Source organism: Sturnira hondurensis, unplaced genomic scaffold, assembly GCF_014824575.4.
Source record: "Sturnira hondurensis isolate 20B ecotype Veracruz unplaced genomic scaffold, ASM1482457v3 Scaffold0004474, whole genome shotgun sequence".
Classification (NCBI taxonomy): domain Eukaryota; kingdom Metazoa; phylum Chordata; class Mammalia; order Chiroptera; family Phyllostomidae; genus Sturnira; species Sturnira hondurensis.
In genome coordinates, this window is record NW_028077105.1 from 5498392 (window position 1) to 6075107 (window position 576716).

Sequence of the window (576716 nt, forward strand, 5' to 3'; positions counted from 1 at the left end):
CAACTCTGCTCTTACTCTGTGACTTCCTGATAAAGAACAGTTATAAAATTTCCAGCATTACACCCACCTGCAGCAGCAAGATTTAAAGATGGGAATATTTCCAGAAGGAGAGTTCGGCCACGTTCCCACTGACCTTTGCAGAAATAAAACAGCCTCTCAGTGACAAAGAGAGGCAAGGCTTCTTAACGTAGTCAACCATTTACAGGGAGCTGTCGCCTGCATCTCTTCTCTAACCCACGGACTTTCTTGTCCATGTGAGAAAACACATGACAAGTGCCACTTGTCTATGGACAGGCCAAGTGGCTGATAAAACGTTACATCCAATGTGGAACAAGAAGTAGCCACCAGTGGGACAAGGAAAAATTTCCAAGAGCTGCTCAAGTTAGACTAGATGTTGGCCTTGGTGGTTTCGGTACTGTAGCAAACACACACTCTGCCGAGAAAGAAATGGCCGGCAGGCATGGTATGCTTCACCTCTAGTAGCTGCTGGATATCCAAGCAAGGCTAATCCCTCAGGCCCTTCTGGGAAGGGGACCTGGAGGCTGCAGCCTTCCATGGGATTCTTAAAAGACAGCTTCTGACAACAAGGACCAATGTGCTGCTCCTCCTCGGCTGCCTATAGTTAGCACCAGCCTAAGGAGGCCAGGACAGTGGCATCCAGGCCTCAGACTCTTCAGTTGGCCTCAAGCACAGAATTCTCTACAGTGTAGTTTCATTTGCCTTTGTAGAGTCAAGGGATCAGTTCTTACTTGTGCTACTACCATCTGTGCCGCCCCAAACCTCAATACAGATCAACCACAAAGCCTTGCCAACCCATTTCCCGGGAAATGGTCACTCTCAAAGACATATGTCATGTCAAATGGGCACCAATCTAGGAAGAGATAGGGTTCAGATTACCTGGGAGGAGGAGGTGGCATTAAGAATAAGTCCTGATTTATGCTAGGTAATTCGAACTTAGGTTGGAAGTGGCTGGGGCTGAGACAATCATGGTAACACTGTCTGATACAAGTTCATCAGAACCTGTTTTGGCTTTAAGAATCATTCAGGGTTAAGGAAGGGAAGAGGACTCAAGGCTATGGGACTGTGATACTATATTAGTAGTAGATATCAGTTGAAGGCTTTCTGTGTTCTATACTAGGTAGATGCTAGGTGGGTATGCATGCATTCTCAATAAACATTGAAAACCATGCTAGGTGTTTACATGCATTTATTCTCAATAACTTAACAAAGAAACTACTTTGTGTTGTATTAAATAAATCAGCAATAATCCTTGCCCTTTTGGAGACTACATTCACCTCCATCTCAACATTCTGTTCATTCTATAGCTGGTGCGAAAGCAGGGCTCAGGGAATTTAAGTAACATACTCCCAAACACATACCTCAGAAGTAGTACAACTCGGGGAGTTTGGACTCAGGTTCTGTGACTCAAATGTCTCTCTGCCCTAGCAACTTTAAACTTGTCCCCTGTTGTACACATCATATTTGAGATCCTGCATATAATATTCTTTTAAAGCCTGGGCTGTGTCGCTGATAAAACAGACTTGAGTGTTTCTCATTCAACTTTAGGGAAAGGCAGGTAGGAGAAAGTGAATGTTACAGGAACAATCGAGAATCTACTCTAACGTATTTTGTTTTACATACATCTTTCAAAAACACGATCGATTAAATGATCACTATTACAGATCTCATGTTTGTATTAGACACGTTATTTCACAGTTGACAAGCTGTTCGTTAAGCCATGGGTCTGTGAAACCAACCTCTGTTTTGCCTAGTGGGCCAGGTATGGGACACAGCGGAAAAGGCACAGCTGTTGGCCCCCAGTACGGACTCCGCATCTCAAAATCACAGAGCTATTAGGCAGCCTGTCAACCTCCTTCTGCTTGCCTCTGGCAGCCTCAGGGGCCAGCTTGGCTAGAACTTGTTTGCCTTGTCTCTCATTGCAGAGCCCTGAGGGAACTCCACATTCTCCGAGGAGAAACTTCACTGTGGAAGGGTCAGTTGAGACCTGTTTGTGCCCGTTTCTTTTTGATCCATAAAGGCCTCCTCACTGGACAAGACAGTCGTTGGGGCGGAATTGTGGGTGTCAGATCGTAGGATTCTTATCACATTGATAGAATTGGATAGTTTGGTTGTATATGCTTAGAAACCTTTATTTTGAAGTCATAGTTCTCACTCACCTCAGCAGGACTTTTTCAGAAAAGACATCTCCTTTCAAAAGTGATTTGGTATAGAAGAAATTCCTTCTTATACAACAAAGGAGGAGAGCCAATTGTTATATATGTACTTTTTCATTTATTCTAACAGAAAAATCACAAAGAAAATAAAATCACTTGATTTTTTAAGTAGGGAAATGCTGTATCAGGCAGATGCAGCATTGGTAGCGGAGAAAGAAACCAACCTAGGCAGTTCACATATGTAGGATTTAATGCACGGAACGAGGTATTTACAAAAATCAATGGAAAAGCTGCAGGAGCAGAAGTAGGAGTTGCAATCAGACGTTTGCATTCAGGCTCACACCCTTGCAACTGCTACCTGCAGGTTAGAAGACTGCGGCCACCCCAGCTCCAGATACCTGGCCGTAGACAGGGGCACAGGGAATCTGGTTCCCGCACACCCCAGTCTACCAGCGCTCAGGTCAGCCAGCACGGCTGCAGGAAAATGGCCTGTTCACCCTCCCACCATCCAAACACCATGAGAGTGTTTCTCATTGGTAGAAACTAAATCACGTCCAGGATGCAGAATCAGCCCTTTGGTTGCAAATGAGTTTCAGAAATGTAACGTTTACCCTTCCAAANGAGCAGAAGTAGGAGTTGCAATCGGACGTTTGCATTCAGGCTCACACCCTTGCAACTGCTACCTGCAGGTTAGAAGACCGGGGCCACCCCAGCTCCGGATACCTGGCCGTAGACAGGGGCACAGGGAATCTGGTTCCCACACACCCCAGTCTACCAGCGCTCAGGTCAGCCAGCACGGCTGCCTGTTCACCCTCCCCACCATCCAAACACCATGAGAGTGTTTCTCATTGGTAGAAACTAAATCACGTCCAGGATGCAGAATCAGCCCTTTGGTTGCAAATGAGTTTCAGAAATGTAACGTTTACCCTTCCAAAACTGAAGGAGGGCCAGTAGGCACCACTTAGTGCCTGTTTGTTGTCATGTTACATTTAAAACACACAAAACAGCATTGCACTTGCTACTTTCCATGAGCACAGTATTCCCGGCAAAGTTAAGACATTACCAGTAAATAGATGAAAAACTTCAACAGCCAGAAACAACAGTCAATATTGTTAGCCAGATAACAATATTATATAAAAATAAATTAGTTTGTTCTGATAAATTCAATTCTGCTCTTCATAAGAAATGACATAAGGATATCATTTTAAATTCTTACCTCTATGATTATTATGGACTATGTATTTTATTTTTATTTTATTTTATTTTTAATATTTTATTTATTTATTTTTAGAGGGGAAGGGAAGGAGAGAGGAAGAGAAACATCAATGTATGGTTGCTTCTGTGCATCCCCTGCTGGGAACTGGCCCCTGCCGGGAATTGGCCTGCAACCCAGGCATGCGCCGTGACTGGGAATCGAACCGCGATCATCTGGTTCACAGGCCCGTGCTCAATCCACTGAGCTACACCAGCCAGGGCTGGACTATGTATTTTAAAATGTCTTCAGATGTAAATAGCTTTAAAGGTTTGAGTGAAATTAACCAAATAATTAGTCTACCATGTTGTGTTGATTAATTTTTACTCTTCATGACTGAAATGAACAATGCCAATAAGGTTTACACATTCAGTTAATTAAATTTTCCTGTGGTTCATTTTATTCTTTTTTTCTGTGACTATGTTTGGTATCTGACTTATATAACAAAATATTATTTTCTAGTATCAAGCATAAAAAACCTGAAGTGTCTAATAATATTACCTGAATAATGTTCAGAAACTCTGTGATCTCCAGCTTCCCCAGGAAACAAGACTCTGAGGCAGAAATTTGCTTGAGGTCTGTTCATTGTTTTGAGAAAAACCACCTACGAGGGTTGATGATTGCAAAATGGGGCAGAGGCAGAATTGTCCCGTGTCAGGGCAAGGAGGTTGACTCTTTGTATCCCTGCCTTGACCATACTGGATTTGGGTGGCAAGCACCCAGGAAAGAAGAGTTGCCATGGGTAAAGCAACTCCTTCTACGAAGGGCATATGGAGAGAGAGGAAATCATGGATGAACTGCCAACAATCACCACCTGACACCCAGCATCTGGAGGACCGAGTGCCTTCACTGTCAAGGTGGTCAGGCAGTCAAAGCACACCATCTACCACCCCTCCAACAGCCCCCACATTGAAGACTCCCTAAGATGCATCCAGTTCCCAGCCCCGCCTTGTTTAAGGGCAACATTATTTGCGGAGGCACATGTATGTATGCTATATTAAATGATCATATATTGACTTGTTAAGTTTTGAACTCTGAAAAACATTCTGGTTAGCATGTACCTATGATGAAAACTAGTATTTCTGGGGTATGCATGGGCATAGTAGTTTTTTTAATGTCAGAAGATAGTTCTGTAATAGTTTGTTTTATACTATTTTATAATCATCTCTTAGACACTTAACTTTGATTCTGTGTTGTATGAATTATTACACAACTACTGAGAATGCCTTCTTATTATTCTGTAGTATATGGGTAGCTGATTTTCTAGGCAACTTTAGATATCTTTTATGAGACAAGATATTTTATTTTTAATCTGATTTGTCACATATTTATAAAAAATGAATCTTGAATCTTTGAGAAGTGGCCTGTTTTTATTTGTATCATTAATCCAACACTTCTGAGCCTTCAGTGGACAAGTTTCAACTTTCATGAAGTTAAAGTATAATTGCTTAGTTGAAGTTAAAGAAAAGTGTATACAATTTCTAGTAATATTTATTTTAAGATAACTTATATTAGAAGTTACATGGTATATAAAGCAGTGCAAACAAGAAGGCTGACATGAAACAAAGGCACAAAGTTAGTTTTGTGGGATATCAAACAGAAATCGTGAAGCAAAGTCATTAAACCAAGTAACCTCAGAATGGTAATATATGTGGCATATATAATTATAGAAACATAGGCTTGTAGAAGTTACTGCATTTGGTACATATGATTAATATAAATCAGTCTGTGTGACAGAAAAGAATTTTTTTCCTATTAATCAGCAACAATTGGTGAAGAAATAAAGTCAAAAGAAGTTTTAAATAGTATAGACAAAGAAGAAGAATATTTCAGGTGGAGAAATTAGCAGCTGAACCTAGGAAATAGAATCAATGCAGAGAACTCAGTTATGGTTGAAGATAAATCAAATGGTGGTTAATAATATGAACTACCAAAGGGTAACAACTATTTTCTAGAGAGCATCAATACCCTAATATTTTCTGGTGTTCATTAGACCTCAATTCTGTACCCAACTTTATTTTCTTAAAATTCATCTTTTCTCCAGAGAGATTGCTGTTACTGATCCTTGAAAAGCTATGGGAAGTAGTTTTTTCCTTTATTCAGGTTGCATTTAAATCATTCTGAGAGTTTTCTAAACAGACAAGGACTTGGCTGCTGAACAAAGGACATGCTCACTAATCAGGTAATTACCTGAAGTTCTAACAATGATTCATTTGCACTAAAAGTATTAAGGAATGCTTATGTTTCAGCTGGAACAATCCAATGTTAAATGTCAATGATTTTTCATGAATCTGGAAGATATTTGACTCTAAATCTCTCCTATCAACAAGTAAAGAAAAAAAAGAACATGTTAATTGCATTGCAAAATTAGCTTAGGAAGTTGGAAGAATATTTATTGTATCAATTGTATGTATCATGGATATTTTATTGGCCAATGTGGCCTAACAAGACTCACTGCATAAACTCCGGCTACACCATGTAATGGATGGTAATGAAGAAACAACATGATCACTAAAGACACCTACCATTCAAACCCCACCCAGAATTTCCTCAGGCTGAACGTTTAGTCCAGTTGAACTGATATACTCAGTGTTTCCCATGGATCTCTGGTTTCCCACATTAGCATCCCCATGACTGACCTCTGATTTTAACCGAAGCTGAGCTTCACAGTTCTAGGTGACTCCAGGCTCATTCAGCAGACAGTGTCCTACCTCCAGGAACATGCCCTTTGCTGATGGTCTCCCTGGACTCCAGAGTAGCCCACACATGTGGAGGAGTTTTAATGCTGGGAAACAGTCCTCATCCAAGGAGGCAGCCCCAGAGAGACGAAGTTCCTGGCCCAAAGCAGCAACCTTGTAGATGTAGCTGTCGGCAAATTTTTCTTCTTTCCTTCCTTAATTTCCCCTCCTTCACTTCCAGGGACCAGCTCCCAAATAAGAGTTCTTAGCAGCCAAGTTCTTGTCTTGGTTTTCTTTTGCTGGGAACACTGATTAACACACTTCTGAATATTATTACTATTATTATTATCATTATGCTATTTAACTCATCTCAAAAGTGAGTTATCTCAAAATCTTCCCTGCCTAAATTGGAAAATGTTCAGTTTGTATGTGTAGTTGGGTGTATCCGTGAACTGTCTCTTATTCTACCAATAAATGTATATCCTGTTCGGGATTGTGTTTGCATTACAGTATGTTAATATATGTTAAAGTATGTTTTCCTATTATTTTTCCTGCTTTTCAAAATACTTGTGGCTTTTTCAGTGATTTATTTTTTTAAGAATTTGTATTCATTTTATCTAATTCTAAAATAAAACATTATAGATGCATTGAATGATTTTTGGAATTGCATCAAATTTACAAATTAATTTTGGAAGAATTAAATTTTATTTTACTTTTTTTATTATTGTCCATTTACAGTTGTCCCATCTTTTTTCCCATTGCTCTCCTCTACCCCATCCCCTCCACTCCCATGTCAATCCCCTCTCATTATCCATGCCCATGAGTCCTTTATTCATGTTTCTTTGTTTGTCCCTTCCCCTTTTCTTGCATTATTCTCCTCCTTTTTCTCCTCTGGTTGCTGTCAATTTGTTCTTTATTTCCAAGTCTCTGGTTCTATTTTGCTCATTGACTTGTTTCATTGAATAGGTTCCACTTACAGGTGCGATCATATGGTATTTGTCTTTCACCACCTGGATTATTTCACTTAGCATGATGTTCTCAAGTTCTATCCATGCTATAGTGAAGGGTAGGAGCTCCTTCTTTCTTTCTGCTGTGTAGTATCCCATTGTATAAATGTACCACAGCTTTGTGATTCACTCATTTACTGATTGGCACTTAGGCTGTTTCCATCACTTGGCTATTGTAAATAATGTTGCTATGAAGATTGGGGTGCACAGGTTCTTTTGAACTAGTGTTTCAGGATTCTTAGGGTATAATTCAAGCAGTGGGATCTCTGGATTGAAAGGCAGTTCCATCTTTAGTTTATTGAGAAAGTTCTATACTGTTTTCCACAGTGGCTACACATTCTCACCAACAGTGTACCAGGATTCCCTTTTCTCCACAACCTCACTAGCACTTGTTGTCTGTTGATTTATTAATGATTCTGACCAGTGTGAAGTGGTATTTCATTGTGGTTTGCATTAGCATCTTTCTAATGGCAAATAATGTTGAACATTTTTTCATGTGTTTATGTACCCTTTGTATGTCCTACTTGGAGAAGTGCCTATTCGGGTCCTTTGCCCATCTTTTAAAATTAGATTACTTATCTTTCTTGTATTAAATTGTATGAGTTCTTTATATATTTTATATGTTTTGGAGATTAAACCCTTGTCTGAGGTATCATTGGCAAATATGTCTTCCCATACTGTTGGTTCCCTTTCCATTTTGTTGATGTTTTCTCAAACTATTCCAAAAAATACAAGAAGAAGGATGACTGCCAAGCTCTTTTTATGAGGCCAGTATTATCCCAATTCCAAAACCAAATAAATACCCAACAAAGAAAGAAAACTACAGGCCAATATCACTGATGAACATAGATGCTAAAATCCTCAGCAAAATATTGGCAAACTGGATCCAGCAATACATAAAAAATATTATATACCATGATCAAGTGGGATTCATCCCAGGGATGCAAGGATGGTTCAATATTCACAAATCAGTAAATGTAATACACCACATAAACAATTTAAAAGACAAAATCCACATGATCATATCAGTAGATGCTGAAAAAGCATTTGATACTATGAATGTACAGCACACATTCTAAATAAAAACACTCAGAAAACTGGGAGTAGAGGGAGCATACCTTAACATAATAAAGGTCATATACAAGAAATCTACAGCCAACAGCATCATACTCAATGGGCAAAAACTAAAAGGTTTTCCCCTAAGATTAGGCACAAGATAAGAGTGTCCACTTTTATTACTTCTATTCAACATAGTATTGGAAGTTCTAGTCACACTAATTAGACAAGAAAAAGAAATAAAAGGCATTCAAATTGGAAAGGAGGAAGTAAATCTCTCACCGTTTGCAGATGACATGATAGTATACATAGAAAATCCTGTAGACTTCATCCAAAAAGTACTCAACTTAATAAATTAATTTGGCAATGCTTGCAAGCACAGTCCCACCACCACCCAGGTTGGGAAATTTTGTGACAGCATGGATGGAAATGGAGAGCATTGTGCTAAGTGATATAAACCAGGTGGTGAGGGACAAATACCATACGATCTCACCTTTAACTGGAACCTAATCAACAAAATGAGCAAGCAAGCAAAATATAACCAGAGACATTAAAGTTAAGAACAATCTGACAGTAACTATAGGGGAGGCAGCAGGGGATAGTGGAGGAAAGAGGGAAGTGTTTTTAGGAACAACCATAAAGGATGTATGGACAAAACCAAGGGGGTTGGAAGAAAGGGAGGAAGATGGGGATGGCTTGGTTGGGGGGAATGGTGGAGGGTAAATGCAGACAACTGTAACTGAACAACAATAAAATAATTTAAAAAATAATTTGGCAGAATGGCAGGATACAAAGTCAACATTCCAAAATCAAGGCATTTTTTTGTACACCGACAATGAAATATTAGAAATGGAAATTAGGAAAAAAGTCCCATTTACTATAGCAACATGAAGAATAAAATACTTTGGAATAAACTTAACCAAGGAGGTAAAAGACCTATACTCAGAAAACTACACAACACTGAAGAAAGAAATAAGGAAGACACAAATAAATGTGTCTTCCTTAAGGAAGCACATACCATGTTCATGGATTGGAAGAATTAATCATTAAAATGTCCATATGACGCAAAACAATCTATAGATTCAACACAATACTTATCAAAATATCAATGACATTTTTCACAGATATAGAACAAATATTTCAAAAAATTATATGGAACCATAAATGACCCTGAATAGCCTGAACAATTTTGAGAAAGAAAAACAAAGTAGGAGGGATCACAATACCTGATATCAAACTATATTACAAGGCCACTGTAATCAAAACAGCCTGGTACTGGCATAAAAGCAGGCACATAGACCAGTGGAACAGAATAGAGAGCCCGGAAATAAATCTATGTCAATATAGTCATGTTAATATTTGACAAAGGGGGCAGGAACATAAATGGAGTAAAAATAGCCTCTTCAGTAAAGATTGTTTGGGGATCTGGACAAGTACATTAAAAAAACTGAAACTAGACCACCAACTTACACCATACACCAAAATAAACTCAAGATAAATAAAAGACTTAAATATAAGTCATGGCACCATAAAAGTCCTAGAAGAAAACACAGGCAGAAAATTTTCAGATTTTGTGGGAATGCAGCAATATTTTCACTGACATATCCCCTAGGAAAAGGGATATAAAACAAAGAATAAACAAATGGGACTGTATCAAACTAAAAAGCTTTTGCACAGCTAAAGAAAGCATCAACAAAGTACATTTTAAATACTATGTTTTATTTGGAGATAAGTTGTGTTTTCCCAAGTGTCTTAGTCTTTTCTGGCTGCTATAACAAAACACTATAAACTTAGTGGTTTATAAACAACAGGATTTTCTTTCTCACAGTATGGAGACTAGGAAGTCTGAGATTAAAGTGTTAGTTGGTTTTGTGTCTGGTGAGTGCCTACTTTGTGGTTCATAAATGGCCATCTGCCTTCTGTAACCTCACCAGTAGAAGAGTTTAGGGATCTATGGAATCTCTTTTATAAGGGCACTGAGTTGCTGGGGAAACTGTGATCTGAAGATGACAGTGGTGAGCATAGTCACAGAAAGTGATGCGGGATGATAAGCTTAAATCAATGGCATTAGGGACTTTGGCTGAGGGGTGGAGAGGACGGAACACTTTGGGGATACTGGGAAATCAGAATGAGAATCCAAGGTGCTAATAAATGCAGAGGTACATAGTAGGGTGTTGCTAAATGAAAGAGTATTCAGGAAGAATCTGCAGATAGTCATGGCAGGGGAGGATGACAAGAAATGGGAAGCAGAAAATCACAAGTTACTATGTCAGGCATCTGAAACTAATACAAAGTAATATTGAATGTAAACTGTAATTTAAAAATAAAATTAAAAAAAGTTAGTTTGGAGTCAGAGGCTATTTATATAAAAGAGAGTTTGTGATTGTGCTGTACTTTGTCCATGGAGGGCTGTGCAGAACATCCAGACCCAAATTTCAATGAGAACTTCATGGTGGGTGGCTTTCTAAAATCTTATTTTAGCAGAAGGCACAGCCGGTTAAAAAAATTCTTTTACTTATCATGTGTGTGTATGTGTGTGTCTAGGTGTGTTAGGGTTGCCAGATTTATCAAATAAATTACAGACCACCCAGCTAAATTTAAATTTCAAAAAACAAAGATTAATTGTTTTTAGTATAAATACATCTCATGCAATTGAATACATTTCACAGAACATAATTATACTAACTTTGTTTTGTTATTTTTCTGGAATTCAAATGTAACTGGTGTGCGTCTGTGTGCATATGTGAGCAGGTGTCAGGGATATGAGCTGATGAGATATTCCTTCATACTTAATTTTTAAAAGAATAGCTCAGAGTAAGTCATGAGAAACCTTATCACTGTATGCTTTTCTAATCATTATAATTTTAAAAGGCAATGGAATTTATACACATGGAGATTACTTCAGACTTTCAATAAAGGTTTCCAAGTTTTAATCTAAAATAGAAGAATTTGTTCTTTAATAACAGCTTATATAATTAATGTTTTCACATACTTCCTCACTAATTTTAAGCTAAAGAATCACTTACTTAGCTTGTGCTTTTTAAAAGATTGAAGAAGCCGAGAGTTACGAGTTCAGACACAACGGAAGCCTCGACTTTGCTTTGTGGCAGTGGCTTCTGGTCTCTTTGCATGATACTCACCATCTCTGTTCAGAGAAGAATGTGGCTGTCACGGGCATGCTAGGCCATGGGATTTTCCGGGGTTCACTCTGAGCACCCTTAACCTGTGGGTTACATCTCATAGTCCTCAGGACTGAGTTTTGTGTGTTTGCAAAGAAGTTCCCAATGGTATTCATCTTCCTTGTAGTGATGGGTCAGCCTGTTGAGGGGGCATCTCCATGGCTTTAGACCTAACCATCTTCACTGGAGGTTTTCTTCATTACAGGGTCCTTCCTGGTCTCTGTAGTCCCCTTCTCCTCACCAGTGAGTCACGTGGTTTCTACACGCTCCACCATCCCTCCTCCTCAATGCTCCCCTTTCCCTATAGGGCCCAAGAGCTATGCCTTGACTCCAGACTGTGAGCAGGGAAATTATAGGCGCTCGAGCTCAGTACTAGGTGTCCTTCAGCTAATTAATCTTCAATACCCAGTGTGTGAACGCATGGTTCTTTATGATTTCAAAACACTTAAACCTTCCCAAGATAAATTGCATTGCACATATTACAGGCAAGAGGACTGAAAAATCAGAAAGGAAACAAAGGAACAAACATTTACTGAGCATTTGTTTTTTTTTTGCCTAGCACTGTGCCAAGTGTTTTGCAATCATTACCTCATTTAATTCCTACCACATACCTAAGAATTAGAAATTATAAGAGGAGGGAGTTACGAACATGTATTTACAGATGAAGACACAAGGTCCGAAAAATTAAGAAACTAGTCTAAGAACAAATAGCTAATGTGTGGTGGAAGAATCCAGATGAGGACTTGTAGCTCTAAAGCCCATGCACGTTCCATTTCCCAATATTCTCCATGAAGGTTGATTAGCTTGTCTAAGTTTAGCCAGCTAGGAAATTGAGGGAATAGGGTTTAAATTTAGGGAAGTTTGACTTCAAAGTTCATGAAAATTAGCCTTCAATGGGGCTAATTAGATCATTCAAAAAACTTTGATGTCTATGGTAGACCCAAAAAGCACTAGAGCTCTTGCCCTACATGAGTTCTGATCATTTGTGTGTACATGTATGTGGTTTGGGGAGCACACTTAGCAAGTTGCCTTTAAAACAATGGTAAGAGGTCTCGAAGTATGGTCTGCCATTAGCTTGCTCCTTCCATAAGCTTTAGTATGGAAAGTACTTCTCTCTATATTTCCTCCTGGCCTCCAGAATCCAGCAACAGCATGGGTCTTGCCTGCTTTCTACACGTCCCCTGGATCTGCTCCTTCACAGGCAGCTTTCCATCTATAGATTTTACTACTGAGCCCTTGCTTGCTTCTTAAGCTCCCTCCATATCCGTCTCTTCTGGGCTCTTCCTGGGTCTCACATGGAGGTGATATGCACAATGGTTCTAGACATGAGGGGAGACTATCTGGATTTTTATTTTGGCCTAGTTGTCTCTTAGCTCCATGACATTGGGAAAAGCACTTTACGTTTATGTGCTCCAGTTTTCTCACCAGTAAGATGATGATACTTATCTCATTATCACGTTGTATGTTTCAAATACACTAACGTAGAAAAGTGTAGCACAGTGCTTGGCTTATAGTAAATGAGCAATATATATTATATAAAAGACAGGATTGGATACTTCTGGGTGACTAAAGTAGCCTACTAACCAGCACTAATGTATTCATAAATGGTTATATCTATACTTTTTGTCAATCTTTGAACACAAATGTGTATTTTCTTACTTTTCTGTATTGATAAAATGAATGGCTTCATGGGAATTCCTAACACTGTGCCTTACTGTTGAGGCAGATGTTTCGGGTAAGTACCCTTTCAGCAGTATTCAAATCACACCCCATAAGCTCCCTCTGAATCATGGAGCTGGCTCTCCAAGTGTTCATTTGACAGTACTGGGCAGAAGGCTGCCCATGCTTGCCAGCACTACTGACAAGAGTGAGCAGTGTTACTACAAGACTCACCAGAGCCACATTTCTTATCGCTCACTTGAATGGTGTTGGAGTGGCAACTAGATGTGTTTTCACACACGCGCACACACATGCACGCACAGACTAAACTAGAGTCCGTACTAGGCTGTTGTATAACAAACTATAAAAGCCACATAGAGCATCTACAATGCAAGTATTTTCTCTACCTCGATCTTCAATACATATCTGTTGGACTCTGCACTGTACTTCATGCTTCCATTAACTTGAAATGAATGGCAAAAGAAAGTAGACTGGTATAAGTTGTTTCACTTTAAATAATATTCTATATTTCAGAAGTTTCTTAGATAACAATTTAATGGAATTGCTACCCAAGTGTGAGCAGAAAGCTGGATTTCTTTTTCAATTGTTATACATTTCTTTTTTAATGAAATTCTAGAAAATAGTTTTTCAGGTTAGAAATAAAGAATCATAGTGAATGCAAACAAAGAAACTAAACAGAAAAACAAATATAAAGAAATCAATCTTTTACCAATGGCCTGCTTCACTCTATTAATTGAGTTTGACATTTGGAAATTTGTAAAACGTTAGGCATAATGTGCATGAGAATATTTCCACATGGCACAGGCATTTCCTACTGAGTCCACTTGGCATCACTGCTCAGTGAGTGCTAAGTGCCAGGTGATTAAACTCAGGCTTCTGAATGGTTTGGTTGAAGAACACGACTTTTTATTGCTCGAAGATTCATTTCAAAAGAAACAATGTACTTTGTTGATTAGGATTTTTTAAAATACAAAAATTCCAGTAAATATTTTGCAGAGTAAAATAGGAAGACATATGAAACATTTCTGTTTGGACCAGAATAAGATTCAGAAACTAGAGAAGAGCTTAAAAAACCAAATACCCAACCGAAGTTACCAAAAATGGCTGCAATATATAGTAGACTTGGATAATGATGAGCGCTATCTAGCATTGCTTTTCCTTACACAGTTGGTGTTTTTGCATTATACTCTTCCCAAAAGCAAAGGACCCAGGCTAATAAAGACTGTATTGTGAATTGCATGGATAACTAAAATAACCTCTATGACTATCTGATGGGCTATTAACCAAGCACATGGCCACATCTACTATAGGAAGGTCTTTTCACATTATTTACACATGTTTGCGAGACATTTCTTCATTCTATTTTCTTTGACTTTTTTTAGCATCCTTCATTTAAAATAATGCTGCTTTTATTCAAGGAACAGCCAATCAACTTCAGGGAGAAAAAGCACAAGGTAAATTATCTATATTTGAAAAGAGACATTAAAATATCAACTTCAAGAAGTATGAGGGAGAAAACAGCATGTTTTCATTTCTTTGTCAAAACAAAGGAAATAAACTCTTTCATGCTTTTTGTTTTCAAATCACATTGTCCTCAAGTTTTGAAATAATAATCTTCCTTGACAGTCATTTAATAATTGTGACTGATCTGTGACTTTATTATAAAGTTCTCATCTAATGATCTATTTCCTTTACCCCAGAGGCCAAGTTCAAAGCTAGGGAATTATCTCGGTGATACTTTTAATAACTTCCTGTGGGATTGCAAACCCCCAACTGAAGCTGATTCTCCAAAGGAGTTAATCATGTAATTTCACAGATTAGACACCATAGGGTTACTAATGAGAAACTTTAGTTTAGTGATAAACTTTTTTTTTCCAGGAATATTTTGAGAGGCCTGTAACCTTTGGCTGACACCCAGCAAGGCTATTAGTGTAACCATGGGATGTACTACCAAACACACAAGAGTCAGCAGAACTTCTTTTCTGGAAAGTAGATTGTAAGAATAGTTTTCATAAAGAGGCTTTAGAAACAGATGGGATAGGCAAAGGGGGGAAAAAGACAAGCGTAAAAAAACTTATCAACTTCCGCTAGTTGGCACAACTTTAGTTTCTTGTGTCTTTTCAACCATATGCTCAAGATGGAAACCGCAGCTCACATTTAAATGTCATGCTGCCCTCTGTTCCATAAACATGTATCATCCATCACTAAATATTTAGATCTGAATTGTTGGAGCTGAGTTCTGTGCCAGGGGTAGGGGGATTAATGCCTTTCAAGGTCCTCACATGATGGATTTTCCACTGAAATAAACATCCGAGAAGGTCTCACACTGAAGCCATAAAATATATAAATAAAGTTTAAAGTTTAATTAAGTCAACATTATTTAAAGTGGTTGTCATATTTTATGGCAAACTTTTCATGTTTATTTTGTATGGCTCCTAATAAATAGCCCCTCCTGCAGAGATGAAAAAACACAGCTAGGTTAAAGTCAAGTGCTCTAAACTTAGGACAGGAAGAGTATTTCTGAGTTGGGGATAATGCAGCCTTTCTGATTTTGCATTTGTTTTAATATCCTGTAGAGACAGAACTTTGATATCTCTTAAGGCTTTACCAATTGGACTGTGGGAAGATGAGATACATAGAAGCATGGGATAGGATATAAAGGAGAATAACACATGTGATAAAACAGCTTTTATTTTACTTTTTAGTTCTTACATTAATAGAAAGCATAAGAAAGAAAATAAGTGATTCAAATTAAATTTATGTTGGCTTGTTAGCTTCTTGAATCATTTCTGGGGAAAGGTAAACTATTTAAATGAACATAACTCTTCCTTCCCTAGATTAGTGTTCTAGGACACCTGATTTTCTTCTTTAATATTAAGTAGAGGCATTGGTAATCACACACTCTTTCTTGTTTGATGGATATAGCATGTAAGGAGAAAGAGCCAACAAAGGAGAGAGACCAGCTAAAGCAAATTCCATTCAAACTGCAAAGAGTTGAAGCACAGTTGCCACTCAGCACAGATTCTGTCTTTTTAAAGCTAAACCTCCCTCAGTGGCGACAGTAAGACTCTGTTTCTACCTACACACCAACAAAGATCTGTCCAAAGAAGCCTGTCAATAACTCTTTGGGATGGAGCCAGCCTTTTGTACTCCTTTCCATCCCTGATGTTTTGTGAGAAGGAAACCAAAGCTGAGAGAAGTTAGCGATCTCAGTTCACATCTCTCATGGGTGGCAAGGCAGGTCCAGAGCACAGGTCTTTCAGTACCCACTTTGCTGCTTTCCTCTCCAGCGTACCGATGTAATACCGTGACCATCTGCAGAGGAAGGTGCATGCGATGGTCTTTGGGATGAAGATTGTACTAATACCGTCAATGGTTCTTGGGTTACATCTTTTCAGAAACCAGGTAACCACTGAGCTTTCATTTTATTGGGTGGAAAGATACTAGGTATGAAGTGCAACCTGCATATACACTGTAAAGACTCCATCAAGGACATCAGTTATCACTGGTTTCATGTCCATATTTTAGAAGGCACCTATTAAGAGGAAAGTGTCTTTCTAAATCACCAAGTTTCAGATATAGTTAAGGATAATTTCATTTCTTTCCCTGGGGCTTACATTATTTTTTGGACAAGCCCAAATCTTTGATAGATAAAAAAGAATCTAGATAGACATTTTCATGGGATAAAAATATTTATAAAATGAAAAAAATACTTGCTATCATGATGGTTTATTATCACTTGGACTAGAGTTTGAAGTCTTAATGAACTGAAAAAAAATCTAAACATGACTAAAAGTTGATAAGTATAACACAAAATTCATTTTTTTCTGCTTCACATCACCACATGCAGCATATTTAAATGTGATGATTTAAATGTGATGATACAGCAACTGATTTAAGAAACAGCAAACATTCAGTTACATATGTATCATTTAGTTAATTCCTCAAAGAAGATTAAAGAAAAAAGAAAATCTACAAAAAAAAACTCAACCCACAATATAAAACTAGTTCATTCCAAGGACCTAAATCACTGCCTGCAAAAACTCTACCCTCTTGGTTTTTAGTTTTTTTCAAATCCATATATCATTCTTATATAGATTTTTGGATTCAGGTCATTTCTCTCTATTACTACATAGTTCTCTCTGTCACAGACAATGAAACAATTTTGTTTTCTGCCTGAGTATATCGTACATAGTCTGCTGAATCTCTCCTCTGGAGATTATGTATTTCTTAAAGTAAACATTTGATTAAAGGAAAAAGAAATGAGAATGAAGGTATTCTTTTACACTAAAATAGAACTGCTGATTATGGTTGTTATTACAGAACACAAAACATTATGTCAAATGCAGTCAATTCTGTGAAAATTTGCATAACAACCCTAATGGAATTGCTCCATTTCAATGTCTAGTGGGTCTATTAAAAAATCTATTTAAAATTCATGAACGCCAAAGTTGTAAAGCATAATTCCTACACACCTAATGATGGTGTGGTGTTTACCTCACCCAAAAATTACTTCACTGAATATAGCTAATAGTTCAAAGTTCTTAATTAGCTTGCACATTCTAAAATTATTTTAATTTTTCTGCTGACTTTGAGTAACAAACATATACAAACATATCTACATATATCTAGTCTAAGGAAATTATTACTATTTATTACTTTCTTAGGAGCATGTGAAAGAAATCAACTGAAGTAAGGTAAATTTGCATATATTTAGTATTTTAAGGACATAGATGACTAAACAATACATATGTAAAAGGCTAAATGCCATCCACAACATCCTGCTTTCTTTTCAAGTGCACTTCTGGCTGGGGAAACCTCCTCCTGAATCACACCTACCCTCATCCAACCAGCNATATCTAGTCTAAGGAAATTATTACTATTTATTACTTTCTTAGGAGCATGTGAAAGAAATCAACTCAAGTAAGGTAAATTTGCATATATTTAGTATTTTAAGGACATCGATGACTAAACAATACATATGTAAAAGGCTAAATGCCATCCACAACATCCTGCTTTCTTTTCAAGTGCACTTCTGGCTGGGGAAACCTCCTCCTGAATCACACCTACCCTCATCCAACCAGCCCTCAGGAGTGCAGTTTCTGACGCTCGTAAACTGTCAACTCTGAAGGCGCAGCTGATTTCATTAACACATGCTCAGGGTAAGCACATGTGCAGCTAGTATTTCCAAACCATTCATTCTATCTAAACATTTCCCTTCCCTGAGTTATTTATGCACTGTGTAGTAGAACCGGAGTGCGTGCTGAAGGTAGGGCCAGATGAGAACCCCTAGATGTAACTCACTGCTAGTAAATCTTGGGCTCTTATCAAGGACACTCTCCAGCAAGCAGAATGTCCATGTTGAAGGAAAGGCTTTTAGAACAAAACCAGAGAGATAATGAGGACACACACTCTTAAGCCTGAGCTATTCGTTTTCTAAAACATTTGTTAATGTATGAATTTGTTCCGCACATATTTGTTGAGTCTCTTTTCTACATGGTGATTAGGTTTTGTGCAGCCAGTGAGATCCAGTGAATCACAGGCTTTCTTCACCTCCAACCTGGGATGAAGGATTTCTTTGGATTCTTTGTGTCACTTGGGATTAAAAGCGCCTACATGAATACACACATGGTTATTTTTAAATGTGTATATGTGTCTAAGTATATATGCATATATTTGGTCTTTATATAACTTTTATATAAATTTTGTTTTATGAATTACACATATATTTGCAATCTACACAAGTATATATCATCCCATGTCTCTTATTGGATAAGAGACATTATTGTATCTGATGACATAAAAATGGAATAAAATTAAATTCATAAAACCTAATCAACCCATAAATGTCATTGACTTTCCAAGTTTACAATTCTAACCAGAGATAGGCTTTTTGTAATAGATGGAGTTGAATGAGTGAGAATAGTAAGACTACCTTTCTTTTTTTAAGTTGGAATGCCTCACAAAAAAGTCCGAGGAAGAGTCAGAGAATTAATATAAATAAAGATGATATTTGATTTACATTACAAAGCTAGTGAGTTAATAGCCTATTCTAGAGTAGTATACACATGATTCACTTCATGTGTGTTCCATCCAAACTGTAAATGATGAATTCCTATCTTATTAAAATGTAAATATCAGTGGAAAGCCACTATGCTTTTCTGATAAAATACCTTTTAACTTAGTTGGGTTTTGATATTACCTTCACATTTCATATATAACCTCTATTTAACTTTACTATTAATAGGCTAACTAATATCCTAGGTGATATCCAAGTCCAAGGCTTTTTTCTAGGTGGCGTATTGAATGCTTGGTGATGACCTAAGCGTTAAGTCTTATATTGTTTAAATATAAAACAAGCAAATGTGTTTGGCTAAGATACAAATTGACAATACATAGGTGGAAACTTTGAAGGATTTTGAAACAGAAAGGTCTTCATTCAGAATATGAATCCACAGATTGAAAAATTAAGAAAATAAAGGGTTAATAAGTCATTAATATTATGAAAGTGGAAGGTATTAAATGAAAAACAAGGAGTTTAGTTGGAAAAAGTATATGTGTTTAACTTGAAAGAAACAGGAATAATTATTTTATACTTTTATCAATAAAATGAAAGGGAAAAAACCTGGCTGCAGTCAGAAATGTGAGTAAAAGAAATACAATTTCAAATTTTAGTAGCTAGTGTGGCAATACAGTGTGTTATTGGTTTCATTTAATTATAAAATATCCCACTAATGTTCTATCCCACTGGTTTTCAGAAGGTACTCCCATCCTACTTCAGAACTGGCTGGACATTAACAGTAGGAAAAGTAATGTCAGCAGGACATGTAATCATTAAGAACATAAAATTCACAAAAATACATGACAATGAAGATAAACTTAACCCATAGAGAGTTTGTTTTATTTGTACACAGAAGGCACTCCATAGTTATTTGTTGAACTGATTCTAATTAGCAACCTACCAGCTTTAACCATTATTATCTCAACCCCAACAACTGGTAGGTACCCAGCAATGCTTGGCACCCTGTTCACTCCTGTCTCCTTCTCTGACAGCTCGGAGTGGGAGGTTTGTTGTCTGTCTCACAGAGGCGGAAAGTGGTGCCAGACTGACTAAGCAACTTCCCCACGGTCACACAGTGTGTAGCAAAGCCGTGGTATGAATTCAGAATGGCCTGACACATAATCATGCTTACTGGACCACCCTAGGCCGTAAACACTAAAAATATAACATAAAATGTGGCTTTAAAGAAAATATTGGGCTTGTTTCAGTTGCATCTCCAGTCCCCCTTCAAGAAACCAGACCTTTAGCTTAAACTATAGAAACGACCACCTGACACAAAAGTTCAAAAGAAGGTGAAGCGGTGGGGGTATAACTCGGAGGATTTTGAAGGAAGAGGGTGGTAGACTGGAAAGAAGGCCTCAGAGTCATCCCATTTTCACATGCGTGCCCCTTGCCAAATGACTTACAGCTACTCCCATTCAGAAATAAAGTCCATTTTTCCATTGCTTGAGTCTGTTCTTCAACCTGAGGCTTGCTTTGACCGATGGTGCAAAGGACAGAAGCAGTTTGCGCCCACCCTGGCAGGCCAGGGAGTGAAGGCCCCTGCCCCTGCTCTGGTGCCGCTGCCTGTGGGGAGACCGGGTGGTATCAGCAGAAGACCTGCCTGCATGAGGTACTGTCCAAATTCCTGACCCACAAAACCGTAAGCAAATAAATGATTTTTTTTTTCAGACCACAGAGATTCATCGTAAATGCTACTGTGAGTTAATTTTAAAAAGACATGGGTTTCCTATTCCCCAGGAGTGGTGATGAGTTTGCCTTGAACCATGCAGCTTTTCCCATGTCTCTTCTGACTTTGGGATGAAGTGATGTATTTGGTAGATGGCTTGGATGCTCTGGAATATCTTTTTCTCAGAAGAAAGTGAACTGAATTTTTTAGGAATGAAACCCAAGGTCCTGGCTTTATTAGCATCCTGCTTCTGAGACTGACGGTCTTAGCTGAGCTACCGTCCTCAACAATGTGTCTGCGGAGACACACTGAGTGGAACACAGACAGCCAGGCTGCACTTCGACTTAGCTTTCCTGGGCTGCTCCCACAAAAAAGGCCAAACATTCATAATTACTGTTTATGATTGCCTTGGTATAAATATATAATGTACTATGAATATAGTACATTAGGTATTAAAATATTTCCTTTTAATTTAAAGGTGTATTTTTTTTCTTTTGATTTTAACAGAAACTAAAACACGTGGTGCACCTCTGGGTCCTGGGTCCTCTCCTCATTGTGCCTCATGAATAAGTCAGCCCAGGTGAAGGAGGAACTCGCTTACTTTATTCTTCCTACTGGTTCTTCCCAGCAGCTGTTTTATAACCAGGACTGAGAAGATGTGTGTGTGTGAGTGAGTGAGTGAGTGAGTGAGTGTGTGTGTGTGTGTGTGAGTGTTTGGCCTCCTTTCATGACTAAAGTAGGTAAGCTACCTCTCCATCCTCTTCACGTCCACTGCTCAAGCTAGGGGCGCCCTGCCAAGAGGCAACTACATAAGGACTGCAGAGGACAGAACCATTCATATCCTACAATGACAAAAAAAAAAAAAGAAAACCAACATTAGGGAATCTTCAATATAAACATTAATAGTTTCCCACATCTTTGTTTAGAGAATAGCCTGAGGATTTCTAAACTTTTAGATCTTATTCATTCCAGAAGAACTGTTTCACTTATGGCCACATAAATCTTGGCCCTGTGGAAGTTCCAAGATCAAGACTCTGAAAGCTGAAGTCACAGAGACCTCACAGGTGACACACACAGAGAAAATCTGGTTCAGGCCATTCAGGAGACAACACTCACTCAGGTCACTGGAGTCTAGCTCTGACACCCATTGTAGAGAATGGGGACTTGGTAATGAGACATGGAAGAGAGTTTGGTAGGCAATAGATCATTCTCATATTTTAAACAAATTGTATTTTTTGTGATGACAAAAGAAAGATATTCAATGAAGAAAATTTTAAAGATATTCCTTTAAGAAATTAAAAATGGACACCATGATAAGTTGCATTCAGGGTTGCCAGATCAGATGTGACTGAGACAGTTTTGAATTTATACATATATATATATATTTTTTCTACTTATGAGAATAATTCACTGGTATTTTATTGTTTAAATGTTATTTCAGAAGCTCCAACCACCCATACAGTCCAAAATGAAAATGCAATAATTTTAAAGGAAGTTAAAGGGAAAGTTCGAGGAGCCCATGACTTACATCGCCTCCCAAGACTCAGACCTCCATAGCCTCTCACACTTACAGAGCATTTCACATCACTTTATATTGGTGCCAACACTGGTCCCTTGGGGCTGCACAGATGCAGCTCCAATGTGCACAGCTGAGCGGCTGGAAGGGGAGTGAGGGCAGGGACCACTTTGGACCAACTCCCCTCCCTTTCTCCTCCTCTGGATTACTTAGGAAGAACTTGGGAAAGTACCACATAAATGCAAGGGCAGGGAAGACCTGATTTTATGCATTATGCCTTGTTGTTCAGAGAAGCTACAGAAATGTCCTGGAAATAAAAGCATGTTAAATCCAAACCACATCTTCGAGGCTTTCTGTTCTGACTTCAGGGTTGGGGAGTGTCACTGAGCCGTGCATGCAGGCATGCATGTGGTCCCAGGAGCAGAGGGACTCTCCCTGGGCTGCTTTGGGTGCTTTCCAGCTGCCGTGGCTCAGCAGGACCAAGCTGGCAATCCAAAGAAGAGCATCACCTCGGTGCACACAGCGCATGCTGAGGAATTTCACTTACTCATTGCATTGTCTTCACAGCTTCTGAGTTATTGTATATAGATCACCCCCAGGGCTATGAAAAGTGTGTTCATTTTTTTCCAGGCAGGTGCAGATGGCTGGGGAACCAGATAAGGCAAAACTACGAAGAAGACATGGCTTGTGGCTGTGGTTTCCAGTTTAATATAATGCTGTGAGCTAGGCTCTGAGGTCAGCAATGGACCTCGTGTTGTTTTTTCCCTGACTAACACACCTCAGCTGGGCCAGTCCCTAACTCTCTGTGTCCTCAGCACGTTACAGAGAAGTTATTTACAAGATTTGCTTGTTAGTGGTTTCATTCATCATTTCCATATCATTTCTCCAAATACTTTATAAAGATTAAGGCATTGTGTCTGGCTGGCCTTCACTCATACCACTTTAACTTCTATAGAGGTAATGGTCATGCATGTATGTATGTCTAAATGTATGTTGATCATTTGTACATGGATATCTCACAGGAGCCTCATATTCAGAGTCTAGAACAGAATTCACCATTTATTCTAATCCTGAGTCCTCTACTCTCCTTCTTTATTTACCATTTTAGGGAACAACTTTTGTCACAAAATTCTAATAGCTATGTTGACTCTGTTTCACTCACTTCTCACAGCATAATTCATTGAAATTCCGATTCCTTAATAATCCTTCACTGTGTACCCTTCTTTGTACTCTTACTGGAAGTACCAAGAAATGCATGATTTCTTGTCTGGATTATCGCAACAGCTTCCCAATTGCTTTTCCTGTCCTTGGTCTTGGTTTCCCAAACCATAGAACATATCATTGCCAGCTTATTTTTCTAAAACAGAAATCTGATTGTGAAATAATCTTGCTTAAAATAGTTCAGTGATTTCTTATGTACCTACAGCCAAAATTTACAATCAGGAAGCTCAGGAGAAGCATGATGCATCCTCTGGGAGATTAATAGATTTGAAGGTAAAAAATACGAGACATATTAAAATTAACATTTTACAGAGTAGGTTACAAAATTCACATTTGTTTTAAACATGGGACTTCAAGGAATTTTAACATGAGCAACAATCATTTTAGGCTATGCAACTATTACAGAACAGGGCCGAGCAGGGGGCCGATATACCATCACTGAAAGGACCCCCACCAGGTTTGCTGGCCTGTCGCCAGAAGGAAGACATCTCTCAATGCCGGAGATTTGTGAAAAGGAAAGGAAATATGTATTTAAAGTTATACAGACTTAGAGTAGTGACTTAGTGACCTTATGAAAATACCAAAGTCCTTTAGAATACCCACAAATGCACACAATCCTTCCTTCTCCCTCTGCCCTAGTCTGGGGTACTGTATCTCAGGAATAGAAGTAGAAGTTCATGACTTGGGCTCCTGGAACCATCAGTTGTGTCACCACCACGATCTCCAGTTAGTCCACAGCCATGTGGCACCTTCTCATGGCCCACCAGCAAGAGTCCTTTCACCCTTTTTCTTGCAGGCAAAGTCTCTCCTGATTCCTAAGCCACGTGGCAAAAGGGAGCACACCAAAGCTGCGCAGTTCTCCCCTGGCAAAGCTGCGGAGGTCCCCACTCTGCCAAAACCATGTGGTCCTCTCTTCAATGGCTGCCCTGCCTGGGTTTAAATCCCTGCACCAGTCTTTCTCTGCAGCCCCATTTCTGGCTCCTCCTGCAATCGGTTACACCTCCCAACATTCTCATATCCTTCCAGCTTTACTGGGCTGCCATAATGAGTCCGGGCAGGTGTGGCACCATGGCATGGAGCCAATCATCTCCAAGCTCTCTCGCAGGTGCTGTAACCAGGGGGACTTGACTCCTAGTTACATCTGGGGTGGAGATCATTTCCATCCCCCTGGTTCAAAGTCTGACTACAGCTATTTAGCATATCTACGAAACCCGTTAAAGGTTATAGATATGTTAAATGACCATTCTAGATAGAGGTTATCTGCAAAACTAGGCAAAACAGCTCTCAATGGCCTTGCTCCACTTGTCCTCTCCCCCAACTTTGTGGGGGCGGTGAGGGCATCCTATATATTTCTAATATTTCCTTGACACCTTGAGTTCTGCACCCCATTCCAAATCCCTGTTTAGGGCCCCCCTCTTGACTGCACCTTGTTACACTACCATTACCCTGGAGGTCAAATAATTGCTTGCTTTTGATGTTAGGTATATTTGTAAAAACAAACTAAAAAAGGTAAACAAAAAAAGTAGGTGTAGAATTAAGGATAAAATGCAAATTCCTTACTTGGTATGGTCTGACTGTCTTTACCTTTCCAGCTTCATCACATGCCTTTTTGTGGCTCATCTCAGTACTCCATCTGCCTTAGCTTTTCTTTGTGTTGCAGGGACGGCTCCATTAGGAAATCTATCTTTTTGTCCCCACTCAGGCTGGTTTTGGACTTTCTTCTATGATGCCCCAGCAACCTGTGCATGCTTCTGTCAGAGCCTCTACCCAGCTGCTTAGCCTGTGCAGTTTTTTTTATGTGATTGCTACCTCAGACTGTAAGCACCTTGGAGGTAGGAGACACGCAGTTTTGAATATTTGGTGCCTCACAGAATGCTGAGCACATACTAGATGCTCAATAAATATTTGTAATTAGTTAAATAATTATTCTCCCAAGAACACAGCATAGGCAATCAATAAATGTTTAATTCAACAAATGATAATCAGGAAATAGATACATCTCATTAATTCTTTTTCTTTATTTGGGTATTCATAATATTCCACTTTCGAGTTCTTAAAACCCACTATCCCACCCTCCTGCCTTTCTGCTGGGTGGGGAAGGGAGCTATTGAAGGTAGTTAGAAGGCGGAGTTGTGACTAAAATGGATCTTTCTTCCTTTTCAGCAGGAATGTCCCCAGTCTCAGCAGGAACATCTTTGTTATTCAGCACTATTTTAATGTGTCCTTTTTCATCAGTAGATGTTTTGACTATTGCCCCTATTACAGATTTTATTGTCATTTCTGCATCCCATCTTGCTTCCCCATTCACAGATTAGCCTTAAACTTCTGCCCTGGATTGAGAGCACTGGCAGATTTATCTTTATTCTCTTTATCCTTCTAGCTTCCTCTCCTCTCTGAGTGAAAAAGGTATCCTTTCTCTTCAAGAGTATTCCATCTGGGCTCTATGTCCCAATAAATCACTTATAGTCAAATTCTATGCTTTTCATTATATATTCTATGTGGTGACTTTTAAAATTTGTTAAAAGCCTCATTATTAACCTCTGTATTGGAAACTCTATTCCCTTGATCTGAGTGGTTGATTGCATTTCTTCTAATTCTGACCACTCCAGACTCTGTCTTCTTTGTGTACCTCAACCTACTGTTGGTGTTTTCCCATGTTCCCTCCCCTGCTATCCGCCCATTAATCCCATTCCCTCAGCAACCCTCCTACCTGGAGGGATTTAACTGCTGCTGACCTGCTCATGTTTGTTCAATCTCAATACTCTGACTGTGAGGCTCCCTAGATACCTTAACATAGAAGTCTTGTGGAGACTTCAAACTCAAGAACTTGGTATTTTATACTACCTCTTCTCCTCTAAGTCTTCTGTGTTGTTCTTCCTATGCTCTCTCTCTGCCCTCATTGTTGGTACATGAGAAGGCAGCTCTCTCTGTCTAAGTCAGAAAACTGGGATTCAACTCATGCTGTCACTTCTCCTTAAGAGCAACTAATTGTTAAACAGCTTTTTGCAATTCTTCCTTCAAACTTAAACTCAGTTTATCTCATCCTTTGTAATCCAAATGCCAATGTTCTTTTGCCTTCATCAGCACATGCATGCTGTGTTACAACAGGCTCTAACTCTTGGGCCTTGTCTTCCCCTAACCAATGCTCCTCGTCTCTGCCAGAGTTGGGTCTCAGAGCCAACCCAGATATTGTTTCCTAGAGGACCACTGACACTGTCACCTCCCCTTAGGGCAGAGACAGTTACCTTCTCGTGTGTACACCTAAGCCCGTACTCAGCATAAAGTCCTCCAGTAGTTTTTGTACTCTGTTGAGTTCATTCATTTCTGTTTCCCTCCCTTTTTCTCTCAGTCAGTTGTGAGTTCTTTGAAAAGAGGAGCTGTGTCTTCTTCAACAGCTCAATAAACATTGTCTTTGCAGCTTAGTAAATATTTATAGAATAAAATGTTTATTGAAAAAATTCTTCTAATTTTTTACCCTTTTCCACTCCATTTTGTTTTTATTGGTTATCACTGAGACATAGAGTGTGGCATTTGAAACTGCAGGTTCTGAACTGAGACTGCCTGAGTTCAAATCCCACTAAGAAATTTTTCTAACTGTGCAAGTTACTTCACTCTGCTGTTTCCAGACTCTTGATCTAAAAATGAAGGTGGTAATCATAGTACCTATTTTGCAGGATAGTAAGGAGACTAAATGAATTAATTTGCAAGTATCTAGAATCTAGACTATTGCTTAATAAATTAAGCACTTAATAGATGTTAGTCTGATTACTTTCATCTTTTTCTTTTCTTCCGTTTTTTAAAATTCTTTTTGTTTGTTTGGAATCCAATCTTCTCCTTTCCTCTTATATTACTTTCATATTTACTAACATCTCATAATGTCCCAGCCAAAAAGAAGGCTCTGCTCGGTGTAGTCACGCAAACAAATATCTCCTCTCCGAGGTCATGTTGATGTGACATTTTGAGATGGCATAAACATTTGCATTGTGGCAGTGGTCATGCTCTGGAATGTGGCTGCAACACAGCCCTCTATAGCATGGAATGCAGAATAATGGTCTCTAGGATACCACTGGGGTGGGGTGGGGTGGAGCACGTCTAGGACAGCATTGCAGCTGTGACTCCAAGCAGGGCACTGCTGCAGGCTTCAGAGTGGTTTTTCCATGGTCAGTATCATCTGACAGAGAGACTCACTTCAAAACCTTGTTCTAAGCTAGTCTCTTCTGCCAGAGAAAAGAGGATTCCAGCTGGCTTTTGGTGGCATAAGACTTGGGTAGCAAAGCCAGACTTCTCTGGGAATTCGACTGCTACTTCTCCTTCCAATATTTTGAAAAGGATAAAATGAGAAGGCTACGCCACTGGCTCTTATGCAAATGATTGGTTACTCATGGCCAACCTGAACATACAAGTATTCAAAATGGTCTGCCAGTGCGTGTCTGAGTTCGCTTTCAGTCCTATGAATTTCTAAGAAAAAGTGGGTTAACTGTTTGCAGAATGCATGTTTGTGCATGCAGGGGAAACCCCAAGGGCAGCGTGAAAATAGGCTTAGCCTTCGAACCCAAATTTAGAGGAGAAGAAATATCAAAGCTTTATCTGCATGTAAACACTTAATTGGCTAAATTTGGGCAAAGGCTTTTATATTTTCTTTTAGTAATTGATTTTTCCACAAGCTATGGGTGAGACTTAGTCATTTTTATGAGATCCTGACATACTGAATAATCTTTGGCACACAGGTTGCACTTGGGAACTATTCGAGAGATGCATAAGAGAACAAATGACTTCATGAATACGAATGGTGTGTGGTATAATACAGAATTGCCTGGATATTTTCTAGAGACAGATGCTTGAGGGTACGTCAACCAAGGGAATTGGAATGGGAAAGTGATCAAATGTAAAATCTAGGGTAAAAATTATTTAAAGGAAAAAAGTGAGTTGTGGTTATAAATTTAGGTATTTTAGTTCAGTTACTATTGACCTAGCAACACTTGAAAACCATTTGGGAGACTGACTACTTTTTGATGGCAATTGGTGAGAACAAAAAATAACTTAAAGATGAAAACATGTCAGGAACTTAACATAACTCTAAACCTGAAATGCACGTTTGTCCTCCATAGCCACATTGTCTCCAAGATTAAATTCGTCATATCCATCTAAAATAAAAAGCAAGAAAAAATTGAAAAATAACATTTTTCTTCTCTATTTTTATTCCACATCAACTGGTAATAGGGAACCCTCCACAAGGATTGGGTTTGTGCAGGAATGGAGAAAGTAATGTCGTAGTGTTTCAGAACAAAGGTCCAAGTGGGGGGGGCAATATTTGGCCCACTCAGGGATGCCAAAAACTGTTACAGAACAATGGGGCCCCCCACCAAAGACGGTATACTAATACTGTCCAGACCACCTACTGGGCTCGTCTGTCCACTGCCAGAGGAAAGACGTCTCTCAAGCCAGAGATTTGTGAAAAGGAAAGGAAAGGTATATTTAAAGCTATACAGACTTAAAGTAGTGACCTAATGTCCCCATTAAAATATCAAAGTCCTTTAGGACACCCACAGATGCCCACGGTGCTTCCTTCTCCCCCTGCCCTAATTCAGGGTACCATAACTCAGGAAAAGCAGCACACGTCCATGTTTCAGGCCATTGACACTGTCAGCTGTGTCGCCATCCAGGCAGGATCTCCAATTATTCCAAAACCATGTGGCACCTTCTCATGGCCTACTGGCAAGAGTTCTTTCACCCTTCTTCCAGGCAAAGTCTCTCTTGCTTCCCAGGCCACGCAGCCAAAGGGAGCACCCCAAAGCCACGTGGTCTTCTTCTATCAGAGCTGCAGTGGTCTGCACCCTGGTCAAAACGTCATGGTTCTTTCCTCCACCAGAGCTGCGGAGAGAGTAGGGTTCCCACTCTGCCAGAAGCACGTGGCTTTCTCTCTGCACAGCCACGTGGTCCCTTCTCCTCACATGGCTGCGGGGGTCCCCACTCTGGCAAAGCCGCGTGGTTCTCCTCCAATGGCTGCTGTGTCTGGGTTTTAAATCCCTGCACCAGTCCTCCTTTACAGCCCCATTTCCTACTCCTCCTATAATTGGCTACACTTGCCAGCATTCCTGTGTTATTCCAAGTTTAGTGGGCTGGCATTNCATCCAGGCAGGATCTCCAATTATTCCAAAACCATGTGGCACCTTCTCATGGCCTACTGGCAAGAGTTCTTTCACCCTTCTTCCAGGCAAAGTCTTCCTGCTTCCCAGGCCATGCGGCCAAAGGGAGCACACCAAAGCTGTGTGATCCTCTTCTCTCAGAGCTGCAGGGGTTTGCACTCTGGTCAAAACCGCCTGGTTCTTTCCTCCACCAGAGCTGCGGAGAGAGTAGGGTTCCCACTCTGCCAGAAGCACGTGGCTTTCTCTCTGCACAGCCACATGGTCCCTTCTCCTCACATGGCTGCGGGGGTCCCCACTCTGGCAAAGCCGCGTGGTTCTCCTCCAATGGCTGCCGTGTCTGGGTTTTAAATCCCTGCACCAGTCCTCCTTTACAGCCCCATTTCCTACTCCTCCTATAATTGGCTACACTTGCCAGCATTCCTGTGTTATTCCAAGTTTAGTGGGCTAGCACTGTGAGTCTGGGCAGGTGTGGCCCCGTGTCGTGGAGCCAATCATTTCGAAGCTCCCACGCAGGCGCTATAACTCAGGGGACCTGCCCCCAGGTACATCTTGGGTGGAGGTCACTTCCATCCCCCTGGCTCAGAGCATGGCCACAGCTACTTAACATATCTATGCAACAAGTTAAAAGTTACAGATTTGTTAAATGACCACGCCAGAGGTTAGCTGCAAAGCCTTTGCTGTACAAAACAGCTCTCAAGGGCCCCGTTCCATTTGTCCCTCCCCCAACTCACACCTGTGAGGGGGAAGAGGTGAGGACATCTTAATATTTCCTGGACATTTTGAGTTCTAGACCCCATTCTAAATCCCTTTTAAGCCCTCCTCTTGGCTGCACCCTGTTACGGTAGCAACGAGAGCTATGGGCACTGGGGACACTCCTTCATGTAACTTACTTGTATGTTCAGGACCTGCTTGGGCCCAGTTAAGTATCTATCTCTTCCAATTGATGATAGGTGTTTCTGTGCATGCCAGCTTTTGTGGACAGGGGGGGTCAGATAGCACTCATATGTTGGGCAGCTCAGGTGACTTACGGTAAAGTGTTCAGTCTTTACTAAGTTTCACTAGCAAGCCAAAAAAGAATAGTTATTTGTGGAGTATGACTGGGCCTTGATCCAAAATCCTAATGTGTGATTCACCTATGAAAGCCTGCTAAAGGCTCCATAAACGATCTCTGTGCCTCTGACAGTTTAAGCCCCATTGGATGTGCTGGGTCACATGGCTCAATGGGCAGAGCAGCTTGTATGGCAATCTGAGCTCATTGAGGAATTTTCTTTTTCTGGGCTCCACTCACAACTACAGTTGTTGTGTCACTCATCAATGGGCCAGAGTAACACACTCCAGTGAAGGCTGTGTTGCCTCTAAAATCCAAAGAGAAGCCATTCAGTGTTGTGCCTGTTTTTTGATTGTAGGGGAGATAGAGGTTCAACTTATTTTATACTTTGGAAGGGATATCTCAACTTACCCCACACACCGGTGCCCTCGGCATCTCACTGAGGTCGAGATTTGTTTCAGATGTATTTCTCATGCAAACTGATCAGTCCAGGATCTCTGCTTAGTAGACCCATGTCAATAAACTTGGCCTGATTCAATTTTATGTTCCCTCCACCCTAAGATCCATTCCCACACATATGCCCTGGGGCTCTGTTTGTATAAATTGGAAACATCGTGCAGTTCCTTTGCAGTGAAGCACACCTCTTCATGGGGCACATTTTGTACCTCACCTATCAGGCCTGAGGAAATGTGAGCTTGGTTGTAAGTGTAGAAGCAGGGAGGGGCAAGGCGCATGGTCATGAGAATTAGCAGTGTCTTTCAAGGCCACTACCTCAGGAGAGGCCATTGCAGATTCTTCAGGTAAAGTCGGGCTAACTTCCTTAGTCAGGTGTAGAACGGCTGTTTCTACTGGTAAAGAAGTATTTAGAATTTAGGGGTTCGATGCCCCTAGCTTTATTGGGATCTACCCAATGACTTTATTCTAATTTACAAGATCCCACTTTGTCCCAATAAATATCCTCACTTTAACATCCTGAAAAGCACCTGAAGACATTCTGAAAATTTGGAAATTCGATTCGTGTGGTCACTGAGCCATGCACAATGGCACTCTGTGGCACTCTGGTGTGGTTTTCAGGAACTTTGGCTCTGCAATGGCAAGAGAGGAGGGTTGATTTCTGGGGTGACGTAAAGGCTTTCTGGCAAGTTATACCGAGCTAGAGTTGGGCATCGAAACCCTAAGTTTATCCTTTTGTTTTCCTTCTTCTGCCAGTGTATTTATAGCAGCAACTAGTCAACCCCAATTATATTTCTTAGTTTGAATGGAATGTTCTAAAATAGCAAATACATGGTCACCCAGAACCTTGTCTTCCATAGTTATTTGCTTAGGAGTGCCCAATGACGACGTTTTGTGCATCTCGATTGCCACACCATGCCGTGGTTACCAGTGTCCTCTTTGCCACTGAAACTGAAAACATTAGTGACATTAAATCTAATCACATAGGAAAGCCAATTCCAGAAAACCTACAGCCAGTTTAAAAACTCACTATTAAGATCCTGGTCCTCTAAAATCACTCTGCACACCAAAATTTGTAGAAGTGAGGGTTCAGTCAGAGGAACAGCACCACACTGTCATCCCACTATCTTGTCACTGTACCACTCCATCACTTCCTGACCCACGTAGCGCCACTATCTCACTGCATTATCGTCACACCAAACCATCATCAAGCTGCATCCCAATCACATGAACCATCAGCAAGACAAACAAGTGTTTACACCACAGCATCATCTCCCCACATCCCCCTCACTGTTCATCTTCATTCAGCACATCAGCATCATCACCATGATCACTTTTGCTGTGGAATTGGACTTATGTGAAAAGTGTATTAGATTATTTCTGTGCTTACCTCAAGCAATACTATTCTGGATGAAAAGTAAAAATCAACTCATAATTATCTATATTATCACCATTCCCATGTTATTTTTGCCATTCCCATTAGTCCTAATAACACATTGAACTACTACACAATGAACTACTACATTGAACTACTACTCTCAATTTTTTAGGTAATTAATATATTACCTAATTGAATTCTTCCAAAAATCTTCCAAAGTCTCTATTATTGCCTCCATGTAGCAAATGAGGAAACTGTGTCTTATGTAGCTGGTAAATTGCAGATCTAATATGCAAATTAGCATTGACCTATTTGTAGATCCTGTGCTTCTTTCCTTACACTGTGCTGTTAAATTTGGAAATATACATTACTTTTAACAGTTTTTGACCCACAAATGGCTTTTGTAACTCAGTAACCTATTGACAGAAATAGGAAAATTCATACATTAGATAAACTCATCTCTACAGCTAAATCATGTGAGATAAGCCCCGAAGCACTGGCTCTAGTGTACAAAAACTGCAAGCTATTAGAATTGTTGGATGACACAGTATCTTGTTTGTCCCTTGTTTCATTTGCTTTGGCATAGCACACAGTGTAACAGAATAAAAGCATCCTGATAAAGGAAATTTATTTCTCTCAACATTCGTATATCAACGCAGTACAGGCAATTAAGTGGCATGGAGCTCACTGGCCACTCTGAGAATAGTACTGCCCAGCATGTGATACTAACCTAAAAGGCAAGAGGGGAATTACAGCATATTTTTATTTAACTTTCAGTGGGGAAGTAATGGAAAAAAATTAAAGTAGACAGTTCACCATAGAAAAAGAATTTTAAAGGGGGGTAAGTTAAGTGCAACAAAATAATCTGGAAAATAACTATAAACCTTTAAAACAACTAATAATAAATAAATGTTATCTGAATTGAACTGACAGTTTTTAATGAGCCACATGCAGTTTATTTGTGTCTTGATGAGGCTATAATTTTCTCTCAAGCCCATATCCAAATTGTTTTCTCTTTGTAATGAAGATAAAGTAGCACACATACCAAAAATCATTTGAAAAATGCTATAACTTAATCCAAAAAGATAGTGAAAGCCTATATCCATTTTGGGGAGCTTGTATTTTATTGTCTACCATGGTTTGTAACAAAAAGTTGGCTGTGGAATAATAGTTTTTTTTCCATAAGCAGCCAATATGTTTGTTAAAATATTAGCTCTTTTGGTCCTAATCATACTGCAATCTTTTGGGACTATTTCAATAACAGTAAGTTTAACAATAAATAGTGTCTAACTTAAAAAAAAGTTCATGCTAGAGTTGCACAGTTATGTTCTATAGGGACTTTATGAGGTATGTGTTCTATGTTTTGATTTTTTTTCATACAAAAGGGTTCGTGCTCTTGATATGCTGCCTAAACAATTTGTGGGTGGTATCTAAGACTCCGTTCAAGTGGAGATAATATCTAAGTTTCAAATAAAAATCCTGCCTAATGCAAAGAACAGGAAAATTAGAAAAGATGAGAAGACAGTTTAACATCTGTGACATATGCTTCAACAGTATGGTCCCATTCAGGGACTACCTGAGCTGTTAATAGATGAGCCAAACTTCCATTACAATTTGTTACCTCTCCAAAATGATCTATAATATTTTATTTTTATAATTTTTTTGTCTTTTATTCTTAATATTCTATACATCAAATACTGGGATCCATAAAATCGCGAGTGTTTTTAAGTAAGTGATATTTCTCTTCTTTTTTTCTTAGAAGAATGTTAATGTATTAATAAAATGAATGTCATTATTTAATTAAAGTATTTGTGCAAGATACTTTTTCTTCATACTTAAACTTAAAAAAAAAATCTGTCACAGACCCCTGGCATCAAGGAGCTTACCCAATTGTAGAAAAGATAAATATGCAAATAAATACACATAGTGGAATATGACTCGCATTAAAATTGAGGCTCATGCAAAGTAGTCATTGAATAAGAGAACGATAAACTCTGTAGGAAGAATGGAGATAAGATTTTTCTGTGGAGTGCTTCCTTGAACTGGGATTTAAAGCACATAGGTGTTCCCTGGGCAGCTTAGGGGGAACAGGTGTTTATTCCCAGGCAGGGGAAAGAGCTTCTGTGTAGGAGCTGTGGAGGAAAAGTGTGTGGCATCCTTTGATCCCGCTTGCAAAAGGTGTAGTCTGCAAGGAACATTGTATTTCCTAGCTAGTTACAAGCAAATGACACAAGCATTTCTGAACAAGATGTGTCCCTAGCAGTAGAATATCAGGACACCCATTATGACGCAAATGATGCTCTGACCTAGTGGTATGTATGTGACATAACCGTAGAGACTAACTCTGGTAGCTTCTCTGGGGGAATTTATCTGAAAGAGGTAGAACTTTTGGAACAGACGTTGATGAAGAGATTCATCAAGTCTCAGTTAAAATCCTGGCTTTCAATAGTGGGTTGATAGAACTTAGCTTTAGTTAGCCCGAGTTAACTAGGAAATCATTGGTTTGGAATGAAAGTAAATAATGAGGAAGTTTGAATGTGAATTGCTACAATGCTCTTTCTCTTACCTCTTTTCTTCCTCCTTTTCCTCCTTCTCATTATTGTATCACAGCACACTTACACCCCACCATCATCACACCCTAGCCACACCGTTTGGTGCGGATGGAAACAGACTCAAACTCTAGCCTCCCTCGAGAGCTTACAGGTGATCATGTTGCCGAATGGATTCCTTGAATGGCCTTGAAGGCAGCTGTGAGTAGAATACTGGACCTCCATTAAGACTTGTCTCAGGTGCAGTTCTCTCTCCTTCATTCTTACTAGTGACTTTTAAAAAACAGCATATTTTCTCTCTTTAACATTTTTCTCCAGTTTACTACGTTAAACAAAGAAGTAAGATTAAAAGAACATTACCCTGATTCCAGTGCCAATTTTATCATATTAATTGATTGAATTAATTAAAAACATTAGGTTTACAAAAGAATGAAACCAGAGGAACCCTTAGCGTCCTTCAGTATCATTTCCTCATTTTACACATTAGGCTACTTGCTTTTCAACAGAAACTGTGTTTTCTCAGTCTTCCTCCATCTAGCCAGTCATAAAATTCTGATTACCTGCTGATTTTCTTTATTTCTACCTTTTCAATAGAATCCTAAAGAAGTAGGATTTGTGTTCGTAACTGAATGAGAATATCTGTAACAATCACATAGAAGGAGCCTGAATGAACGGGTTTTCTTTATCCCATGACCAGTGAGGAAATTATTAAGGATTCTGGCAAAAAATCTGAAAAAAGGTGTTTTCCCAGGACATTTCCATTTTTTAAAAAAATAGCTATTTCTCAGTTAATCTCTGAAGTGAAAAGACTCACTCCACTTTCTAAAACATGGAAGGGCTCAGATGAGTTTACAGAGCTGAAAACAGTACACTTATTAATTCAGTGTAAGCGAACAGAACAGAAAGAAAAAAAGGTAGTTAAATGTAATTGCTTCCATATCAAATGAGACAAGTGATGAAGAGTCTCTCGGAGAATCAGGAGGCTGGGGGTGGAGAAACAGTGCTGAAAGGGAGCTGAGCCAGGGGGTTGGTGGCCCTGGAGTGGGAGGGGCCTGAGGGCTCCACAGGCAGGTTCCCTCTCTGCACAAAGTGTGTGAGCAGAAAGTGCAGCAAGTTGCCAAACTGCACAATGGGTCAAGAGGGAGTTGGACCGCGTTTTGGAAACAAAGACAAAATGCACAGCTGCTCCCAAGATTTTACAGTTGAGGATGAGGAGTTACTGTGCAAATGAACTGGTATTTCCTGGGTAAATCTGTCCTCAGTTTCTGTCTTCTTCGAGGCCCGAATGTTTTACTATTTTTGCCTCAACTTTCAAGCATACATAAACCTCGTGTCTTCACCTCCTATATCTAGCAGCTGGCGAGATCAAATATTGATATCACTGAAATTTCCACCGCACTTCTTGGCTTTGTTTTCTGTCCTTGTGACCCTAGTCAGTCCTTGTAGAAAGAGGGAGTGGCAAGGAAATTTACACGTATTGATAGTATATATGTATCCTTGTATCCATACTTTCTTTTCAAAACAACAACAATCATACAAGGCAGATACACAATCACTTGCATCTAAGCAATGATGACATTAGGAACAGAGAGTTTAAGGAACCTAAACAAAGCTGGCGTGCGCAAGACTAGATACCCTGCTCAGGAGCCCTCTCTCTGCCAGGTAGAAAAGGCTGAGAACTGTCACAGGTTTCTAGTTCTCTGATCAGGAAAAGCCTGGGTACAGATCTCTGAGAACTTAGAAAGGGTACCTTCTAAGTTCTTTAGTGAACCAATGATATTTATTGTGCTCTCTGTATGTGTGCAGGACATAATGATCAATAGCTGGGGGAAGAAAAGAGAACAGAGCCCCTTCTCCCTAACAGCTTAAAATATAAGTAATGTATAAATATGTTTCAATAACAAACCACCAAAGATGAAGCCATTTCCATGAGAACGTGGCACAGAAGAATATGCCTATAGATCAGATGTCATGATCATCTACAGTCAGAGGTAAGTGAACACAATTGATGGCTTTCCAAAGGAAGTCTTTATTTAAAAAATGTTGAAGGTGGTGAGAAACCGGTACACACAAAGGCACAGAGGTGAGAGCAACGGAATGTAGTTGGAGGCAGGAAAATACCTGCAAACACTGGAGAGAAGACAGAAGGAGGGATGCTAAGCAAAGAGATTAGCCATTAATTAGGTTGAGAAGCCCGAAAATTACCAGAGTGGTTAAGAGAGGACTAAGGTAATGAAAACTCTTCCTATTCAAGGACCACACCTGTTGCGTTTGGGTGAATTCCAGGGAGGAAGTTGGTGATGGTTCCAAGAAGGAGGTTACCACAGAGATTCAGGTGAGAGGTGAGGAGGGTCGGTCATGGCACAGAGTGAGATTTTGTAGCCTGCACTAATGGGTTGGAGATGTTGGCGGATGAGGATAAAAGGCTTTAGAATGACTCCATGACTAGGAGTCTGGGTGCCCTGGAAGGTAACAGAACGTTTGTAAGAGATGGGGAGGGCTAGAGGGTAATGGCAGGTGGCAAGGAGGGGACAACTGTAATGGAAAGTAGAAGGTGAAAATGTAGTTCTACTAACTACTGTATAAACAAAAAAGGTAGGTACAATATTTTTATAATTAGAATTTTCAGTTTTTTAATGATCATTTAAACCATATCTGGCTGATAAGGAAACAGAGCCAGAAAGAGTATGGCTCCTTTGCCAAAGACAGTCCAGCTGATCCTTGGAGAAAGGGCACAAGAATCCGACGTCCTGATTCTGTCCGTTCAGGGCCTTGCACCTGCAGCACTATACCTCTCAGCTTCATCCCCCTACCTCACGCTGCCTTTCCTCACCCACTTTATTTATTTTTTAAAATTTAATTTAATCTTATTTTCATTGTTCAAGTACAGTTTTCTGCCTTTTATTCCCATCCCAGCCCACCCCCAAGCCCTCCCCACCTCCCTCCCATTTCCACCTCGCCCGCTTGTTTTTCTCCATGTGTCCTTTATACTTGTTCCTGCAAACCCTTCCTTCCCCTTTCCCCCTGAAATTTCCTCCCCTCTCCCCTCTGATCACTGTCAGCCTGTTCTCCAGACACTTCTCCAAGGAGGACATACAGAGGATCCAGAGACACATGAAAAGATGCTCAGTATTGCTAGCTATCAAAGAGATGCAAATTAAAGCCACAATGAGATACCACTTCACACAGGTCAGAATGGCCATCATAAACAAAGCAATAAACAACAAGTATTGGAGAGGTTGTGGGGAAAAGGGGACCCTAGTGCACTCTTGGTGGGAATGCAGACGAGTGCAGCCACTATGGAAAACAGTATGGAGTTTTCTCAAAAAACTAAAAATGGATCTGCCTTTTGACCCAGCAATTCCACTGCTAAGATTATATTCTAAGAACCCTGAAACACCAATCCAAAAGAACCTCACCCACTTTATTCATAAGGTTTCCCCCCCTCCCCCACACCACCAAAGTTTGCATTTTATTTCTCTAGTGCCTCAAAGGCTCCCTTTAAGAACCAGCAATATTTTGGCTTTTTTCTAAACTATGTCTGCTTTCACTATCTCAACAATTTTCTTTGAGGATCTACTGTATTTTCTGCAAATATAACATGTTTGTATGCTAAGGGGAGTGACTCAGTGTGGGTGACCTGTCACAGCGCTGCGCTGGCTCCGGCTCCCCACAGCCCTGTGACTGAGTGGTGCTACGGTGTCCTGTCCCCAACACTCTTACTCAGCTCTTGTAGACGTCTCCCTGTGTCTCCTTTTCTGGAGTCAACCCATTTGACTTTACTCTTGTCCCTGGTGCCTTCTATTTTTCCAACATTTTTATCTTTTCCAAATAATCTCATCTTCTCATGATGCGCCCGACGTAAGAGTTTCTTTTGTCATCTTTGCCTCCAGTGATGTTTTAGGGTTGATTTGCTCTAGGACCCACTTGTTTATCTTTCTGGTGTTCAAAGTATCCTTAGAGTTCTCCTCCAATATTGCATTAAAAGTGAATTCTTTCCCCTATCAATCTTCTTCACTGTCCAATGTCTGCATCTGTGCATAGATGTTCAATATGTGAGTGTGTGGATTCAGCCTTGGTCTCTAACCACACAACTTTGCTCTTGGTGATCTCAGCAGAAATCTTAGTGACTCAGAGAGTGGTTAATTCATGATGCAGGAGAAAGTACAGACTTGCATGAGTCAGGGCTGCGATTCGTGTACTAGTTCATCCATCACCGGAGAGGAACACAGAGTGTGAGGAACAGCCAAGGTGGCTGATAAATGTGAGGGTCTGAGCATGTGGGTGTTTACTTCTAAGTCTCTAATAGCTCCCATGAATTTTTCCCAGGAAAGCAAAGGAGGTCACCAGCTTCATGAGAACAGGAGAGTACTGCAAGTTTGAGAAGGAAAGGAAAGTTGTGGAATATTCTCTAGGAGAATGGAAGAGTCTTCCCCCATCTTTCTCTTCGCAATGTCCTACATGTGAACAAAAGGAATATCACAGTAGACGTGGATGACAATATTACAAGCAGTATTTAATCTAAAATTCCATGTGCATGTATCCATATGTGTAATTTTTAATTTTGAGTAGTTTAATTATATGATGTATATATTACTTTGATTTCATTAAATACATACTTGTTCATTGAAAACATGTCAAGGTCAGGAATAAAATACTCCTCTATAATTTTTAAAACTAATTAGATACTTGGTGATATCTTTGTGCACAGATTTTTAGGGTTTTGTAATTTTATTTTGTTTTACTTCTACTCAGACCTCTGTGAGAGTTGCGCCATCCAGACCAGTGGTTCTCAAACTTGAGCACGCATCAGAACTACTTGGAGTGCTTCCTGGGAAACCGGTTGCTGTACCCCTAGACTCCTGACTTGGAGGGGCTGGGCTGGGCCTGAGAATCTTCATTTCTAACAAGTTCCCAGGTGATGCTGTTGTTGCTGGACCAGGAACCACACTTTGTGAACTCCTGATTTAGAGTTACAAAGCCTTTTTGGTTTTTCAGTGTTTAGAGAGCAAAAGGGACCTGGAAGAGGGATTAAGAAGGTGGATAAGTCTAGACAAGAAACAACAGAAAGAAGAACGTGCTTGTTATTATTTGTATGGGGACCCACATGTCACATATCCTTCTGTTGTCATCTCTTGCTTTATTCTCCAGCCACTGCACTTTCTGTTGCTTCCCGGGTGAAGAAATCTGGAGGCGAGATAGGATTTCATTCTGTTAGAAGACATTAAACTCTTATTGATACCAAGAGCGTTTTTCTTGCTATCTTCAAGGTAGTTTCTAGCGTTTCTGAATGTACAGACTAAACTAGAAAATGATCTACTGATAGAGAAAAGTGTCATCGTTTTAGCAGCTTACACCAGCTGCCACCTTGCTTATGACCCTGATTCCAGCTTTCTTACGGGGAAGCAGGCTGTGGCCTGGAATTCCCTCACCAGCTCTTCTTGTCTCCTTGCACTTGCCTGCCAACAGAGGCCTATTCTCTCGGGGCCGTCCAATCCATTTGTCAGGGGTCCGCGCAGTAAATATGCCAGTGAGCCCAGCCCACTAGAGAGCGTCTGCCAAATGGCCATCAGCTCCGCAGCTCCTTGGGCTTCTTACTTCATTCCGGCTGCCTCTGCCTCTTATGTTCTGTTTGGAGTCGAGTTTACAGTTCTCACATAATAAACGTTGACTAATAACTTGACCAATGTCTGAAGTGACTCAAATAGGAATGTTTTGTAGTTTCGATATAAAAAGTTGAAACTGAACAGGGTAGTCCATTTCATAGACAATATCAAGAATCTATAATGTGATCAAATGCTAAAGTAGCTTATTTTGTACATTTTTGACACAATAAAATTCCAAAGGGTCATATATATTCATTGTATTTATCAAAGCAAAAGACAAAATTAGAGTTCCTGTAATACCATCACCCAGAAGTAGACTCAGCTGTGGTTTGAGCATAAACTTTGTGGTACAGGCACACACCATGCATGCACACACACAAATACACACATCTGTGATAAAGCTAGACATTATTTTTGTGACCTTTTTCTAATTTTTGTTTAGTTTATTGTTATCAGCTTTGCACATTTTTAAATAAAACAGCTTCATTTAAAATTGCCACTGAAGTATTCTTTTGATTCATTTACCTTGAGTGCACCACAAGTTACTTAATATTAATCAATCTCTCTATTGCTGGACATTTCACCCTGATTTCTTATTTTTACAAGAATGCCACATTTAACCATGTTGTAGCTAAATTGTCAAGATCATTTATAGTAACAGCTTTAAGATAAATTTTTAGAACTGCAATTTTAAAGGTATTAATGTATATTATCAAGTGGCTTTCCAAAAATCTTATACAAATTTTGTTTCCTACAGCAATAAGACTGCCCATTTCTCTAAAACTTTTAAAAACAGTATGCATTATCAATATTCCAAATACTTTTGTTCTAATTTTTGTTTCCTTCTTAGCTAAATGACACAAAATTTTTCACCTTCTGCTTATTGGTCACTCATATTTTTATTTTTGCAATTCCTTGCTGTTAATTTTGTTCACATTTTGACTTACTTTTCTTATTTTGAAAGCATACATTTAATATATTAATACTATTTATTTTATATGTTGTTATGCTTTTCTGGTTTGTTCTTTCATTTCAATTCTGTTAAGTGCTGATTTTAACCTTTAGATGTTCAGGTGGTTAGCTCTGTATGTGGTCAGATCTACCAGTGTTTTCCTTTATTGTTTCTGCTTGTGGCATCATGCCAAAGCAATATTTTATAACATAAGGCTTTCCTAAAGTAAAATCTAGACTATTTTTTGGTTATTCTAAGTTAACTTCTGTTATGCTCTGCCCTTTACCAGTTAGACGTTGCTCACACCAGGGCTAACAGTGGATTCCTCTTCAGCTGTGGATTGTCATCTGAGATGACCCAGAGATGTACAAGATGGCACAGCTTTGGGGAAAGGTAGATAGGTTAACTCCAGTCAGAGGAGACCATAAAGAGATGACATAAAATAGAAGTTAACAGCCCCAATGTTGAATCAAAACAGAAGATTCAAAAGCTGATTCTGCCTAACACTAGGTGAACTTACTGTGAGAGAACAGTAATACTTAACTCTCAGAATTGTTGTTAGTATTCAGTAAGGTAATTCATGGAAATTGCCTTGCCTATCTGGTAGTGGTAAATGGAAATAATTTTTTTCGCAAGCTGTTTCCAAGTTTTGAGTGTCTTAAATGTAGAGAGATTAATTAATTGTACCATGCCATTACACGCAATGTTGAGCCAAGGAAGGGTCATTTTCACTGCATGAGTCTGAACTCTGAAAATGAAGACTTTGCATGTTATTAACATCTATATTCCCAGAACCTCATGTAGGGATTAACACATGAAAATAGTTGTCAAAATAAATTAATAAATTTAAGTTATAATTTCAACTACCAATGGTATTCATTTGTGTTATTCTTTGAGTCATGATCGCTAAATGGACATTAGCTTATCATGGATGGCTACAACTGTTTGAATGAAATAATTAAATTCATTGTTTTGGAGAAAGGTTGAGAGGTCAGGGAGCCTTAGATAAAATGATTCCACTGAGGGCACCCTACTCAGCTGTTGTTGGGCACTACAGGACAGAGTGAATTGGAGAGCGTTGTGGGGCACATTGTACGGTACAAAGTACCAGGTAGGGCAAAAGTAGATTTACAGTCATTAGAGGGCAAAACACAGAATTTCTTCTTCTTCTTCTTATTTACTAATTATTGTATTTTCCATGCAGACCACTATAAGTCTACTATTGTCAGCCCTGTATGTATATGTTGGGTATAAACTGATTGCAGCATGGAGAAGTAGCTTTTGGGAGGACAAAATGTACAACATTAAGGACACTACGATTTTATTTTTATAAACATTAGGCTCTCTCTTAATGGTTTTATTAGTGTTCAGGCTATATCAATGATCCATCAATCTAGTGTTTAAAAACCTCTCTCAATTTCCAGTTGTTTTGTATCTGTCTTTATGTTATGTAGAGAGATAATGTTAATAGATTTTCCCCCTACCACTGAGTGGTCAAGATGATAAGTGTATGGTTGATATTGCTAAAAAATAGATAGATCAAAGTAATGAACTTAGATGAGGGCGATTAGTAAGTAATGGAGCAAAAGTAAATATGCCAGAGGAAGAGGTAGTTGGCCAGATGAGAACCACAGTTCAACAGTGAAAACATCTTTTGGACATAAACTCTGGACTCCAGCTATAGAGAAAATATAATGTGATATCTCAATAGGGGTCCAAAAATAGGTCAATCCTGTTGAACAACAACATAGGAGGTAATGACGGGGTGAAGACAGTAATGCTGAACTCATTCCTCAGCATTCAGCAAATCCAGGCTGTAGTCAGGTCACTCGACTGAGTCTAATGGAATGTAAAGATGATCAGCCTTAGCCTCCCATACCCAAAAGAACTTATAAGCCACTGGAAAATAAAACATTTTATAAATTGTAAAGTATTTAATTATAAAACTTGTTGCTTGATCTTTACCACTTGAGTAAGGCAGGTATGATTGGCCACATGATGCGGAAAAGTAAAAAAAATACGAACCAAGTCTCAGAGAAAAATTTTTCCTAAATTATGTAACTTAACTTCAAACTCCAAACTAGGACCTTAACTTTTTAAAAGATATTATTTATTTTCAGAGAGAGGGGAAGGGAAGGAGAAAAGAGAGAAACATTAATTGATTGCCTCTTTTATGTGCCCCAACTGAAGACCAAACCCTCAATCTAGGCCAGGAATCAAACCACAACATTTTGGTTGGCAGGAAAAACCACACTGGTCAGGGCTAGGACTTTAACTTTTAATTCAATACCTATTCAACTACACTTTGCTAATTTTGTAGGATTGTAAGTATTTTTGATTAAAAATAAGTTAGTGCAGATGACAATTGGATTTAAAAATTCCCCCATTACAGGTGTTTTAGATAAGATAATGAGGACAGAAGAGCAAGGTGGAGAGGCAATTTTCTTTTTTTGTATCTCTTAACACTTCTGTTCTTGCTTCAGGAGGAAAACTACATGAGATTTTGTAAATCACTGTGACTGGTGGGTTTGCTCCCATTGTCCTTTTCAGTAACTCCTGCAATTGCAGAGGGGCCTTTGAGAAATAATAGAGTGGGTTTCTGGGAGGCAACCAGCTTCAGCTGGAGAGAGTGCTTGGTTTGTCTTACATGTGCTGCTCTGTAAAAATAGCAAGGATTCAAGACAACAGGACTCGAGACTACCAAGATTTCAGAAGCCTTGAGATAGGAGACTGTGGAAGCTTGTGGCAGGATGGAACTGGGGTTCTGAGTAAACATAGAAAAATGACGGAGCCCTGGCTGGTATAGTAGCTCAGTGGATTGAGCACGGGCCTGCAAACCAAAGGATCACGGTTCAATTCCCAGTCAGGGCACATGCCTGGATTGCAGGCCAGTTCCCAGCAGGGGATGCATGAGAGGCAACCATACATTGATGTTTCTGTCCCGCTCTCCTTCAATTCCCCTCTAAAGATAATAAATAAAATCTTTTAAAAATTAAAAAAAAGAAAGATGACAGAGATAATCCCACAGGGAGAAGAATCTGGCACCCATAGGAAAAAGTTTGGATCTTACGGATTGAAAGGAACCAGAGAAGAAGAGCTAAGGAACATTTGCAAAACCTTGTTTTAAAATATATTTGCAATGGGTCGCTGGAAAGATCAGGTTCCCTATGGGATGGATGAATGGAGCCTGCTTGGCCTTTGGTTTGTAGGAAGCATGATGTCAGAGTTAGTTTACCAAAAGGCACATAAATTTATCTATTTAAACATTAAAGGTATAGAAAATTTTTAACATTTTTTTCTATGAAAATGGATAAAATACATTAGAAAGCATAGAAGACCTCATCTGAGCTTCCACTTAGCACATGTGGATTCCTTTTCTTTTTTTATTTATTTTATTTATTTATTTTTAAATTTAATTCTTGTTCAAGTACAGTTTTCTGTCTTATATTCCCAGCCCTGCACCCCCTGCAGTGCTCCCCGCCTCCCCCCCATCTCCACTCCCCACCTTAGTTATTGTCCATGTGTCCTTTATACTTGTTCATGTGAATCCTTCCCCTTTTCCCCTGTGATTCTCTCCCCTCTCCGCTCTGGTCCCTGTCAGCCTGTTCCGTATTTCAGTGTTTTGGGTCATATTTTGCTTGCTTGTTTGTTTTGTTATTTAGATTCCTGTTAACGGTGATATCCTATGGTATTTGTCTTGCTACCTTTTGCAACATCATGGAATCCTTTTTCTAAGGAAGCCTCTTATCAAGGGGTAGCCTCCCTACATGCACATTTTTGGTGAGGTCCTGTCTGTGGTTAAACATGGATGTATGATGTGTTTCCCGATGTGGCCAAAGAATCTTTGCACTCTGACTTTCCAGCGAATTTGGAATTGCAGTTTGGTGATGATTGCTTTTTCTCCAGGATATGAATAAAATGAAGCTTTCGAAATGGAGAGTAGTTATTGAGCAATCATCTTCTACACGCCAGAGTGCAAAGAGAGATGTTCAGAGAGGAGCAGAAAGTGACAGATGGGACAGCAGACATCCATTCTGGTTTTTGGGGGTCATGTTACCATGTCAACACCAGTATAGGAAAGGGCATAAATAACACAGCATGTGAAATATGACTAGATAGAACATGCAATGTAAAAGCCGGGGAATTTGGTAAGAAAAGAAGAGGTGATTGGCCAAATGATAACCACCTGAAAAGTGAAAGCTTCTTCCTAACATAAAACTTAGTCTATAGCTATTCCAGGTCCTACTGCCTCTCCTCCCTCCTCCTTCCTCTCATTTCCTGTAAGTGACCCCTGCTTCTGGTATTATCTAGAATCATACAGTTTCACTCATAAATGGGATCTAAAACTGAAAGTAACAAAGGAACAAACAAGAAAAAGCACAAACGAAAACTTATAGATACAAACAACAGCAACAGAAGGAAGGGGGTAGGGTTAGTAAAGGGTAAAGGGGGTCAAATATATTTGATTTTGGGTGGTGGGCACACAATGCAATACACAGGAGATGTATCATAGAACTGCACAATTGAGATTTATATAATTTCCTTAACCAATGTCACCCCAATAAATTTAATAAGGATGAAAAACAGAAAATTTCTATGTAAATATAAACATTTTTATTCAGTCACTCATTAACTATTCAAAAAAAAACCCAACTGTGCTAAAATATGAACAAGTAAGAAAAAGCATGTTTCTTAAATAATTTATATCCTACAAAGAGGAGAGAGAAAATAAACCATGGAAAATAATGAAGACAATTCTGAGATGGCAGTAAGTGCTCTCCAGAGAATTGAAATAGGATGATGGGATGCTGACGGGACAGCTGCTGTACATTGGGCGGTGGGAGCAGGTTCCTCTGAGTTCATTTTCAGCTGTGCTCTGGCTCAGCTGGCACAGATGGGATCCAGTGGCGGGAGAGAATGTCCCTGGTTGTAGGGACCTCGGTCAAGTGCAGTGATTTTCAAAGTGTGGTCTGGAGAGTTCCAGGGCATTGCAAGAGGTCCACGAGGTCAAACCTACTATCATAATAAGACTAAGATATTCAACTTTTTCACTGTGTTGACTATGGCACTGATGCGGCAAAAGCAGAGGAGGGCAAACTGTGAATCCTTAGCTGAAATCTGGTCAGGGGTAATCAACTCTACTAGTGGTTGTGTATTATTTTTTACCATTAAACACACTTAAATAATACTTTCACTCAAAAATATTTTTGTTAAAACATGTTAGTGATGAATTAATCATTGTTTTATTTTATCTCACCTCTAGAGTATATATCTTTTTAATATTCTGTGTGATGAAATGGGATCACATATAATTCACTTCTGCTAATTCAAGATAATTGTGATTGAAGCAAAGCCCTTGACTGACCTTGTAATTTAAAAAGATATATTTTTATAGAAAAACCATTTAAAGCAATAGTGATGAAATTGGAAAAATTGCTATTTTACCCTAATAAAGTAATAAGTATATGCATCAATCATATCAGCCACTAACACAGAGAAGAGAACTGTAATCAGATATCGTGTGCATCCCCAAAAATGCACCACATACTAGAAGTCAGCCTGGCCAAAAATAAAATAAAATAAAATAATCCTTAATCTGACCAAGACTCTCGATCAAACAACCGACATGCAGAACCTCAGATGACAGGAAGACCCTTTAAATAATACCAGGGAGATGCAATCAGCAAAACTCAAGCTGTCAGAAACTCTATAGGGTGAATAGTCTAATTTTTGCCATAAAAATACAGAAAAGAAGAAAATAAATAAATAAGCTGGGGAAATTAAAAGAGAGAATTATTAACTAATTGCAATGTATGGATCTTTTTGGATATTGATTTTGAAAATTCTTTTTGACATTATAAGATAATTGGAACCTGATTATTTACTGAATAGTTGATAATGTTAAGGAATTATTTTATTATTAAAAGTGATTAGTATTATTGTTATTAGATTTTAAATATCTTTATTTTTTGGCTGCATTCTAATATTTTATAGATGAAATGGAATAAACAAACCGATAAATAAATAAACTAACATCAGGCTTAATGTTGAAAATCTCTACTAAATCATGAGAAAAGATAAAGATGCCCACTATTGCCAACATCACTTAATATTGTTTTGGGAGTGTTAGATAATACACTTAGGCAGGAGAACCAAATGAGAAGTATAATAATTACAACAGAGAAAGCAACATTATCATAAACTACAAAATCATTTATAGAGCATAAACTGACAACCTATTAGAAACAATCTTAAAAATCAGTATTGATGCAGATTCTAATACTAATGTAAAAAGCACTAACTTCCCCTCATACAAACAACAGAAAGCTCTGATATATAATGACAGGCAAGATCTTATTAAAAAATGGCAACAAAAGTGCAATGTACATTAAGAATGCATGTAACAATAAATACGGAAGAATATATGAAAACATTTGAAACTTGTATTAAACATGACATGTAAAAATGTACATGGAAGAAATTGATATTACAAGGATATCCACTCTCTAAATTATGTATTTCATTCAATTCCAACAAAGACTAATACAATTTGGGGTGGAGAATATGTCTGAAAACTATTTGAATTTCTTTGTATAGATCAGCAGGTAATATACCCAGGGAAACTGTGGATTTTTGAGTCTTTCTTTGCCACTCTCCCACTTTTTTGAGAAGGAAGGGAAGCAGAAGACATCCCTGGATGTCCATCTGCACCAGGCTCCTAACGGGGCTTTGACTCCCGAGGTCCCACTGGCCCCAGCTGAGCAGGAGAGGACACCGTCAGCAGCTGGGAGCCCTCACACAACATCTCACTTAAAACGTCATGTGTGCTACTTGGTTTAAATTGTCACCCCTCCAGCAACCACAAACAATGCAGACACAGCAGATGTGTTTTCTATTTAGAATTAAACAGTTTATCTCAACCACTGTCATTGTTATAGGGAAAAAATAAATAAATATCCATCTTAATGTAAACTTCAAAAGGTACTTTCTGGCAACGGGAGATATTTTCAAATCCAAAGTCCTCTGAGAAAACTAAAATTTGGCCACAGATTTTTTTTTTTTCAAATTGGGATGCTGGCAGCTCCAATAGTAGTAAATAGCAGCCTGGTCAAGAGATTTTTGGCCAGATATTACATCCAATAACTCATGTCATTGGTGCTTAATGGTCCAAAACATTAAGTAAACATCATAAATGTCTTTTGCTATTAAACGTTCCATTCAAACATTTTGTTTAACTCTTGTGTAATGGACAGAAAATAAGAAAGCTCTAGTAGAAATTGGCCCTCATGACCATCTTTGATTCACCTTTAAGAGATATTTTTAAAAAAATGATCCATCCTCAAAGTTACAGAAAGAAAATAACATTTCTATTTTTTTTGTTTGCTTTTGCATTCTATCTCTGGAAGTTAGGCAACTTATGGGTTTGATTTTGTTAGGTCAAGTTCAAACTACCACTCATGTATTTGGAGGGCTATAATTCTGTACTCTCTAAAATTGAGAAGTCAGCCTTCCTCCTGTGGTAACTAAAGTAGAAATATGGGTGTTTTCTTAATGTGAAGTTTCAAAGACAGGGAAAATGCTACTTTTCACAGATCACATTCCAAGAACAATAATTGTTGTAGTGAGAAAAAAACAAAATTGGTTTGCAAAAAAAATGGCCTATCAAGACAATCATTGTCTGGTGTAATTTACCCCCATCCACATTTCTTGACATGAATGCATTTGTGGTTCCATAATCTGAGGATTCTGTTTAGTCATTAAAACTTGATTCACAGTATCTTGAATCTAACCTCAGCATTTCTCCTGCAGTGGTTTAAAATTTTTTTTTTAATCAGTAGCTAAAACATCCATGGAAAACTCTGTAGTGATTACACTTGTATTTTTCCATGGGATTTCTTCTTTCCAACTTAAGTAAAGACAGTTGTTCAGCTACTCTACTCAGATTATTCAGGCTTGAAAAGCCCAGAATGCTGAGTAATCAGGTACTTTCTGGTTCCATTGGGGAGGAGAACATCAAAACAACAGAAATCAAATGGCCATCCATCTATATTGTATAAATTGTGTGTTAAAAATCTCTAAAACCTCATTTGGTATGTCACATTCCATCTCAGGTGACTCTAAGTGTAGGTTTTGCATCACATGCAAGAAACTCTTTACTTTTGGGGGAGAAGAGGTAGCTGCACTGTTCTATGTAATACGATTTTGTAAGTGAAACTCCTGGAAGTTTGCATGTCTACAGTGCATCCATGAGTCAGTTGTTTATTCACTCCTTCACTCAATGTTTCACCCAACAATTATCAGTACTTAAACATCTACTTTGCTATAGATGAGCAAATCCTCTCCTTTCCTTCATGAAAGCACTGGTCTGCCCTATTTCTATTCCTGCTAGAACTAACACAGTTTTCTCAGTATTTAAAATTTGTTCAGAATCCTTTAGGACAATCACCCTTTGAATCTACTGTGGAATGACCAAGGATCTTGTGTTACACTTCCAACTGTATTCAGGTAACAACGAGAGCCATGGACTTTGCCAATGACCGAGGTAAAAAGTAGCAGTGCTGTGTGATTGTGTAACAGGAGCAGTAGTGAGAAGTGAACAGGAACGACAACAATGTTGCTATTTCTCCCTAAGCTTGGGAAAAATGAACATTCTTAAAAATTATTCTAAGGTATTGGTCTTTTCACTGGCTTTGAGATCCAATACCTGAAGAAGTAATTATATAAGTGTTTTTTTAAAGTATTCCATAGGCAAACATATGATGGGTATCTATAATGTGTTTTGCCCTATATAAAAGCCTTAAAATTTCTTGCTATCAACCTACCATTTGAGAAATGTAGCATTTCATGGCTTAAGTATCTACACCTTGATTTGTTATTATACCATAAACAAAAGTATAGCTGGACCCACATTTGATATCAAGAGACTAAGAACTATTTCAGATAATATTCATCATGAAAGGTTTATCTCTCCAAAGAGAATGAAGAGAGTAATGATGATATATAAATAATAAAAATGAGCTTCCTGATACCTTTTGTCACAACAAAACCTTATTGGAGTTTTGGAAAGAAACTAATTTAGTAATCAAACTTGTTAATCAATACCTAAAAGAATCCATTTTCCATTAAAGAATAAAAAAGGTGGATGGAAAAATTCAGCTCCTAAAGAGATCAGTAAATATTAAATGCTGAATCTGGAATATTAAAATCTTACATATCATTTTTTATTTCCTTTTCACTGCACAAATGACATTACAGATTGAAAGAAATTTATTCACTGATTTTATTAAAGCACCAATGAACATTTCTATATTTTCTTCAGTTGAGAAAAATTTAAATGCATTTTATACTAAAAAATAACTCTAATACATGGCTACCGTAGAGCCATAAAGGACTTACATAGTGACCTATTTACATTGTTCTAGAAATCCTCTCATCTACTTCCTTTTGAAAAGCACAAGGTTACCTCCATTCTTAAGCTTGTTAGTGACAGTTGGTTGCTTCATTCACCTACCTGAGAAGATATGCTTTGAAGCAAAACTTTGGGAAGCTTTGTATGTTTAAGTAAAAGTTTTCTTTCAAAGGGGTAAGTCAGAAGGGGATAAAAACCATGAGGAATAAGATCTGGGAATAAGATCTATGTTTAAGCCCTCATCATGGCCACTGTCTACAGGGACGAGTTCTCTGTATTCCCGTTCTTTTCCTTGAAGACTTAAGTTCTTCCCTCACTTAATAAGGATGCTTGGCACTTAGAATATGTAAACTATGTGAAAATTCTTTCAGTACAGTCTACAAAAGAAAGAAATAATTGCAGAAGTCTCAAGCTATGAGACTAATTATTATTTCTTTTTAATAGTATAGTGGAATCAAATATAATAAAATCAATAAGCAGTGCAATAATGAGACTTATTTCAAACTAATGGTAAACAGGTCATCATAATTAAACTCACGGTGAAACGTATTATTTTAGATGCAGTCAGAGATGAAGAGCCCAGGCAATGCCTTCATTTAAAAACAGAGCACTCGGCCATCTTAACAATAGTTGGTGCATAAATTGACTAAAAGTGTTTCTTTTGGCTTCTAGTAAACATCATTTTTGTTTAATTATCCAGAAATAAAATATCCTCCAATGGCTTGAAGTTGTTCTGTGACTACATGAGAATTTTAGCGTTTACGTGTCTTAAAGTGTGGGAAGAACACGAGGAAGAGGAGAATGCTGAGCCTTCATCCTTGTGACCAACTTTTTGCAAGAAAAAGCTTTCAATATTCGAAATGACTAAACCTCTATAGACAGTGGATTGGCCTGAGTGTTTTTCAGCTGCAAGTGACCTCAACGGGAATAAATGAGCACACGTGACCAGACCAGGAAGGTTAAGGGTTGGAGCACAACTCATCTTAGGTTATGAATTCTGTCAGATAATCTCTCTCTCCTTCATTACAGTCACTATCCTAGACATTCAGGATAAAGCAGTGAACCAACAAAGCAGATAGAACTGGCCACCCTTAGGAGCTCGCATGGTTTCATAAACCTTCAAGCATGAGTTTGATATAATCAACCAGTGATGGAGAAAGGACATCTCTGCAGAATGAAACACGGACAAATACCCAGCGTCAGAGAAGTGAATTTATGGAACATTTCATCTAGAGCCAAGGATGGCTGGAGCACAAATGATGCACAAGCATGAAGGGGGAAATGGAAGCTAAGATGCAGCCAAATGCCAAAGGGCCTCGAGTGTCCAAAAAAGAGCCAACAGCTAAGACGTCATTTTGAAAATGAGTCAACAGGGTGTGGGAACAGGTAATAGGTGAAGAAGAGTGCATAATTCGAAGGGAGCATGGTTTTTAACTCTAGAAACTACGTAAGAGCATCCACAAGCCCTTCACTCACCTGCAGACACAGCCACACCAAGCTACAGTGTGTTGGCGCATCAGCCAGGGTTCACCAGGGAAACAAAACCAACAAGTTGTGCATTTATACCCAAAAAGAAATCTGTTATAAGGAATTGGCTAATGGGATTCAGGAGGCTAACACGTCCCAAGGTCCATATTCAGCAACCTGAAGACCCAGGAGAACCAAAGGTGTAAATTCCAGATGATAGGCTTACAGGCTCAAGACCCAGGAGAACTGCAGGTTTTCAGTTTTCTGAAGGCAGGAAAACACCGATGTTCCAGCTCAGTAGTCAGGCGGGAGTTTCCTCGTACTTGCAGGAAGATCAGCCTTTTTGCTCCATCCAGGCGTATCAAACTCATTTTTACCAGGGGGCCACAGCAGCCTTTCGGTGGCCTTCAAAGGCCGAATGTAATTTTAGGACTGTAGAAATGTAACTACTCCTCAACGAGGGGCAAGGAGCTCTGTGCTGCTGCCGGGTAGAAACAAGGTGCTGCGCAGGATACAACACGGTGCAGGGACGGATCTGGCCTGCAGGCCTTGTGTTTGCCACGCGCGAATAGGCCTTCAACGGACAGGGTGATGTTCCTCCTTCAGGAAAAAACCTGCCTTAGTCTGCAGATTCAAATGTTAACCCTACCTAAAAAACTCACAGACACACCTAGAATAATGTGACCAAATATCTGGGCACCCAGGGACCCATTTAGTTGACACCTATTGATAAAATGAACCACCCCAGTTGGGCTTGGCACATCTTTGAGACTTTGTTTAAAAGAATTCCTCCATTTGAAGTGCTCTCGCCTACCTCCTGCCCCACTTCACCCCTTCTCCTATTAGCCGTCACCATTTTCCTGGAGACTGTTTTCTCATCCTGTAGGAGCTTTTCCAGATGTTATTGGTGAAGCCTTCCCTGAAGCCCTACAGCCCACACTGAGCAATACTGGGCTTGCTCTGGTCCCTACAGCCCCTCGCGCATGCTACCAATACAGCGTATATTCTATTACTTTAATTACTAGCTCAGATTTCTGCCTTATTAACATGAGTCCTCCAAAGCACAGACCATGGTTTTTAAAAATGTATTATTTTCTTACACAAAAATAATGTGATCATAAAAATGTAACATTTTAACTATATGATGTAGCGATTTTACTCCCAGGTGTATGCCCCAGATAACTGAAAACAGGATCTGAACAGATCCGTGTCCACTGGCCCCCACGGCAGCGTCCTTCACAGCGGCCTGAAGGTGAAAACAACCGATGCGGGTACGGAAAAATAAACGGATAAACAAAACGTGGTATATCGATGCAGTGGGATATTATCCAGCTACAAAAAGAACTGAAGTTCGGATACACCTACGCTACCACAGGGATGGACTTAGAAAACGTGCTGACTGAAATAAGCTGTGTTTTATTGGTCCTCATACGCGAATCACTGCACATGGCACCTGGCGCCTGCGAGGGAGTTGCTGGGTTCAATTTTGGGGGGTTTTATTTCCTAGTTGTTTGACCTGGGCAAATTATTTAACTGCTTATGCCTCATTTTTCCTGATTTGAAAGTGGAAGTAGTAATCTTACTTATTGTGTAGGATTATTATGAGGGTTAAGTGAGTTCATTTGCAGGGAGCTTGGAACCACACTGAAACTCAGTGATACTAACAAGTATTGATTATTATCACTGTGACCTATGTTATCATGTAATGAATTTATGGGTGAGGTGCAGGTTGAGGAAGCAGTTCATGACGTTTGAGAGCTACAGCTTTTAGGAAAAAACTGTTAAGGCTGGTAGGCTAATAGTATTTATTTATTTATTTATTTATTTATTTATTTATATTGTTCAAGTACAGTTGTCTCCATTCCCCCCTCCCATCCCTCTCCCCTGCCCCACTGACTGATAGTATTTAAAAAGATAATTTGTGCCTTTGCACAGAGAGGGCAAGAAAATAGTTACTGGAGTTTTAATGCCCAAATGTGAATCATGGCTTCACCATGCACTAGCCGTGTGACCTTGGCTAAACTTACCATCTGAGCTTCAGTTTTGTTTCCAAAATGAGGTCAGTAAGGGTTGTGATGAGAACTACACAAAGTTCCTGTAAAGTGCTTATCAGAGTGCCTGGCACAAATGAAGCACTCAGTAAGGGCTAGCTACTGGTAACGGTCTTAGTTTTTACTGAGTTCTTGACACTCTTGAGCCCCAAACATCAGCCTGTGATTTTTAACATTCTATCCAGTTGATGCCATTCCCGGCTGCCAGTCAAGGACAGCTTACTTATATTGGAATTGAGTTTTGAACGGTTTTTCAGAATGCCTACATATGCAATAATACACACGGCATTCCTCTGAAACTGACCTCGATCATTCATTACTGCCTAGGAATCAAGAAGCAAAATTCTTTAGCTTTGTGTAATGTCGAGCTCAGTGCGTGTCTTAGTTTTAAAAAATACGACAATTATGCAGATGGAGAGAACAGATGGATTGGATCGGTGAGTGTTTATCATTTTTTAATATTTTGAAACCAGATGTGCTACATACGCATTGCTGGTTGCCTTCTAAGGACACTTCACTGGTGGGTTACTAATCTTTAATAAGAAATTACAACATTTTCATCCAGCTTAAATCAACTATTTTTAATATACAATTGGACAACCCCTGCCACAGTCCTTTAGAAAATAGAAAACAGATGCTTAATAGGAGGGATACTATCGGCCAAGAAATTCCTGATGATCTTTTTATAGAATGTAAACTTACATATTTTATGGGTCTTTTAATGAACTGCTATAGAACAACTTCAGCAGTCAAAACATTTCATGAAAATACACGTGAACAATTTGTCACTTGTTACCATATTCACAGAAGATCCTTCAGTTGCACTCCTGGGAAAATGGGCATATTAGTGGCTCTTACCATGTTATTAACAACATCTGTTATTTACCACAGATCTGATGGATACATTAGGGAAAGGAAGAGTTAGGATAAACAAACCGAGATGCCTCGATTTCTTTAGGTGTTTTTGCTAGACCTGGCAAAGATCCCTTGCTAGGTATGTCTGTGCTAATTGTGCACACAAAGATATAGCACAGTGAAGTAGGTCCAGAGATTGGGTTCCGTTTCAGGAATGCTGTCAGTAGGGAAATGTTTAGTAGAAACTTGGACCCTCCTCAGCAGGACTGTGGGCTGGGAGAATCTGAAGGAAGCTTATCGTTTGCCTGTTGGGAAAACAATTTAACCAAACTTTCACTGGCTCAGTTTGACTGTGACATTGACGAAAAGAAGTAGCGAGCAGTAGCCACCGAATTCCATTCCTGAAATTGCCTCTGTCAGATGTCCCTTGTACCTCCACAAGTAGGGACATAGGAGCAAGAATTGAGAGAGGGGGAGTTTACCCCACCCATATCTCTGCCCCTTCACCTATACTAATCTCGTATTTTTCAGATCCTTTGTGATTTTTAATGCTGGTTGAGAGTATGAGGAAATAAGGTGAAAAAAGTAGGAGACAGAAAATTTAAGGAACAGTGTAAATACTTTGCACTTGGCACCATCCCAAAAGAGGGTAGTTTTTTTTTAAGAAAACAAAAAATCATGTAACATTTCACACACGCCATTTTACCACCACCCATAAGAACAGATGAAAAGGCTGGTTGTCCGTGGTACCAAAGTCACCAGAGTTTAGAAGGTACAGATACACAGTTTCCTCCCTGGAACTGCATGAAGTTTTAAAAGCAAAATCTTGCTCTTAGGGAGGTCAAAAAAACGGAAGCACTGTCACGCCCAAAACTGACGGCCTATAGAGAAGTTTAGACAAATGCCCAGGCTCAGGCACAAATAACACCCTCCTTTTCATGACAAAATCTTTTATTACAAAATCACAAGCATGTAATTCTGTAACATGACAATATCATACGCAAACACACTATATGACGTTTTAGGTGAAACATTCAAATTAAAACGATAAACTATTGCACCCATATCATTACCTCACCAACCACACTCAAGCAGGCCTTACTTACTTCTGCTGAACCCTGTATACTATCTGACCCTTATGAGGAGTGGAAAACTCTATCTTGAGAAAATTCAGCATAAGATATAACATTTCTAGCATAATGACAGCGTGACTGCTAAGCAGCAGCTAAGAATGAGCGGCTGCGGGGGAAACAGAGGCAGGGCCCTCTCCACTACAATCGAACAGAACTTGAAACAGGAGCCTAGAAGCAAAAGGAAAACATCTCATCAATGACCTTTGCAGTCCCGAGCCCAGTTTGATCAGATTGCCGATGTCCAGAGCATCATAAGCAAAACAGAGCTAGTGAAGGGGAGAGCCCTTGAGACTGTGCTGAGAAAGGGGTTTCTGGAAGCATCTGCAACAATCTTACTAGGATTGCTGGTGGCACTGAACATCACAAGTGGGAGCTCCGCAGGAGGAAGAGGGGCCTACCCTGGGAAAGGGAGCCTCTGTAACAATTTCACTAAGACAAAGAGCTTTTACTAAGTGAGAAAGAAAGCTTTTGTGGCTGTACTTATTCCCAATGGGGGCAGGAAGGGTAACCTAGCAGCCAGCTGAGGCATATAACCCCTGAGCCCCAACAGTCAGTGTGCTTAGAGGAGCTAAGAACCCAGTGCAGCCTCCGCTCAAGTGCATAGAACAAACTTAACTATTGGACTTACCAATGGCTTTCTTTCCTCCACAGGCGGGGCATGTAGGCTTGCTGGGTGCCTGCCGGCAGCTTTGTGCTCATGCGTTTCATAAATAAACTTCCCGTCTCATTTCTACTATACGTGCTTGTCTCTCACTTGTGTGTGTCTTGCGAGTGAGACAAAAACTGAGGCAGGGGAAAAGGCCTCCTGACTCAGATCTCTCCCTCCCCACCATAACATCACTGTGAAAAATACGTAGGATGCCCCATGAGCCTGAGCAGGCAGCAGGAATGGTTAATCTGTACCTAGATGGCGTAGTTCAAGTGAAGCGATATCAACTAGTTCATTCCCTCCACGGATATTCTTAAGCGTCCTGCACATGAAAACCTTAGTGCTGCCAAATGTTCAAGATGCACAGACACAGTAAACAAGCTCTTAAGGAACTTACGGTCTCCTGGAGGTGATAAAATAGATTTAAAGATGGCAGAGCCTGCTATTTACCATTAGTATCCCTTTTTAGCATCCAAATAAATGGTTACACACCTGTTGTGGTTAGGTGTTACATATAATTTTTAGATCTTGGTGAATGAGATGTAAGCAGAGCGCTGTTGGAGATTTCTGGGAAGGCTTTCTTTGGGGAGCAGACACAATGGAGAGGTGTGGGCCCTTTGCCCCCTCCCTTCTGCCTTCCTCCTTCCTGTTTCCAGGAACACGTGTGGTTTGAGCTATCTCCAACAGTCAGATGAGCTTCAGGATGGAGACGTCAGACCAGGCAAATCAAAAGATAGAACAAGACTGAGTCCTTTCGAACAAGGAGTGTACATGCCAGACCTAAATGGTGCACTTCCCACTACTTTTACGTTAGAGAAGGATCAAATTTGTCTTATTCAGGTCAAGCCTAACATTAAATGACTATAATTAATGCTGGGAAGTGATACATCATATTATATATAATACACACACACATATATGCATGCATATCATATATATATCCACACACAATTAAATGCCATGAAAACAGAGGAGGGGAAATGCTGGTGATCAGAGAGGATTTGCTGATGAGGTGGTGGATTGGTCAGCTGGGGCTGCCATGACCAAAGAGCAGAGACCGTTGGCTTCAATAACAGTCATTTATTTTCTCACAGTTCTAGAGGCCAGAAGTGGAAGATCAAGGTAGAAGCTCTCTCCCTGGCTTGCGGAGGACTGCTTCCTTATGTGTCCTCACAGGGCCCTCCCCCTGTGTGTGTGCTGAGGCATCTCCTGTCTCTTCCTCCTCTTTTCATAAGACCAGCAGTCCTACAGGACTAGGGCCCAGCCTCGTGTCTTCATTTCATCTTAATTTCTTCTGTAAGGCCCTCTTTCCAGAAAAAGTCATCTTATGGATTAGGCCTTCAAAATATCAATTTTGAGGGGACACCATTCCGTCCATACAGGTGCGGGACCATTCCTTTATAAAAGCCTCTGGGAACTAGATTTATAGTGTTGGGTAGAAATTACATACACAAAACCTGCCGGTGTTGGAAATGAGGAAGCCAATAATTAGAGATAGGAATACCCAGGGGCATCCATACAGGGAACTGAACTCTAAGGACCATAAAAAGGAAGACAGAATTGTAAAGCTAGTTGGGAGATTGAGTGCCCGGCTCAATCTTCATTGTTAGGATAATGAGGAGGCATTGAAGGTTTATGAGCTGAGGAATGACACAGTCAGAGCTGAACTCCAGAAAGATAATTGGTGGGCTGAGTGTAAGAGAGACTGAAGTGAGTAAAAACTGGGAACAGAGAGAACCCTAAAAAAGACTATTGCAATAGCTTAGGGAAAAGATAGTGACCTGAAAGGTTATTGTTATTCTAATTCATGTTATTCTAATTAAGCACAATCTTTTTTTTTTGCTTTTTAAGTACAATTTTTAATATTTTCCTTATCCCTATTTTTGCATTTGATTTTTGGCCCACTCATCCTGCAGCTTTTATTTGGCATTTTGTATTCTAGAGACATAATCCCACTACTGAGAAAGTCTTATAGGCATTTACATGGAAATCACACTCATTGATTAAGGAATTTTTGGAAATTTCCAAGAGAGAAAAAAATGCCTCCCAGGGATCTGGAATACTCACGATGCAATTGCCTTTGCCTACCCACATGAAGGCTTCCAGTTTTGTTTTTTGAAAAACTTCAAAATGTAACTGTCTATGAAAAATGCTAAGCTGGGCATTTGAATTTTATTGCGATGTCTCATCTTTAGCAACAGAAATTGACTACTAAGGGAACAACCATCATGTTACCCATACTATTCAAAGTAAATATCAATGTTTATTATGTAAATAGGAATGAAAAACAGAACAAAAATTCTCAGTAAGACCTCTTGTGTAGAATAAACAGCATATTTTGGTTTTGTTTTAGCTACTGTGTTGTTTAGTTTTTCTTGTTTTTTCCAAAACAACCTCATTTTTTCTCATGCTACAGCTCAGCCCACAGCCTTATTCATGATAACCAGAAGTGCAGTCAGTCCATTTGTCATTGACACAGCTGATGTTTAGCTGAAATAATTTATTGTTTCCAAAGAGTTCTTCTGGTTTTGTTGCTTTTGCTTTCCCAGACTAGAGGTTCAGTGGTTATAGCACATCCTTGTAGTTCCTCCCCAATGCCAGAATCACAATACACTCCCCTATTTGCAGAGCAAACACACACACACACAGGAGGTCTGTCCAGAAGGTATCCACCATGTAATATAAAAAATAGAGGCATTTATTGAAGAAGATACAAGATACAAAAAACCACAGTATGTGGGACAGTAACACCTCAGTCTCCAAAGTAGGCACCTTGGGACTCCACACAGTTCTCCCAATAGTCATCAGCTGCCCCACCATATTTTCCTGAATCTCACTGACAGCCTAAAACCTACTCTCTTTAAAGGTGATTTTAGTTTGGGGCAAAAACAGAAGTCACAGGACATCAAATCTGGGCTGTAGGGAGGCTGAGTCACCTGGGTGATTTGATGTTTTGCCAAAAAACTCTACACCTCTGTGTGAGATGCGATGCATGAGCATGTGTATTGTCATGATGAAGCTGCCAATCACCAGTTGCCCACTACAGTCTGTTCGGACAGACTAGAACAGAACTGCTGGGGTGGGGGGAGGTCCCAGCTCCCACAGATATTCTAATTTGAATGAAATGGAAATGAGAAATTTTGTAATTTTTTTGTGGTACTAGGTCATGAAAACGAGACAGAAGGACCATCTTAGTGACTAGTGTGAAAAATAATTCACCCTCTACTCTCCTACTCAACTCCTTCTTCTTTCCTTAAAATGTTCCCCCTCCTGCAATTTTCCTTTATTCCTTAGACCACCAACTCCCCCGGATATATCTGAATCCTAGGGTCAAACAGCAGAGACAGAGAAGCTGGTATTGCAACAATAAAGCCTTAGCAATTTTTGTAAAAGGCTTCACTTCCCTGCTATTTGTAGCATTATATGTAGCAGTTGGCTTTGCAGCCCATGGGAAAGTGGAGCACAGGTCAAGGTAATGGGAGATATCACCACTGGAAGGAACTAGACACAAGTTGATAAATGGAATGGTCACATTGCTATAAATAATGAACTAGATTAACCTATATCTAGGAGGAGTAGAAGTTGGCAACATGCACAACATCATATATTTGAAACCTTCCTTTAAACACTTAAATATTAGGATAAATGACTCCAAAAACTGATCTTTTTCCCACAGCTGCCCCTAGAAGTAGTTGGTGTCTCTTAGAAGAACTCTGATTTCCTTCTATCTCTGCTTCAGTCAAAGGCTACTGCGTGCAAATCCTGACCTGGCAGCTCTTCGTTGGCACTTCCCAACACTCGTTGAAGCATGTCCAGGCGAGCTTCGACCACACAGAAGAACACCAGTGTTCGGGCTTGGAGGGGGTGCGTTGCGACAGTCTCACACTCCCAGGGCAAACTCCGCTTGATTGTTACGTGTTATCCTTGCAGATATTACTGGATCCAAGTTGTTAGTTTTTTTGTTTCTTCTAGTAGTTTTGTTGGGTTTTGGTACCTGAGTTATGCTGACATGATCAGCTGAGTTAAAAAGGTTTTTTTCCTACTCTATGGTCTTAAAAAGTTTTGTGTAACATTGGCATTATTCCTCAGTGCTTCACAGCAGTGACCAAGGAATCCACCTGATTGCAGAGTTATTTTGCAGAAAGATTTGCAGATGGGTAGAAAAAGGAGGACTATTCAAGAAGGGGAACTGACATGATTGTTACAGAAGGAAAAAAAACAGATCTCCCTCTCTCTCTCACACACACACACTCACAAAAAATCAAAAGTTTATTAAAGGTCTAATGTAATAAGAAAACACAAATTTTTGAAGAAAACACATAAGAGATACATGAAAATGCATTCACAATTTTAGGATATAAGTGTTTTTCTACACAGAACACAAGCACAAAGTATAACCAAAAGATAAAATTAATTGTACCAAATTTTATATGTTCTGTGTTACATAAGACACTATAATTAGAGAAAAGCACAAAGCACAAAAAGGTAAAGATATTTCTAAAGCATATCTGTAACAAGGATTTGTATTTAGAACACATAAATAACTCATTAAAATCAACCAATACAAGAAAAACGATCAGTAGACACATAAACAGAAATATGAATATGTAGATAAAAAGAAGAGGGTTTATTAAATGACTAGTGAACAAATAAAAAGATTTGCTGGAAAATGAGATATGCAAAGGAAAATAAAAAAGATGCACAATTGCCTACTCATAAAGATGGGAAAAAACTTGGATACTTGATAATGGAGAAAATAAAATGAAATAATCACTGCTAAGAGAGTTACTTAAAATAGAGTCAGGAAGTTACCAAGGAAGTGGGGCCTATGCACATCTTGTTCCTCAGCCCTCAGAGCTGATATTTGTTTGCCAGCCTCTTGCAAAACTCAGCTCAAGGATGGGCCATTAACATCTTGGAACTGTTATATGGACAAATGTGGACTTTACTTTCTTCCTTGCAGTTTTTACCTCTGTCCTTTGCATGTTTGGAACTAATCAACCATTGTAAACCTAGCCATCAATCTTTTATTTGTGTACAAGAATTGCATTTTGTGGGGTTTACCTTTATAAATCCTGCTCTTATTTGTTCTCTCCCTGAGCTCAGTCTTTTGTGTTTTCAATGTTCATTTATTGATTTGAGAAAGAGAGAAAGATTGATTTGTTGTTCCACTTGTTTATGTATTCATTGGTTAATTCTTTGATGTTCCCTGACCAGGGATCGAACCTGCAACCATGGTGTATTGGAGGACGCTCCAACAAATGGAGCTATGCAGCCCAGGGCCTGGAGCTCAATCTGGCGTTGCTCCCTCAATCTGTGTCTACCAGGTTACAATCCTTTTGCTCTATCGAGTGCCTGTTGTTCTTTATTGCAGCCTGAACTTCTTCCTTGGTTAACATACTGATTGTTACGGAATATGTAGAGTGACATTAAAGCTATATGCTTCCAGTTGAAGTGTAACTTGTTAAAACAATGTTGGATAGATTTGGTAAAATATATGTACCTTCAGACTCAGAAATTCCATGTGTGTACTATATCGCTAGAGAAACTCTGAGTTATGTATATAAAGAAAATATATAAAATTGTTCAAAACAGCAATGTTTATGCTGAAAGAACACAGGAAATACCTTATTGTTGAGTAGCATAAAAATTGTGATAATGTATCCATTTAATGGCTTACTATATAGCAGTGAAAATAAATGTATAAATAAATAAACATTATAAATATAATGTTGAGTGAAACTATGAGTTGCAAAGGAATCCATGCAGAAGGACACTACTACTGTGTGTAAAAGCCTGTAAAAACCATATTATATATGGCTTAGGAAATGTGTGTGTGTGAGAGAGAGAGATATGCATATACTCTATTAGTACAAGGTTAAAGGAATGGTTGGAAATGAACTTCAAATGAGGCTTGCAATTACTTTGGGGAAAAAGGGAAATTTGACCAAACACAAATATATAGGAAGCTTCAAATTTAATGCTAAGTTTTTATTCTTATACTGGGTGGTGGCTTCATATTTTTATACGTATAGGTTTGAAATATACACATTATGTTTCAGGGAAAAGGAAAATAAAAGAAGCAGGGCAACTCTAGATATAATCTAATCTTCATTTTAAAAATTATTATTAAAGGAGTGGGAGGAAATCTCCATAATATAATAAAAAGAATACAACACCCCCCCCAAAGTGTTCCCTTAAAATTCACATCAGGATAAAGTTGCCCACTTCTATTCAACAGTATGCGGTAGATGTCGCTGTTCCAACAAGCCAAGGTCAAGACACAAAACTGCAATTGTAAAGAGGGAATCAAATTGCCACCTGGGGTTCCAGTTCTCCTTTTCCCTTCTCCTGATGGGTGTCTCAGCCCACTCACTACACCAGGTCAGCGATGCCCTGGGGGTCCTCTCCCTGGAGCCCCGCTGCCCAGTGAGACACAGGATCACAGCCCCGCACTTAGGGAGCAATTTTGCAGCCTAAATTTGGTATTGCTGTTCTCACAGGGGAAAAGAAGTCATAAAACAAATACATGCAATGTAGGAAAAACTTTTATCATCCCTTAAACTGAAATTCCCAACTCCCTTTCTCAAACGCTGAAGACAGGGACTGTCCAGCCCTAATTCGCTCGCCCTCCTCTCTGCACACTTCCGTTGCCAGACGCTCCTCCGCAGGAGAGTATCCCAGTGGCTTCTCCTGGGCGTCTAGATTCAGACAGCGCCCCATGTGTCGCGCCGTGTAATGTGTGCGGATGGTCCTGGGCCCCATTTCCCACTGCGAAAGTTCTCAGGATGTCAGGGCTGGCTTTATCAGTTATCCCCAAATCTGTTTTAAACACAATAAACCAATCGTGTCTTCACATTCCTTTGGGAAAGTCGGTCTTTCTTACTCATAAAGAGAAGGAGCAGAAGGAAGATTTTTCCAAGTTAAAAATCTTATTAAACCAATCCTCTTAGTATAAACAAAGAAAAAAAAGAATTCAAGAAACCATTCTTCATAGTAATAAAATCTTATATTTACACAGCATTTTACAGGTTTTATATTATTTTACATCGATTAGCTTGGTATTTTCACACTCATTTAACCCTAGGATATTAATAATATTAAGTGGAGTCATAATAGAAAGAATGAGATATAAAAGTGTGCTTATATTGGCATACGTAGCAAAAAATAATCTCATAGATGAAATAATTTCCAAAAATAATCAAAATTCAATTTTTAAAACTATATACAGAATTCTCATGAAACATTGTCTCAAAATACTTTTAGAAGAATCCTGTGAGACAGGCGTGGTAACTTCTAACCTGCCATTTATGGAAAATGTTATTTTTCCACTATTAATGCTTTAAAATTATTACAGTAGTGAAAAAAATGGAGCACATAATATAAAATATTGATTTCACTTACTTCTTTTGTTCTGTGCCCCCTGCCTGACTTTATCCATATGTACTTGTTTTTATATGCATAGTGTATTATCAATTTTTATCATTTTCTTCAGCAAATGTTGTGTCAGGAGCGTTTCCCTAACTGCTTTATTCATAATTCTCGTTTTAATGGTTATATATTTTTACAGAATATCGATAAACTAAAATTTAATTTTTATGTTTAGATTATAATGAGAGACTATCAGAGAATATCCGTGTGCATACGACTGTTCCCTTTCAATTCAAAATAGCACCAGATCAGCTCTCGTCCTGGTCACTGGGATGCCAAGGGCGTGGAGCAGACCCTCGCTGACTGGGCTGTCTCGAGCGGTACTTCCTGCTTTGGCCAGAGCAGCCCCTCTCTGGAGAGTGCAACCCTCCTCGGTCCAGGGGCCTTGCAGGCAGCAAGGTCTTCCACACTGGACAGTCATGTCTTGCCCCTGTACCACCTCTCCCAGAACATGGAGGAAAAGTTTGAAAGTGGGATGATCCCTGAGGAATTCTTCCAGATCCTTTATCTTAGAACCTGTGTAACAGGACCCCATGTGCTCAGGACTGGGCTTATCCTGTATTTTGTATTTCCTAGACAAAGGAATATACGTGGTTACTCCAGAGACCATTTCTGCCATGCCAATGGTAGGGCTGCTGGTCTCTATGGTTAAAAAATGGTGCCTCTAATGGGGAATTTGCTGATAAACTCAATGAGCAAAAAATCACCCAATTAGAAGAAGCAAAACAGGTTTCCATCAAAAACATCCAGAATGCAATGGATCTGGAGAAGTCCAGGCAGGCACTAGTTCAAAAGCACCATTACCTTTTTGATATTCATAGGAATAACATTGCTAGGGCCTTAGAGCTTATTCACCGGGAATGGCTGCATCAAGTACGCTCGGAAGTGAAAAATCACCTGGGCTATCACATCTCAGTGCAGAAAATGATGCGTTGAAAAGAGCAAGAGCACATGATGAATTGGGTGGAGAAGCACGTGGTGCAGGCCGTCTCTGCACAGCAGGAAAAGGAGACAGTCGCCAAGTGCGTTGCAGATCTGAGGCTGCTTGCTCTAGGCCCAAGCACAGCTGGTTACATCAACGAATCGATCTAGACTGAGGCAGCTAGAAACACTTGACTGAATGCAAAGTAGTCCACGACAACAGCTTTCTGTGTCACCTTCTACTGGAACTTCCCCCTCCTAAAAGTAAAAAGCATGAGTTTCATCCAGTGACAGAATTAAAGCAATCTGTTGGCCAGGGAGATGTTTCTCGTCCTTCTTGCTCTGCATTTTGAATTGTTTCGATGATCACTTTGACCGTGCAGTGTGCTTTCAATAATATTTGGTACCTAAAGACTACTGAGTTATCATTTCAATTTGTAATTAATTTATCACCTTACATTAAAGTGACAGACGAACAAGGTTTGTCAAATTGCATAATCTTCTGAAATAATATCTCAAGACTTGTCATGTAGGTAAAAATTACAGATGTCATTGAATTGAACAAGGGCAACAGAAGAACAGTGCCAGGTCACAAGCAACTGGAGGACAGGGCCTCTGTGTTGCTTTAGGCCAGTCACTGTAATTCCAGCCACCTGTCAATCAGTGTATTGGAGCACTCAGCAAGTACTTTCTGATTATTTGAATGAGCAGAATCTTGCCTTTTAAACTGTACTTTCTGATTTTAGATGGCTTTTCAAAATGACTGCTAGAATGAATAGATACTAGAACTAGGAATGTGTGACTATACTAGGAAAGTTTCATCACATCCTCATTAAAACGATATTTTGTTGATTTAAAATTATTTTTAAATATTATTTTTATTTTTTCATGTATAATATATATTGTACAGTGCATCTCTTTGGTAATAAAATTGAATGCATTTTTATGTTTGTGTTTTAATTATATTTCCTCTTTTTCTAATTGGTGGTCTAGATTTGAAAGTCCCCTGAGGTTCAGGGAAGTTGGATAAGTAAGGATTATGCCCTTGAACAGAGACAAGGTCACTGTTAAGTATCTAACCTATTGATGCATTAAAATATGGTCTTTACCAAGACACCCCAAATGCAGTTATTTTTTGAAGCAGTGATTTTGGTTTTTTCATCTTGTAGAATGTTATACATTCATGTAAGGCTCTCCAGGTATAATATTTGTGCCTTGGCATCTGTAGAAATAATGGATGTATTGTTCTCAAATCCCAAATTGTTATAGATTTAATATAGCTGGACCTCCAATAATTTTGCTAATACTAGTAATAATTAGCAATCACTGACTATTTGAATTCAATAAGTCATTTTCTGAGTTTTTAAATGTTTTAAAATTACCTAAAATTTGAGGGGGGGGTGAGAGAACTATATTTGTAGGTTAAAATTTCTCCACTACTTGTATATTTTACATCAATTGTATTTGCACACTTGTTACCCATCATTATACGACAAGCTACAGAATAATTTCTGAATGTGGCATGTAGCGTCACAGAAATATTATAAAACTTGAAGGTCTGGGAAAGAAGATTACTGTCTTAGCTTATGTTCTATATCCTTCTGTGAGGAGGTTACAAGGGACCCACAGTTGAGAAAAAAATAAAAAAGAAGAAAAGAAAATAACACTTTGCTATCCCAGTTTTCTTTATCAGTGTTATTAGGAGAAAATGATATTTTAACAAATTAGACAATTGCTTTTTTTTATTTAGTTATTTTTAGCGAGAGGGGAAACATTAATGTATGGTTGCCTCTCATGCGCCCCCTGCTGGGGAACTGGCCCACAACCCAGGCATGTGTACTGACTGGGAATCCAACCAGCAGCCCTTGGCTTCCCAGGCCATCACTCAATCCACTGAGCTACACCAGCCAGGGCTAAATGATTGCTCTTAATGCCTAATTTTTGGTACTTTGGACAAAGTTTTGTTTATGTGAAGCATAAATAAATCAGATGTGCTAGAGTAAGGATGACAGGGCCAGGTTGGGTTGGAGGGAGAGATGACTGATTGGGCACTGGATGGAGCTACCTAAAACACCTTCTTCAGGACAAATGGGGACCCACAGCCCACGTGTGATGCACCATACAGGCGCAGCTCAGTGGAGCTGAGCTTTTGGTCACCAAAGCTCTCGCTCCCACTTTCCACTGAAAACTGCTGTGAATCAGTAGTCAGAGAATGATGAACTGACACCTGTAACTTTAGTGTTTGAGAGAATGGTCATTGTTGTTTGCCAAGCTTATAATCTGTGCAAATCTACATATGCACATGTACCTATATACATATGTATGCACATGCATACTTGATTTTATATCACAACGTACATGTTTCCTATAATTCTTTCCCGGAAAACTCTTGCTCCTCCTAGATCTTTGTAACAATATCATACTTATCTAGAAGGTAGCTGCAGAAAAGAAGCTTATTTCCAGAAGGAAAGTCACCACATTTCAAAGCAAAGGGTAGATTTCTAAAGCTTTACACGCTCGCTTCAGGATCTTGCTCTTTGTACCGGCCCTCTTTTACACTTGGAATAATCCACAGTATATATGCAGACTGCAAGAATTCTGTGAAAAATAAAGTACTCATAATAAACGATGCCGCAGTTTCTCTGTGACGCATGCCACTCTACTTTTATTTTGTGGAATAGTTCTTGGATGATTTCATCCAGTCCATTTAGATTTGATAAAATCAGAGATGGGATGTGAGAGGGATTCCAAACAGTTAAGATGGACTGCCCTCTGGTGTTTTCTTGTAGTATTGCCACTAAGAAGACACTAGTATTGAAGGGAAAGAGGAGAGTAAAGGGCGTATAGAGTTTTCTCCTTAAACTAAATACATTTTAACAATAACTGAGGTTCTTGTAAGGAAGTAGTTCATGAGCCATTCTTGTGAACCCTCTGAAGGGACCTCTTCATTCTTATCTCACTCCTTAGGTTTTGTTGGCTTTATGTGACTTGTGTTTCCTCAGCCTGTAGCCAGTTCTTTTCTTCTCAAACTTTGACTTTGTATCTTTTGGCCTCTGAGAGCAGCTACTCTAATCAGTTAGTGAACAAATACTACCTAGTCCCAAGTGTCAAGTACTGTGTTAATTTCTAAAAAATAAAATAAAATAAAGGGGTTAATTTTTATCTTCTTACTAGCTCTCAGATCTTTTCTGACTATCCAGGTTTTGGTGATTGTCTATTGAATCCATTTTCCACAAACAATGACAATTTGCAGGTGAGCAGAGAAGCTTCCTCCTGCTCTTTGAAAATTACAGCCATTCTTAAATTCTGTCCCGCCCCCCTCTAGATTTCTGGAAATCCCGAAAGTTGCCACAAACGTGCATGAGAATTATTCTGTTACAGCTTAGCCAGCCTTTCTCAGCAGAATTGGATCCCGGAAGGATGAGGCCTTCATTTACATGAGGATCAAAAGCTGGAAAAGCCTGGACCCTTGGGCGCTATTGGATGTGGGAACGCTGGTGTGGGAAGTAGGGAGCGCAGAAGCGTGAAGGCACTGGACACTTGCAGGAGAGGTGAGAACATGCACAGTGCAGGGAGAGATGCCCAGGAAAAGGTGAGCTCTGTGCACATTGCAGTTCTGTCGAGAGGTCATTCTAGATGGCGAAGGTGTTGCCACTACCCCAAGGAAGCCTCCCCCTACCCCTTCCAAGGGGAGAGGAGGCCATGGTGGTTCCATCGGCAGCCCCTAAGGCTAGGGCTTGGCCTTAGGGCATGGTTGAAACCTGTGACTCTAAGGTAATTCTCAGAAATGGAATCCTAGGGAGGATTAGCAGAAATTTGAGTAGACAGAAACAAAAGTGGGTGGAGATCTGAAACAAAGCAGGTTGGATGCTGAGAGAGAAGCAGCCTAAGAAATGCCTGACAAAGCACAGAAAAGTCTTCGGGCCCAGGGTTCCACGTGCCTCCTGTTTCACGCTGTGTTGTTTTGTCTTCTTTGGAATCCTTATGGCTTGTGCCCCAGGATAAAGAACTGACACGTGACAAAGAAAAACCACGTCCCCAGTGCAGGCTGGTTTAAAGCCAGAGGCTCCTGGGAACTCTGGGTTGCATGATGAAGTCAAGTCTTTCGAAAATTACTTTTCTTTTTTTTCCACTTCCACATCCTCTTTCTCCTTGTATCTCAGAGGTCCATACACAGTGCCTGACCAATCCCAGAATCAAACATTTAAGATGAAGGGGGCCATGACGCATTCTCATATGTTCTCTGAAACTGTATCTTTTGCTCTACGGTAGCCCTTAGCTGTTGTTTTCCCATTTGTGTTGGATAGAGCCCCTTACAAGGAAAGGCTGTGCTTATTCACTTTTGTATTCTTCGCACCTTTTTTTAAAAAAAGGACACAGATATTTTTTGGAGCAGGTAAATTAATGAATGACGGAAGTATCTCTAATGAAAGGAACGTAAATAAACTGAGACCCGGTCAGCCATCTACGTTGGGTAGCGCTGTGCCAGGTCTTTAAGTTTGTGTTTGCTATGGGCTGTCAGGAGGTTGGACACATAAAAACTTAGAAAAACCAAATAAGCACAATAAAATGCTGCCTATTGTTTAGTTAGCACATAAAATGGAATTCCAAAGGGGCCCTGGCATCTCGCAGAATTTAAATTATACTATGAATCCATTTTCTCCAGAAAACTTAAGGGTAAACCTTTTTAGAGGAGGATCTAGGTTTAGCAGGAGGTCAGCACTGAGAATGATGACCTGTTTCTGATAGCTGGTTACCTCGGTTATTAATAAGATGAGTGAACTAGAGAATAATAGATCCCACTGGATGTCTTTGTAGGAGACTAGTATTTCTTTATTAAAAAAATCCTAATTGCCCTGTAACTTGTCATCCTCAGGACATCTTTCTGATTGGGCACAGTAACAACTATAACCCAGTAAAAGTCATATTAAAAAAGAAAACTGTGGTTATATTCTTTTTTCCAGGAGAAGTTTTTAAGCATGTTTTCACTGCTTGTCTGAGAGGTGGCCTCTGGTCTTGGTAAACCTGTTGATTCTTTGGCTCTGGTTATTTGAAAAGAAGCAAGGCCAGTTTTTTAAATGGGCAAAGTTTTACTGCCAAAAGTTACAAACCACATGTTTATTGGTGTTTTTGTATAATTCCAAGTTGGTTTCTTTCTTGAAAAAATTTGTATTTGTGAGTTTCTGAGACTAATATTTTACATGAGGAATAAAAGATTCTCATTCAGCTCTTCCACAGTGCTGGGTTTTATCATCTCTAATCTTTGAGAAGTACACAAGAAACTACCCAAGACTGTGTCTTTTATTGCTATTTTGAAATGCTTGACTCTGTGCCTGGAAATTGACTGGATACAAACTATACTAATGCCATACATACTCCTGGTAACCTGGTCACTCGGTCATAGGACCTTCGCCTTGATATTACTATAGGAGTCATACACAGATGAAAAAGTTATCGTAAAAACTGAGCTAACCCCTCTTAAGAAATACTGAGGTGGCCATGAAGTGCACATGTTTTTTTTTTGTAAAATAAAAGACACATTTTTTCATTTTCACCAATAACTTTATTGACTTGAATATTTTTAGTATGTCAGCTGTCTCCTGCGTGCTATAATTTTGACTGTTTTCAGTTAATGTCTTCATTGGATCACTATCAGCTCCACCTGGTCTACCCAATCATAGAGCACTGTCTAAAGAGAAATCTCCAGCCTGAAACTTCACAAACCACTTTTGGCATGTTTAATCAGTCACAGCACTATCTCCATACACTGAACAAATCTTCTTTGGTGTGTATTTCAGTTGAATTTTTGTCTTTCTTGAAACAACAAAGCATAATATACTGAAAATGCTGCATATTTTCTTCCATCTTCGTTATTAAAATGGCTACACAAAAATTTACCAGTTTGGTAAGTTTTGTTAAATGCATGCTGATATGACAGCTATTACAATACAATCTAACAAAATTGTTTCAAATGAAGTTAAAGACAACTGAGCACTATTAAAGCCATCTTACAGAAAAGACCAAATGAAATTTTTGGTTGATCCAATATAAAATAAAATGTTTGTCTCAAGTTCCTTTACTTATAAATTAATTGCTCTATTTTTGAGTTTTCTGATTTAAGAGTAGCCAAGACTTGAGAATAATGACTCATTTAGTACAATTTTAAATATTGATGAACCACGACGAACACAATCGTAGGATGAGCAGCGAGTGGAGCTTCCACACAACCGTGAACTAGATTCCGCAACTGTCGATAGTTCGTTATGGTTGCTCGATGTCCCTTTTCCTTCCCTTTGTTTTCTTTGCAGAAACATTTTAGAGCAAATCCCACATTATGTTATTTCACCTCACATTTCTCAAAAAACCCACCTTTTAAAGTGGAACCACAATGCCATTATCACATCTAACAAAATTAGAAATGTTATTGAATCATATGATAGTCGATCAGTGATCTATTTCCCAAAATATACCGAAATGTGCTTTTACTGTTGTTTTTCTTGAGCCCGCAATATTCAGTGTCCAAAAATGTAGCTGTAATTCCCACAATACCCACAACACCCACTGACTAAGAACATAATGACAAATCACCTACCTGAACTTGGTAACACGTTGAAACAGCATCATACTTTGGTATTCTCCACATCCCCTACATATATTTGGAAAGTGCTAGTGTATATGTGTGAGAGATATTTCAGGCTGCGTGCTTCGTGACCGAGTGCCTTTGTGACAATTGTACTAATTTTGTAACCCCTCCTCAGGCTGTGTGTCCTTGATCCTAGGATAAAACTTCAACGCATGTAAAATGTAATGTGATGGGAAAGAATTTTAGCTTTGTTTTAGAGACTCTAAGTGTATTTATAAGATTTTTCACAAGTTCATTTAAGATATCAACTATCCTTCTTTTTCTCTTTAAGTTTGAAGTTTTCAGCTATACATTGTCTTACCACAGGCAAGTTCAGCAACTTGACCTTCCTGGTGGGAAATTTTATAAGTTGGCCTTGCTGAATTCACAAGCCGTCCTAAAATTTGGTGGCTTTAAACAGCAGCCATTTATTTATCACATGGTTCTGCAATCGGTCATTTGTGCCGGTCTCCGGTGGGCAAGCTCTCTGGCCCCAGCTGGGTTTGGCCGCTGTGTCTGGGGCCTCCCTGCACATCAGCTCTCTTTCTCCACCAGGCTGGCTGGGGCTTATTTACTTGGAAGACATGTTCCAAGAGTATTAAGCTACTCTTCTGCTAGTGGGTATTAAAAGTATTAAGCTACTTTTATGCTAGTGGGTCCCAATGCGTACTATTTCTCCTGTTTCTGCTTGTGTTACATTTGGAATGATCCCATTGGTCAGTTGCAAGCCACAGGCTGAGTCCAAACAAAAGGGCTGGAGGAAAACCTGATTGGAGGAGCTTCAAAGTTACTATGGATCTAGGGCAGGAAGAGTTTGTGACCATTGTTTCAATCTACCACCGAGACGAACCTACCGCAGATTCGTAGATGGTCTAATGTATGTAACATTTGTTCCTTTAGTATCCCCATTCTACCAGTGAGGAAGTCATTTATAAAGAACCCCACCAAAGTTTCCAAGAGCTCAAAGATGATAAATAATGACACTAGCATTTCACTATTTCTATCTGACGTCAGTCGTCTTACATTTAGACCAGATTGCTTCCCAGGTGCTCTGGTGCAAACACAAGTTTGCTTTAGTTTACAAAAGATTCATAAGAAATAACCATATACAATAGAGGCAGACGTTTACTTCTCTTACTGAAGTGTGTGTGACATTTTGCTTACTTAGCAGCCAGACTAGACCAAGAGCCAGGCCACCTCCCCACAATGAGGTTTTCTGTTTGGAGGATCTTGATTTTAATAGCTGAACATTTGGGTCACTGGTTTTGTTTCTCTCCCACGTTTTAAATTTTCACTCTTATGTTTTAATTCACCAATGAAGAAACCATAGGTCCCATGCTCAATCCCAATAAAAACCTCAGACCCCTTCCCTTTTCCCCATCCCGGACCCACAATCCACAGACAAAAACAGGCACAAATCAGTAACATGTTGCCCTGGACATCACAATAGCTGGATGCTGCTAGGCAATTAAAATTCTTCAGCAAAAGGGGAGGTGGAATTAGTGTTTAATGGGTTCGAGTTTCAGATTTACTGGATGAAAGTGCTCTAGAGAGCTGTTACACAACAATGTGAATACACTTAACATTAGTGAAACATGCACTTAAAAATGATTAAGATGGTAAATTTCACGCTATGTGTTCTTTAACCACAATAAAAAAAACATAGTTGAAGCACATTCCTTCTCTTCTCATTAGTTTCCAGAGTTCAAAAGCTCAGCCTTGCTCAGTGAGTTATTTAATCAATGAAGTCTCCAGTTTTACTGAAAACATTGGTGATGACAAAAATGATAGCACTGAATACCACCAAAATTTCACACTTCTGGCCATCTGCTTTTCAGGGCAAGTGAATCTCGAAGACAAATTAACATGTGGCATATGAAAGAAAGGCAGAAAAATTGGGACTCTGCCCAGACCTTCAAAGACTCACACTATCCGTTCCGTGTGAAAGCAGTTTTCTTACATATGGGCAGGTCCTTCACATTTCAGGCCAAGCTATTTCTTTATATAAACAGTCTCCTGCAGTCCAATGCATCCCGTGTTCCTCTGTTATAATCATTCAGCCCCAAGCACAGCAACCTGCATGCCTCTATGACTACTTCTGATCACACTCCTTTCAGATGTGGCTTTCACACCCAACGAATTCGTCCTCTACGAGGTATAGCATAGGCTGGAAAAAGCAATAAAATGGAAACCTTCATAGGGCCAAAGAAATTGATTTCTTTTGTCAAGAAACCTTTAGGCCAGTAACCAAAGACACCCTGGACATTTTAAAACAGAGCAACAGCTGCCCCAGTAGCAGCAGCAGGACTGGGGAACATGTTAAAAATGCAAATTTTCCAGCCCTGCCCCTGGACCTATGGAATCAGATGTGCTTGGATGGGGCCTGGTGATCTGCATTTTCGCTACCCTCTTGGGGAGTCTGATGCCAGCTGAGACTTGGCAGCCACTGGCGGATCCTTGACCCCTGAGGACACAAAGGCCAAACAAAACCTGTTTTCAAAGTGGATGTGGAAAGAGCGACAGCAGGTGGCAGTGTTCGACTGTTTTGTCTTTTCTGTAAGCCAGCGCTCCGGGCAGAACAGCTCGAGTGGCCACGCTGAAAATATCACAGGTTGCTGGTCATATAGTAAAAAAATACATTTCATTGCTTTTTTTTGTTTTCAAAAAGGAAGACAAAACTTTTTTTCTCTCGGGAGATATAGAATCAGAATGCAGAAGAACTTTTGGGACATTTAACTTGGAGGTATTTTTTAAAATTGTATTGCATTGAAATAATAATAATGCCTGGACTGGAACCTCTTAAATGCATTTGCAGAAAGTCAACAGAGTTTTCATTCCCCTTCCCCACCACCAGGCTACCCTATGCTTTCTTCTATTCTATGCAGCCTCGACTTTGACCTGTCCAATTTATGTGTGTCCCTGAACACTGAGCTTAAGAATAGCTGAACAATGAGCTTAAGAATAGTTTACAATTTGAAAAGGGCCCATTGGGGTGCAAAGCAGATTTGTAATCACAGCAAGTGGGATGGAGTTGGAAACGAACTATCACTGCCGTAAGGGATTTCATGACATTTTTATGATTTCACAGTAAGAGAGTCAGGCTTTCCAAAGCAAATGATTTCTTTTGCCACCACTGAATCCAACACCAGCTGCTTTCTGACCTTCAGGGGCTACAGAGATTCAGCCGCCAGTCGCGATCCGCCTGGAGCCTTCTGGAAGCCTGCCCTCCTGACCCTTCCTGGATCACAGACTTCTGGCTTCGCCCAAAGGGGCAGCAGAAGACCTTGCTGCTGCTCGCGGTGGCCTTGTCCCCTGCACCACATTCTTTGAACAAAGTGGGGTTTTCCCTTTTATTATTATACCCTGAAGAGCTTTGCTTGATAAATAGCCCTTTGAACAACATGTATGATAGCGTGTTGTGCCTTCTCAGTGACAATGGCTACTGCTAGCGACAGCTAATAGGGTCAAGGCTCCTGCTGCCTATTATCGAAGCTGTGTTTTCTGATGTTCTTTTATCTGTAACATCAATTTGTTCTGGCCAGCCATCGGAAGCTGTGGAGACAGATGCATGTTCAGACGGAAAATGTTTAGACTCCTTTGCTGGCACACGTTAAACGTATTTCTCCCGACTCCACGTTACGTTTCACGTCGAGCTGCTGGGGGAGAGCAGTGCACCAGCGCCTCATCAGATTACGATCCTATGTTGTCTCGAGATCACGTTTCATATTCCCCAGCCAAGAGTACATAGTGTTTGATCCATGGCCAAATAATGTGATTCTGGTACATGGATTGGGATTACTGGAGCTAAAGTGGCCTGGCCATGAGGCATACTGTAAGAACACATGTGCTTATTCGATTGCATCCCATGTCTGCGGCGGCCGCCCTCCTGCCAAGACCGAGTGCTACTGAGAGCAAACCTCCCTTCGGCTCCCATGTGAGTCACAAGTTCACTTTCACTCCAAAAGCAAAACGTACCAGTGAGAGAGGCCCAGGTCTGCTCAAGGCCTCCAAGCTGTCAGTTCGTCCGGGGACAGAGGCTGCCTTCCAGCTGATGCAGCGCCCCAAATAATGCCAAGTGGCGCCTTCGGCCTCCTCACAGGTGCAAGCTATTTCTTCCTGAATGAATCACCGATTTGATTCTCAACTAAGTTCTTTGTGCCACTCACTGTTGCTGACATCATAAACACTCGGAGGCTGCAAAGCTGTACACTTTGTTCCAAACATCTCAAAGGAGCTTTAGCCTACGTATCTGCCTCCTTATATGGCGATAACCGAGCTCTGAACCCGTATAGAGCCCTGGCTTTAAAAGGAACATGGCATCGAAGGCAATATCAATAGTCAAAGACCTAGAGTAGCTCTTTTATGTACCTGGTAAAAAAAAATTTAATGCAAATACACGGTCAACCACCTTTCAAATGGAGTTATGTGTACAGGACCACCAAGGACAATCATGAGCCTTAGCAGCAGTTCAACCTTCAAGATTAAAATCTACTTGGTCCTAAGTGAAAACTCAAGGAGCCAGAAATGGTTCTCGTGTAATTTTACCCTTCCAGTGGCAATCTCTCTTATATAAAGAGTGGGAGAGGGCCTCCTATCTTACCGAAGTTTAGGGTGCAGGCTTCCATCCAAATCATCTGGAGATGATTTTATTAAATCATTCTCTATTAAAAGTTTATTCCTAGCCCCTACCACAGATCTACTAAATCAGAATCACTAGAGTTTGGGACATCTGGAATCTGCATTTTATTATTTCTATTTTTAAAACGATTTTATTTATTTTCAGAGAATGGGGAAGGGAGGGAATAAGAGAGAAACACTGATTTGCATGAGAAACATCAGTTGCTTGCCTCCTGCACACCCAGCACTTGGCTTCCCACCCAGGCATGTGCCCTGAGTGGGAATTGAACAGGTGACATTTTGGTTCGCAGGATTTTGCTCAACCCACTGGGCCACACTAGTTTGGGCCAGAATCTGCATCTTAAAGAGATTCACGGGTACTTTTTCTGGACACTAAATTGTTTAAATTGATTGCCTAGGATTTTAAGAGACTTTCATTACTGACAACAATGAAGTTCCCTGAAGAATTATCGTGGGTTTATCACAGGGCTCCCATACCTTCAATTAACCTTCATACAGAACCACACCAATGCAGGTGGTTGGTCCTACCTTGCATATATAGTCCACCAACACTCAAAACTCTCAGAGGGCAATACTCAAGTCTTTTATTCCTTTTACACTTTCAGCAGAGACAATGACAATGACAATGCTACTGTAAGCAAACAAAACATAACAGTCTTGAGAAACTAGACATAAAATAAGGCATAAAGTAAAACAGGGCAGAAAAACTTATTTGAATTTACTGTGTTACTTTTGAAGGCATGGCCCACTTGTATTCTGTTGAGCTCCAGAATAAGCCTTCCCATCAGGGAAGGCCTAGATGTGCCGAAGCCCACAAGGACATGGCAAGGTTGATGTGAGGGCTTAACTGGCTGTTGGCGAACTATGTTAAGGGGACAGTGCTTACAGATTGAGTTGAAACTTGGGCTGATCCCAAAGAGGTCCAAAGGCTGGAAGAGGTCCTGGCAGGTACTAGGTGTTCATTAAATGCTTGTCGTATGAAAGTGAGAATTGCGATTTCATTGCTTCTCCTTTTTCACAGATTCACAGCCTTCTCCACATCACTATCCAGTTATTTATTCTTCCTGCCCTACATATGTGCCCTAATAATAAGAGCCTAGTAAACAATAGTAATACTTAATTTAAAAACATCCACCTGTTTTAAGTGGTAGAAGTGGTAACAGTGAATTCTGTGAAACATTACTTGCTACCATTTAGTAAACAACTTCAAGCATTAGCTCTAAACCGAAATCCACATCTAAGATGATTAAGTTGTAGAGAAAATCAAAATGCACAAACCTCTAGGAGGACTGTCTGATATCCTTTACAATTTCTTATTTTTACTTATGGACACTGTCTCAAATCTGTTCGTTGACAATAAAAAATTCACATGTGTTATAACATGCGATTCTAATGCCTCTGTCTATGAAGAATGCAAGCTCAGTGACAAGCACTAAAAATATACTTAATATTTTTTATAGGCACAAATAGGTTACAGAGTTTAAGCAGCTCAGAGACAGTTAATAAATACTAAATACTGGAATGAATGACAGCCTTAATCCTGGCCCCCAAAAAAGTAGCCAGAAAAAAGTACTCATGCCAAGATGGGGCTCTTGGATGGTAAGTAGGTGGAATCAGTGGTAAGCGTTTGAGCAAATTCTTGCTTAAAAAAAAAAAATATATATATATATATATATATATCCAGAAGGAAATTCTTATTCCAAGGATGAGGCTGATTTTGGACATGCTGTATTTAGAAAGAAAAAACAGAAACTCTAAATGGAAGCAAACAGGTCTGAGACAAAGGTATTTGCACACATTCAACCAGCTTCTCCTGTGCCTGCTTCCAGTGAATGTCCCCTTCCCATCCTTCCCACGGGAAACAGGTGTCGCCTGCCAATTAGGATTTAAAAATCAACAGGGGCTTCTTCAGAGAATGATGACAAGTCTAATTGCAAGAAGCAGCTGTAGAGCCCTTGTCTATCCTGAGGCGGGGCTTCTTAATCCCTGTTTTGCTGGGTGCCTGGCACTGAGCTGAGGTCAGCCCCCTGTCACAGGGTTGAAGCAATAAAATGTAGGGTGAGTATTTAATGACCTGAGCTCAGCAGGAGGGATTAGAGCGCCCTGCACTGATACTGTCATTGCACTTGTACAAGTCAAGCAGACGCACTCTCTGTGCACCAGTTTAAAGTGTTGCCCCCACGACAGAACATGACCAGCATGTTTACACAGCGCTCTGGGAGTGACTCAATCTCCTGACTTCTCCTGACTTCTCACCAGCCTGCCATCAGGACTCCACCCCTGGTCCAGGCTGAGGACCTGGTGGCTCTTACAACTGTGTCCTCAATGTGGTCCATGACGTTTGCTTTGTAAACACACTTATTCGTACAGTACGTCATCCTCTTTTGGAGAGGCCAAAAATAATTAAGGTAGTAGAGTACATTATAAAGAATGGAATTGACAAAGCAAGACAAACAAAAAAATCTATGCATTTGAAGGGCCAAAGAAGACAGAGTTTAAAGAGAAATGAAAATTATTAACGTTAAAGAGCTCACTGAGATTTCCTAGCTGCAGAGCCCTGCTGTGTTTCCCAGGACTCTTCGCTGCCATGTTTTCCAGGCCGCATGCATGCACACATACGCTCGTGTGCTTATTTATTTTCAGTCAGACCTCTCACCTCCCAGGGAGCCCTCCCTGCTCAGTCCTCTCTGGGCTTCAGAGATGCTTCCTTCCTGCTCGTGAAAGCTCAAGTCCGAATGGGTTTCTTTGAGGGCCTGTGGTTTTTGCTTGTCTACCCGGCTCATTCCTTATTAGAGCCCAGATGTTCTGAGGGTGCATGTGTGTTTTAATTGACTTGTATTATTATCTTCTCACGCAGTACCTACTATACAGAAAGTGTTCAATCAATGTTTCTTTAAACCCCCACTTCTTGAACCAGGAGGCATGGAATCTATCTGCCAAAGCATTGCTAACAACGGCCAAGGCAAACACAATGCAGTCATGCAGTTCTGTGGCCATGTAAGAAGTCATTCCTTTAAAATGCCAGTGCAGGCAGGAAAGTCCAAGAAACATTCCTCCAGAAACACATGCAAACATTCATTTTGGAATGCCTTGGCATTCTGTCATAAGAATAGCTCAGAGAGAGCCCAGCAGAGAGGAATATGAAACCAGGGACTAACATTTGCTCATAGAAACTTACAGGCCTTAATATAGGCAGTGCTAAGAGTTCAAGGTCAGGTGGATTAATAGGGTGAAGAGTTGTCCGTAGAGAAATTCTGTAAGTTCTACGAATACATTAAAGTCTGCTGCAGAAGCTAGTCCCTGTAACAATGAAGTCCTTTTTAGTTAACATTTATCAGAATCTTACTTTGTATTACCTCTCGTTTTGACCAATAGAGCCCAGAGAGGAATAAGGTCTTGCCTTTGCCTAAGCTGTGCCCAGTAGGGGAGCAAAGCAGTGTACAATGAGCATTAATGGACAGAATTCTATGCTCACATAGCAGAATGGCTTGCAAAGCGTAGGGAGACGATTGCAGTATGAGCGGGATTCTGTGGGCCAGAGGTAAGGACGTGATCATGTTTGGAAGACAAAAAGAAGTATGAGAAAGATGAATTAATTAGCACGAGCAGTGGGGAGTACAAGGTGATTATGGAAGACCAAACGAGGTGCATGTGAAACCCAGCGTCCAAATGGGCAGAGAGGAGGGTGAGTTCAGGGTGCCTGGTGCCACACTGTCACGCTGAGGAGTCTCCACATGGCCTCCTAAGAGATTCTGGGTTCTTGTGAACAGATTTCCAATGGGCTGGCTCACATGGTACGCATTAGAGGCTGAGAGCAACTTCAGGTAACAATTTAACATTGTTAATCATCTTGGCAAAAAGGAGTTGAGATCGTGAATCAGGGATAGGGCCAAAGGAATGGGGTGAGGACAGAGATTTAAAGAACATCTCAGAAGTAGTATTGATAAGCCTGGAGAGGGAAGAGAGAAGGAAGGGTCAATACTAAGCCCAAGCTTCACAGTTTGGAGAATGAGGTGGATGGTTATGGTGTAAACAAAAATAGGGAATCTCAGGTGAATTTTGGACAAATTAAGTTCAGAATTCTTAAGTAAAAGTAAACTTGTAAAAAGCAGACAGATTTTACATAGGAGTCTGAATTTATACTTCATAAAGAATGTTTCCCAAATAAAATATTTTAATTTATGTGTCATTATGTAGAAAAACAAGTCTTCAGAAGGTGATAACAAATGAAGGATTTGTCCTATAATTTCGAATAGTGTGTAGATAGTGTAGTAAAAGAAAGAAACCAACACATTTTATCTCCAAAATAAAAAGTCGAATTTATTGCTTGAGTAAGGGAGAAGAATTTAGCTAGTTTCACCGAGCAAAGGGAGATCTCACAAAGGGCTTGGGGAAGAACAAGTCTGGGATGACATTGGTGATGGGGGTGGGGTGGGGTGGGTAGTTTGATTTCAGAAGCATCCTCACCAGAGTGTTTGCACCACCCAATGGCTGGCTTTGAGAACATAAAGCTGCCACTCATTGGCTGGGTTTTGAGTTGTGTTCACTGCTACAAGTCCTTGTTGAATGATGAGGCAAGTATAAAATCAGCCTTAGTGTTTGCTTGTTACCACAGCCATTTGACTGATTTTTTTTGATTAAATAGCTTTAAAATTAGTTTCTAGTCTTTACTGGTTAGCGAAACTCTAGACCATGCAAGCCTTTCCTGGGAGCATGTCTATTAAATTATTCTTAATAGACATGAGACCAATTCATTCATGAATTCAATTTTGGTCTATTTCATCATATTACTGCTGTGAAAATCTAAAAATAAAAAGCATCTCCATTTTCTAACTTCTCATAACGATGGCAGAATATCCAACAAGCAAAAATGTCCACTATTGCCAAGTGTTTTGAATGGGTGTGTCGTTACCAATTAGCCTACCATCATTTGGCCAGCACCTAACATATCTTTCTAGTTTGCTTATCTTTATGGCAATGCACTGTCTTGCTCTATGTAGAAGATGTCAAACTCAGTACTGAAGTGAGACAATAGAGATTCAGAATGGCTCCTTACTGAATTTAGGGCTATGCACATCTGTGTTCCTTTGCAAACTACTGCTTGTGCTGGTCAAACTGCTTAGATACTTTGAATATGGGGTAATTTGGGTGAGGCACCATTTGGTTCCCTTACAGTCGATGTCTGACGCTCTCTGTTTCAGCTGTGGTTCTGGTCCCGACAGGCTGACTGAATGCTTACTAAGTGCATGTCTAAACAGATGTCTAAGCTCATAGGCCTTCTCTGCACTGGACTGACAGAAGGCCTGGATTTTTGGAATGCACTACACTGTTTATATTGCGATGTGAGATTTGGAAGCCGTTTTAGTTTTTCTTTTAACATGGCTGAAAGGGATTCCACTTCAAAAATGGTTAAACTGGAAATAGCATTCAGTTCCAAATACCATGTAGCTCTTCTTCTTACAGCACCTCTCCCAGGCATTGGGGCTGCCTGTGCTCCTAACTCTCCCCCTGCCCCCACAACCCCGGGGGCCAGGACTCCTGCCTTTTTTGTCTGGCCCCTGGCCTAGTAGACAGCTTGACCTATAATAGGTGCTCAGTGGTTTTTGTGGCATAAGTGAACTGGCAGGTTTTTAATGCCGCATGCCAAAATGTTTTTTATGATGCTCATTTCCGCATTCCAGCCAACTATAAATACTTTTAGAATGCCCAAACAGGAAGAAATATTGGAAACATTCATTTCGTAATTCCCTTATTTTACTTTATAAGGGTTCCTGAAAAACAGGGTGGAGAGGAAAATAAGTTTTTGATTGTTTTGAGGGTACTGTTCTAAGTGAAATAAATCCGACAGAGAAAGACAAATACTGTATATTGTCACTAAGATGTGGAATTTAGACAAAACAAATACAAAACTGAACTCACAGATCCAGTGACTGGTGGTTGCCAGAGGTGGGGGTGGGCAGTAGGGGCTGAAATGAGTACAGGTGGTCAAAGCTACAACCTTTCAGTTCTAAAATAAATCAGTCGTGGGGGGTGGGGTAATGCACAGCATGGTGACCACAGTTAACAAAACTGGAAGTTGCTCAGAGAGTAGACCGTGAAAGTTCTCATCACAGAAAAAAATTGTAGCTGTATGTGGTGGTGGATGTTTTACTAGACTTATTCTGATGATCATTTTGTGAGATGCATGAATAGCACATTGCGTTGCTCACTTAAGGCTACTATCTATTATATCTCAGTCAAAAACATCTGAAACCAAGATCAAGGAGTATTTCTCTTGATTCTGATCCAGTGGTTTCCTATCAACCCATGCTGGTCTGTTTGTACTGATTTTTAACTTTTTTTCTATCAGTCCCAAACAGGTTCTAAACATCAGTTTTATATCAACTTGGACTACTTCAATGTAGTGTCCATATTTTCACTAAAATCAAATTCAGAGAACAGAGCCTCGTGGTCAGGTCTTTGCCAGCACTCAGCCACTGGGACATCCTCCTAACGACCGTCACTCGCTACTGTGCTCAGCTTCTCCCCTTCTACATATCGCACCCAACAATGTCTCCAAAGAGAGGAACTCTAACGATAAAAATAAAGGGGGGGCACAAGATAAATCATGTAATTTAAAGTAGATTTCAGACTTGATTAAATCTCAAGATATCTTATAAACCCATGGTCACATATGCTAAACTGACAACATCCTGGTTTTCCTTGACTAGAGAGCCATCTCACACATTCACATCATTCCTTTCTTTCTCAGGCAGGAGCAGGCTTTACAACTGTGGACCTCAGAGATGCTCTTGTGGGGGTGGGGTGGGGCAAAAAAGAGGACAGAGTCTTTAGTAAGAAGGAAATAAGCTAAAATATAATGGCATAGGTATATTTTGTCATTTTTACAAGGTGTTTGTAAATGAAATCATACTTTATGGAAAATAAAACATTTCTGCTGCTAAAGAATTTTGGGATACAAAATTTCTAAGTGAAAAGAAACAACTAAAGAACAAGCAAAAAATTGTCCACAACACCTCACCCACTGTCAAAGGCAGACACTGGGCTGCTGATATAAAACTGAAAGGCTCACGGCCTCCCTTTGTGCCTTAAAATGGAACCCCAACTTGACTTGAACAATCTAAAGGACATCCATTTTCCATCGCCTGAACAACCTAAGTAGCTGAAAATAGGCAGTACTTACTTGCAGACATTAGAATCTCCCCTTCTTGGCCCACGCCGTGCCCATTGCTCTTGCCTCCTCTAGCCAGCATTCCCACAAGAGCTGCTTGAGGATCCTTCTCTTCTCTTCCAGGCAGTCAGGCCTCCTTGCTCTGAATATGCACAGTTCCTTGTTTGAGCTCCCACTGAAAGTTAGAAGTGGTTTGTGCCTGTCTCCTCACCCTATTCTCCTCCCTCAGGTACGACTAGGACAACTTGACTTCAGGAACTGACTTTGATTTGGTTTTGTAACTCTAGTCCTTCCAGTGCCTGGCACAGAGGGGTGCTTAATAAATGCTTGGGAAGTGAGTCAACAGCACTCCTAGGAAGCCCTTGCCAATATAGTGATATAGGAGCATTACCTTCGTTTTCAGTAATAGAAGCATTACTCTTTCTGGAACAGTATCAACACCCTCAAGTCACCTGTGACAGTCCCTGCCTGAGGATACTGTGCCCTCCAAAGTATGCTGTGCCACACTAGTTTTGGATTCCTTTTTTCTACCTTACCCCCAACACATATGTTTGTTTTTGTAGTTAACTTCCTTTAGAAGAACCTCCACAGAAGAAGAGCTCTTTAAATATTATTTCATTTAACACTCACAGCAATCATTATGAAAAAGGTTCTTAAAGGTTAGAGACGGAAAGTGGAAGACTCAGGTAGGTAGGTAAATAATTATCCAGAGTCGCTGTAGGATTTGGACCCATGACTTACTCTGAACTGTGCTCTTTTGAATTGCCTCTGAATAATTTTGCTTTTAAATCTTTTCTTAAGCATCAGTGCCAACTTCACCCAAAAGTAAGGCATCCAGCCTCCAATAGGAACCCTAAGTGACTCACACATCCAGGTACTGATACCATATGTAGTCCCCTATCATACCGTCTCAAGGTTAGTATGTGTGATCAGTACCTGGCAAAAGGTATGTCACTTCTGAGATTGGGTAGAAAATACTGCAGCTTTCATTTGGGGCATTCACTTGCTAGCTCACTCTATCTTTCTGTCTTGGATCTCTCACTATGAGCCCAGCAAGCTGCATATTGGGACCAGTATTGTGATGAGGCCACGTGAAAACTGACATGCAGCCAAGAGCCATGAAAGAACTGATTCTTGCCAGTGATCATTTAAGTGAACCTGATAGAAGATGCTCCAGCTGGTCCAGACTTCAGATGCCTACAGTCCTGGCTTTCAGCTTGATTGTAATCTTGTGAGATGCTGAATGAGGATGACACTGTTAAGCTGTTCCTAGATTCCTCCCCCTCAGACATTATGTGAGGCAGTAGGTGGCTGATGTTCTAAGATGCTCAGTTTCGGAGTAATTTGTTACACAGCAATAGATGACTAAAATACAGGGTAGACACGTACGTTTTTCTCCACCAGCTTTTCTGATGTAGTGGGGGGAGAGGAAACTTGGGTCTCTAAAAGGACACCATTTAGCCTCCTGCCTGACTCAGCTCACACGGTGATAAAGACCTTTACTAGGCTAGAGTGTTAATGTTCAAGCCTTGTTGCTAGTACCTCAAATATAAAGAAAAAAATAGACCAATGCTCTGTTTCTCAATTTCTTAATTGGGGGCAAACATTCCTTCTTAAACCCCGGGTCTTCACAGAGCTCTGGTAGGTGGTTATTATAGCTGAATCTGAGTTACTACTGTATAACATTCCCACATGCAGTTTGCACAGTATTTATTGAGCAGCCTTTAATGATGAATGGAGTGAGAAACACCAGGCAAAGAATATGGTAATAACAGTACATAAATTTTATTTTCATTTAGCATGAAAACACCTGATTTCCTTCAACACTGTAAACATGTCACATTATTAGGCAGTGAAAGGCTGATAAATTTAGACATTCATTTAGACATTATTTTGAATGGAAAATGTACTCTAATTCCACTTGCCCACACTATTACAGATAATTTTACTTTTATTTTGCTTTGGTCTTTTTTAATTAAAATAAAAATCCCAAGAAGAGAAATCATCTGGATAGTTTTCTGAGGATGGGATTGGTTATTTAAAAACATTACACTTCTTATTCTCCTGAGAACAGAGGCAGCCTCAGGATAGAGCACTTTGTGGTCATGTTGGCTAATGTCTTATGTTTTGTAGTTTATAAACATGATTAAAACTGTGTTCAGAAGAAAACTCTGATAGACTGCTTTGTTTTTAACAAAACACACAAAAATACATCATGTACAATTTTGCCATCAGTTAAAGACAAAAAATGCAGGGAATGCAATTTATGCACAGACAGAACATTAAAGAAATAAATACCTACAAGCTTAAGTTACTGCCCTATAAAAAGACAGACAAATGTCTTAGCAACATCCTTATCACTGTCAAACTCACGAGTCATTATTTCATTTGCATAGTGTGTTTTTTTTAGCACCAAGCTTCTATCAGTTGTTATAACAGAAACTCCTACCTTTAGGGTTTGTCATTCAGCTGTTAAAAAAAAAGTTCTGGTCTACCTAAAAGCAAAGTAAATAAGCTCTCAGTGTAGGTGCCAGTATGGGTGTTTTGAGAAATGGGGAAAACAAAAAGAAAACCTATATGATCCTAAGTACCGGACTAGTTTCAATCCTACAGAACATTGGAGATTTTGTGTGATTCTGTGGTGTCCTTTTTACTGAATATTCGCATTCCTGTAGGCGAGACTGAAATGAATCAGAGCGATAGGCCAATAACTTTTCCAAAAATTAAGGAGTGGTCCGTGGACATGACATCTAATTGACTAAGTTAGTTCTAAACTACATTTCACTGATGATCAGGTGATATGATCAGGAAGTAGGGATGGGGTGGGGAAGGCTCTAGCACTGAGATGCCAGTCCTGGAGGGCTGTGTTCTCAGGAATTATGGACGGTTTTTAGAATCACATAAAATGAGGCACAAGGATTTATCCAGAGCACTGTAATGCAGAGGGACTAATACCTTGGCATTAGTTGTGCCTTGGCATCTGTGGGGGATTCATTCCAGGGCCTCTCGCAGATAACCAGATCCACAGATGCTGAAGTCCTTTATGTGAAATGGCATAGTATTTGCATAAAACCTGCACATCTTCCTATGTGCTTTAAATCATCTCTTTCTTACCTTTAATATGTAACACAATGTCAAAGTTATGTAAGTAGTTGTTTTACTGTATTGTTTAGGAAATAATGCCCCCCAAATCTGTACATTTCAGTGCAGACACATCATATTAGTCCCAATTACATAGCATGTTAGCAACAACTTAATATTTTCCTCCTGAATATTTTTGATCTGCTGTTTGTTGAATCCTCAGATGCAGAATGCATGGTAGTGGAGAGCTGATTATAGTTGAAAGTACAACTTTAAACTATCAAATGGTAAAATATTACAAGGCCCCTCTCTTTTAAATAAACAGTTTCTCCCTTCCATCCTGCTGTCCCCAGATCTCTTGGCCACTGTGTATCTGGAAAGAGCAGAAGACCTATGGAGAGACTCAGGAGTCCTCAAGCAACTCTATGCATGAGTGACCAACTCTGCTGTCCTTCATCCTCCCAAGCATTCGTTGGAGGGCACCCTTTGAGCTGTTTGCTCCAGGAATTACCATTTCTAATTGGTTATTAGTGCACACTGTCTTGACTGCAAGTGATAGAAGCCACGGTCAAAAATTTAAGGAAAAAATAGGAAACCAAAAAGCTGATAAAACTAAAACTCCAGACAGGATGTTGAGCTGAAGCTCTGGTTCCTGACATGCTGAAACTAAATGCTCCAACGACATCACCAGGGCCGATCTCCCAGCTGTTTCCTCTGCATTGGCTTCATGTTCAGTGAGCAGGGAATGATAGTTTCCCTCTGTGTGACAGAAATGATGGTGCTGGCGTTCCAGACTGACACTGCCAGACACGCTCATGACCCCAGAAAGACACTGCATCTCTCACAACAGATCGGAAGAAAAGTTGAGGGGTGAAAGTTCATAGGTCCCACATGGTTCCTATACCTATCTTTGGGCAAAGAAATTATTCTGGCAAATAGGATGAAATATGCTAATTGGCTAGAACTGAGCCAGATGCTCAGAGGGAGAGGTTGAGGGGAATACTGAGTACATGGAAAGGTCCATGTTTACTATAGAGAAGGCAACCCATGGGATGGCAGAAAGCATTTGCAAATATTTACCTGATAAGAGGTTAAAAGCCAGAATGTACAAGTTGGGGCAAGAGTAGCTTTATAGCTGTCTGTATGGAAAATAACATAATAATAAGTAATAATACAAAAATAAACTGTTTCACGCACTTAAAACTGTAAACCTACTTTTGTCCCACTCTACATAAGGAATTAAAAACCAAACAACCCAATTTAAAAAGTAAACGAAGGACTGGACAGACATGTCTGCAAAGAAGACATACAAATGGCCAACGGGCACATGAAAAAAGGTTCAACATCAACAATCGTTAAGAAAATGCAAATCAAAACCACAATGAGACACACCAACCACACACATTAGAATGGCCACAGTCAGAAGACCATGAAATAACAACGATGAGGACATGGAAAAATGGAAATCCCTGTGCAGTATAAAATGGTGCAGCTACTATGGAAAACCGTGGTAGTGCTTTGGAAATTAAAAATAGAATTGCCATGTGATTCACTTCTGGGTGAAAACCCAGGAGAACTGAAAGTAAGGACTTAAACAGATACTTGCGCACTCATGTTCATAGCACCACTGTTTGCAACAGCTGAAAGGTGGAAGCTAACGAAGTGTGCATCAATGGATGGCGAAGAAACAAAATGTGGTGTTTACATACAATAGAATACTATTTGCCTTAAAAAGGAAGATAATTCTGACACACACTATGAAATGGAAGAACCTTGAGGATATTACGCTAGTGAAATAAGCCAGTCACAAAAGGATCAGTACTGCATGATTACTAATGTCACACGCATAGAGACACAGTGGTCAGGGGCTGGGGAGGAGCAGAAAGAGGAGTCACTTTTGATGGGGGCATAGTTTCAGTTTTGCAAAGTGTAAAGAGTTCTGTGGATGGATGCTGGTGACAGGACCACAACCCTGGGACTGTACTAAATACAACAGACTGTACAGTTAAAAGGGTTAAGATGGTGTATGTTATCCCAATTTTTAGAAGAACACTATGTCCACTATAGAATTTTAGAAAATATATAATGTCAGCTAAGTCATTGCCAAACCTTTTTTTTTCTACTTACCCTTTTGGAACTTTCTTCTGAACATCTTCCAACCAGGTACTCCTGAGGTCCTGTGGACTCTTCAACGTTCTATGCTGATTTGTTTGACCGCCCCATACTAGTAGCTATAGAAACTTCCTAACCCTCACTCTTGTCACATGTCTGTCCAAGGTCCCGCTCAGGGCCAGGGAACCTCTAAGTCAGGCGTGCCAAGAGCACCTGGAAAACCTGTTTTACCTAATAGTAAATCAATTCAATAGATTTTACTTGATAATTATCCCTTAGGCTTCCCTACAAGCATAAAACTGGACATAATTGTGATTGCTTTGCCACATCTTCAGCTAAAGAACCTCTTATCATTTATCTGCAAAAGTAACATTTAATCTGCACAAGGGCCATTTGCCACGTAGGTAGTGTGGGATGTTATTCGGATAGCATTAATGCCCCGGGGGCAGGAAAAGAGTCCCAGTTAACTCCATTGCTTGCAGTCTCCCAGGTTCTTGACGCCATTTTTCCTCAGATCACAACGACGAGTTCCGGGCAACTCCCCTGCTGTCAGCGGGCAGCCAGACACAGTGCCACAGGCATAACTTTGCATCCCAGAGAGTCCGTGTGATAGACCGAGGTTCCAGCTCTACCTGTGCCACCCACAAATCCATGGCCTTGGGTGGTCACTGAAACTGTATCACAGGACTAATGTTATCAACTCTCAGAATTGTTCTCATTAAATGAGGTGCCCTATGCAAACTCCTGGCTTATTACAGGTCTCTTCAAATGTTAGTTTCCTTCCTTTTTATCTTTCCAGCATGCTCCCTCTAAAGCTGGCTCCAGAAGTCCTGATTAGTTGAAGTCTGACCACCTCCTATCTGTTTCTGCCTAGCAGATGCTGCTTAGGTTGGATGAATAAAAGGACAACAAATAATAAGGGCTTTGTGGGTAAGGAACGAGGTCCACGAATGAGTAACTCTGATACGCACAGACAGAAGGGAAATGTTCCCTTTTCCCTTCTTTAAAACCAATTCCTGAGAAAAGAAGCATGGTGAGAACATACATTGCCAAAAGTGGTAATTATTTATGGTACTAGGTTTTGTTTAGGAGAGCAGTGCTTCTTCAACATTTGAAAAATGCACTTGTCATTTGTAAAACTCTAAATCAACAACTTGCAAACCGTTTGATGCAAGAATTTTAAAAACATCTAATATCTGACTATTTAGTCAGGGACACTGACCTCTTTTTCCCTTAGCTTTTCAAATAAAATGACAACACCCAACATAACAACAGTCATCCAGTGTGAATGGATCAAAATTATACCTATTTTTTGTTAGATTGGCAAAAATATACTTTTTGGTGTGCTGCAGAATTTTAGTAATTAGTTTTTGTGTGCCATGAGATGAAAAAGGTTGGAAATTGCTGCTCTAAATGAGAGTTTTAAAAAACGATCCGTTATACCACCTTTTTTTTCCGAGCTCTCTTTAGTGTTTCTCTCATCCCACCCCTTGCTGTTCCCATAACTAATATGGAAGTAATTTAATTTAGGATTGTTTTATATGTGTGTATTGGGCACTGATTTTAATTTCTATTCATGTACAAGTTCTTATTGCCCACTCTCCTGAAACAGTTCATTCTACATATAGTTTAATGAAGGTCATATTTTTTGGAATACATTAATCTGCCTCACAGCAAATGAATAAATCACCTGTTCTCTATTGGAGAGCTTTCTCTAATTGCTCTTTTTTTTTTGGCATATAAATTAGAGATGTCATGTTTGTTTCCAAGCAGACATAAGCTTGTGATGACTGGTACACAAGTCACCAACTAAAAGTTCATAGAAGCATTTGAATTTCTGTAAGGATGTAAATCCAGATACATTATTTTTACTGGAAATAGGGGTAAGGTAGGAAATGAGGAAACAGGGTGTTAAATCAACAGTAACCCCAAATAACTTGCCCTGGTGCTCACTGTTCATACACACTCTACATTACCTCCATCACTCACAGCTTTCACCCCTGCTGTCATAAGGTTGCACAAATGGTACATGCTTTTTAGATGACTAATATTATCTGATAAAATTATTTAGAATTTTATTGACTCAGAATAATGTCATTAGGAGATGGCAAGGTGTTTAACAAGCCATGAGGAAATTGTTACAAATCCATCTTCCCACTGGACAACTCTTGAGGTCCACCACCACCTGCAAATGAATAGTGCCCCACATTGGGCTCAGTCCTTCTCCAGTCACAAACCCACCGACAGCAATAAAAATGGCAACTAGAGTCTGCTTTTCTTTCTTTAGTGTGTCTGAACTCTGTGAACTATACTTCATGTACTGAGTTTTCCAAACCAGAGACCTAGAGGTCAGGGGACCCAAGAAGCAGCAACAGATGCTCAATCCTAACCATTAGCATCTTCGGTTCTTTGGATCTGTGCACTCCTCTCCACACTCATGTCTGTCGCCATCAAAAACTATCACTAATGCTCCAGGAACCCTGTGCCAGCCTCTTTGAATCCTGAATCTCCATAATGTGGCCAGAGGAACTATTACCGAGTGCAAATCCAGCCACATAAGTCCTTTGTTTACCTTTCAAATCTTTCATGTGATACCGCTGATCCCAGGATAAAGTCAAAACTCACTAATTGTATTGAAAATCCTCATGATCTGGCCCTTGTTTACTTTCCAGTCTCATTGGTTGCTGGTCCCTCTCTTTATTCTGTCCTCTGGAAACACTTATTTTCCGTTCCTTGAGCATACTGTTCTACTTCTCTTGCTTACCTCTACTCTCTCATATGTTTTCCACTTTGTTAAGATGCTTCCAATCCCCCTTTCCCTGGCCTTCTCCACTTTGACCTCAGAGTTCCATCTTGAGACTCTCTCCCTTGAGGGCTGCTTAGGTGCCTCTGTGCATGAATCACCTGAGGTGTGATGCCAGGAGTGTGATGAGTTCACGGTCAGCCCTACCCTCTATGGTTCTGTGGAGACCGATTTACTGGTTGGCTCCTCTGTTTCCTCATCAGCTCCAAGTATTTTCACTGAAAGTTCACCAGACAACTAGACAGACGTCTTCATAGCAGCCACCAAGCACAAAATCTAAGATTTCATGACTACAAAGGGTAATAAAAGTGCCCTTTAGTCAGAGAGAGTGTCCCCACAAACCCCCATCAAATAGTATTTTATGTGGAGGGAAAATAATCATCTGGCTTGTATAGAGATCCTTGTTGCATCAGAGATTCCTTAGCACATCATGTTTGGGCATTTTGCAAATTATGTGCTGAAATAGTTCTGGAAGTTTCTCTGGATGTGAGAAAGGCATTGAAAGTCAGAACCTTGGTCATTTTCCTCCTTGATGCTCTGAGGGAGCACCTTTGTTGACCACAGTACATCTCCAGAATTGACCTTGGCCTGATCAAATTTGAGACTGATTTGAGTAGTGATATGGGAATTAAACTATATGTACTTTTATACTATTATGCCCAATAACTGATTATCTTAAAGAATGCAAATGTACACAGATGGGTTAGCTTTTGCTTGCTAAGGGAAATCATATACCTCTCTTCCTTCTTTTTCTTTTTCTTTTTTTTGCTTCTGGAACTCAAAATCATTACAATTTTCAAACATATCACTTTGTGATATTTTGTGGCTTTAAGTAATTTAAGTCAACTAAACCTACTGATGTTGCATACTATTTTTAAAAATAAAAAAGGAAAGAGGGGCAGAAGCAACAGTTATTGATTCATTATAAACTTGTTTTTTTTATTCCAAAGATTATTCTCAGTTCACGAATAAATTTTTTTCCAAACTACCTCAATTCAGAGGCTACCATTTTAAGAGTTAGGAAGGAGGTTGTTCTGAAATTTACCTTGCTTATACTGCAACAGATTTGCAAATAATTAATACTATACCCAAGATGATAAAGGAGCTGTTGAATCTATTTCAGAAAAACACTCCATCACTCTTGGAAGCTACTTGGAAGCTATGTTTATATTCTAGAAGGGAAGGGAAGGAGGGAGGGAGGCGGTGGGGAGGGAGAGAGAGAGAAACACTGATTTGTTGTTCCACTTACTTACGCATTCATTGGTTGCTTCTTGTATGTGCCCTGACCGAGGGCTGGTGAGAAGGGGATTCAACCAGCAATGCTGGTTTATCAGGGTGATGCTCTAACCAACCAAGCCATGTGGCTAGGGCTGAACTATGTCTATATTCATCTCACGGGAAATTGCTTTAAATAGTCTGAAAGGCATTATTTTACAATTAATAAACTATGACTACATTATGCATTATACCTGAATGTAGTACCTATATGTAAAAAACTACACAACTCACATCTTTTCAGTATACCGACCCACTTGTAGTCTTAGTTACATTTACTGTGTTAGACCCCAGCTTGCCTTAAGTGCAAATTATACAATGTAGGCACAAAGAAATGGAAAGTAAGGATAAATCAAGAAACCTAAATACAAATTTCACAGTATTTAGAATCAAGCTAAATATATAGAACCCAAACTCTACAACATGGGATGGTGAAGAAAATGAAAACATTTCCAAAGGTATTTATTGAGAAATAGTAAAGATATACATATTTTTACAAGCTTTTAATATTAATTTACATTTCTTTAAATTATGTAGGCCCCATAATCTATATTTTACTAATACATAACAGAAACCCTTGACTTTGACTGTGAGATCTCCATCATGCTACCATAGTAAGGAGTCAAAATGCAACTTTGGCTCATGATGCTTAAGCTTGTTTTTTAAAGAAATCCTAAATGCCATATTCACTGAGAATGTAGGCTCGTCATAAACAAATGAGCTTTAAAAAAGTCCATACCAGAGAATGCTGTTGACACTATTTTGCATCTTAGTTCACCAGAGACCAAGGGAAAAATTTTTTTAGAGTTATTATCTACTTTTTGTGCACAAACTGCATGATTCTAAATGTTTGATTTTTGCCTCTAAGTTTGATTTACAAACTTTCTCTGGGGTATCACGACGTAACCTTGTATGCTATAGTATTATACCAGCCACCTATCTTGATATTTCAGATGCAACACAAGATGGTTACCTTTCCTAGTCATATACCACATTTGTACATAAAGTAGCCATAAACTCATTTAAGTTGCAGAATATTTTTCAAACTTGTTTACCATAAGGCACAATATTCTATAGGTAAATAGAATGTGGATATTGCCAAAGGGGCTGGTGGCTTGTTGGTTAACATTTTTCCACATCAAAAAGGAAGAGGATCTTCTGTTACTAAGGTGGGAAGGGAAGGGTCCTATTCTGAGCATGCTCAAAGTCATGTGACCAGTGTGATGCTGGTTCATTGGCCTGCTCCACTGTTGTGACGGACCAGCTCTTCTCCTTGGACCTACCTAGCCTTCAGGTTTTGTGCTGGCAGCCTTTTCTGAACCCACAATCAGAGGAGAAGCTGTGTGTGAGAAACAGCACAGGGGGAGGCCATCAGCGACCCTTTCCTTTGCCCTCTAAGGGCTTGTTCCTCTGTGTGCCTGCAGGCTTAGCGGCGTAAGAAGCCTTGCTTGCTTGACATGAAAAATTTGGATGTAATGCCACAATTCTGTCATTTAAAGAAATTGGCTGTACAGTAAAGATAATCTTGTTTTATTCACAGTAATAAATATTTAAGGTTTTAGTGCACAGAATATAATTATTGATAATCAACGCAGCTCTTTAATTTTCAAACTGTTATTTTCAAGCTAAAGGCTAACAGAAACATAGAATTATTATTATTATTATTATTATTATTAGCATTCCAACCTTAATTTGTCTGCAACTGTACTTAGGGCAGAGGTAGCCACAGGCTACAAAATTTAAAGTTTAAGGTTTGCATGATGAAATCACAATCCGATGTAAAATTGGATCTCACTCTCTTTCTGCCCAATGTAAACATGGCCTTTGCATTTGGTAAAGAAATACAGGTGTATAGCCTGAAAAATAAAATCACATTTCTACACTGAATGTTGTGACCGGTGTGCAAGGCACTGACCTTAGGGGAGCCACTGAAGCCACCTCAGAAGGTGAGCTATCACAACCAGCCTCGGGTCAGGGGCACTGGCTGGTGGCTGGACTCCAGTCCCACGTTACGACTTTTTAAACACAGGACTGCAGGTGCAGACATCATGCAAACACTCCTAGATTGTGAAGGCTTAAATTTCCACAAGGGAAATCATGTCACACAAAATGACAGGAGAACCTGTATCATGTTCCTAACATGGGCTACACACCAAGGAAAAAAAACATGCAAACACAACGATGCCAGGTTCCCCTTGCAATGAATGCGGTTCATTGTGCAGTAACAGCGCAGGTAGAAACTAAGGTACGCAGGTCTGCAGTGGAGGGAAACTGGATTGATGTGTCAAGACAGAGAACCAGGTACTATTCCACTGTTGTAATTTCAGCACTGCTGCCAAGGTGCGGCTCACTTGCTAATTTATTTTATGATGATATTCTAGGTAATATTTTCATTGAGTCACTTTTTTCCTAAGAAGCCATCTGGGGCATCCACCTTCCACTACCAGGGACACTTCATTTTTGCAATGGCATTGGCAAAATATGCACTTAGCTTTATTGTCAGCCATGTTTACTCAAGGTGAATTCCAAACCATCTCCCTGGCTTATTCTAAGAAAGTTTGGGTGATATTTGCTTATCATTTTTATAAAAATATTTTCTTCTATGCAACTTACACTTATCAAAAAGTCAAACTTAAAACAGTGCAAGTCGTCATGAATATGGCTCTTAGTTTTCTCCAATAAAACTGTCGAAAGGGTACTCAGGACTTCAACACACATTTCACTTTCTAAGTAAAGGTCCCACAGTCTTTCCCAAACCTCCTGCTTCTGGTTGGATGCACTAATAGTTGCCTCATATAATTATTGGAATTATTAAGAACCCAAATAAAACACAAGCTTTCTTTTATTATTATTGTTTTGTTATAGCAACAAATACTCAGTCTCTTGCTGATGTAGTATTAAGCTCTGATAGCTTGAATTTTAAATTTGGTCATGTTAAGAATGATCACAGAGGTTTTTGTTTTTCATTATCTACAGAGATTTTCAACCAAAGTCACATTGTAACGCACAAATGCTGTCTTGTCTTTAAGGCACAACACATCAGTATGAACATTCTGCTTGCCAAACTTAAAAAAAGAGACGATATCAGATTCCCATTTCCCCTCCCTCATCCCTCCCCAAACAAATGAAAGAAAAATTGCATCCACTTTCAAAGTCAGCTGCTAATAAAGTCACAGTAAATTATTTTCATCAATAATTTACACAAATTACAGGTCTAGATAGGACTGTCCTTACACAGTCTGAGTGCATTCCAATTCAGATTTTCTGGGCTAGGTAGGCTAAAGTCAGATTCAAACCTCCGGGCTGAGAGGGTCTCCCATGTTGAGGAATGTTGTTGCAAACCACCTTGTCAGACGGAGCAGGTGGGGCTGCGTCACCGGGGTCTGAGCTCTTTGCTAAAGCTGTTAATTCCAGTTAGGACTCATTTCCGTATGTACCAGCAACCTCCACAGATTCTTATTTTTTTGTTAAATCATTAAAGTGTTGTGAATATAAGACCATAGAGCTTCCTTTCGGTAGTGCTAAAGTTTAATTCCATTCAGCAATCTGAATTCTTCATTCTGGAATTTTCATTCCAAATATGATTTCATCCTTTAAGACAATTTATATGTGTAAAGCCAGAGGCATTGAATCACACATAAAAATTCAGTGTACTTGAAATATTAAAAAAAACAACAACAACGGATCTCCAGCTGGAGAACACAGTTACAAATATTCTAATTCCAGTGCTTGATGTAGAGCCAAGAGGTCTGAGTGACTTGATATCCTCCAAAAGGGCATGTTGTGCTGTGCGGTTACGGGGGAGGGGTGGGAGAGAGAAGGGGAAGGAACAGAGAGAAATCATGACTATTGTCTCAATGAAGCAGCCATACCCACAAGGATGGGCAGTCCACCCAAGTTCAAGGGAGGGATTTTGAGATAGGGATGATCGTATCCGAAGGCTGGGTAGCATCCATATGGCATTGTCACAATAACAGAGAAATAGATCTGAACTGGATTGCAATGATAGGAAAAGCAAATATGGGGATTTCTTAGGTAGCTGAACACTTATTCTGCAAGGACATCACCCACAGCAGCACCTGGGAAAGCAGCATGGCCTCAAAATCCCAGGCAGCTGATGGGAGGCAACTTTTAATCACTGCATCACTCCCCAAGTTTCACCTCTCAGTCAAAAATTACAGTGGAGCCCTGACTGGTGTAGCTCAGTGGATTGAACGTGGGCCTGCGAACCACATGATCGAGGTTCAATTCCCAGTCAGGGCACATGCCTGGGTTGCAGGCCAGTTCCCAGCAGGGGACTCACGAGAGGCAACCATACATTGCTATTTCTCTCCTTCCCTCCCCCTCTAAAGATAAATAAATAAAATATTTAAAAAACACTGGAACATGATAAACTTCCTAAGCCCCAGGTCTTTTGCCCTTCTGAGAGGAAAAGAGTGAATCCCTTTCTACGTAAAAGAATAACTTGCAGCTGGACTATCGGAGGACAAAGTAGAAAATGATGTGGGATGGCCAACTTTCTTACTGCTCTGGGGTGACCAATGGTCGGTGGAGCTGACTGATCTGCTTCACTGATGGGACTGAGAGACACTAGCGACCGCGCTCGCTGGCGGGGACACATGCTAGGACGCAGCAGTGGGTTCTTGTGGGGCAAAGAGCCTTAGACATCCCAATGGCTTGTGGCCCCACAAAGATTTGCCATTATATGGTATACAATGGTATCAAAATTTCACAGAAGGACATGATCGGAACAAGTGTATAAAATGACTCCACTGTGAGTGATAATGAAAAAAAGGAACTCTGCAGTGGAGCAATGAACAAAATCAAAGCATTATTTGTAAGTTTTGACCGATGACATCTTATAGAATATATAGATATGTGTGTATATAATACATCTTTATGTATATAAGGAAATACATTTGTAGAAAAATGGGGAATAAATTTTATGACCAAATTAAGCATTAAAGTACTAATCACGATCACTATATAATTCTTTGCTGTCTAGTATGATAGTCACTAGTCCCACGTGGGCACTAAGTGCTTAAAGTGTGGCTTTTCTGGTTCAAAACATAGATTGAGTTTCAAAGACTTAGGATGTAAAAAAAAGAATGTAAATTTCTTATTAATAATTTTTATAATTGTTAGGTGTTGAGATAGTAACTTTTGGATATATTGGGTTAAAGTATATTACTACAGTTAATTCTGTCCAATTTTACTTTTAAAAAATGTGGCTTCTAGAAAATTTAAAATTATAAATATGGTTTGTATTATATATTTCTATAAGGGAGTTTACTTATACACTACTTTTCCTAAACTTTGAAATTTTTTCTTCAATTTACAAAAACCCCTATGTTTTTAGATCAAATTAGACACAGAAATTCACTCAGAAGTACTTTCTTTTTCATTCAGCTCAGATCTATTTGTAATAACAAAGTAGTACTTAATATTTCTGCACATGCGATTACAGCTACATTCAAAGAAAGGCATGCATTATGGGCACCACAGAAACCAGCCACCTGTGTTTCAGAATAGAATGATAAGCCTTCACCATCACCAAAACTGTACCTACATAAACAACCATTTGGAAACAGCATTCTATCCGAGGTTCTCATGCTCTTGGGGTCATGCCTTGTCTCCTGAAGTTTTAGGTGTAAAGCAGAAGCTATAACCACTGGCACACCAAATCTAATTCTTCATGCCATGGATAAATGGGGTATATGTTTTAATTTTCTAAGGCACATACTGTTTCAGGTTTGGAAAGGTGAATTTTTTCAGCCTTTACACAAATATATGTGAATTTCACATAGGCTAAATAAAAGACATGAGCAATAAAATCTTCGCCGCAGTGACCACATTCACTGTTATTTGCTGCGTGTGCTTATGGTGCCAATACGAGAACAGAAACATGGACTCAGGACACTGACAAACTCCAGAAGGTGTCTGCACTGAGTGCAGCTGGAAGGAATTCAAACAGCAGTCAGCAAAGAAAGTTGTGCTTCTTGAGGCTGCATCCACAGAGTCAGGGTGCTTCCAGGGTCACTGACACTGACTAGGACCGAGGTGCTTCGTGGGAAGCTGAGCCTGCCAGGCTCTCTCAAGGTCAACGGCTTCCAACACATAGCCAGACCTTCTCAAGTGCGTGCTCTTCCCCTTTCTCCATTTTGCTTGATTTGAGTTGACTATGCACACAGATCACTTCCTTTCCCTTTTTATGACAGCTCTAAACTTACAGAGGACGCTGGTTATGTCATTATTTTTTTAAAACAAAAATCAAGTAAGCACTTCAGCACATGTAAGTGTTTAGTGAAAACTTTATTAGATGATGATTTGAAATCTCCTCAGGATATGGAGGGCAACATTCTTTCTACGTGAAACAATGTAAGTGGATATGTCATTGTTTCGAAATATTAATTCATCATTTTGCTTTGTTTTATAAATGATATGACTTTTATCCTGGCTAGATAATAGTTTTGCTATCATTCGAAGAAGGAAGCAGTAAATCTCTGCTGTGTTGACTGATAGTCCCGTGTCTGGGCCAATCCTGATATCATTCCTCTTTTGATCTTGGACCAACTATTTAATAGTTTTTTAACTGCCTTGATTTCTTCTGCAGAAATATGGGCCAGATGAAAAGGCTTATTTAAATACCTGGGGCCTATGAGATCTTCTGAATATGTTCAAAGCCAGCTGCTTGGCTTCATGCGTGTACCAACGGCTCACCAAAATAGACAACGCTCTTGTAGAAGATGTGGGGCATGTGGTCTCTAAGCCTCTACCACAGGTTGGCACAAAAGGATCTGAGTAGTGCATCCCATTCCAATAACACTTATTAAATTTTCTCACATCAGTTTCTGCCTCAGCTATTAAATCTACCCTAGCATTTGTCATCAGGGAGCACACGCACTACCAGCCACTCCCAAGGACCATATGGCATAGAGGACGGACGAGGAAGAGGGTAAGAACTGAATCCCAGAATTTTCTACAAAGCTCATTAAACTTCTTTGTATTGTGAAATTCTGTGTGCTTAAAATGGTTGCATCTTCCCCTTCTTTCTTACAGTCCATCATATCAATGTGTGTTATACATACACACACAAATAAATATAAATTTTCCTGTATTTCCTATTGAATTTCAGGCAAAAAAAATGCTAGACTCCAAATGGTTTATTTGAATGTAAGTATTGACCTTCTCATGCTCTTACCACTTTGCATCTATAAATTTAAATCATTTATCAAGCTGCCATTGGACCAAACTATAGGAATGCAAACAAAAAAGCTTGCATCAGAAGAATCACACCAACATTGTTTGAGACGGGTTACCTTTTTTGCTGCCTGTTCTTCTTCTACACCATCCCCAATTACAACATATACTACTTTTCTGCCAAACCTTTGCATTATTCGTTCAAAGCAACTTTCTTTTCCTGGAAGATAAATGAGATAAAGTTCAGAGTGAAGTTACCTGGTTAGCGGCATGCTCCTCATCTCGGCCATCTCCAATCACAACATAAGTTATGTTAGTGCCAAATCTGGACACTATACGCTCAAAACAGCTTTCCTTGCCTGAAAAACAATGTACTGCTTATTCTTCCAGCCATTGCATTCATTAACCTGAAGATTCACATAAAGTGTTAAATTAATTTCTCTTGAACATCCATCAGTCACTTAAACTAGCTTGCAAGCTCTGGGTTAATGAAATCAACAAATATGTTTGAATAATTTAAGTCTTTACTCGGGACAGATTGTTCAACAAATGTGTTCCATGCTTCAACAAATCTGTAGGATTAAGCATTTGACCCAGAGAAAATGTTAGTATCTCCTGCTCAGCCGAAAGGGTGTCCAAACAATCTTACCAGCAACTGTAAGTTTTAACACTTACCTTTCCATTCCATATATCAATTTTATCCAGTTTTTAAAAAAAAGTACAGATAAGCCAGCTGAAAATACTGTGAACTACCAAAGGTTCACCGTAAGGAAAGAGGGTATACTAAGATGTGAATTTACCTTATACATAACTTTTTCTTCAAGTGGCTGGGAGCTAGTTTGCTCAGACTGAGTGAACTGGGTGCCGTTTGAGCCACAGCCTTGGGGACATTAGTGCCCTCTGACTGCACTATGGGAATAATACCACGGAATCTCTACGAGCTCTTCATCTTTGTAACCTTGGCATGAGTCTCTGAATTTCATTCCCAGAATGTTCATGAAGTCATGGCTACACTTTGCCATGTGTCTTAATCTGAGAGTTCCAAAAAAATAATGGCTTAAAGGAAAACATGAAAATGACTTTTCAGATTAAACGCTAGGAATAATTTGCCAGTAAGAAAAATATTGTCTTTCTTAGAAGAAATGTTTACCCTCATAGAAAATGATTTGATTTGTTATAAAGCAAAGTTCTATGTATTGATCCTGCTAGCACGAATACAGACGCTTACGTAAAAATGAAAGGGGCTGACACTGGGGCTCTGAACTTAGTGCTTATTACAAGGTAGGCCTGGCCTGACCAAAGCTGTGCCCTCGCTAACCATGGTCCTAAAACAGCTGCAGCCGGGGGCTCCTTTTGCCTCAGTCAGTGTCAAAGCTCGAAAAGGCCCAGGGCAGGTTATTTTTGGGAGGGGATTTTAGGATTTTGAACTTCTGTTGTCAAAGTGCCAGAGCCTAAATTTGTTGACCTTCAGGCCACGTGACACAACCCATCTATTTCCCCAGGCATTTCCTTGACAGACAGGGAGAACTTGAGCTGTTTTCTTTGAACTCTTTCAGGGTGGCAGGCTTGATGGAGTTCTGCTTTTGCAAGTTTGCTAGACGTCTTAGTGTGTGAAAGGCACTGGAAAGCCCAAGACGGCCCCACAGATGGACATGCCCCAAAGAAGCAAGGCTGTTGTCCTCTGACTGCTACTGAGCGTTTTTGGAAATGGGGGTTTCCAGTCACTCCTGGGTTATGATTGTTCCAAGTATGTTTTCTAATCCATGAAATCAACTTTTTCCCCCCAGGAATTAAGGACACTACTTCAATACATCTGATACTCCCCTGCCAAAGTAAGACTTTTGTGTTAGATTCAGATTACATATGCAAGGATAAAATACTATGTGCCGTATTGAGTAAAACGCTAAATACCATGGATAGAAATTCCGTGTATTATTCAGATAGCATGTGACATCATGATAGATACATAATGAGTCAGAACCATCCAGATGCTGAGTTTGGGCAACAGTTTTCACGTGTAAAATTTGCACGTGTATAATGAGCTGCAGGGGACTCCGTTACTGAGGGCTACCTGAATTTGCTTGATATTCTAACAGAAAATTGATGAAACAGGAAATCATTCAGGGACACACATCAAGAAAATCCCCCAAACACAGAAGTGAACACATTTCATACAGATTTAGAAGCAATCGTCTTACCTATTTTAGTTGCACTGTAAATATTCTCAATGGGGAAAGCACCTCCTAAACTATAGAGCAGAACCTTCGCGAGTGCTGGGATCAGCTGGGTTGTCGTTACCAAGACATTTACGCAGTTACTCCTAAAACAGGGAGGAAATATGCACATTTGTTTTCTAGTACTAAATAGATTCTATCAGTACAGATTTTAAACTACCACTGTGGTCTCTCAATTCCATAATAAATAGCACCTGATAACCTAACTTTCTATCATTCAAGGAGTGCCTACCACCTGGCAGGCACTGTGACAGACTCCAGGAATACTCTTCAAAATGGGGGACATGGAAGGAAATGGGCAAGACGAAGTTGTGGGTGTATGATGTTTTTCTCTCCCTCTGAGTCACAGACGGCTATGGAGAGAGACACGTAAACAGACACCTGCAATACTAAATGTGTTCTGTAATATTATACATATCTCGTCAGGTCCCTGTGGAACCTCAGAGAAGAACACCTACCTCCGCCTCTACACCTGCCTACACCACCCATGCGAAGGTTATCAGAGGGAGGGTGGCCTAGCTCTGACTTTTAGAAGCATCCAGAGCATAAATAAATAAATAAATAACCCCAGAGCCGGTGTTTTTTTAGGGTGCTAGGGCTCAGTGTCCCCGTTTTCAGTTCCTGGAAGAGTAGAGGACACAGGTAGAAAGAAAGTGAGAGGGTGGGCAAGGGGAGTTCCGGGATTTTGTACCAGTAATAATAGTGCAGAGAGTCCGTCAAGGGGCTGGCAGAGGGTGGGGGGCCCTGAAGAAGAAAAAGTGGAGCGGACCCTTACTCAGCCCAGACGGGGCTGAATCCCTGAGTCAACACCAAAGGCAACACCAAAGGCAAATTGTGTTGAGTGGCTGAAGTTTTAATTCTCCCCAAACACCCTACCCTTTGAGAGTGAGATCCCCTTTCTGAAATTTACAGCTATTTCTTTCATGAAAGTACTGGGGTGGAAGAAAAGAAAGAACTCCCAAAGAGCAGGAAAAGCTGTGAATCGGAGATCCGGGGAGAAGGGACCGCAGGGAAATGGGGCCATCCTGCTTTGCGGGACCCCAAACCACACCTGGGAAACGGAATCAGAAGGCACGCTGCTATGCACCTTTCTCTATTAGACTTTCTGTACCGCGGGACTTCAGGGCATATTCATGAGAGCTGCCAAACATGCTCTAGAATTCTCTAGATTCATTTTCGGGAACCGGGCCTTCACAGCAACTTAGAAGAGCAAGTCGAGTGCGGATTCATCCAGGGCACTCCCAGCCCTCAGTACATTCACTATTAGGCCTAGACTCTTCCACATGTCATGTGTAAGGAAAAGCTGCAGTTCCCTCAAAAACAATGACAACACCGTGGTAAGTATGACCTTTTGTAAGATTTTCATTTCTCAGTGATCTCCACAGATACCTGGTTTTATTTATAATAGGAGCTCTGAGCCCTGGAGCAAATGATGATGCCATCCACTTACCGGAGATAAAGAAACAGGGTTCTAGAGGCAGAAGTTTAATAAATATCATCAATATAACCCTGAATTTGACTGATGAGGAAAAGAAAGACTGGGTTGCCTATTATCAGACAGAAAGTTCCCAACCAATGGCAAATTATGAAGAATGATACAGACACACATTAGTTTATTGTGTCACTTAAAGTTTTACATATTGTTTTGCCAAAAGAAGATGCTATTCAATGTCACGTGTAAAGGAAGATTGCAGAATGAAAACTTGGTGGAACAAAGCAAGCCAGAGACTTCTTAGTTCAGAGATGTGGCTTGGAACTCTTGCCTTGGCACGTACCCTGAGATCGTCGGACTTACATTGTTTCTTTTAAATTACAAACATTGACTATATTTATAAACTGCATCATATATTTGTAAAAGAGACAACAATAAAGAAGACAATGAAAAGCATCAGTTCCCTCCCCACCCAGAGATGCTTAACTGCTCTTCCTTCGGTGCTCTCACTTGCAGAGTTTCTGTTTGCACACAGGTTTTTCCCATTAGGGCCATACTGTGCACGCACGGTTGCATTCTGCCCTTTTCCATCTCTTTATAGCATGGGCTTATCCATTTGTCAGACTGTCTATTCTTTCCCCTCTCCCAACAAAACATTACGTGTGCAAAGTACTCTTTCATGTGGCTACAGCATCATTTTTAAGTTAACTGTAGTCACTCAGGTGGTTTTTGATTTCTCAATATTATAAATAATGCCACCTCCTGTATCATTTCCCAAAACATTTATTATATCCTTTGACCCTATTCATAGGAGACTGAGTCACAGGGTACAAACTTTGCTGAAGGCTCTGATCCCTGATTCATCCATGTTTCATATAAGCATCTGTTTTTCTGGTATCCAGACGCCTTGTGAAAATTACCAACCAGGTAATACAGGTGAACAACTTAGCACATGTCGTGGCACTTCAATCTTCAGTGCATAATGACTTACATCGCCCTTCCTTTCCTTGTTATGCCCAATTTCTTAAAAATCACACACTCATGTAGTTCTTTTAAGGCCGTGTGTTTAATAGTAGTCTCCATGCAACTACATTGAGTACAACATGTATATAATCTATATAATGATGCATTTTTAACTATCTAGGAGACTCTTTTTAGAAATAATAAAAGTTACTGTGCTTCTGCCCAGAGAAATGCACAGTCATGACACTTTGCCCATGATTTCAGGGGCTCGGGCATCCTCACACCCCAGCTCTCTGGACTGCTGGTCTCTGTGTCAGCAGCTCCAGAGATCATGGGACGGCAAGTCTCGCTGTCAGAGCACCTGTGACTGTTAGGTCCTCCCTGGAGCAGGAATCTCCTCCCCCACTCAGTCATCCTATATCTCTCCTTCACCAACACAGAGAAATGTAACTCATGTTCATTCAGCCTGATGTCTCCAGCAGCTGAATCAGTAGTATTGTTCTGCACAGGACCCTCCTTCAGAATGAACTCTGCGGTTTCTCCCTCCCACTGTTCCTTTCATGTGGCTTCAACAGCCCGAACCCTCTGGCCACTGAGACACACAATGCTTCCAATGTGCCACAGCTTGATGGGATGCATGCTCAGAACTGGGCGAAGTGCTCTGTCCTGGCTTCCCCAGCCTGACCCAGGAAGCTGCCCTCCCGCCCCTCCCCGCCCCACCTGGCCTCTGTGGTGTCAGGCAGTTGCTGGTCTCGGCCGGTGGACAGAAGTCGAGCACAGGATTGGACACACAATTTACTCTGTGTTCTGACCAGTGGCCTCTCCTTTTACTCTGTCAACATTTTTCTGTATCCCAACTCATTCAGTCTAAATATCCTCTTTTTTTGTGACTTTCGTGTTGCCCACGCTTTTCTAAGCAGGCTTTTATGTACTCATCTAACTTGGATATAAAACTAAGGAATAGAATAGTACAAAGATTCATCCCCACCCTACTAGCTATGTCTTTCCATATTTATATATTATTTCATTCACTAGCATTTATTGCACATGTTACTCAATAGTTATAAGTCTATTCAATTACATTATTGAGACTACCAAGTGAGCACTTCACCGTTTAGTTCAGAAAACACAGAGGTTACAATGTTTTGAGATTTTTCTCTTCCTTTTTTGATGCATTTAAGTCATGCCTATTATCTCTAATGACACAAGGACTTAACATGCCCACTCTTTGTAGAAGCAGCATTGTTTTATTTGGGCCATCCTCTCCGTTGCTTCCTCACCAACAGTGATATCCTTTTTTATTAGAAGTCACATGCTCTTCGCATGGGGATTATTTGTGGACATGAGGAGCAAAGGGTAGAGAGGGGATCTGTTTACCCCGAGGAGTGACAACCCCCATCCTTCACCCCAAAACACACACCCACACCGAAATCATGGGACTCGGTGAACCACTCAGTCCCTCTAGATGCTAAAATAGTCTAGGAATTAAAACATTCTCATATGAGCTGTGCTATTAGGACTACATCCTCAATACAATAAACAGAGAAATGGCGACAATGCCGCTTACCTAGTACTGATGATCGATAAAGACTTGAGTGCGTTCGTCAGCCAGGAGTCGGTCAGGCCTTCGATCTCTGCCCTTAGCTGTAGCCACGCGTCTCTCTTGGCTGGGCCAAGGAGTCCTGCAACACGGAGAGCAAGGCAGAGTCAGGAGGGGCCGGTGTCCCAAGGACACCCCGTTCATCTCCCCGCTGTCTAGCACCGGGCATTTTTATTCTGGCCTGTGTCAGGAATGGAGAGAGATACTGACTCATATCAGCACTGATCCTTCATTTCAGAATTGATTATCCATTTATTCGTTTCTCAAATACGTACTGAATAACCCCTAGATGTTGGGTACTGGGCTGTAACAGTGAGAAGGTCGGTCAGTGTCTGCCCTCCCTGAACCCAGAAGGTGGCCCCAGGGACATATCCCCTGGGTTGCTGTGGCCCACACGCTCCTGGGCCCCTCTCCAGGCTGGGCTGTCGCAAGTCTGGCGGGAGGGTTGGGGGCTGCCAGCCTCACATGAGGGTGACAGTACCTCGAACAGTGTGGCTCTCTGAAAAGGTTTACCATCTTAATAATCATGGTCATTACTACTTGGAAACCATAATAATGGCTTTATCATATGTAACTCATAGAATGTTTCTAATATTGGTATTAAAGCTAGAATGAATACTATGTTTTATTAGAAGTTAAGAATTGTGTTGAAAATCCTGAAGCATAGGACACAGTTTTAGACAATGGTTAGTGACTGTATTGAAGTTATGATAAGAAAAGAAATAGGCATCCTATTTTTTTATTTTAAGCCCTTCTTTTTATGGTAAAACAAGATATGCAAATCCATTACAAAAGAAAGTTTCTCATTTTAATTGCATTTCAGAATACTGGAAACACATATATAGGTGGGTAATTTTTTAAAATAAAAATTTATAGTTTTTATAAGTCTACTAAGTCTCACTTGTCTTTATTCTAATACAGAGATGCTAACCTGTCACTGAAAACGGACTCTCATGCTACTGTTTAAACTTTTTAAGATGTAAGATTATTTATTGGTAATCTTGCTACCTTGGAAATAATTTTAGTAAAACTCTTCAAAAAGGAAATAATAACATACCTTTATGTTAAACATTCAGATTTTCCAAACAGATATTTAAAGTTAAACACATTGCGCACAACTGATTTTAAGTATAATAATACCTATTTACTCAATTTTGATAAAAGTGCTTTGTACAGAGCAATAAAATGAATTAGGAAACATGAGGTGTCTCCCCAGGACCTTGGGCAAGTCAGTGCCCACAGGGGCCTATTTCTCATTTGGAAATGAAGGTTTTCCAGATGGAAGCTCCCTTTCGGTTCTAACATTATTACTGTGTGTGGCTCTACATTTTTTCCTTCTCTGGCCGTTATTGAGCATCTGCTGAGCATCTGTTACGTCCCTAAAGGCACTGGGGACAAGGTGATGGACATGTGGTCCCACCTTCCTGATGAGAATAGGTGTGTCTAATGAAGGTACTATAAACATTTTATTTCCTGTACTGTATTCTTTGACATACATGTGGCTATACATGTATACACGTATAGCATGCACAAGTGTATTTAGCTGTATCACTTAATTTTACTTCTGGTTTATGCTCCTCATTCATCCTTGTTTTTTTCATTTTCAAAAAAGTAACAAAAAAAATCCCTGGGAGAAAGCTCTTGTGTGACCTCATGGCTGACCTTAGGGGCTTGACCTAAAATTGATCCTAATAATAAGGTATCATTAAGGTTTATTAGATCAAAAAACGCATTCCAGATCTGAGTTTTGATGTCACAGGTTTTGCTCACCTGTATCAGTGAGTATAAAAGGACGGAGATAATACCTAGAAAGCACTTGAACTTATAAAAACTGTGGTGATAATCATAGTTCCCACGATATGTGGGAAAGATTACTGTCAGCTAACATGAAATTTTTTAAAGGATAAAATAGACTGCTTGAAGTCTTCAAAATGACAGAAAGCACTCGTTTATATTTATTTCCGGTAGGATCCCAGAAAGGTAAGGCTTGCTAACAGCTCCGTTTCTGAGCCTGGAGCCCTCCTCTGCGCAGGTGTTCCCACTGCCACCTCAGCTGCCCTGTGGGCTTTCACTGGTAGCGTCCCAGCTGAAGAAGGTAAACTAAAGGTCCTTCTGTTGATCTTGAGCCGATATCGGGGAATCGTAAGTTCCCAGTGCATTGGACAAAGCTGCACATGTTATGTGGCAGTTATATTCCCCGCCCCCGACTCCAAGATTAAACTTAAACTTCTGGATCAATGTAGGTCAGCATGGCCTCCTGATCATTTTTTTCATGATAGGATAGTTCAGATTCTACCTCTACCTCTAGTGCCTTTGTTCGATTTAAAAAGAAACACATACCTCCAACATTGTTCTTGTAGGTGTTGTATAATTCTTTTACTCTTCTGTAACGAAAAGCCAACTTCCTCATCCAGTCCACCCCTCCTCTTACACCTGTTGGCAAACAAAGGTTTGCACTACTTGCAGCTGCATGGAAGCCATCAGTTGCAAAACTGTAGGTACTGCAACACCCAAAATATATTAAAAAGAGATAAAAGAAATAATTACATGTGCAAAACTCCGTAGTTGAATTTCTGTAGGAAATAGCATACTAAAAGGCATGGCTTACCTTAAGTCCTGCCCATTATCATCAGAGGAAACATCATCTATATGAACTTGATCACACTCCTGTTAAAAACATTAGAAAAGTTATGTTTTTCAAACGATGCCTGCCACTGTAGCTGAAGGTTTCGCCACCTTTCCGTTATTATCAGGTTATGGCCAGCAGAGGGCAGCATTTGCCCACATATGCCACCATCGCCTGCTGAGAAAGGGCATCATTTCTACTCTGTCAAAACCTAAATTCAGAAGAGTACCATAAAAAGGGGCCTGGAAACGGATGGCATGCGGGTTTCTTTAGCGCAATTTAAAAAATAGTTTTAGTCTTAAGACTGTTGATAAGAAATTCTCTTTTGAATCTCTGTAATAATCCCTGGCGTTCCCTTTCAGCCATTTCTCCGCTCCGGCTGTGCGTACTGAGGAGCTAAATAAAGCAAGGCTGAGCTGAGGATACACAGAATTGCCTGGTCCCCGCGCGGGTGGCTGCTGTTCTTTATTAGTTGCCAAAGGGCCTGACGACACCGGTGAGCTCTGGGAGAGTTCTATGGCTCCCTGCCTTGCGCGGGGCTGGAGAGATCACGGAGGCACCATGTGGGTGTTAGTTTAAGTCCTGGTCTTTTAACCCAGGGGGAAAAATGCTAATACCCACAGATGGTGATGTTGTCGTTTTTCCTTTTGTTCAAGTTTTAAAATCTTTAAACTAAAAAAAGCCTTGAAAGTAAAAGGGAAATAATGAGGATTTACCACATCCAATGCGCTACCAACCCAGAGGAAAATAAACTTCAGGGATGGACACTCGACAACTGGTCTGATGTGACGCAGAGCAGGCTCAGGACAAACGGAGTGGTGACTTTTCTGTGTAAGAACTCAGTTCTTCGTCACTGTCCTTCTTCGCTATTATACACGACTTAAGGGTGAAGTCTGGCTAAGGCGTTAAAAACTTAGCACTTACTGACCTCAGATTAAATATGTTTTAGCCTTTTGGGCTTCTATCTCCCTCAAATTATTTCAGTCATTCTCTCAAATCCTGGTTGTATGCATAGTGCTTACCACTCAAAACCAATTAAAAATTATAAACTTTGAAAATAAGATGTCATCCTAAAAAGAAAAGGCTTTCCCTCTACTATTTGTCCTCATTGTAGACGCAAAAATATCTGGTAGTGAAATGTTTAATATCTTCTCTCCACCTTTTCACACCCGTTTCTTTTAAAAATGTAAAAACCTTAACAACGAGCCCAACCAATACAACTTTAGCATGTAAGTTGAAAATACATTAATTTTACATGAATACATTATGGGGCATTAATTTTCAATGTCCATGTGACCTACATCAATTATGGGTTAGGAACATTTTGAATAAATCTCTACCTATATTCCCAGGTAAGCAAGGAACCGGGAAATCGAACGTGGCTGGACGCTCCCTGAGGCAGCTGTTTGGGTCGCCTGGTTACCCTCCCCTCCCCTGCACGGAAGGCGCCATCGGTCAGAGTAATCACTCCACAGTTCTTAGTCGGATAAATGGCAGAAGTCTAGCCAAATTACAGTATTTGACAAAATGACCCCAGTCATTTAAATTTTCTAACAGAAAGCTATGGTGATATAAAATAACATTCTAGATGGTAAGAACCGAGAGAGGATACTGGTATCAGGACTGGAGGGAGGGTGAGGGAATGGGTCAGAAGAGCCAGGCCCACAGACACTGAGGCAGGACAAGCACTCAGAAAGCTTCCGCTCCCTTCTGACTGGCTATTCTTTGAAAGGAATACAGCCCAAACGTGAACTAAAGGAGGCGTTATGCTTCCAGAAAAGTCTCAGGGAAAAGTACTGCAAGCAGCAGTAGTAGCTGCTTGGGCTCCAAAGGAAAGAGTGAAAAGATTTAACCGGTTAGCATAAAAGTTGGAAATAAATTTCTTCTCCTAAAATACGGAGGCAGCCAAGTAGTTCTAGACGACAAGGATTAGTTCTTGCTTAGAGATGGTGACACTCTTGGTAAGTATGAAGACTGAATTAAATCACCATTGAATTGGCATCACTCAGGGCTGCTCATTTCTACCAGAAATGTGTTCTAAAATCTTTCATCAGGCAAATAATTTCCATGTCTCTCTTTTAAACAAACTAATAATATCCACAAAAAAGTTTGGAGGAAACTTTTATGACTTACCCTGGTAATTAGATGTTATTTCTATATTTAATATCCTCTCATCCTAATTTTTAGAGAAATTCCTCTGACATTTCAAGTATTAACTCACATGATTAATTTATACATTTTGCCCCCAAACTTATTTTTTTTTACTCTTGAGGACATCAGTATATCAAACTTATTGGACCGTGAGCTTCATATTTGAAGTTACGTTTGAGGTTTTTCCAAATGGAACTTCTCTAAATTTATGCCTAGTTGGCTATGCTTGTTGATTCTGGACTCTTGCCCGAGAATTACAGTCCAGTGAAAGAAACCTGAACTTCAATCACTTACACTTTTCAGAAAAATCTAAATAATTGTTCTTCAATTAGTTTTCTTTCACTCAGAGGGACTTTGCAGGAATAATTTTGACCAGCCCTGAAATGCTAAAAACCAGTGCAACGACGCTTTGACTTTAACAACCGTTAGTAGAAGAACTCCAACATTTGGGATAATTTGGGACTAATCCGAAATTCTTTAATTTTGCTTTATAAGGTGACTGCAACGTGGCGGCTGATCTTTATCAATTATAATCCGCAGCAGTCTCCGCCCACTTCTGGAGCCAGGCTCCCCGGTGCCTTCTTTTCTGGAAGTTATTTTAACTGAAAAAGCGTCTCATTGAAGCAGAGGCCCCCTCCTTTGGGGCAGCAGAGCCTCTGTAAGCGGGAAGGACGCAGCCCAGTGTCCACACGGGGATTTAAACTTGTGTCTTCTGAGGAGTTATGTGAGAGCAGCTGCTGCTACACATGTCGCAGCATCCATCGGAGGGTTGGAGGCTCAAATTAGATTTTTTTAGGTTAAGAAAAGAAACCTCGAGAGATTAAACACACAAGGAAACAAAAACATGATCGGCTAATGATGGAGTTACTCTCTTGAGGAATTCTCTTTGTCAGAAACAAAAATAGTTTAACGTCAGTCACGAGGCTCAGGACAATCTTTGCCTAGACGAGGTTCACTGAAACAAGAATCCGGCGAAAGCAGAGCTGGCTTTCAAACTCCGATGCGGAGGGGGAGTGGATGCGTATGTAACTGTACTGATTGGCCTTGAAAGCTACTGTTTAGATTTTATTAGCTTTAGAATTTATCTCACTTTAGGTCAGTAATAACCTTTTGAGTCTCCTAGGGCAGGTCATCTGAACGTACGTGTGTAGTGTGGCATGCGTGTGTATGGGCATGGATGAGAACTCAGCCAGTTTATATGCAATCATTTCTTTTCATTAAGTACAGTGAAGTTGCATACTATGTTTTAGTATTTGAGTCAAATAAAATTTTACCACATTCTAAAACATAACTAAAAAGCCATAGTCAAGGAAAGAAAGTCAGTACCACTTACTTTCTGTTAATATTTCTACCAAAGACCCTGCCAGGTATTTTAAAAACATATTTTGTACAGTATCTAACCCCAAATTAAAATGCTTAAAGCACCATAGCTGAGCCCATATTTCTGATATGCAAATATTCATATCACACTTGATGGAGGTATTTGCAAATTCATTATATGCTACTTTCATGTTCGCACGTTAGTTCTGTTAAAAGTTGGGTGGCAAATTTATTCCATCTGTCTTCCAATGTGCCAGTAAAACAGCAAATAGGTCACTTATTCCATTTATTTCTAGTAAAAAATAATTAATAAAGTGAAATAAAACCCATAAAATTTGGATAAAGCCACGTAAAACTTCCTTTTTTTGTCTTTTATAGGTTTGAAAGGACTAATAATCTTAGAATTCTCTTTAGAATGAGGGTAATCCATTTTAATCGACAGAAAAAACGAAGAAGTTATCACTCTATATAAAAAATTCAAGTTCCAAAAAAGGTTAAAATGTGTTTCCTATTATCGTGTATAGGTAAAACCATTCCGTACACTAGACAGGGATCAGTAGCAAGATTACTTTAAACCAGGTTTTGGAGAGGTGATAATTATTTCTTATTATGAAACTGGAACACTTGCCTAGAAATACTAATCTTGCATATGTCCATTAGGGAAAAAATACAACCTCTTTCCACAGACAGCGACTTTATTATCCAGGAAAAAGGGAGGCTCACTGCAGAGAAGCAGCACAGCGCTTAGGCACCCACCCCAGCGCGCACACTCACGAGGCGACCGCACAACACAGTTTTTGCGCTATGCCTCCTCTCTAACTAGAATTGGATTTAAGACCTTCTCGATTAAAACCAAACCAAACAACTCATTGAGGACTAACCTGGCATTTCTTTCACATGCTCTTCCGTGAATCTCGGCATGGGGTGGGGGCAGAAATAAGACAAGACCCCAGAGTTTCCCACCCCACTTCTCCCACCTGGCTGACAGGTGACCTTACACGTGACTCTCCTGCCTGGGAACCCAGTGATTCTGCTGCTACAAAAGAATGGGGTGAACACTGATTTCAAAAGGCTGTTAGTTACATAATAGAGATTCCAATATAAAATGTTGAACATAAGGTGAGAGTTCGGTACTAAAAATCTCTTCATAATATTGTAGACGAACACTTTTCTTCCACTGTGCAACCATGAGATAAAAAACAAATTATAAATATGACATTTAAAAGAGAAAAAGAGAAATCTCTTTCAGCACAGTGGTGCTTGACTGGGAGGTATGCCTGCCTCATGCCCAAGCTGCTGGGTTATTTCAAACTTTACTGTCCGAATGCCTAGTGACTCAGGTCATTAGCACCCAGATTATATCCTTATTCTGGTACCTATTAAGCTATCCTGAAGCTTTTTTTTTCTTGGGTCCTTCCATTTGGTTGTAGTTTTACTTTCTCTTCATTTCAGGTTGGAAATGGAAAGAAAAATTAGAAAGAGAGCGAGAAACAAATGCAACCGAACCAGCCAGCTGTGTGGTGTAAACAGCCCCAACACTGCTTCGCCTGAAAAGGGAGGAGATGAGGAAGGGTCACGTTGTCTAGAGTTAGGTGTCAGGTTATCTGCAAACTCAAGGACCCCTGCTAGTACCCTGAACACTATTTGTGACTACTGTCCAGTGATTAAACTAAAGGACATCCTGGTTTCTGTCCTGAAAAAGCTAATGCTGTTTCCAAAGGTGCAAATGGGTTGTGGTCGAGACATCAGAAGGACTCGGAGCAGCGGATGAGAGCGGTCACAACGTGGACAGCAGAGGAGACCGTCTGAGATGTTTTTGTCCTAAATATGTATATGGAAACATATACACCGCCAGTACCTATGTATAATTCATTAACTAAATTTAGCTTTGTTTATATTTCCATAGGCAGTGTCTCCCCTTCACAGAAGCTCTACTGTTCTCTTTGGCTGAATTTCTATCTTTCAGGTTTCTTGAGGTTATCTGGTTGATAGAGACCATCTGCGAGTTTTTATAGTTGGATACAACTGTTCTTACCCTTTAAAAGTCTTACCTCTAAATCATTAAAAAATAAATGTGTATCAGCAAGATTAAAAATCATTTCCTCCATTCGGAGTCCGAGGGTCACAGCCATGGGGGGGTCCTGAAAAAAACGCACACACAATGAGGTACAGTTTCAACACATACAGTTAGTATTTTAAATGTTTTTTAAAAATATTTTTAAGACTTTATTTATTTATCTTTAGAGGGAAAGGGAAGGAGAGAGGGAGAGAAATATCAATGCATGGTTGCCTCTTATGTGTCCCCTGCCGGGAACTGGCCTGCAACCCAGGCATGTGCCCTGACTGAGAATTGAACCGGTGACCCTTTAATTCGCAGGCCCACGCTTGATCCACTGAGCTACACCAGCTAGGGCAGTATTTAAAATGTTTTAAACAGTAAAAGGACTCAGGGACATGGGCAACCATGGTGGAGGGAGGAGCTGGGTGGAGGGAGGTGTAAGGAGACTAAATGGTAATGGAAAAATACAATAAAGATTTAATAAAAGATATTTTAAGTGCATATCGTTGTGGGGATGGGAAATGCCTGGATTTCTACCTAAGATCCAAGAGGTTTTCCAAGTATCTAAACAGGTGCCTTTCCAAAGGGCTTATCTAGAACGTAATTGCAGATACATCTGTGAATTTACAGGAATTTGCCTGGCAAATGTGACTCAGCTCTGTACGGAAAACCTACAGAAGCGAAGTGGTGGGCAGGAGCCAGCAGGAAAACCCATGGGTTTTCCCATGGGAATCAGCCCTAGAAAATGCATACTGATTGTTACGGCTTGCTCTTGCTAAAACTCCATCATCCTGGTCTAAAACAACCAATGTGTACTGTCTATCTTCAAGGTGATTTCCAAAGCTCGTGTGAATCTGCCCAAGGACAGAGCTACTCAGCTTGCCACCATTTCCCTCTGCATGTTATTTCCATTTCCTTGATTGTACCTAAAATGTAGACAATAATATCCTATGTAATAGATAATAAATCTTTTTCTGACGTAAGACCCAAGGAAAACAATAAAAGCCTGTGTAGACAAGGGTCGGGGCACTCTCCTCTCGAGACAGTGGCCGAAGCATCCAGAGACACTCTCCCCTTGAGAGAGTAGGCGTGCCCTTCCCTTTTTCTCCACAGGATTGTGGTCGCCTGTGCATTCATTCTCGCCGTCAGCCACAACAGGTGGACTCTGCTGGCCAGAGTCTGCCACAAATCTGGATGCAGATAAAGACGACCTAGCGCACATTTTCACAGGAAGCTACAGGTTCACGAGGGAGGAGGAGGAAAACAAACTAGCCCACAGGACCCAGTTTACATCCGCTCCTCGGAAAAGCCCTTTGGAGAAATGCACTGGATGGTATACTGAAGATGAAACAGACAGCTTAAGAAGAAGAAATGGCATCCTTTGGGGAATGATGACACATAAGAATTGGGGTTGGGAGACAAGAAGTTCTACCGGGGGGTTTTGCAGGACTGCAGCCAACAGTGCTGTGTGGGGTTGGGATAAGAAGTGCAGGCGGAGCACAGTGGACCTGCCACCGGGTATGACCAGCAGGCAGTATTGACCTGCATAGATGTGCAGCTTGGTCTGACCTGCCTTTGATCAAAGATGAAGAGAGAAGGGTCAAGGGTAACGAAAGGAACACTAGTAAACAAATGTAACCTAAGTAGAAAATACACACACTTAGAAGTTTAATGAAAGTAAGGGGCTTAGTACAGAGTCAGAGTGACTTAGCTTTTGTTTACAGAAACCAAAATACTATGCAACAGCAAGACGATGAGAATCAAGAGCTGAGGTGGTACTTCACCATGGCAACGACAGCTGAAGGCCTGGCAACGAGAGCTGTATGGCTTAATAGTAGAGAAGGTTTAGAGGTTGGCCTGGGGAAGTAACTCATGCTCAGACATTGGTTTCCACTGATCGGCGTTGGAACAATCTCTAAAGGGAACTGCGGCAGGTATGACCCTGAAGATCCAGAAAACAAAAAACCTAGAAGGAAGAAATCCTTAGAAATTGAGATCGGAATGAGCCTGATGTTAGTATGGAGAACATGGTTTTGAATAAAGCTGACAATTCTAGAAAGATACTATTGGTTTGGGCTGACCTCAGGTTATCTTGGAAGACCTCAGAAGGTGTTTTGGGTTGAGTGGCTGGGCCAGGAGCCAGACTTAAGGATGTTTTAAAAGTATTTTATGTGTTTTATTTTTAGAGTGAGGGGAGGGGAAGGAGAAAGAGTGGGAGAGAAACATCAATGTGTGGTTGCCTCTCATGTGTCCCTTACTGGGGACCTGGCCTGCAACCCAGGCATATGCCCTGACTGGGAATCGAACCAATGACCCTTTGCTTCACAGGCCTGTGCTCAATCCACTGAGCTACACCAGCCAGGGCCAGACTTAAGGATTTAAGGAGCAAGTCCTGAACTTGTGTTTTCAATGTTCTAATAAATGGCCTTTCAAGAAAAACATTTCAACTTGGAAAATGCAGTGCTTCTGTGACATTAATTTATGATAAAAACACGCAACTCAGGGCAGGCCCGGCAGTATCCATATGCACCCCAAACTTACTCCACTTAGCAAGCGGAAGCACCTCCTCACTCCACATCTGTGCTGCAGCGACCAAGTTTCTCCCTGGACCTCCTTCCATAAAGCTTTCAGGGGCCCACCCGAGCATGTAAACATATTTAAAGTGAGTGTCACCTCATATCCCGTCCTGCCTGAAACCTAGAGAACAGGAACTGAGTGCTAAGCTAAGAAAAGGAAGGTCACGGAGGTGTGTTGAGCAAAGCACGACTTGCCACGGGAGAGAGACAGGAAGAAAACAATATGTCGGACGTCTACACAGTTTTCTAATTGTTACGTCTCTTCTTCCTCAGAGACTTCTGTGGATTTCGTAGCTTGAGATTCTGCCTCCTTGAAAACAGATGCTCAGTGTTCACATGCTTGACGGCCACCTGGTCTCGTGTCCTTTGGGGAAGGGGCTGCAGCTTTGGCGGTACTGCCTAGTTCGCGTGTCTGCCAGGGACAGGATCATTTGGAACAACACACCCAGGGGTCGAACCAGTTCCATTTTCTCCGACACACAGTTCCTCAGGACCAAGAACAAAAGTTGGAAGCATCCATTTTGTCTGAAGGGCTTTCAGAATTCAGAGGGAGCTCTTGTTCTGTTTCCTTCTAATATAAGACTGTTTTTCCTTACTTCTTTCTGTTGTTCATGTTTTTGTTGTTGTTGTGGAAAGAGAATCTTTAAAGGTTGAATAAAATCTTTTAAAATTTACATGTCTTTTTTTTTCTGTGAAATAATTCCTCTTTCTGTCTCTTTGGGGATGGGGGCTGGATAGGCTGAGGGCATAGAAAGCTTGTAGGTATTCTGTCTAGTCATGAACAAAATGTCTACAAAAATGTCAGGAAAAATCAAATGTAATTATAGCATGAAAACATATAATTCCATTAGTGATGCTCTGTGCTTCTGAGGAATGTTGACTGATGCTAGACAACACAACCAAGCCCCACACTGCTCCGTATGTTTCTGATGACTGCTGTCCTACAGATACGCATTTCAGACGGGGTTCAGAATGTCTCGTTTAAAGGTTCTCCTTCTCCAGACTAGGTTGGTTAAATACATATCCTAACATTTGCCAGGGTTTCTTTTTTAAGTTTTCAATAAAACTGTTGACTTTCTTATGTTCACGCCTCACATTCTTTGCATTTACAGATCAGATTTACGGGGAAGGAAGAAAACACACTGTTCCTCTTTGATTGTTACTTTCATCAATTCCATGCTTCTGAAGTACATCACTTTCTGTGTTACCCCATCGGTGACAGGAAAATCCATGAAAAACACATTTTGTGCATCTGATAAGCATGCAAACAATATAATTTTTAGAACACCGACAAGAATTCTTTAACCGGCAAGCACGGGGAATGGTCGGTGAGACGGTATTTGAGTCCTGCACTGGAATGTAGCCCCTCGGCCCTGGAAGGGGCCGTGTATTGGTTTGTCAAACCATGGTACATCCACATCGCACACCCCGCTAGAGCCGGGGCTTCGTAAGCACCTTGGCAAAATGTCATCTGTGAACTGGGAATGTTTAGGTTTGAGGTTTGCCAGAGTATGAACTAGCTGCATTTAAGGTTTCCAGAGAGCAAGGCTTATTTGAAAGGGAGGTGTTTTTTTCTGCCATGCCAAAGCCTTGGCACGGACCGGTGGGGGACAGTCATGCTGCAAGCCAAGGAAAACCAAGCCTGCAAGAGGTGGTGATCTAGTTCCTGAGAGAATGTCTAGTGAGGACTTGCTTTCAAATGTCTGATTTTACTTTCTTCCTCCCCACCCCATCTTACTAAGTCACCGGGACAGTTGATTTGAAGTAAGCAGATTGCAGTATCACCAGCTAAGGACCGACAGACGTAAGAATCCACCAAGGTGACGGGGACTTTGGAGGGAAGGGCCTTAGCAAGGTGTCTGTAGTGCTGGGCTCCCTCTGCCTGGCCAGGCTGCTGTGGAGGAACTGCTGGTGCCTTCAATTCCATGGCTTTATCGGGCATTTGAGAGTTAAATATAACTCTGGATTGAACCCAAGTTTTATACAGAGATGTTTGCTCATTTTCATTACATGTTTGTAGAATTACTGGCACCGTATGAACTAAGAATTACTGCCTTTTTTTTTCAGTTTACCTGTAGGGAGTGTTGAGTTTAGGGTCTGAAATAAAGTGATAGTGAAAACTTGGACAGAGAAAAAACGGGGGATAATAAAGGCACCAATAGGGTTTTGTGAAAGCTCTGATGCATATTTTACATATGTAACAGTTCCAATAGGTCCAAAGTGTCTACAGCAGAGTTTAATATGGGGCAATCTGAACTTCTGCCAACTTACTCTGTGCACCGTGCTATTAAAATACTGAAACTACTCCCAAGACATTTGAGGGGGTGTGCATGCATGTGTGTGTGTGTCAGAGAGAGAAGATGAAAAAATGAATAACTCTTGGCCTTTAAATGTGTGATTCCAAGCTGGATGTCACCAGCACAGAACCAAGTCAGGTTCAAGTAAGGCACTTCTCCATATCTAAACACTAACCCTATCGGCCATGTTAGCACACAGCATAGACTGGAGCCAGACTGTCTGTCTGTGGGCCTCTGCCCCGAACGGGGCCATCAGCTGCAATGCTTCCTCTAGGGACACAATATAAAAATATCTCAGGAGAGAAAGCCATGTTGTGTTTTTTTTTTAAGTGAGGGACCTTTTTTTAAAAAATAAGAACTCAAGTGCTTGGAACAGTTACTCCTCCAGGGCCTGCAGCCCATGTAGAGATGCAGAGACGCACCAGTTTATCGCAGGAGGAGGAGGACACGCTCGCACCAGGACCCAAGGTGGAGCCAGGGAGTGGGTCTGTTAGAAAATAAACGCTTTTAATCAGTGACAAGAGATGAAGCTTGGTCATGAATTAGGAGGGAAATTTAACAGTTGAGATGCTTGTCTGTAGTGGATTGGCAGTAGGCTTAAGAGTTCTCAGGAAGAATTGGAGAACAGTTTCAGGAACATTCATTATTCAGCAAACATTTATTGAGGGTCTGCTATGTGTCAGACATACTCAAATTCTGGGCCAAGTACAGAGAATCAACTAAGCAAAGTCTCTGAGTCTAAGGAGTTTACATCATCACTGGACGAGCTACCTGATAAATATGCAAACAAATAAAAACAGAACATATACAATATCTCAGGTGGTGAAAAAAATCAGTTAGCAGATACAGAAGGCTATTGCTATAGGTGGTGAGGGCTCATTTAAAGAAAGTACAGGGAAGACCTTACTCTGGAGATGACAGCTGAAGAGACCTGAAAAAGGCCAGGGGACTGGCTGTGCACAGACACCAGTGGCAGCAAGGGACATCTGCAGAGGTGAGAGCAAGCCTAGTGCATGTGGAATGGTGTGGGGCAGTGCGACCCAGGTCAGGGAAGTAAAGTGAAGCAAGTATTACAAAGAGGAGAGAGTGCTTAACTGGGTCAAGTGCAAGCGAGAGGTCCCAGCAAGGTAAACCATGGGTTGGGCAAGAGAAGGTCATTGACTGGAAAGCTAAGGAGGAGCAGGGCGAGGGGGCAGCACCTGGAAACTAGGCTCCAGGGGATTTTCTGCTGATGCCACTACCACAGCATGGACTTGGGGGGTGGGCATAATCCTGAAAGTGGGAAACTGGGACTCGGGAGCGAAAGAAGTCGTTTCAGGAGTAGATTCCTTGAGTAACTGAGAGGGTCTGGTTCCAGCATAGGAGTAAAGGGGTAAAGAAAGGGTAGGGGGTGCAGTTATGGTGTGAGAAAGAACTAATCATTTCAGTTGCTGTTTTTGGTGATGGAGGAGGAGTGTGGTGCAGAATTGAGAGGCGGCTTTGCAGGTTTGAGGGGAGCGAAGGTTGCAAACAGTCAGCTGGAGGAGTTAACCCTCCCGGGGCGTGGGGGCCACCTGGGCCGTGTAGCCACACTCAGTTGTGAGGTCCAGGCAGGATGTACGACCATGTAAACTCATTGCAAACAAGTTTCAGGCTTTCAAAACTGCATTCGTTCTTTCACATGTCCGAGTCACTTTCCACACACCCTCTACTTCTCTAAACACTGAGTTCCGTGAATACACTGCATTATGAGATAAAATAGACACAAATATCTCTAGAAAACATCCAGTTTCCCCAACATTCAGATTTCCTTGAAATCAAATAAAATAGGTTACATTTATTGAATGTTTATTATGTGGGAGGCAATGTTCTGAGTTTTAATGCCTGAACTCATGTAACCCTCTTAATTAAATTAGTGCTTTATCGTTCTTCTCGTGTTAGAAAAAAGATAAGAGAGTCTCACCAGGATGGAGTAAACCACACATTGACACAAGTGCACTAAGAGAGCGGAGCTAGATTTTGAACTCAGGTCCACTGCCCCTCCAAGGCCAGAGAACTCTAGCCATCGTGCCCAGAGACGTGTGACCTGCATGGTGTCAACAGGGCCATCCCCTCCATGGTTCCAGCACGTGGTCAATTCTAATCACTCCCCAATTCATGTTGCTTTTCCTCAGTTGGCACGTGGATAAGTCAGTATTTATCTTCATGACGATTCTGTAATTTCAAATCTTGCTGACGCTTTCAGAAGTCTCTCTGTATAACGGTGTATAGATTGTTTAATATGGGAGTAATCAACTGACTCATCCTGAGCAACAGATTCCCCAGGGCCGCTTTCACATCAGAGGTTGTCTAAAACGAGCAGGTGGTGTTGGGAGCTCAGATTTTCAGTTGGCAGCATAAGGCCACTGTTCACTTCTCCAGGCTTCTCCCTGGCCTGGATTACTTCCTTTGCATCCTCACTGTGGAGTAACTTTAGAAAATCATGGTTTCAGAGCACATGACACATTAATGCTCCAAAATACATCAAATCCCTAAAGTACAACTTACTTGTCTATACAGTGGCTACTGCTCTCTGAAATGAGTTCATTTGCTTGTAAGCTCCATGAGAGCAGGAGGCATGCCTGCCTCCTGCTAAGTAAATAGTTGTTAGATCGATACGGTCTGTCTGTAGAGTGCTAGTTTTACCATTTTAATACGTGCTTTGTGGTGAAGTCCAAGTTCCCCAGTGTTCACTCTGACCCCTTGAAATAACCCCTGGGTGGCATGTGGTCCCCAAGCATCACAAGATGAGCTTTATATAACATGCCTTGTTTAGCTATTTCTTACTATACCAAGATATTAATGTCTTGCTAGCTAAAAGACAATGCCAATTTCCTTATTGATATAAAGAGAAATGTCAATGATCAAATGACTTTTAGAAAAATATAAATAATAATTCAATAAATAAAGTCATTTAAGTGGTTTTTTTGTGGAATTCAGTGAGGGTATTTTCATTCTGATGTGAAACGAGGAGCCTAAGAACATTTTTACTTTTCTTAAATTGTCCTGAATAAAGTATCATTCAACACGGTCAAGTCTGTGGATGAAAAAGGGATTCTATGGCAGGTGGCCTCACAGACTGATCGGATCATAGCTTCCTCAGTAAGCAGGTCATGGTGCTCACGTCCCAGGCCTGGACCTTCTTTACTAAAAGGCTTACTGTCACCTTAAGGGAGCACCTCCTGGTGTTTCTGTGCATCCAGGTTAACACACCTCTGGAATGTCCCCTTTCAGCTCCCTCTTTCTAAAGTGGCCCGCCCTCCAGAGAGCACATGACCTTAACTATCCTGCAGTCCAGTCCTTCCCTTGCTTTCTCTCGCCTTCATGCAACCTTCCTTACAGCCTCTCTTTAATCTTAAAAGCATGGAAGAAACCACAAACTGTTATTCTTCAGAACCCTTGAGATCTGGCTCCCTGGCAATGGTCATCGGTTTGGCTCAAATTAACTCAAAAATTCACTGCACGTTTGGACATTACTTAAGTGGAAAGCTCCAACAGGCCCCCTTCGAGCAGCAGAGAACTGTACTAAGGACAAGGACTTGTTATGAGACTTGTACCAGCACTTATCACTCTGTGGCCTTGGTCGAGTTTCTTAAACCCTCACAACCCAGGTTTCCTCATGCACAGAATTTAGATCACCATAAATTCCCGCACAGTAATGATGATAATTAAGCGGGATAACATCTGTGAACATGACTAATAACAATTACATTTTCTGAGTGTTAATTCACACCAAGGGTCTGCTAAGCTCTTTACCCATGTTTGCTCTTTAACCTGTATTCCCTACAGATAGTCCTGTTCCTGGTTTACAGAGACTGAGACTGAGGGATTAAGTAATTTGCCGAATGTCAGAAAGCTGGATGCATGGGCACTGGGTTTCCAAAGTTAGGTTTATCTCCACGGCTCAAAGACTGAAAAGCTCTCTTTCTTAACCCCCATCCCTATCGCTTATGAAATGCCAACACAGGTTCTATCAGGCTGTAGGTGTTCTCCACACGCAAGTTTATCTTCCCCACACCTTCCCAAGGTGACCCTGGTTGTTTTCCTATTCGGTACCCTCGGGAGGTACCGACATCTGTTGCCCACTCTTTATTTCACCTAACATTTCTTAAGTTTTACCTATTGATGGAAACGTAGCCCAATCGTCTGAGAGAAGAGAATTAGAATGATTTCACCTTAAAGAACTCACATAAGCGTCTATGCACTACCTCATTAATTGTCTTTCCTCCTTTCTAGGAAGACTTTTGTACATCGCGCCCACAGGAGGTGAACTGTCCACGCTGCATGCTATGCGGTGGCAGGAGCAACCAGAGCTTGGGGTCCAGCGGTCCAAAGACCGGGGCTCAGCTCTGCCTCTGACTGGCTGTGTGACCTCCATGCAGTTTACTCTCTCTCTCTGAGCACATTTCCTCATCTACCCTTGAAAACCGTGATGCCTGTTGCCTGGCACATTGTGGGTACTAAGTAAACATCAGTTCTCTTCCTCCCCTCACTTTGCCCCGCTCTTTTGGTGGCTTACGGGTTAAGCATCTGTAAGCACAAAAAATTGGGTCTATTTTGAATTCAAACGAAGCTTCTGACAATACTTGAAAATAATGCAACTGGTATGTGAAATGAATGCTGCGTGTCCAGGCTGCCACACGAGGAGGTGACGGGTGTATCGCAGTGAGGAACTCCTGGCGAGGGACGTGTGAAAGCTTTGCTTGTGGGATTTCTCTCAGAGCCAATTTATGAGTCATTCAAAGAATGCAGCTTCACCTTTTCCCCCTAATGGTGTGCCTGCCTGGGGTCTTTATTGGCTCACCATCTATCCCAACTGGAAATCCATGCTCTGGGATGGAAGCAACTTTACGGTATTTTTGACAAAAAGGAAAATAGCGATATTTTGACTGTGTACTTTATTCCTTGCCTCGGGTTCAAATGATCTTACTACTACAAAAGATCAAAATGGCCACAAAACAATGAAGAGTTGAAGTCAGGGAATACTTAAAAAATCTAAAGGTAATTGCAAAAAGTTTAGTTCCACCACTGACTTGGCATAAAGAAAGTGACAGAGATACTTAGTTATAGACTCTAATGGTGACTGTTTGGAAGGGAACTTTATTTGGAATCATGTCTTCACGTTACATTGTTGATTTTAAACATTTACCTAATATGAAACTTTGTTGCACAAAAATATTGCAATTAGTTCAACAGGATTTACTGTCTTCTCCTCATAAGTCAAAATAATTCCAGAAGAAATGCTACAGATTAAGGTCTGGAAACATTTTAGATGGCACAATCTATTAGTAATAGAATTTTGGCATGCACTTCAAATTTATGGATAGTTAATTTACTTATACATTATATACATATTCTTTAAATTACCATCACATGCATGCGTTTATAAAGCATGTGCATTATGCAGCAGACGCAATAGCAAGGACAAAATGTGTGTGTGTGTGTACACACACTCTAATACATTCTTTCTGTATATGGGCAGAGCATCTTGCGGATTTCCGGCACACACACGTGCATCCTGCTTTGAAGACCACTGTTACAGAGAATGACAACCGAGGCAAAGGGACAAAGACTCCTTCTAAATGGTCATTAAGCAAAGCTGTTACCTTCTACCTCAGTTTAGCAACATTCATTACCTACACTAATAATCGAATGCAATGCAGATTCACCAAGAGTGAAATTTAGGAGGAAATGCATGAGTGAAATTCATCATTATTTGTCCAGTAGACCAAGCCTAACAAACTTGCTAAAAACTGCATGTTGAGCTGACAGAAGACGCTATTAAATAATGTGACATCATAAATGCATAGGAAGACACTTCTGCAGGTTTGATTTGTAAAGTAACCAAAGTCAGATGCAACTTTTAATCTGGTAATTGAAAGAGGGCCACCACGATTTGAATTGACTGTGGTTAGATTCTGAGTCCTACAGAGTCAAAGACGCAAACAGTATTGACTGGACAACCATGTTTCCGGGTACACCAGTATCTGAAGCAACATTGTCATGAGAAGCTGCCTCACTACACACACAACAGCCAGAGAGAAAGGAGTGGCAGTAATGGGACCTCCTGTCTCCAAATTTGTGTGGGGTGGATTGCTGTTCATGTTCTTACTGAAGTTACCAAAAATACTTTTATTCACAAATCCAAAGGACCTATCAGAGAAAGGACTACTTTCTTATCCCAAATGGCATTCCATAGCAATATTTGGTACAACAAATTAATTCCAGCAATTTCTTCAAGCTTCCTTATTAGAGGATAACATATAATTTTATAATGACTAAAGTCCATTTCAATGTGAAAAATATAAAAAATAATTATATTAGTGTAATAACTTGGTTTCAGTGTAGAAAATTCAAAGTCATGGAGAAGAAAAAAGAATGACATCTTTTATTAGTTTGGTAAAATTTGCTGAATTCATATTAAAAAACAACGGGCCACTGGAAATAAATAATCGGGAGCAGACTTGACAGACTGCAATAAAACACTTAAGTGTATTTTGAATGGCTCTTGATTTTTGAACAAAATACAATTCTACAAAGGTTTCCTGGGGTAAACTTTCTTGGTTCCTTACCTTGCCGTACTTCTGGGCGTAAGAACCTGTGAGCAGTGAGTGAAAAACAATGATGGTTTCATCCAAGTCCCAGACAAACACACGCTGAAGAAAAAAATAAGTATCAAAGAATGACCCCATTCTAAGGAAGCAGAAATCTCTTTAGAGGTAGAAAACATCTCACTTTGTTACTGGATACAATCATTTTAGAGAAACCTGCGCTCCTCCATTAATGTTCTTCCAGACTTTCCAGAGCTAACCCTGTAACACCTTGCAGAGCAAGAGTGATGCAAGTAATAAGCCTAAAAATCAGATATGCTCATTTGAAACAATTCATCCAACTATTTGATTGCAGTTAGTACTGCAAAAGACACACTTGGATTTTATAATAGAAGTGAACTTGAAGCTATTTTTTAAAGTTTTTATGCCTCATGAATTCATGAAATACTGTAATACATGCAAATAATTAAAATTTTAAAAGTATTTAAAGGACTTCATAAGTAATCCCTAAAGAGATAATACAAAGTGTTGACTCCTGAGTCAGCTTAAACCACCAGATATGTTGGTTTGGCCTGTACAGTGTATGAAAGACTTCAAATTATTGGTCAACTTTCCAAGATGAGAAGACTTTCAACAGACTTCGGGGTTCTGACAGCAGCTGAGGGACTGGAATTTGTGGCGATGCTGGCTGGCGTTTCCCATGGCAGTGATGGGTGGACCCTTTGGATTGGGCGAATGCTCCCCGCTCCCCACAATAGGCTGGCTGCCTTGTCCAGTTCACCCACTCACTGATTATCACCTGCCGAGTTCCTACATGCATTTGAATCTTCCACTGTTGTTCAGGTAAAGGGAATGATCTTTTATGAAGAGGTGTGATGACTATTACTTAACTTTACTAACTCTGGAAATTTAATGTTCTTTTTTAATTGAAGTATGCAGTTGTTTAAGAAGTAACAAGTTATGGTTAAGAATACTTCCTTCTGATATTTTATAATAAAAAATCAATCTGATTCATGTGGATACATCTCGAAAGGGTTTTCAACCAAAAAAAAACCCACATGGAAATATAAAAATTTTAATCTGTATCAAATGATTGGAATTTTTCCTATTTTTATAAGACAATGTTTCCTTTCCACACAAATTAATTTTACCTTTCAAATTACTTGACCCATACAAGTATCTTTCACTACCTTAGTACTATCAAAGGAAGTGCTTCTCAGAAAGTGACCCCACAAGCAATGACATTATTTTTAAAATTTCCATTTGTGCCAAGGTGGATCAAAAGATGCAACTATCTCAGACCTAGAATTTGCATATTGTTATCATTTTTAAGTTGTTATTGCTTTTAATTTGGTTATTAAAATGGCCATATATATGTATACACATTTATAAAGTTTTAAATTTTATGATACTGTAAGCACAAAATATGTATTCAATAAAAATAAAACTCCCTGAGGATAAATCAGTGTACCTCCAGGTCGCTGTCAGGTGGCGGGGAGGGGTTGTTTTTGCGGCCTCTGCCTCGGGACTTTGACCCGGAACTCCGACACGTCCTCTCGTCAAGGTCTTTAATGGGTGTGGAGGGGCTCTGCACCGTGTCAAACTCTCCTGTAAACAACATAACTTATATCAAGGAGAGCGCTTCATTCTGAGATCAGGTATGAGTCTTCATTATTCATTTCATAACAAATTCTTATACAACACAAATCTTCTTAGGACAAAGAAAGTACAGATTTATATTCCCAAATACCCAAACCCTAATGCAGTCAAAATTTTGGTAGGTCAGACAAATCCATTCCAATTTCAATCTCTGTGATCTCTTACATCTGAACACCTTTAATACTCCATGTGCTTTCAATGTCCTGTTTTTCCCCCACCTGCATATTTGTCTCAATTTAGATCTGTCCTCGCCTCCTCACATCAGAGCTCAGAGGGTGAAATGGCTTCTGCCTCAATCCCATGGCTCCCTCTACCTGCAAACTTGACTCCCCAACCTCACCGGGTAGGGAATCTTGCTCTATTGTCTTATTAATCAAACCCTCTCTCATCTTCCCTCCAACCTCTTCCTTTTCTGGGGCTGCAGATAAGTTTAGAAGCTCTTGCCTTTGACCTTGAATTTCCATCTAGAAGCTGTCTGCTTGTTATATTCTTTTTGGAAATGACACTTCTTAAAAGAACAGTGCACACTAGTGCTGTCCAACAGAAATGCAATGAGAGCCACAAATGGAATCACGTATACAATTTAAAATTTTCACAAGCCTCATTTAAAGTATACAAAGAAACACATGAAATTAACTTTGTGTGTGTTAATTGACCTAATTTATCCAAAATGTTCATTTCAACATGTAATCCATATAAAACTTATCAAGGACATATTTTACATAACCTCTGTTTCACACGAAGTCCCGAGTGGAGTCTACACTCATGGCAGGTCTCACTGTGTACTGGTCACAAGTGCCCAACCACTCCGTGTGGCCAGCAGCACAGGACTGGACAGCACATCTCTCTCCACTTCCTGACATGCCATTGGTCATAATCTGGCCTCGGTTCACCCAGACTCTAAAACTACTCTTGTGCAAAGTCCCCAATAACTACCTCATTGACAAATGCAACAGATTCGGGCCTTATCTTCCTGGATCTCTAGGCTGGCTCGGATCCTCCTAAACAGCACCCCCTCAGAACCATGGATAACAAAGCCTTATTTGGCTGTGGACACCCCGCACTCCTGCTGCTAGACTCTCCCTCACCAGTTCTTCTCTGCCTAGGAGACATGGGCTCTTTCCTCCTCCCACTCCCCACATGCTGACATTTCAGAGTCCCAGCTTTCGACCACTGTCCTGATGCCACACCACCTGGGCGATCGAACCCTCTCACGGGTTAATCACCTTTTGTGTGAAGACCCAGACACAGGCTACATGTTAAGTGTCAGACTTAACGTGTAGATACAATCTAAGTGATTTCTGCACATCCCATAGATGCCCGAAAGCCCCACATGTCCGAAACTGACGGTGAAGCACCTTACGAGGTAGGGAGTGCCGGGCAGGGCTAACCTGTGCATGGGAGGGCGGCGGGGTTAAGGCACAGCAACACCTCACACGTGACAAGAGTCAGTTTTACCCACGACGGCAAACATTTGACTCAATCTCTCTGAATCTCAGTTGTTTTATATTAAAGCACGGGCAACAGTAGCTATCTTTTTGGATTATTGAGATAGATCTGATTTATATTTAATTGGCTTTAAATCATAGGCATGAAGTAAACACTCTATGAGAGCCTGATAGCAAACTATGTTACATTTAGGTGATGCAATTTTAAAACATAAAGATGTTATGATTATCATGCTTTCTCATGAAATTAAAGTAAAATAATTATGAGGACAGCTGAGCAGATGTTTGTCTAAATAATCAAATGTGAACAAACTAGAAAACATTTAGGTAATATTTTTTTCTGAGATGTTCTAAATAAATGGCAAATTTTATACAGCTAACTTGTAATGGTTTATAACAGTTATAACATCTTCTCTGAGAAACACTGCGCATGTCAGGACAGCATCACAAAAAATGTTTGCTCCAAACACTATCTGCTCTTAAAATATTGCTAGTGCTGTTCACTCATGTGACTTTGCTGTCACCTGTGAGAGAGCCAACAGCAGAGTATAAAGTTCTTTAGTTCTGAGGATGAATATGGCCCTGCCATATAGCAAATCATATTTCAGCTTACTTGCATTAATTAGGCTTTAGGTAGTTAAACACTCACCAACTTCTAAAATATGGCACATGCAATTTTTTTTCTATTTTTAGTTTTTCTTAACAGAATTTTCCTAAGGTTATTATGTCCTGTAAATCAAATATTCTTTTTCAAATAAAACGCTGATTCAAATTAGCCCCCACTTGTTAAATAGGCTTATAATAAGTTTGGGGGGATGACATTCCATGCAACCTGTCTTTCTATTGATTATACATCATTTTTCAGGTGTCAACTATCATAAAACAGCTTTGTTCTTGCAACAGTCTGAGAGCTGAAATGACAAAAATGCACAAAATCTCCAAGTCACCACAATGTTATCGATGGTTGATGGTTGACTAGATCCATAAGAGTTTGGCAAGAAGAACTCAGCTAATTCCAAGGAACAGGGAACCAAAAGCTATCACAGGAAAGGAAGTGAAAGGAGCAGGAGGAGGAAGGGAAAAGACTATTCACAGGAAGTGTCTAGGCTTCCATAAAAGCTGGACTTGATACCACTGGTTCAGTCCAAGTTCCTGAAAAATCTTAAAAGGGGTCTAAGAATTTGAAAAAAATATGGGTGGAAGTGGTTTGATGGAGGTAAAGGCTTTAAAGCTACTAAGAAGAGTACCTCCACAGTTATTTGTATTTGCCATGTACTGTCTTCTTTTTAAACAATGTTTATTGAAACATGTTTGGCTTTATTTACTGCTCATTATGTCTGTGTGGCTGATTCACACCTGTAGCCTGACACAGTTGTTCTTCCCTTACTACGACTAGAACTTCATTATATTTGTGCACTATCTGTATCCATTCTGTTCACAGACATTTGGGCTATTTAGAATTTTAGATAATCAAGAATAAAGCTGCTACAAATCTTCTTGTTCTTGTCTTTATGGACATAAACTCCTATTCCTCTAACTTATGTGTTAGCAGAGGGCTTGCTGAGTCAGAGGGAAGGCATACATTCATGCTCAGTAGACTCTGACCACCTTTCTCTAAAGTGGTTGTATCAACTCACTGTCCTACCAGCAACAGGAATTCCAGTTGCTCCACATCCTTGTCAATTCCTGAGATTGCTAGTCTCTTTTATATTCATCATCGTGGGGTTATGGTGCTATCTCACTGTAGATTTAATTATTACTCTCTTGATGGGTAGTGATATGAAATGCTGTTTTTATATTTTCATTTCCCATTTGGTATCTTCTTGTTATGATAGAACTGTCACCCAGGTAATCTTTTTCCTACTGATTTTTAAGCACTCCTGTTATAAACATCCTTTATCTATCTCTATCTCTGACTCTATCCCTAACTCCATCCCCCTCTAGTTCTCCCTCTACCTCTCTCTCTATGATACAAACCTCTCTTTGACCTAGTGAATTTGGTCTTTCATTATCCTCTTTTAAAAACTGGAAAACTGAATACACATGGGACTAAACTTCCCAAGATAAAACAGCTTGTACGTGGAATTTTGGTGTGATTCGAGAACTCCTGCTTTAACCACTAGACTACACTTCCTCCCCAAATAGTAACAGACCCTCCAGATCACAAACGTAATCAAGAGCTATAGAGACTTTATAGAATTTGTGAGAGTGGGAGCCAACAAATTCATCAAAAGAATTTCATAGTAAAAGAGCAGATTCTGAAGGGGCTATATCCGGGCTCCGGTAGCCACTGTCCAGGTGGAACCGTTCTGACCTCTGTATCTTCTGAAGATGCTATCCTTTTTTCTGATAAAGGGCAAAACCAGTAACTTGAGCTCAACTGGTCATTAAACATTTGTTGACATGCCCCCCCCCCTTTTTTAAAGGAGAAAGCTGTCAATTCCAGAGTCGGGAAATTTCACTCAGGTAATGCACTAGGGTACATTAATGCTGCAGGTAGGGAAAATGCAGATTGGCAGAGTGGTTAACTGTGGTAAGTTCTTTCTATCTAAATCCTCTTGCAACCTCCTAGTAAATGAATTAGCACTTTGCTTTCCTTCCTACCCTGAGGTGAAATGCCACGCAGCTCTGGAAAGTCTACTGAGTTCTGCCTAAAAAAACTGGCATCTTTTCAAAGAGTGAAGTGATCTTACTATATTCCTTACTTTTTTTTTGAAGCACTTGTAAAGTTTAATTAGCTAATGTATTGTAATGTTTGCCAAGGTCTCAGAGTGAAGAATAATATTGTTACAAGTCACTAATTATATCCTATCAAAATTTAAAGATGTTTACAATATTTTAAAAAGGAGGAGCTAAAAATATCTCTAATGTGGTCATCAGTCATCAAACTTTCTGAATGCAAATCAAGAGTATAATATATACTTAACATAATCTTTATGTTAAAAGCAATCTTTTATGTTAAAAGAGAGATCTTTATGAAGATAATGAACTAAAATATCTGTTCTTAATCAGCCTGGTTATGTTTCTTTTAAAAACATTGTTAAACTACCCAATAAGGTAAAGTAATAACTGAATGCTATTTGCAATTTCCAAATAACATCGGTCATTACCAACTGCCTCAGGCATATTCTTGGGCCAACACTACACGTGATCGAATAATTATCCTTTAATCAGTACAGTAATGAATAACTGTACCTTCCATGCTTTAGATATTTAGATTTAACCTTATTTCTTCAGGGCTTATCTCTAACTCAAAACAACCAGCTCTCTCTTATAAAACATGAAGCATGTTTCTATTTTAAAAATAGGAGAAGTCAACAGTGAAAGATTTATTAAAACTGTGTTTTTAATGGTTAGGCCTCTGCTTTAATTCCAAAGTGCAGGGCTGGTTATTGGAGAATAATTTTCATGCTCTTAAACTAAATGTCTCACATTTCATAATAGAGAAAAATCTCACAATTGTAAACACGTTTACTTTTTGTATGTATGTCAGATCTGAAAAGGCAAAATCAAACTTAAATGTACCTTGATTAAAGTTCTGAGATCACAGAATATGTTAAAAATTCAGACATGTGTCGTTATGATTTTGGTTGAGAGAATAATATACTTACAAGTAGAAATAATTTTCTTTAAATTCAACAATCTGATAAGATACGAAAATTACCTATCATATCTACAAAATCTTTATATAACCCATGACCACAAAGATTCCTCCATGTCTTCTAGAAGTTTTACAGTTCTAGTTTTTACATGCATTGTATGTAGTATGAGTTATGATTCAAAATTCTGATGTGTTTTTTTAGTGTTTTCTTTGTGTTTTTGTTTTGGTATATGCTTTTCCAACTGTTCTGGTGCCATTTTTTGAAAACATATTCATTTTCCAATTGCCTTTGCACCTTTGCCAAAATCCATTTTCCAGTATATGTATATTGGTCTATTTCTGAACCCTCTGTTCTATCCCATTGCCAATACCACCCATTCTTGATTACTGTACTTTACAAGTCTTGAAATCGGGCATTGTAAGCCCTCAAACTTTATTCTTTATTCTTTTTTATTTATTTTTACATTTATTTAAATTGTTGTTCAAGTACAGTTTTCTGTCTTTTACTTCCCTCCCATTTCGACCCCCCTTAGTTGTTGTCCATGTGTCCTTTATACTAGTTCTTGTAAACCCGTCCCCTTCCCCCTGAAGTTCCTTCCCCTCTCTTCTCTGGTCCCTATCAGCCTGTTCTATATTTCAGTGTCTTTGGTTATATTTTGCTATTTGTTTGTTTGTTTTGTTGTTTAGGTTCTTGTTAAAGGTGAGATTATATGGTATTTGTCTTTCACCGCCTGGCTTGTTTCACTCAGCATAATGCTTTCCAGTTCCATCCATGCTGTTGCAAAGGGTAGGAGCTCCTTTCTTTCTGCTGCATAGAATTCCATTGTGTAAATGTACCATAGTTTTTTGATCCATTCATTTACTGATGGGCACCTAGGTTGCTTCCAACACTTGACTATTGCAAATTGTGCTGTTCTGAACATTGGGGTGCATAGGTTCTTTTGGATTGGTGTTACAGGGTTCTTAGGATATAATCCCAGCAGTGGAGTTGCTGAGTCAAAAGGCAGATCCATTTTTAATTTTCTTAGAAAATTACATACTGTTATCCATAGTGCTTGTACCAGTCTGCAATCCCACCAACAATATACTAGGGTCCCCTTTTCTCCACAACCTCTCTACCACTGCTCAAACTTTATTGTTATTTTGCAAAAATATTTTGGCTGTTCTAGTTTCTTTGACTTAAATTTTAAAGTTATTTTGATCATTTCTCCACTAACTCCTGCTGAAATTTTGACTGGGATTATGATGACTCTCCACTGAACTTGCTTTTAACTTCAAGTACTTTATCTGGGTTAAATATATGTCAGCAAATACAATTCCAATAAGAAATCAAGTAAGTTTCAGACAACAAAAAGTACATGAGACTTTGAATATGATTAGACATAAATATTAGACTGCTTAACAATGATCCTATAATCCTAGGAATGTAGGGAGCACTCATTGACTGGAGGTACTGATGACTCACACAGGGAGGAACTACACAGTCTCTCAAGCATAAAGGGAATATGGTTAGTTACATCTAAAAGAAGTGTTTTCTGAAATGACAGAGGTAGTTCATCTTGTACAGTGTACTCGCACCAATTAAGCAGCAGCATAATTGTCTGAGAGCTTTCAGCTTTGGTTCTAACTGTCCATTTTCTTCCATATATATGTATTTATTCATTGATCCTCACCTGAGAACAGTTTTCATTGCTTTTTAGGTAGAGAGGAAGGGAGAGAGAGAAACATCGATGCAAGAGAACAGCACTGATTGGGTGCCACCCGACTGGGGACTGACCCAGGCATGTGCTCTGACTGGTAATCGAACCCGCAACCTTTCAGTTATGGGACGACACTCCAACCAACTGAGCCACACCGGCCAGGGCCATTTTCTCCATATTATTAGACATAGCAAAACATATGAAAGTATTTCACCTGGATGAAGATCTGTACCTGGTTGGCTAGTCAGTCCTGGGAGAGATTCCTGCAACTGATAGGTTGAGGTTGAGGATGACGTGCCATCAGCTGTGTTATTTGATGTCATATACGCTCCATATGTCGATGCTGAGTAATACTGTGCATACTGGTTTTGGCCAAAGGCTGTGTAAGATGGATAATCCTGAAACAGTAATTAAGATATGTGTGTGTTTTAAAGCTTGGAAGAAAAGCTATTACTGTCGGTAAGATTAGTATTTGACTCCGTGTGTTTTGGAGTCCAGAGCTTTGAGACAATCCAAATGAATGAAGACTATTTCGCGGGCACCTTCTGCATTCACATTGTTATGAACTACCCTACTGATTTTGCAAACCAAATCTAAGACACACATTTTAATCTGTCTAAAGGCTACATATGCTTCACTTTGCCCTACAATTATTTATCCAAGGATTTACACCATCAGGTCTTATGCACTTGAAGAGGCAATAAAATAAGGAAATCAGTTCACATTCTCTGCATCTGTTCTCATATAGTTTCTAACATCACCTGCAAGGAGTAGGTATGGCTGCCCCTCCCAGCTTCCATGCACACCTCCATCCGCATTATTGTGATTTTTATCACAATAATTTTGCTTTCTTAGCAGGAGGTAAAGAGTAAATGAAAGGAGATTTCTCACAGGATACATGCCACCTGAGGCCTTGGCTTAGTTTTTTTTTTTAAAGATTTTTATTTATTTATCTTCAGAGAGGAAGGGAAGGAGAGAAGGAGAGAAACATCAATGTATGGTTGCCTCTCATGAGTCCCCTGCTGGGAACTGGCCTGCAACCTAGGCATGTGCCCTGACTGGGAATCGAACCACAATCGTGTGGTTCACATGCCCACGCTCAATCCATTGAGCTACACCAGCCAGGGCTTGATTTAGTTTTTAGTGAGATTTTCAAACATTTAATTTGCCTCATTTGTTACAGAGAAAAAAAAAAGCATGGGATCAACTCCTCTGACTTGCTTTTTAGTAAAAATTTTTAAGAAGCTTAAAATGATCTAAATAATCCTTCAAAATCCTTTTACATATTAATATAATGAACAGGGATTTGTTGCCATAATTGGTGTTTAATATATCCAGTGTGTTCTAGCCCAAAGTGTTATTAACGCCGACACAGACTTCATCAGGATTAGGCAACCCTACTGCGTGTCGGTGAGGGAGTAAAGATCCACGTCTGATGTGATTTCCCAAAAAGGAAATTCTCTATAAATAAACGTGTGTATAAGCAAATCTTATCTAAAAGTATGAAGTAGTATTGCAGAAAACTAAAATTCTATTTATCTGTTAATTTCTAAATTTGATGTTCCCCATTATCACCAATGAGCCAATAAAAAAGCCCTTAGCAATATTTGGACATATTTCATAGCAACACATTTTTCGGAGGAAAGCAGGAAAAACCAACGTTTACATACACAGTGATTACTTTGTGTCAGGTATTATTCTAAAGCCTTCAGTGGATTTAGGGATTGAATCCTCCCAACTCCCTGTTCAGTATTATCAATATTTCCATTTTACATTGAAGTGCGCAAAGGCACAGAGTGCTTAAGTGATCTGCCCAAGGTCAGACAGCCAGCAAGTTTCAGAGCAGAAACTGGAAGCCAGACAACCTGACCAGCACCTGTGCACTGAAGCACTCGGCAACGGCCTTAGGGAAAACGAATTTACATAGTGGAATAAAGAGTACCTTCACTTCTCTTCATCTCCACTATTGTCACCCTGGTCCAAGCTACCTTCACTTCCTATGGTAGCCAATGGACAGGTTCTCTAATTTGTGTCCTCGCTTCCATTTTTGGCTTCCTTCAAAGTCCCTGAAACCAGAGTAATCTTTTCCAAACATAAATCACACGATGCTAGTCTCCTGCTCAAAATCCTTTCATAGCTTTCCGTTGGGCTTGGGATAGAATCAAAGTTTTTCCTACATGGGCGGGGCCCTGTCCATCTCCTCAGACATGTCTCCCACGGGACCCTCAAGGACAAAGTGAACTCCAGCCTGCTTGCGGTCTGCGGACACACCACGTGTTTCATCCCTCAGGGGTCTGGTGCCGGCTGCTTTCTATGCCTGAGCCAGCCCTGGCAGCTCACTTCTCATCCAGCCTTTAGAGGACCTGGCCTAGATGTCGGTTCCACGAAAGGCCATCCACAAAATCGCCCCTGTGCAAGTTAGATTTCTAATAATATTTTTAATAGGACCCTTATACTTTCTAATTCTATTTTGATGTGTGTGTTTCGTGTGTGTTTACTGGTTTATTGTTTGCTTCTCCCAGTAGGCTGTAACCTCCATGAAGCAGGATTCAGGTCCGATTNACACACCACGTGTTTCATCCCTCAGGGGTCTGGTGCCGGCTGCTTCCTATGCCTGAGCCAGCCCTGGCAGCTCACTTCTCACCCAGCCTTTAGAGGACCTGGCCTAGATGTCGGTTCCACGAAAGGCCATCCACAAAATTGCCCCTGTGCAAGTTAGATTTCTAATAATATTTTTAATAGGACCCTTATACTTTCTAATTCTATTTTGATGTGTGTGTTTCGTGTGTGTTTACTGGTTTATTGTTTGCTTCTCCCAGTAGGCTGTAACCTCCATGAAGCAGGATTCAGGTCCGATTCACCCCACCCTGGGCCTCATTTCCCTGAATACAGACCAAATGCAGAATTACGTACTCAGTGAGTATTTGCTAAAATGACAAATTGGTACTCAGTCCACAGTCCAAAATACAGGCTACATTTATATTGGGGCCACCGTGGTTAAATATTCAGGGAGCAATGGATCTGTTTTATGATATAAATCTTTCCTCTCCTTTATGAATCTTTTATTCTCTCAAGTAGAACACAGTAATTCTTTCCCTTATGCTACCACACTACCTAGTAACCTAAAAAATCAATAAATAAAAGACAACAGTAGTCCAAGAAGAATTGTATTTGGTAACATGGTATTTTGGACTAAAACTAACAGCACAGTCCAATTATTGATTATAATTCAATCAATTACTGTTCACAAACTGTTTTATCAAGAAAAAATAAAATTATGTTTAGTTATTTTGTTTAGTCTGAAACTAAATTATGTCTAGTTTAAGATTATAGGAAAATATGCAATACATTCTGTAATTCCATGCCAAATGATTAAAATAATCACAGTTTAAATGTTTAAAGAGCAAAACTTTAACGAACAGGATACCTATACTATATAGAATTACACATATCCCCCCAGTTCTGGGAGATTATACACTTATATGGTACTAAAACTGTTCTTCCAAAATCAGAAATAAACATAAAAGGCATAAGCACAAAGAACTACTATACCTGTTGTGAGCCGGTGAAATTCGTTGAATTGGAAACTGAATTATTTGCATAAATAGTAGATGAGGGTGCAAAACTAGAACCTACAGGTAAAAAAAAATTGCATGTTAAAGTACTTACTGTAAAATAAAAATATTTCACTTTTCGGAACCCAATGAGATAAACAGATTTTTGATTTTGTTAAGACAGTGATATTTGACATTGAGAGATTTATAAGGAAAATGTGCTTAACTCTGTCCCTCTCGTAACAACAGATAACATCTAGAACAGCGTTAACAAGGACTGCAGCTAACCTTCAAGGCTTGAGTATCTGCAAGTGTAGGAGCACTCAAAGAATAAAACACTATACAGACTGAGACCGCTCACACATGACTAGAACTTTCAGACTACCGAACTTTCAAGCAGTCATATCAACTGCATCTGCATACAAAAATCACCCAAGTTAAACATTTGGGCAGGATTAGCTTAAGAGATCAACACCCAGAACCTGCTGAGAATGAAGTGGTGGTGCTCACAACAACCCGTCTTTTCATTCCTCGGTCTTTTCCCTAGAACAAAAAGGGCCAATTGCTGGGGCTCAGACTCACAGGGTTGATGTTTCAGGCGTCTCAGATTTGAGGGCCTTCTAGAATTTACTATTTGGTCAGCAATCTATTCAATGATTTTTTAAATTAGGGTAAAAACAAGTGAACTATTAATTTGCAGATTTGCTTTAAAATATGTTCTTTTGGAATGTACTTGCTTTTTTAATATTTTAGCTTTTATTTCTCTGTTTCTCATTTTTGCATTTATGTTTTATTTTTATTGAGCACTTTTGAATTTTATGGTTGTTCAAGTACAGTTTTCTGCCTTTTCCTCCCACCTCTCCCCCGGCCCCCAGCCATCCCCACCTCCCTCCCACGGTTCTCCTCACCCCCTTGTTTTTTGTCCATGTGTCCCGTATAGTCATTCCTGAAAACTCTTCACCCTTTTCCTCCCAATATCCCCTCCCACCTCTCCTCTGGTTACCGTCCATTTGTTAATTTCAATGTCTCTGGTTATATTTTGCTTGCTTGTTTGTTTTGTTGATTAGATTCCACTTAAAGATGAGATCATATGGTATTTGTCTTTCACTGCCTGGCTCATTCACTTAGTGTTACGCTGAGTGGAATGTACTTGTTAAGGAGTAAAATGAAAAATTATTGAGGCGGCTGATTATTTTACCAATGGCTGAGTGGTATTATGTAATCAATGCAAAATGACCTGACCAGGAATGTCCAATAGGAAAGTATTCGGGGGGCTAAATGAAACTGTTTTCATGGTCTCTCACACGCGTTCTGCAGCCGTGCAGCTCACTGTGGCTGAGGCACGTATGCAAACACGCTTCTACCTACACCCCCCGTGAGGAGGGACCTGCCGTCACAGCTAAAAAGGTCTCAGTCATTATCTCATTTTAGTCAACTGACTCAAATGTCAATTCTAGTTCCTTAAGCATCCTAATATAGCCCCAAATCTGGGACTATACCAATATAGACAAAATGAGAGACAGGAACAAGCTTTTAATTTTTTTATTACATTCCTAATTTTTTTCTGCAACTAGTACACAATGACTAAAAAAGAATTTCTAATTGGAGTCAAAAACAAGAAGAAAGATTTAAAAAATGACCATATATGGAGGATTTTGGGGGGTGGTACAAATTATATAAGTATTCATATTAAGAAATGTAGTATCAGTAGGGGAGAGATGTTTTAGGGATGGACGAAAATAGTCCTCATTCAATGATAAAAGGGACTTAGAAAAGTGCTAACTCAACTTAAATGGAATCAAACCAGCATTGCCTACTTCAGAAATTCTGTCAAGAAAATAGTGGTTTTGGTCACGAACCTCCAAAATCACTTAAGGAGACACTAGACATGGGACTGCTGGCCTGGTGACTGGCTCGGAGGTTGTTTCGCTGGAACAGGTTTACTGCCAATGTTACGCAATGTAAAAGTAGGTATATAAATTGGGTATGGGTCATATATCTTGATGTATATTCAAATTTTTTCATCACGTTTCTGTTCTGATGGAATCACGCGAGTAGAGGGTTGTCGTTTAAAACCAGCTGCATCGCTGTACCATTCCAGTCTGAAGCCAAGGAGCCCCCTCCAAAGAACTGGTTCTCATGTGACTACTTACCTGGCATCTGGTAAGAATAAGGGGTCTGGCCCGGCTGTGGGGTGGAGAACCCTGGGCTGTAACTGAGGCACCCGCTCTGTAATGGAGACTGAGTTTGTGGAAGTCCACTCTCCGTCTTGATGCCTGGCAACATCACGCCCAAGTCTGTTTGGAAAATGCGTTCAATCACTAAGTGACCTCACTTCTGAGTTGTATCTCATATTAGAACACACACCGACTAGCCAGCAGGATTGCCTGCTTATAGCCAGAGAAGGAGAGGAGAAAAGGTGTGAAATACCGTAAGTGGGCAGGCTGTAGGGCTGTCCCGTCTGTGAGTACGCTGTGTAGACTGCCGGCTGCTGCATTCCCGAATACTGAGTCTGGCCTGCATAGGCAGACATTGTTTGAGCTGCTGGTGTAGAAAGAATGTGTGGATAGGGCCTAAATATCAGAAAAATAGCATTACTGTGGCAACAAAGACTGCATATTAATTCAGACAGCTTAGATTCAGTGAAACCTTATAATAGCCAGCAAGTAATCTTCTTCTTTATCCACAATATAATTTTAACAATACAGGAAAGGATGTGAGTCAATGTCAGGAGCCTGCACTCTGCTACAGCCAGTCCAGTGAACTTGGACAAATAATTTATCCCCCCTAAGTCTCTATCTCCCTGTAAAATGAGAAATTTGGTTTAGATATTCTATCTAAAGTGTTTTCTAGGTCTATAGTTCTCGTTTACACCAGACATAGCGTCCTAATTAATATGTACATGAGGAAAATGGAGCGCAGGCCAATTAATGAATACGCTGGTGAGCATATTCCTAGTTAATGCTAGGAATTAACCTAATGTATGTATGACCTAATGCTTTGCAATGACTACAAAAGTCATTAAAACCCCTACCACACTTTTTTTTATCAAACTAAAAAAGTATTAAAAAGGAAAGGTAGGCAGCTTCCTGAAAATAAATGGAATGCCATTTCTCTACAAATGCCACATTTTAGATACTGTTCCCAAATGGACAGCCAACCCCCTGCCTGTTCTTAAGGACAGGCACTGTAGCTGCTACAGAAAATAACATTTAAATTCGTACAAATCAGGGATCCAAACTCTTGACCCTTCCGGCTGACTGCTGCCAAGTTAAGGTATACAGCCAATACAGTTAAACTGGAAGTGTCTATGACTGTCCTCAGTAAGTTGACTACATTAGTTAGAAAAATAATAAAGTACTGTTTTCAAAAAGATATTCATTAGGACAGGAAATCCAATAAAACAGTGTAATGATGAAACAAATTATGAAGTGACGTTTGAATAAAATGTAATCCTTTTAGATTTGCTTTAAATGAGTCAGCATTTTAGAATTTTTACTAAAAAAATCAGTATGTTCTGTTTCAAACTTGATGCTTTCCTCAATATGTAAATATCTGAAAGCAAGTGAACTATCCAGATAAAAGTTAGTGTATCTGTATTTCTATTTCTGTACAGGATATGTATATATCCAACTAATTAAACCAAGTATCTACCTATAAAACATTTATATACCTAGATGTATCTCAATTTAAAGTTGTTACGTTGTGTGAATACAGATTAATAAAGATAATTCCAGAAAATCTTTCTAATCAATCTGAAAGAACCCACTGACTACTTACTTGGAAGGATAGAGCTGTGAGGAATATTGATGTGCTGATCTGGGACTGTAGCCACTGCTTGTTATTACTGTAAAAAAAACAACACAAAAGTGCAAAAAAGTTGCTTCATAAATATATTTCACTAGAGCATACAAAACCAATTTTTAGAAATTACCATGTTAAAAAAGTTTCTAAAAATTCACTGATTTTCAAAAAAGAATTCATTTTCTAAACAGAAACAGGTACCCAAACAATTTTTTCTAATCGAACCACTGCAAGTTTATTCTACGAGCCTGAAATAAATTCTTAAAAACCATTCCCCTCCCCCATTCTTCCATTTTCTCAAATTAGTAGCATCTTCTTATGTATTAATATGCTATGAATAAATGTTTTGATTAGTCTTTCATGATATAAAGATAATTTTTTTAAATTAGCAACCTTTATGCTTTAAATTCCAATGACGATGGCAATGTATTGCCCTTCCCCCATATTTATTCTAATAGAATGAACAAAAATTAAGAAAACTGTGACATTCCAACCTTCATATTCAAATTGGCAAATGCTGTCATTTTCTATTTTCTTCCTTTTAACAATCGGACGAGTAATTACAATTGCAGAGTTCAAAATATTCTAGTAATAATTGAATGCATGGGTGATCATGCACCCCCCCTTAAAAACCCATAACTGCAAAATGCAGTAGCAGTCTTATTTACAGAAATATTTTGAACTACCAGAGACAGAACTTTTTTGAGAAGAGCACAGAGGAGAAAGTTGGGTTCTATTAATATTTCATCCAAACATGCAGCCCTAAACTGGAATATATCCAAAGGTTGGAAGTCATTCTTTCCTTTAACCACCTGCCTTCACTAAGACGGATGTATTGCAAATACATGGGCTCGACAGTGTTGAGGCGGTCCCCTCTGAGCCAGTGCACACCGGGCAAGCACACAGAGTGTCTTTATTAGGCCATCTGCTGTTCATTCACTTTTCAGAAAGATTAAAGTAGGACACAATGCAGCGCTGGGATTAGTTTGGTCTAATCAATCATAGTTATACTTCAAAGTGCTATGTCCTTTCTAAGTTGTTCATAATAATTCCAGAGCTAAACTTTTAGAATTGTAAAAGTGACAAACAGGCTTAGTTTGCTAACTATTTTATGAAACATGAGATTTTTCTGTATCAAAATGCTATTAAGTACTCTTGTGATCTATTGTTTCATAAACAGGTAGAATTTAATGTATTTAAAATGCTATTTGGCCTATAAACCCTGAGTCTGAAAGTATATTATAGTTTTCATAGCAACAGTTCAGAAAGTATATTTTCAAGAATATTTATTACGAATTAATTTTGAAAATCATTGAATATGACTGAGGTGTTATATTTTAAATATTTTCAGCAGCCATTATTTACGTGAATTTGCTATATATACTTGAAAATTGACCAGGGAACCATTTATTTTCTACTTATTTATTAAAAACTTAAAGAATGTTTAAAACTTTCAAATTAACTCAATGATAAAAGACTGATTTTTACTATACCATGGGCACTAAATGTACATCATATAACATCAATAGTGTTATTCCATAGGAAATTCAGTCTGATTCACTAATATCGCAATAGTGAATACTCTATCCAAAATACAGTTTTATGAGGCTTAATTCCACATTTTTTGTTTCTTATTTATAAAACTTCACTTTGACACACTCAAGACTTGGACTATACTAACTAGTTGTTTTCAAGATTGTAAAAACATAAGGCTTTTTCAAGGCACATCAAATAATGAAAAGACACATTCACTATAGCAGCTTTTATTAAATAAGCGAAAGAGCAAAATTATTTCAGAAAAATCCATATGTGTAAACACAGATCTGAACTTGTAGACTACCTCTTCACCCTAGTGAATGAATCTAGAAGTCATTAGCCTCATGCACCCATAAGCGTGTGAAGGCTCAACCTTTAAACTTTCATATTAATATCTATAGATTCATTTTCTAAATAGAATATAAGACCTTTGGCTCAGCAAACTAGAATATTCACATAAAACTTAGAGAGTTTATGCTTAACTAAAATTTTTACATTTTATTCCAACATAAATCTGCACATAACTGACAACAGCAAAATTTAACTAAAGTGAGTTGAGATTATGCTGAACAAGGTAAAGATACTCACTACACAGGCAGCCTAATCTCCAATATGATTTCTGGAAAACCATAATTTTCCTTCCTTTTATTCCCCATTGTCCTTTAGTTAATCTAGAGACATTACCCAAAGCACTGAACTCATGATATTCCATGATTTCTGCCTATAAAAACTAAGCAAAATTGCTTGTCTTCAAAATTTCCTGAAAATTAATTAAAACAAACTTTAAAAAAACATAATCAAATCCTCAGAGAGTGATGTCAAGTGTTTTATTCTTATCATTGTGGCCCCTTAGATTAATGACTCTCAATGAGGTGGGGGTGGAGGTGAGGTTGAAGAACAAGCAGGAATTCTGCTTTCCAGGGGACATTTAAAATGTCTGGGGACATTTTTGCTTCTTGTAAGTGGAGTGTGCTACTGTCCTCTTGGGATAGAAGATAGGGATGCTGCTCAACACGTTACCAGGCAGAGGACATCTACCCCACAATAAGAACTACGCCGATTTTTAAATAGTGCTGCTACCGAGAATTGCTGACCTAAGTCAATGTTGCCCTAAAGAGCTTGGTCCATGGTCCTGGAAATATTCTATGTCTGAGTTGTCCAACTGAAAAGCCATTAAAGAGACGCATGTAGCTTTTAAACACATGAAATATAACAAAGTGTGACTAGAAATTTGTTTTTATTTGTGCCAAATATTAATTAATTTAGACTTAAATAGCAATATATGGTTAGCAGCTATTTTATTGGACAACACAATCCTACATAATTCTTAAAAGAAAATAAACTATTCATGAAAAAATCATGAGTGAATTTCAGATAGGATGCCTGTTCACAGCTATTCCTTTTCCTATCTTTACATTTTCCACATCATGGGAAGAACTGCTAAACAGACCAGAATACTGTTCTAGACAATTTATACCAGTGCGCACCTGTGAAGCTTTGACTGTACGGCCTCAGGCACCTTTAACTTCTCAGTGTCTCAGTATTCTTGCCTTTAAAATGGGTCAGAGATCTCTGAAATTCCTTCTGGAGCTAACACTCTATAATTCTGTCATTTAGCTTTCCATTAACTTGTGATATACTGTTTATGTCAGTGATTGCTAATTCCATTCCTTTCCTTAGAAATACATCCACATGTATTTACTTTGTTGAAAGTTTACATGGGTTATGGTACGTAAAAAACAATGCAGGAGTTAGTTGGTACCTATTTATCTCTCAGGAGGAAAGTGAATTGCTAGAAAAAAATGTAGATTAGCGCATCTGTGGAGCGCATGAAGTATTATGTCTTTCTGTTTGAAGTGCTAATATTTATGTGACTACATGACCAGGGCTCCTGATCAGTATGAGCTCATGAGATAGGATCATCTGTATCTATAAATACCCAATACATGCTATAATGACATCATCCTCAAGGACATACCTTGACTCTTTGTTTTCAACGGATAAACGTTTTATTGTAGTACCTCAACTCTTTACAGGAAGCTTACCCACAAAAAAATCCTTGACCATGAGAATGTGGGCAAATGTAAAATCAAATAGAATAACAGAACTAAGCTTTAATTACCACATATACATCCCTAAGTTTAATGTTCATCTTTTTACTATATACATTCCTCCTCACATTTAAAAAAAAAAAAGGAATCCTCTCACCAGATAATAAACCACACAAAATATTGTAACTTTAAGTCAAGGTAATGTGTGCCCTCTGCACCCACCTGGGAGTTATCAGGTATGTGTATTTAAGAAGGATTGATGTTAAAGACACACTATTGTTCTCTTTGAAGCATTTGACTGAAAGAAGCACTCTCAGAGTCCGGGTCCTAATGCAACCAGCATGTGCTCCCCTGCAGCCTCTTAACCTTTAAGACTTGTCACTCAGCTTCTTACACAGGAGGGCTTTTTTAAACCCAGAGAGGAAGCAAGGTCATTTAGAAGGAATCAAACGAATAGTTCATCTCAAATGTTGGGAAAAAGGCAGTTTTTATGTCACTTAAGCGAGGAAGTTGATGGGAAAAAATCAGCTATTACAACCTAATTATTCAATTCAGCTATTACAACCTAATTATTCAATTCAGCGTTGTGTAAAACAATGACAAAGAAAGCCAGCTCTGCTTATTTCTAATAAAAAAGTCAGGGGGCATTCGTTTGCTGTCAACTAAAAAAATTTTAGCAATATGATTCCAAATATAATTTCTAAAAATGCATAGTGTCATGACAATCAATTCTCAAAAAAGTAAATTTATCGCTAAATTTATAAAACCCCAAGTTCTAACAGCTTTGGTGTTTATGCTGCTCCCTCACTAGGAGAATTATGTGTAGGCAACAACACACGGGCTTAAGGCTTTACCTGACCCAGTAAAAGTGTCAAGCGCTCCATCTCCAGTCGTGGTTGTGGTTTCACTGCTGTTCAAAGGCTCTGTTTTGACTGCAAGGAGAGACACTATGTAGAAGAATAAGTACATGTGAGTTTTATTTCTAAATTGGTATCAAAGATGCTGACTGTTCTACTAGTGGATTTTCCAGCTACCATGGGCATGCAAGAGAGAACTTGAGAAGTCGATGTAGAGAACTGTGTTAATTTAGCTTTTAAATGGACATGCATTTGTAGAGAATTTAATCTAACCCCCCCCCCCCCCGGCTAAGCTAGCTCTGTNTAACCCCCCCCCCCCCCCGGCTAAGCTAGCTCTGTTGAATCTGATTTTTAAAGGCAGCCAACCTTCAAAAGTTGACACAGCAGTACACACTTTGCTTTTTTAACCCACCTAAAGCACATTCTGATATTACAGTCAAAAGACAAAAAAAAAGGAACCATCAGTCAGTCTTCAGGACGTTTGATCCAAAACACAGCAAAGAGATGTACTAGCTTATAGTTAGTTTATTCTTCTTTAAGAAGATATTTTTTTAAAAAAGGATTTCACTAGAGCACAAGGGGGCATATTAAAGTACAGAAACCAGGGGCGTATTCATGTGTCGGGTAAAAAATTAGGCACTCGATAAATTTTTTGCTTTTAAGAGAGACTAAAGAGCTACCCATAAGGTGTTGGACTTTCTATTTTAATGGCATAATGATTTTTAGAGATATTCTTCAGCAATAAGTATATCTTTTGAAGACTCTTTAATGTGTTGTTTCTACTCTGAGGTGGTGCATTTTAGTCAAATCCTCACTTGGCAGTGATGGGAGCTGGCACACACTGCTGTCCTTATTCAATGTGCGTGCGTGGGTGGGTGGGCGTGGAACAGCCTCTGCTCCTTTGTCACACCATATTTTCCCTTTGTGGGCACAGCTCTGCTACATAGATCCCGGCAGCAAGGGAATACACTGAATTATTTTCTACTTAACACCTCTTCTGTTTCCCGGAATGATACAATTAAGTCACACTCAGAAGCAAGCAGAAACTATAAAGAAGAAAGTGGAAGACTAGCCAACCATGAACAAATACGACAAAAAGAGCCGCGGGCCAGAACGGACCCACCAACAGAACAAGTCAGCAGGGTTACTCGGTTAGAAAAGCAGTGAATTAGTGGAGAAATGTGTGGTTATGACCACCCTCTCTTCCCACATGAACATAATTTTCTGGACCTTCCCTTTGTGAGCTCTGGGGTTAAGTTAGTACTCAAGATTCAGTAATGTCATGAAGATTTGCTGGAAGGTTCCGAAAACTCTAACAGGTTGGAAAGACGGAATAAGGAAACTTGGATTACTTCTCCTAGCAAAAGGGAAGTTGAAGGTTGGGCCCCGTTTCAACAGCAGTAATACTCTGAGGGGCAGTGCCTACTTATTTGTATAATGATAAATAATAAATTGTGGTTACTACTTTTTAGTAGTAATTTGTGTAGCAGTCCATATTATGCTTATGGCTGATCACTATTTAAACTCACCAGTACAAGCTTATTTACTACTATGTAATTATTTATGGAGCGTTTACTATGTGCTAGATTATTTACATTTAACTAATACTTACAACAACCTTGATCGATGTGAACCACTGTATCTATTTTATACATGAGGAGAACGTTTGTGTAGGCTGAGTAACTTCCCACTGCAGGGGATGAGAGAGCTGAGGTCAGACGTAGGCCTCTAGCTCTAAATCCAGGGTTTCTCCACCGCAACAGGCAAGGAAAATGGCTGATACGCATGGCAGTGGTTCTTTACAACGGCTCAGAGAGCGATAAGAATGGGGTTATTTTTTAGACGAAGTAATTAGGCACACTTTGTTAATAGTGAAAACTGCAAACCTGGGAATAGGCTAATAAAACAGGTTTTCCATTTCTTCCTCATGAAATATTTTAAGAGACAAAAAGAAGTAGCAGGTTGGAAAGCAGATAGTACCAGCACACACTTAAAAGGTAGTTCATACACTCCAGGTGCCCCTGCTGTGCTTTATAAACATTAACTCATTTGCTCCTCATGACAGTCCTATGAGGTACGTAATACTATCATCTTCATTTTTCAGATGCAGAAAGAAGGAGGCACAAAGAGGTTAAATGACTTGCCTACAGTCACAGAGCTTGTAAGCACTAGAATGTGAGACCGGGTGGTACAGTTTCAGAACCCAAACTCCAGACCAGACTGCCTTTGCAGGCAGCACTGACTAACCACGAACTCCTCTCCTCTGTATCTGTATAAAGATGACCCAGAGTGGGGTCTAGGTGGGCGTAAAGGCTCTCTGTGATGCAGGGTCCACATTTCACTCCTGACATTTATGACAGAAGGACGTAGTTCAAAGCCTTCAGCAAACCAAGACAAGAGAAAGATTCTCGGAACTTCCAAATTCTAACTGTGGCCAAATTCCTACTTAAGCTTATCTAAATCTATGAACACAATTGTAAAATACATTTAGTTCTGCTAATAGTAATATATAGGTCACTTGTGCATTGGCGGGAGGAGAGCAGAATGAAACCTATGCCTAAAAAAAGTCTAGAAGCCAGACGTAAAGATTAGTTTTGTTATATACTTTGAATAGCAACTTTGAGACTTGATTTCAGAAATGTAGTGTTGATGTTGATTATAATTCCCTCAATTTGAAAGTTTCTGGTGGTCAAAAAACATAAGGGAGAAAAGAAGAGCGAGAGTTCCTGGTTGTATTCCTTATACTGGAAACACCTCGTTAAAATTTTAAAGGCCTGCATTTAGTCAAAGACAAAGGAAAGTCGCTTCACTCAGAAAAGTCATCCCTAGAGAGTATCTGAAGAAGAGCATAAATATCAAGATGTGTTCCGTGTACCAAAATGCATGGATTTTAAAGTGGTAACTCAGCAAATGAATAATTCAACATCTGGAGAAAAAAGCTACACATTAATGCAACTTTATTTTTCATATATGCAGGTAAAAGTAAAACGAGAGGGAACCGGGGAAATCAATTATGCTGCTACAGAAAATAAATTGCTTGCATATCAGATGAGCATCAGCAAACACTTCTTGAACCCCAGGTAAGATGCAAAGTTATTTTGGTCTGATTTTATAAAGAAAGAAAGGGGTATTTGTTAATAATGATTTGTTTTCTTCGGGAACAGAAAATTCAGGTAGAAAACAGATATAGGTATTATTCTTATGATTGGCTGATTTATTAAAAAGGTGTTAAAATATAAAAAAGTATCTTACTATTTAAAAACCAAGTAACTAATATAAAGTAAAAGTTATAATAATTATAATTAAAACTTGAAAAGTGGAAGTTAATTTCACCAAAGGTCTAAATATATTTGAAATGTATTACAATGTCTTTTGTCTTGCTATTATTTTCTATTTTAAGTTAGATTTATTATATGCTTTTCTGAGGGCAGGAAGTTTTTTAAAATTAGGTGCAAAGCACTATTGGAAAGATGTTCATCAATTTTATGCTTGTTACTATTTTCTAAAACTTGTAAAAATCCTCATCCCAAATGGTTACCAGTTATATTTATGCCATGTTCCAGTGAATTTTTTCTAACTGTATTTTATTTTTCTTAATATAACACAGAAGTTAAATGGGACTTTAAACTTATTTTGAGAGTTGTGTTGGATATCATTACATGCTATAAAATGATAAAAATAACCTTTTATAGGAGATCAGTGTCATATTTTCAATAAAATTCAAACTTATAAACAAATGTTTTGATTTCAAAAGCAGCAATTATACTGTAATGTCCTAGGTTAATGAGTTTTGTAGTTTTCTAAATGCTCAAAATAAGGGTTCGTTTTCATAAAAGTAAAATTAAAAGACTATATACAGCCCTTTGTACAGAAGCATTATTTCAAGAAATACGTGAATTCTTTGGTCCCTCTCCTGACTAGTAATCTAATTGCCATTTGGATGTTTCTATTAGAGCCTAATAGTTTTTTAAAGGGTCAAATTAACATAGTAGATTTTTTTTTACTTTAAAAACTAATCTACAGACTAAATCAAGATTGTATTTAAAGCAACGATTATTGTCAGCTATGACAATGATTATTGTCAACGATTATTAGCTGTGGCTGCTAAATCACTGACTTTCTCCCCCCCCCTTCCCAGCCTTCATCCATATCCTCATACAAATAAATTCAGAACAAATCCAATCTTGTCCCCTCAGTTTATCTCTAGCACTCAGGTGTGACATTATTGTGTACAGTTTTTGGAGAAAGTCCATTTTATTATTGTAACAATGTTCACGTTTGTTTGCTGCAATAGCTGGCTTAACCCTTGAAAAAGGTGACCCAAGTGATTTACATTTTATGTTTCATATTCAGAAGTCTGCCTTTAAACTGGTGCCCACTTCAAAGAGTATATATATGTAACTCCAGATACACTCCTTTCTAAGCCATAAAATTAAACATAGCAACATTTGACAGTATAGGTTTTACAAAGAATTTCAGAAGGAGTTAGATCAGGAAGGATACAATTTACAACACTGCAGGGGACCAGTAAGTATTGCCTGCCAGTTTGAATAGTCACTACAGTCTGGGACTTATGTGCATCTAAATCAATAGATTTACTCAGAAACCTATGAGCTCCAAGTATCTTTCATTCAGAAATACCCATAAGACAATCAATTTTGTGAAAGATTTTGATGAGGCAATTTATGGCCCTCATCCCAAAAAGCAAATCTCAAAAGTATAGAGCCACAATAGTGAGTGGTTCTATGGCACACGTATACAACACTCAGAAACAAATCCACTGCATGTGAGTCCATCATTGCTACAGTAGATATTCTGGGAGATTCTTTTCCATGATATATAGATTTTAAATACAAGGATAGGCAAAAGTAGGTTTACAATTGTGAGGATGCAAAACACAGAGTTTATTTTTATATTATTTATTTATTAAATATGATATCTATTATTATTAACCCATTTTTGCCTACCCCTGTATAGAAAACACTGCAAACCTGATCAGAATATCTAATTTTGTTTTCCCCAAATCACCTTCAAGTATTTTCTCAATCTTCGTGTAGAATAAAATATTCCCTCCCTCTACTGTGCACCTACCCTGAAAACATTATCTTCTTGTCTCTTTTCCTCTGCTGGACTGTGGCCCCCTTGATGGCCAGCATTGTGGTCTACAGACCACAAACCCAATCCCTGGGTTTTCATTTGCTAGCATAGAGCCTGCCATGTAGTAGGAACTTGCCACATTTTAACTGAGAAAGTGAAAATTCACTTTTAAACTCTATCCTAAGCATTTGCAGTAGATCTAAGTATTTTTGTTTATCAAGTATAGCTAATCATAAATATGACACCATCAAGCAAATTAAAATAATTCCTGTATCTGTAATTAACTTTCATGTAATTGGCATGCATCTGCACGCATCAATATGCCCATACATGATGTATGCATACTTCACCTACCTTGCACACATGCATGCACACTACACACATGTATACACACATGTGTGTGTATACATACACATACAGGGTTGGCAAACTATAACCCATGTGCTAAATCTGCTTTGTGACCTATTTCTGAATAGCCCACGAGTTAAGAATGACTTATATTTTTGAATAGTTGAAAACATCAAAAGAAGAATAATACTTTTGTGATGTAAAATTTTATCAAATTCAAATTTCAGTGTTCATATGTCAAGTTTCATTTGAACACAGCCAAGTTCAATCACACATTGTCTATGGCAGCTATTGTGCAACACTAGCCGAGCTGAATAGTTGCAACAGGGACCACATGGCCTGCAAAAGCCTAAGACACTTACTATCTAATCCTTTGCATAAAAAGTTTGTTGATCACTGATCCAAATGCTAAGGCATGATTACATTTACTCTATTCTTATTAATAGCTCCACATTTTAAGAATTTTATATGTGATAAACATTTGAAAGAAAAATCTAGGTACCAATATAAATCTGCAGATGCAATTGAATAATTAGGATTAAGGCAATAAAACATTTTTAAGTAATAATGTAATATATTTAAATAGAAAATGCACTATGGTAGGTTATTAAGGTAATTCTATGAACTCATTCATATCAGTATAAACTATATAATTAAAATTACATTTTTTAAACCTCAAAGTTAATGTAAAGTTCTTAAAAAGACACTGAATTAGTTTTTGTTTTTATTATAAAAATTTTATTCTATTAGCAACAGTAAAAGCCAGGATTAAAAATAAAATAGCTTATGCTCAATTGGAGAGATTATGCACCAAATGTTTAGTTTATGTTATAAACATCTCACATAAAATTCATTAAAATAATTAAAAATTTCATATCAATATAACACGGAGACTATATCATTAAAAATTAAAGTACAGCCCTAGCCAGTGTGGCTCTGTTGGTTGGAGTATTGTCCCACACACCATAAGGCTGCAAGTTCAATTGCCAGTCAGGCCACATGTCTGGGTTGTGGGTTCAATCCCCAGGAGGGAAGCTTATGAGAGGCAACTGATCAATGTTTCTATATTACATTGATGTTTGTCTCTTCCTCTTCTTCCTCTCAAAAAAGAAAAAAACAATAAAAAGATGTCGTTGAGTGAGGACAAACAATCAAAATAAAAAATAATCCAAGCATACTTAACATTTGTTACTAAAAGTTTGCCTTCTGTGGCCAATTAACATATTCTAAATGCAGAAGAATTCATATTTACATTTTCTTCAAGAATTTGTTGCCTAATTATGATAAAATTATTAATTAAAGAAGGCAATATTCTGGTTACTTATTACTAAGCAACTTACATACGTTATCTAATTCAAGACATAAATCCTTGCCAGGGAAAGGTTATTAAGCATCTTTTATAGACAGAAATTGAAGCTCAGAAAGGTTCAGTAACTTGCTCCAGGGGACACAGCCAATAAGCATAGTGCTGAGAGGCAGGTTCAGGGTCCTCCTGACACACAGGTCTTTGTTCTTCCCACGTGACCACACGATGCTTAATATTAACAATAAGAACCAGAAAAACTGGATGTGCAACACTCATAGACAGGTTTCTGGTTAAGATTAGATATGAATTACTAAATATTCAATATATACACTTACTATTGTAAAGTTGCCTTTGTGGTATTAGCACGACTTTAGAACAGAACAACAGCCAGCGAGCTGGAAATATTTTTTACATTTTCAAGGTTTTTAAAAGTGGTCAAATTTGGAATATTTTGTGACAACTGAAAAATTATATAAAATTTAAATCTCAGGATCCCTAAGTAAAGTTCTGTCGGAACTTAATCACATTAATTCATGTACGTATTGCTTGTGGCTGCTTGTGAGCTATGATGGCTTTACTGAGTAGTGGAGACAGAGGCAATGAGACCTATAAAACCTAAAATATTCACTGCCTGGCTCTTTATAGGAAAATACCTATGAATTAGAATTAAGAGGACGTAAACTCTGGCAATGTGTATTTTAAATGTGCAATTGAAAGAATTTTGAAATTAAAACTATAAATATATAGTAATGGGCACAATGGTGTAGTCTTCCTTCACTAGCCATATATTCTAATATAATCTGAGATACAGCAAGGTCCGAGCAAACTGTGTCCCCTCCAACCGCCCACTTGTAATGCACATTTCTGACAGATAGTGAGCTCTGCTTTTTAATCATAAAACTGGGTGGTTCCACCAACAGCATTATGGTTTTGTTTTTATTTTTTAATTTTGATAGTGTATTGACTTTTGATTTAGGAAAAGGTTGTTTATACTTCAATATCTATTGCATATGTGAATGTAGTAAATATAGTTCAAAACATTTTAAGAAACAATATTAATTTATAATTTTAAATATATAGCTCTTATCCCTGATGATTTTTACATGATAGGATTTTAAATATTAATGTTACTTAAAGTACCTCAACTGGAATATTTAATAAAATCTCTAGTATCACTTGCAACATTAAAAAGTCACTTTAAATTATGAAAATTTATAGGATATAAAGATAATGGAGTTTGTATGTGTGTGTGCATTATCTGCTTCAAATGTTCTGATTGACATGACTGTTGTGTTCAATTACCATTTAATAATTGATACACAGTTAGAAAAATAGTAAAAGCACCCATTTTTGCAAAATTATGACGAACCTAAGAAAAGAATGCTACTGAGCTAGAGAATCTAAGATGAGAATACTAGTTGATATTAAAACCATAGCCCACTGTTATCAGTAAACAACTAAAAGACATGTTCATTGCCCTGTTTTCTTCACGAGTCCTGGACACAGAAAGAAAGGGTGCAAACACAGAAACAGCAACAGAAAGCAAACCAGAAGGGCCAGTGCACACACCCAAACACATGCAGTGTACCATCATCTTTCATACTTGTTGCAGAAGAGGGGGTATTGCAACTCAGCAACCAGTCTGCAGTGTTTAAAACAGTCATGTTGTCCCCTGAGAACAGGAACAGCACAGGGGTCATTATCTGAATGCCTGCTCAGTGTACAGGAAGAGTCTTCAAAGCTTGCATTGGCTTCTGACCTTTGGCCAAAAATTATAACTGCATGGTACGACTTTTACATTTCAGTTCATCAGACCTGTTTTAGTTCAGTTAAATAAGGGCATGTGATGATTAGTGAACTCCAAGGTCTGATTCCAGAATGCATGAGTTCTTTACAAATCTTACGGTTTGCACCAAGCTAAGTTTTAAATATTAATGTTTTTACTCCCAAACTCATCACTAAACAATCTTATAAATATGCAATCCTATAATTAATTAGCTCAAACTAGAGATGCATGTTTAGAGACAAATAAACATTATAAACAAGAAAAATGTTAATCTACAGAGGGTTTGGTGTAAAACATTATTAAATACAGGCAGGTTGCAATGCACACAAATTTACAAAGGAAATTTTAGATTGCAGAGTTATTTTAAAATAAATGAAAAGAGGTGATCAATTTCATAAGTATTTGTTAAAAATTTAAAAGAAAATATGATGTGGCAAACGCTGATATCTAGTAATATGAAGTTTATAAATTAAAGCAAATTTCATATAATTCCTCACTTAGTGAATAAAACAAGTAGATCTACAAAACTTCAAAATAATTGTGAATAATTAAAAATGCAGATTATACACACATGTGCATGTATGTGTAGTCTATATATTCTGATGCTAAAATAAGATTATGTTTTCAGGCAAGTTGAATGCGTTTTTTAACAACAATAAGAAAAAAATAACTGAAACAACTGTTACTGTTGTCATATGCTGTGGAATGTTATGGGTTAATCAAATAAGAAGGTGTCTGGAAAAAACTCAATTCTATTTTAAATACATGCTAGATATTATTCTCTTTGAAAAGAAATTGCAGCAGATATGGATTTTTCTACTTCCAAAATTATTTTAAGAAAAACATATTTTAAGAAAAATTTGGGGTAGTTTTTCTCTCACACAATTAAAAATAAAACTGAAAAATAAGATAATTTATTCTCTTCATCTTCATTTTTTGTAAGAATCAGTGCAAATCCTGTGGCTACATTTTCTACATTTAAAAAAAATATTTACAAGGGCAAACAAAAACAGGAATCCCCAGTAAAGGTCTTCAAGATGTTGCCCAGAGCTGTCTATTCTTTCTCAATGTTTCCAGTTTTACAGGTGAACCAAAATTTCAAGAAAACAAACAGAACAATAAATAACCCATTAATTACATATTCTTTGCATATAATGCTGATTGTGTTGTTGCTAATGAGATATTTATTTATTAGCAGATGCCTAACATATGAAGTTGCAACAAACATTAAAATGTGATCTGGGTGTCTTCAAGGTTGTACACTTGCCTCCTGTCCCATTGGTAGTGACTGATGTGCTGCTGAGGCTGGCTTTCTCCAGTTTGGAGCTCCCCGGAGTATCGCCGCCTCCAACAAGAGGGTGAGGACTCGCTAGGTCCTGCATTTCCATAGACCTGTTGGAGCCGAAGCGAAAGAGCCAGAGTTGAAATTTTGGCAAAGGTTTCTCAATAAACTACATACATAGTCTACTGAGCAAATATGTGATCTCACAATAACAAGGACTGAAACCAATAGCTATGACTTTTGGGTTAATCTGGAGAACAGGCCAGTCCATTAAACATTAATAAATAAAGCTTCCACAGGACTTAAGCCCCATAGTTTGTTATTTGTAACCAGATAAAAACTCAGATCTACAGGAAGAAATGAAGATTGGTAGAAAGGTAGATGTTGGCCACATTTTTTTTCTACAGATTATATTTTATTTTTCTCTTCATTCAAGAAATACAGAGAAATGAAGCAAAAAAGTTAACACTGTAGTATGTAATTTATAAGATGTTACAGAAGTAATACACATGACGCCAGCACAAAAATATGTTCTTTTAAGGTTCTTTCATTTGGCACGAGGTGTTACAATAAACTTAGATAAAAAGCAAGTTTGGGATACATTAAGTAATACCTACCATCGAATATTAATAGAAAATAGAAATAAATATAACAAAATGTCAATTGAATAACTGAAACATTTTAAAAAATGTGATTAATCTCAAAGAAACCAGGAAAAAAGACAGAACATACATGCAAAACAGAAAACACATAACAAGACAGTATACTCAAACACAATGAATCAAAGATTACAATAAATATCAATAGACTAAGCACTCCAAAAAAAAGCCAAAGATTGTAATACTGGCTTAGTAACCAGACACACCTTTTGGGGATCTGTCCCAGAAGGATTGTGAACACAGCACACTGTGATACTGTGGTGGGCTGGCCAGACCCCAGTTTACAAGTAGAAAACCATTCCTCCTGCTGCGGGGTTGTTACCGACCAGCAGCTCCCAACTGAATTCCTGCCCAAGACCTGCCCTCAACTAAAGAGATTCCTTTATTCGAGATCACATCCGTTCAGAAAGTAGCCTTCAACAACTGTACTTGAACAAAAATGGGAAAAAATATAGCACTGAAAAGAAAAAAAGAAGAATGTAGCCTTTGACTACCGACTGGTCACAGGAGTCCAGAGCCCCCGTAAGAGCAGCTGAGACTTTCGTGGCGACTGCACTGAAGATCAAGGTCTCCCAGTCCAATTACGCTTCCTTCATCCTCCCCAAAGCGACTCCCACGGACAGCACAACCCAGCAAACTCCTGGCACCATCTCTATCTACCTCAGAGTCTGTCTACGGGGACAGGAACAGTGATAAGACCCAAGTAGGCTCAGGGTAAAGAATAAAAATGATAAAACATGTAAATAATAAATGTCTGGGCCACAATGATGTCACACAAAATCCCTGGAGAAGAAGAATATTAGCAGATATAAAGAGAGAAATAAAAAAGAAAAATAATAATAAATTCTTTAGAAGAGAAAACAATCCTAAATGTACATGAACCTCATAGCAAAGGGCATTGGTACAGGGTAAGGGGGTCAAGTACATGGTGATGGAGGGAGATCTGACTTTGAGTGGTACAAACACAATGTAGTATACAGATGATGTACTGTAGAACTGTACACTCCAAACCGATGTAATTTTAAATATTAACCACTGTCATCCTAATACACTTAATTATGTATGTCTAATATGTATATATAGAGGATTTGAACAACATTGTCACCAATGTTGACATAATTGACAGTTACAGAATGCTAATACCTAATTATTATAAAATAAACATTATTTTCCCATGAACATAAATGTCTAAGAGAAGAACTACATGGTGGGCTATAAAATGAGTATGATTAGATTTTAAAATAATTTTTAAAGATTTTATTTATTTACTTTTAGAAAAAAGGAAAGGGAGATAAAAGGAGAAGGAGAGAAACATTAATGGGAAAGAAATGCGATGATTGGTAGTCTCTCTCATGCTGCCAAGTGGGGACCTGGCCTGCAACCCAGGCACGTGCCCTGACTGGGAACTGAACCAATGACCTTTCAGTTCGCAGGCTGTCAGTCAATCCACTGAGCCACACCAGCCAGGGTGAATATCATCAGATTTTAAAGTATATCTTACACAGTGAGATATCTGACCACAATGACTTCAATTAGAAAACAATGGTAAGATATATAAAATAATCCCTAATATTTTTAAATTAAATACCATACTTCTAAAAATGCATGGGTCACAGAAGACCTTGAAGTGATTGTAGAAAATATTTAGCACAAAATAATAACGACAACACATCTAACACCTCCCCACTCCTATACAGTCAACTGATGTTTGACAAAGAAACAAAAGCAACAAAATGGAACAAAGATAGTCTCTCTGAGAAATGGGGTGGCAACAACTGGACAACCACAATAATACATCTAGATAATAGACCTTATAACCTTCACAAAAATTAAGTCCAAATTGATCATAAAACCTAAATGTCAAATGCAACACTATAAAAATTCTAGAAGATAACATAAAAAACCTCAATACCTGGGGTATGACTTGCATTTTTTTTTTTGTACAGCACAAAGATGATTCATGAAGTAAACTGTTGGTAAACTAAACTCAATTCAAACTAAAGACTTTGGCTTTCTGGAAGACAATGTCAAGGGGATTAGAAGACAAACCACAGACTATAAGAAACTATTTGCAAAAGACATGTCTGAAAATGGGCTGCTGTCCAAAATATACAAAGAACTTTTAAAACCAAGCAATAAGAAAACCCACTTAAAAATGGGCCAAAAACTTCAAAAGACACCTTGCCAAAGAGGATATGCAGATGGTAAGTAAGGACATAAAGAGAGGCTCCACATCACATGTCATCAGGAAAATGCAGGGTCAAACGACATGATACATCCACTTCGCTACCGATCACAGTGGCCAAACTTGGAATATTGAGAACATCAAACGGTGACAAGGATATGCAACGAGAGAACTTTTCATTCATTACTGATGGGAATGCGAAATGGTACAACTACTTTGGAAGGAAGTTTGTTTGGCAGTTCCTTACAAAACTAATCGTATTCTTACCTTATGATTCCACAATCATGTTTCTTATATTTATCCAAATGGGCTGAAAACATACCCCCCAAAACCTGCACACAGATGTTTACAGCAGCTTTATTTATAACTGCCAAAACTTGAAAGCCACCAACTTGTCCTTAAGTATGTGAGTGGATAAATAAACTCTGATCAAACAGACAGTGGACTGTTATTTAGCACTAAAAAGAAATGGTCTATTAAGCCATGAAAAGACATGGAGGGACCTTATATATAAATTACAAAGTGAGAGAAGCCACTCTGAAAAGGTTAAATACTATATGATTCCCGCTATAGGATATTTTGGAGAAGGTAAAACTAAGAAGAAAATAAAAAGATCAGTAGTTGTGAAGAGTGGGAACAGAGGAGGAATGAACAGGCAAAGCGGGCAGAATTTTCACAACAGTGAAAAATCTCTTTATGGTATTTTAATGAAGGATATATGTCAGTACACATTTTTCCAAACCCATAGAATGTATAGCTCTAAGAGTTAAGCCTAAGTAAGGTGAACTGTGGATTTTGGGCTATTATGATGTGTTAATGTAGGTTCATACTTCACAGCAAATGGATGACGCTGATAATGGGGGAAATTATGCACATGTGGGGCAGGGGTATATGAGAAATCTCTGTCCCTTCCTTTCAATTTTGCTGTAAACCTTAAACTTCTCTGAAAAATAAAGTCTTAAAAAACATAAAGTCAAAATTTGTGGAATGCAAATACAGCATGGGTAGTAAGACATTTATATCTTTAAACCCTTATGTCAGAAAAGGAGAAGGGTTTCAAATCTTAAGAAACTAGTAATAGAAAAGCCAATTACACCCAAAGTAAGTATAAAAGAGTAGAAATCATTGAAATGGAAAATCTATGAACAATGGAAAAAAATGAAATTACCGACAATCTAACTGTAACCAGAGGGGAGGTGAGAGGGGAAATGAGGGGAAGGGGGAAGGGTTTTCAGGAACAACTGTAAAGGACACATGGACAAAACCAAGGGCGAGTGGAAGATTGGGAGGGAAGTGGGGATGACTGGGGTGGGGGGAAGCGAGGAGGGGTAAATGCACACAACTGTAGTTGAACAACAATAAAATAATTTTAAAAAATTAATAAAAATAAGATAAAATCCAAGTAATATTATGAAAAATAGAAACAATTTACAAATCCAGAAGATGATCAAAAGGGATACTAAAGATATTTAAAAACATTGGAGGAAGGCCAAAAAACCCAGAATTATCTTCTGGAGGGAGGGCTCCTTGTGGTCCAGGCTTCCCCCACAGGGTAAGTGCTCTAGGAACCCATCTGTATCAGTGTACCAGCTGGCGTTGCTGTGAGAGGTTGTGGTAGGCTTCAGGGAATATTTTCTGAAGGCTCTTTCAACTTGTTTTACCATTTCATAATGGACGATTTGTGAGTGCACCTGCCCACACTGCACTTTTTGCAGTTTTTGACCAAAATGGTGTGACCTCCCCTGCCCACCCTTCCTATTCACCTGATCTTGCCCTGAACAACTTCTGTTTTGTTTTTGTTTCCCTGGATGAAAAAAGGCCTTAAAGGAAAATGTTTTGCTGATGTGAAAGAGCTGAAATGAAAAATGGCAGAAGCACTAAAAGGCATCAAAATTGACAGGTTCAAAAACTATTTTGAGCTATGGGAAAAAAAGTCTTGATAGGTCTATTGCACCAAATAGACAGTACTTTGAAAGTGACTGAAGTTTAAACATGAATGAATACACAATTTTTATCATAAATTTCCTTTTTGGGTTGCTCTCATAACAAGGGAACATTATGAAAAACAGTAGGCCAAATAATGCAAGTTAGATGAAATAAGCAAATTTTTTGAAAGATGCAACTTACAAAAACTCACCCCCCCAAAATAGAAATCGCATCCTTCATCAATTACAGAAATTGAATTAATAATTAAACACTTAAAAAAACCCCACAACAAATGGTGTCATTAGTGAATGCTAGCAAACATGTAAGGAAAAATAATGACAATCACTGATAAATTCTATCAGAAAAAAATAGCAGGGAACATTTTCCACTCCATATGTACAAGACCAGAATTACCTTTATCCAAAACTTGCCAAAGACAATATAAAGAAAAGAAAATTATGGACCTACATTTCTTGTACACATAGATGAAAAAATTTAACAAAATATTATCAAATTAAAATCTAGTAATGAAAAGGATAATATATCATGACCAAGTGTGCTTTACCTCAAGAATGCAAGTTTGACTTCATGTTTGAAAATCAATGAATGTAATCAATAGAGTATAACTTCAGTGGATATAAAAAGCATTTGACAATATTCATCATCCATTCATGACACAATCTCTCAGCAAACCAGGAAAATACGTTTTATTCCCCTAGATGATAAAGACCATTCTTGAAATATCTACAGTTTATATCATATTTAATGATGAAATACTGATTACTTCTCTCTAAGATCATAACCAAGACAAGGATATCTGTTTTTCCTACTTCAGCACAACGTTTTACTGGCAATCTTAGCCAATACAAAAAGAAAATAAGTAAAAAAAGAGGTAAACTTTAGAAAGAAAGAGCCTGGGCTGGGGTGGCTCAGGGGACTGAGACCTGTGACCAGCCTGTGACCAAAGGGTCGTGGGCTCAATCCCCAGTCAGGGCACATTCCTGGGTTGTGGGTCAGGTCCCCAGTGTGGGGGGCAGCTAGAGGCAACCACATATTAATGTTTCTCTTCTTCTCTTTCTCCTTCCCTTCCCCTCTGTCTAAAAATAAAAATAAATAAAATCTTTTTTTAAAAAAGAAAAAATTGTTAATTCACAGATAACATAATTATGTAATAAGTTCTGAGAAATTTATTAAAAACACTAATAAAACCAATGAGTGAATCCACCAGTTATAGGTACAGGAGCCTTGCCAGTACTGATTGAAAACATACACCAAAAATTCCTGACGACTTCAGCCAGTGTCTCACCAGTTCAAGTACAGAAATAGCTGAAACAGTGTTTGCTCTGGAGTTTGGAGGCTGGGCTATTCATAGTTCCACTCTGGCTTAACGAGTTGATATTTTTTTTAATTTTTTTTTTTAGAGATTTTATTTATTTATTTATCTTTAGATGGGAAGGAGAGAGGGAGAGAAACATCAATGTATGGTTGCCTTTTGTGCGTCCCTGCTGGTAGTTAGCCTGCAAGGAACCAGCCTGCAACCCAGGCATGTGCCCTGACTGGGAATCGAACCGCGATTGTCTGGTTCGCAGGCCCGCGCTCGATCCACTGAGCTATGCCAGCCAGGGCTACGAGTTGATATTTTTTATAATTAAAAGAACTTTAGGGCACAGATATCCATTATTGCTATGAACTATACAGCAAGAATATTCTTGTACTTTCTTTTGTTTATTTTGTAATTATTTCTGAAATTTCAGATTCTTAAGTCTAGTTTATATAAAATTGATACATAAAAGATAAACTTTACCTTAGAGTCCAGAAGAGAAAATGATTAATGGGTCTTGGTTTTTACTAGTACAATATGTATCATATAACACATTCTATATTAATATTATAATATAATATTAATGTTATCTCCTTTAGTCTTTACAATGACACATCAATATGCATATTATTTGCCATATTTATATAGATGAAGAATGTGAAGTTCAAAGAGGATACATAGATCATATAAGTAAAAAGACTAACACCAGAATTTGGTCTCAGGTCTAGCTGATGCCGGAGCTCAGGTTTTTTCTATCACACATTTTATGTGTCCCATTTTTTAAAAAGCGACTTTAGTTTTCTTAGAAAATTCAAGGATGGAACTGGAAAGCATTATACTGAGTGGAATAAGCCAGGCAGTGAAAGACAAATACCAAATGATCTCACTTTTAACAGGAACCTAAACAACAAAACAAACAAGCAAGCAAAATATAACCAAAGACACTGGAATAGAGAACAGGTGGACAGTGACCAGAGGGGAGAGGGGAGGGAATTTCAGGGGAAAGGGGGAAGGGTTTACAGGAACTAGTATAAAGAACACATGGATAAGAACTAAGGGGGGTGGAAATGGGAGGGAGGTGGGGAACAGTGGGAGTGGGGAGGTGGGCTGGGATGAGAGTAAAAGACAGAAAACTGTACTTGAACAACAATTAAAATAAATTAAATTTAAAAACAAGTGACTTTAGCTCCTGGAAGCTCAGCTGGTTAGAGTGTCATCCTCATATGCAGAGAGTGAGGTTTGATCCCTGGTCAGGGCACCCACAAGAACCAACCAGGGAGCACACAGATTAGTGCAACGACAAATGGATGTCTCTCTCTCTCTCTAAAATCAATCAATAAAAAAAAACTTTCAAAAAGGGCTTTTAATTCTTTCATTCTGTAAAACCACAATCAGGAATGCATATCCTGCTATTTAAAATTCTGAATGGTTTTCAAAAATTACTAAATTCAATATAAGCATTTACTCTTCCAAATCTATACTAGTTGTTACCATATTTGAAGATGACCCTCTTTGCCTCCCAAGATTTCTATTTTAGCCCCCTTAGAACACTGATTTTCAACCAGTGTGTTGCCACGATCTTTACAACATGCGATACCTGACTGTTTAGTTGGTCAGGCACACTGACCTCTTTTCCCTTCAGTTGTCAAATAAAAACATGACAACAGCCAATACAAAATAGCCATTCATTGTAAATGAATCAAAATTACACATATTTTTTGTCGGATCAGCAAAAAGTACATTTTTCGTGTGTGGCAAAAATTTAGTGCTTTACGTGAGCTGTGAGATGAGTAAGGTTGAAAATCACTGCCTCAGAGTGGTCCTCATGTCGTGAGGCCATGTGAATACTAGCATCTGTCCAGACAATACAAAAGCTGAACTTATCTGTAAACACAAAAGCTTGTTAAAATAAAGAAAATAAGGTCGAATGGCAAGTGACATGCAACTAGTTTCTTGGTTCTTTTCTGCGATTCTTCTGTAGCACAGATGAAATTTATTTCTAACAAATTGAAATATTGTCTTCAAACCTAAGGAAGAGCAAGCTTTACAGTTGTGCGTTTTAGAGACCGCCCAAACTCAGAAACGAAGATTCCTTCTGCACAAATGCTGACAGTGAGTCACTGCCTGTTTATTTACGGGCTGAAATTCCAACAATTCTTCATGACCCAAGAAATGCAAAAGCACCCTAGGCTTTCAAATACACTCGCTCTCATGCCAGCTTTCTTCTTTGCCTAAAGTGGATGATATGTGTGCATGCCTCTGCGTCCCGTGACCTCAGAGTCCATCTCATTTAATCGGCCAATTTTCAACTTGACCCTTCTTTGCTTAAACTTGCCTTTCTATGTAACATATGCCTCCATTCTCCTTAGCAGAAAAGTAAGAATACAACATTGGTGTCTACTTAGAGTATGCGCACCCTTACGGCAGGGATTATTTTCAATTTTGCTTATTGCTTTTTTCCCCTACACTTGGAACTGTACGGGGTACTTATTGGGTACTAATAAATGAATGATAGGAAAGGAATAGGGAAACGTAGATGAAGTGCTCCGAGCTACTTGGCATCAAATGTGGCCCAGCGCTGCTTCTGCAGCACAGGTGAAATTTCTTTCTAACAAACTGAAACATCCTCCTCAAACCTCAGGAAGAGCAAGCTTTACATTTGTGCATGGAGAGAGTTCTAGGAATGTGTAAAGTATCTTCGGAGAGCTTTCGGGCCAGTGGGAGAGATTAGTTCTCTGATACAAACATGTGCGGAGCTTTTCGTATCCGAATGTGCAACATCAGCTCTCCCACATGAGTGAGGGAGGCAGGTGTACTAGGGAGAGACGGGGGAGGGGAGGAAGATGTTCTTTATGGGTACAGAAAGCCGTCGTGGAAGGAAACAATAGTAAAATGATTTGGTCAACTTCAATCGAATGATAGTTATAGGCATGCCACTACCAAGTGCTGGTTCTCACTCTCCGGGAGAAGCACTGGTGTTTTAAAAACATCAGGTAGCAATGCCAGGCCCGCTTAGTCCAACGCATTTCAGAGCAGGATCCAAGAAACTCCTGTCATCGCTGCGGACCTGAGCCAGTTTTCTACTCTGGCAACAAGGCTGGGGGACGTGGATCTTTTCTACTGCACAGTGTCTCTGTGATGGGTAGGCAGACGGCCTCAGAAAGAGGCCCTTGCCAGACCATTTCACCAAATACGGTTAGAACTGGGTTCTGCCACAGACAAAAGGAAATGTGGGAGAAGGAAGACCCCTGACAAAAAAGACCAGGAAAGTAGACCATGCAATTTGCCAGTGACCTCATGCCTGCCCCTGAGGCTAGTATGAATGCTCTCAGTGCAAGTGACCTGTTTGCCAGGGTGACCTCAGGCCCTGGAAGAATCCCAAATAAAACCATGAACACGCTGTTCTTGGGACACGTTTATCTTCATTCTCTTCCAGGGTTTACAATTCTAGACTTGAGACATGCAGTTCCAGCCCTTTCTTCATTATAATTCAAACAAATTATTCAGATAAAACATGATCTTCCCACCCAAGAAATATGAGAAAGTATTTTTGAAAAACAGAAGCATTTTTCTAAATTTAAACTGGAGAAGCACTCCTTAATTTGAAAACAAAGAAAATAATCCAATAAATTCTACAAGCATTACTTGAACGATACAGGTCTCAAGATTCTGTTCAATTAGTCATACCATGTTTAATGCAGCAGAAAATCATTTCCCTGTAGGAAGCAGTAGAGCAAGGTTATGGCCACACTCGAAACATCTAATGGCATTGATTACACCAAGAAATACAGTGACTCTTTTTCTAAGGAAAAAAAAACCCTTTATCAATGAGGATTAGACATTTTACTAGAAGAATGAATGAGAATTTTTAAATTTGAAAATTTTGAGCTAAAAGGGCAAAGCATTGACATAATGCAAAGAAATAAAGATGGTTCCTTATTTAAGTGATGAAATTTCAGGATCTAAAGGGACATTCAATGTCCTCAAATGCACAGTACCATTTTACACTTGAGGCTGCGAATGCCGTGTTAAGAGCCTGTCCCGTAGACTCTGTGGACTTAAGCCTGGGCTTTAAACTCCACCTCTACCATTTATTAATCACTGGACCTGAGGCTCAAAGAAAGGATAATAATATATATTGTGGGATGGCTACTATATAAATTAAATAAGATTGCACACAAATTGCACAGCATTTGGAATATAGTATATCTTAATAAATGTTAGCTATTATTATAATCACTTTTGCAATATTGTCAATAAATGCCTGGTTTGTCAGTTTGGAAACTTGCAGTTTCAAGAAAATCTTTTTCTTAAGAGGCAGCTCCTTTCACTTTCACCACAATATTAGGAGTTTTTGGTATACTGTGTCCATAGAAATTTAGTCCTATAAGCAATGCATTGTATTGACATAGGTCAAGTCTAAACTCTTTTTTCACATAACTGCTCTTCAAACGTCAAAGAACCTTTCTCTTCCCAGTTAAGCATCTCCAGTTTCTTCAATTCACTTAGGCCACTTCAAACTACTTTATCTTCCTAGTATTTTCTTCTGAGGAATTCCATGCTTCTTCTTAACTGTGAGACCCATAGTCTCATGGTTATGGTACTAAGTATTGCAGGGGTATTACAACTCTCAGTGTGGACACATCACTGTAGCCCAAAGAATACATTAATATTGCTAGCTAATGTACTAACGCATACTAAAACACAGTCAGGCAAACTCCGAAGTCTGTTTTCCATGTGAAGTTTTAGAGCCCTGTGTCCTCACAGCCACTACACACTGCAACTGGCATATGGAAGCCAAATGAATAGCTTTTCACCTGTTCCACTTAAATACTATTTTATTGAATGACGTCCATTATTCCAGCTTGTCCAATGAAGATTCTGGTTCTGCTGTTCAAAATACTCTTCCCTGTGTCATGACACCCACAAATTTTCTCAGTGTACCATCAATGTCAAATCATAATAGACATGGTAAATAGGCCAATGTCAAGGTCACATCTTAAAGAGGGTACTAGCGGTGTATCTCAAGAGTTGTACCAGGTACTTGGGAATAGTTGTTGAGCTGACAGTGGTACTATCATTCAGTCTCTAGTTTTCTCTTTTCCTTGTAAGTACATCAAGAGCTTTTGACACACACTGTGTTGAATTTCATATGTACTAAGTATAACGTATGCCCTTTTCCTCTTTTCTAGTATTGCCATCACAAATGGCTATGAGGCTATTCCTTCTGCTTAGAGAATTCATGCTTAATTCTCAAGATCAGAGCCCTTTTCTCTAAATAGTTGCATTTAATTACATAAGAATATAATGAAAACATCAGCAATCCTAAAGAAGTTCACTTGTCTGTGGTTTACTATCTCATATTAAAAAAAAAAAGTATGTGTAAGGGGCAATCTAGGCCAGAAGGACAATGCAAGAGGATTCTGAATGTATCCCTTCCCTTGAGCACACTGAATGTGTAAATACATATAAATCGATTCCTCCTGAGAGAAAATGTGTCCATGTTCTAGGTAGACAGTCTAGAAAGAGACTATTAGTCTAATAGTATATTAGACTAAATAGTCTAAATTTGCAGTGTGTTCTCTGCTTCAGCACCCTGAGCCTGTTTTGGTCCCAGAGAGCAAAACTGTTTTGGTGACTATTAGACTAATAGTCCCCAGACTATTTCACCAAATGTGGTTAGAACTGGGATCTGCCATAAAGAAAAGGAAATGTGGGAGAAGGAAGACCCATGACAATAAAGATCAAGGAAGAGGACCATGCAGTTTTCCAGTGACCTCATGCCTGAGTATCTTTTGCACAAGTAAGAGAGAAGGACCACAGAGAGAAGGTTGGGGAACTGTGTGAGCTCTTTGAGAATGGTGGGAACTCTTTAAAAGTGAAAGTCCTGTTGACTGCCACAGTTTAAGTTCCATTTCCATGTAGGTAGTGCAGACTGGAGCTCTGTCCAGGAGCTCTCTCCAGGACCTCTAAAAATTTGCAGCGTGTTCTCTGCCTCAGCACCCTGAGCCCGTTTTGGTCCCAGAGAGCAAAACTGTTTTGGTCCCAGGGCACCAGCAAACATGAGCCTGAGCCTGTTTTAGTCCCAGGGCCCCAGTAAACATGCACACTAGGCCACCCGACCCCGGGTCCATACCAGTCTCAAATTGCGGAACTGCCAGGGCACCCTGGAGCCCCATGTCCCAGGCTGCTTCAGCCTGTGCCTGCTGAAGTTCCAACCAGTCAGCCCCTCAGACAGCCCAGGCACCACGGAGGCTTGCTCTGGCTCCAGCTGGCATGCCAAAACCAGATGGCACACAGTCTACACAGAGGTCACTTCTATAAAAGGTCACTTAGGCATGACCAGGAAAGATGGCTGTTCAATTTATTTTAATGATGCCCAACATCGTTAACCATCAAGGAAATGCAAATCAAAACCACAGTGAGATATGTCAGAATGGCTATTACCAAAAGTCAACAAAGAACAAGTGCTGGTAAGAATGTGGGGAAAAGGGAACCCTTGTGCACTGTTGGTGCGGCTGTAAGTTGGTGCAGCCACTGTGGACGACAGTATGGAGGTTCATCAAACATTTAACAACAGGACTACTGCATGACCCAGAAATTCCACTCCCAGCTACTTACTAGAAGAAAACAAAAACACTAATTCAAAAAGATATATACACCCCTATGTTCACTGAAGCATTGTCTACCATAGGCCAAATGTGCAAGCAACGTGGGTGTCCATCCACAGACGGATGGTTAAAAAGAGGTGGGGTATATCTACAATGGAATACAACTCAGCCATGAAATAGAGAGAATGAAGTCTCACCATCTACAACAGTGTGGGTGGGCCTGGAGGGCATTGTGCTGAGTGAAATAAGTAAGACAGAAAAAGACAAATACCATAAAATTTCTCTTATCTAAAAAAGAAAACAAAGAAAAACAGAGTCAATGATGCAGAAAATGAACTGATGGTTGCCAAAGGGGCCCAAGGTGGGAGGGATGGGTGAAAAGTGTGAAGGGGGATAAGAGGGACCAAGTCCTAGTTATAAAAAAATAAACCTCAGGCATGTACAGCAGACAGAACACAGTCAATAATGCAACAGTAACTTTGCATGGTGAGAGATGGTTAATAGACTTATTGTGGTGTTCATTCACATCACGAGGTCCATAAATGTTGAATTACTATGTTGTATGCCTGAAACTAACACAATAGTGTATGCCAACTATACTTTAATAAATTTTTAAAGAAAAAATAAAAATTATGTTTTAAATAAACTTCATGATAAATGTGTGCTTTATCCGGTAACAATATGGATTTGGAATCACAAGCATGAATAAAAATCCATGATCTACTACCTAGAAAAAGTTAATGGGTTTGTGTGTAGATGGTTTTCCAAATACCTTCTCGGTTTACAGAGCTCACTAAATAACACGGAGAGTCTTCCATAGACAGGCATTCTTTACTCCCTTCCTTTCGATGCCAAGACATTCTGTATCTTTACGAGGTTACTCAACCCATTCACTTTCAGCGCAAGGAAGTTAGCAACTGCCACAAGGGATCAGAATGTGAAATGTGATGAGAGAGCCCTGTGATAAGTGTCTGACCTTAGCAAACAAAAATAAACCCTCCAAGAATAAGATGAAAAAAAATGCAGTGATCTACACAATATAGAGTATTGTGTGCCTCTTAAAGCAATTAAAGTTCCACTCCACAAGAAGCTGTGGTTGAGGCCGAGTGCGATTCAGGAACAGCAATGCCAGAAGACGTCAGGGAACTCCCCCACTGCCCCATCCTTATGACACTATAACATGATAGTCTCCATTAAAAAAAAAGTCAACCAGCCCTCTTAGTGATCGGAACCTGGGGCCCACTTCTCATCTGGCGTAATACTTCACGGAGCCGGTCCAAACAATGCAGGGCCCTTGACATCAGCAGGAGCTCAGCACTCTGATCCCTGCCAAAGCGCAACATGAGAAATGGGGCTGGTATAAATATTCATGGGGAAGTTACGGCCAACCTCCCTGCACTGTGTGTTTAGTGCAACTCAAAACTGCTCCACCTGGTCCCTTCTGGCTCCCTCATGTCTACCAGGGGCTGGCAGCTGGAAGGCAGGCTGAGCCTTAGCAGTCTTTTAATTTGCTGTCGCACCAGAGGGGCAGGCAGGAGGGATGACAATGCACATGCCGGGATTCAATTACAGGACTGTCTTTTCCCTAGGTGGGAGGCAACGCGGGCTACAGAGAATTGAATGCTTCTGTCTGTTCAGGTCCCTTAGGAAATGATTGGTGGCTTGCAAATGCCGGCTAGGGGTGTGGCATACGGCACTGTAGTTACCCCTTATGACAAAAGTGTTGGCAAAATACATCAAGCAATCTGAATATTTTGCTAGGCTCACATGCCATCTTTAGTTTTCTCTTGTTTTCCCAAGTAAAATCATTCTGTAACTTCTGCCTGGAAACTGTGAATGACTGCCCACAAGTTCTGAAATTTTTCTGTTTAGCCTATAAAATCTAGGATGAACGTTTTGAAATCACTGTCACATGAAACTCTTTGATTTAAACACTGCAAAAACTTAGAAGTGTTCCAGTCATTATCATTTAAGTGGAACATACAATGTTCTGAGTTTAAAGCACTTGAACAGTTCCTAAAGGCTTGACAAAGATACCTACAATGTAACTCTTTACAATAAAATAGTATAATGTCATTAATTTTAAGGACACTAATCTCAATCTGTCGTAATTTGTCAGTGCCACAAGGGGATGGCGTGCTTCACATTCTACCTGCTACAAGGCAAGATGCACTCAATACAAGAGTAGCACTGCGTGTCGGATGGTCAAGCGGCATTAACTGGATTATCGCTCTATGAATAATTACTGTGCTAATAATTACAAACTATTCTTTTTTCAGACCCCGAATAAATGATTTTTGATTCCTCAGTGGTATATAACAGTTAAGATCTCTCCTAAACAAACACATCTAAGATGTAAATAAACGTATTCTCTTTAAAATATTTCTGAAATCTACCTTCTCTGTGGATTATATTCTACATAGACAGCTTTCTTTCCCTTTAAGGGATGAGAACTCAAAGAGAGCTGGAGAAGTCGACCAAGTTCATAGAACTGGTCACCAGAACCAGATTAGCATCCACTGACTAGAATTTGAAACATTTAACTGATGATTGTAAAAAAATATCCATTCCTCTTACTACTTTTCCCTCCTAGCGGCTATCTTATCATTATTCTTCCTTTCAAAACCCAGAATCTTTAAACTTAAGTCAAAGCTTCCAATCCTCTTTCTTACCTCACAGAACACTTATCTCCACTTCAGTCAATATCCGTAAGGTCTCCAGTCACGTTCCAATTACTAATCTAACTGGAATGCTTTTTTTGTTTTTTTGTTTTTCTTTAGCTCTTACTTTGACCCTATTTAACATTTGAAAATTGTAATGACTTCTCCTAGACTTACTTAATATTTCTGTAGTGGCCCTTGCTAACTGGTTATGCATTCTCCATTTTTCATTTCCTTTTACCTAAAGGATCTTGACTTTTGTTCATGTATTCATCTCTTGCCAAGAAAGTTCAGCATCTCAGGGAAAGCTAAAGCCACCTTCAGCTCTGGGAGATGGAGGCCGAACTCCTCTCCCCATGTTAATGTCTATTTCAGGACTCAAATAGGTAATCACGTTGGTGCCAGTGGGACACAGAAAGGACTTACTGGTGACTGGTGGTAAGTTCTTTGCTTTTTTTAGGAGAGATTCCAGATCCAACTGCTTCTTCAGATGGATGTTACTGAGGGACAATGTAGTCCTGCTTTCTACAACCATCATTCTATTACCAGAGAAGAAATAGACTCGGGGCGAATCCCAAACTGGGATGGCAGAGCAAAAGGAGGCAAAGGAAACTGGTTTCTTGATGAAGTTATTGAGCTCCCAGATCAACCACTCCTCACACCCTCCTACCTCTGGAATTCCAGTTATGTGAACCAATAAATTACCTTATTGTTGAAAGCCAAGTGAGTCAGCTTCTCTATTACTTGCACTTGAAACCATTTCGCCTGATACAACGACTCTTTCCTGGTTTCTTGACGTCACATCTGGCCATGAATTTTCGGTCTTCTTTGTGTGTTATTCTTGTCCTCTTAACCTTTTGATGTCCGTAATCTGCAGCCTTGGCCCTCATCTCATTTCACTCAGGTAAGCACACTTCTGGGAAATTTCCACAGGAAGGTATGCCCTCAACAACTGTTTATTGTTGATACATTCAAAATCCATCCCTCCTCAATCCTCATGTCTCTTTTAATTAGCAGATCTTGTCTATAATTCTATATTACTCAGATCCATAAAATGTTTTCACAGACTCTTCTAATACTGTAAGTCCACAGCAAAAATCACCACCTTTCCTGTCATGCCCACTCACACTTCTCTATCTGTGACCAGACCATTAAGTTGGTCACTCAAATCAGGACTCTGGGTGATATTCTCATGCTCTTGATCTTAATGGAGTTTATCAAGTACTCTCAGCGCTTCTGCCTAAATAAATTCCAAAATATGCACTCCTTTTCATCCTCATCACTATTTAAATTAAATCTTTGTAATTCTTCACTTAAACATTTCCTACCTGCTATGCTTACCACACACAATCTTAGCAGCTCATTCTTTTCTAAGTGCATATCAACAAGTGGATGCTCTATAATTGTATCTCAATGAATGAACAAAGAGTTTTCTGGTTTTTCTTTTGTCTCTTCTGCAAATCCTTCTCCAGACAATCATCAGAATTATTTGTCTCAAATGTAACTATAACTATTTCACTTCCTTTCTTAAATCACCTCCCATCTATGGAGGGAAAATTATGCAGTTGTTATAAACTACAATATTTAACAAACATTTACTACATGGCAGATTCTGGGATTCTGGGCTAAGGGCTTTGTTAGAGTGACTTATGGTTTTCTTCTTTTGAAAGGCATGTAATTCAGAAAAGAGCTGGTAAATGACCAAAGCCATGGAAAAGTACAGCTATCATCAAACTACTCTGATTCCAAGAACCTGCATATATTTTTATTTTGAGCTATATTATGCTCATACCATTTTTATCTTCCATCCATCTAGACCTGCACTAGAACTATCTCAATATGAACTTACATTAATGTGTAAGAATTCCAAAAACACAGGATTCACCGATTTATACTTCCAGGTACAGAGCTACTTTTCAAAAGCTTCTTTAAATTCAAAATTTAAATACAACATTTAGATAAATGCATACAGTGATTTGCTAGTCTTGATTCTACTTAAGAAGCTACCTCTAAAATATCACAATGTTTAAAATTCAGAAATCACTCAAATTTGTTCATATTTCTTTCAAAGTCTTTTTCTGAAGAAAGGAATATGTGAATCCCACCATGTAGCAGTATTTATTTATTTAGTTGACAAATATTGGAGTGCCTAAGCCCTTAGTTTTCGTTTAGGAACAAAATGAACAAAAATTTTCTGCTTTAGTGGAGCTTACATTCTCATGTGGATAAGGGAAGAGAATACACCTTCCCTTGTATTTTAACCAGCACTCACACTGAGATATTTTGCAATGGTTATCTCATTTATGTATGAGACTGTCTACAGTGCACTTAGAATCGGGGTGCTATAGACGAAAAACACCAACAGAGTCCATAGGGGAGGCGGCTCAGTCACACAAGTGCAACTTCTGCCAGCCATAAATTATTAGCAGAATTCAGACAGATGGAGGTGAGAGGGCAGGGCATTCTGGAAAGGGGATAACTTGAGCCCTAGAACACAAGATGGAATGAGCGTAGCTTGGCATGCGGAGTGGGAAGAACAGGCCGGCCAGAAGGGAGAATGTGTGTTGAGGAATAGAAAATAGTTTGATTGCTGGACTAGCTTGAGCTTTTTGAAAACCTGGCAGTGGAATCTCAGAGGGCTGTAATGCAATTAATGCATCACTGTAGGAGATTAGATAATTTGCGTTAGCATGGTTTGGAAAAAAAGGAGAATTTATTGATATATTCTGGTTAAGAAGCTAATGCAAAAATTTGGACAGGAGGTTGAAAAGTTTTTGACTAAGTTGGTGATGACAGGAGTGAAAAGAAGAAAAAGACATCAAGCATATTTTGGCTGAAAAATTACTACTTGATCAGATATTTAAGTCATAAGTGCATCTATTAATATGCACTGAACACCAAAATTTGAGTTACTCATATTTATCGCACACCTGATGTATTTAGTGAGCACCTCCTTGGTAACTGACATTGTACCTCTTACTGGACACAGGTAATAATGCCATGGCCTCCAAACTCTGGGAGTGTGGACATGGGCAGCATAGATGAGAAGTGAACTTTGCTGTGTGTGCATGTGTGTGCAAGGACAAAGAGGCTCCAAAACTGAGTTCTGACTAGTTGGTGATACATTCCAGAATGTGAGAGAACAGGTTTACTTAAAGGCACAGAGGTGGGATACAGCACATTGTGCTCAGGGGCATGCAAATAGTTAAATATTTCTGCTTCAGTGAGGAGGGCAGCAGGTGGTATGAAGCTTAGGGCTCCTTGGGTTATGCTGAGGACTTGGAATTGCAGTCCGCAGGCAGGGGGGAGCAAACAGAGAGCTGGAAACCATAAAGCAACATGGTCAAAAATGCATGTTAGAAAAATATGTGATGGTGTGAATGAGAGAGGGGAAGACAGGAGGAGTCTGGGAGGCAACATCATTTCCAATGATGGAGAAACTGACATGCTGAGGCAGGAGATGGGTAAAGACCACACTAGAGCATGATGGGGACGGTGGACTGTCAGATGTAGGAACCTGGAAACTAATTAGGCATGAAGAGGAGGAAATTCAGAGATAGTTAAGGTTTTGAAGTCAGTGGTTGGGAGAAAGATGGAAAAAAAGAGAATAAAAGGGAGATACTGTTTTCAGTGCAAGATGAATGATGTGCTGTTTATAAGGAATGACTTCCAAGGAATCAGAGAATTACTGACTTCAGTGTGTTTCAGGTGGTTATATTCTTTAATGTTTTAGGTCTGCTTGCCTTGTATTCTTAATTAGCTTTGAGATTTGCCAACAGATATCTAACATTTCGTCACGTAATGACTGAACACCCGCACATGCCAGACACTGTCCTGGGCTCTGATTAGAAGCAGGGATTATTTCACGTTCACTGTTTTGCATATAAGAAAACTCATGGATATACAGGTTGGACAAAAATAGGTTTACAGTTGTGAAACGTAGAGTTTATTCTTATATGATTATTTATTAATAATTGTATGATTTTCTATATGAACCATACGCCCTACCCTATATATTTACTTTACCCCATAAAAGGTTAAATGGACCGCCAATTCAGTAACTGATACAATTCAGTAACTTCACTAAAAGGTAAATGGATAAACTGTGGTTCTGCCACCCCACAAAACACTGCTTAGCAACACAAAGAAACAACCCACTGAAAGATGCTTATGACACGGAGGAATCTGAAAATAAGTAGAAAGGGACGCCCACAGGGAGCGTTGCCAGAGGGAGAGGGGAGGGGAGAAAGAAATCACTGAGCCGGAAGTCGACTTTGGGGGTGGTGGATAAGTCGACTTTCTCGGTTGTGGTGATGCTTCACTGGTGAGTACAGAGGTCAACACAACAAATTGAACACTTTAAATCTGCATGCTAAATATTCCTCAATAAAGCTATTTTTCAAAAAAAATTGTTATCTTTATGTGGTAGGTTATGGGTTCATTTTAATTTCTTTTGCTTTGCAGATGCATTAAATATGAGGCTATAAGTCACTTTACTTTTGTAGTAAAGTTCATTTTTAAAGTTGTAAAGACTATAAAATGTGTAGTGGCCAGGTACTGAACTACTCTGCTAACAGTCAGGAGACTGCAACTTCCAGGATGAGGAAACACTGTAGGACACCCACTTAGCAGATGTCACAAAATCAGATAGAGCCTCATACGAGCCAAGTGTGGTGAGGTGGTAACCCCCACCCTTTGGCTGGGAATGTAAACTGGTACTGCTAGTGAGGAAAAAAATAATGCACTACCTGGTAAAGTAAAAAATGTGTTTATATTGCTAATGATTGCAGAATCAGTTTTCAATTTTCCCTTATTGGTGTCATTTTAAAGTACGGGCATAGATTTGTGTATATTTTGTGTAAATATTGCTATTCAGACTTCCAGAGCTTAGTTCGTCTCTCCTAGATTTCTTGCCAGTCCCCCTCTCCTTTCCCTTTTCCTCCTCTGTCTCCTCTCTGCCAGCCTCACACCACAAACCCTCTGGTTGCTTCACCACTCCTGCTTCTTACCATTTCACTTTCTCTTCCCCATCCCAAACTCCCTACCCCATGCCCATCTACACTCTCCCTCTAATCAAGAAAAAAGGCTGAGTAGGGATCAGAAGTGCCATTTAAAGAAAACACATCTCTCTTTTGGATGGGTACAGTCCCACCGTGGGCAAGGTGAACAGGGAGGGGCCACTGTACCAAGTAAACACAGCGGGAAGGTCCGAGTCCTCACAGGGCCAGTTGGGGCAGACAATCTTGCTGGAGGAAACTAAACACCCAGGAAGCAGCAAAGCCAATGGCACTAAGAGAGACAGTTGCTAATTTTATGATCTGTAGTGATTAATTTTTTATTGAGATGTTTTAGACATTTAATATCACAAAATGCTTTTATTGAATGTGCACATCCTGACATTTTAAAATAATGTTATCCACACTTGTATTACAGGGGAGATGCTGAAAGGTGATGTTGGCACCAGTTGTGGCACAGCAAACACCATGCACTACGCCCACACCTTCCTCTTTTCCCACTCAACTCTAGAAAATTTTTTCCGTAGCATTCTTTGTAAGGGTAAACAATTAGACACAATTTAAATGTCCATCTAGAAAATGCATAAATTATTTGAGATACATATATATAATACAATAGAATTCTATATGATTTTATAATCAATGAACTAAAGCTACGTGTATTAATATGGATAAATATAAAGTATACAACCTCAGAGAAAAATGCCACAGAACCATGCATATGATTTTACATTTACATGAAGAATATTCATGTAAATTATATTGGCCAAATATATTTTATGTATTTTTCTGAATTCATAGATATGTAGTAAAATAGAGTGCATTCACGGGAATGATAGTTTGTAAATTCAAGACAGTCCTTTTCTCAAGTAGAAAGGAGACAGGTTTCTCCGAGGGGCACACCAGGACATTGAGAAGTGTCTGTAGGGCTTCTTTTTATGATCCCAAGTGATATAAACTGATTTTAAGACATCACACAGATAGAAGGCAGATACTAATATTTACCAGTGAACAAAAAGATAGTTTTGCTCCCTTTCAAACCAAAAAGATTAGTACCAAAACTATTTAATATTTTGTACTAGAAAAGTATGAGTAGAATAAAGAGGCTTGTAGACATATGATACCTTTAAAAAGTCATTATAATGAAAAATAGTGAGCTTTTCTTTTCAACAGAGGTAATTAAGGCTGACAAACTTCCCTTCCAAATTCACACCCCGCCTATGAATGTATGAACACTAGGAAAGTATCCTGGTTCAGCTGACCACGTGATTGGTTCCACTTTTGATGATATGAATGTGCTCATAGGAGAACATATAAAGTTGAGTTGCTATTACTCGAACTGAGCTTTAAGTGAAACAATAAACACGGCCTCAGTCCCCTCCCATAATACGATGCCCCAATTCAATAAAGCCCAGCCTCGCAATTCAATCACTCCCAGTGTCAACTCAAAGTGAAGCAGAGCTTTGGGACACCCACAGGAAGATCGCCTAAATACAAAGACACCGGAGTCTCTCTAGGCCACTCGTTAGAACCCACACAAAATAAAACTTATTGTAACCAAATTTTAGGCCTGTGGAATAAATTCGAAACATCATGGCTTGCCACAAGCTCATAGTATTAAACCTAATCCTAAATGAGATGTTACTTGATTTATTTAGACTCCTTGGCATGTTTGGATTAATGCGTTGGCAGTCTGAGCAGCTCTTCTTCTTGAGAATTCTTGGACAGAATAGCTAAACTAATGTGAATGACATTTATGTTGGAATACGACTCCAGGTGCAATGATAATCAGCACGTGGCAGGAGCAGTGGTAATTCCTTCTGCTGCACACGTCTGCGCGGGGGAAAGGGCAGAGGGCTCTCTCTGACCTGCCTCTTGCTTGGATGGGCTGTATCTAGTCCTGTCTTCTCTGGAGAGGAGGTCCAGTCTAAGAAGGAGCCAAAGGGAGGGGTAAAGGAAGGAAGGGTTTTTTTTCCCCCTTATTTACTTCTTTTAGGAGTCTCCATCTCCTTTCTGCAGAGGAACTTGACTTTGAAAACAGTCTGTAGTCACAGTAGTAAGTGAGAAGAAAAGTGAGCCAGATAAAAAAAAAAAAGGGCTGTTAAACAGTGGCCTATTCTGTGTCCAGTGTGCAGCTCTCTCCGGAACGAACTGCAGGGCCTACTCATTTTGCATGGAACTGAGTGTCAGGCTTTAGAGAGCTGGTTGTCAGATTCCAGGGGCTCATGCTATCACTCCCAGTAACGCTAGCAGATTACGCATAACGCAGTTCAAGCATGCAGCAGCGTTAGCTTTTCCGCTTAGAGTCACCTGAGGGGGCAGCACGAGTTTGGCAGAGTGGATTTTTCTTGGGCTTGCACAAGTGTTAAAGTTCTCAAAGTCCTGAAGGTCATCCCTCCTTCAAACATCGTTTTAACAAATGGTCAGCTCCAGCACCTGCTATTAGAATTCTATTTTAAAAGTCCAATTGGCCTGGCAGAAAGGATGGCATGTCTGGAAGGCACGGGTGCTAGTCCTAGCCCCACGCTGTCCCAGGAGAGAAAAATTTGTTTTGTTTTGTCTATAAGGAAGCTGGACTAAAGATGACAGAACATAGTTTATTTTTCTTTTAAGTTTGTAAGTTACATACAAACGCAAGACATTGTTTGTAATAATGGCAAAAGCAGTCATCAGGAGAGAGACCTTATATTTACAAAGTACCTTTCATTCTACAGACTTAGAATCTAACACTGAGGTGTTTATCAATATACTATCAGCTGTGTCCATGAGAGATGCTGAGTAAATGTTCATGGACAACAAAATGAATATGAATGTATGCATGACTTTATGATTTCCCCCCCCCCAAATGTCTCTTAAGTTATGGAAAATTCCCACATACAGTTATGGGTGATTTTTTGGGTGAAGTTTCAGGGAGTAGAACCACAGATCTTATCAGAGCCTTTCTTTGCAGCTACCGGCTCCAATACGACCCCATGGCTTTGCTACTATGGTGGGGCACCTCACAAATGTGCTCCCCAGTTTACATCTATGCTATTTCTCCCACTCACACACTAAACAGGACCCCAAGCTAGAACAGTAACATGAAACATCCCTTCTGATTTTTCAGATGTAAGGCCCTTCCCTCCTTCCTTCCTTCCTTCCCTTCTTCCTTCCTTCCTTCCCTTCTTCCTTCCTTAGTAAGAGTCTTTCTCTAAGACCCACTGTGTGCTAGGCACTGTGCTAAGTGCTCTATAGACCAGATGAAGAAGAGGTTGTGTTTGTCTTGCATAACGAGATCCCACCGACTCACACTGTCATGGCTGAGATACTGTTGGAATATACTGCACCCCTTTATGACGCACAGAAATCCTTTGCTTTGGGCAGGGAGAGATCTAGGTTTTTTTGAGTCTTCTCTTCCCCTGGAGAGGAGTGCTCTTAGAGGAAACAGCGCTTGCGGTCTATCTGCAGGTTGCCTTCCATCTCGGAATTATTTTCGTACAGGATGAAATTATTCCATTTACTCACAAACATTTATCCAAAATATTTTTCACCTGAGGCACAGTTAGGGGATAGCAAGTTTTGTGAACTAGAATTCATGTGCTTCAAGAGTTTACAGGCTAGTTAGAAAGGCACAGCATAAAAATCACATGTGAATAGATAGTATCAGCCAATGTATCATAAAGGCACAGCAATGACAGACACATAATGCGTGTCTCGGGAAGTCCCAAGATGACCATTGACATCTTACTAAGGATAGGAATGTACCCCAAAGAGAAACTTTGATAAATCACAAATGACTTGCAATTGGAAATTAGCCAAATGCAAATAGAATATTTCCATTTTGATACTGGGCCAACAACATTTAGGGAAGCACATGATGGCTAGCAGACTGGTTCATGAGTTTATGTAAATGAGAATCATGCTACCGGACACTTCTCCCAGTCTCTATGCCTTTCCCTTCACTTATAAAACTGTGCATAAGCTGCATCTACTGAAATCACCTCAGGAAGTAAAGAGTTTGAGGAGTTGCTGGAAGAAATATTGAAATACTATTGCATAATTCCACCCTCTGTAGCATAAATGCACCTTCTATAATAAGAGGAAAAGACCATCCTATGCCTCATGAGTGGATAGATAGCCTAACAGTGGCACAAAGGTAAGAGAAAGAAGGCAGGGAATTATATCTCTCTTTTTATACCTACCGACACAAGGAACAGAATGCCATGGTGGAAAGTCCCCACTAATTTAGACATTATTGTTCATATATCAAAGAACAAAGTATACAATATTCTAACCTAAAAGTATCAAATTATAAACTTTAAAAAAATCTAACAAATCATTAGACCTCTGACTATTATACGTTTGGTTAATCTACTTTTAGAGCTATCTCAGTTACTGTGTTACCTTTTGTGCAAGCTAATCCATCTAAAATAAAAGTACTCATGTTGAACAAAACCTTAAATTCATGTTTCAGACTTCATACAATTTATCCGTGTATTGTCTTATCAGTTTTTAAAATTATATTTTAAATGTATTAAGAACAAACGTGAACAGTTTGTATTTGTGTGTGCACATACAATGCACATGCGTTCATACAGGTATGCATATATTTCATTGTCATTGTCAGAAAAAAGCCAAATGTACAATGACAATAATAACTTTCATTAATCATGCATTCAACAAATACTCTTAAGCAATTCTTATAAGCGAGGTGTTTGCTGGGCACTGTGGGGAGAAGAGCTTTGGAAGACGTCTAAATGTCTAGCACATACCTAACAAAGCCCACAGCTGTCACGTTCCCTGCGTGAAAAATGTGAGGTGTTACTCAAGCAGAGTCTGGCTCTTGCAAATGGAATTCAGAAGGCAGCCAATCATGACATGGACGTTACAGATTTTTGCTAAGTAGTACGCACATTCAGAATGTATACTGCTTCCCCCCAACTGCTGAATGATGAAGAGCTAAAGTAGAAAGACTGAAGAACAAGCAAACTGATGCCACTGTCATGGGGTTAGCCATCAAACACCGGGCAAAATAGTATAACCAAAACAAATTGGGCACATTGAGGAGGAGGCGTGGGGAGTATGCTTTCTAAGCTAGAACACTATGCATTGCATACACTTAAGGGATAGAAGCGCACACTAAGTTTAAAAATCAGCCATGGCTAAGTAAATATATATACTCCTCCACTCTGTATTTTAGGTAATTAAAATCTGTAGAAAGATCCAGACTTTAATTCCAGAAACTTGTCTTCAAGTCCCAGTTCAGCTACTCACACTAATTTGTGATTTCAGGGAAACATTTAACCTCTTATAGCCTTATTTCTATCTGTCTAGTAGAAACAGCATCTCACAATATTATTATAAATATTAAAATGACAAACCATTTTTGGTTGTTGTTTTTATAAGTAAAATGCCTGATTACGAGTGTCCAGTTTAGAGAGCATCTGTGACATGCATGAGGGCTGTGCACAGACAAACAGGCACATGTGCGCACGTCCTTGTTCATTCAACACTCTACCGCATGTATATCCTGACTGTTTACCACATACAAATACAGTGCATTGACCAACCATCATAAATCCTCCAAGTTTCTTTTGAGCTCCAGATTCACCTTTCATTTCTTACTCCCATTTACTGTGCCCTGACCCAGGCCCTCTCTCTGTCTAAAGTCTGAATCATTAAAATACTCTCCAGACTCTCTTGCTTCAGCTTTCATTCCTGACCTGCCAATAAACCCATCTTCCCCAAAGATGGTTTTCCTCCCCTTCACTAGGTTCCACAGAGCTTAGAGAGCAAAGTGGAAGGAGAAGTGGAAGTCTAGTTGGCTGACAGATACATAAGCATAAAATTACACTGCAGCTTTATAGGTTCTCTATAATAAGAGCAAGGACACAACCATCTGGGAATATGTAAGGTTTCTTCACCAACCTTGGGAGGGGACAGTTTGAGAAAGTTTCTGTAACTGCGTGGAGACTTTATTTATTTAATATGACCTTTTCTCCTTTTTTTCTTCTGATTGGAACTGGCCTCACCCAGCCCCCTGACTCATCTGCTTCCCTCCCCCTTATGTCCAGTCCTTTAATCACTACTCCCTCAGGACAATGAGGTTCTCATCAGCATCAAACAATCTCGGGACCAAAACCTCAGGTCTACTGACCAAAGAGACAGAGTTTCAATCAAACTAAAGATAACATCTACGCCTCAGTTGTTTCAGCTCCAGACACAGAAAAGCAGTGAAACCAGATGGCTCAATGCCATGGATGACATTAGGGCCAGAGGCAATGACTAACAACTTCCTATCCTAGCACCAGCCAATCAGTAGAGGACATGACCCTGACCACGACCTTAACTCCCTTAGTCACCATGATTAATGATTTTTTCCCTATATAACCAAACCCCTGGAAGTGATTGGGGAGCCAGGTCTTTGAGCACTGGTTCACCTGTGACTCTGGGCATGGTGCCACTTCCTCAATTAATAAACCCTCACCTTCTTGGCTGCAAGCTCTTGTTCATGGCTTATTGGGCTTTGATATATGGAGCCAAGTAGGCCCCTTTAGTCTGTTAACATTTCTTAGCAGAGAAAACCATAATGTATGTTATAAAACCTAAAAGGGAGCTAAACAAAGGAAGGTCAGGCCATTCGGGCAGAGTTAGGAACACGTGTAAACACTCGGACAGGGCAATGAGCATGGAGAGCATGAAGAATACAAGGGGCAATGGAAGGGAAGATGGTGGAGAGGTCAATGGGCACCAGATCATGAAGGCCCCCATATGTCTGGTTAAGGAAACTGGATTAGTATTACAGGCAATGGGGAGCCACCAACGGTTCAAGCAGGGAAATTACTTAATTATAGTTGTATTTTGTACAAAGCATCCTGGTGAACATGCAGAAAATGGATTGGAGGAGAATAGCAGATGCAGGAAGTTATTAGGAGACTCTGCAATTTGGGTGGTGATAGATTATAAGTAGAAAGTATGATTGTAACAGTAGAGATAAAGTCTCTACTGTTAAAAGAGAATAAAAGAAGCCCTGGCTGGTGTAGCTTAGTGGATTGAGCGCAGGCCTGCAAACCAGAGGATCGCAGTTCGATTCCCAGTCAGGGCACATGCCTGGGTTGCAGGCCAGTTCCTGGCAGGGGACATACGGTACATTGTGTGTTTCTGGCAGAGGCAACCATACACTGATATTTCTCTCCCTCTCTCCTTCCCTTCCCCTCTAAAAATAAATAAATAAAATTTAAAAAAGAGAGAGAATAAAAGAATAAAGAAGGTAAAAGAATAAAAGATGGACATCCAGATTTCTCTGATTAAGTAGGCACTATTTAAGTTAAAAGGAGAAGCAAAGAAAGAGAAGACATCTTGGAAATGCATCTGAGTTCAATTTTGGGCATGTTGAGATTGAGATGTCCAAGGGACATGTGTGCAGGGACATGTGTGCAGGGACATGTGTGCAGACATTCAGCAGTCAGCAGGAAGCCTGTGGGAGAGATCTGTGCTAGAAACAGATTTGTATTTCATCAGGATACACTGAGTGTTCAAGCTCTGTGAATGGAAGAGGTCATTCAGTAAAATGGTTGTGAAAAGATACAAGGGATAGGATCCTGGGAAGAAGCCCTGTTACTTAAGGGATGGACATCAAAGAAAATACACACACACACACACACACACACACACACACACAAAACCCCCACCAAATATCAGAAGAGAAAGAATCAAGAAAGGGCAGGAGAGCCAGGAGGGTATGTTTCAGGATAGTTAAAAGAAATTCATTGGAATTCATCATACTAACACCAGAAGTTCCTGGTAACCACTCAAGTGGTAGGGCATCCAGAATATGGGTGGAGAGAACTTGCTTCTGTCAGACTAATTAGGGTAGGAGACACAAAGAAAGATGCTTGAAGATACAGAGAAGAAAGGAGGCAAAGAAAATTCCCGGCCTGTAATTTTTACTTTATCTGTGAAATAGGAGGCAAGATTTTCACTGTAAGAATATGAAGGGAAGATGAAGTGGAATAAGCTAAAGGAGAATGGAGAAGATAATAAATACCACCAGAAATGAGAAAGTGACTTGTTTGTGAAACAGAATAATTGCCAGCCAGGATTAAGGGCCTAGTTGCGAGTGAAGAATGGAATGGTAGATTATTTTTTGGCATACTTCTAGTTGTCTACCAATGTTTTGTGATTACCTCCTCCTTCATAATAAATGGCGGTTTTCATGGCCACCCAACCATAATTCTGGATTTCACAATCTCTTCCATGGTGATTTGCACATGAGTGCTTTCTCTCTAACAGGAGGAAGCATAGGGCATGTACCATTTCCACCTGGGTTTGTCCTCCCTGTCTTTATGCCTTTCAGCTTCTGGCAGATGGTGAGAACCAGAGCAACCACTTTGGATACACAATAGGGTTCAACTGAAGCAAAGAGAAGAAACAACCATCAGCCCAAATCACCTACCGATCTCTGGAGTTCTATGTAAAGAAAGAGCATCTATTTTGTTCAGTTTGCGTGTTTTAAGAAGTCTTTATTAGTTAGTAGTCTAACTGACACATACATTAATTCCTAAAGTGCTCAAAAGCCTTGCGTGTATAAGCAGAGAGGGCATAAAGTTTTGATGTTGTTAAAGGGTATGATAACGAGAAAGGGAAAGGTCGCCGAGACTGCAGGCAGGTTAGCGGCTGCAGAGGTGAGCCATGAGATTTGAGCCAGACAGGAAGGGACCATCATTCAAAGGGGACACACTGCTTGCTTTAATGATGTCTCACACAACATTACTGATACTTAGAAATCAATAAAGACTAAATCAAATACGCAACCACATATAGCAATATGGATGAATTTTTACAAACATGGAGTTAATCAAAAGATGCCATACAAATGAAAGTATATACAGTACATAGTCTACTAATACAAAGCCAAAACCAAGTAACATTAACCTAAGGTGCAGAAGTCATAGAAGAGGATTATGACTTGGAAGGGAGCCCAAGGAAAGCTGCTGGAAGCTGGTCATGTTCACTGTTCTCTCCGGGTGCTAGCTACGTGGCTGTGCCTAGTTCTGTGAAAATCCACAAAATGGAACATTTCTAATATGTGCACATTTTTGTGTACATATATGTGTAACTTAAAAAATAATTTAAAAACTGCCCAACTGAAAAAATACATACTATTTTTACTTAAGAAATAGCAAAAGTTAGAGTTAAAACAAGTAGTAATGCTCAATGCTGGCAAGCAGAAGACATGAACTCCTATGCCCTCCTGGTACAGCTTTAATGGGGCATAAACTTAGTGGAAAGCTCTCTGGTGAAACGTTTCAAGTGTTTAAAATACACACAGTCTTTGATCTAGAATTCCACTTCTAGAAGTTCATTATAAGAAAATCAGAAATATGAGGAGACTTATACAAAAATATATTCAATGAATTATTTACAAAAGGAGAAACTTTGAAAGAAATAGAAATGTCCCCAAATAGAGAAATGATAACATAAACTGTGACATCCTGTGATGTGATAATTATGCAAATACTTTTCAATTACATGGCGCAATGTTCATAATATAATATAGAGTTCCAAAAACTTCAAGATAGAAAAGTGAATATTCAGTATTATTCCAAATCTGTGTATTTTAAAATACACTAAGTTGTGGCTATCTCTGGGAAGAATAATTTTTTAAATATGCTTTTTATTTTCTAGATTTTCTAAAAACAGTATGCAACATTTTGTTGATTACAGATAAAATATATTTTGGTGTTGCATTTTTATTTAGTTTTCTCATGGAGTTTTGTATTTATGTAACAACACAAGTAGCAACTTTGTTCTGCTCCATAAGAACTGTATTAACTATTGGACTCTGAGCTGCCTGAGGGAAGGTGCATTTTACTCATCTTAACTTACACCCATAGTCCCTGGTAGGGAATAGAGTATATGATCGAAAAGATCAAGACCTCATCGGTTACATTCTACTTATATAATCATACTATGTAATAAATACTATATATTGTTAAGTATACTGCTTGTATTAAAAATAAAACAGTTGAAACCGCACAGTTCATGGTTTAGCCACACACCCCACTCTGCCTTCTGATGAGGCTCAGGAGGCTGGAGGAGTGGGAGGGTCTGGCAGGGAGGGGGAGGAAGGAGAAGACCGGGCTGTAGGCTCAACCCCACCTCTAATGCTCCAACTAGAGCACTGCTACTTTGATCTTCTTCCAACTCACTTTCCCTTCCCCCATGACTCAAGGCTGAGGAGGCAAAACCCAAGGATGCTGAGGGTGAACCAACACCTGGGGGTAATCATTTAACTGGCCCACTGGGGAACCAGAGCCTTGTTTGAAGTAGACTGCAGGGAGCCCACAGAGGGGAGGCAAGCCAGGTCAACAGGAGGTACTGCGGCTGCCTGAGTGAGTAGGGAGCTTTCAAGGGGAACGGGGGAAACACATGACTGATAGAATAAATTAAGATTTTAGTCCAACGAAAATATATGGAGAATATTTTTTCTAGAAGGAGCTCTTCATAGTCAAATAGTAACTTTTGCTCTTGAACAAAGTTGCTATTTTTTATATTAGGTGGTAATTTTTTTTTGAAAATTTGACCTGAATAGTAATTACCCAATGTCTTTAATTAAGCTGGATTTATACTAAGTTAACTAATACTTTTCCAAAATAATGTGTTTTCTCTCCCCTAGTCTACATACGCTGTTGTTCATTGTAAAAGTTAAATCAAATTTGGAGAAAAAGCAGCACATAACGTATATTTTAGAAACACCAATAATACATCCCTATTAAAATTTTTATATGAGTTCATTTTACTCATCATATTCAATAGAGAGCTTTCTAGAATGCCAACTTTTCCATTTATGTAGGCAAGTCCACCATCCAAATGATACTTCACTATCATCTAATCAAATTAATGAAATAGATGTAATCAATAGATGTCGGTAATACACAGAATGCTAAGGTCATGATCTAATTTTACACCCATATCCAAACTGGTTTTGCAAATATTATCAAATGTGTCATGTTAAACTTTTATTAGACACACACTGGTTGTGGTTGTATTTGAAATGTTTTAAAAGCCTAACAGTCCTTCTACTTTTACACAAGCACATCCAAACGACCGAGAAAGAAGTAAATATAAATTTTAATGCTTTAATTTTGGTTGGGAGCAGTAGATGTTTCCAAATGGCCCTGCCAGTCCCAGCCCTGAACATCTTCTTTGCCAGTCATGACCTGAGCCTTTTCCACATAATATGGCAGCTATGGACCCGGAACCTACGGGCCACTGACTTGTTTTTCTTTTATAATAATATCCAGACTGGAACAGAGGGGTTTTGCAAGATCAAAGTCCAGTTAGTGGGAGGTGAATTCTTTCTTCACTACCTAAAAACGAATTGACATTACTCTTCACTCAAAATGACCACACATCTCTATGAACCCCATCAAAAATAGCTGTACGCCACTGGATGGTTAAAGCCAAATTTAATCCTAAATCGCATACAAATGAGAAACTACTCCAGTTTGATGAATACCATCAATAGACATTACATCATGGCTAACCTTCACTGAGGGCTCAGTTTATGCCAGGCACTGTCCTAAAAGCTTCAGGGGTAAAAACTCATCTAACCCTCATGGAAATATACGAGGTAGGTACTGTTAGAAGCATCTCATGTTTGGATAGATGAGGCACAGAGAGATTAAGTAACTTATCCAAGGTCCTACAACTAGAACATTTCCAGTTTTCAAATGAAGTCAGACTGGCTCCAGAGTCTACAGTCTCTACCACTATTCTAGGCTGCCTATGTAGGAACAACTTAATTTTTTTCTGATGAGATTTATTCAATCTTATGAGTAGGTTCAAGAAACTGGACAAATCATTTTTCAAATCTCCACACAAATCGATCAGGAGGATGAGACTATGCAAACAGCCTGTGTGCAATCTAACCCTGTAAAAGACTTCCCTGCAGATTGGAATCCATTAACAAAGGTGCATTGTGGGATTGCCAAAGAGCCAGACACACCCCTTGGAGGAGGAGTATCTTGCCCAGCCCTTCGTCCCATCCTTCAGCTGGCCACTCACCAAGAAAAGACAGAGAAGGGATGGTCTGCTCGTTATGCAAATGGCCCAAACATAAAATGTACAATGTTTTTAGTAAGAACCCTGAAATCTTTAATAATAAATTTTCTTTGGCAAAATCCAAACTATAGTGCTAACAATAAAAGAAACTCTATAAGGTATTGCATTATAGTTCTGGGAATGTTTGCATAATTCAATAAATTAAAGCCTTTTTTAATCCCCTTTTCAAGTTTATTTCTTAATATAGGTCAGATTTTTGTTTTTTGGGCTTCCCCTCCACCTCCCCTGCTTCAAATCCTCCAAAGAATGCTAGAGAAAATCGGGCAAAACGAGCAGCTCCTGATTTTTTGGCATTCTACCATTTGGAAAATTGACTTGAACTGCATGATAGATAGTGGTCTCGGAATTTAAGAAATATGAGTTTGGTTTCAATAAGCAATATCTTTACAGGGAAGCTGAAAAATGGAAAACAGCAGCAGTTTTTCGTTTTTTCTGAAAAGAAAAAAGAAAATTCAATAATGAACATATGAGTCCTACGTTGGATTTGAATCTGCATAGAGTTCACTATTTGATTTACAAATTCCTATGAGGCTCAACTTAATTGAATTTAGAAGGCTAAAATCATAGAGCTGGGAAGATTTGTTATTGCATTTTATCTGTGGCATGGGTCGGGGGGGTGTCTTTGGATTATTCAAGAGTCAGGGGAGTTGGCACCCATGAACTGCTTCTGTTAAACTGGCTGTAACGTGATGCCCCTGGGGGAGGGTGAAGGGGGTGAAGGCTCTTGGAGCAAGGAAGGCAGTGAACCTAACAAGTCTCATGAAGACTTGGGGAGAGTTTGGGGTTTGGGGTGTGTGTACCTTCTACTCCCCTCGTCCCCATTCAACATCAAGCCCAATCTTTTTCCAAATTAAGGAACACTAACAAAGTCCCAACAATACTAATAAAAATGATCTAAATAAACCTCTTGTGATGAATGCCTTTCTTTAAGTTAAAAAGTATGGAGACTTGGTGGCTTAGAAGTGTAGATAGATAAACCCATATAAAAGCATGTAGCTGCTGACACTGAATCACTATTTAAATAACTAACTTAAATAGCTCAGCCTAAGATTTTTCATTAATCCTTCCCCTAAGAGAAAATAAAAGTGGTAGCCAAGTTTACTTTTCTTTCTTTCTAAATTTGAAGACATAGTATATTGTACTGAGGTTATACCAATAGCTATGGGCAAAATCTACTAAAGAGAAACATAATACTGCTGAAAGTTAAAAGTCAAACAAGTGATTTACCTTCCAACTTATGGAAAAACCAGTGCTACAGATGTTATTTCTCTAGTCATCTTTGCTTTGTAAGTAAGCTTAATTTAAATATTTTCCTGCATTTCTGCCTAATTTATTTTACTCAAAAAATTATGAGGAATAAAATGATAAATTTTACAAATTTCATTTTAATTTTGATAAAAAATTTCTAGATTGTAACAGTCATTTAAAATTTTTTAATTGTTGTTCAAATACAGTTTTCTGCCTTTTATTCCCATCCCAGCCAACCCACCCATCCCTCCCCACTTCCCTCCCATTTCTACTCTCGCCCTATTTTTTGTCCATGTGTCCTTTATACTTGTTCCTGTAAACCCTACCCTTTTCCCCCTGAAATTCCCTCCCCTTTCCCCTCTGGTCACTGCCAGCGTATTCTATATTTCAGTGTCTTAGGTTATATTTTGACAAAAAATTTTTAGAATTAAAAAATCATAGTAGTGTATCAGGAAGTTACATATTTTATGAAAGTATAAAAACAGGTTTTAAACAACTTGTTAACAGCTTTCAACTTGAAAATGCATAAGGCTATGTGGTCTAAGTGATACGTATGAGCTGTGCAACTTATTTGATATACATTGGCATTTAGCTGAAGACAATAGAGAATTTTGAAGACCAAGACCAACATTTTGAAATATGTTAGGACACTTAAAAATTATTTGTTTTTTCACATTTTTATTGCTGTTCAAGTACAGTTGCCTCCATTTTCCCCCCACACCACCCCCACCCCAGGCATCCCCACTTCTTACCCTTGATCCTAACCCCGTTTGGTTTTGTCCGTGTCCTTTATACATGTTCCTGAAAACTCTTCCCCCTTTCCCCCCATTATCCCCTCCCCCCCCTTTGGTTACTGTCAGTTTGTTCTTTATTTGCATGTCTCTTTATTTCCATATTTTTGTTGCTTGTTTGTTTTGTTGATTATGTTCCACTTATAGGTGAAATCATATGGTATTTGTCATTCACCACCTGGCTTATTTCACTTAGCATAATGCTCTCCAGATCCATCCACGCTGTGGTAGAGGGTAGGAGCTCCTTCTTTCTTTGTGCTGCATAGTATACCATCATGTAAATGTATCATAGTTTTTTGATCCACTCACTTACTGATTGAAGTTAGGTTGATTCCGACACTTGGCTATTATAAATTGTGCTGCTATGAACATTGGGTTGCATAGGTTCTTTTGGATTGGTGATTCAGGGTTCTTGGGGTATAATCCCAGCAGTGGAATTTTTAACAAACGTAACTCACAAAATACATACTTGTTCAAAGGTTTTCCTTTCCAGTCTTGCCTTCTACTTCTGCTTTCACAGATGTTGATTTGTGAATCTCCCAGCAGACGTAAACATATTTATACCCCTGTACTTGATGTTCTGTATTCAAGGAATGCTTGTCAAAGTGCAGCTCAATACCATTTCTGCCAGGAATTCTTAACCTTATTCTCTCTTTTTTGACCAATTAGCAGTCATTTTTAAAAGACAGTCTATAGTCTTTCTTATGTCACTTCTTGTATATACATTATCTCTCCTATTATTTTGTAAATCTCTTTAGGGCAAGAACTACACCTAATAGGTTTTAAATTCTCTTTAATACCCAGGACAGAACCTGACCTATAATAAGTGCTGAAAACTGCCTAGTAAATCAATAAAAGGAAATGTTAATGAAATTTGACAGTCTATACTCTAAGATCTGTCCATAAAAAGTCTAACCATTGTTAATATAATGAGAACAGTTTGCATGACATCAATGTAACCTGGAAGCCAAAGTGAGTGGACTGGAATGTGCATGAGTGAACACTGATAACTTCACTGTACTAGTCAGTGGGGGCAGTAGATACCCTTGAGTGAGCATGTGTATGGGTGGCCATTCACAATCAAAATGACTGAGTGAGTAGACCAATGAATCTGTATCAAATTTTGCATTGTTTGGACATTACTCCACAGAAACTATTCAGATGATTCAGAAAGCCACAGTTATGGGCAACTGGAGATTGACAGCTTCATTATGACAACACACACACTCACCCATCATATCTCACACAGAGGTTTTTGATAAAACACCAAATCACCCAGGTGATTCAGACCTCCAACAGCTCAGACTAGGTACCCTGAAACTTCTGGATTTTTCCAAAACTAAAATCACCTTTGAAAGGGAAGAGATTCCAGACCATCATTGAGATTCAGGAAAATATGACAGGGCAGCTGATGGTGATTGGGAGAACTGTGTGAGGTCCCAAGGTGCCTACTTTGGAAGGGACTGAAGTGTCATTGTCCTATGTACAATGTTTCTTGTATCTTCTTCCATAAACATCTCTATTTTTCATAATACATGGCTGGATACCTTCTGGAAAGACCTCACACATGCACACACACGCAAAGATATTTGATCTAGTTAGCAACATTAGGTTTGTGCTGTTTAAACACTAGCCATAGGTGTCTGTTTAAATACAAGTTAACTACAATTAAAAATTCACTTGTTGGTTGCACTCTCCACATTGCAAGCATTCACCAGCCATGTGAACCAGTGGCTATGACATTGGACATCATGGATTATGGAACATTTCTATTCCAGAGAATTACATTGCACAACACTGCTCTGTAGAGAAATCAATAGGATCCTGTCAAAAACACAGTCAAAGTGTTCAACTCTAGCTCCCAGCCCTCCGGTGGCTTTCCAGCTCACTCAAGAGTAAAGGGCAAAATGATTGTAATGACCTAGATGAACTGTCTATCTACTCTACCCCAAGCCCTAACATGTCACCTGCCAGTGTCTACCATTCTCACCGCTCTCCACCTGACTACAACATTCCTTATACATGCAGTCATCGCTGCCTGGAATGCTTCTCTCAGGTACCGCATGGCCCACCCCCTCATTTCCTCTAATGGTCTCACTAAGACTTTCCCTGGCCATCAGTGTAAAATTGTCACTCCTCTGTCCCCACACGATCCCTCTCCTTTTTTCCTGTTTTGTTTCTCTTCATAGCACTTGCCATCATTTAATATATCATATTCTATCTTGCTTATTTTTTGCTTCCATTTACTAGGATGTAAACTTCAAAGGGGAAATTTTTGTCTATTTGTACCCTGATAAATTCCACTTACGATAATACCTAGCACATTATTGGCATCCAATAAATATTTATTAAATTAATGAATCAAGAATAGGATAGGTAGAAGAAACATTCCATGGATAGGTAAAGACTATAAAATATTGAGAATAATTTTTATGAGACTTGTAGAAAAAAGTCACTTCACTGGGACAATTTATGTACTATAGTCTATCAAGTGCACAACAGCCTTATGTCTTTAAAAAAGATGCATACCTTAGTTAACAGATTACCTTATTGCTAAAAATGTTAGCCATTATCAGAGCCTTCAGCAAGTCACAATTTTTTCCTGGTTGGAGGGTCTTATTTTGAAGGTTCCTGGGTGATCCGGGAGGTGATTGCGGAAGGCTGAGGTGGCTGTGGCAATTTCTTAAAGAAAAGATAACGATGAAGTATTCCACATCAGTTGACTCTGCCTTTCACAAGAGGCTTCTCTGTAGCAAGTGATGCTGTTTGTGAGCACTTCACCCACAGGAGAACTTCGTTCAAAATTGGAGTCGGTCCTGTCAAATCCGGCTGCTGCTTTATCAACTTAGTTTATGCAGCATTCTAAATCCTTTCCTGTCATTTCAACAATCTTCACAGCATCACCAGTAGATTCTCTGTTAACAAACCACTTTCTTAGCTCATCCATGAGAAGCAACTCCTCATCCTTCCAAGTGTTACGACATTTCAGCAATTCAGTCACACTTTCAGGTTCCGCTTCTAATTCTGGATCTTTTGCTATTCCTGTCACATTCCCAGTTACTTCCTCCAAAGCCCCAAAGTCATGCACGGGTGTTGGATTCAATTTCTCCCAAATTTCAAAATGTTGATATTTTAACCTCTTTCCATGAATCATAAATGTTCTTCATCACATCTAGAATCATGAATCTTTTCTAGATGATTTTCAATGTACTTTGCCCAGACCCATTAAGGAAACCACTATTCATGACAGCTATAGCCATACAAAATGTATTTCTTAAAAAACAAGTCTCTATAGTCAAAATTCCCCTTAATCCACAGGCTGTAGAATGAGTGTTGTATTAGCAGATATGAACACAGCATGAATCTCACTCTACGTGCTCAGTAAAGCCTCTGGTGACCATTGTCAATGAGCAATAATGTTTTGAAAGCAACCTTTTCTTTTCTGATCAGTCAGTAGCAAAAGTGGGCTTCAAATATTCAGCAAACCACGTCATAAACATATAGTATGTGCTGTCATTCAGGCTCTGTTGTTCCATTTACACAACACAGGTAGAGTTAAATTCAGAAAAGATTTTAAGGGCCCTAGGACTTTTAGAATGTAAATGAGCATTGGCTTCAACTTAAGGGCACCAGCTGCATTGGACCCTAAGAAGAAAGTCAGCCTGTCCTTTGAAGCATTGAAGCAGGCACTGACTCTCCCTAGCTATGAAAGTCCTAGGTGGCATCTTCTTCCAACATAAGACTTTTCCATCTACATTGAAAATCTGTTGTTTAATGTTGTCCCTTCATTAATCATCTTGGTTGGAACTTCTGGATAGCTTGCTGATGTTTCTACATCAACACTTACTGCTTCACCTTGTATTTGTATGCTATAGAGACACCATTTTCCCTTAAATTTCATGAACCTACCTCTACCAGCTTCAAATTTTTCTTCTGCCACTTCTTCACCTCTTTCAGACTCCATGGAACTGAAGAGAGATAGGGCCTTGCTCCAGGTTCAACTTTGTCTAAAAGACAATGCTGTGACTCGTTTGCTCTTCTATCCAGGCCACTGCAACTTTTTCCATGTCAGCAATAAGGCCATTTCACTTTCTCATCATCCATTTGTTCACTAGAGGAGCACTTCCAATTTCCTTTGTATTCAAATCACAACTTGGTTATCGCTGCTTCTGACTGCCTTCCTCACTAAGCTTAATGATTTCTAGCTTTAAAAATATATACTTTATTTATTTGTTTTTAGAGAAAAGGAGGGAGAAACAGAGGGAGAGAAACATCAATATGTAGTTGCCTCTCATGTGCCCCCAACTGGAGACCTGGACCTCAACCCAGGCATGTGCCCTGACTGGAAATCAAACCAGCAACCCTTTGGTTCACAGGCCAGTGCTGAGTCCACTGAGCCACAGCAGCCAGGGATCTAGCTTTTGATGTAAAGCGAGAGATGTGACACTCTTTCCTTCACCTGAACACTTAGAAGCCAATGTAGGGTTGTTAACTGGCATAACTTCAAAATTTTTGTTTCTCAGGAAACAGAGAAGCCCAAGGAGAGAGAGCAACAGGGGGAACAGAAGGTTTTGGTAGAGCAGTCAGAACACACATGACATTTACCAATTACATTCACTATCTTATGAGTGTGGTTCCTGGTGCCCCCAAACAATTGCAATAGTGACATCAAAGATAACTAAATACAGATCACCATTAACAAATATAATAGTAGCAGAAACATTTGAAATATTGTTGTGTTACACAGACCCAAAGTGAGCCAATGCTGTGAGAAAAAGTGCTGCCCATAGACCTGCTTTAGGCAGGGTTGCCACAAAACTTCACTTTGTAAAAAAGTACCTGTAAAGTGAAATAAAGGTATGCCCAATAAAATGAGGTATGCCTTGTGCTGTCTTTTTTAGGAGCACTGTGTCTGGGACAAATGAAAGTCTTCAATAAATATTGGCTGAATGGATGTGAATGAATTAATGGAATGAAGTTACTCATCGCTTCAGTAACTAGGGCTCTTATCTGCTCACTCTGCATCACTGACATCAGACTTAGAAAGGAGACCATGTGCTGTGTACTTTTCATCTAATCTATCTCTTGGTGGCAACGCTCACTTTGAATTGTAAAAAGAGAACAGAGAAAGCAGTCCAAAGAGAACAGAGTATAAATTCCCTAGATATTTTAACAAAAAATATATGTAATAGAAGAAGATATCTCCCAGTTCGGAAGTAGTTTCTTTTTATAAAAGATTGTCTAAATTATGAATGTGCAAATATAGGACTATAATTCACTCAGATTTGAATATATTACTTTTTAAAGATAATCTCAGTCATGAAAAGTAAATATTGCTTGACATAAGGGAAAATCCTTAAAGTTAAGTGTGATCTTTCTTAATAAACACTTTCATTAAACTGTCATTTCAATATGGAACTAACATTGCACACTATATGCACTAACCTTGACTTAAACTTACCAGTGCCAAGTCTTATTCTTTCCCTTCATTTAAAGATAGCATTTGAAAGAACACAGAAAGATTGTGTATGCATGCCTTTATGTGTGTATCTGTCTATGCATGAGTGTATTTATTTACGGAATGCCCCTAAAACACTATTGTTTAGGCTCATTAAGAGTTAAATAAAGCTCATGCAAATCTCAATAAAGCAAAGTAGCCTGTTATCTCATAGTTTTTACTTTCTAGCAAGTCAATGTCTGTGTTTCTACATAAAGAAATGAAGGTGGTCTGAAAGAATCTTGGTATTTTTCTAACTGTTCTGCTTTTAGACTCCCAGAATCCTGTTTACCTTCAGGTGAAATAAAACCACATAAACTCTTATTTAGCAAGTCATTTTTTTTTGCCATTTGACCTGCACAGTATTAACATGTTTTACATAAATGCATAAAATACAATAGTAGTAACATAAATAACAGGAAAAATAACATTTGATACTATGTAAGTGCTAAATTAGTTTACCTAATTTAATCCTCACAACGTATCTAGATAGTAGTAGGCATTGTTTTATTCCCATGATTGAAAGTGAAGAATCTGAGAGACTAAGAGAAGCATCCCAGGTGGGAGAGCGAATGCCAAGGAGCAGGGATTCCACCCCAGACACCTGTCTGCAGGGACCTGTCCTTCTCCGCTACACAGGGCCGTTTCTCAAGTGCTCACCTTTTCTGCTATTATTTTCACAACTAATGGAAGTAAATGAATCATCTATAGCCCATGCACCTCCATAATTCTTGCTGGTCCAGTCCTCTTTTGTCCTCTGTTTTATTCCTCTGTAGACATGAGATTTCACTATAGTTGCAAAATAATTTATTCTGATACCTTTTGGGTTTAAACTCTGATCCTTCTGACTTAATAAATATCTAACATAATCCTAATTATTGCTGACTAAGCTAATATGTAAAAACCATACTTAGTGATGGTTTTGGATTTTTACTCAAGGGATTAATAGAGAGCAGGATCTCCTTGTCATGTCTGAAAATTCCCATAGTGCTATGTCAAAATGAATTTTCTCAAGGAAAAAATTAACTAAATTATACATACTTCTTTTTAAATTTGATCTTTATTGTATTTTTCCCATTACCATTTGGTCCCCTTATACCACCCTCCCCAGTCCTCAATATTTGTGTTGATAACTAAGTTTGAATTAAAGGTTTTGGATGCTTAACTATATTCTCACTTTGGAATGGTTTTTATAATACTGTGCTATTTTGTGAATGTTTGCTTTCTAGAAATCTGACCTGAAATGAAAAGGGCAGGTTTATTAGGAGAGCTAATGTCTAAAAAATGAACAAATAATTACATAATATAATAAGAGCCTGCCAGTCTATAATATAACAGATGTACCAAACATTTCTCCCTAATGTGGTATTTTGCAGAAGGTTTAAGAATTACCAGTAGACATCCTTGGTGTCACGGTACAGTGGGTGTGAGGCACGCATGCTGAGTCCACAAACTAGGATAAACAAGACGTGTTTGTGTGCACATACCCATAGATAAACCACTCTCCCAAGAATATAGTCCCCTTTTCCCAAGAATCCTATAGATACTTTTGAAAGAAAGTTTTGGTTGAAGTTTTGGGACAAAGTGGTAAAGGGAAGGCCTCCTATAGCCAACAAAGACGCCTGGCCACAATGAGACAGAGGGCCACTCTCCCCTCTCCCTGCATTCCCCGCTCACTGTAGCTACTGGTTAAAGAATGGGAAAAGCAGTGCAGTTCACCTGTGGTACTGCTGGTACCTGCCGTGTGTTCCCTGTGCTTGTTGAAATACTGCGTTTCTGATATTAGAAGGAAGAAGGCAGGAAAAGACCCTCAATCCAAGGCTTCTTATTCCTAGGAAATCTGAGCCCTAGATTCTGTCACATTTCACTTAGGTCAATTGTAAGTCCCCAGGCTCAGTTGTGAACACCTGGAAAAATAATAACTACTTTCCATAACTGTTTACTGTGTGTCCAGTGTTAACTGTGGTATCTCATTTAGTCTTCATGAAAATAGAGAAGGAAAGTACCAGTTCTCTGGGATAAAAGAGGATATGAAATTTCTATGTTAGTGAATAGGGGGACTGATATTTGATCTCAGGTGCTTCTCTGTCTAAAGTCTACATTTGGTTTTGACATTATTTTTTAAGAAGAAAGCACTAGAACAAAGAAGGAGAACACAAGTTGTATACCTCAGTTTAATTCCAAAATGAAAACTGTCCATATGAACACTTTCTAACTCCCTCCATTCTTACACAAAGAGGTAAGAATTTCTTCAAATTTATGCTAATCAAGTCAGAAAAGAGTCTACAATTTAACAATAAAAAGGGCAGATGCTCGCTGAAGTAAGTTTGAACCCATTTCACAGTTTAGAACACCTCTAAGGTACCTTAAAATAAGACTATTAAGAGAGAAGGCGACCAAAAATACTCTGCATACTATATTATTATCCTGGACTTAGGTGTGATTGCCTTCAACATGATATCCAGGGCACAAATACACACTAAGTCTCTTTTCATGAATTTTGCTAAACAGAAGTCCTTATATTAGCAGATTGTTTATGCAAGAGAGCCAGCATGACTTTATTTTCCCTTGTATCTGAGTCAGTATATATTTTAGTAATGATGCTGTCTTGCACATGATATGCATTAGGTCAGTTTTATTTTTTAAGGATACTTTATGGATTATGCCATTACAGTTGTCCCATTTTTTCCTCCCCTCTGCCTCACACCCCCCTTTCCCACCAGCATTCTCCCCCTTAGTTCATGTCCATGGGTCATTCATGTAAGTTCTTTGGCTTCTCCATTTCCTACACTATTCTTAACCCCCCCTATTTTGTACCTACTAGCTATGCTTCCTATTCCCTGTACCTTTCCCCCCATTCTCCCCTCTCCCCCTCCCTACTGATAACCCTCCATGGGATCCCCATTTCTGTGATTCTGTTCTTGTTCTAGTTGTTTGCTTAGTTTGTTCTTGTTTTTTAGGTTCAGTTGTTGACAGTTGTGTTTGTTGTCACTTTACTGTTCATAATTTTGATCATGTTTTTTTCTTAGATAAGTCCCTTTAACATTTCATATAATACGGGCTTGATGATGATGAACTCTAACTTAACCTTATCTGGGAGGCACTTTCAACTTTTTTAAGTAGTGAATATATAAGCACACAAAAACTAGATATACATAGATAAATATGCTGCTATTCTGATATGTAAATTCAGTAACATGGAAATCAAGCAACATCAGAGAATGAGGCAAGGAATCCTTGTAATTATATGATAATACTTGGAAGCCCTAGGTTTTTCAGATCCAACTACCTAAGTGTTCCTTCCATCTATGTTTTTCCAGTAATTATACAAAACCCCCTCTTTGTATTTGCTCTTGTTTAATTTTGTTTAAACTATGGCAGGACTTCACATGCTGACATTAAACAATTACCATCCCATCAAAAATTATTTAAGAAACTTATTCTGGAAATCATATTAGGCACGATGCCAATGTACCCTTGTAATGTAGAGGAGGACAAATGCTGTTGACATTTTTAAAAGTCAGGAAACTACTTTTAGAGCTAGAAAAATATGAAAGTATCGTCATGGAATGGGAACGTAGCTCCTCGTCACACAGCCCAGAGTCCTGCCGGAATCTGTGCTACAGGACCACTCACGTTTTGATTTTCAGCAGATGTAGTCAAAGTTGAGAACATTCTCCTGTGACTCATTAGAAAATATTTTCACTGAAAACACGTTTGTGATTTAAAACATAAGTGGCCTCATTTGATTTTTTTCTCGGCAGCTTGTATCAACCTGTTTTCAACTCCCTAACTCTTCCCGCCTTTCTACAGTACATGCCGACATCTTGATCTAGTGAACTAACCCAGATAGTGAATAATATTGAGTATCAGTTTCTCGTACTAATCTTCTACTTGAAAGGGGAAAATACACTAAAGTACTACTTCAACAAAAGTAATTTCCTCTGTCTTTAGGAATGTTCATCCGGAATAATTTATATTTGCTCCAAATTAAAGGGGATACAATCATAAAAAATAAATCACAACATAAACATGCTTGGTCTGACACTGCAAAAAACGAGCATGTGTAAATGATGGCCAGAAAATCCACCAGCAGAGCAAGCTGATTCCCCTGGACACTGACCTGGATTCAGCAGGACCTGGTGCAGGCAGCAGCTGACCTGAAGTGGCCCTGCTCTAAACGGGGCAGCGAGGGACTGTGGGCCGTGAAGGCTCCACGTTAGCTGAAAGATGAATACCATGCAGCGATTTCTCCCTTAGAGGCATTTACTTAACTTTGAGCCATATGTTTTATGATTCAACTTTATTTATTTATTTTTTCATTTTCATTGAATTTATTGGGGTGACACTGCTTCACAAATTTATACAGGTTTCAGGTGCACAATTCTACAACACATCATCTGTACACTGTACTGTGCACTCACCACCCAAGTCAAGTCTCCTTGCATCACCAGTTACCCTCCTCCACCTACCCCCGCCCCAGTCTCTCCTTGGCAATCATCACGCTGTTGTGTCTATGAGTTCTTTCTCTGCATTTTCTTTGTTCTGAGTCCCTCTAAATTCCCCACCCTCAGCTGTCAGCCCGCTGTCAGCTGCTATCTATGAGTTGGTTTCTATTTTGCTTGTTAGTTCATGTTGTTTATTAGATTCTACATATGAGTGAAATCATATGGTACTTGTTTTTCTCTGACTGCCTGATTTCACTTAGCATAATACTCTCCAGGTCCATCCATGTTGTCCCAAAGGGTAAGATTTCCTTCTTTTCTATGGCTGAGTAGTATTCCATTACGTAAATATACCACAGCCTTTTTACCCATTCATCTATGGATGGACACTTGTGCTGCTTCCATATCTTGGTGATTATGATTAACACTACAATGAACATAGGAGGGCACATATTCTTTCAAATTAGTGTTTTGGGTTTCTTTGGATAAACTCCCAGCAGTGGAATTGCTGGGTTGTAAGGCAGTTCCATTTTTTGGTTTTTGAGGTATCTCCATACCACTTTCCACAGGGGCTGTACCAGTCTGCATTCCCACCAGCAGTGCACTAGGGTTCCCTCTTCTCCACGCCCTTGCAGGCACCTGTTCGTTGATTTATTGGTGATCGTCATTATGACAGGTGTGCGGTGCTGTCTCCTTGTGTTTTTAATCTGCATTTTTAAGTGAATCCAATCCTCCTATATCCTATCTAAATATAATTTTAAACTAACAATGGCTTGTCTGAAAAGGCCATGTGAGGACTTCCTCTAGGAAACCAGCCTTTCCCATTCTGTACTGCACAATTTATCAAAGAAAACGTCTACATTTTTAGTGAAATTCTGGACTCTATAATTTAGAATCTCCCTAAAGGTTTCAAACAAACCTATAGCCTCCACGTGAAAGGAGTAATTTTAGGAGAGAACTTTGAAATTTCAGCAGAGAAATACATGTCAGACTGAGAAGTTCTAACTCCTACCACTGACAATATCAACAGAAAAGCCAACTGGATAACAATAACATGAAAATGTGAAGCAAATAAGTAGCCACTGAAGAAAGCAGGCTCACTAGGTAAGAAACCACGGGCACCTGGGCTGGCAGCCTCTCAGGGAGCGTCTGACCAACTGGGGCAGCTTCAATGTGCATGTGAAGACTTAATTTAACGGAAACCCACTGCATCACATTTTCTTTCCCATAAGAAAAGGGATAAGATTATTTGGAAAATAAAAAAATACTAAAAAACACACCAGTCTCAGCCACCCCTTCAGCCTTACTGGACACACAGAATCAGTTTACATGGTCTGTAAAACCAGTCTGGTCACTCCGGGAACTGCAGAGATGGGGAACAGGCATTCCTTTGCTGTTCGTTTGATTCCTAACCTGAAGACAAGGCCCGCACTTTGCACCATACTCTCTTTTTCTTCATTTACGTTTCTGGCGGCCACTCAGTGACTTTAATTAAATGGATCCTCAGTGCATGACCATAGGAAAGAGGATGCACAAAAGAATGCACTGTGAGAAATTTGGAAGTATATCACATATGCAAGTGAGTCAGTCCCAGAGACTTTCCAACCCCTGTTTATTATACTGATACATGATAAATCAAGAAGAGGTTATTAATATTTGAAAGTCAACTATTTCTAATATTCCTCAAAGATCACTAATTCTCACTGCATGAAGAAAAAGGGTTTTTCATGATAGAAAATTCATTTTTATAAAAATTCATATTCCCTTATACCAAGAATTTGTTAGAATGCGGTAGGTTAGACATAAAACAGAAAGAATAAAAAGGCACTAAACATATAGGAAAGTGGGAAATAATTTAATCCTCCCATTGCTCTTCTTCCATTGTCAGGAAAAGGCCTTGAATTCCGGCTGTGGGGTTTATTGACTCTGTGCAAGCAGGACCTACAGTCAAATGATGTTACTGGTACACTGACCTTGAATTGTTTATCTAAGGTATTGACTGGCTGTGCTTTGCTCTCTACTCTCTCACATGGATGTCCTTGTTACAATGTCAAGTGTCTGTCAGAGCCAAGATTGGGATTGTTACTTTTTCCAGCAAAGTTGTGTCACTCATTCTGGGTGGTCAGGTTTACCAACCACTCATTCTGAGAAGGTCAGGCTTACTAGCATCATTTCTAAGCCTCTATTTATCAAAGTTTTTTCAGTGCATGAGACATGAATGTATGAACTTTTAGGTTATGTTTCCTCTGACCACAATCAGGCATTTACTGAGTACAAGGGGAGTTTCTGCAAACATGCCAGGAAGTGTGGGGTTCTCACTGTGACCAGGGCTACTGCTGAGGTTAGGAGGAAGTCAGGTTTGAACCGTCCTGCAGTGTGTGGGGCTTGGATAATAGAGACTTGACTCTCCCAAATCCCCCTGGAGAGACCCTGTTGGGTGATCTATGTGGCCAGTCTCGTTTCACACCCACGCCTTTTCTCATCTCTACCCCATAGTTATTACCATCGCTTCTCTTTTAAAGCAAATAACAACCAAAGAAACCACAGGGTAACTACTACCCCAAGTGCATCCATTGAACATTATGTTAAAGAATATGCAAAAATCAGTGTCCAAGCTGCAAGCAGCCTATTTTGTGTCTCACTTGATATCAGGCACGACGCTCCCTTCTAAAGCTTGTGGTCATTACCACAACAGCTGCCGCCTAAAGGGCGTGCTGCATCTGCCTTGGAGTTTGGCCAAACCCCACTAATCATCTTTTTCCCAGGCACTACTATGATATCCACCATGCCTTTTAGTTGAGACTTTGGATGTTCCAACTGAAGAAGAATAAAAAAAGGAGAGTATGGCTAGCATGGGACATAAATTACAAAGGATTACATCATTTCATACAATAAGACTGTGTGTGTTCTTGAAGAGATGATCTTACTTTTGAGAGGCATGAAATTTCTACAAGTTGATCATATGACAGAATGTAATATTCAAACCTATAAAAGCATAACAATTATTTCCTGAATGAACTTTTGTTTCAAACGGCATTTTCATATACTGTGTTGCTTGAAAGATAAAGGTGTAACTCCCCATTAGACGAGTCACCCTAAGAAAGAAAAAACACAAAGAGAAAGAGCAAAAGAGAAGGAGGGAGAAATGGAGAGAGATGCAGTGACTGCCAAAATTTTATCTCAAGAAGTTTGGTAGGAGCATAATAATTTTAACTAGAGTGTCCATAGGATTTACTGGCACCTTGTTGATGGTAAAGCATCTCTAAGAAGAGGGGACACTGGGACAGCAAAGGTTAACTAGGACTGTACTGGGGACAAGCTGGGACGGAGAGCCACCCACCCGCTACAGCAAACTTAGAATGTCTCCTAGGTTTTCCCTTGTTTACAAACGATGTGAGGCAGTGAGAGTAGTTTAGGTAAAGACAAAAAACTTCTCACACACTCAAAATGGAAATATTGGCTGCTCATGCGTTCATCTAATGATTATTTGTTGCTTTCCCACTACGCGCCAGGTACCTAAACTGGATTTTAAAAATCTCTAAGTGACTCAGACATTGAGTTGTTCCTATTAATGAAAAAAGAAAGAAAGAATTCCACAAAGCCTCAGCTATCCAGAACCTTCAAGGAATGATCATTAAGGTTTAGTCACATTTTCTGGGTCGCTGAGATGTGTATCATTATAAACAATAGCACCTTTAAAATGGAATCATTTTGTATGAAGATAATTCCAAAGTGTGTTCCGATGCTGAAAGTAATCTAACTTTGACTCAGAGAACCGAGGCGATCAAGGACACGGAGAGCTGTCACACTGAACTAAGCAGGCCAACGCCCTCAGGGATTGAAAAGGCACAGAGGGCTTCTGGCATCAGTGCCAGAACAACCCAGCTGACTGAGCATTTTGCACTCTTACATTTACGCTTATTTTTCTGTTTCCTTTTTTACTCTTAGACTGTCCCTTGTCAACACTATTGCTCATCCCGTTTATAAAAAGAGCAGTCATTTAAATTCACCTAGTATAGGGCAGGTACTTCTCTCAGTGTTCTCCATATATTCCTCCCTTCAGTCCTTAAAATGCCTCCCTGGGATCACGTGGTATTATTTCTGTTCTTCAGATGATGAAATCTCAGGCACAGAGAAGTGGTTTGCTCAAGGTCAGACAGCTGGGGGTTGCCGTCAGGCGTCACCGTGCTTGCCCACCAGGCTGTGTCCGCACGCCCACACCCACCTTAATGAGCTATGAACCTCGAGAATTATGTGTAAAGTAAGAGAAAATAAGCTCTGAGACAGCATCTGGGAGAAGCAAGCATGGGAGTGTGAGGCAGTGAACTCTACGAAACCCAGATTTGTCATCAGGCCTTTCTCTTTCCCAAGGCATTCACAAATACGCTTGTGTGGGTGAACTTGGATAGATGAGTCAGCTTGCCAAGTTTACAGAGCCTTGGAAATTAATTATAATGAAAATAAAAGCATTTTTATAATACACGCCTACACAGATTTTCCAACTATTCATAAGTTGAGTATTTTCTCATTAAAAATTTAGATTTTAAGAAAACTACAGTTTAATTTTAGTTACATGGATTTTAAGAATATAAAGACAGTTATTTGGCACAGTGTGCATGCCAGAAAGACATCAAGTATCAGGTGATAGAAATTCATAAACACGCGAACAAAAACTCCATTCATCCATTGGCTTATTGAAAAGCAAATGAGAACATTGTGTAGGTTGCTAAGGCAACTGAAATGGGATGATTTAAATGTGAGATAATGAGCAGAATCTCCATACCTATACGAATCAAATTTTTGGAGTCTTTACTGAGGCCTCATCTACATTTATAACTAAAATGTTAAGAGCGTTACTTGAAAAAAAACCCACAAAACAGCTTTCAGGTGTTTGAGCGCTGCTGGTACAAAGTCTGAAGCCCTCTCAGCAGGAGAGAGCCCTGGCCTTGGAGGGCGCGTGCTGTGTGGCAAAGAGGCGCTTCTGGCTGGGTCAGCCCCACCTTGGAGCAGTGATGGATGAGGTGCCTGTCAGAGACCGTTACCAATACGTCAAAAATTATTGGCAGCTGAAACAGTAGCTTTTTCTAGAATATTACTATTTCAAATGTGAAACTCTGGGCTCATTCTATTTTGGCTGCATTGTCCTCCCTGCTGTTACCTGAACGTGCCAGGCAGGCTTCCATCAAAGAGCCTATGCACTGGCCCATTCCCGACAGAACGCATTCCCCGGCCCTCTTTTTTGGCTCACTCCCTGCTTTCCTCTAAGTCTTTTCTGAAATATCGTCCAATTTAAAATTACAACTGACTTCTCCCCGGTACACCACATCCTCTGTTTTACTCCCTCCTGTGTGCTGGCTCCTAACACAGTCTGTCCCCATGTGAGCTCCTGTTTTGCCACTAAGGCATCTCAAGTACTGAGACCACTGCCTGACACATATGAGATGCCTAACGAATAGCAAGGGCATGAATAAGTTGTTCCTACCATTGAACTGCTGGGAAGAAAACTGTACTGTCCCCTTGTTTTTTCCCACCTTAAGCTGATACAGCATGAAGTGGGCCTCCCAGAGCTTCCACGTTTCTATTCACACTGAGTCTAGAAATTTGCACCAAAGAACCCCACAACCAGAATAACCGTAAGGGTATGTGAAGCTCAGTAACTCCTAAGCTGACTACCAGTTAACAAGGTGTGTACTTAGAGACCTTCACGGCCCCCATCCATAATAATTTTAATTATCACTATCATGCAAAGTAGGGCCTTGTGTTAGTTCCTCAGGTCCTTTGGGTAAAAGTCACTAAACAGATGCTACTTTCTGTAATGTGTTACTCTGACCAAATTAATTCAAAGCAGCTAACAGTCTCCAGAAAGACTGTTTTATATTATTAACCATGAAGACTTCAGAGGAACTCAGTTTACAAGAGGCCAACCAGAAACATAGCTGTTCTCTGGAATTCATCACTACTACATGTGGAGAAATCTAGCATTTATATTTACACAATGATGCGAGCTGTCAGAAAGAAGAGGCCAGCTCCCCGCCACTGCCACCATGCTTACTTCAAGTCAAATCTATTGTTTCATGCCATACGCACGTTCGTTTTCAATACAAAAATAAATAAATAAATACATAATGTAGAAAATTGGGGAAATGTGTTTAAACCATGAAAAAGTAGTATATAATGCCTCCCCCCAAAACCACAATTTGTGCAGTATCTCAGGCCTTTTAAAACACATTTTTCTTTTTCTCCAATAACTTTATTGATTTGGATATTTTGAGTATGTCAAATATCTCCCATGTGGTATAACGTTGATGGTTTTCAATTAATGTCTCGATTTGACTGCTATCAACTTCAACTAATCTACATGACTATAGAGTATCATCCACTGAGAAATCTCTACCATGGAACCTCACAAACCACTTTCAATCAGTCACAGCACCTTCTCCATACACTGCACAAATCTTGTTTTGCATTTCAGTTGTGTTTTTACTTTTCTTGAAATAATAAAGCTTATGCTTATAAAGAGAATGATGTGTATTTTCCTCTATCTTCAATATTAAAATGGATACATGAAAATCCACCAATTTTGATATGCTTTTTAAAATGCATGCTGATGTGACAACTGTCACCATACAATGTAACAAAATTATTTTGTTAATTGTCTTTTTGCTAAAGACAATTAAGCGCTACTACAGCCATTTTACGGAAACAAACAAATGAACTTTTTGGCCAGCCCAATATACCCCCTAGCTAGTTTCTCTGCCTCCAGGCACCTGTGCCATGGCCGATCTGTCATCACAAGTACGTTATTACCTGATCAGAAATCCATTGGTGACTTCCCATTGCCTGTAAAGATAGGTTGTCAAAATTTAGAGTTTGGACTCTAAGTTTTTTATTGTATTTCTTTGGATGAATTTGAGAGTTTGTTTGTTTGTTTGTTTGTTTGTGTTTAAAGAAAGTCCAGGCTCTGGCTAGGTAGTTCAGTTGGAACATCATTCTGCTACACCAAGGCTGCAGGTCTGATCACCGGTCAGGGCACATACAAGAATGGAGCTCCTAGCATGGATGGAACCGGAGAACATTATGCTGAGTGAAATAAGCCAGGCATTGAAAGACAAATATCATATAATCTCACCTTTAACAGGAAAAACAAACAAACAAACAAAACAATCAACAAAACAAACAAACAAGCAAAATATAACCAAAGACACTAAAATTGAGAACAGGTTGACAGGGACCAGAAGGGAGAGGGGAGGGAATTTCATGGGGGAGGCATGAAGGGTTTGCAGGAACAAGAATAAAAGACACATAGACAATAACGGGGCAGGGTGGAAATGGGAAGGAGTTGGGGAGAGCTGAGGGGCTGGGCTGAGATGGGGAGAAAAAGCAGAAAAATGTACTTGAAGAACAACTAAAAAAATTTTAAAAAGAATGAGCCAATGAACACATAAATAAGTAAAACAACAAATTGATGTTTCTCTCTCCCTCTCTCCCTCTCTCAAATCAATACAATTTTTAAAGAAGAAAGTTCAAATCTATATGCTTGTTCTGGTAAAATTGTCTTTATGGAGGTAAATAATAAAAACTGCAGTGTGAAATGCATTCATCAGCCAATCGTTTAACAACTGGATTAATCCCAAGACATGGAGAAAGCAATTTTGATTTGGACTGGTAACTGGGAGCAAAAGAGAAGACTTGGGTCCACTGAACAGTAACCGGACAGCCTGGGGATGGGGAGAGGAAGGTCAAAAATTAATAGAGGGATTTTACAGGAAGAGGTGAATGGAGCTTCCCTCTTTGAAGTTTGGTTGCCACACCACTTAAAGCTTTCTCAAGCAACTCTGCTTTGCAGGTTCAAGTTTGGAGATGTCTGACCTATGAAATAAAGCTCCAAGTCTTCACACTACTGAAACAAATAACAATTGAGTTATATTTAGTCAGGGAAGAAGACAGTGAGGTATGCTGGATTATGTAAAATAAAAGACTTGTGGAAGGTGTTTTGAATACAACAGACCAGTTATCTATTCTGGGCAGAGGTAGAAAGTAGCTGGCATTGGTTAAGTTATCTGCTCAGCCTCCTTTCTTGGAAGCTCTTTTTATCACTGCTTCATATGGTCTCAGGAGGTAGCTCCTGAAAGGCATGTTTCTGTTTTGTGAGTCTTTCTGATACCATTATCTTTGCTGGAAGTTTGGAACAAGATAAAGAAAAAGAGAGAGATCCTATTGTCTGGGTGCCTAAAGAGGTAAAAATTATAAAAACATGAGCAGTATTACATGGGCATTTTCTTCCTACTGTGGGACCTAGAGAAAAGCTAAGGTTGACGAGCCAGTCTTCACAGAGAGAAAGGCAGTGAGGTTGTGTAGCAGCCAGAACGGGAGTAAATCCCAGGCCGTACGAGACCCAGCAAACCCCCTCTCCTCAGTTCTCTAAGTCATTATGCCATTCTTCATAATCAAAACAACAAAGTAGGAACAAACCAAAAGCTTCCCTAGCTCCCACTGGAAACTACAACCAAAAAGAGTCCTAACTAAAACAACTAGGAACAAAAGCCAGACGCAATGGCAATCTGTGCTAATTTACCTATTTTCCAACATAATCTATTTCTCCATATAGACCAAGTGGGCCTATTTACGATCCATGAAATATACCTTCCAATCTAAGTTTCTATTCTTTTCTGTACCTCACTGTGAGTCCTCCCCCATTTTTCTTTCTTTTTAAAACTTTAGTTGTTGTTCAAGTACAGTTTTCTGTCTTTTACTCCCATCCCAGCCCACCCCCCAGTGCTCCCCACTCCCTCCCATCTCCACCCTCCTAGTTTTTGTCCATGTGTCCTTTATACTAGTTCCTATAAATCCTTCCCCTTTTCCCATGAAATTCCCTCCCCTCTCCCCTCTGGTCACTGTCCGCCTGTTCTCTATTTCAGTGTCTTTGGTTATATTTTGCTTGCTTTGTTTTGTTGTTTAGCTTCCTGTTAAAGGTGAGATCATATGGTATCTGTCTTTCAATGACTGGCTTATTTCACTCAGCGTAATGCTCTCCAGTTCCATCCATGCTGTTGCAAAGGGTAGGGGCTCCTTCTTTCTGCTGCATAGAATTCTATTGTGTATATGTACCATTCTTGTCTATTCTTTGACCTTTATCCCTACATCTTCCATGAAACTCTTCCTGGCCACCCTGGCCACAGTGCTCTGGCCTCACCTTGCACTCTAGGGGTGCTTTTTTCCCTCTGTTCCTCTGGTGAAATGCACTCGACTGTAGACCTACCAGATGAGTACCACCCAAAAACAGATGTTTTCTACACACAAACATCTTATTTTACTCCAAGATATGTATAGGAAATGAGGCAGGAGAAGGAAAGAATGAAAACCAAAGTATCTGTGTAACTGGTATTTTTTTCTGTAATGTGTTTTCTGGGACCCGTGTTAGTTTTATGTACATTTATATCAGTTTAGAACTAAAGGAAGAATATGAAATGGAACTAAATGAACATCTAACAGATTAGAATAAAGGCAATTGGAGAGATTACTGGTAGCCCAAGTAAGTCCCTGACCTCTTATGGACAGCAATTAGGTACAAACAGTGTCTGTCCTCATTTTTAACTCTTGCAGACAGTTTTACTTTTAAGTTATTTGTTCATGCTTCTGTGAATACTGTAAACATGTACTAAATACTGTCTGTCTGATCAATGAGCAGGGCAACTCCACAGAGAAAGTGCCATTACAACAGGCTCATCCAACAGCCAGCCTGGCAGAATAGAAAGGCAAGGTCAATACCCAAGGATCACATGGGGATTTGTTGTATTAATTCAGAGGTTAGGGAATGAGAGCTTGAACTTTCCTAGTGGCGATGGGAAAGGGAAGGATGAGGAGATTCAAAACATAGCAAAGGAAAATTAAGTGCAACTGTAACCAACAAGATTTGGGAAAGGAAAGAGAAGAATACATTAAAGATTACTCTCAAGTTCTGAGGCAGGGCAACTGAGAATATTACCATTAGAAAGAATGATATTGGAGTAGGGAATGTAATAATCACATTTCTTCTTCCATAAGAGGAGTTTGAGATAGTAAAAAGAAATCACTAATAAAAGTGTAACAGGGATTTGTAGTTACAAATATTTCAAGAGAGTTGCAAACTGGATGTGTGTGTGCAGGAGTTACTTATTCACTTACCAGTGAGGACCTGCTGCATGCGAGGCAAGCCCTGAGCTGTATAGTAATGATACAACAGGGAATAAAAGAAAGCAAATATAATCCCTCCCCCTGTGGAGCTTATTGTGTAGTGTTTTACTCAAATGAAGCATGTCTGAAGGACAGGCACATGGTGCCAGGCTGTCCTCTGATGGTGACACTGAGCAGTNACAGGGATTTGTAGTTACAAATATTTCAAGAGAGATTGCAAACTGGATGTGTGTGTGCAGGAGTTACTTATTCACTTACCAGTGAGGACCTGCTGCATGCTAGGCAAGCCCTGAGCTGTATAGTAATGATACAACAGGGAATAAAAGAAAGCAAATATAATCCCTCCCCCTGTGGAGCTTATTGTGTAGTGTTTTACTCAAATGAAGCATGTCTGAAGGACAGCCACATGGTGCCAGGCTGTCCTCTGATGGTGACACTGAGCAGTGGGCCAACCAGGGAAGAGCAAAGGTCTGCAGGATGAGTTAACACTACACAGGAGAGCAAAGATGGGAGGGAAAAGGTAGCACGGAGGGGGATGGAGCAGCCCAGCCTTTCTGCAAGGAGGAGGATGACGTCTGTGAGCAGCTGGAAAAGGCTAATCAGAGACATATATGATAAGGCATTTAGGGGACAATAATCTAAGTTTTGAGACTGTTCTTTAAATCTTCAATGTTCACTGATATCAGGGATTTAGCAGACACTGTAAGCAATTATCTGAGGAAATCAACTTAATATGCTACCATGACCAAAAGGGTCAAGACATCCCAGAAAATGAGGATATGATCAGCAGCAACACCAGAACTTATCATTCACTTGTCCTCAGAATCCCAGCTGCTTCCACACCTGTAGGAGTCTGTCAGCATGCACCGGGGAAGGCCAAACAGATTCAGAAAACCTCCAGTGAAGGCTAGCCAAAGTGATAAAGCAACTAGACAGGCGTCCGCATGAAGCCAGGCGTTGAAATGAGACAAAATGCTCTCAAGATCAGAAAGAAAACAAAGAAGTTATAACTGGTTCAGGTTAACTAAACCATTTCATATAGAGATTGAGTTACCATGGTCTTCCTCTTCAAATCCTGAAACAGGAGAATTAGATTGCACTCTTAGAATATCTATTAATCATCAATCATTTTCAGGGGAAGGATATAACTTGAAAGAGGTAGTTTCAAATGATATAAGGGATGAATTATTATTTTGTATTATGATTAATAATTTTCTGAGTTCTTCCATCTAAAAGATAGTGTATGCTAGCAAAATGACTAAGTCCAAGAAATGCTTAAGTAACCCCATGGAATGTACAGCTAGATTGCATTACTGAGAGTACATAATTTTATTGGTGCTACATGCTAAACTTTTCAAGATTGAGAACATGTAACCCTCTAGTAATAATTTTTGAGGCTTCTTAAGGGTAGGACACTGGGCCAGCTGAGCCTCTGGTTCGACACAGTGAGATACTGTGCATGCATTATTTTGACAAAGGGGTCCCCCATTTTCACTGGTAGGAAAAAAAATGCAGCATTTAATTTTTGATAGAAAATTGTATGTAGATAAACATTCTGAATTCTGGAAGTATTGCAATAATTATCTTACTAGCAAATAAACATGTATGACTTAATATCTTAAATATAAGATTGCTATATCAGACCTATTTACATAAAATGAATATGTTCTATTTTTAAAGTTTTTACACATGGACACCGAATAGATAAACTTCCTGAGGCTCTTGGAATTACTATATATTGAAGAGGGATTCACTCCAATGATACTTTAAAAATAGGACAAGTGTTCTTTCTCTTGATAATTCTAAAGCTAGGATAGACTAGGGCAAGAACCCACAGTACATGGCCAAGACTTTGTTGATTTCAGGCAACCACTCAGTTCTCAGAAAACCCAATTTCTTTAACCTTTAAAGTGGGGAAGAGTTCACCTTCACTATTACCCACAGAAGCATCTTTTATTCAAGATGGGAAAACTATCATCTTAGCTCATACGCACCATATGTACTTCCTATACTTTAATGCTCTCCCTTAGTGGTACCCTGGCCAGAGTGAGATGAAGTAGTGATATAAAGGGACTGATACATTTCTTAGAAATCACTTTGCAACCCAGTTTCACCAAATTATTTCCATTCACTCCTTAATTACAGAATGACTTTAAAACAGAATTGCCTGATTTGAGTTTTATTTTCTTTCTGTGTTTCTCATCTCATCTTGGTGGAAATGCTCCACTAATTAGTGGCCTCACAAGGAAAAAGTAAAGAGTAAGCCAACTTCACCAAATAAATCATTCAGATATTATGGGGCCATTTTAACATGTACACACTCTAAGATTATTGGCCAAGAATGCAATTAAAGAATAAAATAAATTACCCCCTCAACTGCTCTCAGAAATAAAAAGGACTGAAAGCAAAAGAGTTTCCCAAAATGTAAAACATAAACAAACTTCTGCTATAAACTTCACTTTTCCAGGAGCTACTATAGTAAAACTCAAGAAGACCAATGTGTTTTCAGTGATGACTCAAATGAGACACAAATCCGCATGAATAAACTCACCAAGAATGAACATAAAATATTTCAGCTTATGTTTTAAGATGGTCTATATAGTAACAAATAACTTTAGGGTGTGGTAAAGTATGAGAGAAGTAAATATTTTTATTTTGTCATGCACACATTTCATGGTCAACACTACTTTTTGAAACAAAGACTAACAACACTATACTCTGGACAGGTAGGCAACACAGAGAAAGGTGAAAATAAGAGAAGTGTCTATTTTTCTAGAAGCACATTGTATACTTTTTCATATGACATCAAGTTCAATACAGTTTTATGAACCTGAGAAAACACTATCCTTAATGTTTCACTTTCAGTATGTCATTCTGAAGAAGGCATTTTTACCTTACTTCCACTGAATGGGTTTGCAAATTCTCTTTCTCCCCACGTACCAGTCACATATGCAGCTCAGCCGGGTTTTTTTTTCAAAGGAAGAATTAGGGCCAAACAAGACAAAGAATTTGCTGATACACACATGTCACTCCAAGAATTTTCCTGACAAATTCTCCACACCCAATTTAATTACTTCCCTACTGTAAAAACACTTTCCATCTGTGTTCATTCTAATCTTTTCAAATCCAAAACCAACATACTATAAAGCTAGTTAAAGCTAGTGAGTGACATTAGGTTTAGGTTCCAAGTGAGCCAGCATTTTATAAGGCAGTGGGTCTCCAGCTCGCATGCATTTTGTGCTGATACAGTATTACATTTGGAGCTCGGTTCTTCACTTTGTGTTTGTTTAGAAGAGGATTATCTAGCCTATGCTTTTAAATCTTTATCTGAATCAATCTCTCTCTTTCTCTCCCTTCCTCTCTTCCACTTGCAAACACACATATGCATAGGAGGTGGGGAAGGTGCAGGGAGAAGGAAAGAAAGAATGAGTAGCTGAACGTCTGTGGTTTTTAATAACTAAAAAAGAATGCAGCCATGTATGTATTCTATACACTAAAGCAATGCTGTGAGCGTCTACAATAAAGGCATTTTGGTGTGGGGTATTTTTTGATGGGTTAAGAACTGAACCTCAAAACATTCAATACATGCAAAATACTGTTTTTGGCATTTCTTGATTCACTGACTTTGGTAAGTTATTGTGTGCATTTTGTGCAGAATGTTCTTTAGTATATTTTTAGTCTCTTCTTGGTATTCCATCATTGCAGTAATTAAGTGCTGGTTTTGGCACTTCAATACCTAGCACTCATGAATAAACAGAGAATCCAAGAGTAGTCACATCTTTATGCTGCAGACACTATTAAGGGATGGAGACCATCTCTTGCACCAGAGGTTAGGAGAGACCAATTACTACCAAAGTCTCTGAGCAACCTTGAACTAATAGATGATTCTAGCTCACCTGAAGGTCTTTCCAGCTTGTATTTTAATATATAAGTATTGCTTTGTTTGTTTTTGATATCACAATGTTTTACTATCCTCAGAAATTAATTTGTCTAATTTTACCTGCTTATATTACAGATTAGGAAGTTAATCACAGCAACCGTCTGCTAGTTTTTAGGAAGTCAAGCTACTTTTCAATTAATATATATCACATAATATATATATATTAATATATTAACATTATATATTAAACATCTGATAAATATTATAAAATGACAAAATATATTTTAAATATTCCCCTAAAATAGTCATCATTTGCCTTAAAAATAAAATTGCACTTTAAGGCCATATCACCTGGGATCCCCTGCTCTAATTCTAGGTTTAAACACACTGAGCTCTAAACTTTGTTTCTTCTTTGACTTACTGATATCAACTGTGAACACAATCAGCTTGGTGGTTTTCCGCTTGGTTAATTTATTTAAGCAAAATATTATCAGGCCAAAAATCTCGAGTGGCATGAAGGGTAAAATATTTGGATACAAAATAGTAAAATTAAGAATGATGATATTGTTCNAAAATAGTCATCATTTGCCTTAAAAATAAAATTGCACTTTTAAGGCCATATCACTGGGATTCCCCTGCTCTAATTCTAGGTTTAAACACACTGAGCTCTAAACTTTGTTTCTTCTTTGACTTACTGATATCAACTGTGAACACAATCAGCTTGGTGGTTTTCCGCTTGGTTAATTTATTTAAGCAAAATATTATCAGGCCAAAAATCTCGAGTGGCATGAAGGGTAAAATATTTGGATACAAAATAGTAAAATTAAGAATGATGATATTGTTCTGTATTTCTTAGTAACCCTTAAGACCAGCAGCTTGCAAAAATTATCTAATTACTTCAATAATAAGTCACAGATAGGTCACTCACAGAGGTCAGTAAAACAATTAGAGAGAAAATGCCCACAAGAAATAGAAGTTGGGCCTGTGCTCCTCTCCATGCTTCCTGGAATTACTCTGCTTTGTAAGAAAAATATGTGTATATATAATAGTTCACTCATTTCCTCCTGCTCCAATAAACTGAAACTACTTGATTCTACTTTGATACCTAGCTATAAAGAAAAAAGATCAGATGTCAAAAATGGTACAGCAGATCATAACTCTTGATGAACCTTCAAAAAGGCCATATACAATCACTTTCATACAAGGTGCATAGGAATTAATCACAGAACCATCTCACTGCACACAACCAAGGAAAGCCTACTCAAACTAGAAAGGGACTGTACGAACATGTATTTGCTGTCCGAAAAGAATATATGGCAGTTATCAACACTTTGCCTAGAGCCGTACTGCTTTATCACACAAAGGAATCACCATGTACATCACATGCTGGAGCAAGCAGGAGCAAATAAACTAAGACCCATCTCACCATTAAATGTAAATGTCTCAATGCAGTCAGTTAAGGTATATCATTTATATCATATTAGGAATAAATGTTTACTATGGCAATGATACTTATAATACTTTTACTTTTCTACTTAAAACTGAGGCTCTGGATCTTGGAATGAAAATACGTAGGCCTGAAAAACCTTTTGGGCACCTGATCTGACACCAAGCAACTAAAAATTCCTGTACATGGCAGCCTGACCACTTTAATTCATCATTTCTATGGGCTCCAAATAACCAAAAAGAAAATGTCAAGTTAATTTTGTTTTTTTTCCAATTTGACAGCATTCACAAAATCTAGCAGTGCTTGATTAAAAAAGAAAAGAAATGTTATATGCTTATTTTGGTAAACATAGATTTGGAAGTTACTGAGTTTGTGGCAAAATGTCAGATGCAGAAACTTGGTAAGAGATTCACAGGAAAATGAAGGCAAAGGTAAAATAATGAGTACTAAGGGAAGACGTCCTCAAGTGCTTCTGGCGACGTCCCCATTAGTCTTTAAAGCGGATTTTAATCATTGTCCTTCTTATTAACATAATGATTCATGGCACACTAATCAGTGTAATACACAATTTCCACAGAGATTAAAGCTCTTAAACAAACTCAATATTTCCAATCACAGTTGTGTCTAGAATACAACATCTTACTAGTTCTTTAAAATTGCCATTTTTCTTAGAAAGTCTTGGCCTCTATTTTACTGACCTGGAATTCTGAGGTTCTGAAACATCTGATTCTGTGCACGTTTTCTTTACCTGTAAGAAAAGAGCACTAGTTAGTCTCATCCGAAAATACAACGTCCTCACTCAGGTTCACACACTTATTAAAACTCACAGTGGATACAGCTCTGTCCACCAAGATCTCCATAAAATACTCTCCCCATTTTACAGCGGCAGCATGCGGTACTAAATAGGGTATTTCATTATTTTCCCAGGAACAGCTGCCAAAGGCACTTCCCTAGACTCCATTAGTATATAAAATGTTCAGCTAAAATAGCTCGGGACTCGCTTAACTAGGAACAAAGAAACCAAAGAGCCAGGTTTCCTACTTAGAAACTAGAAAGCCATACTGTTCTCAATTCACTAAGAAATGTTTTCTCAATCGATACTACTTCTGTCTCCTCCTAAAGCACACAATAATAAACACCAGGTTCTGGAGGCAAAGCACAGTGTTAGCTAAAACATTCACATATTAATTTTCATTTTCTCCATCCAGTGGCTGTATGTTTTATATATTTCTCAGCATATTAATTAAGTTTCTGCATGGCTCATGGACTTCTCACATATATTTGCAGTATATTTTGCAGACTATATTTCAACTTTGTGGTTTTTAACCCACAAAAGGTAAAGAATGAAAATAACTTTTACTTCAAGGACATGCTATCCATTTCTGCACAACAGTGTGCAACACATTCTCTACAATAAGGCAGAGCACAAAGCCGTTTTTCGCAATTTAACTGCAAGCACAGGTACTTATGTTTATTATGGTCTTAATGGTACAGTCTATGTAAAGTAGACTCAATTTCAAAAGTCCTGTGGTTGACATGAAGCATTAACAATATACATTTCCAAGCCCATGGTCATGTACTCTGGGTGTCTATATTACCACGGTTTATCCACACAACCTAAAGAATACAAGGCATATTAAATTCTAATGTGTAGCTTGGAAATGACAGATGAGTTTACCGAACACACCCCATGGCATGAACTGCAGTACAAGTGGCATCACTGAAACACATGCTTTGAATTCTAAAAATACCACATTGTCTTTCTAACACACAGGTAATTCTTCCCTCCTTTGACTCAGAAGAATGCTTAAACAAACACAGAAAACCCCTACACTTTCAAAAATCTGTCTTTTGCTATTAATTCTAAGCCAAGACATTTTATAATCTGGGAAACAAATTATTTGCTTGATTAAGTGTACTCTCTTTTACATCCTGTGTATACATTTATACAATATAAAAATAAAACCGATTAGCAAAGAGATTATCCTATTTATAACATTTTCTATGCTTTTAACATGGAATTCAGAACCATGACATGGAAGGGTGAAGAAATGTTTCCAAGAGTAATTAGTTTAAAAAAAAGAAAAAAGGAAATACTTTTCTTAAAATGTCAACATAGAATTTACTACAAAACCCACAAAAGTCTTACGTCTATTAACATTTTTTCCATGAAATAGAAAAACTAACAAGAAAGGAAACCAAAATAAAACCCTTCTTTCCCAGTGGTTCATTCCTATGATTCATCACCATAAAGTACATGAAGTTACCAATGAATATGCAGAAATCATTCCAAAGTGAATGTCACTTTCCCCAAGACTACAGTGACCTGACTTCGGGACTGACTGAAGAAGCTGCAGACCACACAGACAAACTAGACGTAGGCTCCCAAGCAAGAGTCAGAACCAGAGAAGCTTCCTATGGTCCAAAAGACAAGGAACTTTTTCTTTAATACCCATGCTACATAAAACATCATTCCCAAAATAATTATCAGAAAGTTCTGATTATTTTAACGTTTTCTCAAAGTAGTAATTGTAATGGCAGAGAACACATCTATTGATTACTTTATCACAGCTAATAAATATGTGATAAATACTGAAGTTTAGATATTCTCTTAGATAATATGAGAAATATGTATTACACAAAGTAATTCTTTTTAAGATGTCCATTCATTTGTTCATGGTCAAATGAGGGCAGAATGATATTTAGGAAACCATGACTCCTGTAAGAGAGGTCATACAGTGTCGTGGGCATTCAAAGGACAATCTACCCCAGTCAAAGGAAGATGGGGATGACAACAAAGGAAGTGACTTCAGAACCAAGTCCTAAAGGACACAGGCCTCGAAGAAAAGCAGGTGTTTCAACATCATGGGGTTTGCTAGAGGAACCATGTTATGAAGACCTTATACATGGTAAAGAATCTGGAATACAGTCATACCTCAGCACTCATCAGCGCCAGAACTGGTCAAACCCTGTACTCATTGCGTTTTGATGAGAAAAAAATGTTTCAGCATGCCGTGCTTGCTCAGAAGTCGTTGCACTTACTAAAACTTGCATGAGTCATGAAGCTGCCTTGCAAGAGAAAATGCTTCATCATTTGGTACTTGTTGGGTTGGGCACTCACCATGAGTTCAGGAACAAATTCACAACAAGTACTGAGGTACCACAGTATAATCTCAGGCCATTGAAGACTGCTTAAGAGTTTTAAGAAACAGACTGCATAGATATGGTATAGAAGCTACTGCGGAAGGAGTACAAGGTGAGGGCTCCAAGACAGATAAAAGCCTAATGCAACAGAAAAGTACAAGTTGACTGCAGAGATGGCATTGAATTTGAACCTCACTACATCCCTAAACTTAAGTAGATGCTTCTTGCTATGGTCTAAATGTTCGTGTCCTCCTTGAATTCATATGTTGAAATTCTAACCTTCAAAAACAAGAAAGTTGGGCCTTTGGGAGGTTCTTAGATCATGAAGGTGGAGCCTTTATGAATGGGATTAATGCTCTTACAAAGGAGGCCCTACAGCACTCCCTAACCCTTCCACCACTGAAGACATAGCCAGGAGCTGGCTGTGAACAGGAAAGCAGGCTCTCACCAGACACAACGATGCTGGTGTCTTGTTCTTGGACTTTCCAAACTCCAAAACTATGACAAATAAATTTCTGTTATTTACAAACTAGCTAGTCTGAGGTATTTTGTTACTGCCACTCAAATGGACAAAGACCATCCCTGAATACTAGTTTACTAAGTGAATAATTCAATCCAGCATGAGAGATGCTAAAGACCTGAATTAAGACAGGGGCCACAAGAAAAGAGTTCAGGGGATGTTTTTGACAGATATTTCTGAGAAAGAACTGACAGAATATTGTTATTTTTTTATTTTATTTTTTTTAAATTTATTTAACTTTTATTCAAGTACAGTTTTCTTGCTTGTATTCCCAGCCCTGAATATTGTTATTGACTGAGGAAAAGTATAAAGTAGAAAATGATATGATGTTTTAATCTATCCTTGAAAAATATTTTAGTAATACCAAAAACCAAAAAGAGGAAACTTATGACTTTAAAATACTTCAAAACCCTATCTTATTTCTAAATTGATGGAGAAAAGTTAAATGAATCATTAAGAAAGTTATATGTTTATAGTGTCTTGAACACGAAATGAGAAGCCAAATGGAAAGTTTTACCTAAATTTGAACACACCCTCCCATTTGAGAGATCAGCAACACTTCATTAAACGATGACTGCTGAAACATACATGCTATTGAAGAAAGAATATTATTATAAAATATATAGAACCTTCTGTCTTCAATGACCACCAATTTAGTTTTGAACTTGTTCTGAACAAAGTTGAAGCAAGCAGGCCAAGAAATGAAGTGGAATTTCATGCCCACAATTTAAATCCAAACCCTAGTTTTCATAAGACACACAGGAGGTGGGCAAAAACCATCAGGAGGGGAAAGATGAACTGTGTTAAATGCATTAAAGTGGCTGCATTATTGTGACTTTTAATCCTACACAATGTTATTAAAGTGCATGCAACATCGAAGCAGGAAAAAATGAATTAAAATTTAACTCTTTTAAGATTATTATTAGTATATAATAAACATATAAGTTAATCAAAACAGTGATTTAAAAAACAAATAAATGAATAATACCTAATTTTTTTAGTGTTTGTTATATGCGAGGCACAATGCTCAGGTAGATACTTGGTTTTCTTCAATTCACAGATGTCAATATTGAAAACCAAAAAAATTAATCAAAAGCAACTTCTGTAGTAAACTTCAAATCAACAGTTATAAAGGCAGTTTAACCAGTATATTTTAGGAATCTAAAATTCATAAACACATAAACTAAATGTTTAAAATTAAGATGAAAAAGTTTTAATATTTAAAAGTCCAATTTTCATTGCATTACAATAATAATTATTGCTCTTTGTTAAGCAATTACTCCTTTCCATCCACTGTGCTGGGCTATGTATATATGCAATCTCATTTAATCTATGAAGACAGGTATGATGGATGAAACTCTCCATTTACAAATGAGAAAACTAAGGTGAAAATTCTGGTTCAATGTCCCACAGCTGGGACAGGGATAAAATCAGGGAAGAAATCAGAATTGAATGCTATATCTCAAGCCTTTCTTTCTTGCCTATGATAGATGTGCCAATTGCTTTTATTAGATCTTTAAAAAAAAAGAAAACTGAGTTGAAACATTCCATGGAATTCTTTTTAAAGAAGAACCAGTTACTTCTTATATCAACTATTAAGCAAATCTTTTAAACTGGGTTACTTAAGAAACCAGTCTTTACCAAGCACTAATAACATTTAAATTATATGTAAATAGAGTGAAATGTTCTAAAAAATACATCCAAATACCTCTAATATCCACCACCCAAACAACTGCAAAAAAACCCATTAATGTGAAAANGAATTCTTTTTTAAAGAAGAACCAGTTACTTCTTATATCAACTATTAAGCAAATCTTTTAAACTGGGTTACTTAAGAAACCAGTCTTTACCAAGCACTAATAACATTTAAATTATATGTAAATAGAGTGAAATGTTCTAAAAAATACATCCAAATACCTCTAATATCCACCACCCAAACAACTGCAAAAAAAAACATTAATGTGAAAAACAACTTCCATTATTTTGTTGTTTCATGTCTGAAATAGCAAGACCCACTCATTCAACAGGCTTTACTGAATACCTTGGGAATAGGAGAGACCATTCTAGAAATGGACATGAACTAGACCTGAGTAGTCCAACAGAGTTGCCACTAGCCACTCACGGCTGTTAGTCCTTGAAATGTGGCTAGTCCAAACCGAGATGTACTGTAAACGCGAAAAGCACATAGGAGTTCAAAGAATTTGTATGAAGAAGAATATAAAAAATCTCAATATTTTTATATTGAGAAATAAAATAATATTTTAGATCTCCTGGGTTAAATAAAATAAATTCTCTGTTTCTTTTTACTTTTCTAATGCAGCTACCAGAAAGTTCGAAACATGTGTGACTTCCATCATATTTCTGTGGAACAGCACTAACCCAGACCGATGGTAACCTGACCGCATTAGTCATGCGCTCCGGTGAGGGAGACATACAGTAAATAAGTAAACAGGTAAACAATGCATACAATGTCAGCAGTGGTAAGAATCAAGAGAACAAGAAGTGGAAAAAAGTAAAGAAGATTGGTCAATGTCATTACATTAGACATTTACAGAAAATTCTTGTTCTTATTTGACAATACCACCCATTTTTCATGTTTTTTAGGCTGTATGTACATGAATAACAGAAATTGTACTTTTCACCTGCAACTAATACAAAATAATACTGAATGTAACTGTAATTGGAAAAAATTATACTTTTAAAAGAAATTATAAAGTATGTGGGATTGGTGTAGGGAATAATGAAAATTTCAATGTCTGGAAAATAAATGTGGAAAATATAATCTCTAGAATATGTTATATTACAACTACTATATTTAAGTATAAAAATTACCTTAGACTTTTTCATATTTTCTAAGTATGAGATGCTGTGAGAAGCTTATGATGTTTCATATGAATTAACTTTTGTAAGAAGTAAAAACATAATTAACTCATAAAAATCTTCAAAAAAGAAGAGGTTTCTTTTACCTTATCCTCCATCTTAAAAAGGTGGAACCAATTATCCCAACTATTTTTTACTTAATCTGGCTGTTTATAAATCCTGAAACATTAACAACAATAAAAAGGTAAAAGATTGAATAATGGAAGCAGACATTTTTAGAAGACTTTTTGGTAACTTCATTTTGTTTTCAAATGAACTTTAATGATTATCTTAGAACACAGGATACAGTGATAATAAAAGGTTAATTCTGACACTGTACTTCCAAAATAAATATTTGAAAAATGAAAGTGTGCTGATGTAATGAGTGACTTATGATGCATATTTTTAAAGGTGATATTTAAGAAAATCTTTAGTTTTTCACTGCACTGTATAGAAAATATAGTGTAAATTAGATTGTCAGCTTTGGTTGACTTCAAATGTGAATACTCTGAAATGCGAATCTGACTGAATAATGTTTATACAAATACTGTAGCATATCAAAGCCTAGTTTATATATTAATGTACATTTTATAAAACATATTTCATGACTAAGTCAGACAAATTGTTGTCAACAATTGTCTGATAAAACAGAATGAGTTACCTTTAGGTTCTGGTTTAGTGAAAATAAGAGACTTCTTTTAGTATAAATCGCTATATGGCATTATTCATATTTTCTAATACTTAGAAGTTAGCCATATTTAAATTTTATCTTACTTAATGAAAATATAAAGCATTTTCTTATAATTATACCACCTTTAATTTAGTAATGTAAATTATGCTCTGATTTAATACATTTCAATTAGATGACCTTTTTAACACATTTACTTTTTAAAAGACATTTGAACCAATAGGTACTCAGAGTTTCATGGGCTCCCTAGATCACCCTGTTCTTGGGTCAGTAGAATTAAATAAATATCTTTTTTCAACTTTATTTCCGAATGCCTATAGTAACCATACCAAGAAAATATAAAAGTAGATATATGAACTAACTTCAATAGTGAGTCAAATAATTCTAGCTGGGCTATTTGACAGAATATATAATTTTTTCAGTAGAGGCTTTTGCCAAAAGTTATTCTAATGCTTATTTACTTAGAACACTGACAAAAACATATGTTCTTTTTCTAAATTTACATTAATAGAACTTAGCATAAAATGAGATAACTTTAATGAGATAACCTACTATTCTGTGTGCAGCCAAGTAACTATAGTTTATGTTGAGATCAGCATAGAATGGCTGTTGCCAGAGCCACACAGAAACGAACAGGGACAGACGCGATGTAGACCGTCCTCCACTGACACGCCTCCACACTTCTCAGCTAGACCTGTTTTACGTTTTTGTACTTTTCAATTCAGTTCTTGACTTCTAAAAACTCAAAGCCATATAAAAATTCTGGAACATAGAGCTTGTCAGATAGAGTTTTAAAAATATATCTGTTTAATATGCCCATACAAGTTTGGAAGATTTTTCAAAAATATATAATGTTATTTTGCCAATGGTGGTCAAAAAACTAAAGTCTGGAGATGGGCTTTGTAAAAACCTAATGACTAAATAGTCTAAAACTACTTTTATGAAGTGTCATTCCTTCTTAGAAACAAGACTTTTGCAGCTCTAAAATTTGCACATTTCTGAAATCCTTTTCACGGACTTAGGAAAGTTTCTTTACTTCTCTGTTTTCTTAGTGTATCCTTTTTCAACCTCTTTATCATCGCTTACCCAGGCTTCTCCCCCCTCCCAAACACAGTATCAGTTTCGAAAAGCCCAAGCTACCACTTATTTGTTCTAACAGTGAGTTAATGCTACTGCATCACTGGAAGCCTGCATCGACTTTAGTTCAAAGAAAAATTGCCACAACCATCTTTAACTGTTACACATAAAGTACAAAGGTGCAATTGAATACTCCATCTTTAACTGCATGAGTAATAAAATAAACACATACGCTGTGAGTAGTAAGGCTGAAGTTTAATCAATAAAGGTCCACCACCCAAAACCTAAAGTACAAATTATTTTACCCTCTAGTATTGAACCATGTTGGACAAGACCTTAAATACCAGGACCCAGGTTCAGGGGAGGGATGTTATACAAAATCGCACACCGGAGACAAGTCCCATTTTTAAAAGTAAAAGATCCTCTAGGCTGGAACTCTTCATCAACCCCAATGGTCACAACAGTGTCCGCGTTATTTGAGAGTTCATCGCAAGGTTAGATATATTTTAAAAGCAACATATAATAATGACTCACAAACAGAGCATAATTATTTTTGCATAGTATATGCCTATTAAATCAAATGTCAAACCACATAAACTTGTAAAGTTCTGAAGCCCGTTTTCTCCTTAATTATGCCATGGTCCTTTGTCACCTGCCATAAACTCCAAATATATATGAAATATTCAGGAAATGTTCAAACTCCTTCTAATGGTACGTTTTTCATTATTAGCCAAAAGGGACTATATCAAAGGTAACACAGTACTTAAAATGCCACAAAAGGAACCATAAGATGCCTTAACATATCACATTACAGCTCATATGAAAGTCCTCCGCTCCCCCCGGTTTGAAACAGGACTAGACTGTTCAGCCGCAACACTCTGCATACACGTGACAGCTAAGTGTTCAAAGAATTTTTTCTCACAAATGTAGAGTATGAACAGCCAAGAGATATTTACTCATATACGCAGCTTCGTCTCCTTTACACCTTTGCTCACATGTTTCCTTATAGACCTGGGTGTCACCAGATACACAATAGTATTGAGACAACAAAAAAGCAAAGTGGAACATTCAGTTCCAAACCCAGATCTAAAATTTATTGAGCATTATGTTAATTTGGTAAATCTACTGCAGTTAAATTCAAATTACAAACTCCACTGTACATTTCCTCATTGAACTAGGGAAGAGTAATTTCACTAGTATTAAATATCAACATATTTAGCTTTTGATTTCCCTTTATGCAAGTGAAGATTTATGAATTCATACAAATAATGCTTTAAAAATAATTTTGAGAATTGACCCTATTCCTTAAATAGCAAAATCTTGCTACTGAAATTTTAGGCAATGTCTTCTATATCTTTCTGGTTATTTTTTTTTCCTTTTTGAGATACTGGAATGCGTTGACCACAAGGTTAAGAAAAGCTTCCCCATTTATCATGACCTGCCAAGCACACAGGCCCTCAGAAAGCACAACCCTCTACCACACAACAGATTTGGCTCATCTTAGTCATGAAACTTCAAAAGAATGTGTCCACAGGCATAGATTGGCTAGCATTTGCTTTAAAGCATGAATATCAATCATTGTGTAACATACTAGGGCGCCTAATACCACTGTCTATTACTTATAATTGGTAACTGACCTTTTCAACTTCAATGGTAATTAATATGGAGATAGTCTGGTTTATTAATATATAATTGTTGAATTTATATGCAATAGTTTTAGTAAAAGTTTCTGTCAAAATCTCTCTTAGGTTTGAATACATGTATATAAACTTTTAAAACATATTTTCAGCAAATATATAAAAACTTTCCATGTGACCAATGGTATCACAACTACTCTTACGGAAATTTGAGAAATCCTCTCATTGTAAAAGCAAATTGATGGATAAAATGTAAACAATAAAATATTAAAGGCAATTTAAAATTGAACAGTACATATCAGTATGTATCTATAAACAGAAGATTAACTTTCATTGATGCAAAAATTTCTGGCACAGCATGTGGTTAAAATAAGTATATAAAAACATCTATGTTTTTGAATTTTATGAATTTTAGATTCTCAATCTTCCATTCAAATAGCAACTTTTATAAGAAGAAAATTCTGGGGTGTTGGCATCAAGTTTTTTATTTTGAAATTAAAATGTATGCGAGAAGATAAAAAATGGATTTGTAGCATGCTGCCTTTTAAGCTGATAATTTAACACTATTTTAGTACATTTTGGAGTTTAAAAATCTAACGTAGTTTATATCTTAATTCTATTTTGCATAACCACTGTTATAAAAAAAGCTTGTAAGTCACCTTTCCTCGGGTTTTAATCCTAAAATGAAATTCTTCTTAGCAGAGTTAATAAAACGAGATTTGGTATAATTGCACACTAAAAAACACAAATTTGGGGGTTTCTACTATTGAAGGAGGTTTTCTATCAAACTAAAACAACATTTTGAATCACCTACAAGCTAAGGGCCAATGACAGAGCAGCTCTGTAGGAAGCATATTAACACATATAAATAAATGCGTGCTAAGACAAAATAGTACCATTAATTGTACTCATTCAATTAAAATCTATGCAATGTATGATAAGCCTTTTTAAATGAAAAAAACTGGTTCATTAGATGAAGAGGCACTTAGATCATTTCACAGTTTTTTTGTGATTGTAACTATTTGTCTGCCATCCAGAATGAAATAAGTTCTCTCCACGGTCTCAGTGTAAAATGGATCCTCACAGTGGTTAAACTCAAGGGTTAATCAGCACAGAAATTATAGATTAGGTCTCTCTGCAGGGAAGGTCTCATTCTAGATAAACCTAATAAATAATTGAGATATACTTACGATTTTTTCCTCTTTGACCTCAATTAAAATGGCTTTCTGAGAGCGGGTGCTAAGGACAATGTATCCTGGCTTCCTCAATAGACACCCTTATGAAGTCATCTGGCTTTTGCATTTCTTCAGCAGCTGCATTACCTTCAGAGCTGGCTTGCACCATTCCCCCAAAGCAAACTGTGAGGCGCTGCCCTCGGACACACAGAGCCACCCTCCTTCTGCTGGCCGCTATGTGCTCCGAGAGTCAGGTCAAACCATTTAAAAATTCTAAGGACAGTTATTTATAAAGAACTAGGAGGAATAAAGAGAAAACTAGCAGTAAAGATGAAAAAATTGGCCTTTCTCTCTCTCCCTCTCTCCTACCCTCCCTCCTTCCTTCCCTTTCTCTAAGAAGTTATAAAACAAAGCATTTTATGATTAGTGGTATTTGGGGTTTTTTTGCCATTTTTGATAAATAACATTTTAGTAGCTTGGAAAACTTCTGACAAACAATGAACACCCCAAAAGCAAAATTAGGTAGTGCAAGATCACGATTCAATTACGCAGGATTCAGAGAGCAGTAACTGCAAGTAAGAAAAGGAGCAGGAAACTGGATAGCGCTGACTGATGCTCAGTAGACCCTGGAAACCAAACTGGAAAACTTATTGGCTGTGATAATTCATCCTCCCTTTCTTCAAACAGGTTCCCTAAACAATCTAACTCTGGCAGTAAATCAGTTTTCACAGAGACTTAGCATTGGAGGATATTTTCTCCTGGATTGCGCTTTTCTCACAAGAATAATGTAATAGTGCCCACAGAGCGAAGCTCTTCTCAGTTGTCTTGGATGAAAGAAATCTTTAAGATACTGTAGTTTTTGTGACAATTCACCCACACCTTAGCCCCTGGATGCAGCAAAACTGCAATTCACACTTTCTTCCCAAGATTCAAAGATATAAAGATTTAAACAATTTAAACCAGAGCTGCCCACGGCTTCTGTATAAAGTTTTTAAATCAAAGCACATGCTCAAGTACATATCCGAACAAAGGTAAAACCAACCAGAAATAATTTTTTAAATTAGAATTCAACTTGATCTTAATAATATTAAGTTTTAGAAAAAAATAATAAAGTTGCCTAAGTAGAAATATTTGTCCTCTTAAATATATAAAACACTCATTGAGATAACTATGTTTGAAATCCAATGAAAAAATCCAAATTCAGCACACAATTTCAAAATGAAAATTGTCTAAAACTCCTTTCATTTAAATAGCTGGTCTTAATCTTTAAAATCTTGCAGCCTGTAGCTATAAGGGAAAACTCCTCAAAGTCAACTATGAACATTTTCTAATAAATATAATCTATTAATTATCAACTATTGAATCACCTGCATTGCTTTGAGCGTTAACAAAATCTAGTTCTAGTAGTTAAATTTCATAAGGTAAAGACAAACCTATTTACAAGTCTCAACAAAGGCAGAATTGGGGATTTTCTCTAGGCTAACTTCCTTGCTCAATTTTTATGTACGTATTTCTTCTATCATCCTTGGGCCCAAACTGAGAAAAATCCATACAATTTATTTTAACTAGTACTTTCCTCTGACCTAGAACTGCCTATTCTTAGAGGTATGAGTTACCACGTAACATAATAATGACTATAACGCTTCAATCAAAAGCTAAATACAACTTACCTCATTCAAAGTCCACAAACCTGAAACTAATTCCAGTTTTATTTGGAAGCAAGTTGTGTGTGTGCGTGTGTGTGAAGTTCAACAGCCAATAAATTCCACTCTCCAGTGAGAGTAGAATGAAACCCGGTTGGAGGATTACGGAACACTCGGAGAGGTTTCTTGTCTCTAACCAACATCCAGATAGCCTTAAAAACACCTCGCTCTGGCATGAATCTCCGGGCTCCAGAAGCAGTGCAGTTATTTAGGTTAATGAGGAGGAGACATGGAGAGTAAACACTCTTGGCTCAGACCAGTGGTTTTCCACGACCTTCTCTTATAGTACGATGACTTGCCGTCAGGGGTCACCCCCATCAACAGCTCCTGTCTTTCAGTGGAATCCAAGGTACAGCATTTACCCTGATTCCTAGACTATCAACCTGCTGTCATAGTAACACATCCACAAAACACTGGTGTAGCTACTCAAAGAGTTAAATCCCTGCATTATATTTTCTAGAAGCAAATTTTACTTTAACTTCTTCTAAAACAAAGAATTTCTGCAGAGAAAATACTTCATGGTAAGTTAAGGAATGATACTGATTTAAATAAGGATTAAATAAGCTTTGGTACTCAGTTAAAGTCCCTGACCAACATTTTCTGTTGTTTGTTCAATTTTTTTTTCAGGGGAATGAGGGAGAAGGCCCGTAAGAGTACACTTTCATTACTATATCTCTCCTTCACACACAAAAGTTGTCTTCTCCTAAACACACGCACATATGCTGACAAAGTGGGGAGGTAATTACAGACATTCTTATTTAATTAGATTTTTATGTATCTTTATTTGAGGTAGAGGAAGGGATGAACACACACAGTTAGAAATGCTCATATAGAAGTGTTATCATTTTATATAAAGTATTTTCTAAAATAAAGCCTTTTATGTTTATGGAAAAAGAGATATGTAATGTTCTAATGAAATGAGAAATAAACAAGAAAAGCTAAGGTCAAGGGAAAGGATAATGCAAACAAGTCTAACCTCTGGCAGTGAGGTTCCCTCTTATCTAATGGCTTAGAAAAAAAGAACTGTTTTCTTTAGAGAAGACAATAATCTCTAACTTTTCCAATTCATCACTTTAAAAACGTGTCTCAGAGCTGTCAAAAGAAAGATTAAACTCATGTCATAAGTTCCTCCTACAACATTTCAATTTAGCATTTACAGGCATTATGGGAATTACTGCCTCCAAATTGTCTACATAATTCTGGGATGATTCCTTTTTCTTTTCTTTTTTCTTTTTTTTTCTTGATCTTTACAAGTGAGCCTCTAAATGATGCAGTGAGGCAAAGAGTTCAAATAAAGACCTGCAGAGCCAAGGAATAAAAATACCTCATTCTGAGTCATTTGCAGCAAAAGTGTTTCTTGAAGTCGTTTTCGTTTTCAAGAGAGTAACTGAGTGAAAAGCTATTACCTATTTCGGGTTTGGGCAGCACAAAAACCTCCGCGCCCTTAGGAACTGAAGACGGCGCTGTCTCCCCACAGTACAGGCTGCTGCTGCTGCTGCTGCCGCTATTGCGAAACTGAATCAGCTCAAACATTCCACCTGCAGCACAGGTTCAGCCCCGGCTTTGGTACCACTACAATACTTACTTGACAGCTGCCTGGCTCTACCAGAGTTAATAAGGCGGGCTGATTAATTATTTTAGAGACACAATTTTGACAGCTCAGTTCTTTGTTCCTAGTATTGTTACAGTCACTGAGAGTAACGTTTTTGCAGCCAAATCTCAAGTGATTACAGCTTCTTGAGTATTGCAGTACAAATTTAAATTCTTAAATCCAACAGAATATGCTTGGAAATGGCTACTTTCTTAAGGGATTATAAGTCATTCAATATTTTCTAAATTCTCAAAAGCTCAAGAAACATTCACTGGAGCAACATCTGTATCTGATCCTGTTATAATAGAGACCCACGGACCAAACCTAATACCTTGAAGAGCACACAAAAAAAATCATCATGAAGTAAGGAGGGTTGACCAGGTGCTCATTTTCTCTCCCAATCTTGAGGAGGAAGTCGGGGTAGTGGCAAGGGAAATGAGCAATGTGTGGTGGAAACTTTGTAAACAGGGAAATATAAACATGAAAACAAACGTTATTTGTAGTTTCATTTCTTAAAGAGTACAAATAACACTTTTTCTGATGAGAAATACAATCTTTATTTCAGCTGACATTAGGGCCTCAAAGTATTCCTAGAATCATAAAAAAGTAAAATTACATATCTTTACTTTAGACGATTAAATTAAGGAGGAAAATTACATTGATAGCTTTTTAATAACATTTTATGAGCAGATATGGTTGGGTTGCTCTTCTAGCCCCAAAGGACCAACACGAACTAATTACATGACCTGGGACAATTGGATAAACAATTCTTTGTATGAATTCATTGTTCTATTTGTGAAATAAAGATTTCCATCTCAAAGTGTCAATGGTATAATATTTATTTTTTCCGATCCAAACCCCATATTTTTGAAGACACAACTGCCAAACGTATTTCATTTCACAACAACTGTTTTCATTACCCACGCTTAACCTCAGGGATAGAGCTGCCAATCAGTGCTGCTAATTATGATGACATACCGCGCGGGTACAAACGAGTTCAGAATATTGCCAAAATCAAATGAACTAGATGTTTTTAAAAGTCAGTACAGCTTTATTACGGATAAATGCTTGCTTTCTCTTATGTTTGAAAATACTGAAGATGGCACTTTGACCCTAAAAAATTCTGTCTAGCTCCTATCTTTCAGTGATTGCAGTGCAATCCAGGAGGCCAGCCCCGCATTCTGATAAAAGTGAAGCTACCGTGGACCACTGACAGCTGACACACTACAGCAGTGACTGGTGCCACATCAGTGCTATACTAGTATTTGTTAAGTGCACGAACATTCTTCAAAGTGACGCGCAAAACAAGATTAATTTAATCAATTAGGACAACTTATAGGTTTGGTAGAAATAACAACATGTTTTTGAGAAAGTCAGTCAGTTACTGCAGTTTTGTGGGGCGCATCCTTCACATTCGCTATTACTACTCATTCTCCCTAAACAGCACAAGGTTGATGGCTTTTGTACCCCTCTTCTTTGTTTTTCCCTGCATCATTTTTGTTTATTGTCTAGTGATCTATTGAGCACCTCCTTCTCCAAAGTCATAAAATGCCTCTAGGCTCTTATATATAGTATTTCCTGCTACTTCTCATTGTTGACTAAATGACCAAAAGATGCTTTGTAAAAAATCCCAAAGATATTAGAAATCTAGAGATAAAACAGCCAATATGGGCAAACAAAAGAAAACAAAGGGGCAATGATAAATTCTGACAACTTCAAACCATGGAGAATGGAGGGAAAAAAATTAAAATTTCTGTATGTACAATAAGCNGGTGCATCCTTCACATTTGCTATTACTACTCATTCTCCCTAAACAGCACAAGGTTGATGGCTTTTGTACCCTCTTCTTTGTTTTTCCCTGCATCATTTTTGTTTATTGTCTAGTAATCTATTGAGCACCTCCTTCTCCAAAGTCATAAAATGCCTCTAGGCTCTTATATATAGTATTTCCTGCTACTTCTCATTGTTGACTAAATGACCAAAAGATGGCTTTGTAAAAAATCCCAAAGATATTAGAAATCTAGAGATAAAACAGCCAATATGGGCAAACAAAAGAAAACAAAGGGGCAATGATAAATTCTGACAACTTCAAACCATGGAGAATGGAGGGAAAAAAATTAAAATTTCTGTATGTACAATAAGCTCTTAAATTGTTGGTTTGAAAAAGACCATACGGAACCAAAACTAAACAGCCACCACAAATTTACAACAGCCTCCTTAGCCAAGTTACTGATGTGGTATTTATATTAGAATATAAAACTCAAAACCTAATTGCCTGTTTTAAAATAAACAGTTAGCAAATTGTGTCCATGCCATTGTATAACAAACACCACACAGTAATCAATGGAGTAATTATATTTGCCATTTGTTTAATCTCCTTCCTTCTTGTTCTGTCAAGGCTGACAAACCCAACTACATTCAAGAGCCAAGTAAGCAGAGGGAGTAAAGCCAATCGTGTGGAGGTAGGTCCCAAGCCAATAAAGCTCTGTACTTCCTCCCTAAATAACTCACAGAATTCCTATGTCTTAAATACCATCTACAGGCTGTAGATTTCCAAATTATTATCACCTCCCTAGATCCATCCTCTAAATTACAAATGCTCAGATACTATTCATTTATATCTCTATATAAATGTATCTCACAACCGTATCAAACTTTAACGTGTCTTAGTGCTAGGCTCTATTACTTCTCCACTAATCCTACCTTTACTGGCCAATATTTTTCTCCTAAATAAAGCCAGAAACCTGAGTCATTGGGTCCTTCCTTATCTCTAGCTCTATACCTAAATTTATCTGAGCAACAGGATTAGACCGACAGAAAGAACTGACTTCAACCATGTGCCCCAGAGTACTAGACCAAATCAGCTCAACAGATCCCATAAACCACCAAAGTCAGCCTGTAGACAGCCAGGTGGCTTTATCTGTAAGTTTCTGTGTTGACCTTTCCACATGGTCTGCAGATACCAGTGTCCCATAAGAGGAACTCCAGGACAATTCTGTCATGTGTATCAACCATGGCTAATGGGTTGAGCCTGGGAGGAGTGCATTCCAGGGCCAAAGTGCTGTCATTGATTACTTCAGCTAACATCAGAACAAATTTGGTATCACCTTTCCTAATTGGAGAGAGAAATAATGATCCACAGGGCACACATAAATTATGAGTCAGTTGTTCCTCCATGAAAATCCCCCGAGTGACCAAGGGCAGCTTTATTTTGGACAGAACACCACATTTGATGAGTATATAATCTATAATCCACAAACACGTGAAATCTCTTATGACATACCTAACATAAAAGTTTCCTACACAGTACGTACAGTTCCAAGATGCACACAGAGAGTCCAGAGAGAAAGTGGTTTTTGCCATTGTTGGGGGCCTACAAGTGGAACTGACATCAGTTGGGAAGGCACAGGTGGATGGTGTCTCCAAGGTGGCTTCTAGGTCAGCTGATGGACCTTAAGACTCCCAGTGCAGCTCCCAAAATTGTTTAAGGGATCAGTCAGTTCAATCTCTCTTTGTCCACACCGCTAAGGAGTCACATTTATCTGACCCACAGAATGAATGAATAATAACCCTGGGAGTGATAGGGAAGGCATCTAAAGGTGTTCATAGGCCTCTAGCTGAGCGATAAAGGAAATGGGTCACTCTCTGCTGGGGCTTACAGACTTGGTAAGGTTAAGGGAAATGGTGTTCACAAAATGTCAGAGCTGTTGGAGGTAGCAGAGCCCGAAGTCAGTTAAATTTAAGATGGTTCTAACAGTATGGGGGGACATTTTCCTTCAAAAAGAATGCTCTAAGATTTTTTGGATGCATTCCACCCACTCAGTAAAATGCAGCCCAAAGCAGGTGGTAAACTCCATCTAAGGCTAAAGACGGGCATGAGACTGATAGTCAACAAGTACCTCTCTCTTCAAAGTTCTTTTCAACTTTCCCTTATGGTACTTGTTGACTATCAGTCTGGTGCCCATATTTATAGCCTTAGATGGAGTTTACCACCCACTTTGGGCTGCATTCCACCTGCTTTGGGCTTGCAGAGCCACTTTGCAAGACAAAAAATCTTGAATGTTTTCCAACCACTGTACCTCCCAGGTCTGAGGTTTTCCATCTGCACATTCAGACCTGTTGCTCTGCCCCATCGCTATAAAACCATGCATCAGGTTTTAGTTGCTACAGCTTTGCATCTTTCCAGTCATCCCCTACTTGCACAGAGACCTTTCATCAGAAATGTCATATGCAGGAGGGCCAAGGCCATTTTGATTAACTTTACACAGGCCCATATGTTCTCCACCTTATAAAGGTCCACTTTAGGGAGACTCGGAGAGCAGTTTACTCTATCAAGTAATCAATATCATTCAATCTAGGCTGATTCAATCCAACAAGAAAACTCAAGTGGCTGAATTAGAATAAGTTTGAATCCTTTGTTGCAACCCCTTCTGACTGCGCTGCCACCCAGAGGCTGTACCAAACAGGCTTGTCTAGGGTAGCTACTAGGGGAAAGACAGACTCTCCATGTCTATAAATGATGAGGATTATAATTCAAATTTTCAAAAGATAAAATTTGATATAACCTCTCACCCCTGTCATTGTGATCATAACCCAGGAAGTGGCTGAGGGGTGATCTGTAGCTGGGCCAGCTGGACTCCATAACCACCAAATTGTCTTACTAACAAACACGGACCACAATGTGGTCAGGAAGGCAGCATTATAAATATTTGAATTGATTTTAAGGAAACTATTCCAAAACTCAATAATATGAAATGCCTATGGATAACAGGAAGCAGGGAAGGGCCACTGAGTATCTTGCCTCCTGACTTCTGTGACAGAAGTTGGACCAATGTCATAACTCTATTTGTAGATCAGTTTTAAGGGCCACAGCGGTATGGCTGGAGTTAGCGGATTGAAATGGACAGGCAAAAGCACAACCCGACAAAGTGTTAGTCGCAGTGAGGCACCAGTGCCAGTCCCTAGGGGGCACGTTCAGTTCTGCCAGTCTCTCGGGGACGGCAGGGGTAAACACCTATAAAACATCTTCCCTCACTGAGACAAACAGGTCTTCTGCTAGCAGGGGTTACTGATTACGCTTGTCACCTCTGCATCTGACATACAGAGTGCTCTACTTGGTGTCTGTGACTAGGGGTGTGCTGTAAGTCCAGTGCAATAATGAATGTAGGCAGCAACGGTGGCAATGTGGTTGGTGCAGCTGAACCAGCAACTTGATTCCAGTTGGTTCTCATCAGAGAATAGGTACTCGCCATAGTATCTTCCTGAATGACCCTGACAGCTTAACCATTTCCACAGCTTGTGGCCCCCAAGAGGGATGTTTTTAATCTGCCAGTTGGTAGTTTTTCAAGTGGCAGACCAAACAACTAGGTCACTGGCAACATTCCCAGAGACAGTAAATATATAACAAGATCCATTAAGGGAAGTATTGGCCAGCGCTATGAGAACTGCCTTGGATTCTGCACACTGAGCAGAGACAATATCCATTCTGCATAGTTGATGGTGAGGCTGAACAGCCACAGCAGCCTCAGTGGATACCATTAGGTTTCAGTTTAGACATCCATAAGGGGACCGGGCTCAGGCACTTAACAGAACTACCTGTGAAGAAGATACTGCTGGTGTCAGCCCAGCTGCATTCCTGACCATATCATCACCTTGTTGAAGCTTGTTGGGCCCTTCCCACCTTGTTACTCATTGAGTATGAGCTGTACCATTCCAAAATGAAAATATCAGTCTGAAGAGGTTCAAGCCACCATGGGCCAGCTGTTCAGTTTGACTTGAAAAAAGTGTACCTGGTATCCATGCCAGGATGGGATGAGCCCAGAACTCTACATGCTACCTCCAGGTGGAGGCTGCCTCTTTTTACCAGGGGCTCCTGTCAGGAAAGTCACAGTGACTTGAAGGTCAGTAGAGGTCACTAGGTTTGTGGGGCCTCCCCAAATATAACCACTTATCTACTTGAAGCTCTTTGGGATCAGGAGAATCCCTGCTGGATTATATAAGCATTTACAGTGTAATTAATCATGTAAAACTCAGGAGTGAAAGCTACAATAATGCTATACTGAACCGGCCCAATGGGTCTTTCCCACAAGAGCTAGTACTTTCATTCCTCCCACTGCAGACCCTGCAAACCACATTCACTGAATCACTGGATACAGGCATCCCTCCCTCCACGGGATGGGCAGAATGGTGAAGTGGGAAGTTTGGAAATTTATGTCTCCACCCTCTCCAGAGTTTCCCAGCAAATAACATATGGTTTTATGGTATTTCACACATACCATTTGGATGGCATATAAGACTTTTAAAAAATTAATCTTCACCTGAGGATATGTTTATTGATTTTAGAGAGACAGTAAGGGATGGATGAGTCAGGGCAGGAAGAACAAGAGAGAGAAAGAGAGAGATGTAAGATAGAAATATCGATCAGTTGCCTTTTGTACATGCCCCAACAGGGAATTGAACATACAACCGAGGTATGTGCTATGACTGGGTATGGAACCCACAATCTGTGGGCACACTAGACAATACTCTAACCAACTGAGCCACCTGACCAGGGCAATACATAAGAATTTTGGTCCTTCATCAGGACAAAGAGACCTCAGCCTCATTCTTAGCCTATATCTTTCTCCTTAAAGAAGCAGAAGGTGGGGTAGAAAGGGGCAAATTTAAGGCCGCAGAGAAAGAGAACATATCCTGAGTAGTAAACAAGGGGTATTTACTTTCAGTTTTGATTGGCAGCTGGCTCAGAGCTCAAGCATATGAATGTCTACAGTTACCAGTCCATGCAATGAATGCTTTGTATTGGGCAGCAAGATCATCACCACTATCATCACCACTATAGATCATCACCACTATAGTGTTCTATAAATAGAACACTATCTATTTTAGCTTGGGCAACCCCTGACCCCAGCTGTGGCTATGGGGCTATTCACCCCTTTGAGAAGACTTCAGCTGGACTTGCACAGCAGTGAATATTTTAAGAAGTCTGTTTTAATTGAGGGCATCTACTGCCCTGTTATTATGATAACATCTCTAAAGTTCTATCCTTGTTTCAACATAAGAATTATGGGACTTCTCCAAGGCAAATGACATAACTCTGGAATTTGTTGAGATTTCTTTGGGTCAATTTCTCATGTGCTCACAGATCATCTTCATTAGCATTACAGGGCAGTAAAAGCCCCAATACAAGTCAGCACCTCATCTGCGGCTTCCACAGGCGGCTTCCCCAGGACGGCTAAAGCTCCTTCCTGGCAGCTCAGACTCAGCACAGCAACTCTAACACCTCTTACTGTCTTCTGATGGGTCCCAGGTGGGTATGACAGCCTGGAGTGCAGAATGGACCGGCTGTTGCCAACCTTTCCAACCAACTATTATATACCCCATACCTTCACCTTGCAAATGAACTTAGTCACAGTTCTAGCTATTCAGCTGGCTCCTACCTGTAATGGTTTCAAATTCCCCTCCTTTAATGCTCAGCATATAAGATTATAATCGTTGTCTGGAGAGGGCCAGAACCTTCTTCCAGACCAGATGAGTGCATTTCTTGTCACAAAGGGGTGGATCTAAAGACAATCCAGAGACTGGCAAGGAAGACCCCATGCCTAGATCAGATTTAGCTACAAGAGTACCTTCATGCAGCTGAGTTTGAGCCTATTTCTGAATGCTTAGGTTATGACCACTTCCCTAGTTCATCCTCATTAACTGGCAAAAAAAAATAGAGGACCATTTATTCCCTGATTGACCAAATGAGCTAGTCAACATGCTCACTAATGATTTCTATACAGTTCCCTCATATCCCCTTAATTATCCATGGGGTTTTCGTCCCTCCACAGGGAGACATGACCTCCGCCCTTGCAATAGGCTGCATTACAGCAGAACAACCCTGGGCCTGGGGGACCCAAATCTTTTACACTGGAGAGTAAACATGCTGCCCTTTCCTACAGAGAAACATGTTGTGACTACATGCAAACACTTCTAATGTAAAATCAATTTTATAATTAAGAATAATTATACACCACTGCCTGGTCTATTGAGACAACAAACTAATGGGAGATGCACGGTTTCCCTCCCCAAACACCAGAAATGCCTCAGCTGTCTCATACTAAACCCTCACAACTTCATCTATCAAGAATATACCTAAATAAAGACCAAAAGGACTCTGCTTCTGCACAGTCAGAAAATACAGCAAAGTCTACACACCTGAGTTCATCGACTGTGTCTTAGAACAATCCAGTGAACTTTTACTCAGGGCTATTTATTACTACTTTATTACTACTTACCACATACCTAAAAACCTAAATATGCTAATTACTATATTGCAGTTCCTCGAAAAAGGGGGCGGCTCTTTTTTAAGATCCTTTCTTGTAGTACTCTCTTGTTTTACTTCTTAGCAATGATCACAATTTGCATGCATTTATCTGTTTGATTGTTTTTTTTAACCTTTCTAGTGTCTGTCTCCCTACTAGTTTTCACACGTTGTGAAAACTGGACCCATGCCTGTTTTCCCATAAGCTTATGTACAGAGTCTAGAAGAGTGCCTGACACAGAACTGCTCTCAATGAATTTTTGTTAATGATTGAATGAATAAATATGTAAATAAAGGCATGATAGTCATGCATTTTAAGAAGTATAAGTAAAATAATTTTTAGAAAAATTTTCTCCATCAAAATAGTTCAACTAGAAACTATTTCGGTATTTTAAATGGGTAAAACCTAAGATATCTAAAAAACCCAATAAAAATGCACAACCCTTTTTATCTGTGAATTTTACAGAGAAGAATGACTCTACAGATGCATTTACAGTCCCAAAACAGTTTTTTTTAGATTTTTTTTGTTTATTTTTAGAGAGAGGGGAAAGGCGGGGGGAATAAGAGAGGGAGAGAAATGTCAATGTGAGAGAGAAACACCTCTCAGTTGCCTCTCTTAGGCTGCCCAACAGGGGACTAAACCCGCAACCCAGGCATGTGCCCTGACTGGGAATCAAACCAGCAACCCTTTCATTTTGTGGGATGACGTATAACCTAGCCACAAGGGTCAGGGCCGAAAATAGTTTTTGGAATCACCAATTCATTTTTTTTTCATGTGATCCTATGAGATAGTTATTATCTCAATTTCACCAAGGAAAATAAGCAAAGATTTAGATATTCAGCAAGTTTTTCATGGACACAAAAATAATAATCGATAGTCGAGATTCAAATTCACATCCCTTTATGGAAGCCCAGTGGCCTCTAGTATATTACACTGCCTCTGCTCTAAGGAGAAGGCTCTGATCAGAAGTTTGACTAATACACTTTGCTTCTTATTTTCAGATGAGCTTCAAACCAGTGAGTTTTGCTGTGTTAAAGTAAGAACTTCAATAACACTAACAGTAAATCAACAAAAGCCATGAATTTAAAAGTGGGGTTTACTTCAGGGTTTGTTTTACCTTTAATATTTGCTTTATTTCAAACCAAACTGGAAGGAAAATATGTAGTTACAAGACTTAGTAATACTTCAGGTAAACCATATATAGCATTGTGTGTGTTCATATATAGGAATATATGTGTATATATTCCTAAATATAATATATACACATATAAACAAATATGTTTATATATATTTGTATAAATATTATATAATTATTGTCTCCAATGGCAATAGGCATAGTCACAATATAAAGTCTGTGCCCCAAGCAAAATTATCAAAAAGACCTCTTTATCCTCTCCCATAATTTTGAAAAAAACACCCAGTGATGAGGAGCCTCATTTAGCATGACTGTATTTTAAGAGGAATGTGTTAATAAGACAAGAGCTACTTCTGGATAATGGGCTTCATGCCTTTGAAAACTACTAGATTTACATCAAATTCTGATATGTATGATACAAGAGTGGAAACATATTTTAGAAACTTTTCTAAGTGATTTCTCCAGTTCAAAAATCATCTTATAATTAGACCTGGTTCTATCACTTAGAGTGAAAAAAACCTTACCTCTCTCTATAGAATTCATTTTGCTACTTAACAACATTCAGATATTTATGCATAATACATTTTGTGAAAATACAAAGGTCCTCCCTTTCCTTTGGTAGAAAATGAACCTCAGTTCGGAAAGGCTTAGTCTAACCAAAAGAGAAAAAAATGAGGAATAAAAGACTGTTTAAGAGCTAGTAAACAAGGACTATTAAATATACTGTAATTGTAAATTTGGAGGAAAAATTACCAATTTAACTTTACACATACATAACTATTCTTAACCAAGTTTGTCATGAATGAAAATAAGAATATGAATCCAGCTCCTGGTTTAAATGAACAACTGAGTTTGACTGATAGAGGAGTTGCTTGAGTCTAATTAAAAGTTTGGAATTATTTTTTTCTAAATATTTCACCACACCTTAAGTTATACAGATATTCAAGGTCATTTTCTGTAGGTATTTACTATAATCTTATTTTATGTTTTCCTGTTAATTATTATGATGCCATAATATAAAGAAGCTCTTGCATTTAAAAAAACTCACTGGATTAAGTGGTATTCTTCACTTCCTTTTGAAAACATACTATACAATGATTTGACGCTTCGAATGCTAACAGATAGTAAACTAATCTTTAGTAAGTTCATTCTCCAATCTCACATTTATTATACCACTGGTCCTGATACTATCAAAATAGCTGGCTTCCTAATAACAGCTATCATTTCAAAATCTGAACCTGAGTAGACTTCACTGTCCCCTCAGCAGCAGCCAACCTCTTCCATCTTCTGCATAACTTTATAGTAATAGTCATAAATAACAAATAATATTCTCAGAAACCAAAAAGTTTTGGGATAAGTACCAAGGAGAGTTCTGGTCAAGCACTGATTTCCCTAACACCATGATCAGAACAATCAAAATATGTATTAATACAACATGAGTAAAATATGCCAATTTAAATGATTCACATGTTATTCCACTGTAGAAGAAAAACTGTAAATAAGTAGTATGACTCCGGACTTTCATGCTGATAATATATATTATGGACTGAATTTTGTATCCCTCCAAAATTCATTTCTGAAGACTTGACGTCCAGTGTGATAGTATCTGGAGATGGAGGTTTTGTGAGGTAATCAGGGTTAGACTCGTCACGAGTCCCTCATGATGAGATTAACATCCTTACAAAAAGAGACACCAATCCAATCCATGGAGTCATACCAGCCAGGTCTCAAACAGTCCAACTAAAAGATGGGCAAAGGACCTGAATAGACACTTCTCCAAAGAGGACACACAGGAGGTCCAGAGACACATGAAAAGATGCTCAGCACCACTAGCCATTAGAGAGATGTCAATTAAAACCACAATGAGATACCACCTCACACCAGTCAGAATGGTCATCATCAACAAATCAACAAACAAGTGCTGGCGAGGCTGTGGAGAAAAGGAAACCTTAGTGCATGTTGGTGGAATTGCAGACTGGTGTAGCCACTGTGGAAAATAGTATGGAACTTCCTCAAAAAACTAAAAATGAAACTGACTTTTGCCCCGACAACTCCACTGATGGGAGTATACCCTAAGAATTCTGAAAACACCTGGGCACCCCAATGTTCATAGCAACAGCCAAGTGCTGGCAGCAACCTAGGTGCCCATCAGTAAATGAATGAATAAAAAACTGTGGTACATTTACACAATGCAATACTATGCAGCAGAAAGAAAGAAGGAGCTTCTATCCTTTGCAACAGCATGGATGGAACTGGAGAGCATTATGCTAAGTGAAATAAGCCAAGTGGTGAAAGACAAATACCATATAATCCCACCTATAAGTGAAACCTAATCAACTAAACAAACAAGTGATCAAAAAAGAACCAGAGTCACGGAAATAAAGAACAAACTGGCAATAACCAGAAGGGAGCAGGAGGAGGATAATCGGGGAAGGAAGAGGGAAGGGTCATCAAGGAATATGTATAAAGGACCCATGGACAAACCAAAGTGGGGAGAGCTGAATGTGGGATGTAGGGGTACGTGGGGCAGGGGGAAAGTAATGAGGGAAAAATGGAAACAACTGTACTTGAACAACAATTAAAAAATACACTGAAATATATTTTAAAAAGGAAAAAAGAGACACCAAAAGGCTTGCTGTCTCTCTACTTTTCTACCATGTGAGGACACAGGGAAAAGGGAGCTGTCTATAACCCAGGAAGGCAGCTCTCACCGCAACCAGCCATGGTAGCACCTCGATGTCAGGTTTGCCAGCCCCTCAGAACCATGAGAAATAAATATATGTATTTTGAGCCACCCAGTATGATATTTTGTCATAGCTGCTTGAGTTAAGACAATATGCAACTATATAATGTAATGTTATTAATATTTTTCTAACAAGAGCATGCTCTTTATTTTTTGGTTTTTACATTTAAAAAATCCTGAATTCTTTAAGTATATAATATTAAAAAAATAGTTTCCAATGTGAGAAACTTAACCTCTGAGCATAAATAATAACACAGAGCTATTTGCAGATTTATCAAAGATATATATAATAATCACCGAGGAAAAAGTCATCATAGGTATGCTGAGGACTGAAGCTTATCCCCAGGAAACTGTACTCATTAAAAAACTATTTTTCAAAGCCATTTATCTGAACCCTCATTATGCTGTCTGTGGACCTGAAAGGTACATTTGTCATTCTATTGTCTAAAAACTTTGGCAGTAGTCTTAATAAGAAGGCCCTGTTTCTGTGATTTCCCATAAACCTTCATGTGGAAAAAAAAGAAAATAACAAACTACATCTCCACCTGCCTTCAGTGGATCTGAGTATATTTTTATGCAGAAGCTGAATGTTTCCATAAATAAAAATGAAGTTTTTCACATTTCCCCCCATGGCACAACTTTTAATAAACTGAAGGACCCTTGATTCTTTCTTTTCCTGTCAACTGCTCATTCCCTATAAACTGTTCTCTTTCCAGAAGTCCTCGCAGAAGTTTGTCTGCAAAGTTTTATAGGAAATCTTATAAAACACTGGACAGAAAAAGAAGCAATATACGGTCATGGAAGTGAGTACATGTTTTACAATCAGGAAGTAGAGGATTGGTGTTCCATATCTGTTGCTTACCAACTGTGTGAAATTTTCATAGAAAAAATTAAGATAAAATAGCAGTAGCCAAATTATTATAGAGAATAAATAGGTTCTGATGAACCATTACTATTGCTATGACTTTTCAAGCCATCGCTACCACTACCCATAACAACAGTACCTATTATTACAATCACTGACATATTCAGTTCTGATTGGTAAGATTGCAATTCCTCTCTGGAATTCATAGTTATAAAAGTTCATTTAAGGATTCGGATGCCATTTTGCCACAGAAGCTGTAAACAAGAATTTTTAAGGCTTATTGTCCTTAGTATTATAAACACATATGCTATTATGATATCTACAATCTTCCTTAAAATACTGTAGCATGCACAATGTATTATTATATTCAGGTTAATTTGATTAAGCTATAATTTAGGGGTTACAACTATTCTATTTTGAAAAATTGCAACAATACGTGAGGTATGAACTATAGAAGGCTCTGATGAGAGAATCTTGTATTTGGTATTTTGACATTTGTACCAACTAGAGCTTTTTTTAAAATCCTTACCTGAGGACATGTTCACTGAGTTTGAGAGAGAGAGAAAGAGAGAGACATCAATGTGAGAAGCATCAATCAGTTGCCTCTCATACACACCTTGATGGGGGATCAAACCAACCCAGGTATGTGCCCCAACTGGGAAGTGAACCTGCAGCCTTTTGGTGTGAGAGATGATGTGCCAACCGAGCCACCCAGTGAGGGTTGAACTAAAGCTTGTATGCAAAGTGGTGGCCACCTAAAAGGACACAGAGCTAGAACTTTCGTAAGCCTACAAGCCAAACCATAGGTTCATTTTTTCATGTGTGTTTGGCTTGCTAATAAATGTTTAATAAATTTTTATATAGGAGGCATGATTTGGTAGAGTCTTCTTTCGTTTTCACCTAGGTTCAGGGTTTAGAAGGGAAGGTGAGTAACCTTTACTCGTCTCAACATTAACTAACAGAATTAAAGAACTGTCATTTTGTAACACACACACACAGAAGCACAGGCATGCGTTTCAGTACTGTTCACTGAGAAGGTGTTAGGAATGGAGTACTGATGAACAGATCATTGAGTCCAGTTTAAGTGAACTTGAAATAGAGGAATGACTCAACAACCATGATCCATTGTTTAGGAAAGCTCTCTACGTTGTTGGAAAAAGAAACATTCTTAGCACGGTGCACAATCATGATTTTTTTAATGCATGTGAAATTCATAGTACAAAAATACTACTCACAGTGATATTTTCATTTCAATATAAACTTGCTTTCAGTAGATAAAAGCTATGAACTTGTAATCATCTGAACTTGTACTTATATGTCCAAAATATCTTTAGTGTTGGGGTAATAAGATTATCAACTTTCCACAATTGCCAACCATAATATTTTGAGCTAAGACATGTGGACCTTCGTTAGTTGTATTAAATGTGTTGTTTTAGCTACGGGGGATTATTTCCAAACTTTCATTCTGTCTTGAGAGACTTCCTGTGATTAAACTTGGCTTCAACTCTGTTTCTTTCTCCTTTCAGTGAAGCTACAATTCTGACTCCATTATCATCACTGTTTTTGTTCATTTCCTAATAGGAGATCAATCATGTTTAGTTAGTTATTTATTTTATTGTTATTCAATTACAGTTGTCCTCATTACCCCCTCATTATTCTCTTCCCCCCTACCCACTTCCCACATTCAATCCTACCCCCTCATTATCTTTGACCATGGGTCCTTTATACATGTTCCTTGAAGACCCTTCCCCTCCTTTCCCCTGTTTTTCCCTCCCTGCCGCTCTGGTCACTGTCAGTTTGTTCATTTCCATGTCTCTGGTTCTATTTCACTCACTTGTTTGTTTCGTTGATTAGGTTCCACTTATAGTTGAGATCATATAGTATTTGTCTTTTACCACCTGGCTTACTTCACTTAGAATAATATTCTCCAGTTTTTTAAAAAATATTTATTGATTGATTTTAGAGAGATAGAGGAAGAGATAAAGAGAATGAGAAACATCAATTTGTTGTTCCACTTATTTATGCATTCATTGGTTGATTCTTGTGTGTGCCCTGACTGGAGAGCAAACCCATAACCTCAGCATCTGGGCCAAAGCTTTAACCAAGTCACCCAACCAGGGCCCATCATGGTCTGTAAATGAAGGTTATGTTCATTAATTATACACCTTTAATTACTTCCTTTTCAATTTATTTCAATTTCTATTTATTGATGAAACAGTACTAAAGGAAATTTTAAAAGAAAAAAAAGTCCCACTAACCCATCAGAAAAACTATTTGCATTGTTTATTTTCTGGATTTCTTTCACAATACCAACCACACTATATATGTTACTTTTATATGACATTTTAAACCACTGATATAAAAGATGTGGAACAAATACTACAAATTATAGTATATATGTATACATATTGCATAGTTTCTTTCACATAATAAGTATTATATTTAAAAATTCCATGTTATTTCTTTGCTTATTTTTTAAAACTCCAGACTATTCATCATGATTAAAAAATCTCAGTACAAACCTCCTTTTGAACAAGAGAAAAGTTATTCGTGGGGCACCATTAAGTTGTGAGATTTTTGTATTTTATCAATTTTAACCAAACTAGACTATATTTTATACACCTGAAATGCTTAGGAAGGTACATAAATGATCGAAACTATCAGCATAGCTGTAATGCTTTTAGCAACAGAAATATAGACAAAAATCAAATGTATGTATAAAAGCATCTGGCTTCGGGTGATAATGATACATCAGTTCAGGTTCATTGATATTCAACAGAAGTTCACTGTGGTGTGGGTAAGGTGGGAGGCTGTGTGTGCTGGGCACAGAAAGAATATGGGGACTCTGTCCACTCTTTGCTGTGAATCTGCTCTAAAGAAATAAACTAACTTAAAAGATAAAAGGTTATCAATTAAAAATTTATTTGGCAGCCTTCAAAAAGATTAAATTAAGCTATCAGGTTTCTGAATTTAAGAAAAAAACAATTTAGATCTATATTTCAGGAATAAGTATTAAATAAAAATGTACAGATTAAAAAAAGATTACTTCTTTTATATTAGTTTTGCCTTTAACATAGCACACAGTCTTCCATTTCTCACTTTAAACTCTTCCTCAAGACTTGCTTCCAAATAATCTAAAATGGGTGATGGACTGGAAAGCAGGCAAACAAGTTTTATATTTTGTTGTGAATTGTTACAGGTGAACCATGGGTATAAGAACCAGGGTATAAGGTCCTTTCTCTACTTTAGTATGTTTGAAATTTTCCACAATAAAATATTATTGTAAAAAATCTCTCTCATGAACTAAGTCTAAGACCTTATATTAGAATTCTCCCCACTCATAATAAAACAAGATATCCAGATAAAATTTATGAAATGGTTGATTTCAAACAGCAGATAGAGTCAGCAGAGTGACCTGTGAAAGAAGGGAAATGAAGGAGTGCAGTGCACACAGAATAGATTTGCGTCCAGGGTCACTTCCTGAATTACGATGCAGGGGGGACAGTGACATCTTAGTTTAGAAGTCAGATGTCTTCTATGTGTATCTATATCTTCCAACTCAAGTGTATATATACACTTATTTGAAACACATCAAACATTATATTTAAAATGAGTGCATTTTATTATAGATAAGTTGTACTTCAATACATGAGTCTTTAAAAACCTCCCTCAGATTCAGCCCTGCTTCTCCATTACACTTCTCTCTGTTTAGATGAAGACAATCCTAGTCCAAGACAGAATTATTTCTCTCCTTTGCTGTTACAGAAGCCTTCTTGGTGATCTCCCTGCTTCTAGTTTTGGCCTACCACAATTTCTCTAGATACCTCTAGAACACGCTTTCAACACACTGTTTTTAAAACTGCACAGTATGACTCTTAACTGGTTCATAAAATTGAAACCAGGTTTTTTAACAAAGTGGAATAAAAAAGAAAATATCAATGTCTTTTGCATTTTCATAAAATTTAAAGAGAGAGAATATATGTGTGTGTATTGTATACAGCAGCTATACATATTGAGCTAATGTATATTGAGCAGCTAATGTATATTGAGCTACTGTGTAAAATATTTCTAAGGGTCTAAACCAAAAAGGAATGGAAGTCTCTGCTTTGAGTATAAAAGAGACTGTCCCTAAAACTATTCAATGCTTCCCCATTGATTGCCCTTCATATAAAATCCACATTCCACAGCCTGGGCTCTAAGACCATCTTTATAATTAAGTTACAAGATGGTCTCTGCCTACTTCCCCAACGTCACCTAGTTTCATTCTTTCCTTCGCTCACCAGACTCCCGCCTCTCTGCCTGTTCTGTTTGCCATTCCCCAAAGACAGTAAGCTACTTTCTGCTTTCCTGGCTCTTCACTTACTATTCCCATTGTCTAGAAGCTTTGCCCCAGATCTTTGAATGGTTGCTTTTTTTGTGGGTTTGGTCTCTGCTCAAATGTCACGACCTCAAAGACACCTTCATTAACTACTCTGTAAATTAGCCACCATCCCAACCCCAGCACTGTCTCTCAGAACATTTTGTTTTATATCTTTGTAAAATTAGCTTTTTCATTAGTCAATCTGGTGACTGTCACACTCTTTCCCACAAATGAACTAGAGGTTTTATTCAAAGATATACCTTTATGTTTTCGCCCCTGTAACTTAGCACTTAAAATAACCTGTGGCCCACAACAGGACCTTCTCAATAAATTTTGTTCGTTTGTTTCTCTGTTCAAATACATTGTCAACATTGCACACCAGGCAGGCCCCTGTCACCATGGGTAGCAATCAACAAGGGAATTAGAAATACTTCAAAAAATTCTAGAAATTATTTTTCGTCAAATATTTGAATGGGTTGGTATTTAGTATCTTACATATTTTCCATTGAAGTTATTTTACAAACTTATTATAAAGATATGCCTGTAAGTAGAACCTAATCAACAAAACAAACAAGGAAGAAAATATAACCAGAGGCACTGAAATGAAGAATAAACTGACAATAACCAGAGGGGAGAGGGATCACAGGGGAAAGATGGGGAAGGGGTGTCAAGGCACATGTATAAAGAACCCATGGACAGAGCCAAAGGGGGAAGGACTGAGGGCAGGAGGTGGAGGTAGGTGGGGCAGGGGGGAAGTGGTAGCAGGAAAATGGAGACAACCGTACTTGAACAACAATACAAAATATATAAAATAGGTAGATCTCTGACATTTATGCTTCTCTTACCAGAGCTCCGAAATTGGCAGCCTACAAGTTCAGTCTGACTAAAGGATATGTTTTATTCGACCTGCATAAAATTTCGAATTTGAAGTCAACATTTATGAGTTGTTAAATCTCACATAAAAATCTGAATTTCCAGCTGCTTCTTCCAAGTCACATGGTGATGCACTGTTTTCCCTTGACAGCCATGAGGTGTAGCACCCAGAGGAGGGCTTCATTCCTTAGTTTGATGTAGCCCCCACACCTCTGTATTGATTTATCCCAAAGCATTTCATGTGCCTACATTATGTGCCTGGACCTCAAGGGATTTCTTTTTGGCCTACCATATACTTGTAGGTCCTAGTTACCAGAGTAAGAGACCAGCACTAACTTGTAATTATTTTCAAATGAAGGTGCAAGTTTCTAATAAAACTTGGACACATTCAGTGACCCATCCGTTCATCTCATTCATTCATTCTTTACCTCATTCATATGCTAACCTACTAAATGTTTATTGAGTGCCTAACATGTGTCAAGAACTTTTCTAGGTGATGAGTAACAGTGTTGAAATAAAAACATTCAAAATCCATTTTCACAAAGATTAGATATCAATGATGAAGAGAGAAAAAGGTTAAAAATACAGAAAGGTAGAATTTATCATGCTAGATAATGTTCATTACCATCAGCAAAATAAAGCAAATAAGAAATGGGGTGGGGCAGTGGAAGCATTTGTAAAATAGGTCATCAGGGAAAGCCTCATTCAAATGTATTTTAGTAAAGACTGGGAGGGGATAAGGAAGTAAGTCATGAAGACATTTGCCCAATGAGTACTTTGGGAAGGGAGGAGATGAAGTTCAAAGGCCCTGAGGCAGATGTAAGTCTGGTGTCCGCAAAGGCCACAACATGCTAATCTGGCTCGAGTCGACTATTGAGGAGCAGAGAAATAAAAATGCCAAAAGGTGCAACTGAGGAGGACCTGATCAGGTACAGCACTGTCGGCCACTGCAAAGACTGTGACTCCTATTTGGAGCAAGACTGGCTGCCAGTTTGAGTGACATGATCTGGCTTCTGTTTTAAAAGGTTCACTTTGGGCTGTGCAGAGAATATCCCACAGGGAGACAAATTAGGAGCCAAGTGAAATCATCCAGATGGAGACGGAGCCTCCGGAGCTAGTCGTGGTAGAAATATAGGTGCTGGAGATTGATCAAATTCTGCTTTTATTTTAAGAGTAGAGACAGGACTACAAATGGGTAAGATGTTTGAGGATCATGGGAAAGGTCTACAATGGATTTTAAAATGTGTGAATCTTCATGATAAAAACAGTATTTAAGACTCAGAAACTAGGTGAAACCGTGAAGGGACTAGCCAACATGAAAACATAAAGGAGATGAGAAGAGTACCAATTACATGGGTCTGAAGGTTTCAACTTACCTCAGGTTTAAGCAAGAATGATGCTAGAACAACCTCGTATAATGGATTGTTAAAGGTATAAGATCCTTAAACTATCATCTGTCAAATGAGAAAACTGAGGGCTACAGTGAAATTTTGCAAAAGTCACACAACTGATCACGGTGGAGCCCAAACTTGATCAGGGCTCACCTGACCATGTGAGCACATCGTGGCCCACACAACCTGTCTCTCCTGATCATGTTTAAACACTATGATCGCACTGGAAGGAGTTCTCTAATCTGTAGGAAATACTCACTAAATATATATTGAATGAATACAAAGTTATGATCAGTTCATAAATTACAGATTTTTCTTAAAACTGAGAAGCCCCGGTGAAATGGAGGATCCAGGCTCTAAAACCAGATGTCCTCAGTCTGTTTTTCCTCTGCCACGAGCCAGGCATGTGACCCTGGATGAGTTATTAAGCCATTTCATCTCAGTTTCATCATCTCTAAACTGGGCATAACAACATTTACCTAGTTTGTGTAGAGTTGTGGGAATTAAGTTATCTATGAAAAATGTTGACACCAATGCTTGGCATTGAGGAATTCATGATAAAGATTAGCTGTTAGTATTTCTCCACACTATGTTACATCTGGGATACCACCTTGCCTGGTTCAGTATTTACCACTAGACAAGACACCTATAAATGATAGTGGGGCATAGAGGGAGGCACCCATAATCACCATCTCACATGACACACTAAAATAAAAAGGAGTTGAATACAACTTTATTTTGAGGAAAACAATAAAAAACTAGGATAATCACTCTTTTCTCAAGGACCTTCTTGAATAAAATAGACATTTTAAATACAAAGAGCAACTGAAAACCATATAAGAATCAATGGCAACAAAACCAGAGAAACATATATTGGGAATAAGTATCATGATAAGAAATTCATGTAAACTGAAATATGAAATGGATATTATGAAATACTGAAAAAAAGTTGTCTGGAGAAGGTCGTATGAAAGAACAGAGTATTTTGCTCCCACTTAAATCTCGAGCATCCAGTCTTGTCCAAAACCCTCCCCATGGAAGATTTGCTACTTTCTTCTTCTTTTTTCACTTTATTTATTTATTTATGTATTTATTCTTTAGTTTGCTTTTTATTGTATCTTTATTACCATTTATCCCCCTAACACCTTCTTTTACCTCCAACCCCCGCACAATCACCACACTGTTGGCTGAGCCATGAGTTTTTCTATTTTTCGCTTGACCCCTCCACCCCCTACCTTGCCAGTTTCCTCCTTGACCTTTGCAATAATACTACAGTAAACTGTCTATCTCTCCAGTAAGCATGAGCTCCTTGGGAGGGATTGGATCATCTTTACAATACCAAATTACCAAAGACTTTTTAAATGTAATTTGCTCACAACCTCATCACTAAAACAATGCTTCCATTTCTACAAGATACATCATGGTAGCCACAGGGAAAGCCCTTCTGCATCACGTATGAAGTTCATGTTCTGAGCACAGTGTGGTGTGGGGCTAAAACCCACAGCAGGGAGTCAGCCTGCCAGGAGGAAAAGCCCCACTCAGCCTGGGGACCTGGCGCAAACGATCGCTCTGTTGCTATAAACCAGCCATGCCCGCCAGATAAAGCTGCAAGAAGACAGAATGAAACAGGGAATTATGAAAGCCATTTTGTTTCCATTGACATGAACACCCAATAAATATTAGCCATTACTTTATAAAAAGGATAACAGGAACTGTACAAATCAACAGAAAAAAGGATGATTCTAGAATATCCTAAAATGGTAAGTTTGAGTCTCCAAGGTTTCTAACTATAAAATTTTAAACATAACAAATTTTATATCCTGAGAAAAATTATTTTTGATTGTTATTAAGTCTATCTAAAAATTGTAGAACACATGTAAGACGGATTACTGATGTGTTTAAGCCTTTCTCTAACTACTTTAACACTATTTATTTGTCCACTTTTTTAAGCCCATGAAACTGTAACTCTAAGTACATAACAAGAAAGACTATACAACTGTCTCCTGGAGAAGAAACTTAAAATGTATATCAAATTGTAGCCTAAAGTTTAGCCAATATTAAAATTATTTAAACCTGCAATTTGAAAAAAAGAAACTTTTTCTACTTCTGGAGTACACTGGAGATGTGAACAGCGCTAGAAAACTCAAAAGACTAACAGATAAACCAATCACTATCAGCATATGAAGCAATTATTGCCTCGAAGCAGTTTTCTCTCCAAGCTGCTAAGCCTGACACAGCTCCCACACATGGGCTCGATGGTGCACTTACTGAGGAAGCTGGAGGGTGTGTCACCCACACAGTCTGCACCTTCATGCTCTCGGAGGGCAGGTCTATATGCTATCATAGCAAGTTTCCGTTAGAGGTAACCAGTGCTGGAGTAATTCTGAATTAAAAACACTCTCTATGCTGAGTGAAATAAGCCAGGCGGTGAAAGACAAGTACCATACGATCTCACCATTAACAGGAATCTAAACAACAAAACAAACAAGCAAGCAAAATATGACCGATGACACTCAAATATGGAACAGGCTGACAGGGTCCAGAGGGGAGAGGGGAGAGAATCATAGGGGAAAAGGGGATGGACTCACATGAACAAGTATAAAGGACACATGGACAATAACTAAGGGTGGAGGGCGGAAATGGGAGAGAGGTGGGGAGCACTGGGGTGGGGGCAGGGCTGGGAATATAAGACCGAAAACTGTACTTGAACAAGAATTAAATAAAAATTAAAATTAAAAAAAAGAAAAGGGTAAAAAAAACCACTCTCTTTCTCTAAAGATTTACTTATCCAATCTTACATTTTATATATTGTGTGGAAGGAAATAATAAAATATATTTCACAATATCTATAAAACATTCATAACACATTCATAATTGAGTTATTATTAGTCTCAAATTCCATTTTCAATATATAGCTAAAATAGATTTTAAATGGGCACATGCACTGTTACCACTAAAATATGAAAAAGAGAAATGCTCAGCTGATAAAATCACTTTTAAATATGTTGTTCTCATTTGATTTTTAGTTGCTTTATAACAACTGAAATGGTGTAAAATGTTTATGGTGATTCTATAATATTTCTCTAGATATCAATATAATCAGAACAGACACACTTACTGGTTTGTTTCCTATAAATGCTATCAATGGAGAATAAGACTAATAGTTGACAAACATATTTACAATTTTACATACTTTTAAAATATCTTTGGAAGTTAAAGGCTGAATATGCAGTTTTGAATTTACATTTTTAATTGTAAATACTTTAGTAAGTCTTCAATAATACATATGTATCTATACAAAAATGTATACTTAATATTTAGTATCCCTGTTCCTCATAATATAGTGAGAGTTTAGTTTGTTAAGAGAGCTTGGCCAGATAATCCATGCCAGAAAATGTCACTCTTCCCAAGACGGAAGTGGCGGAGTCCACATCGCATCATCCCTGCCACTTCAGTTGCACATAACAGCTATAGAGTCTGTTAGCACACTGTACGGGAGAGCCTGGCTTTCTTTCTCCCATGGAATAACACTGCAGATTTTTTCATTTAAACTGTTTAATTCCATTATTTATTTTTAAAAACTAGATAAGATCATAGTTCCATATATATACATAGTTATAAAAACAGCATGTCAAGAGCTAACATTTTTATCTAATTAAAGAAACATAAAGGATTATCCAGTCTCTCTTCAGAAATGAGACTGCTTCTTTCTAAACTGGAAGCCATCTATTTTTACAGGTTAAGTAGAAAGGAAAAAAAAAAACTCCTGGCATTAAAGGCATTTTTAGAAGATAAGCCAGTAAATTTCACAGTTCTGATATTGATAGATGAAGTTATATTATACAAACACAACAAAATTTTTCTATAGTTCATGTGGTTATCAAACAACTGCAAATACCCTGGCTGGTGTGGTTTAGTAGATTGAGCACTGACCTGAGAACCAAAGGGTCACCGGTTCAATTCCCAATCAGGGCACATGTCTGGGTTGCGGGCCAGGTCCCCAATGAGAAGTAACCACACATTGATATTTCTCATCCTCTCTTTCTTCCTCCCTTTCTCTCTCTCTAAAAATAAATAAATAAAATTTTTAAAATAACTGCAAATGGCCCTGGCTCATGTAGCTCACTGGATTGAGAGTGGGCCTACGAACTAAAGGATTGCGGTTCGATTCCCAGTCAGGGCACATGCCTGGGTTGCAGGCCAGTTCCCAGCAGGGGACCCATGATAGGCAACCATACATTGATATTTGTCTCCTGCTCTTCTTCCCTTCCCCTCTAAAAATAAATAAATAAATAAAATCTTTTTAAATAATTAAAATAACTGAAAATGGAATGAATAAACAAAGAGATGTAACACTGATATTATTAAAAATTATCAGAATCATAATTTGGATTATGTATATATGCATATTTGTTTGTAATATTATATTAAAATGTTTCATTTATGTAACCTATAAATGCATAATATATCTGGTTTGGTATATTATGAATATAGAATATATATTCCAGTGCCAGGAAGATAAGTCCCCATAACATCTGGCTGTAAAAAACCAATGGGGGTTAGGACAGTGGAAGAAACTGAGTGATTCTAAAGAGACTCCTCTTAAAGGGCCTGTAACGGACTTAGGATTTAAGCAGACACACCTCCTCTGGGCTTCAGCACCAGGGCAACAGCTGGAAGGACACCAGTGGCAGTCACTGAGAAAGTGAAATGACTGGCATCAGGGCAAATGCTGGGAGACAGCTTCTTCCCAGGCAAAACTCCAGAGGCCAGGCAGTGGCACAGCTCTCCCCGACACAGAGCAACAGAGTGGTGACATGGGCTGCCCCATCCTGGTGAATACATAAGGCTTTGCCCCACACAACTTAACGTATGTGCTTTTATACAATAGGCCACACTACTAAGGGAGTCAAAGCATCTCTACCTAATACACAGAAAGAAATACAAGGAGGCTGCCAATTAAGGAGATAAAGAAATATGGCCCAAATGAAAGAACAGATCAAAACTCCAGAGAAAGAACTAAACAAAATAGAGATAAATAACCTATCAGATGCACAGTTCAAAACACTATTTATCAGGATGCTCTGGGAACTCAATGGGTACTTCAACAGCATAAAAAAGACCCAGGCAAAAATGAAGTTTGCATTAAGTGAAATAAAGAAAAATCTACAGGGAACCAACAGTGGAGAGGATGAAGCCAAGAATCAAATCAATGATTTGGAACACAAGGAGAAAAAAGCATTTAATCAGAACAGCAGGAAGAAAAAAGAACTGAAAAAAAGTGAGGATAGGTTTAGGAACCTCCAGGACATCTTTAAATGTAAAAACATCTGAATCATAGGAGTGCCAGGAGAAGAAGAGGAAGAGCAAGAAACTGAAAACCTATTTGAGAAAATAATGAAAGAAAAATTCCTTAATTTGGTCAAGGAAATGGACATACAAATCCAGGAAACGCAGAAAGCCCCAAAGAAGATGGACACAAAGAGGACCACATCAACACATCATAATTAAAATGCCAAAGGTTAAAGATAAAGAGAGAATTTTCAAAGCAGCATGAGAAAAGCAGATAGTTACCTAAAAAGAAGTTCCCATACATCTGTCAGCTGATTTTTCAAAAGAAACTTTGTAGGCTAGAAAGAACTCATGAGAAGTATTCAAAGTGATGAAAAGCAAAGGACCTACAACCTAGATTACTTTACAAAAAAAAAAAAAAAAACTCTCATTTATAATTGAAAGGCAGATAAAGTGCTTCCCAGAGAAGATAAAACTAAAGGAGTTCATCATCACCAAGTCATTATTATATGAAATGCTAAAGAGAATCATATAAGAAAAAGAAGATTAAACTGATGAACATTAAAACGGCAATAAATTCACAACTATCCATGATTTAATCCAAATAACAAACTAAACAAACAAGCAGAACAGGAACAGAATCATAGATATGGAGATCATTTGGAGGGTTATCAGTTAGGAAGGGGAAGGAGGAAATTGGGGGAAAGGTTCAGGGATTGGTAGGTGCAAAATAGAGGGGGGATGTTAAGAACAGTATAGGTAATGGAGTAACTGAAGAATTTACATGCCTGATCCACAGACACGGACTAAGAGGGGGAATGCTGGAGGGAATGGGGGTACTGGGTGGAGGAGGGCAAAGGGAAAAAATTGAAACAACTGTAATAGCATAATCAATAAAATATATTTAAAATTTTTAAGTCTTATAATCATATGGAAAAACAAAATTCTCAAAAAACTGAACAGTTTTGAACTATTCAGTTTGCAAAATTACATTTTTATTATTTATGCAATTATAATTGTTCCCTAGGAAGACAAACAACCCAATTTAGAAATGGGAAAAGGACCTGAATAGATACTTCTCCAAAGCAAGATTATATTTTTGAAAAATCATAAAACACCAGAAATCATTTGAAAAGGAAAAGGGGCATGGACATCTCTTTTGTCATATACTTGAAACCACAGAGTCCCAAATCTATACCAGTGGATTACATATGTTGAAATGGAAGACCTGAGATAAGTCAGATATGTCATGTCATCAAGGGCCTGGGTCTCCTTCCAATTAAATGCCCTCAGCATATAACTGTGCCTGATATTTAATGAATATAGAATGCCTGCTCATCTCTTGCTCTACGGTATAATGCTCAGTTTCACTACCTTCATCTGTACACATACTGAATAAAGAACCTCTTGCTCTCTCTTCTCTCTTTAAGAACAAGACGATATTTTATATCAGAGTATAACAAAGCTGAAGTAATGATTTCTTTAGTAATTGACAAAATTTATTGATAAATAATGGCTACCAAATTATAAGACTTGTGGCAATATTTTTCTGATGAGCAAATAAAACCTTGCACATATGAGTCTAATAATCTTTTATTTCAGACCCTAAAACAAGACACTATCTATAAATAAGATATGTGAAAAAATCATGAATATATATTTATGAAAAAGACAGATCTCTTTTAACTCATAATCTTCCTCTACTATTTTGAAACAGCAGCAACAATTTCAAATAAGAAAAATGAATGTGTAAACACCTTTAGATGGTACTGTGTTATTTGTTATCATTAGTCTTTGTCAAGTCTATTAAAGTAAAGGCATCTTAATACAATTTACTGTTGTGTGTCTGTGGAAGGGGTGGTGGTGCAGATGATGGAGGAGGAGGTGGAGAGATTCTTGGCCAAGTTGCTAGGAAACAAGACCATTACTGTTGTAGGATACTACCTGAGATGGTCCAAATGTACGATCAAGGTCTATGCCAAGAAAGACAAAATGGAAGAACAGGGCTGATATTCAAGGATGGCACAGTAGAGACAGAGTAAAAGAATGTATGAGTAGGAAATGAAAACCAATAATAGATCTAAAGTAAAAGACAGGTCAAGACCCATCCCGGTAAATTTGGATGAAGAGTCACGTGGAGGAATTAACTCCGCTAATGTGCAGTTTTGTTCTGATGGATCTCATCACAGTTGAGCTTCTGTGAGGACAGCCCAAGGTCAATTCTTTTTGAAGAGATCTACTTCTTAATTTCTTAGGATGTCTGCACATATTTTAGAATAGTCCATAAAACATTTTAAAGAAGATCAATTTACTTTCCACCTCCTAAGTGGAAACCTACAAAACAATTATATCAATAACAAAAAACAGCCATTAATCTAAATTTTCATGTTTATGACTTTTACATAATTATATCTAATTTATAAAACACATTAAACAAATTCATTTAATCAAAATCACAAAGATCACTAAGTTCAATATAAATGTGTTCAGAATATAAATCTACCAATAAAATTACAAGTAGAAATCCAGTCTGTACCATATTTTTAAAATATTAGTGTAACAACATAAGGAAAATTTCACCATTAAAATAAATCAGTGCTGTTTAGTTTATATCAAGTCCACTTGATATAGGCATACTGAATAAATATTTCAGCAATCTCAAAACTTCTTGCCAATACTAGTTTACCTCAGCCCATCCCAGATATAAAAATGCTAAAGACTTACAGTATGCAGGGTAAGTTCAATGAATGCCTTAAGCCAAGTTCAGTTTAGTTCATAAAAATATTAGAAATCATGTTTTACAGTGGGTACCTTAAATTGGACAGGAGCATTATACCTTCTTATCACCCAGCCTGGGTAATATAGGATCTAAATTTAAACCCTTACTATAAATCAGCTGCCTCGTACCCTGGATTTGCCTGCTGACCTGTGTCTGTCTCACTTTCCCCCATAGAGCCCATACAATTGTCTTGGAACTCAGCCCACTTGGCCGGACCCTGTAAATGTGTCCAGGCTCTGTGAAGTCCTGGGGATTTGACCTGCCTATGTACCCTGTCTACCTATTGGCTGGAATTCACTCTTAGATTTATATCAGCCCAGATCCAAAATGGCTTCATGATACCACCCACCTGACTCTACCCTGCCACAGAAGAACCCCACAGGTGCTGGTTCCAATCTAGACGAGTCTCAATTTCAACTCACTTTCTGAGATTTTATTATCTGGACTGGGGCTCAGTCCGACAGCAAATGGCCCCTAAACACTGGTCATTGTGGGCTAATGATCCTCTGTCAGGGAGCCCATTTCCAGTCCTGCGAGTTTCAAATGAACCCTCGAGATATTATGAAGAAAATTCAGTAGCATTAGAACACATACTGTCATATAATTAATCTGAAATTTAACTATGAGAAGACATGTTATAAAAGTAAATAGGTTAAAAAAATTTATTCAGTCACTTGGGGAGACTGCTGAAAATCAAATTTCACTAGACGCTATCCATTCCACACTAACTATTTCACTTGTTGAATGATATGCTTTTTTTTTCCCTTAAGTGGTAGTTGGCGTAAAGCCACCATCCCCATTAGCTACATACTTGGTGAGAAACAGTGGAAATTTTTTGTCCTGCTTATCTAGAAATCCTGCTCTCTCTTAGCTAGTCATTTGTGAGTCAATGTTTTTTTTTTAAATTCAACTATCGCAAAAGTTCTTTGTTTCAAAGCTAGAAAAGAATTTTCTAAATTCTATTCAAGGCTACACCTCTAAATGAGAATTTATTAAGGCTATTTTTATTTGTAAGTCCATAAAGCTAAATCCAGCTTAAACATAAATTTCAATGTTCTAGTGAACTCTACAAAGAATTCCACTATCAATGTTTCATTCACATATCTCAGGAAAGAATATAGATTTGTTCACATGGTAAAGTAGAAGGAACAGTGGCTTTCACCAAAAGGTCTCCTAAGTGTCAATCTTGGCTTTACCACTTACCTTTATAATATAAATCACCATATATTTAACCTCATTCATGTGTCCATCCAATCACCTATTTGTTCAACGAACATCTAATGAATACCTACCATGTTCCAGGTGCTTTGTGGGACAAAGCATGAACAAAAGAGACAAAAATTTCTGCTTGTGAGCAAGTCAATATATGGCATATCCGGTGGTGATAGGGTCTATGAGAAAATGTAGCTAGAAAAGAGTTTGGAGAGGACTGGGATGGGGGAAGCAAGCCCCATTGACAAGGGGATATTTGTACAGAGACCTAATAGACTCGAGAGAAGGAATTTTTAGGTGCAAATGGAAGACAAACATTCCAGGGAACGGATGTATAGGAGTCCCAAGGCAGAACTGTGCTCTCGGTGGCTGAAAACAAGAGAGAGGCCAAGTGGCTATGGAGGAGCAAGAAAGAGGAAAGGGGCTCGAAGCTAACTAAGGTCGAGGGAATGGTGCAACCGATGATTGTGGAGCTTTGGGCGTCAATGAAGACATGGGCTTTTACTGTAAGTCATATGGGAAGCCACTGCAGGGTGAGACCAGAAGAGTGACCTGACGATCTGAGTTTTCACAAGAATCGCTCAGGCTGCCGTGTGAAGAAAGACATGCAGAGGGCAAGGGCACACACGGGAGTTACCTTCGAGGCTGTGCCACAACTCAGCACGGAATTCAAGGGGGTGGTGAGGCATGGTTAAAGTACGGATGCATGCTGAAGATTTGGCCAACATGATTTGCCTGTGGACTGGATTTTAAATAGAAGTTACTTACCACGGAGCCCAAAATTTAGGAACTAATAATGTATAATTCCTCCTACATTTATTCCTGCTGCAATATAGACCCTGGGCATGAACTCTGGACTTGAGTGCCCTGAATATACATTGTAAGATAAGATCATCCTATCTTCCTAGGAAGATTTTGCAAAATAAAGCACTGGCTAAACAGCAAACAGATGCGTAGGCAATCTGAAGGACCCACATCTTGGAAATGCGAAGAAAGGTATTAGGGTGACCTTGAAATCACTCCAAGTCAAACATGGCCAGGCCCTTTTGAATGGCATGAGTCCCGCGAGATTCACATGTTCACAGGAGTAAAGGCAGAAGAAGAACCATTCTTGTATGCAGAGGAGTGGTCCAAAACCAATTTGGCAAAGACTGGGATGTGAAATTATAAAAACTGCTCTGTTACTTTTTTTCTGCTCTTGTCTATAACCACAATCCCTCCAGTAAACAGAAATAGCGTAGAATGAACTTCTGACCATGCATTAACACATTAAGCCTAGGAACACTCTTACCATTGGTGACAATGTTTTAACCCACTTCAATGGGCATGACAAATTCTGATATTGTGACTTAGCATCCCATTCTCTTTTAAGTCTTTTCTGCCACCTTATATTAACCTCTAACTGGTTGCTAAATTTGACCAATCTCATGATCAGTCTTCCAAACCTGCTTGCCGGTTTCAGCAACTGTTTTACACACCTCTGCAATCCTTCCTGGCCATCATCCCTGATGATTCAACATCATGTTACTGACTTCTCTGGCTCGGGATGCACAGTCCTTCACTGCCTCAAAGTTGGTGGCTTCCAGCTCTTTTCCACTTTAGCTGCATACAAACACCCACCAAAACCTTGTCTGTCATAACTTATATAAACTTGTCAAAGCTTGAGCTCTTGGTAGGCCCTCTCTAGATACCAGCTCTTATCACTTCAGAAACCGCACTTTCATGGAACATTCTGCCCTAACTACAGTCTACACACCCCTTCCGGTTGTCACGTTTCATTAGGCAGCCGATTATCCACGATCATCCTTTCAAAACACAAGCATCTTATCAACAAGCAAGAATGACTTTCCCCCTCATTTCCCTTGCATATTTTCATTTCCTCTCCAGGGGTGACTTCTTTGTGGGCACACACGATCATATCCCCCTAATTCTAAAAAAAGTCTAATATTCTTCTCCTGATGGCTCTGTGCCACCTTTGGGCACTTAAACTCATCTGACCTAAGGGAAAGCATCACACACCTGCAGGCGGCAAACACATGGGTGTTCAGAGCAAGGGCTCAGATACTCTGAAGGTACAGGCCCACTCCTTCAGAGACTTAAGAAGATTGCACTGGCCTCATCCTGACGGACCTCTCTACCTTGTGCTGCTTCAGCAGAAGTCCAAATACACTCCCCCTTTTTGTGGCCACTTAGCTAGTTTCCTAAACAGTCTACCCAAACTCATCAAATGATTTCATCAGCAATGACTTGTGCAAAGACATTTGACAAGTCTATGGTCCAATCTGCATAGAACCCAGGCCTCCCGATACCCAGCACAATGCTTTCCTTACTGCGTCCTGCACTCCCAGCACTGAATTCAGCACCTAATAAGGTCTTCCAATGACAATAAAAATGACTATGATAATCAATTTACAAAAGAGACAAATGATGTCCAGAAGGCATCATCTTCTTCACAGAAAAAGCATGATTCTCAAGAATGTATAGTTTTAGTACATAGTACATCTGCCTATTTCTGAAATAACAAAAAAAGAAGTAATCAGTGATCATTTCCCAAATTTAGTGTGTGTGTGTGTGTGTGTGCATGGCTACACATACAATACGTCATGAGTTCAGCAAGAACTATAACCGGCGCCTCTCCTACCATCACCACGCTATAGTGAAACCCAGCACGACCGAGTGTGTGCCTGCTGTAATCTTCCCTGAGAAACTGTTCGTAGGCACCAAGGTGGCAGTGAGTTAAAGCACAACAGAAAGTATTGTATCAGGGGCCACGGGCCCTATGTTTCACTACCTATCATTTGTTTATAAATGTAGTTTTAATGGAGGCTATAGTTATGACATCTACCTGACTTCTAGAGGTAAAATAAAAGGCCTGCTTTTTGTAAAATTCTGTCAATGTCAATTAAGTAGGGACCTTTTGGAAAGAACCATACTGGAATATAAATATTCAGGGAAAATTAAACAAAATATCCAGTTACCTCTTGTTGGATAAATATGACAAAATATACATGGTTAGTACAAAAGTAATAAATTCATTGACTACACAAAGGGCACAAATACAATTAAAGTCTGAAATGAGCATAACTTATCAACATCAGATGCTAATGAAATTACAAATGACATATTTTCTTCTAATTTATTAGAATTTTGCTAATGTTTCTAAAATGAGTATCTGTTACTGTGGTAGTAATATTTTTTTTGCTAATGATTGTATGTTTAGCCAATAAAATCAGTACTAAAGTAAGCATTTGGCTTTTTCTAATCTCTACAGAGATTTAATATTAACTTTTATATTTGGCAAAATTCTAAAGAAAATAATAGCTTATATATTTTTACATAATATAGCTCATAGAGAACAAATACTGCAGAAAAGTGCTTTTAAAATTTTTACCATTAGAAAAAACTTCCCATGTAATTACCTGGGAACCATTTTAAATGAGAGCAATTAGGAAGTGTACCAAATAGTGCTATTTTGTGCAAGAGAAATATACTACAGGTTATTTTTAAAGGTCTATTTTTCTAGCTGAACTGTATTTCATAACCAAATTATATATTTCCACTTTAATTTCTCAAAATATCTGAAACCCATTAGGTCTAAAGCTGACCTGGGACCTTTCTTCCCAAACCTGTCCACTTTCAGAGTTTGACCCTCACTGTTGGACACTCACACTGGCCCAGATGTACAGGTCACACACCTGGCAGCTGTCCGTGATGCATCGCCGTCTTCCTCCCCATTAACAACATAACAGTAAGTGTAGGCATGGTTTAGCTCCTAAAATCTATTTATTTCTCATATTTGTGCTTGTCTCTCTCGTCACTGCCATCCTGGCACAAAGCTATCACATCACCTTCTCTCCGGCATATACTGCAACAGCCTCCTCACGGTCATCCTGTCTGCAGTCATCCTTCCTGCGGCAGGTCGAGCACAAACATTGTAGTTGTTGCGGGCATTAATAAGCAACCCTAAGTCCCTGACTCTCAGTGGACACGAGTGGGGTTTGAGACTCATACTATGAAACACATATTTATATCGCTGATGGGATTACACTGCAGGTGTTCAGGACCTGGAGGACTCAGCTGCTCTGGGATTGTCCACAGTCACTCGTCTGACTTGGAACTGGGACAGGATCGGCCGCCCAGCTGGAGCTCCTCATGTAGCACAGACCGTGTGACCAGGTGCACAGGCCAAGTCAGTAACTTACCCAGCTTGCTAGCCACTGTCTCCTCCAAATTTTTACTATAACACTTTTTCATACAGACAAAAATATTGGAAGAATAGTGCAATGAACACTTATTCTCTTCCTGAGTTCCATAATTCTTAACACTTTCCCTATTTACTTACTTTTATTTCTATCTCTGTTATAATTTCTATTAAATCGTTTGAAAGTAGGATGGCATTTCAACCTTACACATGTCATTTCCTAAGAATAAGTTCACCATCACTGCTATAAAATTCTCTCATATCCCCAATTATCTCAAGAAAGTCTTTTTTAATCACCTTTAAAACCAAAATAAAATTAAGATATTTACAAGTTGTTTGCTGTACATCTCTTTAATCTTTTTTAATACTAAACAGCCTCACCATCTTTTTAAAACCATGATGCCAAGTTTCTAAAACACCTTGGCCAGGGGTATTGTTGAATATCCCACCATATGGTGTCAAATAATCCTTCATTCTTACATTTTCCACAAACTCAGAGTTAGATGTAGAGGTTTGATTATAGTCAGGTTAAACCTTTTTCCCTGTTGCATAAATACTTCGTATGTGAGGCTGGGAACTTCCCATCACATCACATCACATCACATCACATCACATCACATCACATCACAAAGCCTATAATATCAGGCTGTCCCCGCCACTGGTGAAGCTAAGTTTAACCCTTGGTTAAAGCAGTGACCCTCCACTGGAAAGTTACAACGTTTCTTCTGTAATTGATACTCATTCTCTAGGGTGGCATTTTGGTGCCATATGAATACGCCAGTCCCCAACAGGCACTCATTTAGTGGTTTTTGGCTTCTGCTAATGATTCTCCAATAAGTAATTCTACTGGGAACTGCCTAAATGGTGACTTTGTATCACTCCTTCTACTTACAAGAGCTAGCCTAGCATTTTTCTGTAAAGAAGAGCTTTTCTTCCCCACCTCACTTCTGCTGCCAAACACTATGGACTCAATAGTTTTTAAGTTCTTTCATTTATGTTTTATAAATCATAATTATTACTTTGTATCCCTTCTTAATGACTCTAACCCATACTCTACAGTGCAGCCAAAATAATCTTTTCTAGAAACGAATATTTTCCTCATTCTCTCTCTCTCTCTCTCTCTCTCTCACACACACACACACACACACACACACAATTTAAGGGCTTCCATTTCTCTTAGCATAAAGACGAAAAAGAAAAACAAGGCAAAATGAAACAACCACCTTAACTTGGACGACAAGTGCCTGTGTTTGGCCCCCTGCTCACCCGACAGCTTCGCCGCCCGTAAAGCTGCCTGGCTCTCCGGGTTCCACGTGCAAAGCATCAGGCTCCGTCTTCCTAAACAGGGCGCTTGCTCTTCCTCCCCCTAGAATGTTCTCCCCAAGCACCTCTCCCTACTTAACTCCTAGGCCTCAGTTGAGTCTTTAATGAATCCCTCCTCAGAGAAACCTTTTAACTATCTACCTAACTTTGCAGTACATAAGCCAGTTGGATTTTTTATTTATTTGCTTTATTCCTCTTGTATCAACTTGACGGCATACACTATGAGGACAAAAATAGAACCTATTATTTTTCTAAACGGGCATGGTGCTTGAAACACAGAAGCTCAATAAATGCCTGTTAAATAAATCAGTAAATAAACCTGATACATGCTGTTATTATTTTTATTTACATTTAGAACTAATTAGGGACAGAATGGAATACTTGTAAAAATTTACAAACTAGCAACCAAACTCAATTTATTACTGAGTCTCTCTATAATTAGATTACAAAAACAAAGTTCTAGGCATATATATATAAAGGCACACTGCCGCGCTCCTACTGTATTCTATCTTTTTAAATTCGTTTTTATTTTTGTAGTAATCTCTATCAGTGGCCTGCCTTGTAAAAACTGGAAATACAGAAAGACTTCTACCAGGTTATCAGTTATGTCTCAAAATAACTTTCCTTTCCTTTGTGGAATAAAGAATTCTCTCTTACAAAAACATTGTGTCGTAGCAAAAGCGGTATTAATGGTCAATTAGAGCTCTGATGATATTTTTATTCCTAAAGGTAGCTGAAGAGTATTATTTATTGTCTAGGTCTATATGTAGCCCAGTTACTGAATGGATTTTGAAATTTCAGCAATAAAAGAAATTCTCAACAAAAGATAATTCGGTGCTAAAATATTTTTATATAGGCATTCTTTCTAATATTTATGTTAATAACTATAACCTTCAAAGTACATAATAGAGGCTTAATAAAATGAACCTTGGTAAAATAGACTACTTATTTTACAAAGAATTTGGCGGAGATCACTGGGGTGTTTTTTTTCCTTGCTAAGAGTGGTAAAATAGATAGACTGGCGAATGCACTCTCACATAGGAAAAGTACTGAAACACAATACAGCTTCTAGCTGGTGCTAAAATGTTCAGCCCTGGCGACACATGCCAAATAGACACATGGTAGCAGAGTAATGCATTTAGGCAGAGTCTACTAATCAAAGTTACTAATACAATTTCCAGATACCACTTAAGAAAAGTAAAAATCCTGCCCTGAAAGTCTCACTGTTGCCACCAACCTACGAACAAACAGATAATGTTGACAGAAATGCCCCATTCTGGACTGGGCTATTTTAAAGCTCCCGGCTGCAAAACACCGAAGGCTTGAATCTCTTCTCTTACACATAAGTCGTGTGAGGAACCAGTTACATGGATTCTGTCCTTTGTGCCTTTAAGGCATCTCACGGACAATTTAGGCTTGCAGAACCGAAGTTTCAAAAAAAGAGAGCAGCTTTGTTTTTAGCCTACGCATATGCTAATTCCAGTTTCTGTCATGTTGTCAGTTGAAAGCTGTTCTGTGGGTAGGAAATATCCTTCTCAAAGGCTGACTGATTCAGCATCATCAAGGGAGACAGCAAACTAGGCTGAAGACCGGCACTGGGGGGGGGGGGGGGCGCTCCTTCTGCTCTGTCTCTTTAATCACACTAAGTGGTCAAGATGGAGAGATAGCTGAGAGCAGTGGAATTTCACCAATTAAAAAGAAAGAGTTCTTTAGTGTGTGTATATAGCTCACTAGTAAATGCCTAACCTTGAAGGAATTTTTTTTTCAGAAGGCAAGATAATTTTATTACTCTCAACACTTTTGTCATTACATAGTAATAACACTTAAAATGTGTAGTGCCACCTAAGCAGATTATAAACTGTGATATTTCTCACTCTAATTACTATGTTATTTCCCTTTTTGATACATTTGTTATTATTCTAATGTGTAAGACAGAATATTAAGATATTTTTAGCATAACTGTTAGAAAATAAAGGGAAAGTAGAATCACAGGGGATTATTTGGTGTTAGAAACTGATAAGGCAGAAATATTGAACCAATAGTCTAGGCTTTCACAGAATATTCTGAATAAATGCTTAAAGAATTGATTAGAACAATGTTCAGTTTATTCTACGAAGCAAATATTGATGTTATCACCAATAGGTAATACCATCTTAGTCATTTAGTAAGAACTACTTGATTAATTCCTAGATACTAGAATCACCCCCACATAGAAATAGAGTAAAATTTTAATATGATCTATGTTAATTTCCTTTCTAATGCTTGAATCTCCATTCTGGGGGCAAGCTCTGAGTTGTCTTGCCTTTTAAAAAACATTTCTATTAATGAAAAATGCATTGCCTTTAAGGAAGATCATTCTAGTGTCTGGTAGATTAAATTGGTAAGTTCTCGTCTTTTTTGTTTTCATTTAGCAAGCATTTGTTAAAGAACCCTATATATTATGTGCTGGGTCAGCATTTCAGCATGTCTCCTGCCTTCTTGAGGCTTACAGACTAGTAGGAGAGATAGTCAAATAATCATAAAAAAGACAACATAATTACACATTTTGATATGTTATCTGAAGGAAATCAAAAGCTGGCCGGCACACAGTAATTCCAGATAATTTGAATGAATTAATTTATTAATTCATTCAATGTGAATGAATGAATGAATGGAGATGTGAAGAGAGGCTACAGCAGACAGGCAGTGATGACTTAGACTGAGGAATGCAAAAAGGCTTCTCGGAAGAACTGACATTTAGGCTAAGACCTGAAGGACTACTGGGAAAACACCTAGAACAGGTCCAGGGGAAGGCATAGGAATGAATTATGACAGCTTTGAGATGGCAAAAGCCATGGCCCCTTCTAGTGCCAAAAATAATATCACCGAGACTGTGGCAAATGAGATGGAGGGCAGGTGTAGGCGACTGGAAGAAAGCTGAAGTTGCAGGAGCCTTGTCGGCCTTACTGAGAAAATTAGATTCCAATCTAAATGAAACTAGAAATTTACCGAAGAGCTTTGATCAAGGGGAATGAGATGATCAATTGTATTTTAAAGACTTTTCAGTTTGCTTTTCTGTCAATTTGCCCTCACTTGATTTCTATGGCTACAAAGAATAGGTCTCATTTTTTTTGTCTGTTCTTTATTCAGACAGCCGAAGGAAGGAAAACCATAAGGCCTGAGCACACAAGGCCAGGGTCTCAGGGAGGGCTTCTGTTTGGTGATCGTGGGGATGTGCAGTACACCTAGGCTCTGTGGAGTCCTCACTGCTGTGCAGCGCAGTCTCCTCATCCGCCCACTGTCCTGTTAGGATGGGTGTAAGCCTGGTCGGAGGCCGCTGACCCCTCATGAACAGATTTGTCAAGAACAGACACACAGACCATTCACAAGAGAGCACAGTTGCACATCTACAGTTGATACCAAAGTGTGACTGAAATACCTATGTTTGGCCATTAAAGCTGTCACTTTCCAAAGGGTATAAGGTTTCAGTCATGGGATGAGCAAGTTCTGGAATTCAGCACACAGCATGGTGCCTATAGTGAACAATATGGTGCTTTATACCTGAAAGTTACTAAAAGAGCGACTCTTAAATCTTCTCACCACCACAACAAAAATATATAACTACGTAAAGTGATAGACCTGTTTGGACCTGATGGAACTTTACTATGGTAATTACATATGTGCATGTATGTGTATAAAATTATAGTATTGTACATCTTAACCTTACACAAAGTATGTCAATCATATCTCAAAGAAGTTCTGAAGAAAAAGTGACATTTCCATGCCTGTATTAGAAATTTAACTCGCATTATTTTTAAAGCATTTTCTATCTTTGATATCTTCAAAATATTTTAAAAACAGAAAATTGCTTCAACTAAAAGTACATAGCTCACAAAAGTACCTAGATCTGGAGTTCAAATCTGAAAGTATTGATCAGTTACCCTCCCTCCAGGTTCTGAAACAAAAATCAAGCCAGCTTCCTGGACGATCACATTGCAAGAACTCAGCAGTGCTCTCTGAAAAAGCACCATTGCAGTAAAGTAGGTCCTTTCTTAGAAATGGAACAGACAAAGCCTTTCATTTATTATTCATGGTGCCTTGTGCCCATGTCAACTCCTGATTAATAATTAAAATTAATCTCATTACTGAAGATTTCATTACAGGATAATTTAATTAAATGAGGAATTGGCTCCCAGATGTTACCTTCTGTGCCATCTTTTAAGTAATGCTGATGATGACACAGGGATTCAGTAGGTATCAGTGGGGCCTTAAGAATGTGAATAATTTATAGGGTTCTGCCATTCTGCCAACAATAAATGATACTGATCACATGTGTGCATTATCCTTCCCCAAAGTCACATTTTCCTAAGATTTCTGATAATTTTTCACAAAGTTGTTCCAAGGTCCATTGGAAATTCAGGGCCGTCACTTTGTCAGTCATAACAAAAGGTATCAATTTGCTGAACAATTTAATTCGCCGAATCTACACATTCTGTAAGGTAAATACACAAAGAGTCTCAGAACTGAAAAATCTGAAATTTCAACTTTAACAATGGAGAAGAATGTATTAATCATTAATTTATACACTTCTGGTGAAAAAAAGGAATAGCTAATAAAATAAATAGCATTAAGAATGAAACTTAAGAATTTTGTTTGATTTCTTTATATAAATTAAGAAGTAAAATAATCTTACAAAGTCAATATATTTTATTTTATTTTACTTGTCATGAACCAATATAAATCACAATTTATAAGTGTTCCAGTTACCACATACTTCACTGTTATAAACATACGGCTCTCATTGCGCTTTGCGCAAGATAGGTGGACTGATAAATTAACACCGGGAAAAATGAAACTGACTAAACCAGACTTGTAGTGCGACAATGTTTAAGGGCTATTTCTGCGTTTACTTGGGAAAATCTGGAGTTTTTGAAAGCCACAGTGTATGACAAAATCTAGGCATTCCAAAAATTACCAGCCAAACATACAGGTTTTAATCATTCTACTTAGTTTATTTTAAGGATTCTGATCCAAAAATCAGGATATTTATATATTACAATTTCAGTCTAAGACTGTACTTTTGACATTTGTTATTTCTACTAGCAAAGGGCAGATTTCTCTCAAATGGAATTTAGACTATCAAGTTAGAAAATGTAAGGTACTCTTCCTATAAAGAAATGTATTGCTTCAGTAGTGTTTTTTAAAAGTCATTGTAGTTAATTAATGGGGTAATTTAGGTAATTTATTATTATAGAACAACCAACTGTATTGTCATATCTTTCACATACTGTATTCACTGGCTGATCAGCAATATAAATCATAGAATCACAGCAATGCAAGGTGGAATGTTATCTTGGAAGGCATCTAGTCTATCTTCTAGCTGATGTACGAATTCCTCAAACATCTAACAAGGAAACAGGACCTCAGTGTCTGTACCAGTTGGATACAACTCTCATAGGCAATGTGCTTCATTTTCTGTCAGCTGACAGGATTAGAAAGTCCTTGTACAGGTGCTTTCTGAATTACTTGAGACTTTCCACTTTCTTTTTTCCCTTTATTCTCTCATGACCACTGTACTTTAAAAAAAATCAAATAAGCAAGTTCCCACCTCTGGCCAAGCCAATCCACTGTCCTTGGATAGCTCTTATTCATTCCTTTGCATTCATGGCTCCTTTCTCTGTTAGAGTTGATCTCAAAACACTACTTCAGAATTCTTTTATATCATGTCAAGGTCACTTTCACGAAGAATTCCTATTAGCCTTTATGCAGCTTGTACTGTATAAATGTATGTGCAGCCACAGACTGTACTACAAAGGCAGGCCTCACGCAAATAAGACACGATTTGGGGGAAAACATTGGGCCTTTTGAGAAATACCAATTATTTAGCTCTATCAATATTAACCAGAAACAGTGTTACAGAAAGACATTATGGCTATGTATGCTATGTAAAACAAGCCATGAACATGTACAGCTCTCACAAAAAATTAACAGCTTAACCATGACTGAAGAGTTCTTAAACACTTCTATTAATTGAAGTTTGTGACTTGTCCTTTCATAGTACACAAGCTAAGGTTTCCCAAAACTATTGTCAAATTTTTTTCTGTGATTTGGAAAAAAACATATCATTTGATTTCAAATCACCCAGCTAGAACTTCAGATCCTTCATGAGGGGTTAAATAGCCATTTAAAAATTCACTTTAGTGTTTATAAATATTTTGTAGTAGTTACCCAATAGGCGTGAGCTCTAGACTGAGAATGGACTTTCTAGCATGTAAGACACTTAAGGTGGATATTATTTACATTGGAAAAATAGACACAGGAAAAAACAGATTCAAAGAAGTTTTAAAACCTTGAAAAGTTTAGGTGGTATAAACAGACTTAATCATCAAGTTACAATATACTAAAATTAACTGTCATCACTCCAAGAACTAAAAATATTTTTTAAAGATTTAGACAAATAAATAAAGGATACTTCAAAAGCAGTCTGAGCAGAGAAATTGTCATGTGTTTGAGCAGCCCTCTATTTGTTGAACTGAGTTAAATCTCCAAGTTTCTGAAGTTGGTATGAGACTTTTGGGTAGACATCCAGCACTATTTGTATAGAACAAACAAATGTCCACCTGGAATGGTCTAGTGTCTCCTGCACATCTTGGAATTTGTCAAACAATTCACCTTCAAGATCTTAAAATTCATCAATATTGGGTCTTGAAGGACAACTCTTTATATAAACTTTGTCCAGTATTTCGTAGGTGTTTCTCTACACATACAAAATACTAATCTGGATTTAATTTGTGACTACACTTTGAAAATATTTATCAGTGGAAGAAAACTATAAACTAACTTTAAATAAATGACAAAGAGGAAATAGATTTTATATATATATATAATGAAATATATATATTTCATTTTCTCCCTGAAAACAGTCACATTATATAAACCAAGTATTTTATCTTTTTAGAGAGTTCTCAGGAGAGCTGATCATTTATTGAGCACTTACTGTGCATTTAAAAATTATCTATATTTATTGGGATACCTTTCTACAACAATTTTATGAAAGAGGTAATATTATTCTCACTTTAGTAAAGATAAGGATACTTAAACCAAGATAATTTAATTAACTGGCCCACAGTCTTACAGCTAGTAAATTGGAACCAGGATTAAAACCCATTCCTATTGATTCCATATAACAATGATGATATATTGTTTAATGTCTGAAGTGTCTTACACTATTATCCCATTAAGTCCTCACAAAACCAACCCTATGACATTGGTTATTCTTAATATCAGCATTTTAAGGATAAGAAAACCAGGTGAAGAGAGGTGAAGTAATCTTCCCACTCCTACGGTGTAGAACTGGGCCGCAGCAATGGGCAGTGCAACCCCTTGGCACTGCTCCTAATCTCTGCGGTAATAGCGCCTTCCCAAAGCCGCTAACTGACTTGCCCTCTATCCCAAAGATTATGTTGGTTCCATAACTATTCTAACCTTTAAAGTCTACCATCTTGACCTTTATGGACAGCGACACTAACCAGTTTGTAGCCTCTAGGAAACTTCTCCATTTCCCACTTCCCACTTCATCCAATCTATCATCTGGACAATTGCGGTGCCCTCCTAACTGGACTTGAAGTGTCTTGCTTTTCCTCTCTCCAGTCCACATACATAAGAAATAGTCTGTATAGACTGATTTGGTAATAAAGAATTCCTATTATTCAACTTCATTTCTAGAAATGGTTTGATATAAAAGGTAAAGAGTCACTAGTCTTTTGTATATGTCCACTTGCTGAGTTATGTGAAGAATTCTGACTCTAGAATTGTAAAACAGTTTAGAAGCAGAAAATATTCTAGTAGGTTCCTATCACTGAGGAAAAGGAATACTAGCAGTCTGGTTTTTATCTCCTGTGAATATCAAATTGCTGCCCAGGCTGTTACCTACGTACCATTACCAACATGAAATGTCACTGATCTTGTCTTGGTTTTAATTCATGTTTAACATCTCTGAGCACTGATTTTACAGTTCCTTGAAAAATATCTCTTTAATTCAATATTAGTGTACGTTTTATTTGTATTTAACTAACAATAACTATAAAGTGTTCTGATTTGAACCAAAGATCAAATTATACATCACTACACTGAAAAGAAGATAATCTCTACTTTGCCATACACCTTGCTGGGCCAATGGTGAGGCCTGAGTCTGCAGCAACAGGTGCCATTTGGAGGTAAAGAGGCAGGGACAGGGAGGATGAGAGCCAGCAAGCAAGCCCAAAACGGCTTGCTTAGGCAGGCACTGACAGCTGAGGAAGGTCAAGTGATGGAACCAGGCACAACTGCAGGAGACCAAGATGCCACCAGAACTTAAAGAACAGAGGACATCATCTGAGGGCCAGCTGCCCATTAGGGGCAGCACTTCTGCCACAATAAAGGTATCAGGAAGGTAATTCAGAGTTCAAGAGAAGAGATAATTGTCCTCTCTTCAAGCAGGCTAGGTCCCCTTCCCAGCAGGGCAACAGAGCCATGTGAGCATGGAGGAAGGGGCTCCTATTCCGTACCCACACAGCCCTGCCCAGGGTCTACCCAGGCACCAGTCAGAGTAGTCTTCCCACACCTGCCTGGGTATGGAGCTGAGGGCTCCTGCATCCCTAGTACATGTGAAGCTTTAGTTAAAACTGTCTCTGGAACTGGGCTGCTTCATACAACACTGCCTCCCGTGTAAGGAAACAGGAAAGAGGGGTGCAGGTTGCACCCCTTTCCCCAGTATGAACCTACAAAGAGATATGGATGTCCCCTCAGGTCTTCCCAGGAGAGGGTCTATGAAGCATAAGAGATGAAGAGGCAGACCACCAAACAGGAGCTTGTAGGTACAGCATTACAGCAGAGGCAACCATAAGACAGGTGGGTAACGACAGGAAAAGTTCAGTTATCACTCGTGACAAGCTAATGGCTGGGAGGGAGAAGCAGGCGAGGTTGAGGACGGCAAACTAAAGCCTGTTTCCCTGCAGCTGAGCTAACAAATGTGAGCAGCCCGTACATTCCTTTACCCATTGTCGATGGCTGCTCTCTTGCCACAATAGCAGAGCTTTGTCATTGCAACCAGGACCATATGGCCGCAAAGCCTAAAACATTTGCAAAAAGTCTGTTGACCTCTACCTTGAAGAGGTATCAGACTTTCTAGATGCAAACTGATACATGGAAATAAGTGCAAACAATGAAAATTTAGAACTGTAAGATTTAAAAGGACAGACCATAAAACCATCACAAAGTCAGCCTCTGAAGGTGACCCATACTAAACAGAGGTATCATACAAGTGTGGGTATAAGCAATAATACTTGATACTAACAAAAATGGTCCATAATTATACTACATATTTCAGCTCTCTCTCTCCTCCCTTCTTCTCTCTGTTTTTCCCTCACTCTAACCAACAGGTTTACCGTCTACAAGCTCATGTGATTCCTTTCTTCTCACAATCACCCCCACATTCCTGTACAACTCCCACTGTCACCTGCCTAAATGCACGTGCTGCACTGGTCATTTTATGAATGGGTTCTCCGTTGCCACAACGGCTACTTTACTTGATGAGCTAACCTTGCATCCCTGAAATGTGCCAGCTGGCTCTCAGAGGTAAGACCGCCTCTGTCAAAATAATGATTGAAGTAAGCTCTCTAAGTCCCCAGGAAAAACTAACAAAACTTGAAAGAAGAAACTAGATCTATTAATTTGCTTATTTTCAAACAGTGGCTTATTTTCTAATGAGAAACTTTCTTTAAATTTATTATTATTTTTTAATTTTTTTCTTTAAATTTATTATTATTATTAAGATCCACATTCATGAAAGTTGATGTCATCTTTCACTCAATAATTTTTTACCAATGACCTAGCCTGTGCCTTAAGGTGAGAACCAGTTTGGACAAGAGAAATAACCTGGTTATTAGTTTTCTGTTTTTTAATGTTCACAGGGAAACTATTTTCCCAGCACTTCAGACATACCCTGAAAAGATTTTAGACATTTTACATAAAAATTAAAAATTCATAAAACCAAGCTAGCATTATATATTCCATAAGACAGAAACACTTTTACAATCCAACACTTGAAAACAAAAATTGGTAAATCAAGTATTATATGACTCTCATACACACACACATAACAGATTTAAATTTTTTTGTTCCTTTCAAAATCACATTTTTCATGGGGACAAAATACATTATAAATTTTCCATCATAAAAAGAGATGCACTGTGTAATAATTAATGTCCTCTTCTAAATTTGAGATCTTTATGTTTCTAACATGAAGCTACGGAAAGATTGTTTGGACAACAGTGGAGAGGTTATGAGAATTATATATGAACTGGTATCCAATATTCAAGTTGTCTGAAAAGTTGAAGGGTTGATTTTCCAAAAAAAAAGAAAATAATATTTGAACTTGCTGAAATAGAAGTGGAGAATTAACAAAAAAGGAAAATGAGTTTTAACTCCCCAAGTTATTTTATTATCTGAGAAATAAAAGTGACCACACCAATATCCAGACACCGCTTTATGAAGTGGATCTCCTGCAGTCAGATCTTCTTCTGAAGCTCCTGTATTAAGGACTTTGCATTGGCACCACCTGTTCTGATGCGTGCCTGAGAACCTCAGGGAGACGATCAGGCTTTTGTAAGATTACAGAAATAACTGGGGCAGCTCCTTGACTATTTTTGTGTACATGTGTCCATAAAACATAGTCACTGGAAAACAAATCTTTGAAAGCATTAGCCCTTGATTTGTATGCACTCCTATTCCTCTCCCTCTCCCCCCCCCACATATCCCTCCCCCCACACACATGCTCTGCCCATAATAATCTTTGCTTCCACTAAAACCACACTATTGACTATTATTACATACAGGCAAAGAAATACATGTGTACTTAGCCATTTGGTGATACAATCATTCCAACTCAAAATGGATGAAAGCATTGTATGTAGATTTTTTAACTGTTCTTATTAACCAAAGTTAACATAGTTTTATAGTCTCTAAATTATATTAAAATGCCAACACATTGTGCCTTATAAAAGCTTTGAAAGAACCTGTAGCATGACTTTTTCACTGGGTTGAAATTCAGACTCAGAAACCTAGGCAATGCTCTGCAGTTCACAGTCTCAGACTCTTCCTGGAGTCACTTTAATTCTTAATGTCTTAATTACTTGCTCTTATTAAATAATTGAAACTCTCTAATAAACAAAAGATGAGATGGTTCTCCTATCTGACCAACATGATGGAACAAGTTTATTCAAAAAAGAGCAAAATAAGAACTATATTGGCTTGGAGAGATATGGTTATGAGTAGAAAAATGTAAAGCCTGTACTCATCGTGGGTTTCTGATCTTTACACACACGAGAGGGATTTTGTATTGATGTATGTACATACAGATATACAGAGTAATGATGAATTTGGTCCTGAGAAACTGATAATACTTGCATGTAGAAACAGTGGCGACAATCACAACCTCTCTAAGACAGGGGGATTACACATCATTTTGGCGCATCTCACTACTAGCAGGGACGCGCACTACGCGCGTTTAAATTCTGTGATACATACAAAGTCTAAATGTGTTTGTAAAATATCCTTTACACTGCTAATTTAACTAAAGTTCTGTATATTGCAGAGCATACTGCTCCTGAATTCATCTTCTATATGTCTAGTTACAAGATCCATTGCTATTATAGTATAATAGAATATCGTCTTATGCTATACATGTACAGTTGTGGGTATGTAAAACAGTTTATTTCTTGTATTATTGTTAATATTGTATTGTTGTATTATTTTAACTTACTATAACTGTATTATTGTAAATTATTGTATTATTTGCCATATGAACAACTGTAAACCTACTTTTTCCTCACCTTATATTTAAGTATCTATTTCAATATATAGAAAAATGAATCCAAATGGATGCAATGAGATAAAAGAAAAAAGGATAAATTATTGAAAATTTAATTAACTGTTTACTATAAAAACTAGTTATATTACAGTAAAGATAAAACCAAAACATTAGCCATTATTCATTGAGTATTTATAACATGCTAAAAGTATGTTCAGAAAGAGGATATAAACATAGATTAACTTTAGACTTTAAAATGTATAATAATTTAATTCCTATACTTAAAAAGTAAAAGTGATCCAGGCCCTGGCTGGTGTAGCTCAGTGGATTGAGCACGGGCCTGCGAACCACATGATCGCAGTTCGATTCCCAGTCAGGGCACATGCCTGGGTTGCACGCCAGTTCCCAGAAGGGGACCCATGAGAGGCAATCACACATTGATATTTCTCTCCTCTCCTTCCCTTTCCCTCTAAAGATAAATGAGTAAAATCTTTTTTAAAAAGTAAAAGTAATCCATAAAGAAACAGAATTGTTAGGTTTTATGGTTTTTTAAATTTTTTTAAAATTTAATTCTTATTCAAGTACAGTTTTCTGTTTTATATTCCCTGCCCTGCCCTCCCAGTGCTCCCCACCTCCCTCCCATTTCCTCCCCCCACCTTAATTATTGTCCATGTGTCCTTTATACTTATTCATGTGAGTCCCTCACCTTTTCCCCTATGATTCTCTCCCCTCTCCTCTCTGGACCCTGTCAGCCTGCTCCGTATTTGAGTGTCATTGGTCATATTTTGCTTGCTTGTTTGTTTTGTTGTTTAGATTCCTGTTAAAGGTGAGATCATATGGTATTTGTCTTTCACCGCCTGGCTTATTTCGCTCAACATAATGTTCTCTAGTTCCATCCATGATGTTGCAAAAGGTAGGAGCTCCTTCTTCCTTTCTGCAGCATAGAATTCCATTGTGTAAATGTACCATAGCTTTTTGATCCAGTCATTTACTGATGGGCATCTAGGTTGCCTCCAACTCTTGGCTATCATGAATTGTTATGTATAGCTTTTAAATAAGCAGAAAAAATAAAACAAAATAAAGAAAGTTTTAATAATCTAATCAAGAGCAGGAAGGGGAAAAATAGTGAGAGGTGGGGTTGGCAGGGTAGAGGAGAGTAATGGGGGGAATGGGGACAGCTGTAATTAAACAACAATAATAAAAATAAACAAATATGAATGTACCTGCAAACACAAAACATGTAAACAATAAACTCCATATTCAGGATTATCAGATATTAAAAAATAGAGAAATCAAACTTATTCTGCTTTGAAAGACATGGCCCTAAAACAAAACAATGCTAAACAATTGCTTTTAAAATGAGACTATTGGAATGGAGAAAGCTGATACAGCAATGTTGATATAAAAAGAAAGTTAAAATAAAAAAGTGTTAATAGGTGTAAAAAGGGACAATGCCCAGTACCAAAAGGAAAATTCAACAAGCAGATATAAATATTGGAAATTTCTATACACATAAAGCATAACATGCAAAATATACAAAGTAAAAATAAATAATAAATTGTTTAGATACAACAAATGATTACATCTAAATTCTGACTGCTGAATCTAAGCACGGGAGCTTGTATCTGGTCCTGAAATTCTCCACTTCTTAAAACACATTATCACGTGGATAGCCACAAGATTTAAGCAAATCTGAGATGAAGAATCCCTGTCTCCTCTACAGATCTGTAAAGAGAGGCTTTCTGGGGTCTAAAATCTGGTAGGAAGAGGTGGGAGGAGGCAAGAGAAGATGGGGTTTTATTACGCACTGCACCCCATGAGGAGGGCTGACTAGGACGCATAGCCTTTCAGCTACCTGCTGCAACTGTGGTTAAGTGAAAATGGTGTGAATATGGCTCCTGTAAGTAGATTCACTGCTTGGACATAATTCCACAGATTCACATGGGCTTTCAATAATCTAGTATTTTATGCTCAGATGATTGCATTAGTACAATGCCGACTACATTAAAATAAAAGCAGAGAGGGAAAGATAGTGAAAAAAAATCCGACTTAGAGGGAAACCCCAGATCAGAAACACTTAAGTACCCAAGACAGTATTAGATTAAAATAAGCACAAGGCTACCTATAGCGGTACAGAGGATGTTCAGGTATGCTGGGTATTTAAAAGAGTTGTTAAAGCTGCTGAAGTAACCAAATTAGTTCAAGAGACTCTGGAAAGTAAAAAAATAATGTTTACTTTTTGAACCAGAAGCATATGGACAGCAGAACAAAAAGAGCATCTGGAAACGAATAAGCCAAGTGCAAGTCTTATAAGATGTGAAAAGAAGACAGGAAGGTGAACATGTAAGCTTTGCAGTAACTAGGATGTGAAAATGACTAGGAGAAGCAAGAGAAGCCTTTGATTTTTGCTTATCTGCACATATAAACCAGTTTTCCTTAGTTTATTCACTGTCAGAGAAGTCTTTAAATTCTAAAGTCACCAATATCCATTCAGCTCTAAAATGCTGATTCTAAATTCATGACAAATCCGCTTACATTTTATCCCCTTTAGTTCTATCCTCAGTGGAGCCAGCAGAGAATAACCAGTCACATCCAAGGAAGGGCCCAAAACCCACCACAAATCAGAGACTAAAATTGTTCACAAACTGTCATGCTTCAGAAAAATAATTCTAATTCAGGAACCACATGCAAAGAAATAAAGCACTGGTACATCAACCTTCTGAACTGTAAATCAACAGACAAAAACAAGCCCATTCTACAAAAGTATATACTTATCTTCAAAACTTTGTGAAAAAAGCAAATTTCACTGCAAAGTCAACAAACAGTATGGTTGCACTGGTATGACAGGGAGATGGATGGATGGGCGGGTGGGTGAACGACAGTGACTCTGAGAACAGTTATATGAAAAGTCAGATGGATACACAGCAAACTTTTATGTGGTTATTACCTTGGGAACAGGAGTGACATAATGAGAGGATACTATTCTCTCACTTTATACAGTTAAGGACAGTTTTGGTCCAGAACATTAGACATGTATAATTTTATAATTTGAAAATTTTTATTAATATAAGCACATTTACTCCGAATAGAGATATAACCATAATAAATATAAATGCAGGATAAAATAGTTCTAACATGAAGTTAGAGGCAAACCAGAAATATATTCTTTTTTTTAAAGATTTTATTTATTTATTTTTAGAAAGAGAGGAAGGGAGGGAGAAAGAGAGAGACAGAAACATCAATGTGTGGTTGCCTCCCATGTGGCCCCTACTGGGGACCCGGCCCCCAACCCAGGCATGTGCCCTGACCGGGGAATCAAACTGGTGATTCTTTGGTTCAAAGGCTGGTACTCAATCCACTGAGCTATACCAACCAGGGCCAGAAACATATTCTTATTAGTACATTGTTACTCTTAATTATAAAATCATAATTGCCTGGGGTCCTAATGTTTGCCCAAGAGAACTGATGACTAGATTTGTCACAGCAAACTCATTTTGGACACTGCTTGCCTGGCAGCTAAATGAATCTTTAGCCCTCTACCCAGGTGGGTGATTATAACAGCATTCCTCAAAGGAAGCTGAGATTTTTTTACGCACCGTGAAGTCCTGCAGACACTCAATACTTGGTAGTTATAGGTGGGTATGCAATGAGCTTCCTACAAGTCTCCACTTTTTAATGTCCCAGCACCTTTTAACCTTTTGATATGCTCAGTACAGACTGAGCAGATGCTTGATGGCGGTGACATGACCTAGCGTAGACTTTGTTCCTCAAACCCCTCATTCTGTCTCTTTGTCATTCTCCTTCTTGTTCCAAAATGAACAAAGAATGTAGACAAGACTCTGATGACCCAACATGAATAAGGTAAGCCTAGGCATCTAGGCAGGCCGAAAGAACAAAACACTGTGAGCCACTCAGACGCAGGAAAGGCACCAGAAGGCCCGAATGTTTCACGGGCAGCAGAGTCATCAACAGGCAGTAAGGAAGTCGAGCTGCTGCTGGCAGGTACCTTGACCTAATACGTACACAGCAAAGAAATGTTGTGCCAGCAAGATTAAAATAGTGATTTAAGGGGAAAATATTGAGACAGACACTGTGTTTACTTGTCAGTGTAGGATGAGTGAGACAAAACACAGTGTCAATGAATAGCCATATATAAGTAAGAAAGGACCAGAAAGGGGTAGAGTATGAAATCTATGGAAAGGAACTAAAAAAAATGAAAGTGGATGCCAAAGCAATACTTCAATTAATAATTACTTAAAAATTAATTTTCTAAATCATTAAATTATGCAAAAAAGGTCACCCACCAAGATCTACTAAAATTTTTCAATATCCAGGAAAATTTCATTTAGCATGAATTTACCTTAATACCCTGGCTAAAGCCTGTTGCAGTGGCTTATTATAGAATTCTATTGGTTATTCTTGTATACTTAAAGCCATAGATGTTTATCTTCAAACCTATAGTAATTACACATGGTAAAATAACTTTTACCTAAAATTTAAGGAAATAAGTGCAGCTTACTTATTTTTATATGTTCATCTACACACTTTATCACTTTGAAAAAATCTCTATGTAAACCTTCACCAATGTTAGCTATTTGCTGAGGAAAAAAGTAAAGCTGCCAGCCTTTTGAGAGAACTAGGGAGTTTTCAGTTTCCGCAAGTGAGAATCGGCAAGAGCCTGCTCAACAGAACTCCACATCAGGTACACACCTACACAGTGACCAGCCGAAAGGCTCTCCCAGAGCCTGCCCGGCTTGCAGGCCGCCCTGTGGGAGCACAGAGGTGCCTTCTGGAGTGTGTGCTGTGCACTCTGCACAGTCTCAGAGCTCGCTCCAGCTAGCCAGATCTTTCTGCTGACACTTCACATAACACTCTTGTTTCTGTTGATTTTGCATCTCCCCCTCCTTAGAAATGATCGCGCTGTGGCTGCCACAGTATTCCCATATGAATTTTTATTAGGAGATGCAAAACATTTTTCTATAATACAAATCTAAGCAGTGGAAAAAGTGATTTTAAAATGAATTAATATAAGAATCAATACATTATACTTGCTGGTCATTGCTGTAGATTAAATACACTTCTGACTATAATTCAATTCCACAAGCTTTCTGTCTCAGTCGACATATTAAAATTTTATTTTTATGAAAAGGCCTTATGAATTTGCTTTAGTCCCCCTAATCACTTCTGTCCCTAAAATTTGGCTAGTACCTCTTCTCTTTTCCATCAGTGGTACTGGTCTTTTATCAATCATTTTGAAAGTTTTTTTTAGAATTTTCAGCAAATTTTCAGAGTTTGAGAGTGTTTGATAACCAAATCTCAAATAAAAATAGATTTTTCTTTCTTGTTCAATCATGTCCCACAAAATATTTTAATTGTAATTTTCTCTACTTAAAAATATGTTTTTCCATGACTAAATAAATATTTCATCTTAAGTTTGAAATCATTGAAAAAGGAGAGAAAAATCTTCAACTTTCTCTCCCCAAAGTTTTAACACTTGATGGTTTTCCAAAAGCACTCGGAAAATTTCTATAAAAAACAGACATTGTGGTTGCTGCCCTGAATAATATCTGCAGCCTCCCCTGACCCAAATGCTGCGCAGGCCTGAACTTTGAATTTCTGTGCCTCTTCCTGAGTCACAGGTCTTTCTTGTCCAGGGCCCCACTCACCATGTCCCAGGAGACCGGCTCCTGTCCACGTGGGTGGATTCCTCTCGGTTTTGACATGCCTTTTCCACTGAGAGGAGCTGGGGAGATGCAACATTTTAACAGACTGTTCTTTCAAAGCTCTATTAGAAAATCAGCCACCACCCCAAATCACAGACCCCACTATCAGATGCGTGGGGAAAACACCTGACATCAGTTTATAACAGATTCAATACCAGCCAGAAACTTCAGTTGGAGTTCCCATAACCAACTACCAAAAGGAGAGTGTTCTAGATTGCTTTATTTTACCATATAAAATGTTTTAAGGTGCTAAAAAATGTTTTCACAGTAAAGAATAATGAAGAAAGTAGTATCAAAGTAAAAAATAATAATGTATTATACTAGATTTTGATTAATATAATAGCAATATTGCTTTGTTAGCTAAATATTAGTTATAAATTTGGTTTGAGAAGCAGAACTATTTTCATGCAAAAGGCAAGTTTTATCAGTGAGCTTAGAGGAAAAACAGTACTCTATTACCACATGAGAATTAATCCATTCAATAAAGTAGAATAATGAAAATAAAAATGGTGTATTATTTTTCTGAAATTTAAAAAATTTATCATTAGGTTTCATCTAAGTATATATTTAAATAGTCTTTCTAAATCAAGAAAATTCAAATTAATGGTAGAAACTGAAAACAATTAATACTAAGTTTTATAGAAGTTAATAAGTTTTGCGAACAATATACAAGTTTTGATAAACAGTCACACACTGGTACATGCTGTGCTATTTATTGTATTCTCATGTACATTTCCTTCCTAGAATAACACTTAATAAGTAATGCTCATCTTTTAACTTTTTGAGGTACGACTCAGAAATCACAACTCACTTGTATCAGGTGAACGATTGGGCCATATTTACAATTTCATGTTTCCCATAACCACAAACACCTCCAACAATAGCTTTACTCAGATATTATTGCAGAACCTATTAAACTTTCTATAACTTAAAATAAGTTTTTGATAATACAAAAGTAGTTTTTAAATCTTCATATTAGGGTTTCAGCCATTTTCAATTCTATCAAAGGAATTTTGAAATGTTGAAAATTAGCATTCTACCAAAGTCAACACAGAACCTTCCTCAGAAAAACTAGGTTTTAGAGGGGCTCTCATGGAAAGGGAAAAATAATTCACACATTCCCTAGTATTAGCCCTCTGTAGTTGGCTTAAATAGAACTAAAAATGAATTAAGGTAGCAGAAAACAAGGCCCCAGTCTAACAATTACACAAGGAAAAGAAGCCTGAGAATTACTGAGCATGTTTCTATAACAAAGAATGAAAAAGAGAGTTCACAAAAGTAAAATAAAAAAATTACATAAATGCAAATTGATTTAAATAACTGGACCTTGGTTACCACATTTTGGCAATAAGTAAGTCTGCTTTGATTGTTTTATTGGAATAGCAACAATTAACCTCATGCAGATTTTATATTCCATTAAATTATCCTAATCAGCATGCACATCTGTTTTCTCCCAGAACTTTTAACAGGTCAGCTGGGGTAGGAAGGCAATAAATGCTAAGTGCAAAGTGGGGTAAGGAGCACATGATGTGCAGAGGTCCCCCATCTCTTCCTGGTCGATAACGTTTTCTGGGCATCTGGAGAGCAGACACAGACAGAGGGCCCTCTCTCACTCATCAGGAAGGATGCAGACGGTGCGGGGAAAAATTCCCTCCTCCAGAGGGAGAGGAACAGTGTCCCCCTATTTTAAAATAAAGACAGCACGTCCTTCTCTCTAAGTTAAAATGTATCAAATAGAGTTCTCTCACACCCATGCACGCTCATACATACTACACATACTTATACATACTGCACATAGTTATATATGCCATGAATTCAAAATCTAACTTCTATCTTTTAAAGTGTAATACAATAAATGTTATAGACATGAGCTTGAAGAGAGGTTTTATAGCAAGAAAGTCTAGTTTATAGCAGAAAGTGGAAATAAGTGTAAAGAATATGAATGCTCTTTAACGACTGGGTATGTGTACACTTAATCCCAACTCCCACTTTCCAGTAAGGAACTACGGAGCAAATGGAAGAGGGCACAGTCTTTGGCTCAATGCTATAGGGGAATGGAAGACACTGTTAAAGAGAACGGGTTGTAGTGAAAACTCTGCTTTGGGTCAGGATGAAAGTTTAAGCAAATGCTACCACTATGGTGAGGAAGAACCATGACAGTGGTTCTGGCTTATGGCCAGAAACTACTATGGATGAATGCAGCACAATATCTGAGAAATGGTAGTAATAAATAATCTATGTATACCAGTTTACAGTTTGTAAGGTACCTCCGCTTCTTCACTTGACTTTCACCATGAGTTCAGTATTTGTATTGTGTCTATTTTACAAGTAAGATGAGGACTATAATTCAGAAGATTAAGTGATTTGCCTAGGGTACAAGTTGGTGGCTTTCTCTCTCTCTCTCTCTCTCTCTCTCTCTCTCTCTCTCTCTCTCTCACACACACACACACACACACACACACACACACACACACAGAGAGAGACACAGCAAGCATCCCCGACACTTGAACCTAAGTCTCCAAGTGTTACGTTTGCAAACACCCACTCAAGTACTCAACCAAAAACTTATCAATTCCTCCCTTTGCTCACCCCTCCCCACATGCAACACATTAGAAAATTCTTAAATGAGACCCACAACATTCTGCAAAAATGGTCCCTTCTTATGCCCTCTGGCCATGGTCCATCTCTACCACCACAGGTCCCTTCTTTCAGAAAACTCCCTCTCACCCCTCACCTCACAGCCTTCCATGTACCACAATTCATTCCTATTTATGCCCTCAATCACGACTATCTCAGTAAGACTTCACTGTTGCATACTTTCATAAAACCACAAACCTAGTTAGTCTCCATAGTATCTATCAGTGTTATACTTTCATAGAGTTTTTTAGGGGGAGATGTGTTTATTTGATTAATAGCTACCCTACCACTAAACTGTAAAGCCTAGAATAGCCTTGTATAGCCTTAGAATCATGCTTGGTACACAGCAAGGGCTCAGCAACTACCAGTACTTATATGTTGTAATGTACTGATTCTAAGGTTACATTTTATCCTTATCTTGATTTATAGAAATAACTACCTAAACAAGCCTATAGTATCTGTTTTTAAAAATGTCAAGTATTAAAAACTAATATTCAACAGATAAGAAAGATTCTGGGCATGATAATTTTTCAATATAATTTAACATTAAACTGTAAGTTGCATGCATACAGGATCCACTTGGCTTATCATGTCAGTAAACTTTCAGACTGACAAGTTTCAAACCAGAAAAAGACTTGCTTTCAAAGGAAATAGTCACATTAGTACAGTATCATATTGTGGTAAATGATTTTATTAATCTTCTGTTAAGGAAAAATGGCAGAATGATAAGAGCAATAGCAAATGAATGTAAACCACTTTTAAGTATTTTGGAGTAGCACTACATTAATCAAAATAGAGAACATAGATTTGTTTGAGAATTTCTACAGGGCTTTAAAACAGAGAAAAATTATGAAAAAAAGATGTTTTTCTATCACATGTGTATAGATACAAAGACATGATTATTTAACATGTTAAAACCAGATTATTTTAAAAGTATTTATTATTGCAATGTCATAACCTAACAGGCAAAATAATGGTGATTTTAAATGCGTCTACCATAAAAGATTGTTGTTAAGGACAAATGAGATATTTTGCAAAAAATGCTTAGAATCATGCTTGGTGCATAATAAAGGCTCAGTAACTGTCACCATTTGTATTGTTGCCATTATCTAGAGAAAATGCAATAAACATAGTATCCTAGAAGGAAAATAGACAGGGTTCAGAGCCAGTCAGAGCTAAACTGGGATGCAAGATTATTATTAAGGTCTGAAATGCCTCCGTGCATAACACTTAATGGGTACTTGATTCAACACTTACCTGTTATTATGTCAGCAGGTCCTCAATTCAGGTGAGTTCACCGAACTGAAGACTGCTCCTGTCAAACTGTCAAATGCCAGTACGGATTTTTTCCATCAGATGGGACTTTGTGCTGAAGCTTTTAAAAGACATGAGCCTGAACTTTCTCTCTTAAGACTAAAATGATATCTAAGCAAATAACATTTAACTTCACTGATTTAGTTCTTTATGAAACCAGAAAAAAGGTCATGATTTATTAAAAACACTGAAAAACTCTGGGAGCTGAGACGGATGTTGGAATTCTTTCAACCCGTGGAACCAATGATTCAGGACGGGGAGACGTGCTAGGAAGGCTCCCAATGAAACTCAGCCCCTACTCATCACGTGCTGGATCCGGAACTGATTTCAGTTCAGGAACTGCTTCTGCTTTGTCCCAGATGGTAGTTTAAATACAGTTCAAACTATGGTTGGTTTATATAGTACATGACAGAAGGTAATTTAAACACAATGTCCCAACTGTATATCTGTTTTGGTTACAACACTTACTGTGGGCGCAATAAATGCCTCGCTACGAAAATAATAAAAACTGTTTTTCTTGTACCTAAATCATTCCCTGCTTTGTTGCAAGGATCGGAAAGTGTAGATTAAATACATGACATCGTTTTTACAGTTCCTACTGAGGATTTCTGACCAGTTCAGTTATTTTATTACTTAAATTTATATGGGTTCTTTTTATCCTTATTTTTTATTTTTGTATTTTATATCCTTGTATATCCTTAGAATCATGCTTGGTACACAGCAAGGGCTCAGCAACTACCAGTACTTATATGTTGTAATGTACTGATTCTAAGGTTACATTTTATCCTTATCTTGATTTATAGAAATAGCTACCTAAACAAGCCTATAGTACCTGTTTTTAAAAATGTCAAGTATTAAAAACTAATATTCAACAGATAAGAAAGATTCTGGGCATGATAATTTTTCAATATAATTTAATATACAACATAACTGAAAGATACAAGTCTGGTTTTCAATTTAAATATTCCATTTAAATACAACTCCTCAATAAAACTAAGTTGCTCAGAAATGTTGAGAGAATAAAAAAGTATTTGTTTTTCCTCTTGGGAAATGTACTTTTCACCTGGAGAAGCAGCTGGTCAAATTAAAGCTGTACCGGGGGATGGAAGTCAGAGGCACAGACCACAGTACTGGCTCCACCAGTCAGTGGCTGCCACAAGTCATTCCACCACCAGGACCCCACTTCCTTCACGCGCCCCCGAATGAGGGCCTCTGCTTGTAAGGTCCCTTCTCACATCATGTGACTCCGACTATGCCATCGGGCTCTATTCCATAAGAATATAGGGTCTGGAGCCAATCTGCTCAGATCTAATCTACATCCTTCTACTTTCCTGGGCAAATGTCTTCACCACAGCATTTAGCCTCTCTTTGCTCTAGTCTCCTTGCTTTTGTAATTCGTGATAATAATCATGCAATACGTTGTAAATGCGCTGTCTACCTGGCAGAGAAAAAGAACTGAGAGCATCGCAGAATTCTGTAACAATATTAAAATTTCTAGGGAGAAGACTACGTTTGATCCAATGTTTTACTGTGATTATATCAGACATACCATCTGAATGAATATACACACACGCAAAATAACATTTATGAAGCACATATGTTATCACTATTACACAGGTGTTATGAATAATGGGAGAAATGTAACATAGATATATCTTCCATATGTTTATTTACTCACATATTTTATTCTTTTGTATAATATACTTGAAATTTTGGATAGGTATAAGGCAATCTAATCTAGTTGAAAAAGACAGATGTGGTTTTTAGACACAAGTCTGCCCTTTACCAAGTCTATGGTCATATCCAGGACCCCTAACTTCCTCAGTGAACTCGTCTGAAGCACAGATACTGTATGACAAGAGCTACCGCACTGGATGACCCCCCTGGGCATGGAGGAAACAGCACTGCAGAGCCTGCACGACCCTGGCTCACTGTGAGTGCTCACTACGTGGTGCAATTATCTTCTTGGTTGTCTAGGTCCCTAGGCCTAATGTCTCATGGCAGCTGTTTGTAGATCATGTTGTCATGTCTTAGCTGGCAATGGAATATACATTTTCTCACTCAACTTCAAAGAAAACACATGTTCATTATGTTTGTCAGCTCACAGAGGGCACTGTGCTCAGCGATCAAAAGTCAAATGAGAATATGTGTTGAACGCTCTTTCCTGAATGTCCTTAAAAATTTTAACCACCAACCAATAACTAACATTTATTATTTGCTTATCATGTGTCAGACATGTTTGGAAGTGATTTACAAGTTGTTTAATCCTTACAAAGACCACTTCTCACCACTTTCGTATCACCCTGGCCTCTTAACAGGTCTTCTTTCTGACTTCACCCTACCTAGTCCATTCTCAAAATCGCAGCCAAAGTGTTCATGTTAAAAGAGTCAGATTGTATTACTGCTTGTCCCAAACCCCCAATGCTTCATTCTGCTCCACGTCATAACAATAACCAACCAGGACCTACAAACCCGGCCCCTTTACCACTTTGACTTCATCGCCTCTTGCTCACTTGCCCTGCTCAAGCCACAGGAGCTCCTTCTGTTCCTAGAACATGTCAAGCACATCTCATCTCGGGGCCTGACAGTTGCTGCTCCCTCCACCATGGGTGCTCTTTGCCCAGATACCCTTGTGGATTGAACCCCTACCTTCTTCAGGGTGTTACTCAGCTGTCGTTTTGTCAAAGACACAACTTTATGTAAAACTGTAACTTCTCCCTCTCCCCATTCCCAGCCAGGATTCCCTATCCTGCTTTTACCATTTAACACATTATACATTTTATTTATATTATTCACTGTACATCTCCCCATTTCATTCTACCCAGAATATGAGCTCCCTGGGATAGGGTTTTTGTTTGCTTGTTTGTTTGTTTGTTTGTTTATTACTGTATTCTCAGTGCTCAGAAAGTCCTAGAATATGGCATTCATCAATCAACTCATGAATTAATGAAAAAACCCTAGAAGATGCATCATCTGTAACGACCCTTTACAGGTGAGAAAAAGGAAGAGGGTCTCTGAGCTTGCAGTAAGATGCAGAGGCAGGATTAAAACTCAGGCTCCAAAATGCACACTTGATCACTGTGCTAATCTGCCTCCCAAGAGGTAGTTCATGGTCTCTAACCATGATGCATATACCCCTCCACAATCTGGCCCGGCTTATTTCTCCAGACCCATCTCCCAGCACCCCCACAACACAGAGCTGCCAGTAGTCCCCAGTGCACGCCACAGTGTCTCATCCGCCTCTGCCTTCCTGGTCAGTGATCCTCCTGCCTTCCCCCTACTTTGCCTGCACTCACATTTCAGGACCTGGCTGGGACTGTAAGAGAAGAAAAGAAGGCCCAGCTTCCCAAAGGAAATCTGAGTGGGGTGCCCTCCTCTGGACCACCAGAGAATCCAGCACATGCTCCCTGAGGTGCTCGTCCCACATTTTATTAAAATAATATATTAATGTTTGTCTTCCCCACTAGATAATTTACAAATGATAAACTGATACATTGTGTCTGTCCCAAGGATCTAAAATAAAATGCAGCACAGAAGGGACACTCATATGAAGTTGGAACTGGATGATGGCCACAGAAACCCACTAGAAGCTTTAGTGTTTAGGATGTGGCTGTATATGACTTATACAAATTGCATCATATGTACAATTCCTGTTCCATCAAAGACCATCCCTATTTCCTCACTCATTAGGCCAACACACGTACTTGAACCTTCTGTAAAACGTGCTATAGCGTTGCTGACATGCATTCCATGTGGTCAGGCCTGCAATGGCTACAGGGCCGCATCCCTGCTGAACATGCCCAGGCTTTTCCCCCTGAGCAGTGTAGCAACTATCTACATAGCATTCACACTGTATTGGGTGTCATTAGTAATCTTATGTGATCACTTATATTAGATGATTTAAAGCATATGGAAGGATATGTGTAAGTTACATTCAAATACTATGCTGGCTTGTACAAGTACTAAAGTACCTGTGAATTTTGGCATCCAGGTAGATCCTGATGCCAAACCCCTGTGAGTACCAAGGAATGACCCTGCTGTGTCAGATTCCACGGACACCATGAAGGTGAAGGAGATAAGTCTTCCCCTGCTTGAGTCCCGTACCTACTCCACCCGCACCTAGCAAACAATCCATTATTAAACTTAGTGCCCCATAAAGTTTACATGAATGACATGAACAAAGTACCAGCAGAACTGTGACATAGGACATATCACTCCCAGGGTAGAATGATCAGAAAAGATAATATAATGGAAGTAAAATTTGGTTTAAGCTAAAAGAACTGATTGCACTGTAACATTCATAGTTTGTATTAAAGGAAAAGAACAATCCTCTTACAACAAATCTTAAAAGATGGAATAAAAGACAGTATCTTCTTTTCCACTCAATTATAGGGACTATAATTAGTATTTCAAAGCAAAAAAATGTTACTGTGTGCTGGGAAAGTATTGAGCATCTCTACCACTGAACCCTGACGTGGGGAAAGGCAGAAAGGACTGGAAGAGGTGATCCCATCACAGTCACCACCCGGCAAGCGACAGAAGAGCAGCCTGTGAACATGGCCTCTCTACTTTGACATCACTGGCTAGAAAGCAGTGGTCCGGCTCTGGCGCCTGCTTCCAACTGGACTTCTGACGGGACTGTCTCTCTGCTTAAGTAAATATTTGAAATAATTAAAATGAGCAACCCATAGTGAAAACATCATGGAAACTGCTTTATTGGTTTCAAACAGAAGAGCATATAAAAGCAAACAAAAATTATATATATATATACATATATATATGTAGAATATCAACATGCTTACACTAAGCATGTACTAGAACTACAATATTGTTCAGTGTGAGCCTGCTTCTTACAATAAAATTAAGAGTCAAGAGCAAGCAAGCAAGCAAACAAAACAATAAAACAGGAGTCAGAAAACTATGGCTCATGGGCCAAATCTGTCCCATCACTTGTTTCCACAAAATTAAAGATTTATTGGAACGCAGCTACATTCATTAGTTCACATATTGGCCACGGCTGCTTCCACCAAGTAACGGCAGAGTGAAGTCACTGGAACAAGGACTGTGTGGGGCACAGTGTCAGAAACATTCACTAACAGGACCTTTGCAGAAAACTCTACAAATCCCTGACTGACCTAGTAATATAAATCTTTTCTTTGTGACTGGTATAGCTGATACAATAGTTTTAAACATAGAAAACTTTTAATTTTACCAACTTTTCAAAAGCTTTTTATTTAATAAGTATAAATTTATTATTTTCCGATGGTGAGAATGCTGTTATCCATTCATAAAGATTTACAAACCTTAACCTGTAAAATCTATAGTTACTTAGGATTTACTATAAACAAGTATATAGTAAATTGCTGTGTTAATGTGTATGTATTTGCATGTAATGTGTATATATTTTCTTTAGTTTCAACAAATTTGTTCATTCCAGAACTAATTTGTTTCTAGAATGTTAAAGTTTCTGGTTGAATGAATTCCAAAGTCATTCAGTTTTGAAATAATCATTTAATGAATAAGCTATAGAATCTGTTACTAATTTTGGTATAAGAGAATATATAGTCTTATCCCCCAGAACTAACTCAGTGTGCTACTACCCTACCAAAGGGAAACCTCAGGCTCTCAGACATTCTTATCTCTGCCTTTTGCCCAGAAGGACTTGGGCCATGGAGTCCCAATGGCCTTCAGTCTGGTCTCCCTCACTGGAACCAAATTTCCACATAGCTGCTAGACAAGTCTTTGTGAAGAAAAAGCAAATCTAACTCTACTACTGATTAGTAAAGTTAGTTCCCCACAGTTCAAAAATTCTTTCAAGAGGCATCTATGGTCTCTCAAAATCTGGCCCCTGAGTCATCTGCAAAACCACTATTTCATTGTCCTCACTTCCAGGAATCCACTGCTCTCCTTCTGTTCTGGCTAAGCCTAACCCTAACTCCTCCAGGAAGTTAACATGGTACTTCCCCGTCTTCATCTCGGCCATATGTAGTCACGCTCTTTTGTCTTCCCACAGTTCCTTGTACGCATGGCTCAATGACTATGTGACCTGGCAGACGTGAGCTCCTTCAGTGCAATAGGCGTGTCCTAACCTAATCATCTCTCCGCCTCAGCAGTCCAACAAATTCCCTCATCCAAAGCGCAGGGTGACCGTGCAGGAATGGATGTATCACTGTTAACCAACCCAAGAAATCAAGTATAATAGATTGCAGTAGATAAGAACTTCAATTCTCAGAGGCAGATCCAAATCCCATCCATCACTTCCTGGCTTTTACATTACACAAGTTACTAAACATCTCCAAGTTCCAGTTTTTCTCATATATAAAACAGAGATAAACATAGCACCCACTTTGTACGGTTGTATAAAGATTAAATAAAATAATGCACATATAGTTGAGCAACGTTCTTAATATGTACAGCAATTTTCATTCACTTTGTATTAAGATATTGCTTTTTTCATAAAATAAAATAAAAGGCATCCAGGAGTACATTAGAATCTTGATAATCATAAAAGTCATATTGGTTCACCAAGGGAAAACCTGGAAACTCAGAATGCACACAAAGGAAAAACTCACCAGCCAAAAACAACGGCCGTGAGTTAGCATTTTCGTCATGTGTTATTAATCCAATCGTGTAATGTTTAAAAGATAAACATCCATTCATCGTGTTTTCTTTAAGGAATTTCTCTCTAAGGGGTTTTTTAATGAATAGTTTACGTACTTAAAGTTTCTTATCGAGATGTCTTAATAGATTTGTATGACTGTAATAATTACACGTGTTCCAGAACCCTCCTACAGAGCACAAACACAAACACACATGCCGCGTTCACATGCATGACTCACAGGGATATGCCAGTTGCATTGTAGTCTGAAGTGTATTAAATATAAAACACATGGTATGAAAATTCAAGTCCCAGCTGGAGCTGGCCTTCAGCAAAATGAAGTTTCTTAGAATTTTATAAAAAAGCTTTGTTTTTAATTTTATAAGCACTACAAAATTAATGGACATGCAAAACAGAAGGCAAGCACAGCAACGTGGTAATGATCTGGTGACTGCGATTATGAGAAGTTTGAAAGGCTGCTCTGTGAGAAGGTGCTCTTTGTGCACCTCCTTTCTGACACTTCCAGCAACGCGAGCTCATCTCAAAAGGATAAAAGCCACTATAAGAAGACACCACTCTTAAAAGGAACCAAGTTACAATGCACTTTGCACAAATATTTGGGATTAATATTGAGATGAAACACGGACCAATAAAAGACGCTAGTTTTTAAAGAAAGATCAGCTGTCTTCATCTACATACTTCTGCTAATAATGCTGTGTTAGTCTCATTCACTAACATTTAATAAGAGCTCATGAGAGAATCAGTGAACAAACTATTAACATACATCACGTGAATATCTATTTGCAGCTCGATTAAGAAAAATAACCATATGTAAGCTTGATATTAAGTGCTTAACAGCACCATTTCAATCACAAAAATATAACATGGGACTGAGTTTGTGACACATGAAAGATGGAAAGAAAGTAATTTTGAAAGAGTCAATAAAGGAATAATGAAGGTTCTAATACATATGTTAATTCTGTCATATTACAGAAAGAGGCTCATGATCATTAGAACATTGCACGCCAAGTCATGCATAGCACTGTACACATTGGGTCTGTTTCTCTAATTCACACCCTGGGGACATCCCATAGGAGTTCTCCCTGTAAGTCTGGGGTCTCCGACCTGTAACCCCACCCTCTCATTCTCTAGACTTCCAGACTTTGGCTCCTTCCCCTCACTGACTCAGGATAGTCTAAGAAGAGCCCTGCCATGCTTTCCCGCTACATAAAAAGCACCACTGGCAAACCTTACTGATAGATCTATTATTTATCTGTCAACTCCTTCAGGCCATGGACTTCTGTACTTATCTCAAAGTGTCTACTGCACAGCATGGTATCCAGCCCCTGACAGGAACCCAGAGAAGGACAGGGTTCATACATTCATTAGGGTGAGTCACATGAAATCATCATTTTTGGGGGATCAAAATGGTCAAATGGCAGTAGTTATGTAAATCTAACCTAAACTAATATTTTTTATCAAATGATTATAAAGTTGCGTACTCTATGCCAGGGACAGTCCTAACCAACTGACAGATATCAACACCTTTACTCCTCACAACCTCCTCCTAAGGTGGAGGAGAATATACTTTCATTATTCTGATTTTGTAGACGTGGAAAGTGGAAACAAAGAAAGATGTAGTGCAGTAAGTTGCCCAAGGTCAGCCATTACATTGTTGTTTTTATTTTTTTAGAGCAATTAAACTCTACAAATGAAGAATATCAGTGCAAACGTACGATTTTAAAATTAGATTTTCCAGCTGTCTCCACTGAAAGAGCCTCAAGGCAGGGAAACGCCAGCAGCAGTGAGCACATCTAGAGCTTTGGCTTGTGTACCAGGGCGGTTTCCCACCGGAAGAAGCAGGGCTCCTTGGGAAAAGTGGCTAACTCCAAATCCAGCGAAGGGGCAGTGTGAAACAAGCCTACAATGTCTTCTTGCTCCACAAAGCAAAGATGGACTCAAAGCTTTCAGCGGGTAAGTCAAAAGAACACAGGAGTTGTTTTGAGAGCCTCATACTTAAATTCAGGACAGTTTGCATATCAAAAATAATGGCGATAAAAGGATTCCAACCTATTCAATTAAAGTAATCCATTGGACAGTAAGAGAAAAAAAGCTAAGTAGGTCAGAAGAGAAAACTTTTCTTTATGGAAAAATGGCAAATAATATACCATTTGTATTATTTGTATGAGTAGAAGGAATAATAGATCTTGAGAATCACCATCTTGTGGCTCCCGTGTGTCCTAGTTAATTTAGTAAAAACATGTTAGTGGATGCTGAGTCCTCTTGGTGAAAGGTTGTGGAGGATCTTCATGCAGCCTAAAGTTCTTCACTCACAAAGCCAGTGAACAAAACCACAGTGCTAGGCTGGACCTGAAACGTTCCCGTGTTTACAACCAAGCACATCACCAATAACTACTATGGACTAGGTGTTCAGAGAAATCCTACCTGGTCAGGCAGAAGTAAACAAACTGCATAAAAATTAAACATCTTTCAAAGCATATCCGAGATGGCAGGAAAGTGAAGAAATTCTTCAGCGGACAAAAATGAAAAGACTGGGAAATTCTTTGAGGCGAGTGAATACAGGCTGTGTTTTGTCTGGTGTCAACTCCCGGGGACTCAAAGTTGGATTTTAATCCAAAGGCAAAGCCAAGAGTCCAAACTCCTGTAGGTCAATGGGTATTAGATCTGGGACATTCATGTCAGGGTGGGATCCATGAACTGCTTCACCCTCTGTGATGAAAAAGAAAAAGCCCACCTTGCAGAGGACAACGATGGGGCAACACACCTGACCTTGGCTTGAATGGAAAAACAAGAGAACACTTTCCTGAAAATTTCTAACCATAAGCCCACAATCCCTCAATTTGGTATTCAACATTAATGTTACATGGGTTACCAAAAAACCCTAAACCAAACTTTAGTTCTCTTTTAAGGGAACCACAGATGACAGGGCTTCCAGGCATCTGTCAGGAGCAAATACAAATTCTCTGTGGAGGAACATATTTTAAATCCAGACCCTAAAGGATTCCCACAGCTAAAGTTCAAAATGACAGGAGCTCAAAAACAAGAACACAAAAACTAACCAGAAGAACAATGGCTATCACCACAGAGACCTCAGAGCAGAAGGCATTCAATAAAGACATTAACACATTATAATAAAAGTTAACCCACCAAAATAATGAGTATTTCTAAATGTGCATGAAGCCAGTAACATAACTTTAATATGCATAAAGCCAAAATAGCATTGTAAGATAAAATGATAAATGTACTATCACAATGAGAGATTTTAACACCTATCTTGGTAATTAATAGATTCAGTGACTCTACCCCTCCAGAAAGTTGATAGGTCAAGTAATAAAAAAATGGTAAAATTAAATCTTTGTGCAACATAATTATATATTCCTTAATGGGCATAAATGGATATCTGATAAATGATAGGTGAGAAATAGAAGACAAATGAAAAAGAAGAAAGGACAATAAATGTGCTGGGAATAATAAGCCATTTAGAGGAGAATAAAACCTACCTGATATTGAACAAACACTGAATTCTTGATTTCCTTCCCAATCTTCTGTCCTGAAGATCATTTTTTTCAGTTTCTCCTCAATTTTTTTACTTTTTTATTCATGTTCTAATACAGTTTTCTCCATTTTCCCACCACTGCTTTCCCCTACCCCACCCACACTCACCTCCCACCCTCAATCTCCCCCCCCCCCCGCCTTGGCTATATCCATAGACAAATAAGTGGATCAATAAGCTATGGTATTTTTACACAATGGAATACTATACAGCAGAAAAAAGAAGATAATTTTCACTTATTATGCTAAGTGAAGTAAGCCAGGTGGTGAAAAACAAATACCATATGATCTCACCTATAAGCGGAACCTAATTAACAAAACACTGGCAAGCAAAATATAGCCAGAGACATTGAAATGGACAGCAAACTGACAGTAACCAGAGGGGAGGGGAGGGGAAAATAACGAGGGAAAAAAGGGAAAGGGATGTAAAAAAAGATTTTGTCACTGAGTACTTAAGGTCATTATCAACCCTCTCTTTTCATCCCACCCCACTTCGAATCCATTAGCTTACCTTGTTGGCTCTACCTCGTAAACAGACCTCAAATCTCATCACTTATGGTTACTATCCAAGCCCAAGCCTGAACTACTTTTAATAGCTTTTCAACTGGTCCCCCATATCCTTTCCTGTTGTTCTACGGTCTGATCTCCATTTAAAATATAAGTCGTGCCATGTCAGAAACACACATCGAGGCTTTACAATGGCTTTCCATCTCCCCCAGAGCAAAGGCCAGTCCTGACCAAGGCCTACAGTCTTGACCCCATGCCACCTGTCTGGTCTCGTATCCTACCTTCTCCTCTATACTCAGTGTGCTTCAGGTACGCGGGCCTCATTTGTGTCCCATGATCACGCCAACCAACTTCCTACCTTTAGAGCACTGCATGTTCTGTTTCCCCATCCTCAGGACCATTCCCGCATACAGTCCATCCATGGTCCATCCTTCCCCTTACACGCTTCTCCCATCACTTTCTATCCTCTTACACACCTTTGCTCTTTTCCATAGCACTTACCACCACAGGACAAATGTGTGTATTTTGCTTTTTTATTTCTTTTACTTGAATATAAAATATTTGCAAGCAAGAACTTGATGTCTTTCTTCCACTGCAGCATTTTCAGCACCAGTGACTGACACAAAGTAAGTACTCAATTAATCATTATTTAATAACTATGTCAATACATAATAAATAAAATATTTCAGAGTAAACAAGGATGCTTATGTTAGGCCTGAATTTGGATCCCATATTTGATATGTGAATCTGGACAAAATCTCGCCAAGACTGCACTGTCTCACCTTTAAAAAGGAAATGTAGTGGATTGGGTGGAGGGGACACAGATGGGAAATGAAGGACAGCTGCAACAGTGTCAACAATAAAAAAGAAAATGTAAATACCCAATTGCAATGGGAGTTTAAGCAATGATAAAAGCTGCACGTATATAAATACATTTAATATGTAGGAAAAACTGTATACCATACATAAATCATTTTGATTTACAAATAGTATGTGGTTGATAAATAATAGGTGTCATTTTTTTAAAAATTTTTTGAGACACCTTCCTCCTCTCTCTCTCTCTAACATGATCAACCCTAATCTGGATGCAAAGCCCTACACTATCGCATAAGCAAGAGAGCTGCCCTGGTGAGGCTGGAAGAAATTCTGTGAGTACAGCTTCATAATGCTTTTCCTAGGTGAGTTCAGAGTCCTAGCTTGAATCAATGATTCCACTTATCACCACTGTATGGGAGCACCTTCCTACAGTATCAGATGAAGAACATATTTATAGAGTCGATCATTTAAAGAGTCCTTTTGACACTCAGATGTCATATCAGTTGAAATATTAATTTTGCATTAACTTAGGAAAAAACTATCACAAATAAGATTTTCCTGAACAGTCTTCCACAACTCAAAATATTAACCCTGACTTAACAATAACAAAAACAAACAATCGAATTAAAGAATGAGCCAAAGACTTTAACAGACACCTCACCAAAGAAGGTAAACAGATGGCAAGTAAGCATACATCGTCAGGAAAAGTGAAACTCAAACAACAACGAGGTACCTCACACACCTATAAGAATGGCCAAAATCAGAAACACTGACAAGCCACTGTCAACCAAAATGGTAACAAGGATGTGGAGCAACAGGAACTTTTTCATTCATTGTTGGTAAGAATGTTAAATGGTACAGCCTCTACGGGAAACAGTTTGGCAGTCTCTAGCAAAACTAAACATACTTTTACCATACATTCCAGCAATCGTGCCCCTCCATATTTACCCAATTCAAATGAAAAATACAAGGTCTGTCCAGAAGGTAGCCAGCCATGTGATATGAAAAATAGAGACATTTATTAAATATACAAGATACAGGAAATTGTACACAGGACAATGACATCTCAGGCCCCTTCAAAGTAGGCATCTTGGGACCTCGCATAGTTCTCCTAACAGCCGTAAGCTGCCCTGTTGTATTTTCCTGAATCTCACTGATGGTGTGAAATCTCTTCCCTTTCAGAGGTGATTTTAGTTTCGGGAAAAGCCAGAGGTCATAGGGCACCAAATCTGGGCTGTAGTGGGGCTGGGTCACCTGGGGGATTTGATGCGTCATAAGATGTGATGCACAAGTGGGTGCGTTGTCGTGATGAAGCTGCCAATCACCAGTTTCCCATAGCTGCAGCCTTCTGAATCATAATTCCCACAGAGGAATGTTTAAGCTAAATGCAAAATTTGATACAGATTCTTGCTCCATCCACTTAGTCATCTTGAATGTGACGGCCACACAGTACACAAGCTCACTCAACAGCATCTACCCCATTGGCTAGTACAGTGAAGTCATCATTGTTCACATTCCAGTCCACTCTCCTTGGCTGCCAGGTTACATCTATGTCATGCAAACCATTCTCATTATATTATTAACAATGGCTGGACTTCTTCCAGTCAGCCCTTGTATGTCCACACAAAAACCTGCATGTGGATGTTTACAGAAGCTTTATTCATAATTGCCAAATCACAGGAGCAACTACAATGTCCATCAGTGGGTGAATGAATAAATATACTGTGGTACCACCAGACAATGGAATATTATTCAATGATAAAAAGAAATGAGTTACCAAGCCATGAAAAGATACAGACAAATCTTCATTTTATTACTTAGTGAAAGAAGCCAGTTTGAAAGATTACCTACTTTATGATTTCAACTACACAATAGTCTGAAAAATGCAAAACTGTAGCAACAGTAAAAAGATCAGTGATTGCCAGGGGGTGTGGATAGGGGGAGGAAATGGACAAATATGTGGAGCACAGAGACTTTCCAGGACAGTGAAAATACCCTGTATGATATTATAATAATGGATGCATGTCATTTACACATTTGTCCAAATGTATATAAGGTCCAATGGCAAGGGAGATGTGTAATGACTCAAAACTATGGACTCTGGGTAATTTTGATGTGTCAGCATGGACTCAACAATTGTAACAAATATACCACTTTTGGGGGGGAAAACGATAATGTGGGAGGTCATGCATGTGCCGGGGCAGGGGGTATATGGAAAACCTCTAGACCTTCCCCTCAATTTGGTTGTGAGCCTAAACCACTGTTCTAAAAAATAAAGTCTTAAAATAAATAAGGAAAATATTAACTTTTAAAACCATGAAGTATATTTAGAATTATACCTACTATCTTGTGGCATGGGGAATAAATGTTTACCAATATTGATTCATTGTCTACTTTATTATACCACAGCACAAGAAATTTCCTCTGGATATTCAAATAAGGGAGAAAGCTTTAAAATGTCTAACCAATGCAATGTGGATTAGTCCTTTATAAATGGCAGGACTGACCTCTGTTTTTTAATAATAGGCAGGTTTTTTTTAATGTTGAACGACAACATAAAGGCAAAAGACCAAGAATCTGCTGTTTATTGTTCTTCATTCAGTAGACTAAAGCAGAGTCAAGATTCTACAGCATCCATTCAAGTACATATAAATCATTTACAGGGATGCACCTGTGGATAGCCTACCTATGAATATATACCAGAAAAAAAGAACTTTTTAGTTCAAAGGAAGAAGATGATCATCATCACAATGTTCTAAGAGTTACATTTTTAAAGGAGTCTGTGGATTAGAAAGCACAGCCTCAGTCTGACGCCATGAGGGAAGGCAGAGACGGAAGTTACAGGTGTGAGCGCAGGTTCAGAGGAGGCAAGTTCCTGCAGACAAAGTGTCAGAATAACTGAACGACTAAAATGGGGCCAGAAACCATTTTTTCTGGTCCTAACTATAGTGTCCCTTGCAAAATGCTGTGTTGCCTTTCTTCTTCTTTCATGAATTATAACTATAGTACTCCATCATCAAGCACTTCTGAGAGATCCTTGATACAAAAAATTCACTTATTTTCCATGTATTTTTACATATAAAAATGAAAAATAAAGTTCATGAAATGTATGAACATACATATATTAAATATATACTCTGTTAGGTCAATATGCATATTTATGTGTCAGTTGTAATAGAAAGTATTAGTGCTACAGGTGGCATGTTCTCATAGAAAATGTCACGACCCCCTTCCAGGGCATACATATTTTTTTAAAAATTAAAATTTTGGCCCTGGCTGGTATGGCTGAGTGTATTGAGTACTGGCCTGAGAACCAAAAGGTTGCTGGTTCAACTCCCAGTCAGGGCCCATGCTTGGATTGCAGGCCAGGTCCCCATTTGTGGGCATGTGAGAAGCAACTGATTGATGTTTTTCTCTTTCTCTTCCTCCCTCCCACTCTCTCTCTCTCTCTCTAAAAAATAAATAAAATTTAAAAATAAAACTGATATTTTTCAGTCGGTTTTTAATAGACTGAATAGTTAGTCCATGAGAAAGGCAGAACTAAATATCTGCTCAATAAAGTGAGAGAAGCTAAGAATGTTGAGGACAAAAGAGAAAATCATAATGCCCAGAGAAGATGAGGAGATGCGAAAGGGATCAAAGACAGAGAGACCATGGGAGTCTAGTGCAAGAGTGAAGAGACCTCTGGGGATGGATGATCAGTGAGCAATGAATGACTAATGAATTTCTACAAACTGTGGTTTATGACAGTGAGTTTCAAGTTAATTCTTATATTTCACTGTATTCACTCTACAACCTCCCCCAGAAGTTTGGGTCTGTGACGGTAACTGCCTGGTGTTCACAGAACGAGGCAGCAGTAACTCAAGAGGGATGTGGCAGTGTGAGGCAAAGCAATGTCAAGAGAAGACAGCGCCCTCCTGGTCTAGGAACCATGGGAAAGGTCCAGGGGAGAGCAGAGAAGCAGGGGCAGCATGGACTGGCCACTGAGGAAAACAAGAGCTCCTGCCTGCTGACCCCAGGAAGCTGGGCACAGAAGACATAGAGACTAGGAACATCTACCACAGTCCTGTCTCATCCAGCCTGTCCAAGATCTGTGTCTCCCAGATTTTAAGGCCTTTAAGAATATGACCTGCAGAGTTTAATTTGAGAAATGTTTGGAAATTAGGTTAAGTAAATAAACGTTGACACTATATGATCAGTTTGAGCTAATAAAATATAATTAAAAAGGCAAACTACAATACTAAAATTTCATAGAAGTACTTGTTATATAAGCTCATGGTTATCACATAACCCAAAAATGTGTGTAGTAGTTTTGTTCCCTCAAACATACACTTAAAGAGCATTTATGAACAGCTTGGAACCAGCTTCCTCAAAAATATATATTTATGGACCTCTGGATACACATATCCTGATATGTCAAACATAGTTCTGTATAATTTATCAATCATAATAGACATGTAATCTACTTCTATTTCACAGGCATCCTATCCTTTTTACCAATCCGACCCAAACTTGCACACACTGGCTTTCTAATCACCCAAGTACAACAAGTATAATGACACTCTTACTTATTTCCATTGATCTCTACATGTGTAAGTTGAGTAAATTCTTGTGAAAGTCATTCCACAAAATTTATATAAGGCTTTCCCACAGGCTATTATAGATAAAATAAAGAATAAGATGCAGCATGTCCTGAAGAAACTTAAAATCTGGGTCGAGTCCTGAGATAAATTAATAATACAGCCCACGATATAACTGAATACAATGTTCTACAACTTGCACTTGTTTTTACATTACTTTGTATTTTTGATATATTTTACATGACTCATATTTTAGTATCTACCTTGTTTCTCAAATCAGGTTTTAAGAAGCATGCTATAAAAAATGTAGGATTAAATACAGCACCTCTTTCTGAACTATAACTTTCCTCAATGTCTGAGGTTGGGGGGACAGACTGTTCCTTTGTAAGATAAATTTAATTATTAAGCTTTTAAATTTTATTTTTTATATTTTAAACTATAAAGATACAGAGAAGAATGCAAAGTGTATTTTCCCCCAAATCAATCAAAAGCCTTGTAAGGAGTTTCATTTACAGATTCCGTCCTCAAACTCACGTGAAGAGATCTAAAGGATGGTCTCTCAACTGCTACTCAACACTGACCTGGAATTTCTAGCCACTGAGATAGAGCATTAAAGAGAAATAAAAGGCATTTAGACTAAGGAATGAAACACTACAACTGTCTTTATATACAGACAATATGATTATCTAAATAGAGAATCAATATAATAGAACTAATACTTATTTGGCAAGGTTGTATAATAAAAGGTCAATATACCAATATCAACTTATTTTCATGGGTTCAATATAAAGAATGAACAACTGAAATAAAAAACTTGTGCAATAGCATCAAAAATAGGAAAGACTAAGACATGCATCTGACAAGCCGCACAAGACCTATATACTGAAAACTACAAAACATTTCTGAGTGCCATTAAAGAAGGCATGTCTAAGTGGGTCAGAAGACTCATTGATGCGCATTGTTAAGAAGTCAGTTCTTCCCTACATCTACAGAATCAATGCAATGCCAATCAAAATTACAGTGCATTCATTTTTCTTTAATTTACTTTGCTTTTTGTAATGAACAAGCTACTAAGACCATGAAAAAGCAAGACAGAATGTGAGAAAACATCTGCAAAGTATATATATTTGATAAAGTAGTTGTACCCAGAATATACACATATGCGAGCATGCATATAGGTATGCATGCAGTTTGTTGTATATAAATATCTCAATAAAAATGAAAAATACGACCAATTAAATATGCTGATCCCTTGTTTCAAAAGGATTCTTGCCTCAATTGAAAAGCCAGTTTTGTGCCCAGACCAGTGTGGCTTAGTTGGTTGGGCATCATCCCACAAAGCAAAAGGTCACTGGTTCGATTCCCAGTCAGGGAACATGCCTGGGTTGCAGGTTTGGTCCCTGGTGGCAACCAGGTACGAGAGGCAACCGACTGATGTTTCGCTCCCTCTCTTTCTCCCACACTTGCCCTCTCTCTAAACTTAAATAAATACAATTTTTTTTTTAAAAGTCAGTTTTGGTTCTAAGGACAGTGAAAATAACTTCTACTTTTTTTCCTTTCCACCAAGGAGCGAAAACACCCACACAAATCTTTATGAATGTAACAGAATACCTCAATTAAAAATATAATTATCTCACAAGCAACAAGTCTTGAAGGAGGATGTGCCAGGCTTGGTAGCTCAATATTGTCATCAGCAATGCAAGTTCTTCTTTTTGTCCTTCTGTTTGGCCATCCTTAGCATGCTGGTTTTTCATTCTTAGGCTTATCACCTCATTGTCAGAGAATGCTACCACATCATGTTCTCCTATAACAGCCTCCTAAGCAGTAAGAAACGAAGGGATGAAAGAAAGGAGCCCTCTGTCCTGCAGCACTTGTACTTAGATGAAATAAGATCTTTCCCAGAAGTCCCTTGGGTCACTTGTCCAACACTAGATCACTCACTTTCAAAAAAGACTGAGAATATCGTAAATCTGGCTTCAACCAATTCAACATCTAGGGCAGTTTGGTGGCCCTCAACAAAATCAGGATTTCGTTAACAAAGGAGAAAAGAGGTAAATGACTAGTAGGCAAGTGGAACTGTCTAGCATTACTGGCTAGAAATGTAATTAGAAACCATGAACAGTGTTTTATATGTGCTCAACTCCCTATATCCTCCATATCCTAGAAAAGATGAATGTGTAATTTCCACAGAGTCTCTCTAGTTTTTTTTTTTTTGAAAAAGCATTTGTGGTGGGGACTTATAATAAACCTGCTCCAAAATAAGGGTTAAATAGTCAAAGTCAAGTTAAAAGTAAGAGAGAAAGAGGAATTGTGAAGTGTACAGAACACCGAGTCTGAAACCCACCGCTGCCACTGAGCACACGAGGACTTCTGAATCTCAAAGAAACAGAAATGGAAAGGTGAACATGACTAACGAAACAGCTCTTGATGTGGACAATATAGGATACAAAACTAACTTCCTCTACAACGCTTATGTCATTTGTGAAGATCATTTCATTTTTACTAATGGCATTTTCATCACAAACAATTAAAATTAGTTGACATTCTCTGTGCCACAGGGCACTGTGGTTGGGTTCAGTGTGACATGCCTCAGATTATCCTATCAAGGATGAGACACCCTGGCTAAGGGGTTTCAGTGTGTTGTGGAATGCTGGGAATTGGATACAATGTAGTCATGTGGAATCCAATCAGTCTGAAATTTTCAGTAAAGGCTTATATCCTGTATGACTGCAAAAAATCGTAGAATGACAGTTACCCCAGACTCAACTTCAACAGAAGTCCTAGCCGAAAGCTCTGGGACATGGACAAAGCCAAGCATGCTGAGACTGTAAAGACTGGGACTAGAAAACACAAGACCGATGCCTAATTCTACCGCCCACTGGCCCTGCGATGCTTATCAGCCTCTTTAATCTCCCTGGTCTTTGGTTTACTCCTAACCGCATCTATGGAATGATAAAAGGTGGACTGCTTGGTCTCTGCTATCTCCAAGCTTAAACATGCAAATGAACTGACAAAGGAACATTTGGGAAAAGAACAAAACTAGTTAAATAGACATACCTGAATTTGGGGGAGCTTTCGAATATACAACCAGATGTCAAAGGATACTGTTTAATAAAGTCTGAAAAAATGATAGGAAAACAAAAATGTTCCTTTTCTATCAATTCCTGAATTTGTTACTTGTCCCAAACATAGAGAAAGGCAGGCACTGGAAGGACACCCCACCCTCCTGCCAAATCCCGTGTATAGTCAGTCTAATAGAATCGAACCCCATAGCAACTTGGAGCTTTAGATCTCAACATCAACATTCAATCCATGTAACAAACACCAAAACCCTGAAGGCTTTCAATGAATTCTCTTAAATCTCAAGTTCGACATTAAGGGCTCAAGAATTAAAATACTGTATATGCATTCTAATTACAGTGCAAGATACAATAACAAACTAAGAGGGAAAGTTAGTCTAGCATTAAAATACTAAAACTATTAAATCAGAAACATTCAATATAAAATGTACTCACTTGTAGATTAGTACATTCATTCAACATTCTGAAATGTAAGTATGCATAACCTAAAATTATCATCGATGATCCCCAACCTACTTCTGCGGAGTAACTCATGCACGGTGGAACTGTCTGAATCACCCAGAAAGTAAGCAGATGCCATTGCAGTAAGTGCCCTGTAAATGTTCAGCAGATGAGCGTACAGAACAGCCTCTTATCCATCCATCCATAACAAGTCACTTAAACATTTAAACGCCTCTTGTGATTTTTCACAAAGAGCTTCAATCGCAAATTATCTTCCTCAGATACTATGCAGGTCCTTTAATTCTGAATGGCTTTCAAAATCTAAGACATTAAACAAACAAACAAAATGAGAAAAAAAGCGTCAGTCTAGCTGGGAACCCAGCCAGTGCAAACTTCACTTCCTGGAAACAAAATAAGAATTCCACAATCTCACAGTGAGGATGGAAACAATCACCCCAAACATGAATCAATGTGGATATTATCATGCAAATCACAGAGTATGAAGGAAAGGGGCCCTGCAGTCCTGAGGTGAGGGGGCAGGGACTGCTACCTCTACCAGAGTCTCAGGAAGGAAAGGTGCACTCCTAGATGGCTAGAGTGGGCAGCATCCTGACGTTCTTTGTTTCATCTCAGAAAAATGCTCTCAAAACCGAGTGGTAAAGACTTTTAACTTTGAATTTACAGGCCTTCAAGCTCACTTCCCTTAATACTTAATATGTGAAGCACTGTTACATCCTGTAACATCTACTCTTTCTCATTAAAGAATCCCGAAACTAAACTATGGTCGTATGTAGTTGAGCAGTATACCAAAGCATTGACGTGTATCAATGTGTCAAAGTTATGCATTTAAAAACCACTGATTATACACAGTAGTTATCATATACCTACATTTTATAAAACTTATGAAATAAACAGAAAACTCTGAGGCAGAAGCTACTCAGACAAGAGTACAAAACACTTTAAATACTAAAATAAAAAGAGTATAAAGTTATGAAGGATAAAGACAGCCTGAGCAGTTTGAGAAACCACCATAATATCCTTTTCAGTTTTTGTTGAATAAAAACTTGAACTTCCTGCACACAGCTTTAGTCTATTGTTTAATTCCGGGTCAAAGTAAAGTAACCCAAATATGCACTCTGTTATATAAAAGGCCCAGAGGATGAAATTACATCCCTCTCTAATAAGGTACTTTGAAATCCTATAGTCGAGTAACTTAGCAGCCAAATTATTTTTCGTCCGTTAATGCAGATTGAGCATTAATAATAACTGGGAGAAAAACAAACATGTAAAATAAAGTGCTTCACACCTTCGCTTGAACTTTTTTAAATGACCCTGATCTATCAACAACTTTAGTACAAGCGGAAATAAAATCATTTCATCAATCTCCAAATAAAGCAATAATTTAATACAGTGTTCCAGAGGCTGAGTGTAATTTCCAGATGTCAAAAACATGTATATAAAAGTATTCAAATTTTAGTGTTGAAGTTAAAAGTGAATCAAAAGTCTCACTTCAGAACAGCCTTCGGTTGCACTGGTCTTAGCCGATAAGGTGCCTAAATCCTCTCAGCCTCTATTTTTCCTCTGCGAAATAAAGAACTTGATAATGTAGTCCTGATGAAACGAGTCCTCCAGGCCTTCAGATCATGCATGGTAATGTGAAAAGGAGATACATTGGACAAGCCATTTAATGTAAATGATGTTAAGCGTACCTTTGTCTTCTAAAAATCCTGGTGTGGAAAAGCCAGTACGGACTCCCGTTTTTACCTAAGCCCCACCTTCTGATCTGTAGTTTGAAAAACAAACACCACCTATTTAGAGTCCTCAGTCTATCCCCTTTTTCACACCATTTCTGATGGGATAGATCTGCACACTGAAGAAAATAATACAAACCATGAACACATATCAAATTTGCTTTGTTCGTGTGCGTAAAAATCAAAAGATCTCGAATTTTGGGTTGAAAGACTAAGTCAGGAATGAAAAATTAGGGCTTTTTCCCAGCAGAAGCCCCTAGCACATAGTATCATCAGCCCAGGGCCCAGAGAGCCTGGATTAAAATCCCGCTCACCCGCCCACTAGCTGAGTAACCCCTCACTACAAATTGAGGGGTAATAATAGTGTCCACCTCATCAAAGTGTCGTGAGCATTCAATGAATCGGCATACATAAAGCACTTAAAAAGCCGAGGTGAGAACTACACGTTAGCAGGGATCAGCTGGCACTCACAATTCAGCTATAATCCACTGTTCACATGTGTTGTCCTCAGCACTTTGGGCAAAATAATAGAAGCTAAGCAAAGAAGCAGGCAATGTTTGCCTTTTTTTTTTTTTAACTCTCCTTTGCCTTTTTTTCTTTTTTTTGCAAACCTCCCACCCTTCCATCAGGGCTCCTGCCAAGAGAGTTAGTTAAACATGAACTTCTTAACATAGTAACCCTTACGAGGGCATTTGCATCCTTAAAAAAGTCTGAACACAGAAACCAAGCCTTAATCCAAAAGGGTATGAAATGGTGGGATTTCATGCACTTTGAGAGAAGTACTTTTTCAGTCTGACTGTTGTTAAATGAGACCCAATCACATCTAAATAAATAGGTTTTTCTTTTTGTTGGATATATGGATACCCAAAGAAAACAGAGCAAGCAGTTTCTTCCAATGATGAGAGGCATTTTCATTAACCACAAGTGTTTATTTTTCTCTTGTCTCTTCTTAATGGTTTCAATGCAAAAAAATAAACTTTCAATGCTAACACAGTCTTAAGTCCTTGTACATGGGACCTGCTTTGCTAAAGGAAAACTCAAAATGTCACTTCATAATTTATGTATTGAGTTCTAGGAGTTCACTTACCATTTTTAAAAATAATGGCCATTGTTAATCTTCTTTAAACTGCTTAAATCCATAGTCCTACCATGCATCAATCCACCTCCTGACTTGCACATACAAATGTACTTCCCTCCTACCTTACCAAAAGCAAAACAAAAACAAAAGAATGCCATCAAGAAACATCATCATCCCAATGTTGTTTTCTTTATTCTAACCTCCCCTGAGCCCCAATATCCCTCCTGCAATAATTTGGTTCTATTCTCCACTGAACCTTCTCTCATCATCAATCACACTCAAGCCTCCTCTTGTTTGGAAAAGCTGCTCCCTTAAATTACTGTTGTTTTTCTTTAAAACTCAACCGCTACCTCCTGCTTCCTCATCATTTTCTCAGTGTTGAGCCCTGAGATACCTCTTCTTGCCACAACCCTAACGGGGCTGTATAGCAAAGGGCCACCAATGACCTTCTAATCAACAAATGAAGCAGCCTTTTTCTCAGTCCCCATTCTTCTTCTTTTCTTGAAAGGTCAGACAGCGATGGACAACTCCTCTTGAAAGTTGCCTTGGCCACTGGCTCTGAAACCATTAATACCCTGATCTTCCCTTCCTCTCTCTTCTCCATCTCTCCAGATCCATCTAACTCCATCCACTTCAAAGCTCTTTCCAGTTTGGTCTCAGAACTTCTCAGTGAGATTTTCCACCACTGTACATTTTCATTCTTACAGAGCTTCTGGTCATTCTAATCCACCCGAAGTTCCTGGGTAGGCCTTGCTGCCTTATATTTGGCAGTTCTGAATCTTATTCTTGCTCTTCACCAGACCAAGTTAGGTCCCGTCATGTTCATACAATCTCATTCCCTCTTTCTAGTCCTAGTTAAGAAATGCCCTAGTCTATCTATAATTCTTTCATTGACCTTTCTTGAACAAACTTTCCTCACTGATAGCATAGCGCTTGTTATTCTATACTGTTAACTTGACAGTGATATGTTGCTTTCTTGCTTAAATTCTGTATTACTATGAGTTCGTCTTCTCACTCCAGTTTCCTCAATAGTTTAATATAGCATAGTATAGTAAATGCTCAGGTAAACCTCTTCAGATAATTTGCAGAGAATAAATACATAAACAAATAACTCATCGAAAGCAGATGTAATATACTTCGGTGATTCTTACCTCCCCCAGAAGACATTTTTGATGGTCAGTAATGAGAGTAGAGGAGGTAAGGAGGAGCTACTGACATCTAGTGGGAAGATATCAGAAATGCTTTTACACATCAGCCCCCCACTATAAAGAATTATCCGGCCCCGAATGTCAATAGTGCTGAAACTGAGCAACCCTGATATAGGTCAATTCTTTGTTAAGTTGGAATGCTAGAAACATCATATCAACAAACACAACAATGAGAAAATAATAAATGCACAGTGACTATTTTCTTCTAAATATGCATGGCTTCTTGTACTTTGACCACAAAGGCAAAGCTAATGATGCTCTGATACCTAATCAGCTGCATGCTGGCTCCTGCTTCCCTGGGACAGGTGAACTCAGTAACCAGTAACCCACACATAATGTGATCGTGGGAAAGTCTGAAAGAAAGCACTTCAAAGGGGAATTCGCTGACTATGGCCAGGCCTTTAAGAGATTTTTATCTAGACTTACTTTCTTAGTGATCTCAACCAATAACATTTCTTTAAATACCAGTGATACCCTGATTCAGCCTCCCAAATTAATGTCTAAAGCCCAATCTTCTCTCCCGAGTTCCAAATGGCTGCATCTCACTGCCCAGCATTTCCACACATACCTCTCATATCAGGTAAAACTTAGTATGTCTGTATTAGCTCAGTTGCTTAATACTCTCCTGGGAATCTGTCCTTCATGCCGTGTTTCAGGAATTCAGCGTCTTCCATTTTGGCGCACTGCAATTTTAACCCGGGGCTTCCTCCTCTTTCTTCACGCTGGGGAACACGGAGAGCAGCAACTAGTGGGGAGGCTTCTCTCTACCTCAGCCTGGAAATGATATGCAGGTCACTCCCCCCCTTGCATTTCATGTGCTTAAACTAGTTCCATGGTCCTGCATAAGTGAAGGGGGCTAGGAAGTGCAGTCCTCGGTGCAGCAGAAAAAGGTATTTGAAACAGAATTGGCGAATTTCTCTGCCATCATGTCTAAAACTCCTCATCTCCACCCTCAATCTATTCCTTCTAAGTCACCCCATACCAGTGAAAGCCATCCCATTGCTCAGGAACAAAGACCTTAAAGTCATCTCTGACTCCACTGTTTCTCTTATAATCCACATTCAAAATGTATCCTCACCCACCCTGCTGTGTTGCCCTTTGCACATCTGGGTATGTACAACAGCCTGGTTTTTACCCAAGTCATCATAATGACCTTTTTCCACATTGCAGACAGAGTGATCTTTCAAAAACTTAAGTCACATCACATCATCCCTCAGCTCCCCCAATCGCTTCACACACCACTTGGAGAAAAGTTCAAGGTCTTACAATGCCTAAAAAAACGTACACAATCCATACTTCACCTCCACATCCCAATTTCTACCTTATCACCGCATTGTTTTCTCCACCACCGCCAACACTTGGCCTCCTTTTCACTCCTCAAATATACCAGGCAAGCTCCCACCTCAGTTTCTGCAGTTGTGGTTCCTTCTAAACCAAAATCCACCCCCACCCCAATATTCACATGACTCACTCTGTCGTCTCCTTCAAATCTTTGCACAAACGTCACCTTCTCAGTAAGCTCTTCCTGACTACTCTCCAAAAACTGTAGCTTTCCCCACCCATTCAGCTTATCCCCAGAGCTTCTTATTCTCCTGCCTGCTTTATTTTATTTTTCTCCTTGCATTTATTACTTTCTAGCATACTGTATTTATTTGTTTATCTTCCCCCACTATAATATAAGCTCTATGAAAATAACAATGTGTCCACTTTGTCCATCAAGTATTTCCAACACCTAAAACCACCCTTCAAATACAGCTGTCCTCCACAAATATTGAGTGAATAAATTAGTAGCCACTGTCCAGATCTCATTTTAAAATAACTTTAGAACCTGACATAACATCATACAATCTTACGTTAAACTAAAATTTTGGGGAGGGCAGGAATTGTATTATATTTGTCTTCCAATCCTTGGTTTAGCAGAGTTTCTGACAGAGAGGGAGGGATCTTTAAATATTTGTTTAATCGAATTTGTTGAATCATCACTCAACTCACATACACCCTACTGTCTTATGACTGCCTGTTCAAAATATTTTCTAGTGAAGACTGTGTAGTTGATTCATATTCGTAGGAGAGTATCTTACATTTCTCACCAAGACTCATGATATTTAAAACCTTTGCTCTTTGTTTAAATAAGCTGAAATCAAGTTGAGTGTTAATGGATACTTTCAAAGCACCAAATGTATTGAAAGTTCTGAAAACCATTTACGTTGATCAAAGCCATTTACGTTTAGCAGTGTGGACTCCGGAATTTGTGTCCATGTGCTCACCTGCCGTCAGCATAGCTCTCCAGCTAGCACCACCTTGAAGGAGAGCAGCTTCAGCATGCCCTTCTCTGGGCTGGGGTTGTGACAGAGCCCGCCACACAGGGCTGCTGTACAATGACCCGAGGTGAATCACGTAAGGCCTTAGAATGCTGCCTATCAGTAAATGCAATTGTAAGTGTTATATGTAATGTAATAACACTTTGGTGGCTACTAAGTATTGAAGTATAGTGAATGTTACTGTTTTTTATCAGTGAACATTGTCCATTTGCTGTATACCTTATAGCAAAAATTACATTACTTTCATTTTTATCATTTCTTAAAATTATAAGGTGTGTTGGGGGACTGGGTGAAAAATATGAAAGGATTGAGAAGTACAGATTGGTAGTCTCAAAACAGTCACGGGGCTGTAAAGTATAGCCTAGGGAACAGAGTCAATAATACCGTGATAACTACGCATGGTGCCAAGTGGGTACTGAAAATACCAGGGGGAACACTTTGTAAAGTACCTGAGTACCTACTGACTATGCTATACACCTGAAACTAACACAAAATGCTACTGAACGTAAACTGCAATTGAAAAAATACAATAGAAAATAGATTATAATAAAAAGCATGGAATAAACAGATTATGTTTCTATCATAAACAGTTGCTTTCACCACAGATATTACAGCTTTTATTTGCGGCTATACTACTCAAACAAAGTGCTCGAAGCTGCTGACCAGGCCCAGGACGAGCAGGCACGAGGCTCTGGTGCCAGCTCCCTCCTTCCCAAGTCCGTGGCCGACTGCACTAAATGGATAACGTTACTTTTCCAAGGAGCCAGAAGGTGGCTTAGGTTCCTTCTCAACACAGGCAGCCGCTACCGATTGATTGATTACAACTGACAGAAGAAAAGCCTAATATTTACATTCTCAATATCAGAAAATGGGATGCAATCACAACCCATATTCTGTACGGATTATGCGCGTCTCCTTCTTTAAATACATGTTCCAAAATTTATTTTAAAGTTTTAATAATTAAATTATAATTTGAGAAAAATCATAGAAGATAATTCATGGAATCTTCTGTTGAATCCTTAAAAACTCATGAATATATAAAATTCGGTTAAATCTTATTTAAAAGAATGTATCTTAATAACTAATAAAATTTAACATAAATTTAATACATCTACTTTGTAATTTCACAGTGTAGGTACTCTATCATATAGCTGCAAATTGAAACTATAATAGGCTATTGGGAGTTACATTTCTGAAAATAATTTAGCTCCAAGCAGAATTCCATTGAACACTGAATTATGTTGTCCATTTGGATGCTGTAAAAAATACATGCTGTAAAGATAATTCTTTTGACCAATGTAAAGGACAGGTTCTTCCAAGAAGATTTGTAGCCTCAATAAAAAAAAAACAACCTGATTTTGTTTAGATTTGAATAAAATACATTTAAGAATAAAAGTATGCATGCTACTCAAACTGATTTAGAATACATAACAAAAAAGCAATAGAATAATATTTCAGGATTTTGGTAATGCCACATTATAAAAAATGAAAAAAATAATTTAAAGTGAAACTAATCAAATAATTATTTCCTAGCATAGTGTTTAAACACTGACAGAAATTATGATTCTGAAGCTCTACATGTAGGTTATAATTTGGATGGTATATTCAATTCCATACAATAGCTAGGAACCTGTCTAAATGTCTCAGACAGCCGTACAGGTTTAAAGGATGGGCTAGTGGCTACAGGCAGAGATGCCACTGTAAAATCTCTCCATAGTGTATTATATATAGTGTAGAGTATTCATCTGAAGTCATTTTGCATTCTAAGGGAGACGAACAGAGGCAAAAAGATTAATTTATTAAACTAACTGGAATTTTAATACATGTTAATGTTACTAGGGCTTAGGTAACAAAATAAATATTATTAATATTAACACATACATAAGAATTTCTAAATGTGTTGTTGAAACATAAGATAGAACATGAATCCAACAGATGTGAATTAATTTAGACCTCACTAACTAAAGTATGTCATCAATGATATAGATTAACTGATTCACTGACAATATAGACATGTATCAGGGTATTCAGGCTCTTACTATTTAATAGTGGGAAAGGCGGTCCTACTGTGAACTGCGACTTGTTCATTTGACCTCATTTTACTGAGTCACCACAAATGTTTTATTGGATTATGTATAATACTTTAAATTAACAAACATTTTTTTCCAGCCTTCTAGCTTGATGATAAATTTAAGCCAAACTCCTTCTCTCATGTGTACATGAATGAATCAGACCTGAAAAAAACTCTCTGGAAATATTCAACATTACCAAAAGAAGCCTTTAAAATATCTTGATGTACATAAATTCTTAAAAATAACACATGTTACTCAGTCTTTATTTGAACACAGGGAATATAACATATTTTAGTATCAAGGGAACTTTGGATTATTTTATAGATACTGCTATGTATAATCTAGATTCATATTTGTGTCTGTTAATGAGAGCAACATTTAGTTAAAAATTATATAAGCCATTATTGGATATAACTTAAATTGCTTTTTAATACATAATTAAGTCCTAATACAGAATTTCAGGCAAATATAAAAAAGTTAAATCTTACTTTAATTGCTTACCTCTTAAAATTCCCCAGATCCTCTAATCCAGACTGCAAAATTGATATAAATATACTGCAAAAAACAATGTTTAAGGGCCAAACTTTGTTTTGATCCCATGCTGTTAAACTAATATTACATGTTTTATGTAATTTTTTAAAAATGTAAGTAAAACATGAATTCACAACTCAGTAATCCATTCTGACAATAACATTTCAGCTTTCTAAAATTTCTCAGGCAATTCCTTAACATACTTCACTGACAGCATATAAAAGCTTTTGAAGGAAACATTTATTGACTGCCTGTAAGAATTGTGCTAAGGAGGATACAAAATGAACAAGACCTGCTATTACTCTCAAGTAGCTTATAATTCAGCATAGAGGCAAATACACAGTTAAGACTACAGTTCCATGGGGTAAGTCCTGGGGTAGAGGCAAATGGCCAAAGGTATGAAGCACAGTGCAGAGGCCCCAACCCAGAGTGGCTAATAGTGTGGGAAAGGAGGCAGTCTGACAGGCCTGTCTGAAGGGAGTGGAACCTGCATTAAGTCTTCGAGATTTACAGCTTATCCTGCTGAGAAAGAGGCCCATCTGGAGAGGGGCTATAGAATTAGAAAATGCATAAAAACCTCAGAGAACCTGTAAGATTCAGGGAACCAAAAGAAGTCAGAAATAAGACTGGCAAGTCACAGGTAAGCAATTAAGTCTGTGTGCTTCACGGCCTGTGCTTCACGGTCTGTGTGCACACTTGGGAGCTTCTCTTCAGGGCAAGACAGGGTCTGGGAAGGACATTAAGCATAACACTGAAGTGATCAAGTATGTATTTTAGAAAGACAACTCTAGGACTAACTCAAAACGCAGAAAAAGACAGTCAAGAGGTAGTATAAAGATCAAATATAAGGAGCTGAGGCAAAGACAACAGCCCTGAGAGATACTGAAAGTTAAGAATGGGCAGGACTTGGAGAGGAGGATGAAGGAGAAAAGGATGACTGCCTCTTTTCCGACTTAACCCACTCAATAGCTGACGATGCTGTCCCCCTGAGATGGGAAGTAAGGCAATAGGGGAGAAAGGGAGAAAACTGAGAGAGGAGAGCTGGTGAGTTCATTTTTCATCTACTGATCTTGCAGACCTACGTACTTTCAGGCAGGGACATCACCCGAAGCTTGCTGTTGCAAGAATAAATGCATACTTATTAAAGACCAGCTGAATTTGTCGGGTAATTATAATAGCAGCTAACATTTGTGAAGTTATCCATCTAAACGAGGCAGGAGCTAAGTTTTTCATATAAGTTCTTTTTATTATCCTCCCACACTACAGATGACAAGAGTTTAAGTGATTTCCCAAAGATTACCAAGTGTTTAAGTGTCTGGGATGTCTGATTTTAGAGGTCAGTTCCTCACCCACTACATTACGTTGTGTAATGCAAAATCCATTACAGATTTTTGGACCAGATAAAAGTGGGTAAAAATTTAAGTCATTTAAAGATTTCCTTCACATAGAAATCATTTTAATGTAAGGGGGAAGGTAATTTTGACTTTTTTGACATATCTGTGGTGATAAATGTCAAAAAAAGAAAACTCAAAAGCCGTGAGTCATGTTGATGTCATGAAGAGAGCTTTGGACTTGGAGTCAGAAGACCTGTGTGAAGTCCCAACTCTGATGCTTACCAGCCGTGCCAATGTGGGCAGCTCATTTAAACAGTCTGAAGCATCCCTTTGCACACGAGCGAGATCAAGAGATGGGCCTATATGGTCTTCTATGTCTACGGATGCTGAAGAAGGAGGAAGGATCTTCGATGTTTGTATTGACAAAATTAGAGCCCTTCATCCAGTGACACTTGACACAAACTTCAAGCTTCTTGTGGCTTATACCAGGAGCACCCATTCTTGATGTCCTAACCAACCCCTCCACAGATCAGCAGCTTCCAGTCTGGCTGACCAGACAACAGCTGCCCTCAGAGGAAGACTTCAGTGTGAGAACGGGGTAAGAGAGGCAGACAGGGAAGCACATCCTTTTCTTCTCTAATCTCTTCTATTCTCACCACAGATTCAGCAGCTGAGTGCAAGCTGAGAGGCCAGAAGGTCACCCTAGATTTCTGGTTCTCAACCTGGCTGTACATTAGCAACACCAGATACTTTTTAAAAATTGGAATGCTGAGCTCCACAACTCTAAAATATGACTAAGAGGGAATTATATTCAATCTATAAGTGCTGAGTTTCATTCTGCAAAAGGCGGTATGGAGTACCTTGAGTACTAACCTCATTCTAATATTGAACATGAAAACATATTAATTTTAACCTCCACTGTATTAAAAATAATTCATTCTTGAGCATATACACATCCTAGAGAGATCAGCTGGACCAACCATCCACTCTGCCTGCTTTAGCTCTGAAAGTTCCATGTCCTGGGAAACCCTTGGGTCAATCTAACAACACACAGGATGGGCACACATGTGCGCACACACACACATGCAAATGTTTAAGGAAACCCTAGTGTGTTAGAACAAAGCACAAGTCAATAGCAGACCTCCCATGAAGCATCACCATTAAGAAGAGAGCATCATCCACTCAGGTACATACATGGTCACACCCACAGACCTCTGACACCAGTGGGATCCATAACCGTGCAAGAGCACGGGTGATGTGCCATCACACCATCATCCATTTCTCCAGAGTCTATACTATGAATATTGAAGTTCAACAACCAACATTAAAAAAATAAACTACATTGAAACCCTAGCCTCCCAAATGCCACTTTTCTTTTCCAAAAGGCTCAGGCAATTTTTGAAGAATAACATCTCTATCATTTGACAGGTTTTTTACAGTTTTCTCATTTTCCTTACATTTTGATTCTATGTGAGAACAAAAATTATATAATATATAATGAAATTAAACAATGGTCAAGTGTATATTCGAAGACTCTGTTATCTCTTTTAAATGGGATAATAGAAACATTAAACTAACTTGGAATGACATGTATATATCAGGACATTTATACCTCTGTATTTTAAATTTGAACTCATCCCAGAAATCTTTTCTAGAACCACATTACTATACACAATCATATTCCCCTCTACTGCCTGGGAGAAACATTAGACTTTAAGATCAAATCATGATCACACAAGCCAATACAAAATATCATCAGTCAGCATAACACACACTTGGTTGGTACACACATCTCCTTGCTTGAGAAATCACTAGTTGTCTGTGAACAGAGTGGCTTGGACCACAGTGGGCAGTGGTGTGGGAGACCTCCACTGACTCCAGTTCTACACAGTGAAGAACTAGTATCATGGAGACACTACTAATGAGTTGCAAAGAAAAACCATGTATATCCTTTCCCTTTGAGAAATCAGATTCTTAGAATGACTGTCACCAATCCAGTGCATTCTTCACTCTGCAAAGAGCTTAGCAAAATGAGGAAAGCCCTTGAGGACTGCGTTTGCCATCTTTGAAATGAACAATAGGCATGCTAGTAAAACAGCTTCTCTTTTTATGCTTCTGACATTCAACAATAGTTGCACTATCTAAGCACATTTGGAATAAAACTAACAAAGGAGGTATGTGAAATTGTTTGTACTGTATAAAACACTTAGCATGACTTCAATTCCCTACTCTTTCTACCAGTGGTTTTACAGATACACAATCAAGGAAGACCACAATCGTAAGACAAACACCACCAATTTCCAAAGGTTTGTTTAATCACCTTAAAAGAAAATTTCCAAATCAACTAAAAAAAAACATGTTTTTTTAAAAAAACTTGCTTTTTAAAGTATATTCATTTTAGTGTAATTCTGAGTGGTTGCACCATAACTTTTCTCAGCCAACTGAGGTTGAATGAAGACTTACTGATGGTTCATTTAAGTCCTGGGAGTCTTCCATGTGGTTTTCTCACTCCTCCTGCCACTCCCAAGTAGAAGCAGCTTCCTTCAGTTCAGAATGGACTATCTAAAACAAAAGGATGGGGACAAAAGAAAAAGAAAATTTTATCTTTTCCAACATACTATGATTTATGTGATAGTTGGTAATCTACAGAATTATTATTTTTTAAAGAATTTATTTATTTATCTTTAGAGGGGAAGGGAAGGAAAGAGGGAGAGAAACATCAATGTGTGGTTGCCTCTGGCGTGTCCCCTGCCAGGAACTGGCCTGCAACCCAATCATGTGCCCTGACTGGGAATCGAACCGCGATCGTCTGGTTCACAGGCCCGCGCTCAATCCACTGAGCTACGCCAGCCAGGGCTCTACAGAATTATTTTTAAAGAACAAAATTCATTAATATTGTCCCCATAAATGATAGAAATAATGATCTTAAAAATCACATCATGGTTAAATTGAGTATGTAAACTGCTGCTCAGGAGCCCTAGAGACAAACAAAAACATCTAAGGACAATTTTGGGGACGCAGTCTGAATAAACAGTGAACGATTTTGCTGAGAGAGAGAGAATAACTGATGGACTGAAAATTAAGGGTCTGCACCAGCCATTCACTTTGTAAAGTGCATGAAATTAAGAAAGTACGGTGTGTGTTTTAATATGACAGCTTGCTATTATGGCAACATTTGTCTGAATTAACAGATGACCACCATTCATGTCTGAAGAATACAGTGTTATAAAATACACTTGCAATTTAAAACAGAATAAAAGGAGGACTATTATGATTTTTAAAAGTATCACAAGATACTTTTATTTGGTTGGACAAAAGTAGGTTTACAGTTGTTCATATGGAAAATAACACAATAATTAGTAAATAATAATATGAGAATCAGCTCCATACTTCACATACTCACAACTGTAAACCTACTCTTCCCTGCCCTGTGTATGGAAAGGAGAACTGGTCTGTCAACTATGGTAAGACAATCAGTTTGCTATTCAAAAAAGTTCATCTCTATTCCATACCATACATTAAAAATTTTCCCAGCAAACTTAAAATTTTAAAAGACTTTTTTAAAAAGCATGTGTTTTAAAATTCCCAAATAGAGAATGACTTTATAATAGAAGCATGGAATATAACACAAAAGAGTCAAACCACTCCATTGAATACACACACACACAATAATTAATAATAATAATTAGTAGTAATATGCATGAAAATATTCCCTGGTGACCAGGACCACTCCAGCTCAGACTCACTTTGCATGTGGCGGCACCAGTGCGGGCTTCCAGTCCAACCGATGCTGACCTGCCAAGACTCCCCACCAGCCTGACCCTCAAGCCCTTCCTCCACACCCAGAAGAATCGTGGCTGATAGTCTTTAAAAACATTTTCTTCTCACTATCTGGATGACAAACTGGCTAAGTGCTCCTTTGAAACAGAGAATTGGATGCTCCTTTTCATTCTAACAGATAATTGGTTAAGGTGGATGGTAAAAACACTGTGATAGATTTTAAAGGGAATAGACTCAGCTACATAAGAACAACACAAAAACTTTGCATTTCTGAATAGAGAAAAATATTAATGGTCCAAAAAAAAGTAAAAGGACACAATAGGTTACAGAAAACGTCCCCAGTAAATATTATAAATGTGACACTGAGAATAAGGAAATATGTCATAAAAAGTTTAATGGCATATTAAATAATTAAACAAGGATATGAAAACATAAATCATTGTAAGAAATTGCTTACATTTTCTTACATGGAAAATGTAAGGTATGGCAACAAACATATGGGAAAGTGGTTGCTGTTGCAGTTGCTAAAGTATGTACGCTTAAGAAACAAGTATGCATTTTGGACTATTGTATATGTATATTCAATAAATATAATACCTATTATGGTAACAGACAGTAAAAAGAAATGGTATCATCACTGAATTACTAGTGATAATGTCAAGTTCTCTTAAACTTTCAGAAAGCAATCTGTCACTGCACTTTATTTTTTTATTTTTTTAATCTTCACCTGAGAATATGTTTATTGATTTTAGAGAGAGAGAAAGAGAAGCGTTCATCAGTTGCCTACCGTACATATTCAGACCAGGAATCAAACACACAACTGAGGCATGTGCCCTGATGAGGAGTGGAAAGCATGACCTTCTGGTATATGGTATGATGCTCCAACCCTGTCACCCACCCAGGGCTGTTACTGTATTTTTAAATTCTATAATTATATTCGAACTTTTTTATCCAATATTACCTGTCCTAAGAAGTAAGCAACTCCCCCAAAAAGTTACAAGGTATTCACTACAGTTTTCCTCATCTTTGCAGCGGATTAAACAAATTATAGTCAACCAATTTAATGCAATGTCATTTTATGTCCAAAAAATAATTAAAAATAAAAAGTGAAAATTATTGTGTTAAGTGAAAAAACAGGAACACAAAATTTTTGCTATGTTAACACTAATGTACCTGAATTTTGATATGGCTTAAAAAGGCAAAATAAAAATAAAAGTGTTATTATTAAGCATGATACCTTGGTTTTCACATATCTTGATTATCATTGATTTTTTGTTGTCTGTGCAATAAATAATTTTAAGTTTTTCCACTATAATATAGGAGGCATATAGTAATTAAAACCAAAGATGCTAAAATGGTTTTAAAAGATCACTTAAAGATATAAATATTATACTGAAGATGAACTTTCTAGGCAGATGCATCTCCAAGTGGGCCCTGTGGCTTCTTCTACCTGGATTAAATCTCAAAACTGGAGTAATCTCTTTAAGGGTGGTCACTGTTGGTCTTATTTAGTAGTGTTATCTATAACACCTAGCTCAATGCCTGGAAGCATTAAGAGTTTAATAAAGAAGTATGAATTTGAATGAATTGCACAATTATTGGTGGGTGAAATCATACATAATGTATCAGACAATGTGAAGGGAAAAAGTTAACAGCCAGATAATTTAACTTTTGAAAATTGTCTCAAATATGTGCTTTTTTAAAGAAAATTCTGCTTTGTTCTACATTTTTCAGGTACATACTGACTTCATTTTATTTTCACTTTGCATACAGGCAGTAAGAATAAAAAACTGGGGGTGGGGGGGGAGAGTGCAGATTTCACTGGCCAAATGAGAATACTTTTCAGAAAATTCAATATTGAAAATTAGTCCACCAGATACTTCCCTACGCACCTGACCTCATGATAAAATATAATAAAATCACTATTGATAGCATTCTGACCACTCGCTTACTTACAACATAGCATGCTGATTTAGTTTCCCGGGACTGCTGTGAAAGAAATAACAAACCGGGTGGCTCAGAGCAACAGAAGGTTGTTCTCTCACGGTTCTGAAGGCAAGTCCTAAATGAAAATGTTGCCAGGTCCACGCTTCCTCTGGAGGTTCTAGAAAGAAATGCTTCTTTGTTCCTTCCTAGGGCCCAGGGTTGGCCAACAATCCTTGCAGCCCTTGGCTTGTGGGTGCATCACTCCAATTTCTGCCTCTGCTGTTGCATGGCCTTCTCCCTGACCACTGCGCTTCACATGGCCTTCTTCTACGCGCAGGGCTCTTGATGCTCCAAGTTCCCCTTCGTCTGTGTGCACCAGCCACTGGTTCAGGCCCACCCTGCTCCACTAAGACCTCACCTTAACTCGACTGTATCTGCAAAGAGCCTGTTTCAAAATTAGGTCATCCTCATAGGTGAGAGGGTCAGAACTGGAGCAAGTTGTTTAATGGAAATGATTTAACCACAACACACACAGTTATCACATGAAATTCATTTTTTAAGATACAACCAGCATTTCAATGTAATATTACCAGAAAAGATAGACAAGAGTTAAAACAGGACACTGGTCATTATTACAAAAGAAGCCATCATTTTTCTAGAAGGGCCACCAGGGCACTGGTGATAACTCATATGCAATTAAAATTAAGACTTCAGGAAAGGCATTGGAGCATTAGAGAATTAATCAAAAACTAGCCTCTTTGGTTAACCACCATTTCAGAATCTATTTAATGTTCCAGTCAGGAAGCTATTTGCATCAATGTTCCATGTTACAACATAATACTTTGCTTTATATTTCCTTAAAATTGAGATTAATTGTTACTTAGTTTAACATTTTTATGGTAACATGAATTTCTTTCTTTGCCAAACACACTCAGGTACTAAAATATTACGAGCCCAGTGATTTTATATTATTGAACCAAGTAAAACTACCTAGGCTAATTGCAGACACAGTATTATTTTACATCATAATTTAGCAATGGTTGTTATGCTAAATCCTTTAACATTAGTTTTCACAAATATATGAGAAAAAGATGAGAACAGTCTAAGAATCAAGTAAGAGAAGTATTACCTCATAATAAAGATATAAAATTAAGGAATAATGGTAACCTCATGCTGTTTTATGGAGCAATAATCTAGTTCCCAGCTTTATTTCAAGGCCATTCCTTCAGAAAAGGTGAATTCAAAACAGGAATATTAGCAACCTCACCCACTCCATGTTAATCATTTCTTCCACGGTCAGGTCTTCGATACATAGAAAACTAACTTTTCTTTAACTCTGCTCTAGAAGTGAACTTTAAACTCCAGTCTCTTAGAAAATTATGATAAAAAATCAATAATTCTTCTAATTTAAAGATATAAGATTTATACATCAAAATTTAAAAACAATTCTCAGAAATGGAATGAGGTACTCAGGCCGGTCTACCAGGTGGTAGAGAAAGCAAAGAAGGAGAAATTTGCAGAGTTTGTATGATGAAGCCTAATCTTCTTTCTAATCAAACGTTCAATAAAAGGAGTACCCAGACGGGCACAACTCTGGCTGAGTACACGTGAACGTGACTGGGATGCTCTCTGGGTCAGGCCTGGCATGGGACAGGGACAGAAGCTGCACGTGGATTGCTGCACCTCTTGCTGGACTGTGTAGACAAAGGGCAGAGCCTCCCACTGGTCATTAAAGCCAGACATCTGGGCTTTGTCACTGACTCCTTGCCCTCTCCTCTCCACATTCAACAAATTGCCGAGTCCCATCAACACTTCATAGAGATCGATAAGGCCTCTCCACGTGTCTCTCCTCGCTGCCAGTACAGTCTTTCAAGACGCCACCGTTCCCTGCCTGGACTGGAGCGACGGCCTCTTAAGGATCAGGTTTCCTCCAGTCCCGTTCCCTGGACCTGTTTTCAAAGTGAGCATAGACAGTAGGTAGAAAATACACAGGGGGGAGGGCAGGAATACTATGGGAAATACAGAATCTAAAGAACTTGTGACACATGGACATGAACGAAAGGGGAGAATGGTGGGGGAGGGGTGTGTGGGGTGAAGGGGGGGAATGGGACAACTGTAATGGCATAATCAATAAAATATATTTTAAAAAATTTTAAAAAAACAAAGTGAGGCCAGAGTGACAGTTTAAAAATACAGGTTGATTATATTCTGTGAAAACAATCCAAAGCTTTAGCCCTTCCTTAGGATAACCCGGAAATTCTTGCTCAGTCTACCTGCACTGAGGCAGTGCCATGCAAGGCACCCTTCTGCCAAAAGCACTCGCCCAGGGCCCCCAGTAGTGAGGCGCTTTCTAAAGTGGGAGTTCTGAGGGAGAGCTCCACCTTCCTTCTCTCCCAGGATCCCTTTCTACTGTCCCTGCCATTCCCTACCCTTCACCGCCATCAGAGGGCCTTGTAGCTGAAGCGTGGGACCTGGACAGGAGCCTCCTCTGAAGGTGGGCACTCAGTGCAGGCTATGCTTGCTTCTTGCTGCAGTGCAAAGAAAAAGAGAGGGGAGAATACATTCCCCATGTTCCAAATGTCTAGTGTCCCCTTAAGGAATGATGTAAAGATTGTGGGCCGCCCAAACTTCTGTTCCAGCTGCTGTGCAGACCCTGCAATGGAGGGGAAGGTGAATGCATCATCCTACTCATGACTCTAGCACAGCCCTCCTTCAACCTAGGTGGGGGCCCAAAGGAGCCACATACACGTCCCATTTCCTGGGCCAGGAGAGGGTGTCCCTCCATTACACTCTATAATTCAGAAGAGCTAATCTGTTATTTGACTTTAAGGTTTACAAACTAGAAGCATACTGTATACAAAATTAAGGTGCTTGTATGGGGGTCAATTATACACACATATATGTACATATACATCTAGTACACTGATCCGTATTTATTGCATAACTCATGAGATCCCCCAGATCTCTTCCAGTTACACAAAATTACTTCTGCCTAATGACTCACTGCAATCCCTTCCTATTGCTTAAAATGTGGGCCTGGGAATATATCAGGCTAGTCCTCCTCAAGTGGCAAAATGCCTAGGATATAAAACTCGGGAGCTCTTTACAGCCACGTGGACGTAGCTGACAGCTGATGTGCTATGGAGAGACAGAAAGGAGCTGACCCAGAAAGATGAGTAAAAGCAAGGATGGCAAGAAAGTCCTGGCAGAACCTAAGGACTTGGATCCTGTTACTCCTGAAGTCTCACTGTTTCTATGCTTTTCCTGCCGCTTGGTTGTTCAATTTTTCCTTGGATTCCACGCACTATCCTCATAGTCTTCAATTAATTGTCTCCTTTTTAAAGCCTATGCCATCCCACTGAATGGGATGTCTAACAACTTACATCTGCAATACATTCTTGAGAAATTATATCTGGAATCAGCTGTAAAGAAGGTCACTGCTTAGATGCCCTGTGCACCAGGATTACCTACACGGCCCTCCCAATTTCATGAATGGGTCTGTGAAGCTGGGTCAGGCACTGGCTGGTTCCAGCTGCCCAGACAGCATGCCAGAGAGGAAAGCCAAAAGCACGAAGAACACCTAGCTCCAATTCTATGGCCAACTGTTCAGAAAGGTGGACATGGGCATTCTTTGACCATGCACGTGACTTTCTGCCTTGCTTATAAAAAAGGGAAAATGGCAAAGGTATCCAAGAAACAGATCTGAGTGAACAGTAATGAGCATTTTGCCTGACTTCAATTCCCTTAAATGGAGCCAAGCTACCAACTAGATGCTGAACTATTGTTGAACTGTTTATAAAGATAGGGCATGGACTTTTGCAAAATGATCCACTGAATACAAAATGTTTAATGATAATGGGGTTAATTTCTCATGCTAAAAATTATAACAAGCTCGATTTCATGATAGTCATTTTGGTCATCAGCGACAGCTTCATTTGATGGCAACGATCTTCCTGGAGTGATACATGATGCGACCACTTGATGTTTGACAACCCAGGCCAGCCAAGGATTTCTATTTTGTTTGCATTTGCTAATTGTGGATAGTTGGCTAGCTGTCCTAGAAAACACAGGCGCAGTTATACGTGGGCAATCCCAGAGAAGCCTCTGAGAGAGTCCTGAGCACAAGCGACTTGGCCTGCTCAGGCAGAACCTGCACATCCACCTCCCTTCTCACCTCCTGCCCTGTCGCTCCTGCCAACTTGTACTTCACAGTTACTCTGCTGAGATTTTTTATAGTTAAAATTGCCTTTAAAAGATTTTTATCTATCTATTTTTAGAGATGGGGGAGGGGGAAAGAGAGGGAGAGAAACATTGAGGTGGGAGAGAAACATCAACCAACCACCGCTCGCACACCCCCAACCAGGGACTCAGCCCTGCAACCCAGGCATGTGTCCCGACCAGAAATCAAACAGGTAACCTTTCTGTTCACAGGCTGGGGCTCCATCCCCTAAACCACACAAACCAGTGCTACCTATTTATTTATTTCACAACAAAATGGATCCTGCTGAATATGAAGTCATGTGCCCCTCCTTTTTAAATAAACATTATGTATTTTCTCATGGTGATAAATGTATTCTGAATACAGTATTTTAGTGATATTACATCATGGTGATCACCTGTGTATCCAAATGTCTGTTCAAGCACTCAATACTCTCTACCAAGTTTTATATCAGCATTATACTATACTTTTCCTTAATTTTTATTGAATGTATTGGGGTGACACTGGTTACTAACACTATATAGGTTTCAGGTGTACAATTCTGTAATACATCATCTGTACCTTGCATTGTGTGTTTACCAGATCTCCTTATACCACCATTTGTTTCCTCCTTTACCCTCTTATACCTCCCCTCCCCCTCCTTCCCTCTAGTAAACCCTATACTATTATCTACGAGTTTTTTTATTTGCTTATTCCCTTGATCTTTTTCACCAGCCTCCTCCTCTCCAACAGCTGTCACCCTGCAGTCTGTATCTATGAGTCTCTTTCTATTTTGTTAGTTTATCTTGTTCATTAGATTCCACACATAGGTGAAATCATATGCTATTTGTCTTTCCCTGAATGGCTTACATCACTTAGCATAATACTCTCCAAGTCTATCCATACTGTCACAAAAAGTAAGATGTCCTTCTTTTTTACCCCCCTTTGGTATCCCATTGTATAAATGTACCACCACTTTTTTATCCACTCACGTACTGATGGGCACTTGGGCTGTTTTCAAATCTTGGCTACTGTAAATAATGCTGCGATGAACACGGGGGTGCCTATATTCTTTCAGATCAGTGTTTCAGGTTTCACAGGATCTATTCCCAGAAGTGGAATCACTGTGTCCTAAGGTAGTTCCATTTTGGAGATATGTCTCTTCAGGTTCTTTGCCTACTTTTTCACTGGATTGTTTGTCTATGGTGTTTGCCCTTTTATACACTGTAAGGGTTCATCTAGCTGATTCTCCTATAGCCTGGCAGAAGACAACTGCTGTATTTCACCTCTTTCGTATAAGCAGTCTGCTTTTTTCTCAGCCATGAACCTCTCTCCCATACCCAGCAACTTTTTGGAGGGATACATCAACCATACGTGTTACTCGACGCACATCTGATGACTTTATGCCCTTTGAGGAAAATTTGTTGCACTTTAAAAGAACTGAAGAATACATCTCCTAAGTTTAGTATTCAACTCTTGAAACCCTAGAAGTCTGAAAGAGTTTTGCTAGAGAGAATATACATGTAGTAATTCCGAGTTAAAGTCTTTCGGAATAAAACAGGTCTACAGGGAGCCCTTGCTTCACCATGGATGACTGCAAGGTCCTGGCACAGCTGATTAACCCCTCCAAATAGCATTCTCTTCACCCATAATAAAGGGGCAGTAACTGAACCCATGTTATGTTTTATTAGGATTAAATAAAATCATGTATTCCAAAACTACATGCCATTTGATTACTAGTGACAGAGTAGTAGAAAATCTCTGATTTAATATTTGGCTCTTCATATACTGAGTTAAAACATTTTAACTATATAGAAGAGCAATATCTATGCAATTTCTTGTGCAACTGTAATCATTTTTAATTCTGCTCAATCAAAAATATCATACTCATCTGTGATTTCTAGAGCTGCATTATCTACTTTTAGATAGTAGACAAAACTCACCAGTCATATACCAACTCTCCAAGCTCCCCTAAGTTTGGATCAATGAACAGTATGTTGATTAAGTCATTAGCATTTGCCCCTTTTTAATCTGCCATCCTGCATCACATCCGAGTTGTGACTGGTTTCATTAATGTTGAGAGGGTGACGCGGCCAACAACAGAAAGACCGATGGGAGCGTGAAAGAGAAGGGAACATGCTTTTGGAAAAGAAAGCATGAGAAAGGGTGAGTATTCAGTTTCATTTGATGCTAAGAAGTTTTTAATTGGTTATTGCTATACTTTGATAGCCATAACATGCATATTAGAAATGGCACATGTGATATCTCTGCAACAATGCACATACTTCATATTTCTGAAGACAAAATGAACAGTAACTGGAGCCCAGGGACACCGTGAAGGCTGCTATGAAGACCAGGTAAGAAGTCAGGAGAACCTGGACTGATGTGGTGGCTGACAAGAGCATGGGGAAGAGGTGGGTATGAGTGACAACACAGAAGAAAAATCAATAGGACACAGAAAACATATTAATATAGCTGATAAGATAAGTAGGACTTCCAAGTGTCACACCTGATTCTTAAGAAAACTGTTATACAGAGAGGTTGAGAGGGAAAGATATGTTTGTGTTATTGGTTTTGTTGTCTTTTTTCCTTTATTGCTGTTCAATTGTCTCCATTTCTCCCCCATCAATCTCCCCCTCCCCTCCCCGAGCCATCCCTACCTCCCAGTCTAGGGATGGCAGAAAACAAAAGCAAGAGGCCAAGCATAAAGCAGGGAGTGAAAAAAGTTTGTCCCTTTTATCAAAGGAGGGCCAGAAAAACTCAGGCCACCATATGACTTGGCAAGAAACTGGTCATCTGTTGGAGATTTCAAAAAGAAAATAATTACTTGATATAAATCAAAGCCTTGGCTTTGCACAAATATAAATGATAAAAAATTGTTACTGTATCTGTGGCATCAAAACCTTCAAGCCAAAACATTAGTATCAGGACTGACCCAAGCTTGACGTCCGCAGACTCAAAGGGAAGCACATGCAAAATTGTTCCGTAGAGCACAAAAGGTTCTGAGAGAGAAATTCATCAACAATGATGAGCTCCATGAGGAAATAAAACACTGTAGAGACAGCAAATTCAATAACTGGGGAACCAGAATCCAAAAGTTTGAGTTTATAGGACACTCTGAAAAACACCAAGTAGTAAGTATGCTTAAAACAATGAGACAAAAGAAACAGAAATAAAATTGAAGGACACACACACTGTGGAAAATAAATATGCATTTGGAAAAGAGCCATAAAAATGTTTTTAAATATATGCATTGAAATTACCAAAAAATGAACTAAACAGCAGATTAGACTCAGCTAAAGAAACAATTTGTGGCCCTGGCTGGTGTAGCTCAGTGGACGGAGCGCGGGCCTGCGAACCAGACGATCACAGTTTGATTCCCAGTCAGGGCACATGCCTGGGTTGCAGGCCAGTTCCCGGCAGGGGACATACCAGAGGCAACCATACACTGATATTTCTCTCTCTCTCTCTCCTTCCTTTCCCCTCTAAAAATAAATAAATAAAATCTTTAAAAAAAAGAAAGAAACAATTTGTGAAGTACAAGATAAGACTCAGGAAGTATCCATCTCCATAAATGAAATTATTGATAACAAAAACGAACACATACCTTTCCTCTCCAATTTCTCATATCATCAATTTCTCTGGGATCAAGATGGGACCTCTGAAAGTCATATTTTTCATTTTGGGGATGGGGGCAATGTGTAAGCAAGTAAACACGAGGGAGATAAAACACAGCAGTAAGTCTGACTTACCTAAAGACAAGTTACTTGCTTAAATTACGTCCATAGTGGACATTAAGTGAGGATACAATTAAATGTGATGCTATGTGCCTTCCTAAAATTTGGAAACACTTGAGAATTAATTCATCCAGATTCTTATTATTATTTTTTATTTATCTTTAGAGGGGAAGGGAAGGAGAGAAGGAGAGAAGTATCAATGTACGGTTGCCTCTTGTGAGTCCCCTGTTGGGAACTGGCCTACAACCCAGGCATGTGCCCTGACTGGGAATTGAACCTCGATCATGTGGTTCGCAGGCCCGCACTCAATCCACTGAGCTACACCAGCCAGGGCCCCAGATTCTTAATTAAGGCATATAGGAACATTTGAATACATTCTTTCCTCTCTATAAATTTTCTTGTAGAATTGGAGTATTAAAAAATTCCACTGACTTTGTAACTGTATTCAAAATAAGATCACATTTACAAAAAAAAAAGTACACTGCCATTACAATTTCTAAAATCTAAAGAACTTTGTAAGGGCTAGAGTTGTAAGAATTCAAAAAATAATATCCCAAATAAATACGGTGTTGTGGTTCAATTTCATAGTGTGTTTTCATGCTGTACGTTTTGACTTTAAGGATGAATTTGGAGAGAATGACAGAAAGAGACAGACAGAGTATGAACGGAGTCTACAGAGTCTTATTTCTCTATCTTGGGAGCTTGAGGAGTAGAGAAATATATGGGGCTTATTTACAGATCTATCAAATGAGTCTACAGATACACTATTTGAAGTTTCTTAGCTCCATTGAATAGAACCACCTCCATCTCCGCTTTCCTTCTATCAGTTCTTCCTTACATACTAGTTTTAACCTTTACCTTTCAGAACTTCCTCTCTAGTCTGCCCACCAGGGCCGCAAAACATAAACTGAATCCTGTTTTCATATATACGGCAGGCTATCAGATATTAGGAGGGTGCTATCATTCATGTCACCCCTCGATCTTTTTTTCCCTCAGGTTAAACACCCCTAGTTAATAATACCACATCTTTAATAAAAAAAAAGTCTTTCTTTCCAACAGGGATTATGGGGAAGTTCAGTCAACCACAAAAGCAAAATTGCCTCGGAAACGCATTAAATGGAAGGTAGGTATGGACTAGGTCATACTGCATCATTATTTTTAAACCACTCAATTGTAAATTAGCATTAAAGTATAACAGATCAGCATTAATACAGACCAAATATCACATTTATTCTCAGACAAAAAATAGAAAGGAAACCCAATTAGCTGAAATGGAAATGAACGACAATAAATTTTCAAAGGAGTAAGAATGTTCCTTTGAGAAAGACCCTAGGGTTTTATTTGTTTCCTGGTTTGCTGAAGACTGAATCATGCTTGAGGAAAATTAAAGAAGAACAAAACACTAATGTTTAAGCTACAGGAAGATTTGGTCTGCCTAAGACTCGGACGTGTCTGGGCTTGTTTGCAGAATCAGGGGTTGGCCTCCCAGGGCTCCCCGTGCTTTTGAGCCTGAGGAGCCTCTTGGGGAAGAATTTTCCAAGTGGAGAGCTGGTCAGCCATAGCACCAGAGCTCAGTCTGAGTCCTCAGCCTCCGGACTGCAAGAAAAGAGCCAACCGATCAACAACAGTTGTTCACAGGACTCTCTGGAGAGGAAAGAGGTGGAGGGCAGATGGAGCCCCTGCAGTCTTTGGATTCTCTGTCAAAGGGTGCTGGGCTGGGGCCACTGGCTAGACACTCTCTTCAACTGAAATTCCTTGGGGCACCAGCTGTTCCACCAAGAAGTGCAGTCTGACCCAGAAAATGACTATTTGCTTTACATATGACTCTAAAAGCTTGGGGGGAGGGAGGGAGTGGAAGTGAAGAAGGTAAAAGGTTACAATAGTAACCAAAAGATCCCAATGAAAAAGAATTAAAAATGTGAGAAATGAAACTCACACAGATGACTCAGAGAAGAATAATTGCTTCCGTCTTGATTAAACCAAACATAAAGACACCTGGTTGTAGACATACAGATACCAGTCCTTTCCATGCCCTTAACAAAAATACACTTGAACAAACTTTATTGGCTCCCAGCAAAGCTTCGCATCCTACTCATAGGCAGTGCTGTGCCCCACGCCCAGCTAATCCAGCTTGTTTCTTAATGCTTTAATTTATTTTTTCAGGGTCATAAAAATACAATGAGCTTCTTTAAAGAAAATATCTAAGGTATATACATTCCAAATATTATTCCCAGCCCCTATAAAGAGACTGTCCTATGGAAACATTGATTCTTTTACTTGTATGAATAAAAGAATGAATGAAGGAATGAGTAAGTAATTAAAGAATACTACTAAGACACATGTCAGGAAATAGATAACTTTAATTTCATGAACTTTCAGACTGAATCAGGCAAACAGAATCACAGATTTCCACGTCTGCCACGGCTTAACGTACGGCTTTGGGAAAACCTTGTAATTTCTCCATACTTCAGTTTCTCACTCTATAAAAGCAGTATATGGCTTGAAATGTAATTCCCTCACAGCAGTTAGAGTTTTGATTCAACATTTATAAAAACACTTCTTTGCTTCCCCGATTAATAGACGAAATACCGTGGTAGTTGTAGAATAACACACTTTCCAAAAAAGGTAACTGGTCAAATCTGATGTAAAATAATACTTCATTTGAGAAATAAATACCAATCATATTTATTACTTCTCCATTCCATTTGCTAAGTAATAAAAATTACTTGTAATAGAAAAAGTAGTAAATTAATATTCAAGCCAGTTGAAGTGTTATCATCAGAGGCTTACCTATGTTTTGGGGAGCACAGTTGTTTTGTTTTTCCAGGCTGCCCGACATGTTTATACGGTGAAGTCAGGACTGTCGGGCACGGTTTTGAAGGTCTCTAGCGTATTCCCTGGTTTCTGGCATTCTAATGCACTCTACTCTTATAACCATAAAAGTACTCTTGAGTGCTTCTGGAAATATATAACAAATCCTTAATCAATTTAAGAGTGTTTTAACTGCATACATGAAATTTCTTGGGAGGAATATGTTAGCTAGTCTACACACATACAGTACTTAAGTTAGCAAGAGAGTTCCTTCTCAAAGGCACAAAGCCGTTTCCCCACAGTAATATAATTTTCAGTTTTATGTGCATAAGTCCTATTGAATCCCTTAGAATAACAGGAAATTCTGCAGGAAAAAAAATCCCACAAAAATTGATAGCCATATTTCTCCAAGATTGAAGAAATAAGTTAGCTATTTTGAGTTGGACTGCTCTTTTAAGGCACTAGAATATTATTAAAGCTTGAAAAGAATCTCAATTAACCAAAAACTATAGAACTAAATATTCTGAAGACAGTATTCTCCACATATTAAGACTCTAATATACTAAATAACACTAAAGCCAACTGACTAATATACTTAATTTTATACTTTATATATCATGTTATTTTAGTCAGCACTTGAGTGATAATTTTCTGGATTTTGATACATTAATTTTAACTTTTGCATTAGACTGTAACACTTAACATATTTATAAATTATTACATTCATAAGACACAGTGGATATTTTGATATATAGTAGTATTTATCAGTATATTCAGAATGTAATAATCTCATTTATAATAATATAATGTGTATGCCTTTCACCTATATCTTAAAAAAACCTATAATAACATACGTAAGATGCTTAGCTAGAAGTACATTGGGCACACAGTTGGCCTCTAATAGAAAAATGATAATTCTTTACAAATTCTCATCAACAGCATCAGAGTTAGAAGCATTTCTCCTAATAATTCTTATAGTATTTCATGGTGCTGAGTGAAAATGCCATAAATAGGTTATACACTGATTTTTTATTCCTACAAGTTAGGCTAAAAATTATGAATATATATAATAATCATTCATGGAACTGAGTAGCAGCAATTCTTAAGTGCAATATTAACTACATATAACAGATGTTATCAAAGTGATTAATAGAATTGTTTATGTTTATCAGTGAACTAATCCGATTGTGCATGAGTCTCAAGGAACCGACCACTATAACACCTTCTTATGAAGCAGAACACAAAGACTCATAATGTTCAAGTACGCAGAAAATCTGCCTTTGACTTTTATGACACAGATGGAAGAATCATTACAGAGATGTAAGGTGTTATTACCTTTTTGAAAGTATTTTGGCACCATCTATGGACCATGCATGCCCTCTTTCACCTATTAGCCTACAGGTAGAGTTTATCTACAGGAATTTGGGGCAGATATACAGAGAGCTATATAAAAATCATGACTGTAACCCTCTTTGAATAGAAATACCTTCAATAAATACCAAGAACAGTTAAATTATAACACTTAAGCATCTTAAATAGAATTACCCAAAACTGTATGTACTAATATGGAAAAGCACTGAAAACACAGCAAACCAACAGGAAGTTTTAAGAAAACTGATGAACCATTTAAGGTTAAAAATGGAAAAAACAAAGACTACACCTTCACACAGTTCTTACATTTACACATGCATAGCAAAAAAAGGTCTGAGCGGAATCCTGACGAAGCGCAGCAGTTCACCGCGATTCATGGGCTCTGGAAGAGATGGACACGTGGGGACGTCCACTTGTGGCCTTACATGTCTCTGTGCTTTTTTCTTTTGCCTTCGAGTAAATTATAACACACACACAGTAAAATATGCAAATCACAAGTAGACAGCTGATGACTTTTTATCGAATAAACACCCTCGTGTCATTGGCAATCAGATCAAGGTCAAGGGCATTGCCAGCATTCCAGAAGCCTCTCTCCTTCCTGTGTCCAGTCTCTCCCTCAATCAGAGTAATCCCTACCCTACCGGTTTTAGTATGTTGTACAATGTATGGATTGCTTTTGTTTTAAAAAATGATTTTAAAAAACCACTTCAGCAGCATGAGCATCCCTTTTTGAATATTAAGTACACTCAGCAGTTTATCCAAAGCAATTGATTCACAGCATATACTGAGCACTTTCAGTCCTTCAGTGTCTCCCGTGTGAATGCAGTGACTCACTGGCGAGACTCCACAAGGCAGGTGATGTCAGCATTATCATCCCCCCAGTTTACGCACTCTGGAACTACAGCTTTCAGCGGGTCAGCAAATACCTTCCCCAAGGTCACACGCCGAGGTGAGGAGTGGGCAGGGCTGGGATACCCACAAAGGCAGTTTGATTCCGGTACCTGCACCTCCCCATCAGACATGAACAAAGAAAAATAAGAGCAAGATGTAGAGTTGAGAGCACTGAGTGTGCCTCTGGCAGTTCTCTTTTCAACTTCCTTTTGAATAAATCACCTAATGTATCTACGTCAGTATCCACCTGCAAAATGGAGAGTTAGGCTCAATTCCTCTTCTGATCTGATTCTCTGATAAATAATGTGACCCACTGAAATACAGAGCGAACATGCTTCATCATGATGTATGAAATCTTGTACCGCGTTCAGAAATGACTCACACGAGGAAATAAAACCACAGTTTTTAAAACTATTGGAAACAATAATTTTAATTTAATGTTATTTTTGGACATGGGAGGGCTTTCTTTCCCCCTAAATATGCAAGTTAGCGGTTTTGAAGGGTCTTGCTCATCTTTTTGTGGAAAATGCCTAAAAACAAACCACTAGAAACTAAACAAAACTTTTTCCATCCTCAGTTGTGCCTGGAAAAAGACCTAATTTCTCTCACCAAAAAGCTACATATATTTTAAACATACACATCTAGGATTTTGGGTCTCCATATTTTGAAACTGATTGAAAAACACAGAACGTGCTTCCTCCCAGATGAAATCCTTAATTCAGTGGGTTAAAAATTCTTCAAAATAACATGAAATTTATCTTAGCAGAAATCAACCACACAGGTCAAAATGTGTTTCTGAAGAAAACTGGAAGCAGAGAAAACATAGACCTCAACTAGAATCTGTCTCAATTTCAGTTTATTCAAAATACTCATTCATACTGAACATATCTTTTTTTCTGCCAGAAAATCAGTAACACTGGTACAAATGAAGCCATAAATAAGTTAGAAGGGAAACTAATAAATTTGCTTGCGTGACCATAAGCAAAGAGAATCAATCTCCAAAATATAAACAGGGTTCCCTTTTTATAGTTATCTGTCTTTAGATGTGTGTCCTTTGAAGAAATGGACGGAATAGTACAGTTACCGAATTCTCCTAGTATGTGCAGGCCATGGAGCTATAGAGTGGGGAAGAAATGAGCTCTCCCCTCAGTGACTTTAGACTCTTTCTAGAAGTCAGACTCACATATAAATAGCCCCGAAACAATGTGCTGTTATAGTAATAGCCAAAACAAGGTGCTACGGTATTACAGAGAGGAAAGAATAATTTCTGCTTGATCCTGAGGGAAAGCTTCCCGGAGGAGGTGACATTTGAGCTAAGCCTTGAAAGATGAGTAGATTTTTTTTTTTTTGTCCAGGTAGGGAGCAAAAGAATAAGAGGCAAGTAGGTTAAGAAAGTTGAGGCTGTGCAGGACTTTGTGAGACTATCCCAGGCAGAAGAAAGGAAGTGTGTCTAATTGTGTTTTACACCACAGAGTGTTCATTAAAAAATAGGTAAGTCTTACATGAGGATCCACGGTACAAAGAATCCACTTGAGAAAGTAGATATGTGACTTGAATTCTCTTGGGGGAAAGAGAGGGTCTCTGATTTATGAAACCAAGAAGTGTTCATTTGGGAAAACAGGACCTCTGGTTTGCTGGCTATTCTCCAATGACTAAAGGGCTACCAGATTTCCTGCTCAACGTCAAGCATAAAGTGCCTGGATGGACTCGAGGTTTGCTGGGCATTCTCTGTACTTCCTGTCAACACATGGAGCAGAACTCTCCTCCATTGTCTGCAAACTTATGATTTAAACTCCTGACGTACACGCCCCTCCCCGAGTCTCCTGGAACGGCCCCTATCTGTCACTGGGTTGCCCAGCACCCACTCCATCTTTCTGCTAACAAGTAGCTGTGCTAGATCCTCCTCTTCTTAGAAAACAGAAACATATTTTGGTCACATACAATATGCTGTATGTGCAACCACTCCACCCCCTTAAGAGTACACTTCAAAAATTAAAGCATTAATCCAAAGAGGGGTATGAGAGAGAGAGAGACAGGCTGTCTGTTTTCAAGTTCTCTGTCCTGCTTGCTTCAGCAGCGACTGGAAAACGATGTGAAGTCTTCAGGTCAATCCGACTGCTTCCAGGTAGCATGATTACCCACTCACTACAATGAAAGTAAAACCGCTCAAGTAGACAATACATTTGTGTGGAATTTCAGTATATTTGCAATTACTAGTGGGATTTAAAAAGAAATGCTCTACTGTTCAGACCTCATATGGATATCAGTCTAATCATATATTTATAATATTGTTTCATATTTCAAAGTAATTTTCACATTTAACCCCAAGTCCCCTCTCTCATTTTATGTTAGCATTATATGTTCAAATTCCTTTCCTTGCAGTAACTTCTGAAGCATCTTTCAGACACAGCTACAGGAGGCAGAGGGTGGGGCAGCACTCAGACCACGGCCACCTTTACTCAGAGTCAACTGCACACCAACTCACAGATAAAATGTGCGTGTTGAGATTAAATGTACAGAATTACCATGTAACTTTGGATTTGATAATACACCAAAGAATTTTTCATCTGTACTTTCTCCAGATTATACCACTGTTATTAAACACAAGACCCTGGGATGGTTGTATGAACGCAAAGCTAAGCCATGCTTCATTTAAAAATGTCTCGTTATGATCAATGAGAAAATGATTTAATTCATTATGTATTTTACTTCTAGGCAGTTGTGATTATAGGCAACTTGGCTCTTTCTGACACTACAAACTGAATTAACTACAAGTTTCTTATTACTGAACACTTATCTATTGAAAAGGACAAGTCACTGTCATTACTAAAAATGATCCAAAAGTATCTACTAACAAGTAACAGTAAAAATAATAGAAAGAATAGACATATAATTGATTCAGATCTACTTCCTACATACTTTCCCAGATATTCTTCTCCCTCCATTTGCATGCTATTTCCTGAAAAGGAAAATATACTGAAGATAATCATCTGTGTAAAATTTATCTGTATGTTCCCTCTGTGTAAAGTTCACAAACCCACACAGGCTAATGAGAGTTGTTTGACCCTGTGTTTAAACTTGGGATGAAGATATGATGATTCTCTACACTTGACTGAAAATAGAACAATGCTTTCACGCAGATCCCCAGGAATATTTTGACAATATCAAGTAATGTTAAGGTCTAGCTTGGTTATGGGTTCTCGACCTGGGGCAATTTTGTTTCCATGGGCCATCTAGCAATGTCTAGAGACACTGTCATTACTTGGGGGAGGGTGCTACTGGAATCTAGCGGGTAGAGACGAGGGATGCCAACACACACCCTGCGATCACAGGACAGCCACGCACACCCAACTAAGACATATCCAGCTCAAAGTGTCAAACACCAGAGTATGAGGAGACCCCGGCCTAAATACATTGAGAATCCAGGCAAACATCAATATGAGTAGCCTACATTCTTCATAGATGCACCTGGCAGCAATTCCAGGTAGGCAGTAAAAATGGGACCTTGATAACTAACATTTTAATTTCCCTTCCTCCCTCAGCCACACTCTATCAAATAGACAGCACCTCTGAGTCCAAGGACCAGTTACAAGTTCTAGAAACAGAGGTGCTAGTAACCTCTCATTGTCTATGCAAACGTAAAAAGCACAGCAATATTGAAAAGTATCTTTAAAAGCTTATACTTAATCCATCAACCCCTCTGCCCACTGAAAAAAATATACAAATTCTCATCACTGGTGTCTTCAGGTTGGAAAAAAAAGCAATTGAGGAAACTTAAATATTGGCTATAAAATGAGAGCACCATTATAGAATGTTCTTATAATTGTGTAGGGTGGTTAATGCACTGCATAGATCAAAATCTTAAAAACGGCAAATTACTGTATATGGAAGGGTTGGTTACAAGAAACCTCATGCAACACAAATGGCCAAAGCTGAGTTTTGCAAACCTCTAATGTCTTCTCCAAACATAGCTTCAGATTTGCCAAGATCGCCCCAGAATGCCAAATTTGTCCTTGGAACTCTGGGGACTCAATGTATGGTCCTCAGTCTATGTCCCCAGAAGGACTTTCAGTTCTAAGAATCTCTGGAAAATGCTGGGTAATCTAGTAGAGCACAGGTGTCAAACCCGTTTTCACCAGGGGCCACATCAGCCTCCGGGTTGCCTTCAAAGGGCTGGATGTGATTTTAGGACTGTATACATGTAACTGCTCCTTAGCAGATAAGCTAGAGCTTCGGCGCTGCCACTGGGTAGAAACAAGGTGCCAGGCCGGATAAAACAAGGTGGAGGGGTGGATTCGGCCACGGGCCTTGTGTTCGCCACCTGTGTAGTACAGGGAATAGTAGCTAAAGCTCACATCAGACATTATTCTAAATGCTTACATATCTTCATTTGCATTTTGAATTCTCATAAGAGCTCCATGAAGGATCTTCTGTTATACATGAGATAACTGAAGCAAAATCAGTTCAAGTAATATGCTTATCATTGCAGAGTTGTTAGTGTCCGAGCTGGAGCTCCAACCCAAGCAGCCTGGCTCCATATTCGTTGTGCTTGACCACCGTGCTATAAAAGGAAATGGGATCTTCAGATTTCAAGTGCTACAAAATACTCCTGTCTCCAGAAATTGTCAGAGCCCTTGGCTTATCTTCTAGATCAGTGACTTCCTAACAGTGATGTGGGAAGTAAATACATTTCTACATAGATTCACACATATGTATAAGTTGGGCCTGAGTTCAGAATTCAGTACAAATTGTACAGTGTTAGTACCAGAACTACCTGCAGTTTCCCTTAAGGCTGTCATATCAACAGCTGTCCACACTGTCCCCAGTCTCCTGGCAGAGAATGTCCCATGTCACCACCACTGCTCTCATCCCCATTTCCTTTATGTATCATCTACCAAGGTCGCTGGTGCCAATTCAATGCCAAAAGGAATCTCCAATGTGAGGTGCAGTGAAGGAGGGAAGTTTAGTCAGTGGAAAGGGCTCAATCGTGATACAGCGCAGCCGTGGGGCATCTTTTCAATCATGAAGCAGCAGGGATGTGGAACAGCCCTGCTCTGAGGTGGCGGTGAAGCTAGGCCCCTCTGGAAATTAGACAACACTGCTCTGCTCCAGTGAGACATGCTCAGCTTGTTACAGTTTCCTGGGTGGAGGGGTGGGGACAGGGAATCAGTCTTCAGTACCCGGTGGAAGGGGAAAGTATTCTCTCAGAACCAGAGCGGGGCTAACTTTCAGAAGTAACTACCACTGGTCCCTGGTTGGCCCTTCCTCCTACAAAGGAGGACTCCAAATCTTCATAGTTTGATTTGTCTAAAAAAAACACTGTCCTGATTGGTCAGAATGAAACACTTTGATTGGTCAATAAAGATGGTAATAAGAATATATGAGAGTACCTGTACGGCTCTGATTGGGCAGGGAAGGTCTCAGTCCTATTAGCTGAAATACAATTCCAGGAACTAACGCCTTTATAAGGGCTGGCAGAGGGCAAAAACACAACATAGGCAGGCGGTTCAATGCAGGAGGCAGGCAGCTTAGTGCGGGCTTCTCTACGAAGGGCAGCTTCTGTGAGAGGCCCCTGTTTAGAAACAGCTTCCAGGCTCCACATAAATCTGATCCCAGTTAGCCACAGGAGTCCCTCCTAGTAAGTATCTTCTTTTTCGGGGTCAACAGTCTTCACTCAACAGGAAAGTACTGATCCCTACTTACTGGCGATATTTAGATGACAAATGGTAGTAATCACTTCAGTAAATTCTCAGCCTAGAGCAATGTAAATGTAAATGTTACATGTAAATGTGGCAAATGCTATGCTAAAGGTAGAAACTGTGAGCTTTGGCAGTGAAAAGGAATACCTGATTCAGCCTCTGGAGTTCAGAGAAACTTACCAAGGCAGGTAAGTGCCTTGGTAAGTTTCTTGAGTCTTGCGTCTTGAGAAAAAGTAGGAAAGAATGTTTCCAGGGCAAAGGAGAGATGTTTTCCAGAAAGAAAGAATAACATGCACAAAGACATGACATGGAAGTGACCAGGACATATTTGAGAAATGCGGTACTCTATACAGCTGGAGAATAGATTTCTTGGGAGTAGGTGGCAAGAGATGAGAATGGCCACCTGAACAAGGTTCTCAGAATGAAGTTCCCTTTACTACCTGTTAAGAATTTTGGAATTTGTCCTATAGACATAGGGACATTTTTAAAGAATTTTAAAACAAGGAGGGACCTGATTAAAATTGTGAACAAATGTGGGTGAACCTCCTAGGCATGGGGAGGAGAATCTTAGAGACAGACCCAGCATAGTCCAGAAGGGTCCCCCAAAAGAGGCAGTCAAGGTACCATAACTGCATTTTTATGACAACCCCAAAATGACCAAGTGTGTATAGGAGAATTGTCTGCCTAGAGCCAACGTGACAATCTGAGGATTAAACCCGTGACTCTGGTTACCACAGTTAACTCACTATACTAACTCTGCCTTAGAAATGGTATATGCCAGGAAAAAGTAAAACTTATTATAATAGGAGACTAGAAAACCCAAAGTCCTCAAAAACCACACAGGGTAGAAACCCTATTCATCTCCCTCTAATTTCCACGTGTCTGCAACAATGCTGATAATGAGAAGGCATTTAGGAATTTTCTGGGATGAAGCTTGTGAAGACTAGAGTCAACAATTAAGAAAAAAGAGACCTACATTTGAAATCCTGTTGGGTCAACTAAGCAAAATAGAACAGTAGTAGTACCATCTGAACACCTGAGAGTTCGTGTAAGACATTTTGGAAATATTGCGGCTCTTCACATACTCATTGCGGTTTGCATTCTTAAATGACCTACTAGAAGCACAGTTTGAGGTTACTGAAAACCTGCAAAAGGAAATTTGAATGTGGCTCACCCCCCACCCCCGAATTAAATTGGCTAGAATTGCTAGTCATAATCATACACGCATATATATTTGCGTTAAAATACATAACAAAAGAATTAGCAAATTCAAAGACCTGTTGACTCCCCTAGACATCATTACTTACAACATAATGGACACAATAAGGTAAAAAGATTCAGCCTCTTAGAAGATACAGGTGTTTTCCAATCCTTTAACATTAGGGAGCTCAGAATTGGAGGTGAAATGGAATGAACGGGTCACTCCACTGGGTATATGCAAAGGTCTGTGAACTGCGAGTATGGCCTTTCAGAGAATGAGTTCTCCCAGTATGCGACACACCTACTCGATTAAGGACAGAATTTCAAATTCAATGATACTGCTTTTGTGAGTAGAATTAAACTTAGTGGCATACAAATGTGAGTTGTGATGATTTGACTGTGGTCTTTCACATGAAACATCACTTTAATTTTAAAAAGAAAGGAGGAAAAAATAACAGTAAAAGTAGCAATAATTTACGTGAAGACTTAAGATCAGTCCGATCTGTGCCACTGCTGGTGTTTTTTCATAAAGTCTTTAAAGGAATAAAGAGGCTCTAATAACACAAATCTTTGCATGTACACGTTCTATATGCCTCCCTGGATATGGGTAACATTTTAACTATTTTTATTTCCTCAGTACTAAACTGAAATAAAGTTACAGATTGGTTAACAAGAATATTCAAGTTATAATATGATGGACAGACATACCTTGTGATATGTAATTACCCCAGAGACAGTCTGTGGCACTTGAGAGTTATTTTTTTGTTGTTCTGTTTGCTTCTGTTTAGTTTTAGTTTTGTTTTGTTTTGGTGGAGGCCACTCTGACACGCGGGAGCAGGTACCCTGATTCATTCCCTTTCCTCAGAAGACTTGTTCGTGTTTCCCATGGTTCTAAAACACTGGAAGACCCTCCCAGAGGCTTCAGGAAGCAACAATGATCAGAAGGCACCGCTGGTGACCGATTCACAGGCCACCCACGTCCTAAGCAGTGGCTATTTCCAATAGACATATCCAGAGAACTGAACGTTTCTCTAGTGGGCATAGAGTCAGTTTTCACTTGAATAAAAGGGTCTGGGGCTAAATAAACAAGTAGAAGATAAAGATCACTGCTTCAGGGGAAAAAAATTAAAGTTATAAACCAGATTAATAAAAATGAATATGCAAATATTCAGACTTAATGCAAAGTCTGATATCTGTGTAAGCTGAAAAGATTTCCAAAATATGGATGACATATTATAATTTAAACTTGCCTCTAGTAATTCCTAATGCACTCCTTATTAATTGATTCTACATACATGTGTAGATTTGAAAATCATATATAGGATTCAGGCTTAAAACAAGAAAGAGGCAAACAAAAAGTACCTTGTAAAATCAATACATTCTAACCGATGCATAAGGCTTGAAAAGCAAAAGAAAAATTCTCCACGTAAGTTGAATATTAAAAAGATCTACCCACATAAGTTCTTGACATTTGGGGACATTGCAGAGTGACAGTTTCTCCAAGCTAGTCATTTGCCACCAACCTTCATGATTGGGGCTGTTTCAGCCAAGTACTTGTTCACTGTTATTTAATATGCTTCTTTAAATAGGTGCTTTTCAAAATTATTTTTACTTCTTTTTTGGCCTTGTCTTAAACAATATTACCCATAAACATCTAGGCTTAAAATGAAATCTAACATATTTTTCTAATATCCTTAGAAATAAATACATAACTAATAATATAAAGGTAAAATGTTTGCTTGAGTACCACCTACAATGAACTCATATGAGACTGCTGGGAGCAACTGCCCAGCACACTGCCTGTGGACTGGATATCTGGGAGCTCGCTGCGGAGCTCGGGCCCTGGCTCCATTCCACTACATGCATGGGTCTCAGTTTCCTCATCTGTTAAATGGGTATAATGACAGTATCTAATTTATGGCACAGTTAAGAAGATTAAAAATAAAGTGTTTTGCATAAAGTGCTTCTTCAGTAAGTGTCAGCTGTGATGTTACACTGATGATAAATGACAAGGATGGTTACTTAGACAGAAGAATCCAACTATACAAAACCAAACTGGTGATTTTTTATTACAAAATATACTTTAAGATATAAATATATGGGAGAAAATATACTTCAGATATAAAATTTCAAGATGGCTATTCCATATTTGTCCAATTAAACTTCACTTTGAAAATATTTCAATATGATCCCAGCAATTTAGAGTTTACCTAAAAACTTCAATCTAAAAAAAAGCATACTTGTGAAAAATAATATAAAAAAAACCCTAGCATGAGAATAAGCCTTTTTCTCAGGGTCCACAAATGCATTAAAATAAATATACTGCTGTACATAAATAAAAGCTTTGAAATATGACTGTGTTGTATTAAAATGTTTCATACAAGGACAAATTTAGAATTCCTGGTTTTTTAATAGTGTCCTTTTCTTCATCAGCCATGTACTGAAATCTCTGGATGAGGAAAGGGCCAGACCAATGCTGAAAGGTTTCAAATATCCAACTATACTATTATGTCAGTGCTCTCAAATCAATTAGCACCTTTCAATGACAGAAAAGGTTACTGTGAGACTCAGAGGAGTGGCTCTGAAATGGTTTTAAACCACTATATCAATGTGTTTTTGATAACTTAAAATGGTTTCTAGTTTTAAATTAATCTGTTTCATCTCTGCTTCTCAAAGAGTAAAAAGGAGTTAAAGAAATAAGAACAGTGGTGTTCACTTTCATTACCTCTCTACCAGTAAAAACATGGATGGGGACACAATAAGAACCGCAGACTTTCAAGAGCAATACGGTGAATCACAAAGACATTTATTAACGTGCAGTTCCACAAGTAATAGTAGGTGACAGAAATATTTACAAAGTCTCCGAACTCAAAAGCAACCGAAGTGGCTTGTACTGCATTTGAATATGTGACTCTTGTTTATTTTCTTCCACTCAAGTTCAAGCTAAACGACACTAAGTTTGGTGCCATGGACAATTTAACAAACATTCAGTGCTGGCACATTAAAACACATCGAACTGCAAAATGCAGTATTACACACACTGCGATTAAAAACACATCACATCGCACACATTTCTAGAACAAATGCCTTCAAAAGCACGTTCTTTCTTAGTTCACGGGGGAAATTCACAAGAGAAGCAGGTACACAGCTACCTCATCCCATTCCTCCTTGGTGTTGATTTCATTCACCTAGTAACCATTGTAATAAAATCCCCCAACTGTATTTCTGAATACAGTTAGTTTAAGATACTCTACAGGGAGACACCTTATAAGAGTTTAGAATCTGCAAGAATAATATCCGTTTGTAGAAGAAACTATCATGATCATGTTCTCAGTGAAAAAATAACAAGGGTTTTGGTAGAGGGTTGTTCAGCTCTTCGATGGGAGGGCTCTTCTAGTTCTGATAGCGTGCTTTTCTGTTTGTTTTTTAGATGAGTGATCTGAAATATTTACAACCAGACAGTACCTAATTTTAGGTTTTAAGTGCTTTAACAGCTCCATGAAATATGATCAGCAGCTGCAATACAGAACTATGGTGAATAAACTCCTTATAAAAAGGGGCCTGTTTTCACTGAATGTTCAGTGTTCCTGAATTTAACCTAGTGGAAAAAAAAGATAATGAAAAACATAATAAATACTTGCACTCTTGAATTACTTAATACTTCACTAAGTCTTGAAAAGGATTATCTCCCCTCTTTTTGAACTGTGCATAGAAAGTTCCATTGGGTGAAATATGTTTAATTTTATTATTTGAGAGTTAGAATGTGAACTTTCTAACCTCCTAATCTTTTATAACAATAGTTACATTTTCTACATTCTACTTTTCTAAAAATTCTTGATAGTTCGATTCCAATGCATAAATTTTAAAAAAATGAAATACCTAGCCAAACAAATATATTTTTAGACATGGCATCAGTCATTTGGAGCCTGCAACAGACATTGAAAACATGAAACTGGACACCCTATTTCCGTGGCTATGTAAAATTTATTTACACCCCAAATCACAATACAAATAAAAAAGAAACTCTTAGAAAGAAGGGCTGTTTCTTTTTTAACTCCAAGAGGTTTTTTTTTTAAAGAAAAAAAGTATAGCAAAATGACAAATTACTCATTTGCCAGTCTCCCCTCAAAAAAACCAAACTTTCATGCAGCCAATTTTGTTTCAACTAGCTTTTACAAATCCTCTAGAATGCATTATCTGTATTTTTAAATGAGTAATAATTGTTCTTGAACCAATTTATTTTTATATAAGCCTTGAGTTCTTTGATTTTTAAAGAACACATTATTTAAATAAATATTAACTATGAATATGTACAGATAAAGAAAACTTTTCATTTTGTAAAATAGATATTAAGTTTCTAACATCCAATAAAATACTCAGTAATTAATTTAAAAAATCAAGTAATTTTTTATTTCAGTTGCTTGTAAAACCACTAATTATCATGGCCTTAAAATGTTGAAACATACTATTTGCAGGAAATTGACAAAGGAAAACAGGCTTTTGAAAATGACATTGATTTTGGACCTTCACTTGTTATGAAAGACAAGGCTACAGCCCTACTAATCAAGAAAAAAAGGAACAGTTTCCAGATAATCTAATTATGTAACTTTTAAGGCTGTAACTGTTAAAGTTTTTAACTTTCTTGTACAGTCATTTCTGAAAATTGGTTTAACTCTGAATGACTTACAACTTTTAATCAGGTGGAACAAACTATTTTTATGGTTTATAATAACAATAAAAATGGATATAGTTATATCTGCATTTGGAATTGTGGCCATAAAAATTACACTCTGGCAGTCTACCCGCACACAAAACAGTTCGTCTCTTGTTACTACTGCTACTTATTTCTTGTGATACTATTATTTTTAAAAACACACAATGCCTTTGAAAGCAGTCTCCTAAAATGCACCATACCACGCATCAAGCACTTTGTTTGAGGGTTCTCTTCCGGTCACCCTCCCTAGTTTTTGGCTCTTAGGCTCTATACAGGCTAGCCAGAAATACTGTAAAAGAAAACAACAACAACAAACAATGTTTCTGCTTAAGGAGTTCTATGCTGAAAAGGTTCTCAGATATAATCCTTGTCCTGGGGAGGTTTTTAAAAATTAAAAGCCCAACAAAGGAAAAAAAAAAAAAGCATCGTCAACTTGCAATACTGTCAGTCACGTATGTGTAAATGAAACTTCAGAAACTGTTGACGGCGAGCGGGCGGTTGTTAAACGCTCCCGAGACGCCCCACCTCGGTCCCGCAGGAGCCCGCACTGAAACTGACCAGCGCCTGAGGGCGCAAAAAGTGGCTGCTGAGGGAAAGAAGAACAAAATGCCATATTCGAGAAAGACATGTTTCTCTCCATGAGTTACGCTGATCCCAGGGTGCCAAGCCAAAAGGGGTAAGGGAGAAAGAAAACTGTTAAGTATGAGCTCTTAATGTGAAACCTAACCTGTTGGTTCTCTTAGGTATCAGATTTTGGAAGTGTCTGTAATGACAGCCAGGAAAGCAAATTAATGGCCAACAGCCCACTGGGTTTGAACACGAGACTCCTGTTACCTCCTCACAGATCAACTACACAAAACACACACACACACACACACACACACACACACACACACGGAGGTTCTCCACGTGGAACTGCTCTGAAACCAAAACACACTCCCCGTCGTTCTTCTGTACTTCGGCAGAAAGGCCGAGGGACCGGCACTTTCCTCCACTACCCTCAGATTAAGAGGCACGAATGACTGCCCGCTGGGGAGCGCAGGAGACAGGGGAGACGAGACCGTCTCCAAACAACACCCCACCCGCCTCCCTCGCCCCTACACACACTCACCCGACGAACAAACCCCCTAACCTTCCAGGAAGGGGGCAGAGAGGTGGTGAGGGGAGACACCGCCACTCCAAACAGGGAAAAGATGACAAAAATTAAACTGCGCTCTCCAGTTTCGCCACCACTCTGCCAAGAGACTCGGTCGGAAAATTCCCTAATAGCTCCAAGCTGTTCCGAATAACGTATACAAAGAAAGAAACGTCTTTAAAGTGCTACTAAACGAAAGTTTTGGCTGCTGTGTGGCGCAAAATAAAACAAGCACGCACACTGTCTTCTTCCAAATCCCGCTTAACCGCAGGAAGACAGCGAGCCGTGTCCAGTCCCACAGCCACCCCCGAACCAGAAGGCTTGGAAACGAGAGAAAACCTGCTCCCCTAGCCAGGTCCCTTCCTTTGGAGAAGGTGTAATCCCTCCATGGCATTCGAGTCCCGAGCCAATGAACGCGACTCCTCTGACAAGGCGCCTCTAATTTCACGGACCCTGGCAAACTGCATACGTTCGGACCACGCCACAAAAAAAAACGATTAGCGTGGGATGGCCGCAGTTTAAAAGGCCGGTTTATGCCTGGAGCACAAGCACTGACCGTACACACGCACCCTGCACCCAGAAAAGCCCAGACGCCCGGGGCCTTCCCCGGTACCCGGATCGGCATCTTTGAGCCAGGCTCCTTTCGGGGTTTATCACAAAGTAGTAAATGTCAAAGGAAGGATGGAAGGGAGACCCTGGGATGCGGCGATACCGGGGCACAGTGCAATTAGGGAGCGGCGCGTCGCCGGCTCCAAAGCAGCCCCGCAAGCCGCAGGAAGAATCAGCGGGGACCTTCTGGGCGCGGGGGCAAACTCCAGCGCGAACGCACCACGGCAGTCGGCGCGGCCCGGGCCCCCTGGGGTGCGGCACTCCGCCTCCGAACATCCTCCGGGACCCGGGCGCTTACACTGTCCCTCGGCTCACCTTCCCTCCCCAGAGCCTGGAGTACTTTCCCGGGTGGAGTTCACGGGCCCCGTCAACCTAAATCCCCGTGGGCCAACCCCGGGACAAGGGTCGGAAGAAGGGGCACTCACCTCTTGCCGATCCAACCGCCTCGGGATCTTGAAGTTCAAGTGTCCCAGCAGGGGATCCGTGCGTCCGTGTTTTGGTATTTATTCTCGTTCTTTCCAGTGTCGAAGTTTCCCCTTCGCGCTGTGCCTCTGGTGAAAACAGGACATCCCCTTCGTTCACCCCCCCACCCCCAACAAATAGCGTACACAAGTGGGGGAGAAACGGGGCGGGGGGACAAGCCGGCTCCGAGGGGGAGGGGGGAAGAAGAGGAGCCAAAACTCTGGACTGACGACAGGCGGGGAAAAGTAGAAAAGAAAAAGAGAGCGCGCGCCCGGCCGCCACAGTCGTCACTCCCCAGCGTTTCCCAAAGTTCTATCCCCCTCTGAAAGGGGAGCGACAACTTCACGTGGACCGGCTCGAAGTTTTGCGCGGAAGCCGAAAGTAGCCGAGCGTGCGCCGCGCCGCGGGCAGCCTCGCACTTGCGCGCGGGGATGGGGGCGGGGGACGCCGGGGGCGGCGTCCGCGGCCACTGGAGGCTGCCCGAGGCCTGGAGGCAGGCAGCAAGGGGCGGCTGGTCGCAGGGAACTGTCCCTTTTTTATTCGACCTCGGGTGACGACTGTCTGTTGTCATCGTTTGCGGTCCTGCGTGAGGAACCGCTTGGGACCCTGGGCGTCCCCGGTGGCGCCGGGGTAATCTCCGCGCTCTCAGCGCCGTCCCCACCCCGCCCCCCACCATCCGGGCGCCCGCCGGAGCGACCTCCGGGTTGAGGGGAGGGACCGGCGGCAGCACTCCTCTGCCGGGACTAAGGAACCGTTGTCTGTCCCCACCTGCTGCTGCGGGGCAGTCTCTGAGTTGTCTAATTTTGCCGCTACCCTGTCCCTAGTTGTAGGCCACTGTGGACGTCCTGTTGGATTCTTTTCCACTTACCCCAAGGGAGGAGACAGAAGGGACTTCGCCTCTTTGCAACAACGTAAAATAAAAACCAACCCTGTCCAGACTGGGGAAGCTTTTGCTGAAGGGAGGAAATACCCCTTTCCGTGAAGATGTAAGCTGGGAACGAGTAAGCAGTGTGTGCGGATAAGCTGTGCTGGGAAGGGCCTGGGCCCCTTCCAGCTGGGCGCAGGTACAGGCATCCCTCCCAGATGCCCAAAGGTCATGCAGCCACGACTGATTTCCAAGGCAGCGTCAGAGCTTCCCCAGGCACATTGCTGAAGTGACATTTCGTGCTTAAGCTTCCTGCGCAAGAATTATGCGCCCACATAGAACTGCTCACGTGTCTGTATCCCAACCAGGGGCAGAAGCAAAGTGGACAATAAACAATACATAAATTTTGCGTCCACTTAATCACCTCTTCCTAAAACCTATTGTCTATTTCAGGAGTGTCGTATTTGTTACATCAATTGTAAGTGTTTTAATGCACTGGGAATTTACCGAGCATCAGTCCTTATCCTGGCCACTTACAGTACCCGTGAGTTCATTTAATTTCACAACAACTCTATGGTGATTATTTAAGCACTTATAAGAGCTAAGTAAACTGAGGCCCAAAGAAAACTAAGTAACTTTCCCAAAGACAAACCCAGTGGTCTCTAACCACAAAGTTTATGATTCAACAAGCAGATGTCCCTCCACCCCCAACACTGCCTTAGATGTGGCCTGAGAGATTACACGTTAACTGGTATAAATTACTCCCTTTAAAGAATATTTAGTTGTTATATAATGCCAACTAAATTATATGCTTTAAAAACTTCAGGACTTTTCCTGAAGTTTTCTCCTCTCTACTTCATATTCAACTGATAGAAATACTGTCCAGTTCAAAAGCAAAAACAGTGTTGTGTACTTGTAGTTACAGTTTACTTTTGACTGGGTGGCATTATCTACGGGTACTAACAGGCAATGGAAAAGGTAACTCAAATTTAACTGGTAAAGGCATTTATTGCAGCTCTTGCTATTCACTGAGTGTCCTTCCCTACAGATTAGTCGGGGGTGGGGTGAAGGTCAGGCATTCGCCAGGGATCGTGTCCCCTTTACTGGTTCCCAAGGAAGGGTTCTGTGGTGGGCTTGGCACAAAGAGGGTTTGGAGCATCATCTAGAGAACATTCCGGCCTGAAGAGGATGCCAGTTAATATACACTTAAGAAAGAAATATCGATGGACAGACTTCAATAACTTTGCAAGCTTATTTACCCCCATTTCACAGGGAAGAAGACTAAGAGCTCATGATTTTTAGCAACTTCCAAATAAAGGCAGACCTCAGGTGCAAACCGACCCGTGAATACTCCCAGAGGCCACTTTGATGTACTAGTAGTAGTGGAAAATTAGTCATGTTCAGCATGGTGTGTATGTTTCAGCCAAAATATGCAATTTAAATGTTTTGTGGCTTATCCAGTGTCTAGAAACTCTCAAAGGCTCTAGCAAATATCATGTAAAAATTAAATACAATGCTGAATTTAGTACTCTCCTTGTAAGGCCACACAGTTTTGAATTTTATTTTGGTATAGAATGTTAAGTGTTAGTTTGACTTCTAAACAAAGGTTGGGTAAAATAAAAATTTATCCCTTGGTATAGCATATTGTTCACACAAATATGGTCATTTCATGTGTTTCTTTCTCCCTTCTACAATCAGATTTTCAGCAATATTGACTTTGCTTTCAAGTTACTTTGCTCCCACATAATTTTTCTAAATCTAGATAAGAATATGTTTGAAGAAGTTATCCAAAAACCATAGAGATACAGCATAATATTAGGTATTCAACTTCTTTTTAAAAAATCGTTACCTAAGAACATTTTTTCCCGTTGCTTTTAGAGAGAGAGGAAGGAAGAGAGAAACATCAAAAATCGAAATGAGAGAGAAACACCAATTGGCTGCCTTCCATTGGCCCCCAAACTTGGCATTGAACCTGACACCCAGGTACAGGCCCTGACCAGGAATGGAACCTGAAACCTTTCGGTTTGAGGGTGACTCTTCAACCAACTGAGCCACACTGGTCAGGGAATTTATTGAACTTATTACAACGTTCTAATCCATTTAGTCTTAGACATACATATATTACATGTATACCACTGGGAGTGATATAAAAAGTCACATTTTCAGTCCATATTGAGATAAGTTGAGTGTAGTAAAAAAACAATTGTAAGGTTATGTAGGTGAAAGGGTATTGCTTGTTTAAACAAGGCATTATTTCCAGGATTTCTGTTGAATATCACTTTTATAATTATTGCCATGTCACCTATAACATTACTGACTTAATATTTTTCTTTAAATAAGCTATTACATATGTTTCTCTGATGAAGGAAACTTTTTATCATTAGCATAAGTGGAGAAACAATACAACTAGCCATGAATACAATGTGACCTTGTGAATGAATTTTTATTATGGAAATAAAAATCATTTATCCTGTACCACCTAAAATTACCTCTCACACTAATTTGAGAAATACTAATTTAATTAATTAAAGTTCTCCTGATTCCCTCAAGCTGGCCAAAACATATTTTCCAGCCTTCCCTTTCCATTTCTCTAGAGAAATGTTGAGTCCCTGGTGCTTCTAGCTATTACTTTTCAAATTCTGTTATTCAATTATTGGTTTTCTTCCTAAAATATACTTGGAACATCTGACGTAGAAGTGTCTTTTTAAAATTAAGCGTCTTTTTAAATATATAAAATAATGATGTTTTTGTTTTGCTTTCTATCTTGTATAAAATTAAAATGATTCATAAGCATGCAATTAAAAACCAAATTACTCTCCTGAAAGGCTATGCTAGTTACCCATTACCTTCCTACCCTGTCTACTTATCCCCTCAATACACACTTTATCCTAGGCCTTAACCACTGAAAAAGAAGCCTTCCAATTGTTAACCTCATGAAGTGGCAGCATCTATTGGCCCAGTCTGGTACTACACTAAAGTTTTACAAGGCAATGAACAGAGACAAAAAAGTAGATCAATGGGAAAAGCTCAAAGATCTTGAAAGGACAAGTAGGGAAATTCCAAAGTACAGAATCTGCTGGAAAATTCTGGAAGTGATTTAGACACATTAGCAGGTCCTACATGACAGGAATCGGGCCATCAGAATATCCATAAATATTCAGCCTCATCTGAGAAAACACATTTGTTCTGGGAAGAGAGGAAATATAACTTTATAGTGAAAATCAGTGGAAATATAAGATTCACTTATTATCATTTCCCTTAACCAACCCCTCCAGGGTGGATGCTTCTGCGGTTATCACCTACTGTTTTTTTTTCAGTGTGCATGGAACTGTTTTGGTGTTGGGTTTTATAAAAGTCAAATTAAACAAACAAAGCCCTCTAGGAGCTCATAATCTAAAACATAACTTTAATTTAAATTTAATTTTAAAGTAAGCTTAATGGAAAATAACTTTATCATTTTAGTAAGAACAAACTTTAGGCTAAAAAAATGGAATACGACACTACATTCACCAAAAAAGGAAAGCAGGGTACTGGATGCTTGTAGAAATAATCCCAAAACAGATCTCTTCAGTGACTCCCTGTTGAACTCCAGCTGGAAGATACACAATTCTTAAAAAATAAAATCATTCCTAGTACATTCTAAGCCAACCTCTTTGAGCTTGGAGAGAATGGATGTGTAGAGGCCAGCATCAATACGAACTTGATTTAAGACTGTTTTGGTGGCCTACCCTACCAGTGACAGAACAAATGAGGATACATGCTTGCCCAGGAATCTAAAATGCTGTGCTGTTGGTTTTCTAAAATCGATCAACAAACTCACTTTCTGGGTAATTTTGTGAAACCAGGTCAAGCTTACAGAGGTTTCTACTGGTTTGTGAAAGTGGAGAGATCAGATCTGTAGCAGACCTTTGGGTCATTCTCTTCTGCTGGGCTCTCTGCTACGCTTCCTCATTCTCTGCAGAGTCTCCAAAGAAAGGGAGACACACACTCTCTGGGAGACAACTTCATCGTATTTGCTTTCAAATTCTCTCTTCAACTGCGCACCCCCCAACTTAAATTTTCTCGACACCACATTACGCAATTCTAGTATAGCTTTCATGTTTACACCCAACAGTCAGATGTTTATAAACAGATATCATGCCCACTTTTCGTCCTCTGTTAGCCTCGTTAAACAAAAGTGCGGCCATTTAATCTTGTTTTAATTCAGTTTCTCCAAGGCCTTAATCATGCTTATTGCTTGTCTCTGAATGATTTCCAGTTTCCTAGATATTCATTCCAGTTTAGAGGTATCCTGCACTGAACGCATGTTCCAGGTGTGGTCTCATTAGCCTACTAGGACTGCGTCCCTTTTTTCTTCTGTGGGATTAGGTTTTGGCTTCACTGCAAATTCCCACTAACTCATATTACTTTCATATTCTAACAAATGTACGTGTAATTCTTTTGTCTGTTTTCAGATCACATAGTGGGCTTTTTTTGGCATACTTTAACAATCCTGATTTCTCAAGTACTTCAAATGCACAATTTGAAATGATAATTCTAGTTGAATTATGAACAATATCACTTTGTTGTTCTTTTGATTTCTTTGGTTTATCAAAAAATCATTTCAGCATAGAAAAATCCAATTAATTTCTTTTTAATGCAACTCTTAATTGTATATCGTTGGGATGTTTATTTTCTTATGAAAAATGTTTGCTGGTTATAATTCAAAAGTCTCCAAATACACATTCTATGATTAGCAGAAGGAGGAATTTCACTTTAGGATGGCGAATAAATTGATTTGACAGCTTTAAAGCAGTGCATTTGATGTGATTTACTCCATTATCCATTTATTTTATAAGTTCTCAAAGTTAGGAAGATTGCTAACTTGCAACAATTCACTTAGATAGAAAATTTTGAAAGAAAATATTACAATATCGCAGAAAATTGTAATGGAAGTTGTGTTTTTGCCCATTGCTTCCATTACATTTTAGAGCACATTTAGAAACAATTTCTTTATACATTTTTCAGTTATAAGTGTGTCCTCTCAGCACCCCCTTCAACACGTGTTACAGTGACTTTCCTGTTCACCTAGTTTATTTATTTTGCTATTAACCTTTCAAAGAGTGGTCAGCATTCAGTGTGTCCACTTCTAGATTCCATTAAATCCTAGAGATCGTACGTCAGCTCTCATTCATTTGCTGAGCCTGCTCCCTTTATGGTCATCGATGGTGTCCTAATGGTCATTTCTTAGTCTTTCTCATTCTTGACTATAAGAAGCATTTGGTGTTACTGACAGCTGCCTTCTAGTAACTAATACTGTGAACCTTTATGATTCTGTCTTTATCCTCTCATTGCTACTTCTCTAGCTCCTACAGCGCTTCCTCGTTTCTCTTCATTTTACTCAAAGGCAGAATTAGACATAGGTCCTCTTCTCTTTCTTCACCATATATTCTCCTTTTTCAATTTTATTCACTTCTACATTCTCTTCTGTTATCTCTAAATGGGTAATTTAAGGACATGAGTCTCCTTCCCAGAGGGCTGGGCATCCTCAGCTGCAGGTCTTGTTGGCCTTTCAACACACTCAAGGCTGAATGCATCATCCCATTTTCTCCACCCCTCCTACCAGCTCCTCTCCTTGACTTGATTTTGACTGTGGCACCACCATCGCACAGCACAGCACTCTGAGTTAATCTTCATTTCTGTCCCTCCCCTTTCATGTGCTGCAGGTCAACAGGACAAGTGTGTTTTGCGTGGGCAGTGTCTCCTCATCTGTCTTTCCATTTCGTGTGTCATTGCTGCCTCCCCAGACCCAGTTCCACGTCTTAACCGGCACCCCTCTCCTCCAGGCTCTTTTCTGCCAGTTCATTGGACAGAGATGGGAGGGTTTTAATATTTCTCTAACAGACAGATCTTCTTTTAGTCAAAAATCTCCAGTAGGTTCCAAATGTCTTTTTAATAAAATGCAAATGCCTCATCCCAGCAGTGACAACTGCCCACAGCAGATGTGGCAAAGCAGGCCTTTGCATCTTCCTTTTCCTCCTATGTGCAGTAGTTTGTATTCGACCCTTGATAAAGATTTACTTTTAAAAAAGGCTTATATGCAGGATTAGCAAATATTGCAGTTGATAGCCTGATGGGGCCCCTCTCCTGTGGGTTTAATTTGTTGAAAGTTGGAATATACCAACTCACAGAGGATCCCCTTTGGACAATTTGATTTACCCTCAAAGTCCAAAACAGCTTCCCTCTTTGAAATTCTATTTTTTTTACCCTTCTACATTATCAAAGATACAGTGTTCTGAATGTGTCCTATAGTTTGGGATCTGTGATGAGCCATCCAACTTTATGGCACTTTCCCAAACAGTCTGTGAGTTCAAAAAAGCAGAAAGATTGGGGCATGTGACTCGGGGGAGGAGACTCAGAATGGGAGGCTGAGCACTTCACTGAGACAGGAAGCTGCATCCAGAGGTGAGGGAAGGCTGGGTTAGAAAGAGGCAAAAGAAGAAGTATTCCGGATAACTGCCCCTTATTCCTCTCTCTACCTGCGGGGCCTCACTTAGTGCAAGGAATGTCATAAGCACCTTATTGCACTGAACTAATCTGGCTGCAGTTCCTCTGCTCCCTCAATTTTAACTTAAAGTGAGCCACCTGCAGCAGAGGGATGCCCACCTGCAGCAGAGGGATTCCCCACCTGAAGCAGAGGGATGCCCACCTGCAGCAGAGGGATGCCCCACCTGCAGCAGAGGGATGCCCCACCTGCAGCAGAGGGATTCCCCACCTGAAGCAGAGGGATGCCCACCTGCAGCAGAGGGATGGGTCCACAAACCTTTATTTCAAGATGGAATGAGTTGGTGCACCTGTGCAACACCTTATACAGGCCTTTGTACTCTTGCTCCCCAATTCTGCCTCATTTGAATGTCTGAGTGATTGAAACACTGTAGCATTCTTTTCATTACCCTTCAAACCAAATGCAGTCTCAGTTGTAAGAACTGACCCTCTGTCCCCAGGGAGCCAATAAGGAAGATTTCATTTAATTTCATTGAATTTAACGGAGGTCTGAGCTAGCCTCCGTTACCTTTGTCTCTCTGGGCACTTCTTCACTATCCTCTCCTTGAATCCCCTCGGGCCACTTACTTAAATGTGGATGTTTCTTAGCATTGGAGCATGCTTACTCAGCATAAGGAGATACAGAGATGAACCAGGCACAGTCCTTTCCTCCAGAAAATTTCAGTCTACAGCAGAAAATAGGGCATGTAAAAATAGTACGTGAGAGACAAAGTGTCAATCAAGCTCCTTAAAAGAAACACTGACAAACAGGCTATTTTAGTTCAGAGCAGGGAGTGTTTGCTTCCAGCTAAAAGAGCGAAGGAGGCAGCACCCGGACCTGGCCTCAAAGCACAAAGGGGATGCCGAGGAACGAGTGGTATCCAATACAGCACGAACTCTTATCTCTCTTCCCTTTAGCCTCCCCCCGCCCAGACAAGATACACCTCTCTTCAGGTTCCCTTACGTCGTGTATGAATGGCATCAGTGCCCTCCCGGCCACGTGAAGGTGTAAATCAGTCCTTTCATCCCTTAGCCCTATCCATCCAATCGGTTGCTAAGTCCTATAGTTTCCATTTTGCTATAAGCTTTGCTTTCTCCCTTCTTTGAGTTATTTTAGTGTTAACTTCATCTGGGCCTCAGGTACTCTCATACCGACTATGTAAGTGGCTGTACAATTGATTTCTAATGCCTTTCCCCACTTCTCCCATTAGATCACTCATTTTACAACACAGGTCTGTTCATGTCACTTCTTTATTTAGGGACCAGGGTGCAGGGAACCTTCCAGAGTCTCCAATCTCTGGTCCATTGCTCTCCAACACTGCCTCCTTCACACTTGGCCACCCAGACATGAATGATTTTTGGTTTTTCTTATGAATGTCCTCCATAGTTGTATGTGTCTTAGGTGTGGATAAAAATCTACTTAATGTAATGATTACAGATAGCACATTGTGGGCAGGCTACATTTTATTCATCTTTGAATCTTGTATCATGCTTAATGTAAAATCTTGCATGTAGTAGGTACTGTTTATCAACATGTTGAATAAACCACTAACTCCACATACGTACTATCTGAGCATCCTTGTATTGCTAGGGCCTCATTGAAGTATGCCTTTGTATTAATTGATACAGCTATAGTGTTTTTAAAGGCACAATCTATCCTAATAGGGATAATAAGCCAGTGGAAAGAGTTATTGCATCTACTTCATAGGCTGTTGTTGAGAATTAGTTCATGGTATTATACATGCTCTTTTTTGTGAAGATGAAGAAGTTTAGTATTATCAGAATTATTGGCTGCTTATATCTTGATGGCACGGAGGACTGTGTAACTAATCAAGGTTCTTTTTTTGACTTACTGCTCAAAAGTTTAGAACTGTGTGTGGGACTCATCCACAGACAGGCTGCTGTGGTTGGTGTTTCCGTGTTAGCCGAGACCCTGTACTATTTAAAGCCCCATCTTACCTTTCTTCTTTTTCATGTGCTTTTAATTTGTTTTCTAATCATATTTTATCCACATAAGCTGCCTATAATTAAATAGCTTTTAAAAGTGTTCACACTATTTTGAATGATTATGTAACAAAAAATAGGGTGAAGGTCATCAAAGTATATCTGGGTCTGGAGTTTTAGGAATCTTGCATTTTAAAAATGTCATTCTTTTTTATGAAGTAATTCCTTCCACTGTTTCTTTAACTTGTTTATTCCACCCTTGTCTGCAACCTACCAAAAAGTTTCAGATAATTTACTTTTCCCTTTTTTAATAGTAACAAGATAATAATTGTCAAAAATAACTGACTTTATAAATCTATAAATAAATTATGATTTGGCACAAAGTCCTCATTCTCTAGCTACAAAATTCTAGCTGCAGAGAACTCCAGAGACTTGCTCGTTAGTTGTCGGGGAAGTGGAAGTAGACAGTTTTCTCAACTCTTCCCATGCTGGTTGAAGCTACTGAGTAACATGTGTGTTATTGGTCCTGTGGATGACAAATTTTTAACAGTTACTCTCTTAAATATAATGCCACTTTTATAAAAATATGCAACTCATTCAGCAGTAAAATGATTGGCGAAACCCACCCGTATTTTCTGGTTTTCAGGTTGATTCTTTGTAGCACCTTGTGTTTTCTAGTTAAAATCGGAAACTCATAAAACAATTCTTTAGGTAGGTTTCCTGTTGTTTGTAATTCAGAATGTTATTACAAAGATGGAATGAATTAAATCCATTTACCATGGTTATCAAATTTCAGGAATCAGGAGAACGTAACCTACCCCCTTTACTATACTGCATACAGAAGTTGGATATCAATTCAGTGGCAAGTTATAACTTACAAATAAGAATAAGCCAGAAGTGTGTGTGTTTACCATTGTTTTTAACTTAAAATGTACATTAATATTTTTAAAGTAGAGCTATACTTGAATTTACAGTTTCATTTTTAGTGTTACAACATAATTTAAAGATATTTGTGTTTAATAGGTGCTTTATCAATATTAATATTAGATTACATTTTCCCAAAATAATGCTAGTACATATTGAGCAGGTCCCTGTAATGCTTAAAAAGACTATCAAACTAAAACCAAGGGGTGATGCACACCCAAAACACAAGGACTGGCCACACAAGCTGAGGACAAAACTGTACGTGGACTTAAGTGCCCACTGCCAACAATTGAAAGTATTTCACTGGTACTTTTAATACCACAGCATTCTAAAACATTGTTACTGAGTACTTTGTTGTAAAACTGCATAACCTATGACATAACTTTTAGAACAATCACTGTCCTCCTGCCATTTAAAGTCTTGCTGAGAAAAATTTCAAGCTTTAATCTAATCTGGGAAGCCTACGTATTTTATGTCTGTGTCAGTGCTCAGATGCATATGTAAAATTGGAAGTAGTTTTCTGTTTCCAAATAGCAGGCATCACAGCTCATCAAGGCTTATGCTCATTTCACAAATGAAACCCACAACACATTGTTTATGCATTTACTTCAATATGCAAACAATGCCTCCTGGAGGGTTGCATTTCAAAACAACAGCAACAAAAAAACTTGCTTCAGTTCCTTTTCATTTTGCTGTAACTTTGAAGTGTGTGCTTATACGAAACAGCTTCTCTTGGGCCTCGCTGGTGTGTATACCACGAGTAACTAGCGAGATGACTCCTAGCCTAACTTGACTGCGTATGATGGAGTCTACACATTGTACCTTGGTGCCATTCTTGATCAAACATAAAACATTTGCCTCTGTTCATTTTTTTCAATCTGAATTTCACTTAGATACCTCAAATCATTGCACAGAAAGTCTCTGGTGTTCATGTCATTAACACTTCTGTTAAAGTAATGGTGATGAATAATTATTCAAATTAAAACTCACAGATTACTTAACTCAGTACTTATGGAATTTTGCACTGCCAAGGACTGGACCTCAGTTTGAAAATGAGTGAATGTGGCTTTTAAAAAAAGTATATATAGCCTGAGATTTGAGATTGCCCAACAAATAAAATAGTCATTTTAGTCCATTAAATTAATCCCCAAATTCCAGTTTTTGTTAAGTATACATTATTAATATGAGCTAATCTACACTTGAAAATATTTTCTTGTCAAAATTCCTTCATTGTTTTATTATTTTCAAGTGCTTCCTCATAACTTCATGACTTGATGTACTTCTCGTAAAGGCCTCTAGAATTTTCCTACGCAGAAACTGAAGAGCTCCAATCACCACATACTAAACTCAACTGCAGTAGTTTTTTGTCTGCACTTTCCCAAATCCCATTAGATTTTGCATGGAATATAGTGACCGAAACGGTAATTCCAGGTATAGATTAACCATAATTCTGGGCAAAGGTAAAACAACTATTTCTCTTGTGTTTCTAATATATTTCTAAATAATGTCAGGAATGAAACAATATACTTTGTAATAATCTCACAAGTACACAGGCCACTTTCTTCAGAAAATAATCTAGTTATAACAATTATCTCTTCAGGATTTAATTTATAATTCAGAAGCCACTATCTCAAAGTATTGCTTGTGGTACTTCTGGCGAATTGATTGCCTTGCAGTTCAAATCCTGAAATTCACCTCTGGAAAGCTCTTCCAACACATAGCCTTAAAACATTCTCCTGAATATGTACTTGGAATTTTACAAACTGGAATGGCATAATATCACCTAAAAGAGTGGATATTCAACTGAACACTTCTCCTTCTAGATCACCTTCATAAATATTATATGTCTATTCTCTATTTAGCCCCCAGTTTGATGCTAGACCTTGAAAGTGCTATTTATCCTATTCTGTTTTACAGCTGGAACTCAGCTCTTTTCTGTGCCAAAACAAACCTATCGTTGAAAATATAATCTTTGATCCGGAAAGAATTTAACTCCTAAAACAAATAAAAAGTAGTTTGCATGTCAATATTTATTAATCTTACCAGTAATTTTGTATGTTATTCATGTCATTTTGTTTATGTAATGTGAAATTGAGATTCATCAGTGTACTACAGATTAACCTGTCTCCTCTGGAAACTTGAAAAATTGAGAATTCTGCTTAAAAAATCGACTAGTGATAGTCATTGCCTTAAATGTCTCTATTAATAGATCAGGCATTGTGCTCATGTAATTGGACAATTTTGTTATTAAGTTCCTTTATATATCTCTAATCAAGTCTACGCAGTGTCGGTAATTTGTGGTTATGGGTAGACATCAAGGGAAGAAGGAGTTGGAGAAGAAGCTGCCCAACTAGCAGGAAGTAAAAGGGGAAGGAGGCCGGGTGAGGCGAAGAGGTTCCATGTGGACGCTCGCTGCAGTAGCCACTGAGGATGTCCACTTCCCACCCCCCACAAGAATTCCTTCGATGTCATTCGAAGCCTGGGGTCTTTTAGCAAGACCTGGTGCTCAGGATGTTTGTTAGTAATGACATCTCCCTATGTTTGCCTAAAACAATTTTTTTCCTGAGATTTGGGCAGTCATGATGGCTGCGTGGGTTTTGAGACTTCTACATCACAGAACAAGAAAGCTGCTGTTTCTTTACCCTTTAAGTTCAGCTCAGTCTTTGCGTGAATAACCCCCTCTGAAGGTCAGTGAAAATGTTTGTGAAATTGTTGTTCTTTATGCATTTTTAATATTAAGGAAAAAAAGAAATTTGCTCTGTTATACCTCAATCTGAATGGTGATGTATTCTGGGGTTCTCTCTCTCTCTCTCTCTTTGTGCTTTTGTTACTTGAAAGCAAGTTTTAAATTTAAATAATAGCCCTTAATTGATGTCACCTAGACAATGAAAGAAAGGCCAGAATGATTATAGAACACACACAAAACAGTCAAAACCTTAATGACATTTTTGGTTTTTCCTTAAAACACACTATTTTGAATGTGCTGATTTGGCAAAGAATGACCTTTTGGCCTTGAAAATTATTTTTCTTGTAATATTAAATGAGTGTCAAGAAATTAATCCTCCCAGCACACTTACAGAAACAATAATAGTATGGGTTGGTCATAAGCCGTTTTGATAGGGCACTGTAAAGCCCTGCAGTCTTTAAAGAGTCCTGGCATTAGGTAACTTTAATTGTTGGTTTCAGATGTCAGTCTCCATCAGGAACACAGCTGGGGACTGATAGGTGTCGCTTGGGAAAAAGCATTTTGGATTACTTTGAAGTCAATTGGACTGAACATGAAAATTTTATAGTTAGTGGCAGATTTCTTTTTAAGATATACTTAAGTAAAGTATCACTTAAACCAATTACATTAAAAATTATCCAGAATAAGAAACCTCAAAGGAAAGTTCGTCTCAGTGACAACGCGTTAATCAAATAAACCAAGAAAACATTTTTTCCCAAGGTCATAATTTCCATGCTTTGGGTTGTTCTTATTTGCACGCAGCCCACTTCAACTCTTTCCATGTGATTTGTTGAAATAGTTGTTTGAAAAATGTCGCAGAAATGGTAGCACGTGCAGGACAAAGGGGCATGGTGTGATGGTTAGGTGTGGGACAGGGGCACTGTAGGAATTCCATCTGTGCCTGTCTGAGACTGATCCCTCCTATTCCATTAGAAAATGTGAGCCTCCCTAGAGGAGGCAAGGCCAATGCCTCCCAGTCCTTGGAAGTTGGTGTATACAGAGAAGGGCTTAGACAGGGCTGTTAACTTTCTAACCAGTGAGAGCAGACAAGACTCTTTTCTCCTAAGGGTTAGAATGCTTCAGTTCTCTTTCTTACTAGAAGGTTTATATAAATCAGTTTTTAATTGATCCGTGATTTACAGAAGAATTTTTAACACCCTTGAATGAGTCTGAAAAGTAGCATAATTTTAAAGTCCATGAGTTCCAAATTAGGGAGCAGACAGAAATCGGTAAGTGCTAAACTAAGTGTTTTGTACTTGCGTTAGGCAATAAATTACTACTTTACACAAAAGCAAAATATAAGAAGTGATATGTAGTATTAAATGGGTTGACTTCAGTGTTTTATCCAAAGTTATTTCCACCATGTTTTCGGGTTTCTTAGCTCTTGTTTAAATCCATTTTCAGTATGAATAACCTAGTATTAACACCAGACTAACCACTTTACACTTTATTCCCTCAAGTTTCTCACTCTTGGCACTGCCTGTAATACAGTTAGAGAGCTTTTTCCAGTCTTTACTGGAGTCACTGGAGGCACTTTCATTCTGGACACTTTGTGGGTTGTGTGGTTACTGGTAGACGCAAAGAGCAGAGAGTGGCTGTGGGGATGAACATTATGTTACGGGAATATCTGCCACCAGGAATATTTAGGTTGATCACACCATTTATTGTTGAGCCAGCAGCAAACAAGTGAATTTGCAGTTCTTTTTAGAATTAGAGATAGAATGATTAAGTAAATAAATGGACACTCTGTAGGAGGGGAAGCTGTCATAAACACTACGCTGCCTTCCGGGTGTATATCGACTCTATTTGAAGGTGTGTATGGACTGTGGAATACGCAGCTCTTCCTAACAATGAATGGGTGGTAAAATTTGATGGCTGCTGCATCACACTGCTGTAAACTTCTGGTTTCTTCCCCTTGATGTGCAGACCAGAGATCACAGTGGAAGAAGCACTACATTAAGGATCCAAAACTTTAAGTATCAGGTCCATTTCTGCCACCATTTGTTGTCACTTAGCCTCTCTGTGTTCAGTTTCCTAATCTGCAGAAAAAGAGGATCCAGCTCAGTGTTGATCTCTGAAGCCTGTACCAGCATTGACATTGATTCTGCCCACCACCCTCCGCCCCATCAGTTAAGGTGCTTATTTGCCAGCCAATGAATAAGCATTTAATTGTTGACAACATGTAGCTAGGTCAGATGAATTTCTCAGTGACTAAATAAATCTCTTTCCTAACTAAGGCCAGTTCTATAAATGGTAAGTGAATTAAACCAATAGCATAAGGACTGCTCTACTCAGATTTCTTCAGGTGTTCTGTGAAGAGTAACTGAGGGTCAGGGAGCAACTGTGTGCATGGGGCTGGCTGCTAAGTTAGCATCAGAGGACCTGTGATAATCCAGGATAATTGTTTTTCAGGGCCAGTTTGCCACGGGTGTGCGAATATGGCCGTTATTCAGACGGTGTCCTGTAACAGCTTTCAAGTGATCGGAGGAGGGCAAGATGTGAGTCATATGAGTAGGCATAATTATATGTAGTAAAAAAAGTATTGGGGACATTCAATTAAAGCCACACAAGTATACACACAGTGGGTATATTTAAATTAGGACTGGGATTGTCCACAAGTCTGTATATACAGTCATTAATAGGTTGACTAATTTTATCTAATAAGAAAGTGTTTTTTCTCCCCAATCTCTCACACACAGCTTGGTAAAGGATTCCCAACAATCCAGAGTTAAGAACTGATTCCTCTTGGTTAAACTAAGATCGAATTGTTCTCATGGACTTATCTTTGCTGTAGTTTTTTTTTATAGATAAGTATTTTTCCCATAAGAAATATACTTTGTGTTAATTAAAGCAGGTTACCGTATACCATAGAGCTTAATTTTAAAACTATATGTATGTTAATGTGTATGGTATGTACATTCTTTTAAAATTTTAAAAAATTTTCAAGTATAGTTGACATTCAATATTATATTAATTTCAGGTATACAGCATCGTGGTAAGACATTTGCCTAACTTACGAAGTGATCTCCATTATTAGTCTAGGACCCCACCTCAACACCATATATAATTATTACAACTTTATTGACCATATTCCCTATGCTTTACTTTATATCCCTATGACTATATTGTAACTACCAATTTGTACATCTTAATCCCTTCACCTTTTTCACTCAGGCTCCAAACTCCCTGCTATCTGGCAACCATTAGTTTGTTCTCTGTATCTGAGTTTGTTTCTGTTGTTGTTTATTTGTTAATTTTATTTTTTTTAGATTCTACATACTATAAGCAAAATCACATGGCATTTGTCATTCTCGGTTTGACTTATCTCATTTAGCATAACATCCTCTAGGTCGACCCCATATGACATACCTTTGCAGAGGTAGTCCCATAATGCTTTACAGCTGTCTCAGTAGAACTTTTTTCAGTGTGATGGCAAAGTGAGCCACACCTTGAGAATGTATCACACAATGAAGATATTTTGAGATGGGCTAGTGAGATATAGATTTTGAATGGCTGGGGAAGCATAGGTCAGGGAGAGATGTCACTGTGGAGATAAATAGGAACCAGAAAGGTTTAGGAGGGGAGCCTCAGGCCTCAGGAGTAAAAAGTGAACAAAAAGAGAAGATAGGAAAATAATAAATGAGTACAGAGTCAACATGCTGCTCTATTTAGAGCCTGTTGCTGACTTATGTTTAAATCTCTCATGTTTTTAAGTAAAACTTTGCTTCTGATTCTTTTACCTGAGTACTTAAAACATTTTATTTATATCACTTGAGAAATGGATTATGCAAAGTTTTCTTGTTAATTCTGTTCACTTATAAATTAAAGATAATCACACGTCAGTTGATTGATTTCTCTAAATCTAAAGTAGAGATAAAATGTCACTTTTCCTAATTCTAGAATGTTCAATGGTTAAAGGGCAAGTAGGTAAAAACAAATCATTACCAAAATACTAGCAAAGTTTAAAATAGTACAGATAAATGTTATATGTTAAAAAATCTATGTAGTAATCTTTATAATATATATAGTAATATTAGTCAACTTTTTGTGTGCTAACCTAAAATACTACATGGGTAATCTCCTTTAATCCTGACAACTCTGAAAAGTAGGTACTATTTTTAGCCTATTTTACAGATGAGAAAATGAGGGTTTAGACATGTCTAGTCACTTAGTCAAGCTCACTCTCCCCTGTAGGAAACACAACAGAGATTCAAATCCAGGTCCCGAGACCCTGGAGACCAAGTGCAGAACAGTTCCGGGAGGTGGCTCAGTGTGGTTGTCAGGGGCTGGTTGGCTCACACCATTGGAGAAAAGAAAACAGACAGACAAAAAAAGGTAATTATTTGTTGCAGCACTTATGGAATTGTGTGAAAATACACCGATTTATAGGCTCAGAGTTGAGGTAAAACTGTCAGGCTGAACTAAAATGGTCACTAACAAGCGTTCCTGCAGCACCTTTTCAAGCAGATGGGCTCACCATTAGACAAATTAAAATAAAAAGTCATTGCCAAATGCAGGAACGTATAGTAGGCCCGTGACTGAGTAAGGAATTTTAAAAAATGGACATTACAGCTGTCAGCATTACTAATTCAGCATTGTTGTTATTCTCTGCAGCGCCACTTGCATTCTTTTAGGACGAGCACTGACGGGAAAATTCCTCCGGCTGGTTTAAGTGCTGTGGGCTAATTCATGCCGGGTGCTTTTCACTGAGGCTGCGCTTTGGGTTGCTATGACCACACGTGTAGGATAACATTACCACAGCGGCACCCATGGCTGAGACACAACGGCTAAGGAAAGGATGTCTATTCCATTTCACCCTCACTTGTCCTAGTTCTCTGCATTTTTTTTTTCCATTGGGGTTTTGGTGTTTGAGGTCAACTCAGCGGAATCTGGATTTTGTACCAGAGTTCCTCAGCCCTAGTTTAAGATAAAATACAACATAAATGTGTAACTTGGATAGTAAATGTCATTCATTCTCTAAGGTAAGGTTTGAGTGATCTATGTGGCTAAGGACAGGAATTGTGCCCTGTGTTACCTAGGACATTTGAGGGCTGAGACAAATAAAAAAACGACAATACATCTAGACATTTTCCTTGCTTACTGGCATGCTCGCGTAATTAAAGTTTCTTTTTCAAATATAATTATGCCTATAAATTAGCAAGAAAAGGATATAAAAAACAGACAAAAGTCATTAATATATAATTTGTCAAAGAAGATATGTAGAAAACCTATAAATACATGAAAAGATGCTCAACTTCATTGTCATCAACATCATGCAAATTTAAGATATGGTGAGAAATTATTATAGACACACAAAATAACTAAAACAAAAAGGAAGCAATAACAAGCATTGGGAGGCATTTGGAGAAAACCAAACTCTCACACTATGCTATGGGGAATATGTGTTGGTTAACCACTTGGGAAAAATTTTGTGTGTCTCTACTAAAGTTGAAAACATATATGTATTCTATGACCCAGCAATTCCACTCTTGGGTGCATGTCCACCAGAAATGTAAAGTTCCATTTGTCAACGAGAAAAAAAATAATAAAAATCATGTGAAGAATATTCACAACACTATTAACAATACCCTGCACTAGAAACAACTCAAATGCTAATCAAAAATAAAATTAATGAATTGTGGCATATTTATACAAAGGAATATTACATGTACAATGAGGGTGATTCAGAAGCACATAAGGCCTTGTAAAGGAATTTCATAGGCATAATGTCGAGTGAAAGGTTCCTGACACAGAAAACTACATATGGTAGGGTTCGATTCAAGGAAAGTACAAAATAGACATTAATTGTGCTGTTGGAAGTTATGATAGTGCAGACTCTTGGAGATACAGTTCTTAGAAAAGGGTTTTTGGACTCTCAACACTGTTCTGTTTTTTGATCTGGGTGCTGGTTACATGTTGTGGCCAGTCCCATTGAGTTAAACACATATGAGTAATGCGCATTTTCTGACTCTGTTATTCCTTCAATAAAATCTGGACACTTTCACTGTCCAGAGTCTCTACAGAATAGATATTCTATGAGGATTTAATCTCACTTGCTTCCCTTCCATTCTCATCCTCTCTCCTAGTGAATTATTAATAAAGAACTAAGAAAACACACTGTATAATACCACCAAAGCTCACAGGGAGGAAGTATACAGTTTTGTATTATAAATGAAAGTTTAAACTCTATGTCACCTGAAATTATACTTACATTATTTTTTAGTACATCTAGTCCTGGGTTAATTTGAAATAAAAAAAAAAGTTTGTTTTAAGGTTCTACTCTCTAGTTTCCCATTTTATATCCCATCGTCCTTTTCTCTTTTCCATTGCCTGCTTGCACCTTCCCTGATCCAGGCCTTTAAGGCATTACAAGCTGCCTTCTAGGTGCAGCAATACACATAGTAAGCACCATCTGGGTCTAATGTGCATTGTCCTGTGCTCAGAACCTGTCAGATTTTCTGCCTTCCACTCATTCATATCAAAAATTTCTTGTTTTGAGTTCCATCCTATCAAGACCTTTTTAAGGAGATTTTTAACTAACTGATCAATGTGACCTTACTGATATGATTAATATCAGATTAACATACCTCCTCACCTTTTTAAATAATGATTTTATTGAAGGATAGCAGAGTCAGAAAATGTGCATTACTCCTATGTGTTTAACTCAATGGGACTGGGCACAACGTGTGATCAGCACCCAGGTCAAAAAACAGAACAGTGTTGAGAGTCCAAAAACCTTTTTCCAAGAACTGTATCTCCAAGAGTCTGCACTATTGTAACTTCTAACAGCACAAATATTGTCTATTTTGTACTTTCCCTGAATTGAACCCTCCCATATGTAGTTTTCCACATCAGGAATCTTTCACTCGAGATTATGCCTATGAAATTCCTCTACGAGGCCATACATGTTTGTGAATCACCCTCATTGTATATGTAATATTCCTTTGTATAAATATGCCACAATTTATTAATTTTATTTTTGATTAGCATTTGAGTTGTTTCTAGTGCAGCAGACTGTTGTTGACTAATAGGACTATGTGATTTTTGGACATTAATTTAATGCAGTTCAATATAGTTGCAATACTAAATGCAAAAGCTTTCCTTCATATTGTTATTAAGAAGATAATTTTTAAGAAAAACAATTTTATATACTTATGCATTACTTCTTTTATAAATACTTGGTGAATTCTTGTCATATGCTACTATTAGACACTGCTTTTCAAACCAGTAAGAGCCATGAACTATAGAAACTGTCCAAAACATAAATGCCTCAAAAAATTTGAAATTGTGACTACAATGTAAATTATAAAACTTTTTAAATAAAAGAGTGACATGCACCCAAAATAGAATGTATTCTTTAGAATCCTTCCAATGAGTTCAAAACTATGCCAGAGAATTGAGAAATAAATAAAATAGTATAAAATATCCTGCACTCTAAATTTCATTGAATATGTTTCTAATACCAGCTAAAAATGTTTACTTTTCGCTGTGTGTTTAACTGTTACTACCACACGAATATTCNCTTTTCCAAGAACTGTATCTCCAAGAGTCTGCACTATTGTAACTTCCAACAGCACAATTACTGTCTATTTCGTACTTTCCTTGAATCGAACCCTACCGTATGTAGTTTTCTGTGTCAGGAACCTTTCACTCGACATTATGCCTATGAAATTCCTTTACAAGGCCTTATGTGCTTGTGAATCACCCTCATTGTACATGTAATATTCCTTTGTATAAATATGCCACAATTCATTAATTTTATTTTTGATTAGCATTTGAGTTGTTTCTAGTGAAGCAGACTGTTGTTGACTAATAGGACAATGTGATTTTTGGACATTAATTTAATGCAGTTCAATATAGTTGCAATACTAAATGCAAAATCATATTGTTGTTAAGAAGATAATTTTTAAGAAAAACAATTTTATATACTTATGCATTACTTCTTTTATAAATACTTGGTGAATTCTTGTCATATGCTACTATTAGACACTGCTTTTCAAACCAGTAAGAGACATGAACTATAGAAACTGTCCAAAACATAAATGCCTCAAAAATTTTGAAATTGTGACTACAATGTAAATTATAAAACTTTTTAAATAAAAGAGTGACATGCACCCAAAATAGAATGTATTCTTTAGAATCCTTCCAATGAGTTCAAAACTATGCCAGAGAATTGAGAAATAAATAAAATAGTATAAAATATCCTGCACTCTAAATTTCATTGAATGTGTTTCTAATACCAGCTAAAAATGTTTACTTTTCGCTGTGTGTTTAACTGTTACTACCACACGAATATTCATCCCTTGTAATAAAACTCTTATGGCGTTTATTTTTGTCTATGTGTTGAAATGCACTATTTGTACAGGCAGAACATGCAGTGAAGTAGTCACTTGTACTCATCTCATTTTTCTGTGGCCCATTACTCTTTTGGGTTGCAGCAAAGACCACAGTTCCCCACTAGGTTTTACTCTCAGTGGATTCCTTTCCTTCTTTTGGTCAAGAATTAGCAAAGATGGCCTCAAACCAAGATCTGCAAAGTTGAGTCAACTAGAGACATTCAACTGCCTTCCTCTCTGAGTGATCAGTTCCTCTTGGCAATACATTTCTTTTGTCTTTTGTCTTTCAACAAATGTTGTTTAATCTCTATAGGGTTTCAATCCTGGGATTCCTTTCTCCCTCCTACAGACAGTTTACCCATTTTTTAAAAAAATATACCTGGCTTTTCATAGTTTGAAATGGAAACATATATTCTTAAAATAAACAAACTTTTTTGAACTTAGGAAGTGAAGCTCAATCAATTGATGCTTGTCTGAGGACTTTATATTTCTTAGAAAAAGACTGGCCAGCCTGTCCTGGGCTAACCTAGCCCTGAGTCTTAAAAGCATTTTTCTGAGACACTCCACTCTCTCCATAGGAAACTTTATGTAAGTATCTGCAATTTCAGTGAACAGGGTTCTGGGACAGAATTCTAAGTGAGGTATAAAAGTATGCTTTGAAATTTGTGCATTATTTTGGTTTTATTTTTCATTGGCTATCAAGGTATTTTTCTTTGGAGGCCCGTCATAATTCAGCTCCTCATCTAACCCTACTCTTCCTCATGAGAAATCACTAATCACTTCTTTATTGATAATCACTAATTCCAGTATAAATCAAATACAATAATTCTCTCCAATGACATCTTGTGTGATGTTGCATTGAAGCTATAGGAAGATAATGCTGCTCAAATCTAGACCCATGAAGAGAGCTTAGTTTTATTTATGTCTATAGTCAATGCCTTGAGGTTACTCAACCTTTGTGTTCTCATCAATTAAATTAAAATGACTCTTCCTTATGTCATTAAGGATCTTAAAATATTTCTAATGTATACAGGTAGAGAACAACTTTGGAGGCCACCTGTCCTTTCAGCGTTACCAGGAACTCAATCAGATACTTGATAATCAGTGTTCCCTGTGTAAAGAATGTTCCTTTACACACTATAGAGTGAAAAACGATTCAAGATTTCTAAAATGGCACAAACTAAACACCGAAATTGTGAAACATGGCATTGGTTAATATAGATCAGATCTGGTTACAATATTACAGCTTATTATTATTGTCATTATTTTATTACTAAAGAATAAAATGAAAATAACCAAGACATATGTTAAATATTGAACACATAATTAAGTAGAATGGAATGCAACATAATAAAAGTAATCCATCATTTAAGAAATATTGTTAAAAATTCAGACTCTAAATTCAGTCTACTGGGGAAAAAATATCCCAGTGTCTTGGGGAAACCTGTTACTATCCTTAAAGTCTCAGTGATAGCATCTAAAGAGTTTGTTAGTAATGATACCTACCTCATGGTTTAAATAGATAATGGGAATGAAACAAGATAATGCCTATAAATTATTTAGCACAATGTCTAGTACATAGTTGACACTCAGTAAATTTTACCTATTTTCTGTTGTCATTATTATCACTTTATATACAGAGGATTCTGATTATTCAGTGCAGTTATGTTCCAAAAAGTCCCTTCAGATACTGGGTAACAAAGACTGAGTCGTTGCCCTTAGGGGAGGTGCAGGGCTAGACTCCTTCAAGCCTATGGGCACAATGTCTTTGTCTACTGAACAGCACATAACCTTGTTTTATGTGCTTGTTAAAACACACTTAACTTAATATATATTGTTGATTCATTAACATTGAACTCAACTAAAAGCACTACAATTTATGTCAAAATAAAGTTTACTTAATACACAGAACCTTCTTGCACTTTGGGACACTAGACCTGCATGGCAGTTGGGGGCCATTTTAAACAGGAAAATCACATGCAGAAGCACAGAAGTGCAAAAGACATCACACTAAATAGACCATGTGAAGGACACTTTTTCAATCTCATCTGGGCACGTGAAATTCCGGTGAGCCTAGGAATGACTACAAAAGTCTAGTGAGCATTGATTTTGAGGTTACAAATAAGTGTAGGGAGCTGAATTTGCAAATACAGAATCCATAAGTAATGAGAATCTACAGTATTGAGCTTTTGAAAAACTGAAATAAGTTTAGTTTACCAAGATAAAAGTGTTCAAGAGGGAAACAACAGGAAAAGAAATTGGAGATTTACTTTCATGCCAGGAAAGGACCTGATAAGGCCTATTAAGAAATTAGTCCTTTTTCTAATAATGAGACACTCTCACTAAAGAGTTTAAAATGGAAGAATGTCATATTTATAAAAGTGTTTTAGAAGAAGAACTAACATCTAGAATAAAAGTACCCTCTAAAATGGTGCCTTGTACACATGGTACACTCAATATTCACTAAACAAATTCTGTATTTACTGAGTTATTGAGTGCAATATAGAGATTAGTTCTGTTGGGGCCAGAAGCAGGGTGGAGATAGGAAGGCTTTAAGATGCTACTTCTATTTAACATTGTACTGGAGGTTCTTGCCCAGGCAATTAGGTAAAAGAGAGAGAGGGAGAGAAGAGAAAAGAAAGGAAGGGAAGGGTAGGGAAAGGAAGGGGAGGAGAGGGGAGGGGAGGGGAGGGAGAGGGAGAGGGAGAGAAAGAAAGAAAGACATTCAAATTAGAAAAGAAGAGGTAAAATCATCTCTATTTGAAACAACATAATCTTACAAATATATATATATACATATAGAAACTCCTAAAAATTCTACTCAGAATTATTAGAAGTAGTAATAAATTTCAGCAAGGTTTCAGAATACAAGACCAAATTACAAAACCAATTGTATTTCTATACTGTAGCGATAAACACACCAAAAATAAAATTAAGAAAACAATTCTACTTAGAATAGAATATAAAAATAAAATACTTATATATAAATTTAACAAAAAAGTCATAACAAGAGTATACTCTGAAAACTAAAAAACATTGTTGAAATAAAGAATTAAGTGAACAGAAAAACACTCTTATTCATAGATTGAAAGACGTAATAGCCCTGGCTGGTGTGGCTCAATGGATTGAGCACAAGCCTGAGAGCCAAAGGATCACCGGTTCCATTCCCAGTCAAAGCACATGCCTGGGTTACAGGCCAGATCCCTGGTGGGGGGCATGTGAGAGGCAACCACATACTGATGTTTCTCTCCCTCTTTCTGTCTCCCTTCTCCTCTCTCTAAAAATAAGAAAATAAAATTTTAAAAAAGAAAGACATAATAATGTTAGATACAATAGTCCCTACATTGATCTAAAACTTGACATTAATCACTATGAAAACTGCAACTGTTCGTTGTAATTGTTGTTGCGGCAATTGACGAGCTGATACTAAAGTTCACACGGAAAACATCTGACCCAACATAGCTAAAATATTGCTGAATAAAAACAATGAAGCTATGGTTTTGAAAACTTATTATGGTTTTAAAACTTACTATGAAGCTAAGATAGTGTGGTATTGACATTAATATAGATATAAAAACCAGTGGAATAGAACTGAGAGTCCCAAAATAGACCCTCACATTTATGGTCAGCTGACTTTCAAAAAGGGTGCTAAGACGTTTCAATGGGGGAACAATAGTCTTTCCAACAAGCAGTACTGGGATGGCTAGATACTGCACTGCAAAAGAAGTTGTACCCTACTCACACCATCTCCAAAAAGTTACTCAAAATTGATGAAAGATCTAAATGTAAGATATAAAACTATTTAACTCTTAGAAGAAGACAGAGGTGTCTTTGTGACCATGAATTTTTCAGTGATTTCTTATGTACAATACCAAGAGCCTGAGCAACAGCAACAACAGAGGATAAACTGGACTTCACCAAAATGAAAAGCTATTGAGTTTCAAAGAACACTGTAAAGAAAGTGAAAAGACTATAAATAGACTGGGAGAAAATTTGCAAATCATGTATGCAATAAAGCAGTGGACCCTTAGCTTTTTGGAACCAGGGACAGGTTTTGTGGAAGACAATTTTCCACAGATGGGGGTTGGGAGGAGGTTTGGGGATGACTCAAGCCTATTACATTTAAGCTCATCTCCTGCTGTGTAGCCTGGTTCCTATCAGGCCCAGATGGTGCTGGTTACTGACTCAGAGGTTGGGGGCGCCTGTGACAAAGGACTTGTATCTAGAATGTATAAATAATTATTTCAACTCAATGATAGAAAGATAATTAACCCAATTGAAAATAGGTACAGGATCTGAGTGAACAATTCTCCCAAGAAGATATACGAATAGGACACAAAAAGATGTCATCAGAAAAATGCAAATCAAAACTATGAGGTTCCACTTCATACACACTAACAGAGCAATAATCAGAAAGGCAGATAATAACAAGTGTTGGCAAGGATGTGGAGAAATTGGAACCTTCACACTGTGGTGAGACTATAAAATGGTATCGTTTCTTTGGAATACAATATATTTTCTCAACAAGTTAAACAAAGCATTAGTATGTGACCAAACTAGTTCCCTCTTAGGCAGATACCCAAGAGGAATGAAAATACATGTCCGCACCAAACTTCTACATGAATGTTGATAGCAGCATTATTCACAATAGTCAGAAAGTGGAAACAGCCAAAATGACCATCAGCTGATGAATAGATAAATAATGTGACACATCCACACAGTGGTTGTTATAACAATAAAAAAGTAATGAAGAGCTGATAAATGCGGCGACAAAGATGAACCTTGACAACATAATGCTAAATCAAAGAAGCCAGTCACAAAGGGCTGCATATCATGTGGTTCCACATACATAAAATGTCTAGAAAAGGAAAATCGAGAGAGACAGAAAGTGCATTAGTGGTTTTCAGGGGCTAAGGGGACAGGATTTGGGGGAGCGACTGCTAATGTGTGTGGGGTTTCTTTTTCAGGTGCTGAAAGTACCTTGGAATTAGATAGTGGTGATAGTTTCATACCTTTGTGAATATACCATAAACCACTGAGTTGCACTCTTTAAAGGGTGAATTTTATGATGTGTGAATAAAATCTTTAAAAACTTTTTTAAATCTTTGGGATTTCTAATTTGGGTCATGATACAGTAATGGCTCAGAGAATTGTCCCGCCACTGCTAATCACTGTAAACATGGCTAAAACTTGTAACAGAGACCTTTGAAACCTTGGGCAGCAGGTGGTAAAGAACTGTCGTTTTGAAAGAATGGAGAAGTAAGAGATGAGCCTGAGCTTTTCTGTACTTGAGAATATGCAGAGGGAGTCCACATTGAATACAGTGATTGTATTTAGCTAAGGAGGCAATGACTGGATTTTAAAACTGTAGAAGAAGGTGAAATTTGAGGAGCAGATTCCCAGTATTGAGGGAGCTACTCAGAAGGGCTGGGACTGCTCGGCTTCCCTGGCCAAGGCCTGAACTCTGCACATGCAGGGGGAGAATCCAGGAGGCCCAGCAGAGCAAACTCTGAAATCTTCATTCACTGCTCTGCCTCACAGGAGCTGTGTTCTGCAGGGCCGCATGCTATTCCAAGTGAAATAAGCCAGTCACAAAAGGACAGGTATTGTGTAATCCCTCTTATATGTGATAGCTAGATAAGTCAAATTAATAGGCAGAAAACAGCATATATTTCTGGTACTGCCAAGAGTAAGGAATGAGGAATTATTATTTAATGGATACAGAGTTTCAGTTTAGGAAGATAAAAAAGGTTTTGGAGATGGATAATGATAATTCACAACTATGTGAATGTACTTAATACCACTGAACTGTACACTTAAAATGATTAAAATGGTAAATTTTGTAGTTTGCATATTTTATCTATCAAACAGAACCAAGCTTAACTTAATTTATTAGATATTTTTCGAGCAGATTTCTGTTTCTGGTCTTTAAACATATATGCAATTGAATTCCTTTCTGAATAAGACAGAGTTAAAAATTCTGCCTTTGCAAAACATAGTCAATAGATTTATATACGTGAGATCAATACAAATACTTTGCCTTAAAGTCCTGTATGTTACATAGCTTGATTTAAATAGGCTTAAAATATTTTATGGTTAACATTATGTATCTCTTGGTTATTTATTAAGTATAGTCAAAGTGGAATTTCATTATCCAAATTGAAAATGTTGTTTGACATGGTTGATGACTAGTGGCTTATGTGGTAGGAAAATATTTTACTGGGAAAGCTTGGCTAGTGGGAAGGCCAATAAGATATATTATCAACACTTTAAAATGGTGGTATATTCACAGCGTGCACAGTGTAATAGATGGCTAACAATTTGACAAATATCATTTTTAAAAAATTAAATACACTGGAATGTCTCTATAATGTTTTCCAGGGATCTGGGATTTTTTTTTCAGTGTTACATGATCCTCTTTGGGCCCTTAGCCAGCCCTTTAAAAAAATGAACATTAGCTGCAGGAAAATGTTAAATGGAGGCATATTGTGATTAATTTCACTGTCTTGTATTTATTTTAAAGGGTTTAACCTAATATACAACACAGTGAAACTTTGCTTTCTCATACATAATGTATTAAAAAATTTAGTTCTTTAGAAAACATTACAAATGAGTTACAGTGAATAACAAATCTATATATACTTAGACCTAGAATTTTTTCTGTACAGTTTATTTTTTCATAGCTGTCTTGAATGGATATTTTAAACTTAAATGGATTGCATTTCTCCTAAAATAAAGCATCTTTAGAGGAGAAATTTTAAGGGAACAGATGAAATTTCATTACCGTGCATGTGGTCACACCTTGTCAGAATTTAGGTCCTGAATTTCACTGTAGTATTGATATTTGCACACATTTAAAGTGACATTATTTGGCAAAAGAACAAGTATCTAGTTTGAGTTAGTGGTGCACATGGTGATGACTAACCACGTACAACGAGGTTAAAACCATTTTTAAAATCACTTGCTAATGTGATAAGACCAGGCTCGTGTTTTTCCTGACCTCATTTTCAATTGACCTTTTTGTTCAGCCAATAGGTGAGTAAATGCTTGAAATTGACAGGTGTAGTCTTTACTCAAATGGAAAGGACACGGGGGTGAGATATTAACTGCCTGATTCACACCTTCACCACGAACGTGAATCCCTTATTCCAAAACCGAGCAGTGCTTTTACTGTACCTAGTCTCACTCTAAACCAAACCTCACCTAGGCGAAAGGACTAATACGACCTTACTGGAAGAATATATTTCTGGAAGAATTCTGTTTTAGAGAACAATTCACTGAGTATAAATTATCATAGAATTTTTCTTTCTTCCCCCTATTGCCTCTTTTATTTCAGTCCTTCACTCCACAATAAAATGATTTGCATAGACTTTACCTTCCTTATCATTCTCTTTTTACAGCAGTTTTCCTCACATTTAATGAATCTTTTGGATATGGAATGCAATAAGTATTTCACAGCTCTATTTTTACTTTTTTATTATATATATATTTAACTTTTATTATGGGTTGACATTGTTGATAGCCCTTAATAATTATTTAAGACATTTTGGTTTTATTTGACCACTTGAAAAATTAAAGCTTCTTATCATGATGGCCACTATTGCTATGCAGTATATCCATTGTGCGTGCCCAAAGCTAGATGTGATTTCCAAGTCTGAAAACAAAAATATCAATTATGGTTAGAGATGGGGAAAAGTTATTAATTTAATATTAATGAACTGTTTTCATCTTTATGATGCTTGTTCTCTGATAACCTTGTGACATAGTACTATGTCCTTCTTAGCCTTTTTTGGGTCACAGACTTCTCTGCAAAGGTATAGATCGTCTCTTTCATCCCCCAAAATGTACACTCACTATTTTACATTAAAATTCTGGGTCATCCTGGCTGGTGTGGCTCAGTGGATTGAGTGCCAGCCTGTGAACCAAAGGGTCCATGTTTGGATTCCCAGTCCAGGCACATGCCTAAGTTGCAGGCCAGTTCCCCAGTAGGGGGCATGAAAGAGGCAACCACACATTGATGTTTCTCTCCCTCTCTCCTTCCCTTCTCCTCTCTCTAAAAATAAATAAATAAAATCTTTAAAAAATAGTCAGCAAGTTTCAAAAAAATTCTGGGAAAGTATGGACTTCCCCTGAATGTTTCCGGAGAATTCATAGATCCTAATTCACACCTTCACGGACATGAATCCCTTATTCCAAAACTGAGTAGTGCTTTTATAATATATTTATAATATAAATGTAGTAAATCTCAATTGTTCTATTTTCTTTTGAAATACACCTCAGGGATTTTTAAACCAATATTTCATTCCATCATAGTACCTTCCTGTCTATAACCTCTTTATTGTTCTCCAGTAGTTAGACCAAGACTGATGTAGCTAAATGCTCTAGAGGCTGCGGAGAGCAACTGAGGGGATGTGGCCTCAGATTATATAAAGGATAAATCATTATCTCTCTTACCTCACACTTGTATAGGGAGTGTTAGGACCCTCCAGACATAAAGATAACACACTTAAGAAAATGTTTAATTCCTTAGCATATTTAGAAATTTTTAAACATGGAACAATTAAAGGTTCTGAATTCATGGAATAGCTTAGAAAATGTGCTTCAATTCAGTTTCCTTCTAACAGTGTTTTCACAAAACTACAGAAAGCTTTGAATTAACCTAGTAAATTTTAAATGTTTATGTGAGGTATTAAGATAAATTGCATAGTCTTACTTGGGTAGAGTAAATTTGATTCATCCAAGGGCTTTTACATCAGTAAATGAGATTTCTTTCTGGTCTGTAATATTCTTAAATAAGGGGTGAGACCTCCCCCGCAAAATACCATGGAATTACCTTCTGAAGCATAGGCCCCTTGTAGTTCAGGCTTCCTCCACTAGGTGAGCGTTCTAAGAATCCATCTGTATCCTTGTACCAGCTGGTATTGTTGTGAGAGGCTGTGTTTGCCTTCAGTGAATTTTTCTTGAAGACTCTTTCAACGTGTTTGCTTATTTCATGATGGGTGATTTATAAGTGCACCTGCCCACACCACTCTGAGTATCCAGTAGTTTTTGACCAAACATGGCATGACCCCTATGTCCCACCCTCCCTATTATCTGACCTTGTCCTGAGTGACTTTTTTTTTGTCTCCCTGGATGAAAAATGTCCTTAAAGGGAAATAATTTTGCTGATGTGGAACAGGTGAAACAAACAACCAAACAAAAACCACAGAAGCACTACAAGGCATCAAAATCAACAAGTTCAAAAACTTTTTTGAGCAGTGGAAAAAAAGTCTCAGGTGTATTGCATCAAATGTACAGTACTTTGAAAGTGACTGAAGTTTAAGTATGTAAGACTAAATACACAATTTTCTATAAATAAATTCTGGATTTGGGGGAGGCTTTCCCCCTCATACATATGTTTATAGGGAATCCACTTCACTTGAAAGCAAAACTAATACCATTGAGAACAGAGGAGACATATAAGATAAACTTTCCCTCCATGATGAACAAGGCAATTTAATTCTAAATCAAATACATTGACGACCAAAAAAGTCTTAACCATGTGCTTAATTTGAATTTGGGTCTATTAAAAAATGCAACCTGGACATTGGCTTGATCATAATCAACACTGCTACATTATATGAGATTGGCTATGCTTTATTTTCCAATATTCAGGAGGTCCTCCAAAGAAGGGCATGCAAATGATCAGTCCTCCCTATTTATCATGTAGATTCAATAGTTAAGTTCTGCTGTTCTGTGTATCATCAGCAACCAGTCAGATGACACCAACACCCCTGAGAAATAGACATTCAGAATTGTTAGAGACTCAAAGCATCATTGAGTAAGTGCATTGCTTCCAGTCAAGTCATAGAATAATTGATGGACTGAGGGGAAGGAAGAAAACAGTGACTGACCTGCCAATGCTGAAACATCATCTAATTTCGCCTGCTTATTCTATAAATGAAAACATGCAGTAACTGATTACTCTTAGATTAAGATGGGGGCATGATTTAGGGGAGAAAATTAGTCATTTGAGATTCAAATAACCTGAATTCCAGACTTAGACTTGCCATTAATATTGGGCAAGATAGTTTTTCTGTGTCTCGGTTGCCACAAATACTAAATGAAAGAGTGGGTTAGAATTCCATGATGCTAATCTTTAACTAGATTATTTTAATTCCCAGGCTAATACTATTTCTTCTGACAATTTGCATTCTGAAATATGAGTAGAGTAAATGGTGATCTTTACCACCCAGTTAATAGCAGGAAGTCCTAGTTATAATAACAATTATTACTCAATTAATGTTAACTCTAATGGGACTGACAACACGATCTGTCCTTTTCAAAATGTTAGATTTAAATTATACTTTTTTAATTATTAAGAAAATTTTATTTTTCATTCTTTTAACAACAGACATTTGTAAAAGTATAAATTTTTATATTTTAAAAAATACATTGAGCACTTACTTTTCCTACATTTCTGGGTGCTGGAAATATAGCAATAAGTAGTACAGAGAAGGACCCTGTCTTCAAGTATAAAGAGCTGATCAGATTTAAATTACAAACAAAGATAATCTTAGGTAGTGATAATTTTTTAAAGTAGAACTGATTTTTACAGCAAATCCTGGGCAGTGTGACTTGGGTGGGGAGATGCTGCTACAGACTGGATAGCCATTTATGAAAGGGGACAACTCGGCCAAGGCCCACATCATGAGAATGAACCACTTACCCAGAAAGGCGCAGAGATGGTCAGGTACAAAGTCATACAGTTGGAAAGAGCTCATCCTTGAAGGAATAGAAAGGCCAGTGTGGCATGATATGGGATGAGGTGTGAGGGACAGGCAAGGACCAGTCGGAAGAACAAGTTAAGAGTTTTTACCAAAATATTATACGTCAGCAGTGACTAAGAGCCTTTAAACATTAATATATTTATTCAAGGGGAATTTTGATTTAAAACCCAAACAGACAGTAGAGCCTTCTATATGGTGAGAGTGTGAGGAGAGTGGTATGCACTAGTATGGGTGATTGTGTGTTGGTGCAGGTGTAGGCATGTGGTGTGGGCGTGAATGCTTTTTTAGTGTAGAGTAAAACTTTTCTGTACTCCTCACTGCCCCAGTAGACACTGATGAAGAACAGAGAACAGGTTATACCTAAAGCAAATGTTTACAAGTGCACTTACTGAATCCTTGAATGTACACTGGAAACTCAGAGAGGAATTTAGGGTTGATCAGAGAAAGTGAAATTACCCTATAAAGAAGAACAGGATATTTAGTTCAGGTGATGTATGGCTGAGGGCCAACATGTTTCTTTGTAGAGAAATGGCCAATATTCAAAATGTTCTGTGATTGCTATGTAAAGTTTAGTCTCACCAAACTTTCAGTGAAGTCATCTACACTGAAAGATACTTTTTTTGGTGAGATTTGTTTTTTTGAGGGCATCAAGGAAAAGACTTGAGTTCCATGTTTGAATGGATGGATGCAAAGAAGAAAGGATGGAACCAATACAGGACTGAGGCTAAGAATCCTGTGACACCAAGAAACTGAGGCCTGGAAATGACCATGAAAATATGTGAGTTGCAGGAACGCATAAAAATCTTAGGAAGAACATCTGATGAGTGACTTGCTATGGCATGTAAGTGTGTATCTGTGTATTAGATTTCAAAATCGCATGACTATGAAGTCTCTTAAAAAGAAAGTAATTGGAGGAAGGGGGAGGGAGAGAGGGGAAGAGAGAGAGAGAGAGAGAAGCAGGCTAACTTCTTCCTTAGAGGCTCTGAGCATCCATGATGCTAAAACATCCAGTTGGTGCAAAACAGTCGAGTTAGTTGCTTACTACAGAGTAGTCAAAATGATTGGCTAATTGGGTCAGTTTTTCACGTCTCAACCACTTGCTTTGGGCACAGTTCAAAAATAAGCTAGAGTTATAGTATAACTATAGTCACTTTATTCCAAATTCTGAGAAATTCATAAACATGTTTTTAGTTTTATCAGCAAGAATCTATGTGAATGACCCGTCCCATTTGCTCTGGGATTCTGGAGTTTTAAGTGGGCCGGAATTTTGAAGTGTTGAAAGATATTATAAAGCACTTACAAGTATTCAGCTAGTCAGACTGCTCAATTAGCTGAACATTTATAACCTCGGAATTTTGACAGAGCATGATTCATTTAAGACCGACCCCTTGGACAACAGATGGCTTTATTGTAGGTATGCCTGAGAGAAAGCGTAACAGAGTAAAGTGATTTAAAGGAAATAAAAATGGAACGTGTACAGAAAGGAAACTTGAACTTAGGAGATGGATTGTACTCTTAAGAAAAGGAAATTATTGGAAAATTTAGCTGATATATTTTTAATGATAGAGTGTTTTTTTAAAGAACTTTTGCCTAAGAATATTCAAGACATTCATTTATGTAGAGTATGCCACAAAAACAAAATAGACCATATCTAATATCTGGTTACTATCTAGCCAACCCATACTAACTCATATTACAAATCTAAATTAAGTTCTTAGGAAAAAAATACAAGTAACAAGGTTTGGAGAGTAAGAGCCAAAATGTCAACTAAAAACCTGAATTCACAACATTTTTTAGCTTCTTTTTTTGCTGTTGTTAAGGGCGGTTTAAGTTCTCCAGAGTCTAGTGAAGTACTAACTTAAAGGTATATTTTATAATAATATTTGACAAGGAAATATATATTAAATTTTTTTTAAAGATTTTATTTACTTATTTATCTTTTAGAGGGGAATGAGAGAGGGAGAGAAACATCAATGTATGGTTGCCTTTTGTGCATCCCCTGCTGGGAGTTGGCCGGCAGGGAACTGGACTACAACCCAGGCATGTGCCCTGACTGGGAATCGAACCGCGATCCTCTGGTTCGCAGGCCCACGCTCGATCCACTGAGCTATACCAGCCAGGGCTATTAAATTTTAATTAAGAGGGTTTTTTGGTTTCTAAAGGAGAAACAAAAGGTAATGAATCAATCCATCTACCTATAAATATATACTTTCAGATAGTTGTCTTTTTTTCTTAAACTGAAGTTAAACTACATAAACATTTACCTTGCAGAAAGAAACATCAGATTCTAAAATAGGCTTTACATGAATCCATAAAACAAACGCAACATTTCCTTATTATTTGGAGCCTATCATGTACATACCGTATTGGTGCAACTCTCCCTTTCTCTCTCCTTTTCTTTCTTTCCTTCCCCCCCCCCTCCCCCATCTCCCTCCCTCCCTTCCTTCCTCCCTTCCAACTTCCTTGGAGCACAAAGCTACTCACATTACCAGGGAAAACAAAAATCAAAACAAAAGATAGAATAAGAAGTAAACATTTTTTCCCAGAGGGCTAAAAAACAGAGAGAAAAAAACAAAAAAGAAAACCTAACAAAACACCTCTATTATATTATAGTGATCTCTCCAAAGTGGAGGTACAAACACTTCCTTGGGATCATTGGGTCAAACAGCCTCAAGACACCCAGCGAAATCTAAAGAACACATACTGATATCCTTGCTCCTTGAAATGTTTGTAGAACAGTGGATCTCCCATGCCAGAGAGTGGATCTCTCACTGCCATGAGTAATTTTCCTCTCCAAATCCTGCAGCCTCGAGAACGTGAAGTGTGGCCTTATGGGAAATCAGCTCTCTGGATGCCTAGGACCCAGTTTGAGACTTGGCCTTGACCCCGCAGAGCCCCAACCTCCCTCTGGACTCATCAGGAGAGTGAGCAGCTTTGCTGCAGAGGACTTCTCACCACTTTGAGGAGTGTACATCTGTGGTTCAGGGGGCCTAGGAACAGTGTATGTGGGTGATTTGAATCTCCGTGCTTACTGCTCCCACTATGCAGATCGATGACCATAGTTACCGTGAAGCAGTGCAGGGGCTTCTGACTATGCAATTAGTCAGAATTCTGGATTAGCAACAGGTGAAAGCAGAACACAGTCCTTTAAATCCGTGCTCATTACCTCGTCACAACCACTGCTTAATTATGAAAGACCTAAGTATAGTATTTCTGCTTACCAACTTTCCTAAAATAAATATAAAAATAATTAAAAACCTTTAGTCGCCTTTAGTAAGGAGACAAAAACAAATTAGTTTATACTTTCCCCCATTTACTTATTTATTTTATCATTTCCTACTTAACAGTATTAAGCAAGAAACCATTTTTAAAGACTGGAAGAGTACTGATCTTGACTAATTGTCTATATAAACTGCAAATGTACACTTTAATGTTCTTGCACTTATTGGATCCTCGTTACAACTCTGTAGAGTGGATTATTATTCTTATTATCCTCCTTTTAGAGAGGAACCTGTAGTTCAAAAAATAATTGATGTAAAAAAATCAAGCTGCTGATACAAACTACAGTCCATTTAAATACAGAGCTACTGACTCTAAGTTACATTTGATTTTCTTTAACTATGTACCTATAACTCTAAGCGTTTAAATAAATGTTTTCCTAAAAAACAATTTATTCCAAAGCTTGTTATCAACCTATTAGGGACACATTATAAAAATGTGATTCTTGAGTAATTTTGAGAAAAATTTTATGAAAATGTATCAGTGCTCTAAAGTTCATTGGTGACACATGAAAAATACAGTTTTTTCAATGTTCATATTTTAAATGATCCAATAAATCAGAAAAAGAGTATCATGCCTTCAACCTCTTATACATTCACTATTAATTCCTTAAACCTTTCCTTTATGCATTATTTTTTTATACTTTGAAGAATGAGAAAACCTATTAGGAAATCAGCTGTTAAAATTAAAACTGAGTTAAAAGAAGGAAAGAAATCAGGAGCATGAGAGAAAAAGAGAAATGAATCTAAAAATGATACTAGGGTTTTTTTTCCCCTTAAATCATGATCATTTAAGTTGAGAGTACGTAAAATACTGTGCTCTGTGGGTGCACAAAGCATTTGTATATACCAGAATGACTTAAAATTAGCATTAGGTACAAATACCGTCCATAAGTGATCTTTTAGGTAAAAAACAAAACCAATTTCAACACATTATTACTGATAGAAAATACAGTTAAAATGTAGAACAGTTGATTAGCAAGCATGGAATATTCCACAGATTACTTACTGGGACACGTTAAGCCCCATCAAGGCTCTTGCGACCTGCTTCTATGGGAAATATTCCTTGTCACTGTATAGTTTTTTGGGTTTTTTTTTGTCTTTCTGCTAAATGTACCATGACTTTCTTGGCAAGATTGAATGTAGGTTACTCTAAGCAAATATCAGAACTCTCATAATTATGATTTTTAGAATCATCCAAATCAATTACAACTTCAAGTAGCGACATAGACTAAAATAGAAAGAGCTGTTGGTGACCTAAAACTGCTCACAGCATGTCCCAGCGAGTAGTTGGACGGGAACACATGTCTCCTTTAAAAAAACACGTAACCCTTTTGACCCAGCAGCCAGTTAAGGCTTTGGTAGAAATGTCAGCTGTAAGTATGAGAAGACCTTTCAATCATTTATATGCAATTTTCTCCTAATTAGTGAGAACTGATTTTAATTTTTCCCCCTTCCTTCCTCACACAGGACCATATGGGATCCAGTTTAGAGGGCAGCTCCTTCATTAAGGAAAAAGAGAAAAATGAGAGAGAGAGAGAGAGAGAAAGATAGAGAGGGAGAGAGAGGGAGGGAGAGGTGTTTTTTTTTGTTGTTGTTGTTGTTTTTTTTTGGTCCATCAAACCTCGTGATTCTCAAAGAGATGGGGTGAGTAAATACCTATCAGCATAGTGGTCTTTAAAGATTCCTGAGGAACTTTGCTAGGGGCTGTGCTGATGATGTAAAATAATAAGAGATTTTTCAGAAGTGTCTGGCAAACAATATACAAATTATCACAGTCTGGTGTCCTAAGCCACTAATTCCTAGGTGGTACGTACAAGTGAGATCCTCTACTCTAACTTTGAACATTTTGTTTGTCATCAAATAACTATACTTAGGACTTTAAAAACACCTTGATTTGAATACATTAGAGTGAAAAATAATATCTTTAAATTACTTTTATCAAACAGTTTTAAAGGACTTTGAAATATTTGAATAGAATTGGCTCTGGAATAACTGTAAGTGCCATCCAGTCTTTAACACAGATCTGGGGTCGGGCGTGGTTTGGGAAAACTTTCACAAAAGTACAAGAATTTTAGTTTTCTTCCATGGAATTGACAATAATAATATAACAAAATTTCATTTTTCTGAAATTTTAATTTTATTGCTAGATTTGAGAATATCAACCTCTAAAGGAAAAAATCTTCTGGGTTTTTCCAACTATATTGCCTCTTTAATACAAATTTTTTAAATGTTTTTATTTTATTTTATTTTTTAACTTCACTGCTATTATTGACACTACTACAGATGTCCCCATTTCACCTCCCACCCCTTTGCCCACCTCCATCTAGTATCTGCCCCCCTTTCCCTCCGGCTATCCCCACGCTGTTGTGCGTGCGTGTATGTTATATGTGTACGATTTTGGCAAATCCCTTTACCTTCTTTCATGTAGTTCTCCAGGTCCAACACTCTCAGTCTATTTCAAGTATCATGTTTCTATTTTGTTCATTAGATTCCACATATAAGCGTGTTTTTAGAACATCAAACTATGAGGACAGACTTGGACTCATTTATACATTTAAAAGTAGAATTAAAAACCATAACATCTTTCAGGGCTTGACTTATTCATTCACTTAAAACTGTTAACTTGGAATTTGTGCATGGGAAGTTCCAGATGAGGCAGCAAGCATATGATGTTTCTCTAGCAGATTTTATACAGTAAGTGAAAAAGATTGACGTAAAAAGGCATTAAGCAGTTTGTCTCCATTTACCCTGACATTGTTATTTAAGAGAAACTACCTAAACATCCTTAAAATCCAAAAGTTTTGCATAAGAACCCAATAATGCTCTCAATCTTCCACATGTGTCTTTACTTCAAATAAGAAGCAGGTTCACAAGATAAATAAAGAAAACTATCCCAAGAAACCATCCCCTGCCCCCAAATTCCTGAATCATTGAAAGAAGTTAAGACAAAAACAAAACCCAGAGCTCCCAAACCCCAAACCAAACTAGGTAAAATTTTTACCCAAGCTAGGTAAAATCAGAACTCACATGGAGTAAGTAGAATGTTCCTTCTGTTCTAATAGGGTGGAACGAAGAATTCACTTAGTTCAGTTGTCTGGGCTAAAATGCCAGCTCTCAAGGACTAATGAGTCCTCCTATGTGTGTGTAGCTTTGGCAGGGAAGGATACTGAACTCCTCTTCCGGCTTGCCCTCATTTCTGATTGAACCACTCCGGAGAGCTATGAAAGCCCTATAGAAGAGCTGGACTGTGAATTGGGGCAGAGAGGGACTGGACTTGCCAAACGCATATCCCAGGGGATTCCTAGTGTTTTTCAATCCAACAGACTCCAATGCCACCTCTAAGCATGTGTAACCCCATGAAGGACCACAGCTGCCAGCTGACTGTGAAGACCAAGCCTACTGGCCACGGCATCTCTTCTCCGAAGCTCCTGGAAGAGTTACCTGCATCCCTTCGCCCACCCTCTGTCTCCTTTCTACTGACAGCCACTTCTGGTTGGGAGATATTTTCCCTCTGAAGCTGTCCACTAAAAAATTTCTGACTCTCTGACCCATACCACATAAGCAAAATCAAGGGATCATAGGGTCATTCAGGACTAGTGTCTTGGGCAACTGTCATTTTACAAAAGTCTGTGAGAATGGTTTTGTTTTCTCTCATCTCCATGATTTGTTCCTGACTTTTCCAATTTAAGTCCATGCTATATGACCAAAAAAACTTCCATAAAAGAAAACATTTTTAATTATTTCAATTTATTTTATTATTTTAAATCTATGGCTCTTCATTATCTATATTTACGAGTGATTCTAAACACAGCATCCACTCCATAAATGTCACAAAATACCCTTCACCTTCAACATGCTAAACTTGCTATTTCTAAAACACCTCCTGAAGAAAGCTTACTAGAATGGGGATCTTTCTTTCAAACCACCCCAACACATTCTTGCAGGTCTTGCAGGTAGTTATAGAGCTAAAACATTGCCAACCAGTATGAACAGAGCCTGATTGTGGGGTTGAAGAGCAAAAAAGATAAAAAGGGAAGAACTGTGGAAATGGGAAAAAAACAAAAGGCAGGACTTCTCTGCCAATCCTGAGGAGATAGCTTACTTAGGTGCCTGATACCAGTGAGAATAATGGGAGGGCAGAGGGGGCGGGAGGAAGCCGATTGGCCACTTCACAGGCCCTGCTTTCTGGGAACATAATCTGCGTAGTTGAGCAGGGCCTCCCACTCAGGAGGCCCTCACACTCGGTTTAATGGTCTGCTATCACCCTCTAGAAAGTCTTAATAATTTTATTTTGAAGTTGAATTTTACAAGTGAAATCCAATGAGACAACTAAACATTCGAGAGCGGAGATAAGCTTGGTATACATGTCCACTGTTGCTGGCTTGCCGTGAGCAAAGGTTTCCAGTGGATTCAATGTGTGGGAGCTCAATGTGGGGGACACTCTGAGTACAAGCTGAGCGTGTCCTGTCTACAACTGAGTGTGCAGGGATGCTGACAGCGCCGAAAGGCCGCGCTTTCCCTGAGAACCAGAACATGCTTTGAACACAGAAAACAACTCGATGGCATTCTAAGAAACACTGTGCCCAAAGAACCCTCTCCTATCCTTTTTTTTTATGTCACTTTCCTGGATTAGGCTGCAAATGATGACATAGAAGCAAAGGGGAAAATAAAGCATTCCGTAGGTTCTTTTTCTCTTAGTCTTCCTGCATGCATTATTAAGCCAAAGGTAGAAACTGTTGGTAAAAATGTGCGTGTATTGACAAATGAAATAAAAAAACATCTATGTTTTGTGTAACCCTTTTGCTGTTCTAGTAAGAATGAAGTATATATGCATGTATGAGCCAAGAAAATATAAATTGTGTGATTTTGGTGATTTCACAGGTAAGATAAATGTTCTTATATTTTCAGTTAAAATGGTCTGCTCCATATAAAGATGAATGGCAAGTTGTGTGTTAATTTAAAATTTTAATTTTGATATACTTAGAACATGAAAAGCAAATTTAAAAAAATCATGGTAAGTTGAGAGCGAGAGACCACAGAAATAAGGAAAAAAGCTTTATATTTTAAGAACTTTAACAACACTCTTTCTTGCCTTTTGACCAAGGGGCCCCGCATTTTCACTTTGCACTGGACACAAATTATGTACCTTGAAGGTAATTATGTTACCTCCAAGTTTGAGTTTATTACGCAAACCTCAATTGAGGGACTACTTGGCAGATTTTTTTTCTGCCTATGATTTGAGACATTCTTCATAGGGCCAGTTGGGGTGTGGGTTAAATGCTCTCTGCCATGATTGGGGTGCAGTCAGAATCTTAGCTGGCGGAGCCTAAAGAGCGGTTCAACCCCTGAGTTAATTCTCCTAATTTATCATCTTTTCAACAATTTTAGATGTAATATATTTGCATGACAGTTGTTAGGCCTAGGGGAACAGTTGTCTGAGGGCCCCCTGTGAAATACTCATTTGAAATATTAATATTCAGAATATGAGCTCTATGGATATGGGGCAGAGCATCTTCTCTATCCAGGCATTTTCTTGAGTCCAGAGATGCAGTACCCAGTACACAATGGCTACCATGGAGCAAACTCAGTGAGGAAGACTGGAGAGAGAAATCCTGAGACTTTCCTTGGTTGCACAATTTGTGGCAGATATAAGTATAAAAACACTGCCCTCTTTACTTAGCTATCTTCTAATTTTTTTCACTGACAGTAGGTAAAAAAAGAGAAAGTTCTGCAGATATAATAATAAGGGGAAAAATGACCCCCTCTCTCTAAATCAGGGACCTTTTTACTTGCTAAGGACCGGGAGTGATTGGCAAACTGGGGACTTCAGCAGTATTGTTCGGCCTGATTGAAGAGAGGGGAGGAGGGAGGAGAGGGGAGGAGGGAGGAGAGGGAAGGGAAGAGAAGAGGAAAGGAAAGGCGTGGGGTGAAGGAAGGGGGGACTGGGCTGCTGCAGTAGGGAGGGGACAGGGGAGGCTTCTCAGGCAGATTAGTAGACCGACATTGTAGAAATGCCTAAAGGGAGTATTCCAAATGGTTTTGTCGTAAAATGCTCTCCTTACTTCACCTTAAAATGAGGTCTTGCTAGTCTTGCTAATGTTTCCGTGGGAGTGGATTTGCGTGTGTGACGAAGGCTAAGGTGGGGGTAACACCGAAATGGTGCTGGGAGGGTTGGGAGGAAGCTGCAAGAAAGGGATTAGGGAACAATCAGCTTGATTTTTACAGATTTTTTAAAAAGATTGTCATTAGCACTTAAGAAAATAGAAAAATTAGCTAATATCGCATTTAATATTTCCTGTCTTCCTGATAACTTCTGGCTCTTCACATTGACTTCTTTCTGGGCACAGTCTCAATTTCCCTCATTCCTTGGTCCCTCTCCAAAAAAAAAAAAACAAACTCAAGTGTCTCCAATTTTACCATCTATCATTTTGTCCAGCAAGTGGACTCCTTGGAAAGATGATAAAAGAGCGATGTCGATGGAGATGTGTGGCAAAGCCAGAAAACATTTCCATAATAAGGGGAAAGCCTGTCTCCCTGGCCACCCCCAGGCCTATTTCCTCCACTCTAAGTATAGACCATCAGGGCTTTCCTCACACCTGGCCCCGGTGCTGCCAGCTCTGGGGGATTAAGTCTCTGCTCCAACTGAAGCTCAACATGTAAACAATATGTCTTGGCCACTCTTTCAATATATTGACATTTTTCTCTTTAAATAATTATGTGAATGATATATTGCTGATGTAAAAAAAATGGCTGATTCTGATAAATTGCTAGCTTTAAGCTGTGCTTTCCATTATTATTAGCAAATGAAAAATAAAAGGCTTTCTTAGGCTACTTCTATGTTTTACACCTCAGTATAGAGTGTGTTAGGTTTGGAAACTTTCTTTTCTGGACTGAGCAGCCAATCGTGGTCAGTCACCTGCCTCAAGGAGATGAATCACTTTGACTCCAAAGGGTGAACCTAGACCCTCACAATGCCTGCTTTGTGTGGATTCATGGTACAGTGAGGCCCTACCTGTCTCTGTGGCCTGAAGAAAACATTTGTGGTTTTGATCACATGTGATTTTCCTTTGCCTCCAGCTTCCGCTTGCTGGTCAATCCATCACACACAGACAAAGTCAGCTTTCTACAACACATATTATATTGTGTTATTCCCTGCTCAGAAACCTTCCAAGACTCCCCACTGGTTTCAGAAGAATCCCAACCCCATAGCATTGAAGTCAAGGAAGGCATTTCACAATGAGAACTCAGCCTCCCTACATGGTACGCTCTTTCTGAAGCTCTTCCATCCCTGACCCGTCTTTAAATATATTTTTAAATTCCCAGTAGTTGTAGTTAAGCTCTTACTAATGAGATCAGCGATATTCATTTAGTAATTTACCTAGTATTGGAGAGTAAGCCTTACTTTATCATTTTTGTATTAATGTAAGAAAAGAGGTTACTTGAACAATATCCATTCAACCAAAAGTTACTTACCTAATTCTCACTTGAAACATTTGATAAAAATGCAGATTTTTTTCAGCACTACCATACACTTATATCAGAATCTTTGGAAATAAGACAAGAGAATTTGAATGTTAAGTTACTCATATCTGTTTAGTATACCTTACTGTTTAAATATTCCATATATTTGACATTAAAAGCAGCAGCATTTTGCTTATTAATAATATTAATGCTATTATCTTTTAGCTCCGTCATCTCTATGCCACTCAAAAATATCTTGCCAATGCCTACTGTACTCTGTATCCTGCATAGGGAATATAATGCCCATAATAGGCATAGTTCTCCAGGGCTTATTATTGAGCAAGCAAGAAAGGCTGAAACATACCAATAAATATTCCAAAAGATAAAGGAAATGTGCCAGAATGTTGAGGTTTTGCTGGGATTCAGTGCCTGGAGCTGGAAATGTTTGATCTTGGAAGCCTTCAGAGAGATAGTCTGTTTTAAGGAGAAGAAAATCATTCCAACTTTTGAAAATTCACAAAAGCCACGCATGTGGAAGATTTACGCACCCTTATCAAGGGAATAGTTCACCTTTGCCTGTGATGGAAAAGAGAAGGTATGCACGGAGAAGAAAGTGAGTCTTATAACAAAGGTTGGAAGCACATAACCTAAAGCACACATTAGGTTATTTTGATAGCTATATCCCCTCATCCATCCAACAATTGTTTATAAAATCTGAAAGGAACACCAATATAGTTCCAAGATATATGAGTTCATCCAGTGGAGATAACCAATGTTCACTTGACAATGGTTATATTTCTCATTGGCTTATACATGCCAGTCACTGTTTTAGGCACCAGGAATTCAGCATGAAAGAAAACAGATGAAACAAGGTCTTACCCTATAAGACAGACATTAAACATTGAGGCAACTTCCAGCATCATGCTACCTTTTCTTTACCCAGTAGCATCAATACAGTGAGGAAAATTTTCTTTCACTCAAGAGGTAGGCCAATTTGGTCAGAGATAACCCTATTATCTCTTGTAAATGGTTGCTTGAGAAAAGGGGCTTATTACACAACTCTGGATAATGAGATGAAAGGGAACTTTTGCCAAAGGCTAATAAAGATACAGGGAACCAATTTCTCTTTCCTACTGGATGAGCAGGAGGAAAAAAAATAAAACCTCCATTTTTTGACATGAGGGGATCTATCTTTGGATGAAACCAATACTGTTAGAGAAAACAGCTATGAAGGAACCTGCTGACTCTACCATCCAGAAGTCTGCACTACCTTGTTTTTTTTCTTGTACAAACTAACTCTTTTTTTTTATTGTTTGAGCTTGAATAGTTTTACTTACAGCAAAACACATGTTAGCTGATATAAATGCATAACAATCTTTACATATCTTATATGATCCTCAACAGCCTTGTTCAAAATGAATATTTCCTGCTCATAAAAATGGAAATGAAAACACTTCAACATGAGTAAAATACCAGAAAGTTTTTGCCGAAGCCCTCCAGAGCATGAAGCTTTGGGATCTAGAAATAAACAGCAGGGAAGCAAGCTGGCAGTCCTTGAGCACCGTCTGCATGCTGATTGCTCTGTTAAGTACCCTGCAGGTTACCTTATTTTAATTTTTATAACAAGTCTGGGTTTATTATGGTCCTTATTTTAAGGATACGTAATGTCCTGCAAACATGGATTCGGACTCCGATTTTTGGTCAGCGTGTTCTACTCTCCTTCCACGTCACCACAAACCGCTCCTCCTGAGACAGCATTTTCTATGATTGGGGTCTCATAGAGGAGTAATCATGAGGACTTCATAGTATGAGACTAGAAATCAGAGAACAGTGGAGGAAGAAGCACAAGTCTTTGTGTCTGGAATGATGGTGTGGTGATGGGGGGAGCAACGGCACGTCGAGAACAAACCTATGATAATGTGTAATTAAATGATGTTAGTGGAAATTTCAAAGGCAGAGTTAAAGTGAATATGTGGGAGTTATTAGCATAGTATACAAGGATAATAAATTAATCTCTGGGAGAATCCAATAGAGGATATGAGAACAATAGGAAACAATGAGACAAGGAATAAGAGGTACAAGAAATACTGGTTTAACTATAAGCCAAATCATATGCTAGTGTCCTGGAAGAAGAAAAACGTGAAGAGAGTCTATCAAAATGAAAAATGAACTAATTCATCATTACACTTTGGACTCACATTGAAGACACAGAGTGGTAAAATAGTTGAACAAGGCTTATCTGCCTATTCATCTGAGCAAAGCAGTGCCTGGGAAAATGCCCCAAATTTTAGAACAGCAGAGATTAAACTCTCATTCCTCCTGTTTTCCCATGACAATAAATTCCCTGTTGTTTGCGGGGTGGGAGGAAATGTGAAAGGAAACTTATTGAGTGCCTGTTTTGGGGTAGACTCCACTAAGGACTCCACATGCAATTCTTGATCCATCCTGTTGTGTGGATTTCAGAATAAAGTTTCATTATCAAAGTTGCAGAGAATCATGGGCATTTAGTCCCACAAAAACCATGAGGGAATGGGATTATTGTGTTAGCTCCTGTTTTACAATCAAAGAAGGCAGGCTTATAAGATTTAAGTCAGTAGCCTTATGCTACTATGTCACTTGAGGTGGTGAAGTCAGGAATAGAACACAGATTTGAATGACTCCAAAGCTCTGAATGTATCCAGTTCTTCTAGATCTTTTCCCCAAATGGTATTTTAGATGGTTCTTCCATGATGAAAAGAAAATACCAACACACAAAGTGAAAGATTTAAGAGCAATACATAATGTGAGATACTTATTTACAAGAACAAATTTATTTAACTCAATGTCTATACTCTTCACAGCAGTTTCTAATTAATGTTCACAAGTACAATGGCATAAATACTTTATAAGCTTTTGTAGAGTAACCAAGGTTAAAAGTACTCTTCTACCTTAAACAGCTAGAAAATAGGACTGAATCTCTGAAACTATGGTTTTTCAGACTCTAGACAGCAGGTGGCCTGGGTCAGTGATTCCCGAGAGAAGGGGAACAAATAAAGTGAGGTCCAGGTATTGCCAGGAGAAAGGGGCCATGCTATAGTGTAGGAAGGATAAGCCCAAACAGGGCTCAATGGTGTCGAGTTGAAGAGACAGAGCTGGGAGCTTAGTGAGGCCCAGGTGGCTGGAATTTGAGTGGCAGAATCAGGGAAAATGATCTGCACAGAGAGAGAACTCCAGAGATCCATACAGAAACTTCCTTAAATCTCTGGCTGAATGGTAGGGATCTATAAGGAGAAAACACTTGAATCTAGAGAGAGAACCACTGGTGAGAAATGTCTGGAAAAACCTCCCCCAAATTCATATAGGACTGGAAATAGGTTGTGTTCTCAGCAAGAATTTAAACATCTCATGCATGGGACATAGAATCCTTAGAAGACATTTCATCAGTAATGAAAATAAATCATTCCTCGGTGCAAGGCTGTTCTAGACCCACACTAACAAAGCTTAAAAGAAAACCTTAAAATTGATTCTAGGAAATTTATTTGCATGCTAAAGCATGCAAATAAACACAAAAAATTAACCCAGTGCCAAAAATTATAAAATTCACAATGTCTGGCATCCAATCAAACTTTACCAATCGGGTAAAGAAGCAAAATAATGTAACCCATAATGAGGACAAAAATCAGTCAGTAGAAACAGAACCAGAAATGAGAGATGATAGAATTAGTACATAAGAATATTAAACCATTTGTTATAAAATTAAAAGAACAAAGTATCTATGAATAAAGAACAATGACAAGTGGAATAACATATCTGTAATTGGAGTTCAACTACAACAATGAAAAACTAAGTCTATTTCATTAATTAAAAGTTGTTGAATATAGTTTACAGAGCACCAGTCTCTGCCTTCATGCTCATGTGGTGTACTCTCTGGGTGTGTCTGTCTATGTGTCCAAATTTTCCCTTTTTGTAAGGACACAGTTGTGTTGGATTAGGGACCCTTCCTACTACAGTATGACCCCATGTTAATGTTAACTCATTAATTGTGTCTACAATGATCCTGTTCCCGAAGAAGTTCACATTCTGATGTACTGGGGCATAGGAGTTCTGCATAAGAATTTTGGAGGAACACAATTCAACTCTTTTTTAAAAAAAATTATTTAATTATTTTTCAAGTACAGTTTTCTATTACTCCCATCCCATCCCACCCCCTTGCTCCCCCCTCCCTCCCATTTCCACCCTTCTCAGTTGTTGTCCATGTATCCTTTATATATGTTCCTCTAAATCCCTCCCTTATTTCCCCTGAAATTCCCTCCCCTCTCCCCTCTGGTCATTGTCAGCCTGTTCTCTATTTCAGTGTCTTTGGTTATATTTTGGTTGCTTGTTTGTTTTGTTGTTTCGCTTCCTGTTAAAGGTGATATCATATGGTATTTGTCCTTCAACACCTGGCTTATTTCACTCAACATAATGCTTTCCAGTTCCATCCATGCTGTTGCAAAAGGTAGGAGCTCCTTCTTTATTTCTGCAGCATAGAATTCTACTGTGTATATGTACCATAGTTTTTTAATCCATTCATTTACTGGCAGGCACCTAGGTTGCTTCCAACTCTTGGCTATTGTAAATTGTGCTGCTATGAACATTGAGGTGCATATGTTCTTTGGGATTGGTGTTTTAGGGTTCTTAGGATACAATCCCAGCAGTGGAATTGCTGGATCAAAAGGCAGGTCCAATTTTAGTTTTCTGAGAAAATTCCATACTTTTTTCCATAATGGTTGTACCAATCTGCAATCCCACCAACAGTGAACCAGAGTCCCCTTTTCCCCACACTGTCTCCAGCATTTGTTGTTTATTGCTTTGTTTATGATAGCCATTCTCATCGGTGTAAAGTGGTATCTCATTGTGGTTTTAATTTGCATCTCTCTGATAGCAAGAGATATTGAGCATCTCTTCATGTGTCTCTGGATCCTCTGTATGTCCTCCTTGGAGAAGTGTCTGTTCAAGTCCTTTCCCCATTTTTTAACTGACTTCTCGATGGAAACACTCCAAGCAAGAAGAGAATGGCAAGAAATATTTCAAGTAATGAGAACCAGAGGCCTACAACCAAGCCTACTTTACCCAGCAAAGCTCTCAATCAAGATAGAAAGCCAAATAAAGAGCTTCCAAGACAAAAGAAGTCTAAAAGAATATGCCTCCACCAAACCAGCTCTACAAGAAATACTAAAAGGACTGCTTTAAGGAAAGGAAGGAAAAGAGAGAGACAGAGAGGAACTCTGGTACAAAAATGGCAATGAATAAGTACCTATCAATAATATCCTTAAATGTAAATGGATTAAATGCTCCAATCAAAAGACATAGAATAGCTGAATGGATAAGAAAGCATGACCCACACAAATGCTGCCTACAGGAGACCCACCTCAGGACAAAAGACCATCATAGACTAAAAGTAAAAGGCTGGAAACAAATTTCCCAAGCAAATGGACAAGAAAAAAAAGTCGGGGTAGCAATTCTAATATCAGACAATTCAACTTTTAATGGTAGAGAAATGTTAAAAGCTTTGGAATAGGGAAGGATCTTGGTCAGAATTGTCCTTTTGGGAGGATAATCTATCAGCTATGTATAAATCAACCTCTGAACGTCTCTAGCCACGTCCTCCTCACTTTGCCCTATATCCAAACACACACATGCGCCATAACCAAGCTGTTCCCTAGACCCACCACACCTTTTCCTCTGTTCGTCCCTGCTTTCCTCTGCTGTTGCCAAGCCTGGGATTTCTCTGTCTCACTGATGAATAACTCCTACTCTTCAGTGCTTATCTCTTCAAGTGTTTCAGTCACATTCATGATGCATAGGATAACGTCCAACACATTTTATGAAGTCTTCCCTAAACATGCTACTCCCTTTCAGAGTGGTGGGGTTCACAGTCCTGCTGTCATGACCGTGCCTTTAAAAAATAGCACCCCTGCATTATCACATGTATTATAATTGGTGTACGTAAATCTTCCCCATGAAACTGTGACACATTTCAAGTTCGGTCTCTTGTAACTAGCCTAGAGGTAAGGATGCAGCTAATTTCCTCCTATTCCTTGAGGCTTATTTGTGAAAAATTAATATGCATTACAAAAAGTATCATCTACATTGTGCTTGTGGTATACACGACACTGTTCTGAGTGTGTAATATATGCCAACACGAAAGTCTGGTGAGTTGGGCACTATTACCCCACTTTAAAGATGGTGAATCTGAGGCCCAGAGAGGCCCAGCAACTTGCCTGAGATTCCATAGCAACTTCGTGACAGATGCTACAATCTAGCTCTTAACCACTTTGCCAAAATGCTTCTCAAAAACATTTCCTCTCTCAGCCAGAGTCCTTTATTTTGGAACTATTTCTAGCACTGTCGCTAAGTAGTTGCATGATTTTGAGCATGATATTGAACTTATCTATTTTTTTTTCAGTTCTGAAATGGGAATAATAGTACCATCCTCACAGAATTAATACATGTAAAGCCTTTGAAAGAGTGTCCGGTGTTGAATAAGCTCATCACACACGCGCACGCGCGCGCGCGCACACACACACACACACACACACACACACACACACACTGAATAACTGAGAATTTATTGTATACTGTGTAGTTAATTGAAGCCATACTGCCTCCTGCTGATGATTAATAGTGTCTGGTTTCTGAAGAAGTACGGTATTGGCAGATTTTTTTGCCCTTTTATGAAGGATGGGACTGGGCTGTCACTTTCTATGAAAATGAGAAAGAGGAGGTCAGAGGTGTTTGTGATAGCAACACAAAGGACCTTTATATGGCTTTAAAAAGGATTGCAGTGTTAGGAGTCTGAGAACCTGGGCTTTATTGGCTGACAGCAGTCATCTTGACCTCTCCTCCTTCCTTGCAAAGGGGCAATGGAAAGGCACCAGGAAAGAAGGGAGAAAATTTTAACAAAAATTTCAAAAACTGCAACCTTGAAAGGAAATTAAAAAATCAGAATTCAGCACAGTAAGAAAACCCTGTTCATTGAGCCTGTTGAACAGTTATCAACAATTCTTTAGAAAATTCTAGCAGTTTACATGTGGAGCCAGTTGCTTCCTAATTGCTACAGCAGGCTACCACTGGGAAGAACAAAGGAAATATTTAGCACATCGTAAATTCTTCTGCAGCCCTGTGGAGTGGCTGGAGTTCAGATTACACGTTTATAACTAGCATTTGAGAGCAATTTCTACTTCACTTTGAGAAAGTTGTTGGGGAAGCTGTTCGGCACTGTTCCTGGTATGATTCAGGAGAAATGCAGACCCAAGTGTTTAAATTCAACAATATAGTTCATTGGTGTTGGGATTCAATAAAGCATGGAAACATTTAACAGTGAAACATGTCTTCCCTTCTAGAATTTATTTTTTAATGGGAAGTAGAGTTCGCACTGCATGGAAAGGTGGACCTCGGACACTCTCGTGGGGTGCTCTGGCAGCTCTCAGCACTGAGCACTGTTTTTTTTCCCAGGCCAGCTCTGAGATGGTCTGAAGAATAGGCAGGATCTAAAAATAGACTCAGTTCACACACCAAGAAGAGGAGGCAAGAGAGAAGCAGTAGTAAGTTGCATGTCAATAAGGATGAATTGAAGAAGCCACACCAGTAGCTAGGGAAAAAGCCATCACAATCCAGTAAAGGCAACAAGAAGCCACCTGGACATGGGAAGTCAGAGGGTCAGCTAGGATGCCTTGAAGCTCCTGCATTTATGATACAGCTGATGAATGTGCAGGTCTGCAGAGTTTAATTTATCTTCACCTTTGGAGAAGATGGTTCAGTCCTCTCTGAACTTTAACAGGTACATTTTCTTAGCAAACAGAAATACACTGTGGAATGACTGACTGGCTGATGGGTTATGATTTATGAGTTGTCCCTGGCTTTGGGTCCCTATGCTAGGCATAGCCATAAGGACTACCTTGTAATTCTTCACCCAGATGACTGATAAAATGCGGGAGGCAATTTCCCCTCGAGATAGTAAATGAATGTCTCACGGCAGGACACGGCAGCACAGGCTGAGGTTCAGGTCTTTCCAATAACAGAAAAGTAAACGTTTTTCTGAACTTGTGGTGGCTAAGTTTCTTGTTTTCAACCCAACTCTTTTTGCTATTGCGTATTGGGTAATATTTGGGGAAATATCCCAAATAAAATTTTTAAAAAGGTAAAAACACATCTATGACCTTTTTTACTTATTCAGGCTAGTTCCCAAGAGAAAAAATCTCTGTAGATTCAAACTACAGAACAAATCTTCTCTAACTCTTTCAGGAGAAACATAAACTGTAAACTTACTATCTTCTTTCTGACCAAATTTATGATTGCAGCCTTTTTTTTGTTTTTAGAGTGAAACATTAGCAAGAAGTGGACACGGTTTTGGCCCCCAATTTGTTTTGGTTTTGTAATATAATTAGATAATCTGATTAGATTGAATAAGGCAGCCATTTCGTTGTTATAATTTTAAATGTAATATTTACAGTTTCTCTTCCAATATCTTTTATACTTTTATGTAACTATTGGCTGTTCAACATGACTGAATTTCTCTGTTATGTCATATATATGTGATATATAACCTGTATCTCAGTAAGAAGGAATTGATGAACTAATCTCTTTGGTTAGTCAGCATATATTCTGAACATAATCTTGTTGGGCAGGAAAGTTTGTTTTTTTATTTAGTCAGAAATGATAAAAATGGTACAAGCAAATGAAAAGTGATTTTAAACCATTAAAACATCCGACCTGTCTTTGGCGTTGGCTTGATGCCCACAGAAACTGTAAGGTTTGTACTTTGTGCACTCTGTTGCTTGGAAACAAAAACAAGAGAAGATGAGCCATACCTGTGTGAAGGTACACGTATATTTCAAGTTATTTTTAACACTTTAAAAATGTCTAGAAAATGGGTAAAATGTATGAAGTGAGGAATTAAATAAGAGCATTAAAAGCTTGTCAAGAAATACTATATTCAGGAATGTACACTGTCAACTGATTTTCACAACAAATTACAATCTCTCCACAATCAAAAGATGTCTAAACTCCAGCCGATGACTCACTTATTTCAAGCAACATTTGGTACAAACAAAATCCAGTACAACCACTCCCTTGGATTTCATTGTAATGGGATTTATTCTCTATTCACAGATACAAGTATTGGTCTAGAATAACCAATGTCTTTGGACATTTTATTGAATAATTCATTAATTGTTATTTTAATCTCAGATTTGTATAGACATTTTAGGAACTATGGACTCAAGTATTAAAAAACAAGCATAAGAACAACCCTAATAAACACAATTCTAAGAAGGAATCTTTCATTGTTGTGAAGCTTATAAAATTGAAGGTCTCATGTTCTAAGAAGATAAAAAACGGAATTCCTGCTCTGGTGTGGAATAAATGGACTATCTCACCCATGAATAATGATTAACGTTCTTTCACTCAGAGAAAAGGTTTGTAGGAGTTCACACCTGCAGCATTCATGAATTACAGGCCCCATTCCCTTGAAAGAAGCTTAATAATCACTCTGCACAGGTGAAGTGTGCTTCAGTCGAATATAAAAAGTTGAGATCAAACCAGTCCGCTTTGTTCCCAGTGCTGTTATTTTCCCAGCATTCCACCCCCTCCAGTCACTGTGAAAATACTTGAGCAGCTTTAAAGTTATCCAAAGGTGGTGCTGTAAATACCTTTTCTTCTCAGCTTAGCTCTGTGTTTATCAGAGATTCAGAGGTGGTATTAAAGGTCAGAAAAACAAGCTGCCTGAAAACTTGGATTCAAACCCAGGTAATAAGCTCGGCATTTTTACAGTTGTGCCCTTCTTGTAGCCAGCCATCCAGGTGTACCTTGACCTTAAGTTTCCTCATTGTGAGCCTCAAGCTGTCAAATAGGGCAATATAAATATAAATGCAAATATAAACATATGTACTCATTTAAATAAAAGTATAAAGTATTATATATAACACATAGCATGCATTACATTACATAAGTTTATATATGAGCTTTAGTATAAACTTAAATATAATATAAGCAAATGTAGATAAAAACAAACATATAAATATATTTTCCAACTTGGTAGGAATGTGTTTTACTTTTTTCATCGCACTTTTAATTCAAAGATGCCGTTCATGGCATCTTCTTAGAGACCACATTGATGGCCCGTGTGCCACCTATAACTTGTCCACATATTGTCTTGGCTCACAGGGTATTTTTAAAAATACTGAGTTGTAATTTAAAAGATAGAATATTTAACATTTAAAATGTCTGAATTTCTTGTCTAGTTGAAAAGTCTTAAGCTCCGACAACACTGTACCTTCATTCTCTCATAGCAAAAATAGAAAAATCCAAAAAACAATCCCCCCAAAAACCCCAAAACTGACAGGGGCTGTCAGTTTTGCTGGGTTGTTGCAGAACCGACTGGCGCATGCCTCAGTTATCACTTCCTGCCTGATGCTAGAGTGTGTGGTCCTAGAAAACGAGATTGTCCGGGTTCAGGGGAGAGGCAGGTAAATTCAGGTGGGTGCAGAAGGCTTCTCTCCTGGGCCCTAGAGATTAAGGAAGAGTTAAGGCAGCCAAGGGTGGGGGTAAGGGTGGGGGACAGGGTGGTGTGAGGCAGGAGTTTGTTTTTTTTCTTCTCATTGCTGTTTGGGGTTTATTTATGGTAACCTACTCTCTCACTTCCATAAGGGTGATACTTCTAATAAACATGAGTACTCAATATACAGATACATACATATATTTAAAACAAATGTAGATAAACATGATGTCTTATTTAAAACATTTTATATATATATATATATATATATATATATATATATAATGAAAAATATATATATTGAAAAAGGGACGTCAGTTGTTTCAACAAAAGTTTTCCTTCTCCAGCTGTGAATTCAGCATTATATCCATTGCAATACTTTTATGAACATTGCTCCAAAACTAACTTTACCCTTGTAGCTCATGTGTTTTCCAAATATGTATTCATCTCCACTTCAGAAATAAGCCTCAGGCCTGGCTGGTGTGGATTGAGCACCGGCCTGAGAACCAAAGGGTTGCTAGTTCAATTCCCAGTCCAGGGCACATGTCTGGGTTGCTGGCCAGGTCCCCAGTAGGGGGCATGTAATGTTTCACTTTGATGTTTCTCTCCCTCTCTTTCTTGCACCCTTCCCCTCTGTCTAAAAATAAATAAACAAAATCTTTGAAAATAAAAAAAACTAGAAATAATCCTCAGAATTATCTCTATGATAAAATCTGGGGACATTTGATAAAACATACTATAACTATACTAAAATAGACTATAAGTATAAATGAGAAACATCCACCCTTCCTTGCCAAAGAAACCTTATAAAGAAACTTAATGTGTTAAGAACTAATGTCATTAGCCACTACTAAGATTAAGCAAAGTTAACCTCAGACACTGAAAAGGGAGAAGCAATACTTTCAAGTGTTTAAAAGTTGAATTTTAAATTTGGTTAGATCTGATATTTCGGGGTGACAGAGCCCAATCTTTCATTAGCATTTCAAATCTTAAAATTCCATGTGATCATACCTATGAATACAAAAAAGAAAAATGAATACCAAAATAAAAGTGTAACATTATAATTTAACTACAGGGACTAGAATTGTTTCATAAATAATTTCTTTGTAAAATAAAATTTTGGCTTCTGATTTAAAACAAATTTTAAAAAATAAGTAGAGTATTTATGGGACTGGAATTGACATGTATTAAAAATAGTAATAATTTTTCACATAACAGAAATGGAGTTTGTAAAGAATACAACATGTTAATGTTTGGGTATCAAGATTTGTTTTTTAGGTAATGCTACCTATTATTTGAAAAGAATCATAACCAAGTTATGAAACACAGTAAAAAATGCTGAAGTCTCTTCACACACTTGTGCTCCTTTTCAGTGAAATAATGTCAGTCATCATGAGGCATTTCAAGTGCAATCCATACAATAATAGTTAATCAGGTAAGTTCAAGTTGGCAGTTCTGAAAGTGTGTTCAGCTTCCAACTGTATACTTCTCTCTGTTAGTTGGAGTTTTAGGCTTGCCAGCTTTTTTCTTTCAAAAACTTACAAAATTCATAGTTAGAGGCAGTCTATGAAAGCTGAAAAACAAAGGGGAGGATGAATTCAAAAGCAGCTGCTCATGCAGTTTGATTGCATTATTTCAGTGCAAGTCACGATGTCTTCACAGCAGCTTCATACTTAAAAGATTCTGAAAGTTGATTGATTGTTCCCAAACTGCTACATAGTTTTATTTGATTAACCACGTATATTTTTGCCAATATGTCTGGCTACTTATTTAAAGTTAGTGCATTGCTGGCAGTATTACAAAAACAGATTTTAAAGATTGGAATCAGATTTGGCAGTCAAGGATTCAGTTCCAAACTCATAGGTGATCTTAAAATTTCATTTGACATAAAAAGAAAAAACTCTGCAGTCAAAAACAAAAGGCTGTGCTTTCATTGAAAAAGTTTCTTGGCTGCCAAACTTATTTGTTTTGTCTATGTTTTTGCTCTATCACCGAGTCCTTTGAAGAAAGCTCTTGAAGTGACATTATGTAAAGATATACGTGCACACTTACTTTAATCAAGATCTTTATTCAGATGTAAAGTAAAATTTTACTACTTTAAAGTTAAAAAAAAGACATTTTCAAAAGTTCATTGCAATAAAAGAATCTTTGTCCCTCCTCTGGCGTTTTAAGGTTTTAACGAGTTGTTTATATATCTCAATGCCTTGAAAAGACAGATGTATTTTATGTAATCTTCCATGTACGCTTTTTTCATTTCGCTTATAAATGACTTTTCCATATTTTAAAATGTAGTTATGTTTTCAGGGAAAAATGTCCAAAAAATATGAGCCGTTATTTGTTGGCCACCACGAACCCTGAGATAAAGTAGGTATAAATCACCGAGAGCAATAAAATTCCATCCTAAAAATAAACCACAACTTTATTGAAGAAATATCTATTAAAATTGTGTTGTATCATTTCCATTTTACCTGAACATTAATGTATGGGTTTCATTTGAAAGCCAACAGTTCACAACCCATGTTTCGTATTCTAATTAATGTAAAAGAGATCTGTTTCAATTAAAGAGAGCAAGCTTTCCAAGGATTCAATGATGAACTGCTTTTATATTTCATGAGTTAAGGCAGTAAATTACATATAACACACGGAGGGGGGGAAAACCAATAAAGAACAGAGAATCCAAACCCTGAAATATATAATTGAATAATAATAATTTAAGTGCACATGTCAGGTTGTGTGTGTAGCAGGTTCAACCCGCAGAAGCGCAGACCTAACGAAATTGTTTCCTGGTTTTTAATCTCTATAAACCTTTCCTGCTGCTTTAGCTCTTATTGGTTTGAATACAAATCAAAGGTAGATTATTTAACCTCATTTGGAGCTGAAGTCCAGAAGACAAACAGAAAACAACTTCTGAAATGGCTTAAACAGACTGACAAGCGTGTGCTTGGATGGGTAATGAGAAAACTCTCGAGTTAAAGGCACACAGTAGATGGACTACCTTGACATTGTTGGGATGGATAATGAAGTTCTTCTGTTTTCTAAATACCTGATTGTTATAAAATAATCCACCCCAATCTTTGCAATTAAGATCATGTAAAGTCTGTTATTTGTGGGATACATAAAAAAAGCAATGTGAGAGCTCCCCCTATTGACTCACAATAATGCAGAGTGTACCCTGAAATATACTTCCAAATATTCACAATTAATATACAATTTCAAAAATTTAAGGGATATTACAAATAATCTGAGGCCCAGTGACATTTGCTCTCATGAAATAAATTCACAGCAGAATCGGGGCTGGAACAGAGTCTTTGTGTCTGAGCCCAATTCTCTCTGCACTGTAGCAGGATGTCCTGAAGGTTATATAATTCAAGGTGGGACGGGACTAATGAGAGCTTATGATCTTACTCCAACTTGCTCTGATCAAGGAGAACCTGTATAGATGACACAGGAAATTACTGGGTTAGAAGTGAAATCCCAGTCATATGCCCCATCTCTCTGCTATTTCTACTTTGACAGTGTGTTCTGCTCTGTTTTTGACTCCTAATCTTTTGTTCCTTTGCAATCTAAAAACAGGTTTCTCAAAAATATAAGACACTGAATTCTGGAAGACATGAAGATACTCATGGTCCTTAAATTAACTATCCCTCACTTTTTGGTGAAATATGTTTTCTGTAAGTTAAGTAGTACATGCATATTAATAGGGTCTTTATATTTTCTTACTTGTCTCCCTTCTTAAATTATCCATAAGATAATGTGTGCAATCATGCAAAGTGGTAAATTCCTTTAAAAATAAATTACAAAATATTGTAAAATGTGTTTCTCTAGTTTGCTTTTTTTGTGAAGATGTTAGTCATTATATCGGCCAATGTTGATATATTCACTGTCATTCGTACAATTCATCATAAGGTACCGTTGGTTTCACTTAGTGATGAGCACCATGCTCCCCCATTCCCAAATTTGAAAACAATGTAGAGGTGGATTTATAAATTGAACTAATCTGTTAACTCTTAGAGGGCAAACGTTGCAGTTTACACATGTATTTTTTCAACATACACACTCCTGTCAAAACACCGGACTTTAAATGGAAATTTTGATTTGCCATCGTTTGTCATGTGGCTACTATGAAAGTCCTCTCTAAGGTGCCACTGTCTGTGGCTGCACTCCCGTTCAAGTGCTTTTCGGAGCCCCCCACCCCAATGCCTCTTTGGCATTGTCTACATGGGACGCTCTTTCAAACTGCTGAGGTCTTGTCCATGTTACGAAATGTCCTTTCTCTCTATATGCTGAGCCTGTATTATACTTAGTTGTAGAAATGCCTGTGAACAGAAATCGAATGACATTTTTGTTGAACAAGATCTTGAGCTTGGTAATGAGAAGAATAATATTCATGTTTTCAAATGGAAGAGAATATTCCTGCCTACTTAAAAAGTTGATCCAATCCAGGTATTCTCCGTATTTATATAAACACAACAGAAATGAAGCCATTTGTTGTCAAAATTTGGCATGCACATGGCTCTTTCTTCACTCTGGAGTCACTCACATATTTTAAGTTGTTTGGCTGTGACCTTTCTGGATTCTCCTAATCAGCTATACTCCTTACCCCACAAGATGGAAAGTCTTCTAGAAGCTCAGTGCAGGAAAAGAGAATTTATACAATGCTTTCTATCAAGTTTGAGAATCAGATTATTGCATTCCAGAGCTTTTCTTGGAATTTAGAATTGCAAGATGAAAACATGTCAGTCACGTGAAGGAAAACTTGATGATGGAACTTTTGAAATTAGAAAAAAAAAAAACCTAATAGGTGTTAGCACTGCCACCGTATAAGAATGAATGAGAACACAAATTGAAGAAAACAGCTAAGTAGGGTCCCAAAGAGGTCCCTTCCCCCAATAAAATGTCATTTAAATATAGACGTCTATCTAAAACACTGCAGATAGTAAGTAAAAAGGAAGAAACTACATGATAGTTTTGATAAACTATGAAAAAATCACTTAAAACATGTTATATTCATTTTAAATTAAAAATATACTTTAATGCAATTAAAATGGACATATTTATTGATGACATGAAGTTTTGCCATTAATCCAGGAATGAGGCAAGAGGGATTGCTGCCTCTAATTGCCTTTTCCAGCTTTGTTGAGATACAATATAACTTTTTGTTAGTGTGAGGTATACAGTGTGATAATTTAGTACATGTGTACATTGTGAAATGATTATGAGAGTAAGGTTAGTTAACACACTCATCACCTCACATAATTACAGTATTTTTATGATATTATTTAGCATTGGTCTTGAAGAGTTATCAATCCAGTTGGACAAGATGAAGAAATATTAATAAGAAATGTGTGGGTGTACATATGCATGTGTATATATATATATGCATATACTTTTGGCTAAAGGCTATATTTATTTATTGCTTAGGCAACACAATCAATTCTGATTTACTGTATAGAGTTGAGGCATATAATTGTAATACATGTGTAGGTTGAGTTTGGAAAGTCCTCTGAAAGAGAATTATCAGGTAAAGTTTCAAAGGAAGTGATATATTATACCAAAAAAATGAAGAGTAAATGTTTTGTTCCTACTTAAAAGTTTGGAAATAGTGTCCTTATAGTAATTTCAATGATGTTGCTTGTTAATTGCTGCCATCACTCCCCCACCCGCCTTCCACCAAACTGCCCACTACCCATGTGCACAGGAGTTGAGACTGCAAGACACAAATCCTCATGAGCAGGTGATAAAATAAGCTTGCTCTTATGATAAGATGCTATATTCTTATAATATAGCTAATTACATGGCAATCAGAAAATATATTTCATTGTGAGTTCTGGGTACACATCTGAAAAATTCAGATCTTCAAAGTTATGATTTAAGTGACTGCACAAGTGAGGCCTGATTTAGCAACTTTTTTCTTGAAGTTATAATATAAAATTGTCTTTAGATGTTTTTTAAGGAGAAGTGGAGTCTTATTAAATTATTTGCATGAATAATTTCTGGACTTTCATTTTGACACTATGCAGATTAGATATTCTCTAGGAAAAAATCTCCTTGTACAAAAATCCTAAAAATGCTCTTTAAAATTCTTTTAAAAACTTCTTTCTAACTGTTTAACTATTCTGGAAAGAAATGAAGGAGGCAGATTCATAGAGGCCAAAAGAACAAGCGAGCATAAACCCAGAGATCTATTACAGCCCTTAACTGGACAGATGCCCAGAGAGACATCCGCCAGTCCCTGGTGGTCTAAATGGACCAAGTGTGCGGACTCTAGGTAATGAAGCTCATAGACTGACCATGAGAAGATGTTTAATTGTAAATGTCTTTTGGATAACATAACCTTCAAAAGGCAACATTTTTAGTAAAGAATAAACTAGAAAAATTACCACACTAAAAGGAAAAACTAAAAAAATTGGCTGTGGATGGAAGGAAAAAAAAATGCTTTCCCTGAGAATTTGTAACCACAAGCAACGCATTACTCAGGTTCTGGACCAGAATTCATTCTATTTGTGTGGTCTAAAACCCCAGGATGAAGATTTAGTTTAAATTGATCCTAGGTTGCTAGTGCATCTGGCCACCTGGCAGAAGCAACATTTATCTTCTGTGGGGGAAGACATGTTAGATTAAGGCCATAAAAATCCTTTATGAAGTTTTTCAAATATGAGGTCTCAATTCAAAAATCAGAAAATACACAAAGACTACAGGTTTACTTATCATAAAATATTTATGCTTAATGCATTTGGAAAAATATGGCAGAAAGTGTATGACAATGGAATAGCAGACTTCCAAATTTTCAGGAATATTTTGGGGACAAACCACTAATAGAACCTCTATAAATAAAAATATATAAATAACTATTATGAGAACTCATTGGATGGACTAAATGAGAGATTTGACACAGCTGAAGAGAGATACAGTAGATTGGACAACATATAAGAAATTATCCAGTTTGTAGGACAGAGAGACACAGAGATCAGAAATATTAAAATTAGGTTAAAAAACATATAAGGTGGAGTAAGGAGGTGAAGCATGCAACTATTTAGAATTCTAGAACAAGGGAATAGAGAAAATATGGAGAAGGCAATATGTAAAGAGGTAATATTCAGGAACTTTTTATACTTAGATGAAAAAATTCAGAGTGAGACAATTCATTGAATCTCAGATGAGATATAGAAAAAGGCATCCCCACTTGACAAACTGTAGTAAAATAAAACTTCAAGACAAAAAGAACTGAGGAAAAAGATTACTTATGGAGGAATGAAAACTAGGCTGATTTCGCAATAAGAAGAAAAATATCTAGAGGAGAGTGTGACCTTTAAAGACCTGAGAAGACTATTACCTGCACATCTGGAATTATATGAAAGGGTCTATAAAAATATTTTATACTGAAAGTAAGAAAGTTGACTGCCAGGTGACCCTCTCTGGAGGGTTATCTAAGGAATGAGCTTCATGGAGAACAAAATGTTCCCAAAAGTCGGATGCACAAATAGGAATGATGAGCACAGCAAATAAGAAGCTATGCAAAGATAATTTATACAGATTTTGATCATATAAGGTGATAATTGTCTAATCTATAAAATTAACATAGAAGAACTAAGACAATGTGTGAGAATGACATAAACTGGAGAAAAGTGTGTTTCCAGTGCATTGTAAATGTCCAGAATTGCTTCAGAGAAGTAAATAAACGGACTAAATGTAGACTTTATGAAAATTATTATTAATTTTAAAATTTCTTAAGTACGTATTAATAGGCTATAAATAGCATGTAGATTTAAATGACTAGACTGAAGATACATATATGCACACATGCATGCATAAATACACTAATAAATAAATTGAAGATGAACAAATGAGCAAAGTTAGTAAATAAAAAAGGACTTAACTGCAGCGCTGATTAAAAAGACACAATTATGCAAACAAGTTTGAACAATTAAATGAATTGAAACTTCTAGGAAAATATAACTAGCTAAAACTGACTATAAAAAATCGAAGAATTCTATTATACTAGAAAATTAATCAGTCATTTAAAATCTTTCCATAAAACAATATAATTGTGTGCTTTTAATCATGAATTCTATAAAATATTTGAGCAAAAGATAATTCTTATTTCAAATGATGCTCCAAAAACTAAATAAATAAAAGGTTACTACTACTTGACTCATTTTGTAAGGTATTACCATGTAACAAAAAAATCATAGAAGGAAGTATGAGAAAACTATAGGATATTTTCACTAACTAACATAGAAAAACAAAAACAAAACATTCGCATATGATGTTAGCATTGTATAAAAAGATTCTATATTATGACCAATTGGATTCATCTCAGGAAAGCAGTATTAATACGTTAGGAAATGAATTACTGTAATTCACCACTTTAATAGATTAAAAGAAAAACAAGCTTTTCTCACATTAGAAGCAACATTCAACAAAATTTAATATTTATGTGTACTTTAAAGAGAAAGATAAAACAAACTAAAATCTCTTGGCAACCTTTCTCAAAGTAGTAAAAATAATATCTAAAAATATCCCACAGCAGACACTTTAAATAGTGAAGTGCTGAACATTCTCTAAAGGAACAAAATGAGAATGCCTGCTATGATCACTTTTATATAACATTGAACTGAAAGACCTCACCAATATAATAATGTGAGAAATATAAGTAAGATACTGAAGACTGGAAAATAAATGATAAACTGTCATTGCTTTCATATAATATGATCATCTACCTACATAATCCTACAAAGTCCTAGAAAATCCTACACAATTTACATAGTTATGCAGGAGCAATAACTCTTAGCTCTTTTGCTGATATAAGATCAATAATTAAATTCAATTTTATTTCTACATACCAGGAACAAAATCCAAAATTCATTTTTAAACACTTTATTTATTTAGTTTTAGAGAGAGGAAGGGAGAAAGAGAGGGAGAGAAACACTGATGTGAGAGAAACATCAATTGGTTGCCTCTTGTACCTGCTCTCACCAAGGACCGAACCCATAACCCAGGTACGTGCTCTTACCAGAAGTCGAACCTGCAACATTTTGCTTTGTGTAACAAAACCCAACCAACTGAGCCACACTGATCAGGGTCAGAATACATTTTTAAAGAAGTATTATTTTATAATAATATATAAGGTATTTAGGAATGAAGCTAACAAATGATATATCAGACCATTGTGGAGAAAATTACAAGCTTTAATATAAGACACTAAAGAAAGGGTTGTAAGAGGAACATACCACATTTATGAGTAGGAAGATTTAATATGTGTAAGATGTCAACTCTCTTCAAATAATGAAGATATTTTATTCCAATTAAAATCCCAAACTTTCTTTAAAATTTATATGAAAGAGCAAAAGGCAGCCAGTACAGTCAAGATTGCCCTCAAGAAGAATAGATATTGTAATATCTGTTTATTTATAATAAAGTAATTATAATTTAATAAGGTTGATATGGTGCGAGAGTAGACAAATGCCAATAGCACAGAACAGAGACCTCAGTCGACTCATGCATATGTTGGATATTTATACACAAGTAAAACAACCCATAGATCTCTGGGGAAAAGGTCTAATAAGTGGAATGAGTTCATTTGGTTATTCATATATTAATATAAACTAAATAAAGTCCCTAACTTATGCTGTAAATAAAAACAAATTTCAGATGAAATNTATAATAAAGTAATTATAATTTAATAAGGTTGATATGGTGCGAGAGTAGACAAATGCCAATAGCACAGAACAGAGACCTCAGTCGACTCATGCGTATGTTGGATATTTATACACAAGTAAAACAACCCATAGATCTCTGGGGAAAAGGTCTAATAAGTGGAATGAGTTCATTTGGTTATTCATATATTAATATAAACTAAATAAAGTCCCTAACTTATGCTGTAAATAAAAACAAATTTCAGATGAAATGTGAACATATGTGAAAGGCAAAGCTTTTAAGATTCTTCAGAGACAATATTAATAAATATCTTTGTAACCTTGACACAGGGAAGAATTTCTTGAATCAGACACATAAGACCCAAACTAAAAAGGAAAAGATTTATACATTCAACAATATTAAAACTAAGAATTTTGTTATTAAAAGACATTATTTAGAAGTGATCAGACAACCAAAAACAGGTGGCAAGTATTTGCAATATCTTCATCTGCCAAAGGATTAGTATCCAAACTATAAAAAGAATTACTACAAATTGATTTTTTTAGAAGACAAATAACCAAGTAGAAAATAGGAAAAATATTTGAAAAGGGGAGCATTTCATAGGAAAAGAAATTCAGAACATTGATAAACAGGAAAAGCTGCTCACCTCATTAGTACTCAAGAAATCCAGTTGCAGTAAGTTTACACCCACCATAATGGCAAAAGTTTTGAAATGTCTAACAATATCAAGGTTTAGTGAAGCAATAACTCTCATGAACTTCAGGTAGGAAAATAAATGTACCAACTTTGGAAATAGTTGGGCATTTCTTAGTAGATTTAAAAGGTGCATACTCTGGGAGCATTTTTACTCTTAGAAATGTACACATAAATTGTGCACACAGAATTTTTGGCAACATTGTATATTATTATAAAAACTGAAAATAATCCAATTCTATTAAAAGAAAGATGATACAAGTATAAATATTTATAGGCAATATTTTGGGGGAAAGGGTGTTTACACGTGGTAAAGCCATAAAGGAATACAGAGTGATGAATTTAAAATTTGGGAGATTAACAACACAATTTTTCAGGGCTGCACATGGATCTTCAAAGTGCTGGTAATACTCCACATCACAAGGGTGGCAGATGTCAACATGCACACATGGTTGATATGTAATTTTTCTCTGTAGAAATTTTATAATTAATATGTTTTTTTGTCAAAAGGTTCTGAGCATTTGCTGAGTTTTTCAGTGAGTAGCAATACATCTGTCCAAAAGCAAATGAGAACTAGAATTAACTTAGTGAGGCGTGGGAGGATGGCTAAGTAAATACAAATATCCTCCACTTTCAAAAAGTTTGTATGTCTCTACACTAGAAAGGAACGGATTTTTTTAGTAAAAGTGAAAATCCTCTTTGGAGTTCACTCGGTTAGCAGTAACAAATAGTACTGTAGGTCTTTTAAAAAGCTAAGCATCAGACTGTCAGTGGATTTCTCAAAAGAGACCTACCAGGCAAGAAGGGGCTGGAAAAAAGTATTCCAAGTCATGAAATCCAAAGACCTACATCCAAGATTGCTTCATCCAGCAAAGCTTTCATTTAGAATGGAAGGACAGATAAAGTGCTTCTTAGATAAGATCAAATTCAAGAAGTTCATCATCACCAAGCCCTTATTATATGAAATGTTAAAGGGACTTATCTAAGAAAAAGAAGATGAAAAATATGAACAGTGAAAGGACAGCAAACTCACAGTTATCAACAACCACACCTAAAACAAAAGCAAACCAAGAGGACAGCTAAATCAGGAGTGGAACCATAGAAATGAAGAACACATGGAGGGTTAGCAACAGGGGAGTGGCAGGAGGAGAAGGTACAGAAAATAGCATAGACAGTAGGTAGAAAATAGATAGGGGGAGGGCAAGAATAGTAGGGGAAGTAGGGAATAGTAGGGCAAGTAGGGGAAATATAGAATCTAAAGAACTTGAGACACATGGTCATAAACTAAAGGGGGGAATGGTGGGGGAGGGGGTGTGCAGGGTGGAGGGGAATGAAGGGGGGGAATAGAACAACAATTGTAATGGTATAATCAATAAAATATATTTTTAAAAAAAGAAAAAAAAGCTAAGCAGCAAAACATGAACTTTCAGATAGTTGGTACTCTTCGTTGCTTTCCGCCATCTTGGCTTACAAAAGGTTTCACAGAAACCTTCTACTTCTCCACAGCAGAGGAAACCTGTACTCTCCATAACAGCATGTCTAACATTTTGTAAAGTGGAGCCAATTCTACCTGATGTGTGTTTATAATTCTAAAGGATTTACACTTGCCATTTTTTATAAAAGTATTAGTGGATGAATAAATTTCCCTACTCTTTACAAAGGATCAAGTGAAACCACAAATTTCTTCATTCATGTACCATACAGGGTTAGATGAAGTCACTACATCATTCTAATGATGATGAGCTACACTGTGGATTTGTCTGATTATTAATATAAGGTCTCTAATCAGGCATTGCCTCCTGCCTCCAGAAACAGGTGTTTGGATGGTCCCATTCATATGCTATTTTATTCATATGTTGATTTTGTATCTCTACAAGTATTTCTTTTATTGAAATTCTGCACAGGGCATGAGAAAACTGCATTGTCATAATGAAATGTTTCTTCTACTATTACTTGGAAATTCTGTAAAGGCCTTTTTTTTAAGCTACAAGAATAATATCATGAAATAATCGGTTTTCACTTAAACACAATGAAGTGTAAGTCCAACCATTTTGTTTAATCAGATAGGTGGAAAGCTGATAGCTAGTCAGGTTTAAATAGGGGCTCTCAGGTGATACACTAAGTTAGTTTTGTTGTTAATAAAACCAAGCATAAAAGGATAGTATGCCTGATGCCTAGAATGTCCAATACACAAACACATGTAGGAGAAAATCTCTCAGTTTAAGGATTTAAAAACTCTTAGTATATGTTGAAGAAGGAGCAAGTCTCCCTACACTGGCATTTCTGCATTAGTGTCTTGAAAAACAAAATGTCTTGTGATAAGTAATCAGATACATCATTATACACCTGTTAGAACAAAAAGTACTGTATGCTGACTATTATAAAGAGTAGGAAGTAGGGACTGGATACTTCAAGAGACTGGGTAATAATAAAGAAAAAGCATTCTTGCAACACAGAGGACAGTAGCTGATTTTAATTCTAGACAAGTTGGAACTGGAACCCATTCATACCCGATGACTAACAAGGGCATTATACAGGCCATCAGATGGTATCAGTATCAATTTAGAATCTGATGGAAAGCTGTCCACACAGTTCAACTTGGTGTGAAGTCTAATGGTACATCATAAGAAGCCTCAGCTCAGAATAGTTTGCTCATATCCAAAACCAGAAATTAAGCCAGATCTTAATTTTGTTCCAGCTGAAATAAAAATACATATAGATTTTCTTCCTATTTGGGGTTGCCAGATCTGCCAAATAAAAATGCAGCAAACTCAGTTAAATTTGAATTCCCATTAAACAATGAATGTATTTTTAGTATGAAGTATTTAGGACACACTAATATTAAAAACATTATTGTTTATTTTTATTTTAGTATCCTGTATTTTGGCCAGCAGCCCTTACCCTATATTCTTCACAGAGTTCCAATTTTTTTTGCAACAGTTTGAATAGGGTGAATTTTTAAAACTAATATAGAGCGATGACTCTGTATTTAGCTAGACCCGAGACAGTAATTCTAAATATCTGAAAGAGTTAGATCGGGTACGTTTATTTGTGATCGATCTGGGCCATTTGTTTCCAGAGAAAACGAAGCCTGTAGGTTAGCCAACAGGGGTGGTGAATCTTTGGATTCTTGCCTGGTGGTGCTTCATTGATTCTTCTTGGCTTCATTTGCATAGGAATAAAGGAGTCAGTGATAATGGTGAAAGGTAATAGCATTTGCAAGATACTTAGATTCCATTTTACACAGTGTGACTAAAAGCAGCTGGTCTTCCTGAAAAAGACACTCTGTTTTTTAGAGAAAGGCAATATCAAGAGGTAACCACTAAGTATTTAAACTATAGATTGAAAAACCATGTCCCCTTAGAATTTTTGTGCCATTTCAAATCGCCCCTGACAAATAGTACAATTTAAATAAACGTCATTTAAATTGTCCTTGTATCTCAAAAATGCAATAAACAATACTTGCCACAACCATCCTACCTATAATTATTGGCATGTGTTAAAAATCTTAAAGGAAAAGAAGTAAATGTGTAACACATTGTCTTGGCCCCCTTCCATACATTATATCAATATTATAAAAGAGTTACAATAATTTGATAGAAGAGGCATGGTGGAATAGTCGGCAGCAGGAACGCAGTGGAGGGACCGCAAACTCTGTGCTTATACCATTACCCCACACTGACTGAATTCCTTTGGGAGATGGCTTTGCTCTTTATCCAGCTGTACCTACTTTCGTCCTAACCTCCTCAGCCATGCAACAAGAAGCCTCTAAATATTTCTCTCCACTTTCATCACCCCACGTGTGGGATGAAATCCAAGCACGTGGTGCTTATTCCATGATATAAGCTCCCTGCCCATGTTGGGGACTCCCAGAAAGTTTCTCAACCATTTCCAGGACGCGTGAACTCCTCAAATGTTTCCTTCTGTGACTTGTCCTCCCAGAGACTCTTTGGCTAACGGAACTCATGGCAGCTAACTCAGGAAGTAAAGCTTTCCAGGGGGACATGAAGCACTTTTGCTCAGGAAAGATGATGTTACCTGGAAACCCAGCGAGCACACATCTTTTATTTCATTTTATGCAAAGACCAGCGACTAGAGATAAGAGCTATAGAATAAGGAGTCGCATCAGAACCGGGGTAAAGAAGTGGAAATTGGTCCACCTATAAATGCTTTGACCTATTTTCTAGATTTAATTCCAGCTAGTAGTCATTTTTCAATGACTTAACAATTTTGCCTAAGACAGGTTCTTCGCAAAATGACACTCTCTGAAGTCTGATTATGCTTCCAATTAAGGATGTTCATAATATACGTCAATCTGATGAATGAAGAAAAACATGTTACCGTTTTAAGTCAATTCTCTGGGTTCAAAGTAAATATTACATGTCCCATTAACCTTACCCTGGCCTGACTACAACTCATTTCTCTTTTTAATTCTTCTTTAGGTGGTAATATCAAATAAAGCCCTTACCCTCCAAAATAAGATAGCTGCTAAATTTTCGAACACCAAACTCCACTCATTTTTCCTTAGCATTTATTTGCTAATAATACAAACAACAACATGCATCTTATACATTCATCACTTCTGCACTTCTGCAGTAGAGACCAATTTACAGAAAAGTAAAAGCCAGATTCTTTTAGGGTGAAGGAACACTATGAAGCATGACCAAGTGTATGAACAGCAGCACCAGTGCTGTTGATGCATTTATATCACACCTACAATGTTTCTATGAAACTTCCTTAAAACCAAACCTTCCCATGAAGTTTCCGACCAACTGAAGAGTCACTCACTTGTGACATTGTTCTGTAGCACTTGCCATCTTCCAGAAAAGCTCCATATTTTTCTCTCCCACTCAAATCTGTTAAGAGTGATGTTTTAAGCCTGGCCAGTGCCATCTTCAATCCACTGTGCCCATGATAGGCTATTGCAGTGTTTTCATACCTAACTGTGTAAAATCTCTGATGATAGGGCCCAGGAATTTATGTTATTGAAAAGCCCCTTCCCAACCCCACTGATCCTGAGACAGGTATCCATTGACCAGTATTTGTGAACTTGGTAAGATTAGCTTTGGCTAGCCCCCTTTAACAATTATTTCTCAATTTTATCACCGGTTGTGTCAATACTACCTAAATTCTTGTCTTGACTTTTATAGGTCCAATGCCTAATCTTCTTTTTAAAATCCAGTTTCAGGCCTCATGATATAGGAGAGATATGAGCAGTGAGGAGATATGGTTTTCTGTAGATGTTTGAAGTTCAGCTTCAAACTAGGCTTTGCTAAACCCCAATAATTATCTTATACACCATGGATTGATTTTCCTGTTGGACTAATGGCAGCCCTTCTAGACCTGATCTCTCCCCATGCCCCAGGAATCTCTGGCCTGTACCATCATGCTCAGCAGACGCCCTGAGAACTTCTTCAACAAGAAATTTTAAAATACCAAATTTCAGCCTCTAACTGGCCCATTACTTAAAGTCTTAAGCATTGCTCTTACTTGACAAAGCTATGTGTGCTCTTGAAACCCTTCCTTCTTGATTCCAAAGCTTCTCTAAAGCTCTCTTTCCCTCTAAAACTGTCCATGTCTCTCTTTTCTAGGGCTGCTACCTATTGAAGCTCAGCACTTCTGTGACAAGATATCCAAGTCTTACCAAGACAAGCCCCCTACGACTTATGAGGTAGTAAATATTTTCCCCACTTGTTGTTATGCATACTTTGCTCTAAGAGCTTGCACCTTTCTTGAGAGTAGAGACAGAGTTTCATGCATCTCTGAATCCAGGACCTTGTACAATCCCTGGCACGATGTATGTGTTCAAGGGGCACTTGAATGAATGACTTTTCCGTGCTCTCCTTATTGGAATTTCCCTCCCTCTCACGGTTCAGTGGTCTCCTGGGATCCATTCTTTAAGGTGCAACAATGTTGCATCCTGATCACTCCCATACTAACTAATTATTCTCATCTGTGAACTCTTTGAAGTTTAAACTATATTAAATAATTGAACATTTAGTTATTTATCACCAAGGTGTTACTTCTTATTGTATGTAAATCTCATTTCATCGTTTTAACTCCTTTAAGGAAAATACCTGCATCTAATATTCTGTGGAATTACATCACAAATGAAGTGTCCAATACGATCTAGAAGAAATTATGGAAGACAAAAGACAATTTGCATGGTGGAATTTTAGGAAAATGAGATAAGAGGCTGCAAAATCTGAATTCAAGTACTACCTTTGCCGTAAACCAGTTACGAAATCCTGGAGAAAGCTCTGATCTTACTGAGGCCTTAAGCTTCAGTTTCTTTACCTGTGAGAAAGAGATTGAGAAAAATGATTGCCAATATCTTAGTCAACCCTAAAGTCCATAATCTGGGGACATTGCTCTAGGAAATTACTGGAACACAGTATTTTTCACACTTTTTTCTCTGCCTGGATCACTGTTTTTCTAGATAACCGCTTGGCTCATTCAGTCACTTCTTTTAAGCCTTTGCTCGTTTTTTCACCTTCTCCACGAGGCTCACCCTGCCCACCCTACTGCAGACTCTAATCCATCCTCCTTCTTCACCCTTTCTTCTACCACAGCATAAACAACACCTTTTATGCTGTTGAAAACATTAATTTTTAAAGCATCCCTTATCACCTTCTAACATACATGCAATTTTCTTATTCACCATTTTTTGTTGTCTGCCTCTCCCCTCTAGAATGAAATCTCAGAGGCCATGGGCCTCTGGTTATATAGCTAGACATAAAATTGTGTTTAATGAGATCACTAAAATCTTAGAGACTTTATATGGATGCTAGATATCTTTGCCAGAAATTTCCCAAAGGTGGTTTGCTATGATTGAAGATGATGGCCAATGCAAGAGATTAATTGTCAAGATTTTATTTTGTAGTTCTGTTTAGTTTTCATTTTCTCAGCTAATAGTTTAATAAAAGTTTCTACCTTAATGATAATTGAACCAATGAAACTGTATTTGAGTCTGTTGTATTTATTTTTTTTTAGCAAGCTTACATTTTGCTTCTTTTCATAAATGGCATTCTGAATTCTTAAAACTTTATTCTATACCTTTTCCTACTTATAGAAACTCATATATATAGATACAACTTGTTCTAAAGATTTTTTCAAGCCAAAGATTTTTGGTCATTAATGTGCTAAAGAGCATATTTTCTGCTTTTGAATTTCAAGACATTTCCAAAAGGCCTCAGTGAGACTCTACATTTTAATAATTTCCTTTAATGGTTTTTTCAGTATCACTAAAATTACCTTTGCTTTTCATAATCTTGGATAATGTATATACTAAATCTATGGAAAAACTGTCATAAGTTATACATTTTTCCATTCAACATTTATTTTGCTCTTATATATAATTTATGTGATAAAATTTAATTACTTTTGCTAACAGGCTAGAACCACCCCAAAATCCTTGTGTCTGTGTTCTTAAAATTATTATTCTGAAGAATGTTTCCAATCAAGTTATCCAAACTATGAATTGAACCCCAAAATTACTTGGATTGATGTAAATGGGCAGAGGTTTATGTGGCTTTTTGTGGTAATGGAAGCCAACTGTCAGTGATGGATGAAGTGAAAAGTCCATGACTGATGCTTTCAGATGTCCACATGGAGTGTGGTCCTCTCACTGCCCCCACTGTGCAGATACATGGCATTCTGCACAGAGGCTTATCCAGAAAGAGTATTTCCTGTTTCTCCCTCAGAAGGTTGCCTAATGGCCTCCTGAAACACCAATAAAATCTTTTTTACACAAGCAGGTTTATTCTCCAGATTAGTGAGTCTCTAGCTGTGACCACAAAATCTGGTCATCCAACAAGTTATTACAAGGAGAGTCCACAAATACATTTTCTAATAAAGTCAAACACTGGCTATTGAATGAATGAACAATATATTTTTCATATTTATGCAATGTCAGTTTCCTATATGATACATTTCTGTTGTGATTAACAATTGAAAACACTACTGAATATATTTATGTCTTTTTGCTTATATACATTCCCAATCAAGGAGTACTGAGAGTTTCATGGATTATATTATGTGGAAATTTACAGAACTTTTAGCATTTAAAATAAAACCTTCCTATAACAAAAGTTTGGGACTTTTGTTACAGGCCTTAAGTCAGTTTTTTTTCTCTTTTAACTTAAGTGATCAGCACATTAGAAAGTACATATGTGAAGCATGTGACATTGATGTGAAAACTGTAAGTTTTAGCTATGTGTCCATCTTTCATTGGGAAGTTCTTTAATAAGATATCTTTCAAAAAGAATATCTGTTACTGTTTATGCATATTCCCTTGGGAAAAGAAGATGAATGCCATCAAATAATGGCTTTCACTTTAAAAGGAATCACAGCTTCCTAAAAATCAGCTGTTAATTTGACTGAATAGGGGATAACAAAGTCACTTGCGTGGATGGTACTTTCTGACAAAATGATTTAGATTTTTATGCATGACACATGAAAGAGCCCTACAGGTGATCGTACAACCTCAGTAGACAACTGATTTGCCTATTCCACTAGCACCCTCACAGGCCTCTCCCTTGCAGTCCAGTAAGGAACATAAAAGACTGTTTCAGAGAACTCTTAACTTACAGTGATTATCTATGGCCCACAGAGAAGCAGTGACTTCTTTTATATTCTCCTGAGAGTTAATCTCTCTAGTAGTGAATGGTTAGAACTATAATCAATAGTATGTGAAACAAACTCTTATTAGAAACCCTTGCTCATTTTCTGTAAACAACTAGTCATTACTCATGCCGTGGCTGGTGCGGCTCAGTGTACTGAGTACTGCCCTACAAACTGAAAGGTCAGGGCACATGCCTGTGTTGTGGGCCAGGCCCCCAGTTTGGGGCATGTGAGAGGCAACCACACACTGATGTTTCTTTCCTTCTCTTTTTCCTTCCTTTCCCTTCTTTCTAAAAATAAATAAAATAAAATCTAAAAAAAACCTAAGTCATTAATCACAAGAAATACTTATTGAGAACATCCTATCTAACATTATTTCTGATGATCTGACAATAGCCAGAGGGGCTATCACATGGACATACTTTGTAATCACTTATTTTCTCCCAATTATTCATACTGAAGAAAAAAGGCGCTTATTAGGTCATATGTTTCAGAGAGAAAGTGTTCAGATCCATTTGTCCAAAGGTGGCCTGAATCAAATGATTTTAACCTAACTGATTTTTCCTGAGTTAACCTGCATGTTGCTATGACCTTTTAGAGTCTCATTATATATATATATATATATATATATATATATATATATATATATATATATATTAAGGTGTCTAACATTCAAGAATTCATGACATATATAAGTTGAGCTGGAGATAAGAAGCACTCAAGAGGGGGGATGAGTAGGTGGAGCATAAGATTTTTAGGACAATGAGAACACTTTAACAGATGCATATCATTATGCATTTGTACAAACCCATAAAATGTACAGCACCAAGAGAAAACTATGGACTTTGGGTGATTGTGGTGTGTCAACGTAAGTTCACTGATTGTAATAAATGTTGGTAATGGGGGAGATGTTGACCCTGGGGGAAGCTGTGCATGTTTGAGATCAGGAGGTCTAAGTGAAATCTCTGTACCTTTCTCTTAATATTGTTATGCAACTAAAGCTGCTCTAAAAATAGTCTCTTAAAAATAAAAGACTCAAAAGACAGAGGAAGAACACTGATGAATTCCAATCACATGTTATTAAAGTGCACTTCACAATTTACTGGTATGTATAAATGTAACAAATTAGAATTTCAGGGCTGGACCCCAACATTCTCACCACAGAAAGGGGAAAATGTGAAGTACAAAAAGACTGTTTGTTCTCCTTTTCCAAGTAATTCTTCTTTGTTTACATTTATTAAAAACTATGATGACCACTTACGCAGAATTTACTTTTTATTTTTTCACTTTAGCATTTCAAAACACTTGCTCTCTATCCCTTCTTTCTAGTGATAGATACAAAGGGACTCCCAAAGAAAGCATCTTCCAGAAGAATGAGTGACCACACTATATATGTCACGCATTTGACTCTTATTCATTGGTACAGAATTTATATATAACATAGACCCTACAGATTTATTACTTTTAAATACTTAGTGATCACACCATTGTATATTTTTAAACTTACAGATTTATTTCTACCAGTTTTAGAAAAAAGAAATGACAACTTTTATATGGATGGCTTGTAATAAATCTTATTGTCCTATAATTCCTTTCTTTGCTCTGTGTACTGTTCCATTAAGAACGTCCTACTAATTTTCTACCTTCTGTCATTGGCTGGAAGAGTTTTAGAACTTCTGTTACTTCCTCAATGCTCTATCTCATGATTACTTTTTTGCCCCGTTACTAATGCTCACTAATAAGATGTTCACTATGCAAAAAACATCTGGTATGCTCCAGACCATGAGATCCAGCAGACCTGAAAAGGGCTTGATTCATTTAGCACTGCTCATTTAAAATGGTTTTTTTTTTTGGTTGGTCTAGTGCTTGTTTAAAATACTTGAGTTCTTCAGTTTAAGATTTATTATGCCCATTAGTATTGCTTTGTTGAAACTCTAGTATGCATTCTAACAAGTATCTACAATTTATGATGCTAAGTTCAAAGTTGTGTAATTATTGTAGTAATTTCCAACTCATTCACTTGTCATTTTTTATTTCCAGACCTTCCCACAAAAATTTCCAAAATTAAACAGGCTCTTGTCCAACTTGGTCTTTGTTCAAAAGTTAATCGTTTTAGCTTTTGGTAAAGCAAAAGTTTGCCTCAAAATACACCGGCCATTTTTTTTCTTATTCAGTATATCTCACCAAACCTCAGAAAAACTGGAATAATGACTGAAGCACTCACATGGCTGGTTGCCAGAGGTCATTTCTCCAGAATGTAATTTTGGACTAATGTTTTAGATTCAATAGACAAAAGAGTAGTAAACTTCCTTCTAGGATGCTTTGGAACTTTTTGTTAAAAAGACAATGTCAGATCACACAGATAATGGAAGCTTAGTTTTTCTGCCCCTGTGCTTCATCTACTATGGAAAAAGACACTGCAGTTAACATGTATTATTTGAGCAGCACTGATGCACATGGCATCGCATGGGTACCCAGGTCCTCTGCTATTGCCTATGATGCCACTCCATTCCTCGACCACTTTATAGCCAGTACTGTGGCTGCAGACGGTACAGATGCCCACGTGCTGCTCTTGGGGTCCATCAGAGCACTTTGCCTTAGTTTTTCAAAGATGTGTCACTTCCTAAGTAATAAAATGATCTCTTGTGGAATAGAACAAAAACAGTTGTGATCAACTAACAATTAGAATCTGGCATAGATTATTTTTAGAAAATAATTTGATTATTTTGCTGTTCAAGGGTTGCTGAAGCAATTCCAAATAGTTTAAGGCTCTGAAAAGCAAAGTTTGAAAGTCGTGCTTCAAAGGTATTATTTCCAGTTTATTAGCTGTAGATGCTATCAGTTAATGGGCATGAACCAGATACATTTCCATGTTCATCGACATCAAGTTGGGGAGGTAACATCTGCATTTTCACTCTGGGTCTTGTCTGGATCCAGCCTGGGCACTTCTTCCCTCTAGGAGTGTTTTCTCTCTCTGACCACATCTAACTGCTACCTACTTTGGTCACTCTTGAAAGATTTCCCAATATGCTTTTATTTCTGGCCCGAGAGCCATCTAAATGGTGCATCCGCATCACATCATAGGACACATCCTAAATCCAATAAATATTTGTCCTTCAAGTTGCTGGGTTCATCAGTTTTCCCTGATTCTTCCTAGTAATCAATTCAAGTACCATTTATGAGGGTGGTCTTCTGAAATCTATAATCATAATTTTATAATACCAAAATATCTGAAGCAGACAATGAACAAAAATTTCTTACATAGGAGATAGTGAGCTTTTCCATTAAAGCCTTGTCATAGGCTAGCATTTCTGAAAATGTCTGATTTTGGATAAAACACTTTGTGTTTGGACATTCTGAAAGGCAATAAAGTCATGGCATGGTTTATTGTACCTTCTGTTCAACTCAGCGGCATTAGGTGGGTGTAATATACCTTCATGTATTTTATCTGCTGTATATTCCAGTATAGAAAGACTGTTTATCGATGCAGAATTTCTTTTGGTATGGGCTGTCAAATGTGTAAAACACCATGTGGGTGTCAAATACTGTTATTACTTAAGGAAACACTTCCTTCACTGAACATAGCAGCACAAGAATAATACTCTGAAGTCAAGTACGGCTTGCCACTAATGGACTTTTCTATGTTAATTAGTGTTCTCATATCTCTGGAGAGTACATAGGCTTAAGTTTTAGATTCCTGTTATTTACTGATCTGTCTTTGAGCTTGAGAAACTTGGAAAATTCATAGGTACACAGGCTAAGTATTAGATTTATTTGTAGATTAACTCTAATTACAAAGAGTTTTCTTGAGTGTGCTTTGCATTTGCATTTTTATATCTGTAATCAGCTGTGGTCAGTAGCCAGAAAATCAAAACAAAATGAAGTCATAACTAATCCAGTTTGGTTTTCTGCCAAGGTTGAATCTTTTGTTTTGGGAGGGAAAGATGAGAAATAAAGAATGGAAGAGAAAAAACAGAATGATTTTCTTTAAGGGAGAATTAAACTCAAACACAGTTAAGCAAATTAATTGCCTAATTATCACAATTTTGAACTCCTCTGTAAAATATGCCTATTGTCATTCTAACTTGAATGCACATGCACCCACCATACATTAGGACACAATCCTATCATTGATTTGTTATACATCTTTTAAATATATTTTCCTGTGTGTGAGACTGCCTAGTTCTCACAACAGTGATTGTAGATATTTGAGGGCAAGTGTGTTTGAAAAAGGGAAAAGGGTTGTATTAAGAATATAAATAAGGGATCTAAAGTATTTTTAATGTAATAGAAATCTGTGTCAGTTATTTGGTTATGTTTTCTAGAGGATCTGAGCATTTCAGCTTCATATGTAATAAGATAGAGTATATCAAAGAGGAATAAGACTTGGAATCCTGAACAGTAATATGGTGCTCTTAGGAAAACCTTTGTGGCCAACAATATGCAATAGGATGATTTATTATCAGCTCTGTCTCCCTTGGCAGAAAAGATTATGATGACTGTTGTAGGATTATTTAAACTACACTTTTCATATCACAAAATATTAAGAAGGCAGCTTTTCAAAAGAATGTCTTTGTATCATGTAAGCAGAAATATGTGTCCAGTGGGTTCAACAGCACATTGAAACATGTGCTCTGGAAAGTGCTTAAACACCACTGAACTCTGGCTCTAGTGTCAGAAAAGGCAATCAGTGCATTAATTGCCTAAGCAAGTCTCAATAGTGTAGTGTTCATGAGAAAGAGCTAGCTAAAACCCAGGGAACCTTCAGCAACTCATGTATGGTAACAGGTAATTATGATTTTATACTAGACTGCTACACTTGTGTAACAAATTAAAGTTGGAAGTAACCAAAGAATTACCAGGCCCTTACTCCTTATAAAACACTTGGAGGGGTAGCTGTGATACAAAATTAAATATATTAGCCCATTTCCAAAAGATAATACTTCTTTTAACAGGAAAAAGAGGAAGGGAAAGAGAAAGGAAGAGAGAGAAACATCGTGGTGACACAAAAGCCTCAATCAGTTGCCTCCCTACCAACCAAATAGGGGATCAGCATTGGGATTGGGGATTGTATGCATCTTGACCAGGTTTTGTATGTGCTTGTGCCCAGACTGTATATCCAACCCACAATCTAGGTATGTGCCCTGACTGGGAATTGAACCACAAGTTTTTGGTTATAGGATGATGCTCCAACCAACTGAGCCACACTGGCCAGGGCCAAAAGATAACATATTTAGATTAAAGTATCAATGAAAAAGTTTTCAAAAAGTCTATGGTTTCCATAAAATAAGAATTAAAGTGAAAAATAAAATTATTGGGGAAAACTGGGACTTCTAGTGTCTTAATAGCATTATTGCATGGAATGATTCTTTTTAAAGAAAGGCTTCTGTCTTCATGACTATGCCTGAAAGTCGTCTCTTTTTATTCTGTCTCTTGTTTGTGGTCCTGCCTACACAATCTTGCTGCACCCCTTTCTCCCCAAGAATGTTAAGTCTTGATTCTTTGCCTGTCATGCACATCTCCCCTTAAGGAGTGATGCTTTGGTATTTGTCTTTTGCTGCTTAACTTATTTCCCAATACCATATGATCTCACCTACAAGAGGAACTTAAGGAACAAAACGAATGAGCAAAATAGTACCACAGGCATGGAAACAAGGAACAGACTGACAGTGACCAAAGATGAGGGGAAAAGAGGAGAAAGGGAGAAAGAAGAGGAAGGGTCTAGTCAAGGGACAGGCATAAATGACCCATGGACATGGACAACAGGGTGGGGATAGACTGTGGGAGTGGGGGGTGAGAGGGGCAGTGGAGAGCAATGGGGGGAAATTAGGACAACTGTAATAGAACAACAATAAAAATTTTAGAAAATGTTGATACTTTAGATAGCCCTGTGGTTCTGAATGCTCCAAAGCTAGCCACTTGTTCAGTCTACTCTTACATCTAGGCTCAGATACCTCATGCCGACAAGACCAGAAGTCTCAACCTCCCTGCTCATATGGGAAATATTTGAACAAATTGTTTTTATCTCACACACTAGCAGTGTGTAATAATTAGATATTGAATAAAAGAATGAATATAATAATATGTATATTGCATGGCATGCCTATTCCAGATTTAACTAACTTCGTGTCTTCATGAATTTTTTGAACTTCTACAATGGGTAATTTTGTATTTTGCTTAGTTTTGTTTGTTTGTTTATGGATTCACACACTATAAAATGACTTCTCACCTCAAGGGAAAAGATGATTTTCCAGATGAGAGGGAAGAAGTTATTGATGATATAAAAACTGTTCCTAACGTTTAGAAGGCCTGTTGGTTTGAAAGCCCAATTCTTCATAATGAAGACTGTTTTCCTTCAAACTTTGAAAGGAAATGCCCTAACCCTCTGGCTATATCTGATCCTAGGTTCCTCCATGGTATTCCTATTAGATCTTCTGTGGGTACCTGACTTCAGGCTGGCATTATGACATGATTCACCACACTGAGGCCCAGATTGGTGCATGTTTTGAATGTGGTGTGGAGGGCAGAGATAACAGTCCGCTGTGCTCATGAGCAGGCATTGTCTGCTTTATGAATGAGACTGTACACACAGGAATTAAAATAAGTGATTTTTGTTTACTTGCTATATAACCCAATCCCTTTTTTCATGTCTTTGTACATTTTAAATTTATCCAAAGCCTATATAGCACATGACAATAACTCACAGCAGTTTTCTTGGCAGTCTCACTTAAAATATTCATTTAGCTTCTTCAGTATGTCAGCCAGGACAGAAAGTTGTGGCTTTCATTCCAGAAAGTGAATGGTAACAAATTTGTATTCCCTATACATATAAAACTCAATATTCCCCATATTCCCCATATGTGAAGAATGCTTTATTTTATGTTAATTCAGGGTATTTCACATAAGATCATGCTTCCTTAAATTCATGAGGTTGAAAGTTAACTGATTTCTATGGATATCTTTTAAAAAATTTACTTCAATCCAACCTTAAAATTTCCCCTGAAAAGTTCCAGTCTATCATTTGATGTACAAGTAAGGTATATTTCAGAGATGTGTTTCTCTGATAGAATTTTATTGCAAATAACATTGACCACGTACTGTTGAAATAAATATTTTTCCCATTGGTACATTATGTAATAAGCTGCAGCCTCAGAGTGAGCATCTGTGCTATAGAAACACCATGTGTAGAATTCTGGGGTCAAGTTATATTAAATCTGTGTTCTCCAAAGTCATAGTCTTTTTCATAATAAATGACATACAAATGTCAACTTTCTTATGTACCTAACAACTACACATCTATTACTATTTGACCCTACAATAAAATTTTCTTATGGCAATGCCATTATTTTAAGTGTATAATATATACAGTATGCTGAGGTCAAGGATCAGGCTGTTTCTTTTCTCTTTTTCAACATTTTGTGGATAATTATTTTCTTCATTTTGTTGGTTTTAGGTATAGTCTTCTCTCTCTCTTCTTGTTCCCTAAGGTGTAAATTTAGATTATTAGTTTGAAATCTTTTTTATTCTTTAATGTAGGCATTTGCAGCTATCAGTTGCCCTCTGATCACTGCTTTTGCTGCATTGCTTAAGTTTTGATATGTTGTGGTTTTGTTTTCATTTCTCTAAAAGCATTTTTTAACTTTCCTTGTGATTTCTTCTCTGACCCACTGGTTGCTTAATTTTCACTTGTTTGTGAATTTTTTAACTTCTCTTATTCATGTTTAGATTTATTCTATTGTGTCCAGAGAAGATACTTTGTGTGTTTTAAATCTTTATGAATTTATTGGGAGGGGTTTCCTGGACTAACACGTGGCCTATCATGAAGAATGTTCCGTGTACACTTGAGAAAAATGTATATCATGCTGTCATTGAGTGTTGTATAGGTATCTGTTAAATTGAATATTGATTTTTGACAAAAGTACAAAGGCAATTCAGTAGAGAAGTGAAAACAATTTCAACAAATATTACTGAATCAATTGGCCATCTATATGCTGAAGAAGGAAGGAAGGAAGGAAGGAAGGAAGGAAGGAAGGAAGGAAGGAAGGAAGGAAGGAACCTCTATTCTCACCTGGTACCACATGCAAAAATTAACTCAAAATGGATCACACACAAAATGTAAAACCTAAAACTATAAACTTCTAGGGATAAAAAGTAGGAGAAATTTTGTGACCTTGAATCAGTCAAAGATTTCTTAAGAAATGACACCAAAAACATCTACTCTTCACAAAACCAACCACATCACTGGAGAAAATATCTGCAAATCATGTATCTGTTAAAAACTTGTGTCCAGAAAATCTAACAAACTCCAAAGAGGTAATAATATAAGGAAACTTAAAAACTCGAAATAAAAATAGGCAAAAGACTTGAATAGACACTTACTTCATCAAAGGAGACATACAGGTAGCAAATAAGCACAGGAAAATATGCTCAATATCAGTAGTCCTGAGGGAAATGCATATTTAACCACAATGAATAATACTACATACATATTTAAAATTTAAAAGTCTGACCGCACTGGCTGTTGGAGAGGATCTGAATGTACTGGAACTTTCATACTCAATTGTTGCAAATGTAAAATGGTGTAATCACTATGAAAACTATTTGGCAACCTTCTAAAAAGTTAACTAGATCCATTGTTGATCCAGCCATTCCACTTTTAGGTATTTATCTAAGGCAATAAAAGTGTATGTCCTTACAAAGGCTTATGCATAAAGCTGGAGTGCATCCATACCAGTCTTATTTGCCAAAGTCAGAAACTGGAAACACCCAACATGCTTATTAAAGATAAATGGATTAACAAAGCATGGTATGTCCATATGAAGGAGTACTGTTCAGCAATAAAAGGGAATTCACTGTTACATACAACATTGGTAAATCCGAAATAATTCTGTTGAATGACAGAAGCCAGACAAAGGGACCCCATACTATCTGATTATACTCATGTAAATGTTTGGAAAATGTTACTATTTAGTGACAGAAAGACCAGTGGTTCCATGGTTTCCTGGGTTTGGTTGTGGGAGAGAGGAGAGAAGGAACATGACCAAAGAGCCAGAGGAAAGTATTCATAGTGATGGATATGCTCACTACCTTGATTGGAATTATGTCTCTATATATATATGTGTGTGTGTATATATGTATATATAGTAATTATATATACAATTACATGTAAAATAGTTTATTATATGCCAATCAAACTCAATAAAGTTGTTTAAAAGATAATAGAACAAATGGAACTTTGTCACTTTCCTGGTTGAAATTCTTCAGAGCCTCTGGAGCCTCAGGAGGAAGCCACCTCCCTGGCCCACACTGCTTTTGATGCTGCGGTCTTCTGTTATTCCTCCACACACATCTCGTGTTCCAACCAAGGAGAACGACTTGGAGTTCTCCCAAGAAACCATAATTTCTTGAACGTCTTCACTGGGCAAATGCAATTTTTCTTTGGTTTAAAGCTCCTATCTCTCTTACAGTTCGGACAGTTACCTGCTTGGGAACAGCTTGAGTCTTTTTTGCCAAGTCTTGACGACAATCCATCAAGGAATTAAGCCCTGTCTCTTTGTAACCCCATGGTGCTAGCGCCCTGCCAAACTGCTAAGATTGCACTCTTGATGGACTGAAATTATTTGTTTATTTTTAAATCACTTTTTCCCATTAGACTGTGAACTTTTGAGGGCAAAGAATCTGATTTATTTGACTTTATAACAAGCAGGTAGCAGAGTTCAATAATTTTTGTTAAGTAAATATATTATCTCAAACCAATAAGAAAAAACATGTATTGCTTACATAAAATCATGGAATACAATAGCCAACTATTGCTGCTCTTCTAAATATGTTCTGAAAGTTAAAAACTACCCCAGCAACCATGCAAGCATCTCTCAGAGAAAGAAGGAACAGGTTTACATCATACTTTCCATCAATAAATTATTCCACAGACTCCATCATCTAGATTTATATCATTCTCTGAGCCCAGTAATATCTTGATGTTCATACCTCTCAAGTATCTAGGTCTTACACTATTGAACTTAAAACAAAGCTATTTAATTATAAACACTGCCAGTGTTAAGTAGAAAAATAAATTTATAAAACCATTAATAATGAAATAAAACTGACTTAAAACCTTTTTACTCTAACAAGAATAGTATAATTAAATTTTAATTCATGTTGTCATATTTTCTTTAGGTAATCTTAAAACAACACAGTGCTTTAAAAATATTTCCTGCTTCCTGGATTTTCTGCTTTGATTTTGTAGAATGGTCACTCTGTCTTAATTAAAAAGGCAGTTGGAGGATAAAGGGATAGTAATACAATCAGGCTAAACTTTTTCAAATTTCCTTTTTTATTGCTTTCTACCTTAATGAAAACATTCTCACACTAAGCCATGGCGATATAAAGAACAACATAGCATTGCATTTAGCATTATAGTGTAAAGCAAAGAAAACAATCCTGATGCTCTCTGAGAAATCTGAATGCAAGATAAGTCTATAATTGTTAAAGTTGGGACTTGGCACAGAAACATGGTTCTTACATTTAAGTTTTCTGTTAATTGTATTCTAATTATTTTCACCTATTTGAGTCATGGTGAGCAATGTACCTCCTCTTCAATTTACCTTGAAAGTCTAAATGACTGGTGGCTGGAAAAATTTAGAAAGGATGATATTACAAAACCAGGTTCAGAAGAGACTCCTGATTCAATTGATTGTGCCTCAGAGAGTCTGTGAGCTCCTTTTCCATAGCTGAGCAGTTCTTGTCTGCGCAGCTTTAAATACCTATGAAATCTAGACCAATGGAACTATTCCAAATTGTGGACAGTGTGATTAATTCAGAGAGCTTGGCATGGTAAGTCAAGGATTTCTCACTGTGAGAAATCCTTAACTTATTCCATGGGTAAGATCGAACAGATCTGGAAGCTCCTGCTTCTATGGGAATAACTTTAGGGAGAGACACATGGAAGGAAGGGACTAGAAGGACATTATCTTTTTCGTAGTAGTTTCTCAGGAGTTTCACCGAGAGCACTGAAGAGGTCTTGGGGACTTGTAACCAACCTTTGGGGTATAAACCCTTGAAGTTTATTATAGTAAAGAGAGGCAGCCCACTAATTAAACATCAATGTTGACTCAGTTATTCACTATACATTGAGCATCTGTTATATGGAGGGTGCTGCTAGAGATACAGAGAGGAGTGAGAAAATCACAGATTGTTGGTCTGAGAGAATATTTCTCAAAGTATACTATACTTTGTAGAATCATCTATAGTAGAGCTGTCTTATGTGTATGTAATAACCTGGGCACCATACAGGCTATCGAATGAGAATTTTGGAGGGCTTGGCTTAGAAATATGTAGTCTGACTTTCTTCCCAGCAATTTTCATGCACTCTAACATATTAGAACCACTGTTCTTACACTGTCTTTCACTCAGTGAGGCAACCAAACAAACTAAGCTGCCATGATGCACAGCATAATTTAACTTCTATAATGGAAGAGTGAGAAAATGTTATGTAGATTTTTAAAGGTGGGGAATTATTTCAAGCAATACAAATATAAAAATATCTAACAAAGATGGGTTTGAGATAGACTTTTGGGGAATAGGCAGTTCTTTCATAGTTGGTGTTTGGAGGAGTCATGTTATACTTCTGTTTGTCTCTTGCAGGACTTTGACATCAGTTTTCTTTAAAAATTATTAAATTGCATGTTTACTATTATTAATGTTATTTAAAGTATTTTTAACTAAAAATCAAAAAGGTGTGCTGTTTGGCAAGGGGAGAGAGATGGGTTTGGTGAGTGAAGATGGGCTTTAATTTGAGAGGTTGTTAGAATATTCAGGTGGCTAGCTATAGCTGGTTATAGGAGATGAAAGTTGGAGTTCTGGAAAGGAGCTACAGCAGGAGAGGTTGACTTGGAAAGGTATTTTTAAAATTTTGAGCATGGATGGGGAGAAAGATGCAACTAGCATTTAAGAAAGCAGGAAGAGCAATAGACATGGGAATGTTTAGATTTATAGCAAAAGGACCAAACTATAACCTAGGGAAGAATGAGCTTCATGGGAATTCAGGTGATCAGCATTATGACTAGCTGTAATATTAATTTTTAATGTTAGCTTCATATTTGTATCAGTTGGTATGTGGTCATGTTTGAAGGCCACCAAATAGAGAGAAGTTGAAAATGATGGAAATAGGGGAAAGCTCTTGAAATTTGGTAATTAGAAGATTACTGGTGGTTTTTTGAGAGAGCAGTTCAATTTAACACTTAGGGTTATAAGTCAAATAGCAGGGAAGTTAAAAAATAAAAGACAGTGAAAAACGAAGTGTAGTCTGGTTAGACTACACTGTTTAAAAATTTTTTGAAACTAAGCCAATTTTTTATACTTCCTCAGATTACTTTGAGAGAAATGAGATATATTCAAAAGATAGCATTGGGAAAAAAATAGACAAGTCCATGATTCACTTAATTCTTGTGACCCTAATTATTACAGGGGTCAGGGAACACATACAGCAAGGAACTTGGGATAATATGTCAAATTTTGGGAATGTTTTTGGACAAAAATGGTTTCAAAATGTTCCATGGCAATTCTCCACTTCCTTCCTTCTCTACAGTCTTTTCTCCTTTTCATTTTCTTGGTTTCTTGTCTTGTTGCTCTCTTGCACAGAGTACAAAACTTTCCAGTAAACTGGAGAATGCAAGACTGAGAAATAATTTGATTTGAAATACTTCCTACCATTTATTTTGCCACTGATTGGATCAGATCTTTGTTTTTCCAAAGAAATTTTCATTTTAATGGGAAAAGGAGAATGACATTAAAATTTATCTTTTTCTGTTAAGTATCTGTATAAGATGTGTATTTGAGGTTTGGTGTCCAAGTATATCTTGGTGTACTGGGTCACATATACATTTTTTTCTTCTTTTGTTTTGTCATTTTATGCACAGATTTAAGACCCAAAATAAGTCAGAAAAATAATGATTCTTTAATTTAAGTGGAAATATCCTTGAGGGTATCTGTGGAAACTTCATAACTATTGATACTTCTAGTATTTAACAACCATAAGTTCTAAATTTACTTTAAACTACTTCTTTTCTTCTGGTTTCTTTTATTTTCTTTCTCCCCCACTTCTTTTCCAGTCCTCTTCCTCTTTCTTCTTAAACTCTGCCTTCTTCTACCCAAACCCCACACATATCTTTCAGTCTCAAGTATTGCTTCTATTTTTGTATTCAGTGATGAGTATTGGAAGTAGAGGAATTAAAGAGATGCATAATATATAGCTATCTTCTTATTCTTTGTCTTCTTTATTATTATTACTATTATTATTACTGTTTGAGAAGCCTCCCTACCATTTCCATAATGGCCAGGTCACTTTACAATTCCACTAACTGTGTATAGGGTTCCAACTTCTCCACAGGCTCTCCAGCACTAGTTATTTTTTTTTCATAATACCCATCCTAACAGGTATGAGGTCATATCTCACTGTGGCTTTGATTTGTACTTCACTCATGATTAGCGATGTTCAGTGTCTTTTCATATACCCATTTCAAAAGCCATGTGCATGTCTTCTTTGGAGAAATGCCTATTCAATTATTGTGCCCATTTTTTTCAAGTTATTTGTCAAACAATTGAAAATAGAACTACCGTATGATCCAAAAATTACATTTCTGGGTATATGCCCAAGGGAATTGACATGAGGATCTTGAAGAGATATGTTCAGTCTTATAACCATTGCAGCAGCATTCACAGTGGCCAAGATATAGAAATAACACAAGTGCCCATTGATGAATGAATGGGTGAAAAAATGTGGAACATATTTACAGTGAATATTACTCAACCTTACAAAAGAAGCAAATCCTGCCACATGTGACAACACGGATGAACCTGGAGGACATTATTATGCCAAGTGAAGTGAGCCAGTAAAGGAAAGACAAATGCTGTACGATTCCGTTGTATGAGGGATCTAAACCAGTCACACTCACAGGGTCAGAGAGTAACAGGGTTGCCAGGGGCTGGAGGGAGCGGGGGGCGGGGGGGGGGCAGGTAGGGAGTTGTTCAACAGGAATAAGGTTTCACTTATATAAGTAAGTTTTAAAGATGTACTATGAAGCATTGTGCCTTTAATGAATAATACTGTATTGTGCACTTAGAATTTGTTAGAAAAGGAAGATTCATCTTAACTGTTCTTGCCACAATTACAGCAACAGCAAGAAAAACAGCATCAACAGAAAGGAGTAAGAAAAAAGCAAAATAATCTCATTCAAAACTATATTTTCAACTTACAGTTCTATCTTAAACTCATTAAAATTTGTTATGGAAATACAAATATACCTTTCCAGACAGACTTTTTAGCCTTTATGTCTACCCAGTAGAGCCAGAATTAGTCATAAAGCCCAATTTGTTTGTATCTCTATCACTCCCTCACTTATTCCTAGTGTAGGCAAAAAATCACTTATCTTGGAATTGTGGGAGCCAGCCAAAGTAGGAAGTGAGCATATGTGAGATAAAACAAATAGATAAAATAGCCATGCTTCATCTAGAATGGCTTTAGTCAATGAACAAACAAATATCCTTCATTTTCTAGACAAGTCTGAGTTGAAATTTATATATTTGCAACCAGAGACCAAGTTCAGTGCACTTCACATACTGAACACTTAGGAAATATTAGCTGAATGAGCAAATGTTTAAATTTTCCATTTTTTACCTATGTAAACTTGGGAACATTATATCATTTTAATGCCTCTGACTGTAAAATAAAATGTTAATGAATGTTTTCTAAGATCACTTTCCACGAAAAATAACAATGTATTTTGTATGAAGGTAACAATTAGCTATTATTGTTAACATCAGGTCATATTAGAAAGACTTTTTTATATGTTTCTATTTTTTATTTTCTTTTTCCCATTGTTTCATTGAGCATCACCATTTTACAGCAGATTATCCACAATAAAAGTAATACTCATAATATTTTTAGGAAACAGCTTTGCTATAACCTTTTAACACCATTTCTATATTCCTAAAAACACAGGTATTTATTATAAACTGGCTTAAAAAAAGACCTTTAAATACTAAATCACAATAAACATCTCACTGCTTTACTGCAAACTGAAAACTGCAGGCCATTGCCTTCTGGAAGAATTGTAAACATGGCAATACATGATTCTTATGTGAGTGATAGAAACATCTACTGCTTCTCAGTAGCATTTGGCTTCTAGGTTGGAACAGTTTGAATATTTTTATTATTTTGTACTTTATTTATCTTTTTTGCTTACATAATAAAAAATAAATTACACTAAAATGCTAAAAATAGACGTAATTGTTGTGTTATTACTTAACCAGAGTTAAAACTGAAAATTCTACTTCAAAGCTTTTGTATGGAAGGTTAATAACTGTGTCTTATTCACTTAGAGAAACAAGTTAACAGTTTATATAGGAAAGGGAATGATGACTTAAAAGAGAAGAATTGAGAAACAGTTAATAAAAAATGCAACCATAGTGGGATTTCTACAAATGTCAAACAAATTCGTGTTGGATAATGTTGAGTATGTGTGATGATTTGACAGTTGGTAGTAGTCGGAAATTGGATAAAGTCCTTAGTGTGGTGGAAGATGCCATAACTTAAATGAGATGGTAAACCTTGCTTCTTAACCTCCTATTGCCTTAAAGACTTCAGGGCTGTCTCCGTAAGAACATGACATTGAATTCTAATGTCTGCTCCAATTTTACATGAACTCTGTCATCATTATTTGCTTCACAATGATGACTGAGGTCCAGTGTTTAAATACTGTAATTTGTGGCATTTGAACAAAGACTATAAGTCAATCTGAGCCAACCACAAGCTTTTTCACTTTGTGTTACAAGAAAGCTTCAAAAATAATAATGTATTTAGAGAGAAATCCTCATAAAGAACCACAATAAACAGGCAATTCTACTATCCCTCTGTGGTCAAATTAAATTAGATGAAAGTTGAATACACATGTAGAATCATAAAATAAATAGTTAAATATCATCACTTACATCCTGGTACTTAAGAATTTTAATATACAAATCCCTTAATATCTACCAAAATATTATGAGTGGAGAGATTCAACAACTATAATGAAAGTATAATGTAACTCTTTACTTCTTGGCAAAAATAAGTCATCAGAGAGAAGCCTTGGTTTTAAAGCAAGGCTATGGCCAGATGATGTGGTTTTTTTTTTTTTTTTTCATTGCTTATTCATAAAGAACCTGTTTTGAATTGCTCTAAGTGTCAATTTTTTGGTTAGGACATAATGATGTATTCCATTCAGTGATCTTCTCTGGTCCTGCAGTCTAATTCCCTAAAGGTGAGGAGCATCTAGAAGGCATCCTAAGGTCTAGGTCTCTTAAGACTTTATTCTTATTTTAAAAAATGCTAAACTTTCAAGGAATTCAATGCATCCAACATAATACAGTTAGAAGTTATTATTCCAATGACAAATAGTATTAAAACTTGAACAATATTAAGATTTCTTTAAAATTTTTATAAAGAATAGCATGACAGAATTGCAGCTTGAAAGAAGAAAAATCACTTAATTTTTTTTATTTCACTGGCTAATGCAGGTTAAGAACTATTTGCATATTTATTTATTTATTTATTTTTAATATTTTATTTATTTATCGTTTAGAGAGGAAGGGAAGGAGAGGAGAGACACATTAGTGTATGGTTGCCTCTCGTGGGTTCCCTGCCGGGAACTGGCCTGCAACCCAGGCATGTGCCCTGACTGGGAATCGAACCGTGATCCTGTGGTTCGAAGGCCCGTGCTCAATCCACTGAGCTACACCAGTCAGGGCTGCATATTTATTCTTAAAGACTGGTTTGTATCAGGGCTCTGGAAATAGATGAGGAATCAATGTTGATACAACAGGTACTTAAAGGAGATCTCATCAGGACTCTGGCTATTGTAGGTTCCCTGTGTTCCCTGCAGCACTGACTGAAGGTAGTTTGAAGGAAGAAGAGGAAGACAATGAATCTACAGTGATAGGGTCAGAATAGTGGTTATTTTTTGCTGAGCACAGTGACCAGAATGAAGCTTGAGTGTAGCCTGAGGGTACAAGCAATGTGGTATAAATTGCTCTGGGTAAAAGTGACTTAAGTGTGTTAACTTCCTAAGAAATATTGGGACAATTCCTTTAAGACTTGTCTACCCTGCTGTGTGATGTACTTCAGTAACAAAGTTTACCAAAGGTATTACGGGACACTCTAGAGTCTAAAAGACAAGTGACCTGAATTCTTTAAAAAGTCATCATAAAAAACAAAACAACCAGAAGCAACCTGTGAATCTTGACTGGATCTTGGATTAGGGGGCTAATAGCTATCAAAGGACAATTGGAGGTGTGTGCTATTGAATAGATAATAGATTATGTCATAAACTTATTGTTAATTTTCTTAGGTACAGTAAGGATACTGTTATATAGTTCCTAGGAAATGCTCACTGAAGTCCTTAGACATAGAATGTCAGGTTGTCTGCAACTCACTTTCAACTAACTCTCTTTCAACTCACCTAAGTTAAAAAAAAAAACCTGTATGAGCATGTTCGTGTGTACATGTTCGTGTACCCATGAGAGTGTGAGAGAATATGTGTGATAATGTATAAACATACATGTAACAGTGTGATTACACAAATGACAGGAAATTTTAACAATAATGGATTCCCAGTGCACAGCGTAATTTTCTTTAGACATTTTTGTATTTAAAAAACTTTTCAAATAAAAATATAACTTTTTAAAAAGATAAGAGAAAAAAAACGGCCTCTTGACCCACATTTTAAGTCTCAAGACTCCTGTTGAACGGTTCTGAACACAAAGATGAAAACTGTGAGTGCTGGGGAAGAATGTGGGAATAAGAGGCCATAGACACAGAGTGAGTTATGTCCTTACACACAAAGCTCCCGAACACTCACTGTCCTAAATTTTATTTTTGTATGGCACACATTTAGAAAATTTAGGAGTGCCCTGGAAAGTTGGAACAGCTGGTCTGCGAGTGTTCAGCCTCGGGCCTGGGGGTAGTTGAGTGTCTGAGGAATTCTACGACCTCTGAGAGAAAGAAGTACGTTTCTGAGAAAGGCCCCCAACTGCCTGGGAGCCCACAGTGTGAGAAACAAGCCACTGGATGGGCCCTGACAGATGTTATGAAAGGGTGGTGTTAAGTGCCTTTTTCAGGATATTAAACCAGCATCCTAACTGGCAAAAAAATGAATTGTCACTGACATCATGTCGGCCCATTGGAGACCTTCTCTGCTACTTTCCGTGATCTGGGAACCATTAAACACGGGAGATCGATATGCTCCTGGGCAGGAATTTAAACAATGATTTCTAATAAAACTTTGTTTTCGGCTGTTTCTGACTGAGGATGGAAACAAGTCACAAAACAGAACCGGTTTAAAGCTGCTCTACCCCCCTCTTTCTCTTTTTCTAAAGACCTGAATAATGGAAGAGAGATTTGGTGATAAGGAACAACAAAAAAAAAAGGTCTTTCGGTCCTGGCCAATCTGCTTAGCTAATGGCTGTAAACTGACACCCCTAATGAAATAAAAATGTCTCAGTTCAAGTGCATAGCTGCACAATTGTTAACAACCCTGAACTCTGGCTGCGATCCTGATGATGGGTACTAAGTAATGCACTGACAATTTCCCATGACTTCCTTCCTTTTAGCCCCTGCCCATTGAAAAACAAATAAAGGAACACAGCACAAAATCCAAGCAGGGCAACATCAGGGATTTAGGCCAAGGGAGGAGTGGGGTTTATCATTGTTATCTCTTCTCTGCTTGTGAAAGGGGACTGCTTGTCTCCAGGTGGAGTCCTGGACCCTGGGATGGGTAATTGTTCAGCTGTGGACTTGTTAAAAAGGTGCAGGTGAGATAGAGATGTAGAAGGGTGTGCAGCCTTGAAGCTGTCACAGACTCTCCTTGGGCTTTGACCTCACGGTGCCAAGTCCCTGCGAGCTCTGCGTCGCAGACGGCGGGTGGAGGAAAAGCCCTGTCCAAATGTGCTAAGACTGGATGGCTGTGGTTAAAATGGTTTCCCCCGGCTTCCCTCACAGTTTGCAGTTGTCTGATTTCAATCAGTGGCAGTTCCGTCCACATGTCCAGCCATCAATCTTCTGCCGCCCCTGGATGAGTGTGTCACAGCACGGGGCATGTTCCAGTTAAAAAATAGCCTTTGCCGCGGCTTTCCCTCCTCAGCCACTGATAAGTATGCCTTTGATATTTTTATTAAAAAAGAAAGAAAACACATTGAGAAATATGTTTCATTTCTTACAGCACAGACCAAAGTCCCTGAGGTTGAGGGGGATTGAGGTCTGTTGAGAGGGAAACCAGGGAGGGGGGCTGCGCTCTACCTTTGAAATTCCAGAGGTTTGCCAGGTGGACAAAGGCCCTCCTCCCAGACCCTGCGTTCTCTGCAAGGCTGCTCCCAGCACAGGGCTGGGCCTCCCTCCGCGTTTTTCCGACAGCAGCAACCCAATATCACAATTATCCTCCAACGAGGAACATGCATTTCAGGGGAAAACATATTTTTGAAAGAATTTGAAAAGAAGTTGTGTTCCTCTCTGCCTTGAACCTTTTGTCATCCCCACGGACGGTTTCGATAGCACTTCTGGTAGACCTGATGAGGCTCCTGCTTTGGTGCACCCTCAGCAGCAGGAAGGCAGGCCAACTGTGGGAGGTGGGGAAGTGTCCCTCCTAGGCAGGGCTCTCCTGGCGGCACTCCTGGAGATGCCTGTCCCCTTAGTCACCTCCAAGAGACAACGCAGTAAACATTCTGTATCTAGGTTCTGGGTGTTTATTTTAAAGCAGCCTGTCTCGGTCTGTTTATTAGGGGGACACCTACCTTCCTGGCCTAGTCATTAGAGAACCCTATGGAGGAGCAGTGATGTAGCCACCCTATTCTCTGGCCTCTTCATGCCTTTTGTGCACCTGTACGGGCAAAGAGAGGCCAGCTTGGGTAAGGTTTATTTCAATTAGTTTTTAAAGTGAACTCTATTCACTGCTGGGAGGAACTGATAAGTCATTGAGCCTTGTACCTGGCAACAGAATGAAATTTAAGGTAAAAGAAGACCTCTTAATGTCCCACTTTCTCATGCATTGTATTCTTTGGGGGCTGAACACTCATCTGCTGTTGTGGCACTGTATAAGGCTTTCTAGTAATGGCCCAAGAGTCTAAGAGCCTACGTAGGAGCCTTGGAGAAGGAGAAGGGAAGGTTTCTAAGAGGCCTGACGACATGGTCATTTGAACTGACCAAAATGGTAGGTCAAGGGCCAATTCAATTTTGGAAGAACTGAGAATTAGAAATAATGACAAAGAACCTGGAATTTGAGGAAGCTTCTAAAACATGTCCTAGGCATCTGGGACTAGCTATGCTTAGAACAAGGGTTCAGGGATGTGACAAGACATTTGCCCAGTGCAGAACTACAGACCAAATTTATGGAAGGAAATACCCCCAACTGAAGAACTGATTCACATTAGAAAGGGACAGCTGATTGACAACAGTTTCAAAAGGACATGAAGGAAGCAGCTTCTTCCCTAGGTCTTGTTTTAAACCACCAGAATGGTTTCTGCATCCAGTTAAGCTTTTCACCATGGACTGGTAGAATTCGGTGACTTCCCCCACTTACTAGCTTGCCAAAGTTCATAAAACTTGACTATTTCTGAAATTTTAAATTGTTAAATGAATAAATTTTCTGTTTTTGTTGGTACTGATGATTATGATCCCTCTGGTGTAGGACATGAAGATTAGAACAAAATAGAAAAATCAGTCACTCAACAAATAGTTTGGGAGCACCTTCTGTGTGTCTGTGTGTCTAGGCCCTGTTGGAGGTGGGGCTACAGCAGAGGAGAAGATAAAGTACTTCTCGGAGTTAACATGCTAGAGGAAGAGATATGCAATAAATAATTAAATGGGAAAATAAAAGATAACATCACAAAATAAATGTTGTTAATAATAATGCAGGCGGCTTGAGGCAGTTTTCTGAATAGATATATGTGTGTATAGAAAACTGAATGGTGAGAAAGGATGAGCCAAAAAAGCATCTTGGAGGAAAGGATTCCCTGTAGAGAAACCAGCCTACATGTGTGAGAAAAAGAAAGTAAGCCTGGTTTAGTAAGAAAGTAAGAAACTAAGAAACTAAGAGTGATCGTCCACCCTGGTTTGCCCAGAACTTACGAGTTCCTGGGACACAGGACTTTCAGTGCTAGTGCAAGGAAGTCCTCGGCAAACTGGGAAAAATAGTCCACCCTATGTCCATTCCGCATATACCAAAGGAGATGTGACAGAAGATGAGACTGGAAAGTTAAATGGGGACAGGATCGAATGGGATCCTAGGTCCCTGGTTTGGAGTTCTTTTAGTCTGAGTTTGATGAGAAGCTTTTGTGGGGTATCAATAGATCTCAGGCTCTTATTCTAGAAAAACTTTCCTATTGCATAATGGAATTGACCTTTGAATTATTTAGTATTTAGTATCGATTGGGTGTGAGATTGACAAAGGAATTTTAGAAAAGTGAAAAATATGACAGAGCTGTAATGACCAGGTTTCATAATTGGCTGGAGTCGCTACACAGGCTCCAGTGACAGAATAAGTGCAGGCAGGAAGACGGCCTTGGTATGAAGATTTTAATATTGCAGACCTTCATTTCTCAGTGGGATCAAGGGAAGGAAAAGTCATTTGGAGGGAATAAATTTAATAGTGAGAAAAGAGGGCTTTGATTCATCGTCAGGACTTTGTGAGAGTTTGATAATGAGGGGGTTGTATTGTTAAATTTTATAAAGGAGCAGGGAATGTCAGACATTTGATATTGGCATTGAATTACTTGGACTATGTTGCATTCTGGTGCTTATTGCTTAACCCTTTCTGGTGAATTCAGATAGAATTAGAACAGAACAAAAATCAAGATGGAAAATGGAATGGAAGGTAACAATTGGAGATACTGTACAGTATTACACTTGGGAAATATTCATATCCTGTATTGACCCCATCAGAAGCTTATGGAAATAACATTTAAACAGGCATTTATAAAATGCTTTTGGGGACTAAATTGACTGTTTCATTGGTTCTCTTCAGCTACACAGTATCCAATGACTAGGGAAACAGCCCCAAAATTATTTTGAGGGACATCTCTCACACTTTGCTAAATTTGTCTCTCAAAGGCGACAGTCCCATCTATAGTTGAATACTGGATTGTTAGTCTACACCTCCATTATCTTTCAAACAAATGCAGGAATTTCCTCCTTATTGGTTGCCCAAATTCTATTCTTGCCCTCCTGGAATCTGTTCTCAGCAGAACAATCAGAGCTGACTTTTGAAAACAAGTAAGTACCTATTACACTCTGCTCGAAAGTCTGCTAATAGCTCCCCATCACTGGAAGAATAAAATCCAACTCTTTGGCATGGCGCACAAGCCCCTACAGCAGCTGGCCGCTGCCTTTCTGTCCAGGTTCATCTGAGAGCCTCCCCTCTTCCCTCAGGGCACCCCAGTCACTCCGGACTTCTTGCTCTTCCGCTAACACTCCGGTTTGCTTCCGTATTAAGGGCTCAGTAGTCCCACCTCCTGGAATGCTCTGCTCCACATCTTTGCTGGAGCTCTTCCTTCCTATGAGATAGAACTCTACCTAACTGTCACTTACAGGTACTTATATGTCTTCAATATCTAAAAGAGCCACTGCTACCTGTCACTTCCAATGACCTTGGCCTGCTTTATTTTCATCATAACCCTGAGCAGCCACTGACTCATTTATTCAACCACAAAGGTAAGAAATTCAGGCTGCTCTGAGCAGCACTGGCCACCTTCATTCCTTTCTCTTGGAAATGTATATATTTTTTTTACCAGATGGATAAGCCCAAGGTTCTTGTCCTTGTCCAAGAATTTCTTTCTTAGTTAACCATTCTCCCCTTTCCTCTGATGTTGATGGATACGCCATCTGTGTTGATGGATTTATATCTTCTTACACAGCCGTGGTAAGATCTGAGTCTTGGATTTGGACTTTATGGTTGACATAGACAAAGCTCACATATGGTTTGCTTTGGTTTTAAGCAACTCGGGCCTACCTGTAAGAAGAAGAAAGGGACTCTTGTGTATTACCCTTCCTAACTCACTGATGTTTTGCATTAGACTATTAAGCTAGCTAATAATAAAAAAACACTAATCCTTTCTTTTGCTAGTCATTGTCTTGTCCATGATCTCTCCCAGTGACCTCCCACACAGGGGGTATTGGTCTGGTGGATGGTTCAGACATTCCTAGATTTCGTGCCCACCACAATATTAATATCACCCCTTCACAATACTCCATTTGTCATCCCCAACATTTAGGATTGCCAGAAGTGCCTGGAATACTATTAATGACATAAATTTCTTTTTCCAGAGCAAAAAACTCTAACAATGCATTTAAGGCAATGATATCATTTTTATCTTGCTTTTGCTCAATCCTTTAAGTGTTGAAATCACCAATGACATACTGATGATTAAAACACAAATAAACCACAGAACAGTACAAAAAGTTTTTCAGTTTTTGTTAAAAATTAGTTTTATTAAATAAAGTAGGATATGCTTAGTATTCTTATAATTTCTATGTTAAAACTCTCTTTCCCCAAATTATATTAATCTGGTTAGATATTTGTTTTGTTAAATTTAATAAGAAACACTTTGCATGATGCTTTAAAATGTTTTTCAATTTACCATGGAGGCTATTTTTGTATTGGGTTTGAACCAAAGCATTGAGTGGCCATGAATTTGATCTGTCTGGTAATATATTTTATGGTATAGTTCCTGCAAATCTATTTTTCAGTTTGATTTGATGAACTTTGAATCATTTATATTTGAAATTCATACTAAATGAAGGTTGCAGAAGATAATGTTTTAATCTTTTGCATCTTCTCTGTTTCCTACTGCTTCCTCTGAGTCTGCCTCTGTGTTAATGCTTTCAGGATTATGAGAGGGAAAGAGGATAGAGAGAGAGAAAGAGAGAAAGAGAGAGAGAGAGAGAGAGAGAAAGATTTTAGTTGTTTTCTTTCTAGCTCCTTCTTGCTCCCTGAGAGCTTGTTTTATTTTGGGGGCCAATCTTCCTTTGTCTCCTTCAAATATTGTTCCATTTTTTTTCTTCTCCTCAGAAGCCCTTAATACATATGAGAATCCAAGACCACATTGGAGGAAGTCCAATGTAGTGATTAAAGCCTGAACTCTGAAGTCAAACTACCTGGGTTTGAATTCCTAGTCAACTATTTACTAGCTGTGTAAATTTGGGTAATTTGTTCTAGCTTTCAGTTCCTTCTTTTGAAGAAGAATATCAGTACTCATCTTATAAGCACTGTTATTTAATGATGGTACTTTAATTTAATGCATTAGTACATATAAAGTGCTAATAAAATGACCTGTCTGTAAGCACTCAATAAACATTTGTTCTTCTTGTAATTTTCCTTCCAGACCTAGAGTTATGCATACCATTATTAAAGTATTACACAAGCCCTGGCTGGTGTGGCTCAGTAAATTGAGTACAAGCTTGTGAACTGAAAAGTCACCAGTTCGATTCCCAGGTAGGGCACATGCCTGGGTTGCTGGCCAGGTCCCCAATTTGGGGGCATGCAAGAAGTGACTGAATGATGTATCTCTTGCACATTGATCTTTCTCTCTCTCTCTTTCTCCTTCCCTTCCCCTCTCTCTAAAAATAAATAAATAAAGTCTTTAAAAAAGTGTTACACAAGACAAATTTTGGATCACACTAGAGCTCCCATGTACGCCCTATGGTTCTCTGCTCCAACGTGCTTATCCAATCAAATCAGGTTAAAATCAACACTGTGAACAGCTTGAAAGAGGAAACCCAGTCACAATAGGAGAAGCTTACAGAGGGTCATCTGGAGGAAGAGAAGGGATACGTATACCCATTTGTCATGAGGATGAGAAAAAAAAGTGGATTCAGACAAATTTTGCAGCTGAGCGACTTGGGCTCCCTTTATTGTTGTCTGGGGGAGATATAGCTCAGGCCCTGCAGCTCTGACCCACCAAACTGTAGGGCTCAGGATAATCATTGTCATTTGATAAAACCCCGGGAGAGCTAAACTTCCTAGAATTTAGCATCACCACCAGATCCCAGTCTTTCGTTTTAGGTAATGTGTAGTGTAAATTTTTTATTATTAATTTTACTTATATTTGTAAAAAATAGGATTTCTTTGTGAAAAATATAAGTTATCTGTTTCCATGATCATTTATTTTAGCATGTAAATTTCTAAAGATTACAAATTTATATTTATATATATGTACATTATATGCTTAAATGCTTTTTAATGATATTTTATCTAAGGATTTTTATCTAATATAGTAGGAGAGTTTAGACATATAGTCAGTAGCAAACAATTTTTATATTAATGATTGTAGGCAAATTCTATTTTATTTTACACATAATTTTTTATTGAAGTATGTAGAAATTATGCAAAAGGCAGCGTGCTTCTCAGGGAGTCCCCTTTCAATAAAAGGGTAGTTCTTTACTGGTGGGATACATTACGATGCCAAAGGAAGTAAAATGAAGTTAAGACCTATGTGATTTTGAAGTACAACTTTGCTGGCATTGGCCATAGAAAAATCTTTACTTAATGACCAAAAGCCAGTTGTATACATTGTAAGTCTTGCTTTTTAGTAAGGAGCACTGACTGCTTCTATACAAGTTTCTTTTCATTCTCAGACTCTAAAAAAACACATTCCCCACCCAGCAGACATTGGAGGTGGAGTGACCTCCACCATCTATAATTGTTTATGCCTTTGTGGCCCAGAGAGTTGCAAATATTTCCATCTGGCCCTAGTATCACAGGAGAGTAACCGCTGGTCTGGCACTACGCATAGACCAAAGGTAAGTTTACCTCTTAAGAATTCAAGGCAGTACAATGTTCTTCTTTCTGAAAGTAATGATGTCACACCATCATATTTTAGTTAATAGCAAACCATTTGGTGCACATTTTGAAAATCAGAGCTACATCTGAGGGGACACATCAAAGGAATTCAGAATATCTGATTATGTCAAGATAATGGCAGATTATCTGACATTCTTAAGAAAATCTCGCAAATGTTTGTATTTTTCCTTAGTAAAGTTTCTCTTAAACAGTTATAATTAATATGTAGAAATCTAAGAATGACTATAATGATGCAGTAAGAAGATAAATTTATCTTACACTTATTAAAACATAATTTAATTAAACATATTAAAATATTTTAGGTATCACATTCATGAGTCAAGATAATGGAGAAATGTTCTGAATTTTTTGAAAAAAATCTTGAAGTCCATAATTAATCCAGAAAATTAAAAAAATTCTAGAACCAGTCATGACCACATGGATTTCAAGAGACAAAAACTCCAATTCAAATTAATTCAAGCAAAAGAGAGAATTCAATGGGTCACATAACTATCCCAGACTGCTTTCAGGCATGGTAGGTTATAGACACTCATGTGATATCATCAGGAATCGTCCACACTCCATTCATTTCTTCACTCCTATGCAAATCTTTTCCTACGTGAAGGAAAGGATTACCACAAGGAGCATGAGGCTTACAGGATTTTTACAGCTTGAAATCTGGAAAGAAGTAAAAATCATATTCCCTCACTTTATAATAACCTCCCCATAGAGCTCTGATTGATGCAATTTGGGTCAAGTGCCTAAACTAGACTAAGGACTTTGCCTGAAGGGACAAAATCATGTGCCTACCCTTGCATTCAGGAACTCTGCTGATGAAATTGATGGCCCCATCATAATCACAGTATGAGGGACAGGAAGCAGAACAGAAAAAAATTAAAAAAAATAAAACCAGATGTTTGGCACAATGTGGTAAATACATAGTTACTCTGTAGAAGTGACAACTTCACTAGAGGTTGCTGATCAGAGTTGCTCAAGGAGCGTTTATCGACTTCTGACATGGACATAGCAATTTGTACTCAGAATTTTCCTCTTTTGTTCTTGCGTACTATAAAAAGGAAGATAATAATAATTAAATACAAAAGTACAAATTCTATTTTTAATACTTGGAGTCAAAAACTTCTAAAGGTTGACAAAAGTAGTAGAGGTCACAGAGAGGATGTATGGAAGAAATGGAAAACTATGGAGAAAAAGAACATGATGGTGGCAATTTCCAAAGGCATAATCAAAATACCCCTTGCAAAATGGACACTTATACCTGAGGCTCAAAATATTTGTCCATATCTTCAAAAGAGGATATAGAAACAAGAGGAGCAGAAATCACCATCCCTTACCCCTAATCAAACAGAAAGATTGAACCAGAAAAGGAGAAGAGGTTTGCAAAAAGAAAAAAAGAGAATTATACAGAAATCTATAATTGCCTGGAGTTGCTTAGGTTTGCGGTACCTGAGATAGGCAAATCTAAGCAAAAGTCAGCTACTCCAGAACGCTGCCTTGTCCTGCCCCTCCTTACAGGAAGTGTATTTTCTCGTAGGTCCACAGATACTCAGTTCATGCAGTAAGAAAACATAAGAAGAAATCAGTACATATATATGCAGAGAAGTCATAAGAATAAATGAAGAAACATGCAGTAAAATTTATTAACAAAACCACTTACTGGGTTTTTAAAAGGTTGCTATTAAGCAAAGTTTAAACAAATATTTTGTTGTGTAATTTTTGCTAAAGTAAAAGTGCGGTGGTCTCTGAAAATAAAGACCACAAAATAAAAGAGCAAGAACTTAGAGAAGAGACGGAGACGCTCTTGTAGTTCATTAACTAGCATTACTCAATAAGAGACTAGGAAAACTAAATGTATCAGCAAATGAGGAAGAAATTAGAAGGAACTCAAAAGGGAATAAAAACTGGGAAAAGTGGTAATGGACACAGTTGAGGGGAATGACAAAAATAAACAAAATACAATTTAGATTAAAATTTTTAGAAATTAGCAAATATTGGTCATAGAAAATAGGAAGTGGAGATACACTATATGCATAATTGAAGTCAATTAAAGAGGGGGAATAGATATTTTAAGATGCAGTTCAAGAAAAAATTCAAAAATAAAAAATACTTGGGTCTAAATGGAAAGGGCAGGTCATATGTTACAGATGTTACTGCTTGAAAAATGTTAGCAAAGCTAGTCGACTTAAAAACTAAAAGAATTCTTTGAGCAGCAAGGCAAGATATCACTTATATGGGAGAAAACAATCAGTCTTCCCTCATACGTTTTTACAACAATATTTAATATCAGAAGTTAAATGATGAGGGAGGTAGGGGATACATGGTTCTAGAAGGAAACTTGATTTAGGGTGATGAACACACAGTACAATATACAGATGTTATATTACAGAATTGTATACCTGAAAGTCAAGTCATATATTTCAAGTGCTGAGCCATGAAATTAGAGAATATATCTTATTTTCAACTCTCCATTAACCTTTCATAGATAGCAATCATACTGGGTAAGAATGAAAATCTCGGTGTACTCCAAAGGGTAAAATTAATACAGAAAATATTCTCTCATCACAATGCAATGAAACTAAAAATTAAAAAAGCAACAAAGTGCCCCACTTCCCAGAAGTCAGAAAGTTCTAACTTCTTGTTCAAAGAAAAAACTTGATCTCTAATTATAAAATGTCTAAGAAGGATAATCCAAACACTGTATGTTAGAATGTGTGATATATAACAGTTTTCAGAGAAAACACTGTCGTCTTATTTTACCAATAAGCAGCAAATATTGAAAACAAATGAAATATCCATATTTTAGAATGTACAAAAAGGAATCAAAATAAGTATTAAAAAGGAATTAATAAAGATGGAATTCATTGGAGAATCAATAAACCAATGAATAAATAAATAAAGCAATAAATAAATCCAAAACTGTTTTTGTTGGAAAAAATAGATTAAGACAGTTACTGACTTAATATTTTTAAAGTTCAGAAATAAAGAAAATTAAAGGAATTATGAATATTTCTCATACCATTTAAGAAAAAAATCTGAATAAGAGAACATTTTTATTGGGAAATACAGTTTACTAAAACTGACTATGGAATAAATAGAAAAATCTAATGACCTAGAAGAAATAGAGAAAACTGTCAAAGAACCTCCCCTCTAAAAAGCACCAGATGAAAATAGTTAACAGAGGGTTTCTACCAAATTTTTGCAAGGTCATGTCATTCATTCAGTTTCAGAGTATAAGTAAACAAAGAGCTTCCAACCCTTTTCCTGACGCCACAAGATACCTTGACTCCAAAGCCTACTAGGATTGTCTCTGTTAGTTTCTGCGCTGTACAATAAATTACCACAAATTTAGCAGTCTAAAACGCCACACATTTATGATCTCATATTTTCCATGGGTTAGGAGTCCAAGTATGGCTTAACTGGATCTTCTGCCATAAACTTATCAGCTGGGCTGCCCTCTCATGCGGATGCCCGATTAGAGAAAAATCTGTTTCCAAGCTCACTTAGGTTGTCAGCAGAATTCATTTCTTTGTGGCTATAAAATTCATGGCAGTTCGATTTTTCAAAGTCACCAATGAACTGAGAGACTCTAGAGAAAGTTAGCTAGTCAAATGGAGATTTGTATAATGTAAGGTAAATATGGGAGTCATATCCCAGGACTTTCCATATTCCATTGGTTAGAAGTGAGGCATAGATATATAGATGCATAGATATAAAGATAGATGATAGATAGATCAATAGACAGACAGATAGATAGGTTCATTTGCAATAAAAATACAGATTGATAGCTAGAACTACCTCGATCCTTCAAAGTAACTTTTCACACTTATGTTCTAATTCATGGTGTGTTCCTGCAAAAAGTCTCATTAAAGGCCATCTCCCACCTTTCCTGCTCCTGTTTGCAGTGTAATTGTAATAGGAAACCACTTGTTTCCAACAAAGATGAAAATTACTCGAGGGAAGGGCTAGACTTACTCCCTTATTTCAGGGTTGTGAAAATAGATAGGGTGACTGATTCCATTTCCTGCTACAAACGCTTCTTCAGTGAGTGTGATATTACTGGATACACAGGCAGGTGTTTACGTGCACTGAAGCAATCAAAATAACTACAGTTGCATGCCATATATCACTACATTGGGGAAGAAGTTCGACTTTGAAACCAGAGTCCTGCCTGTGACTTTGGGCAACTTATTAATTTATTTGTGTCACAAATAAGTGCATCCTTTAAATGTTGATAAGAACAGTTTCTACCCAGTGTTTGATGAATAACACTATGTGTGTTAGTTATTATTATATTTTAGTAAATATTGGCAAATACATACTTATCACACATAATAAATCAAAACGCTTACATTCCGCATCCTGCCCCAGAGAAGACACAGTTGAGGGGAACACGCTCAGTTTGTTCACACTACTGCCCAGAGCTATCAAGTTTGATTAGACCCTACAGAACCATTTGGACCTGATCACCAATCAGAAAGTGACATCGGCACCAGGGGTTTTGCACATTTATCTAGACGGGTCCAGGCTGAGGCTTGCATCGCTGAGTTGCCCTAGACTCTTGACTGTTACATTTACACACAGTGACCTGCCAATGTGTTTGCTTCACTGTACTCCTCTCTCTATAGTAAACACCTAAACTGTGGTATTGCTTCAGCACAGTAAGTAATAAAGCAACAAAGTCACCAAGAACTATAAAACTTGAATTGAAGCTATGGTTTAAAATAATAACAATCAGAGAATTCAGGGAAAGTAAAAAAAAATCTCATTCATACTGAGCAAGGTCTATTGTAGCCCCAATCCCACCGCTCCCAAAATCCCAAGTAACACTGAGTCTATGATATGACTAACATTTCCCTAGGAAGCTAAAGCTAAAGTTAGAAATAAGATGGAGGCTGCTGTTGCTGGCAATGGTAAGGGTTATACATTACTATTGATTTATTTACTTCAGTGGTTACTAGCCATCAACTTAATGCTAGATAAATGGAATCCTTGCCTGACCTAATGACTTTTATATTTATTTTTTCTCATCAGAACCTCTTAGAAAAAAAATTATTCTAAACCCCCAAACTAGCACAATTTATCAAACACAAATATGGTGTTAATTTCTCTAATGTTACACTTTAAAAACTGGCTCCAAACATACAAGTGAGTTTAACAGCTATTAATGAAGGACTGAATAAGGGTCTATCTAATACATAGGATTCTAACACAGAGAGTTTTTTCTTCTTTACAATTTTCAAAGCAAAATAGGTATGAAGAACAGAAAGATGCCCCTCCCCCCAAGTCGGGTTGTCTATTGCCGTCTGCAACCATCTTCACACTCATCTTCGTTCTTCCCCTACTGCAGGAGCTGAAGACCAGAAACCACATTTCCTGGATGTCCTTGCCACCAGGTTCCAGTTTAAGGTCTGAGAACCAGAGGCCCGTGAGTGAGATTGGCTTGGCAGAAGGAAGGAAGGCCCACCACTCCTGTTGTGGCAGGAAGGCATGTGGACTTCACCAAAGGCCAGAAGACACTGTGGTTTTGCCAGCATTGCTGGAAATCAACTGCTTGAGAGCTATGGGCTGAAGCTGTCAGCAGTGACTTCTTGAGAATCCCTTCCTTCTTGATTTCCTGACTGTTAGCAACAGCTTCTTTGACCTTGGGTGATCTGCCTGTGTGATGGTTCTGTAAGTCTCTGTTCCCCTGTAGTGAATCTCTTCCTGCTCAAACATCCTACAGCAGTTTCTATTTTCCCCTTTAAAGCCTCACTGATTCAACAGTTGGTACCAAAATTAAAAGCCAGGTAGTTGCATACTGACTTTGGACTGTAGCAGACATTTCTAGGCTCTTCCTGGGCACTGCCTTCCTATAAGGTGTGGTCTTGCACCTAAGAGGTGGCCAATGGAATGGGAGGATCAACCACGTACATCCCTCCAGCATGACCCTTAGGAATATCTCAGAGGTGATTCTGCTTCCTTTTCCCACTGACCCACTGAGTGAAGCCAGCTCCTGGAGGAAGGAAGAGCTCTTGATTGAGAAAGTGTATGTTCCTGACCAACTCTCTATGTTCCTCTATTTTGCATCCCTTGCCCATGCAAGCCATCCTGGAATGGGAAGAGTAACATTTTATTGTGAGAAGCCACTGAAATATTGGGATTGTTAGAGCAGGTAGCCTTTTCCAACTAGCACATGATCTTTGAAAGCAGGAACTATATTCTACAACTTCTGTTTTTCCCATGGAGTCACACATGTATTTATGGAGAGAATAAACAGTCAACAATCCTTGCTTTATGAACAAAGGAAAAGACAAATGAGAATAAATACATGTAAATGAGGCTAATTTAATAATTGGGTGATCATTGGAGGAGGTTAGCACTAAGCTACAGAGGAGATATTTATGTGACACATCTTTGATAAGAAAAATTGTATTAGCCTTCAAGACTGTGCTGATGTCATGGCTGAGGGCAAAAATTAGTTGATTTAAAATAGAGATGAAAAGCATGGATGCTGGGTTTAAACCTGCTCTGCTATTTACTGGCTGGTTATCTTGGAAAAGGTACTTAAACTGTCAGTGTTTTTATTTCTTGGTCCATCCATTCCATCTGCAGGTGATAACCACAGTGTCACAGTATTGCAAGGGTTCCATGAGTTCACATCTGAAAGGTTCTGTAAACAGTGCCAAGTACATAATCTTGTATTTGTTGGTACTGAATATAAAATATTCAAAAGTTTCTTAGCCTTTCATGTCTTTGGCGACAAACCATCTTGATTTTTTAATATTCCTTCCCCTACATTGGCTTTACTTTGACTGTTTTCCTTCTGCAGAGAATTCATAATAAAAAAAAAAACTTTGGGTTTTCCCCTCATCTATTTTTAAATATTTTTTGTTTATTTATCTTTGGAGGAGAAGGAAAGGAAAGAGGGAGAGAACTATCAATGTATGGTTGCCTCTCACACACTCCCTCCTGGGAAGTGGCCTGCAACCCAGGCATGTGCCCCGACTGGGAATGGAACCACGATCCTCTGGTTCTCAGGCCTGCACTCAATCCACTGAGTTACACCAGCCAGGGATAGGTTTTTTTCTTCATTTTTACAGTGTCAAAATTTATTCTGATTTGCAAAAATCCTTGATTTGCTCCCATATTGCTTTATAATCTCAGACTTATCATTCTTACTACACAAATGTCCCATCAACCTTTAAGAAAATGGCATGCCTTTGACACCAGTTTCTTTTCATTCTTTTTAAAAATATTTTATTCATTTATCTTTAGAGGGGAAGGGAAGAAGAGAGGGAGAGAAATATCAATGTATGGTTGCCTGTCATGTGCCCCCCGCTGGGAACTGGCCTGCAACCCAGGCATGTGCCCTGACTGGGAATTGAAACTTGACTGTCTGGTTCACAGGCCCATGCTCAATCCACTGAGCTACACCAGCCAGGGCTCTTTTCATTCTTATATTTCAGATAGATGAACAGAACCATACATAAAACCCTTAAGCCAAGTGTGACCTTTTTCTAAGATTGGAAAAAGTAAGACATAGTTGAATGGACAAGAAAACAAGAACCATGCATATGCTGCCTCCAAGAGTTCCATCTCGGATAGAAAAACAAACACAAACTAAAAGTAAATGTTTGAAAAATTATATTTGATGTAAATAGAAAAAGAAAAAAAGCTGGAATAGCACTACTTACATACAACAAAACAGACTTTAATACTAAGGCTGTGGTAAGAGATAAAGAAAGACACTATATAATGATAAAGAAAACAATCCAATAAGAGGATATAACCCTAGTAAATTATATGCACCAAATGTAGGAGTACCTAAATATATAGAGCAAATCTTGATGGACATAAAAAAAGAAATAGACAGAAATGCAGTCATTGTTGGGGACTTTAACAATCCATTGACTTAATTGGATAGATCTTCCAGGCAGAAAATCATCAAGGAGACAGCAGTCTTAAATGACAGACCAGAATAAGTGGATTTAATTGATATCTTCAGAGCATTTCACCCCAAATCTGCAGAATATACATACTTTTCAAGTGCACACAGAACATTTTCTAGGGTAGACCACATTAAATTTGTTGGACACACAAGAAAATTTCTAGGACACACAACAAGAAAATTAAAAATTTAAGAGGAATGAAATTATATCAAACATCTTTCTGACCCCAATGTTATGAAACTAGAAATCAATCACAAGAAAAACACTGAAAAACATGCAAGCAAAATAAGACATTATTAAACAATGAAAGGGTAAAAGGCACAAGCAATGAAGAAATCAAGAGATACCTTGAAACAAATGAAAATGAGGACACAACAATCCAAAATCTGTGGGACAAAGGGAAAGCAGTCCTAACAGGGAAACTCATAGCACTACAGGCCTATCTCTAAAAATAAGAAAAAGCTCAAATAAACAACCGAATTTTACACTTAAGGGAACCTGAAAAAGAACAACAAACACAGCCCAAAATGAATAGAAGGGAGGAAATAATAAAGATCAGAGCAGAAATAAACAAAATGCAGTATAAAAAATACAATAGATCAATAAATTCAAGACCTGATTCTTTGATAAGATAAACAAGATTGACAGATGTTTAGCCAAACTCATCAAGAAAAAAAGAGAGAAGACCAAATAAATACAACCAGAAATGAAAGAGGAGAAATAACAGCTGACACCAGAGAAATACGAAGGATTGAAAGAAAATATTAGGGCCCTGACTCGCATAGCTCAGTGGATTGAGCACGGGCCTGTGAACCACACGATCACGGTTCGATTCCCAGTCAGGGCACATGCCTGGGTTGCAGGCCAGTTCCCAGCAGGGGACTCACAAGAGGCAACCATACATTGATACTTCTCTCCTTCTCTCCTTCCCTTCCCCTCTAAAGATATATAAATAAAATCTTTTTTTAAAAAAAGAAAATATTAGGAACAACTATATGCCAACAAACTGGACAACCTGGATGAAATGGACAAATTCCTAGAAACATACAGTCTTCCAGGACTAAATCAGGAAAATTCAGAGAATCTGAATAGACAGATTATAGCAAGTGAAGTTGAAGCAGTAATAAAAAAACTTCCAATAAACAAAAGCCCTGGACCAGATAGCTTCGCAGGTGAATTTTACCAAACACTCTGAGAAGAACTAATACTTCTCCTTCTCAGGCTATTTCAAAAAATTCAAGAGGAGAGAAGATTCCCAAGCTAATTCTATGAAGTCAGCATTATCCTGATTCCAAAACCAGATAAAGACACTAAAAAGAAAGAAAATTATAGGCCAATATCTTTGATGAACATAGATGCTAAAATCCTTAACAAAATGTTAGCAAACTGAGTACAGCAATATATCAAAAAGATCATATACCATAATCAAGTGGGATTTATTTCAGGAGTGCAAGGTTGATTGAACATTTGCAAATCAATAAATGTGATCCACCACATAAACAAAATGAAGGATAAAAACCACATAACTACATTATTAGATGCAGAGAAAATTTTGATAAAATCCAGCAACCATTTATGATAAAAACTCTCACTAAAATGGGAATAGAGGGAACACACATAAACATAATAAAGGCCATATATGAACAAACACACTGCCAGTCTCATACTTAACAGAGCATTCCTCTTAAGATAAGGAACAAGACAGGAATGTCCTCTTTTGCCTCTCTTATTCAATATAGTGCTGGAAATTCTAGCCACAGCAATCAGACAAGAAAAAAATAAAGGCATCTGAATTCAAAAGGAAGAAATAAAACTGTCTTTCTTTGCAGATAACATGATTTTGTACAAAGAGAATCTCAAAGATTCCACTAAGAAACTACTAGAACTGATCAATGAATTCAGCAAAGTAGCAGGATACAAAATTAATATCTAGAAATTTGCTGCATTTTATATGCCAACAATGAATTAACAAACAGGGAAATAAAGAAAGATAATCCCATTCACAGTTGCTTCAAAAAGAATAAAATACCTAGAAATAAACCTAACCAAGGATGCAAAAGTCTTGTACATGAAAAATTATAAGACACTGAAGAAGAAATTGAAGAAGATACAAAGAAGTGGAAGCACATACTGTATTTGCGGATAAGAAGAATTAACACCATTGAAATGTCTGTACTACTCAAAGTGGTTCAGAGATTCAATGCAATTCCTATCAAGATTCCAATAGCATATTTCACAGAACTGGAAAAAATATTTCAAAAATTTATAAGCCCCTCATAGCAACAGCCATCTTGAGAAAGAAGAAAAAAGTTGGAGAAATCATGCTATCTAATATACCTCTACTATAAGGCCATAATAATGAAAACAGCATGGTATTGGCATAAAAACAGATACATAGATCAATGAAACAGAATAGAGAACCCAGAAATAAACCCACACCTTTACAATCAATTAATATTCAACAGAGGAAGCAAGCACATACAATGGGATAAAGACAGTTTATTCAGCAAAAGGCGTTGGGAATATTTTAACATAGGCAGCAGAATCTCAGACATTACTCCTAGAGATATTTTTCTTCATATATCTCCTCAGGCAAGGGAAACAAAAAGAAAAAACAAATGGGACTACACCAAAAAAAAAGATTTTCATGTCAAAGGAAACCATGAAAAAAACAAAAATACAACCCACTTAATGGGAGGATGTATTTGCCATTAGATCTGATAAAGGGTTAATATTCAAAATTTATAAAGAACTTATTAAACTCAACACCAAAAAAAAACCCCATACAACTCAATTAAGAAATGAGCAAAGGACCTGAATAGACACTTCTCCAAAGAGGACATACAGATAGTCAATAGACATATGAAAAAATGTTCAACTTCACTAATCATCAGAGAATTGCAAGTTAAAACTTCAATGAGATACCATCTCACACCTGTAAGGATGACTATCATCAGTAAATCAATTACCAAGTGATAGTGAGGATGTGGAGAAAAGGAAACCCTATTGCACTGTTGGTGGGAATGCCGACGAGTGTGGCCACTGTGGAAAGCAGTATGGAGATACTTCAAAAATTATAAATTGATCTGCCTTTTGACCCAGTGATTCCACTTCTGGAAATGTACCTGAAGGAACCCAGAACAGTAGTTTGAAAGAACATAAGCACACCTTGTTTATTACAGCATTTTCTACAATTGCCAAGTGATGGGGGCAGCCCAAGTGCCCATCAATGGATGGATGGATAAAACAACTATGGAACATTTACACAGTGGAATACTACTTGGCTGTAAAAAAGAAGAAAATTTTCTATCTTGCTGTGTGGATAGACCTGGAAAAATTTATGCTAAGTGAAATAAGCCAGTCAGAGAAAGACAAATACCAAATGATTTCACTCACATATGGAATGTAATGAACAAACTGAACTAAGGAGGAAAATGGGGACAGACTCCTAGATGGAAAACAGGATCCAGCGAGTCTGGGGACAGGGGGAGAAGAGATTAGAGGTGGAGGGGTTGAGCAAAAAGGAAAAAAGTCTCATGGACATAGACAATAGTGTCGTAATTGCTGGAGGTAGAGGAAATGTAAGAGGACTAACAGAATATAAAAAAATACTATGCAGATTCTTTTTAATGTTGAGTAAATGCCTCGCACTGGCTTGGTACTGCCTTAGGGGCCCTAGTGCCTGATCACAGTACAGTGGGTTAGGCCACAAAGAATAGTAGGTTTAGTATGAGGAAGTCCACAGGTACACAGTGGAAGTTGTGTGTATGTGGGTGTGGTATCTGTTCATTATGCGCCTTAAATGGAACAAACTAGGCCCCAAACAAGGGGCCACTGTGCAAGTGACTCTGACCTTTGTAACATTTGGACATCACTGCAGTTTGTTTTCAAATCTCTGCTGGTCATCCCTTTGGCAAAGCCTGTTTGCCCGCTGTCTCATCATTCCCCAATATTGCCGTTTCCATGGGCCTCCCAGGGCCCCTTGACTGTCTCTTCAAGGTCTCATGCTCTAAAGCTTTCTCCGTCCACTCCCTCTCCTCATACATCTTGCTTTTCTTATCCTCTTACCTTCTTACTCAATGACTAGTTCCTTGAGAGAGAGAACTAGACCTGATGCATGTTACCTTCCCAGCATAAAGAACAGAGGTATCATACAGAAATACAGCGCAGAACAAAAGTTCAATATATGTGTGTAGGAAGAATGAATATTGAGTCCATCCCCTAAGATCTTGCTAGCATATGGGCTGACCCATAAAGTCAATGGGTAAAAATGCAACAATGCTTTAGATTTCTTAGAAAAGATGTAAATATTTTTATTATGAAAGTAATCATGCTTATTTTGAAAATCTTAGCAAAGCAGAATTGTATGAAGGAGAGGTCTATTTTTCTTTTTACTCTCTTTCACACTGCCCAGAGAGATTCCTTATGGGTGTTTATCCTTCTGAACATGTTATATGCATATGCAATCACACAAACATATTTATATGTGTTGCTTCATATAAGATACACATATGTCTTTAACAACTGTGAAAAATGCATGACAGTTGTGCCCACATTCTTCAATGGTGAACACTGAACTTGACAGCTTTTTATGATTCAGGTTTAGCTAGTTGAACACCAACAGCAATAATTAAGAGCCTATAACTCCTGAAATCCCATGATAACTTCCCAAATTGCCTGGCTGGTAAAAGTTCTAGTAATGACAGGGAGCACTGCATTTTTCCTACGTGTGCTTTTAGCATGTCTCTGACTCCGGCTTAGCTATCAATTATTGTGTTTTGCTGCTCTTAGTCTGCAAAAGTCTTATTTCTTTCCTCCAAATATGCTGTCCCTAAGTTGTTACGTGTTTGTGAATTAAATTACTAGGCTTGCTAGTGATGTCAACCATAAAGTGAGGTTGAAGAAGTTGTAAGACAGGGCTTCTGAGGGTCTTCTCTAAACGAGTGGAATGTCCCTGTGGTCATGGGCTCTGAGATCTGAGAGTTACCTGCAGAAGAGTTCCCTGGCAGGGGCAGACAGGTGAGGCCGGCCAATAGCACCAAGATTGTGTCTCAATAAGTGTCCCCACTAGTGTTGGGCTCGCCTCCAAATTAGAGGGTGTCTCTAGCTGGCAGAGACTTGAAAAATTCACCTCTGACCTAAAAAAAAAAACAAACCTTAGAAAAACAACAACAAAAACAAACTGTCTAAGAATTGCGGGGCTGCTTAAAAGTGAAAGGCACATTGAATTGTGAAAGTAACCAAGGACCTTTGGCTTCAACGTTCAGACATATTGAAGGCAAAAGAAAATACAAGGGTGGGTGAAGGGGAGAAAGCCCTGTCAGTAGCTTTGAGCTGCCTCATTTTTTTAATGGAAAAATTGTTACAAATGGGTTCTTCAGCATCTGTTATTAATTTCATTATTCTGGCCTCTTGCCAGCTAAGCATCAAGCCCTGGTTTTTGTGATTTCAGTTGCAACTAGTAAAACTCATGTGGGCATTGACAGAAACAGACAAGAGAACTTTTTAAAAAAATCAGCTCCAAGCGACCATTTGAAAGGCTTTTATTTCACAAAACTAGTTGGAACATTTGTTTTTGTTGATGAGAAAATTACGCTTCCCTAAAATATGGTATTTCCAGCCTTACTTGAAGGACTTTGAATGTACTTACAGGTAAAAAAAAAACCATACTTGAGTAATGTTTTAAAATGTATAAAATTTCAGACTTTTTTCTTTTTTTCAACTGTACTACATAGTTTCTTGATAATAATTAAGTCAATGAATACAAGTGTTTTTTATAGATAAAGACGTTGTGATAAAATTCTACAAACAGGCTGCCAAATTTAACATTCAAATTGAAGGAGTCATTATTATGCCTCTTGAGATAATATAATTCTATTGTGAAAAGTCATCATCCAAGTCACAAAAATAATACTCAGGGATGAGCATCTTCCCTCACCTTTAAACTGGCATTGATTGGATGCCAATTATAAACCAGGTAACTTAATAACACCTTCTGCTGTTTATCCAGCACTTATTATGTACCAGGCAGAGTGTTATGTTTTATATATATATATAGTCCAACCTAAAAAACTCCTATGAAAATTCGATTTAGATATTTCCATATTCAATTATAAATGAGAAACTAAAACCAGAAAGGTATGTCTTGCCCAAAGTCCCATTACTAATATATGTGAGTGGGGATTTCAAAACGAAGGATTTTAGAATCCTTGATTCTGAAAGCTCAAGTGGCCAATTACCCCAGTTTGCCAAAGACTGAAGGTTGCCTGGGATTGGGGGCAACCTTCAGTCTTGGGTTTAGACCCCCAAGGGATTGGGGTTCCAAACCAGGAAGACTCCTAGGTAACTGGAGATAAGCTGCCTGTCCGAGCAGAACCTGCCATGGAACCGGCTGTGGCGGATGCTTGTCACCTCCTGCCCTGCTCTTCTTGTTCCCTTAACTCAAAGCCCATTCATTGCCTGAACTTTGCACTCTTTATTTTTCTTTGAATCCTGAGCAATAGTCTTCGTATTATGTTCTATTTTTATTTTTTAAAGTTTTCCTAAGCATACGAGACATGTGAAATGGGTGTATCCATTTTACAGATGCATTCATCCAGTCATTCAACAATTACATACTGAACGCCCTCCGTGCACCAAACACAGGGGTTGCAATGGCAGACAGGACAGTCTTATTGTGGTGGAGCTTACACTGGCATGAGGGGTGACAGCTAAGAAACAAATGTGTATACTGTGCGTTTGCTGGTGATCAAGTGTTGTAAAGCAGGGCAGGGAGATTAGAGATTGGGCAGATTTTGTTCTTTCATATGTTGTAGTTACGGAAGCTGGGAGCAGTACTGAGGCAGATACAAGCCTGGCATGAAGGCCACGGGGCTGGAGCTGAGAAAGTGAAAGAAAGGTTAAGTTAACTCTAACTTAAGTGAAAGTTAAAATAGGCTCCCTGAAGCCGTGGGAAGAAAATTGTTGAGGAGGCAGCTGAGTATGAATGTGAAGTCCCTCTTTTTTTGCTCTTCTTCTTTCTTTGTCCAGAAAGTAGAAGAGAATACATGATTAGAAAACGCTTCCCTGAAATCTCCTACTTTGCAATTTGGCCCTAGTGGCTAAGAACTACAGGGTGATGAAAAAGAATGATGCCTAAAGTCTCACATCCCTGATTTTTATCATGATTCACAACGTATGGCTTGGGATGGGTGAAAATCATTAAATAATTTGAAGATTTTCTTGAGTTACTTAATTTTGTTTAATAAATTAAACATGTAATGATAGTAGATAGTAAGTTCCCTCAGGTGTTGGGGGTTCTGTGGTATTATCGGAGTGAACATGTCAATAATAATGCCAATAACTACATGCATCTTGCATTTGAATGCCCTTTTCTTCGCGTTATCATTTATTGCTCACAGAAATGAATGGAGTAGGCAGAGAGTATATTAACAATATTAGTTTATACATGAGATTCAGGTGACTACTGGAAGTCATATTGGTAGAAGATGCTGAAGCCAGGGATAACTGGACTTTACTCTGAGTTCAGTGATTCCATATATGGTCTGCCTGTCATTTTGAAGTGATGACACCATCAGAAAATGCACACTGAGGGAAAAGGGTCGAATCCATAAGCACCTGTCTCCTTCGGCAATGGCAAGTGCTATTTCACTGCAAAGCCCACGTGCCTCCACCCATTCTTTTACTTCAGGTTGAGTTCTGTGCACATCTGGAAATTCTCCTAGCAGTCTGAAAGGCTAGAAGGCCTGTCAGAGTTCTTAACTTCCTTGGGTCAGGCACCTTCCTCCTGACCACCTTTAGATTTCCCCCACCCTTTCTTCCAGAATATCTGTGTGTCAGCTCCTTTATTCTCCTACTCCCACATAGGAAAAATGAAAACAGTAAATATTTCTAGCACATTTGTCTCAGTTTAGAGAAGTATATTACTCTCATCCTAGCCAGTGTGGCTCAGGTGATGGGAGCTTCATCCCCAAACTGAAAGGTTGAGGGTTCAATTCCTGGTTAGGGCACAAACGTGTGCCTGAGTTGTGAGTTTGATCCCTGATGCCTGGTCCCTGGTCCAGGCACCTGTGATCCCTAGTCCCGGAACATGTGGGAGGCAACCAATCAATGCTTCTCTCTCACACTGATGTTTTTCTCTCTCCCTCTCTCTCCAAAACCAATAAAAAATGCTCTCTGGTAGGATAAAAAATATTAAAAAATAAAAGTATATTACTCTCTGCCTCTCCCAGTACTTCTCACTTCATCTACATACTCAACCTCACTTATCCTTAAAAAATCTGATGAACTCTAACTTTTCTTCAGATTCTCTCTGATCTTTCTGATTTTCTCACCCAACATTTTTAAAAAATACATTCCCTATCTTCTTTCTTCCTCTTCCATTTCTCTCTTTAATTAACCATTAAAAACTGTTATCAGTTTTGGCTGATCAAATAACTCACTGCTCTCCATGCTTCGAGACTGCCCACGTTTTAGCCCTCCTCTTTTGCATCGACAAAGCCTCTCACTGGCGTTTCTGTCACCAGTGTCTTCCTAATCTAATCAGTGCTTAGGTGGCTGGGGAATGTTCTTCCCAGTCCAAACTGATCATGACAGTCTCTGACACAAAGAAACCTCAGTTGACTCCCCATGTCCCTTAGCTTGGCACACAAGACTCATCACAAGCTGATCCAAACCTCCTTTGCAAGTTTTATTTCCTGCCTCAATTATCCTTCCCCTTTTCTTAGCTCCACGGGGTGCAAATGCTATTCCCTCTGCCTGGTAAATGCTCATTCATCCTCTAACACCCAGCTCAAGGGTCACCTTCTCCCATTCTCCTGGGCGACTCCAGAGCATTTTGATGAGACCCCCTTTCAACAGTTCTTGCCATATGGCAATGCTCGTTTTCTTGTGTGCTTCTCCCTGACTGTGCGGTTTGGCTCACTGCCTGGCATGTAGTAGGTTCTCCATAAACTTTTCAGTAAACATACATATGAATAAAGAAACGCATGACTGGAGCGAGTGAATTGGGTAACTTTATTACATTCGTATCAACATTCATGCCTTTGCACAAGGGAAAAAAACTCAACTTTACAATAAACGAGTACCTTAAAGGAAACGGTGTTTGCGTGTGTGCATTTGCCCTAGTAACTATTCCCTAAGTGTATTCCACTACTGTCTTTCTAACAGCACCATGGATGTAAATATCGCAATAAATTTAAGGTTGTAGTTTATGGCATGAAAGTGAAAACGAAAAATTCCAGTGAAACATTAGACGGCAGCAGTATCGCAGGCTGCACATTAGAGATCGTATCACAAGATGCAAAACCATGCAAAGCACTGAACCTTTTTTGAACTCTGGCAAAAATGCACTGTTGAGGGACTAATAATATAAATTTTTTGTAATTATAAGATGGAAGTATATCACAAACTATAAATTTTAGTTAGCTCTTTATTAAAGTAAGATCAGTAAAACAAAATATCCAGTAATATGTGAAATGTTATTTCCCTTTATTTTTTGTATTTTCTACTTTGTCTATAAAAGGCATGCATTATTTTAATAATGGGAAAACAAAATAAAAAATAGCATACTTACCTAACTGCAGGCACTTTAAGTCAAAGAAAAATGGAAGTAATCAATGGCTAGATATAATTTTTAGCTGCTCATATTACCTATTTTAATTTTATCAATGATAAATCTAATCATTGTACATTCCTTTAAAAATAAGACTGTTTCTCCTTGTTTTTAAAAAATAATTGTTTTAAAGAACAGTTTTAGATTCACAGCAAAATTGAGCAGGAGGTACAAAGATTTTTCCTATATGTCTTGCCCCTACATAGGCATAGCCACTCCTATTACCAACATCCCCCGCCAGAGTGGTACATTTGTTCCAATAGATCAACCTACAACTTACATCGGAGTTCACTCTTGGGTTTGCACATTCTACTGGTTTGGACAAATGTGTTATGACTTCTATCCACCAGTATAGTATCACATAGAGTAGTTTCACTGCCCTAAAAATTTCTCGATGTTTCCTCTATTCATCATCCTTCTTCCCTAGCTTAACCACTGATCTTTTTACTGTCTGCATAGTTTTGCCTTTTTTTGAATGTCATATAGTTGAAGTCATACAGAATGTAGGCTTTTCAGATTGGCTCTTTTACATAATAATATGCGTTTAAGTTTCCTCCATGTTTTTTTCATGGCTTGATAATTCATTTCTTTTTCATTCTGAATAATAGCCCATTGTCTGGATTACCACAGTTTATCCACTCATCTACTGAAGGACTTCTTGGTTGCTTTCAAGTTTGGGGCATTTATGAATAAAACTGCCAGAAACATGTGTGCAGGTTTTCATGTAAACATAAGTTTTCACTTCCTTGGGATAAACACTAAGGGGTGCAATTGTTGGATAATATGGTAAGAGTGTGTTTAGTTTTGTAATAAACTGCCACTTTGTTTTCCAAAGTGGCTTTCAGTCTTTCAGTCATTCTAGTAAGGGATGGGCTAGTGGCTGGGGTAGGGTATGGGTGAAATTCCATTGTACCTTTCCTCCCCCCATTCCACTAATCTGAGGGTCCAGGACTATCTTATTTAAGTTGACATATTTCCTACATGGTAGGGAAAGCAAATATGTTTTATTATATTTATTAGTCACATATATATTCTTTGTCACTGAACTCCATTTACAAAAACTTGGCCCATTTTCCTATTGGCAAATTTACTATTTAATGACATAATCCTTTTCCATTTTTCTGAAAATACTTTTCCAAGTTTATTGCCGATCCCTTAATCATGCTTATGATAGATTTTGATATATTGCAGTTTGATTTTTTTTTATGTTCTTGAATATACGGTTGTTTTTCTCCCTGGTGCTGATTTTCTCTTTTTCTAAAATCTGAGCTTAGATTGACATTTCAATATTTCTTTTCTGTCGACTTCTTTTTAACATTAATTTTGAACGTATCTAAAACATAGTAATATTAAAATCTAGTTTATTTAATCCACTGTCACAGGACCATTCATTAAATTTCCTTCTGTACAACATATTAGATCTTAAAGTTTTAGTTTTATTAAAATTTTTATTTGGTTTGTTAGATTTTAAAATTATTTGTTGCTTATTTTTATTTGTGATGGTAACTTTGCCAGGCAGATAATGCTTATTGCAATTATTAAGATATGTTTCTAGATTTCCTTTTTTATTTCTTTGATCTGCCTTTTGGTTCTTGAGCCTAGGCCACTCTAACCTTGACATTATTCTGTATTATGTTTTTAAGAAGCAGCTAAGAAAGTCCCCCAGCAGTCTCCTTTTTCAAAAATTTCTTTCATTTCTTGCCTTTTTATTTTTCTGGATGCTTATAATTTCAAGAGAATTTCACTACAGTTTCTACTGTTAATAATAGTATTTCTCTAACTTCATTTCAGAAAAATTGCCATCTTTACAACATTAAGGCGCTTATCTATCCACACAGGAAGGTAACTATTTGTATTAAAATTTAAAATCATCATAAAGAGTTTTAAAAAGAAGGATGATTAGTTCGAGGTGACGGAGGAAACTTCAGGCAAATGGTTGATTCCTGGATCCAAGGCCAAAGTGCCAGTTTCTGCATTGCCCACCCCTGTATGACTACACATTCTCATTCCTACTACTTGCATAATCCTCATGATGAAAAAGACTTTTTGTCTTACTTTCAACTAAGAAATTGCACATGCCATAGATTCAGATCACTTATGCAAATTTCTGACTTTGCATTCATAACATAGTGTGTCAGGGAAATTCATTTTAGCTTTCATTGGAAAAGCAAAGGAAGCAGCATTGTATACCTTACAGCACAGGAGGAAGATTACCAAAGGGAAAAGGAAAATGATCCAATGAAGCTAATTGCACAACTTGCTTCTTTAAACAGTGGGGTAAACTAAAGCTAAAAGCATTCGGATGCGTAAGTCAACTCTCCTCCTCATCCTGGGTAGTTAATGGTCGTGTGTTCCTCAACCTTTGCTTCTCAAAGAAAACCACAGTGAATCTATTATGTGAGAGCTCTTATTTCAGGATGTTGCTGCAAGAATTCCTCAGAGTTTTCCCGTAACCTTGAGCAATCCCCCTAGACGTCTTTCAGCAGTCACACACAACTATATATAATCATCCATCATGAAGAGAAAAAGGTTTTTTTATCTTCAAATTTGATTATAAAACAGTGTTCTTCCAAAAATATCTTTGGTAATTCTTCTCCCTAAGGTTTATAGTTTTTACTTTTACTTAAGATTATCTGGAACAACTACAATTCTTGAATTAAGAGAATGTTTTTATGAATTTCTGCTCTGGCCATTCTGCCAAAGTGCTAGCATAAATACTTGATTGTTGTTTTGATTATTTATAAAGGACTGGACTGCAGGCCCTGAGTTTTCCATTGCTTTTTTTAAAAATTATTAAATGTTTTGGAAATATATGAACAAAAGATAGAACGTGGAAATCTGGAAAAATTTGGTATCTGATGAAAATAGGGGAGTTTTAAATAGTACTATTATCGAAGGATTTCTTATAACTAATTCCTTTCTCACTTAGGAAAAATTACTTCCCAACCCCTAACAAAAGAGTCAATATTAGGAAATGCTTCACAGTGGCATAAATACTGAAATATTTTAGAAAAACAGAATTCTTTATCAACTTTGATTAAAATTATATTAATTCATTGAATAATAACATTTTATTTTACTCTTGGAATAGTATATTAATTCAACTCTCTCAATATAATGATGGAATCATGCATTCTGATTCTAACATAATCTCTGTGCCTGCTGGTCATATACTGTGTATTGAGAATTAATTTTGAAAAAAAGTGGTGTACAATATTGCCAATGTCTCCTTCAAATATAGACTAAAATTTTTAGAGCATCTTAGAGACAATTGCTGTCAGCAAAGATTCTGACGTTACCATTTATGTACATTTATAATTTTATAACACATTAAGAACATCATAAGGCTCAGACTGTATGCTGAATACATGGATTGCATTGGCGACTTCTATGAATGACACAGGATTCAGTCAGGATTGTCCAAGTGAAAGTGAACCTGATGCAATCAAATTACTTCTTGGAGGCAGGGAGTTATGGAATTCTATCATCCTGCTTTGTGCTTTGACTAGAAGGTTTTCTATGGTTTGGGGCCCAGGTAGATTGGAGGGAGATTGAATTATAATTGAGCAAAGCATTTAAAAAGGTGGCATTTAAAATATAATCACACTCTACCTTTTTTGTGCCTAAGGCTTTTAAGTCATTATTCAAAACATCAAATTTTACATAAAATATTTAGACAATTAAAAGCATTCAGGTAAAAATTCACATTCTGAAAAAATAGATCTAATTATTTTTAAAGCATTGTGTACCTTAGTGTAATTGTTAAACCCCCCATTTCATTACCCAGTGCCTCAGTTTGTGTGATAAATAACACAAACACCTTAACCAGATATTTGAGTGGAATGTCAGATAAAGAAAAAATTATACATACATGAGTACATATTAAAATAATACAACTTTACATGAATTTCATTTAGAATGACAGTTTATGGGAGGTAAGATATGATAAATAGAAATTAGCATAACTATACAATTTTAATGTGTTTGGCTTTATTAATGATGTCTTCATTTGGCTGATGACTATCACCATTGCTTTATTTCATGAATATAAAGTTGTTCATAGAGTCCTGACTTCATTTTCCCAGATCCTGCTTTCCCTGTGACACAGTGGAATATTGAGGAGCCTAACTCTGCTTTTAATGGAAGGCCCGGCCACATGATTCTGATGCTTCAAACAGCTGTGTGTAAACTCCATTCTTGAACACCAACCACCTAAATTTGCAAAGCCTTTGGAATCCTTTGGATCAAAGCATCTTTTAAGTGTATGTTTCTATGATTAATTTGGATGTGAATTTAAAAGTTTGCCTGCTGGGCAGAATTGAATTGCACTGCTGATTTTCTTAAGCTGATCAAACTTCGTTATCTTGTCGCAATTCTCTTTTAGTTATTGTTAGGATAAACAGATGCTCAAACTAATCCCAGAAAATACCAAGTAATAACTTTTCATTTTAGTGCAGGCCATGACAGGCACAGGTGAGCAATGTTAAGCAGTTGCAGGCTGTCCCGCTGCTCAGAGCAGCCAGCAATCTCTCTAGATCTTGTCAGCAGATGCCCCAGCTTGGTGAATAGCTGGGATTTGTCCTTGCCTGGAGATGTTATAAATTTGTTTCATTCATTTTGTACTCATACTACCTGGTATATGGTAGTTGCTCATTATTAAACATTGAATAATGACAAATGGAAAACTATTTAGCATTGTTTTCAGTTTTGATTAGCAAGTCTTCTACACAATATAACAAAATTTATATAGGGTGGCACACAGAGAGCATTTGAAAATATGTATTGATTTTTTTACTTTCTGGATTTTTTTACTTTCTGAATTTTTTTTATTTTTGTTTACATAAATATATATATATTGCTCTGATGAGATTGTTATCCAACTCTTTCCCTTAAAAAGGATTTGAGGGCTCATAATGAATGTCAGTTATTAGCTGTTTTATTTTTATTTTTAAAAAGATTTTATTCATTTATTTTTAGAGGGGAAGGGAAGGAAAGAGGAAGAGAAATATCAGTGTATGGTTGCCTCTCATGTGTCCCCCGCTGGGAACTGGCCTGCAACCCAGGCATGTGCCCTGACTGGGAATCGAACCACGATCGTCTGTTTCTCAGGCCCATGCTCAATCCACTGAGCTACTCCAGCCAGGGCTTGTTAGCTGTTTTAAAAATTAGCTATATTTCTTGAAAATTGTTTTTTGTTTGCCAGATTATAATAATTATCATTATTATCATCATATAGTAATTATTCTAATACTTAAAGATGAAAAGTTTCATGGCAAAGGAGTTGTGGAGAGGTCCTTGTACAGACATAATAAAGAAATAACACATTCTATCCTCACACTGTTGAGCCCTGTCATTACTTGGGCTGATATTCACTGACTGAGTACAATGCCTGAAATCCCTAAGATCACGGTGATCTCTTTCTGTTCCTGATTCTATTTACTCATGAATTGTGAATACAGAGAAATCACTTAACTTCCAGAGTCCCATTGTTTACATTTATCATATATTACCATTGTCTGTTCTGTGCTCCCACAGATCTTTGCTGTCAGAACAGAGATGTGTCTGCAGCTATTCTAAACATTTTGCATCTATTAACTCAATTTATCTTCACAAAACTTCTGTCGGTTTTTCCCATTTCCCCCTCACTTCTTTCCTTCTCCCTTCTCTCCCCTTCTTCTTCTCCATAACCAAGTTGTGCCCTTTTCCAAAATCATACAGTTACTCAGAGATGGTGCCAGCATTTGAACTTAAGTAACTGCATGCCAGAATCCAAATTCTAACCATTTTTCCCACCTTATTTTTATTTTATTTCATTTTAATTAAATGGGCACATGTCTCTCTTCACCACTGGACTGAGAGCTCATTATGTCAGTATACTGTATTTTACTAACCTTTTATCTTCCTCATACTCAACTATTTTGTGGTCCTTGGCACATGGTAAGTAGGTCATTAGTGTTTGTCCCATGTATGAGTGACTATTTGCCCAACTGTCTCAAAGGAATATAATTCATGTGATTAGGTTATGATGCAAAGGTAAAGGGATTTTGCAGATGAATTAAGGTCCTTAATTAGCTGACTCTGAGTTAATCAAAAGAAAGATTACCTTGGCTGGACCTGATTTATCAGGTGAGTCCTTTAAAAGGGATGTAAGCAGTAACAGATGAGTTTCTGTTGGCCTTCAAAAAGTCAACGCTCACGGTGTAGAGAGGATCATATGACAGAAAATGGCAGATGGCTCCTAGGAGCTGAGAGCTTCAGTCCTATGCCGCAAGGAATTGAATTGTGCCAACAACCAGTGAGTCTGGAAGAGAATCCTGAGCCTTAGACAAAATCATAGTCACAACTGACAGCTTGATTTTAGCTGGGTAAGAACCAGCCAAAGCTATGGCCAGACTCCTAACTCGTGAACATGGCATAATAATAAATGTGTATTGTTTTGAGTGCTAAATTTGTCATGATCAGTTGTGAAAAAAGGAAACTAATCTAGGGCCCTCCAGTATAACAGTTTTAGCTCTGATGAATTCCTAGAGTTGGTACATTCGAGGGATTGGAAACATGAAGACAGAAGACCAAGGCAACGGGCTGAGAGTGATAGAATTGTAATCCAACCTGCTTATCGAAAATATGTTCTTATTTGTCCTGCCCACAGCTCTTCTTTGGCCATCGCATGCTGGTCATCCAGCAACTCTTACTCTCTAGTACACGATGCCCACTATCATTGCTCTGTACAAGTTCACCTCTCGTTTTGTGCTTTCACTCTTTGTTCCATTTCCCCACTGCTATTTCCCTCCTTGACACTGTCTTTAATGTTTTGATATATGTCTTTGGCTATGGAAAGATCCTCATAAAATACAGTATTATTGAGCTGTTGTATGTGTGTGGCCTTGCGTCATATAAATGGCATGGCATAATAGTCCTCAATCTATTTCTAATTTTATTCTCTCAAGTATATTATTTTAAGATATAGCCACGTTGGTACTATTCATCTGTTGTTTCCTATTACTGCTGAATATTGTTACAACCACATCTACCGCGTATCTATTTCCCTAGTTTTGGGAACTTCAGGTAGCTTCCAACTCCTTTTTTCTTAACAATAATACCATGTCAAACATCTTCAAACGTGCCTGCATATGAACATATGCTAGAGAAATATTCAAGAGTGATACTGATGGGTCACAGGCAACATACTGGTTTTACTAAGTGCTGTCAGAGTGCTCTCTAGACTGTACATTCTAGCTGCGGTACATGAGAGCTTCTACTTCCCCATATTCTTACCAAAACTGAGTATTATATAATTTTCTAGTTCATTTAATCTGATGGATTTGAACTCTTAACTCTAGTCAGTTGAGTCTCCGCTTCTGTGATGTGTCGATTCATCCACTTACTTTGCCTTCCTTCCTTCCTTCCTCCTCCCTTTCTCTTTTCTTTCTTTCTTTCTTTCTCCTCCCCTCTCCTCCTCTCCTCTCCCTTCCCTTCCCTTCCCTTCTCTTCCCTTCTTTTGACACAGATCTCTGGTCAGTGCAAATCATGACTTTGAGGTACTAAAAAAAAATCTTTCTAAGAGTAACACAAGAAATATGTTTGCTAAAGAATTTATATATGTCCACCATTTCTTTTAATTTATTAATGTGGTTTCCAACTTTATACATATCAAAAGTTATTTTTAAATATGTATAATTAGTAAATAATAGCTTCACAATCTAAGTCCTAATGGGGAAAATTAATGTTTTCTGGTTCCCTCTACTGTTAACTTGACATAATACATTTGTCTTTTACCATTCACTTTGGTTGTTTTTGTAGGTTCTGAAAATATTAAATTTTCATTTCCTCCTTAAATATTTCCTCATAATATTAAGGCCACCTATTGGCCACTTTACTTTAGCTTAGTAAAGACTCAAGAACAGTGTCTGCCTAATCCCCTATCACCATATAAAGAGGCAGTAAAGAATTTACAGCAAGGTCAGATCTTATGGGGAAAACATTTAAAAGATCATTAAAGTAATTATTCCCTGGGAGCCAAGGTAATTGTTTCAAAATCAGATTTCCAGAATCATGGCTACCAAATGAGTAGAAAGTTAAGCATGCAGTATGTCCTTGGCACTGTATTTAGCAGTCTTTCAAAAGATGGTTTAGAGTTTATTGTAAAATCATACAGATTTTCTAGATGTAATGGCATACATGCTGTTCTTGGGTTTGCTACTGAGCTGAAGATAGATAAAGATAACATTCTTCTCTGGTTTGCCTGACTTGGTCTGAATTGTTAGTGAACTCCACTTTCCTGATGACGAGGCTTTCGGGCTGAAACTATACCTGTCATCCACTTACGGAAGCTCTAGGTGATAAAGATGGAATCCAACCCAATGCATTAGGGCTGCTCAGTGACTGTGGACTTCCCGCCCAGACTTTATGTATATAAACCTTCTAGCACCTTTGGTTCCTTGTTGGCCAGGGCTTTTGTGTCATTGCAGGTGGCCCCAAGCAGCTCTCACCATTGTGAACAAACCTTCATGCTACAGATGGGAGGGGTCTGGTACAGAAGAAATGTTAAGCAACATCTTCAAGCACTCATTATTTCCATATTGGGCAAAGAATTAATAAAATAAATTAAAAATGTAAAGCAAAGCATTTAGGAAATACAGGAGAATATCTAAGTCCCAAATTACCAGAAAGATGATTTACTGACAAAATATAAATGTTAACGCCAAAAAACCCAAGGTATAATAATTTATGTATTTATTTCTAACAGAAACATGACTGAAGACCTAGTACTGACTGATTAAATTGCAGTCAAAGGTGTACTTGTTGTCTATTGCTCCTATAACAAATTAAAATTCAAACTTACTACCTTGACTTTCTCTTCTGGGTCTCATAAGATCAGACTCAAGGTGTTTACCAAACTGGCTCTTACCTGGAGGTTCTATGGAAGCCTCTTCCAGACTTACTCAGTTTGTTGGCAGAATTTAGTTGCCCGCAGCTGTAGACTTGTCCTCACTTTCTTGATGGCTGTTGGAGATCAGTCTCAATTTTTAGAGGCTGCCTATATTTCTTGGTTTATGGCCTCTTTCACCTTCAAAGCCAGCAACTTGGGGAGTTTATTCATCCTCCAAATCTCTTCAACCTCCTCTTCTGCTTCATCTGTCCTGTCTAGCCAGAGAAAGTTCTCTGGTTTTAAGGTCTAATGGAATTGGGCCCACTCAGATAACCCAGGACGATCTCTCTCCTTAACTGCATCTGAAACTCCTGTTTGCTACTTAATATCACATTGTCACAGGTTCTAAGCATTATGGTGTAGGCATCTTTGGAGACCATTCAGCTGACCAGGAAAGGTAAATTACAGGGGAATAGCCATCCCATTGGATCTGGTTTGTGTTTATCCACTTTTTGGCATGCCTAGGAAGAAAAACACACACACTTGGGGAGGAAATTCATTATATGGGGTTTCCAATAGAGCCCTCATGTACAAATCACCTTTCAATTGAGAGCTGAGTTCCGTAGTCCTTCTAGTCTTTTTGTTCCCAGGGGACCTATCAGAGATCAGGACCTTTGAAACATACACAAAACCAAACAGTGAATGTACTAATTTAGTGGAATTTTTTGTTTTCAGTCTCTAAAACACTTCAGTGTTATTATTCAAAACTCAACATTCCAACCTCTATCTTTGATGCCCACACTGATGTAAAATTATCCTCTTAAAATAGATCTTTAATTAATAACTTTTAAAGTAAAATAAAAGTTGGCAGCTATCCAGGTAGAATTGTTAGCTTACTCTATGACACTGGTTCACACAGTGCCATTTGGATTAGATCTTTTGTGCTTTGTGCCTCTTGGACTCAGAGTTACTGAAAAGCTAATAAAAATTTCTATTATTTAGAGTAGCTTGGGGAATAGAAATAAAGAATTCACTAGCAGGGAAGTTCCCCAAGGACAGGAGGGAGGAATTTATTCCCTATTTCTTGCAAGCTCTTAGCATAGTCCCTGGCACAGGCTAAGCTTTCAGACAGTATTTGTTAAATGAATGAATGATAAATAAATGAAAAAATGTATTATTATCACACACAAATTAATATAATGTAGACAGTCTGCTGTAATTTTGCTTTTCTGTGTTTGTAAAGAAGCTGATGACCTGATAATAAAATAAATGCAAATAAGGAGATACTTTTCATGGAGGCCTCCGCATAGTTTTGCTAATCAAAGCTCATTATAAATCCATTATCACAATACAAAAAACTCCATGACTATATTGTACACCAAATTGACTCAGTGCATGAATGAAAGAGTGTTTGATAATGCCCAAAGTCTGAATTATATGTGCTGATAGGATGAATCTCAGAACTCAAAATCTACACTTATGCATAATATCAATACTTTACCATGCTATTTCAAATCTCCATGTTTATAAGACTATTTCCCTTTAATTTTTAAATGTAGCAAAATTTCTGTTGTAAAAATGCATCTAAAAATAATGGTGAAATGCTAAAATATTAATAATGCTAAGACCCTGGATGATTATTTTTGTTCATAATTATAAATTTAAAGTAGGAACACAAGAGCACATCTTACTTTTACATCCAATACGCACAATCCTCCAAAAAAAGAGCAAAGGAACAGTCTTGGCACCTCACCTATCCCCACAGGAACTGTTTTCTCATGTCTACTACATGGTACAACAGGCAAAGGACAATTTCACGGACATCACAGAACTGAGCTATAAACTATAAAAAGAATAAATCAAGATTGGTATTCCAATAAAAGATATAATAGCTTTTATATTCTTTGATACTACTTTTTTGTTAGTGGTTTACACCTTCTGTCGAACTAAAAATGCAGTTAATTTACCAGCAAAAAGAGATTTACTTGGGAACAAAAAAGAATGCAGTGTAAGACACACAAACTGTAGCAAAACCATAGGCAAGTCTGAAATATAGAGGAGAGGAACTGTTCTTCTATAAAGAAAAAGGGGTAGTTGGAGAGTGTTACAAGCAAAGAGACCTTTGGAAGAAATTGGTAGTTCAAAGTATAGTAGTCTTTTATTGGCTGAGTTGTGACAGTCTGTCATTGGCTGAGCTGTCACCAGGCAAAGAGAAAATCTTCCTTTCTCTTGCTGGGGTAATAAAGAGAAGACATTGTTCTGTTGGAGATGCAGGATGCATCTCTTCCTGCTTGGGGTAATTGAACGTGAGTTGTAGGGCCTGAGAGTGCCCCCTTCTAGCCTCGAGATGCCATTCAGTGAGGTTTCCCTTTATTAATTTTCACAATCCACAACTGTTGTGACTTGGATGAAAGACAGAAGGGGACAGGACAAGATAGAAGAAATTGGTTAATGATTTTAAGGACTCACATGTCATAACTCCTATAAGCTTAACAGATTCCTTCAAAACAGGCCAGTAAGACATCCACAAGGCAGGTGACTGGTAAATTTTCACTCACTGTGCTTTTCTTTCTTTGTGTCTGTTAAGTGGGGAAAATTACCTGACATTCTTGCAGGGGTTGGGGGCAGCAACCTGCAGCCAGCAGGCTGCATGCAGCCCGGGCTGGCTATGAATGTGGCCCAACACAAACCGTAAATTTACTTAAAACATTATGATATTTTTTGCTGTGATTATATGTCACAATGTGTTCAATTTGTGGCTCAAGACAACTCTTCTTCTTCCAGTGTGGCCCAGAGATGCTAAAAGTTTGGAGACCCTTACATTTTGGGGGATACTTTAATTGGGGGCATTCCACTATGGAAGTCTGAATGAATAAAAATCGTTACCAAAAATCAAAGATTTTCAAGGAAATCAAAGAACTATAAAGTTTCTACTTCTTACCAATACATACAGATTAACGTTTACATTCCTCAAGAATAAAGAGACTTTGAGAAGTTGGTCTCTGAACCAGTTACTTTCTGCAAATTAGAGTGTGTGACTGGTTCTCTTCAGAATGAATCACCTGAGGCTGAAAAGGAGGGCGAGAGAGCCTTGCCTCCCTCCAACGACTCATCAGCTCTGCACAGCTGTTGTATCAGCAGGGAAAAGTGTCTGTCTCTGAAAGTCACAGCCGGTAAACAAAGAGTGTAATTCACTTCCTGAGGTGCAATTGCCTGGAGCTTTTAAAATAATGAAGTGGGTAGGTTATAGGTTATAGTTCATTCTGTCTTTGAAGAGCTGTTCTGAAAACCAAAAAAGCCCCACAGAAAAAAAAATTCCACAAAACCATCCCAAGCTATGACCTATATATACTTATATGTATATATGCTTTTCTCATAATCTTTGAGAATCTAAGAGTGTTTGTGTGTTAACTTTTATATATATTTTTCAGTAGTCTTTAAATAGAAGGAAATATTCTGAAAAACTGTGAATATAATTTGACATGAGATACATTTAACAGCTGGAAGGATTTCACACTTCCAGCCCAATTTACAAAACTTTAGAATTGGCATTGTTTCAACTGTAGCCCTGGAAGTCATAACTTCCCAAAGATTGTGTTTTTGGATTTGGAAGTGATTGTGTATGGAGCATATATCATTTCAAAAACAAAGTTATCATAGCTGAAACTGGCCAGGCATAAATGAATATCTTCAGAAGTGTCTGAGGGCGTTATTCAACCCCCTTCCACTGAATGGCCACTTTTATTTCTTAACTATCAAAATTCTCCCTGTGTAAGCAAGCAATCTACACATTCACATTCTGTAACTTTACTTAACAGAAGAAATTTGCTTCATACTTTAAAAAACAAAATGCAAAATTCCACTATGATACCTAGTAACAAACAATAGGGACAAAGTTAATTTTGTTCTGATTCCGTGTGTACATGTGTGCATGTTTCGGTGGGGGTGATGTTGGGGGAAGGTTAGAATAATAGTGAGATTAAGATGAAGAGACTCTGAGGGACTGAAGTGCATTTGTTTTAACTTGTAAGAATAAGGCAGGAAAAGAATGGTTGCCCAAGAGACTAACAGCAGGGACGTGAGTAAACTCCACATAACTATTGCTAAAATTGGCTGATTTGATCTACCCCAGGTCCTGTGCTCCCAGAACACTGGGATACTGACGGGCAGTGGGAAAGGGGCTGATGGACTCCTCCCCTCGTGGGCTCTCCTCCATGAGGTCTCCAGGCCGGAGCTTCCTTCTGTGCATCCAGATTTTCCCAGATTCAAGAAAATAGATCAAAGCTTGGACTCTGTTTTTAAATTGTAATTTGATGCAGCTCCAAAGAAAATGTTACTAAATTGCCAGTAATACAACCATCATCATTAGGCATCAAGTTGTCTAGGCCTTGTCTGCACTCATTGAAACTTCTCACTTTGGCTTCGTAAAACATCCCCTTGAACACCACTTGGAATTCCATTTCGAACCTCACATTATTACATAAATTTGGCTTGCTATCATTTGTTTAAGCAACTACATTCAAGGGCTTTGTTTAGGAGAATTTTGAGGCTTTTAATCTTCTACTTGGTATGGCGAAAATGGCAGGTATCTGGGAGTCAGACAAAACGTTTCCTTTTTGGTGCTGCGATTTATTAGCTGTGTAACTCCGAGCAAATTACTATAATTCTCAGAGATTCAATGGACTCATTTGCAATGTATTATACTAGGTTATGGTAAAAATATAGTTATATATATTTTATATATGCATATATTTATACACATTTAATGTATATTTCACATGAATTTTATATATAGTATATATACATATATGAAACAGCACCTGAAATAATGCATAAAAGATAATGAGGGTTCTATAAATCAGTATTTCTGATCCTATGTGATGTCAAATCCTGCATAAAGTTTTTGAGTTTTCTAAACAGCACCTACAAAATTATAAAGATAATTTTATAATTTATTTTTAACATTTAAAAACTAACTATGAGTCCTGGCTGAGTGGCTTAGTTGTTGCAATTTCTTTCTTTTTTTTTTTTAAATTTATTTATTTATTTATCTTTAGATGGGAAGGAGAGAGGGAGAGAAACATCAATGTATGGTTGCCTTTTGCGCATCCCCTGCTGGGAGTTGGCCTGCAGGGAACTGGCCTGCAACCCAGGAATGTGCCCTGACTGGGAATCGAACCGTGATCCTCTGGTTCGCAGGCCTGTGCTCAATCCACTGAGCTACGCCAGCCAGGGCTAGTTGTTGCAATTTCGATACCCAGTCAGGACACATACCTAGGTTGCAGCTTTGATCCCCAGTCTACATGCAAATGGGAAGCAACCGATTGATCTCTCTCTCTCTCTTTCTCTCTCAAATCAATAAGCATATACTAGGGTGAGGATTAAAAAAGTAATTTTAAAAACTAACTCAGTCTAAAAGAAATAAGGCAATGAACCTAAAGCAAATACAGAAACATGAATTTTCTGCCAATTGTTGAAAATATTAACTTATAAAAAGAATCGTCTAAAACTAAATTTTTACAGAAACACTGCAAGTAAGACCACTAAAGAAATGCTTGACTCTAGGGTTTTTACACCTGAAATTTGGTTCCATTAACATGTTATGTTGACTATCGCAAAGAGTATCATTATTTTAAATCCTGAACTGGCCCATTGCCCAAGCTGATGATCTAGAATAATTCAAAATATTATTTTCTATCACTCCATCACTCACTTTCTTTTATTTTTTTAAAATTTATTGACTTTAGAGAGATAGAGCAAGATAAACATTGATTTGCTGTTCCGCTCATTTACGTAGTCATTGGTTGCTTCATGTGTGTGCCCTGACCACAGTTCGAACCCGCAGCCTTGGCATATTGGGCTGATGCTCTAACCAACTGAACGAGCCAGTCAGGGCCACCACTCACTTTAAACAGATTTTTGGCCACAGGTCTAGTGGAATAAATGGAAACTCACTGTGTCCCTGGTGACGTGCTTACTTCTTGGCCAGCCACTATGCACTGTGCCGTAAAACACAAGCTGTGCGGCTTCTGCTTGGCTCAGAGCACACAGGATTACAAAATCTGCTTATCCCTGTTTTGTTTTAACACCTGTGAAAAAAACACAAGACTGTCATGTGGCACACAAAAGGCTCAGGTGTCTCCCTGTTTAGAAGCTGGCAGTCGAGAACAGTAAGAGGAAATCAGGCTGTGGTACTAAGACATACCTGCCAGCACTATTATGCCCATTGGCTCCATCCCAGAGAAATGGTTAATCCACCAAACCTAGCAAAACAATTGTCTAAACCCAAAGGCAGTATATGTTACCGCATGGCTTGGAGTCCACCCTGTGCTAAAACATGAGAAGCCCACGTACTGTACTGTTTTGTGAAGTAGGAGAGCAGAGTGTATCCCAGAGCACGAAGTTAAAAATAACAACAGCAATAACAGCACAGTTTTTATGTGCCAGGCACTATTGTGGGCGGATACTGCATTGAATGAGAAAATAAAGGCCCCTTCTTCCATGGCAGTCACAATTTGGGGACAGACACAGGTGACAAATAATAAGCTTAGTGATTCCCCATCTTGTGACTTTTAGTTCACTCTGCTCCTTTCCTTCATAGTCGTTATCAGTGAGATGGTGACACACTCAGGGGGGTGGGTTGGGGGCTGAGAGGCAGAGCAAGGACTGGCGAAGACAGAAGAGATCTGATTTAAAAAGAGACATATGAACAGACATCTGAAAGTGAGAAAGAACCTGCACTGGATAGAATGGAAGAAGAAGAATTTCTCCAAGATAAGTGCAGATGCCCAAAGAAGTGACCCAATAAGGCAGAAGTGACAGTCACACCTATTTCTGAGCAGCTACAAGTATGCTCTTTCCATTCCACCAGGCAGATTTGCTTCTTCGGAGTTAAAGCAACCTGAAAGATATTCTGGACATTCATAGTAATATCTTTATTTCATTTCTTAGCAGTACTAGCATTTTTACTAGGCCTTGACAATGTGTGATTGTCTCATAACCCACTTCTCAGAAAGGCTGTGAAGGACCACAGTGATATTACTTTAAAAGCATTCTTTACCAAAATGTTTTTTTCATTTTTTGTTTGCAAGACTTATTGCAAATTACATTTTGTTTCTTAAAGTATTATCTAAATATGTGGTGTTTAAAGTAGAATGTAATGCATAAATCCTATTTCCAGCAATGGATTAAATAGTTGAGAGGGAAAAAACTTATATAATTGTGAGGGAGAAGGGGAGGATAGGGAAAAAACAACTTTAGAAAAAATAAGTTACTACCAAATATATTTTACTAATTCTATATCAAATTAGATAAAACAAGCAGACAAAATAGAAAGGAGCTATGCATATTATTAGGTAAAATTTGCCTGAAGACAGGCTTTGTGGCCATTTATTCTTTTTCCTAGACTTGTAGAAAATAAGATTTCAACAAATACAAGTATTTATTTTAAAAGAATGAAAAATGAGTAATAACCAAGAAAATGGCCAGCAAAGGCATTCTAAGGAAAGAAAATGACAATAAAATATTTGCATTATGTGGACAAAAGGTACACAAAAAATGGATTAATATCAAGTAAAGGAACCACAAAACAATTAAACAATGGCGTTGCTTTTTCTTAGGAAAAAAGATAGCAAAAACTACATTTTAAAAAGCCATATAGTAATACTTTGTGCATAAATAGTTGTGGTATGCATCCCTTTTTTCTTTATTATGTGGAATCTGTATTTATGGTAATTCTTCCCCCCCAAGAACCCCATCACTTTTGCCCATATGAAGATGGGAGTTAAAAATAAGTTTTTAAATACTACTGCTTGCTTACCCAAAGCTTTTAGCTAGAAGTAGCTAGAAGTAGCTGAAGAGTTAGAGGCTATGGAAATAGTGAAAGGAGAGGCTAGAGACCCACACTACAAACCTGGTTTCTTTTATATTTCCCAGGTGGACTGTTAGAACTGAATTAAAGAACTTTGCTGAATTATTCTGTTGGCCTAAGTGAGTCTGGCCAGAGGTTCAGAAGCAGAAACACATGGCAGAGGGCACAAGGGAATCTCAAACAGAGGACTGTGGCTTCACTCACAAGCACCCACACAGCCTCACAGAGAAACACAGACAGCCTTCTTACTGGTGAACCAAGAGAGCCACCTCCGCAGACTTTTAAAATAAGAAAAGACATGCGGGAGCACTCTGAATCAGAAATAGCACAATAGCAGTATAAGGATAAATAAGCCATGTTTCTATTTCAGTGACTACTTAAGGGCACCATTATTTACTATGTGTAAATACAATTGGAAGTGAAAGACAATCCTAGTCAAATACAGCAACATCGCATGCCACCTCTCTATGGGAAACCAAACAGATTCAGATCTGAACTGATTATCGTAATGATTATTTTAATTTATTAGTGATAATGCTAGTAACGCACAACTCTGTTATTTTATCTTGTAGCCAAATAGTATTAAAGGAGAGTTATCATTTACTCAAAATAACTGCTGGAAACACCCAGATCTTAGAAAACTAAATTAGCATTCAAGGGACCATCATATCCATTGTCAATGAAATGTGCCATTCAGTAGTTAAAAAAACTACTAAGAATTAAAGAAAAGAAAACAAAAAAAAATTTAGTCGTGATAAAACATAATATGTAATCAAGCAAGTATACTAATGGTAGAACTTAGGTGGTAGGTATATAGTGGTTTATAGAAAATTATTTCAACTTTCCTGTATGTTTGAAATTTTTCTTAATAACATTGGAAAATAAAATTTAGGAAGACATGAAAAATTATGGCTGCGAGAAATGAGTTAAGAACACAGACTCAGAACAGTGAGAGTGCTCACTTCGGCAGCACATACACTAACATTGGAATGATACAGAGGTTAGCATGGCCCTGCACAAGGATGATACGCAAATTTGTGAAGCGTTCCATATTAAAAAAAAAGAACAGTGAGCTACTACTGTGCAGCGTCGTGTTCCCCTGGGGAAGCAGGATAGCACCGTAGCAAAGAGCACAGTCTTTGAAGTGAAATAAGCAGGTGGAGAATCCAGTATCAGCTCTATTATCTACTAGTTGCATGACCTGATGTAATTACTCTGTAAGCCTCTCTTTTGGCCTTAATAATATGGAGAGGACATTGCCTACTTTATAAACCCAGAAAAGTTGTAAGATAATACCAAGCATTATACACAGTTGCTATTACTAACACTTAGGAAAACAAAATGCTACTAATAAGGGTATAATTAATAAATCTACTGCATAAATATTAGCCTCTTAAATGATAAGTACAGGTGTTTTGGGATGCAACTAATGAAAGTCAAATAAATTTTTTTGTACACTTCACAAAATAAAAAGTCAAGAAGTGGATGGCTCCATGGTTGGTTAGTTCAGCAACTTAACAAGGTGAAAATGCTGGGGAAGAAATTTGGTTTCCTCTCATGGTCATAAGTGGGCTGCAGCAGCTTCGGTCATAACTTCTCAGTATAATGTCCAAAGGCAACAATAAAAAGGAAATTCTTTCTTGCACATATCTTCTTATCGGGAAGGAAGCCTGGAAATCCTGTGACATGTGACATATTTACCCTTGTGTTCCATTAGCCAGAAATGGATCACATGTTCACTTGTAAATATTCACTGACAATGCAGAATGAATTGCAAGAATTGGCTTTGAGTGGTCATGGTTATCCCCTGAATTGGACAGGGGACCCCTATGCCCTAAGTGCAGCATACCAAATATCTGGAGAAAAAATCAGGGTTGCATTGAGAAGCAAGATGAGAAAAATGGCCGTTCTATGTATGAAAAAATAATAATGTTAATAAAAAATGCAAATTACATACTAGTCACAATAACTTTGTGACAAAATAAATAAATAAAAGAACCTCTGTAACAAGAAACATTTAGAACTGCTAAGACTATCTCTCAGCAGATGTTCTACCAAAGTATTCCACACCAAAGCCGATTACTTGGTGACTCTGCTCTGTGCACCTTTACTTAAAAAGCATGAATGGTTTTCAGGAAACAAGAGATCCACTTCTAAGCAACAAATTACTCCTCTGTCAATTGTCTCTGAAAACCAGAATAATGTAAAAGTGCTTTTGCTTTACTTTTGTTTCTTCAGGATAAATATTAAAATAAATCAATAGATTTGTCCCTATTATAAAACAAAAGCTTGCAAATGTCTGTTGTTATGAAAAATATTTTATTGCAGTGTGTGCATTTATTAGTTATGAGTAATTATACCAACAAATTGGACATAATTGACACAGTTCAGTTCAAGCTTTTACCAGAAAGATGTTCCATATATAAAATGTGATATTGTGGACTATGCTTGGCTAAGGTAAAAAATACAGTTTACTAATATTTAGGAGGGCTATTTAAGAGATTGTTAGAATTGTGTTACATAACACTAAATTTTTGGTAGATTGCTCTGCTATTAGATGCTAGAAAAGTGGATAGGGCAGGGTAATATACATATGAAGCTTTTGGATAAACAAAGTTTTACATGAATAGGGAACCAGGCAACCCTTTGGAAAACATGCCCTAGGTCCCCAGCTGATAGTATTTGTGAGCTTTGTATTCAAGCCAAAAATCTTTGAAAGTCCTTAGGGAGCTACAGTACCTGCATTTCAGCTAATTTAGCATCATTTAAATGGGGCCATGCGCTATATCTTAGGGTCTGGATTTCTTTATTTCCAATTATTTAATGGATTTATTGAAAACCAGTTTTATGTTTTAAATCTTATTAAAAGGGCCCATGTTATTTTTTCTATACTGAAAATACATGTTTTGCTGTGAATTAGATTCATTCCAAACCAACAAATACTCACTGAGTTCTTACCATTTGTAAACCCTGTGTTAAGTGATCTGGAAGAGCAACAGAGCTTAAAACAGAACCTAAGATTACAAGTAACCCAGAATTCAGTTTTAAGTATTCTCAAAAAATCTTTCTCTGAGATTTTTCTATCAGTTCAAGGCTCTTTTAGGGCAATATTCCTCTAGAGGAAAGAAAGTAAAATAGATGGAGGCAGGTAGAATAAAGGAGAGCATTGCAGGGAGACTTCACGGCTTTCACACACAGCTATATTACTCAGACACTTGGCTGAACAATGAGCATGCATTTCTTTTTAATAAAGTAATAAACACTTATTTTCACCTCAGTATTTTTGTAACACAGTGATAACTGATTTACATTCATGAATGTCTTAGAAGTTATAATACGTCCATTTCAGTCAGCCTTCAAAAGGGCCCTCCGTGATGTCTATCTCCTTGTCATAGTTTTACCCTCGTATAGTTCCCTCCCACAATGAATCAGGGCTGGTCTGTATGTCCAACAGAATATGGTAGAAAGAGAGTGCACCCCTTCTAATATTAGGGGATGAAAGACTGAGACTTCCTTCTCAGTATCTCTCCCTCCCTCTCTCTTCTTACTTGCTGTGAGGGAATCTAGCTGCCATATGATGAGCACACTTAGACACTTAGGCAGCCCTGTAGAGAGTCAGAGATTCGCACATCAGGAATTCAGAACTACCAGCCACCATGAAACTTGACAGCAGATCCTCCAGTCCCAGCTGAACATTTAGATGCCTGTGAACCAGGCAACACCTTGACTGCAGCCTCTTGAAAAGAGCCACCTGAAGTGAGAACCACGAGCAAAGCTCAGAAACTGGTGAGAGAATAAATGTTGGTTGTTTTAAGCTGCTTAGTTTAAGCTGTTTTAATTTGTAAGGCAGCAATAGATAATGGATACAATGTACAGTGATAACTCAAAATAGGGTCAGATCCAGTTACTGGAGAGCTTATTCAGTAAGTAGTTATTGAGCACTGGCCATGTCCTAGATTAACTTCTTTAGATTTCCTACCTTAAAATTGTGTTCTAAGAAGTCCTTTATTCTTCAAAGCTAAGCCATTTAATGTATATGTTGTATCTTAGCTATTAACAAGAGCTAAAAACTCATTAGAATAGATTATTTTTATACGCAACTTATAATTTGCTATCTTTCAAATCACTTCCTCTGCTAGATATATACACATATCTTTGGGATACTTGTTTTAACATCTTTTTGTTATGTAGTTCTAGCTAATATAACAAACTCTCAAATCTTAGTGACTTCAATCCATTGAACTATTGCTGACTTGAGTAAGTACACAAGTATACTTTGGTAAGTGGGAAGCTGTCTGTGTGGTTCCCCAAGTATTGCGCATTTTTCCACTTTGTGGATGCTTGGCTGATTATTTTCACCTGGCCAGCAGACCCGAGAAGCAAGAGAATGGGGGAATCAGGTAGAATGTGTTCATGCAGCAGACCCAGAAGTGGGAGACCTGGCTCCAACCACATTCTGCTGGTCGGCTATTCCTGCTACTCCAGTCCTAGGAATCTTTGTCAAGTCTAAACCTCAGAAAATGGACTTTTTCCTAGTCTTTAAGGCAAGACTCTTGAGACTTGAAAAAATACATTCTCTTATTCAGTTGCTTGCTTTTGTTCCTTGTTTGGCTGCAATAGAAAGTTAAATCTCTACTTGTTTTGTTGCTGCTGCTTTTCATTTATTTTCAAATCAAAATAGCTCCCCAAGAGCTTAGCAAATCAATGGAAATACTACAAATTTTGAATTTAAAAAAAAATAGATAAGACTAATACAGTAACAGTAATCCATTAAAATTTCATTTTCACCAAGTTTAGTTTGTATTTAAAATACAAATGAAGTTGGAATACTTAGCTTTACTAGATATACAAAAATAAATAATTTTCCCCATATAGCCATATATGTATAAAATTATGTTGTATATAAATCTAAGTTATATAAATGCTTGTTTAATAAACATTTCTGTGATTTACATTGATAGTTTAAATCATAATTGTATTATTAGTAGCTATTCATATATCTGCATTCACATACATATACCTACTACATGTTTTCATATTGTACATGCTCTTACAATGATTCATAGACCATATGTTTTGGTGATTTCAACATTATTTTGCTATTTAGTGAAGGCCCACCAGAGCAAAGACCATAGATTATAAAATTTTCATAATTTTCTGGCATGAATAATACTGCTACCCAGGAGTATATTAAATTAGCCATTCTACTGTAGAAAACCTTCTAAACTTTTTCCCCTTGAAAAAAATGTTTTATGTAAAGAGGCAGGAAATAATCAAATCTCCCATTTCTGGGTCAGCTTTGTAGTTTCACAGTCTTATTTCAAATGTACCACAGAGGAAGGGAAAATTGATAAATCATGAAATAGAAAAATAACAGGAACAATGAGTCTTGCATGCTTTATTCTTCTAAAGGAATAACTCAGTGATTTAGAATGATTATGGTTTACACGAGAAAGGAAACAAAACAGCTCCCAAATCTGGATAAGCATTTAGTAGTAATATGAAAGTTGACCTAGTTCAGAATTGTAAATGAAACCCAATGGAATAATTATACTAATACAGTGAACAAGCATATGGATGGCATAGAAAATTTTGTATTGAGGCACAGCTTTTCAAATTACCCTAAATTACTAAGGTAGTTTATTTCTCTTGCTAAGAAGACTAAGCTTTACTGAATTTGGAGCAAATTCTTATGTTAGAGGTAATTTCTTCTATTCCTTTGTCTTGGAGATTCAGTAGTGACTGTAGTAACTCTAGAATCCAGCAGTCTGAGGACCAAACAGAAAATGCAATAACCTGAGATTCAGTTCTTCCTACTTTTATACATTTTGTTTAAGATCTTACCAGAAGCAAACTTGTGCCTCTTTTATCCACATGTAACAAAGTATGAAAACAGCCTATGAACCCTCCCTAAAAATTCAAGATAAAATAAAAATAAAACCTTTGGACATCTGGCCAAGATAGAGGTGTAGGTGGAAACACTGTGCCTCCTCGCACAACAAAGTTTAAAGAGAACAAAGATTTAGTAAAAAAACGCAACCAAAACACAGAAAATTGAACTGTATGGAAGTCTGACAACAACGAACCATTCATCCAGACTGGTAAGAGGAGCAGAGTCAGCGGTTGGTGGAACAGGGTTGTGCAGGAAAAAGCCGCTGGACCGACCCAAGCACACAGGCAGTGGTTGGCAGATCCAAGGCGTTGGGGTAGCAACAGGCACACCCAGAGGGGGCACAAGGCAGCTGACTGATTGTGGCCACACATTCACATTCAGATAAACCAAACAAAGGAGCAAGCAGTGAGACAGACATGCGACCCAGGGCCCAAGGCCAGGAAATAAATCCTAAAAGCACCAATTGGAAAGACTTTTGGGGTCAAGGGGCCGGGAAAAGCTCCTAGGCTCACAGAGAGTTTGTTGGAGAGACCCACAGGGCCCTGGAGGGTGCACAGGCCCACACACCCAAGAGCTGGCACCAGAAGGGCTCCATTTGCTTGCAGGAAGCAGCAGAGGGGACCGAAATCTGAGAGAGAGCAGAAAAAATGCCATTGCCCCTCTCTGACCCCACCCACACATACAGCATCACAACCCAGTGACTGGGTCACCCCGCCCTGGTGAACACCTAAGGCTCTGCTCCTCATATGTAACAGGCATGAACAGACAAAAACATTATGGCTCGAGAAGAACAGCTCAAAGCCCCAGAGCCAATATTTCTAAGCGACCAAGATATAGCCAACCTATCAGATGCACAGTTCAACATACTTGTGATCAGGATGCTCACAGAACTGGTTGATTTTGGTCACAAATTAGATGAACAAATGAAGGCTAAACTAAGTGAAATGAAGGGAAATGCACAGGAAACCAATAGTGATGGAAAGGAAAGTGGGATTCAAATCAAGCGAGTGAACCAGAAGGAAGAAAAAAATGACCAAATAGAAAAGAATGAAGAAACAAGAATTCAAAAAATGAGAAGAGGCTTAGGAACCTCCAGGACATCTTTAAACATTTCAACATCCAAATTATAGGGGTACCAGAAGGGGAAGAAGAACAGCAACAAGTGGAAAACTTATTTGAACAAATAATAAAGGGGAACTTCCCCAATCTGGCAAAGGAAATAGACTTCCAGGGAATCCAGGAAGCTCAGAGAGTCCCAAAAAAGTTGGACCCAAGAAGGAAAACACCAAGGCACATCATAATTACATTACCCAAGATTAAAATGAAGGAGAGAATCCTAGAAGCAGCAAGAGAGAAGGGGACAGTCACCTACAAAGGACTTCCCATCAGACTGTCAGCTATTTTTTCAAAAGAGACCTTACAGGCAAGAAGGAGCTGGAAAGAAGTATTCCAAGTCATGAAATCCAAAGACCTACATCCAAGATTGCTCTATCCAGCAAAGCTTTCATTTAGAATGGAAGGACAGATAAAGTGCTTCTCAGATAAGGTCAAGTTAAAGGAGTTCACCATCACCAAGCCCTTATTAAATGAAATATTAAAGGGACTTATCTAAGAAAAAGAAGATAAAAAATATGAACAGTGAAAGGACAGCAAATTCACAGTTATTAACAACCACACCTAAAACAAAAGCAAACTAAGAAGACAGCTAGATCAGGAGTGGAACCATAGAAATGGAGATCACATGGAGGGTTAGCAACAGGGGAGTGGGAGGAGGAGAAGGGTGGAGAAGGTACAGAGAATAAGTAGCATAAATGGTAGGTAGAAAATAGACAAAGGGGAGGGCAAGAATAGTATGGGAAATATAGAATCTAAAGAACTTGTGACACATGGACATAAACTGAAGAGGGGAATGTTGGGGGAGGGGTATGCAGAGTGGAAGGAAATGGAGGGGGTAATGGGACAACTGTAATGGCATAATCAATAAAATATATTTTTAAAGAAGTGTCAAACCATGTAAGTAAAAATAAATAAATAAATAAAATCTTTACTTCAAATAAATAGCTGAAATGCATACACACACACAAATAGGTTTTCCTAAGTGCTAGGGATAAAATGAAAACTGAATACCAAAGTATTTAGCTCACAAGCTGATGTTGTATTTACTAAAGTATAGGATACATATTTCAAAATTATAAAGTATCCAGAGAGATAATTCACCTTGAACAAAATTCAGAAGGCATAGTAAACAGCAGCTTTAGACCCCGATAATGGGAATAATAGAAGCAATACAACAGAGCATACAAAATAAGTATTTTAAAAAACAATTCAAAACACCAAAGGAAAATTGAAACTATACAAGAACCTAAAGGCATCATGAAAGAAAATTTGGCAGACTTGAATAAGAATCAAATAATAGACACCAATAAAATGAAAGTTTATAAACTGCAAGATATATTTACTTTTGAGAGAGAAATGAGAAATTTCTCAAAGATAGCAAAGATAGGATTAAAAATTGGAAAACTGGAATGAGATCAGGAGACATGGGACACAGAATGAGAAGTTACAACATAATCGTAAGTTCCAGTGAAGGGGAAAAAAGAGAAGATAGGAGAAAGACAATACTGAAAGACAACTTTCTTAAATTTCTCAAGATATGAATCCTCAAGTTAAAGAAATATTGAGTTCCAGGTGTAATAAATAACAATAATTCTATACTTGAACAAAGAGCAGCAAATTTACAAAACATCACAGATAAAGAAAACATCTTTTAAAAAAGGATGAAAATTATGAGACACTGAAGAAAGAATTTGAAGAAGATACAAAGAAGTGGAAGCACATATTGTATTCATATATAGGAAGAATTAATATCATTAACATCATTAAAATATCCATAGTACCCAAAGCAATCTATAAATTCAACACAATTTCTATCAAGATCCCAATGATGTATTTCACAGAACTAGAACAAAGATTTCAAAAATTTATGTGGAACCATAAAAGACTCACATAGCAACAGTGATCCTGAGAAAGAAGAACAAAGTTGGAGGAACCATGCCACCTAATGTGAAACTATATTATAAGGCCATAGTAATCAAAACAGCATTGTACTGGAATAAAAATGGACACATAGGTCAATGAAACAGAACAGAACCCAGAAATAAACCCACACATTTCCAGTCAATTATATTTGACAGAGGAAGCCAACACATACAATAGGTTAAAGATTGTTTATTCAACAAATTGTACTGGGAAAATTGGACAGATATGTGCAGAAGAATGAAAATAGACCACTTCCTTACCCCACATATGAGAATAAATTCAAAGTGGATTGAAGATTTAAATGTTAGACAGAAAACCATAATATACCTAGAACAAAATATAAGCAGTAAAATCTCAGACATTTCTCATAGCAGTATTTTTTTCTGATATATCTCCTCAGGCAAGGGAAACAAAAGGAAAAAATCAAATGGGACTACACCAAAATAAGAAGATTTTCATGTCAAAGGAAACCATGAACAAAATAAAAATACAACCCACTTAATGGGAGAACATAATTGCCATTAGATGTGACAGAAAGTTAAGTTAATATCCAAAATTTATAAAGAACTTATGAAACTCAGTGCCAATAAAACATACAACTCAATTAAGAAATGAGCAAAGAACCTGAATAGACACTTCTCCAAAGAGGACATGCAGATGACCAATAGACATACAAAAAAATGTTCAACTTCACTGATCATCAGAGAATTGCAAGTTAAAACTTCAAGGAGGCTCTGGCTGGTGTAGCTCAGTGGATTGAGTGCCGGCCTGTGAACCAAACAACCACGGCTCGATTCCCAGTCATGGCACATGCCTGGGTTGCAGGCCAGTTCTCAGCAGGGGACTCACGAGAGGCAACTATACATTAATATTTCTCTCCCTTTCTCCTTCTCTTCCCGTCTAAAGATAAATAAATAAAATCTTTAAAAAAACTTCAATGAGATACTATCTCACACCTGTCAGAATGGCTATCATCAATAAATCAATAAACAAGTGCTGGTGAGGATGCGGAGAGAGGGGGACACTTTGTACCCTTGGTAGGAATACAGATCGGTGCAGCAATTATGGAAAACAGTATGGAGATACCTCAAAAAATGGAACTGCCTTATGACCCCAGTGATTCCACTTTTAAGAATTCAAAGAAACCCAAAACACTAATTTGAAAGAACATAAACACCCCTATGTTCATTGAAGTATTACTTACAATCGCCAAGTTATGGAAGCAGCTCCAGTGTCCATTAGTAGGTGAGTGGATAAAACAACTATGGGACATTCACACAACAGAATACTACTTGGCCTAAGAAAATAAGAAAAATTTACCCTTTGGACAGAATGAATGGACCTGGAGAACATTATGCTAAGTGAAATAAGCCAATCAGAGAAAGACAAATATATGACTTCACTCATATGTGTAATTTAATGAACAAACTGAACTAACAAGGAAAACAGACAAAATCATAGACAAAGAGCAAGTGGATAGCTCTGGAGGTGGGGTTAGGATGTGGAGGGATCGAGCAAAATAGGAAAAAGGACTCATAGGCATGGACAACAGTGTGGTGATTGTGGGGGAGGGAAGGGGAGTATAAGGGTGATACATGGTAACAGGAAAAAATAAAGCTAAAAAAATTTTTAAAAAAATGACAACAACCAACACACACAAAAAAGGGAAAAAATCATCACCTGAAAAGGAATTTTAATTAGTTGAACAGTGAATTCCTGGAGCAACAATAAAGTCAAAAGAAAATGAAAAAACAAGTTCATTGTACTGAGTAAAAATAAGTACAAATAAACAAACAAAAAGTGTTGTCAAACAGAGCCATGTTGAGAAAATAAGGCAGTTTATTATTTACAAGAATGTCATTGTATAAAACTCTTAAAATGTATTTTAAGAAGGGAATAATATTTGGCTGTGTGTTCTTGAAATTATTAATTTTATAATATAAAAAAGGAGGTGTCAATAAAATACTGTAACTCTCAGTGTAGCAAACATGTCAGAATGAAGGTGCTCCAGTGATTCTTTCCTAGCTAGGAGGGAAGTGAACATTTCTAAGAACCTCAGATTGTATTAAGAACATTGTGCACGTTAAATTTTAAGATTTATCTTTAATGAAGTAGAAATACACTGTAAGAGTTCCAAACTATAATCAGAAAAAGAAAAGGAATAAAGAAAACTTGACAAATGTAATAGAAGGCAGGCAAGGAAAAAAATAGAGAAAAGTAAGTTGAGTAAAATAAGATTTTTTATGGCTCCCTATTTCCAAGAATTTACTTTTAAATCCTTGTTATTGAAGAGGAAAAATATATATATAAGACTACTTGTCATTATTTTCTCAAGGCACTATTAAATGGAGAACAAACATATCAATTTATTAAAAATAACTTAGCTAAGATTAAATTATAAACTTGTAATATTAAATAAATTAATATTATTATCACTGAACAATCCAAAAATTAAAGTTAGGATGGATTAGCCTCTAAGATAATTCTACAATATTTTGTGAGATGATTTGCTGAGCTATTCTCTAACAGAGAATATCTGGCACGTTAAACAAGATTTTTGAAATGCCCAGTTGTACTTGAACAGATGTGGTGGCTGAGTAAAATAGTTTTCTAATGTGGTTTCTACAGCCTATAAGAAACTGGAAAATAGAAGAAGGCATATTAGTATTATTTTCCACAGTTGGCTCTAGTTCATTTAGATACCTACACAGGATTGATCCCAGTCAAATGGAGATGTTTGTGTTTTGACCCCTGTCATCTCGACATCCCATACCCAGTCACGCATGTTCTCAGTCAGCCCCTCCCTTCAGCTGTCCAGTGGATGACTTCACTCTGCCCTCCCAAGTCAGTACTATAAATGGCAAAAATTTGTAATAGCCCTCTTACAATAAATGTACCTGTCCTGTGTTCTGGTCCATTCGGGACTATCTCTTCTCAGCATTTCAATGTAATAGCAACAATACCATCAAAAGTATGAGTGGAATTGGATTTCTTTGACCCTCTTCTGTGACTTGTGAATTTTAATGGTAGCTTTATCATGGGATCTAAGCTTTGTGTTCAAGGTCAAGGTAAGTCTCTAGTGGTGACACTTATGGGAAACAACTAAATCCTGTTGGGACTTAGTTTCTTCTTTTGTAAAAAAAGGAAACAATAGCCAAACTGCCGATCTCAAAGGATTACTGTAAACACCAAATGATATAAAATATGTGAAAGTAATGTGAAATGTGTAAACTTCTATATATTATTTTTTAAATCTTACTCAAATGGTTGATTTTACTAAAGACAATTTTTAATATGATGACGGCTTGGACTGTGGATATTTTTAAGTAGGTATTCCTTTCAAAACACGTAAGCAGACAGTTATCGACATTTTCTTCAAATGTTTTGAAAGTCATCTTCAAATTAATTAGGTATTTCTCACTGAGAAATTCATTTATCTCCAAATAACATATATTAATGTACTCTATAAATTCTACTCACCCAGGTTCAAGAAGGCCAAAATTTTTTTTTAAGTCACCTAAAGGAAATGGGAAGATTAGAGACACCCATTTATAGTGTTCAAGGGCTAGAAATGTCGTCTTTCACAGGGATAAGAAATCAGCTTTTGGAAATATTCTATGAACTGTCTCTTTATATGACCATTGAAAACTTAAAAGTCTTTTTATTAGCCATTCTGCCAGTCTATGAAGGAAACCAAGTAGAGATGTAAATATAAAGAAGTTGGGTCTAATGTAAGAAATATTCCTCCTTTTAAAAAGGAATTATCACCTCTACTAACTCCAGTACACTGTAAAGTCAGTGACAGATTTCTTTAACTAAAGCGATATTACTAACCACAAATGTTTTCAATGCAACTCAAAAGGTGCTGAAGTAGATTCAACAGATTTAGTAACTTGTCAGAAAGAATAGAAACCAGGTCAGTCTTAGAACAAGACTATACATATACATGTATAAGGACACATACACACACTATTTCCTACTAGTATTTCTTTTTCTCAAATAATAGTAGATAAAATCAAAGTGGGTTTATATACATTTTAAAAAACATTCTTAAAGTATTCTTTTATAGGGAATAGAAAAGAAGTATCAAGACCACCAGTACTAGTCAACACAATTCAAACGGGAAAGCAGCGTGACATTCTGTCGGGATTGCACAGGGAAGAACCTCTGTGTGTGCACTCTCTTAATACGAAGCCATTGTTCATTCTGCTGAGCAGCCGACGAGGCCTGCTCTGCAAGTCCTGATGTCAGGCCTCGTGGAAGCACAAAACTGGGTAAGGTGGCTCTAGCCTTCGAGGAGATTTAGTTGGCAGCTATATTTACTATAAATTAAATGCAATCTTTGCTTTCTTACTACCTCATGTGGTCCACGGACAGGTCTCAGGACAGAGAAAGTCTTGTATCATGTGCCAATATTTAGTAAAAAAATACAATTATAGTATTTCTATAAGATTTTATAATGCACTTAGCTAGTCCACTGGTGGTCCTTTCCATAAAGTGGTTTTGAAAATAAATATTTCAAAATGTCAGAGGAAAGGCAAACTGCCTTCTTAACAGATGAAAAGTCTCAACTTGGAAATGTATCTTCATTACATGGAAGACAAATCTTTCAAGGTATGCCTGTGTAATAAAACACTATATCAACATTATTGGTAAGTACCAACATCCTGGTGACTTACTTGAGGAACACCGGGTGCTTAGTGGAATACCAGTGGTCGCAGGCACTCAGACTTTTAAAAGCAGAATATTAATTGCCATTGATCCTTCAATTGAGATTTATGAAAACAATGCAAAGTGAGAGTGAAGTCGGTTTTGTTGGTTTAACCTGAGCGGGTGGTATTTGCACCAAGCCATTGCACTGCACTCACTTGGTATGTTCCACTTTCCCATTTTGAAACACAGCAAACATTTCTAAGTCAGATTTTTCTAGTTGTTTTCTAAAAAGGTTTATGATCACAGCTGCGGTAGTTATGGGTCGGTTTATAGTGCATTGCCCATCCATGGGCCCATGTGTCCAACAGAGTTTGTTTGATACCATACCTTCCACAGACATGGGGCAGTTCTTGAGGTGTGCCTATAAACCTGCCGTTAAATGGACCAGCTGTACTCATAAACTTACATTAGCAGCCTCAATCCACCCGCCTTACAAAAGTCATTGGCAATAAATCTATGTTCAGTCTATATATGCACTTTTAAGTATTTTTTACACTTTGGAAACGAAAATATAAAATGCATCCAAGTCTTCTGTGATCCTGACTGAATTCAGAGCTGATTTCTTTGGGGTGTATAAACAAGGTCTCTAAAGGTCTCATTTTCTATTACTCGCAAGATGGCCATCCTTCTTCTTGACAACTCCTTTTCCTCAACTTAAAAACAAGAGCAAATGAGAAACTATTCTCTTGTTTTCTCCTCTGAACTCCTCTGATAAAAAACATTGAGGGCTTGGGCATGATTTGATCTGTAGTCACGGTCTCCTTTGTTCAGTGTGCTAGTTCACTGGGGAAGCCATGGGTGAGCAAGCGTGAGCACCGTGACCTGCCCTGACTCAGCCCAGAGTGGGCTTCTTCAGGGTGGTCATCCAGGACCACAGCAGTAGCCCAGGATGGACCTTCCTCACTCTCTTCATTTGCCATTGAAGCCTAGTCCCTTACACATAAGGTACCATTAGTGGAAGCTACTTTTTCATGTAATATAGAGTTCTCCATCAAATGTATTTATAGCATTGTAATTTCATGAAGTTTTTTAGTCTTTATTTCAGCTCTTTTGCTGGATACTTATCGCGGCTTTGTATTAGAAAAAGCCTTTCATTTGAAATCAGAAGATTTAAATAGAAATTCTGGCTCTACAACTTATTAAATAAATGTCTGGGGGGAGAAGTATTCCAGTACTCTGAGTTCCCCTTCTACAAAGTGGAGAAAACACTACAGGTGGAACAGGGCTAAATAAACCGTAGCTGAATCCCATACCTACGCTTCTCTAGTGACTCGGTCATCGCATCATTTCAATTTTCCTACCCGTTTCCAGAAATTATCTCTTTCCCTCTCCCATCACAGATGGGAGTATTCCTCAGGCGGACCACTGCAGCAGCCTCCAGTCTGACATCCCACTTGCCAGGCTCTTCCCATCCTGGACCATCTCTCTGTGAGAGTCTCATGATCTGGTCATTCTCTTGCTCGAATCACTTTAACTCCAAATGCATGTGCGTAGTTAAAGTTTTTCTTAAATTATAAAACATTTATGCCAGTTTTAATGAGTCAAAGATAAATATTTTGTTAAAATAAAGTTTGGAAAAAGTTTTAAAATACTTTGAGAATATAAAAGACTTTCCAACTGAAGCAAACTTTTAAAGTCTTGTAAAAACTTTCTCTGCCTGAATGAAGTCTTGCTATTTGTAACAATATAGATGGACCTAGAGGGTATCGAGCTAAGTTAAATAGATTGGACAGAAAAAGACAAATAGCATATGATTTCACTTATATGTGTAATCTAAAATAAATGAATAGGCAAGACAGAAGCAGACTCACAGATACAGAAAACAAATTGATGGCTTCCAGATGGGAGGTGAGTTGGGGAGCTGAGTGAAAAGGGGGAAGGGATTAAGAAGTACAAATTGGCAGTTACAAATAGTCATGGGGGTATAAAGTACAGTTTAGGGAATATAGTCAATAATATTGTAATAACTATACATGGTATCAGGTGGATGCAAGACTTATTAGGGGGTCACTTTGTAAGTTATATAAATATCTAAGTACTATACTGCACACCTGAAACTAATATTGTGTCAATTATAATTGAAAATAAAAAAATTTTAAAAACTTTTCTCTGCCTGAGAGTTCTCATCTTGAAACGTCCATGTGTTTGGTAAATTAATAACAGTAGATTTTTAATCATTTATGCAAATGTAATTAACAATGGTTAGATAGCATAAGTGATCCTTGGATAAATATATTAGAAACTGATTCAGTAACGTAAGAACTGTCTCTGTGGGACAACCCAGTGATGACAAGATTAGAACTAGTGGTGGAGAAAATAGGTACAATAGCTCTTATTAAGGTCTCCTTGGGTAACAAATATTGAGAAATAGGTTAGGTTCTCTCTCTCTCTCCCTCTCAGAAATTCTTCCGAAATTATTTTCCTTTCTTCTTTGACTCAGTATGAAGTATTTCAGATGATTTTGAAAAATCACTCAATATTACTAAGCCACTCATTTTTTGTAATACTGTTTTGCTTGGCTTCCACATACATTACTCTCCTACATCCCGTGTCTTCCCTGCCCTCTTGAGAAATACATCTCCTTCAACATGGCCGATAAATGTTGTTTCTGCTCAGAGCTCAGTCACTGTTCCTTTTCTCTTCTCTGTCTGTATCTCTCCATAGGTAATTTCATTTGTACTCGCAACTTCATTCACCATCCAAACTCAGATGACCCAAAGATTTACCTCTCGGGCTGAGACCTTTCCTTGAGTTACAGATGTATACATCCAACAGTCTCAAATGCACTTCACATTCAATGCATCAATGCCAATACTATGATTTTCTCATCTAAACTTTGACTGTTTCCTGTCATGGTGAATGGCACCATTCAGTATGTAAACCAAAATTCTGAATTCATCTTTGAAATCTACCTTTCCTTCAACAGTCTCCTTGCCACATCTGATCCATCACCAAATTACATGAATTTATTTCCTAAATAAGCTCAAAATTCATTTATCTTTCTGTATCTTTATTACCACTCTGTAGCCTAAGCTACCACCATCTCTCGGCTGGCTTACAAAAAGCTTTTTATCTGGACTACCCAAATTTGCTTTGGCCTCCTCCAATACAAGTCCACATTCTTTTAAGATGTTCTCCATATGATCTCACCTTTAACTGGAACATAATAAAAAAATCAAACAAAATATAACCAGAAATACTGAAATTAAGAACAATCTAACAATAGCCAGAGGGGGTGAAGGAGGGGACCGTGTGGGGAAGGGTTTTTAAGAGCTAATATGGGGGACACATGGACAAGGCCAGGGGTGAGTGGGGAGGGTGGAGGCAAGGCAGGGAGGTGGGTTTGTCTGGGGTGAGGGAAGGATGCAGACAACTGTAATTGAATACCAACCAAGTACCATATTTTGGACCATAAGATGCACCTAGGTTTTAGAGGAGGAAAATAGGAAAAAAGTTTTGAAGCAAAAAATGTGGCAAAATATTCAATAACATAAATAACATAATATTTCATCCATGTAAATGTAAACAGAACTCAACAGCAGCATTAACAACCATTATTTTTCCCAAATTGGGGGGGGGGGGGCGAAGAGTGCATCTTATAGTCCAAAAGTATGGTAATTTTTTAAAAAAGATCTCTACAACTGACCCTCACCCTAATTACTCCCCTGTTAAAACTCCTCATTGGGTTGCTCTTGCTCTCAGAATAAAGAAAAAAACACTCGAAATGGTTTAGGATACCCTGAATAGTCATTTGTCTATCTGCCTTCTCAGCCTCATCTTGCACTCTGATCCATTTTCTCTCTTAGCTTAAGCCTTGCTAGCCATCATTAGTCCTTCATTAGTCCTTCATCATTAGTCATCATTGTTTTTCTTCTTGATTCTTTGGATCTTGAATATTCTTTATTTTTTCAATTTGCAAAGTTTAAGCCCACTTGCCTTTCAGATTTGAGGATCTTGACACCCTGATCAGATTGAGTCTATCATAAGCTCTCTCACACTATGTATACCTTCTTTCTGGTACTGTTAGAAGTTTAATTTTAGATTTATTTTGTGGTGTGTTTATTGCTGGCTTGTGAATATACATTAAACTAAATGAGGACATTGTCCAAGTTGGCCCAGTGCATGGCATATAGTGAGCGGTTCATAGTATTTGCTGCGATAACTTGATGAGAGAACATGTCTGCTATGAAAGATTCACCTGCCCAGGGAGCCATGATGGAAGTGTTTTCTCTGTGCAATGCACTAAATTTGTTTTTCTCTTAAATGACTTATTTATTGTGGAATATTACACATCCTAAGTGTCAGTCAACATATGATAGTTGATGTATAACTTTTAATACCAAATGCACCGCTAATCACCAGGAAGGATGGTTTAAAAACAAATAAAAGAAGTTGATAATCTTTGCTCTTAGAAAATTTTAAGATGAAATTATACAGGTAAAGAAATATTAGATCACATAAGAAATATTTTAAAGTATAAATATCACAGTATATGTCAATATATGAAATGTAAACTTAGAACAAATTAGTATTTGCCTATAAACACCTTTAAAAAATGTATAGCTCTTCCTCTTTTCCCTGTCCAAACCAACTTTTAGGAGACATTCTGAAAATTAGAAACATTTCTTTAAATATCCTTTATGTGTTTTGTGGGAAGCATAATGGTAACGGGTATGGAAAATATTCTCTTTTATTTTGAAAGAAATTCTCAAAGGAATTTATTTGACGCCAGGGTGAAGCTGAGAGTTAATACTCAATAGTCTCAGTTGCATTTTAGTTTATTTGACTTTATTTTATTTTATTTTATTTACTGTTGTTCAAGTACAGTAGTCTCCATTTTCCACCCACCACTCCCCCCCGCCCACCCATCCCCACCTCCCACCCTCCATCCTCCCCCTTGGGCTTTGTCCGTGGGCCCTTTATACATGTTCCTTGAGGACCCTGCCCCCTCCCTTCTGGTTACTGTCCATTTGTCCTTTATTTTGCTTTACACGCAAAAAGTCAGGATGACCTAGCAAAACGAAAGGCATTTAAAAATGACCTAAGCCTTAACATTTAGTTGTCTCTAATTAAATTTAAAATAACTTTAAATGTTGTCTTTCCTGGAATAAAGTAAATTGTAGACCTTGATCTTTGGCTCCAGTAAATAGTCTTGGCTAAGGATTTAATATCCTGCACTATGAATTCATGAAATAAAACTGGAGTTTTTAATGTACAAAATATTTACTCTTAAAAATACATTATAAAAGTGTAGAAGTAATATCAGTTCATGAGAGAAATTTTAAAACAGAGAATAAAAAATTCAACTTTATGGGTCATGATACAAAAAAAGAAGAGTCGTTAAACTTAGCTGTAAGGGCAAATTGTACAAGCTGAAGGCTTTGGGAATCATCTTAGCTGATTTGCAAGAAGCCAGAGATAAAATCCCAGAGAAGTGAGACTGACCTCTAAGTAAGATGTAGCTGTTAAAAGGGAGTTGCTATTCCAGATTCTGAGTGCCACATGGTGTCTGATGCCAGGATTTGGCTCTCAGGCCAGTTCTTTATTAAAATCATACCTTAGTCCAACAGAGAGCTGAGGATCCATGAAAAACTGTTCCGGTAAAACTTAGTAAGCTCCTGCTGAGTAAAAAGGATGGTGCAGGTACTCCTCCAACAGGAGGTAGCACCAAAGGGGAACAAGCTGCATGCATCTGCATCGCCCTTTCATCTAAGAGGATCCAGAGAGTTATCTGGTGTCTGGAGGTTCTCAGTGTCTCTGCTGAGAGAAGAAAATAGTGCCTAGCAAACACTGGGTGAGAAGAAGCTCTGCCCTGCCTGGCCTAGGCCAATGGCAGAAGGGGAGGCAAGTTCTAGAACAAACTAGGAAACGCAAGAAGGACGGTTCCTGGCATACGAATGTGATTGGCAAGAAATCACATCTTGTTTTAATAAGCATATCTTCAATTACTAGAAAATTAAAAAATTGATTTTAAATTTGTTGGTTGTATAGCTCTTGGGACTTGCCTGTCCATGTCACTTTCTCCGATGCAATGTTCATTCTTTTTATTTAAAATGAAGCATTTATGAACAAATTGACAGTGACCAGAAGGGAGGGGAGAACAGTAGAAGAAAGGGAAGTTTTAAGTCGAAGAACATGGATAAAGGACCCTTGGACAAAGACAATAGGTCAGGGGAGGACTGAATATGGGAGGTGGGGCTGGTCAGGGCAGGGGTACGTAATGGGGGAAAATGGGGACAACTGTAATTGAACAACAATAAAAATAAGATAAAATGAAATCTTTATAAATCTAAAACAACAATCTTTCTGCAATATGTTGCACCTCTTTTTTATAGTCTGTTTTCTTTGATTTTATTTACGATGTTTTTAATCCAAGTCTATCTATATTTCATGTTTTCAACCTGCACACTTCACTCCAAGGTCAGCTAGAGAGAGTCATCTATAAGTTATTTTGCTTAACCAAAAACCACGTGAATAAAATTTTCTAATAGAATAGCTAACTCATTTTTACATTTTCAGGCAATTAACTTATTACTATTACTTGAATAAGCCATTACTTTCTCACTGATTTGAAATTCTGTCTTTAGTATATTTATTTTTAATTGAATTTATTGGGGGGGCATTTGTTAATAAAATTATATAGGTTTCAAGTGTACAGTTCTATAACACATCATCTGTATATTGTGTGTTCACCACCCCAAGTCAAGTCTCCTTCCATCACTATTTATTTCTTCTTTACCCTCTTCTATTTTTATACATATCTATTTATTTATGCATTTATTATCTATCTATTCTTTTTTTAATTTATTTAATTATTTTTCGAGTACAGCTTTCTGTCTATTACTCCCATCCCATCCCACTCCCCGTGCTCCTCCCTCCCTCCCATTTCCACCCTTCTCAGTTGTTGCCCATGTATCCTTTATATATGTCTATCTAATCTTCTGTTTCCAGAGATCTACCATAAAGTCTAATGGCAGTTCTTAGAACAACGCTCTTCTAAGTAATGTGGTTTATACATTGTTTTCATATCTGAAAATGTAATTGGATCTCATTATTCTTCTTTTAAAATTATCTTGTCTTCTTCCATTTATTTTTTCCAGATGAATTTTAGAATTAATGGTCAAATTTCTAAAAGCCTGTGGACATTGGATTAGAATTTCATTAAATGTGTACATTAATATGTGGAAGAAGTCACAACTTTACAATATTAAAAATTCCCCTTTTAGAACAAGATATATCTTTTCATGTATTGTTTTATATTTTCCTTTACAGTAAAGCTTTGTAGCTTTGTTTTCATAAGCTTTTGTATTTTTCTTACTAAGTTTATTATAAACTAGTATATATTTTGTTTCTCCTGGCAGGGGTCTATTTAATCCATTATATTTTACTAAACAATCTTTTTGTTATATAGAAAAATAAATAATCTTTATATTTATTTTAACATGAAAGTCTAAAAGAATATGTCTTATACACAGTGTCTACTCCAAATGCTTTATAGCCGATGACATTTTCAATTTTAGGGAAAGAGAAAAACCCACAGATTTGAGCATCAGAGATACCTACAGTTGATACTTCTTGGCTCCGCCATTTCCTCACTGTATAAAGTTGGACAAGTTACCTATTCTCTGCACCTCAGCATCCTCGATCAAAAGTAGATTGATTTTTCCCTTGACATGGCCAATGTAAGACGAAGTGAAAGTTTTGTAAAGCATAAAACTCAATTGTAGCATACAACAGGAATGAAGGGAAAAATTAGTTCCTGCCCCCTCGTCTTATTCCTTGTAGAAAATGTGACTTGGAAATTTTATCTTTTAGATACACGAACAAGAAGAAAAGAATTGTACATAAACATACAGCCCTTAAATGCATTTGTATGGTTTATTTAGATAAGCTTTCCCCGGTCTAATGAGCAGGTGACAAAATGCACATTTTTGCATGCATGTGTTTTATAGTCAATAGTTTTGCTTTACTGATAAAATACTAGTGACTACATTTTCAAAGGTAATTAAGTCACAGACTTGATCTATAGAGTCACAGCCCATCACATCTGCAAGATTAATGAGCCCTTCACCACTAATCTCAGCCCGTAGTCACGGCCTTCATTCCTTAATTGCCCAAATAGTCACTGACTGGCACAGGGCTGGTGACTAAGGATGTGAAGATGACAAACCCTGCCCACTGAGATGTGTGGCATTCCCAACCGTATCTTAAGCAATCAGCTGGTTTACTATTTTAAAGCAGTGTGTTCCCCACTTGGATTTTCAGATGTGTCTGATCACCCATCTCTTTCTCCTGAGCTGTTGATCTCTCTCTGACTTACCCGTCTCTACTAGCTTAATAAATGGTTCTCAGCTGGAGCAGACTGAAGCAAACTACTGCACATTCCATTTTTATTTCTGAAGTTACCGTCCAAATCTTTATTTCATTTTATGTTGACGCCTCGGGAGCTGACCTAGAATAAATGGAAGCTACCAACTGCCAACTGTGCAGTCAGCTGCGTGGTCGGGTCAAAGGTGCTGGCTGAGCTTGCAAATTCTAAGGGTTTGCCAGCAGTGAAGGTATTTGCCTTAGAGGGTCATGGTGCCCTGGACATACCTCATTCCACAGAGCTGCTGAATGCGTCAAAGTCAGGCAGTGCCCAATTTGGAGAAAAGAAGTACAAAAAAAGATGTTTCCTTGACTCTTTCCCAAAATATTTAAAACCACCTGTGCCTCCATAGTCACCCCAATCTTTGCTTTAGGCACAGCCTCACGCATTAATAGTAGAGAAGAAGCAAGTTTCTGTTTCCTCCAAACGCTGGGAAGCGGCATGACAGCTGGTTTCCATGAGCAGAGCACATATTCCAACACTGAAAAAAAAAACCAAGACCCACAATGCTCTTTTATCTATTAAACTCTGGAGGGTCTCATTACAATCTGCGCACTCAATGCATTTATCTAAATTTTCCTCATACTGGCTGCTTCCCAAGGAAAGATTGTTTTTGCATTTTTAAAAATTTACCTTTAATCAGACATAATTTAAATCCTGACCTCCTGATTTTAAAAAAGAATAATAGTTAACATCTAGAAAAATATATATTGATAAAATCATTGGAAAGTCAGGTCAAGCCTGAATTCGGCTGTAGAATCATTGTCCGGTCAATGCAAAAGTAGAAATCACAATAAACAGTGCTCAATTTCTCTTAAAAGATGCACCCTCTGACCCACGTTGTGGCACATAGTAAAGAGCTCAGGAACCATAAAAGTTACTGATGACTCTCACCCCCGGGTTAACTCTGGGTTTTTCTAAATGCTTATGTAGCACACAAATTATCTGCTGAAGTGTAGCCAAGGGTGCCAAGTGAATAGTACAAGAGACGTCAGAAGGAGTGAGATTTGGAAGTGAAATGGCAGCCTTTAAATAGCCTACCTGTGGATGTCTTGATATGATTTCAGTGGGTCTCCAGTTATTACCAACAAGGGAAAATACTCAGAAGTGATTAATCCCAAAGTAAATCAATGATCTCTACTCTAATGACCATTAGTATATTTATTACTAGTACAATTTTTATACTACTATTCAATATTTATTCTTTCTCTTCTTTTTTGTTCACTTCCTGTCTTCCCTCCTTGTAGAAAATTGTCCAAAATTTAGACTCTGAATTATTCACCATTTTAATCAGTTTGATCATTAACTTAGGCATAACTTAGAAACTTTTCAGGAAAAAAAGTACATAAGTATTTTTAACACTGAAGATGTAAATCAATTTTAATAGTATGTTTTGCTGAATTTTTGAGGCATTAGACTTAAGATCAATTCCTACAAAATAAAAAGTACGTGTAACTGTGGAAAAGGAATGAATATTTATTATCTTCCTAATATGTGTCAAGCAGTAGGCATAGTATTTTGTACACATTTCCTCATTTTCTTTTAGTAGCCTGGAAAAGTATGCATTCCTGCCTCCAATCTACAGGTCAGGAAACTGGAAACTCACAGAGGTTAAGTAAAGTGTTCAAGTTTAGAGAGAAACTGCTTTTAAGTGGCGGAAAATGGATTGGAATTCAGCTCTCCTGGATTGAAATCTAGGTCTTCTGACCCCACAGCTCTTTCTATTTCTGTTATATCTGACAGTATTTCCCAAATGAAAAATTGAAAAGGTAAAAATTACCACTTAAATATGTTTTCCCTCAGTAACAAAAACAGAAAACTAAAAAGAATAACATAATTAGTTCATATTCACATATATTAGTTCATATTAAAATATTTGTTTCATGAAATAATAAAAACTTTTCTCTTTAATAATAAATGATGTAAGTGGGAAGTTTATCTTTATTAAAAATTAAATATATATCTTATATATCAAGCTCATAGCATAAATATAAAATGTATATAGATTTGTCATATTTAATGTATAACATACCTTTTCTTGATTTATTTTTTAATTCTTAGTGACCAAGAGAAAATAAAATTTCTTTCTTCTGTCCTTTTTCAATCTACTCAGCATTCCCAACTTCCGAGTATATTTTGTGCTATTGGTTATGTCCATGTTTAAAAAGAAAATAAAAAGCCATAGTAAGATTTTAAAAATTGCATTATTGTGTGAAAGGTGGAAACATTGGTACAAGTCCGGTGAGAATGAGGCATCTCACCTCTCCTCCCTCTCTTCACCTGTGGTTGGTGGTGTTGATGTTTCTTTCCTAAGCAAGAAATGCCTCTGGATAAGGTACATGGATGTCCCCTTGAGAAGCCATAGTCTGAGCCCTCTTAGAAATGAACCCTGAACGCAAACCTATCAGAGAGCCCCATCAGAGGATATTCTCACGACAAACAATTGTGTTCAGCCCTCTGATAAATCAAAAGTTTAGAGTCAGTGTTTATTTTTCTGTCTGCCATGGTCATGTGCCTACAGTCATAGGGATAACAAGAATTAATGCACCTAATTTTCCTTAATTGTACTCCCCGGAGTTATCTCCAAAGAATACACATCTACACAATTTTACTCTCCATAGCTGGGCTGTCCAATCTGGCAGCCAGAAGCCTCAGGTGGCTATTAACTACTTGAAATTTGGCCAGTGCTAATGAAGAACTAAGTTGTTATTTTACTTAATTTAAATGTTCAAATGGAAGCAGTGAAAAACATTTCTGTGAAACACAAATATGCAGGAGTGGGCAAAAGTAGGTTTATAGCTGTAGGTACACAAAACACAGAGTTTATTCTTGTGTTATTATTTATTACTTATTTGTGTTACAACTGTAATCCTACTTTTGCCCACTCCTTTACTGTTTGGGCAAACACTACATGTAAAATATTCAAGTTCAATTTTATTTATGCCTGTGGATGATGGTCAGCTACAACCATTTAAGAGACTTTTTTAGTGTGTCTACTAGGGAATTTAAACTTATATATGTGGCCAACACTATATTTCTACTGGACAGTGTTGTTCTGGAAGGACAAGGACCCTCATGTCAGATTCGCCTGGGATTGCAGTCCAGTCCTTTACCTACTAAACATCTGGCCAGGAGCAATTTACTCAACTTGTGCATGCTTGGTTTTCTCATTTACAAAATGGGTACGATAATATGAGTAACTACCTCATAATGCTACGAGGATTAAACTCATTGATATTTTAAAAATGCTTAAAGTAGTGCCTGGCATAGAGTAAGCATTATATACACACTTGTAAATTAAAAGTCAAAACAAATTATTCTTCTTAGAAGAGGTAGATCAACATTTTCCCAATGGGTGCTCAATGAGGGTAGATTTACTCCAATTAATCTAATGCTCTAAACTGAATATCTTTAATAGATGAATAACTAGAACATCAAGACTTTTTAATTCAGTCCCACAAAAAGTGATGCTCACAACAGAGATGAACCAAAATAAACATTCTTACAGAAGCTTAGTGCTGCCTTGAAACATATGTTTAAACTCTTTGCAAAAGGCAAGTAGAACTCCTGATACTGTTCTGGTTGCTGTGGTGAGCTCCTCTCTCCTGCAAGACTGTTGGAACTGTTCAGAGCACAGAGCAATTCTCCTTAGATATCATTTGTGCACAATGGTCAGGTACAACCATTTAAGAGATGTAAATAATAGCACACCTCTATTTCACTGTAATAAACATTTGTGTCACTTAGACACATAAACTATCTGAGAAATAGTCACTAAAATACATATAAAAGCTTAATCAAAGGAATAAAGTAGAAATAAAAATTCTTTTAAAAGTTTACCTAGACAGAGGAAAGAATAGACAAATCTTCTTCTCTTCTATAAAATTGACTACTCTTTTAATATATTACCTCATTGGGCAGTCATTCATTCAATGCCTGCTGAGTGAATGGCCCTGCAAAACAAGATATAATCTCTACGCTGAAAAATCTTCTATCTTCTGTCAAGTCAAAATTAAGGTAAAAGTATAAAACTTATAATTGTAGATTATCTTTTTATAAAACTAAAGATCCATTTTGAGTGGTTTAGAATTTAAAACAGTCTCGTGATTTTTTAATTTCTTTTTTTGCACAATCGTTCAGAAGTGTAATTTCTAATTGAGAAGGCAGTTATCTCCATGTTTCTTCCTCCAAGGTTTTTATCTCCAAGGTTTCTTTAGTTAATGTGGCTACAGGTTAACATGTATGACCATAAATAAGTAACTATGGTCTATATCCTAGGAACTGCTGTTATGCTTTCCTCGAACGTAAAAATACTTCCGAACACACATCCCCTCACACATAGATATTCTTGGAAGTGAAAATAAATGCTCACAACAAGCTTGGAAACCCCAAAAGTAACATGTCGAGCAAAGTTACGAGGAGACTGTGCTTGCCATGCAGGGTGCAGAAGGTGGCACTCCCCTCTCTGCCCCCTCGTCTGCGAAACACATCTGTGATTTCTTTACGAAGCATTTTCCAGCCTCTTTCATAAAATAACGGTTGTGTTCTGGTGTTTTTCATTTTGAATACTTAGAGCATGTCTCCCATCTCATCCGCTGCCACATTGTTAAATCTAAAGTAGAAAGAGAGAGTGATCGTCTGGTGTCTCCAGTTGGCAGCAGACAACGTGTTGTTTTCAATCACTGCGCAGAAAAGCTCCGCCAAAGGGAAAGCAACTTTGCAGGACGATGTGCCTCGAGAAGGAGTTGCCATACGTGCAGACTGAAAATGACAACTCCGAAATTAAACCGCAATAAAGAATTCTCAGAGGTGGCACTAGCTGAGGCTGAAGACTCTCCCCTAGGTGTTGCCAAGTCCCATAAAGGAAAATTACTTGTCATCTAGGCTGAATGCACAGGCAGACACTGCCTGGATCCCTCCAGGGCAGTGTCCGACAGAGGATGCACATTTGCCCAGCCTTCGGCTCCAGAGGATGTCTGTCTGCTCCCCGCAATAATAAAAGTTAACACAATACAGAAGTCTAATAGAAAAGATTTGGGATTAACACTCTACATCAATTCTGATTTTCCAATTTTTTTTAGTAGAACCAGGTTTGCTAATAAATTGCCAGCTGTTAAAGTCACTAAGCCTATTTTCATCACAACCACCACATAACAGGACCTCTGCAAATACCTGAGGCCTGCTTTCCTCTCACTGTACACTTTACATTGTTTCAGCTGAAACGTACGCCGTGCCGGTATTTCTGGGGAGTCATTGTTAATCACTTAAAATACAATTCCAAGGTTCGGGTGGTAGGTTGGCAGACCCACAGTCATGGTGGCAAAGATACAAATAACCAAAAACTTTTGCCAATTACTTAACAAAGAATTCAGATTTAAAAATAATACTTCATCAGAAGGCAGATTGGAAAAAGGGGGAACAAGGAGTAATGACTAGAAGGAAAAAATGGTGAGGAAAAAAGGCGTGCTCTCGCACACTTTTTGAGCAACACTACCATAATTAAGGAAAATGTAAAGTTTAGATCTTAAATTATGACCAATATCTATTTTTCGTAAGAATTGGAAATTTTCTGTCATCTCTCCTCCTCACCAATTCTAAGAGACAGTAAGCTATTAGAGAAAAAGCTTTATAAAAAGGTAATGTGGTATAAAGATTGTTAATATTTAGAGATTTCATGAAAATCACATGCTAAGAGCTCTAACTTCTCAAGAGCAATGAGCTTTGCCCCTGAGAAAACATTATTTTCATCACGCCATTGCTCTAGCTAAAAAGCTGGTTTTGACAAGCTGTGTTCTTGGTAAAATGTTATTGTTGGCAAATGCAGACGGTGGGGAGACAGCTTTGGGAGGTTCCCTCCAGGGTGGAGATGTGCAAATTGACTACAGCACCTGTGGGAGAGTCAGGGACCTCTGACCCAGATTCGCTCTGTTTTCTAGCACCCTGTCCCTTTGTTCTGTAATGAGAGCCAAATGTTCCCTTTCTCCAGTCCCTCCGGCCCCCGTAATGTGACTCCGCCATCAGCCTCCCGTGGGCCCCCTAGCCCTTCCCCGCTCCTGGACCCTGCTGCTACCACTGGCCTGAATTGAAAAGGGGCTTAAAAGCCCGCTGTTCTCCTGGAGGTTACGGTAACTCTCGGCTGCTCCCTGGGTTCTGAAATAGCCGATTCTGCTGGGGGGTGGGGGGGGGGGGGTGGTTTTCACGGTAAAACAGAGTGTTAGCTGGTCAGTTATGGAATCTAAACTTTTATTTATTTATTTTTATTGGCAAGAGAGTTATTGTGTTTTTCAGGCAGGAGAGACTTTTCTCCTGAGTGAAAGTTAAAGGAATTTCATTATACTACTGTACAAAGGACCCATAGCAGGACCTGGTTAGCCCTAACCAAAATCACTGATGAAGGTTAAGCCCATGTGTTTCTGGCTATCCAGCCCCCCTCCCACCTCAGTGAAGGCACAGGCTTGGGAAGCCCTAGTGATGTGCTCCAGATTACATCTGAAAATGTCAGGACGTGGCCTAGTTTGATTTAGAAAGTTTGTTCTTTACCTAAGTCCGTCTCCCTGTCTGACTAAAAGTGGGTGCCTATATACAGAGATCAATCAGCCATACTTGTACACAGCAGACAGACAGGGATCTGTCCCCAAATTAAAGCAAGCCTTGGGAAGCGTTCAGGAAGAAAACTGTAGGGAGTCATAAATTCTGTGTACAGAGACCCGGGTTAAGTGTTCCTAATGCCAACCTCACCCTAGAACTTACCTTCGATCCGAGTGAAATTCTTCTGAAAAGTTCCAGAAGGCATTATTTTTGTCATTTTTAAATAAGATCAGCAGAAATTTGGTCTCAAATTGGTCAGACCTATGCACCCCACCCTCCATTTCTGTGGAACTCCATCTGAAATTTTTGTTGTTGCTATCATGTGCTTTTCAAACATCACCTTTGTCAGAGCAGAGTCAGACTAGAGTTTTAAAAAAGACAGTTTGGCTTTAGTATTCCAAGTGAGGATGAAGAATCAGATTCATGAGCCATTTGGAAGACAGATTTTTATTGTAACTACGATGTATTAAACACTAGGCATTGTGCTAAGCACTTGACATGCATTACCTCACCCAATCTGCACCTCAATCCTATGATATAAATGCTATTGTTGCGCCACTTTGCAGGGGAGGAAATTGAAGTGTAAAGAAAAATAAAGAACTTCCCCATGCTCATGCATGACTGAGCCAGGATTTGCATCAAAGCTTTCCTGATTCTGAAACTCAGATTTTTAAAATAAATGCTGAGCAGGATTTTGTGAATGAACAGATCCTGGGAAGAGAGACAGAGACGGGCCTTGGGTTAGGGTGATGATACTCTATTGAGCCCAGAAATGTCAATTAAAATTCAAGATAATTCACAGACCTTAAAGGGACTTTAACACCCTGGATCAACTCCACCATTTTACAGATCAGAAAACTGAAGATCAGGGGTAACTTAATCTATGCAAAATCACACAGTAATATTGGCAGAGATCAGGCTGAATCAGCTCCTCAGAGTCTCCAGCTGTGTGTTTCCACTTTATCAATTTATTTCACTAGTACTTTTGAGCAAGGGCTCTTAATTTCTTTTCAAAGGTTTTGACTAAAAACATAACATGGCCCACAAATAAGTCTTTATAGCACATGAATATCCATTCCTGCTATAGGCACCACTGATCGTCACACCTCTGCCTCCAGGTCATTTTCAGTGCCAGCTGTAAGGCCATAGGAGTGAAGTAGTAAAGTGTTAGGCACAAATGAGCTGGGTAGCCAGCTTAGTGAGACCATTTTTTTTCTGAGTCTCCAGAAAATTAGGTGAAGCAAAGGAGAATTTAAAATGTTGCTGTTCTGTTTTCCAACATAAGTTTTAGGGTATTTTCCTTGATATACATATTGAACTTTCTCTTGCTTTTCAGATATGTGGGAGGGTAAGTAGGTATATTATTCTTGACCATCATTTATCTGCCTCATGTTTGACAGATTAGTCAACCGTGCCCTTCACCTAACTAATCCAACCAAGTTTCTAGCTGAAGGAGAATAAGCACCATTTATGTGCATTTGTTTTAGACGAACAATTTTCCTGGCCTATATTTGATGCCATGTTCTGGGCAAGGTGCTTTATATGTATGTGTACATTTACTTAATTCTCACTTCTATTCTTACATCTACTTTCCAGGTAAAGACAACAAAAAATGAGACCTTTTTTGTTCAAGTTCACACAGCCAATAAATAGAATATCTGGGTGTCAGTTCACCTGTTCCCACAAAGTCTTCCCACCACAACATGCCTCCCTCAATTTGTGATTGCTCAATGGCTCTTCATTGCCAACATAGTGCAAGGCCCAGACTGCTGAGGGAGACATGTGACCCCCTCGTGACCTGGCCTCTGTCTGTACCTCCTGCAGCCTTTCTTCCTGTATCCTCTAGAAACAAACATCCTACATACAGTTGCAGGAGCCTCTGCAATTTCCCTCATCTTCCAGTTCTAAGCCTGCGGGCCATGGATCACCTTTTCCCTCTTCCTGGAAATCTCTGCCGTCACCAAACTTATAGCTACCTTACTGATCATTAAGGACAAGGAAAACATAAGGTATGTTTAATCAGTCTCTTTAACTTCTGGAAGACACTGGCTTTTCTCTATTATATCACTTTTCCCCCCTTTTTTGGTTTCAGAGTCGCTGGGAAACTATGTGGAAAATTTTTTCAATGTACACTTTTTTTTACAAAGATAGTAGCCTTTGGAACAGAGCGAGCACTCGGGTCTGCTGCTGCTTCAGCGTTGCTTCTCCAGGCACACCTTCCCTGACAGCACAGCTCAGGCTTCCTGGCTAGCATGGCGCACAGAGAAAATCTCTACGGGTTAGCAAACTCCGCTCACCGATGTGGTGGGAGCTGATGCTGCACTCTGTCTAGCCCTGCCAAAGCCAACAGGAGGGGCCCCAGGCACATAGACTCAACCCGGAAGGGAAGTTTCAGTCCATATTAGGCTGGACAAAAACATTAAATCATACGCAGATCTCGGTGTCCCTAGGAACGTGCAGGAAGGCTTTTTCAACTTAAGAAGACATCTTACCCTAATAGGTAGCACATACATTCAAAAATAAAAAGAAATATCTATAAACTGAGATCTCAGAAGACAACGTGTCATCAAAAGCGGTAAAAAGGAAGCAAATTAATAGAAGGCATCCAACACAATGATGAAACCATGCCCAAGGATTCGCAAGTCTAAACAGTGCGCTGTTACCTCTTTCTTCTCCCACACATCAAGAGGCTTTCAGTTTTTCCTGTCGTCCTTGTTTCAACCCCTTTAAAGATACCATAAGTTTCTACTTCATGCCTTTAAGGACGGATATGGCAGCTTGTAGCACGTGGAGATATAAGCACTGTCCTTTTCACAGGCATGCTACATAGGTATTCACATACTTTAAGAAAGGCAACTTGTGAAAAATCCAAAAGTCTGCACAGCTTCTCAGGATTGCAGACAGCACTGTGGGACTAAATCGTATTGCATTGTGTTCCTGCAAGGTCTTATAGGAAGGTATTTTTGGAAAATTTAATTATCTATCCATTGACCTCCATGAACTAGCTATAAGGGGAGCCCTGCTGAGAATACTTTTGGAGGAGGAGGCACTTTCTGACACGTGGACTGTGACCCTTACTGCATTTGTTTCTAAGTTCTGTTTTAACTCGTCGTTTTCTTTGTTCACTGCAGACCACTTCCGTTGCAAAGAGCCTAGAGAGCTAGTATGCTTATACAACTTCCAGAATTTTAAATTGTCTTCTCCTCTTGAGAGGTCTCTCCTAACTTCTCCTAGGTGGCACAGAAAGTAAAGCGGAATTTGAAATAAATATTCTTTCAAACATATCAAGTATAAAATATATAAAGAGAATGTTTAAACCCAAAGGGCAAGTGAAGAAAGCAGGAGCTGGAAGGCAAAAGCGGGGGAAATTTGAGAAACTCGAGTTTCATGGGGAGATTAGAAAAAAGAAGTAGATGTAGACAGAGACCAGTGCCAAGGCACAATGTAAAATAAAGACCAAAAAGCTCAGCACAGACTTTCAGCTATCAAAGAACATATGGAATTTCCTTTAAAGTCTACTGCAATTCTCACCAAAAGCAGATCAATAGTCATAAAAAACAATTTATTAGGGATGGGAAAACCCTCAGGATTCACATTTATTCACCAATTGAACATATTCAGCTTATAATACGCCAAGTCAATTGAAAGACCAATAATAAAGACCCTCCTCACACTCTAAAAGGAAGAAAAAATTAGATAAACAATAAAAAGTCTGCGGAGAAAGTAGAATGCACAGTAATCAAAGCACACACAAAGCATGGTGGGACACCCAGGAGGGAGTGGTTCATTATCTGGATGGTAGTCAGAGAAAGCTCCCCAGAGGAGGCGATTTGTAAGCTGATCTTGACAAATGAATGGGAGAACCAGCATTTCAAAATGACCACAAAGCCATCCCACACCAGTGAAACCTGGTCATGGAGAGCAGTTCCAGGTATGAAAACTGGAGGCGCTGTTCAATTCCATTGAACAAGTAAGTGTGTGTCCAGAGCTTACTTCTGCCCTCAGCACTCATGTTGAATTTCTGCGTATATAAAGAAAAGAAAAAGAAAGAAAATACAGGCTCCCGCCTGCATTGATTTGTAATCATAACAGGGAAAACAAGGCTTACAAACACGAACTAATAAAAGTAATATAATATAGTGCAATTAAGTGCCAAAGGCTGAATATAGACCCTAAGTACTGTAAGAGGTCAATCTTTGAAATCTCATTGTTTATAATATTACTAGGCAAGACGGGGAATATCTATTTTTAGAAATATAATGGGTGGGAAACTGGTAATTATAGCTCATCTAATTAGCATTTGTTCCAGATAGGTCATCGGAATCAAACGCTGGGAATAAAGTGCTTGATTGTTCAGAGAAAAATTGGCAATGAAGCAAATCTTACCAAGAGATTACTTGCCAAACAAAACCTCGTGTTTTTTCTTTTAACCTCTAATGGATAGGCTGTAAAGTGTCTTTTGCTTTTTTCCCATGATCTAGTTGAACTTCAAGAAAGATTTTGAGATCACATGGCCAGCTTCTTGTTAAAGCTGACCAGGTACACTTAAGCAATTCTCAAGGTTGAGCATTGTGTATCAGATAGCAAATTGAGACTAGGATTTCAATCAACCGCAACAACCAGGTATGGAGCTATTTAGCTGACCCCTGAGTGCGGCCCAGGTGTTGTCAAGCCATGCAACTCACTGGGAATGAGTGGCCACAACAAAGGAGCAAGTCAGCAGAGACAAGGGTTATACAACTGGCCATCTATAGTCCACTGATGACCAGGAAGCAAATGGAGGTAATGAATAGGAGAACAGGAGACGCCACAGGGTAACCAACAAATTGCTGCAAAATTATGTAAATCAACAAATACTCGACAGGTTCTATAAATATAAGAAATATCTTAATATCTAGCAGACCTTTCTTTGAATGGACTAGCTCTTATAAATAGCTGTAAATGTCTTTAGTAAGTTTTCTAAAATGGATGTACTAATTATTACTTTCTAAAAAAAGTTTATTTAGTATGTAAATATGTTAAAATGTCAGCTTCTTGGCTAGAGGGGATGGAAGATAATAACAGTGTTTGGTGGTACAAGTGAGTAACCACTGCTTAGTGCCATCAGTGACACACTGAAGCTGTGATGCCAAACATAGATGGTTATAAACACTTCATTAACCATTTGAAATAAAAATTGAGTAGGGCCAAAGTGTAGGCTTTACTCCCAAAGAGATCTGAGCACATAAGCCCAGGGCATGCATTCAAAATTCTCTCTGTATATTTTCATCATCTAATTCTGTCTGTCTCAAATTTGATCTAGGCCATGATGGCCTCTCTCTCCCTGTCTCTCTCTCTCTCTCTCTCTCTCTCTCTCTCTTGTCTTTCTCTCTCCTCTCCTTTCTTCTTCTCTCTCTCTCCTCTCATTTTCTTCCTCTATCAGGCTGGAACTTGGGTCTTTTTGTGTTTGTTTTAAAATTCGATGCTGTTACAAGAAAAACGTATTCACTTTGTCTCTCTAGGGGTCAGGTCTCCTGGTTGTAGTTAACCCAGTTTAATGGAAACTTGCCATTAAAGAGATCTTCCTAGGTACCCTTTCTTGGGATCAACCTTACTTAGCTTCACAAAAATAGTAGCCAATCTCTCCTCCACGACTTTATCTTTCTCATGTCTACCCAGGCTGTGACTTTCTCTTCTACTTCCACACTAGGAATACCTTCTCTCAGGATTAAACCCTTAAGTATAAATAACAAAGGAGTTTTCTATACATTTCTGCCCCACTCGCCCTGAGGCAAGTGAGGCCACTGTTTGTTATCCCAAAGAAAGAAATCTTTAATCCTAGAAAGAAGCCGTAGTGGTAAAACTTCAATCACTAGTCAACAAGTAAGACTTTAGGTGAACTGAAGAGCCTTTTCTAATACTGCTGAAATTACCCACACTGACGGCACCTTCCCAGGGAGAGCGACTGCCTTGCCTCACCTGCAAAAGGAGGACTTTCCTACCAAGTGGTAAAAATGACAAACAGAAACAGGAACAACAACAAAGCACACTACATGTCACACAAATGAGAGAAAAATAGTCCTTGGGGGTTTCCATGATTTATTCATCTGTCCAAAACCAAATATATATCTAGCTTTCTACATGACAATTATAAAACCAGCATCCTTATATACCATCCTTACACTTAATTACTAAGTAGAACATAGACTCAGAAGTCAGATTAGTTATCAGATATATAAAAATACATATAATATAAATATTATACACTATAATTTTATATTACATAATTATATGAACAGTTATATAAATATAGTAAAAATAATAAGTATAATTATAAATTATAATGTATGATATTTATTATTTAAAATATAAATACATATTAATACATCAAGTCTATTAATGCTCATACTGACAAACGACCCAGTTACTAGTGCCTCCTCTCCCAAACATACAAGGACCAAATCTGAGGTCTTATTGATTTTTTAAAAAGAATGTTCATAGTAGCTTTATTCATGATAGCCCCACACCAAAGGCAACTCAAATGAGAATAGATAAACAAATTGTACACAGCTGGCCCTTGAACAACATAGGGAGTAGGGGTGCCAATTCCCCCCCCACGGTCAGCAATCTGTATATAACTTTTGACTCCCCCAACACTTAACTACTAATACCCTACTGTTGACCAGAAGGCTTATCCATAACATAAAGTTAATTTGCACGCATTTTGTATATGTATTATATACTGTATTCTTACAATAAAGTAAGCTAGAGAAAAGAAAACATCTTTACGAAAATCACAAAAAAAGAGAAATGCATTAACAGTACTTTATTTTTAAGTCTGCATAGAGATGGACCCATGCAATTCAAACCCAACATTATCAACTGTATATTCATACAATGGCAGGACACTTAGCAATAAAGAAGAATGATTTACAATGAGGCTGAATCTCAAAAACATTGTATTAAGCAAAAGACGCCAGGTACAAATGGGAACAAACGGTATAATCTCATTTACATTAAGTTGTAGAACAGGCAAAACTAATCTTCAGAGATAAAAACCAGAACAGTGGGTTTGGGGAGGAGACATTGAAAGGAGGCACGAAGGAACTTTCTAAGGTAATAAAAATATTCTACATTTTGATTAGGGTGCCAGTTACTTTGATCACTACATTTGTCAAAACACATCAAACAGTTCATTTAAAATATGTGCATTGCATTTTATGTAAATTCTACCTCAACAAAAAAGGATATTTCTACATCCACGTTCATAACAACACCATTCACAGCAGCCAAAAGGTGGAAGGCACACAAGTGTTCACCAACAGGAGAACAGTAGACACTTGTGTACCTAAACAAAGTGTGCTACATGCACGCAGTGGAACACCACACAGCCCTACAAAGGAAGGAAATTCTGATACATTCTTCAACGTGAACGAACCTAGAGGACACCATGCCAAATGAAAGAATCCGGTTACAAAAAGGCAAATACCATATCATTCCACCCACAGGGGGTACCTAGAGTAGTCAAATTCACCGCGGCAGAAAGCAGAGGTCCTGCTGATTTAAACCCTCTCCATCCTCCTTAGGTACTTCCAATGCAGCTTGTACTTTAGACCACACAGGAAATTAGAATAATCATGGCAGACCATACAGGTTTGAGTAGCCGTTACAGCCAATCTTGGAGACTCTCACGTGCTTCAAAAGCATGGAGATTTTCCCTGTCACTTCTCCCACCCCTCTTCAAACTGGCATTTACCAAAATAGAAGAGGAAATGAAACGATATAAGCCACTGTCATGAAATATTGTTGGTCTGGCTTACATTCCCAGTAATCTATAGGTATATTCAGTTTTATGGCTTAAAATATTATACCTCACATTTTTAAGATAAAATAATTTTTTAAAATAGGAGAAACCAGAGAAAAAGAAGGAAATATTGGGATTATGGGTCAACCTTCAATTCAAAAGGTTTTCAGTATATCTGTTCTCAGGGCTCACAAATCAGCCACTCAATCTCACACAGAGGCTGTGCGATGGATGTCTTTGGGTAGCAAAAAGGATGAAAATCTTCCAACTCTCTGGCTTTCCCAGGTTTTGTGGGTTTGAACAAGACCCTTACTGCTATTTGGACTTGGGTTTTGTGGTTAATATATGATAAAGGGGTTATTACACAGTGATCCGTGTGCGTTTAGGTCAGCTGTGGCAATCCATCAAGAGACACTTCGTTTTTGGCAGCACACATGTCCACAAAAAATTTCTCTGGCAGACTTAACTTAGTAATGACAGAGGGACCTCTATGTCAAGTAATGCACTTGATAAATTTTGCATGTGTTATTGACTGACAGAAGCTCTTGCATTCTGGTTAAACAGCAACACAAGCTTCAAAGAGCACAGAAACTTCCTTCTTCCTCCCAAAGTAAAGTTGGTTAAACTAAACACATTATATCCACAAAGGTTCAAAGAGACACCTCAGGGGTAAATTCACATTTTGCTGCCTATTCTCTCTTAGAGCCTTTTCTTTATTTTATCATAAGTAACCTCTCTAAACCACGTTTTTCATTAGGGTAATTCATATTTCTGAATGACTCAGTTCCATTCAACAAAAATGTCCTGAACGCCTAGTGTATACCTAGCATGGTGCTAAGCATAGCGGGGAGATAAAGATGAACAAGACACTGTCCATGATCCCATAAGAATTTACATCTCATTCATATTCAGTTATATGGTTGCTCTAACTCTTCAAGGTCAACAAGCTCAGTGGATGGCCAAAATGGGGAAGGGATCCTCTTTTTATTGGATTCTAGGTTTATCTTGGTTGGTTTGTTTCTAATGAATAACACTGTCATGCATACACATGGTAATTCTGCTTCTCTACCTTTTGAAAAAAGAAAAGACTACCTGTGGAGCAGTAAGACTACAGCTAAATAACCCTTACATTGGTCTTTCTTAGCCATTTCAAGTAAGGCAATGATTATTCTAATTTTCACAAGAATAAAAGAACTTATTATGACCTGTAGTAGCCTGTTACACCAGTTCTGTTAGCAGGAAAAAAAGAAAGGGAAACTTATTTGATTTACCCAAAAATAAATTATCATGGACTGATTAAGAAAAAAAAGTTAAAGTTCAGACTAACTAAACAACTTCTAAATTAACTTAATGATTCTTCTGTTATTAGAAGAACTTGTTAAGAAGAGAGAATTCAACTCTCAAGCATGGAGAGTGCCCGCTGACTTCTGTGTGACAACAGTGCATACCGCAGGATGGAATGTAAGTGAGCAATGTCCAAGTTAATTTTTCTGAGAACGTGGTAAGGGAAACGTAACACTGACTCTATATATGGGCATGACTATATGCAGCAGCACTAATAAAAATATAATACAAATAACATATGCAGGTTTAGACTTTCTAGGTTACTGTACAATAAAAACACGGTGTGCACTACACATGTAATTTTTAGTTTTCTAATGGCCACATTACAAAAAAGTAAAAAGAAACAAGACATTAGTTTAACATTATATTTTATTTAACTATTTCAAAAATTATCACTCCAAAATAAAATCAACATTAAAAAATTAATGAGCTATTTTATGTTCTTTTTTTTTTAACTAAGTCTTTGAAATCCAGTGTGGACTTTTCACTTACAGCATATATCAATTTGAACTGGCCACATTTCAAGTTTTCACTAGTCATGTATGGGTAATGGCTATTAACGAGGCAGTGCAGAGCTACAGAATTCTTAACACAGCAAGGGATATTGCCATTAAACTACTATGCAACAGAAGTATTAGTGTTGGCTTTCTGGATCAAAGAACCAATTGATAGTGAGAAATTTTACATTATTTAAATATGCTTCATATAGTGAAAACAAAGTAAAAACCCCACTTTTTGAGATAACAGGTAAAGTAATCCAATTTAAGTGTTGTACTATATTGATCTCAGAAGAAACTTCAATTAAGCTTGACAAATAATTAAATGATTTTAATGTTCAACAGTTTCCCTACCAATCACCAAATAATCTGATACGATTTTGTCATAAAAGTATATTCAACACCAGATAATACTTTCCACTGCACAAACCCGAAACATTCTACCAGCCAGTTCTCCGGAAGAAATGCAGTCACTCCTATCAATCCAAATGAACATGTTCATAAAGAAAATAAGGAACTTTAAACTAACGTTTATATTATTGTGGTAAAGTCAAACTTCTCATCAGCAATAACAACAGTTCCTAGTGCAGTTTGGCAGAAGGACAACATGCAATGCAGTTCACCACGGACGTCCAACCAGATCTATAATCGTGTGCTCAAACATTCTCATTTTGAAAAGATAGAGTTTATTTGTTTCTGAAACAGCTAATTTGGTATTCACATAAATATGTCCTTAACTTCCCTTCTAACACAAGTATGGATCCCTCAAGGACCACAAGAGCCAAGTTTATACTTAACTATAGTGGAAAGGTTTGTCAAATGACATTTTTCTATTACTGAACTTTTATTTTTGTTTGTTTAAAAACTTTTAGACGTTTAATAAAAATGGAAAATGATTATACAGGCAATTCCATAGTAACTGTTCATCCACCCTTTCTGTAAACTGTTGATAAAGGCTTTTTTATGAAGAATAAAATTCCTGCCAAAAGAAATTTTTAATTTCTCCACCACAAATTTCATGTGATAAGGTGCCATTCTATCTTGCCCCACCTGGTTGTGATGGCACTACGAAGCAATCATTGAAAGGGCAGCACTGGGCAGTGACGAACCTCAGTGCAGAAAGCCGAGAAGTGGTTACAGGGACAGTCCCAGGCCTGCACTGACCAGCTGCAAGACTAAAATGCATTTCAAGTCCCTGGGCTTCAATTTCCTCATCTACAAATTCTTGAAATAAGAATAATGAATCCCAAGGCTTCTTAAATTCTATAAATTACTAGGGAAAATGCAGTAAATTTTAAAAGATGAGTGCATTGTTACACTGTGCAAAGAAGCTTTGACTTTTCAAAGGGCCTTTTCAAACTGTGGAAAAGTAACCCAGGTTACGTTTTTGTCTGATCAGCTTTGTCTCACCAAAGGCCAAGTGATTTTTCCACTTCCATTAAGCATCCCTTGAATTCAATTTTACCTCCGTCTCACCTCTTACAAAGGTAACATACCAAACAGAATAACACCGAGACTGATTAGTGAAATGAATTAGCTGTTGTTCATTGTCTAATATGTCCATTTTGTCACCTGACATAGACATGGCCACAAGTGTTATTAGAGAAAGTATATTTTAGCTACACCTTATCAGGAGACAGGAGTAAACTATTGAAATTATATCACCCGAGAGAGTTACTTTACCTCCAAAAGTTGAGTGCTATATACCTTGCCAAAACATAAAATTGAATTTGTCAATTGTGAGTTTTAAAAATACATCATTATTTTTAAATTGTGCTTACTTGTTTGTTCAGTTTGAGAAAAGAGTCAAAGATTAATAACTGTGCCATGTATATTTATAAAGAAATTTTTATTCTCCTGTGGAATGAAATTTCAATGTGGATAGCCATTCTGCTTCTAATATTGTAAAAACAACTATCCTCTAAAAATGACAGAGAAGTAAGTAAATAAATAGACAGATGATTGGTGGATAAATAAATGGATAGAGTGCATGTACACACATATGCATAAGACATATTTAAGTTCACTGTAAGACTTTGGCTTTGTCTATAATTTCATAGACATAAGACTTAATGAGCAACGGGCCTAAAGACCAGGTTAAAATGGAGCAGAGACATAAATGGAAGTCCCTTAGTTCATCTTCTAATGGAAAGTGCTACCTTTAATTACAATTTGTTTACACACAATGGCTGTAGTAAAATTCAATCTCTTGTTTGCATATAAAATGTCTAGCTTGTTTAAGTGGCATATGGATCCATTGATTCCCTTTTTTTGTTTCTTCTCATTTGATTATTTTTACATTGTAATTAATATTTTAATTATATAATAATGGCAGTGACTGTAAAAATAAATTCTTAAATTTTTATCTTGGCATGCCAGGATATATACATATCTATCTATATGTTGGCCATTCGTAAGTTTTCCATTTTTTATTTTCACTACAAATTTTAAAGTCAAGCTAATGTGTTCTATTTGACAACAAAATCATTTTGTAATATATAGTATATATATTTTATACACGCATTTAAACCATTTTCATCTTTATAATAAAAAATGTAGTAGGAATATCATTTTAAATAAACAAAAAAATAAAGCAAACCAAGAATAATGAAAAGTCAAAATATGCACACTGTACAAAAACATGCTCACATAGACTTCGCCTTGTGTAAACTTCATCCTGCCGATGTGGGTTTTAACATATTTCCATGGCTTTAAATAGGAAAACATCTTAAAGCTCAGCCCATGGGAAACCCAAGCTTGATTAGTTTTCCCTTTTACTACAGCCTGCAGAGTGTAAAACACAGCACATCAGAATTGAATTTGTCATCTCCAGACCTCACAGGAATTTTAGGAACTAAAGAGTTAGGAAGCCATCCTGGTACTTCTCTTTGCTTTAATCAAAGTCGAAGTTTCAATTTAAACATTCAGGAAATCTCCCTTATTTAAAGCAATCAACTCGTTGCTGACAGGGTCTGGCCTTACTGTGTTTAATTTTTTGGCATCAAGCAAAACTTGATTGGTCACAGCCAGTGCATGAGACGTCCTCCCCTTCCCTCAAAGAAGAGAGAAGAATTCCAGATCTTTGCTGCGTCCAACACGAAACTAGAGATATTGGTGCATTTTCAGATCAGCAACGCACAGGCATAGACCTAGACTGGAAATGGAGTTTATATTGAAGACCTATAAGGGGGTTCCGAGTCAAACAACCGTCCCAACTGCGAGCCGTTCAGCTGTAAAAGAATATTCTGAGACAAGGTTCTCCCATTCCTTCCATTTCTCTCTCTTTTATTAAACTTTTTGGAATAGGTGGTAAGTCACCAACCTGCATTTTATTAAGATTTCAATTTCCTCTTGATCAAGTAGAAAACAGATTCAGTGAGGCACGGGGCAGGAGAGGGGTTGCGGCACGCTTAAAGGCTAGGCCCCGGAATCTCCCAGGGGAACGCACTTAAGGGACCCCGGCTCAGGGGACACAGGCAGAGGGATCGCGGGAGGGACAGGTGTAGGGGGTAGAGGTAGAAGTTATGATGAAGATCCAGGCAGGCACATGTAGCCACACTCAGGAAATCGGGGGCAAAAATAAATAGCTAACAAATAAAACTAAAGAACTGCGCTAAGATTAAAGAGTATTATTAAAACTCTGAGAAGTAATTCATGCAGACAAGAGTTGGGAACGGTTGCCTCTGTTCTCTGAACCCCCAGTGCCTCGTCTCCTTGCACGGACCCTCAAAGGTGGGGAAGACGATGTGCAGTCTCTGGAGTTTGGTTCCTCAATGGAGACAGAGCCAAAGCGTTACTCAGCCTGTTTCACACCGAATTGGCCTCAGACCTCCATGAGTCTCAACTAGAGTTCTCCCCGAATCTGTCTTTCCCAATAAAAAGCCAAGAGATGCGATGAAATATGTAGTGAATTTACTAGTTCTTGAGTGAGGAGTACCTGGAAAAGACTATATTTAAACACTTTGAACTTTTAAGAAGGTAAATTTTAAAATAAACTCAAGTGGTTATAATATTTCCTGTTGCCAAAGTTTAAAATGCACAGAATTTTAGGGTGCCCTTAAAGTTAAATTCGGTATAAGACTTTGTTGTTCACAGAATACGTATTTGGCCTATGGCTCTGTATTAGTCTGCTTGGTATGCCATAACAAAATACCACAGACGTGATAGCTTAAACACCAGAAGTGTATTTCCTCACAGTTATGGAAGCTAGAAGTCCCAGATGAAGGTCCAAACGGGTCCATTTCTGGTGAGAGTTCTCTCGTTGGCTTGTAAACAGCAGCACGCTCACTTGGCCTTCCCTCTGCTTACAGGTGAAGAGAGAGGAAGAGAGAGAGAGAGGTCTCTGGTGCTCACCTTAAGTAGAAGGATACTAATCCTACTATATCGGGACCACCCCCTTTTGACCTTACTTAACCCCGATTACCACCTTACAGGCTCTGTCTCTAAATACAGTCAAATGGGGGGTGACTGCTTCAATGCTGAAATGGAGTGGGCAATCCAGCCCACAGCAGCCAATTAACAAAGTCTCAGATGTTTACGTTGCTTACCTGCCAGCCAAACGAAAATACTCTTTTCCACTATGAACTCACAAATCCACATGTGCCTTCTCCTGTACGTACGGACGTCTACCATCAGAAATACACTGCATTCTCAGAAATTGATCTGTGAATTTGTGTGTTGCCTCATGGATTATGATAGGTTTCATTAGAATATTTAATATGTAAGTGGTGCTACTCATGAAAAATGAACAATTGAACAAAAATTCCACTCATGTTTTAGTCAAAATCAGATGCTACAGAACAAAAAGGTTAATTCCAACTCTCCCAAAATCAGACTGTTGTTTACAAAATGGCTATAATAATTTTACTAAATGATTTTATGCCTTTTCTCTTAGCCAACAGGGAAGAACATTGTACAAAAGTTGCACCCACAAAATATGAGAAAAAGGTGTCACACAGCTTTTGGTGCAGTGACATGCCTGTTATGCTTTCATTTTTCAGTTATGGCAGACACACCGCAGCTCAAAACCCAAGGGCAAACAACTCGCTTAACTAAGATACAACCCATACATCACAAAAGTGTGGCCGCCTTTACTGAAAGATGATGTAATATTTAAGGCAAGTATATTGTTACTGAGTTCTCTATATTTTTTCCTTGTAACTGTCACAATTTGGTTATGATAAGTGGGGACAACTATTTGATATACTGTATTTTATTTCCTAGTCATGCATCATTTGAGCCAGAGTTTGTCCCAAGTGTGGTCCAGAGAGCCCTGGGGGCCCTCTGGTTAGTCTATAATGCTTCATGGGGAGGAAAAACTTGACTGGAGCAGGGGTCTTGAGTAGAGAGAGATCACCGCAGAAAGCAACTGAAGCTGTGGTAATTCTTACCCACAAAAGGAGGCCAAAGAGCAGAAGCCTGACAAGTCTAAAATGTGAAGATTTATCGCCCAGGCCTCATGGATAAAGGGCAAACGGGAAACAATTAAACCTGAGGACCTCTTCCTTATCCCGGGGCTGAATTTTCTTCTTTAATAAGCCACAGGACCCCAACTTGCTCTCCTTTCTCTAACTCAATTGGTTGTCTCCTTACAGGTTCCCTACCATCGCCACCTTCACCCCAGACTTGCTACGGCTCAAATAAGCGCCTCTGAGCATTTTCCTTCCATACTGTCAACAAGGACAAGATCTTCTCTTTCCCCTGGCTTGTTGCCTTTCACCAAGGGGAGGAAACAGAGAATAAAAAAGTAGCAAATATAGAAAGTTACAGGTATCCCAGAATTCTTACAGCCCTTTGAGATGATAACCAGACTTTTATTTCCAGGAATAAGAGACTCTTTGCTTGGCTTTTTTTCTTTCCCAGGTCACTGAACCTCTTCCTCCAAGGTAGACCTTTTTAGCTGAGGGGACATTTAGGGTAGTGCCCTGGTGTTCCCATCTCCCAAGCAGTACTTTGCATTTTCTGCATGCAGCAATGGGTGAAGCTACATTAAATGGACTGGCCTCTGCCCTGGACAAGAAAGCTCCTCTCATATCATTTCTTTGCAATGCATTGTATTATTGTTTCCATATTATTCTTTAAAAAAAAATACCTAGCAGTCCTATGGTATTTCAAATGCAAAGTTAAAAAAACAAAACATCAACAAGGGGTGCAGAGTGAAAATTTTACCCATCCCCTTTGCTTCAGTCCCACACTTTGCCCTACTTCTACTTCTGGCTGTCCCTTGGTTCAACCAATTTAAATTGTCACTATATATGAGGTATGTCATATACATGTATAAGCCAATATATATGTGAAAATGCATATATGTATATGTGTATATATCTATCTACTTATGAATCTATCCTTTTGTATCTTAATAGAGTAAAGCATTCTCTGCCTTGTCCCAAGAGTCCTGGTACAATTTTAAGCTTTTATAGTTTTAGAAGTATAAACGCTACAAACTTCCACAAAAAACTAAAATATTAATGATTTAAACTTTATCTTTAATTTAATCTTTTAAAGTTTGAGTAGTGCATACTTTTAATTTTAATCCTTTCCTCAACATTTGCCATCTTCAGTGTGAGAGATTGAAATGTGGATGTTATTCTGCCCCTTGCTTTGTCCACTTGCTGTGTGTTGGTGACTGTTCACCCCAATAGGTACAGACCTCCAGCAATCTCTTCCACAGCCACAAGGTTGCTCATTGTGAGAATGGATGATAAATGACTTAACTAGCTTTCTACTGATTACATTTAGGTTGCTTATAACAACACTCTAAAGACTGTTTTTATACATGGCCCATAGGGGTATGAAAAAATGCTCAATATCACTAGAAATCAGAGGGATACAAGTTAAAACCACAATGAGATATCACTTCACACCTGTCACAATGGCCATCATCAATAAGTCAATAAACAACAAGTGCTGGTGAGGTTGTGGAGAAAAGGGAACCCTAGTGCACCATTGGTGGGAATGCAGACTGCTGCAGCCACTGTGGAAAACAGTATGGAATTTCCTTAAAAAATTATAAGTAGAACTGCCTTTTGACCCAGTGATTCCACTGCTGGGAATATAACCTAAGAATCCTGAAACACCAATTCAAAAGAACGAATGCACCCTGATGTTTATAGCAGTGCTGTTTACAATAGACAAGTGCTGGAGGTAGCCTATGTGTCCCTCAGTAGATTAATGGATTAAAAAACTGGCTTGTCTACACAATGGAATACTATGCAGCAGAAAAAAAGAAGGAAATCCTGCTCTTTGCATCAGCCTGGATGGAAGTGAAGACTATTATGCTAAGTAAAATCAGCCAGTCAGTGAAAGACAAATACCATATGATATCATGTATAAGAGGAATCTAATGAGCAAAACAGAACCAGAGACATGGGAACAGGAAACTGACAGCTGCCAGAGGAAAGGAGGTGGAAGGGGGATAATGGTGGAAAGAAGAAGGAACTAGTCAAAGAACATGAATGAATGACCATGGACTTGGACAAGGTGTGGGGATGGATTGTGGGAGTGGGGGACGGGGCAGGATGAAGGAGGGCAAAGGGGGAAAATTGGGGACAACTATAATAGACTAAACAAGAATAAACTTTAAAAAATAAAAATAGGCAATCGAGATTATCCTTATACATAGCTTTTTGCTCATTTATAGTAGCATATCACGAATGAGTGCTTTCAACTAGGCAACAAAAGCAATAATAACCTGAGAAAGGAGGGCAACTTCACAGGTTCTAGCTTCGAGTCATATCAGAAATAAGACAAAGGGAGAGTTTGGGTCATTTCATCACCCTGCTCTATCTCCACCTTTCATGAATCCCAACCTCTGGTTGGCATAGAGGTGCCAACCTCAGCATGAAAGCAAGCAGTCCCTCCTTACACCAGAGCAAGTACTGAAACTGCTCTAACCTTGGCAACGCTATGGACTTTTCTAATCTGATTTCTTCCTTTGGTGCTTTCATCATCTTCATAACGAAGGAAATTCTCAAATTCGTTTTTCAAAGCTTGAATCCAGGCTTCTTAATATACTACATAAATAATAAATGAAACCATGAGTGTGGCTTTTTTTCTGGTGGATCAAAAGAACAAGATTGAAATTACTGGCTAATTATTATTTAGTTTTATTTCATGCTGAGTTAGTGAGCTGGAAAAGTCACAGACAACTTTTAGTTGAGAAATTGGGTAGCCTTAATAGGAATAAAGACTTTATTATAAAGAAGAGTTTTAGGATTCTAGTGTCAATAGCTCTCTCAAGTCCTGAGGCAATCTGTTGCTGGAAGTGTTTCTTGGGACTTATGGACACATATTTATGCCTCTGTAAATTCTACCAAATATTAGTGTTCAAGGTCACTGAGTTCATTATTTCCAACAGTTCTCTTTCAAAGAGGTTTCTTTCAAACAGAAAACAGGAGCTAATAGTGACCTGCATTGCCGGTGCTTGGGGGAAGAGTTTGCTGAGCCATACTGCAGTACAGTGAGGCACAACGGCCCTGATCTGAGAGCACAGCCAGCTGGCTTCCTGGCAGTGAACTCCCATATCTGACTGCTAATCTCTCCAACCTGAAATGAGCACACACAAGTAGAAGATCCAACTTTCCCTCAGAAACTTTCCCTCAGAAGGTTTCCATTCAGCTAACCTCCACGTCCCAACGACATTTCACTGACATCTGCCTGAGCTCAGCCTTTCCTAGTTCCTAGACCTTCTGTTCCATCACAAAACAAGGGAGCACTGGGCAAAGTGTCTACAACCTTCTATGTTTTACCTTCTTGACACTCTCTGGGACATTGCGTTTTGGACACTTCCAACTTAGAAAGAAAAGCAAAATCACATGTTAATTTTGGTGTTATGAATCTGCTAGAAAATAGGGGGCCTGGAATAGCTGTATGCTAAAAAATACTCGTCAAAACCACGATGAGACTTTTTTAAAAAAAATAAGAGGTTACGCAAAGTTCTGGCTCCTCTTGCCTCCCAGCTGCTGTCTTACAGACCCCTGCACTATTCTAAGGGCCGGAAAGGCTTCCATACACAGGCTCATTTGTGGTCAGCATAAAGTAGACTGTAGCCTGGTACCCACTCCCTTTGCTTTGTTAAAAATAACATTAATGCACATTCATTGCAGAAAATTTGGAAAATACAGAAAAGCATGAAAGAAATGAAGTTTATCCATAGGTCCACCACTCTACTCACTTTGTTCACTGCTGATCTAAAAGCAAACGCAGAGATCAAAAGAGCAGTTAAATGCCCCAACGTTTTCTTGTTCTTTTTTACATAGTTCATGCCCAAATATTTATTTAGCTGAGGAACTGGCCACAAAATGACTAAGCAAAAACGCTACCTTTGAATCACAGCATCTTAGAGGCATAATAGACAACCCGAAATTCTACCCAGGAAACTCCTCCACGCTACCTCTTCAAAAGTGTAAGCCAGGTTCAGCTCAGTGCTTCCAGGAATGATTTACTACATAGTCGGCTCAGCTGTGTGTTCTATGTGCTCAGAAGTTGTACTTACCTGATGAGTTTCTAATGCATGGGTCCTAATCTGTGCTCTGGAGCAACACAGAGTAACTTTAACTTTCTCTCGTGTTATCTTAACAATCAACTGTTGAATTCTCCTAAGCCTTCTTAACTCAAGAGCAAACTAGCCTGGACAGTCTACTCTAGATGAACTGTACTTTGATGAAATCCTGGTGTCCAGAACGGAATAACAATTCCAATTTTGCTGAGTAACATGGGGAATGTTATGTCAACTTTTGTGATATTGACACTGAATACCTATTAATGTCAACCTAGTAGTCAAAATGCAGTTAAAAGGCATTTCCTAAATGTAATAATAATTGATGCAACCTCATTGACCACGCCCTGCACTACAGAGGTTGGCAGTGTCACCGGCTGTAATCACACTATCCCACCAGCCCGGAAAGGACATCTTAGACAATTTTAGTGCTTCTATATATGATGTGATGGTTAATTTGATGTGTCAACTTGACTAAGTTATGGTGCTCCTTTGTTTTGTCAAACACCAGTCTAGATATCACATGTGTTTAATATTTAAAGCAGTAGACTTTGAGTAAAGCACTTACTCAAAGTGGGCTTAATGTGGGTGGGCTTCGTGAAATCAATTCAAAGCCTTAAGAAAAGACTGAGGTGCCTACAAGAGAAAATAACCCCTCCTCCAGGCTGCTTCTGTGCTCAAGACTAGTACATCAACTTTTGCCAGAATTTCCACTCTGCTGTCCTGCCTTACAAATTTTTGGACTTGCCAACCCCAAAATTGCAGGAGCCAATTTTTTACAATCTCTCTCTCTCTCTCTCTCTCTCTCTCTCTCTCTCTCTCCCTCAGGTCTGCAGGTTGTATTTCTCTGGAGAAACCAGAGAAACACATACACACACACATACAGCATTCTTCCCCTCTTCCTTTCCTTTCCTTCTCTGCTACTCCTTAACTTTTTTCCTATGCTCGACATACTTGATCAAACATGGACCCTTAACTAAATCTTACCTCAACAAATATCTCCAGTTCTATATATGAGTCATGATTTTCTTGACCCCATATCTAAATAAAAATTTTTGTCATTGCCACTTAATGAAATGCCTCAGTACTTACTGCCTTATGAACCACAGTTCTTCCCTAAAAATGATCATTAGAATCACCTTTGTAGGAGGCCTTATTATCGAAACTTATGTATCTCTGGTCACTAAAAACTCCAGCAGCTCCCATAAAACACATATCTCTATAATATGCCTACTTCTATTATAGATCTTTGTTTATGTGCTCTTTTGTTTTTTCTGTGTTTTTTTTCTTTTTGTTTCATCATTTTCCCATTTATATTAAATGCTATTTAAGAATATGAAACATGTCTTACTGTTTAGTCTAGCCTACAACTATGTTTAGCCCAGAGGGGCTCCTTGATACAAAAATATTTCACTATAACTTATTCAAATAACTTAAACTTTACTAATATGGATGAAGGAAAGAGATAGTCACAAAAATTAGCCAGAATTTCCATAAATTGAAGCTCAATTTGACTGGTTTTAAGGCCACTGAAACATTTAAGCTATTTTTATGTACCAAGACTCTTTTAAGACTTATTTTACGAAGGGCATTCTTAAATGTTTCTAAGTCCTCCAAAGACACATGTGCTAAGAAGAATATGTGCAATGATGCCTCGCTTCTCAAGGTTTAACTTGCATGGACTCACATAGAGAGCTTGTTAGAATGAAGATTCTGATTCAGTAGGTCTGAGTTGGGCCTGAAACACTGCATCTTTAACAACCTGTCAGGTGGTGCTGATGGTGCTTGTTCTAGGGACTATACTTCCATTAATATGAGTCTAGTAGTGAGAACATAGGCACTGAAGTCAGGGTTGAATCATGACCCAGTACCAGCTATGAAAAATAACTAGCACAATAAATATTGCCAAGATTAAATAAGGAAATATATATGAAAGCACCTAGAATAGTATCTGAAACTCAACAGAGGTTCATCTTAACTTCTTACCATGTGAATGGCTATGCCTGTCTTGTCATAGCTCTCAAGTGTTTGGCTATGTTAACCTAGCTAGCTTCTAATGGTGGTATTTTTTTCCTCAAACACCCACTTTAAGAGAAAATAGTTTACATACCAAAAAATTGCCAAAGCTGGAAAAAATATAAAGGTATAGGCCAAGAGAGTATGTGTGAGAGTTGTTTTTACAGCTAAAGGACTATAAGGAGTAGAATATAAAGAGGAATAGATTGTAAGGTCAGTTGGAATTTATTGAAATGGGAACACTCTACTATGACTAAGGGTTTATTGTTGTATCAGTCTGCTATTGCCAAAAGAACCACATAATCTTACTGATATTCCATAACAAACATTTATTTCTCACTTTGCTATATAGTCTGGGTCTGGTCATGCTCTCTCTAAGTCATGAATTGAATCCAGATCTTCAACTTGTGTCTTTCACTTTCTTTGGACCACTGATTATTTAAGGCATGGTATTCTCATAGCTAAAAATACAATTTCAAAAGACCAGCTCAATGGTACAACCATAGTTTAAGCTTCCATTCCCATCCTGTTTAATGGTATCCCAATGAGTAAAACAAGTTATGAAGCCAAGCTCAATGTTCTAAGTATCTGAGAGAAAAGAAAATGTTTATGTTATTTGCATATGACATGATTTTCTACCTAGAAAACAATATATAGACAAATATTAGAAAAGTTAAGTAACTGTAGCAAAGTAGCTAGATACAAGCTCAACATAGAAAGAAAATTTCATTATTATTTGCTAGAAAATAACATTATAAAATATGACCTATATAAGATACCATTTTTAATTGAAACAAAAAGAAAAAGAGAGATAATAAGAATACAGAATAATTGATACAAGAGTTAGAGGAAACACCAAGAATTATAATATATAAGTATTTGAAATATCATACACATAGGAAAGAGAAAATGTAAGTACAAGAAATATTAGAGGAGATAATTTTCAAGAGACCTCTACAAAATTGATGAAAAATATTAAACTAAAGATTTTAGAATTCCTACCAACCTTAAGCAGGATAAAAGAAATTTATACATAGGTGTATCATAGCAAACTCATTAAACCCGCCTACTCTGATAAAAAAGAAAGCAAGGGAAATAAGACACACTGTCTTCAAAAGAGCAATTATTGGATAGAGAGGCATCTTCTCAGGAGATAACAAATAAAAACAAGGGAGTGGAGTAATGTATTTATGGGAATGCGAATAATAACTGCTAACCCAGGATTTTATACCCATCAAAAATATACTTCAAGAATAAAAAGATGCAAATATTTTTTTGGAAAAAATTAAAAGAAGTTCCCTCCAGTGGACCTGTACTAAAGCAGTCATCTTTTTGACTATTAAAAAAATAAGTTCAGATGGAAGTTTGGAATGCAGGCAGAAGAAAATGAATTCAGACTGAATAATGAATAGCAATATAAAGGGCATATAAGTGAGTAAATATGAATAAATATTGACTGTATAGAACAATGATAATAATGTTTATTTAAAGCAATGAGCTATGCCCTGGCTGGTGTGGGTCGGTCAGTTGGAGCATCATCCCATAGACTGAAAGACTGCAGATTTGAGTCCTATTCAGGGCACATCATCAGGTTGTGGATTTGATCCCTGGTCAAGGAGGGTATGAGAGGCAACTAACTGATACTTCTCTCACAAATTTCTCTCTCTCTCTCTCTCTGCCTCTTTCACCCTTTCTCCCTCTCTAAAAGCAATGATATGTCCTCAGGTAGGGATAAATGAAAGAAATAAAAAATAAAAGAGTGAGTTATTGGTGAAAGAATATACTAAAGAAATTAATTAGAATGAGAATCACACAAACTGACCTACACATACATAGGCCGTTGATTTATGAAAAATCAGCACTTTAAAGAGTGTGGAGTAAAATGTGCTGGGACAGTTGGATATTAATTAAAAATTGGAAGTTATTCTCTACCTTGTACAAACAATAAATTTTTGATAGACTTTATATCTATAGGTGAAAAGCAAATAACAAATATTCTAGAACATAGTTTAAGATAATATCTTTATAAACTTAGAGTAAGAAAAAAGCTTTTCAAAAGGCAGAAAATTCGCTAACCATAAAGAAACAGATTAACAAAATGGAGTACATCAAGACCAGCAACCACTGTTTATAGAAAGACTACACGAAGTGAGAAAAAAAGCAAGATATAACACACTGGGAGGTCATGTGTGTGTAATGCACATACTTGACAAAGAGTTCTCATACTAAATCTGTAAGAAGATGTCCACTAATCAATAAGAAAATGACATCTCAATAAAAAAAATGGGCAAAAGATTTGAATAGGCGCTTCATGGGAGAACACATAAACACGAAAAGGGGTTCAATGTCATTAGTCATCAGGAAAATGAAAATCAAGCCATAAATGAGTAACCATTACATACACACAAGCATAGTTAACAAAATAAAAACAAAACAAACAAACAACAAGCATTGGCAAAAAGGTAGGGCAATTGGAACTCCCAGAACCTGAAGACTGAAGTGTAAGTTGATATATAACCCCTTGGAAAACTGGTTGCCATTAGTTACTAAAGTTTAACTTACATGATATTTATTGACTGATCAAAGTCACTCCTATGTGTATATCTGATGGAAATGAATGTGTGTGCATCCAGAGACATGCACAAGAATGTTATAGCAGCATTCTTTCTGATAACTCCAAACTGGAAACAAGCCAAAAGTCCATCACAATTAGAATACATAAATATATTTTGGTATAACCATTCAGTGTCATGAATTGTATTAACATACAACTGCAAACAACACTGTGGATGAATCTTGCAAGTGTCGTGAGGAATGAAAGTTCCCAGACGTGTACTTCTGAGATCATGTACTATAGGGAACGTATACTATAAAATCCCTTTTGTACAAATTTTGAAAATCTAACAATTAACTATAGTATGAAAGGATGCGTGTATCTGTGGTAGTACTGTAAAAATATACATGAGTGGGATTACCATAAATACTACAGCAGTGACAGTGTGTGGAAGCAGTGAGAAATAGCGATGCCTACACAGGGTGTGCTTCTGGGTCCAGGCGGTTTTCTATTTCTAATTAGGTCATGATTACAAGACGCTCACTAGGTAATAAATCATTGAACTTACATTTTAGGGCAGTGTTTCTTTTCTGTGTGTGTGTTTATATTCACAATAACATTTAAAAATCTAAAGTAAATAAGAAAATTTTAGCTTGAGAGTCAAATTTTTATAGGGATTACCTTTGGCTATTTTTCTTTTTATATTCTAAATAGTCAGAAGTAACATATGAAGTGTAGAATACTTCATCTTGAATGAAAAAGCGCTTTATACACTGTGGGGGTAATAGAGGTTCACAGGCTTGCTTTGTCTTTGTTTTTAGCAGTTCCATAAGAGATTGGGTAGTAATATATTGTGATCAGGAAAGTATTTGTGAGGAAGGTTATAAATTTTCTTTTCCTCTTCTTTTTATTCTTAGAGAATACATACTAGAGAGAAAAACTGAAGCCAAAACAAACTACTACAAAGGACACATTGTCACAAAAAAGCAACTGAAATTCAGTGTAAGAATGTATTGACCTCTCCCATTTCATTTGTTGATTCTTAGTTCATTCAAGCAAATTGCTTTGGGCTTGTACCTTCTGTCTTTAGTTTCTCCTTTTCTCTTAACAGTGTCTTCAAATTACAAGTACCCCACCCCCAACAACCTTAATTCAAAATGCCTGTAATTATAAGCTGAAATGCATGTCTTCTACTACTTTAAAATTTCCCAACAATGATGACTTCACTGCTATTCTGAAGTTCAAAACCACATGCACAGCTACTAATCCATCATGGATCTGTGCCAAGTGTCACTCTTGGCCTGAGAGCTCAAGAGCACTAATGAAATCGTGATTACTGATCATTGGGAACACCCGGGAGGAGAAGCCTACACTTTCACACGTGTCTTCTGCCCAGTCCATGGTGCTCAAACACAGGCTGTTTCTTTCAGTTACTCTGGAGAGGGAGTCTGCTCATTACATCGGTGAGGCACTTCTACATACATTCCCTTTCCCAGAGTATAGATGTCTTGATAACTTTATGAATAAAACTTCTGTTCAAGCCCAAAGAAATCCTGTGGAAGTGTTTGCCAATTATTTAATGCATTAAGTGATGTTTTAATGAACACCTCAACGTTTCACAACACTCAGTCACAAAATCCCGTTAATGGTTCTTCCTGAAAGAACTCATTTCTCATTCAAATTACTGCAAATGTTTTCTTACTGATCTCCCTGCCTCTAATCTACATCCCTTTTGAGTAATTCTTTAAAAAGTTTTTTCCTTCCAAAGTTTCCTATTCAGAATAAAGTTCAGATTCATAAGCGGGCTTCCAAGATCCTTCAGAATCAGGCACCTTATGGTGTGAAGATGCTCTCTGCTCCAGCACCTTGAATAATTCATAGTCACTCGGGATGAGCCATGTCCTCACCTTTGACTGTGCCTGTGCACTGTTCCTCCACCAGAACCCCTTTTCTACACCTTTCTTCTCTGAGAACTTCCCACAGTTAAAATGACTATTTCATCCTTGGCCTTTCAGTCTCAGTTTACACATCACGTTTTGTGAGTCCTCTAAACACCCAAGTCTGGATTACCTGCCAGTCACCAGGTGTTTTCACAAAACGCTGTACTTAAACCCACAGCGCTGTACTTAGCCCCACAGCATTCTTATCACTTTGAATCAATGGCTCAGTTCCTTTTCTGTCTAAGCTTCAAGGCAATAGGCCCTTGGAAGTTAGTGACTGTCATTGCAATATGACAAACGTCAACAGCTGGCACCTTGCTGGCACAAACTGGGTACTCTAATAAAAAATAATAATATTTGAAAGTTGATTGAATGAAAAGGTTTATACCTAAATGTGAGTTACAAAAAGCTGAACTACTGTTCACTATTAAATAGTAGCTCTTGTTATGAAGCTCTGAATGGAAGAATGCTGAGACTCTGAGATATGCGAGTAGTTGTTTCATGATAGACTAAAGCAAGGATACTATAAACCATTAACAAATGGAAAATATTTTAATAATTTCCCGATGGTGCACTCCTACTATCTCACCAAAGTTTGAGAATTCCATACCAAAAAAATGAGTTCCAAAATCAGAAGCAATACTTTTCACCCCCTAAATCAGCATAGATGGCTTGACAAATTATTCTTATGACTTGTAAATCCATTAATACTTAAAATGTTTAAAATAGATCCTATTTATTTTAACTTAATGAATTGCCTTCCCTAAAATAATTAAATTTCTTGGGGAGAGAGCTATGCTGAAAACCTGAAATGGCTTTCTGCGTGTGTAAGTGTATGCACGTAGGATATTTAATATTACATTTCATTGTTTAGGCTATTACAGTTGTCCTTATTTTTCCTCTTTGCCCCCCTCTACCCAGCACCGCCCACTCCCTCAGGCAATCTGCATATCATTGTTCACCTCTATGGGTCAGGCATAGGAGTTCTTTGGTTCCTCCATTCCCTATTTTGTACTTTACACCCTCATGGCTATTCTGTAACTACCTATTTGTACTTCTTAATCCCCTCACCTCTTCACTCATTTCCCCACACCTAGATGTTTTTGAATAGAAAATGCAAAGTAATTTAAACCACAAAAAATTCCATATAAATGTATGGAAGGAGAGCAAGTGATAGAATTGGCTTTATCCAGCAACTATTTCTGTTTTCCTGCTATGCCCTCAGCTTTGCCAGGTACGCAGCTACTTCTACAAATTGGTGGCTAAATGGCTGTATAGCAGTTTTAGGCCTCATGTTTTTATTCCACCACATGTTTAAGAGAGAAAAGACTTCTTTCTCAGGAGACCTCAGCAATCTTTCCTTGTGTCTCCTGGGACCAAACTGAGTCACATGTCACACAAGAAATAATTGCTGTGGCCTCACAGGATTAATCCTGGGTTTCCAAACCTGTTCCTGTGGGAAGGATAATGGAATTGCTTTAGACCAGACACGAGCTTTTCTTTTAAGCTCCTGGGCTTTTCTGAACAGAGATAGACACATATATGAAAATCAGGGCATTATTAGGGCAATGAATGCCCTAATAATAAATGCTGAGAAAATTGCCAGCAATTTCCATTCTGCTGAAGAATAGCCTATTGTCATTCAGTTATGTTTGTTTAATTGCTTCCCACTCATTGTTTTTCAACTGTGTTATATACAGAATATATATAAGGAGTATACCTTTATGTTGTACATTTTTAGTGAATTTTTAATTCAAACTGAGCTTAAGCCTAGCTTCTAAACATAAATCACATTTTAATACAGAGTTTATATGAACCTGAATAACACCTTCAGCCATGTCCATGTGCTAAACATTGTTCAAACCCAAAAGCAGTGTGGCCATTTAAAAATGTTTTCTGACAGGTTAATAAACACAATTTGCTCAAGAGTATTAATAAAATACCTACACTTATAAATATGCCCATTTCTAAACTATGGAATTTATAGTCAAAGAACTGAAATAGACACAGCTATGTTGTTAAGTGGCTTCAGCCTTTTGTTTCTCATGTAAAGAATACATGTAATATACAAAAGTCAGTTTGTTTATCTCGTTTGGAAAACATAAACTGTATATTTCACTTTTCTGGCTTCCTCCAGGAAATCATAACCCAAATTTGGCAATATGAGCAATAGAAAGACAAGGTAAGCAATATATACAACTCTCTTCTAAATTGAAACTACCTTAAAGCACAAAAACACATTGAACGTATCTTGCGGTGTGCCTGAATTGGCCGTGCAGATCCAGCTTCAGCCCATCCCCAAACACAAGAAAGCCTTTTCCCACATAGGAAATCTCACATTGTGGGTAACATACAAGTGAGAAATATGGAAAACATCTTAAAGCATCTTTATTTTCTACATTAACTCATTATATATATTTTTAAAATTCTTGTTTTTTAATTAAAATGTGCTTTAATTGTCATCAGTAGAAATTAAACTTGAAGTATAATACAGTTTGTGTTATGAAATTCAGTTTCATAAATCCAGACTCTCTCTCTAACTAATTTTAGGGTAAAAGTTTCCCACCTATAATGAAGCAGAGTACACACTAACCATATTTTTTCATGTTCAGTCTGAGAGCCTATATTAAAAATATTTTAAATGAACAATAATAAACATAGCACATAGGCATTTAAGAATTTTTCCTATATTAAGTTGTTATATTAAAAATAAATACAATATTATATGAATATATATATGTATATTGCTTTTATATTCTGAGCGTCAGAAACTTTCTGTGTGTGTGTGTGCATAAGAAACAGAAAGAAACCATTGTTAGAAGTTAGTAAAAGCAGCTTATTGTCATTTCCTGTTTGTACACGCATGTAGCTGGCCAGAGTCATCCCATTATAAGAAGGAGACATGACTCACAAATCATTTAAAAACTACGGAACCTCACACCTTTCAGTGGCTCTGCACTGCACGCCTGCCAAGGTCGCTGTGGTTACCAAAGCCTTGCTTTTCTAAGATTAAAAATATTTAGTTACTCAGAAAACATCTTATTATTTACATAAATATAAATAAATTATATTTATCATGTAATTTAGATAAAGAGAGGTTAGGTCAAAATCAAAATGAAAGACAGAAATATGGCCCTTGAAGCAATGTCTGGTTGAAAGGCCCAGAAGTATTTATAGACCAGCCCTCGAGAGACTGTTCTGGTCTTGACTCCCTCACTCTCCTCTTGAGTCCTCTATGTTGTTTTTCCATTTTCCGACATTCCAATCTTTGCCTCCTCTGTAAGACAATGGATTCTGTAAAGTACCTCAAATTGCTAAGAGAATTGAGAAATAAAGGCAATAACACAAAATATTTTGAGAAATAAAGGCAATAACACAAAATATTTTAAAAGGTAATATGCCATTAAAATAAAAAGGCCATCTTTTAAAATTATTCCAACATTGCTAAGCTATCCTGACACAGAAAAGATAGAAATCTCTTCAATTTATTTTATAAAGATAGCAGAAATTTATTGCCAAACCCAATAAAATGCATTCTAAAAAAATTAAATGTATAATTGAATTACAGGTCTCTGAAGGACATTCACCACCCATCGCATGTTGATATGTAAAACAAACAAACAAACAAAAAATGACCTTCAATTTAAACTTTGCCCTCCCTGGATCTCACTGTTCCTCTCCTTTCCCCGGCTGAACCTCACCCTACATGTTTGGACAGCATCAGATCTCCAAGGCCAGTTCTGGCTTTGAGCATCAGAAAAACAGCCATTTTTTAGTGACTCAACCTCATGTCACTAGTGTGGTCCAGTGTTTTGTCCCGGTTCTGAGTTTTAGGTGTTTCTTGTGCCTGAATCTCTTGTTTGATCATCTGACCAGCTCTGGCCAGCATCTATCCTACGGAAAAGAGTTCTGCCCTAAGCCCCTTTCCGTAGCTAAGGTCCCACAACTGCTGACACTGATCCTGAGGCTGAAGGCCTCTGACTCACCCTCCAGGTCAGACACCTGGAGGCTGACTTGTCTGAATAGGTTGATGTCAGAGATGCTGCTATCTTCTCTCTGCGGGACTGGACAGCCTCTTAGAACGTAGGACTGAATCTCTCCCCAGCATCTGAGCAGTTCCCATGGCACTTTCTGTTCTGGGTACCAGTCTTTCCACGTCTGACTCTTCTTGACTATCTTTAACAAAACAGTACCTGAAAATTTCAAATCTTGCTTATATATTGCCTCCCTGCCCTTAACCACTAATCTTGATATATGTTCCCACATGCTAAAAAAGAGCGCTCACATGACACTACTCTCTATAAGTCAAGTTTCACCTGGACAGCCACATACAGATAAACACATACATAGACACAAACACAAGATGGCAATTCATGTATCATTTTCTAACTGGGTAGAACAGCATGACTTGAGCGTATGTAAGGCAGTTTTTTGCACCCAGTGGTACTTGATGAATGGTTGTCCAATGGCTTGGAAACTATACGTCAGTTTCCAGCATGGCACTGCTTTTCTGGAACACATTTGTGATGTGTGGTCAAGTGTTTTTCATTATTAAGTTAAAAACACTTTCTTATACTTTTATTTTCAGTTCTCAGGAGAAAATCTCTCTGGATAAAGCTCTGGGGCAAATCTTGACACCCATCCTGGCCTCCCCGTTAAAACCAAAATGCTTTAAGAACAGTAACACAGTTCGTAGAAAATTATTAAAACCATGTTTATCCAATGCCCATATTCCCAGATATATTTGAATACGTGTCAACTAATATCAGTAGCATCTGTCTTCAGATTTATAGCACATTGTGTTGTGATATAAATAATGACACCAAGGAATCTCTTATTAAATCAGCAAAAATGTTTTAGGGCAATTGAGAGAGGTCAGAGGATCAGTGTTGGTACATACAGGGCAATGTTTCTGCTTGAAATATTGTAGTATCCTTTGGAGGGGAAGCATGTGAAATTCTATATGTTACCTGATTAATGCAGGCAGCAATAGAGTTTCCCAAACTGTAGTCGTCTCTGACTTTCAGCATCACTTAGCGGTAAATTTGATGCATGCTACATTACAACTTAACTCATAATTCCTATGAATTAATGTTACCATTACCAAATCACCTACAGGTATCTTTTCACCCATCTTTACTTGCTTACTGAGACCACCCTGTCATGTTTAACCAAGGCTTTTCCTCTCCTGAGCAGCTCCTGAATCCCCATTTCTCATAAACCTTTCTTACTCATTCATTTTCAACTGTTTCCTTTCTGCCCTGCCTCCAATTCTCTCTCTTAGGTCCCTACACTCCCCCCTACCCCTCACACTGAAAATCTTATTTCTCATGGTTGGCAGAGAAAGGACAGAAGCAAGTTGGCTTTATAACGTACAAGTAGGTTCCTTGCTCTAAAGAGTTAACTAAATGAAGACCTATTGTCTTTACTCAGAGCAAAAAAAATTCTAGATTTATATGAATTAAAGTCACATGTGTACCAAGAGATGTTTGATTTTGTCTTCATATTAACTTGATTCCTAGGCAATTATAGGGAATAGAGAATAATAATATCAAACTAAAAAGGCCATTATGAAGATTAAATGAGATCTTATTTGCCAATAAGATCTCATTTATACGCTAATCAATGTAACCTAACAGTTTTAATTTAACTAGGCTTTCCCAAAACTATCAGATTCTTGTCTCAGAACGTACTGATACAAGTTCAAAATAATTTACATAATTCTGTCCCAACCTTTGTAAATACTTACACTGAATCAGAATGCATTTTCCATGTAAAAGAGTCACCCGTTGGCCTAGTAAGAGGTTTTGTGCCACATTCTGGAAAAATTGTAATTATAAATGTAAACGAACACTATTATTTTAATGTGATGTGTTTTACTGAGATAAATCCATTAATGGATCAAAATAATAGCCTCCAAAGAAATGTGTAAATGAAGTAGATGCTGGTGTAATGCCCTTCTTTCTCACTGAGAGACTTCTTGGCATGAGATTAACTCTGGGCAGAGTTAATTATCATCTTTATTTGAATTGGGTATCATTTTCCAAATAGAAAAATGCAAGAGTAACAACAGCAAAAGTAGACTAAAACAACACCCAGCAATGTAATCATTTAAATTATAAATATTAAATAGCTTTTGTGAAATATTTCATTGCAATAGTCAATTTGGAAAAAAAAAGTTTACAATAAGATCCCCTTCAGAATGTTAGCCATGAAAATTAGAAAATTAAGCAAGCAACTTTAAAAAACTTCCAGGCAAACTTTAACAACAAAAGTTAAACTTGAGTAATAGTAAGTAAGAAACTGTATAAAAGGAGGACCAATGAGGAAGAAATCATCTTACCATGTTTCAAAACACACTCTAAGGCTTTATTAGTTAAAGCTCTGGTGCTGCAGAAATAGATAAATAACATAACAGAGTGACGACATCGTCAATCCCATAATAATATGGGAGTTGAACGTATTAAAAAGGTGACATTTCAAATCCCAGGGGGAAACGGACTACTCAATAAATAATGTTATTGAAATAATTTTCCATTTAGGAGGAAAATAAATTGCAAGGAATACTTTCCAGATGGATTAACATTTTAACATAAATATTAAACGTAACAGATAACAAAATAATAGTATAGTAAACTGTTTCTATTATGTCCCTAATTGCGACCTAAAAGCTTAAGATCATAGTGCAAAGAAATGAGAGAATTTTAAAATTCTTTCTTCTTTTAAGTAACAGATTGATGTCAGATTTAGGTAAGGATGTACCCTTTTTTTAAAAAAGATTTTTTTATTTATTTCTCTTTAGAAGGGAGAGGAAGGAGAGAGAGAAAGAAATCTCAATGTTTGGTTGCCTCTCATGGGTCCCCCGCTGGGAACTGGCCTGCAATCCAGGCATATGCCCTGACTGGGAATCGAACCGCGATCTTGTGGTTCGCAGGCCTGCGCTCAATCCACTGAGCCACACCAGCCAGGGCAGGATGTACCCTTAAGGTGTACACTGAAAGGTAGAATTGTTAGTTTTACCAGGCAAAAATTAGAGGTAATATACTTGGAGAAGATGTCCATCTTACATAATAATATGCTGTTGTTAAGAGTGAAGTAGAAGCCTATAGACCTTATAGAAGAGCGTCCATGTTATAGTGTCAAATAATTAGCAAATTACAAAATATGTCCTGATATGATCCCATTTCTGTAAGAAAGCAACTCACACACTTATAGATGCCCAGAAAAATTTTTAAAAAGAAGATATTAATCAAAATGTTAATATTCTTATCACTAGCAGTTAACATGAAATAGAGGCTGAGCAGCCATTTTATACATTCCGTAATTCTCAATTGCTTTAGTGTGTTTCTAATACAATCATGTGTATTTGTGTAATTTTACTTTAAATACTTTTTTTAGAATTCTTTTAGATTCACAGAGAAATTATAAGATGGCACACAGTTCCCAATATGCATACCCAGTTACTCCTTACATTCACTAATATGGTATATTTGTTATAATTACTAAACTAATATTGACCATTTATTTTAAGTAAAGGACGCAGTTTATTCAGATCCTTTTAGTTTTGCCCAATCTTTGTTCTCATTCAAGGTCCCACTCAGGCCCCATCCACATCACCTTTCATTGCCATGTATCCTTAGCTGTGACAGTTTCTCCGACTGACCACGGCTTTGATATCCTTGCCAGTCTTGAGGAGGACTGGCCAGGTATTTTTAGGACACCCTTCTGTTGGAATTTGTCTCACATTTTCTCATGATAAGACTGAGGTTTGGGGCTTGGGGGAGGAAGATCGCGAAGGTTAAGTGTAACTTTCATCTCATCCTGTCAAAAGTAATCACTATCAAACATATTTTTGACTTGCTGATGTTGAGTTTCATCACTTGGCCGAAGTAGCATTTGTCGGTTTTCTCCCCTGTACAGTTATGGCCCCCTTCCATCCTCCCTTCCACATGGTGCTGTCGGGAAGGCACTCGCTTCAGGGACCGCACTTGAAGCCTGAAGCCTGTGCTTCCCTTCCCCTCCTCGAGGGGGAAGTAGCTACACAAATTATTTGGAATTTTCCTACACAGGGGACTTTTTCTTCTCCCACATTTATTAATTTGCCCAATTATTTATTTACATAAGTATAAACTCATGGATATCTATTTGTATACCTTGAATTACAACCAGTACTACATAATATATTTTATTACTCAAATCCTTCCACTCTAGCCATTAGAAACTTTCATTTAGTCCCTGTACTTCTTTGACATGCCTCCATCAGTTTTTTCTTATTTTATTTTTGAGTAGTTTCTTACTTTGGGGCCCTACAGGGTGCTCCAGGTTTACCTTGTCTGTTTCCTTCCCCAGCCCTCCAGTCAGCCATTTTCCCAAGGAGGCCCAGCTCCTTCGTGGGAGACTGATGTGAGAAACCAGCATCTGGGCATTCGGGACGTTCTTTAAAACAGAGGCACTGCTTCTAGGCCCTCTTAGCTGACAAAGAAATACGTGTATATGTGCTAAACCCTATCAAATACAAACATCTATAACCATTTCTAGGTGTTACCATCTGTATCTACAATGAATCCATAGTGAATGTGTTCAGTTCTGAGTTATTTCCACATGGATCACTCCAGCCCATTTCCCTGGTTTATCTGCAGATTCCACTCCAACAGGAAGAAATTGGAATCCCACCATTTGCCATTCATTTACTTAGGTTTTCAATTCCAGTATATATCAGTATCAGAATTGTTTACCTGTGCCCCCTGAAGAAGCACCTTTATGGAATACAGTGACTAGAAGGTAGGACTTATGTACAGTTCCTTTTATCTCTGCTCATATAGACCCTATTCATTTCCAAAGTCATAAGTCAGCACCCTCTATCCCCATGCCCTTCTAAGAGATGGTTTCACATATTTGTAATATAGATATATTCTTTTCTTACAGGCTGCATTTCACCCTGAGATCCTCCAACCCCCTAAGTATTGTTTTAAATTTGCAGGCATTAAGGTTCACATTTGGCACTGTATAGTGCAATGGGTTTTGTCAAATACATAAAGGCACGTATCTACCAACACAATATCATATGCAATAGTTTTTACCACTCTAAGAATTCCCTTTGTGTCACCTGTTCATCCTTTTCCCTGTCCTTAAACTTCGTCAACCAGTGACCAATTCTCCTGTCTCTAAAGTTTTTCCTTTTTCAGAATATCATGTAGTTGAAATCTTGTAATGTATAGCCTCAACAGGCTGGTTTATTTCATTTAAAAGAAAAAATTAAAAGCAAGTAATTAGAATATAATCAATTTAAAGTATAAAAAGTAATATAAATATCTTGTAGAGATTAAAATTTATAAACACCAAATTTAAAATACATAATCTTTGTAGCAGTTGGAGACCTTAGGAACCACTCAGCAATCATCCTTTAGGAAAAAAAATGCTTAATTGCAAACCCTGTAAATCAATGCAGGCGCTGTCAACACGAGAATGCCGGCAGCCTAATTACTGGGGGTGGCTGGTCTAAGGGGGGAGAGGTAACCTCTGAAGGAACTAGAATTTATCCACAGCTAGAAATCAAACCATTTCAGGGATATGGTTAAGAGAGTAATTTCATTCTAAATTTGTTTTCGCAATACCAGACCTTTCAAGAAACCATAATATGTTTAAAAACCAAATACCCATAGGTATGATATAGCCAAAAATATCCTCCACATGTCTTAATAGTGTATTATTTAAAGTGCAAAAATTATACCACACAGAAGCATGAAAAGAAATATAATGATCAAGCGGTTATAGGGTATGTATTCTACTTAAGGACAAAGAATTGTTTCTTGAAAAATGGCATTTTGACAGACTGCGAGTAAAATCATACTTAAGCCATTAAATATTTTTGTTACTATTGAATTAACATCGTTAGGAAGAAAAATGTTATTTAAATCTGATGATGTTATAGAGATAGACAAAAATAAATTCTTATGAGTTATTCAGATACAAGGTGCAAATAATATTTCTGGTTTAGACTTCTAATTTAGACACAATACAAAACGACCAAGATTTGTATTGTGGCATCTTTGCTTCATGGCAAAGTCAGGAAGTCCTGAACCAGACCTCCTTCAAGAAAGCCTGTTCTTATGTGATATTTAATCTGCTCTTTTAGCAAGTAAAACTAAGAATAATTTTGGACTGGGCTTCTAAATTTTTTGGTTGCTTATCTAAACTGAATACAATGAAAGTACTGAAATCTTCTGTGTTTCTTTAAAGACGTTCTGTAGAAAAAGAAAATCTTTAAAACCCACATTAAAGAAGTGTATAGATTTGAGTTACAATTGGAAATCAGTGTCCACTGCAGCTCCCATCCTGGCAATGGCCTATAACCTGTAACCTGTAACCTGTATGCTCCGTAAGTGTGTGCTAAGCAGGTGGGTCTCACTGAGCAATCAATGCTAGTCTACCCTGTGTTTTCTTTCTTACCTGGAAGAGCAGATGAAAGTTCCAAAACACTAGGATTTGTTTAAAACTCTGGGTGTTGAATTTTTAAGAAAATGCCAAGGCTTTCTAAAAAATATGTGTGGCATGCAGATAACCCCTGAATCAAATTCAGAAGCATAACTAACGAGAAAGAATAATGTATACATTTTGTAAAAATTCTTCAATCGACAAATGCAAACCTATTATTTACTATGAAACCTCCACCCCAACAGCTACCTTTTGTGACTCTGACCCCAGTGGAGATTTCAGTCCCTCCCCTTGGTGTCTTCCTGCTCTGTGCAAACAGAGTGTGAGTCACGGTAAGACTACAGAAGCAGGGTTGCCAGAGCCTGGCTGGCATATGCAGTCATTCTTGAAGTGCCACTGGGCATGATGTGCAGACCGTTCCAGACTATTACTTGCCTTCACAACTTTTTATAACAGGTGCAGCAAATGAACTTCTGCCCCTGTCTTCCTTAAATGCACACAAATAAAGCGTTACCATGTCCTGGATGTGAAGTCATGCCTACTTCCATGAATCATAATTTGTGTTCATGACTGTGCAACTGGGAATTAGTCATTTTGACCTCATTAGTTTCTTCAAAATAAATGTTTGTACCAATGGTTTAATATCCAGATATCATTTATATAGTCAGAAAACTCTAGAAAATGGTCAGTTAAGATGTTCAAGAAATAACAACCAATATCTGTATTTTTGCAGGCTGCCATTGAAACCCCAAATGAACCCCGAGAATCATACGTTGAGACTGGCCACTCTCCGGCATTTGCAGAGGGCAGTCACAGTCAAGGGCAAACTCTGGGCAATGTTGAACTTAATCAAGTGTTCGACAAGCCCCCAGTCAAGGAAAATGCAGGCAAATAGAGGTTGCTTCATGCACCTTTTACAAATTATATTTAAATTTGATGACTTTGTCATCACATAACAAAATTATGTGACAGACCTGAATTCATTCAGGTATTCAAGCCACAGTTACTGAAAAAGCAAGCATGCTATCAGAAATATAAGTAACTCTTTGAATCTGATACTTGTTCTTTTCACAACACATGTATTCAAATGTATGAAAATGTTCCCAGCCCTTAGTTCTATTTCTCTGTGCATTTAATAGTCATGAAGGAAAATGCTTGAAAAATTAGTATGTGAACTATCACCATTTTTGAAATTATTTGCAATCCTGCTTCAGTATAAGAATCTATTTTGCTGAGAAGGAGCAAAGTGTTTCTAAGTAAAATAACACTTTTTTGTTTCTACTTTGGTTGAAGTATATAGGACATCTCCATAAATGACTGGTGAATTTTTTCTATGCAGAACTATTTGGTGTGAACTTAATAAGCATTTGTTTAACATCCACTAATACATCTTATAAACTTTAGTGTAGAAATCGATTGTTTTACTTTTGTATTTTCCCCATGGTTTGTTGCTAGTGGATTAAAACAATTACTTTTTAGACATTTGCCTTGTATCTAGTAAGTTCATTAAATTTACTTATTAATTATATTATATTATTTGCTGATGCTTCTAGACTCCACTTGCAAAACCATGTAATCTACTTTTCTCTTCTTTCAACTATTTTAACCTTTTATTTCTATTTCTTGCCTTACTGAACTAGCGAGAATCATGAAGAGATTTTCATAGAAACATAACCTGGTTGCATTAGTATTTTTTAAATATTCTTCTAGAGGATGTATAATATTATTAAAGTGAGAAATTAGGTCTACAGAAATCTAACTAAAGAAACATAGGGATCTTTTAGAAATAGAATTGATGAGGGACGGTAAACAGGACTGGGATCTCTAGTGAAGGTGGTCAACCGTAACTAGAGATTTACCCCAACCATACCTTGGGGTAAAGGACATTCACAAAGAAAGAGAAATGACTAGAAGTGGGTCAAGAAAGAGTAATGCAGATAAACACATTTTGAAAACCTTTGATACCCAACTAAAACCACAATCCCATATTTAACAGGAACCTAAACAACAAAACAAACAAGCAAGCAAAATAACCAAAGACACTGAAATAGAGAACAGGCAGACAGGGACCAGAGGGGAGAGGGGAGGGGATTTCAGGGGAAAAGGGGAAGGGTTTATAGGAACAAGTATAAAGGACACATGGGCAATAACTAAGGGGGTGGAAATGGGAGGGAGGTGGGGAGCCCGGGGGTGGGGCTAAGATGGGAGTAAAATACAGAAAACTGTACTTGAACAATAATTAAATAAAAGTATTTTTTAAAAACCACTAAACGAATAATTTCCATACCTGGATCAGGATATATTAGGTGTCTGCCTCACCCAAGGAAGAGGAAGCAGATAGTCCTGGGTAAGTCATTTGAATCCTGAGCCATAGTTGAAGGGTCTCAGTATGGAATCCAAAGAAAGTTATCACCTGACTAGTGGCCTGGTACAAATAAAAATTTTTCTTTAAATTTAAAAGCGTCTCAGTAAAAATTAATTTTGAATGGCCTGTTTATGTAATTAGAGCTATGAGATATGAAGGGATTTGGGTGGTAAGAAGCAGAAGCAAATAAAAAAGAAAGCTTAGAGAAAGTTCATAGAAAGAGTAGGCTCCATGTACAAACTGCAGTGATGGAGTAACCTCAGTTGTAGGGTAACAGAAAGCTGGGAAGATAAATGATCTTGGAAAAAAGGAAGGTAGATAACAAGGAGTGTTTAAATGAAAATTTAACTAATATTTGAGCATTGACTATGTTTCGGGCACTTTTCTGGGAATACGGCAGTGATTAAAACAGACCACACACATACCCACACCCTGTCTTCATGAAAGGATGATGTTTTAGTGTGATGAGACCAATACAATAAATGAGTAAAATAGGTAGCATATATCAGGTGATTTATGCTATGGAGAAAAATAAAGCCAAGAAGAGAAGGACTGTGGGCTGAACAGTAGAAGAAAGTGCAAGTTTACAATCAGCTGGTCAGGGCAAGCGCCACTCAATGGACAAGAGGTACAAAGACCCAAAGAAGGAGGCAGGAGCAGCATTGCAGAGCTCTGAGAGAAGAGCATACCAAGCAAAGCAAAGGGGCTCAGGGGTGCCATGGAGGGGTGTGCCTTGAGCAAGGGGCACCTTTTTCTATCCACACAAAGGCTGTCTTTAGGAAAATAGTGATCCTGAGAACAGCCAGTGCAAAAGCCCTGAGCTGGGAGCACGTTTGGTATGTTCAGAGAACACTGAAGAAACAGTGAGGCTGGAATGGATTAAGCTAAGAGGAGAAATCAGATTTGATGGAGGCCACAAAAATGCTCCCTTACAAGTGTGTGTGAGGGCGCATTATAAATGGATTGATCACTCCCAGATTCGTGGTGTCATTGCTGGCTGACATCAGTACGGATGTCACCCCTTTCTTTGATTGGTCCAATGCATTAAATTAACTAACCTATGACATTAGCATCTGTCAGAAACAAGTCCAAGTTCATTCACATTACTTTGTACAATGTACATTTAAGTATTCTCTGCTCACTTTGGAGATCCAGTCCTTTTAGCCAAGGCAATTTCTCAGCTCCCTTCCACCATTATTCTTTTTTAGACTCAATTAATTTCAGTCCGAAGCAGACTCTGTCATTGGGGTTCTGGCATGCATAAGAAGTTCACCCCAATTATGGGGGAATCATAAATTTAGTAGAAGCCTCTATCAGGGTAGTAAGACTGTGTTTTAAATAATATTCTCAGAGGAGATACTCACTTCCATTGGAAAAACCTGGAGGAGATCAATAGTTACAAGGAAGACCTAATGGTCTGTGAGCTTGCTTTGGGGCGTTAGTCTTGTTGTTTTATTCTTTTCTAAAATACTTTAAAATAAGCACATAACTTAAAAACATTCACACATGTTCCACCTAAAGTCCCTGCACGTCCCTGAGTGGAATAAACTTTAATTTTAGGAAACCTGTACTAAAGACTCCTAAGTGTAGAGAAGGACCTTTAATGCCCCTTTCCCTAGCATCTGTGGTTCTAAATAGTGGATAGTTGCCGAAGCACATTTTCTCTTCTGCTGCTAAGCACAGAGAAGCCCACAGTCGCAGAGAACCATCTGTACCAATAGATTTGTATCATTTCAAAAGTGCTTTTACTTTCATTATCTTACTTTACCCATTGAACGCTCCAAAGAAGTAGTAGAAATGAGAAAATAAAAGCACATAAAATTGTAAAAAGCCTAACACCTCCCAGCTACTTCATGACAGATTAGGTCTACAAGTCAGCTCTGAGACTGATGCTTTTTCTATTACATTACATTTGTCCTTTGTGAAGAGAATCATTTAGACCTTTGAATAATTTTCAAAATTAGTTGTCCCAATTTCCCCTTATTTTTTCAAATGGGTAAACCATGGCTCAAAGAGCAAACAAAACTGTGGGTAAATGTTGCCTCAAATAACTTCTCTTTACACACTCATGTAAAGACAGTTCTAAATGTAAAATATTATTTCACTTAAAATAGTTATTGTTACAATGATATTTAAATGTTGGAAGGAGGGACTCAAGTAATATCACATTTTTCTTTTTTTTAGTACTTACTGGCCTTTTCTTTACATAGGGAGTTTGCTGACCCTCATTTTTATTTTATTTTATTTTTTTAAAGATTTTATTTATTTATTTATCTTTAGAGGGGAAGGAGAGAGGGAGAGAAACATCAATGTATGGTTGCCTTTTGTGCGTCCCCTGCTGGTAGTTAGCCTGCAAGGAACCGGCCTGCAACCCAGACATGTGCCCTGACTGGGAATCAAACCGTGATCCTCTGGTTCGCAGGCTTGTGCTCAATCACTGAGCTACACCAGCCAGGGCTACATTTTTCTAATATATATTTTTATATTGTTTTGATTGTCATTCTGATATTCTAACAACTCAAAAGTAACATATTTTTGAAGATGACATATGTGCCCAGCATGAAAATAAATGCAGTGGAAATTTAGGTAGAAGTATGAATCAGTGCACCAACAACAAGCTTATAATCTAGTTAATAGAGCAAGTGTAGTACAAATGGAAGAAACAGAAAATGGCTCATTTATGGAAAAACTATATTCTACTGGATTTTCTACACCTTTGGATGAGACACTTAATTTTTCTCTGAGATGTTTCATGTGTAAAATAAGAGGCTTGACTGTGTTCCTTTCCATTTCTGAAATTATAAGATCTACATCTTAAAGTAGGTAAGATTAAATAAAAGAAAAAAATCACCTTTTTTTCTTTAAATAAAGAAAAAAAGAATATCCTACAAAAAAGTCAATTTTTTTGTAGGATATTCCTTCCTACCAAAAATTGAAAAGAAGATCAATTTTGTAGTCATTCAATAAATACTGCAAAGCACTGCTGAAGCAATCCCAGTATTTAAGATTTAAATCAGATATAAAGATACACTAAAGTAGTAATGTTAGTTAACAAATATTTCTTCAGCAACTATTCACGCCAGCCACTGTTATAATAGCTGCTGGTGATGTAGGTATGAGTTCTGATCTCTAGGGAAGCATATATTCTAGAATTAGGGTGGAGTAAACCAAAGAATAAACATTAAGTTCAGGTATTGCCATGACTTTGGTTGGATTGAAAACATTTAACTAATAATTGAGTCCATTTCCTGTTAATTTTGACTTTCTTTCCACATGCTTCAATCACAAGGCACCAACTTGGCCTCTCCAGTCAAGGTGCTCCTTTCAACGGAACAATAAACTGGGAAGCAGGATCTGACTCTCACTGCTAGGAGTTTTCATCAGTCCTTGGGAGAACTGTCCCTGAAAAACCATAGGACATCAATGGCTTCAGATTTCTCCTTCAAGTTCTGTTATCCAAGGGAAATCTAACGGTATTTTTGCTAGTCTCTTTGCTCCTTGTTCTTCTCATCTGCATCCACTGCCTTCTCTCTGGCAGCATTTTCGTTAGATTCTAAATCACCATTCTCATGCCATTCTTCACACGTATGGTCCACAAGCCGACCTCATCCATCCTCTAGTCTGACGAAGTTCAGAAGCGCAGATCTCACCACAACCAGCTCTCCTGGGCCCCACAAAAAAACTGTTCCTTTCTTTTCTTACCTTTTAGATTTTGTAGCGTCCAAACACAGACTAAATGCAGGGGTCTCGTACTAAGTTCTCAGTGTGGTCTCATTAAAGCTCTTTTCTCTTGACTTGAGGTCAAAAGGGACTCATAGCGTACCAACTCCTCTCCTCAATGCCTGCTCCCATTTCTAACCTTTACTCTTTCTACACTCCTTGACAGTGAAGGGTTAAGAGAATTAATTCTTTCAGCCATCTTCTTTTAAAATGTGGTATTATTCAAGCTTTTAAAACTTATTGTCAGTTTATGATGAGAAAAAAGGAGAGTATTCAACAGGAATGCAATCAACAAAATCCAGAACGAGGGAAACTATAGAACAAACATCCCAGTTTTTTCAATAATTGCAATGGGGAAAAATAAGGACAAGGGGAAAACCTATAAATTAAACAAGACTGAAGAGACACATCAACCAAATATGATTTGGTCCAAACAATATGGACCTTGTTTGGATTTTAATTCAGACATGTTATATCAATAAAAAAAGTTATAAGGCAATCAGGGAAATATAAAACTAGCTGGATATTTGATGATATGAAGAAAATACAGTTTTTTGAGAGGGACAGTAGTATTGTGACTGTGTTAAATATCACAGAATCCTTATCTGTTAGTGATACATACTAGGATATTTATAGATGAGGTGACATGATATCAGGAATTCATTTCGAAATAATGCACGAATTGAAGGAATAAGGACAGAGATGAGACAAAGACTGGCCATGTGTTAAAGCCGTTTCCAATACCAGGGATTCATTATACAATTCTATCTACTTCTGTAAATGTCTATAATTTTCCATAAAACTAAAAGTGTTATGATCTTACAGCTCTCTTTGAACTGGGGCATTGATTGTCTTGATGCCTCAACTGAAATATTCATTTAATATTTTTATGTAAGCATTGCAGATGTCAGAATGGCCAATTCATGGGTTGCCTGATATCCAGCCCACTTTTTAGCCTGCTACAGTTCCCCTCCTTGAAAGTTCAGCCTGGAAAACTGGTTGGCTCTTTCCCCAGTCCCTTCAGAATGATGTAGGATGGTCATATTATGTAGGAATGACAGGGTGTGGGAAGCAAGTCATTGGATTTTTAAGTGTACAAGTTACTAATAGAACACTTCAAAATTTCTTCCGCTATGGTCATTCTGAGATTAAACAAGTCTGTCACAGAGTTTTGCGTAAGGAGCAGCTATGTTTCCTATCAGTCTTAAGAGAGTGACTTCATTTTGAAGCCAAGCACTTTTAAGTTACATGCACTGATCACCTCAATTTTTATGCATTTTTAACATAATGTATTTGCATAGATGATCTATGAAATATCAGGTGCATCTCTAGGGTACAACTTGAATTAAATGCCATTTAGAGGCTTTTCCTATGATGGCATTATGCCATTCTAGAACTTTTCTCTATAAAATCACTTCTCCTTTTAGTATCTGTTGTAAGTTTTATGATTGACTGCAGATATTTGTCCACAAGGCCCAAAGCTCTTATACTTATTTCTTGTGTTGCATTCTTTATTAGGTCACCCAAAAATTACAGTGCCAAAAACCATTATGAAGACAGACATTCAGAGGAATTTTAGGGTAAAGCTCATGGAAAGCAAATAAAAAGAAGGAGCCACATAATATTCCCTGCTTAGTGTTTCACTTTCTCTAAACTCAAATAAGTTCCCCCCTTTTTATAACATAGGTAAAAGGGAGAACAAATTAAACTTTCCCACCACTATTAAACATTACAAGTTACAGACGTATTTCAACTAGGCATCATTAATATGTCATAAATTACCTGAAGTCTCCTTCCCTTCATAGGAACAGCAAGGAAATCTCAAACACACACACAGCCCCAAGATAACACTAAATTTATATCACTAGGTGCAAGTCCCCCATTTCCTCATTTCATTTCCTTGCACACTAAAATCATGTGTTTGGACATGCAAAACTTAAAAAGGTAATCTCATCAACCAGAATAAGTAGATAATCACAACTTAATCTCTTAATAACAATTGAAAAAAATGACCAAAGTTTGGCGCTGACACACTTCCAGTTAAAGAAGAATGGACACAGAACAGAACACGACCATTACACTAGAGTTAGAAGGCTGGAAACACAGTAAAGCTCACCAGCCCAAATCTATTTATGAGGATCAAAATCGTTCAATTAAGCAAAACTTTAATGTGATGAGTGAGACCAATAAGCCAAATTAGCCTGATAATGTTTTTTTTCATCGAACTACAAATCTAACAAATTGGAAAAATGAAATAAGTACAAGTGGACACTGCAAAGCAGTTATCTAAGAATGTCCTGTAAATGCATTGACATAATTGAGATAACATAGTTTTGTGAATGATGAGGATCGTATACCTGAAAGCATGCTTGACCAAGGAAAACTGCTTATGGTAAAATATCAGCCAGAAGGGGAGAAGCGGAGAAGCAAATCTGGCAAAAGCAACTGAACAAAAGCACACAAATTATCTTCAAAGAATTCTATATGTTTTTATTGATTACTTGGACTTTCAAATGATATGGTTACAACATTAAATATCAGTTTTTGATGAAAAATTACACATACAGTGTTTATGATGTATTAGAAATTGTTCTAAGCATCAGTCCTCGTAATTTTTGTAACAATGCTATGAGACAGTACCATTGTTCATTATGTCTGGCTTTCCTTGTGATAAACTGAGGCACCAAGAGGTTAGATAACTTCCCTCAAGGAATCACTGACCCAGGACCTCCACTCTTTTACTTCCTGCCTTTGACAAGACAAGACTGACTTACATTAAATAATCAGAAAACAATTATAAACATATTACAAAAGCTATAGGTGCAACCAAGGAAATGTGCAGAACGAATATGCCTGTATTACAGAGGGGACATGGTGAAAAATTATAGATTTATTTTAATACAATAAATAACATTTAATTGTAATAAATCCAAAATAAACACTTCCACATCTGTCATTTGAGTCAAGGGAAAACAATTTACATAACCAGCACAAATACATAACTCACAGTCTCAGACTGAGTTAGCAAAACAAATTAGAATAAACCCAGAAATCCTCACTAGAACCCAAAAAGTAATCACGAGGACGGCCTCATAACACACTTGGTCAAATTAGTCTTGGCTGTCATACCATCTCAGGATGCAACAGCTGAAGCTCAAAAAATACAGGTAAAAACCATCCAAGTGGCCTGTCAATTTATATTTTCTAGTCTCTAGGCACTGTGCTTTATGAGTGGCCTTATTGTTATTTTCACTGTTACTACTAATTAATAACAAAAAGTCAACTTTTTCCTTGTTGTGGCCCAAACTCAGTATTAAAGCAGATAAAGTAAGCTCAGCAAGAATGACAAGGACAGGCCTTAGGTGATAAGGACTAAGTTTAAAAACACAGGTCAGAAAGCCTGCAGAGATGACCCTGACCACACCCCTACCAGGCAGTCCCCATTGTGGAAAGTTGTGAGGGGATGTTTTAGAGCTGATAGTAATGACTTGCTTTTCCCCTTAAAAAAAGTGAAATGCTAACTTTCAAATGGTAGAATTTAGTTTAAACTCAGGAGAAATCTCTTGGCTGTAAAGACCTATAGTCGTGAGAGTAGCATAATAGAGTAGATTATGGACTCACCTTCTCCTAGCATTTTTATGACTGAAGGAGAGAAGCATATTGCTGGCCTGCCTGGAAACAGGGGAATGGCCTAAATGACTTCAAGGATTTCTTCCTGCCCGTTGACTTTGGGAGAAGTCCAAGGAAGAACAAAGACAGACTACTGTTGTGCCTTTGGTTTACCCGCAGGTAATAGGTTTAAAAATGTCTGAATAAAAACATTAAGTACGTGAACTCATTATGACACCTTAAATACCCTTACATCAAAATCCTTGCGGATGTGAAAATATGCTCCTCCTGCCTTCTTGTCTGTAGCATCTGCAGGCAAATTTAGCCCTGGAGGATCCCTAGCACTGAGGCAGGGGTTTCAAATTACTGGTGAGGTCTTCTGCCTCTTTAAAGGTGGTATTAAGAGTACCAAGGAGTTCTGAGCAATATGGTCCCTTTTTAGATCTGTCCATTCATCATGATCCTGTGCCAGAATTTGTTAGGTAAACATGATTGACAGATAGCCATCTTCATCCTTTATATGGGCTGGAGGTCAGCCCTGGTGGAAAGTAATGCTTTTTTAATTAGCTGTTAGGGGATCGAGTTTCTTTTGTGTGGCTTGCATGCTGCTCCCTCTCTGTGCCAGTATCCAAAGTGGATATCTCTTATGCCTTTCGTGCTTAGTATAACTCAGGCGACTGAAGAACAGTCATAAAAGATTCATATTGAAGCTGTTTTAGAAAAATTTGCACAGCTGGCAAAAAAATGGAGAGAGAAAACATACTTGGAATAACAGAGTCTTCAGAAAGAAAAATGAGCAATATTTTCAAGGCCTTCTTGGCAAACAGTGGCTGTAAAGAGCAAACTGTTTGGTCACAATATCTCTGCTGCAAAAATAACATAAAATAAACATAATTTTAAACTGTAATGTGCAAAAATATAATTTCCCTCCAAGGAATTGGTCCTTCCATTTAAAGGTAAAATAAACCTCTGAAACACTTTTGGTTTGGCGGAGTTTGCAAGAAAAACAAAGCAAGTGTTCGTGACTAATTCAATGGCACTGCTCGTCTTCCTCGCCTTTTGTGGGGCAGGATGTTCACTTCAGAAAAAGCTGAGGATGTTTACGCCTAAAACAATTAATTCAGCAACATGGGAAGCCATCATGAAATGAAGAATTGGACTGCACAAAACGTTTTATACATTTTCAAACCCCATGATTTTATTTAAGTATAAAATTGTTGGGCTACACCAGAAACACTCTCAAGCTCATAGTATAAACTTCTACATAGTTTATAAATACAGTGACTAGATAGGATTAATGGTTTAGTGACAGGCTAATATTACACTGAGATCTTAAAAATGAATTTTCCAACTTATGAATCAAAAAATAAAATGAATTATTTGAGTACAATGCAAAAATAGACCCAAACTGTTATGTCTAGTTTCATGTTGAAGCTGATCTGTTGATTTTTCTCGGTTGTTTTTTGTTTCCAGTTTCATTGATTTCTGATCTTAACTTCTAATTACTCTCGTTTTCTTGCATATATTTATTCTTTCCTTTCTAGTTTCTTAAAGTGAAAGCTTAGATAGTTGGTTTGAGATTGCTCTTCGGAGAACTTTCACCCCTCAGGAACCTCTCTCTCTCTCTCTCTCTCTCTCTCTCTCTCTCTTTCTCTCTCCATTAAGAAGTAGTATGGGGTCTAAAGTCATGAGAACTGAAGTCGAATTGCTTGGGTTTGTATCTGAACTCTCTAACTCATCAGCGGTGTGATCTTGAAAAAATTGCTTAAGCTCTCTGGGCCTCAATTTCCTAATTTGTTAAATGGGAGTAAAAATACTTCTTGTCCATTAGATTGTTGCAAGGAATAGGTGAGTAAAAATATTTGAAGAACTTACAAGTTCTTTGGAACGTGTGCAATTTGAGTGCTACTGCATGGTAAGTAGCATGTACTCATAAAATGTATATAGCATATGTCCAGTATACTTTATACTAAATATGTTAGTTTATACAACACACCAGCATTACTAAATAATTCCTTGTGGGTTTTTTGTGTGTGCGTGCGCCTCCTTTCTCGCTGTGCATACCAAATATCGGGCTGTATTTAGGAAAGAGAAGGAAAATCTATTTATGGAATTGATGACATCTTTCACCCACTGAAGGTTTTTAGTCAGTCTTCTTCAATTTCAACACAGAGAGACTTGGAGGAGTCTCTGTTGCGTGTGTTGCCTGTGACAAGAATTAATTTTCCTTATTAGTTAATTAAGTTCCAGAAAATTAATTCATTACTAATTTGTATTCCTTCTCTTGTGAGTGATGTGGTGGATGCATCATTTAAGCAAGTAACAATCTGCAAATAAGTTATTTAAAGCCATGATTATAGGCCAGATAAAATGGATGATTTTTAAAAAATCAAGGATGAAATGGCTTTAGGTTTAGGAGACATCCCAAGATGTAATGTTGCTCGTTTCATGCTTGACTTTAGGCAGAAAAAAATGTGTTCCTCCAGCATCTTGCAACTCCGGACAGAAAAAAATGATCCGTACAAGCTGAAACATGGACCACACTTGAAGTCACTTGAATTTTTAGCTTGCCAAGGTTGAGTTTTTCCCACAAAAGGGTCGTAATGGCTGTCAAAGAAATCCACTCTAAAATTTGTTTACCGCAGCTTAAACAAGCCATTTAATCTGCAGCTCGTCTGGGGACATGTGACGATGCCACGGGTGCTGAGCACAGCACCAGCAGTCACACCATGTGGACAGCCGAGTTTCTTGTTTTTACACCGTTTCTTGCCAGCACACGGCACCTTTGCTTTCGTTGTATGACTACGGAAGTGCTGTCCAGGGCGAAGACGGGAATGAACCTGAGGAGAGGATGATCATCCACTTTACTGAGCACTTACTATGGGCCACGTACTGTGCAGGGTCAGCCCCTTACATATTATTTCATTCAATTAACTGAGTGAAAGCAAAATGAGAAAATCCTTTCAGAGTGAAGGATTATGTGAGGTTGGGGGTGGGGCACAGTTGAGCTGTTTTGGCCAAATGTGATAGAAGTCACTGAATAAGATATTAAAATGCCCATTTGGGGAGAGTTTTTGATGACTTTCTTTTCCTGTGCTGACTGATTGTATGGCCAGGATTCTTTACTGCACTGGGTACACTCAAACCCAAATGTTCATGACTATATAAAGTTTAAAGTACATTGTCCTAATTAAGGGAAACCTCAGGAAGAGGTTTTAGCTGCACGTTCTTATTAACCCTAATTCCTTCTGCTGAGGTCTAGTTTTGAGGGAAGAACTAGCTTCTGCTTTGGTGTTTCATCTCATTAAAGAAAAAGGGTTTGTTGGAAAAGTACAAACAAATGCAGCATTATGGTTCGAACCAGCTGGAAGAATACCTGTACAAATGGAGTCTGTGGGACACAATAAGCTGCCCTTCCCCCGCTTACTTATATAATAATCCTGGCTCTCAGAAGACTAATCACTACACACCATCTACACAGCATCTAATTTCCTCATCAAATTTCTCTGCCGGGTTTAGCCATGCCTGTCAACTTCCCAGCTCCCTCTTCAATAACTGGGTTTATTCTTAGTGTCTCGCCAATAAACATTCCTATGACCAAAGCCATGAAAGAGTGAAGCCCAGTTTTCTTTATCACTCCCTCTTTCGAAAAGGATTTTCTGCCCACACTCCTGGGAAAGGTCACAGATAATTTTGGCTGGTCACTTTAGGGTGGCAGAATTGCAGCGAGCACATTGGGCTCTTTTGTTTAAGCACCCCACTGACCACCAAAGGTGACCACCGACTGCGGGGAGACGATTTAGAAACATGGACAGGTAATAACGTAAGCAAGCTGGCCCAACGCAGTCTCCCTTTGAGCACAAATTAAGTTACTCATATTTAGTTTCAAGACAGATGCAGCTTTTCTGCAAGCAAACTTATCTTCTTTATTGCTTATGTACTAGACATTGCTGAACACTTACAGGGAGTTTAAAGATCGCTTATTGCGCTGCAGAGAGTGGGGCCATGAATACACTGGAAGCTAAATCTTTCTCATACCAATTTTATCATTTTACAATGAATGTTCACTTAAATCTTTCCCATGGAAACTCTTTGAAATGTCTGCCTTTCTAGATTCTTAAAAGGAAAGTGGATGCTCAGGAAACTGTGAAAATGCACACCCACCAAACAAGCCATTCCTAAATAGTATTGGTTTATGGTGCAGTGCAAGCTGAATTGTGCCCCCTACCTCCTCCCACACCAAAACAAAAAAAAAAAACAAAAAACAAAAAAACCCACACAATGATATTGAAGTCTTAACACCCAGTGCTTGAGAATGTGAACTTATTTGGACATAAAGTCTAAACAAGAGGTAATCAAGTTAAGAGGTCATTAATGTGAGCTGTGATCCAACATGACCAGCATCCTTATATAAAGGAAACTGGGTGCAGAGACACAGGGAGAACCCCATGTGACAGTGAAAGTGGAGATCAGGGTGATGCTGCGGAAGCCAAGGATGGCCAGCAAACCACCAGGAGCCAGGAGGGAGACATGAAACAGATTCTCCCTCACGGAGCTGAGAAAGAACCGACCCTGCTGACACCATGATCTTATACTTTTAGCCTCCAGAACAGTGAGGTAATGATCTTCTGTGGTTTAAGCTACCTGGTTTGCAGTGCCTTGCTACGGCGGCCCTAACAACTAGTAAAAATGGTAGCTAATGGTAATGGTACAACTAGCTAGTGCTAAGTTCCAGACCATTAAAAAATATAGGGGGACATAAACATTGATTCTATGCCCACAAAAAGTCAGTAGTAGTTATAAACATACAAGATATGAGCTAGACTCATCCTTCTGATAAGTTATTTTTGAGCAAATAAGACTTGTTCTCCCCTTCCACAGGCGCGACTATGTAAAGTGGATCAGTGCCCTGTTGCCCTCAAGAGCCAATAGAACTGCTATGCCAGAGTATCTTAACCTCTGCACCGTTAATATTTTAGTTGGGATAACTTTGTCGTGAGCTCTGCCTGTGCATTGTAGGATACTGAGTGGCATCTCTGGCCTCCACTCACTTGACAATAGCAGCACATTCCCCTGGGGTTGCAACAATATCTGCAGACATTTTCAAATATTTCCTGGGAGGCAAAGTCATTCCCCAGTTGAGAACTATAATTGATATTCCCTAATCCCCAGTGTTCATTCATGGCCTTCGGAGACTTTTTCCAGACCTTAGTAATGAAAGCCTGGTTTTATTTAAAGGGAAATCAATCCTATCCTACTAGCACTAACTGAGGGCTTCCAACGGCATCCTCAGTTAAGCTGACGATTCCTTGACACATGAATGTTACTAAAGTTGCCTCAAGAAGGTGCCTCTCACTGTAACTGTATGTTCTTGCCTAAGAAATGCGTCAGTTTGGCAAGGAAATTACTCTCCTTGTTCTGAAGGTAAAAAAGAAAACTTTATGTGAATAAAACCACTCTACCTGGAGTAAAAAGTGGTCTTCCATGGCTGTAGGTCCCTAGTCAGAGAAAATACTCAGTAAACATTTGTTAGATTAATGAATGGCTTTTGTTCTTCAGAGACGAGAAATAAAAATAAGCAGTTTCCGGTAAACCATACTCAAAAATTGTATTCTCAAGTTCATGTTTAGTGAGCGAAGGATTCTCTTCTCTTTCAGATGCCTCATGTAGGAGGTGTCAGTACGTGCCGTCTTGGCACATTATTGCAGTGTGACATCTGGACCCCAGGCTCTGCATCCAGACAGACAGGGGTCCATGAGTGTGACTATCAGACACAACAGGGAGCCATGGTCATTTGCCATCTTCTCGTCCCCACTAGGCTTCTGCTTTTCCACCTGTAAAATGTGAATAGGCCCTGATAGAGTTATTAGAGGGCTGAATAAGGTGAGGCCTGCAAAGACTTAGCTTGCTTAGTAGAGCACAGTTACTGTTAATTATTGCTTGTAGAGCTAAACATTTTCCACATTGATTCATATATACATTTTCTTTTCCTAAATCTTCCTAAATGACCAAACTCTCCTGCCACAGAGCTTTTTTTCCCCTTGATAACAATAAATAAAGGACGTATTTCCAAAATAGGGGTTAGCAAACTTTTTCTATAAAAATACTTTCCGCTTTGCCAGAGCTTCTGTCTCAACTACTTACCTCCGCCCTTGCAGCACGAGTCCCAGCCGTCAGCTCTAGTTACCTAAGGAATGTAGCTGCGTTTCAACAAAACTTTATTTACAAAACTGAGGTGACTGGGTTTGGCCCGCAAGCTGTAGTTTGCCAACACATTTTATTTTAACTTATTTTATTTTATACATTTGTTTCAAAAAAGAACAAGCAGCTTTTCCTTCTCACATGTTACTACCAAAGAATTTATTTTGGTGCTTTATTAAAAATAACCATTTCAAACATAAACCCCGCCTTATCTTTTTTCCTTAAATCATTACATTCCTGTATATGATTCAGAATAGTAGTAATTATGTTAGGTTTGTAGATTGTGAGATGAAATCGAAGCTGGGGACTTTAATGATTCACTACAGTGAAAAGAAAGTGCAGTGGTTCTTACGTTTCGCTTCTGCTCGGTACTGAAGTCCGGAGTGCGTCAGCTGCGGGCCTCTGGCGCCCAACCCTGTGCTGGCAGAAGGAGCCTCTTCCGAAACCCGTGTGTCTTCCTGACTTGGCCCTTCTCTCACTGACCTTACCAACAACAGGGGAAGATGGATCTCCCATGATACCAGAAACAGTAACGCAGAACCTCATACATGGGATGGCCAAAGGACCGGGTGTCATAAGCACTCAAAGTTTGTGACCAATTCATGCTTACAAATCCCTGACCCCTGCAGCTGAGACTTTGAGTGCTATCACAGTTGAAAGACCAGAGTCCGATTCACAAAAGTCAGTAAAAAAAAAACCTTAGTCATGCATTTTTAGTATCATAGAATTTGTAGAGCGGAGAATGCCTGTGTAATATTCTACTTTTGCTTGCTATCTATGTTTTTGTTTAGTGTAGTTTATTTTTATACATTTGTTAATGCTAACTACACTCCAGACAATGCTCTTAGCATCAGAAATGTGAGATCCCACCTTTCATTGTCAGGAAGGTCCTCGCCACAACAAAGGGCCCCAAACAAAATATCCAGCCCCGCATCTGAACCTCCTGTCACCCTCCCCACCCCCTTTCCTTCGGATTGTGCATTATAAAGCCCAAAGATTACTCAGGTGACAAGTGAGACTCCTCTGTAGAAGGCAGCACAGAGAAAAACCTGGGAAACCTCATGAATAATTATTTAATCCCATAACAAAATACAACATACTCTGATTATGACATTGCATTTTGAAGCCTTAAATCAGAATTCAAATACACTCCTACCCATTTTGAGAAATGAAAGAGTAGCTACTAACTCTGAGGCCGAGAAGAAAATGAGACGGTTGACAAGAAGACTGTAGCAACCACTGCCACTTATAATTCAATGTTCTTTATAGCAGGTAATTTGTGGTACGCACAATATGGGTACACTTCTCCCTTTCTTGAGAATGCTAGTCCTGTTAATGTTCAAAGCCTACATATAATTTGTACTGAATGTAGTATATTAGTTTCCTACTGCTGAGTAACAAATTACTGCAGACTTAGTGGCTTAAGTGATACCCATTTATCATTTCACAGCTTAACTAGGTTCCCGCTCAAGGTCTCATCAGATGACATCAAGGTTTCACCCAGGGCTGGGATCTCCTCTAGGGCTCAGGGTCCTCTTCTAGGCTCACATGGTTGTGGCTGAATTCAGTTCCTTGCTGCTGTAGGATTGAGGTCTATATTTTTTTAATGGATGTCAGCTCAGGGCCTATCTCAATACCTAGAGGTCCCTGTAGTTCTTGTCGTGTGGCCCTTTCATGGGCCCTATTACAACATAGCTGTGGACTTCTTCAAAGCAAGCAGAATTCTCTCTGACCTTGGGGAGGGCCCCAGTCCCTCTTTTAAAGGTCAGACCAAATCTCAGAATAATCTCCTTTTTACTTAATTCAAAGTCAACTAATTAGGGACCCTAAGGACATCTCAAAATGGCTTCAGCTCTGCCATATAACACCAGGAAATCTCAGGAATAACATCCTACCACATTCATAGGTCTTACCCACACTCAGAGAGTGAAGATTGTACAGGGTCTGTGCCCCAGGAGACAGGAGTCTGAGGGGCCACCTTGGAATTCTGCCTGCCACAGTGGAGAGCCCACCATAATGGAACTGGCAAGAGTCAATCCCAAACTACTACCTATGAGTGCATGTGTATATGTATGCATGTGCCCATGCATGTATGTACATGTGTGCGCACACATGCATGTGTTTGTGTGTGACACACTCATGCCCTTAGGAACTTACTTCTGAGGATGGGCTGCCCAAAAGTATAAAGATCCACAACCTTCACAGAGCTGTTATTGTTTACTTACGAATATTATTGCACAAACAGCGCATGCGTTTACTATTTTCACTCCATGAGACAAAGTGGAATCTTGAGATAACACTGAGGAGAAGGACAAGGAAACCCAGATGTGCCTTTCAGCAAAGATTTTCTATTGCTTGGAAAACTACAAAGTGAATTTGAAACCACCAGCAACACAGTGGTACTCCCAGGAATAAGAGTTTTTTAAGAGAACAGAAACATCAGAAATCTTTAAGTTGTTCTCCAAATCCAGAATCAGCAGAATATTTATGTTGGCAGCATCCCCTACGACGCAGCAGGACTGACAGAATGCACTCCGTGCATAACCCATGTGAGCCTCGATCAAGAGGAGAGTATTTGCATAAACAGAAGCCTAGAGACCATGTCATCACTCTCTTTCTCTTCCTCCTGCCTCCCTCTCGACCCTGCAAGCTGGTCGTATTGAGTTTCCTGGGCTACCTTCTGTGACCATCAAGGAATGCAACACAGATGAATGTTACATTGACACCAGCAGCGCCACGGCAGAAAACTGTTTGTCCACTCTTTTCGTTTCTCAGTACAGGCAAGCGTCTAAAGACTGCACCTGTTCTAGTTAGCCCTGGCAAATGCAGTCTGTATTTATATTAATAGAATGATGTTTTCATAACAAAATGGACGTGCAGCCATCGTGGCACTCGCTTTGGATGCTGTCGTAAGTGCTCAGATCAGAGGGAGGGGTAGCTCTTACATAAAGTCCATGGCAAGGGAGAGGCGCACAAATCCTAAGCTGAATCATCAGGACAGTTTGAACACTTTTCTGAGGAATGACCAGACTCAAGTACTAGGAATTAAATTAGATACTTGCTTAAGAGGGAAACATGCTGGTTATAAATGGGCTTTTCATGGGTAGTTTGGAGTTCAGAATGCTTTTGCATTTCATCTCCTGTTTCTATAATTTGTGTCTTATCTCCCCAGAGTGGAGCTGAGAACTAGTGAGATCAGACTTGGCTCAAATCCTGAAAGTTTGTTTTGAGCCACCCGTATAAATATTGCACACCCAATCTGTACATTTGCACAGATTTGCTGAAACCACCTACCCAGTTCCTCGGTCATATTTGGATCTGTTGATCAATCCTGACAGCTGTGACCTCGTTAGTCCAAGCACTGGCCATAACAAAGCAGCTGTCAAATTAGGAGGGAGTGGACACACCAAAGCCGCCTCTGTGGACCAAGCATGTTAGAATCAATAGGCCCTCTAAAAGCTTTCGGTTGCAATTCTAATTCAAATTTATGTTGTGCTTTTTTTCACCCAGATACTTAACAAGCCGGAAGTTGCTTGTTTATGGAGAAAGCAGAGGCCTGATCACAAAGCCAGAATGTGGGTTTTACCTGAACACTTTGGATCTGCATCAGATGAAAATGGGTTTTTAGCCTACAATATAGCACATACATTTTAATATATTTTAAAATATTAGTTTCTGATGTATTTTTTGGCATGACAGATTTTGTTAGTTTTGACAAGAGGCCAGCAGGATCCTGACTATAGAAAAAAGAAAGATCCTGCAGCTGGCGCTCCCTGGAAGAGTAGAGATAAAAAGTGAGGAGAGAATTGGAACACACTCCTGTTGGAGTGTGTGGTTTCCATATATAGAACACAACGTCCTCAAAGTAAATTCTATTCTCTTCCATAGGAATCTCTAAGGAGGGAGCAAGTAGGGAAAATTCTCCATATCTAGTCATTAAAACCAGGAGGTCCAGAGAAGGAGATGGTTTTCCAACCACCGAAGTGTTGAAAAGGACAACGGGGGCCAGGCCAAAAGCAACATGTGAGCTTCCCTTTCAGCATGTACCCTGTGAGAAGACAGCATGGCGGAGCCGAAGAAGCTCTGAAGGACAAATCTGGAGACCTCATTTCCGGCCTCAGTACTGGTCCCTGTTCTGTTACACTGTACCAGTGGAGAGACAAGTCCTTCAATCTGTCTAGCTCACAGAAGACTTGCATATAAAATAAGGAGGTTTGCCAAGTGATCACAATGGTCCTGTCTATCTCTAGTGACTGAAGACTCTTTGCACAATCCATTAACCTAAGAAAATGCCCCACCATGGCCCAAGGGGGAGGCAAGTATTAACTTTCTTGCTTTGGGTTATTCTTTTCTACTCTTGTGCCCTTTAGCCTATTGTGCAAACAGGTACTGTCCTTTGGCACCCCCTGGTGGTGTTTATAGCTGTTACCACACAGTCCTGGAAGGTAGGAATGCTAACTGTGGGAACCTGGGGGGTCCAGCCCACAGGGTTGTTAACCAAGGGAAGAAGCAACCAAATGCACATGACCATTGCCTTTTAGATTTTAACATACTGCTTTTTAGAGGCTTATGTGAGCATGGCAATTTTAAAAGAAGCGGCATTAATCAGATGCTCTATTGCCATAAACACTATGAAGTCCTAGCCTGCTTCATGTTGAAGGATTTACAAAATGTCAGAGCTCTACTTTCACTTGTGGGCTAGTAGACTGATAAAATGGGAAGTATTTAGGCATTTAGTAGAAGTCACGTGTTTCTTTCGTACATGGCTAATTTAAATTACCAAAATATGAGATAATGTATAGTTTCCTGAATATATATGGAGGTGATAAGAAAACCGTATAAGATTACTGAGCCTTGCCCATACCCTTCCTTCAATGAAAAATTATTTACAGAGAAAGCAAAAAGTTATCTCAGATGAAAAAATTAAGAAAATGATTTCTGTTATGGAATAACATTAATATGTTTTAAGTATTGTGATTCATTAGAAATCAAATTCTACTCAATCATGGCAATTTACATTTAAGTTAACAATTAGATTATATTTGCCCTAATGACTTCAATCTGACTCTTTTTGTTTACAATTATACTACTGTTTCTTTCACTTTGAAATGGTATTGAAACTTAGTTGAACATTGCCTTTGATTTGGTGTAAAAAGCAGATACATTTTAAATTCGAATGCCAAAAATTATGACTATCCAAAAAAATTAGGCAAGTAAAATGTCAAGTGCAAGGGAAAACCTCACAAAACTCGAATGTTTCTGAGTTACGTTGACTACACTGGCAACACCATGTGATAATGCTACGTGCATTTGAAGCTGATTCGTGTCCCTGCGTTTAGTTTGATATGATTGTATCAACTATAACTGTTTCTGGGTAGAGTTTAAAAAAAAAACAACACCACCAGTCACAAGAAAGAGAAAAGTCAACATTCCCTAAAGGACAAAACATTTCTTCGCCATGTTTGCTCAGCTCCTTCTGGCAGAGGCTGTTAGCAGTTGTGCCACACAGTTCCGCCAGAGTTTGTCTCCAGGAAAAATAAATACATAAATAAGCACGCGCGCGCACACACACATATAATTGTATCTCAGAGATTTGGGTTGGAAAATCTGCTTTTGTTTCCAATGCCTTTTCTCTTTTCAACCACGTTTACAAGCATTTTCCAAGCTTTTTACGAGCATTTTGCCTCCCTCTCCACACTCCTAAATATCACCCTCTGCTCTGTATGGCCAGCCAAATTTTCAGCCCTGGCCAAGGAATAAAACATTGGTTCACCTCAAAGGCTTCCATTAAATTTACCTCATTTATTGACCAGTGGGAGGTGCCCCACCCTACCAGGGTCAAGGTTAACTATAATACTGTAGAGCTCATTGGTGCCCCAGACTGCTACCTTGTTTAATGACTGTTGGGCCCCATGGGCCAGGTAAATCCCACTGTTGACATATTGGTGGCAATGCCCTCGGAACACCTTTGATCCATTAGTATGCCTTCTCCATTCAGAGATGTATTTTACTGTGTGCCGAATAAAAATAACCAGATATGGAGAAGTGAGAGAAACAAAGGGAACTTCTACTGGAAGAATAAGCCATTTATACTTCTCTGCAGTAGATGCCATCAAGTGTAAGGAAAATAAGGCCTTAAGAATGCTGCTCTCTGGATAGAAGGACCACAGGGTCTCTGTTGCCCTTGAGGTGGTCAGCAGTAAACGGCCCATGAACCCACCAGCTCCCTGAAAGGCAGGCTTTCACTGTTGGATGACCTTTGGGCATAGATTTCTTTGCTTTTCCTCATCATCCCTTTACTTTTCTGTAAAAAAAAAAAAAAAACATGAGCTCTCAGCACAAGGACTGTCCTTCCAACAACTTTGAGTAGTTAGATACAATGTTATATAGTAATTAGTGTCTGTAGTATCTTCTTCTATCTTTTAATTGGATGATAAAAAGATCATACTCAATATAAGGAGAGGGTTCCTTTCCTTTATGAAATTAGGTACATAAAAATGTGCCAGGGGGGAAAACCTAGAAACCAGAATGATTAGTCTATCCATAGACTGTCAAATGCTCTCAGGCAACGGCCTCTTCCGCATTCTCATTTTACCCTGCAGACTCTCCTCTCCCAACCCTGACCTGGAGTGACCAGGTTAGATGGTCGGGGCTCTCAAGTCTGAAAGCTGATTCGGGCCTTCTCTCTTTGCTGCCAATGGGAGTTTGTCTCAGTGCCAGATTTAGCGGTGGTTTCTTGTGATGTGGATACCTGTCCAGCAGAGACAGGACTGTGACCACAAGCCATTTTCCTTAAGCCGCAGAATGACCGTCAGATGGTGACTGCTGATAGTTCCTACTCATGCAGCTCAACAGCCTCCCAGTCAGAGACTTTCAGATCCCGTAGCAATTCCGCTGAACAGCCCTGTCAGACAGTTTTCCCGAGGATAATAATTCAGTGTTTGAAGATCTTCAGTTCCTTAAAATAGATAAAGCAAGCGAAACATTAAAATCAAACTCTTGCCCTCTTATGCCTTTTGGATTGGTCTTTCTTATTCTTATGCTAATGATTTTTTAAATGTTATTTCACTGTGTAATATACTGTGAGCCACATTAAATCCTTTGGGTCACCAGTGGGAACAATCTTCTTTTAAATTACAAGTTATATTTACATATTTGTCTTCCTCGGAGAACTAGAAGACTTTTGAAGTTTTTCTTTTATGGCCCCTTTCTCTTGTGGGCAGGGTTCCATTGTCTTCTCACTTCACAGAAGAGGGATCTAGACACCTACTCTGGAGGAAGACAATGATGCTTAGTAGCAGGTTATACCACTAAAGCAGGGTAGAAACAAACAAACAAACAAAACCATAAAGATCATTCATGGCCACAGATCAACTCATGATATACTGAAGCATCTGTTCTTGAGTCTAGCAGATTTGGGCAATGTGTTTCAGGTAAAGTGCTAACATGTGCAAATAGAAGTTTACTCTAGGTGAAGCTGACTTCCTGGAGTAAATTTCCTGGAAGCTCCGGATTGAACCAATGTCCCATAAACTAAGAGCATTTTCACATTTTCATGCATGCTAGTTCCTGAAAATCGTTATTCCTTAAACCATAAAGTACAATCAATTAGTAGTAAAAATGTTTTAAATAATGAACCAAGTATAAATATGTAAATATAACTATGACTATATAACTATACACAAACACACATGTATATATAGTTAATCTCACAGTGTCCTGTGGCTTCTTTGATGGAGTCAGTCCATCTCACAGTCAGTCCATCTCAAAGTTGGTCTCCTTTCTTGCTTCCTTCTATTTTCCCAGCACTGTTGGCTTTTCCAAAGAACCCTGCCTTCTCATGGTGTGCTGGAAGTAGGACAGTTTCAGTCGTGTCGTTTTTGTGTCCAGCAATGTTTCGGGCTTAATTACAATTTAGAAGCTATTATATTTCTTTTGACTGAAACTGGTACTTTTCATTTCTTTAAATAAAAAGTATAAACATTTTTATAAGAATAAACTTGCATCTCTAGGATATTTTAGCTCAGAAGCACAATATGCAATTGTAACATTTTTGTATGTAAAGTAAATTGTCTTCCTGAGTTGGCAGAAAATACGATTTTAGAATTTTAGACTTGAGAATTCCTGGGCTTCATGTGGTCTGAGTCATTCATGACAGAAGAAACGAGTCCCAGGCAGATCAAGTGAACTCTCCAAGGTCATGCAACACAAGCCAAAACCTTACAGGTGGCATTGCACTTCAACCTCTCCACTCTTGCCTCAGCAGCTCACTATTTCACCTACATCATAAAGGCTGAGATATTGATGTTTGTCTGCCTGTCTATAAATCTGTTCGCTTGCATCTTTCTTGTAGAAAACTTAATTTTAAAAAGATGATAATCAAGTCCACTGGTTGCATAGACTCCCAAGCCTGTTCTCCAAGCTGCCAAATGCAATGTCTACTAATTACTAAAATTGCCTTACCAATAAACACCCACAAAAAATCTTCAGAGATCTAAACCTTATGATATACATTTTACCTGCAAACATTGAAACATTAAAACAAGGAAATAGATCAAGTAACCATAGACCAAACTACAGAATGATCAAAAGTTTCCTATATGTTTCAGGACTAAGAATGAAATTCAAATACTCTCTCTTGATTCTCCTCTAGTTTATCAAGTATCTTGGAAATAAGTGTGAGTTAGAATGAAATACGACCAGTTTCTGACGATCATTTCAACTGCTATGTTTCCTTGGACACACTTTCAAAGCACTTGAATGGAGCCCCACTTGCAAATTATCTTCCTTGAAAAGAAAGCCTTCCCTGGGAAGTTGGCTGTTCAGTTTTTGTGGCGATGGCATAGAGACACAATGTATTTTTAACATTCTTGTTTTGTTCTTGTCTTAACAGACACTAGTAATTTGAGAAATGTTGAGGGCGTTACTGAATATAAATTTGAAGAAAAATACCTCCTTCAAACTATATTGTTAGAAGTAGGATGAATATTCAATCAAAGATGAATTTAAAAGTTTAGATTATGTATGAGGGCAATACCTTCTTGTAAACAGTCTCTTCTCACGATCCTTTCCTCCTGATGTGGCATCCACAAGAATCACACTGCAATTTACAACAAATTGTGCTCTCAATGATAGAAGTCTGCCCCACCCTCATTTGAAAGCTCTTTTTATAGAATTATTGAATGTCAGAGCTAGAGAGGACACCTAACTATCTCATTTTTGCAGAATAAACAGATCTTGAGAGTAAAGCTACTTGTTGGATGTTATAGAATATGTTAAGGGTTTGTTTAAAAACCCAAATTCTAAATGCTCAGCTGCGAAATCACTTCCATGCCCTTAAAAAAATAGATGGTTAGCACTATACCTCATATTCAAGTTCTCCTTAATGTTTACATTTAGTCATCCATTTTTAGATTCATTCTTGTCTCTTATTCTTTTCTTTCCTTCTTCTTTTTTCTTTCTTTCTTCCTTTGTTTCTTCCTTCTTTCCATAAACATTTATTTGCCATATACCAGTCACTGGAATGAGCTCTGAATACAAAGAATAAAATATGGTTCATTACACAAAGAACAAATCATCTATATATAGAGAAGACTGACTTGGTAACCAGCAGGTCCAAATTCTTTAAAATAGCTTACATGGTCTTCTATTGTCTGCTTCCTAACCCACCTCTCCAACTACCCTTTTTCTCTTGTTCTCTATACTCCAACTTTATTAGCATCTTTGGGCTCACTGAATTTGCTCCTCCTATTCACAGGTCCCATCACACATGCCCACTTCCTGGAACATTTACTCTCTCCTACCATCCTCATTTGGCTGGCAGCATGCCATCCTTCAGGTTTTGGTCTGAATGCACGTTCTCAGAGAGTTCTTCCTTGAACCATGCAACTAGGTTAAGTCTCCATGGTAATTTGCAGATATTTGCATAATGTCTCTCTTCCTTTCTTTACTGGTAAGTTTAATACAATCGGTGATAAGTAAGTGACATTCATTCTGACATTCCCATTTATCTATTTCAGAACATGGCATCTAGTACAAGTTCAATAAATGTCTATTGAATGAAAAAATATTTAGCATACACTGGGAGCACAACTGAGACAGTAATCAATTGTATTTGGAGAAGCAATCTGTGGACACTGTCTATGTCCTATTCATTTGAAGGCTCAGGATGAATTTCATAAGATCAAGTGAATACTTATCATACCCAATTTCCCATCCTCTGTTCTGGTAAAAATAAAATTGAATAAATAAGTCTACTTTTGATCTCTACTATGTATGCTTCAATATTTATCTAATATATAGGCTCATAATCTCTTATCTACAATTCTTAAATCCAAAAGAAAATCTGAAAAGAGTTTTCATAAGTATGGGTAGCAAAACTGATCTTAACTAAAATGTTATAATCTTATCCCACTTTATATACATATTCATGTTTTGTTGCAGATACATCAATCCTATTAGTTTTATTTATTTTACTTTCTATGAATGTTTGTTCTGTTGCAGAAACATTTGGTTTCAAAACTTCCCCAGGACAGTCATAGAATTCTTCATTTAAAACATTCCTGATGCCAAAAATTTCTGAGGAGGAAATATGAACGTGCATTAATTTACTACCTTGTGCTTCATTTAAACTATTTCATCAGTTATTTAACTTTTTTCAACTTTCTCCTTGATTAAAAATGTTTCCACTGAGAATAACAGAAGTAAAATGCAGAGAATTTTAGAAACCTTAAGTTCAGGAGCCAGTGTAGCTCAGGATCCTAAAGGAAGGCCCAAAACCAAGAGGTCTTCTTCAGGCTTCATTTTTAAGGTTTGTAGGATGAACGAGGAGGAGTAATTTTGCCCAACTGCCTCGATTTATGGCAAAGAAAATTGAGTCACAGTGAGGTTGAGTACGTGTCCTAGGCTGCACAGTGTGTTCACGGCTGAACTACGCTGAGAATACAGTCACTTGGCTGCCTGTCTAGTGTTTGGGCTTTGTTTCTGAAAACAAGAGTGGTCTTGGCACTCGAAAAAACAGTGGAACTAGATGAAAAAGAATTGGAGTCGAACATGACAGAAACCCCATCTAGTCTCTCTAAATGAGTTCTAGACCTTGGTGACACATGATAAGAGGACAAGCAAAAGATGTTGATGCCCAGCTAATGCGTACAGCTGAGAAGTGCTAAGCATTTAAGCACCATGCAGGAGAAATGGCTAGAGAACAGATGTATTTGGGGGGGGGGGGAATTATGCCTGTTGGATTTATTTTTTACTTAGTGAAATAATCCATGGACAGGGGAAACAATCTTATCAATAAAATGTATGGTTTGGCCTGAGTCCTGTACAGTTAAGTGGATTATTAATCAGGTGAAAAACCAATGCTAATCAATAGCACCATGGAGGGAGGTCCAGGGGCAGTTTACAGGGCTCTGTTCTCAGTTCTGTCATTTTCCACATTTTTATTGGAGGACGAAAGGATAACAGCAGATTTTCATTTCCTACAAAGCAAAAGACAGGATCGTTCTTAGATATTCTTGGAGAGAGATAGATATATGTATATCTATCTATAATTATAAAATCACACAGCAAAACACAAAAATATCTAAGTGGTTTAATTGGCTTAAGTGGCTGGAAGTTCAGCATTGCCCAAAAGGAGTTCATGCCCCATTCACAAAATTGAGTTCCCCAGGGAGAGAGACACATCCCTGCTCTACCCTGACCAGACATTTCTGGGTGTCATACTCACTCTGGCAGCCAGGCTGTAAGAAAGACTAAACTCAGAGGGCAGAGGACTTTACCAGGACTAGAAACAGTGCTCAAAATTATACTTTCTGAAGAAATTTAAGTGAATTGGTGACTTTTAACTACAAGAGTGGACTTTAGTAGGATGTGATTACTGCTTCCAAATAAGTTTTGTCATGCAAGAAAGGGATTACACCTGCTCCATGGAATCCAAAGTTCAAGGCCTCAAGGAGACACATATTGGTTCAATATAAGCAAGTTCTCCAAGGAGCAGGTCCAGGCTGTCACCTACCTCTAGCTGAGAGGTGCCACTGAGCAGATCACTCACTGAGAATAAAGGAGTCTCAGAGCAAGTATAAGTCATGATTTGAGCAAAGATTTACTAAAGATGCTACAGAATTCTATCACAGTAAAGCTACCAACCGAAAAAATGATGTTAGAAAAAAGTTTTTGTATTTCTCTTTCTCCTACTTGATTCCATTGTGTTAATATAAAAAAATAAAACAAAAGTGTCACTAAAAAGTGGGAAAAATACAAAACTACAGTTGACTCTTGAACAAGGTGGGAGACACCAACCTTCCTCAGGCAAACATCCATGTGTAACTTTGAACTCTCCGAAAACGTAACTACTGAAAAGGCCACCACTCACAGGAAGACTCACCAATAACATAAACCGTCAATGAACACGTATTTTGTATGTTACGTGTATTAAATAATCTATTCTTACCATAAAGCAAACTAGAAAAAAACTAAATGTGATGAAAATCATCAACAAGAAAGAGTACATTTACCGTATTTGTTTTTAAAAAGCATATATAAGTGGACCCATGCAGTTCGAACCCATGTTGTTCATTGGTCAAGTACAGTCTAAAAAGAATGGTCTTATTCTTAGGCTCTCAAATATCTACCCCGAACATGGGAAATGAAACGTGAATTGTGCCTTGTGCCGCTTCATTAGAGAAGCACAGCGTGGTTACTGAACACGTTGTTCGCCAACCCGTTTCTTCAACACACAAAGCTACGAATGTGCGAGTCTGACAAACAATTTATCCCTAGTCCCTCTGCACATAACTTGCAGTCCCTACACTGAGTCACATTCAGTTGGGGCACGCAAACATCTTGGAAATAGAGTAGTTTTTTAAAGCACTGATTTCTTACAGCACTGATTTTTCCATTAATCTCAAGGCATGAATGGAATTTTCTTTAATGTCAGTCAAATGTCCACAGTGAGAACTTAAGAGCCACCCACACATTTCTGCCTAATGTATATGTTAAAAGAGCTCTGAATAAATGTACAATCCAAGAAATTCAAAAGGGGTGAATTCTAAAAAACTAAAATAATAGCATGGAGGAATAAAAACAGCAAACAAATGTGCTGGTTTTCAAAATTTCCAAATGAGACCAGGGAAATGTCACTTACTTAGCAAGCAACATCTATTAAAACAGTTCCGGTGTTAAGAAGTGTTTGCCCAAGACATAATTTCTGCATCCTGGTCAATTCTTAAGAGAAAAACAAAACCCTTACAATTGCCACCTTATTTTGACACATTTTCTGATTATGAAAGTAAACAAAGAAAAGAGGGCAGTCTCACCTCTGTTTGATGAAAGTCAAGAGCATTTAGTGAATCTGGGTGGAAAACAGTATGGAAAGTCTATTAGCAAAAGAATAGATTCCCATATTTCTGCTGCCTTGGGATAGGACAGCCATAAACTGGCCACATTTCCCAGAAAGAGAAAAAGAGCCAGGCAGAGCCTCCTCGCATCAGTGTTTTCACGGACAGGCAGTGTTCTCGTAAATCCAGAAGTCTCGGGGGCTTTCTGGTTGGCTGACTGCTGCGGTGTTGCAGAGCAGTGTACGCATCCATGGACCATTGCAGATTGGCACGCACCTATAGGGCAGAACTACCTCAAATCCCAGATACACTGTTTGTTCACAGATGTGTTCTGTGGTATCCCTATTAAGGAAGATAAAATTTATGGTTTGAATATGTGTTATGGAGAGTATGGGTTTTCTGGAGTGACAAATTTGTAATTTTCCATATATATTATGAAAGGTATGTAGCATGAATTACTACTCTCCAAATAAGAGTATGTGGGTGTTCAAGTTTCTTTGTCTGAATGATATTGCTTTCTTTTTTTCTTATTTGAACAGGCTGAGCCAAAAGACATAAAAATGCAGTGACTATCTACTATAGTAGTCATTAAAATAACACTGATACTCTAAAGACATATTAGTGCAATGCAGGTTCCCAAATACCAGTCTGGAGTGGTGCAAGACCATGATAAATGTCTACCAGTATATTAAGAAATAAGAAAAGCAAGGAGAATATAATGATTTGCTTAAAAAACAAAATCTATTCTATGTAAGAGTCAATTATGTATTTGGATATGTCATTCCTATACTTTTTTTTAATCTTTCTGTCATAGAATGATGGTAATAGGGTAAGTAAGATGTGTTGTTTTGTTGCCTGAGGTCACACAGTCAGAAAACAGCGAATCTGGGACCCAAACTCAGGCAGTGGCACTCCAGAGTCCACACTCTTAATCAACGTACCCCGCTAGCACTGCATACCTCATATTCCCTACCGGAAAAAAGGAGAATCGTGAAAGTACTCTCCTCAGGTGGTAAAAATTAAATGAGTCCATACTTAATATTGCCTGACATATAACAAGTTCCATATAAATGTTGTTCAAAAAAACCAAACAAATTAGTGTTTTAGCCAAAGTCACAGGTAGTAAGTGGCAGAACCGGGATTCCAACCTGTGGAGTTTAGGTCTAGTGTACACCCTTAACCTGCATGCACCACTGTCTTGGAGTCATGCTGTCTCTCACCATTAAACATAAAATGAGTCTGAAAGGCAACCACCAAGTTAAGGCATAACCAGTTTCAAAATTAGCT

At 38.2% G+C, this 576716-nt stretch overlaps 1 protein-coding gene, 1 long non-coding RNA gene, 1 other non-coding gene and 2 pseudogenes across 7 annotated transcripts; 3 read left to right on the forward strand and 2 right to left on the reverse strand.

Annotated features, from left to right (window-relative positions):
• Positions 1-64892: 64892 nt before the first annotated feature.
• On the forward strand, positions 64893-66016 carry LOC118986769 (ATP synthase F(0) complex subunit B1, mitochondrial-like; annotated as a pseudogene).
• A 28034-nt stretch (positions 66017-94050) lies between these two features.
• Positions 94051-349450, reverse strand: EYA4 (EYA transcriptional coactivator and phosphatase 4). Of its 4 annotated transcripts, XM_037045715.1 has the most exons (20): positions 349021-349450; positions 318988-319086; positions 216961-217010; positions 156285-156409; positions 154835-154903; positions 146478-146570; positions 142013-142079; positions 140663-140805; positions 140386-140529; positions 138231-138310; positions 134893-135076; positions 127742-127878; positions 126292-126375; positions 114821-114910; positions 109281-109339; positions 109013-109173; positions 106640-106754; positions 102642-102763; positions 100563-100663; positions 94051-97029 (listed from the first exon to the last, which is right to left on the reverse strand). In XM_037045715.1, the coding sequence occupies exons 2-20, from the start codon at positions 319018-319020 to the stop codon at positions 96949-96951; spliced, it is 1938 nt and encodes a 645-aa protein (XP_036901610.1). In that variant the 5' UTR covers positions 319021-319086; positions 349021-349450; the 3' UTR covers positions 94051-96948. The 4 variants fall into 4 exon arrangements, with proteins under 4 accessions (XP_036901610.1, XP_036901607.1, XP_036901608.1 ...); XM_037045712.1 differs by lacking the exon at positions 154835-154903 and having other exon boundaries at positions 349021-349445; XM_037045713.1 differs by lacking the exon at positions 154835-154903 and having other exon boundaries at positions 134911-135076; positions 349021-349444.
• On the forward strand, positions 109377-111276 carry LOC118986755 (10 kDa heat shock protein, mitochondrial-like; annotated as a pseudogene).
• Positions 231350-245944, reverse strand: LOC118986688 (uncharacterized). Of its 2 annotated transcripts, none has more exons than XR_005066432.1 (3): positions 245924-245944; positions 234476-234557; positions 231350-231362 (listed from the first exon to the last, which is right to left on the reverse strand). It is a non-coding gene; the product is annotated as an uncharacterized LOC118986688 (long non-coding RNA). The 2 variants fall into 2 exon arrangements; XR_005066431.1 differs by lacking the exon at positions 245924-245944 and adding an exon at positions 235142-235152.
• A 133036-nt stretch (positions 349451-482486) lies between the features above and the next one.
• Positions 482487-482589, forward strand: LOC118986826 (U6 spliceosomal RNA). The gene has a single exon (XR_005066457.1). It is a non-coding gene; the product is annotated as a U6 spliceosomal RNA (small nuclear RNA).
• The last annotated feature ends 94127 nt before the right edge of the window (positions 482590-576716 follow it).

Bases quoted from the DNA above. Each gene is read 5' to 3' on its own strand.
- EYA4 (XM_037045715.1), bottom strand. From the start codon at position 319,020: ATGGAAGACTCCCAGGACTTAAATGAACCATCA. The intron at 138,311-140,385 runs GTAAGTAGTCAC...TTTTACCTGTAG, and splicing joins TTATTCTTACCAGATGCCAG to GTTCTAGTTTTGCACCCTCA. The intron at 109,340-114,820 runs GTAAGACTTTTA...TGTTTTTAACAG, and splicing joins TATTTTTTAATGATTTAGAG to GAGTGTGATCAAGTTCATAT.